The sequence below is a fragment of the Sylvia atricapilla genome, chromosome 1 (genome assembly GCF_009819655.1).
Source record: "Sylvia atricapilla isolate bSylAtr1 chromosome 1, bSylAtr1.pri, whole genome shotgun sequence".
NCBI lineage: Eukaryota > Metazoa > Chordata > Aves > Passeriformes > Sylviidae > Sylvia > Sylvia atricapilla.
Window position 1 is genome coordinate 143,418,996 of NC_089140.1, and position 509,845 is coordinate 143,928,840.

General features: G+C 40.1%; 2 protein-coding genes across 9 annotated transcripts; both read right to left on the bottom strand.

Annotated features, from left to right (window-relative positions):
• Positions 1-208,838: 208,838 nt before the first annotated feature.
• On the bottom strand, positions 208,839-306,084 carry CYRIB (CYFIP related Rac1 interactor B). Of its 6 annotated transcripts, none has more exons than XM_066336108.1 (14): positions 284,878-285,029; positions 251,443-251,521; positions 239,601-239,637; positions 227,046-227,128; positions 225,957-226,039; positions 219,924-220,045; positions 218,163-218,268; positions 217,015-217,151; positions 216,307-216,384; positions 216,096-216,212; positions 214,891-214,970; positions 213,621-213,747; positions 211,997-212,067; positions 208,839-209,628 (listed from the first exon to the last, which is right to left on the bottom strand). In XM_066336108.1, the coding sequence occupies exons 5-14, from the start codon at positions 226,027-226,029 to the stop codon at positions 209,565-209,567; spliced, it is 975 nt and encodes a 324-aa protein (XP_066192205.1). In that variant the 5' UTR covers positions 226,030-226,039; positions 227,046-227,128; positions 239,601-239,637; positions 251,443-251,521; positions 284,878-285,029; the 3' UTR covers positions 208,839-209,564. The 6 variants fall into 6 exon arrangements, with proteins under 6 accessions (XP_066192205.1, XP_066192225.1, XP_066192191.1 ...); XM_066336128.1 differs by lacking the exon at positions 225,957-226,039 and adding an exon at positions 227,535-227,710; XM_066336094.1 differs by lacking the exons at positions 227,046-227,128; positions 284,878-285,029 and adding an exon at positions 306,035-306,084.
• A 5,408-nt stretch (positions 306,085-311,492) lies between these two features.
• On the bottom strand, positions 311,493-457,131 carry ASAP1 (ArfGAP with SH3 domain, ankyrin repeat and PH domain 1). 3 transcript variants are annotated; one of them, XM_066336140.1, is made up of 30 exons: positions 457,001-457,131; positions 438,879-438,965; positions 428,164-428,293; positions 383,139-383,211; positions 374,289-374,434; positions 370,749-370,823; positions 370,346-370,395; positions 369,870-369,999; positions 369,021-369,106; positions 368,205-368,280; positions 367,353-367,439; positions 360,025-360,125; positions 359,540-359,609; positions 358,335-358,422; positions 357,219-357,267; positions 351,463-351,626; positions 349,801-349,934; positions 348,649-348,740; positions 347,896-348,082; positions 345,445-345,530; positions 343,781-343,896; positions 341,379-341,446; positions 338,793-338,900; positions 337,235-337,463; positions 328,177-328,338; positions 325,251-325,317; positions 323,154-323,212; positions 320,284-320,786; positions 316,335-316,457; positions 311,493-314,377 (listed from the first exon to the last, which is right to left on the bottom strand). In XM_066336140.1, exons 2-30 carry the CDS (start codon positions 438,935-438,937, stop codon positions 314,303-314,305), a joined length of 3,393 nt encoding a protein of 1,130 aa, XP_066192237.1. In that variant the 5' UTR covers positions 438,938-438,965; positions 457,001-457,131; the 3' UTR covers positions 311,493-314,302. The 3 variants fall into 3 exon arrangements, with proteins under 3 accessions (XP_066192237.1, XP_066192254.1, XP_066192246.1); XM_066336157.1 differs by lacking the exon at positions 328,177-328,338; XM_066336149.1 differs by lacking the exon at positions 457,001-457,131 and having other exon boundaries at positions 438,879-438,976.
• Between the last annotated feature and the right edge of the window lie 52,714 nt (positions 457,132-509,845).

Genomic DNA, 509,845 nt, shown 5'->3' on the forward strand with positions numbered 1-509,845 from the left:
CTACAATATCTGGCTTGATTAATCTGTTGCCTTTGTGTAGCTCATTTTAAATGTCAAATGGATTGTTAATGTGGGAAAACGTTCTGGGCCAAATTCATCTTCCAGCTACACCTGTGCTGCCTAAGCAAAATCCACAGCACCCTGTACAAGTAAAAAGAGAGCAGAACTTGTAGCGCATTGAGAACAAAGAAAATACTCAAATCTTGGATAAATTTTTTCAATGCTTGTAAGATCTACATAAGTATAATTAAGCTTTTCATCAGTTTTAAAGGAAGTCCACTAAAATCAATATTGTCTAAAATTTACAGGACCAAGATTTTTCCTTTTACATCACCACACAAGTCAGGATTTTTCCTTTTTCTTCTTTGTTAGGGCAACTCATTCATCTTTCCTCTTACAGGTACCTGTATTTGCATTTTTCATTGTCTGAAACATTTGTATAATTTTCATACTTTCCACCTAAACTGTTGATGAAACTGCATAAAGATATTCTATCTGTCTAACCAAAGGTCAGTCGAATATCCATAAAGTTAGGGATTTACTTCAAAGTACCAAAATTTTCCCTAAACCAGGATGCTGAATTTCAATATCAGTCTAAAGAACCTTCAACCTCTTTGCCTTAGACTTTCCATGGCACTTTAGCTTGAACAAGCTAGTTTTAATTAGCTGGCCTAAATTAATCTCCTTTTTTTTTTTCCTAGTTTGGGTAGGGTTTCTGTTTAGGTTTGATTTGGCTTTCATTTTGCCATTGACCCATGGTGATAGCCGTGTAACCATCACAACCACATGAGGTTACAGTGCTGGGTGCCTGAGCAATATTTCCATGTTTGTGGTCTTCTGGGAGGAATTTACAGATAAAGAAGACAGAAAATCTTTCATACTTCAGGTAACTTGAAGAAACTAATAGGTAATGGAAATGATCCAGTCACAGAGGCAGAAAGCTCCAGGAAGTTTAGGAATAACTCCCATAGACCTCCACACTCCTGTGGCTGTACAAAATCTAACTAGAGAACTGAGGGACACCCCAAAGAAAACTGATGGACATTTCCAAAACTGTGATTCATCCCATTTTAATACATGATATGAATCGACAGAATTGCATCTCTCATCCCAGTGAGTCTGGAGAGAGACTGGGTGATTGACTTAGCCTGAATGTCTGACTTAGGTACCTGCAAAACCTCTCATCCTAATTAACTTGCTCCAATCATAATTAATTGATTTTGCAGAAGAGTAATACAGAAGTCCAGGCTCTTGAACCTCAATAGAATCTTTATCAACAGCCCTGTAGAGAATAAAGAAAGCAACTGAAAGCTAGTATGTAATATATTCAGAAGGCAGACAAACCAGACTGCAGACTGCTAAGACTATCAGCAAAAATCAAAGTTGAACTCAGTGGTATGGTCATTTACATACTACAGATACATAATTTTTTTCTGACCCAACAGGATTTTTAATATGAATATTTGCTTTTGAGCACAGCAATATTCTAAGAGGTTATGCTGGCAGGTTGTATCTACAGGTATCTCCTTTAGAAGCATCCCAAGAGGATTCCAAATATTACTTTACACAAAGCTGTGAGTTCCTTGACCACTTCAAAGGAACTTTGATTCCTGCTGATCTAGCCAGCTGGGAATGCAAGCTTTACATGGTAACAAAGCCTGTGAAGCAAACCTAGAAAAGCTGATCAGCAGTAAGAGCACTTCATATATTTGAGAGCTGAAAATGTGATGCTTTTTCTTCACTTAGAGAGAAATGCTCTGGTAAGTTCAGAGCTGCACCAAGATATAATAATGGAGGCCCTACTGCTTCAGCTCCTTTTTCAACAAAGACACTTATGTCCAGCGCTCATTACACCAGTATAACCTTGAATCAGTCCCAGCTTCAGATCCACACCTTAAATACAATCTGTATGCAGTGCAAGTCACATTGAAATAATGGCATAAAATTCATAGAGGACAATACTGAAAGAAAAGCTTTGAAGGACAACCCTTTCTGAAGCCCTTCTGACTAGAGAAGGGCTTTCCATTTTCCTTGGAGACTGTCTTGTATCAAAGAATATTTTTTAGGCCAGTGTCAAGTCCAGTGCAGCTATTTTGATTAGCTCTCATTGCAGATGTGGAGGCCGCATATAGAGAATTGTTACTTCAGAATCTTTGCTGTGAACAACACTTTATTGCTGATCTTAGCAGTGTGTTGGTCAAGCTCTCCATTCCCAACCCACTGCTCATGACATACCACAGTTAACACAGTGGTTCACTGTTCTTTTATTTGATTGTTTAGTTTCCTCCTTATTTTTGCCCTCAGAAAATACTGAACTGAATCTTGTAAAGCCCATATATACTCTTTCTGCACAGACTACATGATTTTTTGAACAGAAAATATAGCAGCATATCTTGAATTAAAATTTCCTAACTTCCAGTAAGGAGGAGTTTAATGATTTTAGTGACCCAAACAGGAAATAAGTTGTCTTTCCATCCAAATCACTGAATATCTACTTCTGCTTCAGTTTTTACTTTTGGTGACTGAGGTATCTAAGCTGCAGTTCTGCAGACCCTTGCACGGAGGGGAAAGCTCCACAAGAAGAGGAACAGGTACCTAATTTAGGCTCACAGAACTGCCCTACAGAGCAGCCTGTGCAGAAAGATGACCCTCTTCAGTTAGGTAAGTTGGAGGATCCAGAAATCAATTCACCAACCATGGAGACTGAGCTATTCAGAAGCAGCCTGAGCAGCAATAAGAGCTTCCTCTCCATGTGGGCTCCAAGCCTAGTGAGGAGTCACAGGAAGGAGTGAAGATTCATTTGCCTGTTCAGTCCTTGGGCTGCCATCCAAGGCCAACAGCAAGAATGTCAGTGGTGGTGGAGGTTTTTGTGATGTGGTGTACCCTCTCCGTGGCTCCAAAACTGTCTATGCTTTCATTATTCTCTTGTATTCTTGGAAATTCCAAATTGTTTTGGCTTTCTTTTTTTTTTCTTTTTTAAAGAGGGTAACCAGAAACATTCTGTAAATCAACAGTATTCTTCCAGAAGTACATTTTGCTGCCTGGTAGCTACCCATATCACCTTCAGTGCTTAACAGCAGTTGACTTTTGAGGTTGTGCTTCTCAGTGTGCCCAAAGTCTTGTGGTTTCCTGACCACTGTGGTCCTTAGGGACTGATGAACAGAATCAGCTCAATGAAAGATTCAGTGTTGACAGGAACACAATCACTCCAGTCTGGCACTGCAATTAAATTACTGCTAAATCACACAAAATTTAGTGAGATTTAAGCACAGACTCTTGTCATCTGCCTTTAGCCACATTAGTCATCCCAGCCACTTTCGATTAGCATGGTACCACATGTTTGACCAAAATTTGAAGATCCAAAAAATGTGTCCTGTTTAATGTTCCTCAAGGTACAGAAATGTTCTTAACAGTAGGAAATACAAGAATTGCTACAATGATTGATAGAAGATATGGAAATTATTAACTTATCACCAGGCAAGCAGACATATTTGGGGAGTAGGTACAGGATCACCAAAAGCAGATAGGGTGTTGCTAAATCAATTTTTATCTATACCTCTTCCAGCTCAGGTTTTTTTCTAGGCATCCAAGGTGTTTTACTCCTGTATAACTCACGTCTGCAACAAATGCAGTTACATACCTTTTGATACCAAAAAATCTTACCTTTTGATTCCATTTCAATTACACTGTACTGTAATTTATTAGCACAGATCTCCTAATGATTTTTCTCTTAGAGAATATTAAGCAGTCACTGGCTCAGAAATATAACTGATTGCAGTGATAAGTTCCACCACCCAATATACTGTCAAGGAAAGGTATTTGTTGTAGTAGTTCTAGAGAATTGTCCTTTGAGAATGGCATTTTAAAGCATTCACCTAAATTACAGTTGTGCCATAAATATGACAAGTTTAAACTATGGCAGCTGAGAAATTATATATATGAAAAATTACAGGGATATGATCTTTTTGCACTGGCGCATAAAGATTTAATCTCCTGGGTTAAGCACCCAGAACACAGCAGTTGTGTCAAGATAATAGCTCAAATGATGCTCAGAGAAATGTTTCTCATGGTTATTTCTCAGAGCTTTCATGTTCCCTTTGAAGGAAATGCTTTTGTGGAGTACAGGTGCAAAGCTAGTGTGGTGGCCCCAGGGTGAGCACTCTTGTGGGGAAACATTGCAGGAAGGCAAACAAGGCAAGTGACCACTGAAGGGTTGGTCTGGGTGCCAGTTAGTCTCCGAGCCTCTCAAGTTCTAAGAACGCTCCTTACATCTCTTGCTAAAGCAGCACCAAGGTCAACCATGAAAATCATAGCATTTCCAGCAGAATTTGGCAGGAATAAGGTCAAGAAGATGGTACAAATAATTCCTTGAACCTCTGTAAGAGTACCAGAATACCCCAAGAACTTTCTGAGAGATCTGGGTACTCTTGAATGCATAACCTGTAGAAAATCTGTAGATGATCAGGGCTGTGATAATGAATGCGGTTTTTTCCTTCCAATTTTTTCCTGGAGTAGAAATCATAAACTTTACCTATTATATCTACCCTACCATTCCCATTATTTGACTTGTTCTGTGGTAGATAAACATGTGGCCATGAAACTGCAGCTTTTGGTGTGATAGTTGCCCTTCTTCAACATTCCAGCTATGCTCCAAAGCATCAGGTGTCTGAAGAGGATCTGAGGTACATTGGGTGCAACCACAACATATCTTTTGTGACAAAAGAGATCAATGTCATTTTTAGCATGCAAGTGAAGGGTTTTGAGCTAGCAGAGAGAGGAGACCATGCCCTGTGTGCAGCACAGTCTTCTGCTACCCTCTATGGAAGAATGATGCACATTTCACTGGCACTCTACACCTTTTAATTGCTGCAGAAATGCTGGAAAGTGTTCAGGAAAAAGTTTAAAATGTAAAACGTTTTGAAGATGATGAAACTTTTGTCTATGGAGACACTTAAAAAGGTTTTAATCTGTTTATCTGATCAGAAGAAGAAAGGGAGAGTTTACAAGTATGAATCCTTTTCCCAGGAAGAAGAGAGTGGATACTAAGAAGTGCTTTGATCTAGGAGAACGGCATCATGTATTACAAGAAACAATGGCCAAATATCTAACAGTAAGTGTTAACAAATACAACAAACCACTGTCAGCACAGATGGATTGTCTTTCTAGAAAGCCTCTTTAAGATGAAGCAGAAACAGATATAGCTTTCATAAAGAATAAGTAGGTGATATTTAAAGGACTCTAATATATCAGAGTCTTAGGTAAATAGTCTAATGGTACTTCTTGGCCTTAACTCTGTTAAATTATTTCCATTTACGACACATAGTTGTATTTCCTTCGCATAAAATAGGTTGCTGTTAAAAACACACCCCATTAAAAAAAAAAAACAAATAAACGAAGTCCAATCTCAACAAAAAGTAAATACTCAAGGCAGACTCACACACACAGAATCATGCAAAGTATGCTGAGCTTGAAGGAATACACAAGGATCATTGAATTCAACTCTTAGCTCTGAACTGCAATGTCTTTAAGACTCACACCATATGCCTGAAGTCCAAACACTTCCTGAACTCTGCCAGCCTTGGGGCTGTAGACCACTTCCCTGAGAAGCCTGTTCCAATACCCAACCAGCCTCTATGTGAAGGACCTTTTCCTAATATCTACCCTAGATCTCCTCTCACACAACTTCATGCCATTCCTTTGGCTCCTGTCACAGGTCACCAGAGAGAAGAGATCAGAGTCTGCCCCTCTTCTTCCTCTCCTGAGGGAAATCTGTAACTGCAATGAGGTCTCCCCTCAGTCTCCTCCTCTCCAGCTGAACAGACCAAGTGACTTCAGCCACTCCTCAAATGGCTCCCCTCAAGGCCTTTCACCATCTTTGTTGCCCTCCTTTGGACACTCTCTAACAGCTTAATGTTTCTCTCACATTGTGTCCCCCAAAACTGCACACAGGACTGCAGGTGAGGCTGCCCCAGCCCAGAGCAGAGCAGGACAATCCCCTCCCTTGCCCAGCTGGTGATGCTGTCCCTGATGTCCCCAGGACAGGGCTGGTCCTCCTGGCTCTCAGGGCACTGCTGGCTCCTGTCCAGCTGTCCACAGACCAGGAACCCCAGGTCTTTTTCTGTGTTGCTGATTTCCAGCATCTCGTTCCCCAGTCTATCTACACATCCAGGGTTGCCCCACTCCTGGCCCAAAACCCAGCACTTTCTCTTTATTAAACTTCATTTGGTTGGTGATTGCAAATCTTTCATTCACATTCCAGACTGCAGATCTGCAGATTAGGAAAAAAAAAAAAAAAAAAAAAGTCTGTTATTTTTAAGTATTATTTGATATTTTTCATAAAATATTTTCTGCATTTAAACCTGTTGAAAAAATTCTATTGAACACAAAATTAGATAAAAACTGTGGGTCTGAACCCTTTTCACTTTCTGGGTTCTTCACAGTCTACTGGGATGTGGACACATACCCTACAGTTGGGGTTTTTCCCCACAAAAAGTGTCTATTTTCTTATAGGAAAAAACAGCTTTTGTGGAATGAATCTCGCAAGGACACTTTGAATGAAAAACCACATGGAACTGGATCTCTGCACTGCATCATGTACATATCTAATAAATAACTTTTTAGCCATATGCATGATAAAGGCAACTCTTTAATTTGCATGTTGTGAAATGCTAAACATAACCACGAATGTCCATTTTTCACTAAAAAAATTCTTATTCACAGATGGGAGGAAAAAAACAAGCCAAACTATACAGTGGTATTACTCTGTAGTTCTTTATGTACCTTCTAGAGGAAATAGACTATTACTCACGTTTTTACATGCAAGAAGAACATCTCAGTAAACTGCAGTAATTCATTCAAAGTCACCAGATACACAAATGGTAGAACTGGGAGAAGACTTAGATGTCCTGAATGTCTTCTTGATGATCTATGCTTCAAGAAACCATAAAAATTTTTCTTTTCCCTTATATATAGAATCTCTTCACATTTCTTTAAATCTCTTGTGTTTAAATTGTGTTCAATTTAAAGTTGGTCTGGGAGACCAACTCTCTCCAGGTCTAGGAAACTCCATATAATTTTTTTCTATGTGTATTTGTTCTATGCATGTGGCTGACAAAGAGAGGAGGAAAGCTGGCCAAAACTCAGGTATTTTACTGTACATCTGGAAGCTGGTTTTGAAGACCTGGAGTGAAATTCTGGGCCAACTGAAATTAATGATAAAATTTGAATGGGGCAGGATTTCCTGCTTAGGGAACTAACCAAAAATATCTCCACCCTTATAAGCTGAGAACAGAAACTTGCTTTCAACAAAACATTATTTGCTACTACCTATTCTACAGTAGTCCAAAAAGAGTTTTGTAATCTGTTTAGTTAGCTCTTTATGGGAAATAAGAATAAAAATCATGTTAAATTTCATTTCACCAAGGTTTGAATACAGAAATCAATTAGTTAATACATGTACAACAAAACAATAATAACAAAGCATCATACTTATATTGCAGAGACCTTTTTATTACTGATTTAAACTGAGGCTGTTTCTATTAACATTTTTTTTTCCAGATTTCATGTTTATATCTATTTGTCTTGACTTTGACAACATTTACTATAGTGCTGAGATAACAAGTCAAAAGAAGCAATAGTGCAGTCTTACAAAATCATAAACAGTCAGGATCTGATATTCTGAATAAAAATAAAAAAAAGAAAATATCTTCAAAACTCAGAATAAAAAAAAAGCAGAAGGATTAGGGGAAAAAAATAAAACTTCTTTTTATTTCAAACAAATGTTAATTCAAAGCTAAATGGAAAGAAACACCACAATTACGCTTCTAAGACTTATATGTCTGGGCCTCATTTGTATGGAATTTTCCAAAATCTTTCAGTTCTAAAGACCTAAAGTCATTCTTTGCCTTGTGACTGGATGCTACATGGCATTGTTGAAACTCAGATTTTAATTTGAGTCATCACAACAAAAAGATGCCAAGATATTTGTCCAGATGTTCCCTATTCTTCTCTTTTAAAATCAAGACTAAGGGGATGAGTAAAAGTGGATGGAATCCTTCTTTTGCTTTTTGCAAAAGGTAAAAGCTGTGAAATCTTTGGGACAGACCTCTGGGACTTCAGAATACCTGAGTTTAGGCCATCACTGAAATGGGCTGCTGAAAGAAAATGGACTCTGGAATTAAGTAACAAACATACATAAATTGCTCACTCAGGTCCCAGCACCAGTTTTGTAAGAGGAATTTTACATAAGTATTGGTTAACTCTGCAAGTTCACAGTGAAAGGCTAAAGACTTGTCCTAATCCAGGCTATTAAACAGCATTATTTATTTCCATTTAATTTTTTGGTGCTTCCTGTCTATCTCATTCATTTGATTTTATTTGCTCTCTGGTCAGGTCTCTAGACACTCACCTCCCAGCTTCAGACAAAAGCATTTTCTCAGGTGTTGCTATCCTAGTAACCTCAGTTAGTAATTGATTCACATACATCACTTTCCAAGATGGCAGGGCTGAGGTTACCATGAGGAGACACAAACAAGGAGAGCTATAAATTACAGCAGCACATTTAGTGGGCACAGAGGAGCACAGCAAAGCAGCAGGTCAGCTGCCTCTTTGCTTATATTCTCATGTACTTGGAGAAGAAAGATATAAACACTCCTCATGTTCTGAGTATGACTCAAGCACATTAAAATTCATGCTTTGAAATGCATTAGTTACATGCTGAAAGAGCTAAAAGGACATATGAGATTTTCAGATCAGTTTGATTCAGCCAACATTGAGATTTTATGCAGATGCAGCTAAAATGTTCCAAAGTTCACAGATAAGGTGAGTGGGCAAAGAGAAAAGTCACAAATATTCCAATAAATGGTCTTGCATCTATCTATGAAGGAGTCTATAGTATTAGGAATGGGCTTCACTTCAGACAAGTGAGGTCAAACTATTGAAAGAGCTCAGGCTAAATTTACAAGCGCCTGGAGCAGAGGGCAGACTTTCAAAAGAGCCCAGCTTAGGCCCATTTGTACATTTACTCCTCAGCCTGACTTTGCTGTATTATATGCATATCGTTCTATGATTCACCTTCTGCCTACTTTTTTTTCATTCTGTTTGCCTTTCTTTTCTTTGCTGTTTCTCACAAATCTTTCCCATTTATGCTCTCCTCTTTGCTCTTAATCTTAACACTTTTTTTTTCCCTCTGTACCTCATTCCTATTGACTCAGTTACTACTGATTTCATTTCCAATTCATTCTTCTATTAATAATGCATGTGAAGGTTATTAAGTGTCACTTACTTTGTTCTTCTCCCAAAGTCCTTGTGCCTTTTCCTAACACAAAGAACATGCAGGATGGCCAAAGATGGGAGGTGGGATACAAAAGGGGGAGCTAGTTAGATTTCATGATATGGGGGTATAGATTTCACAATATTTGGAACTACAGGTTGGGGAAGTAAAATTCAAATGACTGAAAAAGAAATCCAAGTTCTGTTTGCACCCTCTCATGAAAGCTTAATGCCTAGCACCAGACATTCAAGAGCAAACATTTGAAGGTTTATGCGAAAAATATTGTCTCTCCCTTGAGCAACAGTGAGCTCAGGCAGGCAGAGAGACACGTTTACAAAAGTGGAATTCAGAGTGCCAAGCTGCTTCCTGTCTTATTCATATTTTTGGCCAGGCACAAGTAGCTTGATGTTCTGGTGCCAAGGCAGGTGGTCCAACTCTTGTAACTAGTCCTTTCCCAAAATGCCTTTGTTACAGCCTGAGGACTTGGAAGACACTAAGGAGGCTTTAAAGCATGTCTTTTTGCTTACTGAAGCTGTATGTCACTTTGGATGTACATCCTACAGTATGAGTTTTCTTAAGCCAAAATAAAGAGGAGGCAAACTGGTTGGGTAACATTTCAAGATTTTACTCAGCTTTTGACATTGGTGGGAACTTATTGTCTGGCTTATATACCTCATTATTAATGTCCATATTCACTGGGAGTCTGCAGAGCGCAACACTTGCCCATAGTTCACACACCTTCAGAGCTGGATCTTTGCAGGCATCACTCCCCCTTCTCACGTGAATATGACAGTGAACAGGGAGTATTCACCATCCAGGCCATCAGGGCCTTGAGCTGCTCAAACATTCTTGTTCTGTTAAAATAAAGGCAAGAAAGGACTTTGGTTGAATATAGCTGTGAGATACATGTCCCCTATAATTACCCAATTTAGCCGTAAAAAAGAACACCACACTTAGACCTGGAAAAGGATAGCATTTTTGGGAACTGTTTCGAAATAGACTGAATTTGAGTCAATGTCCATCTGATATCACTTAGTTGTTGTGGTATCATCTTTTGAAGTGGTTTCTTTCAGCATTGGCTTGGGTCCATAAACCAGTCAGCAGTGGTACATGTTGCCACCCACATTTAACTGAGAGGCAAGCAAGGAACAGCTGGAAACAGTCACTGCTCTAGAAAGCAACAGAAGCCCAGCAAATGAAGAAAATGCTGACTCATGTCTTTGGCTAGATTGGTTTTCAGGAATTTGATGGGTTTTGAAGGGATGAAATCTAGAATTGTTGAGTTGCATATGGAAAGATATCAGGATCCTGTCAAATAATGCCTGTCAGAAGATACTAGCCCACTCTGACTACAAAAGGCAAAATTTTGAGTTTCCTTCATTCTAGGGATTTATGGACTTTAACTGTAGTTTAGCAAAAATATAAAATAAGTATATGCTAATTGTGAGTGGGGACTTCTGGCAGAGGTAAAGAAAAGTAGTGGTGGTAGATCTGTGCAGCTTTACAGAAAAAAAGAATTAAACAGGGCTAATTTGCTGAAGTGCTCAAACCAAAATTTTGCCTGAAGTCTAATAACAAGACATTAGAGCAACAAGTAGAACAGTGCAGAAATTAATCAAAAGTAAATAGACCATAAAATTGCAAGGCTCTGAGAAAAGTGACAATTTTTCTAACAAAAAGCCCAGTGGATGACTGAAAAAATCTTTTTTTTCACCTACAGTACTTTAAAAATGGTGTGAGAATGTGGTAATAAATGTCTAGTAATTTATTTTTATTTCGTTCTTGTTCATTTAGTTCTTTCATGTCATCTGCAGTTTTGTAATATAATTTTCTGCATCTTGCTAATTATTTGCATTACAATAACAGAATAAGGATATCAAAGATCAGACTCTTACTTAAGTGCATTGCACAATACTAGTCCAAAATGTAAAAATACCCCACCAAAAAAAAGAGAAAAAACAACCACAGGTAAAATAAAAATGAGGGATGGTCTCTCCATTCTATTCCACTCTTTCTACTTATAAATAGAGCACTGAATTTCCCCTAGTTTATAAATGGAGCACTAAGATCCTTTAGACTTCAAAATTCACAATCAAGGATGTAGAAGTGATTTGGTGCCTTGGAAGTAGAACTAGAACATTCAAAATGTAGAGGAGCAGAAAACAATACTTCTGTTTCATGAAATATATCCAAGCTTCAAATCTTTTTATTGCTGTAAAGAAGGAAAACAAAGTTTTCAGTAATTTCTAGGAGGAAACAAATGAACAGGAAGCTCCAGGAAGACTTGACAACATGTACTTCCATGTGTTGTGGGAGACAAGGCTCACAGATGTTCCAGAAAACAAAAAGGGACTTGACCTAGAATTGTGTTACCAGTGAGGGCCTGAAACTCTGCATCAGTTCATCTATGTTTGCAGAGTCATCCTAGAGCTGCAAAAACAGTCCACAGAATTGATGGGAAGTGCCAGTTTTCACCAGGTAACTGTTCTGCAAAAAAAAAAAAAAAAGCTTTTCCTCCTGGTCTGGATCCTTTTGTCTGGATCCGTTTGTCAGGATGCAGTGCAGTTGGTACCTTTTTTTTTTCCTTTAGTACTATTTTACTAATAAAAATTTTGTGCAACATGGGCATATAAATTTCATGTATTTGGACTTAAAAAAGATATTGGAACTATATCACAAAATGAAATATAACTTTTTTTGATACTAACATCTCCCAGCCATTCCTGGCAACACAGACCATCATTTTTTATTGGTTAAGTTAACTTTAAACATATTCCTTCAAATGAATTATGGAAGGTTGAAGACCTGCAGTCACTTTTTCTAGTCTCAACTAGCCTTTGTTTTCCACACCATTCATTCCAAAACTGACAACAGGAAAGGTCAGGTAGGTCATGCCTAGCTAGTCCCAAATGCCACAGTATATTATCCAAGACAGAGAATATAATTATCTTTTCACAAGTGGCAATTAGTAAGAATAGCCCCCATCAATTCTACTTAACATTCAACATTTGTAATGTGGCAGAAGCCAAAGCATTCCAAAAGCAAGACCAACTTACCTTAATAAAGTTAAAACTACCATCAAACAGAGAAGATTTTTGTGTGTGCAGGATTGTTCAAAAATATGAAAGTAGAAGAAAATATTTGTTCCAAATTCTTCAAAATATTTTTATAAAATTTTCTATTGTGAAGAAAAGATGTATTTGGTTAAGCTTCTGCATCCCAGCATACCTTACACTTGCAATGGATAACAAATAAGGAACAAATGATTTAGTATTATTATGGGATAATGTGCTGACTTCCTTTGCATAGAGAAGCAATTTTTAAAAAGGAAAAAAAAAATATTCTCCTTACTACTAACCTCATTTACAGGGGACAGGGAAAAATGGAGTTAAAAATAAGTTAAGTAAGCAGTTAGAAAAGAGATAGTTAATTTGGGATAGTTCTGTTTCTGGATGCTTAATGTAAGTACTCGGAATTATTTTCTGAAGTTTTCAATTGTGGTCTGGCTTCAGCCCAAATCTCCTCTCTTCCAGGTCTGTGCTATAACCACAAGATTGTTCTTCAATCCCTCCACAGTGACTAAAATGAAATTATACAGATATTCAAAGTCTTCATTTGGGTATCTATGGACTGAGACTGAAAGTATCCTGGATCACCAACAAAGAGTTCATACACTACGAGTGTTTATTTCCTGTCATGCCATATCCACAGGATCATTTTTTTGCCAAGTTAACTTTCCTATATGTAATGGTCTCCAGTTCCAGCACTGAGTGAAATGGCCTTGGACTTGATCATGTGGGATTGTGCTATGCACTCTTAACATGAACATGTCTCTCTGGTTTCTTCCCAGTGATGTCTATTTTTCTCTTATTTGTCTCAAAACTACAAAATCCCTTTCTGATGGATTCTCAGTTAAAAAGTTCTTTCCCTGTTTTGTCAAGGGGAGCAAATACATTCACTTTGGCACCAGACTCAGAGAATTCCAGTAATTCCCATAGCAACTTAGCCTCAAGCCATTTGGGATGATCATAGAGATGCCCTATGGGAAAGATTGCATTAAATTTCCCCAACTTCTTTCAACAGCTGAAAAACATACTGTATCCATCCTTCCTTTCTCAAAGAGCACAGCCAACCCCTGGTAGTCAAGCAAGCATACATTTTCATCAGACTCTGACTGTATTTTGCATTCAAGAAAATCAGTTTCTAGTAGTTATCTAGTAGTACAAAACGTCATGTTATATGAAGAGTGATTTTGCTTTTCAATTTTTTCCTTTCTAAAAAGAACTGGCAACACTGCAGGCAATCTACCAAAATTGAAAAAGTTATTAACAAAACTTGCACAGAAGTGTCAGAATTTTCCTGATAAAAAAATGAAAGACCTATTATCAAATGGCAACCACCCTTGAACTAAGAGTACAGGGTGGTGATGGAGAAACAAATGGAGAAACAAAGTTCCTCTCAAGCATTTGTAGTTCTGGAAGACTCTTCTGCACAAAACTCTTCTGTAGATGCATGGAGGGACTTTGACAAGCTTTGACTTGCAATGACCCAGTTCATTGAAAACTTTAAATCTTTTCAGCATTACACATCAAAATTTATCTGATCTCACTGGTGAAACTTCATACTTAGAAGCCAATAGAGAATACCTTTCTATTTGGATTGGGTCAGTGACCAGCAGCACATCATAGACTCTATTCCCATCTTCTACCACAAAGATGAGCATAACTCTGTATCAGGTAGTTGACAATTATGGCTCTATCAAGACCTTTTATGTGTCTCATTCATGCAGAAATTACTTTTCCTCCTCTCCATCTGTCAAAAAGATGTAACTGTCTTGACAAATGTTTTTTTACAGTTTGCAGAAATCTCATTGGCCCTCAAGACTGAAGAGAAAGCCAAAAACTGTTCTGGCTGGTTACAGATGGAGGAATTTGTTTAACTGCCTCAAAGTCTATGTGTTGTTGTGTTCTAGTCTTTACTTTTGCTGTTTGATTACAACAGTGCATAAGATGCTAAAACTAACTTCAAGGTCTGCATGCTAGACCTGAGGAGGTGATGATGTAACTGGTCACACAAAATAGAAAAGAAAAGAAATAAAAACTGCTGGATTTTTTTGTGCATGAGCCTGAGACAGTAGGATACTTGTCTTAGGCCACACAGAGTCATCATCAGTGACAGGATTTTAGCACCAGGCCCCCAGGTATGTTGATCTAAGCCTTCCACTTGCAGTTGCCTCCTCCAGGCTTTGTTCAAGGAAAGGACAGTTCAAAGCTCAACACTGAACTCACCACAAGTCTGAAGAAAACCCAATTAGTTACCAGCAATGACCGCACCCTGACCCCCATTTCAAATGCTTGTAACATTAATTATTAACCAGTCAAAGAACTAAAACCTTGCAAGGGGCTGGTCTGAAGCACGGATCAACAATAGCATGCAATGTGCCAGAGACAGACAAGCAATCAACAGAGGTGCTCTTGTCTGATCTATTCTCTGGCATGTGGTAACAGCTTGAAACCCTTTAAAATAGATACACCCCACTTCAAGTTTTTACTTGAATTGATACAGAAAGCAAAAGGAAATGCCAAGCAAAAAAATAAAAAAAAAACAACGGGTTACAGAGGAATAGTTTCCACCGTGAATGTCACTGACAGCATTATTTTATGGCATAAAGGGGAAAGGACTTTTTATAGGTGTGGAAATCCTGGTAACAGTCTCTCTGTTTGCAAGCTACTGAGGTCAGAAAGAGCTTTCCTGAGTTCTTTATGTACAAACATCTAACATCCTTGTTCCTGGCTCACAGGAGGCACCTCCTAGTGCCTGCTGTCAACTCATTTGTGACATGTAGCTGTAGTCAAAAAGGGGTTGAATTGCTGGGTTTGTAATGCATACACACATTGTTCAAGAGTATCTAACAACATTAGCCTCTGGGAAAAGGATGGCTTCAGGGCTCTAATTAAAAGAAATCATAGACAGTCAAATCAAGTGCTTCCTATTTGTATTTTATTTAATAAAGAAGGAATGACACAGATGGAATTTCCCTCAGCCTTGCCTTTTCAGTAAGGGGCAAGGGGGTGCAACAGGCCTTTCAGAGCTCTGCAACAGCCGTAAACTAGTCCCAAATCGATTGCCATCCCCAAATACATTCTCCAAAGGCTTAATGGTATTTTCACGTGGGATCCAAAGCAGGCGGTCTTCAAGGAAAGTTATTGCATCTGGTGAAAAAAATAAAGTTGACATTTTTTGACAAGACCCTAAAGTATGATTCTCCCTAGAGGGTTGTAACATAGAAGAGGCTGAGCAGGTGGTAATAATCAGCATTACATACATTTGAGCATTTTCTATAACATGGATTACCATGGAATTCCTTCCTCCCCCTCCTCTTCTGGGGGGACTTGCACAAATTGCAAGCATTTTCAAGTCTCTTTGATAAGCATTTCTATCACCAGTTTCACAGCTGTAGCTAGATTGTTTAAAATATATAAATCACAGCCGCACCCTCCAGAGGAGATAAGGACTAGGGAAGCAGAGGACTGGACTATCTTCCCTTTCTTTAACAGCTTTAGCCAGTTTTCTAAATGCTACCAAAAATATTCTGCTGCTGTGCCTAAACATAACATAGAGGTGCTTAAGCAGCAAGAAGTTACTGTCTGCCTGGGGGGACCGGTGGATGCACAGCCACAACGCAGAGAAAGTCAGTCGGTAAAACCAAAGGTAACTAAGCAATAAGTTAATGTGTGCTGAGAAAAGGGCAAGACTAAATTCAAATCTTTTACCCAAATTATCCTGCCTACACCAGAAAGAGGTCAATAGGAAGAAGGTCTAATCACAACCAGAGCCACTCTCAAGGCTGATGCAGGAATCCCACAAAGAGAGATGTGACAGTATTTCTCCCATATGTGCAGCCATGCCCAAAGTCTCCAAACTGGGAGCCTTGGATGCCATCCTGATCTTGGGAACTCAGCTGACTGTGCTGAGAAGTGATCTCTGCCATAAAGACCTTATAATTTAAAATGATGTAATGAAACAATGAAGTTGACATTAGTAAATGCTTTTATAATTAGTTTGGTGGTATGATTTCACTGAATAGTAAATTGACAGAAAAATGCAGTTTCTGGAGGTCACTGAAGCAATTAGGGGATGGTGAGTGGTTTCTGCCACAAAAAAGGAGGAGAAATGAGCTGTGGAAATAGGGGATAGAGAAAGGCCTTCAAGATAATTACTTATTTCTATTCAGAATTTTTAATCACCTTTTAATTTTTCATTTCAGAACTTTTTCTTTGATTTCATAAATTGTTTTTACTAGGTTTGAATTTAAGATTATTTTTCTTTTTTTGGAGGGGGTTGGTTTTTTTTTTTCTGGGAGGGGAAGATTTTGCTGGGAAAAAAAGCACTGGTCGAAGTGCTTGGATCAAATAATCTTTTCTTTATGAATCTACATAAAGCAATTACTGCTTTTTCTAAAAATCCACATCTATATTTTCTTAGACTGTTATCTATGTTTTTAAGTTTAGAATATTTTACTGAAAAAAACTATCTTTTGAATAATTCTCATAGCAATATGCCCCATTTATGTCCCCCTCAATCTTTTAATATTTCTGCATCTATGCAATTATTTTATGAATTGCTGCAGCACTAGCTTTTAATACTTGAGCAGTGACACTGATAGATGACTTTGATTCTATCTCAGCTAATATATGCCTCACGCTGATAAAATCAGACTTTAATACATATGTGTTTGTAAAAGGATGTGAAGGATTTTTCTGTGCTTTTTTCCCCCAGAAGAGCTCTAATAGTCTGTTCAGGTAGTTATTGGATACTAGATTTTGTTTTTATCATCAACCCTGATAATTTAGGTTATTTTTAGCTGAAAATCCTACAGGATAATTTTTCTTTCATTACCCTCCAAAGAGCAACTTTGTCAGCTCTCTCCTGGTTTCAGTCACAGTCATGTTATTAGCACTTTTTATTATTTCATATTTTTTTGCCAGAACATTGCAATATGCTTTTATTTTACTTAAATTCTGGAAGGGCTTCAACAGAGGGAACCCACAATAAAACTCTAACATGTTCTCTCATGGTCTCCTCTGACTAAGTAATGTTCAAGTTTCAGCACAGTGAGGGATTTATTTCCAAAGCATACAAGCAATTTCCCCTGAAGCTAGAGAAAATAAATTATAATTTTTTCTGGTTCATTTCTATCACTTTTGTTGCAACTGTGTCTAACAGCATGATTAAAATCTGTTTATTAGGACTATATATTCTTACATGAAGAAAATTGTTACCCATTTTTGCTTTAAAACATCATTTTGTTAATGATATTTGAATAGCTTCTTGGAAATATTAGGGATTCATCCAGAGAAGGATCTCTGTGTGTAGGAAAAGGAGGCTAGAGAGACTGTAATATAATCTTGGGATATGTGCAGGATTGTCTGCCTGTGTTTTGACAGTCTGCAAGTTCATAGTACTTTTGTGAACTGGCATAAAGAGGAGGGAACTGAGGTATCACTGTAGCCTCAATACAATGAAGCCCTGTCAGTGAACTTAACAAGACGTAACTACCATGAATCAGGGTAAAATTTGAATCATTGCTGTTTCAGAAAATACCATTATTCTAGAAAAGTGCCCTGCCCTGGCCTTATGTCTCTTGGTCCTCATATTTCTTGAGTGAGCTCTACCAGCTGGGTGTAAGCGACCAATGGCTGCCCTCTGGGGTGCCTTCTTCTGGCATTTCACAATTTACGAGGATGCTCTTAGTGGATAGATGCCTTTCAGTCCTCAGCCCTACAGGCCCTGTCTTAAGGATTGGGTCTTCTAGACTGATCAATGAAATCATGTCTTGATTCACCTTGGACAAAGCCCTATATCCTTGAGACTTCTAACTCCAACCTAAAATTTGAAGTGTCTGTCTCCAGGTTCATAAATAAGGCATTTAAAGCTTATTTCAGATGCCTGAGTGTTAACACACTAATAAAGCAATCCAGAATGAATTATGGCATTCTCCTGTGACAAGGGGTGCCGTCTTTCTATTGATAAAGTGAAATATTAAAACCAATTACTTTTGTCTGATACCTGGAGTCACATAAATGCACATGGGAGAGCAGACTGGAAAATGAGCTAAAGGTTGGCACTAAAGGCGGCTGAGGTTTGATTTGCATACAGCCAAGGAAAACACACTAAATAAAATACGCATGCAAAAGCAGTATTTGTACACTAAGGGAAATATAAAACACTGTTTTCACAGACATGTATGTTGGGGAAAGTAAAACTTATTACTAAGAACTAAGTCTGCTGTATTACTATGACACTTGCTGAATCTGAGCTCAACATAATGAACCCACTAGCTCAGTTTGTGATTCAGGGCCATCTTCTGTGGATATTTTGCAAATTCCCATTAAGGGAAACAATATTACTACCCCCACAAAAGCTGGTCATTTTGGCAAAACATGGAGAAGGAACTCCATTACCAGAAGTGCCATAGAGTGCTCTCAGGGAGTTTCTACCTTTAGGTTCAGTAATGCCTCTGGCTAGTAGGGGCATACTTAGTTAAGCCAATCACTTAGAGATCTTCAGCTTTCTTCTTCTCCTTCCTGTTTCCTTACTTTGAAAACTGCCTTCTATTAGAAATCTTGTTGCTGCTTGCTTTTAGCTGAAGAATCTACATGGACACAGCAGGATGCAAGTCTCTGATTTCCATTCACACACGGAGTTCCTGTTTCTAATGGGGAGGTTGTGAGATCTTGAACCTCAAAGGGAGAATAGAGGGCAATTTTACAACTGGGGAAAGTGCAGCAGAAAATGTGGTCTGAATTACCATGTAATTCCAAAACATTTGCTTTGGTTGCTGTCAGTTCATCCATACAGCAGTGCCCTGCAGTAAAAAAGATTCATCTATACTTGTATAAACACATCCAAGATGCCCTGCCTGGCTGAAATTTGTCACTGCTTCTGATGCCACTGTCCACATTGCCCAACATCAGCTAGGCTCCAGTTTTATCAACAAAGTGATTGATTTTTTTATTGAATGTTGATTCTGGAGGTTTCCAATGAAAAAAGTACCTCTCCTACAGGAAACTTCACAGAGTCTAACTAAAGTCAGTGCAGGTAAGGGCTGTGTATGTGCTGCTCCACTTCCACCTGCATCTACTGCATTTGAACCACCATATTCCATTGCAAAATTAGGCCTCTGAGTTTGTTGAACTGATAGCAGGCTAAAAATATTGAAACAGTGCTAGGTGTTAAATGACATGGTTCTCATGCTCCACAAAGGGCAAGTAAATCCTGCATGGATTTCATATTTGCATGAAGAATTATACATTATGATGTATGAGACATTTGATACAATCTTTACCATTATTGCACCTTTAAAAGGCACTGGGTTTATGAGTTTCTTCTAAAGCTCAAATTTAGGCTCTTTACATCAAGACAATGCTTTCTAAAAAATGTGGGGTAGCTCATACAAGAGCTGTTAGTTTTATTTCCTGTGCTGCCTGACATTAACTGGTTTTTACATATGACTTCTTATTTTACACTTAGGAAACTAGATTTGATACTCTTTTTTTAATATTTTCAATTAATCTTCAGAGTGCTCAGCAGCTGGACAAATATGGAAGAAAATTCACTAAAAAGTGAGCCTTTCATGAAAAGTAGCCCAGAAAATGATGTGCTGACTCCAACCTCCTTGTGTTTTATCCTGTGGGATACATCACCTGAACAAAGCTGAAAAGATATGCTGATACACCATTCATGCAAGGGAAATATTTATGCTTTCAGTGTGCCATTGGCAGAGACTCTTCTTTCTAGCAAAATAGCTGTGGCCTACATAAATGCTGACTTGTAATTGCAAAACACATGGTGAAAATGCCACTTGTGAGCCTGGGGTTAGTCATAAGTTCTAGAGACTTTCAGGCCATTGCCTTGAGCCAGATGCAGGGCCCAGATTGTTTTAATGTTAAGTGTGATTGAAAAAGAGCCTCTACCCTATTACTGGAGCTACAAAAACCAATTGCACAAGATGTAGTATTAGGCATGTTTCAAACATTTCAGGAAGAGATTAGTTAAATGGTATGCTGGGCCTTTTCCTCCAGCTGGGCCCACAAGCAGCAATAGCAAATCCAGACTTTTCACTGAGGCTGGTAATTAGGTCTGCCTCACTCCCAGGAGATTAATTCTCTGCAGAACAGATTATTACAGTCCAGCTTCTGTATCTACGGGCAGACTAAGTCAGCAGGCTGATTTCAATTAGAGAAGTTAAGTGCTATTGACTTCTCCCATGTACAAGAGGTAGGGATGGCAGGTAGGGGCCAGATAAGAAACCAGATTGCTGGGTTAATCTTTCGGTTGCAAATGCTAGAAAGAACCTTAATTTCTTATTTCCTAAACAATCAGATGAAGATAAATTTCTTTATTTCATGTCTGAACCCTTATAAATGATGACTTGCAAAGGAGGAAAAAATGGTGTGGTTTTGTTCTAGTCTTCTATCATATGAGATGAGGAAACACAAATGTTTTGTCTCACCAATTAAAGTCCTGTCTTGTCTACCTTAAAAGGCTCTCTCATGATGGAGGACTAATTGAGTTATAACCACATAAGAGGGAGAGGGCTGAGGTCATGGTTTAACAGTACAGGAGCTTAGAGAGCAGTATTGCTTTTCCATGGATCTATTTCCCTGACCATGATGATGTATTTCCACACTGTTAGTACAAAACAATGTACTGTATGTGTGACAAAAGACAGTCCTCTTTCTGAAGCACTTGGCCAAAGAGAGGCTGTAGCCTCTTCACTGTGCATCTCAGGTGGCCAAAGTATCAATGTATTTGTAGTCTTTGACTACAAATTTCAGCCCAAGCAGGTGTACTCCCTAGGGAACATGTGCATGTGTATGGGAACCTTTTTCTTGGTCACTACTTTCTTAATGCTGATGGATTAAACTTATCTCAAAACTCAGTAAGTCTGACCAAAGCAGCATCATAAAAGTGATCACTTAACAGGTAAATCTCCAGCTTGCTGGATATTTGCTTTTTGCTTTGTCCGAATCCTGCTGAAAATGAGCAGAGATTCATTTTGTTTTCACAGTAATAATCAAAAAGTTAAAGTTGCTGCTCCCCTTGCATATACCAAGAAGACTCACAAGGTGGTGAATCACACTGCATTTCTTAAAGCACCTATTCAGGAGCTTAGAAAAATGTTCTCAGAGGGGATTATACAGTCTATATAGCAGAGGTGGTAAGGACAGATGTAGAGGAGGGTTTGAGAATATTCAGTGTACACTCTTTCCCTTTGTTGCACTAGCAAAAAAAGCCAAATATTTTCTGTTCAGTGACAGCAGGGGCTGCTGAGCAGGTGGAGAGAGATGTGCAGGTGGGGAGATCACACAGGTTTCAAGAGATATTTCACATCTGTGCTCAAGGCCTTTCTTTCATCACAGCATTTATCTCTTCTTTTGAGCAACCTGACTGCAGAAGGGGTGGGTTTTTTCTTTTTTTATTTTTTATTTTTTTTCTATATAGCTCAAGAGTGATGATCAAATAATAATGCTTACCATTTACCTCTTCAAAGAAACAATGCAACAATGACTTCAGTCTCACAAAGGTGCTGTGAAGTGGGTGAGTTCTTTCAGTACTGTTATTTGCAAAAGATAAAGGAAAAGATACAGAGATGTATCTTCAGCTTCCTTAAGACATGCAGCCAGATATTAGCAGAATCCGGGCTACAGCTTGGAAAATGCAACAAATGTCTATAGAGTGTGCTGCAACGTGGCAGTGAGGTCAGGGAGCTGAGCAGTGGGTGGGTCTGTCGGAATTCTTGTGGAGTGAAGAGCATAGGCAGGTTGTAAACTCTGTGCTGAGAAATGTCCTGGTGCTGAGCTCCAACAACAGCTTTGGATTCAGCTCCCCCACTTGAAGGACAAGAGTGGGGGCAGACATGAGTGCTCACAGGGAGGACTGTGCTTTGACATTCTTGTGCTCAGCTCAGCTCACAGCTGGGCAGTCCTAGAGGCTATAGTGGACTGGCGTATTTGGAGGTGAAGTTAGTGGCTACAGCCTGCGTAGATCACACTTCAGTTACCTAAATCATATTTCAGGTTTTCTCTTTATGGCTTTACTCCACTTTTAGTATCAACAATTATATTAATACAGAATTTTTGAATATAATTGTTTGCATCACAACTAGGTGGTCCTCAGGCATGACACTAATTCTGCCCAGGTTATTCAAAGTTTCTGGTGAATGAAGAGACTGAAATTTACTAATACTTATTACTGGAAGACCCAGTCTGATTACAATTTAAAGGGAGGAAAATTCAGATCAGTTCTAGTTTTGCCAAATCAATTTACCTACCTGTGACAAAGCTACAAAATTATCAAGTCTTCTCCTCAATACGTGTGTGAATTTCTTACTGCTATTGGAGATTTTCATGTGCTCAGCTTCTGTACAAGATAGGGCTTCAGTCACCACAAAAGGTGGGAGTTTTGATCTTACAGAGGTTTAAAAGAAATAGTAGATTTGACAGAGTGTTATTTTTCAAAAATAATCAACTTATATTTGGGTAAAGAGTAAAGAAAGATGATTAAACTAGGAAAGCTGTGCCTGATAGCAGAAATAAACCAAGGTGTTTAAGCTCACTAATGGGGTTATTAGAAGTCCCTTTTATATACATGTACATCATTAAAGCCCTGCTAAACATTCCTCTTGCAGGTTGAAGTCTCTTCCATTTCCATGTAAATATGTTACTGTGTTATGATATTACTATTTTCATATATATGGAAATGTATACATATAGATTTATGTGTACATATGGAAATAGCAATATTCTGGCAAATTTCCCCCCAGTACTATTTCTATATCTGTGTGTAGGAATATACATTCTAGAAAAGGTAGAGCAGATCTGTACCTTGACAGTTCCCCAGCAGTACACAAAGTAAAACATTTTGACCAAGTATAGAGACAAAAAAGCCATTATAAATTATTCAGCCAGGTGTATTCCAAATGCCAGATTAACTGTTCGTGAATATCTTGTGATATTTATCTCCTGTATCCTTTAAAACTTCCTTGTGGTGCAAACTTCTGCATTTCCAAGCTATTCCAGAATTTAACTTCCCTTACTAAGTCTTTTTCTATTGCCAGACATAAGTCATCTCCTCTGTGATTTAAGACAGTAACTTTTTGCACCACCCCTACTGAGCAACAGCAATAATTTATTTCTTTCCTGATGTAAGAGGAAAGTGGATAGGTTTAAAGTATTAATAATACTTCACAAAACAATATGATTTTTTTCAGCTTCCTTGAGGTCCTCTTGGAAATCTCTTTGGCAGTCACCTGAGTATGCTAGGAAGAATTTTCTTAAGGCATGCATAAGAGGTACCCAACTCACATATGTCAGCCCAGCAAGTTTATCCAGCATCAGAATTCACAAAAAAAGGGTTTAAGTCCTTCAGCTCCTTTCAGTCCTTTCAGCTCCTTCTACCAATCATTTTCCTTCTTTATGAAAGGAAATGCCAACATTATTCAATCCTCTCACAGTAATGCCCTAAGAAATATTGTGCTGTAATCATTTACTATTTGATCTAATTTTTGTCTTTGCTCTTTTGATTTTTTTTACATTTTATTTTTCTTCCATCACATTTGCAGTTAGTTTCAGGAACTTTGATGCCACATCTGCTTTTCTCTGACTGTGGGGCTCAAGTTCTTTGAAGAACACATGGCTTCACCAAGTTTGAATCTCTCTAAATTTCTGTGGGGTTTTTTTTGTTGTTGTTTTTGTTTGTTTGCTTGCTTGCTTGCTTTAAAATTGGACAGCCTATTCTTGTATCTATAATTAATTAGAAAACCATAAATTCTTTCAAACACGTATATTTAACTCTCTTGCTGTGATCAGCGTCTATAACAACAAATAAGACTAATTTCAGCACAAGAATGACATTACTGTAATTTTCTTCCTCACACCATAAGGAGACCACATTTTTGCACCAATCTCTGTGTCACAAACCCAGGTCTGAGACCAAACTCACGAACTTAGGTAATATCATCACAAAGTCTTATATGCTTTGCTTTCTGCAGGTCTCTTTAAAATGCCTAATAGGTAATAAAGATGACATAGTCACTGACTATAGGAGATACAAGAACTACAGCAGGTAATTAAAATTGTCAGATATTGTATCTTTTGAACATTTACCCAATTCATAAATTCTTATTTGATCTATACCTATTCCAATCACTCCTAATGATCAGTATGAATGCAGTCTCTGTGTGCTAAGCATATCTTCCATAAATTAACAGGGCTGTTTTTAACTGTTTCCCAGTATGCCTAGTCAGAAGCAAAAATATCTATTCTGCAGTATATTACAAAACTCAGTATTATTTTTTCCCTGAATTAAAGCTGAAATCTCAAATATAGCTCCAAATGGAAACTAATTCAGGAAAACGTTCTTCTTTGGTACTGTTCATCTAGTCAAATCCAAATCTTCAATATAAGAAAATTGCTATCTTATTATTGCAGTTGGTGTCCGAATGTCAGAATAAAATTAAATATATTTAAAACACACTAAGTATACTCTGTGCACAAATCAGAAAGAAACAGTCACCTTATTAAAATGAAAAAGCCAATTCTCTTTAATAATTGTTTTTGCTTCTAGTCCAAAATTGATATTGTCCAATTACATCATGATTTTTATTAAAATGTTTCTTCCTGCTGAGTCTAGTAAAAAAATTTGCTGTGTCTCTTTATGTTCTTATATAACTGATAAAAAGTGAGATAAACAGGCAGAACTGAATCACCAAAAATAATTAGTTGCAGGTAATTAGCCAAATAAAAGTTACTATTATTGTACTACTGCTTTGGGACTTTTTCTTCCTCCTGCTCTGTGTACACTTATGCACTGATGTTCTTCATTCACAGCTGAGGACCTCACTCTGAGCTCATATTTCCTCCCACACTAATCCCCTCCTGATGTTGACTGAAGATGGTGAGTGTATGCAAGTGTAAACAGATAATAGAATAATTTTGAAGATATCAGAAAATTAATTAGGCTGGTTGAGCAGAGGTAGAACAGTAATGCCTTGCTCTATCACAGTTCTTTGGGTTGCAGAGGTGTGCAATTTTTTTGTTTTAAGAACAAACACTTAGCACCATGTAAATACACTGAACATCTAATGTTAGAATAAGTTTTTGTCAGCTGCCTGAGACTCTCACTTTCCTTTCTCACTCCCTTTTCTCCTGTTATCCAGAAGAGCTTGGGCCTGTAGTCTGTATGTGTTCTATAATGCACTACTGTGCAATCGTTGTTTATTCAAAGCTGCCCATTTGAAAAGCAGAAAACTAGGAGAATTCAAACCCAACTGCTAAACTTAGGGTTCTAGCTCCCGACATTTGTATCAAAGACTCACAATTTTGATAGACTCTTTTATATGACCTGAACCTTGTAAGTCCCATTTACCTGAAATCAGGGTGGGCACTGGCTATTTCTATTCAATTGTGTGGGGCATTGAAATTTGTGGTCAAGTCTCACTTGACTTCCAGACAAAAAGCAAGTTGTAGTATAGGAGTCTGTCTAAAAGGCTCCCTACCTATTCCTGCTTGACACTGACCTTTTTTGAGTGTTGGTTTCACCCCATTTATGTGTCCATGCAGTGGTAGCTGGACATAGGGGCTGGAGAGAGACACTGAGAGGGGCTGGGAGGGACTGACCACAGCCCATTCCCCAGCCTTGCACCCTGTGGGGAAATAAAGTGTGGGGAGAAGGTGTGGATTTTGTTGTTGCTGTTGTTTTCTCTCACTATCCATATATATTTTAATTGGTAATCATTAAATTAATTTTTCCCAATTTGAATGTGTTTTGCCTGTGATGGGAACTGGTAGGTGATCTTCCTGAAGAAGCTTTTCCATCCTTTTTCTTCCCCACCCTGTTGAGAGAGCAGCTGGTCGAGCATCTGGAAGCTGCCCAAGGTCAACCTGCCATATTGGTTTGCTGCAATATTAATTATCCATATTCAGCAGCATTCCTAGTTTGTGTCTCATTATTGTTTTGCCAAAGAATTCAATTGCAGCACATCTTTTAGCTCCCAAAGTTACTGTCTAAGAGCTGGACCCTGCTTCTTCTTTACAGTCAGTGGAGGGGAGAAGGGTCCCCTCGAACGGATTTGGAGATTTAGTGCAACCTACCTCAGATACACTGGAGTTATTTTCAGAGGAGAGGAAGGGGCATTTCTCTGAACTACATGCAGAGGGAAACATTCATTCCTGCATTTCAGCTGCAAAGAAGGTATTTAATGCCAGGTAAGGTAAAAAAAAAAAAAAAAAAAAAAAAAAAAAAAAAAAAAAAAAAAAAAAAAAAAAAAAAAGCACCTCTTTGGTGATATCTGTGCTGGGAAATTCACCATTTCCCAGCACCACCTCTAGCATATTGAGCAACATGAAATATTGTTTTAAACTCCCTTATCTTTTAAAACAGTCAAGGGCTGTATTCTTTTTGTTTAACGTAAAAGGCCTTTGGCCCTACTGTTCCCTGAACAATACACAGAATTGTCTAGAAGGTTGACTGGGGCCAAAGCAATGCAAAGGGCCATTCTAATGGTACAGCAATATAAGCCACCTAACCCCAGGGCTTGCTAATACCTCCTGATACTGTTTGATTTCCTAATAAAAGTTTAACTTTAGAGTCAAATTTAACCCCTGAAACAAATTTAAATAAATGTGTTGAGACAAAGGGGTTTTGCAGTGGGCAGAAAAGGTGGGAATCCCAGGACGACCCTCAATACACATTGCTCTGCAGGCTCACATCTCCTGCTTTGAAGAGTTCCCCCTACTATCAACAGGATAAACAAATGATCACCACAATTTTGGTGTGCGATGTCATTTCCTTCACAAGCTGCTCCTGACATGCCCTTCACATCTTCAAATTGCCATTGACATTAAAGCAGTATGTATAATACGAAGCAAACTTTCCTATTCCAAAACCTTCTCTACTGTTTTCAAGCACCTTCAAGTTTCACCAAGAAACTAATCAACATCTACCGCAAAGGCTTGAAAAATCAATTCTGTCTCTGTAATTGAGAACTTACTTTCGTTCAGTGTGGGAAGAAGCATGAAGATGATTTACTGATTTAGGAACTGGGTGGAGTAAACCACAAAGGAATGAAATGAAAACATGTGGTGTGAATTATTTGCAAAAGAGGAGAGAAAGAGAGAAAGAAATGCCTATAGATCTCTATAGATAGATTTTGGTATATAAATATATAACGTGGAGTACCAGCGAAACAAAGCACAGATGATTAGGCCAAACCAAACACTCACATTAAACATTGCACTTGGCCTCCTTTCAAAACAGGCAGCAGTAACAGCAGGGAGAGATGGCTTGCCAAAATTGCATCAGACACACATTAGGGAAGAAGGAAATGAGTTTACTTGAGCCAGCTGTGACATCAAAGGGGTTGGTCTTGAAATGGATTGTGGGAAAGGGTTCCCCCTTCGGTAAAGTTTGCAAAGTTCAGCCAAGCCTTTATAAAGAGACTCAGCTCTAAAGGGAACTTGACTCTTTTTTTTCCCTTTCCTAAAGAAAAACAGCATTCTCAGTCAGGAGTATGAGACTAGGGACTAGTATAAGAGGGGAATAAACTTTAAAGGAAGGTGTAAAGGTTTGTTCTGGAAGAAGAAGATTTTATTCTAGCTGGAATACTTCTCTCTTTTACAAATATGCTGTTGTAATAAGTGTTGCTTTGCACTGAGGTGCTTGCAATAGTTTTTCATTAAAAACGATCTTACTGAGATGAATGAGGAAGGCAAAAATATGAGGAACCATCCACTGGTTCAATAATTTTTCTGAACTGCAGCCAGCCTAATGGAAACTGTAGATAAAAATTAGAAAACAAATTAAGATGAGACAACTCCTGGCATCACTGAGATCAATGGCAAAAGTCCCACTGACATCAGGGAGACAAGAGCATATATTATCAGTGAACCAACTGCTCATTTAAACCATTTTGCCACCTACCTGCTTTAAGGCCTGTTGCAAGTTTTCACAGCCGTAATTTCCATGCAAGGATGTCAGGCTAAGGAACTGATATTATTCTAACCCTAACACTAATCCTAACCCTAACCTTAACCCTAACCCTGACTTTGTGCAGCCTCACTGATGACAAGAGATGTTTAAAAAACTTCACTGGCCACACTGGGTTTTTTTGGGGCACCCTCCATATTCAAACTCACATGGAAAACAGATACTGTTTTTCCATGGGTTTTGTTTAATCTTTAATGCCACTTAAACAGCTTAATCCCTTCTCGGATGTATGTCTGTTGACTCTCATTTAATGGAATGTATTCCAATTATACAAAATGTTTTTTTTCTTGTTTCTTTAGATGCTAATTCACAAGATACTAATGCTGACAAAAAACACAAAATGAAACCAGCACTATTCAGAAAATGTCATTATACTCTTTTGAAGTCAAACTTGGTGAAAATCTGTAATAGTTTCCTCTTTATGCTCAAATAGTATTTAATTTTATTTTTTGCCTAGTATTTTCCTAAGACCATTTTTACTTTGACTTTGCCTAGCTGTGCAGTCCTCATGGAAAAAGTATAGGTGTATCATAACAAGCCCATGCACAATACTCAGCATAGTAGAAGCTGCGCACTAGCACTGGTGAGAAATTTGGTATTGCTTTCTCAGTGACAGATGAGATTTGTAGACACATGCACTGTAACATGCATCAGTCTTACATTCCTATTTGGGATATTTTCAAGGATCTTTTCAGAGATCAGCAGAAAAAATGAACTGTCCCAAAACTGAGACCTCCAAAAAATTTGCAATGGGGTTTTGTGAGGTATTTTAAGGCAAAATCCCCAGCCTTTCTTTGAGAAGGAGGAAGACAACCACATGGTATTTCCACTTCTATTCATCTTTTTTGCCTGGTAGTTGAGGTAGATATTAAAGGAGACCTTTCTTGATTCCTGTGATTCAGGACAGTCTTCTTTCATTTTATGATGCTTTAAAGAATTGACAGGGTATGATTGCCTTTTACTGGGAATAGCATAATAATATCTTTGTATTTTTATATAAAAAATATGTATCTTCTTCTTTCTAGTTATTCCAGTGATTTCAGTCACACTACCACATTACGAAATCACTTGAATTTTGTCATGACCTTAACATGATCTTAAATATCTCTAACCATAAATCCATATCAGTCTTCTTACAGCAGCTAGATCTCAGGGTCCATCTGCTTCCTCCTTTTATCTGAGATCCTTATACTAGAAAGGATCAAATGCTGTTTGTTAATCTTGCAGTGTAAAGGCGTGTGAGATAAATTTTGCTACCTCACAAAGGACCCAGTTATGGAGCTTAATCACCATCTATAAAGTGCTTTGAGATTTTCTGAGTGAAACAGCTACAACAGATACTTATTATTACTAATATTGTAAATCTCTCCTGTCAATGCTTTATCAGTTAGATACAAAATTATTTCAGGTGCCAACTCAAGGACAGTAGCCAACACTGGTAATTGAAAGTATTGAAACTATTATGATAAATATAACGAGAGAGTATGAAACTATATAAATCAAGCATGCAATGTGCAGAGGTTGGAATAACCAATTTATTTTCACTCAAGGGATATAGCCTTGTGTAATTGGCACTTATGGTTTCTCTGCACTTCACCACTTGTGAATTTTGTGGTCATCCCTCAATCATAAACTGGTCTGCCACCATATGTAGTAAGTGAAATTTAAAATAATTGCTAAACATTCTGTTTCCATTATTGTAGTTGGACTTCAGGTCTTGCTGTAAAAATTTTAAAAGAAAAGAAATTAAGATATATACACGGAAAAAGAGAAAATCTTGAGCCTGGATAAAGACTTCCCTATTCCTCATCTGAGTGCATTGTTCTAAATAATTGCCCCATTTATCTTGCTCATTTTTTTCTGTTAGACTGTAGTCTGTCTGTAGTGGGTCTTTCCTGTGAGAAACAATAGTTCTCATGCCTCTTGGAGTATCAAATAAACAAACAACAAAGTACACTGGTACTAAGCTACCCTGATGTCCCATTCTCCAGGGACTTTGAACTGATGTTTTTCAGTTTTTAAGAGTTAACTCCTCCATCCCTATTTCCTAACAGGTCTCTGTTCCATGACTCCTTTAGGCCAGAGCTTCTGGCAGCAGCATAGTTTTGTAGAGACAGACACCACAGTTGTTTCTTTGAGCATGACCTCACCTTCTTAATATAATAAATTGGAGAAATACTCATGAAATTCTATTCCTTTCACATTTTCTCTAGTATTTATTATACAGAGACTTCGGTTCTTAGTTCCACATTCTTCTTGGGAAGCAGAACACTAAATTTCCCAAATAACATATTAACATGAAAAATTGCATTCTAATGGGAACAGAGAGTGATTCTTACCTTCTAATATTAAGACAACCAGAATGCTTAATAATCTGGTTTCTGAAGAAACAGAGACACCTTTTAAAACACCCTAACACTAAACTTTGAAGCTTATGTATTGAGTATTTTTCAAATTTTAAATATTGCTTTTCTCTCTGGTTAAAATTAGGTAAATTTGACTTTGCCTCCAGTTGCATAATTAAGTTATGGTGTTTCAATCTATTAGCAAGCTTGGAAGCCTGGTATATTCTTGAAGCAATTCAAGTACCATATATATAAAATATATCGTTTCAGTGAGCTTTTCCAATCATCAGATTTTGGATAAGTAAACTCTTATTGCACAAGTTGTGTTCCAGTAAAAGTAAAACTGGCTGAATTTTAGCTTCACACATTACTGCAGGTGACTGAGAGCTGAGCTGGTGAAATAGCACAATATTTCAAATTAAAAATACTGATTTTGAATGGAAGTTCCTGTTCAAGTAAGTGTTAAGTCATCTTTCTCTTTTCTAAACTCAGAAAACTCATGACTACTCTCTGTTGTATATAGATCTCAATGCCATTAATACTGCCATCATCCCACAGCCACACAGTCAATGCCAGCCTGGTAAAACGAGCATCAACAGTGGGATTCACAGCTACTCATTTAACCCTGCTATTGAGCTATTGCTCAGCAAACCCAGAATGGCTGGCAAGACCCTTCTAGAGCATATAAAACCAGGGCCAGACAAAAGAGTTAGAGAGCTTAAACTCGACATTAATTCTCCTTATTCTAAATTAATTCTTTGCAATCTGAAACATGTGTTAATTTTATTTTGATATTAGGTTCCGAGGAAGATAAAATTTTACTGCCTAATATTCTGTGAAAACTACTACTTTGTTATAAGACTTAAATTACTGGGACTAGTATAACAATACCTTTGTATTTTTATATTTTAAAAAAATATTTTTTCTCCTTTCTAATTTCTCTGCAGTGGTTTCAACATAGAAAAAAATTACAAATTTATTCAGTATGAATTCACCAAAGATATTTTAATCCTTCTTCAATCAGATCAATGAAATATGCACAATGAAGAGGTTGTCCTTTTATTTTCTATCAGATGACAGGTTAGGACATTTTCCTTGGATGTAGAAAAACTTCCTTCATTTCCTTCTACATCCTGAAGAGATTTCAGCTTGTTAGAGACAGAAGGTGGTTATGGATTTCAATTTCCATTCTCCTATTTCAAGCATCAGTGCAATGAGGGGGTAGAAGGAGAACTGATGTTCACTGTTGTTAATCTTGCCCCTTCCACTGAGTGAATAATTAACCCTTAACTAGGGCAGGACATGGAATCCAGATGCTCTGTTTCCCCACCAAAGATCTGAAGACCAAATCTGAGCTTCTGTTGATTCTCAGTGCATATGACTTATCTCAGGAGCTAAGACATTTTAGTTTGCCTGTCCTGAGGAACTATTGTTCAGACCTCATCTTACCTTGGGTGTTCTTCTACCCAAATGAGTGGCAAAACAACTGCTTAAAGGCTTGCTCTGAAACAGACTTTCTACTGTCTCTGCAATTAAACCTGGTTTCCTACATATCAGATATTTGGTAGTTAGGCAGATGTTTCCAATGAAAGGCTAATAATCTAAGTAGTGGTCATTATATCATGTTTTACTCTTTGCTTCTCAGAAATAAATGCTCAAAATTACAATTCAGTGTCTGAGCTTAGTTGGATTCCAGATATGTTCTCAGGCACAGAAAAGAGATTTTACAATGTAAAAGATATTTCCCTGCCCTTACAGAAATTAAACCCAAGTGCTATAACTTCATTTGAGTCTTTTCTCTACTATCCAGACTATATGTATTCTGGATAGTACAGTCCACAGGGAAAAAAAAAATCCTGCAAATTAGTGAGTTAATCGTGTTGAGGAAGTAAAAGTAATTTTTTAAAATATTTTCATTATTTTTTAAATCTATAAGTACACAAAGGAATCTAAATTGACTGGCCATTTTACCATGTGATTGCTAGCGACCAGGCCCAGAAGGAACTCTGTCACAGAGAGCCAGTATCTGTGTAGGAGAGAAGTTTGCAGTGCTTCACTAGTGGTTCTTGGGTTGTTTCTTTATGGGAAAGCCTTCTAGCATTTCCTGATTAAGCTGGTTCTTAAAAGATACTTTAGTCTAGACAATGAGCTCATTGTCACTGTGCCTACTTACACCATGATTTCTGCAATAATTTTTAAGTCTCTTGCCCAGGGTTAGTATTAATATTTATTCCATCTCATACATAACAAAAATAACTTGGTAAAGTAATATTATACATGTGTTGATTAAGATTTGGTTTCTGGAATTACATCTTTGTTTCTGACTAAAAGATAGTTCAGCCAAAGAATACACACAAGATCTACCCACAAATGCATTTTCTTTTCATTCATACAGTAAACAAATCCTCTCTTTTTCTTTAAAGGAAGTTGAGGAGCAGGGGATAATTTTTTCCTCTTTTCTAGCTTCTCGAGGGCAAAACAATAGAAAAATGTATTCAGATCAGATGTGAAAATCTTATTAGAACCATCTATGCTAATCAATGTTTACAAAAAATGTAAATAAATTGTATAAGGAGAGAATATTAGAAAAGACAGTTCTTAGTTTTCTCACTCTTCAAACTATTACATAAATAAGACCTGATCCTCCAAATCTGGAGTCATGTGAGCATTGTCTTTGTAGCTGATGCATTCATTGAATTAACATGAATAAATTGCTACTCACATGATTCAGAACTTGGATGACTGAAGTTCTGATATAAATATTTTTCTCTCTTGCAAATCAGATTGAATAAATCAGTAAAAGAGGGTTTTTTCAACTTTTTGAAGGCTAAGAGATCAGTTTAAAACTGTTTACTATTCCTGGCCTTGACTTCAGCCTCAGCCCTAAGTTTCTAAACACTTCTCTAAAGGCTACCAGCAATTCAGAGAAGTCATTTACCTAACTGGAATCAGGGACTAAGCATTTTGACTCTCTCCATTTGACTTCAACCATCCCATGTATTAAACAACACACAAAAGCCAGGACAGTGAAATCAAATCCATCCTAAGAGGAAATCCTTTTATGCCAAAGTTTTTATCTAGCCCTTACCTGGGTGGCCATTTTGCAAGGGTGATTAATCTCTCCCAGCTGAAATTTATCTGTGACTAAAGGCAAAAAGGATGGGTTTTTTTCTCTCTTCACTAAATGTGGGATCATTATTCTGCACTGACATTCACTAGCCAAGAACAATTTGATGACAAAATATACAGCCTGGGAAAAAGTGTTCCTAGCCTTAATTGTTCTTTGGACAATTTTACTAGCCTTGAACTCAAGCAAAGAAAACTTTGTCAAATAACCTCTAAGAACTCACAAAGTAGCATGATCTAACCTCACAATTCAGAAAACTTGTCTTATGTAAACTGACAAAACCCAGAAATGTATCTGCCTAGATTCTACAAATGCAACACATAAGATTTGAGTAAAGCAGTAGTGAAACCTATTGATTGCCTCCTACCTGGATTATTTCTGGGATGGATTGCCATAGTGCCTTGATAAATCTCTATATAGACCAGCTGGTGGTCAAAGGCACAAAAATGGTGCTTTCAACATTTTCCTGGGAACAAAGGTTCCCTAAAGAAAGATAGATCTGTCAGAGGATCTGTAAATTCCAAATTATCTGTAAATGCCAAAAAATCAACCAATTACACCCTTAATTTGCATTCCATGGTAGATTCTCCTAACATTTTGATGTTTTTTACATGTCTAGCAATTTTTTAGACATGAAAAGACATTTTTAGAAATGTTAAAATTGAGTGAAATTCTCATGACGAATGGATTTTTTTTTAACTTTGCCCTCCTTCAGATTATACTACTTGACCTCTGTTGATTTTTATTTTCAGAATATTCAGTCATATGATCCAAGATTATTGATTCACTTTACACACTCAAGAAAAGAGATGCCATACTGGAAGAGACCAATGATTGTAAGTCTTCCTTTCAGTAACAGTCTATACCTGGTGCTTCGGGGGCATTTGAAAAGTTAGCACTATAAACAATACTGGTAACGTAATACCCTGTTAGTAATTCAGTTTACCATCATTCAAAACAATGTGGAATAATTCTTACATGATTCAAATTCTTTCTACTCTTCCGCTGTGAAGTTGTAGAATGTCAAGGAAAGTTCATACTTATTTTCATTCAAGCACTGTCCTTTTCCATTATTCTCATGGACTTCTTAGGTCTGTTCACAAAGGTATGTTCAGGTGACCGAAATAAGCAGGTCTTATCTGTCTTTCAACAGCCATTTTCACAGGGGAATGTTAGACATAACCTGCTGATGATGGAGGTGCAAGTGCTGAGTTTCAGTATCTTTCAGAGATGTACAATGTACAATTATTCCACAATACAATGTCTATTAATATATGCTTACATTTAGCATTTAAATAAAGGCTCTGAATAAATTATTGAGGTTTATTCTGACAGAAACTTTTTCCCTCTCTGTGTATAGATTTTCATCCTTGGATAAGAATCTAGTATACTGAAATAAATTACCCAGGAGTAGCACTTTCTCTGATCAGACTGAATCTCTCATGATAACAGTTTTGTGGAAAAGTCCATGTTTATAGACACCAAAAAGGAGGTTATTTGGGTGGGATTTGAGATGTATTGAACATCTTCTATATGCTAGGGCAGATTGTTGCCAGCTGTTCCATAATTTCACTGGATACTTATGCAGGTTTGGATGGTTTACCTTGCATTTGATTTTCCAGCTGGCATTTTATATTTTCCTTCTCCAAGCTGTCAGATATTCCCAGGCACATCTCCAAAGTTAGTTGTGATTTTTACAAATCTGGCCACCAATCCTCAGGTCTTGTCTTTTCGGCTGTGAATATTATAGGTGTCTATTTCTGAAAGAAAAACACTAATCTGAAGCTCCTTGTCTCTTGGGTTTTGCTGTATATCATGACCAGCTCTTACTTTTGAGCACCACTATGTCACCACTATCAAAATTTTTTTTCCCTATTCTTGCATCATCACTTCAGGTTCCACCTCCACTTGTGTAGTGCAGAAGCAAACAATTGAACAGTGCTTAACTCAGAAGAGCACTTACCCTTGATGTTCATGGTACTTAGAAATCACTGTTCATTCACAGTTTAGGTACTTATTCTATGTGTATCCTTTGCAGTGAAGCATTTAGCCCACGTTGTGTTCATAAATAAGCTACAGTCACTAGAATCTTGGAAGTCACAACTTTAAAATCAATTTTATTTAGTGGCAAGTAACGATCAGTTCTTATTTATGAAGCTCAGTTAAAGATTGTTGAGCCTTCTCAGAATATAAAAGGAATTATAATCAGCTACAGTCCCACTCTGGGCCTTCCAGCCAAGAAAGTTTCAAGTGATGTGATTTGCCTGCACTATTTGTCGAACACGTTTCCATGTCTCCAAGAAACAAATAATCTTGACACAGTGGAAACTTAAGGGATACTCCATATACAAAGAGAAGAAATGCTGCCCTGCCAGCTTCATCCCAGCTGTAAACCTTTTCAGTAGGCTGGCTCTGTGGTGTGTGGAGAGCACAGTGCCTGCTCTGTACGTAGGGCCAACACTCACTGTTCTTAATCCTCCTGCTGCCAGCGTGGAGGGACTCAGCCTTGCTCCCTCCCTGGACTGAAGCCAGGGACTTGCACCCTGGGGAGCTGAGAGGTGTTTTGGCCCCATGTTCTCACTTCTTTCTTTAAATAATTAAAAAAAAAAAAAATTGTGCTCAAAAGCTTTAAACCTTCCAGTAACCTAAGAAAAAAAAGAAGTCCTTTTTAACAAGTCTGATACTTTGTCAAGTGAACATGCACAGGGAAGAAAAAGCTCTTCATCCCACACAGAGGGAGATTTCACTTCTCCAGGGAGCACTTGAGAGAGCAGATGACTCCAGGACTTTTGATCTGGACACCTACAGGCATGAACAGAATAAGGATTGCTCTTGGCTCCCAGGTCTGAAGGAAAAAAATATCATCAGCTCCACAATCAAGTCTCCCCTAGGTCCCCTGGTAAAAGTTTGATATAAATCAAGTGTGTTACCATGGCAGGGAGCCCAACACTTCTGGGAAGCACACTCAAACAGCTGTTGAGCCAGAGAACTCAGTAACACTTCAAGAATGGAGGGTGAGCAGGCTATAATTAGGATTTTAAACTACCTGTGCTTGTGTTTGCTCAGGAATCCTTCAGAAACCTCAGACAGTGAGAAAGCACTCACAGTGTATTTCCTGTTCAGGGGCAGAACACTGCCACAGATCTCCTTCAGGGGTGAGCTAATGATTACTTTATCATCTGGCCCATTGTTTTAGTTGTCTTGCCCGTATTTGCCCTTTCCACCATGCCTCCTTTTGTTATTACACAGATTTTAGGTAATTCTCCTAAAGACAGATACTCAGAAGTGAGCTTCCTACTCATGTACTGCATCACTCCAAACAGAGCCAGCATCCCTGCAGCAGGAATTTAAACTCTTCCGGCGTGTCTCTTGTGTCAGTTTTGGGTCATTATGCTATCACTTATGCATTCATTTTATTTTTTTCTTTTCTCTTATGGAGTGGCTGTATTTTCTATTAATCAAATTTCAGAGGAAAAATTACCATAATCCTATAGTGAGATGGATCTTTTTCTCCTAGTAATACCCTCTGCCCAAACAACAAAGTATCTTCAAAGAAAGGGGCATTCATCACTAACAAGGTAATTTCAGCCACAGCTCTAGTAATCTATTGAACTATTTCTCCCATTGTCTTTGGATGGATTTTTATAAACCAGAAGGACACATCTCTGCTCCACAGATTTTCAAGGAAAGCATTCTGTCAAACAGGACTGGCAAAGCTGAGTAGCACAATCTCCCTTTCCCCACCACACACGCCAGGACATAGAGATACCAACCTGAGAATTGGTATGAGAGTGTCTGGAACAGCAGTATCTACACCATGTGTGAAATTTGGGATGATACCTCCAATCTCTGTCCCCTGGGCCATGACAGGTTCTTGTAAGGGCAATGGGAGGAGCTGGTCTCTTCTTGACAATTCTGAACCTCAGCCCTACAATAGCAAAATGGAGCTATTGCCTTCACTGGAAATCTTTATGCCAGGTTCAGGGGGAAACTCACACTGGAGGAGCAGGGTGTGGACTCACAGAGCACTGACTGCCCTGTGGTGTGGGGTACCACAGCTTTGCAGGACACTGTAAAATATTAATGACACTGTCTTCTGCAGAGGGAAGGGGTCCTCCAAGGCGTGTTCAAAGAGTCAAAGGAAGGTTCTTGCTTCGAATAATTTTATGTGGGAACCTCACCCTTTCCTTTGAATACAGAGGAATCCTGGAGGCAAAGATGCAGTAAAGTATTTTAGGGAAGTGCTGAAAGAATAGCATCATCTTCTTGGAATGGTCAGGGTTACTTGCAATATGTTCCTGATCAGATTTTAACCATTATATTTTACATTTTTTAATGGATTTGAGTAGTCATTACAAATATCTTTAAGCCAGCAATAGTCAGCATGTCTGGTTGTTTGTACCAGTAGCAATTTCAGTGTGTGACCATTACCTGCTGCTCCCAAAGCTATGGTGAGTTTGTATCCATTTCAAAGATCAGATAATTATTAGATGGTTTTCTAGGAGTAATTCTGCAATAAAGCCTTTGGTTTTACAGTCTCAGGGCATGACTGAGGAGATTAGAAAGTAGTAATTCACACTCTTGATACCTGAGATTGATCTTGAAAGGAGCAGCTGTTCTCTCCCTCCCACACCCCACAATTAGACACTTTGCATATATATCACACCATTATTTACCCTCAAAAGTGCTATCTTCATGTGTACTCTGAAGAAATCATCAATGTTTCAGCTAGAACTATAGTGAAAAATTAAATACACAAACCCAAGGCATTTATCAAGTCCATCTTTCATAGCATCAAATCAGAACCCACAATGCACAATTCATAAAAATCTCAGTACTAGAAAAGAGTGATGAAATTTGCTAATACATCACTTTGACTATGTGAGATTATTTCTGGCAGTGTGTAGTGGTCTGATAGTGTCTAGACTTACAGAATTAAATTATCAGCTGTGCAGAACTGAGACCATTTTGTGAGTATGTTTTTCTATATGTGTCAAAAGAGGGATGATTTCTGGTATTTATCCCATGTGTTTTCTCAGTGAAGACAATTTCTTTGAATGACAAGAGCATGATAAGGTGACAGTTTCGGATAAGCAAAAAGATTTAGATGTTCAGGTTTCTTATTTTATGTTTCACTGCAAATACTTTGAACGTGCATGTTTCTTGACTTGTGTCCTAGAGTCAAGTAGCTAGAATGTGAGTTTACTGCATCCATCTGCCATGAAAGAGCAGCATCTGTTTGCATTTAAAGACCCATACTGCCAACTGTTAGGGGAGATTCATCACTAACATCTACCATAGGATAATGAGGCTCATTGATTTTGAGAAGTTAAGTTGCCATGAACTGGCTTAAAATTCTTTTTGAACACAGTTGAGAGAGGTAAGCCCCAAGTCATCCTTGTTCAAGTTTTTACCATGTTAAAAGCATTTATTAGATATTAATCTCAGTAAACCCTTTTCCACTTCTGAGCCTCTCAATTTCTTTTTTTTATGTACAAATTTGTATTAGTCTATCATAGTGGTAGAATATTAAGAGAAAAGAGTAAAATTCCAGTTTTCTGTGACAATAAAAATGATTCATAGTTCTGCTGAGATGAAAAGCATCTTTCAAATGTTATTCAACTACTAAATACTGTTCCAGCTTCAGACTGATGTCAGAGTTGAGCATGATTTGCTAATTACATATGATAAATCTTATTTTTTTAGCTTTTATTTTTTTTTCCCAAAATTCCTGGGTTCAATATTCTTGGACACTGGACAAGACACAATTCAGAGCTGACACTGAAGATGGGAATTCTTGCATCCCTTACATGCCATGCCAAATGCCTGAGACTGACCAAAGTGGCAAACTGAGATACCCCTGTCTACTAACTGTGGTTTTAATGGCAATCTTGAGGAACAAAAGCCCAGTGAAAGAAAACAACACACTAGTGTCAGTCTGTTACCAAGGACTGGCCAGAAATAAGTAATCTGAAATGTATTTTTATTCATGCTGTCATGAAGTTTAAGAACAAACGTGCTAAGGCAGCAGATTCCATTAATACTAACTAGCTAGAAGAAATAAAAGTAGAGACCACACGAGCTGCTTAAAATGTGAATCATTTTTGTGTGTATCTGCAAGAGAGAACTCAGGCTTTGTCCACTCTGAAAAACTTCTTCTCTAAGAAAAGTCACTTCTCATCTGTGGTAGAGAAGGGCTACGGGGTATTTTCATAACTGAAAGCAAGGACAAGACGGTGAAAGCATATGTTTTCTTTTATCATGCTAGATTTGTGCTTTTCTTCTGAACAGTTTTCCAGTCTAATCTCCAATACTTTAGCTTTTTACTTGGCTGAAAAACACCAATCAGCTTGTCCACTGTTAAAATGCATTAGTATGAGTTAAATGTATGGAACTAAAATTGATGCATGAACATATGTAACAATTCCAGTGCCAATTCTGAGTGGTTTTGTGGTCTGTGATCCAAAGCTCAAGTGCTGTAAGTCTCTGGTGAAAAAGAGCCTTTCTGTCACTGCAGAAGCATGTCCTGGAAGAGGATGTTCTGTTCATTCACTAGAAGCTTAGAGAGCAAAAGTGTGAGATGGAGCCATCCCAGAGCTTGCTTCCTTGCTGAACTCACAGGTAAGACACAAAAATAGGAGGCAAAGAAGAAGTAGAAAACATCTGGCAGCTTCTGCTTGACTGAGAAGGATGGTTTCTTAATAGATAAACAAATACTCAGGATCCAGCCACCAGTTCTATTGCCCAGCAGTGAAGGACCCCAGGCATAGCCTCAAGTTAATTTTTCTGAACCCAAGCAGGTGATGAGTTTTGATAGTCTCCACAGGAACTTACATTTTGCTCTACTAGTCAGCGTGTTGAAAGGAAGCAGAAGAGAAAATCCCTCAAAAATACATTAGCTTTTTGGTGTATCACCCACCAGTGTTTGCATTCTGCTCAGAAGCCACCGTGAAAGGTCCTGATAGAGATCACAATGCTGGGAGCAAAAATGCATCCTCAGATAGCCTGGCTTACAGTTATTGGCACATTAATGAGAAATAAACTGCCTTTCAGGATCCAAAACCCAGTGATGTAGTTGTCTCTCCTAAACTCCAGGAAGCCAGGCATGGACATCAGTGCCTTACACTTATTTAAATTTCATTACACGACCAGTGTAGGAGGGCTGCCACCCTTAGAACCACACAGCCTTAGGTATTGCTGTACATCCTGGGAGTTAGCATGGCCAAGCACAAGTTCAGAGGCATTCTCTGAAGTTAACAAATACATCTCCAGATTGCAAATCTTTATTACTTTTTAAGTGAGCCAATATACTGTAATGTAAAATGGCATTATCGCCAATGAAATAAGGTAATTACACTAATGGCATGACCAGTGATGGTAAGTTCACATTGTACAAGTTGTAATGAGGCTTCTGGATCAATAAGTAGCTCTTTGGCTGGTCACATCTGATGCACAGGGTACAACATTTGTGAGAAAATCATTTAGGGTATGCACATGGTTAACTCTAAAGATCCTGGTACAATTCTTAAAAGTCCTGGTTTTACTCTAGTTGCACTCATCTGTCTTACTGCATATTTCACTAAATGAAGTGATACAGTTCTGTGTTAGAAAAGCCAGTGAGCAAAATGGTGTCATTTTTATTATTTCTTGTAAATTATGAATGGAACAGGCATTGTTGTTATTCTTTGGAAGACTTAAATGTTACTCATTCATTTAGGATGAAAAATTCACTATTTTTATTAGTAAAGTCTTCTTGACAGAACCTTTCTCAAATGGAGAAATATTTTTCAATGCTTTGCTATTTTCTTTCTGAAAAAAATAGAAAAATAATCCTGTGCAAAGATATTTGGAAAAAAATTATATTTCTCTGAAACATCCAGTTCAGTATGATGTGTTAAGTTGGCATCAAGTAAGAAAAGGATTTCTGCTGGGAAAGAACATAAGGACAAAGATACTGAAATCTTTTTCCTGTCTTTTTCCCTTAGAAAACTTTTATTTTCTTTTTCCAGTGGAAAAATTCTGTACAGTCCATATAATTATGCTCTTCTTCTTCAGGAGGCAGACAAGAAAGAAATAAATATCAAAAGCAACTGGTTGGAAAGTAGCTTTGCAGCAATGCCCTGTCCTCCAGCAGAATACCACAGTATCCACACTGTGCCCAGCTCTACATCCCACCCAGCAGCAGCACAGAGGGGATGTGCTGGCAAAAGACTTGTCCTCCTGGGAATTTCCCTGGCTGTGCTTGGTGAGGGGCTGAATGTCTAAGGAATCAGAATTAGAGGGAGAAAATGGATATGGCTGAAAGCAAAACCATCTGAGCACAGGAACTGTCCATGCAGATCAAGATGACCCCATTTCAATCATCAAAGAAGTCTCCAGGCTGCTTCAGCTGCAGTCCTGGAGGGTCTTGGGATATTGCTATTGATGGAAGCAACATGAATTCCCCTGGCAAGCTACTCATGGGACTTGAGGGCATTCACAGGACTTAGTATGACTCCACTGCTATTGCCAAACAGCAGCAACAGCAAAAATAAGTACAGGGTATGACTTGAAATATCCCAGTAAGGATTTTTGTTTCACTGAAGTTCTTCACAATGCACTTTCCACAATGCAGAAAAATTTACAGCCTTCTGCCTGAGGAAAGTATTAATAAAAATAGTGCTCCGGGCATTGTGTTGGAGCTTTGTGGAATGACTAAAAGGCAGGAGAATATTATAAATGTCAACTTTATTTAATAATAAACAACACTAAAATGTGTTCAAGTAATGTTTTGGTTGATTTTCAAGCCTTTATTTGCCATTATTGAACTGGGTTGGAAGATGATTGCTTAATTGCTGTCCCACTGGGCCCATCTCGGAAATGAGATGTGTATCTCAAAAGCTTATCCCTCAGAGTTATGTTTTAAATAAGTTCCATGTCAGCTAGGTGATTTAGATGTAAAACTGATGCTGAGCAAGAGCTTACAAAATGAAACTGGTGATAAATGAGAATTTCTAGTTTTTTTAAGAAATTCCATCAGTATGAGATGTGGTTTTGTCCAGTTTCAAAATACTTTAATGACATACAATCAGATGTTTTAATTGCAAAATATTTTAAATCTAGACTTTTATTCAAGTTCAATGTTATTCCTTTATTGTAATGTAATTGCAGGAAATTTCTTTTTACTGATAGTTGTTCAAATTGGAAAAACATTTCTTCCCATGTCCCTTTTGTTTAATTTCTGTGCGTAGAGTTTCCTACAATTTAATAAAAAGGAAGTAATTTGGTCTAGGACAGGTATTAAAATATAAGTAGCAATTCTCTAGTGGTTCTGAAATAAAATTTAAAAATTATAATTTGTCATTACAACAAGAAACTGTAATTAAGTGACATAAAATGACAAGTGTTACAAGCTGAAATTAGGAATCCCCCCAAAAAATCATTTGGAAGAATTTCAGTTTCAGTAAAAACTGGTTTTTAATGCAGAAGTCTCCAGTCTCACTGCTGTTAGGAGACACAAGCTAACAAATCATGGCAATGCCATCTCTGTAGCACGAGATGCACAGCATAGCTCCCACTCCTGAGTGGCTCCTGCCCCTCTTTGCATTAGGGACATCATGCAGAGTTATGAGATAGGAGCTTTTATTCTGAAGTCTATGGCTTGGCTCCTTGAAACAGAGACCACAGGTTTGCCTTTCAGAGCTGTTTGCGTCCCTCCTCTTCTATGAAATTCTAGTTGAATTTTTAAGCAATTCATGAGTTTACCACTCAGAATCCAGTTTGTCATCCAGGTTTCTCAGCCAGATTTTCCATCAAGAATATCCTTACAAAAGGCATGCAGCAATTGACCCATATTTGCGGTATAAAATAATAGAAAGGATTCTGTCTCAAACAGAAAACTCAAAATTTAATTTTTTTGGGTCCCTAGTCTTCTTAAAGACCCATGTTAAAATCATTACATAGACAAATTTTTGTCAATAACATTTCTATTATATACAATCAAAATCTATGGATTTGAGGTGGCTGATTATTTTTTTTTTCCTCTCAGAATTGAGCTTGAGGAATTTTAAATACACTTGTCATTTCAATTATAACCTATTTCTACAGTGGAAACTAATTCAGAAAATCAAAATGTGAGGCTCTGTATTTCTAGGTAATTTCTGATTTGGGAAAAAATCTGCTCACATCTTAAGTGGGGAAAACAGAGTAAGCTTTGATTGAAAGGAACTAAGCTAATCACATTCTGCAGTAATTGAGGACAGTTAAAACATCATTTATAAAATAATGATGGTGTAAATTATCTTATTGAATCCATTTGCCAATACCTAATAATTTTTTATTGCTGATCAGAGGAAATAGCTTTGCTATTGGCATCAGCTTGTCTATGCAATAGATTTTAGCAAGAAGCAGTAAAAAATCTATATCAATCAACCAGCCTTGCTTTGCTTTTAATACATATTCTTAAAAAAAAAAACCTCCAAAACCAACAGCAACCAACAAAAAAAAAAAAAAAAAAACAACAAAAAAAAAAACCACAATTTTTAAGGTGCATAGTTTTGTAGAGTTTTTTTGTTGAATATTGCCAAGTAAACAGATTAATGTTTATGATAATTCAGATCATGAAGCTAAAAAGCATCTTTTTGTGAAATACACATTAATTGACCCAATCTGACTGGCTCTTGTGCTGCTAAATCAGTTGTTTCTATTCCCATGGTAACAAAAAGAGTCACCCCAAGCAGCCTTTCTCTCAGCAATTGCTGCAATACAGACAGATTCTTGCAATGTAGCAGGTCTAACTTCTTCAGATTTTAAATTTCCTGTATTTCTAGGTACTCATTGCCAAGATTATTTTTTTCTTTCTTAGCAAATTCAACTGCCTTTCCTGTGGAGAGAGAATGGTGGGAAGAGAGTCTTTATTTCTTTTAGTTTTAATACAAATTTCTTCTATGAACATATTTACCATCAACAGAAGATAAATTCTATGTCTCCCATGACATCTTCTGCTTTTCTCCATCAACTCTTACTCCCTCCCACCACTGGCCTGGCCATTCATCCCCCCAAATATCCACAGAGATCTTGCTCTCAAATCCTCTCCCAGCTGTGCAGGAACTGCTTTAATTTCACTAACAAAAGCTACGGCTGCAAACTAAATTATGGCTACTTGATAGTGTAGAAGACTGAAATGACGGCTCTAAAAATGCAGATTCCCACTTCCATAGTCTTAGTTAAAACACCTGTATTATAGTTCATATCCTTTGCCCATGCACATGTGTGAACAGTACAGCTGCATGACAGCCAAGAAGCTTTTATGTTTCAGAGGAGCTTGAATTCCAGAAAACAGCTATCACAGGTAATTAACTCAGTGAGAGAGACACAATTGTCATGTCTGGTTACAAACAACAGCAGAAACAAAAGCATGAACTGAAGATATCCTGGCTAGCTGCACATATGTTAAAATTTCTGCTCTCCATAGACTGCAGTCATGTATTTTCCCATAGAGTAGGTCATCTAATTTTGTCTAAATGGGGAAAACAGTGCTATAAATTATCTGTATATTAATTATGTATACAGGTCTCTACTATCATTTTTTTTTCACATCCTTCTCAGAAAACCAAGCATGGTCTGCTGACCCCCAGCAAGAAAAAACCCTTATAAAACGTTTGTAAACAGGTGAGAAATGTGATTCACAGCTCCAGGAAACAAGGGAGAAAATGCAGAAGGAAACAAAGACTAAATGAAAGATGTCAAAGTTACTTTGAGCAATAGAGTTGAAAAATTACAAAAATTTCCAGCCCTCGAGAAGAAACTGCAGACTCAAACCTGTCAGCATGATGGAGACCTTGGATGCTACAGCTTTCAAAGCCATCTAAGAGAGTTAAAAGTATGGCAACATGAGATTACTCTGACTTTTGGCAAGGGTTACAGAGCTGCACTTTGAAAAGCAGCAGGGACTCATGAGAGTATATTACTTTACCATTCAGTCTCAATAGGCAGTTTGCAAGATCTTGCAAACTTTCCCTTGAGCGATCATCACGTTCTAGTGAATGGTACTTAGTGGAATAGCTGGAGGTTAATTTTTAAATCCCTCTGTGTCATGGTGAATTGCACTGCTTGTAACTGGCAATAAGATAATTTACAGAGCAGAGTCAGGACTGGCACATGTGGAATTAGTGAGACTTAGAGTGACTTTATGTGTATTGCATCATTCTAGTTTTCTACAGAATTAGTGGCGTCAGTTGTTCAGTTTCAGTTTGTTTAGATCTTTTTGGACTTCAGATGACCCTGTGTGGTAACATTAACTAAGCACAGGACAGGAAATTTTTTTATGAGCTATGAAGCCATATACATATCATACATTTTATGCTATAATAATGGCAAAGAACAAAGAAATAGGGTTTTTGCCTACTTTCCTGCTAAAGATGAACAAGAGCAGGGGAAATGGTGCATAGCTCTCAGGTCTGTTCTTCTTCCTTTTAACTGTATATGAAACCTTTTTTATGCTTTAGATATGCAGAAATAATAAGTGGCTCCTAGGAGAGGTAATATTTCTGGAAGTCTAGAGAAACAATCAGTAGCTGCTGGGTAATTTATGTGCCTTTGCTTCAAAATGGCCCTAGTGTTTTCTGTTCCAGTGTCTAAGAAGCACTGTTATAATTAGAAACTTTTGAAGCAGGCAAGCTGGTCCTCTGGTGGTATTTGCAGGGTTCCACCTCACATGTTGATCTGCTCCCCAAACTTGTCATCCCAGATTTATTTTCATTGCTGTTTTTATGTTTCCACCATGTAACATTATTTTGATCTATTTTACAGGCCATAAAAACTGTGAAAAGGTTTTACATGTGCAAATTCCTTTGAAATCATGGAAGCTGATCTCTCAGACTGGCGTGCACTGCGCCGTTCCTTCAGCCCCAAACATGTTCAGCATTGCTCTGTAGCCCTGGATGGCTGCATTGCCTCAGCTGCCTCTGGAGATGCATTTTTAACTAATTAATTCCAGCAAAATGATACAACTTTCTCCTGTTCCTCCAAAGTAATGGTGCAGAACACAGCATGCAACATATTTGATGTTAAGACCAAAATTAAATTAATCACATGTTCTGATTTAAAACAGACAGTTCACACCCCACCCATAAAGCTACCTTTCTTCACAAACACCGTGGAGATTTTTTTAAAAGGAACTAATAAAATAAAGTAAAATAACATGCTGTTCAAGCTGTTTATCCAGGCTTTGTGCATAAAAAGGAAAGACACTGTTTTTATACTTTGATCTAGCAGCTTTAATGTGAAAAAATGGAGAGGAAAGACCTAATTTGTTGGTTTGAAAAAGTAATGCCACTCATTAATCAGAGCACTGAAGAGAGAAAACATAAAGTGACTTGAGTTGGCTTTTATCACACAGGTCTGATGATAAAATATCCACTTCTACTGGAAACCCCTCCATCCTATTTTCATTGAATACACAGTAATTCAATCATGACTAGGAATAATTTATTTGTAACAAGGAAGGTTTCTGTTTCTCCATAATGAGTTGATTATATCTTGTCGGAGGAACCTTAAACCCATCAAATGTCAAATGAATTATATCAAACATATTATTTTCATAGCAGCTGGATATGAGTAACTGATGAAACAGAGCTCTTTACCTTCATTTTGTACTGTGAATGAAAAAACGTAGCTTGTAAAATGGAGCCTGTGACACAAAATTCATTCAGGTCCCTAATTTCCTACCTTTAAAAGGTTGGTTTCATAAATTTGATCTACTCATTTTCTCAGAATATTAAGTTATAATTTGCTGGGGGAATTGTACATCAGAACATTCTTCTAGGATTTTTTTTCTTTTTTTACATTTAAATGAAAGTAATCCCTGTTCATGATGCATGCCCTGATAATGCACTTATCCAAAAATTAAATTTGAGATAACATTTGATCCCATGTGTCTCTAAAAGCACTTCCTGGAAACAGGAGTGTGGCAGGGGGACTGCTGCTAGGCCAAAGGATGGGAGTAGTTGGGTATCTATGCCAAAGAAAATCGATGTGTGGCTGGCCCAAGGGGATCAGCTCCACCACAGCCCAGCCCAGGCTCAGGGTGCCTGCCTGCCCCACCAGTATGGGTATTTACTTGTGGCTAGACCTCTGTGGCCTGTCCTGCTGCTCCAACTCACTGGAACAACCAGCACAGGGGAGAAGACAGGGACAGGAGCTCCTCGTGAGCATAACTGGAAGAAAATAATGGAAAGATAGACAACAGATCAAACACAATCTTCATCAGCTTCTGGAGGAATATTAAAGCAGATATTGACCAGTTTCAGAAATATGCAGTCCTTGTTCACTGCTGCATTGAGAACCCCACTTTGTTACACATTTGTCAGAGACAATCTTTGAAGTAGACCAGGTTCAGCTCTCAGAAGGGAAGAAGAGGCTGCCATATATACAAGGAACATCTTTCCTTGGATGAAAGTTAAAACAAGAGAGAGTGGGCAGCTCACATCCATGCACTTGGTGTTAACACACTCCTGGTGTTCATGGGCACCAGTGTCTGCTCTCTCTTCACTGCTACAACTGAGCAGATAAAGTTTGCTCATTTTTTAAGTAAAAAAAAACCAACAGAATTGTTCTACATTTGTTTGGTGTAGAATTTAATATTGAACATTAGCTCTTCCATAGGAAATGGCTGCTGTGGACAGATAAAAATTGTAATCCCTCTGTATGATCTTGGGCATAGTACCTTTCAAATAGTATTTTTCTGGGCTTAAGTCTATGTCCTTGCAATGCATGAAATGCTAAGCTTGCCGCAATCCTCTAAGGGAGAGGGGGAATAATGGACAGCAGCTGCACATTGGAATGAGTTGTCTATCACTCCACATGGGGATAGCAGAAATTTCAGCTAAGAGATGAAATTTTCTTCTCTTTTACCTTGACTGATAACCTGAGGAGCTCCCAGAACAGACAGAAACTCAGAGCTGGGAGGTAGCAAGAGTGAACAAGGCAAGGTAAAAGGGAAGCCAGGATTCACGTATTGTCGTAGGAACCAACTCTGTGACAAATTATGCTTTTGACACATCACCCCCTGAGAGTTTTGTAATGGGATTTTCTAAAGATGGTTGGGCAGCAGGAGGCAGCATCAAAGATGTTTCTTGTTACAGATGACTGCAACAAAATTGAGTAAATCCAGGTAATAATTCAATCAGGATCAGTGAAACAAAAGTCTGAGCAACTGTTTCATACAGTGATCCAAAAAACAGTTTTAGAGACTGAAGACAGACCCTGTATACTTGGAATGTGCTGAAATCCACCTCCAAAACCATGAGATGAATGTGTCAGAGACAAAAAAAAATGGAAGTGAGTGGGTTTTTCTTTTAAGAAATTCACATTTTTGGACAGGGAAATGAAATAATTTCTGACTACCACCTTGTGTCTGGATTTTTTTCCCCCAAATCCTAAGGTCATTCTCATTTATAAAGTATTTCCTTATTTTATACTGAATTCCTGTTCCCATGTCTACAGAAACACCCCTTTTGAAGAGAACCTGGGGGAGGTATTTCTTTATCATATGTTTCTAAAAGTGAAGTTCAAGCTAGCAGTATTTCTCTATTTTACAAAGAAATGTAGGTGTTTTAAATTCATCTCTTCTTGCTTTCAATCATACATTGCCAGCAACAAAACTATGTCTGGGTGTGAAGTTAATAGGAACTGCCTCACCTTATTCATATTAGCACATTGCAATGTTGATAAACATAAGTTTATTGGGGTTGTTGACATCAATAGTGGGTCATAGCAGGTTGTACTTTCCACCTGGTAGTAAGGACTCAGTTTAGGAGAAAATGTAGAATGACATGAGGGTTGTCAGCCAGCTGTTTCACCACTCCTTCCTATATATTTTGGTGGGCTCAGTAGGCAGACAATAGAATTGGTGCAGGGAGATGTTGAGAAAGATGAGACAGGAAGGGCTTATGGATATGTTTGTGTGGTAAGAAATACTGGAGATATAAAATCTATGAGGGAAATGGAAATGAAGGCCAGCTTTGAGATGTAGGCATGGCAGGCAGGAAGACGGTGATTAACTGGAGATAGGTTGAAGGACAGAAAACAAAAGGACCCAAGAGTGCAGCCCCTCTCCACCCTGCCAAGGCATCAAGGAAAAAGTAGGTAAGAAGAATAGTCTTTAGAGTTTAGAATATAGGATGATACGGTAATTTAGTATTTCTCATAGGTTGCATGTGAAGTTTGTAAGTTTTGTATCTTTCGCCAGTTGGTCACTGTAAATCAGAATATTCAACACAAAAGGAGATATAATGTGTTGTAACAAGGTCCTCGCTATCCTACCTCTTCACCTTTTCTCTTCTTGCTCCTTTTTCCTCTTGCCTCTTCGCCCCTTCTCTTGCCTGCTCTCTCCCTCTGCTTCTTCTCCCTCCCTCTCTCCTACCACCCTGACCCGGGCACTCTTCATACCTCCCTTACTTCATTCCCCCTCTCTCTCTCCCTCTCTCCTTGGGGCTTCCCTTCAGCCGAGGCTGGTGGCTGAAAGCAGCCTTCTTTACCCACAACCCTTGCAATAAAACCACGTGTTTCTAGAATATCTCAGGTCTGCAGAGTATCTTGTCCCTGCCATCCACGGATGTCTCTACAGGGAGGCATTTCCCTTCAGCAGTTCTGGTATATTTTCAGCCTTAAATATCTTACTTGGATACAGAATCAAATATACTGGCTAGCTTAATAAGACATCATAAGGAATCACATTTGTAAAGAAAAAGCAAAATTTCTTCCTGTCCACACTAATAGCATTGAAAAAACATCTTTTGTGAACAAGAAGATATTTGCACATTTAGTAACTGGTGTTCCTGAACAGAGTGCTAGAGCCAGAACCCAGTCTCCAGAACTTCTTAGTTGTTATATTTTCCCCATTAGAATAAGGAGGTGAAAGAATTTTGTCAAAACATTTCTATTAACAAAACTGCCATTTTATCAGTGCAATCATTCTTTAAGTGAATGGAAATCTGGAATTTCCCAGAGGTTTAATATTTTCAGATGAATTATGAATGCATTTAATATTTTCTGCCACGCTGGTAGCCTTGCTCCTCCATTAATACCAGGAAAAGTTCAGAATAAGTGTGTACACCTCAGTGAAAGCTGTTCTGTTTCCTACACCCTGAAAGTGAAGTGGGCCTCCCACTTCTAGAGTCAGCCCTTCAGGAAACCTAGACGCCACTGCACTTTAACTGTCTAGATCTAACTGAGCTGTGGTTGTAGTCAAGTATGTAACAGCATTTCACACTTCTCCTGTCATCTGGATTACATAACAATGTGCTGATTTTATAAACAGCAACTACTCATTCTTGTGGTCTAGTTTTACTGGATGCAAGAGAGAAACATCTAACTAAATAAAGCTGGAGACAGGGAAATTGAATGCAGAGGAAGGGCAGGCATTCCTAGGCACATGTAAAACCCAACGGTGCCAGGATTTGCAGACGGCAGTGCCACCACGCAAGGCCCCTGCATACACTTCCAGCCAAGAGATCACAAGAACTCACTTTCCTGTGGCTGTTTAAAGTTCTTTTGCTTGGCACATGCTCTTAAAAACCCTGCAAATACCACTTATACTATTAAGTGCACAGGGGGGAGGATAATTAACTATTCATCTGCAGGAGGTTAGCAATGCCAAAAAGTGTTAAAAATCAAAAGAATCCACATGTATAAACACAAATGTTTAGAGTGTAGTAAAACTAGTGAGGCAGACCCTCAAGCAGTCTAAATCCAATGGCTCTGCTGGGATCAGCAAAGCTCCATCCGCCTGGGCTGATTTGGGCCATGCTCTGGTAAATTCCTCCAGATCAGGCACCTGTATCTGCTGGAATCAAGCTCTGCTGAAACAACTTTCTCTCAGCTATTGTGTAAAGAGTGACTTACACTGTGTGATTGTTACTATTACTGGAGCGGCATGGATACTCAGGGAGACTTTTCCTGCAATGCTTCATTCTACACCAAAGGACTTCAATTTCCATTGTACTATGAAGGTGGGAGGAGATACCTCTTTTGGATATAGGCCAGTTGAAAAAATGCCCAGGAACATTTATGAACTCATCTCCTACAAGAAGTTCTGAAGTGCCAGTATTTTGCAGATTTTTTGGGAGCCACATGAACATACGTATTCTAGACTGAAACAACATTTGTAGTCTACACTTAAGAAATATTCCATTGAAGTGAGCTACTCCTCTCAGCCTGGGAAAAATTCAGCAACATCAAGTTTAAGGACATGCCTCTGGGTCAGGACAGCACCCAGGACCAATACAGGCTGGGGGAGGAAGGTAATCAGAACAGCCTTGCCAAGAAGGGCATAGCAATGCATGGAACAGCCTCATTCATCACCGTGTAAACTGGAGCGTGGTGTGAGTTGTGCACTGCAACAGGGAAGTCAAAAGATCTGAACCTGTGAAATAAGACAGAAAAACTGACATTGTGGGATTTCCCTACATCAGAATGTGTACAATTTAAATATTTACCACTGAGAAAATCATCTGGGTTGCCACTATAGCCAGCAAAGACCCTGCCACCAAAATGTATGAAACTGCCTCAGTTTAATAGGTGCTGTGAAATCAAATGAATGCAAATCGACCTCCATTGGTTTTTTATTGATTACACCTTAGTGAGTTTTAGCAAAGTCATCAGGTAGCTCAGATGCAAAGACCCTGCTCTTGACACTTATACTAAAGTGTATTTACTAAGTATATATTAATGTACTAAAGGAAACTTTAAATACCTGTATCTTAGAGGGAAGAAAGCTTTTTGCCTATAGTCTCAGAGTTCAGGAAAATGTGTGATCAAGGTGAAGTGTCTGTAATGTACTACTGCAGCAATAGGAAGTATATTAGTGATTCTGACTCCACCTTTGGTTCCCGTTTCTTATTATTCCACTACTATATCAAGATGCAGCCTTAGCGATAAAACACCTTAACTGTCCATTCGCTTCCCTCGTTTGCTGCAGTTTTTGGTTCTGATTCACTCTGTAAAACGTAAAGTCATCAATTTAGTTGGAAGTGAACAAAAATAATCTGAACCAGTTTTGCTGTTTTGGGGGTTTTGTTGTTGTTGTTGTTGTTGTGTTTTGGGGTTTGTTTTGTTTGGGGGTTTTTTTGTGGGGTTTTTTGTTTGTTTGGTTGGTTTGGTTTTGGTTTTGGTTTGGTTTTTTTAGTTTTTTTGTTTTTCTTTTGTTTCTTGGTTTTGGGTTTTGGTTTTTTTGTTTTTATTTTGTCTGGTTTTGTTTGGTTTGGTTTGGGGTTTTTTTGTGTTTGTTTGTTTGTTGGGGTTTTTTTCCCTGAATCAAAGTGGTCCGCCAAAGATGATGCCTTGTAGGTTTAAGAACGAGGGTTTCAGAGCTCACTCTGGATAGAGCCACTTAAGATTGGACCCATCCTTCGATGTGGGAAAGACATCACACAGGTCAGGTCACTCCTTTGTGGGCCAGTGACTTATAAACACCTGAAGGGCAGTAGTCCAGTGACAAAGTCAGTCAGGCACAGATCTTTGCCACTTATTGGATACTGTTTATCTCTAGAGTTGGATTTCAGCTGTTGCATCCAGATCAAAATTCTTAAACTTGATGTAGAGCTCACATCTGAAGCTACATGTCCTCTTTTTTGTTTGTGACTCCTCACCAGATAGAACGGAAATGTTAAATAATCTCAAGAAAGCTGGTTGGAAATGTGCTGCTAGGAGAACTTTCAACTGAGTGGGGGGGGATTTTTCAGCAGAATTCCTTTTTATTCTTTAAACAATACATGGCCAAGTTTAAGGAAAACACTCAAGTCTATGTGATAAATATACACCAGCGTCTTCCACTTGTTGTCAATAGATTTCTCTTTGTTCCAGTTGTCTGCAGCTTCTTATCCTTAAAACCTAGCTTCTTTTGTTGCCAAAATTTCTGCGTATGAGAGAGGGTTTCACCTTGTTACAGTAATTTAGAAACACCTGTCACCATATATTTTAATATGGCAGTTACACTGGAACTAATCCCCACATAATCTTCTTAATATGAGGTACTGTGGACTTACTCTACAGATAGGGGCTTTGCATTTCATGTCTCACTAGATTTAGAACTTAATTTTACTTCTGATACTTCCATAGTACATCTAAATGTGTCTTTCCTTGGCATGGTTGGTTTTCCTCAGTTTTAGGGAATAATAATAAACCCTACACTTTCTTTTCTTCTCTTTTTAAATGCTAGTAATTCCCACCAAATTATTATCGCTGGTCTTCCTCCTTTGGCCTGGCTCAACAGCAGCCTTTGTCAGCAGCATGGTGCTGCTCATTTGTCCCCCATGCAGAGATGGGGAGCTGTGTGCTCACACTCTCACTGTCTCAAGGATGAAGAAAAACTCTTGAACACACACTTGAATTGAAGCATGATCCCACATCCTGTTGATAACCAGACACCCTCAGTGTAAACAGTAGGATAATAAACTTCAATTTAGAAAACAATTCCAATATGCCATTTGTTTTTTCCATGCTATTAATGTACCATTATCACATTAGTAATTAAACTTGTTTATTCAAAATCCTTTTGCCTCCCTTCCTGACTGAAAATCATCAGCCATTTGAACTCTCATGGACAAAATTTTATTTTATCGTACACACCGTTGGTCTCATCTTTATTTCTAGTTCATTATGTTTCGTGTGTTTTAACCTCTGTTTTGATATCTTTTAAAATATTTGAAAATACCTGATTCCCCACACTTGTTATTTAATTATAAGTCAATAATATCTGTAAACAATCTGTATACAGAAGGGTATCTGGTTTAGAGGAATATGCATATTTTGGAGTGTATAAATACATTAAATTCAACCCTTTCATTTAAAGAGAAATAAGGTGATAAGATCAAGTAATCATCAGTTAGGAAATGCCATCATTAAGGATGAATATACAACTTCAGTTATACCTTCTGTGCACATTCTATCAAATATCCTTTAATTACAGAATGACAGATTTTTTTTCATGTGCCCTCTTTACTATGCAAAAGCAATTATACTCATTGAATTTACATCTTGCATTTTCACCCTCCAACCTCACAAATAAGTGTCTGCTTTCATGTTTGTTTAGCATGCTGTCTACCAACACTGCTCCGAATATAGCTACTCTGGCTTTTATCTCATTTCTCCACAGACATTGGAACACCGTTCTTTTTATGATGCTTTTCAGAAGGAGTATCCCAAGTTGTGGATTGAGATCTTTTGAACATCTAAACTAAATACCAAATGAAACAAGGCTACAAATTCTGCTTCACTCAGCAGCTTTTTGGAGAAGAAGCTGTTATTCTCCTTCCACAAGTAGAAAAAGTGAAAATAATCATCATGATTTATCAGCCTCCTGGTGCCCAGATATTTTTCTTTATGCAGCATCTCTCCCAGTCTCTGAAAACCAGTTTCAATTTCAGATCACTCCCAGGAGTATTGGTTTCATATCTTGTCCATTCTCCCACTCTAAACTGGGATGACACTGCAGAGAACATCAGCTGTCTGCATATTCTGCAGCTTCTCACCTTCCCATAAAAAGTTTCCATGAAAGGAAAGATCAAGTTTTAGGCCAGAAAAAAACTGTGGGGTACTCAGACCAGACTACTCAGCTAGACAGTAAAGTAGGGGATTCTGGACCAAAATATGGACTTTTCATGGTTTCAGCCTTCTTTCCTGTCAGGCTTGCTCTTACTTATTAACCTCTTAAGGGAGCCCTATTCACCTTTTGCATGAATATCAAGATTAACCATCTCATTTACCCCAAAGTTCCCTGGGTCATTTACCCAGCAAAAAAACCCCACACTACAGGTTTCTTCCCACCTGACAACAGTGTTGATACACTGCAGTGTTTCATGGTCAATAAGAGCAGTAAGAAACACAGGGAGAAATTGCTGAAGTCCTGGCAAAGAAACTAACTAAATTCATTAGCTAAATTCAGCTACTGCCTGTGTTGTTTTGGTACACACAGACACATTTGTTGCACCTGTATGTTGCCATCTTCTCTCTGCTTGGTCTGGATTTTATCCTATCCAAAACTGAGGGAAGATGCCCTCCCGTCACCACACCAGGATTTGGGTATCAGGCCAGAGGACAGAGGATCACGCCAACACAGTCTGGATCAGAAGCTGTGAAGAGAAGTGTATTCAGCTTGTGCTGTGCCATCTTAGCATGATATCCATGAGGAGAGAGGATTTGGAAGGTCATCTATCCAAAACAGAATTCAGAGCAACAGTTAACTAAGGTTTTTCCTTTATTTATAACTTAGCTACTTATGCTAGGGATTTCCAACATGACATCAACAAGAAATCTATCACTAACAAAGTTCACGAACCTCCAAATTTGAAACACTTGCTTCAAAACATGGTTTTCATAAAATGTGGTTCAATAGTAACAAAACTTCATAATTTTTCCCCTAATATTTTTAATTAAAATAACTGAACCTTTTTTACTGGAACTTATAAGTAAATTGCTCTCAGGCATACACAGAAAAACAATCTCCTGAAACAGAGAATTGTCCAAAAACTTAAATAAAATTATTTACCATTGGTGAAGCTAAAGTACTGAAACCAGCATCACTGTGAAATGTCAGACAAACATCACCATTTATTTTCAAACAACCAGTCCTTTACACCCCATAAAATGCATGTAACATTATAGAACCCATACACAATTACATTTATACATTAACTTATGTGTGTAGGTTTCAATTGATCATTTTTTCCCATGTTTTCTGAGTTTCAAAGAGCAGAAAATAGAGTTTCTGGCACTGTACAGAATTCTGTACAGAATGCTGCAGACAGCTGCCCCATGCGACATTTGCAGAGTTTTACAGCAGCAGGAAGGGAGGCCTACTGCTTTCCTGGGAGGGCAACTCAGAACCATCAATGTCCTTACAACAAATTGCCACAAAAATGGCGCTGGTTTATGCAAATGTATAAGGAGCAACTCTTGAACTCATCTTACAGAAGCTGAAATACTTTAAGCTTGAATTTCCATTGAAAATTATAGCCTTTGCAACATTTTGAACTGTTTCTCTTAAAGAAGTGCCACTTACCACCCTTCTCAATTTCAGGCATTGAAAATGAGATTCAGAGCTGGGATGGCCCTACTACTTCTAATGTGATGCTCACCAAATACCATATACAAGCTTAGTTCAACATCTGTGAGTGTGGACCAAGAGCTGATAGCGCACACAGGGCTTTCTTCTTTTCATGCCACGTTTCTCTTAGTGTCAGGGGCCTTCAGAACTAGGAGTAATAGCCTGTCCCTCCCTGCCCTGGGGATTTGCATTTTAACTGAGGCTTTGTCACTGGCCCTCCCCTGTGCTGCATTGCAGTGGCACCTCGGCTGTGTCCCTGCCTGGCCTTATACCTTCCCTCTTCAGCTTTCTTCACAAAAGCTGTTACCAACAAAGGTAGATACAGACAGTTTATCTCCTTAACTCTGGAAAAGAGATGCACTCAGTGTCTTGAGATTAGCACATGCATTCATTCTGGTAAATTACATAAATAGAGGTTTTCCCTGCTACCTTTAGAATAACCATTTTTTTAAGCTCCATTTATACACTCTACTCTTTGATATCAAGGCCTTTCTAGTTCATTTCCATGCTCATGGAAGTTTTTGCTTTCTTTCAAGTCTCTTGCTCTTTAATTTATTGCTGAATGAATATTCAGAGATCTCCGTTGGTCTTCCAGGACTTCATGACTGGTTTATAACCAGTATTTTTTCCTTCCTTCTCATTAACTTCTTTGCCTGTACAACTAGACAGACTTCGTCTCTCAGCAGTAACCAAACTACTAAATTAGCAGGACAGCAATGTCTTGCAGTTTTTCACAGTTTGGTTTTGTTTCTCTGTAGCATATCTTAGAGGGAGCTATTTACTGTCGCTGAGAAGCCCAATCCATTGGTGATTTAGAGCTATAACAATATTGATGCAGATGAGCTTCTGCAGAGATATTTAATGACATTATGTAAATGTAATCAATGGGCTCTATAAAGCAAAACAATAACAAAATACTGTTCACATTATATATAAATAAATGCACATGGACACATCTATGTGCTTCCTACATAATTACTGTAACAGTGCCTATTTATACTACTGATCTTCCAGCTCTCCATATCAATAGTGTCTGTTTATACAGCCTCATTGAATCCATAACATTTAACTAGCTGATTAGGATCCTGACATGCCAGAAGATCATGAATCTTCTGAGCAGAAGGGAACAAAAGCTGAAATTAGAGCATTTCAAAATCATCAAATGTTGCTGTTCAAAACTTTCAAGTGTTTCTTTCTTTAAAAGAAATATTTCAGAATTTTTTGGTGACATTCTGTCTACAGTTTGATTTCAACAGAGAGAGGTGAGTTTATAGTCTTCAAAAAGAAAACAAAATACTGTAGGAAATTTTTGTTGCCAGGCTATATGACATTAACTCTCTAATCTAAAATTTCTACAAATATGGAATGAAACTGGATTATTAGGTAATATAATATCTGGCTATATTATGGAAAAAAAATGAGTGGAGGAAGCTGTGATAAGCCAATGCTAGCCTAGCTTCATCTACTGGCTGACTACTGACTGTATCTGAACAGACTTTTGGGGGAATATATAGATGTTAAAATGTTTATACATGAATCCTAATCTATCAGTACTGAATTAGATATCTCAACAGGACCGCAGGAAAAGCTCTGGTCCTTCATGTTCCATGCTTTCAACTACATAATCTATAGAGTGTATCATTTCAGGTAGCTGTTTAGATTGGTGTTGGAGGTGATTGATAAATTGGGCCTCAGCGTGATCAAATATGGACAATGATACAATGTGTACTATATTGTGAAAATACATGGCATTTCTCAAACAATGTGGCATGATATAATTTCAGTCTTGAAGGTCATAAAAGGGTGACAGGCCTGTAATACTAATTCTAGGACTCTAATGGAAGAAAGCTGGTCCAGTGATTAAGGCAGAAATATAAAGACAAAGCCGGATAGAAAAGAAGAAGTGTTTGGCCAACTGCTGCTCTTTTAACATTTGCTTCCATATTGCTTCAGGATATACCTTTCCTAACACAGTGTAGAAAAAAACAAGATCACTCTATCATCAAATAGGCTGGATGATGACTTTTGTCAGGACACCTCTTCTGATGAAAATACTCAGGGAGGTTCCCTGTGAATGAATGCACACACAAGGTCTCCAAATGTGGTCAATGGGGCTGTGCAGTCTGTCTCACTCTGACCTAATTGAAATTATTGCTCAAAGTGGAGCATGTCCCAAAAGAGTGGGTGATGCCCTGCCACCTGTGAGGATGCTTATGTGAAAGTGGGAACTCAAAGTTCACTTGTCTGTTCTGATAAAGCCATAAAGGTTATCCAGGATGTTTTACTTAGAACAAAACCTGCATATTGACACAAGTTTTCACTACAACAATTTGGCAAGTGTCCAGGACTTTGTCTTTGGATTAACTGAGTTCAAATACTGGTTGTTTTGTTGTTGTTGTTCTCTGTTTTGTTTGTTTGCTTGAGGTTTTGGTGGTTTTCTTGGTTTTTTCTGTAGGCATTTTTATGTAGATGGTAGAAAGAGATAATAATTGACAACTTGGATTAAGATTTAGCTTGGTTGAGTAGTACTCTGCAGATAATTATCTTTTTCTGATAGCTATTTAATTTAAGCAGTGTTGACTACACTCATAACTTAGTTGTCTCATTTAGGTATTTAATGTTCTCATCCATGAGTTTCATCTCTTCTTTTAAAATGTGTAATTTTTTCTCTCCTTGACATGAAAGCTATAAACAAGCAATGTAAAAATGATCAAAAACCTGATGATAGATGCAATTCTTTCTCCATTGGTATCAGAGGAGAGGAGCAAATTACCTTTTAGTGTGACACAGACAAAATGAATAATGACAATTATCTTTACATGGGACATTGCAGGGGGAAAGAAAGGAAAATGAGAGAGGAATTCAGAGCCACAAAATTCACAGATTTCTAACAAAATGGAAGAGATTGTATTGAAGAGGAGAAAAGCTGAACTGGAAGAAGGAACCAAGATGATGAATGGACATGGGATAGTACAGGTAGACTGATAAAAGACAAGAAGCAATCTTTGTTACTGTGTTTCGGTATCACTTGACTTCAAGTGGCGCCAGGAATGTAAACAAAGGGAAGTGTTAACTAAATTTCCATACCTTTCTCCTAATATTTAAAAAAAGTATTTGCCTCAGATTTCAGGCAAAGAATTGGAGGGACCTTTTTCTTTACCCAGGTGAGATCTTCATTGCACAATTTTAAAATCATGAAGATGGTCGTGTTAGTCATTAAAACATTACTTCTCTTTTTGAGTATAATTATCATCTGATCAGCAACTTGGATCTTGACATAAATCTCAACGTAGAAACCACTTAAGAAGAAGTTCAATCCAGCGATTATTCTTCCTAAAAAAAAATCCCAAAAACCAAAAAACAAAACAAACCAACCAAACAAACAAACCAAACAAACCAACAAACCAACCAACCAACCAACAAACAAACAAACAAACAAACAAACAAAAAAAAAACAGAGAGAGAGAGAGAGAAAGAAGAGAAAACTGTAGAAGTCTTTGAAACAGCTGGGGTCAAAGGAACTGTGCTTTCTTCTAATTGCCCCAATAAATTTTAAAGATGTTATTACTCTGTAGTGATTAAGAAATGGTAAAAAGAGATGCAATGCTATAACATCAAGGCCATTAAGCTTAATAGTCCTTAACTGATTGTCACCCCTCCCCAACAAAAATAGACACTCTGTTCCCTGTTCTCCCGTCCCTCCTCCATTACCCCTCCCCCTCACTCGAGGGCTTCTAAAATCACCTCCAGCCAAACCAAGGGGAATTTATACTTCCTGCAATAAAATCCAAAGAACAGAACAGCTGGCAGCTGAACTTAAGATTGCTAAAACAAACATTGTGACATTGATGTGGGTAGGGATTTGGTTATTATTGCAACACGGCGTGGCTGGTTCTGCAGGGAAAAGATGCAAGTGGAGCTTTTTTTTTCAGCATGCAAATAAAAGGCTTTTTAAAAAGCCAGTGAAACAACAAAAGCAGTACTATTTGCTCTAAAAATACCTAGAGGGGAGAAAAGAAAAAAGCGTAGGACTAAATCCACAATATTGGCTCCCTAAAATTTAGATTCAAATGACTGAAACTACATGAATAATGTTCCACAAAGATGCTGTTATAAATAGGCCTGGCAGAATCATTATTAATTGATCTCTTCTGACAAGTACAAAACATGCAAATGAATACATTATATCATAACAATCCAATATATATCATGCTCAGCTTCTCTGGTGTATTGAGTCCTGCTTCCTGTGATAACTGTTAGCAATCTCCCTCCCAGATACCACCCAACTTTAACTTGAAGATTTCATCAACAGCCCATGACCATAAAACCTAAGCAAGAAATTAATCATTAATAAGCAACTAAAGGTTGGATTGATAACAAGGGGTGGTAGATTTATAACAAGAGCAAATGGATTCAAACTCCAGTATTATGTGTTTTTTGGTTATTATTTCACAGCAGAATGTCTTACATTGCAGATTCAGATGAGAGTATCCCTTTTTCCATAAGGTCCAAAGACAACCCCTAAGCTTATTTAACCACCCTCTAAAATTTGGAATTCCCAATACAGAGAGATAATTTAAGAGAGATATATTTTTTTATTTCTCTCTCTTCTATTGAGATTAGTCATCTAAATTAATGGTCTTTATATTAGATAGATTATTAGATAACTACAGTCATACCTTCCAAACAACTGCACCGAGAGCATTGACTGGTCTTGACTTCTTCCTTAATCTGATACCTTCCACTGATTTCTTCAAAATCTAGGGATGTTTTTATCTGCAGGATCCCATTATAATTAGCACTGTAGCCTTAAATACTCTGAGGGCTAAATAAATAATCTAAGTTCTCGTTGTTTGCACTTGCTATTATTTTATCCTGTCTGAAAAGAGACATTATCTGGCATAATTTTCACTGAGTTGAAGCTGTTTTTCTGGATCGAATTAAAAGCTTGAGGTGATATTGCAAGATTGCACATGCTGAGTAATGACAGAAAATTACCAGTCATCCTAAAAGGTATGGGAAAAAAATGTGTTTCCTTGTTCCATGCTTGAGAAAATGGGTTCAGGTTTGGGTCAATCAAAGATTTAATCAAATGTGTCAACATCTCAACTGAAGAGAGATAAGCATATGAAGTACAGGTTTCCATTGTTCAAAATGCATTAAATTAAAAAAAATAAATAAAGCAATAGTAAAAAAAAGTTCATATCTGTTTTTTACTAAGGTGAATCTGTTTATTCACACCTGTCCCAAAGTTAAGAAGCTTTGGCTTCAAGGAGAAGGAAACATTTTTCTTCAGATTCCAGCAATAACAATCTGCCTGTTTGTCATCATCTTCACCTAACAATAGTGCAAACAGGTCATTGCACATCACAGAGGCCTCTTCTTTGTAGATATAGTAGAGGGCAGAGGGAGACTAATCTCTCAGCTTTGCAAGAAAAGGGTGGTGGAACATAGGTTAGTACCCTAGGGAAAAAATAACCTTTGCTTCCTAGTTGGGTGATGGCAGTCCCCACAACTCCAGATGCTGCTTCTGACACCAGATGGCTCCTTCGTGGTTTTTACCTTTTCCGAACAGGTGTGAAAAACCTGTTTGATGATGAATTGCTCTGGGTTTCATGGTTGAGTTTTCAGTTAAAAAGAGAAACCCGCTGATGCTTTGTCACCTGGGAAGTTTAGTCTGGGACATTGATACAACTCAGTTATTAACCACATTATCTTCCAGGCTCATTGTTCAAAACAGCTTTCTAAATTTCAAAACAAATGTGCAGGGCTGAAGCAAAGCCTTTAAAACAATTCTCAACCATACTTTAATTTATTTATAGTTGAATACAACAGAGTCTTGGAAGTGCCCACGTGAGAGTGTGGATAGTTCCCATCACAGACTCTTCCTCTTGTGTCTTTGAACCTGCAGCTTGTGGTCCAGTTCAGCCTAAGTATGAGCCTTAAGCTTGGCATTAGTTTCATTGGAGCTAAATGTATGTGGGAAGCTTCCTTACAGGCTTGACTTGATTTCTGAAGCAGGAGACAAATCCTGAAATGTACATTTTTACAATTGTACAAGATGGACACTTTTTCCTTTAGATCTAAAATAATTCTGTGATGTAAGTACACAAGGGCAACTACACTATCTCACATCAAAGGTCAGTTTAGCCCCATAGTAGATCCCCATGGAAGAGCTGAGGAAAGCATTCAAGGATATTTTCCCAGAAAAGTGTCCCAGCTGCCAATAATTTGCAATTTAGTGATGTTCTAAACCAGACTTGGAAGGTTTTGTATTTAATAGCTCTCAATGGATTTTTCCTTCATGAAGTGGTCCAGTTCCTTCCTGAACCTAGATTCCCCACATCCTGTAGGGAGCAGTCCTACAGCTTAGCAGTGGGGTGCATGAAGAGTTGTCTCTGGACTTGTTTCCTAATACTTTCCCATGACATCGCACTGTTCTGCAAAAGGCACTTTCCCTGTATTGTTTATGCTTTTACAGACTTCTGTCATTACTGTCTATTCTCTGGCTTGAAGAGTGATAATCATTTAGTATTTACCCAACAGGAGTTGTCCACGTATTTTATCACCCATTCTTCAAACTGATGCTGTTGTGTGGCTGAGGATGTGATCTTGCAGATTGTGTTTAAACTGTATGGCCAGACCAGCTCTGACAGAATGAGTCCCAGGAGTCCAAATCTTCCCACAGAATTCACTCTAGTTTTGACTGTTTTATGGTAATAAAACTGATCCTCTTTTAAATTTCTCTTTACAGGTCTTCATGGTATGGACTGCTGGGTCACATGGTATGATCTTCTGCTAGGACCAGAAGCAAAAATATACAGGTATTCCAAACTAATACAGGGAGAAGAAGGGAGAGGTGGGACCATGCTACCATTTGTACATCAAAATAATCATGGATATCGTCAAAATAATTATAGAAATACTTTTTAAAGAATATGACCCTGAAACGGCACAAAGTCACTGACTGTGTCTAGTTTTATAACTTTTGTCGCCTTCATCTTTCACTCTATCTGTATTTGTGTGTTATTTTTAGCTCATCCTTTGGTCACAAGTTATTTGGTATGTATACAGCTCTTAGCTGCAAGGGGACAGTGTAAGGTCCAACTTAAAAACAAACAAACAAACAAAGAACCCTCAAAACAACAGCTCTTGAACTGTTTCTCTGTTTAATGGAACTTCTTTAGCCCAGGAAGTTGAGCTGCTCCTGGAAGTGCAACCATGCCCTTTCTCTTCTAGTGAAAGTCTAGTATTTTGCATTATTACTTTCCCACATTCTGAATCAGCCTAGATAAATAATTCCCTGCTTACTTATGGTTTGCAAAGGAAATCTAGATAGCATAGATTTTATCAAAATGATACCATGAAATTGCTTATGATTTTACCAAAATTATGTTCCATAAAAATATTGTCAGTTCTGATTAATTGCGTGTTTTATGGTCAATAACACCTAATGTCTTTCCATTAGCAGATTGTGATCTTAAACTGACACAGCTTTGACTTACTTAATAGGAATACATACCTAAGTCTTAAAGGCTGAGGAATTATGGATGCACCATGCTGTGCAGAAGGGCAAACCTTTCAGGGGCTGATTTTTGGTGGCAAGGAAGCAACATCAAGTGAAGGTCATTGTATCTCAATGTTGCCTCACACCAACCTGTGTACAAAACTTATTCTGTCCCTGTGGACGTTGATCAATAATTATATAATGAAGGCTTACATGAAGATACATTTATAATCTTTTACACTTAAGCCACTTTTAGTATTTTTCCATGGGCATTTGGATGGGATGGATGACTGTTAGGAAACTTCTGACTGTTTTCAAATTATGTCTTTCATAGTACTTTTTAATGGGCTTTTTTTTCCCTGGTTGCAATGAGAAATTTGAGAATCTCCTATTTTCTTTCAGGATGTTTCAGAAACATGGGTCAATTTTTCCACCGTTTTTAGTTAAATAATCATATGTGCTTAAGCATCCTGGACTTGGTCATGACTATGTTATGGAAGGAAATAAATAGATGATCCAGATCCCAAAGAGGTAACAATATAAATCAGAAGGCTGAAGGCACATAGATATAGGCATGAAAACATATTAACTACACCAGAATTACAAATTTGATTTTGTCAATTAAGATTTTATTTGGCGAAAATGCCTTGGAGAAACCAGTCTTGCTGACATGATGGTTTTTGAAGCTATGTCATGGGCTGTACTGGCCACCATTAAAATATTCACAGTTCTTTTTTTGTCACCTAGTGTTGCCATGGTGTAGCTGAAGGAATTAACCCATGCAAACAGCTTTAGAAATGCTTTATGGCAGAACACAGCTGCATTGTTAAGGTGAATGTGATGAAGAGGGCTGACCTCTGTTCCCTATTGCAGGCCTAGGATGGGTTATTCTGGAGAAAGACTAAATGAAGTTTCTTGAAATCCCTAAAAAAGGTCAAGAAAAGAACTGTTGAATTAATTAATAAAATATTTCAACAGAGCTCTGTAAATTTAAACACTGAACACTGCTGAAATGTTTACCTAAAACTTTAATATTTTCCATTAAAATTTAGCAACTGTGTGTTGTGGTCCATGTTTGTGTAAGCAAAAGACAAGAAGTGAGAAATTTCACTGAAAATATTTAGTATATACTTGTGAGGGGGAATTCAGCCAATATTGTTTGACAGAAAGATGCAGAAGGAACATATTCTCTTCCTAAGACAGTTTTTTACAGATACAAGCAACAAGAAGAGGGAAAGAGCAGTGACATGAAGGCAGACATGTCCTGCAAAGAGACCCAGACAAATTGGAGAACTGAGCAATCATCCATACAAAGTTCAGCCAAAGCAAATGCCTGTCTCAATGATCCTTTGTGGGTCCCTTCCAACTCAGGTATCCTATGATCCTATGAACATTGGCTAGTGGGATTCTGAAGAGCCCTCCTCATGAAGACAGAAATAAGGAATGCAGAAAATCCTCCGTAGTTTTTTAAGTTATAAAATTTCAGCAAGGTTTTCTTACTAGACCTCTCTTGTGGTTTTCTTATATTACACTGCATCTGAACTTAGTCTACAAGTTTTTTTAAGTCAAGAGCAGTCTCTATTTAAATACTACACCTTCTGGATTTGGGCCACTGAATGCTATTTTTGAGACAAATGATAAAATTAAAAATGCAAAGGATGCTGATTTTTAGATAAACTGATTTGTAGTCACCTCATCTGGCCTATGTGCATAAATTTGTGAGTAGGAAAGTTAACATTTTATCCTTTGGAATGTCTTCCTTTTTCAAACACAGGAGGTCATTCATGGAAGTTGTGCTCCACTAGTGGAGGCCCACACCACCGTTAATATAACACCTCCAGGGAGCAACCAGAGGCACCACCCAGCTAGTCTGGTGTAACAGGAGTAATGTTAAAAGTAAAGCTAAACCCTTGAGCAGAGTCTAGTCACATGAATTTGTTCCTTGTCTTCCCACTCCATTAGGGACCTCACAAGACAGTTAATTAGGATCTTAGAGGATGGCTGATTATGGTGAGAAAGGAAGGAAAACCCCTTTGGGAGCAGCAATCCTCCACAGCCTGGAATTTTTGTAGCAGCATCAAGCTAGGAACTCTTCTTTCTGTGTCTGTTCACACTGGCATGGCTTTATTGTTCTTCACCTTTGAGGAGAAGTTAATGGAGGCCTTTTTCCCCAAAACAATATTTTATTTTTTAATAATTTTTAAGCAAACACCTAAGGAAGGCAATTAACATTGATTTCAGTGAATTTGGGGCTGAGGTCAACTGTTTGTCCCAACATGAGAACAAGGGGCACATACTCTTTGCTGCTCCTGTGCTAACATAGAAATCTTGTTGATCTTACGTGCATGTGGGCAGAACAAAGCATAGCAGGAGGAGAAGCTGCCCTGAAGTTAGATATGGTTTACAACTGTTTAAGTTTCATCTATTGTAGCCTAAGTATTAAAGCCCATCCTTTTTTTCTAATATGATCCATGTGACAACAGTTGTTAAATTTTTCACTGTACTTAAGATGAGCAAAAATTTAACCTGGAACATCTGACTGCCCACCACAGGAACCAAATCCTAGCAAAATTACTCTCTTTGGGAGGCCAAATTAGAGACATGGTATGGAGCTCATCTCATACTCAGGGTCCTTGTGTTCTCCCATGTCCCCAGCTGTGGTTTCTGGGCTTATGTGTCAACCAAGGGCTGGCACTGGAGTAGCTGCAGTTATGTCAGCATATTCACTGTCAAAACAGATGTCCCTGTCTCTTCTGTGGGAAATTGATCCACAGGCCAGAGCCAACCCCAGGACCCTACTGACCTTCCAGATTAAGACTTTTCAAAAAGCTACAGTTAAATAAATGATTGTTATACATGAATTAAAAGCTCTGACCAAAACAGTTTCTCACTGTTTTTGACAAAGGACCGGGAAAATGTGCGAGGACTTTTAATGAATGAGAAGATGGTCTCATGGTCCCTTCTGAGCAGAAAGGAAAAATAAAGCAGTGTGAAACATCTTTTTTTACCTTAAAGCCTCCACTTTCCAACCTGCTGGGAAGGAGGAAATGTTCTAAATTCCTCCCTGGATAAAGCACTGCAGCAGAAGGGGAAGATCTTGACCAAAGGGACATGGAGGGTCCTGTATTTGTTATTTATGAGTGGGAGGCAACATTACCAGATGTTCACAAAAGTGCAGCTTCCAGACTGAGTTCTGTGGAGCCAAATATCTCATTTCATTTGGTTTTCTGTTTCCCCTGTTGACTGAGCTATCCAAGAGGATAATCCCATCCTGCAAGGGGCTGAGCTTCAGCAACTAAAGCAGCTTTTCCACCTCTAACTACAGTTAATTGTCAAGCTTTTATGTGACAAAATACAGGAGACTGCAACCTGTGGATGGGTGTATCCTCACACATGGCCCATGTACAACCCCATGTCAATCCAATGCAGATGTCTGTGGCCAGACCTCACTTGGAGAAAAACAACTGAGGTACCAGGTCAAGTCAGTAAAATATTTTTTTTTTTGCTTTTTCCCTGTTATCTGGAGTGAGACATTTGGAAGGATTGGACTCCACCCATACTGCTGTTACCAGTGTTTCCCCAGTATTTGTAACTGCATATTCTTCTTGTCTGGGCAGCAGCTTGGAGACACCAGTGTTCCTCAGGCTTCATGTGAGGAGCAATTCAGTTTCTGGATTATACTCCAGAGACCTGGCTCCTAAATATCAAACATTACAGCACCTTACTTCTAGACTCCTAAACGTTTCAAATCTGACCTTAAGCCACTCTAACATCTAAACGGTGATCTTATTGAGCAGCAAGACAGATGGCCTTAGGGTTTTTTGCTCCCTGATATACACAGAACCTATCAAAACACTTGGCAAAGCTTTGCATCACATGGAAGCAATGGAATGATTTAAGTAATGCAACTCCTCACCCTCAGAATCTACACACACAGTCACACATTCTGACATTACCCCCAGTTTTTACCTCCCTCACATGGAGCCATGATCCCTTGGGGTTCTTCTTTTTGGGAGTTGAACAACACAGCCTTGTTAAACAGTGCAGTCTTGCCATGACTAGCTGCACTGAGGCTGCAATTATACCACTATGCTTTATTGCAGCCTACTGCAATTAAGCATGTCTGCATATGCACACATCCATGTGTACAACACTGGGGGGTTGAAAGGATCTTTTTTTGTGTATTGCTAGTGCCTGGGTCATAGGATTTAAACTCTCTTCTGCCTCTTTAAACAGACACTGTTCCTTGTCATTTCTTTCCAACAGCTGTGAGCTGCATCCTGCCAGCTGTTTGGTAGATGTTTGGATCAGCTGTTAGGGCTGCATGTCAGCTGGATCTGGAGCAGGGCCTCTTGGCTCAGCTACAAATGTCCTCACATATCTTGGTTAGACCTAGTCCTAAATAAGCCTTGCATTAGCTCTCAAGATGAAGGAATGAGTTTTGAAGTGAATTAATCATATCCATGGGAAAACAAGGAGAGGAAAATAATCACTAAGATGATGAATTGCTCTGCAAATGAGTTTGAGTTGTGTGTGCATGTGTCACCACAGATGTATTTCTGACATCTGTGCAACAAATGTTATGTATTTCAGGTAGGAACTCCAAGGGTTTGTCACAGCCCAGCAAAAAAAGGCTTGGTGGTGGAGATTTAGTACTGAATTTTCAAATCCAGTGAAGTAGACTGGTAACAAAATCTCGAACTGCTTCTCGAATCTTCTTTTATTACATTCAGTCTTTGCAGAACAGGTTTGCAGGCTAGTCAGAGAAGAATGACTGTATGTGAACAGGGAAGAAAGCCATCTGAGGCAGAAGACAAAGTGGGACCCTTCCAAATTTCACATGTTAAAAAGTATAAACTCCAGGCCAGATTTTAAAATTACTGTGAGCACAGGTGAAGCTACTCAGCTACATGCTCCCTATGATAATGTGGGACTCCACCACTGTGGAAATCACCAGGCACCAAGAAACAGTGTGTCCTTGCACAGGTAGCCCAGAAAACAAGAATGGAGTGCAAGTCAGGATGGTGAAGGTTTTATGATGACAGTTTAAATCCCAAAGTTATTCTTAATAACTTGGTTACTTTGCCAATGCATCCACTTAATGCACTTATCCTAGAGCTTCAAACTGGCTCCCAAGGCCTTTCCAGGTGTCTACAGCATCAGCTATCCACTCTACAGCTGTCAAAACATGTAGCTTCACTTCTGACAGCTCCTTTGATGCAGTTTAAAATCTGTCAGTCCAAACTCTTTGGCACATTGGAAAACAGCGCTGCAAGGACAACAAAACCTATGTTGAGTGTGATATGAACATCAGCAACCAAGGACTAACTTCCTCAAATTCAAATTTTTCCTGTCTCTCTGTCATCATTTTACCCACATTCATTGCACAGAGAGGGTGAAAGCAGTCACTGTCCCTCATCTAAGAGTTGGGATTTGCTCTTCACATTGTAACCCTTCCCATACAGAACAGCTTCTAGTCAGACATGCCAGCACTCATACATCCCTAATGTGTGGGTTTCATGACAGAGGGATGAAAGTTGGGACCTCCCAGATCTTCTCTTCTGAGAGCTACTACAGGGAACAATGTTGGGGATGAGTGAGCCTGGAGATTCCGCTTCAGTCTCCTTTTCCCTCTTTTAAAAAAGTATATGCATTTTCTGTGTTTGTGCCAACATAAACCACTGCTGCGCAGAGATGGGAGCAGCAGCAGTGTAGCCTCATTTGTGTTCAAGTATGCCTCTGAGATGTGCTGCATGCTGGAGTTCTGTGGCTGGTGTTACCCACACCACTGGCATGGGTCAGTCAGCAGCATTCCAGCTTGTTCTGTTCCCTCTGTGTTCCCTGCACAATGCAGATGTAGCATAAGGCCCCTTTGTGCCAGGGGCAGCATTCTGCATGGACAAAGCAGGGTGGAGCATGTGTCTTCACTGCTGGACAGAGAAGAGAGGTGTGGTTAGCAAAAGGGAAAAGAAGAAGAAAAAAAGCTTTGCTCTCTAAATTTCTGATTGTTTTGCTGTTGTTGTTGTGGTGGTGATGGTAATTGCTGATGTCTGTCTTCAAATTCTTCTACAGAAGGCCTTTTTTATTCTCTATCTCTTGCAGTGCTAAGCCATGCTTAGCAATCACAACAGTAACAAGAGTGGGATGAAATGCAAAGCTTTACTATGCTACACATCAAGCAAATCTATGTCCATGCAGAAATCACCAGTGAATGCACGTGTAGAAAGGCAAGTATGGACTTGGTAAGTTTTATCCATGCAAGAAGGGACCAATAGAGAACTGACTTGGTGAAAATCAGGATAGCAGCAAACCCCACGCATGTGGTCAGCAGTAAAACAAAGAGACTCTGGGAGTTGAATAAAGCCCATTGTTTTCCTTCTACCAAATTTTTTCTATTTTATTTGTAGTGGCAGACACACAAATGTGTGAGGCCCTTTGCATCCTCAGTCATGCTGCAGACAATGCAATTGGATAGAGATGAAGGCAAGAGTGATGCCTCACAAGCAAGTCCAGTGGCAATTCTTAACTTCCCAGTAGGACAAGTTTTAAATCTGGAGGTTATGTACCCATACATGTGTGGGTGCACATATGAAAAAGAGTTTAGGTGTTTTCCTTTATGTAGCCATGAGCTCTACCCAAGTGTATGCTGGATCACAGCCAGTTAAGTGAAAGAACATAATGAGGAAACTTGTAGAGGATGATGCTTTTAATCCTGGCAAACTTTTCATTGTTCTGATTTTCTCAGCACAGAACACTCCCAGCTAGCATTTATTCACTTACTGTCTGCTCACAAAATGAGCTTTCCCCTACTTCTTCAAAAGACAAACTTCTCTTGCCCCACCAGAGCTTAACTTTGATCTTGGGGCTCTGCAGGGCACTTATCCAGACAAAACTGCATTCAGAGATGTCTACACCTGTTCATGCCTTAAAATTCCACATCTGGTTATTCCATACTGAATCAGCTGAATTCCTCCATGTCTCACTGCCTCGTCGTCTCAGAGTTGGCAGTCCCAGCTCCTTGGTGTGCAGTGCACAACTGAAACAGTGACATGGTGACTTTTTGCTTTTAATGCCTAGACACTGCTGCTGGTTCACACCCTGCTTATCAGCATTGCCTTTTTGCTGTCTCAGAAGAGAGGGCTGCAGAATGCTCCCTCCCTTGCCCACCACGTAGGTGCATGCTGTCACTGGGGGTTTGGATGTTAGATTGGTGCATATCAGGAGCAGACCTCCATGAGTTATCAAATGTGGACCAGTGTTCCCACTTGTGTGGTTTTCAGAGATTCTCCTTTGAGACCAGTCAACAACCAACACAGTACTTTAATTTCAGGTGTTTTTTCAATGTCTGCTGCTACCTTCAGAAACTGTCAAAAGAGGGATTTCTCTCTTTCTTGACTGTTTGTACATAACCTCCACTCATTATCATTTTATATTTTATGTCCATTAGAGGCAGAAAATCATCCACTTCTGGTAAATAAATGATAGTTTACATGACTTCCCATGTAAATCAGTGGGGTTTAATAATTGCATAACGAATCTGTGTCATGTCTCTGAAGTCACTCTGCTTGCCATTGATGGTTCTTCCTTGAATTGTCATTTTCTAGTATTTCCCTTAGTAAGGCAGTCATAGCCTGGTGAAATTTTCCAAATTAAAAGAAGCACAAAATCCAGACTGCTTCAAGAAATAATCCCATTTATAGGACTTTGTTGCTTTGATGTGGCTGTGGTTTCACATCCAAGTTTTTGCCCACCCTTGTAACTGCACTCCTGTTGGCACGCTGACTTCTGGTGGGAAGATCAGTCCTGAGCTTGTTTCTTTGCCAGTTCTGAGACAGTTTTCCACTACACTCTCCAAGACTTCAAGTGGTACAGTCATCTCAACAGCTGGTCCTCTGAATGCACTTTCATTTGGACATGTGTTTTTCCAACTGCTTTGAATCAAAAAATGCCGCCTTTTGCAGGAAGTTTTAGGACAATTTTCTGTAATTCTGCCCCATGGCATGTCATTTAAAAGCAAATAAAGGTCAGGCTGAACACTGAAAGTACTGTTTCTTCTCCCATTTTGTTTGCAGCTATGAGAATCAGGTGCTTGTTTCATTTTTATACTTTTACAGCCATTTAATGAATATTGATGAGAATTATGTACCACCAATGGTTTATAAGCTACCAACCAAGTAAAACAATTTAAATCAGTTTTCTGTAAATTCTTCTTTTCAGATGATTTGTCCTTCTAGAAAGAGCTATTCTTGAAGAGTCCATAGAGTCATCTCTCTAACTTTTTTTAGAGTCCTTCCAAAAATATGACATTTTAAAATTACTTTCATCACAAAGGAAGAAAATATTACAGAAATAAAATCTTTGTGACTTAGAGGTGTTAGAAAAAGTAATATGCCTCTGACATCAGGTCAGCAGTGATTACAATAAAAAAAAAATCTTTACTAACTAACTCCAGCATTTTTAGCCCTCTGAGAAAAACATCAGAACACAACTGAGCTGAAGGATTTACGCAGGTGTTGGCTCACAAGATTTGTACCTTGGAAATTACAAAAATACACTTATTGGAGTCTCACACTTGAAAAGTGCTGAGAGAAAACACATGAGCTGGGGTTGTGCTCATCTCTCTTACCAAAATAGGTCTTCAGCCTCTCTTCAGAGGTCATTTCTTTCCTGGTGAAGCTAAGGACACAGTCTGGTCCCTGCACAGAGGGAATCCATCCTGGCCCCAGAGAGGGCAGCAGACTCCTCTTTGCCTACCCTGACAGAAGTGTTAGGTGTTGGGTTCACAGGTTTCCCAGAGGAGGTTGGATGCATCACTGGGCTGTGTAAGGACAGGCAGAGCTTTCCCTGGACAGTGCAGATGGGTGGTGAGGAGGAGCTGGCAGCTCTGGGAGAGAAAGTCTGAGCTAGAATTTGTTATGCCTTTGCTAAAGGAGCTTAACTGCAAGAGGAGTGACAGTAAGCTTACACAGATGAGTGGTTTGTCCTCTGGAATGAAGGAGGGTTTGTTTTTTATCCCCTTTGCTAATGCACATGAAGGACATAGATGCTGTGGATCAGCTGGCTGAGGGACAGAACCACCTCCAGGAGATCCCATTGCAATCACAGAAGATATGTTCCAGTGATTGGAACATATGAAACAACAAGAAGCTGCCTCCCTGGCTGTCACTAGTCCTTTAGCACTCAAGAAAATCTTCCTAGTTTATACTTACCTTACCTGAATATTTATCAGTGTGAAAACAACTCCAGAGGCATCAGCCAGTCTCCTGTTAAAGGTTGTACGTTGTCCTGTGGCTGCAAACACATTCTACAAGGCTGTCAAAAATGCCAAACCAGAGTAGCTGGGGATTAAAAAGCTTAGGACTTTTCTGGAAGCACCCTACTCTACATGTCATGTGTCACACAGAAAGCAGCCTGAAATCAGGGAAAGGCCTCAGAAGGAGAGAGGTGAAGATTTGCCTTTCCCTTTTATAAACTATTGTTATACTCCAGGGATTTTTGATCTCAGTACAAGGGTTGGAAGGGAGGGAAGTACTGGGAGGACTTCATGTTCCTCTTAATACTGTCTCAGTTCATTATCTGAGATGCAGTAAGTTTAATTCAAAGACAAATCTTGTGAACTTCATGTGTGTTCCAAGCCCCAGAATTAAGAATATTCTCAAATGAGAATAAATTACAAAGCACCATGGAAAAAGGGAGTGAACTTACATAGCTCTTAGCAAAGTTAGAACCTGAAACTCTTAATAGCCTTATATTGTAATTCCTCCCTAAAACAGTTGTCTTTGGTGCAGAGGGCAGAAAGATTCACTTTTATATCTAGCCAGTTTGCCCTGACACAATGGGAGTGGCAATGATGTCAGTGTAATGCTCTGAAGAATAATAATGAAAGTTTAGTACAGTACAGTAACACTAAAAAATGCAGTGCTGGGGCAGGGGTGGGGAGGGGAGGTCATGGGGGTCATGAGACCAAAAAGATACTCTTTTAGTGGATGTAGGTAAAGCTGAACAGCGAAGTTCCTTTTTCTGTTCCTCTTTGTTCCTGTGTGAACCTTCTAACACAAGCCAAGATGACCAGATACTGAACCCATCAGCTGCACAAAGCAGCTGCATTTGTGTCTGACTCTGTGTCCCCTCTTCACACATTTTGCAGCTTCAGCAGAATTTAATGGGACATTCCGTGGCTTTGTTCATGTTCCGGGTCCACTGTGCCAGGCATTCACTCTGAGGTAACCTTCAAATAGATGTGGAGGTGCTATGGAACTGGAGGATAAAAATGGTGAAGTGTCTGAGGAGCAGCTGAGGTCACTTGGCTTGTTCAGCCTCGAGGAGACTGAGAGGAGGCTCCATTGCAGTCTACACCTCCTTGTGAGGGGAAGGGGAGGGGCAGACACTGATCTCTTTTCTGTGGTGACCAGTGATAGACTCAAAAGAATAACCTGAGGCTATGTCAAGGGAGGTTTAGGTTAGATATTAGGAAAAGATTCTTCACCCAGAGGGTGGTTGGGCATTGGAACAGGCTCCCCAGGGAAGGTCACAGCACCAAGCCTGACAGAGCCCAAGACGCATTTAGACAGTGCTCTCACGCAGATAATGTGATTCTTGTGATGGTCCTGTGCAGGGCCAGGAGTTGGACTCAACAATCCTTGGGGGTCTCTGCCCCCCACAGCGTATTTTATGATTCATATTCTATGATTCCATGAGGGTGATGGCTGCTGAGCAAGAGACACGTGGCAGCATCTCATGTATGGTACAAAAATCACACTGCAAACCAGTGTTGTGGTCATCTGAACTTTCATTGCTACTTCCCGCATGAGAAAAGATACCCAAATACAAGGAGGGTGTGTATATGTTGTAAACAGGCCTGGAAAACAGGTTTTTGTGTTGACAACCTTGGCTCACCTCAGAGAAGCGCTGTAGAAAGGCAGTCTGGGAAGTTACAGCTGTTTGCAGAAACTGGAAGAGAATGATGGTTTAATAAACTCCTGGTTTTGCATGGTTCAGAAAAATCCCACCTGAGTTTCCCAGATTCTTTCACTTCTACTGAATGGTGAGAACAGAGAGTACTCAGAATATGGCAAAATGGGCTTAGTATGATTTGGGTCAGCCACTGATGTTCCCTGACATTTATAAAGTGTTGAATTCCTGCCCAAAATGAAAAAGTAACCCAGGTCAAGTCTTATTCTAGTTCTTTTATGGATAAAAGAAATTACTTTCTTGTTTAAGCCAGTCAGTGCTTCATTTTGGAGCTGTGATTTCAGACCTTTGCCTCAGACAGATAAAGGAAGAGTATTCACATCATCAGACTTCAGATATCTAAGTAAGATCCTCAGAGGAACTTTCAAACTTTCATTGAGCAGAGCAGTAGCCTCAGCTCCTGAATTATAATTAGCAATTGTAAATCCCATTAGGTGTTAATAGCCTTGAATTGAAGGGAATTTGGAACCTACGAGAAGCCTAAGTGAAAAGGTCCCAAGTTACAGATATAATTATGCAGTGTAAATCTAAGTACAAATTGATGTTTGGATCTTCATGACAGGCCACTGAGCTTATAACGACAGTTAGTGATGTCCAAAGTTTGGGAGACTGTGCTTGTTATTTTAGAGTCATAGAATGGCTTGTATTGGAGGGGATCTATAATATTATCTATTTCCAACCCACCTGCCATGGGCAGGGACACCTCACACCAGACCAGGTTACTCCAAGCTTTATCCAACCTGCCCCTGAGCACTACCAGGGATGGATCATCCACAGCTTCTCTTGGTAACCTGTATCAGTGTCTCATCCCTCCTAAAAATAAAATAAAATAAAATAAAATAAAATAAAATAAAATAAAATAAAATAAAATAAAATAAAATAAAATAAAAAAACCCTCTTCCTAACATCTACTATAAACTGACTCTCAATTTGAAGCCATTCCCTCGTCCTATCACGATGTGCCCTAGTTTGCAGTGATACAAGGATAAGAGAAAACAAATTGTATTGTCAATACTACTTGAGAATGGAGGAGAAAAGTGTGGACAGCAGTAAAAAGCACCACTGCTCTCCTTGGAGACAATATAAGAAGCTATGTCCCATTGATATTCATAAGGAGTGATTTTGTTGGGGTGTAGTGTGGTCCCTTCTCCTGATCCCAAGCAACACAGCAAGGGCTGTAAGCTGTAGTCGGAGTCACTGGGAGACCTATGGCCAACAGTTGGCACATTTAGAACCGATTATTCCACTTTCTACTTCTGATGAACCAGAGGTTTCTGGAACAGTATGAATTAATTCCCAATAGTTGGGAATCCTGCATAATTCATTTATTCGTGTGCCTGTAAAAGGCATTAAAATTTAAGAGTCTGAAATAAAAATGAATGTAATTGCAACTGGTTTTAGATTCCTTCCTATTCTGCTCAACCATTTCATTTTTACTGCCATTTACTGCCACAATGTTTAATTGAAAGCTCTGAATTGCTGTTTGCTGTTACAATGCAACTTCTCAGTGGGGAAAAATACACTCTTTGTAAATTATTTGGAAATAAAGTGGTATCTTTGTTGAGCACAATCTCAGATACAGACATGGAAAGTCAGAATTAGACCTGTGATAGTGCCTATAATTTCTGGCTTAATGAAGATTCATAGGATTCATAGGACTGGGTTTAGTGAGCATATTGTGTGAGCTGTGAGAGCTCTGGCCTGTGTGGAGACATACGGCACACATTTCAACAGAACTCTTAGCATGCTGGATCAGCCTGCATTAGACATTTATTAATTTGTTTGATCATAACTTCAGAAATTGTACATAACGTATTTCTGTAAAAAAACCAAACCATAAAACAACCTAGTTGAATATAAATCAGACATAATCTGGGAAAGCTGCATCCTGTAGAACTTAGAAATCCAGCCAAAGGGCTGCTGGTCACATCACATGAGGGGTGCTCTGTATGTGCAGCAGAACATTATAAGGCACTAATGTGCAAAGTGTTATAACTAGTGGCAATAAAGCAGCTCTTCCCTAGCAGGAGCAGGCAAAAGGAGATGAGACCAACTGAGGGGGCTCATGCTGTAAGGAAAGAAACCTACGATCAGGGAGCTAAATGCTGAGTTTATACAGTGATCTCAGTGATTCCCTGCACAATCCTGCTATTAATTCATGATGGAATAGAGCTGTTTGGACAGATTTTTTCATTTCATTCCTGATCCAAAACTTTGGCCAACATTTGAAAAACGTATAGATATATAAGCTGGGTTCAAAGTTGTCTCTGATTAGTCTGTGGTTTTGATCACTCCTTCATCCTTGTTAAATTCTTGCCTGGAAAAAAAAGCACTAAATTCAATACACACTAGTTGCTAAAAATTTGCTTTTTAAATTTAGAAATATTGGGTTCATCTAAACACCAACCTGATGGAGGGCACGGGAGGTGATTTTTCTTGATAATATCTCTGGGAAATAAAACCTCTGATACTTTCACACAGCTCTAGTTTCCAGCCACTTTTACATTTTAATGATATGATCAATAACCATATAGATAGAAGGGACATTTCCTGCCACACAAAATACAATAGCTTGAAACATGAGAAGTGGTTTCTGCATCTTTTTAGCTGGTGGTTAACCTCATCGAGTTACTGCACCTGCCAAGGCTGTGAGAACTAAATACAGCTGGTGGCAGCGTCTGGCCAACTGAACCCAACCCTGTGTTAATTTGAGCAGATGAAAGCAACCACATGGCAGACTGGCATGATGTGAGGAGACTGCTTCATCACAAGCTGGAGTGATTGGTCCTGAGGTGCAGAAACCAGGGCAAGATACAGTTAATTGCTCCTCTCTCTTCACTGAATGCACGCTTGGCAAATCAGGGAGTAATTCACGCTGGAAAGGACTATGTTCAGGAAGCTTCAGGAGGACAAGGAAGTTATTTTCACCTCAAGGCATCCCAGAGAGGATGAGTTGTCAGGTGGAAACAAGAAGAAAGAGCCATAGGGGATACTTTGTCTAGGCACCTGTGAATCAGAAACTATTTCCTTTCATGCTTTGCCCCAAAAGGATGTGTACTGATTCCCTCAGGAAACACCATGTAGAAGACTGAGCCACTGAATTTTTCTCTTCTTATTTGGAATTTGTCTTGAACCTTTTGCAAGGTCCCCAAAATATCTTGTTTGTCCTACACTGAGCACAAGATGGACAGGAGAGGGATGTTGAGCTAGACAGACCTTTATTTTGACCCTTTATGCAGTTCAAATCTCATCTACTCCTCTGAGAGCTCATCATATTTACATTTTTGAAATCTGGTACAGGAGCCTTTTAATAAGTATAAGGAATGCAGTCAGCCTTTCCCTCTTCCTCCAGTGATGCATAATTTCCTATATTATTTTCTTGGACTTTATTCAGTTTTAAATGGCATGAATATAAGATTACTAGGTCTTAAAGTAGCCTCAGTTCTACAGCAGATAAAGGAATGAAATAATATACATTTTCACAGCAACTTGCACTTACAAAACATTTGAGTACATATATGAACATGTAATGTCTTCCAGCAGATGTTTAGGATTACATGATGACTCTGTCTGTTAGATACATCCTGTCATGTATATACAGATTGGGCAAAGATATTAGGCATAAATGAATATATAGACACAATAGGAGGCATCAGTGAGAAAATTCAAATTAAGGCAAACAGAATTAATCATGTGTTTACAGTTCATAGGCTTGGGTTTTTTTAATGTTTCTGAGTCAGAGCAGTCATCCATGCACAGCTTTCTTCCTCTGGCCGTGTATGCATTCGGGAGAATGCATAACACGGATGTGAATCCTTTTTGCCTTTCCCTGCTCTTCTCACACTGAATCCCCTTGACCACATTGTTTACAGTTAAAAGATTACTCAATATTATTCTAACTTTTTATGAATACTGAGGCTGTATTTGTTTTGTCAGGGCAGGAAAATCCTTGGGATTACATCTCAGATTGGAGAGATGCAAATCTCAGTTACGTATTTACAATGACACACCTTATAACAAGGATGTTATTTGACAGATTGCCAGTCTCAGGTCAGGAGAATGTCTGAAAAATAAGACAGGGACCAGATGACCTCTGGAGGTCCCTTCCAACCTCAATTATTCTATGACTTATTATTTTAGGGGACAAACAGCTAAGTTCAGTGACTGCAGCATGACAACCAAAGAGCTTTTCCTTGCATCTTTTTTCCTTCATACGGTCCCCATTATTTTCTTCACTTTCTTCTTCTACATCCCTAGAAAATAACCATGCAGGTTTGATTAACTGGAATTTCTTGGGTAGAGAAGTTCTATGGAAATGGAACTGTCATGGCAAGTTAGGTAACACCCTGTTTTGCTCAACTGCTCTGAAACTGTCAGGGTGAGTTAAAGATTTTCCATCTTCAGCAGTCAAAAATCAAGAAGCGACCCAGGTTCTCAGATGGTTGTTTCTGCTGCCCATGCCCATCTTTGGGGAAGCATTGGCACCATCAGTCCGGGGATCAGCACAGGTTCTCTGCACTGTGGATGGCTCTGTGCCTCTGTCTCCAAGCTGACACCTCAGCAGCCACACCTATGATTTACCTCAGTCTGTAAATCTCAGACACGTAACATGGTTAGACCACAATAGAAGAGGAAGTTTCTCAAAGTACAGTCATGGGACAAAGTCACATCCTGGAGTGTTTCCAGAGAGTCCACAAACAAGGATAGTGTTACAATCCTTTTCATCTAAGGTGTTAATCACCAACATGAAAACAACCTGCTCCTAAAGCAGATTGATTAAAGTTTTCAGCCTGATCTCAGACCACTAATTGGAAAAGTCTAACGTTTTATTATCACAAAAATTTCAAACCTGCCACTCAGTTTCTGCCTATCCTTACAGCACAAAAGCGTATTTTTTTTCAGGGAACCCCTTCAGCAATGACATTTCTTTTTCTTTAAATATGTAAAGTGACCTGATGATCTACAGAGCCTCTTCCACATTCACCATTTGTGTGATACTCTCTGTCCACACACCCAAGGTGGTGAGCAATCTGACAGCAGGGCTGGTGCCACTGCTGCCCTCCTTTACCCAGTTAGTTCAGCCTGTCTCTGCACCAGAAGAAACATGGCTTTTCACTCTCCAGACCAAAATAGGAACCTGATATCATGAGTCAGCTCTAGGAAAGTTCTTGAGCTACTGGACTGTTGTTTTTTCTTCCTATAGGCTGTATAATGTAAGAGAAAGGCATCCTAACCATTATGGTCATTAACTGAACTAGTGGAGTTGTCCTGGTTTAGGTCAAATTTGGGAGGAAACCTCTGAATGGGGTTCCTCTGGGGAGCAAACCCAAACGGCCCCACCCCCAGCTGGTCCAGGAAAAAAGAATTTCCTCAGAGGAAAGTGAAAAAAACTATTTATTTAACAAACAAAATGCCCATGAGCATGAGGAATGAAAAAAAATTAAACAACAAAACCTCTCGCTGCTCCAAAGAGAGATGGCAAAACTGAGGATGCTCTTGCCAGAAGTTAGTCTCAGTCTCTCTGGTGCTGGAAAATGCCGAGGTCCAGGCCCTGGTGGGCCATGGGTACCAGATCCCAGTCGTTCTCTGAGTTTTCAGTCCAGAGCGGACTTAAATAGTCCCAAGAAAAAGGGGAAAAAAAACCCCAAAAAACAACAACAACAACAAAAAACAGTCCAGGAAGCTTTTTTGCCTCAGCTAGCTAAACTAACTAAAAGGAGAAAAAAACTTCTCCCTGGTCATTGTCCAAGTATCTGACAAACACACCGTCCTGAGGAAGAAGCAAAGAAAAAAAAAAAGGAATGTGGAGGAGTGAACACTTTTCAAAACAAACTGCACGTCTTCTTTCCCTGCTCACCCTCAGAACTACTCTTGAAGGTACAGAACACAACCTACAGCACACACAGAACAGACGATTGGGGATACAGAGGCATCACAGTCAACCCAGGACAGGAGTCCAGATGCTGCCATGGGGAAGAATGGTTCTAGATAAAATGGAACTCTTCCAGAAGGACTGTAATTTTTCACTCCTTCTGGAGAAGAAAAATGACCCACAGGCTCCAAATCAAGCAAACGTTGAATTTGAAGCACCACAAAGAGCTAGCTTGGCCTAGGCAAAAAAATAGCTTATATTTCTCTTATTTCCGGCAGCTGTTTTGCGAAGATGAGGTTTAAGCCTAAACTTCCTTTTAGTGCCTTTACCCCCAGCCCAGCGGGTAGCTGAGCATGCAGCATAGATCACTATCTATTCCTGTTCACTGAGAGCAAGTGTGTGAACTGGACTTCCATTCTCACATGAAAAACAGAAACACTAGCAATTTGCTGACTCATGGATATTGAGAAGGAAGAAAGTGATGTGCGCCTACACTACACTAATCAAGATCACATAAGTATCTAGGAGACAGGCAAATTTCTTGTTTTTCACTTTATAAGGCCAAAGTGATGTTCCCTGGTTCGATACTCAGCTACTACACATCCAGACTACTTTAAAGCAACACAAGCCTTAATTTATTTTACATTAGGATATCTATGCTATCCTGTAAGCAACTACTGATCCATAAAAAAAAAAGAAAGTGGCAAAAAATACTTTTTCAACAACATTGTTTAAATGTTGCCACATCATTAGGCAAACATAGATTAATCTAAACATGATCCAACACTAAAAATTTCAGTTCAAATTTACAAATGTGAATTTTCTATTTAGTTGGTCTAATCAATATCTAAAGTGTAGCAAAGTCCTATTTGCTAGAACTGGATTTTCTGTAACATTATTTTTGCCACAAATAATTCCAGTCCAGTCTGATATAAACTAGGAAAACTCTAATCTACCTCAGTAGTGATGGCTCAGATAGCTTAATAGAAGTCTCATCAATATTACCCTCTTTCCAGATTTGTTTCTGGCATAAATATGAGAAGACTCTAGTAATTTTGGAAGAAATGAGCCACAACAGAAATTCATTCACAGATTAACTTGCCTGATGCAAAACTTTCTTTTGCTGTGTGTGTCATACTAGGAAAAGAGCAATAATAACAATAAAAACAATAACAACAATAATAATAATAATAAAAATAACCTAAAGATTGGTAGAAGTTGCATTTTAGTGCTTCCAGCAGCTGTTGTAGGAAGCAAGATAGTCAGGAAAGGAAACATATAATCAAAAATAACATTAACAGCTTTTACTGGACTGCTATTGTCCAGATGTTACAGAACTAAATGACACTTGCTAAATATTAGACAAGAAGAAAAATTGAAGTTGTTGAGTTTTCTAGGCAATCAACATACCATTTGCTTTACAGCAATTTTGGCATAGTAATTGTCTAAATACAGGTAAAAACCTTCATTGCCCTATTGCAATCAGAGCTTAGGTTGCATTAAGTTTATGGCACTAGAAAAATATCTTTCCAGGGTTTTGTTCAGGCAATAGAGAAGTTGTGTCAGAGCAGATGGTCAGAGATAGTAAAAGCTACACAAGGAGATTATAAAACAACAATACTACTGACTTTCAATGGACTTTAAACTCCTGGCTTCTGCAGAAGCCATCTTTTTTCTATGCTGCAAAATCTATTAATTTACAGTCCATCCGGCATAATATAAGCAATTCCACAATGTCCAGTAACACTGCTCAAGATGTCAAAACCTTTGAAAGAAACTTATCAAGTGTGACTGTCCTGTGTAGCTTGTTTTTATTTATGCTAAAGTGGCACTTAGAGCTGCATTTGCAATTTGAAATGTTTACACATAATCTGATTATAGGCTCTGCAGAAAAAGAAGAGGAATGACAAAAAAAAAAAAAAAAATCAGAAAAAAGAGAAAAGATCCCATTCTGATCTGCTATTGGAGGTGGCCAAACTGTGAGCTGAGACTCATCCTCTCTCAACTGATTAAGATGAAAGGTCTGGCAGGTCTTAACAGGAGACAGCCACAGTAGATAATCATTGATTGCTGATGTCAAACAAGCAGAAATGGTGGTGTTGTGCTCTTATTGTAGAAATTCTACATGCACTCATATAGCCCAAAGCTCAATTATGAATCATTCTCCCACAGATTTCAAAAGCAATATTAAAAACATTGCAAATTCTGAACCTTATTGAGACAAATAAAATCACTGGCAGAATGGAAACTGGATTAATTCTGTTTTCATGCAATGCCTTCTTCCACAATCAACTTTCTTCTCTAAAGATGGTTATTAATAATTTTAGTGACGAAAATGTGTTAATAAAACAAAGATATGTTATCAGCAAAACTTGTAGACAAGGTATGTATGTAAGAAATTTTTCACAGGCTTTGCTCCAGAAAGATTACACTAGCCATCCAATGAGAAAATATCCATACATTACTCATCCCATTAATATGTAGCATATCATTTGTATGTATTACATATATTTTGGAAAGATGCCCAGTCTTCATGTCAAGTATTCAGGAACCTACCACAGAGCACCACAGAGGTCCCAGTGATTGATGACACCTCTGTTCCACATAAACGTTTCTATTGTAAGTTTTTTGGTTATAAATCTTAAAAGTACCAGTGAGCCACTTTGTCTTATCACCTGTAAGTAAATGTTTTTGAAATGGATAGGTCAAACTCCTTCTGTTTGTAAAGACTGTCCACCCTCCATACACTATTTAGATTTTTTTCAGGTTTTCAGGTTGTAGGGCTCCTTTCCCCTAACATGTAGGGGATTATGTATTTATTTAAAAATATCTTACGTATGTCACATCTAGTTCAGCATCATAAATTCACCTCACCACTAGACAACGGGTGTGAATCACCCCATCAAGATACTACTCCATCCAGTGGCTGCAGAAGAAGCCTGGGCAGCAGATTTTGAGTAGACATCAAATGTTTTGATCCAGATAGAGTCTGTCCTTTAAGTGGTAACAGTAATCCAGTGGCAGCTAAAATATACCCCGGTAGCTCATCTCTCAGCCCTGCCCAGAGGAGCAGACATTATTTCCCACAGAGATCATGGCTGGCCCTCATTTCCTAATGGCTTGTTCTGGCAGGAACACTTCTACCCAGCCTGAGATAAAAGACTGAAGCTGACAGAGGAAAAAAGAAAAACAAAAAAAAAAAAACTGCAAAACCCAGACTGCTCACATAGCATTTGTGAGGCAGCAAAGTTAATTGCTGTGTAATTACCACCCAAGTAAATTGTTTAATGTGGTAAAATGTGACCAGGGTTGTTACTTCTGCTGCAAGCAGTGGCTCATGATGCCATCTGCAACCCATCAACAGATCACATAGTGAATATGCTGCAGATGTAAAGCAAACCCTCGACATCTCCAAGCATGTTGTTAAAAACCCCCATCAAGCGAAAACTAACATTTCTGTTGTTTCAGATGTCACTGTGGCTATTTACACAGGGCTCAATGGTGCCGCACTTGTTCCTGCTGATGAGGGAAGAATATGGTTAGTTAAGAGAAGAGCAGGTTGGCAATGGCTTCTGAGGTTAGGGAAAAAAAAATAAAGGGGCATAAAAGACACATCAGTGTTCAACCATAATTGGAAATCCAGCTATGTCATGTGGAGAGGGGAGCGATGAGGGGGAAAGGAATGTGGTCTGTCACGAAAGTGGCTTTCTGGCAATTTACTGTGGGATCTTGAGCTATTCCTATAAACAGCAGGCAACTGCTGGATCAGCTACTGACTCCTTCTGGGTGCAGTGTGCTCAGTGCTCGATGCCAGCTCACTCCTAACCACACCAGGCACCAGTGCTCAAATCTGTAAAGCTGAGCTAATGCACTGAAAACAGAGTGAAATCCAAGTGTGTGGAGTTCTGATGCAAACTGCTCATGGACCTGCAGCATCTTTTGCAGGGCATTGTCAGGAGAGCCAGGGCTCCCTGGGAATCAAAAGGTTTGGGCACAGACTGCTGTTGTCAGCATTGCTGGACTTGCACTATCCATAGGGAGAACCTTTATATCTCATTTTACCCATATTATTTCGTCACCTGCTATCTCCAGTTCAAAAGGTCATTGTAAAAAATAAATATCATGACACTTTGAATCTGTGCTTTAAAACACAGACCTGTTTCATGTTGCTGCGCTTCTTGTCTCCACCCCACATATCATTTGTCCTTTGTAAGTGCTTTGATTTGTTTAAAAGTTTTTCTATATTTTTAAATTTTTTTTCTTAATGAGAACATTTCAGAAATAAATAAAGGATCCAAGTACCAGCAAATCTTTTCACATTTGAGCTCCTGAGATGCCTTTGAAAATGTCTCCCATAATCCACAGTGACCCAGACACTCAGCATATTTCATTTAAATATATATATATATATATATATATATATATATATATAAAAGCCCAATATGAGGCTCTTCTTCCCACTGAAGGGAATCCAGGATTATCAGGACACATTACTTCATGAGAGAGAAATTCTTCCCAGCTTTACTGATTGTCACACTTTGAGTCATCTCTCATGTCAGTGGCTGCAGCTTGGTTTTGCTTCTTTGGTTACTTTGCACAGAATTGTAGAGAGATGAAGGAAAAAGACAACGTGCAAAGCAATTTTATCTTGTTTTGGTTTAAACCCAGGTAACAGCACTGCCCTAATATCACTTCTGTGCATGTGATGCATTTGCTGAGCTGCTTAGAGAATATCTATTTGTGCAAAATCTGGAAGCTGCTCGAGTTTACGTGCTTGACTCTTATGCATTAAAAACAGGCAGGTACAAGTATATACAACACTACTGACACACACACTTCTCAATAAAGCGTCACGTGCATTTACTCTAGAAAATTATCCACAGAAGCTTTTTCATCTTACAAAAATGAGACTCATTTTAACTTAACTGAAGCTAAGTTCTTCCTCCAGGTGAATATACACATTAGCATGAATTGAAAAACTTGTTTATATTTTGGGGAAGAAAAGTAGCTTCTGGAATTTGAAGCTCTTTCCTTCCTGTCATGGAACAGTTGGAACAGAGCAAGAACTTGTGTGCATAAAGCTGCACCATTTTGCAACATGAAAGAATTTATCCAAGAGACTCATCCACAGCTACCTTCAACCCAGGGGAATTTAAAATTTTAAATTGGAACAGAAATCTTGCAATGAAGCAAATTGCCATAGGTAAGCTGATTACAGCAGTTGAAGAATTATTGTGGCAGATTTGAAGTCTATCTGCAGACCCTGAACAATGTTGTGCAGTTATAACAGAAACCCTCAGTCCTCAGGTCTGTACATTTAATTTTCATGTACAACATAGAGTAGCAATATTTAACATATGCTAATAACAACCAAGCCAAGCACTTTCTTGAATTTTTTTCCTGATATTTCCAATTGCAAAGGATTTTTCATCGGAACAACAATTTGTAACATAAAGCAACACACAGCAGATTTTGCCTGTATTATCATGGGAGCAAAGCAGTGTCCTAATAATATTTACTACTATATTCGACACTGTGGCAGAGATGAAGCCATTGCTCCTTGGTGGCATTTTCCTTTGCAGAGGATTTCAGGGACCAGCTGTTCAGAATTTTATCCACCAGGTAGGGGCTAAGCCTGGCCACACTTGAATCATGAGAGATCCACTGCAAGGGCCCAAAACATTCTCTTCCTTTTATGACTGGTTTTATCAGCAGCAGGATGCAACATTTTGTCATCAGTTTTATAACATCAACTCATCAAACTCTCTCTTTTTTGTTTTTATGATTCTCTCCTAATAGGTTGAAGAAGATGGTGCAAGAACCCAGCACACAAAACCCTTCCCTGGCCCTGCACAGCTGCCCCTGCCCTAGGGCAGTTCAGGACTGGAGCAAGTACAGTGATCACACAGCTGTAGGGAATCAGCTTGGAAAATCCCCAAGTTTTGCTATTCTTCAGATTTAATTAGATTCTAAATAATCATTATTTGGCAATTATGTATTTTGAGTGAAGCTAGTTTAATAAAATTATTTTCAGTAGAAAAATGTGTTATACAGCAAGTCTTTCAGTTGAAAATTGCACAAAAGAAGGCAGACATAGCAAGGAGGTGGGCATATTGTTATTCCACAGCAGTAAACTTGTTCAACTTTAATGTGAAAAAAAAAAAAAAAGCTTTTTTATTATTTCTAAATCAAACTATTCTCCAGTATTTTATTCTGCCAGTGATAGTCTTTTTATACTGAGTGAAGACCAAAATGAAATATAGACATTCCATACTTTCATGTAGACTGAAAAATCTTTTTTCTGACTAGGTCTAAATACAACTACTGAAATAAACAAATTCAAATGTGGACTTTTAAGGTTTTTTTAATATTAAAAATATATTGGCTTTGACTAGAATGTAAATCAATAAACGGTGTAAATAAACCTTACAATAATTATTTTAAGGAAAAGCAGAGGACCACAAGAATAAAGACAGATTTTTTATGGCATCCTCATTTTCTCGTTAAAAAAATAAGGAAAATAAATCCTTCACAGTTGAAGGCCAGTTTTGCATTTTCCTCACAAATACTTTTTCAGCATTTTTTAGAGTTCACAAATCAAGGCAAGGGCATGTTCTCTTGTTCTCATACTCTCAGTAGGCAAAGCATATCATTTTACTGCAAGGGGAAAAGGGCAACAAAGTTGATCTGCAAATCTCTTACTTGAGCCTTAGTAATTTTAGACAGGTGCCCTTTGCTTAGCAATACTTTTTTCTTGAAAAACTGTATCTTAGCACAAAGGAGAAAAAAATAATTCTAGACATGTGGCCTTTAGATAGCCAATGACTTACATATTAATTTTACTGGAGGCTGTAGCAATTACAAGACTTGATAGTGCCATCTGGATATTCACCTGAAGCCCTCCACAGTCCATATCTCTGTCCAGGTTTCTGTAGTAATTTGTTGAGGGAATGCTGTAGATCTCAACATCTAAAAACAAATATTGTGGTGTTCTCACTGTTAAGGATAATCAAGATCTGTGTCTTTGTATTGCTGTTCAAAACCTTTCAGAGTCAGGTCCTACATACATGGAAATTCACATTTTGCTCTTCAGCTGGCATTTCTTTCTGTTAGCAGAAGTCTCCACTGAGATTAAGGATGCTGCCATCTCAGAGTGAGCACTCCTGCTCTCCACGCGGATTGAAATGTGTTTAATTAAACTCTGGGGACTTTTTTTTTTTTTTTTCTTTTTTCCCTAGGTTGAGTAGTGTAAGAATGCTGTCCAAATGACAGCACTTGTCTGGGAAATGAAATATTTTTTACAGAGAGTTAAAAAACTCTCAGGGGAAGTTCTATCAGCAAAGATCAACACAAAGGTTCTAATTCTGCACAAAGAGTGGAAGACTGGAAGTAGTTATTATCAATAATGTGGAAAAAGTCAGTTCAGATCTGTCAACTGCCCAAGAATCAGAGGAGCACGAAACTCTTGGAATTTGAATGCCTTTGTCCACATGGCACTCAGAAGCCACCTCCCACTTTTTCACACAGAACACTAAGGGATTAAGGGTAGTTTTTAGTTTTAAATGGAGACTTGTTTTCAAAGTCATGAAGCATTTTGTATGGTGGAAGCATTTCTAGCCCAATTCTAGTGCTAGCAGAAATTAAAGAAAACAAATTAAATATAACAAGATATAATAAAATTAAATAATGATTTTATATAAGACAGGACAAGACAAGACACTCCTTTTCTGGGAAAGAAGAGAAATCCAGTGATCAATACCGCAATCAAAAGCCTCCAGTGTCATTAGCACATTTAGTTTCAAACTTATACCAACAATAACTCAACAATAACAATAATCTCCCAAGTTTGAAGTCTTCCTGTTCTGCAGTCTTATGTTTGGATCCAGGATCCATGGAGAGCACTAAACCCCCCAGCAGAAAATCCACTGTCTTCAGCAGGGTGTGGCACTGCAGAGTCAATCAAGCTCGTGGCAGAGCAGTCACCAGGCTCCTCACCAGGCTGTGGTACCTTGTGAGGCAACTGCATGAAGTTCTCTGAGCTGTGGCTCTTCAAACCTGGCCTGGGTCTTCACAAGAGTCATGTCTGCTGTGGTTTCCTGGGAACCTCACACACAAAATTTCTAAAACTGCCTGTATGAAATATTTTAAGCACAAAGTACATGTTTTCAGAGGTATTAATATGTCATGACTTCTTCTCATTAAAACTCCTTCACCGTGTTTTTCCCAGTTATGTCACTGTTGACTTTCTGTGTTTTTTAAACGTTCAGGTTCTTGTCATTTCTGCACTGCTTTAGCTTCTTAAACTATCTGCTTTTGAAGTGCCTTTTTTCCAAGTAAATCAACCCAAAATTTAAATAATGATTAAACAATAATTCACTGAAGAAGACAGTAGTGGCATTTTGACTCAAATATGAGTTTATTTTCCATAATAAAATATGTCAATATTTATCCTTATGTAGAGCATAATTTTCTCATATAACAGAGCCAATATTAAGGGAACTATCTATCTTAGAAATATATAAGATGCCATTTTTCATTGTCTGGAGACTGCAAAGCTAAGAAATATTGTATCTGCAGCTATATGAGCATAGGTCTTGAGACAGCTTTGATAGGAAGACATGAGGTTTTTCCATTAATCATTCTTTTACTGCTACTCAGTTTCAGTCATTAACTTGTAGTGCCCAGAAGGCTTATAGCACAGAGAATTTGACTGCTGCCAGTGTAAAATCACCAATAAGAGGTTGGGCTTTTTAAAAGGTCTGTAGCAGTTTGTAGATGTTTTTAAAAGCAGGATGCAGAAGGTAAATAACTCTTAAAGGTTTTGAAACTTGTGAAAGTAGTTATAAATTGTCAGTGTGAATATTGATAAAATTATTACAGTACTTTTAAAAAGATGCTCACATTCAAAGCCTGGCTGCTTTTCAACAGAAGTGAAAGCAGCAATGGCCTTGAATCAAAATCTTACATCTCTGAGGCTTGAAATAATGAAAGATTAAAAATGCAGCTCTCAGTCTTCATCTTTACTCTGTTCTAAACTTTGAGCTAACTTTGCCTGAGAAATTGAAGCCTTATGTTTACAGCTTGGCTATCCAGGGAAGGCAAAGAACACAGCCCTGCAAATGTCATTGCTTCATAATTCTCAGCACATCAGGGCAGACAGATAATTTTATATAACTCTCTTTCTAAATACTGAGCTAACATTTTTTTCAAAGGGAAAGGAAAGTCTTGAATTCAAAAACTGTATTTTCCCTTGTATATCTAATCTCATTAAAATGTTTTTGCATCACCATCAAGGAGTTGGTACTAGGCTAAACACCTAAACAGCTATTATCACTTGCATCAGAGAAATTAATCACCTTTTTCGTTTGCTGCCAGGCTGAGATACAGCTGATAATAGCAGTGCCATTATCTAAGGTGAAATCTGGCTCTAAGGAGTAGTAGACAATATTTAGGTGACATAAAACAATAATTAAATATTTTGATAGCACTTTTATCTTTGGATACTTTTGCAGGAAAGGGTAGTGGTTGAAAATTATTCCTATGCATGGGACTGGTCCTCACTCTCCATGAGGAACAAAATAGCTTACATGGACCACATACATAAGCCTGAATTTCGGTGGCTGTGAACTCTGAAACACAACCTCAATAAATACAAATAGCTCCAGATGTCTTGAAATAAATCTAGATTGTCCTGCTCCTGGCTACTGTTTCAAATGGGCCAGCTTGTTGGCAGGGCCAAAAGTGTATGGTGAATTTGATTTTAAGGTGAATGTTCTCCCTTTTTAACCTCATTGTTTTGTCTGGAGATCTTCCTGCTGATGGTTGTCTAGGGTAGAGATAACATTTCAATGTGGTTTGAAGTGGAGAGCTCAAATGGCTACCCCATAGAATTTGGAGCAAGAGACCTTTCACAGACAGGGATATGACAAAAGCCAGCTTAACTTGCACTACATCAGACATCTGTCTGTTTTGCCAGTGTTCATTGTGGTTTTAGTGTGCTTAATGAAAACAATTTTTCCAATTATATGTGATCATTTTGGAATTCTAAAATTTTTTCCAGGCAGAACCGGTGTGACTCTGTGGAAATAGGTGCCAGTCCCATAACAAATGGAGACACCATCTTCCACCAGGTTCCAATTTGTCTTTTCTTCAACAGGTACACCACTGTCAACCACAGCATTTTGTAACTCTCAGCTTCATCTTTTAATGGGGACAAACATCCTTATTTGCCACCCAGTTTTCCTGAAGATGCAACTATTAAGGCTTATTGCTTATCCCCCTTGGAGTCTGGAGTCCATGCTCAGCAAAAATGATACTTCCAAACTTCACAAAGGAGTACAATATTTGAAGGTGGATGAATTCAGGCTGGTCCTATAGGTGCTCCCAAAGCCGAAAGAAACATCTCTGTCACATTTCTGCAAAAGCAGCACATAGGTTCACTTTACCTCCTTGTGGCAGAAAACTTCTCATTCCTGTTCACAGCTACAATGATACATTTAATGGGATATACACAAGAAGACGCAACGTGACACACGTGTGTGAGCGTTCAGCCTGACTGCCAGATGTGGCACATCTGCAATACCTGAGGAACTCTGACCACAGCACAAGCTTTGCATTCTCCCTTGCAGACTCCAAACTGGATGCACACAGCTCCTCAAGAGAAGATTTGCTGAGGCTTTATAACAAAAACATCTTTCAGCCACATCTGGCACAATACATGCCAAGTGTCGCAGGAAGGGAAGCTGTGATGGATCTTTGGCACTGCCTTTCAGAGCCAGGCAAAGGGGGCCCTCAGTGACTGCTCTGCTTCTCCCAGCACCTGATTTCAACATAAGGAGCAGCACAACAGAGCAGCACACATCAGCTGATGCCCCTCAAATCAGAGCGGCCCTCACATTTTTGTGGTCTTGCTCTATTACTGACAGTGAGAGGACATGGGGGATCAGGGTTTGTTGCACAGATTTCATCCCAAGCCCCAGATACACAATGTGGGAAGTTCACACTGTATACACGTCTACTGTAGATCTGTGGCCGTGCTGGTCTCACTGAAGACAGCAGTCTGTCCTCTTCCTTGTTCTGTGGTTCTTTCCATGAAAATCTATCAACACTTTTTTCTTAAATTCTTCAATGATGCTGCACACGGGCCCCCCCCTTAATTAGCCAATCTTGCTTCTGAAGCTCTATTTTAATTACTTTTTTTTTGTCATCCTGGCAGCAAACACAGGCAACTCCATAATAATCATGGATAAATTATTATTATTCACAATACATTATTAGCAGCATATACAGTATATAAACAGCACAAAATTATTATTTGAACACATAAAGTTACACCAGACCAAAGAATGGTAGAATTGATCCAGGGTCACGGGAGGAGTGTCATATCCCTGGAAGAAAGGCAGATTTTCACAAGTGGGAAATGAGATCCAGGAAAGACATGTAGTTCTTATTTTGGCAGTGCTGTCTGGACAACCTGACAGCAGCCAGGACAGCATTGCCTCTGTAAACTGTACCATCTTCCCTTCCACACAAAACAAAAAGCAGTTGGTCCTCTCAGACCTTACCTTGAAGTGGAAGAAGTGTACTCTTGCCTGGGAATATCAGGCAGAAAATTTCCTGGGCAGTCATTTCACTTTAAAAGCTTCCTTCTAAGATAAAAACCAAGTTAAGATCCATTTAGAGGACATAGCCAGTAGAAAGATTTAAGCTAGGTGAAGAAAGCAAAGGTTTAAGAAAGGTGTTAAAGCACAAATCCTTCTGACCCCTTTTTATTTCCCCATGCAGTTGGTGATGGTTTTTTTTGTTTGTTCTGCTGATATGAGCAGGATGGTTCAGCCCAAGTGAAGAGTTGTCAGATCGGGCATGGAAATCAGGCATACAGCTAGAAAAGGCATCGTCATTGTGCTGGAGAACTCAGAGAGGCATTACCTCAGTGACCAAGCTGCAGAGAGCATTAAACAAGTGAATTGGCCTGTATAAAGGAATATGGGCCTTAAAGAAAATCAGTCCTCAGCTCTTTCTGTTTTAAAATGACATGTTAATTTAATTCCAGGACAAATGTGGCACATTGAGCTGGCCAGGGAAACTTTACATCTGAAAGCAGGCAATTTTGGCATTGGGTCGTGAAGACAGTGTTTCTTGTTTCTCGTTTTCAGCTAAAAACATTTTTCAGCATTTGGATTGAAGATGATAACTCTTTTTTTTAAGAGGAAAGGATGGACAAAATAAAGGTAAAAGATTTCAGATCAGGTTAATGCCCTGTGCAGATTCTGCCATTGGAAATGGGCCTAAAACCTAACACTGTTGGGGACAATCTGAGTTCATAATACAGAGATGTTGTCACTTTCCCCTTTTGTTGGGTAGAGACCTCTGAGAGTCCTCAGCTGATTTCACTTGAACAGAACAATTCTGATATTTATTGGTTCTGCTCACCACAACTGCTGATCACCAGACCCTCTGATAAATAAGGCACCATTACAGTAAATCCTCCCTGGCTGTGTGTTAGCACTGGGCTAACACTAAGTTAACACTTCCCTGGTTAGGAGTGAGGAAGCTTCCACAGTGTGTGGATGGGTCTGTTCAGCAGCTCAGTCCCTTAGTTTGTGGGTGGTGTTGAGGCACCAGAGTGCACAGATCTGCTTCCAGTGGGGAGCCATAGCTTTAAATGCAGTGTGATGTGTGGTGACCTCATCATGACTGACTTCTCTTCCCAGCAGTGTTTAAGGAGGTATCCACAATAACAGACAGAAACAGTTACACACAGAACATGGTAATGCTTGATGAGCTGCAGGATAACTCATATTTGTTGAGCCTAAGGAATCTGATGGTCTCTGAGGCCAGGGCAGCAGGGGCCAGCTGTATGTCCCAGTTTGTATCTAGCAAGACACCAAGATCCTAACTGGGGCAGGAAGGGGAGTCTCCAATTAAACAGAGAAAACACAGCACTGAGTAGGTGGTATCCTGCCCCAAAATGAGACAAAAGATTCCTGATCCCACCTCTTAAACAGTCAGAGGAACAGAGGCTGTGATTGCTCTCAGGAACTTGTCTCCAACATCTCTGCATGGGGCAGTGCTGCTCTGAGTGCTCACAGCCACCCACTTGGGGAGAGCCCAGGGCTCCCTCTCACAGCTCTGCAATGCATCAGCACTCTGCTGGCCCTCTGGCCTCCCACCATTAATCCAAGCAAAACCTTTGTAAATATCTTTTGGCACACAGCTTTGCAGACAAGCAAATCCGAACACATTTGTAAAGCAATTAACTTCCTTACAAATTGCTTAGATTTGCTTCTCTAATCATAAAAAGCCACACAATACAAATAGCACTGGCTTTCTCATTACAGAAATGACCCTGTTGCTATCCACAGTTGTCATTCTGCTAGGCTAGGATATAACAATTAGAATTTAGAGTCATAATCATCATTCTTCATCCACCCCTCTGAAAAGTAAATTTCTTGGACAGATCTCAGGGTGCAGGGGGACTGCTGTAAAATTGAAGCAATGTCATTGTGTTCAAAGAGCGAGAGTGATCAGAAATCTCTCTGCTGACTTCACAAACTGTTGACATTTCTTTATTAATAGCTGTCACAGACCAATACTTAATCATCAGACTTTACTCTCAGTTACTGCAGAAATCCAGCAAAAGGGAATCTCCAGCTTCAAGGAATCAATTAAAAAAATACCCAGGTAAAGCAATGGCTTACCAAAGGCAAAATACAGTTTGCATGGCTTGATTGAATGCAAATGCAATTAACTACCTGGTTAAAAGGAAATTATGAAAACTAGAAACTAGATTTTTAACTTTTCTTCTGATTGCCTCTTATAAGAGTTTTTATTGTAACACTTCATTTAAGAGTTTTATCTTTCTAGTAAATGGTTAAAGTAAAGACTCAAAGTTTTGCATTTATGTGCCAGTTGCCTAGTAAAAAGCAGAATTAATGAAATGTGATCTCCATGTGATCGCTAGTGGGTCAATTTTTGCCATGCTTATTTCAGAGGAATACAGCTTATCTGCTTTCACTGAGCCTTGAGTTACATTAAGCTAATAAAACCTTGGGTTCCTCTTCACACAGACTTAAAAGAAAGGATCCTGTTTGTGTTCTGCTCCTTGTACCTTTTTTCAGCTTCAAACCCATGCTCGTCTGTCAAAAAAATTATCTTTGGTATAAAAAACAGTGCAACATGTATGGTTTAAATTGCATGACCATGGCAGAATAGTGTTCTTAAACTGATTTTTACACTCTGAGCTGTTCTCAGCATGGGGTCATTTCCAGTTTGCAATATGTCAGAAATACACTGTTGAAGCTGTTGTATTACTAACCACACACATCTTTTCAAAACCTTGCATCTCTGGACTCTGAGTTTGGGGAATAATGCTTTGGAGTCCAGGCTTCCTGAATCCCATGGCTGGAGCCAGGATTCTCTCCTCTCTGCATTTCCATCAATTTAAATAAATTTAAATTCCCCATAAGACACTGAGATCTGAAAAACAATGGGTTCTGGAGAATTTCATGGTGACCAGACGGATGGAGGAGTGCTGTTGGACAGATAAGTAAAAAAGTGAATAGTCCACATATTAGTTACCCTATACTCTGCAGAATGGTGCAACTGGGTCTTGGCCAGCACAGGCAGAGTTCAAGAGAATAACATAACATTTCACAGACTGTGAACCAGTTGCAAAAGTGGAAAGACTACTAAACATTACTACTGGATTTAGGATACTCTATAAATTTATAGATTAAATCAATAAAAACCTTTAAAAATCAAGTAGAACATTGTCACTAGTTAAAGCAGACCAGATGTTCAGGCAAACAGGCATAAAAAAAAATCACAAATATTTTCAGAATGCTAGCAAGGGTATCATTCTGCAGTGTATCAAAGTTGTTATGTGTAAAAATACATGTACTTACTAAAAATAGTAAGAGAAAGGCAAGTCACCATGTATATACCAAAATTTAAGGAAACACCTCCTGTATTTACTGATACAGTTCTATAGCAAATGGTTCTGGTGGGGAAGCAGGCAATGTTTCAGGTCTATATTCAGCCTTGAGTCTAATCTCTATCCCACCTCTAGGGCAGAGTGAGATAAAAGTGGTGGGTAGGAAATGGCTTTGGTTTATGTACAGTGACACCCTACTTCATGTGACCAGTTCTGATCTGGTAATGAATGGTATCAAAAGATATTAAGAAAAATAGGTGGCCAAACCTCCTCTCACACCTCTGGAGATGTTCAGATTGCAGTGTTAACTGGATTTCATCTGAACTTTGAAAAAAAAAAATCATAGAAAATGAAGAGAAGAGAATTGTTATCCCTTATAATCATTCCTGCCAGATTTACCATTCGTGCATGCACGTACTCAACTATGATGCGTGCCCTTTTGAAATGTACTGATTGTAGCCTCTGAGAGCTAAATCTCAGTGGCCAGCACTCTAATTAACTCAAGATTTATTCATTTATCAAGATTCCTGAAACAAGCATGTCTAATTGCCTTTCTTTATTAATTCATTCAAGAATGTTTAACATTTTACTGCCACTTAAACAAGAGTTCTAATAAGATACTGTATCAATTAATGGTCCTGTTAAAAGTCAGCTGGTATTTTTACAATAGCAGCAGAACTCCTTGTTACACATTAAACACCATGAAGCAATCATAAGGTCTGTGGGTTTGTTTGGAAAGGTACATTGCAATGATACACTGCCAAGATTTTAACAAGCGTCTCCCACAAGACATTCCTTCCTTAAGAGGATAGTAAAAGGCTCTTAGTTTTGGACTTGCCCAGAAAAGGAGAATAAAGGAGCAGGAATTCCACTAGTGTGTTTGTCCTTTAAAAGCAATATGCTTTTCCAAAGCCCTAAGGATGCAAAAGCACTACACTGCACTGCCTTTGTTTGGTTCTTGAAATCTGTTGGCCTTACAGTCTGCATTTGGTTTTTTGTTTGAGTTTGTTGTGGTTTTGTTTTTGGTGGGTTGTTTTTTTTTTTGGGGGGGGTGGGGGGGCAGGGGTTGTTTGGTTTTTTGGGGGGGTTGTTTGTTTGTTTGTTTTAGGAGATCATCAGTTTGAGCCAATCTGAGACTAGTATACAACCCCACCCTTATGCTCTGTGCTCAGGGAATTCCTCACCTCTGGGAGTGTGATGCAGTCCCCATCTGGATGAAGGCTGGTGCTGAAAAGCCGTCATCAGAAGTGGCAACTCCTTCCTTGCTGGACAGAGCAGGACTTGAGAGCTCTCTTGCACTAAAGCTCTCCTACTTGGAAACTACAAATTATGGCCCAAAGGCACAAACAGAGCTGCCCAGAATGGTTTTGAAGCAAAGCATACTGTTATTTTGAAACCAAACTTTTCTAGAGGTGGACTGGTCTTCATCCAGCTTCTATTAGGATGCTTTTTTTCAAAGCCTGGTGATGATGTGGGTATAATTAAATAGTTGACTACAGTGTCAGTTAAAACAATGGCCTGTGATGTGAGCAACACACCACAAATGCTCTGCATTGTTTTACAGTGGCAATTTTCAGGACATCTTCAAAGAAACCAAATTGAATGATGCATGATGATTTAGCAATCACACTCAGTTACTTACTTCAGTATAGGCAAATAAAGTCATGCTTTTACTTACTGAAAGAATTGCTATAAACTTTATATGTTAGGTGCATTATGCCAGTTGAAGTATTTTTATTTCCTTTGTGAATCAGAGAATCGTAAATTTCCATAAGCCACTGAACAGGGATGAGCTGAACACAATAAACTGGGAAAATACTTGCTCACTCAAGCATAGTGGGTAAGGTATTTAAACACCACCAGACATCAGGAGTTACCATTTTGGTGGCCACAAGTCTCTGCAGATTAACTGAAAAAGAAATCTATAACTCTAGAAGATCTAGATCCTCTCTTTTCCTTTCTCTTTCTGGTTTCCAGGCAGCCTCAGTTCACAGGGCAATAGCAGAGACAGGATAGCAGACAGCAAAAGAAGTCCTAAGAGGCTCTTTATAAATTTTTCCTCCTGGTATTGTGCAACACAAGGCACATCCCAACCTTCTTGCAGAGGGTTCATATACTGTACATCAGGTGGTCCAAGAAAAAGGCAGAATCCATAGTCAAGTATCCACTGGGGAAAATGATCCTTGGAAGTGTGCAGTAAATCCCCCTATCCGTACACTTACCTGTCCCTACCTGCAGTACTGAATAAGAAGACCTAGGGTGGCTCCAAGAACAAAATTTTCTGTGAAAATTACTTGATGAAGAGGCAGTTTGATCCTGTAGGGATGTTTAGGGTTCACTCCCCTACATGTAGTTGGGCTTTGCATGTCTGTTTCACTCCTGTGTCCCTCTAGTGATAACGCCAGCCCAAGAAGAGAAATAGTCTTCTTCTCAGGAGGGTTTCATGTGGCCTGCTTGGGCAGCCTTCAGGAATCTGACATGAGCTGGGTCCTCAGAGGGCATGGCCACCCTAAATGATCAGAGCAGATCACAAAGGAGACAGTTAAACCAGTGCTAGATCAGAAGCAGTGCAGTCACACTCAGGCTTATGCGCTTTCCCTGATAAATTAATCTGCTCCAGTGGATATTATGCTAAACAGATGATTCCACCACATGAACCAGATCATGTACTGAACTGGGCCATGCAAACACTCAAGAGAAACAGAATACTTTTGTTTGTTTCATGGTTGAAGACCATAAAACCAAAGAGTTTCAATCTTCACACCAATGATCCTGTGGAACCTGCAAATGCTCCTTGTCACAGTGCCAGGTTTCGTATTCAGGGAGCCACTTGCAGTGGGATTCTGTTACCCTTTCAAAACAAAGACTACATAATTGCTGGAAACAAACTGCTTGGCTAGGAGGGAATGACTTGTGATATTTTAAAAGGCATTAAAGAATACTTAGCAATCCCATTATCATCTAATTAGGACATGGTAACCAGTGGAAGGGATTGACTACCTAGAATACTGCCAGCTTCTTCTATCTACCTTAGCTGATCTACATATGCTGCTCACATCCCTCATACCCACCTGTAACAGCGTGGTGGTTTAGCATGAATGTGAAAAGTTGTGGGTTTTTTTCCTAAAGAAGTTCTATCATGCATTGACAGCTTGGCTGACAAATAAGAGTACTGTATACACCTTTGGAAACCAGTCTTAAATCAAAAGTCCCAGGTGATCCGACTGTCTTTCCTTTTCTGGCTGGCAAGGAGCTAGCATCACCTCCTAAGTCAGACCTTCGGGCTGGGCCTCCCTGGGGCCAGGCCTCAGGGGGCACTGCCTGTGGGAGAGTGGCCGGGGCCGGCCATGTCCCCTCTGTCCCCCAGCAGTGTCCCCTCTGTCCCTTGGCAGTGTCCCCTCTGTCCCCTGGCAGTGTCCCCTCTGTCCCCCAGCAGTGTCCCCTCTGTCCCCTGGCAGTGTCCCCTGTCTCTCCTGGCAGTGTCCCCTCTGTCCCCTGGCAGTGTCCCCTCTGTCCCCCGGCAGTGTCCCCTGTCTCTCCCAGCAGTGTCCCCTCTGTCCCCTGGCAGTGTCCCCTGTCTCTCCCAGCAGTGTCCCCTCTGTCCCCTGGCAGTGTCCCCTGTGTCCCCAGCTCCTCCGATGGGGAGAGGAGGAGGATTGCAGATCAGCAGGGCTCTTGACTTGGCTGCCGGAGCCTCTGGTCCAAGGGAGGAGAGACTTTTGAGAACTTTTCTCCGGAGCTCCAGGGAGCTGATCCAAGTTTGAGTTGCTTTAGATCTGACCAGGGGTGGGGGAGGTTTTGTCCATCAGTGTTCCTGAGCAGCTCCCTCTCCCCCTTCCTCCCCCCCACCATCACCTGTGGCCTTGAAGTTCCCGGAGTCTGCTGGAGAGGAGAAAAAAGACTCCGGGCAAAGACTTTAACCCTTTTCCCTCCTCCATGGAAGACAGAGTGATTTAAAATATAAAGAGATAGCATTGAGACAAAGTCAGTGAAAGAACTGAAAAAGACTATTGGAAGATAGGATGAAAAAAGTAGATATTTTTGACCGGACTTCTCTAGATGTGAAGTATGGAAAATGGACTGTTTTTGTAATATCATAATGCTGCTTGGGGGAATGCGAGTTCTAGCCAAAGGGTTGTGTGTACTGATATACATGAGATTTAATTGAGAATTTTGAATAGAATATGTCCCTGGCTCCTGGGAAATAATAAGGAGGTCTCTATTTCTTTTGAGATAGAGGCAATTTTAGGGACAGAAGAAGAGAATCCTTGTTTTGTACTAGAAAAGCATTCTTAAAACCATACCGCAAACATGTGGAGGCCCATAAACAGCTTGGGAAACTGTTGGGTGGGACGTCACAGAATCTGCAAAAATTCCAGGTGGTTGCAGATTTGTGACATTGAGAGCCACCAGACCTTTTCCTGTGGCGTGTTCTCCATAACTCTAGAGAGGCTCCTCTCCCAAGGTGATGTAAGATCGTGTTTAAACGGTGGCTGAAAATCTGAGTTTTCAGAAATTGACTGAAAATCATAGTTTTCTCTCTGTGTTGAGTGGGAAAGTGAACAGTTTGAGGTGGGGGGAGGAGAAGGTGTTTGAATATCTCTTTTTTTCCCTCTCTTTTTCTTTAGTGTATGCTAATAAAATCTCTCTGTTTTTACTTTTAAGTTGTGCCTGTTTCACCTTTTTCTCCCAAAATCCAATATCTCCCAGTTGGTAAATGAAATTTGGTGAACGTGAAACCATGACACAAATGGTGCATTGGCCGGGAAACTCAAACCAAAACCACAACAGTCAACTCCTCAGTGCCATAAATGAGACAACAGCAGTTCCCTGGGATATCTTCTGGGGAATGAACCAAAGTGCTCAGTGCAGTATCATCATGCTTCCCTAATTGGCTCTGTCACTGGTTTGGAACACCTGTATAATGCTTTTCTTTTTTTGGCTCTTTGTTTGTTTTCAGACTATTAAGGCCAAAGAAATAATATTAGCAGCCAATAGCACTGAACAGGGGTTTAGATTATTTAGTTTATTTAGGGTTTAGTTCCACCAAGGTCATACCTGGGTCTCTGGAACCAAGGTTTAATCCCTCAAATCTCCATTGATAAATCAGGGATAATCATTTCTCTGTCTGTCTAGTCTGCTTGGATTAACACCCTGCAGGAGGTTAATCTGAATTCTTCCCTGGCAAAGGCAGCTTCTGCATGAAGCCTGAAGGTATAATTATAATACACATAATTATTAACACAAGCACCTTTTTTTTCCCTTTAGAAAAAGCCCTTTAATTTAAAGTCATCATTGCAGATTCACCTTCTTCAAACACCTTTTATTGACAACTAAAACAATTGAAAAGTAAACTTTATGATAACTAGTTTTGGCACAAACATCTAAATTCAACCTTCAGTGAACAGGGCAATGAGCGCAAGGAGGGTTTGAACATTGTATCTGCTACTTTTTTTAAGGTCCTTTGGCTTCAGCACCTTTAGAATTGTGGTCATAGCATCTGACTTCCCTGTTTGGACCACAGACATTTCAGTGTTCTCCTCTGACATCTCCCTGCCAGCTACTGGAGGTTTCAGAGCTAAGGTTGTCAACACGGTGACAGGGAAAAGAGTGGTGTATGAAACCAACAGTGAGTGACAAGCTGCTGGGTCAGCCAGCAGCAGAGGGAAGAGGTTTACATTCTGTCTACATGACATTATCAACTTACTTCAAAGTCATTACAACTCTAAATCCTGTAAAAAATTAAAGGGTACTTTAAGTGTTTGGGGTTTAAGGTAGGGATTTATCAGCTTTCAGCTTGTTAATACTCAAATTTTCCTTGAAAACTCAGACTGGAACTTTTAATGTAGGTATAAAGGCAATTTAATTTTGTCACAGAAATTTGAAAATTCTAAAAAAAATTTGAACATTTTGAGATTTAAATATTAAAAAATGCTGAATAAAAATGCTTTCCACTCCTCAGTGAATCCCTAAGCATTCTTACTGCCTGTGGCTCAGCTGTAGACTCAAATCCACAAGTACACTATTCTGGTTTCAATGAACTGCATCCTTGCCACTTAACAAAATAAGAGAAAGCTATTTGATGTCTTTATCTTGATCCCAAGGAAGACAGTAGATTTTACTTGTCCTTTACAGAGTCCCTGTGATATGAAAATTCTTCCTCTGATGATACCACAAACTGAATGTCCCCAGATAGGGGCAAGCCTCAGAATTACAGGGAGCATCTCCAACCTTGCCCAGTTGTTCTTTAATAGCCATTTCTAAACCAGCAATATCAGAGCAGCTGGTTCAGAATATCAAGATCAGGAAAAATTGTATTTGTTTTATGGCTGCCCAGCTCAAACACAGAATTTTGTGGTCAGGAGAGTACCTACTTTTGGTTCACAGAGTAAACTTTAATCCTGTGTATGATGATGGCTCCTCCTCTGGGTGTCAGATGGAAGAAGAAAAAGAGCTGATGTCAGTGGCATAATTACTATCTCACAGGGGTTGAGATGATTCAAACACAGAATTTTGTGGTCAGGAGAGTACCTGCTTTTGGTTCACAGAGTAAACTTTAATCCTGTGTATGATGATGGCTCCTCCTCTGGGTGTCAGAAGGAAGAAGAAAAAGAGCTGATGTCAATGGCATAATTACTATCTCACAGGGGTAGAGATGATTCAAACACAGAATTTTGTGGTCAGGAGAGTACCTGCTTTTGGTTCACAGAGTAAACTTTAATCCTGTGTATGATGATGGCTCCTCCTCTGGGTGTCAGATGGAAGAAGAAAAAGAGCTGATGTCAATGGCATAATTACTATCTCACAGGGGTTGAGATGGTCCTGAATCCAAAACAAGTGAAAACATCCCACAATGTTCCTAATATCAATGTTCTGAGCATCACCCATTCCACCCATTCCAAGAGTATTCTGGTAATTGAGAAGCAGCTCACACCAATGCTGAGGCATGGCTTAATAGCTGTATGAATACATCATTATTCATGTAAAGAATAATGAAAGAAGAAGGAAAGCCTGTAATGAGCAAACTTTGAGAGTCACTGGAACCCACTGGAAGCATTGAGTCAGTAAACACTTTGGAATTAGTTCAGTGTCATAAAAATGGTTAAATGTTAGTATGTTCCCAATGTTATTGCTTTGATTTTTGCTAAGATTTATCAGAGAATCGTAGAATGGTTTGGGTTTGAAGGGACCTTAAAAATTATCTGGTTCCAAACTCCCTGTCACAGACAGGGACACCTTGCACATCAGGTTGCTCAGAGCCTCATCCAACCTGTCCTTGAACACTTCCAAGGATCAAACATCCACTTCATCCAACCAAATGTATGCCTCACAAGGGTTAGAAACACAAATAAGTGAACTGATGGCTGTTGATGAATCCAACACAGCAAACAAGGTGTGAGTCAGAGAACTGTGAAGAGCCCAAAGGTATTCAGGTTGCCCACAGGGGGCTGAGAGGTCTGATGCAGGACCTTCAGCAGACAGTGACCTGCAGTATATCCAGGCATGTGTGAAATGCTGCTAACTCTCCAACTGGGAGGCAACTAAGTGTCAATGGACTTTCTTGTGTGATGCATTCTACATAATGAGAAAGCCATTCTTCCAAGACACACGTATAAACAAAGCAGCCACAGGAGCGTTAAGGGTAAAGAATTTTTCATCCTGTTTTTATGTAAATAGGCAGAAAGAGTGTGATTTACTTAGAGTGCTGAGAAAGTTTATGGTTCATAGACCAGTCTCATTATGGTGCATCAATCAAAGACCACACTCCCACAGCCCCCATCTGTGTGCACAGACACACCATAGTAGGGTGCACTGCCTGGAAAAGGGGTGCAGCAGTCCCCAAATATTCCCTAAATGTTGTATTAGGACTACAGATTTACAAGTGTGTGCACAAGACAGAGCCTCTTCTGGGTCACCCAAATTTTTCCAGAGAGAAGCTACATCAGAAGAGTAACTGAGATGAAGGAAACAATAATGTTGCTTCAAGTCCTCCTGGATTTCCTCCAGAATCTGTGTTAAGCACTGCTGGCTAAACATGAGATTTTTATTCTTCTCCTCCCTTTTCTTCTAAAAAGTGATGCTCCCATGCTGCTTTTAGGACACTGCACATAACTGTGTGTTGTGCCAGGAGTCAGAACGTTCTGACTCTGCCTGTAACACAGCCTCCCATCGGACAGCATCATTTCTGTGTGGTTAACATGGACACAGAAATGCTCTGCTTCAGAGCCAAAGAGACACAACCAGATCATTAATTATTTCCATACCTTCAAAAACTTCACGGAGAAGTAAATAGTCATGGAAGCTCATGCCAGGACGTGGACCTCACACAGCAGAAAACTTTTGGTTTCTTGGGAGCCAGTCCCCTCAGGTCTCTCAAGCTCCTTTCATGGACATGGCAATTAGTGCCCTGCAGACAGGATGGACATTGATGGATCAAGTGTCTTCTCTGGGTGATTGTAAGGCCTTCCCTTCCCCCATACTCCTACAATTTAAGATCTTCCCTTTTAAATTTTACATTTCCTCTTCTGCTAGATATATTTTTTCAGCTTCCCTTGCATGGGTAGGGGTTTGTCCCAAAGCAGCCTGTCCTCCCCCAGTTTCCTCTTCTCCCTTCTTACTTGCTGTGAATAAGACCTGTCTGTCTAAAGCAGCAGCTGCTGAAGAGCCTCAAGAGTACCCATTTCTTGTCCTCTCCCAGTTTTAATGCACTGATTACCCTCTTGTTGGATCAATAGCCCATCTGCTTTTAGAAGTTTTCTAGCATTCTGATGCTAAATTAAAACAGAGAGAATCAATCCAGGGTTAATTTACCCAACCAGACAATTTATATCTCTCTTCTGATCTGCCATCATGTGTATTTTTACGATACTGACATACTGTTAGGCCTTCCCAGACAAAGTAAGTACTTTTATAATGTTAAATTATCCTCTTTATTAGTAACTCTCAAATGTGACAAACCTGGAAATTTATTGTATAGTGTTGCATAGTTCATGGTTGAACTTGTTAAAAGTCACAGCTATTGTAATGGAGCAATTTGCTAATTAACAGTGGATTTTGCTTGTTTTTAATGGACTTTGGGGATACATTTTAGACCTAGATTAAGATTAGTGAAAAAAAAGAGTTCTCGTTAATTATTTCAAATTTAATGTTATGCTAATAGTAAACAATTAGTTCTTTCCTGACTGAAAATTAATGTTCTATAAATAATTACAAAACCAAGCTGCTGTGTGAGTCCCAAAAGGAGATGCCAGACTTAGAAAAGATTCTTGACTCTTTCTTGTGGGTTAACTACCATGGCCTCACACTTAGTGAAAATTAGGCATAAGCCTTTGTGGCTTCCTAGGGTTTTTCTACCCTGGCTAAAAAAAAAAATAGATAAATAGAGAGAGAGAGAAAGAGAGGGAGCGAGAGAAAGAAAGAGGGAGATAACTTGCAGAGGGAATTTTTGACGCCAAAGTTGTATGGTGTTACAATTTGCCAATTCTCAGATCACTTCTCAAATCAAAGCTCAATTAAAATATTAACATTCATCCCACCAGAGATTCCTGCCTTGTAAGAAATATATATACTTTATACTTGCTTTTGCATAGGGAAAACTTGGAAAAGAAAACTGGGAACGGAGAAAATTGAGTTATATCCATTGATTCCAGTTTAGTTTAGTTGATAAGGTAGGAGAAGGATATACATCCTCTTACAGACCACCTAATTCTCCCACTGAACTTCTAGGAGTTAAGATGTTCCTTTACATGACTGCAAATGTTTGATTATTCATTTTGATTAACATTAGCTTTTTCTCAAGACTCTAATGTCCAGTGTCTTTCCACACCCTTATAGATGCCCTCTCCAGTCACTGGTAACAAAGAGACGCCTCTTGTGTCTAAATCAGTGAAAGGTGGGATCTCTAAACTCACAGAGTAAAGGATTTCTCATTAGCAAAGGCAAAGCTCATGTTGGCACAAGAGGCAGAACTCCTCTGGGCATCAGCATCACTTAAATAACTCAGGAAGACAAAAGCCTTGCAGCAGTCTGTCATGGCCCTGCATGACCTGTGTCCAGACCATTCCTCTGCCAGAGCTGACTGGGTGCACACCGTGCTGTGGCATGGAAGAGCATTGAATGCGGCCAGGAACCAGGGCTCCCAGATTTTGCCTTCTCAGCAGATGCAACTCTACAACATTCTCAGATATTTTGGCAAGCAGTGGAAGAGGAAGAGCTGTCAGGAAGGCGGCAGTCCGTGTTCCTGATGAACAAGTACATTAGTACTTGATAGCACTGCTGGGGATTTCCTTCCATCCTGCTGCTCTGAGCTGTACCTGGCTCTTACAGAGACACTAATGCTTCTCCAGGACCAAGGGCATCTCTCCCCAAACTGCAGTTTTGCCATTTCCACCTCTGTACTTTGGAGAACTATCTACTTGACCTCCATCTGAAGCCTGCTCAACCATATTCTGTGTCTTACATTGCACAGCAGAGCCACAGGAATCAATAAAATTTGCAATAGACTGTTGCCTTACTTTCCTTCTCATTCCTGAGCATTGGCTTGGAGTCTGTCAAAGCCTGTGATAACCCTCTCCTTTCCTCTGGGCTACTGCTTTATTCTAGCATGAGAGAAAAAAAAAAAAATCAAAGATTCCTTACTAAAGATATGACATTTTCTCATTGTCATCTCCTCTTTCTGTGCATGCTTTGCTCAGACAGGGGGCTGTTCTCATCTCCTACTTTTGTGTTAACCAGCTAAAAAATCTCCCTCCAACTCCTACAAACCAGCACTTTGAAGCGTCCAGAGACCTTTCCAAAAAAGCTGATGAGTCTTAATGCCCAAGAAGTATCCAAACCATAACAACATCATGGGAGGGAAACCATAACAGCATTAGTTTAGAGTTGGATGAGTGGATGTTTTTCTAATGTACCTCCCAGACTTGTGTCAGTCCTGAGATCTTCCTCGAAACCTGAGTCCTCAGGTGAGAAGGAGATGAATTCTGTCTGCTCTGTAAGTAAAATAGGATTTCAGTTTGCTGTCAGAGCTTTAATTAAAACACTTATAGATCAACTTTACTGTGTCAAATTGTCTATGCCAGTATTACTATAGGAAGACGAATGTTAGCTGTGAAAACAGGCAAATACACTCCCCTAGCCTAATGAGTAATTTCATAGCCATTGATTTTTGACTTTGAAAATTCTCCCACATGCTTCTGGGAATTGGAACTTGTTACAGGTGACCTCACAGCAGCTTTGGCAATTTTTTAAACCTTTCATGAATGTAGGAAAAGAGTAATTTTGCCCATCTAGTTTTTTCTGTGGCAGGCATTACATTTAAGCACTTCCATCCCAAGTTCTGAAACACAGACTAATTGCTGAATTACTATATTTAACATAAAATACATAAGCTACAGCTTATGAGATACTGATAAACAACCACAATCTCCTTCTGTAAGAGTAAGGACATAATTCTGCAGTTAGTCTCAGTATCAGCTTTCTTTTCCACAATTATGAAAAGTAAAATTGTGTACCAGGATAAATTTAGTCATTGGGATGAATCTGTTTATGCCAGTGAGTTATGTTGAGAGAGCACAAAATGGAAGGAACTGTTACTGACTTGAAAGCAGGCATGTGATTTAGTACATAACAGGCTATTTGAAATGGTTGCATAACGAAATGGGTAATTTTACAATTAAAATTAATCATTTAATCCACATAAATATTGTGAAGCTTTTGGTAAATTCTGTGTTTAAAATCAGTCAGTGCAGCACCTGAGCACCTCATAGTCCCTACGACAATATTCCTCTGATTGCTTCCCCAGAGCAGCTGCTTTAGTCATGGCTGTCACTTCTCTGCTCTTTGCTCAGCCCAAGTGCAACAGGGTGTCAACTCTCTCAACACTCCCTGAGTGTGGAGGCACCAGCAGGAGTGAAGAGTAGGCTGTGCACAGGGTATCTGAGACATGGACAGACATCCAGCTTACTCGTGGTTTATGGGTGTCTTAGGGGAGTGTCCAATGCCACACAAGAAATAATGGCAGAGTACCAGATTTAACTGAGACTCTGTACCCATCTTTGCCCAGTAGCTGAGTTCTGGGTTTCTGTAATGACATGTCATACCTGTTCCATCCCAGAAACTCCCTCTGGGATCACTCAGGGTGGAAAGTTATGAGGAATGAAGAAAGCAAGAATCACCAGAAAGACAGACAAAAAGGAACCTTTTCTAACCAGAAGAAAATGTACTTGGGATGTTCATTGTTTTAGATTTGCACCACACATCAGCCCATAATGATGAGACCACTTGCAATTGCTGGCAATCAGGATACATGGTGCTGATCAGGATGCTGGTAGCCCCTGGGATGGTCCATGGTGACATCTCAAGCAGAACAGAAATGGACTGTGGATAGTGTCAGAGTGTTTACAATGGCAGTGGTGGCAGAGGATGAAAGACACCAATCAGAGCAGATGACACAAAAAACAAGGTTCAGGACAATGGTCAGGGTGAAGGCCAAGCTTCTTAGGGCAGCTGGACCTTGGTACAAAGCCTGCAAAGGCAGCTGCCCAATGCTCCAGCCACTCATACCACAAGACCTCATGCCACAATACTGTGCCCTGACCACATCTATTCAAGGACCTGCCCCAGTAAATCTGGGCCTTATTTTAGCTGCATTAGTCTATGATTTGAGTTAAACCTATCTCCTGGGATGACATTATGATGTTTGTACCCAGTTGTCTGTTCTGTTTATGCTGGATTTTAAGTTCTATTCCTCTGTGACTGGTTCTGAGAGCAAAGGGGGGATAAGAAGAAGCACACAATTTGTTTTCAGAAACTGCACTCAGTCCTCCATGTTCTGCTTCTGGACTGTGTTGTCTACGGATGGATAGCAGGAGAGAGCTCCCCTTTGCTTTTTAGTTAGTTTTTAGCCAGCTGAGGCAGAGAAGTTCCCTGGGCTGTGATTATTATTTTTTCCTTGGAACAGTTTAAACCTGTTTCAGACTGAAAAACCCAGAAAACACCCGGAGCTCACACCTGCAGCCCACCAGGGCCCAGCTGAGCTACACCCACAGCAAGGACTTTCTCAATTTTGCCATCTGTGTTCAGAACAGCAAGGGGTTTCATTGTTTCATATTATCCATTTTTAATGCTTTTGAACACTTTGCTTGTTGAATAAACAGGTTTTTTTCACTTTTTTCTAAGGAAAGTTTTTTGCAAAACAGTTGGGGGAGAGGCCACTTGAATTACTTTCTAGAGGGACCCTATTTGGAGGTTTCCTCTCAAATTTGCCCTAAACCAGGACTACTCATTACAACAGAAAGATTATACCAGCATAGCTGTGATCAAGTGTCTGTCCCAGCTGGCTACAGGAAGGTGGGAAGGCAGCCTGGTGGTTATGCAGCTGTCAAGCAATAATCCAGTGTTATCTGGGTCCCACATTCAATTAAAGAAACCATGCACATGCACTAGACATCCAATTGCATTCATCTCACCATTGGCTTTATTTATGTACTTAATATTAGTGGCAACTTTTTCCTTCTCCCATGATGCTGTCAAAGTCATCCTGTCCATCACTGCAAATGTGAGGACTTAATTCCAGCTACTGCATGCATGGCCTCAGGGCACCAAAGAGCAGAACAACAGTGTGGTTTGATTAACCGAATTCCTGTCTCCATCAGCAGCTGAGTCCCCTTGAACAAACACAGTCCAGCTGCTTCTTGTGCCGTTATGCATTTAGATTTGCCTTTATTATACAATAAATGAGAAATCAAGAGTAAACAAGAAGGTGAGGGGTTTATTGAGCTCCTTTACTGTGACTACTGCTTCTACTGGCATTTCCTTTGACTTTTGACCTTGCTTGATGCAAAGGCTCTGGTCTCCTTGCAGCTAAGCTGCGGCTTTCTCTGAAGTACATGGGCTGTAATGTGATACCTGTGGATATGGTACCAAGGGTAATTAAGATGTTTGTTGACTTTCGTTCTGCCCCACCAGTGTGTAACCATGTCTGTAGGAAACCAATGTTTGCTCGCTGCTGAAGTGCCAAACATTGGTGCATAAAATCACCGAAGTTCCTGGTTTTCAGTGTTCCATGCTTCTTCATTACTAATTGAATAAAATTAAAGTCAGTGTGTTTGGCAAAGAACACATGAAGGTTCCATTTACAATGCAGGAAATAAACATTTATAAATTGGTTATAAAGTGAGGACAGTACTTGGCTTGCACTTTAATGGCAAATGCCCAAGGCATTGTGGAATTATTCAGTCTTGCAAGAGTGAGGCCAGATGAAATACACTTGGCCAAATATCAGAGTCTCCCAGAAAATACTAGAGTGCACCCTAAACTCTGCTAATGATAGTAATCAGTTCTCCACTGACCACAAGGGAGCTGGCCACACCTGACGGCTGACTTTTCACTTACAGTTTACTTACAGGATTCAGAGATGAATCCTCTTTTTTATATCCTGAGCAATTTTCAGTACCATGGTTTCTTTTTGTTGTTGTGTAAGTGATTTCATACCTTCACACATCGAGCAATCTTTCATGAAGCAGATGATTTAAGCAATTTCTAGTTCTCCATCCTTGTGGTCCAAACATCCTCAGCCTCTCCCTTTTTCAATTCTGTGGATACAGAACATCGCTGATGTTGCTGATCTCTTCTGCACGTTTCCTTGTTCTCTTCTCTATCTCACTTTCTGCATCGTGCTAATTTTGATGGCTGTCAGGCTTCTTTCCTAGAGGGCACTGATAGACAAAATCATTGGGAAGTTGTCATAGATGTGGACAGTCAGGAATGGGGCAAACTTCCATATACCTTGTTTACATCTGATTCCAAGATCTGAACTGAATCATCAACATAGTCCTTCCAGTCTGATACATCTAGCATTTAGTGGCACTCATGAATTTCTACCCAATTTATCTACCTGTGTAACAACAGGTATTAGACATAATAGAAACAGTGACCTTTTATAACTCTAACAGCATCATCTACGGAATTCGGGTCCTTCCTTTGAGCCAAAAGAAATAGAAGTAATGATTGTAATTTTCCTAATTGTACCTGGAAGCAAGACTTACTTCAGGGAAGTTAAACTGAAATCTTCCCCAATATTGGATGTGGCAGCTCCAAAGGCACTGGAAACCGACAGTACATTTCAGAAGAAGCATGAGATCTACTGAAAGCTGCTAAAACTAGATTACTGAGAATGAATAGTTTAGGAAGTGGATTAGCTAGCAGATTATTTGTAGTGTAACTGATAACAAGGTCAGATCAATGTTATTGCAGTACTGGGCTTGATTTTGCAAAAGGGGCTGAATCTTGTAGGTCAAGTCAAAATTTTGCTTTTTGAATGAAAAGTTCACTAAGACCAAAATAAATCCAATTAAAAATGAATACTGAAGTTCAAATATGGGCTGCAAAGGTCAGCAAATGGCCCAGACAAAATCGACTTGGCAGAAAATGTGTCGTTAATCACAACAAAATGGAAGGGGGTCCATTGTCAGAAGAATGTGGCTGTGCAGAGAACACACACAGCTTGAAGCCATCAGATTCATGCTTTCTGCATATTCTGTCAGACAGCACTCCAGCTAGTTCCTTGTAGTTGTTTACTTCTGAGCTAAACACCTAGATTTCCTTTATCACCAGTGGAGAGGAACAGGCCCTTCTGAGGCATAACTTATCTCACACTAAAGTTGACACCTAAAATACATCACAGAAATAATGTTCTGAAAGGTTCTATTTCTCTCCATCAACCATGAAAAAGCCACGGGTGACTGGCTGGTATGCATGTGCTTTTACACCATGGACATATAAGCCAAAACAAGATCAATCCAGCTTTTGTCATAAGCCAGGAACACGTCTACCCCTGAAATGCACCAATTATAGAATGAAAAGCTGCATAATCACCACTGCACTTGAGCACTGCAGGCTTCTGAACTTGGGTGGCAATGTAGGTATTGCAGTAATGTCACCACACTGCTTCAGGGACCTGTTTATTCCACACACACATATACACTCAAATTAACACAGCTCTAGGAGTCATCTTTAAAAAAACACCAAAAAAACCCCCCACACTTTTGGACTGGCAGCCTCAATCTACTAATTAATTACTTCATTATTACACACATTGGGAGTCTTCTTAGATCCATGATTTCTTCATCTTTCTGCATGACTCTTTTACATGATGAGGTGGCTATGCTTCTGTAGAGCAATTCCCATAGCCTTGGTAATCTTCTGGAGCCTGCTAGTCAGGCAGCTGTTAACCAAATAATTCTGGATTGAATTTTCACATGCTAGTGAAAGCTATTTGGGCAAACATCATATTAAAAAATGTAGTAAAAAACAAAATTATTGTTTTTTCTAGTTAAACAGCAAATCCATTTTTTTCAAAATTTTGCATTCAGAGTTTCAAAGGCTTGGCTTAATTCTAGACTGTAGTTAAGGGATTTAAGTGTATGCTTGGGAAAGAGAGCTTATTGGGGTGAAGAAAGAATGATGTGATTCACACAGATGCACGAATATAAAATACATTAATACACACCGTTACTGACCTTGCTAACAGAAAACATTACCAATAGGCTCAACACAGTTAATGAAGGGGTGGGGAGAGAGCTGATGCCACATTGATCCCATGTTTTTGGGGAAAACACTGCTCAGGAGGAACAGCTTGTGCTGATTTGGGCCAAGCCTCAAAAGACAACTCAAAAGGCAACTGCAACCTCTATCATCTCATGGGTACATGAGCCTGCTCCTGTCACAGGTGTATTGGAAGCATGTGTGGACCAGGAGGCTTTCACTGAGTAATGTGTTCTGTGAGAAAGGTTGGCAGAAAATTAAGTAAAAACGATTGGCCAGATCCAATCCAGAGAAAACTATGGAACTAAGCCTGCAAAGAGGGTGCAAATGCTGATGCAGAAAGTTATCAGAAGAGATACTGTATGTGACAGACACTACTCAAGCCATTGATTTTAGCAATCTATTTTAGGAAATCTAACTTCTCCAATGGAGAATTAACCATTGCCTGTACAGATGTGCCTAGGGTCCATCCAGATGTGCCTGCAGCTGGCAGCTGCACAGAGGCTTCAAAGACAGGTGCCTGAAATGTTTTGAGCATCCTCAGTATCTATTATTGATCCCACCAGAAAGGACCTCATTCCCCCTTGGTATAAGCAGACTACAACAAAGAGAAATCTCACACATCCCTGGTTTTTCCTTTTAAGTGAAATGAGCAGTAAGGCCCTGAACTTTGGGTTAATCCAACAGCCAAAGACAGGCTCCTACAACATTAAAAGCAGTGACACCCTGGCAAAAGAGACAACGCCCTGCAAAAAGGATCTCACTAGGAAAAGGAGAGGAAATGTAGGAGAAAGAATAAAGACAGAAGAAGGGAATAATTTTCCATTTTCTTAACTAAGTTGGAGGACATGGTTTAAATTTTGACCATTCTAATTTTAAATAATGCAACTGAAACAAAGTTACCCTACAGGACCTTACTTAAAAATACACACTTATCTCTTTTCCTTTTTCTGATCAGTCTTTGAGATCTGAGTAACTCAACCCACTGAGCACTGTCAGCAGACACCCTTCACAACCTCTGTATGATTGTCAGGCATATATCCTCCACAGTAGGCTGCAGGCATGGAGGATGGACACAAACAATTCACCTGTCCAAAACAATCCAAATATCAGGGCATGTCCTCCAGTCTGAGGGATTCTTTAACTTTTTGATAAGGGACTATTACATAACCCTCAAACAGATTTGGCTTGTTTAGATACCCAAGTATCTGATGCCATTTGAGATGCCCTCGTGTGTCTGAAGTAGACAGCTGTAATCAGTCTTCTACATGTGACACATAAACTACATGAAATCTGTGCCCTTCTCCAGCAGCTGAAGGTTAGGCTGGGCAAGGCAGGGCATCTGAAATGTCACCAGACCATATATTTAGGCTAATGATTGATGTGGAATACAGGTAACTCAAAACCTGTCCTGAGCAAGATTCTTCACCAGCAAAGCCGATTTTCCTCATTCTTCAGGATTCCTCTTTCATTTGGAAGCATGCCTATGAAGCTTTCCTGAGATTTATATTCTGCCCTTTCTTAGGCTATTCCCACCCATTTTTGCCCATGATTACTCTCTGTAAGCTGAAGAGTCATGAGTGGAAAAGTGCAGATACCTCTCTTGGTTTGATTTTTAGTGAGCTAAAGCACACCCTGGAGAACGCCATCCCACTCTATCAGTCTCTCTCTCTCTCTCTCTCCCTCTCCCTCTCCCTCTCTCTCTCTCTCTCTCTCTCTCTCTCTCTCTCTCTCTCTCTAATACAGCCCTGTTGGTAAAATCTTTTAGTTTGGCTTCTGAAATAAAAGTGCATGGATGAGTCTAAGTGTTGGAGTTTATTCATTTAAATTGACAGTGCTGTGTGCATGAGAAATTATCTCATTTTTTTAGTCCAGAATAATGCCCAGAGTATTTTTAAGGTATATATACCTAGAAAAAAATATCATGTGAGATTGAATTTCTGCTTTTGTTCACAGGGACTCCAATGAGTACTTCCACTTGTTAAGAATCAACAATTCCCAGCTGGTTAATGGGACTGAGGGAATGTTGCACAGTCTGTGTTGATGGGCATGATTAATTGTGGCGGGTCAGCTCAAGTATATCCTGCAACTGGGTAAAGGTGGCACTAATGAAAATTGGTCAGCTGGGAATAAACATCATTAATTCCATACGACATGGCAGATAAACAGCCTACAGAGAGGTATGCATTTACAAACCATTGAAAGACCAACTCGTGTAGGGGTTATCCTGAGATAGCAATAAAGGTAATCAATTTGGATTTAAAGATGTTTGCAGAGATATGATGGACCGATTGAGATGAATGGTTAAGCCATGTACCTGATAGCCTGCACTGTAGGACAGTCAGTCAACAGTAACTGGGATTGTAAAGAGCAAAGTTTGTGCTGTGCTCTTGGCTGTCAGCGAAATTTTTGCTCCACAGAAAACAACGAGGTTTCAAGAAAATAATGTTGTCAGGTGGGATTAATAGTTAACTCCCCCGCCAATTAATTAACAGGGCAAATTCCCTTATTCGCCCGTTCCCATAGGTGATTGTATATGAAGGTACTGGACAATTTCTAGGAAAGCTGATTTATCTGCATCTTTCTTGTTCACCCCTTCTTCTACCCTGAGCCTCCAGTTCAGATGTAAGACAGGCTGCTTCCTTGGCAAGTATCAGTAAGAGCAATTGGATATGTCACTGGACTCCCAGATGAGTAGGTACCCACCATATTTTCAAGTTCCCAAAGGAGCCCTCAACATTTTCATGCAAAATTTACATTTTCCCTAATGGGAATTTTAGTTCTGTTAAACTAGCATATCCTAGCAGAAAAATGACAACCATTCTGTAAATATAAAGGCAAATTTGGGAAAAGGGAAATTAAGCTTAGGCTGTCCGCCTCTGACTTATGTCTTTTTCCTCTGCACCCATACAATCTCTGCAACACAGGCATTGAGTAATGGCAGAAATTATTAAGTACAAATCAATTAATAAAAAGTAATAGTTTCCCTTGAGTAATAAGAGCTCTACGGCAGTGTGCTCATAATAATGTAATTACTGGTGGGGTCTCTGCTTAAATTGAGATCAACCAGTGGCACTTTTCGCACAGCTACATTTCTTTCATTAATACATTTTTCTTTACACTTTTTGCACAGCTACACTTCTTTTATTAATACGTTTTTCTTTACAAAGTGAGCCTGCTTTTTGGAGTCCTAACAAATTTTTAAAATACAAATCTTTTGCAACTTAAAGACTAGATAACAATCACCTGATAACTAAGTGTAATCTGCAGCTAAAAACTCACATACAGTTGAGCAAAACCTTCATACTAATCAAAGCTCAGATGCCATGAGCTGATGTGACTTTTTACATGCATTTTGCAAAGCAGCTGCTCACTGCCTTTTGTAACGCCTCAACAGGAGCACTCTAATGCATCATTGTGAGCTCCAGACCTTCACATTCTTTGGCCCTTTCCTTTCCAGCACAGCTCTGCATTAAATCTCCATAGGTCTGAATGTGGCTTCTTTGAACCCTGAATATACTGAGAAGGTAGCACTTGTTAGCACAAGCAGTTTTAATTTTGATTCTTTTATTAACTGATAGTTTTCAAACCAGTTTACATGAGGCATAAGAAATCAGTCTCTGTAATAAAAGATCATTGGCTCAGCTGCTTGTAAATGGAGACACTTTCACTGACTGTGTCATGAACAGAGAAGTCACTGGGTGTGCAGCTCTGAAATCCCTGTTATCCTGAGAACACGTTCACATCCAAGAACATGCTTGGCACTTTCCTTTGGTACTAACATAGCAATATAAAGGAAACTAGCAAATACTTCACTGGGGAAGGGAGCAATTTATCAAGCTGACTCTATATAGTCTGGAAATTACTTGTTCTTTCTCTATCCTGAGTACTGATGATTAAGAAAAGACAAATGGTGTTTCACTCGCCATAGGAAAATATTGCAGTGCTAGATAAGACAGCAAATACAGATATTCAGCTGGGTCTCCTCATCTCCCTCATCATACTAAAAATGAAAGAAGAAGGAGTTCCTTTATGGAACCTCATATTCTTGCCTAGGTTTTTAATCAAGGGTATACATAAGAAATTTGTTTTACACAATTTGGAAAATTCTACATTTACTTTTTTTCTTTATTTTTCAGCAGGCTTTTCTCACTTTTTTTTTTTTTTTTTTTTAATTTACTTCCACCAGAGGAGCTGAAAATTGATTTCTAAAAGCTTTCAAGGAGAAAGGAAGGAGGAAGTCTTACTAGTCATGTCCAAGGCTGTTCTGTTTCCTGCACAAAGAGGAAGTCTGAAATATTCTGAATTCCAATAAATAGATAAAATAAAAATATCACCTCAGCTGACTAGAGGAACAAAAAAATGAGATTCATCTTCCCTAACCCTGCCTGTGGTATGAGTTTCCATCTAAGCAGAGTATCCAGGCTCTCTTTATGGGCAGCTTAGGGAGTGCCCCACGGAAGTACCCTAGATTCTGCTGACAACTCTCTACTGGTTGTAAATGCAGCCCATGTGGCCAGCTCAGATATTGATTACTGCACCGCAGGCAATCACTTTGAGCAGATAAATCCCTCCCTGGAAGCCCACACTCTCCTCCAAGGGCTGTGCCTCTGGGAAAGGGGGGATGGTTAAGAACTGACCCGAAAACTTTCTTCATTTTGCAGGACTTCAAATATTTGCCTCTTGTGAAGCATATGACATTGAGAGGCAACTGAGAGATGATTACTTGTGATTTTTCCAAAGTGCTCTGCAAAAATGCCAACCACATTTAGGATCTGAATGTCTGAAGATGGGAATTGGGCAGAGAGGGGAGGTGGGGTTTGGGAATGGGGTGCATAGCTACCTGGGCTAAACAATCAGATAATCAGAGTACCCTGAGCTGGAAGGGACACACAAGGTTCAAAGCCCAACTCCTGAAGCTTCAGGGCTGGATTATATTTGAAAAAAGAGAACAGAAAACATTTGGCAGGAGATGGCAGCTGAAAAGGAGAAATAGACTTTAAAACAAGATGATAGGTAAACCCAAAGGGATGGGCTGTCAAGTGAAGAATAGGAGAATTTGTTGTCTACTGAGAAACTGGGATCCATGACTTCTTGCTTGAGGCTCCTCTCACTAGTAAAATGAATGAATGAGTGAGTGAATGAATGAACAAATAAATAAATAAATAGAAGTTCATGTTTATTCTTGCTTCTATCATAACTGAAGCACCTAAGCAGAACTATGTCCTGGAGGAGTAACTCCTGGAGATCCACAGCACCCAGCTACAGGGGTCAGACTGCACTTCCCAGTATATGTGGTGTATCAATGTCTGTTAATTCCCATTTTCACTCACCAGGAATCTGTGAAACTCATGTATGTCCCCAGTGGCCCCTCCTTTCCCTCCTCTTCCATTGCCACTGCTGGGATCTATTTTCTTGGGTCTGTTTGATTTAAAACAAAAAACTAAAGTTGTGCTGCAAATTAACGATTACAAAAGCCAGCAGCAATCACTGTGGCTGTTCCCCTTCCAAAATTAAGGAGAGTTTGCCATCTAGAGGGGAAGTAAGACAGAATTCTGATGTGTGGTGGGAGCAGCTTTCAGTTTGAGTACAGGCAGTTCAGTGTTACAAACTGGGCAGAGGACAACGGCAGGCTCATACCACATAAGGAAGAGAGTGAGTTGTTTCTTTCTGAGTCTGGCACAAAAAGTCATTTTCTTATCTAAATTGTGCAAGCTGAAACAGACAGACAGTTTAATTAAGCTCAGCAGATCGATGGCATTCACATTCAGCAGAGGAAAGACCTTGCCAGAGACTATTTTTTGAGCTAGTCTTCTCCACTAGGCATGTAGACACAGCTGGGTTGATAACTAGCAGTGGGTAATGGTTTTTTTCCAGTGCAACTGGAGTTTGGCCACAAAGTTCTGCAGAACCCCAGAGCTTCATCCCATGAGGATGGAAATCTTCCATTTTTATACCCACATTACACCAAAAATTGCTTCTCTCCAGTTCAAAGGTTTCCCTTGTATATTTTCTCCATAATAGATGTCAGTCAACATGTGTTCTCATGGGTTTTTTAATTCTCCTGGGAAAACCATAAGGATTTTTTTCCTTTCTTTTCTTTTCCCATTTGGTGTTTCTTGACTGCATTAGGATGTTCTGTTCTTGCAAGCCATGAGCTGTGCTTCCATCCACAGAGTGGCTCTACATTTTACTTCACTTGAGAATATTCCTGTTCCCTCAGGGAGGAAGGACTAGTTGTCCCCCAAGGCTCCCTTCCACCAGCCGTTTGTGCAGTCTTCTGGAGCACAGACAGAGCTAGGAGCAGTCCCTGCTCCATACAACACCCCGTGAAACATCATGGACCTCTGCTTAATGGGGCTCATGGGGCTGTGACTTGGGGAGGGTGGTTCAGTCAGGCTACAAAGCACTGACAGACACTGAGCTGTTGAATAAATACCCCTTTTGCGAACTATCTGCAAGTGATTAGGAACCATGACAAAGGCAAAACACAAGGCAGAAACCTCCAAGCATTTCATGATTTTGAATGCTTGCTGGAATCCACGTCAGGCACTTGGTCACTGGTGTGCTGGAGATGCAGGTGTGCACACCAGCAGAAAACCAAGTCTGCCGGCAGGTTTCATACACTTTCCCACTTCTTCTACTTTTCTTGTGGTGATTTTGTCAACTTATCTTTGCTTTCCCAATGTCCTGGCATTCAGTTCTCAATATGCCCATGGGCTACTGCAGGCATTGCTGTCATGACCTGAGCAGTACTAATGAAACCATCTGTTGGGTCAGCCTGTCACTTTGCATGCCATTCCAGGCTCTGATTCCATGAGATCACACAGGCAAAGCAGTCACAGCCCTCACAGCAGTGCCCTCATGTGATTTTAGGAGGTGGCTAAGCTACAGAAAAAGTCCTTTTTCTGGATGAGACACTAAGCTGCTGCTGTGAACGCTTGTGACCTTTGAAGTTCACAGACTGCTTTCTCTAACAAAAAAAGCTTAAGTTAGAGGTCCTGTTTCTGGGTGGAGAAATGTAAATTTTGCCTCTGTTTGCCCTTCACTTTTAAATAGCACAGTAAACTGACTTCTGAAGTGCATTCAAGGCCCCCTCTAGCTTATAAAAAGTGTCCAGGGACAACTAAATGAGATAACAATATAGATATTTAGATCTTTTCCACCCACTCCTTTTGGGCTGAGGTGCATGAGTGAATTCAGGCAGTTAATCAAGCTACTGATTGTCAGCTAAGCCACGGTAATGGTTGGTGCCTGACCATGCATGTGTCCTTAGCATAATGCAGCTGCAAAGTAAATTTTGCCAGCTTAGCTCCTAATGAAAATGAAATCCACTGTAGAGGCAGTTTAAACTAACACACTTCTCAGTGGGTCAGGCTTAAGGCATGCACATGGCTAGTTAGCAGGTTTCATATGATGGGCATTATCAGTAACTCAATTATTCCTTATCATGTGCTCAGACCAAGGAAATTGACCATTTGGAATAGTGATGCAAGAGAGGATTGAACTGGCTGAAACTGCTCTGCATAAAGGGCTCACACAACTTGAGTTTTTTCTATGCATAACCTTAACTAGACATGTGGAAAATTAATTGGAAAACTTTTAAATTGAGATTGATTTTGTCTCTAAAAATAAACAGACATTCAAACAGAAATTTTGAGGGTGGTGTAGAAAGTTTGGGGTGAGATTCTTTCACCCGCGTGACACAAAGAGTCTAACTAGATGGCCAAAGTGAACTCAGTGAACTCTTCTCGACATCAAAACCTATAAAACTATGAATCCTTGTGGTTCAGTAAGGTATAACTGACTGTCTATACCAACACTTCCTTCCCATCCCCCTGGCATCTTGCCCATGGAGGCAACACGTCTGTAGTGAAGCTGTGTGCCATGGATCTAGGACAAATGAATGAGAAAAACTAACTGCTTAACAGAACAAAGCCAAAACACATCAGCTTCCACTCCCTGATGCACTGGTATGTGGAGTATTAAAGGCATTTGAACCACAATCCCTGTTCAAATCAGCTCATGCATCCATTCTGAGCAACAGAGCAGCATTTCAATTTCTTGCTGCTCTGGTGATTTGCTTGAAAGCAACATGTTGAAACTCCCTAAACCCAAATTCAAGTGATATTATGTCTATCCCATCCAACCTGGCTTTGAAGAATTCTCTGTGTTCAGTCCAAGGTTTCTGCACTGGAAATGCTTATGTAAGGAGCAGCTATTATTTGTCATGAAAATACATCATAGAAAAGAGCATTTTCAAAAATTTGCATTAGAAGATTGAAAGTAAAGTATTCTTCTGTCTTGGATTTAAAGCATTTTTCTATTGCTATTAATATTAAACTTTACTATGACTATGAATTGAACTCAACTTCTGAGACTCAGCTGGTATTTTGCAATTTTACCCTTCAGCCTAGTTTTTTTTAATTGAAACTTCTAGAATATACACTTTCTGTTCAGCTTTTGCAACTTCCTGCATGAATGAAATATCCCCTAACCCTGACCAGAAAACCCTCCCACATCTCTTTCAGAAATTCACTTCAGCAAATGTAACATCCTCACCAGAAGGAAATACAAGCTATAAAACATGCTGCAGCCTTCCTTTCTGTCTGGCTTGCTTCAGACTTCATTCATAAAAAAACGAGAGAGAGAACAAGAAAAAGTGACAGTTGATTCAGAAAGTTGTACAATGTAAACACTCGTCCCCAGATGATGCATTGAGGGTTGGTGTTGCATATCTTTGGGGACAACATATGCCTGTCTTCCACACTTGTCAAATCCTAACGGCCATTGTTATCAGCCCACAAAAGCTTACAAATTCCTACCTGTCACTGAAATTCTTAGAAAATGAGAAACCATAACAGACTGAGAAAAAAATAACTGTGATCCTTCCTATTCTGCCACTGCCTGGGTCCTTAGCCTTTTCTCATAAGCACAACCCTTACTCAGCAGAGCCATCCCATTGATATTCTCGAGACTTCTCAGTCTTTTCAAAGGATGCAGATAGCTGCATTAGTTTTTTATTTATAAACAAATATAGAACATTCCTTATGTGACAGTTATTAATTCTAATTATTAGTAGTACTATTATTATTGTTTCCACTTTGCAAACAGAGGAGCAAGAGAACGTTAACCTTCCTTTTCATCCTTGATCTGGACCAGGATTTATGTTAAGGTTTGCCAAACACACAGGCAGGACAAGGATGAAAATTCTCCACCCTTCTGGGACAGCAGAAATGTCACTTTCTCCTGAATTTTAAGGCTTTATGAGACCTTGCCCACAGCAGACTCTAGGCAGAAGCAGTACCCTTCCCACCCTGCTGGGTCTCATTAGGGGGATGGAGGTACAGTCAGTCACCATAGATTCTCCTCCTCTCTGGACCTCTCTCTCCATCCCAGCTCAACCTCCATGTTCCTGTGATCAGAGATCCAGTCTCCCCAAAAACCCTTCTTGGCCCCTGCCTCAGTTTCTTTCTAGCCAGCAGTCAGATTTGCACCGCGTGCGGTCTCTGGAAGCGAGCGAGCATCCAGCCCATGGGGATGGATGTGCTGGTGTCTCTCTCTCCCGGGAGAGCTCCCCGCCGTACCCGGGTGGCCCGGCAGCTCGGGATGGAAAGGGAGCCTGGCCCGGGGACACAGCGGAGCTGCGGCCGCCCCCGGAGCTGCTGCGAAGGGTTCCCACAGCCCCGGAGCCGGCTTTGAATGGGCTGCGTGTCAGCGGGCGGCAGGAATGCGGGGAATGTTCGACCGCAGGGCAGTCCACTTCGGGGGATTAAGGCACATGACTCCCAGACAAGAGCGATAGCCATAGCCGCCCTGAAGGCCAAACCCCCCAGAGAGCACTTTCTTCTCCCCATGAGGTGGTCTGAAAGTGCCTGCTACTCTGGCCCACAGGAGGAAGCAGGACCTGTGTGTCTGATGCTTACAGCTTCCTACTTTTCTTTGAGAAAAACAAGAGCGTGACCAGTATCTGATAGATTATCTTTCCTGTGGCAGAAGATGGGTTTAGGAGATGGGTAGAGATGGGGAGGGATTTCTTCAATGACTTCCGTTTCCCACTGCGTGTAAAGGTTACTTCCCTCCAGGTTACTTCCCTCCATCACCTCACTGGATCCTGTCACACACTTCCCACTTTCAATGAAAAGCAGAAACCGCCTTTCTGAATGAAACCACTTCTTTCTTTGTTGTGTTTGGGCAGCCAGGATCCCCTCCCTGCTGCATGTCCTGCTGCAGCTCAGTTCAGCCCTGAAATTCCTGCACCTCTGTTGGCAGCTATTGTGGCAAAAGGCCTTGGAGCTCTTTGTGCATTTTGCTACTGAAAGTGGACTTTGTGCAATTCACTGCACAGGAAAGCAGGTTCACTTGGCAATGCCATGCCGTGTGTAGTTTCCAAATCACACAGTGAAAGGATAGAACCATTTCTCATTTTTACTGATAAATCCCACAGGCCCTCAAGCGTGCCTGAGGTCACATATCTGAAGCACACTCTGAGAGGTTTCCTTCTTTCCTCCAGGAGCTCAAGGAACCCCAGAGCCAACTGCAAGGACTCCCTTCCTCACACACCACCTGGCACTACTGCCACAGGCAGGGAGGAGTCCCTGTCTCATCTGATACAGCTCCACGATCACTAAGGGTGACAGTGACTCTTAGTATATTGGGCCAGCAGTAAGTAATGGCACAGGTTTTAGAAGTTCTTACATGGTCCAGAGATGACCTGCAAAGTATTTCGAGGTGGAGGGATAATGGAATATTTGTCTTTCCCTCTTACTTAACCTGATAGGTTTAAAGAACATTTACAAGAAAACCCCACACTGATCCAAATGTTCCAAATTGCCATTTGAGAGCTACACCTGCACTGCCAGTGGAAAAAGCAGAGGACGGAAATGAGGAGCTCTCTCTGACTCTGCTGTATCTGACTCAGGGAGAGAAGGCACCATGACATACTAAAGGCCTGATTCTGCTCATTGTCACACTGCCCCACATCCAACAGCGGCAAAGGAATCCTTCTCTGTTTATCCTCGTGCAAAAAAAAGCAAGTTTCCAAATAGTGTGTGCAGATTTTCAGTTACAAACATTTGCTTGTGGGATAAATAAATTATTATCATTAAAGCTATATACCAAGGACAGCAGGTGTCACATTCCTCCTTTCTCCCCAAGAGCTCAGTGTCCACAGCAGAATACCATCTGGAGTAAGAACATGGAAGTTTGACATAGTTGGCCTTATCTTTGCTGTGCAGGACTGGAAAGCTTCATGTTTGTAAGCTAACACCCAGATCTTATTCTTTCTCAAGAATATACAACCATGCAGTTTGCCAGATAAGCTACTGCTTTTGCAGGTGATGATATGTGCACAAAGTATGACAATGCACATTCAGATCTTCAGCTCCATTCACAGATTATTAAAATATTGTGAAGTGTAGGAGTGGCTGTTCTGGGTCAAACCAGAAGTTGAACACTCCAGTTTGCTGTCCTGAATCTTAGCCCCTGTCACGTTTAGGAGGAGACAGAGGAGGTACATTAAGTTTAAGGAACAGAGCAGAGCAAGTAATGTTCAGAATGATCCTTTTCTAATAAATTAGCTAATAATAGCTTTCCTAAGATCATCATATGTTATCATTGTCAGTCAACCTCCTTCATAAGGTTACAAGCCTTTTAAAAAATTCTTTATGCTTTTGCCATCTATATCCCTTGACAGTGGTTTCCCCTGAACCCTGTGAAACTATTTTCCTTGCTTTGCTTGAATTTAAGACTGTGACTTGACAGACTAAGGCAGCATAAGAAGCAACAAAGAGAACTCACTAGAGGAGATACTGGCACTGGGTGAACCAAACTACGCAAGAAAGAGAAGAGGTGCAAAGCTGGGAAGGGATATAGTCAGAGGCTGACAGAGCAGACCTCCATTTCGAGCCCTTTAAATTGGGGAATTATTGGCTCAGCATTGTGCAGCTGAGGCAGGTAGGAGCTTTTGGCTGAAATAGGTACTTAACCTGGAGCTTAAGACTTCCTTTAAAGCACCATAAACCAGGGCTGCAACCAGAAGCTGTTGTTTCTCCACACAATGTATTTCTGCCATTTATTCACCATGCCTTGGGGCCAGTGTCTGTGGCTTTACAATAAATCAGATCAGTCAAAATGATTTTTAGTTGCTGTTTCCTGGGAAGTTTTAGACCAGGTGACTGCCAAGACCCTGTTACCTGCAGAACTGAGAAAAGTCTGTCTTGGTGATGGCTACAGGAAGGGCAGGGAAATGCAGAGGTGCTTCTTCGAGTGGCAGTGGTGACTGCTGCTGGCTTACAAAGAGCCTGGAAGCCCAGCACTTGACTCTTGGGCACCTTCTGCTTGGTAGTGTGCACTTTGACCCCAGAAGAGCTCAGCCCAGCACTTGGGCCACCTCGCTGAGTCAGAGGCCGGGTCTGTCAGCAGTGTGCTCGATGTGTCCTGATGGACACGCTCTCAGCCTGACAGACACACACCCTGAGCAGAGCCACTTGCTGCTCACTCACACTTGTTTTCTGTTGACAGAGCATTTTCTCAGATCTTCACAACAACGTTTTGAGCAGTTAATATACATATTAGGAAATAACTGCTCTTTACTGGCACTGAATAAACCTCTTTGCCTGGCTGAGACTTGGGAATGTAACATGTCATTTACAAAGCTGTCCCAAGAGACAGATCACAAAAATATGGCTTGTATTCAGTTCATTTAAGTGAGTAAGATGACAGCACAAGTGTTATGCATTGAATTTACATGCTGAATGGTCATACTTAGAAACCTGACAGATTGCTTTGGAAAATTAAATAGTATTACCTTAGAGCAGAGACAGTGCCAAGTGCTCTCCCCAGGAAAAACAGAAGAGTAGAAGGGAAATTGCAAACACCATGATAACCTTATCTGTTCAAATGAATAGCCCAGTTTTAAGAATGGTGGCTTACAGGTATACAAGGCACAGTCCCACTGCAGCAAGTGAACCAGCTCCCAGCTTTGAGACATTCAGAGTAAACAGGCAAATAAATTCTTATTTAGTTTTTATCCACCAATCTGAATTTGGCTTAATAAGCATAGGGATCTAGTTACACAATTGTTCCTGTCCATTCAAAAACAAACCTCATGTGATTGCTGACATTTTTGATTCAGCCCATGCACATTTAAAACAACGCCCCACGTGTTGCCTCATGCAGCTGAAATACTCTCTTACACACTCACTGCACGACCCATGCTGGGCCTGCAGTAATCCCATCTACACCCTCTCTTAGTATGAAATACACGATGTGATGTTATCAGCCTGAAATAACACCAGTGACATCGTGTATCTAATCTCCACACATTTCTCATCAGACAACAAAACCTAAGAATGTGCCCATCCCCAACAGGAAAACAAGCAAGGAATGCGTGGAGACAGAGTATTCAGAGCCTCCATTCTGATGATTGTTTCCAAAAAAGATCATTACAAGTTAAAAGCAAACATTTACCACTGAGTCAGATGCTTGACTTTGCTAAGTTTTAGTCACAGGCCTTGCTTATTTTTTTACAAAAAGACAAACTTTGATCTCATTCACAGTGGTTTGTACTCATGTAACTTCCTGGCTTGGTTTGAATTACTCCAGTCCCAATAGAAATGAGAACAGGGTCAGGATGAGGGAAAAGACTGATAGTTCAAACAAAGGGCTACTAAAATGACAGAAAATTACATCAAGGATCTCCCCTGCTTTTGTTCATGTAGGTTAATAGAAGGACTAAAAGGCTTCCCCATCTTGGCCAGCCTGCACTGGAAGATCCCAGTGCCTCCATAGTTCAGCTCAGATGTCTCTCTCCTGTTGTGTACAGAAAACCAAACAAATCAAAGGGAAGGTCTTTATTTGCGAGGCACCCTCAAGAGCTGACATGACTGACAGTGCTTACAGAAAGGTGCCAACCCACGATTCAGGGGGATTTCCTCGGCACGGCAGCTCGGGGCAGGTGTGATGAGGAGCTCACAGGGAGATTGGAGCTTGCTGGGGCAACAGCTCCCTCTAATGAGAGCTGGAAGTCTCAGGGAAGGGAGAGCTCCTTGTTCAAGTGTTAGAAATCTGTCAGGAAGATCCAAAGGAAGAAACTCTCCTCCTGGTAATCTGGCTTCCAGATGGAGCTGGCATCTCCATTTACTGGTCAGTCTTTACTGACAAGCAGCAATAAACAGTATTTTGACAGGAGGAACAGATTAGGGGTTGATCTGCTGTGGCGCACACATGTACTGTCTTTATTTACTGTGGCCCTGGCAGTTCCAGCTGACTTTTTTTCATTTGTTATTGGAAACCAACCCTTTACCAACACAGAGCAAACTAACCATGAGTAGGTACCTGTATACCTGTGCAAGGCTGCCTGTGTAATGGAAGGAAAGTCAAGTTCTCCTGTGCTTGCACAGGACGGCCGCAACTTAGGTAAGAGCGGGTCATTTCTGACCAGACTGTGCTGGTGTCTGACCCAGCTGCCTAACACCATTCCAGCTTTTTATTTCTCCCACTGATCTCTTCCTGTTTGGGGCAACACTTGCAGATCTGATCTCATATCTAGAGAAATCAGCTAGAGTTTTCCTGGTGGTCTCGGGGAGAGTGGGGCTGATAGCACCTCTTGATTCACATAGCTGTAGAGAAAACCCCACAGGACTCTATCACATGCACAGAAATTTCAGTGATTTCTAATATTCACCTCTCTTGTACCTTTGGGTTGATTACAAGACTCATTTTTCCAGAAGAGTTTTGAATTTTTTCCCTCTGGAGCTATCAGCTTCCTCAATAGCACTAATTATCTATGCCAGTAAGGGCTGCATGGTGGCAGCAATCATATAGAAGATCTGGAATGAACTCACACACCTGTGCAGTTCTGTTAAGATTACTAAGTTGAGAAACTTTTCCCTAAAATTGTGTCCTCAGTCAGGAAAGAGAATCACTTTAGAGCAGCCCATAGCAACAGCGCTCTTTAATGTTATGTTGAAAGTAATCTGAGCTTAATTTGGACTATGCAGAGTGGTGTGCACTGCTGCACAGTGTGTGAGGTCCTCCACTCCAAACCAGAGTGAAACACAAATGCTGCAGCTCTGATCTGACAGAACACCACATCCACTCCCACCCTCTGGGTGCAGGCAGTCCACACTCCATGTCTGGTGGACACCATCCTCTCCTCCCAGCCAGACTTGTCCTTCAAACTGTCCAAAATAATGCAATATCCACCTGCTCTGTTCCCTGAGCAACTGCTGCCTGATCTAGGAAGATTTAGGAAATCAAAAATTGTTTAAAAATAGTCACATGAAGCCCCCATGGCTGCTACTTTGGACCAAATCCAACTAGTAGATTTGGTTGAGAGAAGGGCATGGAGCTGTGTCATGGAGGTTTAGGCTGGAATTCTGGAAAAGATTCTTCACCCAGAGAGTGTTTGGGCTGCAGAACAGGCTCACCAGGGAAGTGATCACAGCATCAAACCTGACAGAGCTCAAGAAACATTTGGATAACTCTATTAGGTACATGGTGTAATTTTATAAAGGGCCAGAAGTGGCACTTTGATCATCCTTATGGGTCCCTTCCAACTCAGGATATTTTATGATTCTAACAGGATTCTGAGAAAACAGGCATTTAATTAAAATTATTAATTTGCCTAGGGAGACATTAATTGATGAGGGAGAATGTTTGCTTGTAATAAGTGTAGAAACTTCTGATTGTTATTTAAGGATGCCTTACTGTGTGTGAAAGGTTATTTTCTATCTTTGCAAAAGTACACTTAACAAAAGAACACACAGATAATCTTTCTAATACACTTATCAGTCTGAAACTGAAAATCTAAAGGAGGTCATTGGTCTGATTTTCTAAAATTTAGTTCTAGGAAACTGCAGTGCACAATGTCTTGTCCATGCCTAAACAGGATGTCCATATATTCCAGCTAGTTGCTGAAATCAGGATTTAAGTGCAATAGTAGCTAAATACCAATTTGATTCACCAGGTTTCCAACGTCACATCTCCTCCTGGGGCTTGCTTCTGGAACCTGGGATGTGGGCACCAGCCTTATATAAAGTACTGCCTATTTCTACAGACCACAAAGGAGGGAAAGGGCTTTCAATAAATTTTGTAACAAAACCTTGAATATGCAAGGTCGGGCTACGGTGATAAGAGTCCTTTCTCCTTTTAAAATTGATGGATCCCAGCAGTGTGATCCCATCACTTGTGCAGTCCACCTAATTGATTGCACGTTTGCCTTGCACACCATTCAGGAAATTAGACACAGCTGCCATGAGCATCAGTGCAAAGAAGACTCCTGCAGGGAAGGCAGTAGAGTCAACATCTTCTGGCTGTCCCTAACAAATGGCACAACTCTCAGCAGGCACTTCCACAGAGGCAAGAGGAAAGTGAGAACAAACAATGAGCAGAGAATGTAAATACCAGGCAGTCAAAGTGTAAAAGGGAACTGCTTTCCACAAGCCATGTTTTGACTGGAGTCCTGGGAGGAAAGGCAGTGTGTACCTTGAAGCAATCACATTATCACCAAGTGAAACCAAGAAAACAATCCACAACTATTGCAGCTATTTTGAATCATTCATCTCAGCAATTCACCTCTCCTCTTTACAGGAGAAAATCTGTGTGGAGGTGACAGCCCTGTGAGGCTTCTCTTTGCCATTACTGATAGGATTTGATGCATTCCATCAAACATATATTGTATTGAACAGTTTTTTCATCCAAAAAAGACCTGGGAAACTTCAGTGCACTTTGCACTCATCAGTATTACCCTTGGCAGCTTGAGAGCACTGAGCTCTGCACAGTGCACAAGAGTCTCCATCCCTCTCAAGTGAAGAGAACACCAAGTGAGTTTCTTAATGCACGTGTGACCACTGAACCAAAATAGCAATGTCCTGAGCACAACCAAGCACAAATATTCATTTTTCAGTTCAGGAGTGGGAGAAAGTCTGTCATTATCTACATATTTCGGAAACAATAGTTTCAGTTTTCTGTTCTGTGTTGGGTTGCTCTCTCTGGATATATCACCTTTCCAAACCACCCTATGGACCAGCTATTAGTTTAATCCCACGGTCAGAAATTGTTTGTGAGCATCAGCATCCTTATAGTGCTTTTCTCTATGAACAGACCCATACACTGCCACCTGTGGTGTACCCAGAGCCATGAACCTGGAACGGAAAGCCACATCACCAGGGGCACAGCATCAGAGCATCCCAATCAAGGGGAGGAGAGCAGACCAGCACAGCACTGAGGATGCCAAATACTCACAAACAGGTGAGCCATGGCATTTGGAAACTCAAGGTGTCAGGTTAGACATATCCAAAATAAAGAATATTAGGACAAGTGACAGCACAGATTAACCTCCTTCTGGGCACAGAAACCAGAGGGGTCAGCACTGTTGGCTGCCTGTCTTCACTGAAGTGAGACTGTTGCCATCAATGAGGGGTGCATCTGGGTCCTCTGCAGTGATGAAACTCCTCACATTTATGAATGCTTTTAACAGCCTAGGCCATCAATGCCAAATCACTTGTCCAGCTTTACTGCAGACAAAATAAAATAGCTGTAGCAAGATAAGCATATCCTGGAAGGCTGGGATTTTCCAGCAGAGAGGGCCAAGTCTCTGTTGGTGGCTCTAGTCTCTGTTAAGCTCAACTCCATAGACAGGTGCCAAATGACCATAGCAGAGATTTTGGCAGTGGAACAGCAGTTGTAATAAATGAGTCTGTGAAGCCTTGCATGCACTTCACCCAAAGTGCTACAGCTTGCCCTGCCCTTCCAAAGCACTCCAGAAGTGTGGGATTCTGCTTATCAGCACAATGAGCCAGCAAAAGCCCACCAGGAAAGTTCACCACCATTCTCAGGGGTATGAAAGCAGCAGCCACCTCACCTGTACCAAGGAGAAACCCCAACTGTCTTTCCAGAAGTCTCCCATTGCTTCAGCTCCCAAGCCACCAGCCCCAGGGGAAAGAACTACAGCATTTGGCCAGGCTCTGAGGGAGGAAGGTTGGCACAATAACCACAGCCACAGCTGAGCACAATAGAACTATGGGTGGTTTTTTTTTTTCTTCCAGTTGCAAACTCAAAGGTTCCCAGACAGCCATCTCATCCTTTTCCAGCCTCCTGGGAAATCAGTGTTTTCAGAGACACAACGGTCCTGGTGATTCACCCCCAGGCTGAGGCTCACCAGGGGACCTCAGAAAAGCCCTTAGGGTGGTATTTGGCCTGTGCTGGGGTGATGTGTTGAAGAAACAGTCACACTGCTTTGCCCCACTCATTGCTGCGTTGGTCTCCCCTTGATCTGGCATCATTCAGATGTTTCCCACACCAACATGTTGACTAAGCCAAATGGTTTCTTACATTAAAACCCCCTGGAACTGCACTTTGTAAGTCTTCAGATTCCAACAGATGTTTGGCTTGGGCATCCTGAACTATCCTGTCCCAAAGCCAAAAAAGATGTACAGGTCTAAACAGAATTTTATCCCAGAGTTATTGAAATAGACAGTTGCTGCAGAATGCATGGAAAAGCAGGGAAGGGACTAGGAGTCAGGCTTGTCACTATTTGACCACTTGTTTCTCACTTTACTGTCTCCAACCTAAACTAAATCATGCTGACAATTACAAAAATGATGTGGAGCTGTGCCTTTGTGTGGGTGATGCTTGGTGCCCCTTCCAGTTGTCCCTGGTGTTTTACACTCCTGTTTAACATCCCAAGCACACTCAACAGCTGAGTATTCACCTGGGTGCCTGGTGACACTTTTGCGTGCCTGGTGACATCTTCAGCTGTCTACCTGCTCTCAGCCAGCACCCTGTGGAGGGTAAACCTCCACACAAGAACTCCCAGTGTGATTTTATTGTATTTTCTTTAATTAATCTCTGCAGGAAGCCAAAGGTCGTTCCTGTCCCTGGAAGCAGCTCATTAGCTGGCAACCCAAACTTCACAGAAAGAAGCAACATGACAGTGGTAATGAAAACAAGACAAAAACAAAAAACTGTGAACATTTTTATTGCCACTGGAGCCATCACCATCCATCCAGAGTATATTCAGAGCTGTCAGCAATGCCTCTCCTCATTTGGGACCCAGTCAAAACAGAGCTCCAAGTCAAATTTCTTGCCTGGCCATTACATCAAATTTTAGTTTCATTCTCAGTCACGGCCTGACACTGATTACATTATGAAATTCATTAGGGAAGGGAAAATTGCAGTTATTCCCTTGATGGAGCTGAGTGGTACTATTGCAGAATAGCCAGGAGCAACCAGGGAAAACATGCCCATTAGAGGCTGGTGTAATCCCACCAGGATCACAGCCAAGCAGTCACAGGACAAAGGCAGCAATGGGAGGGATGCACTGACAGAGCACAGGGTAGCTTTTTACAAAGGAAGATGTTTTCCAAGGCCTGATCCTTTGCATTATATTGAGAAACAAATGTACATAAAGGTCCAAGGAAATGAAAAAGAAGAGACTAACTATATTCCAAAGGTTTTCCTGCTGTAGCCATGTGTTATAATAAAAGAACCTGGTGGCATATTTTATGATCATTAGTGGTTTAATTAGGAAACATGTCATTTCACATCGCCCAGTTTCCATCTCACTGCCATTAAATGGTTCATTTCCTATCGTTCTCACAGCAAAGGTAATGATACAAATGAATACAGGCTGCTCTGGAAGTGTTAGAAGGAAGAAAGCACCAAGATCTTTTACCACAAACAATCTAATACTTTAGCAGACATGGAAATGAAAAATAAATCAAAAAATCTCAAGAGAAGCATTGTTTCATTTCCACAGAGTGGTTATGATTTGGCACAGGTAGTTTTCCCAGGGCACTTGCATTCTTTGTGGGACTAATTTGAGCAATTTCCCACAGAATGGAGCCACCATGCTGGAAAGTTCAAAGCCGAGAGCTGAGGACCCTGAATTGGCAGCACAAAGGGGCATAAAGCCTGCACTGGTCCTGACTGCTTTGGATAAGAGAAGAGTGTAATTCTCACAAACCACAACTGACAAGGTGCACTGGGAGATTGGAGGGAACTTGTTTCTTCTGTTAGTAACCACAGGAGTTTCTTGTGGTCAGTAGTTCTGAGAACGGGAAGCTGGACAAGCTGTAGGTGCAGGAGATTCTTGCTGCCTCTGGGGTTACCCACCCAGCCAGAGCTCAACTGATTAGGAGGGTATCAGAGTTACATAATGACATTTCTGGGATGTTTTACGGTAAATATCTGGGGCCTCTTCGAAGCAAGGGATGGGGGTTGTGGATAGTAAAACCACAAGAAATTGAATTAAAATGGGAGAGCAATTTAACAATTTTTTGTAATATATAACATGCAACAAACCCATATAATTGTAAAATTAAATATAGCAAGTCAGTATTTAAAAGCTAGTGAAACTATTAGTGTGTTTAGACTTGGAGTTCTGCTTTTAAAATGCCTAAAGATTTGTTTATGATCCACAGTGATCCATCCCTCCTAACATCACACATCTGAAGCATTGACATCTATCTCTGAGTTAAGCTCTGAGAGCTCCAGAAAGAGATATTAAAAGCCCATTAAAAGAAATAGGCACTTTAAGAATGTTTTTAGAATGATATTTTTAGATGTTTTCTTCAGAACGCCTCAAATTTTTCTCTGGTCTGCAGTGACTACTGAGAGTGAATAGTTACTAGCCCATGGGTAGATAGATGTGTGGTAAATGCTTGTTTTGCCCACAGTAATCACATCCCAAATGTCCTAAAAGATGTTTAATAACTCAGCATAATAATGACAACCTTCAACACTATTGTAATGGGAACTAGTTCAGCTTCTCACAGAAAGTCTTTTCCAGGTTTTTGTCATTATAGGAGGCATCACCCACCTCCAAATTACTTGTGAAATGAATGCCTTGTGCAGGATGCATTCATCAAAAGCCAACAAATTCAGGTTTTATGAGGCCAACATCTGTTAGAAGGCATTGCTACCTCTCACAACAGCCCAGGTGGTTTTTCAGACACAGTGGTTTTCTAGAAGAAACTTATCACAAATATGACCATGAGGGACCATACTGCCTGAAAACAGATCAGAGGAAAGTCAGCCTTCATACCCATTCCTGCCTCCTGACACTAAGTGGAACAATGGTTTCAGGAATATACTTTTGACTGTTTAATAAAGAATCATTTCAAAAATACCTTTATTTCCAAGTGAAAACCAGCTCCATAAAGCAGGGCTAAACTTCCTCCAGTGTGTTTTTTCCCTCTTAGCTTTTTTAGCCATGAGGAAATCCAAGTCTGCTTCTATGTATCTCCCACAGCATTAAAATTGTATATGGATTTTAGATGGGAATATTCATGAAACACAATCAACTCACAGCAGCATGGGGGAAAAACCTTTCTTCATGATCTCACTGGATGGGGGAAAAATAACAGAAAAGCTGCTATTGTTTGGATGTTTTTTGTGATAATACTTTGAGAGACAAAACATTTCTCCTCCCAGCTCTAAAGCTATTGAAAGGATTTTCCTGACACACTCTAAAATGATTTATTGTAGGTCAGAGGGCAATTGGAAGAAAAAAAGATCAATCACACAGGAAGAGATAAGTTTCCCCCTTGATCTTTTTTTTTTTTCTTTTTTTTTTTAGAGTGAACAGCTTGTTGGATTTTTAAACTGTTTCAGGGCTCTAATTTCTTCAGTGATCATACAGTCTCCAGTTTGCTTATGGTCAGGCCATTTTTTTATCAGAAGAGCTAAGTTCATGGTTCTGACCTCACAAAAGGAAAAATCTGCTGTTGTGCTGTAGGAAATAGTCAGGTGAGATGTTGTGAATAAGACACTTTTAGTGACTGGGAAAACTTCTCTGTGAGTGGAAAGAAAAATATAAATCAGTCTGCAGTACTCTGAAATACAGCCCAAATGTGTTAAGGTTCCATAGATGCCCCACCAATTCATTATGAATAATGTTCTCACAGCCTGAGTTGTCCGAGGGGTTGCAATAATGATTGGCCACTTTTCATGAGGAGCTGTGAAATGTTTTTGTTGGATTTTTTTGTTTTGTTTTGTTTCATTTTTTTCTTTTCATGCAAGGCAGAGAAATCATTTAAGGGCAATAGACTGAGCAAAGCTGATTACATTCAGGTACAAAATCATTGCATTCATAATGCAAATGTTTTCCTTCTATCTAATATTAACAAAGGACATTGTCCTTTCATTTCTCAGGCAATTAGTCATGCATATCCTATTGCCTGTCAGGAGAATAGCATGGCTGATTCCTCAATAACAGGATTCAAAACAAATCCTTACCTGGTAATTCATGTTTATCATTCTAGCATACTGCAAGTACCAGGAAAGAAGAGATACAAGAGGTTTGTGTTCATTGCAATAACCACAACATTTGGGATTGCTTTTATTAGCCCGACATTATTTGCATAGCTGTAGTGTCTACATGTCCCAGCCAGAGCAGAAATGCAGATGAGCTCTGCAAGAGACAGAACCTCCTCCAAACTGTTCTGAAGCCAACCTCACAGAAGATCTGTGGCACAATTCATGTTAGAGGAGCTGGGACAGGCAATGACCTACCCAGGCAGTGACAAGCGCTACCCAGCTACATCAGGTGGTGTGGCAGGTCCTAGCAGTGAGCCAGGTCTGATCTAGTGGTGCTGCTCCTGGCGGTGATTACAATTCCCACTCTCCCTCCATGTTGGTGCAAACAGCTGGTTCTGTGCTCTTCCTGACAAAGCCCAGGTCCCAGGAAACAAAGATGAAGGTGTGCAAAGCAAGGTCTGAGTACTCTGATGCACAGGCAATTCTCTAAAGATGAGTGCTTGGCCAGTTTTATCACACATGTAAATCAAGAGGAATGAGCTTCAGCAGAAGCCTGGACCTGACCTCAAACTTGGTCCCTACATCCATAGAGAAGCCTCCTCACTTTTGGTTTGTACAGTCTTGGGCTACCCAAGCCAGGAAAAAAAAAATCATCACTTTTATTCAGGTAACCTGATAGTAAATGCATAAACCTGGGTTATTTTAGGTATTTTATGCACCCAGTTCCCAGGTTTAGGTACAGTGCCATGAAAGTCTCTCCTATTTTTGCCTCAGGTAATGTCCAGCACATAGTTGTCAGTTTGAACAGCATAAGCCATGGAATGAAATCATAACCTCACTGAAAGTACAAGGGAATCATAGAGAATTGTAATGAAAGCAGGAATTTTACCCAGAGGTTTCACTGATATTCATCCAGGAAGGATATCCATGTCCCCTCTGGCAGAGTGGAGAGCATCCAAAGAGCCCAGAGTTCCAAAGTGGCACTTGGAATGCAAGTCCTAAGAGCCGTGGTGCCAAATCTAACTGCTTATAACATAGGCTTATAACCTGAGCACTTCTGCAAAGTCAATTCACAACCTATCAATAGCATCTATATCCTATAGGGAGCAAGATAAACAGACCCCAGCACAGACTGACCCCTGACTCAGGAGGTCAGATCTCACCCTGAACCCCATTGACTATATTGGGACTTCACAGACTGCCACAGAGATCTACTGCCAGCCAGCTCAAATCCAGACATCTATACTCTGAACACCTGAAGTTAAAAGATTTGAAACCCAACCTTAAAAGCTTCTCTTATTTGAGCTCTGATGAACAAAAACAATATAGAGAATGGAAGAGTGAGAAAACAAGATCACATGAATGCTGGCTGCAAAAAATATTCCTTCCCTCCTTTTCCACTCTACAAAAAAATAAAGAATTTTATATAACTAAAGGTTAGGAAAGATTGAGCCATCAATTATTATTGTTCTTCATGTTTCTGTAACAAAAATGGAGAGGAATTGGTTTGTCTGCTATCGTTTATTTACAATTCAGTTTACAGAAACTGCTCTTAGTGTCTAATTTTTTCACAATAATTGTCTTCAATGAATGTTTCTTAGTATGAGATATGGGGTTCTGTCTGCCGGAAAGTAGCTGAAAAAATAATTTATCCTCTCAGATTTTCAGTAACGAAATAATTTATTCAACATAACCTAGATAAAGACTCACCTTTTCCTTCATCTTCTATTCTCTTCTGAAAGCTGGTTCTGTGCTAAACCCCACCTCAGTTAATTACATGGTTTACCAACTGTCCAGTCTGTCTGTTTATCAGTAACACAGGTTTGTGACCATTTGGTTGGTCTTGCTGGTGGAATGGGGCTAATTCCTTCTGTTCCTTTTTTTTGTTTGTTTTTTTGTGCAGCATGTGGAGGAAAGCACCTGAGTCATTTGGTCACCCTGAGGGTTAGGGTCACACTGTCATGAGCCACCTTGGCCACCACAGTCAGCTGCATCTCCCTGTCATCAGGGTCAAACTCCTCAGCTCCCAGGAGAGCTGAAACACAAATCCTGAGTACAAATATCCTTGAGTAGAGGAAGCTAAACTAAACATACTGCAAACAAACAAGAGCGTTACACTCTAGGTGAGCTTATATTCAGCTGTGACAATGTAAAATCATCAGAGAAGTTATCTGTGTGGGGTGGGTTTTTTCCCTCTGTTATCCAATGTTCAATTCATAATGCATTAATTGGAGGTGTAGAAAAGCTATATCAAAGTTTGCCCACATCATCAGTGATCTCAATGTGGTGGTGATGCTGCTCTTTCATTGTCTGGCTTTTAGAGTACAGTTAGTCTGCTTTGAAAACACATCTACAGTGATCCACCCATTACACTTTTTGGATATTCTGTGGAAAGGAAAATCAGGGAATTCATGACCATATTTGCCCTGTTGTGTTTCCCCATCAGTACAGAATCTACACCAGGTACCCAGTGAGGAAATCCCCTGGGTTGGTCAATGGCAAAGGAGAATAGAGAGCCTGGTTAGCCACAGTCCAAGAGGAGCCCCTGCTGATCCCAGGAGGGATTGCAAAGAGCACTGAGAAAATGGCCAGTATTTTACACCCTTCAGGCAGAGAATTTTTTTGTATTATGAATTGAAATGTGACAGGAAAAAATAATAGAAGGCTCAAAAGCAGTTGGAGAATGAAAAACTTAAATGGATTCAGACAAGTGGGCTTTAATTTCAGTTGGTTGTGCAATGGGTATTTTTGAATTTGGAAATCTCTGAAAAAGGTTTTGACCAAGGGAAATTTTTTTATTAGACATAATTGTGAAAACACATGTGCTCTTGTGGTTTACCTTTATTCACATCCATTAGTCACCCAAAATAAATATCACTCATCAGACAGACAAGCCAGCTGAAAGACTGGCACGGATTTTTTATGAATTCAAGGCAAATTGGTATGACTAAACAAAACATCACTTGCATGTAATTACAGAATTATGATTTTGTGATTCTGTGAAAACATTACTTGCATATAATCATTTCATTTCCTTGTTGGTTGAACATTCCATATTTTCCTTTCCCCGTGGCCCTACCAAAAAGGAGGTCCAACTGTGTTTGCATTTCTAATGCCCAAGATCAAAATCACCCAAGCTCAAGAAGAAAATGTGTGTCACAGGACAGAATAAAGCCTGGATTCCACAACACCAGGCCCAGCTCCCTCAGAGGACCACAGACAGTGTGTGATTCTCGTGCCTGAGGGATGTACCTGTTCTGTCCAGATATCCTGCAGTGCCTCAGTGGTCTCCAAAGCAGTGGAACAAATGGTGTTCTACAGTCTCCTCTGCATCCAACGTGGGATTCACCATGGTTTACATACAGGTTTACAATACAAACACAAAGGACTTCATCTTCTTACATATGTATTCGCTATAGCCAGTTCCATCTAAACTTGATCCTTCAAAAAAATCACACACATCATTATATAAGTTGTACCATTATCTGGTGGCTGGAAGAATGCATGGGGCCTTCCTGAAGTGCAGTGGAGAGTTTAGGATAAGACAGCAGGAGTCTGAATGACCAATGAACCCAGGGATTGTACCAGCATATTTCTCACACATATGCAGTAATAAGCATCTCTGCTATTCAGTGCAGTTCATCTTAACTCAGAATGATGATGGACACCAAAAGGCACCAAAACCCATACACAGTATATGACAGATTGAAATTCAATCAGGTACTTGTCTTAGGGCCCAAGAAGAATTAAGATTTACTAATAATCTGGGCAGGATTGTCACTAGCACTATATACTCTGCCCAGATCCTGGACACCAAAAGCATAATTTCAGGCCCATGGTGTGATTCTTGGGGCTGTCCTGTGCAGGGCCAGGAGTTGGACTGTAAGGATCCTTGTGAGTCCCTTCCAACTTAGACTGGTTTTGGATTCTGAGATTCTGTAATCTTACCTCTCTCATACTTTCATTTCATTAATGCAAGTCTCTAGCATTCATTTCTCCTGTCACAAACAGTCATGGCCACGGAATTCTAGGATGGAGTTTATGAGTGCCGTGTGCCCACAGCACCACTGTCGGAATGAGGACCTCTGCACTTCTCCCTGTGCACACTCCCACTGAGATAAAGTAAAAGGTGAAGTTGCAGATGGGAAGCACAGCACCCTTTTCCTCTTGCAAGAAGAAGGGTATCTGTGGGAGAATGTAAGTTGCAATCAGCCAGGAGGGAGATATGAAGTTCAACTTCCTGGTGTTTTTGTTGTTGGGTTGTTGTTTGTTGTTGTTGTTTTGGTTTTATGGGTTTGTTTTTTTGGGGGGAGGAGGAGTTGATTTGGTTTGTGTTTTTTGGTGGTAGTTGTTGTTGTTATTTTGGTTTTGGTTTTGTTCTGTTTTGTTTTTTTCAAAATGCCAGGGCATCTTTCCTATACATAAATATTCGGGGCTCTTTTTTATCTCTGGTATGTTAGCTGGGAACTCCATCAACTTTATGCTTTCTGTTCCAGTCAGTGCAGAAAAAATGCTCTTGCTAAATCACCCACCCTCTTACAGAAGCTCCTGTGCTATTCCCTAGAGACCAGAGACTTATCACACTCAACTTAACTTAGATTTGTATCTCCTGGAGGTAGTGTGAGCACAAACACATAAAGCCAGTAAGTTTTTATAACACAAAACATGTTTTCTAAAATCTGTATGGTTTAAGTCCTGCTATCTAATTGACTGCACACTACTCCAAACAACTGCATTAAGAATTTCCTCTGAGAGTGCAAGGACTACAGCTCTCTCCTTCCACAGTTGTATTGTCTGCACCAAATATCAAAATTTTGCAATATTACTGGTTGTTTTTATAAGTTTTATATCACTGGTTGTTTCTATATAATGGAAAATTTTCAGCAAAACAATCTGGGAGCTTTCCTTCAGAGAAGGAAAAATATTAAAATTAAATATATTTCTTTGTAAAATTATGCAAAACTGAACTCATTTTCCTGCAGGAAAAAAAAAAAAACAACCCGTTAAAGTTATAAACATTTTATTGTGGAAAAACTTTGACGAAAAAACCTTGAAACCTCACTAGAGAATTTTTCAAAATTATATACTGCACTACCACGGCTCACCTGTCACAATGGAGCAGAAAAGCTGAAACCTACTGTCACTTTTTGGTCTGTCTTTTTAAGCCACTAAGCATAGTCGGCTTATCTTCTTTAACTCAGTGGCACATATTTATGTAGCAGGTCTTTTTCTACATTGTCATCACATTTGAAATTGAAGACAATTTCAACCTTTTTTGGGAAACAGAAGCTCCAAGTGTCACCCCAGACAGATGCCAGCCAAGTATGTCTGCCCAAACTCATGTCCTCCAGCTTTCTGGGCCATTACTGGAGAGGAAGAACAACCTGCTTCCTGTTCAATACCAGACAGTCATAGCCTCCTCCAGGAAAACCTTAGCATAATTTAGGTCAAAAACATCTCTAAGTTCATTGAATCAGCTGTAAACCCAACTTCCAACTCCACTACTGAACCATGTCCCTAAGCTCCACATCCACATGTCTTTTAAACACCTCCAAAGATGGTGACTCAACCACTTCCCTGGGCAACCTGTTCTAACTCTTGATAATGTTTTTGGTGAAGAAATTCTTCCTAAGTTTCAATCTAAGCCATTTTGGTGCAGCTTGAGACTATTTCGTCTTGTCTCTTTACTTGTTCCTTGAGAGAATAGACCAACCCAACCTGGCCACAGCCTCCTTTCAGGCAGTTGTAGAGAGTGATAAGGTCTGTGCTCTTTTTCTCCAGGCTAAACCCCCGCCAGCTCCCTCAGCTGCCTCTTATCAGACTTGTGCTCCAGACCCTTCCCCAGCTCCATTGTTCTTCTCTGGACACCCTTCAGCTCCTCAATGTCTTTCTTGAAGTGAGGAGCCAAAAACTGAGCACAGGATTTAAGGTGTAGCCTTATAGTACCAAGTACAGGGGGACCACCACTGCCCTGGTCCTGGCCACACTATTGCTGACACAGGCCAGGTGCCATTGGCCTTCTTGGCCACCTGGGCACACACTGTCTCATGTTCAGCCTCTGTTGACTAGCACCCCCAGGTCCTTTTCTGGACCTGGGCAGCTTTCCAGACACTCTGCCCCCAGCTTGGGGCACTCCAGGGTGTTGTTGTGACCTGAGAGCAGGACCTGGCACTTAGCCTTCCTGACCCTCCTACAGATGGCCTTGGCCTTTTGTTCCAGTCCATCCAGATCCCTCTGCAGATCCTTCCTGCCCTATAGAAAATTCCACCAACTTGGTGCCTGCCAACTGAGGGTGCTCTCAATCCTCCTTTCCATTTGAGGGTTATTACCCTGGGCAATAACTGCAAACCTTGTGCCCTCCAGTCTCTTGGGCCATCACTGGAGAGGAAGAGCAGCCTGATTCCCCCTCTATCAGCCAACCATAACCTCCTCTGGGACATGTAAGGTGGTAAGTCCCTTGTGTCATAGTTATAGTTAGAGAGGTCTGCTAGATAGATCTGTGGTGGCAAGCAGAGGTTAAAGGCAAGATTATCAGTAAAAAGTAAGAAAGACAGAGCAGTAATAAATTTGATTTACAGTAAATTGCAGAGGGCATTTGCCTCAGATAAGATCATGCTTCAAAAAGACACTGCCAGAACACAGAGCAAAGTTCTGAGGGTGAGGGGATGAGATGCACATCAGGACTCACTTCATTTATCTGGAGCCTAGTGAGAAGTAAAAGTGATATTTTCATCCAGCAACTACTTTTCTTTACACTTTCCCTTGATGATACTGAATTACAATAACACAACGCTGACCAGAACAGGAATAGTCTTGCCATACAGCTGTGTCAAAAAAACTTTTATGCTTTTAATAGTCCTAGAAAGACAGATATGTATTAAAAAACCCAACCAACAACATATACATATATATATGTATATGGCAATTTTAAGAATTAGAATACAAAAAACAGAGCAAACTGTCTCACAAAGTCAGATCTGAGATGAGCACATAGGTCTGGGAGGGGTAATCTCTAGAGATGTGTGCATACTCACATTACAACTAACAACAGTACAGCTGTTCTTTGTTCTTATTGAAGCATGAAGAAAGTATATTTATGGATAGATGCAATTAATGTAAAACTCCAGCTGTTTAAAAGGAAAGTTGGAGTTGTCTTGCACTTCCTGAGTATGTTATTCCTTATGAAGCACCTGAATCTGGATGTCCTTATGCACAAGAGAGCCAATGATTACTGCACTTAGAGTTAGCCAGACAAATGTGAATTAAGGTCACTCAAACTATGAATAGGAGCTTCTGTCCTGGCTCTTAGTTACAGTTGACAATTTCAATTCCCTTTCATACCTTTCTTGCACTTGGATTCATCTCCTAATCTCCTGGTATCCTGTGGTCAGTGTGAGGATAGGAAGAGGTCATTATTGTCAGTGAGTGAAATGCCATGGAATCACGGTCACCTTTATCCTACCAGTACAAATTTAGAAATGTCCAATGATGCACAAGGAAACAGCTCTAGATTTATCCTCATGCATGCAAATGGTGACTCTTGCTCACTTCACTTGTTTACAAACAGCTTTGGTGTCCAGCCAGCTCTTAACACTTGAGTTTTTCTCATGACCTGCAACCTATTTAGGGTATTATAAATGCATTATTTATGCATTAGATCTCAAAATTATCTGAACTCCCACAACCTTTCACACTGAGGATGTGTCTCCTCTTAACCCTGCTGCACAGATATTTGGTTGAGATAATTTCCTTCTCTCTCTGTTCTGCCTGCACTGAGCAAAATAAAAAAGTGAAACAGTTCTACAAACAACAAAATTATATTAGAGAACAATGAATTTCTAACAGCCCTCAGATGATTTTGCTCTAGAAAAGATACAGATTAGAGGATTAGCATCACCCAGACCAGTAAAGCGGTGGCATTACTAATACTCCCAGTTCAGCTGACCATGAGGTAGGGGAATAAGTGCCCATTCCTACATTTGACTGATAGGCAGATAAACCCTGGAACAGTCCTGTACAGACCTATAGTACAGATGCTGTGATACAATCAGAGCATGTAACAGTCAAAGATAGGGATGTAGGATTAAGAGTTCAAACGTAAAAAGTTGGAAAGCTGGTGAAGTGTTGCAGACTACTTCAGCTTATTTTTACATGTAAATATGAACCAATGAAAATCTAGAAAAACTGACCAATACATTGCAATTACTGAGTAAGAAAATACACTGAAAATTAAAATAATTTATACATTTTTTAAAAAAATTTAAACAACAACAATTTAACCATTTAAACTTTTTTAACAATTACAATTTAAATTTAGAAAAAAATAAACCAAACCAAACAAACAAACAAAAAAAAGCAACACAAGAGAATCTTTCTTTTGCCATTTTATTTAGAAAATTCTGGGACCAAAATGGCAGTTTTGCTGACATTGCAGTGCTACATAGCAGCAGAGGTGGAGGCTGCTACAAATGAGTGTATCTAGAAACAGAAGGGAAAATAAAAGAGCAAAGAATGTGGCGCACAGTAGGCCAAAACAGCTTTGACCCTGTCAGTCAGCAGCAAGCAATTGGATCAAGCCTTCATGAAGACAAGCAAAGATACTGAAACAGGTGACTGAAAGCATCCTTTCCATTGGAGAATCACAAGTCTTGTTTGATAATACGCATTTAAGTAAAGGTCAAACTAGTGATGAGATTATAATCAAGACTGAAAAAACCTTTCAAGATAGAATGAAACTTTGGAGAGTAGTATGTGACAAGATATATGAGAACTCAAAAAGATGAGGAAAGGGACTTCTGAGGTTTTGAGAACAGAATTATGGTGACTGCATCAATTGTGTTGTTTGGAGAGTTTATGGACTAATTGGAGGTGAAAGTTGCAATGGAGAGACAAAATCAAAAATAAGATTTCAGAAAATATTCTAACTTCAGTTTGGAAAAGGCAATTGCACCGTAAGTGAGAGAACATAATTTGCAGATTGAAAACTCTGAAGGAAAACAGGTCATATTCAGATGGTTGGGTTCATCAAAGGAGCAACTGGAAGAAAATCAAAAGTTCAGAAAGCAATAGGAAAACTGCAAAAAAATTTGAAAGACGGGTTGTGATGAACTATACAAAAACTGGAAGAAAACACAACCCAAATTTACATCTAACCTTTGTAAAGAGCTGCTATGTTTTGTAACAAGCACAGTAATTTGCAAAGTCCTGCCATAAAAACAAAATTTATACAAGTGGGTGTAAACTATAATACCTCTAACAAACAAACCTAATTCTTTATTGGAAAGACTTAAGCAATGCCTACATGGAGCAGATTTTGCCTCGCACATTAACAAATCCTTTATTAATTTAAACTGGGTGCACAGAGCAGGATGATACCTGATTTACAGTACAGAGTGTGAAGAGAGAATCAGTAACAGCAATGCTCAGCTCATACATGGGACACATCATCCCTGAAGAGGTGGCACATTAGGACAGTCTGGGGAGGTGGCACTGCCCAGAGGCTCCCAGGAAGAGCACTACCCAAAAAGATATCTCTGATTTGAATGGAACCTTCACTTTTTAAATTTAGAAAACACAGCTTGGTAAGACAACTGGAAGAAGCAATATTTATACACAATCAGCTCCTGCCCATGGCCTCTTCTCTTCCTGAAGGTTGTTGTTTCCAGCCAGCATGAGCACTGCTGAGTGGCAGCAAATACTGTCCAGTGTCCACTGTCCTTCTACTCTCTAGGGAGATTTTTACATTCATTTCTGAGGCCTAATCAAACTCATCACAGTCTCAGCACATGTTGCAAACTCCCAGGGTTCAGCTGCACCCTCAGTAATGCCACAGCCTCTCTATCCATTAATTCCCTGGGTTGCTCCCAATAGAAAGGAGAAGGAAAGTGTCCAGGGCTGGGAACAATACTCAGCCAATCTTCTTAGTGGATCATTAGCATGTGATCTGTGAAAACCAAAAGAGAACAAACCCTTCTGTCATGAGAATATAAAGTTGAGATAGAACAAAATTTTTAGAAGATGAGGTTTGCAATTACTTTGTCAGAAGGTCCCCGAGACATAGCAAACTGGGAGAGCACAGATGAGAAGAGGAATGCAGGGAAATAGGAAAAGATAAAGCAAAAAATAAAAGAGAGGTAAGGAGGAGGTAGAAGTGATTAAATATGGAAATTACAAAAGAAAGCTTGAAATGCCCAGGATGTAGAGAAATGTCACACACGGAAAAATACTGACTAATATGATCTGAGTAATGTTGTAAAGGAAAGGCCATTTTAAAGGGCCTGAATAGACAAACAGAAGCAGCACAGAATGACAATTCAAAAGCTTTAAATAAATTATCCAAGACAAATATCAATTCATTTGGCTGTGCTGAAGAAAAAAAATCTAGATCATCATCCCTTTTTACCCATAAAGAACATTATTATAGAATATTACCCCAAACATGACACCTCACATGTTAAACCTTTCTTTGTGAGCCACAGCCTACCATCTGCAGCAGTAATGGCTCATAGGCCACAAATGCCATGACTCTGTTTTGAAAAAAAGTTTGATTTAAAAATAGCATTGTTTCAGCTCTAGGATAGTTATATTTTATTGCTGCTACAAAAAGAAACTGTTAAAGGGCCCTTAAAAAAGTCAAAGAATCAGACCTGGAATACAGCAATACCCTCTGAACAGGATTGCCACCTGCAGAGAACACTTCTGCCCAGAGAAGCATGTTATTTTAGTTGCTCATGCTAAAAAGTGGAGCATTTTCACCAAAAAAAGTGAAGCAGAAAATATATCATGATCTTGGATAGCATGAATGTAATGGGTCTGCAGGACACTGGACTAGTGTATTACATGAGAGGACAACAGCCACTTGTGAAGTTGCCTCCCTCCCACAAGGTAATTACTAATGGAAGACAGATCCATAGATTCCACAACAAAAGGAAGATGAAAAAAAAAAAAAAAAAAAAGAGTCTGGACTCTTGATATCAAAACCAAAAACCAACAGAAGTGAGAGATAAAGCAAGAGAAGGCTCAAAGCTGAGCAAAGCAGAGCTAAAACTCATGAGGTGCCTTAGACATCCACAGGACAGAGATGGTGAGCTCAGAGACTGGTTGAAACCTGGTGATGCCTTGTTAGAAATCTCTAATTTGCCTCTGAGTAGGAATGAGTTGTTGGAGTAATTGGTCCTTTAGGAAATTTGAGATAAAACACAATGTATTCCTCCTATAGTGTGTGAGTTGAAAGCAGTGGTCAAGGGAGCCAGTGCTGAGAGCAGTGGCTTCAGCAGCACACAAAGATCCCCTGTTTTTCCTTCCAAGCTCTTTCCTACAATGGCAGTATTTGATGTGATTGCATCAAAGAATCATTACAATTCTACACTCCAGCCCCAAAATTTTCTTATTTCTGTCTTAAACCAGCTTCCCCTACATGTCTTGAGCCTCCTGTTTTTCAAATCTCCTCATTTCTCTGTTCTCCACAAACATCTTGGACACTTATAGGCCACATGTTCCATTTTCTTCAAGACTGTAGGGGAGATGGGGACACACAGATTCTATGGATTAACTTGGCAGGGCTTATACACTGAATTTAAAGTGTTTGATTGATCCAACAGCAAGTTCAGATTCCCAATGATGTTATAAGTTGTGTTTTCAAATTTTTGGATGTGTTGAAAATACAGTCTAAAAATGCACTGTGTTCCAACTTAGAAAGGAATATTTGGATTACAAAGTTAGTAAATACATGATAAAACTAAAGCCACATACCCAGCCCCTATTCTGCAATTTTTCTCGGTCTTTCAAGTCCATAATGCCATACTCAGCCTGCTTTTCCAACGTTCATTCAGAGCAAAGGACCACACTGTTTTAACCCTCAGCTGTGACTGGAGCACAATGAGAAATCATGAGCTGTATTAAAAGCTATTGAATCTCTCTGCCACCAAAACTGAGAGTGATAGCTTAACTCTTTTGGCATTAGTGAGCAAATATTTCATTGAGAGTTGGCGTAGCATGTGACTCCTAGCATGAAATGCTTGGAAAATAAGTGGTGCTGCATTGGGGAGTTGGTTTGTGTGGGTCTGGCAAGATGGGCCTCACACTGACCATTCTGAACTGCCCAGTGTTAAGTGACCACTGTGCATGGGAGCCCCAGGAAGTGCAAGGGTCTGCAGTCATCTTTAAGGATGACTTGTTGATATAAGAGATCAAGTTGGAGCTGTCTGGACAATTTTATCTTCTTTGACTCCTAGTTTGGGAGTACTTAAACTTGCCACCATTGCAGGCTTCTTTTAATTCTTATGAAAAGGACTTTTCCGAAGGTTTTGACAAATACTACAAGGAACACTTCTGAATTACTGTGCCTGAGGTGGCAGGTCTCATTTGTCAAAGTTGATAACAAATATCTGCCTCTTTGTCCTAAGAGTGTCCCAGGAGCAGGGACATGGCAGCAGCAGAGAAGCAGGCATGACTTCTGTGAGGTGCTGAGAAGCTGCTCCTGGGAGCTTTGCAGTAACAGCTGCAGGGGGCTGTGTGGATCATCAGGGTTATTGAAAGGAAGGATATTGCTCCTGCAAATGGAAGGAGAAGGAGAGGAATGGATGTCATGTCCTCAGCCTGTTCAGCTTGTACCATGAAGGAAAATCAAGGGTTAAGTCTAACTTCCATTTGAACTTATCACAGAGGGGAAGATTTGACATTTTATGTGGTAGTATAAGATCATAATAAAGCTATTTAAGAGATATTTTTCATTTACTTTTACATAATTGAAAATGGATTAAGAAATATTATTCACCTGTAACACTGACTATACTCCACCTGACCACATCAGTTAAGTGATTTCAGTTTTGCCTAGATTTTGGATTGCCTTAAAAAACAAAGAGCCCCAAGAATAAGCCATACAGTCACAAGGGATCACTAAACATCAGTTTAGTGATGTGAGAAACACTTTTTGTCTAAATGAAGATTAGTCTGAATAAGAAAGCTTTATGGACACACACAAGAGAGAGCAGAGCTGTGATGCAGGGGCTCAAGTATCAGCTGAGAAAGGGTTAAGAGTATATAACATGAGGTTACAATGGAGTCAAGCAAAATAAAGATGTCTGACAAGCCAAAGCAGCAGTTTTCTGTGCATGTGTGTACCAAAGATTGGAATAACCCTGATTTTGAAATTTGTTTTCACCTGTGATAAGGTAGGTGCAACAGACAGAGCTGTCAATAATTTACAACCCCTTTGGAAGGGTGTGAGAGATGAGTGTAAATGATTACCAGAAACCAGGGTATGCTGAGAGAGGCATTGACCAGCATCAAACACTAGAAATAGCTCTTTTTTCTTGATATTTAATAACTTCCCAGAGGGGCACACCACACTCATTTCTAGTCCTAGGAAAAAAAAAAACCACATTTAAAGTTATGATATTATTATGTATCAAAAAGCTATTTTGCATCATTTATTATTTATCTACTGAGGCTTTGAGAGCACTTGAGTTTCATCCATGCATGCAGAAAAGATAAAACCCAGTCCCAAGAAATTTATTAGCTAAAATATTTGCTATAACTAAACTCAAGTCAGATTTACTTAACAGATTTCTAAATAGATTTAAATGGTGCAAACCTTTCTGCAGACAATGTAAACTTAGCTTAGATGTTACTTACAGAAATCTAATATCTATAATTAGTGACTGAAATTAAGTAAACTGAAGTGAGTCTCTCAAGTTTAAGATGTTTATTTTGTGGGTTGTGTGTCTGGAATGTATAAGTGAATTGCAAACAAAAAATTTCAAATGCATCATTTCTGTAAAAAAATCACTTTTAAAAAAAGTGGGGTTTTATGTCTAGAAAACTTCTCGTAAAACATAAACCAGCTTTTACCCATCGTTTTGCTGCCTGACTTTATACTTAGCACCAGCTGCCTGGGTTTTATAAGGTGTTAATAAATCTACCCATACTATTTTTAAATAATTTGTCAGAGAAATGCTTTCTCATTCCTGCCCTGAAGACTGAATCTGTCTGGGAAGTACTTGGCTGTTATACAGACAGGTCCTGTAGAAAACCCCTTGATAAAGATAGCTGATTGTGTTGCAACCAAAAATAGTTTCTGCCTGTATTAAGGACACACACAGCATGGAAAATCTGACAGCAAAGAGGTGCTTAACACCTGTGCTTGGTGCTAATAAGGGCCAAGCCAAAAGTAGCTTGGAGCCTGACAGCCTCTCTGCCCCTTCTTGCCCTCCTTCATGCACAGATTTTGGTATAGCTGAACTTCTGTGGGCAAGAGGGATGGGCTAGACAGCTCCCACAAAATCCCTTCAGGACCTGATTTCTATTGCTTTACGCTGAGAAGCTGAACTTTCTTAAATAGGAGCAGAGATGGTCAAGTGCACAAGCAACATGGGGGTGTAACTTAGTGCAATGACAACCTCTGCTGCAGTGGGATAAACTCTGGCCAATGTGGTTGAAAATTAGCTCTGCTTCCTGAAATGGGCAAATGAGATTTAGGAATCTTTCTCAAAAGTCACTGCTGCTCTCTGTGGTAACCCAGAAAAATTCATCATGAGTAGTGGTGCTTTTTCTTAGTAGATCTTCTGCATGCATTTTTTCCTAAAGGAATTTGAGTCAAAGGACTTTATACCACATCAAGTTCAAAGTGGGAGACTCTGGCAGTTGGTGGGTGAAAAATACATTAGAACACAGACCTGTGAACAAGCATACCTGCATTTAGTCCAACCTTAGTCTGCCTCTTAAGGCAGAGGTTTCTAGTCCTAGGTCAGAGACTATAAAAGCAGTTTAATAAAGGTCTTTCCATTAGACAACCAACAAAGTGCTTAGCTGAAAATTATACCATTAAACCCCCACCATTATCAAATGGAGTATCTGCAACTTAGAATTAAATATGCAAAAAAGGATGATAAATGTATAATTTGGAAATGCAAGGTTCAGAAAGGCCTTACAGAGACATGATCTTCACCTTCTCTCTTTCAGTGTCTCTGTGAATGCGCCTTTCCATCCTCAATAGCAGGCAGTCACTGTGTCAAGCCCAGACACTGCTCTTGAGCTGGGGCCTCGCCAGAGCCCAGCCTGGGGCTCCCTACCCAGAGCCACCTCTGTGCCCATCCTCTGGGCTCCACAGTCTCACTCTCATTTCCTGCTCTTCTCAGGACCTTCCACTTCTAGTGAATTATCCAAATTCAACTTGCACTCCTCTTTCTGCAAATATCCCCTGGGCACGTCTGGCAGGATGCTCTTCTCAGAGGTGAGGGAAGTGGGTTCAGATAGCCCAGGGTGCACAACTGGCTCTGAGCCACAGCTCATTGATCTCATGTGAATTACGTGGGAGAGAGGCAGCTCCATAGCCAACCCCTGTGCAAACCACAGTGACACAATCCTGCGTGTGTTCATAGCATGTTTTATCTATTTATCTCAAAAGCCTTGCTTACAGCAGTGGAAATGGATATCACTCTCACTCCCAGCTTTAGCAAGGAGCCTATGAAGGCTTCAGTGCACTTATGGACTGAATTGCAATTTACACAGGTATAAAAAAATACCATGCTTGGCATCAATGGCTTCCTACTGAAAAAGGAATATTGCAGCTAACATGAACATCCAAGACATGCAGCAATGGCCAAACAAATGAGCATCTCCCCTGGGCTCACACTATCTGCCTCTGCATTTTTCACACTCAGGGCCTGATCTTGCTTCTATTAAGAAAGATGGAAACACTCCAAATGCTTTTGGTGGGAGCAAATGTCTGCCTCTATACACTCCAGGCTCCTGGGGTGTATATATTGTAGAATGTATTCAAGCTACATGTCTGTATGTCTTTCTTACGCAGTTTCAGTTTTTATAAACTTCTGGAGTTTGCAGCTTTGTCAGTAATGACAATGAAAAGTCTCATTCCAACTGGTACATTCCATGGGAAAGTTCTTATTCCAAAGAAATGTTCTTTCCCAATGAAAATCTGTTCTGCTGAAAAAAATTGCCCTAGTTCTGTCCTTTGGGCTAACTGAAAGGCTCATCTTGATTTCAGATGCCCTGTACACTCAGGAAATACTGGACCAAGACCTCTGATACTGCAGTGATTACATGCTTCTTCAGCCCATCTTCTGCAAGAATTAAAATGCACCATTGTGGGTCCTCATTCCAGACAGAGAGGGATGACAAACTGTGCCTGCTCATTTGCTCTTGCTCATCCTGCACAGACAGTAGAAGCTGAGGCTTCCAGATTCTTTTCTGTTTGTTTTTTGGAACAGAAGTTAGCGACTTTTGGAAGGTCTTCTAAAACACAGTACTCAGCCCTGCAAGTGTTTTCAGTATAAAAAGCAAGCACCTGGATGTAGCCTCCAAAGTTTAATAAGAAATTCAAACGGATTCTTCTAGATTTGCATATATATTCTTGATTCTGGCTTCTTCTGCTCATGCTGTGCACTTTTCCACACATTTCACATCTTTGGATACTAATATAGAGCATACGTTAGCCATTTAGTTCTTCCTTGATTCTTGTTGGCATCATGTCTGTGGCAAAGTAGAAGGAAAGCAGCTGGTTTGCGAGAAAATGCTTGTTTGCAAAACAAACTTTTCTTTAGATTTTTATGTGAAAGCAGTCAAAACCCTTATATTCTTTTTGGAGATAAACGTGTCTGCAGGAAGAATGTCCTTCATGGCCATTTAAGTTATGAAGCAAGGGTAATGTTTTCATGAACTTATATAATAAAAATTAAGTAGAAAAAGATGTTTTAAAGAAGAAGGTGTTTACCTTCTTAAAGTCTTAAAACTACCTGTGTGTTTCATGTGTGTAGAACCAATTGTACCAGCAATGATGCTGGAATCTTAAAAATGAAAGAAAAACATGCTTTGAAATAAATTACCTTGTCCATAACTGAAAAGTGTTAGTGAGCTAACAATTTCCATTTCAGTCACTGGTTTGAAAAATTCTGATTGGCATCTGTGAGTCCACAGGGAATAAACCTGCCTGGGGAGCTTCAAAGTGTGAGGACCAGGAACTTAGGGAGAAAGCAACGTGTAGTAAGTAATCACTTGCAAATCTCACCCAGTAGAAAGACATTTTGAAGACACATATATGCCAAAATTGAGTGAAGTAGATATTTAAAGACCACACATCTGGGAACGAACAGAATGGAAAAAAGACCCACAGCCACCATCACCAAGTACAAAATCAAACAGAAAGAATTCAGAGTAGCTTTGCTGTTCTTTTTCTCAATGGCTACAAGAATACATCATTGCACTGATGATTAGATTACTGATGATTAGGAGGTTTTTCCATATCCTTTAATGGAAGATGATCCTGACCAGATCTGGAATATTTTTAGAAGGAAATCCTGTCCCAGGAGTTGCAGGTGTTCTTTTGTTTCCTACAATTTCACAAAAAATTACAACACTCTTTTGCATCATAGTCAGAGGAGGCCTGTGCTGGTAGAAATACAAAGGAAGCACCACACACACGGGCACCTTCCTTCCTGTGACTGGAAAACGCTCTGGAATCACCATGGCTTTAGCTCCTGCAGAAAGCCAATAGGACTGGTATCAGAGCTCTTTGCAGAAGACACAGGCAAGGGGGAGATCTATGAATTAGTATCACTTCAGCCTTCCCTGCGCTTTCATCTTTACCAATATTTCCTGATGCCAAGCCAAGGGGGTGGTGGTGGTGAAGGGGTGGGAAGTGGGGTCTTTTCAGGGGAGTGAAGGGGACAGCAAGTTCTCAATTCAGTTAACGATTGCAGGAAGTGGTTTGTCAGTTTGGAGGGAGTCCTGCTCGAAGCCAGTGCCCTTCTCAGAACTTAACTTGCAGTTCTCTAAAGATAGATTGCGCAAAACACCAGGGGGCCCTCGGGAACCTGCAGCCACAATTCCCCAGAGAAGGAGCTCCAGGGAAGCGGTGAAATGCCCCCCTTCCTGCAGCTGCTCTGTGGACTAAACCAACACTCACTGGAGCGGGTCTCTTATGCAAGTTCTCAGGTTTCATATCCGCAGTGACCAAGTTTTGTTAAAAATACGACAGCTGCTCCTGTCATTTTCTTTCCACGTAATTTTAACCGTTGCTTCAAACTGCACATGCATTTTCTGCCTTTCAGCAATGGCAAAGGAGGTTTGCATTCAGCAAAGGACTTACCAGGAGCTGCCAGCTTTGGCACTGGAGGAAAGGGTCCCCTTGACACAGCTCATGGATAGCATAAAAGACTTCAAAAACTACAGTCTGTCAGGGATATCCAGGGTGATGTTCAGAGCGGTCTATTCCAGCCATGTGACAAAGTAGGATTTGGTTGAGTGTAATTGCAACAAAACAGGAAATTTATGGACTTCAAGGAATAACTTCCACGTTGCCTTGAGCAATAGTGAGGATCTGATCAATGTGACTATAGAGCATCAGGATGCCTCACCCACATTCCCAGGAGTCATATAATAATTCCTTTCACCAGAGCCTCTAACATGCCCTGTGGGAGCATTCTATTCAGCCTTAAAGAGTCACTTCCGATAATCCATCTGAATGACCACATTTGGCACTGGTGCAAATCTAGATTATCTGCACTGATGTCAACAGATTGATTCAGAATTTAGAATCCTTGCATATGGAGAACAGAATCTTCACATTACTTTCAACACAAAGATTCCTCAGTTAATTTATACTCCCTTTGATAACCAGAACTGGCACAATTGTAAAAAGGAGTGCTCCATAGAACCCAGTCTCCCACCCATGGCAGAATTAACTACTTCATAAGAAGACATCTTAGAGCAGGTCCATCCTGGCCCATAATTGCAGGCCACATATCATGCAACACAACACTGTTATTGGGAGCATTATGGTCCAGTTTCCATCCCAATTCTCACCTCAGCAAGAATATATCTGTCCTTTATCCAGAGAGCAGGAGGCTAGGTGTCCCTCAGTAGTATCCTTTTAGTTTGTTTTTTGAGTCTTTGGGATTTCTGGTTTTACCAATAATGCATTAAATGCTAAACAGTAGAGAGAGATGTGCTTATTTTCAGGTGTTTTAGACAGAAAGTCACAAAGCATGGCAGTAGCTCCTTCTCACAGACCTCAAACCGGAGCTTGTTTGCTCTTACCTCTCATTGCAGCAGCCCTGTGAGCATTCCCCTTTTCCTTACACCTGCTAAGGATGGTAGAGAAGCAGGGCAGTAACCTACATGCTCCATACAGCAAAGAAATAGAGAATGGGCAGAAAAAGATGTCAAAAAGATGTTAACAGAAACCAATTTACTTTGGAGTGGAAGTTCCAGAGCAAATGGTGATAATTAAGTCAGGGTTCACCAGCTTTACTAAAAGAGCTTTTTTCTATGGGAAACAGATATCACCATGCCCTCTCCTGGTCTGTGGCACCTCTATAACTCATCTGCAAAGGTTGTTCATTTCATATCTCTTCCTGAAATGTTTACCCTTAGCTTTAAGTGCCCTCCTCATTTCAAGGTGCTTTCCTCTGCCTCTGTTTGTTTCCTTGTCAACTGGTCACACAGGCAAAGAAACCTTTTAGGGATCTGCAGAAGACAGCTGCTGTGGTGAAAAAAGCTGAAAGAGGGGATTAACATTTCAGTTGCTTCCCAGCACCAGGTACCTCTTATGTCAAGAGTGGTCTCCCCAGCTGCATTTCCTAGCACAGGAGCTTGTTCCAGCCTGGGGATAGACGGTGGCTGGAAATGGGGATGGCATACACAGGACTCCATGCTCACAGGCAGTTTGTAGTAGCAGTACATCACATTGGCACTGTGATCCCTTCCTTCAATGTTGCTCAAAGACTCTACACACGTGAGTAAATGCTCCACAGACTCACTGACAGCACATGATGCAGCTGGCAGATGTGGCCTTGAATCATTTGTTACCAAAGCCTCCCCATGTACCTCCTGCATACTTTTAATTGAAAACATTAGCCTTCAGGAGAACTCATAAGATGGTCATGTGCTGTCCCACAGGGAACAGGAGTCTGCTGTGCTCCCCAGTGAATGAAACAGGCTCACGAATGAGTAGGCTCTGTCTTTCCAGCTTCCAGTCTCTCAGTCATGGCTCATTCTTGTGTTCCTCGTTTACGCTGAATTCCCACACTGGGCCCTCTTGTGTAATTTAGACAGAGATTTTCTCCCTTTTCTTTTCCCTCCCTCCCTCCCCTCCGCCCCCCTCATCCTCTGTACAACAGAGCTGGCCACACAGCAACAGAGGAAATGAACAACATCTGGTGAGATTGATTCCTCGTTCTTGTAAGCAGTGTAAGCTAACAGCTGTGTCAGGCATTTCATCCAGCTCTGGAGTAGAAAAGAAATCAATCACACATTCCCCTTCACCACACCTCCTCATTCTGGCGTCCACACTGGTCCTGCAAGATAATTGCCTGGTTCACTTTCCTGAAAATATACTGGAATCCCACCCTTTGTACAGGGCACATTCCTCAATGCAAATGTAATCATTCTTTTAAAATATAGGAGACTATAAAGGAAAAAAAATAGACTAGAGCACTTAAGCACATGCCCACCTTATATAAAGGAGAATTTTGGATTTCATAAAACAACGTGTGAGCTTACATGTGGGTTTAAGAACCAGTATCATCTCATTCTGTGCCTTTAGATGCCTAAACATTATTGTATCCTATGGTTCTTGGTAGTACCTAGGCACTTAGGAAAGCTGCTTTTAGGTGCAGACATAAGTTGTACTGTTATGCCCAATGATGCCATAGTGGCATCATATCTTGTTGGACTGAAATCTTTCTGCTGACCATTCTGGAAATCAGAGCATGGGGACAGAAGAGGCCCAAAGCAGTAGCAGCCCTCAGCAGTAGACACAGCAAGAGGGCAATTTTCTTGTAACTTATGGGCCCCTGAGCCAGCTTTAGAGTTAAGGTTTGATCTCTTCTTTTGAGTGTTTCATCTGACACTACCACGAAGCCACCAACTATTTCCAATTGCCTGGACACTTTCTGCAATGTGGACATAGGACCACTAAGAATTCATCAGAGATCCCCCAACAAGCCTTCAGTAATAATTACTGCTCAACAAGCTCATTTGTGACCACAAAAAGCACGATGCAGCTCAGGAAGAAGGATTCAAAGGTAGTGTTCAAGAGAATCTGGAACAGTCGAGCACTGGGCAGGTTGCCCTGTTTGTATCACAGCTGCACATGCAGCTCACAGATAAGGCAGCTGCAAGGAGCCACAAGGAGGGAGTTTCTTCATCTGTCCCTTGGGATGCTGCTCACAGCCATGCTGACTTTGATTGCATTTCACTGGGATTCTGGCAAAAAGTGTAGCCACAGAAGTCTAGAAAAAGCAGTTCATTTATCATCAGCCTGGACAGGTATTTGGTCCATAATCATAGCCAAAACTTGGACCCCTCTGGCAGATTGTGCAGGCTGCATGCTGGGCTTTTCTGCAGAGATTTATCAGCCTGTGTTCTTGCTATCAAACTGCTTTCCTAGGAGTTCTTCTGTTTAGTGATACCCACCTCCAGGTCTCCAGAGACATTTCCTGAAGGCCTTAGAGGATTACTCATGACCATGAATAAAGCATGATGCTGAGAATGATAGCAATGTATGATATTGCATGTGGCACGCTATCCTGCACAGTTTTGCTAACACTGGAAATGGCTAACAAGAATGTAAAAATACTTTTTTAACCTCAAGTACCTTCACAGGTGTCTGACACCCTTAGGGAATTTTCCAGTACTGCTGCACTGACAATCATCCTGACAATCTGGGCCGTATTGAGCATAAAATCCCTATGAAGTAAAAGGCAGGACAAGATGTATCATCCTTGTTGTCAGCTATATGCACTTGTAAAAAGTCCTCTTCCCAAACCAGTGGGATTCACTATAAAGTAGAATGAAGGGTTTGGAAGCAGAGGGAGAAAACAACCTAAGAGAAAACGGGAAGCAGCCAAAAAAAGCCATATGCAATCAAGGGAGGCAAGCTATAGTGCTAGGGGCTTGCTTGGGGTTGAAGATTTTCCAATAAGCAATACAAGAGAGCAGATTTATGATTTCACCATAAAGTTGCATGATACCATTTAATGAATTAAACATTCGCATACAGGTTCAGAGAAAATATTACTGACTGGGAGAGCATAAAAGCGTTGGGACATTCTTCATGTTTATTACTCGTGAAAAGCTAAAGAAAGAAAGCAATCACAATAGCAATGAAACATACTTTTCCACCCACATAGCATCTGATCAAATATTCACAGATGGAATTTATATGGGGGTTATGGCAGGTTTTTTTTTTAAGCTGCAGTTGTAAGTTAGGTTCTGTTAAAATCCAAATATACGTATATATCTAAGGTATTTATTGGAGTCCGATTACCATAATAATTGAGCACTTCATCCCTTTTAATGTATTTATCCTTGCACCATCCTTAGCAGGGAGAATGGGCTACCCCAGTGCTGAGATGGGAACTAAGGCATAAGGGAAGCTATGGACAATAAAATGCCTTAGCTGCCTTCACTTTGGATATTGTGATGCCTAGACATTAAGCATTTGGCCACATCAGAGTGCGTTGAAAAGCCAGCTCTGGACAGCTTTCTAACCTGTCAATAGGAAAGACTGCATGCCCCCTTGGATAGAACAAGGAGAGTAATCTAAAATAAAATTAAATTCCATGTTCCATTTTGGAACACTGACAAAATGAGACAGTCCTTCCATCCGGCAGAACTCAAGTAAAATTCAGTTAGTAAATATACAGATTTAGAAACCAGGTGATTTTTTGGGGTTTTTTTAAACTATGTGGTCTTTGCAGATCACAAAGCTCTTTGGGTCCTAAATTCTGTGTAAGCAGCCTCTGAAAAGCTGTCTACCAGAAGCAGTAAATGGAAGTTCCATCAAATGGAAGGGGAAAAGTTGTGAGATTACAGTTTTGCTCTGTTGGCTTCAGTCCCACACATGACACCAGTTCTCTCATCCCACCAGCACTCACCTGTTCAGGGAATGGCTTCCCTCAGTTACTACTCAAGTGTTTTCCACTCTGGTGCCCAATGTGAACAGGTCCCTGATGAAATACATTTATAGAAGTAGCAAGATTGATATTTCTGAGGTTATTGAGCAGGAACAAATAACTCCCCTTTCGAAGATTCCAAAACTCTGTTCTTTGGACACATGTCACAGGCATGGAAACATTTCTTGTAAGCATTATGACAGCGGGGCAGGGAACCCTTGAATACTGTGGGCTGGTTTTCAGAAGTATAATTCATCAAATAAATGAAGTTGAATATATTGTCTGAGACCCAGGATTTTTACAACTCTTCTCCCATCCCCTGCTCTAAAGATGAGCTTGGAAATACTCAGTGTCCAACATTTAAAAGAATGTTCTTGCTTTGGCTGGGGTAGAGTCTTTTTTTTTTTTTTTCCTGTAAATGGAATGGGGCTATGACTTGGAGGTATTCTGGACAGAGTGTTGATAGCACATGGATGATTTGCTACTGCTACTGTGTTTATACAGACAAGGTCTGTTTTGCTCCTCACCCCACCCCACCAGCAAGGAGGCTGGAGATGCACAAGCATTTGGGAGGGGTCTCAGTCAGGACAGCTGACTCCAACTGCCCCAAGGGACATTCCACACCAGATTGCATCGTGTTCAGCATTTAAAGCTGGGGCAGAAGAAGGGGCAAACATTTGGAGTGAATTTGTTTTTCTCCCCTAGTCCCCATTACAACTGATGGAGCCCTGCTTCCCTGGAAGTGCTGAACCCCTGCCTGCCCATGGGAAGTAGTGAATCAGTTCCTTGTTTTACTTTGCTGGCATACACAGCTTTTGTTTTGCCTTCCAACTGAGAATTGTCTCCCTTTTTCTCCTCTGATTTTCTTACCCATCCCACCAAGGAAGTGCAAGTGAGTGGCTCTGTGAGGCTGAGTTGCTAGCTGGGAAGAGACTGTGACAGAAGGATATATGTGTTACCTAAATCCACTTTGACAAAAAAATTAAAGTATATTTCCTTAAATGACTGAGCTCTATCTAGTTCCCAGTTACAAATGGAAAGGAAGTAATACAGCAAAATCCTCAGAGCACACAGGCATCTGGCTTGAGTGCTGCATTCACTCCCCCCGAAACACACTCAGGCATCTTCTCTGATCACTGATGGCCATGGAACACAGAAGACGAAGCACTTCACAACTGCAGCCATCAGCTGTGGCTGAACTCAGCAATAGCTGACAGTGGCCACCTCATCCTTCAGCTTGTGACTCCTGCAGGACACTGACACAGACAGTGCCTGGCCTTCTCCAGCATCATGAGCTCAGCCTGGGCCTAGGGCTGCTTGCTCGTGGCGACCAGCAGGTCAAATAGGGACCGCCCTCAAGTACCTGTTCTGCTTCCTAGAGACCCTGGCACTGCAGAGGTTACAGTCAAACTGTGTGTGCTGCTGTTCCCAAACCATCTCAAATCATCTCCAATCCAGGTGATTTTAACAGAGCAGATGCAAATGGCCATAGTCCAGAGGTTACTTCACATGGAGCTCAGCTTCCGGGAAAAGGAAAGCAGCAACCTTTGGGAGAAGAAGGGAAGGAACTACTGGGGAAGGCAGTTAACCCTGCCATCTATGTTTTATCCTCCTGTTCTTATGAACCAAAATCCTTAGGAAAAAATCCATTTGGAACTTTGAACTATCCTACTAAAAAACATCCCACGTGTTATTTTTTTTCAGCATTGTGTCTCAGTACATTATTGGTGTCATCTTAGTTGTTATTTTAATTTTTAAAAATGTTTCATTTGAAATGAGTAAAGAAGAAAAACCTCAGGCTCTTTTTTTGGGAAGGGTTTCATTGTTTCTAGCCTGAAGTTGCAATATATAAAAATCACTTCAGCTGGGTTTTGTCATTACTAGAAATAAAATAATGACTTAATGATTTACTATCTCATGGCATTCAGCACAAAACAGCACTATATAAAAACCAATATGGCACATATTAAATGGATTAAAATTGAACTAGATTTCTAATAGGAACTGTATGATGTGGTTACTTGAAATAGCTGAGGATTAGACTCAATGACCCAGGAGGTCTCTTCCAGAGTTACACTCCTAAAAAGCAATTGTTAATAGGAAATCATCATCAAAGGGGGGCATTTTTTGTGCATCCTACAGAGATCTCCTTTTGTCAAAAGTTATTCAACATCTTTAGCCAGACTGGTGAAGTTTTCAGAGGACACAAACACTTGGAGAACACTAAACAATAATGGGAATGGGCCAGTCATCCTCAAAGTTTAGATGACACCATTATTCCAAAAGTTGCCCTGCAGTAAAACACACAATTTCTACATCTAGAGATCCACTCTAAGAGCATATTCAGAAGCAGGTACTCAAAATCCTGTATACTATCCTGTAAAACAGAAGGTACTATGCTTTGATATACAAAGAGCATGTTGAGCCAAATAGAATGTTGTTATTACCTCAGCATCCAGTGCTGGTGAGTCCATTACCCAAATAACATTCACAGTCCAAGGAGGAAGCTGAATTACTGGAAAGGGATCAGAAAAAGGCTACAGCAATGATTTTATGTCTGGAAATTCTGCCTTAAAACAAAAGGTGTAAGAAGCTCAGCCTCTAATTTCTCTTTGAAAGAACTCTGAGAAGCAATGGAATCACAGTCTGTATTTGGGACTGGAAAATATTTCTGACAATAAAAAGTTGCTCATTTTAGCAGACGAATGGCATGCAATGTCTGACCAGCTAGAGTTTGAAATTACACAGATTAGATAAAATACACATTTTTTAAATATGCTATTAATGAGTTCAGATAATCACTGAAATAATTTACCAAGGAGAGCAGTAGATTTGCAAATCTCATGACATCTGAAAGGCAGTTTGTCTTTCATAATGCCATGACCTGGCTGAAAGAAGTATTCATGGGGATGATCAGGGCCCTTGCTGAGAAGAAAGCAGCATGGGAGATCAAAGCCTCTTTACTGGTTTTAAAATCTGTGGAGAAAGATAATCTGCCCACTTCTATGAACCATCCCATACAGCCCTTCGTCATCGTAGAATGTCTCAGGAATCTCTCCATCCAAAAAGCCTTTTAGTTTGACTTCAGTGAGTCACCTATTAGGCCTTTATTCCTTCTAAACCCTTCTATTCTTTGAGTTCTGTTTTCATGTCTTCTTTTAATCCAATGATTCCTTCTTGCCTTCCCATAAAGTTGTCATTTCCTTCAGATGCTCAGGCTGATGAAAGAGCAGTACTGAAATAAAAACTAAATGAGGTGAAAATATATCCCATAAAAACCCCCATTAAGGACTTTACGGAGAGATTTCCTACTCCTCTGGCTCAGATAGTCATATTTTATTCCTTCTAGGAAACAGAAAACCCTTAATCCCAGAAGAATGCTGCCAGAATCAAAGAGCAAGAAGAGGCATTAAGTTGCAAGAAGAGGAGGGGGGAAAGAAAGAAGAATTTTATAGTCAGCTCTTCAACAAAATGTGAATGAATGGGCTATCACCAGAACTACTGCATGGATCACAGGCACCGAGCAGAGAAAAATATGATAAACTGGAAATCTACACAAAGTCCATGGTCAGATAGCACTGGGTTAACATCATGCAATAGGCTGTTGAGTGCTTAATGAGCCAGACACTGTTAGGAAAAACGACTATTAGAGGGAAAGAACAGAGAGAGTAAAAAGGCATGAAATGCTTGTGTATGGTTGTGATTAATTAAGAAATTGAGGGAAATGGTAAATTTGATAGCTTCTCATCCCTTACACAAGAAACTGATTCTTCTTCAGAGCAAAATATATTCTGTTCCTAACCAGCCCTCAGGTTATTGCTTCTCCTGCCTGGTTTGTTCCTTTGTTTGTTTTTTCTCTCTGTGTGCCTGAGTAGGTGTTAATTCCTTTGTATTGCCATTTGGTCAGTAGTAACACAAGATCAGAATCAGTGCAATGTAACATCCCAGGTTATGGAAAGCAGTATTTTGTGAAAGGTGGCTAGTATAATTGTCACATCCTTTTTACAGTATGCTCAAGTAGTTACACAGTTTTGTGCGTTATTTAATTTTCAGTTTTGATCAGAGTAACCTGTTTGTTTTGGTTTTTATTGTTATATATATCCACATGATAGAAATAAACTTCTTTCACTTACACACTTTTGACCATCTCAATTTAGTAACAAAGGTTAAATTTGCATCTGCATTTTAGTGAATCAACAAGGGCATTAAATGATAGATACTGATTTTCTGGACATTTCTATATGTTTCTTGAACAAACCCTTCTAGCACTTTCTGCTCAAGCCATGTCACGGACTGAGAAATTCAACCAGGACTTGGGTTTATATAATTTCAATTACTTTTCCCTGAAAATGAATCCTCACTATTTTTGCAGTTTTTCTTGTCTTAATTGTTGTCAAATTGCTTCTAAGAGATGAACACATGGAATTCATTGAGCATACAACAAAACCCACATTCAATTAGATATTGACGATCTTGAGGGATAACAGCAATAAAACGTGGCCAAGAGGAAAAACAGTTCACGAGTTCTGGTGACCCATGCATTGTGGGCAGAGGGGAATGCTGCATAATCAAAACAACAATGAGGCCAGCACAGGGAACCACATTGTCTTCTCCACACCCCATCACTACAGCACTGTTCCTGGAATCAGCCCTGCTGCTTGTGAGAAAACCTCTTTGAAAATTAAACCCCCAGTTTTTCAAATCACTTTTCACCATGTGAGCCAAAGATTCATCTGAACTGAGCCTGGCTAGTTCTTGGCCATAAGTATGATATGCTTTCTCACTCACATCCACCACAGCAGTCAGAGGTCAACAAAGGGAGATGTCATCTGTTGAACAGTTCTTTAGTGTCCTGGGCTGTAGTATAGGATGTATTCTATCACCATCTTCATGAACTGATGAATCCAATTGTTGGGGCAGTGCTCTTCCCAGGCCCCCCTCCCTCTGGGGTGCCTTCTGTTAATGGCCCATCAATGCCGTGCCATGACTCATAGATAATTCCCTCCGGGGCTATCTCTCTTTAATGGGCCATCAAGGAGCCCCTGTATGACTCATCATCCCATTGGGAGATGCTCCGCCCAGGGGGAGGAGCCAAGTATTCTCACCTGGATATAAGCTGGGATTTTGGGACAGTACAGGCAGCCCTCACCCACTGGATTCCCAGAGGACCAGAGCTACCAGACCTTTCTACAGGATCACTGCTTCAGGAAGACCACCTCACTTGGACTGCTTCCATCACCCTGCTCAGGTTATATTCTGACTCTGTTAGTGGTCTTTTTGTATTATTGCATTTATATTATTTTATCTTTTTTCCTTTTTCTTCTCATTAAATTGTATTTCTAAGTTGGAGCTTCTCACTTGTTTTACTTTCAAACCACAACATTAGGAAACCATGCATTTTGCCTATGATATGGAGTCCTGAGCAGATCACTATAATATAACTTTCTGTTGGTCATCTTTGGCTGTTTATCTAGTCTGAGTTGTTTGTCTGGGCTCTATCCAGTCGAAGAAGAAGGATTCATCACTCATTTTCCCAGCAGAGGTGTCCCAGGTTGATACCTGTCTTGCTCTACTGATGATGTATGCACCAAATGTGCAGATGGGCATAATAGGTAGACTGAATCCCAACCATACTTCTGACTTCAGAAGGCACATTTCAATGGATGTTGCAGTGAGCTTATTGAAATCCATTTAATTGACCTAACTTGTCTCTGAACAAGAGCAAGCATGAGATAAGACCATGGAGAAGGATTCTTATTCTTTGTGAAACCTGTGTCCTTCCCTGCCTTCAGTGGTTACTGAAGGGGTCTAAAGCTGCTAGGATCCTGAATGGAACACTGCACTTGAATGGCTGCAATGAGGTTGTCTAAATCTCTGCTTTCCTGATATTCTCTGCAGTTATTTCTTTGCAGCACCTGGACCTGCCATCTGTACAAATCCTGCAGAACACATCCCAGTGACAACCCCAGCCCTTTGCCTGCTTTTGAAGAGATACATTCTCCTACCAAAAGCTGAAATAGCCCAGATAACCATCAGGAGTGTCAGTCAAACTCACACCTTAAAGCTCCAAGTGTATTTTCTTCTTTATTCTCCTCCTTCTATTCACATTCAATCCCTTTCTCTCCTCTTTTCTAAGTCTATCCATCATGAAGTTTCCATGCTACACACATTCCCACTCTCGCCTTTACAGTTCCTATAGAACTCTATGCTAAAGATTTCGGCCCTGTTGTACTGTGGTCTGAGTTTCAAGAGAGTCATAAGTCATAATCTGTATAAATACTCCCTTTTCCTAGAATTCACTCCCACTTCCTGCATTTGTTTGCAGAGAATATTCTTTGGGAAAATATAAATAATTTCCCTTTTGACCATACTGTCTTAGTAGCATGGCTGATAAAACCTACTAATTTCCTTTCTTCCTTTTAATGATACACAATGTCTGGACCAAAGCAAGTTGCACCAAGAGGAAAGGTCTCTTTTTGAAACAGCTGAGAACAACCTGCACAGTACATCTGCCATTATTCATGACTTGTTTATCAGCTCAGGAACGGGATGACTTCGTCCTCAGTGTGTTTTGGGGCCCTATTTTTGGTCTGGTTTGAGGATGAAAGCATGGTCTAAATACAAGCAATGATAAGTTCCACCCAAAAATGTGTTTTCTCCTAAGTTTGTGACCAGACATGGTCTTTGGGAGTTTTGCATATGTCTGTCATGGCTCCATGACTCATCTGGAGCTGTCATGTACCAGAAAAGATTATTTCATTTCCATGTAGTTTAGTACTGGTTGTACAGGATGAGGATATATTGTTCACTGACATTCTGATTTCACACATCTCTCTATTGTGCAGCCTGTATGGATCCAAGTCATAAAACTGAAAGACTTCAGGGATATTTCCCTGAAGGATGTGTGTGAGTGAAATCCATTTCCCTGCTGCAGACACATCTTTGGAATCAGCAATGCCTTCCCATCCTGTTCCCCAGAGGCAAACTATGGTCTCTCCAACATCCCACCCCACAAACCTGGGACATTGCCAAGGCTATCTGCAGCCGAAGGAGGGGAATGCAGTTTCCTACCACAAGAAACAGAGCTGCCACTGCAGATGTTTAATATGTACTCTTCTCTGAAGATCTGTGCTAAATAGGGAAGCAGTACCCAGTTCATATGGAAGAACTGATGTGAGCCTTCATCCACAAGTCAAACTACAACTGGTCGTGGAGTTTGCACAGGGAAATGTGGGCCAGGAGCAAATACCCTGGCACTGGACACGGCTTTGTGTTACTCCAGTGCAAACATTGCTTACTATTTATACCGTACTGCATAAGCCACTTCAAGGAGTGCCTGAAAACTAATGCTACAACATTACAGAACATGACATGGGGGACATAACTGAACCATGTACTGGAGCTGCTTCTCTCCACAGCCAGAGATACCAGACACCACCAGTGGTTTGTTCAGATGTGCAAGCCACCAGTAACACCTCCTACAGCAAGGTTAGGACAGAAATTCCTGGGATGTGCTCCACAATTGAGCCTCTCCTTCTTTAAAAGCAATCACAGAGGTAAGCATTGCTCACACTGTTTGCTGCACATATCCCTGTATTTAAATTCACTCACTGAGCATGACTGCTTCTTTTGGTCATACTCTGAGTTCATGTGACACCTGTAACTTATAAAGGGACCTTTTCTAAGTTGCTATGGCATTCATCTTCTTGATGAGTTCAAATGACCTCTGTTTGTTTATTCATAAAAAATCTCAGTTTGGGCCTCCAAACTTCTGGTCACGGAATACAATTACTCACAAAAAAGCACATCAAGAAATGTGGAAGAGACAAGACTTATTTCTAGTTTAGCAAATCAGTTAGAAATAGAACCTTTTTCTTTTCAGGTGTCCAAATCATAGGCTTTTACATTTTCTACATACCCAGTCTCATGTCGTGAGACAATTTTTTTCAGAGAATATCAGCTAACTCATTTGGGTATAACTGAGATGAACAGTGTTGGCCTCTGTACAGACTTTGGACATTAAAAACAAGGAATAAATGTCCTAAAGCATTCCAGCTAAATTCAATGAAGGTTCATTTATCAGATAATTTATACCCATTGAAGGAAGTTTTCTGAAGCATACAAAAATCTACATATTAAGACCAGCTGTCAACAAAGGTTTTTTTAGACCTCCTTGCAATTTGGGCTTTTGTAATCACTCTTTCTTGTAGAACAGATACTTGATTCATATTCCAGTACTTGCTCATGCTGAGGAACCAGCATTTCTTCAAGTATCTCATTATTTTTGTGTTAGTTTTTCATCATGCATCAAGTTTTAGAGATTGAACCTTTATTATCACACCCGCCCTGACTACCATTATATGCATAGAGAGTAGACCTAAAACTGTTCTGAAGCACAGAAATTGTCCTTCTGCATAAAAATTGTCCTTCCACCATAATGCCCCATCCTCTTCCCACCAGCACTGGATGCAAAGCACAATGCAAATAATTAATATGCTTGCCTCTCTTTGGGTTGACTGATAAAATGAAATCAGACAAATGAATTTTTGGTCCCCACTGATCTTTGAGTACACTGTGTTATGACAGGGTGTGAGATGACATGTCAGATAATGTAGAGTGTCACACTCTCCAGCTATTTGATGCCATTTAATGTAATGCATCCTGGCATGCCATGATGGGATGACACAAAATGAGAAAGAAGCCAAACTGGAAATACCAATTACTCACTCTTAACCCTGAGGCAATAGGGGGGAAATATGCCTGTGTCTGGGTGACCCTTGGCCTGCTTATTGCCTAGGCTTTATCATTCAGGAGGTTTGCTTTGGGTACTCCTCACTCGGAGGTCATTACCAACCATTCCAATGGTCAAAGTGTCTGTAACCCTCCACTTCACTGGAAATCCAGGAGAAGCTGCAGAGAAATCAACTGAAAAAATTGTAAATCGCTGCTCCCAGAGTGTCAAGTTGAGCTGATATTTTGTGTCTAATGAGCTGCAAAGCCACAGGGTATAAGGAATAAAGAAAAGGCAGGAGAGAGCAGGGAGAAGGGAGAGTGTGCTGGCAGGCAGACTGAGTCAAAGCATCCAAGGACTGAATAGACAGACAGGATCGAGGTTTGTGAGCTGCCTAGCAGAGTGGAAACAAGCAGGATATAGGAATAATACACCCTGTTCCACTGCAGGCCAATCCTGGGGAAGGTTAGTCTCCCCGCCAGCCCTGGGAAGCTCACTGTCACCTTTCCCTCCATCTGAAGTCAACCCTCTGACCTACCAATAACTTGCTCAGCTATTTGCTGCCTAAACTGGTGTCCTCAAAAGATCTAAATCAAAATGTTGCTTCCTCTTTGACCCCTCAAGTGATGAATGAGGGCAGATTTTCACACCTGGGAATGTTGGCAGAGTGGAGGGAAACCAAGCTACCCAGCAGAGAGGCAGGGATGACCCCATGGGATCCCATGCACCAGAACAGCACCTAAGGCCAGCATGGGTTAAAGTGCCAAAATATTCCTGGCTAGTGGCACAAACTGGTTGATACAGAGTGATGGTTTCATGATAGCTGAGTTTAATACCACAGACAAAGCAGAAGTCAAAAAGGTTTCAGCAATTTCCTTCTCATTTTCCAGCTTCACATCTTCTTTCACCCTCATTACATAGGTCTCAAAGCAACAATTTCCACTCACTTGCCTAGACCCCAAGTTTCAAATGCATCATACCAGGAATGAGTTCAAATCAAGGAGACAGCTTCCACTTGATCTAAATCTACTGTAGGTTGTTTCATAAGTCTGTATGAGGCTGTGCTCTCCAAATACTCCTCTGCCAATCTCAGTGGCCAGTCATTTCTCATCACAGCACTCTTTTTGGCCCCATAACTTGTTCCTGTAACCCTCCCAACAGCTGTGCAGCCCCACTGCCCGTTTTTTCAAGTATCAGTGTGAATACCTACATATGGTTGATATGCCTCACCATCATCTGCTCATAATTTTCCCAAAACCCATCATGATGGGTTCGCTGAAGATACTTGTATTTTCAGGATTTTTTAATGGGATTAAGGAAGGCAAACATTTTTACATGACACAAAACACTTCTCATGCAAATCCTGTCCTCGACATGTTCTTTGTTGTAACTTCTACAATAAAATTTGTATTTTTGACCTGAAAGAACATACATCACAAAGAAAACAAACAAAGAAAGAAATTCTCAGCACAATTCAAACCAAAATTACACCTCCATAAATAATGTCATAAATATACATGCATTCTAAATATCTATCAGAGGCTGCGTTGATCTGTTTCCACTCAGGCTGGCAACCGTCTAGGAAAAAAGTGTTAGTATATTGTCATTAATTTCTTCTTTGATTGAAAAAACATTATCCTAGCTATTGAAAAATATTTCAGCAATATTGTGAGAAAGACAGGGAAATGCTTCAGAGCACAATGAACACATCTTCTTATATCAATTTACAGTTAGCAACTATGAATATGAAATGATGGATCATAGCTACACTGGACTTATATAAGGAAAAATAACGTATTTTTTCACAAAATTGGGAGATTCCTCCTGTCAAAGCTGAAGGAAGTCTAGATTTATCAAAAGAAAAATAGTTTTGTTGGGCTGTATAGTGTTGTTTATCTAATTTATTTGAAGTTTTATTTAAACGTGAGTTCCCTGTTTGTAAGAGAAAAAGCCCAGCCAGTCTCCAACAGAGTGACAAAAGTGAACAAATTGCAAAATCATGCAATGTAATTGCCAGAAGAAAAGTGCTAAAAGGATACAATCAAATTCCAACTGATGGAAGATTGAAAAAAAAACCCCAAAACACAAAAACAAAAACAAACAAACAAAAATCCAGACATTTGAAACTGTTGCACCAAATCAATGTGGCAACTGCAGAGTTTAAGTGAAGTCTCTGTGTGAGGTCCTGAATAAATGATTGTGAGCAGGAATTCAGACATGAAACCCTCTAAGTTCAGACAGAGATACAGAATAAGCCACATGAGAGAAAGGGCTCAAAGCTACAGGGTTTTTCAGACATGATGATGGCAGAAGTGAGTTTTTTGAAACACAATGTATTCAACACCTGTTCAATCCTTAAGACAGTCCTACACAGAACCAAAGTATGTTTAGGACCTCAGTGGAGGCTAATAGAGAAATCAGGAAACAGACCAGGCAGGCTTGAGGTAATTAACAGGATTCGCCTTCACCTAAAACAAAGACTGGAAAGTTGAGCTGGTCCTCCTGGCCTCCACTGAGCTGCATCCCTGCAACCAAGTGACAAATAACATTATTTAACACTGTCCCACTTCTGACTCCTTATCCTATAGCCCATCTGTGGAAAAACACCAGCATAGCCCAGCAATCAGTGTTTTTCTGTTAAAGTGTGGGTGCATTGGTAGAAATGTGTCTATACTGACATATACACACATAAACAACTCTCTATAAATAGAATATATTGGTGAAACAAGTCTCATCTATTTCCCAATGCACCTTTATGAGTATTTCTAGTTCATTTTTTCCTTTTGATTCCAAACCTGCCTGTGCTGTGATCCTCTTACAGTTAAAATGACGCACTGGTTTTCAAGACTCAGATTTCTCACTTTATAAAACATACAGTTAAAGAACAAGCACTACAAGAACATAAAGTCGAAAAACTTCCACAGGAGCCTCTCAATTGCTTTAATTCCTTATTTTATTGCAGAAAAACTTTACATGTTTGAGTCATTCCAGTCTTAACAAATTGATAAGTGCAGGTAAGCAAAATGCTTAAACCATTAGTCATCAAAATCTTAGTCCTGTCAATGACTACATTTCTGTTGTTAGAGAACTGTGGCTGCTCTGTGAATCTAAAACTCTGCTATCCAGAGGTCAAGCATAAAAGCAAAGAAAAGGGATTAGCTGGTTAGTTGATAAACCTGTGAGCATTATAATGTCCTGGAAATTACTCTTATGAGCATATTTTCCCCTGGAAAACCCTTTTGTCTAATGTTCAGCACTTGATCAGTTGACACAGAAAAGACTCATGATATCCAGCCTAAAAAACCACAGTGGGCTCTGCAGGAGTTACACTGAGCTTTGCTCACAGGGCAATTGTGTGCATTTAGTGGAAAGGAGACACCAAACAAAGATGATGTGGTCTCAGTGTCTGTGGTCAGAGAAGCTCTTTCCAGAGCATAACACCTGTGTTTGTGCCAGGCTGCTGGGGAGCTTCAGCAGAAGGGAACACACAAGTTGGAGTAGGAGACCCACAGTCTTATCCAAGGATTTTCCAGTCCGTAGTTCTGCGTCACTATCCCAGTACGTGCTTCCACACATTCTGTTGGTGGAACATCCCAGAAAGCCTAGGATTTCTGTTGCAGTCGGTGGGAGAAATGCCGCAATCGATACGACTGATCAGCAAGACTCAGTTTATTTAGAAAAGTTTACACAATTTATAGCACGCCTAATAAGCTCATGCATAGTACTAAAAGTAAGCTTACTATTGGTTATATGAAGAAGTGTGAAACTAACCCCCACCTCTGCATTCCTATGACTTCTGCTACACATTTGATATTGTCCAGAAGTTACACCCCACAGACACTCTGCCCCTGACTATAAAGATAAGGGCTGACCAGCATCCTGTTGCTATCCAGCTGCAGAGCGTTTACATGACCTCTCACAGCTAGCCATTCTCCTACAGATTTCTTTTCAATCAACTAATAATCCTTGTGGTTTAAATCAGGAACACCCATAGAAGATATTACATCATCCATATACCAGATATTACAGCAGAAATGGTCTAAGAGACTTGATCAGGAAAATCTTATCCCAAAGTTTATATTTCTTTTAAACTTTGTTCCTTAAATAAATAAGGCTTAGGATACTGATACCTCCTGTCAGACAATCCTTCACCAAGAGCTTGAAGATGTGAATCCACATCAACCAAAGGTGGCAAAGAAATAGCAACCACAGAGAGGCTGCATTCTGGATACTGGTAACTGATGGGTCAAAGGCTAGTTACTGACAGCAAGGACAATGTGCAGAAATTTCTTTTAGATACCAAGAATCCATAGAAATGGTAGCTCTCATGCTTGCCAATAGACAAACACATAAGAAACAAGATTTCTGAAGTTCTACTTCCCTCTGTTCATCAGACAGTAGATTACACTTAGAAAGACCAAGAGTCAAACTCCTCGTGTTAAACCAAAGAAGGACATCTCCCTTTACAAATAAATTTTATAAATAGAGGAAAAACAAGATCAAGATTCTAAGGCTCTTATTCACAGTGACAAGCAGATGTTAAGACATGACTTTATGTGACACTTCAGCTCATTCACAGCTGACTGAAGGAAAACATGCATCCTCAGGAAAACGGTATTACTTGATATTCAATCATGTATCAGGTGCTAACCCATAAACTATGCCATCACCTTCATGAGGTTTATATGGGTATACATTTACAGTAGCTCTAAATTAAGTCTTGAGCATTGTATCTATGAGATTAAATAATTCTACCTGAAGTCCTATCACTTACCATCAGAAGCATTTTTGTTTCAGAACAGTAAACAACCAATCCTTATCTAGCTAATTATCACTGAAAGAACAAATGATACAATGCAAGTTAAGAAACATTATATATAAAATACTATTATTCAAAGCAAGATTTCTGTAAGTAATCCCACCTGAATAATTAGCAGCACCATCTCTGTCCCTCAAGGCTTTAACAGACAGGAGTATACAGGGGTACATGTACCACTCTCTAATCTTATTTTGTAAAATTGATGTCTTGGTCAAGAAATACAACTCATGGAAATTGAGGGACTCTGGAAAAAGTGATGGAACCAAGCCAAAAAGAACATTCAGAACTCTGTTAAGATTGCCTAATTATAGTCTCCTAAAAGGATGATCTTCCTCATACTCACAGAGGCTTTGGGGAACTCACTTCAATATTCCTTATACACACATACCTGATTAAAGGTTTTGTGGTTGGATTGTTGTTTTCATTTTCACTGAAATCTTGGGAACCAGTCCGAGAAATTATGTTTTAATATTCCAAGAAGAAATGCAAGAAGTAGGGAGTTCTCTTCTTTCATCCCCTGCAAACTCACAAATTATATCACAGAGAATTGAACCCTGAAGTTCTGGGGACCTGCGGTCAGCCTCGGCAGGCACTTTCCCACCTTCCTGTGGGAAGAGATTTGGGCAGCATTTTGAGAAGTCAAAAAATGTGATCTGCTTTTCAGCTGGCATAAAATGTAACCAGAGTATGCCAGGAAAACCCCAGGAAAAGAAGCTGAAAGAAACCATGATTCAGTGAAGCAAAATACAAACAGCTCAGCCACGCAGTTTTCCTCACTTTCACTAGAGCACCTGCAGAGAAAACATTTGTGAGAGAGTGACTGCTTGGAAGTTTTCTTATACAATGGACCTCCTGATACAGTTCGGAAAAAATAATTAGATAGGAGAAGAGGAATCTTCTGAAGCACACAGAGTTCACGTGAGAAAGGAGAAAAAAAATTCAACAAAAAATCTTTGTTTTAAAACAATTCTTTCAGCATGAGCTAAGCATTAGCATGGAATTTTGTTCTGTTTATTATTTGTACATCAGTAAGGTAGAGATCTCCAAGAACAAGATTGTTTGTGTTAGAATGTTCACACTGTCTTTATAAATAGACATGACAAATATGGGGAGGAAGTAAGCAGCATAATTTTCTGCATAAGGAACTAAAAAGAAATTAAAAAACATGCCTGAGGATATTGTAGAAATCACTATCAAGGCACTCATGATCCCAGTTCCTTGGTCACAGTTACTAGCAAATGACTGCTGTTACAAAAATCACCTGACCTAGCACATTAACCACATATCAACCTTCTCTGACCACAGCACCCTCTTATTCAGTCCTCAAGTGTTTGTAGAAAATGGAAAGTAAAGTACATTACAGGACACTTAAAAAAAAATCAGATTTTTTTAAAATTATGAACATTAAAAATTAAAAAAATTAAGAAAAGCTGACAGTTCTATCAAAACCCACTTAAGTGTGATCTCAGATGCCTTCTTAATTTCTGACACTAAGATCCCTGATTCCCTATTGACTGTGGGCTCTTTAGGTGCTCACCAATTATTCCAGCTTACTCCAAACAGTTCCGCCCCTTGCCTAAAGTCTGAGTTATCTGTTTACCTTTATCAGACAACTGGTGCAGTCTCTGGATTGGCTGGTCTGAAGAAAACAAGCAGAATCACATCCTTGATATACACTTTTCAAAAGGCAATAAGAGACCACAATGAGGACAGCCAAACATTGGAACAGAGATGTTATGGTCTCTCCATCCTTAGAGGATTTGGAAGCCCAATGGGATGAAGCTCCAATCTCACAGCTGACCCCTCTTTGAGTAGGAAGCTGGGCAAAAAAATGACTGCAGTCTTTCCAGCCTGGGTTTATCCCATGACCTCATAATCTTACTTTGCCAAACATTCTCAGCAGAATTGGAAGTGGATTCTTAATTTAAAGATGTCCCAAATTCTGCAGTATGATGCAGCTAAAATGATGTCGTCCTGGAAGAAACAGAAATACCAACATCCCTTCTTTCCACATGGATTTGATACTAAACAAAAACTTAATTTGTGTCATTGATACCAGCATTGGTGTTTCCAGCAGCAGTGAGAAAGGCTCAGGTGATTTCCTAGAATTATCTAGGAAATTTGATAGCAGTGTGATAGATGAGTTATTGAAACTTGATCTCCTGTCCCATCCTGGATGTTGTGCTCCCTTCCCTGCCTCCCTGACTAACAATTCTTACACCCAGCAGGGCCACTGAAGCACCATGAAGTTCAGCCTGTGCATGTAGCCAGACATGCTGGTCTCACATGAAATATGTTGGATCTGCTGAACAGGCAAAGTACAAAACACATGGGTAGTAGGGGCTGAATCTTTTTCCATGAGCAGAAAGGGCTGGGCAAGGCATTAGGATACAGACCTGTAACAGAAAAGAGTGTCTGTGTCTTACCTTACATAATGTCACTTGATGCAGACAGACTTTGTCCTCTATCTGTGTTTTTCAAAAATACCCATTATAAAGGGTCCCACATTTTAACTAGGCATATTCATTAATACTCAACACATATCAGAAGCATTTCAAAGTTTCAAATCTACAAAATTATTTTTCTTGCTTCTTACTGGAAATTTATATGTCATATTTTTCCAGATGCAGGATCTTATTTCACTCTGAAAACTTTGTGTTGTGACCATCTTCCCAAAATTATATGTCCCTGTTGTAGGACGCATTTGATTGAAGCAGTGTTTGCTGGTTAATGTGCTATGAGCTGTGACACAAAAGTTTGTAGGATACACTGTGGTTGGGTTCATTACTTATGCAGTTGGTTGGTGACTTCCCAACTGACTCAAATCCATCCACACAACTTTGATTTCAGTTTGTTGAAATGTGCAACTGCCAGCACAGTTTTAGTCTGATGCTGCTGTATAATCATCCTTCATAATATTAAGAGAGAACATAGGCTACCACTGGGACAATCTTGAGGTTTTGCCACTTCACAGAAACCAGTAGCTCTATCAGGTACTAATATCACTAAGGATTTGGTGCACACAGTTGAGAAACAGTGGTTTCATTAGTTATCACTAATCAGCTGAATTCTAGAGACTGTCCAGAGGGTTGCTTATCTCCAGATATGTGGAAATATAACGCAACTTTAATGCTCTTTATCAAAGTTTGAGATAAAGGACTTGACCTCATTGTCAGGTCAACAGCATGTGCTCTGAGGGTTGGGGAGAACTACATCAGCCCCTCCACTTCAGTGGTTTAGTTGCCACATCTCTGTTGCATGTTTGAGCCCTGTGTATGCTTGATTTAAGCTGTTTGACCCCACTGCCTGAGATCCCCGTGTGTTGCAGGGATCTAGATCTCCACAGCTTCCATCATAACTGTGCAAAACCACGAATATCAGCTTTGAGTTTATGACAACAGCAAAAGAACATGCAAACACAAAGATATTTGAATAAGAACTTGAGACATTCCAATAAAAATCATATAGTATAAGTGTTTAAGGCTAATGATGGTGTACAGTCAAGGATCTGCAAAAACATAACAGCAATTAGAGGCACCACACTTTCTGTTCCCCTGAATATCAGCAAACACATCAGATACACAGCAACAATTATGTAAAAGGAAGCAATAATTTCTGGCAATTTCCACATCAGCATATTATATAACACATTGATGTGGAGCAGATCAACGACCAAGCCACAGGAGGATGGAACATCAGCAAGCAGATTTATAACTCTTGAAATAAAAAAAAAAAAAAATTAAAAAGTGGAAGAGAAGAAAAAAAGGTGTCAGCTCCAATACCATGTTTTTTCAACTAGAACTCTTCCAGGAACCCTACAATCATTGTGTAACTTGATTCTGCAGAGCCCCAAGAAGGATATTGAATGGGTACAAGAGCCTCTATTTCGTGTCAGGGTGAAGTAAAGGGAGGATAAGAAGTTGTAAGGTAATAGATGAGACTGCAGGGATTTGGATTCCTGTGTCAGTCCCAACAGAAATACACAAGATGAAATTAGGAAAGCTACTTCGGGCCAAAATTCAAAAGTATATTAAAAAATTTATTTACCCAGACAAAACTTTAAATACTCTGTAGCTGAGGATTATTGGTTTTATAGGAAGTTAGTATGAAATTTCTCAGGAATCTTTGTAGAGAAAAAACCAGCTGGTACCTCTTGAACCTGGCACTCGTGATTAACTCTGAAAACTATACATGTCCTTCATGTTATACATATGCCAGTGTGTAAGCTTGAGCTAGAATCTCTCTCTGAACACTAGAGCTATTAATGTCATCTCATGCATTCTTATGTTTAGGAGCTTTATGGAGTAGAGACAGTCAGTTACCTTCATTTTATTGTCTGACAGATCCCCTTGGGAGGAAGTTCTGGAATGGTAAAGGAGTCCAGGAAGTTTGGACATCACTTAAGAAGAAAATTTTAAAGGAGTAGAAGTAGACTGATCCCCCTGTGCCAAAAGATGAGCCAGTGGGGACAACTTCCCTGACTGAACAAAGAGTTTTGTCTGAGACTTAGGGAAGAAGAGAGTTTATGGCATTTGGAAGGAGGGCAGGCAACTCAGGAGAACTACAAAGATGTAATGAAGTTATGCAAGGAGAAAATTAGAAGGGCTAAAGCACAGTTAGAACTTAATCTGGCTAATGTTGTACAAGACAATAAAAATGTTTATAAATTATTTTATAAATTAATGTTTTTAAACCTCCATCCTTTATAGGATGAGGGAGGAAACATAGTGACAAAGGAGAAGGCTAATGTACTCAACACTGTCTTTCCCTAAGTCTTTAAGAGGCCAGTTTTTCTCAGCCCCTTGAGCTGGAAAACAGGGACAGGCAGGAGAACGAAGCCCCCATAATCCAAGGGAAATGGTCAATGAGCTGTTACAGCACTTAGGCATACAGAAGTCCACGGGGCTGGATAGGATTCACCCAAGAGTACTGGGGTAGCTGGTGGAAGAGCTGACCAAGCCACTCTCCATCATTTATCAGCAGTCCTGGCTCAACAGGGATCTCCCAGCTGACTGGAGGTCAGCAAATACAAACATCCATCTATAAGAATGGCTGGAAGGAGGATCTGGGGAGCTACAGTCCTGTCAGCCTGGGCTCAGAGCCCAGGAGAGCTACGGAGCAGATGGCCTTGGGTGCCATCAAACAGCACATGCAGAATAATCAGGGGGTCAGGCGCAGCCAGCAGGGGTTCATAAAAAGCAGGTCCAGCTTGACCAATGTGTTCTCCTTCTAGGACAAGGACACCAGTTTGGAGGATGAGAGAAAGGCTGGATGTGTCTATCTGGACTTTAGTACATTTTTTTATGCCATTTTCCACAGTATTCTCCTGGAGAAATGGGCTTGCCACGTTTTAGACTGGTGCACTGTTCATAGGGTAAAAATCTGGCTGGATGGTCAGGCCCAGAGAGTGGTGGTGAGTGCAATTCAATCCAGCTGGTGGTCAGTCACCAGTGGTGTCCCCCAGGCTACAGTTTTGAGGATAATTCTATTTTATATTATTATCAATGATCTGAATGAGGAGGTCAAGGGTGCTCTCAGTCAGTTTGCACCAAGTTGAGTGGGAGTGCTGATCTGCTGGAGGGTGGGAAAGATCTGCGAGGGATCTGAATAGGTTACATTGATAGTTTGCAATAACAAACCTATAAATAATTACTAATGTAATTATAAGAGGCAATATTAAAAAGTAGTATTTGAAGGGACAAACTCAACTATTATAATGCTCCAGCTCAGGCCATCACAACTGTCCTAAGGTGAAAGAAGGCAGGGTTAAGGTTCATCTATGTCCACTTAACTCCCTGGAATAGGAACCTTTCCCAGGACATTCTATAGAAAGCCACAAACTCTGTAACCTCAGTCTTGCATAAAGTACAGTTTACTGTGACTGATAAACACATGAAAGGGTCATGGTACTTCTTCTAGGAAAATCAATTGAAACTTTGCACAAACATCAAGGAAACCACCTGTGGCCCAAGTAGAAAACTATCATTATGCTTGTGGGGTTTTATTTCCAATGAAGTCTACAGTCAGGACATGATGAACATAAATATCAGCATATACATTCAGAAATGGCAGCATTGGATCTTACAAGTGACAGACTGAATGCAACACGTCTTTAATTCTGGCAGGCAGTTTCTTTCCAGAATCCTGAAGGTTGTGTGGACTAGCAGACAATTGTTTTTATATTCAGCCTGCAGAGTCATGACTCTGGGGAAATGTTTTTGTTTTACCTCAAAGTCTTTGGAACATTAAATTTTATAGATGAAAAAATCACATCTGCTTCTAGACTTCTAAGACATCTACAGGTGATCTGACCTCTTTTCAGCTTCATTAAACTCACTAAATAATGGCAAGCAAACAATTAGACACCCCCCCACACCCCCCCCACACCCCCGAATGAGAAAAGCAACCAGACTGAGCAAGAAGGATGCACTCTTAATTGGCACATCCATACACTACTGAGTACTGCTTGGGTCGTTGCTGCTGTGTAATTTAACAGAGTGGTCTGTGCTTCCCTCTGGGTCTGATAGTAACGTGACAAGGGATTTTAAAATGCATACATCTGGGAAACATAATAAAGCAAAAATACTGGAAACTGAGGGAGCAGCTGTATATTTATAGTAGGTTTTGTGTAAACAGTGCCAAAACACAGCTCTACCAAAGTTTGAAGTTTGGGAAAAAAGTGATGTAAAGGTGTATTTGGATAAAAAATCATGGCTTAAAAGTGACAGAACCTGTGGATGCTCACTGAAAATCATGCAGTCATAGGAAGATTGGGGTTGGAACTGACATTCAAAGGTAATTTAGTCCTTCCTTTGTGCTGTGAACAAGAAGATCTTCCACTAGATTATGTTCCTCAAAGCCCTGTCCAACCAGACCTTAAGTAGCTCCAGGAAAACAAAACCTAAGTGTCTCAAATAGGAAATCTAAAATGCAGGAATAAAAAACCCCAGGACTCTTTTAATAGAAACACATATAGTTCATTGCTGGAATCTGACACAGCCACAAGGATTTGCACAAAGAACTGACATCCAGGATTCTGTAAGTGTTCTCAATATAGGCCAGAAAGGTTTCTACAGTCATGCTTCACTCCCACGTCATACATAGCTCAGAGGGTGTTAACAAAGGCAGCACTTTAATTCTTGATATCTTCTGTTCTTTATTTCTCCTGATCTACAAAACATTCATCACATTCTTGGAAGGAACAAAAATAGCACTAAGAAGTGACACCTGAGTGGTCAAGAAGAACTGTGTGGAAGGAAGTCTTGGCAGTGCCTTCCCTTTCACTGTGACATATGGCCATATTGACCAATGAAAGAATTTGCTCCAGTTATTTTGGTTCTCCAAACTTTGTCCTCCTCCTGGGGAGAATTTTTCTTCAGTTCATTAAGCAGGCTTTGGTGGCAGTGCTTGAACAAAATACTTTATGTGCCAGAGTACTAAATTATCTTTCCACAGGCATAAATGTCGATATACAATGTTCTTTACAGTAACCTCACACTTTAGAAGTGGTCTAAAGGGGAAAGACTAGAATGTGGTTTGTGGGAAATCCTGGGAAATTTTAGTTACACATCCTAAATGTGTATGTAATGTACTAATCCTAAATGTTTTGAGATCTCTCTAGAATATGAAGCAAGCTCAGCTATTAGGGGATCAAACATGCCTCTAACTTTTCCCTCAAGTAGCTAATGGTGAATGCTGATTACCCGAAATTCTGGTCCAACAAAACCACATCAATCCTGCCACTAGGACCACTGCAGTGGTTGAAGGAGGAGATAATTTTCCACAATCAAGACACATCAAGGTCTCTGCTGACAGCACAAGCAGTGTTGTTAATGTAGCTCCACAAGACTGCTGTACCCTAGAGTGAAAACAGGTGTGATCCCTGAAACATGAGCAAACCCTACCAATTCATTCCTCTTTCCAAGGGAAAATTTGGCCACTGCCTGGAAGGGGTTGCTGCAGGCTGGAAATGAGAGATTGCCATCCAATTCTAATCCTGTCTGTCAGCTTCCTCTGGAGTCACCTGTGAGATGGCAGGGCCGTCTCTGCATTTATGGACATCAGCATCAACCACGTATCTCAAAATATTCTTCAGCTCTCACCAGCACAAAGAAAGTTGATAGCAAAATTCTGGGCAGCCCACATCCAGCACTGAGGTTCAACAACTTCTAGCCTGGAGCATTAAGAGGATAGAAAGAGCTTTCTCTGTTTCACATGGATATGGAACATTTAGTGATGTGGAACATTTAGTCCAAGGCATGATCTTGTGTCCCATCTTGGACAGCAGCCAGGAGCTGTAGTCTGAAAAGGCAGTGGGAGAACCAAGCTGGGCCATGGATGTGGACTTGTGGACTAACAATGCTGCCTGAGGGATGTGTGAACCTCCACTTCTTTTACAGCAACTGCATCACAAATCAAACCCTGTTCCTCTCTCCTTAGAGCAGTACAACTCATCTTTGAGTCAACACCACTATTTTTACTGATATTATTTCTAATTATTCTGGACAGAGTTAATGTGTTCCATTTTCTCTTTTTCAAAGAAAACTATCCAAGTATCACCGAGGCCAAAAGGGGTTTTTAGCTCTTGATGCAATCTGGACAGAGAGCAACAGAGAAAAGCTGTGTTTCAGGGGACACCAGCAGATACTCAGTGACAGTGATCAATGGGTCCCAAAGCAGAAGAGGGAAGACTGGGAACACTGATCTCATTTGGCATGCAGACAGCACCTCCAGTTCCCTGCGTGTCCAGCTCAGTGGCAGAGCAATGAGTAAAGGTCACCCTGGTGACCCCAGTCTGGGTAATGTCCCCACATGGTGCAATGACACACAGACCTGTACAATGAGCTGTCAGAGCAGAAATGGCTGGACACTTCTTCACAGTCAAATTGCACTGTCAAAAACTTAAGACAGAAACATGTATTTTCAGTCTTAAATCACACTGCTCAGCCCACACTGAAAAAAAGTTTGGGCTTTCCAGTGTCTGCTTTCAGTAAAACAAGGAACTCTGTATCAATTTCCCCATTTAAAAAAATCATAGCTGATACAGTAAAGTTTATTGGATGAGATTATACAGAAGCATAACATCATTTATGAAGATTACTCTCAATAACCATGAAGTTACTTCAAGAACATGATCCTTAATAGCGGTTGCTGAATTAATTGTGGAGAAGTCAGTAACAATACAAATATCAACTTTTCAGTCACATAGCATTACCACCAGGACACTGCAGACATTAAAGTGCTTTCCTTGCTGATGGAGAAAGCTCCAGTGATTCCTTCAGTGAAAATATTTTGTGCTTTTTTGATCTGGTAGGCCAGGTCTGAAATAGAGCCTGGAGATTTTGCAGACTGTGTGTAGCCAGTCTGAGCACTAGAGGGAAAGGCTTTGTGCTCTAGAATTTGTATCCCTACTCAGTACCTCACACCACAGACCAAACAACTCTCACAGACCTCCTTGACAGAGGTCTTAAGGTCTCCTTTCAGCCATCCCTTCTCAAGGCTGAACAGGCCCAGCTCCCTCAGCCTTTCCTCATAAGAGATGCTCCTGTCCCTTAAGCATCTTTGTTGCTCTCCACTGCACCCACTCCATGTCTCTCTTGTGCTGAGGAGACCAGAACTGGACACAGCACTCCACATACACCTCACTAGGGCTGAGCAGAGGAGCAGGATCACCTCCCCCAATCTGCTGGCAATGTTCTCAGTGTGCCCCAGGAAACCACTGATCTTGGATGCAAGGACACTGCTGGCTCATGGACAGCTTGTTGTCCCCCTGTCCTTCTCCAAAGGAGAAGGACCCCATGTCCTTCTCCACAGAGCAACTTTACAGCAGGTCAGCCCTCATCCTGTCCTGATACCAGGAGCAATGGCAGATTTAGGGAACTTGGAAAGCCCAGACTTGTCCCTCAGGTTATATTAAATGGATCAAGAAAACCCTTTGGGTCAACAGGGCCTGATGATGCACCATTTGATGACCATTTTCTCTGAGGAAACTTGTAGTCCTGCCTGGCAGAAGCAGTGTATCTGCCTCACAGGCTGGAGCAGAGCTGCATGCCTGGTGGCTCCAGCCAGAACATTTCTGCTGGAAGAACTCATAGCACATTGCATCCAGGAGGGGCTAAGGATGAGGAGCAGCCTCCCATATGCAGTTACCTAAAACATCCTCTAAAATGTGAATGACCTGCACCAAATCCATCTGCTGGCACATGAGGTAGAACTTGCTACCTTTTACACCTTTCTAAACCACTGGTAAAGTCTCTCTGTGAACTGGACCACAGCATCCTCTTTGGAGGACGAGCTGGAGTTGAGTGCCCTACGTGTTCACTCTTCATCATGATTAACTCCTCCGTCACAGAGAGGGACACAAGCATCCATCTCTGCTCGGCCAACTGGAATCACTGGCCAGCACAGCCCATGCCATTCATCACCAGCATTTACGTGGGAGGGAATGACAGCAGGTGCCATTTGTGTCAGTGCCACTATGAGAGTCGACTGATTAATTAAAGCCACACAGCCCCCAGCCTGCTGGAAGGGCAAGAAGGAGCAGGAGGGATCATTTGTTAGCTCTCCCTTAGGTCTTGCTGTCTCCTTCAAAGGCCCTCTGAATAGGTGAACAAAAACCCCATGGTGTCTTTGGGCATAGAGGTGGGAAAGGAGGTGTTCCCTGGGAATGGCTCTTGGAGGTCACTGCTGGTGGAGGTCCACAGTCCAGGAGTGGGCATAAGGGCTCCATGGACTCACTCCATCTCCTGCAGCCTTGTTTTTAAACATGCTGCTTTAAAATGTGACAAAAAGGAAGAAAAATAACAACAAACACTGAGATAATTAAACAATTGTCCCACATCCTGTAAACGAGGAATCTCTATTATTCATGGACCAGAACTGATGGGTGCAATACGATTTCTTTTTGTTCTCACACTACGATGCATCCATCCAGTTTCACCAGCCCTCACATGACCCTCAATTCAACTAATTCCAGTAAATCAGGACAGATCCTGATGTGAGACCAACACCCATCCCTGCCATGCAAGCCCCCAGGCTGTTAGAGAAGGGCTCAATGGCAGAGCCCAGAGCACTCCTTGTCCATTTTCAGCCAGGATGAGTTTTGCAACTGCATGAGTTCCAGTGACATGATATGCCATTTAAGATTTGCTCAAGGGAAATTCAGGTATGAGGCAGGTCTGACTCACAGGGGATGAGGCTACACATTGCACTGGAGCAGCCATTTGGGATTCTCATCCATTCCTGGTACAGAGATGCCAACCTACTTCCCACAGCACTGCCATTTCTCATTCACCCACAGTCAGACAGTTTTCCTGCTCTGGGATGAAAAGCTCCTCCTGGCCCTGGTCAGTGGCCAAAAGCATTTGCCATGCTTCAAGACTAGGAAGTAGAAGACATTTCACTGTGGAGAGACATCAGCAAGAACCCTGCTACTTTTCAAAATTTGCTCACATCTTGCTGGAGCAAAAGGCATTGGCTTCTCTATTATGTATTGCAATCAAAATAATGAAAATTCATGAACTTTTAGCACCCTAGAGGTATTGCCTATTTCTCAGACTCAAAATAGCCAGTTGGCATGGCTTAAACGTGGCTTTTACTCAGCCTGCCAAGTAATGCTATTTCAGCGAAAGCACTGCAGCTCTCACTTCCCAGCACTTGTGCACACCCTCTGCCCTAGTCCTACATCAACTGAAGCTATAAATAAGAAGACTAAAGAAAACAATTAAGGTGATTTTTCTGTAAACTGGATGTGGATCTTTCATTGGATTGTCCAAGAGGAAAATACAGCTTTTTATATTATTGAATACACATGCTGGCCCCTGATCAGCTTTCTAGAGCATTGCAACTGATAGTTCAGGGAAGAGTTTGTACAGTAGCAGACAAGTGGGTAAATTCCCTCTGCTCCCCAGTAGCAGTTCCAAGGACACTATGGTCAGCATCAAGCTAACATCTTAGTTCACTGAGGAGCATTTCTCTGGATGTATTCCCCTGCATCTCTCAACCCTCTGAATTTAAATGAGAAGATGGCTCCCAGCTTGGTTATCCTGCAGGGAAGGTACAGTACAAGGTTAATGAACCAAAGCTGACCCATAAGTTAGGACAGACAGCAGAGTTTACCCTTAAACGAGGATGTGCAAGAGTGATGCTCCTGAAAGTCTTGTGCAGCCTCATGCGCCAGATGTGACACATGATCATCAGTCCCAGCTCAGCTGGGAACCCTGTCTTTTGTAGGAGCAAATATCAGGGACTTCACCGTAGAACATCCTGTTCCAGTTGTTTGCTCTTGGAGAAGACAAGGGAAAGGCAGCCACAGAAGATGAGACACTACAGGTGCAGGACAGGGGAGACTCTGTAATTTGCATTCACAACCAAAATTTTAACATCTGTATATCCAGTTCGGCACAATTATTAAAACTCGTGAAAAAAAGCTATTTAGCAACTATCAAAACAGAGCAGTATGACAGATGATTTGTTGTGCCTCTTCCACTGTCCCCTCCTGCCTCTTTGCACCTGGGGAGGAAGCAAAGCCCTCTGGCCACTGTGCACAGCACCAGCCTTCTAAATAGGCCAAGAGCAAAGCACAGATGGGATTTGGACAGTCCAGACAGGGCAGTCAAGCATACCCCAGTGCAGAGAGCTCTCTTCTCCTCCACCTTCTCCCTGCCACACTCCCCTTGTCTGCAGGATAAATCATTTCTGATATCTTCTCAGCCCCAACCTGGGGTGACCACCCTTCCTCTTCCCAAGGCCTTGCAAAGCTCGAGCCATCATGCACCCACCCACCATCTCCCTGGGAGCCCCTGAAACCAGCTCTGACTGTGCCTTCCCATCCCACAGCCTTTGCTGCCATCTACAGCCCCATGACTCCCCACGGGGACTGGCATGGCTTGTCCATGCCGAGGAACCCAGCTGACCTGGGATGCTGGCCTCTCTCTGCTCTCCTGCAGAACTCCCCACAGGTGGCTGAATAATGCATGGCAGTAATTTAATTCAGGCAACTCGCCCTTTTTTTTCTGCAGGTTTAATCATTAGGAGATAAATTGCCCTCATCCCTGGCTTCCCGGATGAGGAATCGTTAGGGGCCAGACCTGCAATTTATTATATTTTGGCAGAGAGAAGGTTTAAACACTCCAGGGTGGGGTGAGGAAGGAATGAGCTCTCACAAAGACCATGAATTAATGCTGCTAAATACTCACCTCTAATCTCATGTGTTCATAGGAAGAGTGATTGCTTTTATTTGGGAACAAAAAGAAAGTAAGGAAGTGGAAACTTGCATGAGACTGCACAGTCAAGACCAGGCATTCCCTATCACACTCCAAGTTACTTCAAGCTGCCAGTGGGCACATTCCCACATCATCCTTCCCTCTCTTGATACTCAGAAGCATCTTTTCAGAGCATCACCCCAATATAAAAATAATAAATATTCATCCTAAAGAAAGGGCTTTCTCAGTAAATTTCCATGCATTTTTGGGACTATTTGTATATGTCCCCTCTCCTTAGAAGAAGACAAGAAATAGTTTAGTCATGACATCTGGGACTTGTCCTTGATTATTAGTGCAGAAGCACTCACTGATCTGTCTCCTGATCTGGCTTAGAGTACAGGTGGTACCTGGTCTTTATGTCATTGCATACCTGCATGCCCTCCCTCTCTTCCAAGGAATACTTTACAAAGACATTGCAAACACACGCTGGGAAGAGCACAAATCCAGGTGTGGGGTTTTTTTAAACACAACAGGAGAGAATCGTGAACAGTTTACAGTAGCAACACCCCACAGCTTGCACCCATCCAACTGAAAAAATGAATAATTGCTAGTATATATCTTAGGAATGCTATTTCTGGGACTTGGGATTTCCTGAGTAGGTTCACAATGACCACACAGGTTCTTCAAGGTCTCATTTAAACTATAGGTGATTAGTCAGGTGTCAGATCATATGAATTACCTCTGACTTTCATTTGTTACAGTGAAAAAAAGACTTCAGGGTCAGTGAAGAAGAAGAGGATTCATTGGCCCATTTGGCCCTGTGCATATTGGCATTTGACACTTGATTACTCTGTATAGCAGATGTAAAGATAAAAGAAAGTTTTAGGGATATCATAATATCTTTTTATTGCTCACAATGAAAACCTTCTGCGTAAATCCACTAGATTTCTCAGACCGCAAATTAGCATGATCAAAATTTTTGCTCAAGTAATCGTTTCCCTTTACTGGAGGAACAAAATAAGCTTTTTTTTCTCTCTTTCATTCTTATTCTCTACCAGCTTAACTATAAAGTGACAGAATTAAGACTTCAAGTCTTGGATTATCAGCAATGGTTGGTATTTATGGAACCATAAATACCTTTAATTCAGTAGTAAGGCCCTGTAATAAATCCTTTGCTGATGCAAATTTTCCTCACTTCATTAATTCTATGTTAAAAAGGGATTGGCTGATTTTTACTAAGAAGAATGACTGGTCATAGCTGCTGGAAAGCTAGTAAGTCAATTGTCAGAAATTTGTCATGCCTGATAATAGCACTGGAGAAGCTAGAAGCTAGGAAGGCAGAGAAAGCTTTTTTGCACCTGTAGTGGGTGTTTGGTCTGCTCTGTAATTTATTTAATTTACAATAGCAGAGAATCTGGGGGGGGTGGGGTGGGGTTACCTCTGTGAATTAGAAAAAAAATTATTTCATGTATCAGATTTGAGACTTAAAGAATTAACCCCCAGAACTTTAAAGTATGTGTAGTGGGAAATCTATCAGTCAGGCAAGGGAAATGTTCTTGTAACATTATGTAATTCTACTTATATTTTCCAACTCCTATAGTGGCAAATCAAAGCATGTGATGCTTTGGCTCTGTAGAAACATTCTCTCCCAAGTAATAAGAGCAAAGGTTTCTATTGGGAAAGCTATTTAAGGCATAGCCACACCCCCTTCAGCATTTTGGAGTTATTCTGCACAGAAGCCTCACAGCTGCATGTGACATGCCCAAATATCTCAGACATACAGTTTGATTCGGGTTTTAACAGGCCTTTGAACTTGACCCATGTCTTGCTGAGGATATCAAGTCAGACCTTCAGTTTGCATGCCATTGTGTGCATAAAACACAATAAAGGAAGGAAAATTTCATTATTATTACCATTATTATTTCCATTATAAGGAAAGACTGGGGGGAAAAATAGAAAATAAAATCAATCGACAAATTGGAAGAATTTACACATACTAAATTTATGATTTTGACTGAGAAAAAGGCTTTGTCATTCCAAACCAGAAAGTTTTTCTGTAGAGGTTGTTCCACCTGCTCAGTGGGAATTTCTGTGATTTACGGGAACACACTGATGCTTCCAAGAAGTCATGCATTTTCAGGAAAAGGAAGGGACTGACCATGTCCCCTGGAAAATAATAACTTCTACAGAATATTCTTTAACATGATAAATGCCTGTCCTGGGTTGTAGTTTAGGATGTATTCTACCGCCACCTTCAGTTAATGGCCCATCAATGCCTTGTGCATGACTCAGAGATAATTCCCTCCGGGGCTATCTCTCTTTAATGGGCCATCAAGGAGCCCCTGTATGACTCATCATCCCATTGGGAGATGCTCCGCCCAGGGGGAGGAGCCAAGTATTCTCACCTGGATATAAGCTGGGATTTAGGACAGTACAGGCAGCCTTCACCCACTGGATTCCCAGAGGATCAGAGCTACCAGACCTTTCTACGGGATCACTGCTTCAGGAAGACCACCTCGCCTGGACCGCTTCCATCACCCTGCTCAGGTTATATTCTGACTCTGTCAGTGGTCTCTTTGTATTATTGCATTTATTTTATTTTATCTTTTTTTTTCCCCTTTTCTTCTCATTAAATTGTATTTCTGACTTGGAGCCTCTCACTCGGTTTATTTTCAAACCACAACAATACCTTTCCATGTGCAATGCAGGTGCATTTTCCACTGCTAGCATTCTGTAAGGCAACGCAAGTCAACAGCTGCTGCTCTCACACACAGTCTTCCCTAAAAAACACACACACCTACAACAAAACCAAGGGGCAGGAGTGTTGTTTTTATCACAGACTAGTTAAGAGTATGCTATTTCATCCCCACAGCTCTTACAGATGCTGATAGCAAATGTGATTGCAGCTGGAAAAGTTTAAGAACCAGCCTCTGCCAGTCTCAGCTATGTGAGATGTTACACACCCCACCCTCTCCCAGTCTTCATTCAGGGATTTCCAGCCCCACAGCTCTTGGTTCAGAGCTCCAGCAGCCACAGACCAAGTGACCCCACCCAGTCATCTTTGCCTGAGCCCTCATTTCTGGTTTTGCACAAACCTGTGCCCACGTACAAGTGGAGGAATTCCGGGTGGGCAGCATCGCCCTTGCACGAGCTCAGCCACCACAAGGAATGACACAAGTTTGCGTCACTGGAGGAGGAAATAAGTCGTGGCTTGGGCCACAACAAACACTGCACTCTGGCATCCCATTGGAGATCTTGTGACTCTGGTTGTCCCCACAAGGCAAGAACGTTCTTCTTGCATGTGTCTACCCCTCGCTGTAGCCAGGGGCCTTGCTCAAAAGCTTGACATCAGGGACACGAGTGCAAAATCAAAGCCAGAGCTGGCTGCACTCCAAGGATTCATCCTGCTGCTGTCTCAGCTGTGCCAGTTGGAGTTAGTTATCAAGGAAGAGCTGCAGAAATGATACCACAAGTGCTGAAGGGACTGTGGACGTCATATATGGCGTAAACAGGAACTGCAGAGCTGTGGCAGGAGCAGCCTGACCTTTGCAGTGTGGAAGAAGACATGATGTGGATTACTTCAGCACTGCCTTACTCTCCCTCAGCTCAGATCTAGTAAAGCATCCCCCCGGCCCCCGAGTGGGCATCTCTGCATAAGGAAAGAGTTTCAGTTTACCTTTAGACATTTTAGGAAGTTTAACGGGGAAGTTCTGTGCCCTTCTCATTGTAATGGGCTCAGTGCCAAGAGAGAAGCACCTGTTGGACCTTGTCACTGTTCTTCAAATGCTGTACTTGTCTCTATTGGCAGTAGACCAAATTAACCCTCCTAAAACATTAAGTATTTAGGAAGGAGCACTGAGGAAGTAAAGGGCTTTTTGGAGTGTTTCTAGAAGGGTGTCAGAAGTTTTCTCTGATACCTGTGCACAGCTTTTCCTTTGTTTTCTGTAATGGTTGTTATTTTTCTTGTATTAGACCTTTTACTTTACAAAACACCTCTGAAGAGCTGTCTCACTGAAATTATTTTAAGCGAATCTCCAAGGGCTGGACCCTCAGAGACTGATAAATTTATGAGTGGCACCCAGAGGCAATGCTCAGGGACTTTGAAAGCAGATAGCCCAAGGGTTTAAACAGAGGCCTTTCTAAAACATCAGGCAGAATTGCTGTCTTCTGGCAAAATGGACAGGTTTCTTTCCCGTCTGTATTCTGTCTGACCCAGACCAACTCTTCATATCTTAGCCTGGTTGCACAGGCAAGCCCAGCGCCCAGGTTTGGGGCTCTCCTCAACATCCACAGCTGCAAAAGCCAACACAAAATCACACGGAAGAGGAGAGTCTGTCAACTACAGGCTCAGTCCCAAAGCTGTTTTTTGATCTCAGACCCCATCTCCAGGAGCTGCCTGCCCCAGGCAGCTTCTTCATTATTTCACTGCAATGGGAGAACTCCCTGTCTGGTCTAGAGCTACTGCAAATTCAGTGTCTTTATTAAAGGGCCAATTGATACAAGCAGAAAAATACATTCTACATCATCCCCTACAACATATTCCTGTGTCTTTGCTAGAAATCCTTCCAGCACAGATAAGCAGTTTTTGAATTTCCTCACATCCCACTCACTGCAGCATTAACACACTCCAAGTTTCAACCTGCCCAGAGGGGCAGACAAGACACAATTCTCAGACAGCTTTTGCAGCCTGCTTTTGTTTCCTGAAATCAGTACTCTGCAGATCCTGAAGCATTTGTGTGCCCACAGCATCACCAGGAATCACAAGATGAGATAAAATGGGAACAAACTGACCTTCTGGATGATTTGAGCTCTGGCCAGCACCAGAGAGAAAACATGTAAGTCAAAAATATTATCTTCTTGGGAGACTTCAGATGAAAAAGAGTAAAATGCACCATTTGAGTCTGACAGTTGTTACCAAACCCACACATCTCTCCTTACCTCCCTGCCACTGATTTATGAATCAGATGCCTCATCCTCTGAACAGGCAAACACATGTTTCACATTGACACAGGTTTCTTTCCCACACATCTCTGCTGTGTAAGGTGACCATTTGAACTCATTAATTCACAATTCAAAGCAAGTCTGTTCTCTTAGCTGGTATCCTACAGAGCTCAGGATAAGGGCAGGAGAGTGAAAAGGGCTCCCAGTTTGGGGAAAGGACAGGAGGAGGGAAGGGAGCCCTTGAAAAGGCTGTACTTTAAACCCAGCACAACTTGCCTCCTCCCACAGCATATGGTGTGCACACAATTTGAATGCAAAAAAACCTCCTCATTACTTCATGAGCTGAGCATATCTGGAACTGGTGGGTCCCCAAGTCAATTTGAGCTTGAGGAGGAAACAGTACAGATTTTTCTCAGCAAAGATACCTGAGGACATCCAGGTTCTCATACAGTGTTTCACTCTGTGTCTCAGTCTCTCAGCTGAAATAGTGATGAGTCTCACATCAACCAGGTAAGAGAGGCTGAAATAAAGCAGATTCCTCTTGGCCTCACCCTCTGCCTCACATCTGAGGGTATCTGTTGTCCCCATTGCCAGCCCAGTGTTAGGAGATCCCATATTTGACACCATCAGCTTGAGAGAAACAAGCTCTTCTTTGCTCTTCCCTTTAACTGCCACACAATTTGGCATAAAGGAGGTGAGAACTTGTCACTAAGGTGCAGAACAATAACAGCCTTTAGGTAAAGTGCAGATCCTGGCACCCCTACTGCTCCATACCTATATGTCCAACCTCCATCTGTGCTCCATCACTGTGGTACCTGAACCTACAAAAAAACACTTTTACTCAAACAAAAGGCTAAAGAATACTCACAACTCATGAATAATGTTCTCCATTCCTCTGTCAGAGAAATCAGTAATAATCTGGCAAATTTGCACCAAATTCATACTCACCCTTAGATATCATTAATGTTATGATATTATGTTAGAGATTGGGAATGACTATAGTGAGTAAAATATCTGAGGGGAGGAAGCAGAAAAAAAAGATAGACAAATGATTTTAAGGAAATAAATATGTGGTTAAAAGTAATTCCATGGTCAAGAAACAAGTTTCTCCAGGAAATTTACTGGAGGTGATATGTAAAGGATAAAACAGTAAAACAGATGGAAAAAATTAAGAAATTACCCATAAATACCCACACATATACTCACTTCTTTGTTAGAACCCTTAATGCAAAAATTATGCCCCCATCTCCCACTGAACTTTGGGGTTCTTTATCATATTGCACAAAACAACATCTGTCACTCCAAACTGGAATGGAGATTAATTACTTGCTTTAAGATGCTCAGTACTCCTGACTCCCACAGACAGCCCTGTGCAACTGCCTGAAAAGCCCATAATTAGTAGCCATAAACCATGGATGGAAAAAAAATCCATGCCAAATATTATTAGAATGCAGTGACATTATTTCCAAGGGATTTTGAGATGCATCCAGAGCAATGGAGACCTGGCTAATTTCTCTTATTTTGCTTTTGGCAGAAGGAAATGGAGAAAAGGGGTTAGACTGAGACTGCCAAGCAGCACAAGAAAATTATAAATCTGCCATGCAGAAGTTGGACACAGCAGGTCACTCAGTATAGGGCATGTGGGGAAACAATTTGGGTCCCCTCTTCACCACTTCACAATGCCAGAAAATTCAGCTGATGTAAATTATTGTTCCCCCTTTGACTTCAATGGCATTCTGCCAGTTTGTAGCAGCTGAGGATGTGACACAACAGTTTTCACTCCCAGCAAACACTGACAAAGTTATGCAAAAATACAAGAATATAAGAATTTGAAGTCTAACATCCTACTGGGATAATGCCACTGATGGCCCTGGTATTTACACGAGACTATAAAACATACTTTTTAATCTTTTCTTGTCTTGACCTTGGGTTTAAGGTATTACAAGGGTGGATGATAAACAAGCAAATTAATTCTTACAGCCAACAAGCAAAGGATCATCACAGCCACACTGCTTCTGAGCTTGGGTATCGTGTCAGGCAATGGAAAGTTTAAAGAGAAAAAAGTCAGCTGCAGCAAAACCGCCGGCTATGAGAGCAGCGTGCATCCTTGTGTCCATATGGCTGCAGCATGCCAGGAGGGGAAATGCTTGGAGCCATTGACACCAGCCCACTAGGGGCCAATTCTCCTGGCACAACACTGAATTAACAGGAAAGAAAGGTGTCCTGCACAGTTCAGCACTCCTACCCTCACAAATGGAAAACCCTCGCCTGGGGAGAGAGGACAATCCTGTAGGACTTGCGTGGAAGAACTCCCTTAACACAATGCAGGCTGGAGGATTTACCATCCCCATCTGCCCTAGGCCCCACAGTTATTGTTCCAAAGCTGAGGTGCTCTTGCAGTGATGCCCCAGGACATGCTCTTTCTTTGCTGAGGCAGACGCTCAAACAAGATGTTGAACCAGCAAACTCAACTGAACCTTGTCACTAAATCACCTCAAGATCTGAGTGACAATGGTCTTATGCCCAAGAGCCTGTAAGTGAACACACTCTTCCAAATACCCACAATCCTGAATCTTTCTACTGGAAGCAAAGGCACTGGTAAGTATAGCAAATGTTCTGGAACAGTGGCGGGTGAGGACATAGGCACAGGCCAGACAACTCAGTTGTCCTTCCCCTACTGTTCCACCAGTCTGACCTGCCTCCTGCAGCCTCACAGCACCGGGGAAATATTCCTGTTGTAGCAATAAAGTTAACTGGATCTCGGAGAAGTTTAGTGCAATAGGCAAGAAAACATTCAAAATTCCAAGGGAAATAAAAGCTGGGAGCCCAGCCCTTACACTGTCAATGTAAAGGGTATTTCAGTTGTAAAGATTCTGCATTTTATTTCTGCTGCATCCTCATAAGGCTGCAAAGCAAGCCTAAGAAAACAGTAAAATCCAGTACACAAAATTCAGCATCGATTGTGTTTTCACATGTTAGCAACATCAAAGGTCGTGCCCTGAACTGGAAAAGGGCAGTAAACTTTGACTTTCTGTCTGTGCACTTCACCTGAAGCAAACATTGTGTATACACACACACACACATCTATGTATAAACACACACAGACGACTTATGCAGGAGGAAACCTCTAACAGTTTGTCTTACCAAACATCCCCAGTGGCTTTTATTACAGCACTGCAAGTTTCCTAATGTTTTATGTCCTCAGATCCTGAAGGGAACTATTAAAGGGCCGCCGTGTGATTCAGCATCCATTTGTGGATGAGGAATGCTAACGGCGGCACTGCTGCGGCAGGGGGACTGCAGGTCCTGAGCCATCTCCAGACAATCAGGAGGCAGTTCCAAACACTGCTGCAGGCATGTTAATCCCATCTCAGCCTGCAGTAAAAGCTCCCTGTGCCATTTTGCACTGCGGCAAATGTTCTCTCTCCTTAGAGCAGCAATTTCTTCTCCTCTCGGTTACATCTTACGGAATTTAAAGCCAGTGCCAAGGTTCCTTCCTTCTCCAAAATCCCTCAGACACAGCCAAAATACTTGCCAGATGTCTAGGGGAGCCACGGAATTAACAGAGTGAATATGCAGAAAAAGATTTGCCATTTTAAAAGAATATTTAATTTCCTTAAAACTTCTCTTTTCCCACTGCTGCCTCTTAATAAACAACTGTCAGCTATGTGTTATCTCAGCTGGAAAGAAACCATAAAGATGATACAAAACTGCTAGGCACAGGAGTTTTCTGTGCAGAACTACAACACCAAGGGGCAGCAAGATGAAGGATCCAGTGGTCCAAGGGGGCAGCTCGATCCACGGGTTTTCTTTTAGGAGTTACAAATTATTGCCTCCAATCCAGAGTTTGGGTCCTCAGCCAGCAGATGCTTATTTAACTCATGCCAAGATTTTGGCAGGAAGTCTGACATTTTCAGAAGATAACTGCAGTTAATAGCACAGATCTACTTAATCACTTTAGTCAGGACACAATGACCCAGTGTTGTCTTTTGATCTGATTTATGAAATGATGGCATCAACTAGTATAAAGCAACTGGATGCTACAGTGTTGATGACATCTTCTGCAGTGCTTGCACACATGATTTTGGGGAAAGGAAGGAGAGCTAAAGAAGCTGCTGTGACAGGGGATCACATCTTCCTCAAGGACCCCAGCTTGGCATGCTAGGATCTAAAGAAATAGAAATTGGGACACATTTTTTCCCACGAGGCAAAATTTAGGCTTGGAAACCTGCACAATCCCCCTAAAAGAGAGTCTGAAGACATAAAAAAATAACTAAAAGGGGAGATACATTTGGTATTTCAAATCTCTCCTTCCTAATCCTCCTTAGCTACTGTCCCCTCTCTCCAGACACACCACCACAACCACAGAGCTCAGGACATCAACACCACACTGACCACCAATAAACAGAGTTGTCTCCTTACTGCGACACCTCTGTGGTCACCTTCAAGCCAGCTCCTTCAGAGCAGTCACCTTATCAGTTCCCCCACAGCCTCTGAGATCTCCCCCCTGTGATGCACTAGTCCAATCCCCAAGTGTCTGCTAAACCAGTGGTCTGCAGCCTGTAAGGTGTGGACCAACCAGTATGGGCTGGAACTGGCTTGTGGAATGGAAAATGGGTCTGTGAAATGCTTCAAGAAAAATAAACAATTCAAAAAAGGACTTCTCATTAATCAGCAGGAGTTTAACAATGTCTATGGAGAACACTGGTGACTGGCCAATTGCCAGGCAAAGATCAGGATTAATATTTTGTTATAATTGTTTCTCATTTAAGAAGTTTTTAGTTACAGCTTTGCACAGGGTTACAGTTCTCGTGATTTCTCTGGTGCAAAACAAACTGGCCTGCAGGTTTTTCTCAATAAAGCTCTATGGTCCAATCACTTAACACCACCAGTACACAGACATCAGGCTATCCAGTCCTTGCTGCCTCCAGTGTAGAATAAAAGAAAATGGAAAATGTCAGGATGTATTTGCACCAGAGTTTTGTGACCTCCTTGTCTTGCAGACACTTTACAACCCAAGAGTCCATGCCATGAGTTTATAACTGCACCTGTGCTGGCTCAAGTGTTGACCTTCAAAAAATAATAGCAATAAACCCATCATCACAGAATCATCACAGAATCATCACAGAATGGCTTGGGTTGGAAGGGACCTTAAAGACGATACAGTTCCATCCTCCCTCTCATGGACAGGGACACCTTCCACTAGACCAGGTTGCTCAGGGTCCCATCACACCTGTCCTTGAACATTTCCAGAGGTGTGGCATCCCCAGCTTCTCTGGGTAACTTGTTCCAGCATCTCACCACTCCCACAGTAAAGAATTCCTTCTGAATATCTAATTGAAACCTATTCTCTATCAGTTTAAAACCCTTCCCCCTTAATTTATCACTGCGTGCCTTTGTAGATTGATCTGACACATCTGACACAGCCACCTAGATTCTCCTGTAGTCACAAGGAGAGAGAGATACCTGGAGGTACCAGGGAATGTTCCAGCCTTGGCCAGGCTGCCTCCTCCCATCCCACCTCTCTGCTGCCCACAGATGCCAGGGGAAAAAGTCCCATCAGTTTCAAGGTGTGGCATCAGTCCTTTGGTCTGCAACAGCCAAGCAGTGAGACACAAGCACTAGGAATGCATCCCCTCCTTCCAGCACACCATTTTGCAGAGCATTCTCTCACACATGGCTTTCGTAAAAAACCCAACCAACCAACCAACCAAAAAAATCTTACTGGATTTTCTTGAAAGAATCAGTTTACTATTTCTAAGTGTTTGGATGAATTTGAAGGCCACAATCACCAGGGAAATTTCTAAATGAAGTTCTGAAAAATGAGGATCATGTAATGTCATCTATCATCTATTAGTGAAACAGAAGACAGAGGGGGAAAAGTAGTTTTCACCCTAAAATGAGAATGACCTTTATGTGTTCTTGCTGCTGAATCTTCAGGTCTCGTATCATGAAAATCCACGTGACAAGATGCCTGCACAAACGCCAGGCATTTCCGGCAAACCGTACCGACCGCAGCATCGTTAATTTAATCTTCCACTACCCGACTCTTCTCCTGACTGAAAAATCAATGCTAATAAGGAGCTTTGGGAAAAGACTCTGTTGATGCCTCATCTTGTATGGACTAATTTTAACCTGCTATCTAATGACTAAGTGGCTTTAAAGAACCTATAAACCCAACAAAGAGATTTTTAAATGTCTCCTTCCCAAACGGTTCTCTCGGCTGATGAAGACATCTAAATGCATGAGGATGGGTTTATGTGCTACCTCAGCCTCTCTGTCAGGAGAGCTGGGGGTGGAGGCCAAAGCTGTGCACTTCAGCTGCATCAGCCCCCGCCATGGCGTGCAGGAAAGCACCAGCAATGAATCCCACAAAGAGCAATCCCACGCCGTTGGAGACAGTAATAGGATCTGAATTGGCTGCAGCTGAAGGAAAAGAGTGTGGTGCTCTTTGCTCATTCAGATAAATTGCTGCTGGAGCAATAATCAAAGCCTGAGGACAAGGGCGATCTTAAGCAATGGTTAGGGTGGTTTGACATGGCTTTGGGAGTCCTGTTCTCAATTCTCTGCTCCCCTACAGCTTTCCTTTGGTACCATACCTTAACCTTTTTGTCCTTTGAACATAAACTGTTATTCTTAGAGGTGAGCACTGTATGGTTTTAACATCGACAGCATCCAAACAAATTATATTCTGCCCCCTATATGTGGACAGCCCTACTGTAAATCATGCTATCTGGGGACCACTAAGTTGCGAATTACGATACAGTCATTTTTGAAATACTTCCTTTTATGACCAGTCAGCTCTTACAGTTCATTTGTCTCTTCTATTCCACATTGTATTCCAATCTGTAATCAATAATCACATTGGTCTGATCACCAGAACAGCTGCTCTCTTATTTTTTACCCATTTCTACATCTTCTAGCACTGTGAGTGCTCAATCTTTAAATCAAAAGTTCTGAGGTACCTTCATTTGCACTCAAATACAAATAAGCACACCAGTATTATTAGTAGTTAGGAAGATGCTTTTTTTTTTTTTTTTTTTTTTTTGGAGATCTACCTATCAACACTGGAAAGTGTCTACAAATTTTTCTTCCAAATGCAAAGCTTCCTCCTTACTAAATAGAATATTTACTGAGTGCTCACTGAACTTCCAAAAGAAGTTCAAATTTGTTTTCCCCACTATTCAGCAGCTTTGATCATGGAGGCAAATACAGGAAAGAATGGATCCAAGATTAAATATTGACTCAGCCTGAGCAAAAGCTGTCTCCCTTTAACAAGAGAGACTGAGAAATTCTCGACTGCCAGTTTCACAATTCCCTCCTGAACACAGTAATGCATTTATAATAATGCCTGCTATTAATGCAAAAGGGGGGGGGGGGGGCGGGAAGAAAGCCCTGGCTGCAGAATACAGCAGAGTATTTATCCCAGCTAAACATCACTGTCTTATCACTGATATGAGTAGGAAGGAAACTAAACTCCACCACATCAAACCAGCTTTTAACACTGAGATCCATCCTGATAATATCACCTAGACCGTTTATCAGCAGGATCTCATCCATCACTAACTCCAAACAGGGAGTCTGTGATGAGGTATCAGCCCACCAGAGCCCTGTTTCATTCCCCAGTGCCTTGCTTTCATCCCAGTATCAGCATGCCTGGCAGACACCAGTCCAGCTCCCATGGGGCTAATCCCAGAGGGACCAAAGTGTGTCAGAAGAGCTCTGTGCTCCAGCAAGATGCCAGCTGCAGTGAACCACTGTCACTGCAAACCTTGAGGCTGGAACGAGGCTGCTCTCACCTGTTACACAGAGACCCAGCCTGTGGCCCATAGGAAAATCAGACATTGTGGTCCCGTGCCCCATTTCAGCACAAGGATGTTATTTGGCAATTGACTGGAGACACATCCCAAGCACACTGGGTGTGTCCAGCCCACTGTGCATCTCCACAAAGCTGCATTCTGTGTCTGACTGCTTCCCCTCTATGCCAAATGTGGCTGTGCCACCCATAAGGGCCACATCTGCCTCCATACTGGCACAACTTACCTGCCTCAGATTGCACAGGTTCCCCAGCACGCTGTGCCCAGGCCCTACAAAATTCCTTGTGCCCACACACCTCCATGCCTGGGTCAGCAGTGGTCCTATGTCTGCTCTCTGTAGGGCAATAGCTGCAGCTCTGCCCTCCAGAGCCACCCTCAGCACACGAGAAGGATGAGGAGGGCGCTGGTCCAGCCAAGCTTTTGAGCCCCAGCACCTGAGGTGGCCCTGAGCCAGCAGCACATCACAGCTCCCATCAGACAGGGCCACCTCAGGGCAACCTGCTTCAGTACTGTCACCAACACAAAGTCACCAGGATGGAAAACAATCCCAAAATGTGGTGGTGGTGTGCTTTTGTGCTCCTGCAACAGAATGTTACATGAAATGGAAAAACTATATAGAGAAAAAGATTTGTTGTTTTCCAGTGATTTCCACAAACTTACCATTCTTTATTTGGTCATTCTACAGCTCTCACCCATCCTTAGATTATCATGCAGAAAGAAAATGGGATGAAGATAACAAAGCCCTGGCAAGACTCCAACCACGATTAGACATTTTGATGAGTAATGAGCATGACCAGAGTTATAGCAGTAAATATTTAATGTTATTTTTGAAATGAAGTCTCAGAAAAGATGTAAACTCTCATGATTTGAGAGGCATTAGCTAACCTCTAATTACAGAGGGAAGGGGAGGAATGGAAACTTTTCTGAGATAAGGGATAACCTAACTGCTTGTTGCAGGATTTCTTGGAACACCCTTGGTCTGCCCTGTTCTGGTCACTGTCAAAATCCTGGGCTAGAAGGCTTGCAGGTTTAAGGGAGCTTAGCAGCTCCTAAATTCCTAGAAAAGCAATTGTAACTTATACTTTACTTGCTACAAACATTTGATTTTCTACAGGAATTATAGAAATATATTATTATCTAAACCCAGATGTTTTGTTACAGGGAAAACATTACCATAGCTACCTTTTTTTTTTTTTTTTTTCTCCCAGGAACTGTAATTAATAGTTTGTCCATTACAAATATCTGGATTTTATATATGCGCATATGTACACACACATAAATATACAAATTAGGTGCTGAAACCTATATTAAAGAGTTTTTCTACCATGTAAGAAAAGCAGAATGAGAAAAGAGCTTCCCATTGCAGGAGACTCAAGCTTAAACACTTTTACAGGCTGACTATATAAAGCAATACAGGAAGGAATATATAGGACTCACTGATATACAATATGATCTATTCAATTCTCTGAAAGTCCAATTATTAATGTGCAGTCTACTTTACTTCTCTTTTCCCCATACAGTGTTGGATCCATTTATTGTTTTGGGATTTTTTCCCCCAATTAATTTTCTCCACCCATTTTGTAACAGCCAAAGCAAGAGCTCTCCAACCTTGACTGGGTCCCCCAATACAAATGAGTCATGACATTACATCACTGTGTGTGCCCAGGTTACAGCCCCTTCTGCTTCCAGTTTGCCAAGGCAGGAACGTGGGGAGTGCTTTATTGTGGAAGCAGCTGGTCTTGGTTTTATACAGAGCAGGACCAAAAGATGCTTCTTACAGCTGTGAAGGTTGATCATGGTCCTCAGATCCACAACCTCAACACAGGATTGTTTCACCTCCTTCCCAAATGTGTGTTGTTTTGCTGTAGCAGGTCACCAAAGGAATTTGATGGTAAACCACAAACTTCTGTCTACACCACCTAGTGATTTCTTGAGTGTTACAGGCTCAAGCCCAGCAATCTTTCCCCCCTACACCTCTGGAGAAGGTGCAAGCTGACGAATGCCACAGGTATGCAGAGGTGGTCAGAGAGCTTGTGGACTCCCCATTCCTGTCAGTGTTCAGGACCACGCTGAACAGGGCTCTAAGCAACCTGGTCTAGTAGAAGGGGCAGGGGGGTTGAACTAGGTCCCTTCCAACCCAAACAATTCTATGATTCTGTGATAAAGCAGCACACAGGCCAGGTGCCAGAACAGATGTGCTGGAGCAGTCAGTGCTGATCCAGCAACACACGGCAGCACTTTGGACTAGTGAGAGCCCCCACGTGCTGGAGCCTGTGCCAGATTTACAGCCACTGTCTCACCAAGGGTGAGAATGTTCTTTCTGCAAGAAGGAGGTACAGATATACCCAAGCTGTGCAGGTCAGGCAGCACCAATACTGAGAGCAGGGGGGATGCTCAGTCAGATGTGCCTCTTGGGGCTCCTGTTGGGGCCCTGCTGAGCCACAGCTGAACTGGAGAAGAAGACAGGTTTCTTTGGGATCTGCCAAGTCCATGGAGCTGATCAAAGCATGGCAATCAAAGCACTCCAGCCAGTGCCATGACCAAGAGACAAGGGGTGCAGTGACAGCACTGCCATATATAGACAATGCCACCGTGACATGCCACTGTCTCCTAAGCAGTGGTGCCAGCCAGCTCCTGGGCTGGAGTGCTGGGAGCAATGACTTTGGTCCAGACCATGCAACACAACACATTCCCACTGCAGAACTTGCACTCAGGCTCAGTCAGCCTAATGAGCTTCTCTGGTGGCAGCATTCAGACAGCAAAATAAAAAAAGTGAGAGGAAGGTGATTCCTGTGGGACTCAGCAAATTTAGCAACACCAATCCTGGGCAGCCCATTTGGTGTTTCTGTTTACCGTTTGAGACTCGCTAGCAAAAATTCAGATTTTTTTTTTGCTTGCATTTTCCTGAAAAATTCCTTTTCTGTGAGATGGCACCTAATGGTCAGCAGCACTAATAGACACTGATGGGGTGGGAAGCAGCATTTGTTCTGCATCCTGATTGGTTTTGATCTTCCAGCGATGCCACTAAAGAGTTACAAGCCCTTCCTCCTGGCCCAAATTAAAATCTCGTGCTTGAAACCTGATGTTCAGCAAGCACTGACAGTGTCTTCCTGCTGAGAAATGGGCATTTCAGGCAACAGGCTGTTGATTAGAGGAGGTGACAGAACTGCTGAGGGGCCAAATCACTCCTGAAGAAGAAACACAGCTCGATTAGCACCCCCAGAAACTCACGCAATGCAAATTTATCTGCTTTCTCCATTTACAGCCTACACCGTGCCTATCAGCATATCTGTTATCCTTGCACAAAAACCTCCCTAAAAAGGGTGTCTCAAATCTCATTGGTGACTTGGTCACACATTGTTTTAGGTCCAGAGCCCCGCTCCCCGGTGCTCAGGCACTGCGTGGTTTATCAAAGCATGAGGCTGTGTCTAAGAGGGTTAGACATCAGGCTGTCTGTGGCCCTGGCAGCCCTCGGGTGTCCCCAAACCCAGCCGGGCGCTTGGCTGCAGCAGCCCTCCTCCATCTCCCGCGCCGCGCTGCGGAGGAAGCGGCGCAGACTGACCGAATTCCGATCCCCTTACACAGCCCCTCAGTCACTCTCTGGACGTCTCGGCACAGCCTTGGCCGCTTGCTCAGACCCGAAAATGCAGTGAAGATTCAGAGAGCTAGACTCTTCCTTTACAGGAGAAACTGAGTGTGGGATATTCCCAGCCTCAGGCTAACCTGACCCCAGAAATTTCCCTGCGTTGTATGTAGTCTCAAGCTGTGGCTGTTGTTTTTGACATTATTTAAAACACAAAACAAAACACCAAATAGTTTTAGGAATAAGAGTCCAGCAAAAGCCCCACCCCAAGGGGTGGGAGGGAGATGTAGCAGGCTAAAGAAATCCATGCAGTGCCCAGTGTCAGTTCCTCCCTTACCTGCAGCAAAGGCTTAATTGTAACCTTACAGTGCTGATAAGAGTGGCACAGGAGGTGATGAGAGAGTTGTATCACACAGATGCACAGAGCACTTTATAGTAATAACTGTAAAGTAATAGTAATAACTGTAAAAATAACTGCTGATCTAGGTTCAGAGCACAGAAATTTCCCGTGGTCTGATCTCCAGTTTCCCTAGACTGCAGAAGACATCTATCCCCCGAACAGATGGGGTGGGCTTGCTCTCCCTTTAGATTTTGCTTTTAAGGGTTTCCAGATCCAAGCCCCAGATGAGCCATCCCTTTGCTGGGGAGCTATTTGGGGCTGCAGGGAGCAGGACTCAGACCTGAAGGATAAGTACGAGTCCAAAGCATGGGAGGGGCTGTGAGCTGGCCAAGTATGGAGCAACATTCAGCGGGAGAGAAGCAGCTGATGAACTGTGAACAGCATAATTCCCAAAGCCTCACTGACTATAGGTGAAGAGGGACAGACACTGAAGATGATGATGCCTGTGAGGCTGAGTGTCTTTCAGCTAAGCAACTGACTGAAACTCTCCTGCTCTGCTTCCTGAGAAAGAGCTTCCCATGACAAGAACCTAGAGAGAGCCTTCTAACAAAACCCACACTGTAAAAACTAATTAAAATGTTTAATTAGCTTTTGATTAACAGCATATTTCAAAATCCTTTAGAGACTTGCAGATCAGCAGAAGCACAACTTCGGAGTCCAGGACCATTCTGTTTGGAAATGCATTCCCTCCTTGAGAGCAGACACGCAATTACGTTCCCGCTTCAATTGCTCCTCATTTGCAAAGCCAGAGCATGAAGCAAGTTGTGTTAATGTGTCAAAATGGGGAGAGAAATAAAGAGAGCAATGGATCACTGAGTCTTTGAAGGGAAAAGCAATATTGCAGTAATTTATAGGAGGGAGAGTTTGCGGGTGGGACAGTCACTCTCAAAGAACAGCGGCACTCAGCCAGTAAATAGGGCTTGTTTGAGAAGAGCATCACTGCCATCTTCAGGATGGCTGCTTTCTCTTTTCCAACATGCAGCAGCTTTTCTAGGAGCAGTTTTTGTTAACATAATACAGAACAAAGCTTTCTGCAACTCCAGCCAAAATTATATTTCCCGTTACTGTTGATGCTTTGTGGAGGACGTTTTGGTCCAATGCTACCCAGCTTCTGGATTTCCACACCTTGAACTGCCTATACAGGAACACCTCAAACATAATTTCCAGAGCAAACTTTAATTAAAGGCGAAAAGTCCTGTCTGTCAATCCGGGCCACTTCAGAGCAGTAACATTTCTTAATGGACACCTCTTGCCCTTTATTCAATCCAGATTAAATGTCTCTAAGGAGCCACCCTCTTACACTTCTCTTGCAAGATGTTTATGTTAGCGTAAGAGAAGTGTTAGGAAACTCCTCGTGACATCAGCCAATTTTCCTTCCAGTGGCATTAAATCATCACTCTTCTAGCCAGAAGAGTCAATCAGCTGCCACAAAAAGAAAGCATTTCTAGCCCGGGCCTCCACGTGGCATTTCACTCTCAAGCACTACAAGTCATTTCAAAGATGTATGGTACTGAATGTAGATTCTACCACCTTAAAAACAACAGTAAGGGTAGTAAAGATGAGAAAGGCAACTGCTTTAAAGCGAGAAAGAGCACAGTTAGGATGGCCACATTACTTAAGCTCACATGCTCCAGTAACACACTCCCACACTGTTTAATTATAGCAATACTGATCAGGGGTCACATAGCTGGTTATGGGGACATCAGTTTTATACTGCAACATCTCATCTCTCTCTTCCCTGCACTTGGACATATCTCATGTGCCCCTTCACATGATGGGTGTGTTTCCAGCCCACTGGATGAGCTGGATGTGTGCACATACTCCCTTCCCATGCCTGGACACTGGCCCATCATTTAGCCAATGTTCAAGCATCACTTTGACACAATAGGCACATGTGAAATCAGGCAATGCAGGAACATGGGGAGCAAGGATAAAATAAGCAGCTCAGTTGTTTCCTTGCCTGCATCCAAGGAAGAGATGGGTCAGGCCACAGATCAGGCCAGGTACATGTTCTTGCCAGACCAGCTCTGATTTGGGGTCGTCTTAAGACTACCATGACCACAGAGGTCACCTCTGTCACCTGCAGCAGGAGCTCTCCCTGCTTCTGAGGATGGGGACATCAATGATACACCCTGAATGGCAAGGAAGGGGAGAATGCAGAGAAATACTCCTCTGGAGACCTTGAGATCAACAGGAATTTGCCACCTCTAACGAGGGAACCCCACAGCAGGAACCAGGACAGGGCACAGCACTCTTGTATCTCACTTCATCATCATGGTCACCAGGTGCTTGTAACTCCTCACGTCAACTAATGGACACCTCTGATCCCTGCAGTAATGTGCTGGCTCCAGGACAGGGCTCAAGCATGAGCAGGGAATGCAGGGCCCTGGGGCAGGAGCCTGCAGGGGGTAGCAGACTGCTGCAGTTCACAGCAGTGAACTGAGGGGGAGAAGATAAATACACCTCCTGAATTTCTCCAACTTCTCTATCACAAACTGAGGTCTCAGGAGCCATCCTAAGACCTGTCCTCAGTAATTCCTTAGAAGCACATAGAAGATAACTGACAGCACCAACACACTTTTCCATATATAAGACAGGTAAAATGAATGCTTTCAAAAGGAAGACAAAGGGTCTTGGATGAAGCTGCAGCTGTAAAACAGACATGACTGAGCAGGGCAATTGAGAAAAGCCTGCAAGTGTGGTCCTGGGAGCTCCAGGACCACTCACATACAACAGCACCCTCAGGAAGCATGTTCATGACATGCCAAGTCTGTGTTACCAGCCTACCATGCACTCAAGCACTGATGGTGAAATAATTACAGCAGTGAATCCACATAATAAAACATCCAAGGGTTCACGTGATTCAGCAATGTCAGATGTACATGACATCTTTCTGCAGCACATGGTATCCCTGTATATCAGGGATCAGAAAGAGCAGTGATTGCTTAATCTGTCGAATCCCCTTGAGAAAACTGGATTCTACCACTTGGCCAAGTCTTGCAATTTCTAACATGCCTGTAGTAACTTGGTAACTTCACCACTGGCCCATAGAACCCCCAAAAGTCCCACTTCTCACTGCTACAGCTGTGACAGAGTCCACAGCACCCCACAGATGTAAGAGACAGAGTCAGCTTACACCTGGCCAGATTTACTCACCTGGTACAGCCCTTTGTTGTAACCTTGACAGAAGAGGTAACCCTGTCCAGACACCTTTATTACAGTAATAAAACTGAGGGATGAGACCAGCCTGAAAGGGTCATTAGCACAGGGAGAAGCAGACCACTGGCCAGGTCCAGGGGCACCAAGTTGGTTGCAATCATCCCGTTTTTAAATATCCTGTGTGATAGTAATTCATTACAAAATTCATATATAAATTGATACCATGAACTTTATACCGGGACTGCTTTAGTCCTTGCTCCACTGCCCCTGAGCTGCTACTACTGATCTGCCAAGCAGGCATTTATACTGGGCTTGGGAGAAGGGCTCAAAAAACTTTCCTTAGGCTGGTAAAAAGACCAAAAGGGCAAGAAAGAGCAAACAGCTTGGTAATTTACAGCTAGCTTTCTGTTTTGATTAAAGAAGCTGCTTCCCAGTGTTATTTCTCAAGATTTTGAGAAATAAGCAATCCCAACCCCACAGCCAAAAAAGGCACCCTCCAGGATGTGTCCTGCATCCAGCAGGACTTGTGAGTACACGTTTACAGCACCCAGGGAACGTCACAGTGAACTTCCTACTGACACCTACTGACACACTCCTCAAACCCCACACCTAGCTATAAACTCACAGCAACTCCTTTAACTACTCCTTGCTAGTGTTTGCATCAGTCTAAGTCTTTGCAGGGACAGAAAAACAACACCAAGCTTAGCAAACCCAAAGAAAAGGAAGATGAGCAACCTTCAAGCAAAGCAGCAGTCTGAAGAGTAATCACATCCCTGCTGCAAAAGACATGCTGGCATTGGCCATGCAAGCCAGGAGAAACAAGCCAGAGGACAGCTCATCCAGAAAGAGATGCTTGCACAGGAATGCTCCAAGTCCACATGAAACAACACCATTTCAGGGTCCTTCTCTCCAGATCTGTTCCAATTATATTAACACTACACAGAAATAGGCAGCATTTCTGGCAAAGTGAAATCCCAATGCAGTTTATTAACAGAAGATATGGACAGGAAAGGACGCTTTTTTTTCCGGAGAGATATGTCCGAAAAAGAGGTATGTCCAAGACATGTTCGGAGAGATATTATTTAAAGTGAAATTTAAGGAACTGAAAACAACATCACTCAAGCAAGCTGGTACTAAAGAACTGCAGAAACATTCCAGAGCTAGGGGGTGGCACACACTGTCAGCCATACAGCCTCTTTACTGTCTGTGACACACATCACACACACACCACTAAAGTTTTCCTCAGAGACCCATCTGTGCCTGGTACCTGAGGCTCACAAGCAAGGAGCAATAGTGTTTACACTCAGAGACACAGCACCATGAGGAGAAGGCCTTTTATCCACAACAGCTACAGGCTTGTGACACTAGCACACAGCACAGGGAGGGCGGCTAATCTGAGCACAGGAGTTATTTTAACCATTGAGTGCTGCCCAGCCCAGCCCCCCAAAATTACAGGCTATCACACACAACAGGGTGGTGCCACCCAACCAGTGCAAATCTCCCCTCAAAACTTACACAGAGGCTGTTTAGTGACCCATACTTAGTACCAGGCCTGCCAGCTGCTCTCCTGTCCAGCAGCACAGATAAAATGAAGCAGGGAAGACTAAAGTGTGGTTTTGCAAGGAACAAGCACCAAAGCTTGAGCAGGAACATACAGCAGTTTCAGCTCAAAACTGCAAACAGCTGATGCCTGGTGCACTGGAAGAGCCTGTTTTCTTGGAAAGCTCATGAGTGGGGAACTTGTGGAGCAGTGGGCCAGCCAACTCCAAGGCAAGCCAGCTCTAATCTCCTGTCCCAGCTGCATACACAGAGAAACTGCAAAACACAAATGCCAGAGGAAAAAAAGGAAAGCTCCAATTATTCTCAGACCACAAGAACAACATTTAAAAGCAAAGATGCCGTCAGGGCAGCAGAAAGGAAGATCTGTCCAAAACAGTTGACTGAAGAAATTGTGTTGTTTTAACCAGCAGCCACTGAAGCAAGACAAAGAAGAAATCTGCTACATGGCTGGTTCTGCCACGCCAGCACTCAGGCCTGATTTACTGTTTCAAGTGCTTTTCAATAAAATCAGAAGTAAAAACTGTCAAATACACAAGTTGTGCTTAAAACTCATTCTCTGTAAATTAGCTTTCCCTTAGAAAGCTTTATTTACAAAAAGTAATACTGGAAGGAGCATGATTTGCTCCTCCTGGGTTATTACTCCTTAACTGTATTCGCAGCAACAAGGCTGACACTAAATTATTATTTTTTCTTCAGGGTGATGAACTGGAGAGGACAGTTTCCCTTTCAGATCCCTGCAAAAGGGTCAGTTGTATACAGTTTGTAGCATTCACATAATTCCGGGAAAGACTTTCCTTTTAAAAAACCCCAAACAAATCCAGTTTTGTCCTTCCTCAGCTTGATTCAACTGTGATATTGCCAAAAGGACTAGAGTAGTATCGTGTCAAAGCAAGAGTATTTTATTCCTGTGGCCAGCAACGCACATGGGTTAGTTTCTCTGTGACACAGACCCTGGCTGAGCATCCTTGGCCAGAAAGAAGAAATGTATCTCCCTAAGAGAGATGGACATACAGATACCCCCAGTACACACCTGAACCTTCTCCAAAATCTTCAAGTGGACAAGTTAAAATTTTGCAGATCTCTTCTTTTCAAAACAAACAAAGAAAAGATAAAAAGGAAAACACTTCTTGATGTTGTACAAGCAATAGCTATAGGAAATCAAGCATGGTCACACTGATACATTCTACCTGGAGCTAGCATGCTATGCAAAGTTACAAAACATTACTTGTCCACCAAATAAAGCTGAGGGACTCACACTTGCCTGCAGGTTTCAAGCCTCCTTTCCAGAACACTGACATCTCATGTTAGGCATAATCTCATGTCACACACCAGAAGCACTAATGTTTGCTCATCAGTGCAAAATATGCCATTTCCCAGAGCTTTCTAGTCATTCTCAATTCTTGCACTCACAGAATCCCAGAATGGGTAAGGCTGGAAGGGACCACAGTAGGGCATCTGGCTCTCTCTGCTCAAGCAAGGTCATCCCAGAGCACATGGCACAGGATCATGTCCAGACAGTTATTGGGTATCTCCAGCAAGGAGACTCCACACCCTCTGTGGGCAATCTGTGCTAGTGATTGCTTGCTGCAAAGTAAAGATGTTCTTCCTCATTTTCAAGTGGAACTTTCCTGGGCATCAGTTTCTGCCCATTGCTTCTTGTCCTATTGCTGGACACCATTGAGCAGAACCTGGTCCATCCTCTGACACCTCCCTACAGACACTGACAGACATTGGTGAGGTTCCCCTCTCAGTTTTCTCTTTCTGGGGCTGAACATGCCCAGCTCCTTCAGCCTTTCCTTGTAAGAATCTCCAGTCCCTATGCTGGACCCCCTCCAGGAGCTCCATGTCTGCCTTGTCCTGAGGAGCCTAGAACTGGAAACATCACTCCAGATGAGGCTGCACAGGTCTGAGTAGAGGGACAGGATCGTTTCCCTGACCTGCTGGCAGTGCTCCTCCTAACGCACTGCAGGACACCACTGCCCTTGGCCCCCAGCTGGCTCATGGACAGCTCTTCTCCCCTTCTCTAAAGAGCAGCTTTCCAGCAGGTCAGTCCCCAGCCTGTGCTGGTGCCCAGGGTGCCCACCTGCTACTCCTCAGGTGCAGGACCCTGCTTTCCCTTGGCTGAATTTCAGACACTTCCTCTCTGCCCATCTCTCTAACCTGCCAAGGTCCTTTGGATGGGCTGCAACTTTTCCCCTTCAAGCCTTTCCCCTCCATAAGAGCTTTAATTTTTTCACCAACCTATGTAAGCCCTGTTGCTATAAATGGTTACCCTAAGAAGAAACATTGTTTAGTATGCTGTGATTATTCAAGTTTTACAGAGTTCAAATACCTAGATCCATAGCAGTACACACCAGTACAGAGTGAGGGGAGTTCATCTCCCCAGCCCTGGTATGGAAAGAGCCCAATTTGCAGTGTCATTTCTGATGGCTCTACTGAGGAGGCAGCATGAGGTAATCCAGACGCAGGTTCTTCAGCAATGTCCACTGGGATCTATATGGATTGCACCAAGTTCCTCACCACAAACTCTACCTGAGTAATAATTCTCAGAGGGAGGGAAGCAGCACAGAGTGGAGAGCAAGAACCCTAAAACACACTAGGCTTAAATGAGTGGATTAGGCAACTGGTTACTGGTAATGAAACAGCAGAGTTTTCACTATATAAAATTTATAAATTTATTTTTTTGTAAAAATCCAAAGAGCACGAAGACATCTCACTCAAAATACTGGTAAATCAAACCACACTTAGAAAAATGAAAGCTGATTTTATTATCTTATCCACAGCCAATCATTTGACATGAACATGCATACGTAATTTGCTACGCACACACCACAGTTTAACGTTAGTTATTAAAGGTTAAACATACAACATACATCCTTACAAAAATGAGTCAAAATGCAAACGTAACTTTTAAACAAAACAGTTTTTACTCATTTAAAAAAACTTTTGTGTTGGGTACCATTTTGTACAAACACAGTTAATTTAAACAAATCTGCTTTTAGTTTCCTCATGGTTGCACAAGAAAATAAGCTGCAATAGAAAATGAAGTCATCAAGGGATTTTTAAATAGCAGAAGTAGGCAGTCTTGCCATGCAGAAGAAGCAATATTAAATATTAGTTTTTCAAAAAAAGAAAAAAACCACAAGTTTAAAAATATTTAGTTCAAGTCACAAATCTTTCCCCAGTACAGAGAAATCCAAATGCAACGCATAATTAGCTGCCACTTAGGATGGCTATTCTGAAAAGTAGAAATACTTTCCAGAATTGATAATTTTCATTGATTTGGCACAGAAAAGAAGTCTGAGCTTACTTAGGTACAAGAAAGTGATTAAAAAAAAAGGGTAAACAGGAAGAGAGAAAATAAAAAGCAAGAATGAACGAGATAGTAGTTGCAATCACTTAAAAAGAAATCTGTGCATCTCAGTCATTGCAGAATACTGTCTACAGCAGGTGCGAATTCCAGGTAATTGTTATTGCAACATGGATTTAATTTGCTTGGAGGTAGTCTCATCATTCAAATGCTTTGTTGTGTACCTAAACACAGAAATAAAGTCAAGATGAGCATAAATGTTACTGCACTTTAGCTTACAAATGTGTAATTTCTTTGTTTATGGCTCAACCTGACTGTACCAGAGCAAAACCTTCAGCCATGGATCATCACCCACTCCAGGGTCACCGAGAACACAAGTCAGACATTCTGATCAGAGAGTGATATTACCAATCAGAACTATAATCCAGCAGCCTTGCACCAAGGGGAGCCCAAAATAAGCCTCAGCTTATAAGCCTCAGGTGGACATTGGCTTTCACAATAAGCTCACAGTACTACTTGTGAGAGGTAATTATCCATCAGACTAAGTCTGAGGGCTCTGCCCACAGGAAACATCTTCAAATAAGACAGCTTGAGAAACCCTTCTTCAAAACTTCCAGTGACCAGACCTTCCTAGGATCCCTCAATGACAATGGATTTAATCACTTTTCAGCCCAATTTCCTGCTTAGTTAAGTGATTGTGCTGCCAAAACTGAAGAGCACACAGGTGTGCTCATTTCAGCTCCTTTCCCTTTCAATACTCTCTTAGGATAATAGTACACTTCTAAATCACTATCAAAAACTTACCTATCTCCATTTTTAAAAGATATCCTCATAGCAAGCTTTTTGTATGATTAATTTCCCTGATCTTCCTTTCTAACTAGTATAAAAGCAAATAAAACATACTTCATAATTTAAATCTAACATGTTAAATTAGCACTTTCATTGTTATCCACAACTGCAGTATTATTTTACTTGTTCACTTGAGATATATTGACTTTTTAGTCTGAAAGTCAATAATACTGTAGATTTCAGTACTTTTTTCGGTAATTTATACTTTCAACAAACAAGCAGCCTAAGGTTTTCTGAAATCCTGAAAAGTTATTGCACTTGGTATTCTGCCCATGTGAAAAAGCTGAACATGATTACAATACTCATATGAATTTGAAATTACAAAGAGCTAATCTCCCTCCAAAATCCATACCACCTTCCATTTGGTTTTGAAACACATTATCTGTCTCTCGGGGAAACAGAGGGATTTCTCACTCCTCCAGAATCAAAGACTTAGATTTGGATTTAATTCGTCATGATGACATCTTGAACGTGCTTTTCATCACATGAGCACACAGCAGCTCACCCCTGCATCTCTTTCTAACGATTCCAAACATGGTTTAGGAAAGATTTAAATAACCTATTCAGAGAGTAATCAAATGTACAAAGCCAGGACTGTTACAGCATCCATGCATGGAAAGGGCTGGAGCAGGGAAAGCACAGCTTGAGAGCATGGACTGGATTTACACTGCTAACCATAAAGTGAACTGTGTAATTAAGCAAAAGTTAATGTCACTGCTCAGTACAGTGAGCACCTGAACTACACCTTCCATGCACTTTTATAGCGTCAACAATGATGGGGAAAATGGGCTACTAGTAAAAACTGGTGATCAAGGCATCTGCAATCACAATAGACATTTTCCCTCTGGAAGCCTGTGTTTTTGCTGTGATCACCATCTCAAAGACTGATCATGTTATGAAGTTCCAAGATGAGCATGATTTTAGCAGGGAAATAATCACATGAAGTTTCAAATTAGGCACGGATTTTTTTATATTTTAACTAATAATCTGAAACAACTTTGCTAAAGAACCCACCTACAATATCACATTATTTAACTCCTTACCCCATTGTGACACAAAAAAATAAAAAGAAGGCAAATGACATTAAAGCAGATTCACTACAGATAAGGCAAACAAATGAAAACTGCACAATTTCAGACAAGACAAACTAAAGCTTCCACATTCCAAGCAAGTGCATGAGTAACAACACCCAGTTGCAGTTATTTGTTACCAATGCAATGATACTTTTCCAAGTAAGGACAAGAACAAAGACTTCATCTGCCTATTACATTTTTCCACTTTTTGCCACTTCTCCCATGCTGGACACCCACACAACGAATGTGACAGGGTATAGATACAGCTTTACAACCCAAATTAGCAGGTTTTAGATTATTATATGGAATTATTAATTTTTTTTTACTCCTCCAATTGTCTCATCTATTCTACAGCAGAGACTTGTGCCTTCAGTTCTTTTTGACAAGGAACAATTTCTAGTTACTTACCATGCTATACTGAATCATTCTTAACCTGCATGAATGGAAAAAGTGATCTTAGAATGAACAACTGCAGAACCCTGTTAAAACCCAGATGCTTCTTCATACATCCTTGTCTCAAGACACATTAGAAGAAAAGCCTGCAATAATTACATTCACCTTTCCCTGTAACAGTCATTGAATACTTTCCTGTAAAGAAAAGGCCTTGGACAATTAATGAAAACTCACATCAAAGCATTAAAAAAGCCCCCCAAGAAACAAAAAGGAGTACCTGAGAGCATTTAGAAGGCCTTCTACACTGTTAGGAGGCTGGTCTTTCAGAACTTTGATGCACCCTTTCATCTAGAAGTTAAAAAAAAATTAGTTTTTTCCACCTTCTGAGTTTGCAAGAACATTTTATATTCAGTATGTCAAAGATCAAAAACAAGTATTTAAAAATAGCAGCAGTGTAAAGACATTTTCTGGATATTAAAAAGGAATTAAGCTTTCAGTATTACATCTTTCTATCACTGGCTTAGCTACTTAAAGATCTGCATCAACTGCATCCTCAGCAACTTTGCTGATGACACCAAGCTGTGTGGTGTGGCTGACACTCTGGAGGGGAGGGAAGGCATCCAGAGGACCTGGACAGGCTGCAGAGGTGGGACCTGTGAACCTCATGAAGCTCAACAACTCCAAGTGCAAGGTCCTGCAATTGGATCAGAGCATCCCAAGCACAAACACAGGCTGTGCAGAGAATGGACTGGGAGCAGCCCTGAAGAGAAGGGCTTGGGGATGTTACTGGATGAGATGTTCAACACGACCCAGCAACGTGCTCTGGCCGCCCAGAAAGCCAACACTGTCCTGGGCTGCAGCAAAAGAGATGTGGCCAGAGCAGCAAGGTGATTCCCTGCTCTGCTCTTGGAAGACCCCACCTGGACCCAGCTCTGGTGTCACCAGCAGAAAAATGACATGGCTGTGCCTGAGTGAGTCCAGAGGAAGGTTATGAAGATCATCAGAGGGCTGGAGCACCTCTGCTGTGAGGAAAGGCTGAAAGAACTGGGGTTGTTCCACCTGGAGAATGATCTGGGGAGACTCAGAGCACCCTCCAATATCTAAAGGGAAGCTGGAGAAAGACATTTTACAAGAGCAAGTGGTGATATGAGGAGGGAAAATGACTTTGAAGGTTGTGGCTGCCCCATCCCTGGAAGGTTTCAAGGCCAGGTTGGACAGGGCCTTAAGCAACCTGGTCTAGTGGAAGGTGTCCCTGTCCATGGCAGGAGGGCTGGAATTGGATGATCTTTAAGGTCCCTTCCAACCCAAACCATTCTATGTTAACTTTAGCAAATGCAACTTTCAAGTTCTGCTTTATCAACCTTAAAAAAAAAAAAAAGGAACTGTGAGCAAAAATACATGTTTATCATAAATCCACTATAAATTATTACATTCAGGCAGTGAAATAATGACCAACTGTAGTTAATACAATGGGGTAATACTCCCTTTGAAATAACCACAAAACCACACACAGTAACAGCATATATTCCACAGGCTTACTATCAAATAACAGTAGAAAGCTGGAAACTCAAAGTGTGGTGGATGGTGAACTGAGCTATGCACCAGTCAGTGAGGAACACACCAGTTGTTACTGGGGCCATTGTTACTTTCTGATCTGGATCTTTCAACACAACCACAGCTTACAAGTACTTCTAGACACTACCTGAATTACATAAAAACAGATTTTTCATTACCCACTTACATGTGTGAAGGCCTAGTTTGTATTTCTTACTGCTTAAATACATATTTTTGCTCACAGCTGTGTGTTTAGTACCAACCCAGTATTACAACTGCTACTAGAGCCGGCAAGACAGAAAAGGAGCCTACACAGAATTTAAATACTCAGGAGAATAAAGACTTACATCAATTTTTGAAGTTTTGGCAAAAGCACCCACCGGATGCACGTGGTCATAGAGTATGATGACACCCACCATTACCCTCAGACAGAATGATACTGTTTCCTCATTTGTAAACCTGCTTCTATATTCACTGGAATTTAAAAACACACCTTGTTATCTATGAAACACAAAATAACTGCATATACTAGTAAATACCCAAATTAAGATTAAGGAGAAAAATTCTACTATAAATCCTCAGAGAAAAAACAAACCAACCAACCCCACCAAATCCACCAACCCAAATCTGAGAGTTTTCTTTATTCCCTTCAACAACCTGCCAAACATCAGATGATTGTGTAGAAAGTTACATGAAGATTAATAAAAATTCTCAAACCTAAAACAGGATCCTACTTCTATGCCATTTGCACTTTTTCAGAGATCAAAAAGATGAAAACAATACATACTAACTTTGTCTACAGTGTTTCCTACGCTTTTCCCCCACCTTCTAACACACACCCAAACTTCTGACTTAGAAAAAAAAAAAAAAAAAAAAAGGCAGGCAAGTGGTCAACCTTTAATTGCCTTTTTAAATGGAATAAAGAGAAGTTCCATTCCAAAGAAGAGTGAGAGTATAAATGCTTGGAGGTCTTAATGTACTCCAAAATAAATGTCCTGTGTTATTTGGATGGAAATTCATTTATAAAGACACAGCTCATGCCCAAGTAATTCCACCAAGAGAAAACTATTTAGAACACAGAAGAAATCAATTAAAAAATAATCCAAGATGAGTCTGACTTTGGTCATACTCCCCCCAGTGTCTCTCAAATGTACAGAAGACAACTGACTTCCTTCATGCCTGGAAGTTGTCTGTTAATTCCCCTGAGAAGAGCACTGTCATTTTGTTAGAGCCATCAGCCAGGCCAGTCAGCAAGGACACACCATCCAGAGCATTGCCCACAGCCCCTCTTTCAGGAGGCCCTAGGCAATCATGCTCAAATAGTTTATTTCTCTGAATTATACATGAGAAAACCACTTATAAAGAGTGCCAAGAGGTTGTCTGGCTTTCATAGCCATTCCATTTTTAAATATTAATATGTTCAGAAAAGTAGACCACATGATTTGCATGGCTGGCAAAATGAGACAAGGTGGTTTCATGTCGATGTAAACAACTAGGCTGGTAAAAAGGAAACATCACAATTCTTAATTACTCCAATTATATTTCTTCCATGCATCACACATCAGGTCTGAAACAGAGAGGTGACTCATCCCCAACCGAGGCAGTGTTTGTACTCACGGGGTTTCCAGCATGACCCTGCACACACTTGCCATGGTGCTTAAGCAATCTGTTGTATTCTCTATGGGTAAATTTTTATTCTGCAAAAGAAAGTTCACAGTTTCCACAATTCAATTACTGTGAAATATTATACCACAAAACCTAAGACAAATCAGTTATTTGCTGGCATGGCAATGTGGAGCAATTAAAAACATCAACACAACTATGGTAAGCCAGATAGCCCTCGCACTGTTGGTTTTTTTTTTTTTAATGTTACCACATAGATTAGCAATTTACAGAGTGAAGGCTACCACATGGCTTTTGCTTGCTTGTTTGTAGTCAAGGAACTGCACCCTTGACATGACTGACTTTTGGAGAATTTTGAAGGAATCATCTAACCCAATTAGCTCATTCAAAGACAAAAATTTCTATAGCCAAACATATTCATCTGCTGTAATTGTAATACTTAAAATTGTGGCAGACAACCATCACAAATAAATGTAAAATAAGAGGATAGTTTTCTTTAAGGCATTTCTAGCATAAGGCAGAACTCAGGAAAAAAAACCCCAAACCATTAAAAGACAGATGTAACTTTGCATTAATCAAGTAATGTACAATTATTTTCTCCTAAGAAATAGTGAGCATTCTTTGCATGTAAGCCAAAAATCATCACAGTTACCAAAAGGCAAGCGCAGTATTTGTAGTGACTGGATTTCACAACCAATATTTATTTAGGTAGTCAAGGATAAATAGGGATGTGTCAAATTGTTGAAATACTTTTCCAGTTCAAGTTCCTTCTCCCTTTTGTAATAATTTACACAGTGTAACGAAAGAGTCTTGGGAAGGAGAAGAGGAAGCTACAATTCCGTTCCCTATTTCAAGCAGAGAATCAAGCTGCTTCCCTTTCAATTTTCCAAAATTTCTTCTCTAAACCATCACCACAATGCAGGCAAAATATTTACTTGTCCCACCTCCTTGTTTGAGGAAAGCCATCACTACTCATGTGACACTATCCATTAACTTTCAGGGATGCATACACAAAGTGCCTGGCTGGAATCCTTAACTCTACAGCATCTGGGAAAGACACATTACATTTCTTGAGGCTCCAAACCCCAAGCTTTATTTCTAGATGCCAGGTTAGGGCTGGAGGAGGTTGTGCTGCCCATTATGTCTGGCCCTGCAGTGCTATGAAGCACATTACCCAAGCCATAAATTTATACTCTTACCTCTGACACAAACTTTGTTGTGGCATCACTTAAGGTTTTCAACATTGGTGTTGCTTCAGCGTAAAATAAAGACATTCTGTTTGCCAACTCATTATTTACTTCATTTTCTCCCTCTGCCTAAAAAACAGAAGAAAGGGTTTAGTTGTTCTGTACATGGAGAAGAGAGGTGGTAGTAGAAGACTACATTTCATCTTATCCAAGGGTTACCTACTGGGACATTGTTAATCCTCATACGGCTCAGAGTTCTTCTATAGTAGCTGAAGTCATTCTGTATAGCAGGATTTGTCATCTGTGCAGGTATGAAAGCAAGAGAATTGTGACAAATTCAAGAGAAGTAAGGACAAGTTTTCATAAAATATAAGACACCCAACAAGAAAATATTCAACTTCCTGAAGTGAAGCAAAAAGGCCTGTGACATGTTGGAAGCTGGTAAGCACAACATAAAGCTTTCTGTTTTCTCAGATTCAGAACAAGCTCTAACAAGAATGAGAAAAGGAGCAGACTCCTAAATACAAGCTAGAAATTAGTAGGTTGAAAAAAATTGCTATGCTAATTTGACTCCAAGGATCAAACCAGCAAATTAATTATCATTTCAGCTTAGTTCTTTGCACATTAGGAAGAAAATAGCTGGACTGTGGGTGCGCACAAGCTAAGAGCAGCAGCATTATCCCAAGAGATATGCCAAACTTGGGTGAAGAAACATGACTAATGTGAACTGAAATACAATAAGTGCCTAAAGCTAATAAGATATTTAATCTGCTTTCCAGTTTAATCTAGCTCTAGGTCACGAGAGCAAGCCAAGCATATTGGATATTTGAGTATCCACTGTGCATTCTATTCCAGAACAGAACACAACCCAGATTGCTTCAGTAAACAGACTTGGCTTCTTTTCCCAGCCCTTCTGATTACAAGCTCTTACCTTGAGCTCATCAAATCTGAGTGTAAAGTGAAGAATTTCTGCAAACTGCTTAGCAAGAGCCTGCTCTCGCTCCAGGTGTTGTGTTGGGGAATAGGGAGTGCTGGTCAGGGCTCCCAGCAGGCCCCGCAGTCCTGCCTCTGGAACGACAGGAGAGGAGTTTGCAACATACAACTGCACTGCTTCTTGTATCAGTACTGGCTGATATTCTGCATGCTGGGCTTAAAATATACAGCTGCCAAAATGCATGGTGATTAATAATAAAGGGACTTGATGAATTGCTTATCTGTTTGTCAACTGCTGTCATATTTACATACAAATTGCTGTACAGACCAGGTCTCATCAGCACTGACAGCAACAAAAAAAAGCTTCTTCAAAAGCTTTACTCGAGCTTTGTCTGCAACATTTGTGTAGAACATATTTCAATAACCTGTGTTAGCAGACTTCAGCCTTTAGGAGAAAACACAATTCAAGGGGCACACAGCTGTAAGCAAGTCATGCCTCACTTAAGATAAATTTATAATCCAGCTTCCTGTTCATCTTCTTGAGAAAAATACATTACCCATTTCAAAAAGCAGAACTTACCTGCAAAAAATTCCCATGTTTTAAACACATTTTTTACAAGCTATGTTAATAAGTTTGATTAAAAGTAGAAATAACAACAGAAATCTGGTGAAAACACAAGTGTCATTAGTTTCATCAGCATAGCTATCACAAGAGTGAGCTTCTGAAGAGGTATGAAGCACCATCTCAGGTGTATGAACCAAGATCAGGAACTTCCACACAGCGTATTATTTCTAGTGTTTAGGGAGGAATAATACAGTCTCTTTTAAGTCCTCTTGGTATCAGAAACACTGACAGAATCAATTCCTGTCAATCAGAATTAATTTCTAGTCAATCAGCTGGTTACTGCTTTCCTGAGTTACTAAAGGAGTAGAGGAAGAGTAACAAGGATGATCCCATTCTCTTTCTCCTCTCAGGTATTCACTGAAGCAAGTTTGCTGTCATCCAGTGTATGGAGCAATCTGTGCAATATGAGCTCTCTTCCACAAAGGAGTTGATCACACTCCTTGTGTGTGATCACACTTAAATATGCCAAATATACTAATTAACGAAGACAACCCCTCCCAAGTTAACACCTTTCCACTTACCTAGTCTTTGAGAAAATTCATAGAATTTCTTTAGTTTGCCTACTAGTGGAACAACTGCACTCCATGCCTTTTCTTGCAGCTTCTCATCATTTGGATGCTGTATTGCCTTAAATTAGAAAAAGAGAGGAGAAAAGTATGCTTAGATGGGGAATAATTGATGCACTGCTGACAAAACAACCCCAAATACCAAACACAAAAAACCAAAACACCTATGGCAGGACAATTGTTTTAAGAGCTAATAATTAAAAATCTACCTTCTAAGAAGTTTTCAGTTGAGAGACAAGCATGTACTAACCCATGTCTGTTCCAAAAAGGTCTAAAAATTTGTGTTGAAAGTAAGCATCCTGAACAGGAAAACAACTTGGAGAGAGTATAAAGAAATGGTTAAAAATCAAGTTACTCAGATAAGAAAATTTACATAACCAGACCTAGTTAATTAAAATTAACAACTTTACTGTGCTTACTCCAAGCAAAAAAATTTAGAGATCAAAGCCTCATCTTAATGTTGGTATCTATCACTAATTCCTAAATTTGCAAAGAAAAAAAAAAATTGCTGTGAAATTCCGGCTATTAACATTTAATTACATTTAAGCATAATCAACAACATAAAGCACCACCAGGACACAGGATATACCACAGCTTTGAGGGATATATTTATAGACTTTGTCTTTACAGTAAATTTCACAGACATATAATACCTTAAATTCAACCTCTCCAGTTAGCAACTAAAAATACACCAAGAAAACAGAAATAAAAATGCTCATAACTCTTCTGCAGCACTTTCACTGTCAAGTTCTTGATTTCAAGAACTGTTTCAGTCAACCATGGGCTGTGGCTTGCAGCACACTCCTCTCTGGTCCTAGAAAGTTTCCTTCCTGCCATGTCTATCTGTACTTTCTCCATGGTATCAGCAGACACATTCCTGATCCTACAGCCTGTCCCTGAAAACGCTCCTTCCTTGAAGAACAAGTAAGCTACCTCCCCTCCTAAGTGTTTTGTGTGAAAGAGTTATCCTTCTTAAACCTACCTTATCAATTCCATGGAGAGAAAAACCCTCAAAGCTGAATGGCTTTGAGTATCTCAAATTGCTATGGAGTGAGTAGAGACTCCTCCTTTCTAATACTATTTCTTAAGGGTATGTTACAGTGAGCAACTCCTTCCTTCATGAGCAAAGCAGCCCCAACTGCTACATGTGAGGAAGAATGAAAGAGGGCTGGGAGAATATTTATTCCATCCTATATTAAACAAAGGAAAAATGGAGTGACATTCTGTACAGAACTTTGCTTCTGTTCCAAAAATTTACTTTAATAAATAAAAGCTAATTAAAAGTGATTGAAAACAAGATGCCTTTTGTGTTAGAATTACCAAACCAGACTTCTCCAGTTACCATACAAGAGAATGTCAACACGACTCAGTGTTGCACTGTAGTCACACCACACTCTTTCCAATTTCTCTATAAACTCAGGAAGAGCTTATGTGGGAATACAAAGATAAATCAATAGCAATATTATCCCAAAAACTCTGAGAAGCATCATTTGCTATTATTATTTGCTATGTGGAGTAATATGATTAAACTCAAGCAACATCTGTTTTGCTGTTAAAAAGAAACATTCCAGAGCAGAAATTCAAGACAGTGATTTTAATACACAACATGCTCTGCCAAAACAGCTCCTGCAAGCAAAGTTAAACCCCAGCAGTATTTGGTTAGGATCAGACAACGAACAACCACAGGTTGTGCACAACTGTAACACTCTAGCTCACCTCTCGTATTTCATGGCCAGCTCCTCTATATGACTGCAAGTCTTCCAGTATTCCTTCTGCATCCTTTAACACTACATTCACCTGATTATAAATTTCCTTTTCAGATTCTGTAGGTTGGGCATCTAAACAGCAGAACATATTAAACGTATACATATTTATTTTTACCAACAACATGGAACTCAATAGGCACACCATCACCTAAGGGACAAATTCTTCATGCAGCAACTCATCAAGAATTTTTATTCTCTGAAGAGCTACTACAATGTATAAGGAACTCCAAGAGACTAAGTGTATTCATTTTAGTAGTCTCTTCATTTACCATCCCAAAAATTCACCTGGATTCTATTTTATTGACTTATTTAAAACTGAGTTAGGAGAAGAAATCCTGTTGAGCTGTCTTTATGACTATCATATAATCTCACCTTGGGGTGCAGTAGAGGCTCACTGGAAGAAACTTAGATAAGAACTCAAAAGACATGCTCACTGCAGACAGCACAGGAGGTGTCCATGTCTATTGTTATCGAGAAACACTGCATCAGATTATTTTCCATCTTGTTTACCTCATCTTTAAATGCTTAGGAAAGGAGCTATATCTTTTACCTCTTAAATATAAATTAAATACATTTAATTTTCAAAACATATTCTTTACTGCACTCATCACATAATCAGAGCTGAAGGCAAAAAGATGTGTGCTTTTGTAGGGCTATTTTTTTTTCCTCCTCTGTCTTTAAAGATATAAGCCATCTCCCATTTTTTTCTAATTACCTAAGGGCTTCCCAAAAGTATATTGGGCCATAATTTCAAAAAGCTATATGTACATTTTTAAAGAAATGCAATTCTGTAAGAAATATGTTTTGAGAGAAACAACAAAAGGTTGTTCAAAAACAATCACCTTGGACAAGTATCTCAGACATGGTTTACCTGAACCAACATTTTTTCTTTTAAAATGCTGATGGAGGCTATAAGGTTAGTTCCTTTTAGACTAACATTAAAAAAAAAAAAGTTAGTTACTAAAGCTCTTGTAAAAAACTCCACTTCTCTGTTAACATAGTTAGTTACTAAAGCTCTTGTAAAAAAACAAAAACCAAAAAAAACCCAAAAAAACCCCCCACAAAACAACAACAAAAACAAAACAAAACAAAAAAAAACCACAACACTTGTCTGTCAACATGGGCAAAATATGTTATGGAATAAATATCATTGCATTTTAGTCCATTATTTCCAATGCTAAAAATCAGGGTATTAAAAATAGATTCTTTTTCATAGGGACAGACAAAAGCTATCTAAGGATAATATATCCTCATGACTTAGTGCAGTTTGAAGAGTCTGGAAAATCTCTTTTTAGAAGTGCTTTTTCCATGATCCATATGCACAATTTTCCATGGAAGTTAGGTACATCTTTACATTTGAAATAAAACTCCCATAGTATCTAAGTGTTACACACTAGAAAAACACAAGAGAAAACAAAGATTGTATTAGGAGAAAATAAATTTCACATACATTGCCTGTCTGAATTTTGTTGTAATTTTTGCATAATACCTCTTATTTTGATAATTTAATGCATAAAGAGTGGGCATTATTAGCAAATATGCCTATATATAGGCCTTGCAACAGTTTAATTGGTATTTTGAGAAACACCAAGAATTAACACAGGTTAAAAAGAACCTGGTCACTCCTTTGAAAATAAATAAATGAGCACCACATTGATTAGGCATCGAGTAAAAGTGGCCAGTGCTTTTCAGATCATCACAAAGGTCACATAATTTTGAAAGCTGCTGAAGACTGCTGTAAGAAATGAAGACAAAAAACGAGGAAAAAGAGCAGACAGGGAAGCACCAGTTGACTGGCAGCAGTTCATGCACGAACACGAAATGTTACAGTGAAATACAGACTAAGATGTGAAGCTTTGTAGCATTCCAGATTGTGTTGTTAAATAATGCAGTCAAGACTTGTCACTTGGATTGTCTCACACTGAGAACATCTCCTTCCTATTTAATTTTTCAGGCCATTTTTTTCTTTACCCTGTGTAGTAAGGAGAGTTAATTTTGCAGGACTGGGAGAGGCAGAGCAGAAGGGCCCAAAAGAACTCCTGTTCCTCATTTAAAAACTGACCAACATGCAGAACACCTGCAGTACTATGACCCTCCATGTTTAGAAATGAAAATCATCTTCCAGACACAAATTTAATGGTCTTCACTGGACAGCTGGCTAGGCAAATCAACACCATCATCACCTCTCTTAGTGTAGGATGTTATCAGCCAACTACTGTATTTCATTTCCTTAAAATGTTCCAGCAAATTAAACCAATGGTTGATACTTAAGTTGTTAGGATGGTGGGGGTTTTTTATTTGCTTGTTTGTTTCGATTATTACAAACTTCTAAATATCAAGCTATTTGAAAACCAAGTAGGTACTGAGTAATTTCTTTTGGTATGTATTTCATTTTTGGTCAACCTAGTCCTCTCCAATAAAAGACATCTGTAAACCTGATTTGTCCCAACTCATTTCCTCTACTATCTCTAAAAGAGAGGTTGAATTTAAAAAGCAAATTGAAATTATTTTTTTAACCCCTTCACAAAACATTTAAGATGTTATTAAAATAGGGTTAAAAGGCTGATATAAAAAAATCTTCAGGGCCTAATGCTGGCTGACCCAAAGCAAAATTTGTTTCTCTGCTTCCCAGTGTTGGTCAGGGCACTGTATTCGGAAAGCCCATCACAGGGAAAAATGAAGGTCCCTCTTCCTAAGCACTGTTATCACCTTGAATAGATGAAGGCAGCATTCCCATATTATGGGAATAGCACCTCTCAGTATGTACCTGAGGACTCAAGCTACAGGACCTTCACTTGAGAATCATTAACTGTGGAACTCCTTTTCCCCAAGGTGGAGTGCACAGAGCAGGAAAGGGAGTTGCACTTCTGGAGTTACTCTTGGCAGCTAAGAAAAAGCAGCCAGCAGTGCCAGGCATCCAAACAGAAGTTATGTATACAGTTTCATGGATTTCCCTTCTCCCCTGTCCATTTAAGTTCCTGCCACAAGGTTACAAGGCTGTGCCTTTATCATCAATGCTTTCCATAGAAAGAACAAACCCAGCAAGCACAGCAGAGCTCACCCACATGCTCTGAGCTTTGACACTGTGGCCACAGGAGCTGACCCCTGGTTATTCAGGGCATCTTTACTATTTTAAATACAATAGTAACAAAAGGGAAGACTGAGGTTCTGCAAGAAATTGGGAATTGTCTTTATAATTCGTGTTTAATCAGAATGTTACTGCACTAGATGCAATATACACTCAGAGGTCAAAAGGTTCACACAGTAATGTATTAGAGACAGAAGAGGAGACTTGAAGCAATATACAAACGCTGTTATGTGAACTAAATACTACAAAAGTGAGACAACAAATTGCATGCGGGGAGGGGGGAGAACACACACATTTAGTGACTATTAAAATAACATTTGGCTAGCCTACAGAACTAGTAAGGAGAGAAATTTGGGGTTAAAAGTTTAGACTGCACAGCAAACTATTTAAGCTGAGATTTTTTCCCAGGGAAGAACACATCAAGTCATTTGAAACTGTCTGGGACAAAACTCACAAACAAGGGGAAAAATGCCAGACTGCTGGAGATGAAATAATTTATTCATCTCTGTTGGTATTACTATGGAGAATGCTGTCTCAGTGGCTCCTCTGAAACCTGGCCAAGTCCTCTGGAGATAATGCAGGATACTATCAGCACTAGCTTGATATCACCATCTCAAAGTACACTGTATTTTAGCTACTATTCAAATCAGTACATTTGGAAAGGATTTGCAATTGTGACAGTAATGACACCAATGTAAAAGCTGAGCTGTAGGTTTCCCACATTTTAGGTGGCTGTTTTATGTAAACAATATTGACCTGTGCACTTTGCTCATGTTCTAATGGCACTGCACAGACTTTAAATGAACACTCAAGATAATAATTTGTTTCAAACAGGTAAGGTGGATGACCAAAGAAAGCATAAGCTTAACCACTGTGGAGGCAAGGAAAAGCTTACAGCTCATCATACTTTTTACACAGATTCTGAGTCAGTCACACCAAGCCACCAGAATCTAGCTCCAAGAGAAACATCTGGGAGAAAAATAATAGTTAGAAGTCTAAAACCTTCGTAAATTTGAAGCTTCTAGCATTACAAAGTTTTATGAACATTAGGTTTTAGTTCTTTATGGTAAGAAATATTGGAGCCTGCTCACATACACGGATTTAAGAACAAAAGACTTAAAACTGCCTATTATTGGGCCAGGCGTAATGCAGAATTGGCAAATTTGTTTTTAATACAGAGCTTATTTGTCCTTCCACACAAAACCACAACACTAACTATTACAAGATTAAGTGCCAAGTCTTGAAGAAAGATCTTGGCTGTGTCAAAGCCAAGATCCTGTCAAGGCAAGCTATCTGAAACTGAGGAAGAAGCATGGATACACAGTAGAGCAGCAGAAACAAATGCAGAACAGGGTCCAAAATGAACAAAGAACAGTCTAACAATTCAGCCGTAATGTAAGTTACCTAATTTGACTGCATATGAAAGCATTTCATGTCAGCAACCTGCTTACTCTCATGCCAAATCCTGTTCATGCTCAAAACATGCATTTTAAAACAAAACTGATAGCTAAAGAATCTGTATTTAAAAATAAAAAAGAGCAATTTTTACTGCAATTTATTTTAGAACTACGCCTCTTCTATCCAGCTAACATGAATTTCATTTACTCCAATTAAATTTCCCGCATTTGCAAATTAAGCTGGAGCTTCACAACTCCAATGGCCTCATACATGAGTTCTCCCACTTCACTCAATTGTACCTATTATGATGATATGTGAGAAATGGTCTGAGACACATTTTGCTTTCTGATTTTTGAACACAAGGCTGATAATCTTCCCTTTATGAATAATTTGTATGGCTAGCATCTTCCAATAACAATACATTCAGAAGAGACAAGTGATAAAAATCAACACTACAGGGTAAGGGTTTAGAAAAGTTGTAACTTTAAATGTCATTGAAGCAAAACCATATTTCTTCAAGCATTTGCTTTAGTATAACTAATATAAAAAACTGCTACTGTTTCATGAAACAACTGAAAAACAACTCAGGGGAAAAAAGATATAATGCACCTCAAATTATCCATATAGTAATACTTCATCAAGTTTTTTTATTACACTATTCCATTGTATTCTATTACACGGTCAAAATGTACTTGAACATTAATCTGATTTACGCTTGCTGATGTACAGCTGAATAAAGAAACAGCACATCCCAAAAGAAAGTAATTAAACATGCATAGCAGAAGCCAGCAACACTTACCTGCCATTCTTAGGCTATCCTGTATCATGCAACAAAAACTAAAAGCAGAAATATTGACATATGTGAACCTTTGGGAACACCTGGCATTGATCAGACAAGCGACATGTCTCTTCTTTTCAAAATCCATTTCATCTCTGTACACATTAAGACCCTCTCTTAAGAAGGCATGAGGTTAAGTTTCAGTGCCAGATCCAGTAAGGTTCACATATAACCTTTAACATGATGATGCTGGAGCTATGAATAGCTGTTGTGGGCCAGTCTGTGCATGCAGAATTATTAAGTTACATTGAAAGTGATAAAAATCAAGTTTTATTTTCAGTTTTTCCTTTAAGGAGTAGGGACAAAATTCACAAATTTGAGTAAGTCAGTTGTAACTGACATGTAAATAACTACAACTATTCTTGACATTTTGGTTTAAATTAGGCAGAATTTTGGTTTAAAAAACAAGAAGCAAATCCGGTTTCAACAGTCAAATTTTAATTTGAAAGCCCTTCCTGAAATAAAGATTTTACGTTTTAGGACCTGATGATATATTAGAACAGGTTACTGCTTTCTACCAAAGTTCACTGAACAATTATCCATAGCTCAGGCACACAAAGCAGTTAGAAGGATAGCAAAATGAAAACATACATTTAGTACATGACAAATGCAGTCTACTGCAGGCAAAGAGTAATAGATATATAAAATCATCTTCTCACTTTCAAAATCAAGGAAAAAATTTGGCCCCTGCTCAAGGTCTGTGCATGTCAAAACTTTTAGAAGGTTCCCCATGTTAAGGTACCTGCCAAGACAAGAATGAGAGAAAAGAAAATTTTCTTTTTATGAGAAAGAACAGCCCAAATGTAGTTGATTGAGGCAGTGGGAAAACAAGACCAGAGAGTTCCATCAGGTACGAACCCGTCCTTCAGGCTGGGTGATGCAGGGACATCCCCACCTCGAGGATGCACAGCTGGTGACCCCAGCACTGCAGCTTTCCTGTAAGAAGTGACCGTGTCACCAACATCCTCACAGCCGCCCCTTTGGGAAAGGGGCGAGATCCAACCAAAGACTTTGCCAGGGACTGTTCTGTCCCAGTACACCCTAGCACCAGCGTCCTGAGCAGGAGTATTGCCTGGAGGCCAAGTACCAGATTTGAAAGCATTAGCCATGCTAGATTTTAACCTGATGGGACAACAGAAGGAAAGAGCTGTAATTTTGTCAGCCCTTATAATTGTGTCAGAAGGCCATTGTAGAAAACCACATTGTGATTCATCATTTCAGTGCGCAGAAAATGCTAATAGAGGTATGTCACAGATCTTTCACACGAGGTGCCTAAAAACATCTGTGAAACTAAGACACTTTCACTTCAGATTTTTGGATGTAAAAAACCACACATTAACTGCATGATGAATGACCAAAGCAGGATCAGGAATGATTTAACACTCACTCTTGTGTACGAGAGGATTACACTGAACAACTGCTCAGCACAGATTACTATGGCATACTGACAGAATTTCTCATTTCATGATTACTTGATTTGCAGGCAGATGGATGGACATCACTGACCACAGAGACCCAAAATGACTAAGCACATGGAAAGAAAATTTACACAGCAGCATGATGGTGGCTTGGCTACTACCAGAGAGGGGAGAAAAAAGGAAAAAAAAAAAAGGTAACAGGAAAAACACATGCAACTCTTTCAAATTCCAACTTTGCAATTGAGTCCCCTGGCCTTCACTGCAGCAGGTATAAGCAATCCTACTTTTACCATTTGAAAGGCACCAGCTGTGAAGGGCTGAGAGACTTACTTTCAAAATCCAAGAAAAAATGTGCTGCATTGTGGTCTATGTCCCTGGTTAGCACCTTAATGAGATTACCCATGCCAGCAAACCTAAAAATAAAAATGGCAAAATAATTTAGTTCCAATAACCACTTCCTACTTTAAGTACACGCCTGGGTCTCGCTGGAGCAGGGCTCCCATTGTGTTTTGCACTCTGGATTCATCCGTTTCTGGTGGGGAGCAGAACTTGTGCACTGTACAGTGCATTTCCATTCCCCTTCTTCTTAGAGAGCAGTGATTGTTGAAAAAGTACAAAAGTTATAATCTTTGACAAAAATAAAGATGTGAATTACTGGCTCTTTTTCATCTTTGTTTAATACATATAAAGAACGTGACCTATGATGACTGAGCAATTGTTTTGCATAATTGCAGCACTCAATGGCAAACAAACCCATTATTGTTTAGGACAAAAGAACCTCAAATGGAACTCGTGTTATCATAGCACTTTTTTTACTACCTCTCTGTAATCCAAAACAGATTTCGGAAAGCCTTTCAGTAGTAGTCATCTGTGGCCAATGAACAGTTTTCCCATTAAATCACAGAGTTACAAGCAAAACAAAAACTACATTTTCCCAAGACCAGGTGAAAAATCAAGTCTCAACAGTTCTTCTTAGGTTTGCTGTCACATCCCAGCTAAAAGAAATGAAAAGTGGAAGAAAAATTAAATAGTTGTTAGATTATGTGAGACCAGATAAATTATCAAAACAGTTTCAAATGTTACCACAAGCTTCAGAAATCAATACCTGCAGTAGGATTATGCAAACTGCATTTCATGACAAAGCAGACTTTTCATGAACCTTCCCATGTTTTACAGAGGCTGAAAACATACCTACTAACAATTGTTGTGAAATGCCAAGAGCTCACTTGAGTGCTGCTTCAAGACAAGCAAGACTTACCCAAAAATCTCATTGCAAATTATTTAAGAACAAGCCATCAACAATCTGACATTTGGATTCAAGCACAAGATACAAAAAAAATTTTTTTCAAATTAATCTAACTATACCAACCAATTTTACTTTTACTGAAGAATCATCTTTACCTGGAGGGAGATAGCATGACACCAAGAATCATTACTTTATTGGGAGTCAAGGAAACTGAAGCAATGCGAACTCAAAACAAATTGTTTGGCAAAACAAACTTTCAGAACTTATGTTGAGACAGATTTCTTGGTCAAACTAAGAACAGCATTCAATTTACTTTTCAGGATCTGCAAGATTCAGCAATCAAAGCTTGAGAAGCGGAAAGGGTAATTAACCCCAACTTGCTGAAAATAACGCAAGTCTTTGCTGCAACAACTTCTACACAATGACCAAATGACTACTAAGAATCTACACTTTGAGTGTAATCAGGTGACCACAGGGGCCTCTGCACACAGTCCCTCATCAGCAGGTCTATGCTGGCTTTTTCACATGTTCAACCTTCTCCTTGAAACTCAAGGAAATGCAAGACTTGCTTCATAATAATTTGAACTTATTTCCTGGAAATTCAGATCAGACTTCTCAGCCTATGAGAAGCACCTACTAATTCAAGAAATTTTTAATTAGGTTGTCCAGCTGAGAAACTCCTCTTGAAAACTAATCCATTAAAACATGGTTCTTCAAAGAGGCAGCTTTCCCAGGACCTTCTATCCCATAGCACTGCAAACTATTTTAAAGCTACAGGTGCACCAATGCTGTGTAAACATGTAACAGCAGAAAGCAGAGAAATTACTTTTCCATATCTCTCAAGTGTTCTGCAACACAGGACTGAATCAGCCACTTTGTATTTCAGAGTTTTCCAGATTATGAATGTTCTTCTTGTTGGGGAGCAGAGAGGGGTGTCCTTAAACAAACTACTTTCAATAGGGCCAATAACAAAAACAAAACAGAAGTAGAAGCTGCATAATGGTGATCCAGTTCACAGATTCAGATTTAAAACCCAAACCTCAGTCTCAAAACAGCATATTAAATATTCCAATTCCAACATTAACAAACAAGCAGCAAACACGTGGCAGTGATAGTGCTAATGGCCTAAAGAGAACTCCTGTACCTGCAATTACTGCTGTGCTTCAGCTGCACCATCCCCTCCTCCAACAAAATAATTTCCATATCTCAAAAAAATGCCTCTGCGTAGGTTTTGTCTTTGTTTTGATATTAACCAGTCTCCTAAGAGTTTACAGGCTCATGCACGTGGCTTAAATATTGGGTAACATTACTTGTGAAGGTCAGAGTAGGGGCATGCTTAAAGGGTTGAAATACTTTGAACTTAAGTTCACAGAAGAGCATGTGGGCACTGCAGAACAGATTGTTTCACTGAGCATCCACCACCTCCTAATACGAGTAGGGAGTTAGGGACTCAGTTTTGCAATACAAATACCTTCATTCCTCAGGCAAGTTTGCCAGGAAGAATATACTGTTTCTTTTCCAGGAGTTAAGTTTAACAAATGGAGAAGCATAATAAAAATTTTGGCCCTACAGTGGAAGAGTCAATGCGATATTCAGGCAGAAGATCCAACCGATCTAAAGGCAGCAGCTCAGTGAAGAGCCTCCTTGAGCAACGGAGAGAAATGGATGAAAATGGATTAATTCAACTATGACAGCAGCAAGATGACAAGATGTGCTATAGAAATGTATTTCAATTTACATGAACACAAAGTTGCTTGAGCACTTGCTCATAAAGAAGTTCTCAAAAAACCTCTTCTTTCGTGCATTTGTCTTGAAAAAAATCTTGATACATTTTAGTCACATCAGAGTTTTGGCACACAAGATGTGCAATCACATTTGCTTTCTTAGCAGCAAAATAGTCACTGTGTATTCAGGTTTTATGGAGTGCATGGAAATCTAGCTGAAACTGGACAAACCCAGTATTTTTGAAACCTGAATCAAGACGCACTGTAACATTTACTCAAGGATCTCAAGCATTCCTTAAAACTGGAAGCCCTGCTGTGCTTTAAGAACTGTGAAAACAACCATTTCTCCCAGCTGCAATCCAAGAAGATTTTAAGCTACGAAGAGCTTGAAAACTCAATTTAGATATTGAGAAGATGCAATTTCTCTAGCGTTTTTTGAGAAGATGTTTTCTCTCAGCTTAGCATTCCATGTAATGAATGCAAGAGCCAAGCAACTCCCTTCTTGAGCTCTGAAATGACTTTTTAGAAACAAGACCATGGTGCCATCTGTGGAACTTCCCAGATTTGTGGAAGCAGCTGCAGGTCGATATGCCACAGCTAAGGTTAGACAGCTTTTCACTTTGATACATTATTTTCCTTCAGAAGGCATAAGTGAGCAGCTGGCAGAGCTGATCTGTGGTACTCAGAGGGAACACTATAGAGGGGAAAATGAAATCTGACCTTTCTGAGAAGGTGCTGGGTCAGCAGAGTACCTGGACCAATCTAGAATAAAGCAACTTAGCTCAGAGATGTATCAGGCCTCTGACAGATAAGGAAAAGATTTACTTGGGATTCTTGTTTTGTTCAAGATGGCTCATCATTTGCAGTTTTTCTGGGCCGAAAACACATGAAAGAAGGACTGCTACTGGCTCTAATACTAAAGATGATGACAATTTGCACATACCATGAGAAGTCTACAAGTCCAGCTACTAACATTTAGCTTCAGTGACCTCTTCTGCTATTTGATGCCCTGTAAAAGCATCACCACCATGAAGATTTTAATAGTTCTGTGAATTACCTTAATATTAATCACATGGTGGCCTGCCCAGCCAGTACTAATTTACCAAGCTTTCTTACAATTTCCTTGCAAGTCCACAACTTCATCTGAAGCAAGTAAAATTACTGGTTTAGAAAGACAGATGTGGTTCCAGTTAGGTAGTCCTGACACTGAGCTTCCATTGCCTAGTCAAGAACATCTCCCTGCACTTACTGCACCCTTCTTGAGCACATTGCCACATCAATCAGCTCTAATTCAAGAAAGACCTAAGCCATCAGCAAACACCTCTGTTGATTTTGCTGTCCTGCAGTTGGGGTTTGTTTAGGAGCCGAATAGCTGATTCGGAGCACTGACTGGAGGTGACCTCTGTGAGTACTAACCCACATTTTCACTCACAACAAATGGAGAAAAAAAAAAAAAAAAAAGGAAAAAAAAAAAAAAAAGAAAAAAGGCACATTGAAGCTGTAATCCTTATCAAGAATTCTCTATATTGCCACTAACAACAAAATATTAACATGTCCTGCCTGAAGTACACTTTAGGTTACTACCTATCTGTTTTTCCAGAGCTTCAGAGCATCAACCTCTATCCAATTTTATTAGGTTTTCTCATTCAGAATACAGTAAACTTCAAAACCTGAAAAGCAATTTATCTCCCAGAAGTATTACTGATTTTAAAATTTTATAGTGCAGTTTCCAAAGGCAAATCATTAGGTAAACTAACAGCCTAAGACTCAGTAAAAGCACACATTTAAACCACTGAAGATTTCTCCTGCCACGAATGCAACATCACGAGATCAGAGTAGAACAAAACCAGTAGTTTCTGTCCAAAAACTGGCTGTCCCTGTGAGGCTGCTCAGAATCCCTGCTGGCATGCTCTGCACTCCAGCACAATACTCCAGCCACGTGGAGCAGGTTATGGGAAATCGGAGCACAAGCCAAGAACATGGCTTAAACTTGACCTACTTGCAGAGGAAGACATACGGAATGCCACATTGGATTAGGATGATCTGGCCCATTCCAGCCTTATGGGGTTGTATGATGCTGCGTGCAGAGTCATGATCAGACAAGCGGAAAGCAAAGGCATATTTTCAAAACAAGTCTTGCACGCATGCCCTGCCTGTGGAAAACATCCCCACACATTTCAGTGCCCCCCACCCCCCAGGCTAAGCCCAGGGGAAATGTAACAGAAATACACAATGCAAGTAAATTCATCTGAGCACCAAAGAAACTTCCCCTCTCACACCTGAAACAAAAACTGTGCATTAACAAGGATGTTTCCTGCAACTAGTGAGCAGCTGGAGAACTTACTCTCATTACAGGTAAAACACCACAAAGGTGTTAATAAGTTATACTTTCTATTGTTTTTTCGTTCTTTGCAAGAGTAATATGCTTTCAAAGTAGTTTAAAGGAACAGTTAAATAAATAGGCTAAAAAAATTTCTTTGTGATCCCTGAAGAAAATCTGCTTCGAGAAAACATCAGCTTACCTTTCGGACACATGTAAGCTATTCCCAATACTAAAAAATCACAGTACGAAAACTGTACTCCCTGAAAATTCCATACGTAGTTAAGCACAACACTACATAGAAAGCACATCTAATGAAACAACAAACATTTTGTTCTGGGATTGAGTTTGAAATTTTCATTTGGTCATGTAAGTGTGGCATAAACCTCCAATTCAGAGATATTTTGACAAAACAGTAAGAAAAAACATGCATTGCATTAAAAGTATAGCACTATAGTCGAGTACCACCACGTTATAACACTTGTAGTGTTACTATATAAACAAAACACTTACTGAATGTCTCCCTACACTGTTTTTCTAGAAGGATAATCCTATCACAGCCTGTTTCAACGGTATCTAGCCATGAACAGGGACAAGGAAAAGAAAAAAGAAAAAAAAGAAATGAGGCAGTGGATAGGTGTCTGCCCACATCAGCTGAATCCAAGGCAGCCCTTAGCAACACACGGCATCACAGCCTGGCAGCCTATGGGACGCTGTGTGGCTTTCTCTGCCAATGAAGCAGCAAAGCTTCACAACCACTGAGAACGATTCTGCCATCAACCCGAAATGCTAGAGACTGCTGCAGAGATGGAAACAGTAAAATGCACTGCAGGAATCACTCTTTTTTGATGGCTGCAACATTCTCCCCAGATACAAATGTGTTTTTCCTAGACTAATGCATAGTTATTTCTCTTCTGAATAGTACCAGATGCAGAGATGCCTTCTGACACATCCTAATTTCATCTATTGATTTAGTGATGTTTAAAACAATAAAGACCTGCCATGATACAAAATCCCAAAGCAATATCATACATACCAGAAAATATATAATTAGAGCCAATATTAAAAATAGTAACTATCATTCATCATCTTTAGATTTGGGAAGGAGAAACTTGGTGCCATTACCTTGAAGTGAGTTATATTTTGGATAAGCTGGTTTCATTTTCAGGATTTGTCATAACTCTAGTAACATCACTAATATTAAAGGGAACAGTTCAAATTGTGTCACCTGTGCAAATGGGCTGAATCAATCACATGAGTGAAGTGCCAGAGCCACTCCCAGTTCTGCACAAAACACACAGTTTTACTTCACTGATGGACAAGTTTTTCAAGCAAGCATTAAGATTTCAGCAGTTTTTATGGACTCTTTTGGGACAGAGTTCCCAGTCCAAACCCACGCCCAGACCTGCACACAGCTCTGCACTGCTGACACCCAGTGGCCACAAACCAGGGACTGCAAACCAACCACAAGACGAGTAAAATATATGGAGGCCAGAAATCCTCCTCCAAACCCCTAAAACAGCCTATTTCACTGATTTTTTGGGGCTTCAATCATTAGCATCTTATCTGAAAAGCAGAAATACAAATTATACAGCCAGATAGGAAATGTTTTCATATAGAAAAGTAAATATTCAGACTATTGTAAAGCTGTTTCAAGCTGCCTCTGATGTCAATTCATTTGGCTAAACTGACTTTGATACAATACCCTGTTTTAGCCAAAGTTTTTTTGGGCTGTTTTGTTTGTTTTGGGTTTTTGTTGGTTTTTTTTTTTTTTTTTTTTTTTTTTTTTTTGAGATCACACATCATCAATAAAGTCTCCTTTAGAACAAAACTGAATTCAAAACTTGTCATATCAGGAGGATGGAGGTCTGCCAGGGAAAACAGACTAGTGAATAGACTCACATTCCTCAAAACCAGAATTGTAAAATACAGTCAGAGGAGTGTTTATTCAGTCCATTTTTCCTCTTAGAGGAAAGCAAGGGAAAGGCACTGAAGAATCCACAGTTTCTTTAGAAGTAGTCTTACAGACTTGTTAATTTGGGAACATTTCAGTGCCACAGCTGACACTGAATAACGTATTTGACAGGGGTTACAATAAAATAACTAAGCATGCTCACACAAGTCTGGAATGAACCCAATTTGTCTGGAAGAATTATACTTGTTTTTAAAACAGAACTTCCATTGAAAAGAGCAGGGACTATGCTCCAGAAATCTGCTCTGATTTACCCTTCAACAAGTAACTGCACAATTTTTCCAAGCATGAATCTGGGGTTAAAAACAATAATTAATTACGCTTTCCTTTTTCAAAAGGACACAAGCCCAACATGCTTTAACTTAATTCTGTAAAATGCTGGTTTTAATTCCATTCCACTGCAGCCATCGGGAAAACCCACCCATTTCAGTTCAGGGAGGTTTTTCCTTTGGAAGGCAATTGACACTCGGCTTTCTCCTGCAGCGCCGCCATTCCCCAACAGAGGCCGCTGCCCTACCGCTGCATATTCCAGGGACATGGAACTGGGACCGGCGTCTCCAATGGATCCCAGAGCCCCGTTGCCTTTTCTTCAAACAAACTGGGAACGTTTTTATCAGGTACATGAGGATACCAAAGAAAAAAAAAAAAAAACCAACCCCCCCCCCCCAAAAACCACAACAACAACAACAACAAACCAAATCCCACAAAACAACAAAACAAAACAAAAAAAAACAACAACCAACCAACCAACCAACCAACAAAAAAACCCAAAAAAAACCTAGTAAGAGCTGTGGCAGATTTAAATTTTTTTTAATTCTTTTAGAGAAAAGTTATTCATTCTATGAAAGATGGCATGCCTTTAGAACTGTGCTACACTACCACATTACTAAGAAAAATTCTTATTTCCAGGATGTCAGCCTATAATTTAAGAACCCTCAAGCTCTCATCTCCCCCCCAAAAAAAACAATGCAAACTAACACTAATTCGTACGGTAAGCCCTTCTCCTGCCAATCACCTCTGTAGGAAGAAAAAAAGCAAAACACCCCAACCAGAATTTAAAAAATAAAACAACCCCAAACCAAAGTTTTATTTAAATGCAAGTTTTATTTAAATGCTAAAAAACCCCGTACGTTTTCAATTCCGAACTTCCTACCTAGCCCAGTTGATGTGCTATTTATCAGCTGGTATTTCACATGTGAAACAGCGCTCCTCTTCCAGCCTAGCTGGATTTGGAAATGGTTTTCTTTCAGAGGAGCTGAATTCCCATCTATCAGACTGCCACACGAGTCAGTCACTATCAGAGCTGGATGAAGCTGCACTGAGGATCCCACAGCCTTGGCAGTGCTGCCATCAGTGCATCAGGACAAGGAATACAAGCATCCACATTGCTCTGCAACACTCAGGTAAAATATTTTCTCTGAGATCAGTTCTAAAATTTTGCACCCCTTCAGTGCCTTGATTTGCAATCCTGTACTAATGATGTCATGACAAATTATCTTGTCATCAAGCTGATGGGTATAAATAGCCATTAACATCTCCCATCTCAAGGGACTTCTACTAGAATGTCACAGTGTCACTCACAGATCTTGCGTGTATGAACCTGACACTGACTTATCCATCTGAGAATTCAGTTCAGTGACACAGAAGCTCTGAAATATCAAAGAGGAAAGGAAGGTCCATGACCTTCCAAATCATGGAGCTGGAAGGGCAGGTTTCTGATTGTTGTATTTCAGGCCAGCTTTCTGATTATTCTGTTGACTTTCCTTTTTCTGAGACACCAGTCAGACACAGTATGTTTGCAGGATACAGAAGGCTAATGAAGCACATCAAGATGATGATGGTACAACAGAGGATGAGTAGCAGGATGATGCTCCTTCTCATCCCATCTGTTTTCAGAAGCAGCAACAAACAGGCAGGCATTAGGCAGGGCAGAGGGATAAAACTGGTCTTTACATGGTTGTTTATTTATTTGAAATTTCAAAAGCAACTCCTTGCAAGATCAAGGATCTACAGCTATCCTTGTTACATCCAGTTACTTCTACAGTTCCCTTCGAAAGACATACCATCAAATACTTTTACTGAACCTGGAAAGTTTTTCTTGCTGGAAAGCAAGTGGTAAAAAATTCCCAACCCATCAAAGAAAAACCCACCTGACCCCACCAGTCCAGATTAGTCTAGCTATGCAAATATGATAATTCTTTTATCCCATTTTCCATTTTTCCCATCATTTGAAATTTTATTTTAACCTTAAAATCCAACTAAAAGTACCCAGTAAGGCTAGGATATCGTAAGACAATTAATTCTCATCCACCTGTTGGAAATAGGGAGAAACATTAGCTATTTTTCAGTGATACCATATAGCCCGAAATACATTAAGATCAGTAACAAATATACAGAATATCATACAGAGTTATGATTTCCTGCAGTGGTCCATCTGTGACCTCTACAGGTCCATCTCATCTTGTCTCACAAGAGATTTGCAGCAGTTCCTAGGGAAAACCAGGAACATAGGCAGAAGGGAAAGACATTAAGAATACTGAACACATTTCATAATCACATCTGGCTCTGAAAAATACTCCATCTGAAAATACATACTAGAAGAACCACAAATAGATGGTATCCCTGTTCCTGCTATTCCTTAAGGACCTGCTCACACCAAGGTTCAGGTTTTACTGAATTGTTTTTCAAGTTTTAACCTTATTCAACATCAACATCTAGTTCAGTTTGTTGCACTCTTTACAACTTAACCCAACTTTCCCATAGCCTTCACTTCTTTACACGTTGTTTGGGTAGGGTTTGTCAGTCCCTCCCAACTCTGAAGACTGGTGATTCCCTGATGATTTATGATGCTGTCAAGCATCTGGCAGCTAACTTTGTCTTGGCATAGCTGGAGAAGTTGAAAGCATCAGGAGCCTGACACACCAGCTTCTGCTGAAGTGGACACCACACCAACTTGATTACAAATATTCTCCCTTCAATACCTGAAACACTGTTGATTCAGTTTCTTCAAAGAAAATAGAAGTTATTTGCCATGTGCTGCAGTCATTTGCTGGACAGCATTCTCCTTCCTGTAGGCAGTATCACCCCCAGTAATGCACCCTTGAGTTTTCTGAGCTCTTCTGGATGACTCTCACCTTCCTGAGCAGAAGCAGCACTGATCCAGTAGAGAAGCAAGTGGAGGGTGTGAAAAGATGTGCAAAACCAAGGGCACACATGCAGAGGGAAGAAAGATGGTGATTCTGGAGCCTGGACTTGCATAGATGGACCCACAGTCTGACTCATTTAGTGAGTCACTTCAGTGACTTTCACAATGTATAATTTGCAAATGCACACAATGCTGTAAATTTGAAGTCTGCACTAGTTCCAACTGCAGCTTTAACAACACCCTCAAGGACTTCGTAAGTAAAAGCTATTAAAGGAAAAAGGTACTACTGCTGCTAGCACTGGATGTTTTTCCATTAATTTATTAAAGATTTGGAAAATATTGCTGTATGCTTGCCCAGTTCCTAGACTCATTCCTTAACCCACAGACACAAGTCAGAAAGAAAGAAGGACTGTGGGCCTGAACCAGCAACATCACAAACTCTCCAAAGAATGAAAAAATGTGACAGTTCATCAAAACCTGCAATTCTGCAAAGTAAGCATTTTAAAACATGAATTATGCACTAAAATAAAGACAATTACTTTAGTAACACATTCATATGCCATATATTTCTAATTCTGAGTAGAAGATTCAAATAGTTTTGGACACAGCTAGAAAATGTTTTCTACTCTTGTCAACAAAACTGATGACAAATTGTATTTGGTTTATGTGACAAGGTTGTGATGGTAGGGGAGATATGGGGAGACTTCTGTGGGAAGTTGTCAGAAGCTTCCCCCATGTCTGACAGAGGCAATGCCAGCCAGCTCCAGGATGGACTCACCACTGGCCACAGCCCAGCCCATCACCGGTGGTGGTAGTGCCTCTGGGATAATGTATTTAAGAAGAAAAAAAGAGTTATGGCACAGAATTAACTGTGGACAGAGAACAGAAAAGTGAAAATACATAAGACACACCAAGAATATGGAGCAGACATCCTGGGTCAGTGAGGAAGAGGAGGGAGGAGGTGATCCTGCACTGCAGCAGAGATTCCCCTGCAACCTGTGGTGCAGCCCATGGTGAGGCAGCTGTGCCCTGCAGCCCATGAAGGACCACAGAGGAGCAGAGATCCACCTGCAGGACCCTGCACTGGAGCAGTTGGATGCCCAGAGGAAGCTGTGACCCTGTGAGAAGCCCATGGTGGAGCAGGCTCCTGGCAGGACCTTTGGCCCTGTGGGGGACCCACACTGGAGCAACCTGCTCATGCAGGACTGCACGCCATGGAAGGAAATAACACTGGAGCAGTTTATGAAGAATTGTAGCCCTTGGGAAGGACTCATGTTGGAAAAGTTTCTGGAGGACTGTGACCTGTGGGAGGGACACCCCACACTGGAGAAGGGATGGGCTCCTCTCCCTGAGGAGGAAGCCACAGCAGCAGAAACAACCTGTGAAGAATTGACTGTAACCTCCATTCCCCATCTCTCCTGACTGAGCAGGGAGGGGTGAGGTAAAGAACTGGGGATAAAGTTAAGCCTAGTAGGGAAGAAGGGGTGGGGGGAAGGAGCTCTGACTTGAATGGTAATAAATTCAACTATTTTTCCTAAGCCGAGTCTGTTTTGCCCATGACAGTAACTGGTGAATGATCTCCCTTATCTCAATTCATGAGCTTTTTCTCCTATTTTGTCTCCCTTCTCCAATTGAGAAGGGAGTGTCACTGTGGCTTTGGTGGCCACCTGGCCTTTAGCCTGGATTAACCCACAACACAAATCCATTTAACCAGCTCCCCAGAATTCAAGGGCTTTTTGATGATTAATCAAAAACAGAAGAAAAATAAATCCTACCTCAAGTTTGGTAATATTACCTTCCCAATGTGACAGAAGATTAATAGCTGTGCTGGCAAGGCCCAATAAACATCAAGTATAACACAGACATTCTATGCAGTAGCTTAGATGACAAGCAGCAGGTTATAAAACTAAGAGCTAACACCTTCACTTGAGCATGTGCTACCTTTTCAGTCTCACAAGCTGGTTCAGAGAACTGGTTTCTGGCACAAGGGATCTGGTTCAGCTACATAGTAGCTTGACTAAAGAGACAGAGAGAAAAACCACCAAAACATTATCTCTTCATTCAAATAGTTCAAGAAATTGCACAGTCTTCTAGGGTAAGTTCACACAAGTGGCCAAACCACTTTAACTCTGTGCATAATGGAAATGCCTTCTTTGAAGTAATGGGACTTCACATCACTCTGGTCAAGAGTTTTCAAAATCAGCCTCTCCAGGCTGTGTGGTGAGGCCCTTGTGCAGGCAAAAACCAAAATCTTGCAGCCTAGTTTAGCATCTTTAAACAGAGAGGCATAAATTCAGTCAGGGATCAGGACTCCCAGAAAACACCACAAATTTCAAGAGCTGTTGAAGGAAAACAGGGAAAACAAGTTTTTGAATGGAAAATTACTAATATTGAAAGAGTCTGATTTTCTGTCCTTTACATAATTCAATTTTGCTTATTTGTCAGCAGTTTTCAAGCAGGTTAAGTTTCAATTCTTACCTACAGCCAGTGCTGCACTCTGTTCTTGGCCTCCAGTCTGTTTTAAAAGAAAAAAGAGATTATAGAAATTAATTCTTTTACACCAAAAGTCTTAAATGAGATGCAATGTGACCTTGGAAAAGTAAACACACATCTGTTCCAGACACTGTTCTTGTGTACCTACTTCATGAACATAGTTCTGAATCCATATGCCACTGTGACTTTTAAAAAATATGGTAAGAAAATGTAGTTTATCTCCAGGCATACAAAAAAATATGGAACGCCGTTATTCAGCAATGAATGTGCTTCCAGGGAAAAAGGCTGCCACACTGGAAAATCCATAAACCCACATATTCCAGAAAAAAACTAATAACTAAAGAGTCAAAGCTGCAATAAAATACCAGTGGCAAATTGTTCTGCTTGCATTTCACATTGCTTTAACATGAAAATCACACAAGACTCTAATCCAACCACACAAATGCGCATTTGAAAAAATTCAAGGCTTCTATGCTGACCTCCAGAGAAGGCATTTTCAAGTCACCACTGAAAACCATTTGCTTAACAAAGAAAACTACTGTTCTTGGACAGCCTCAGTGTGCTGTACACATCATTACCACTGTCCTAACATGGCAAAATAGTTATGTTAATAGTACAGTGTGAAGGAGAGGATATGGAGTATTACAGTAACTCAAAGCTTCACAGGAAGTAAGAGTGTGACATTAGCTAGGGAAGGCTCTGAAGATATACAGCAGCACAGGCAAGAAGAAGAATGGAGACCATAGTAAGAATGACTCTTCACAGCCCAGAGAACTGAACATAAGCAAAACGAGACCATCAGACAACAACTGTAGAAATTTAACTCTCCATTCTTTCCAGTGCATGCATCTCTCTCAAAAAAAGTTTTCCCTTAGACCAGGCTTGAATTTGGGTAGTATCTGCTTTTGCCTTTGCCCATTGACTTCAGCTTTCCTTTACTTTCTCAGAAATAAGCAACAGCCACTACTTCAGGACAAAAACATGGTTAAGCGTACTGTCTTTATAGGAGCTGCTGCAACTCCCTAAAATACACCCACTCTCATAAGGCATATTTTAAATATGGTTGGTTTTTTCCCCCCAAAAAAAAACTTCTGATGACTTCAGACCACTCAGTTTGTGCTTTGACACAGCACAACAAAAATAAACCCCTGGAAATTGCTGGTCCCCTGTAGGTCAGGGCTGAACACAACTGACATTGCAAAGAGAAACTGAAACCAAGGCATGACCCAACACTACTGTAAGAAGCTAATTTCCTGAAAAAGAGTGAAAAGTCAGACAGGAGCTGTAAACAAAACCAAGAAGCCTAAATTCATTAGAATGAGCAGACTATAGAAATTAATCTGAAAATGAAAGAAAAAAAAGCCCACTGTAGCAGCTAGCCTAGGGACTTTAAAAAAAAAGTGTCCTCTAATGATGCTAGTTCATTTCCAACTGATAGAATTATTAGGAAGAAAAAAATGAGCATTGCTCAGCTCTTTCCATCTTTCTGGACACAATGCTGCACACACAGAGACACAAGCACTCACCACCTGCAAGAACAACGTGCTGATGCTCAGGCAGCTTGTCCTGAAGGCTTCAATGAATGAGTGGAAGTTAATAATTAACAAAGCCTCCTAGGACTCCTGTGGTAATGAAGGCAGGAGGAGAAAAACAAAGCCATTAGGCAAAAGGGAAGCAGCCAGGAAAGCTGAGAATGATAGGTCAGTTGGACTATCATCAATAACAGGCAGAGAGATATTAGCACAGGAATCCATTAACTGGTTTCCCATCTCTTAGTACCTGTGAACAAGCCTTTGTGCAAACCAGCTCACACTGAGCACTGCTGATGCTGTCGCTTGGTTTATACAGCAAGCTGAGAGGTATTTGATTTTTTTTGCATAGTGTGACTTCACATCATGGTATTTTAAATTTAGAGGTTAGCACTGAGCAATATAATAAAGCACTGCCTAAATGGATAAGAAATTGACTTGCTGATCTCTAGTCAGACAGAAACATCAGCAAAGATGCATCAAAAACAGATAGATGTGAAATGATTGGTGTAATGGATTCTTAACAGAATTAATTCTTGCACTTTGGATGCACCTTCATTCAGACAAAAGAGTTTCTAAATGAACAACTCTTTCAGGTTCAAAGTGCACTACTTGGGTTTCCATGCTGGGATAAAGGATCTGCAAAACCTCTAAGATTCCTTCTGACTTATCCTCAAGGTTTAGATCTGCAGATTACTACAGAAATACCAGAAAGGGGCACAAGACTATAGAAATACCAGAAAGGGGCACAAGATGAGATATGTAAATTATACAATTTATATGTACAATTTATATTTATACAATTTACAATTCAAATTATACAATAAATTAATACATAGTGAAAATTGAATAATTCAGACCCAACATTTTTCAATTCATTGTGATTCTAAGGTAGTCAAATATTTAATGTTACGTTACAGAGAAAAAAAGTTCTAGGCAGGAAAATTAACTTTACTCAATGGGTTACAGCTCAGAGAGTCAAACAGCAGAATGATTAATGCATCCCATCCCAGGAATCTCATTTAGACACACAACCCCTTGCCTTGAACAGCAGCCTAACTTCACCACAGCAGAAATAGGCCAAAGCACATGCCAATATCTCAGGCCAACTACAACAGAAATTCAAAGAATTGTCACAACAGCTGAAGAACCAAAATGGAAAACTATCTAGAGCCATCAGAGACAGACAGTGAATCATCTAAACTGCAGTATAACAGAAACAAAACCAAGCACCATTCAGTTTGTCAGAGGAAAAGCTTGTAGGTGACAAGTCCAATGGCACCCAGATAAAAAAGATTCAGTAAATAAACTTGGCATCACTATGAATAATGAAACTGGAGGGAAAAAAACAACAGTGAAAACTGGCTAACCATTGAGTAAGCCCCGTGCTTTGGGCATCCACCTCATATTTAACTGATGCTGCTTAACTCAGCAATATGTGAGAACAGATTTCACATGAGAACAGCTAACCATTAACTTCCAGTATGAAACCACTGTCTTCTGCCCAACTCTGGCTGAACTAATTAAGAAGCCTCTACACTCAGGTATGGACTTGTCAGTGACTGTCAGTCATGATTTGCTACAAGAATGGTGATTTTTCAGGCTTTCCAACACTCAGGTTCTTCTGCTTATTAAAAACCGAAAACACTGAGTGGTAAGCAATAATTAACAACTTTGCCAAGAATCTAAATTACTTTCTGTGTACTGAACTGGTATCTCAGCTCTTCAGGGAACTTCAGAAAGCATTAACTTCACAAAGCTTACAACGCTTACCAGCAAAAGCTTGCACGGGATTAATGTACTCCATGCAAAATAATGGACACCCAGACTAAAGTTGTTTGCAAAACACAGTAACAGACTGCTACTTTGACAGAGCAAATATTCAAATTCCTAGTCTGCAGTTCAAGCTTGCACTAGGACGACTCTTGGCAAGCCCTTGGATATAGAAGATAACAGAATCTAGCTCAAAGACTACCTACCCTGGCAATTTTTAGATGCTCCTGCTCTCTCGGTTCAGTTTCAGACTTGAAATAAAGTTTGTGGAGAAAGCTGTAAAAAAAACTTCTTACCCTTAGAAACACACACTAAAACACAAAAACCAAGTCCAGTCCAAAACAGAACCTGCAAGTCAAATACATCCCACGTCTTCTGGGTAATAAAAAGAGAAAAGTAATAAGTGTTTAGTAATAAAATTTGATTTTTACTTCAGTAACAATAACAGATGTCTAAGCTATAAAAATAATTAACTGGTATGATCACATTTTAAAGGGAGTTCCAGGGCATCTGCAGATGAACCCATGGTTCAATGCTAAATGGATGTGAACTCTGGTGTTTAACATCAGTGATTGCAGACAAAGCTGCTTCTATATCTGTATGGCAATTGCATATGAGACTAAGATTAGCAAAGCAGGCTACCACTACTGCAGTGACCTCAGTTCTTCATAAAGAGCAAATGTACTGGTTGCTTGCTATAAAACCACCTTTTTGACTTCTGACTGTAAAGCTCCAGCGCAAATCTTTCTTCTCCATTCATTTTCATTTATCTTGGTAAGGCAAAATTGCATCTTAGAAGTCCAAGTATTATATTAAATCTTTCCCTATCCTATGTAATTTCTCAATGCTGCCACAGTAGCTAATACTACTTGCTACACTCAAACCCATGTTTTAAATTTGTAATTCACTGATAGAAATGGACTGTGAATGTATCAGAAGGTCTAGTGCTCCATTATAATTTTCCAAGGTAATTTCATTTTCCCTAGTTATTATACTTTCACAACATACATTATCTCTTAACTATTACTATTGCATAGCAGCTTCACTTCATATGATCTTAATGCCAAGTTTTGGGTTTTTTTCAATACCTTTTGCAATCATGTTATATTGTTGTGGACTTGGCGAGTGGTGAGTAATGGTTGGACCTAATCTTGTACATCTATTCCAACCTAAAAGATTCCTTGAAAGCTTTCAGAAAAGTTTAGATGCTGCATTACAGACCAATAGGAGGGACACAAAGTTTCACACATACACCCCTTTCAACAACTTAAAGAAAAAAATGGGAAAACTAAAAGATATTTGAGAAGCTTGTCTGGCAGAAGAGGATATTCACACAAAACTACTATTCAGCATGAAAATTTATATTTCATCCACTTACACATATGTGTTCTGCAACAAACCATTACTTTGGCTTAGTGGAAAATAAAATAGTGGATAGTAAAATGAACTATCATAATCTTCATTTTTGCATCCTAAAGCTCTACACAGAAAAAACCCTGCAAATTCAAATTGAACATTGAGTACAAGCAATCTTTTAACCAAATCAAAAAGTTAATTTAAATATTGCCAAATAAACTTTTCCACTTCTAGAAACAAGACAAGAAAAATAACTGTTGGGTAACCAGAAGACAAATAAGGAATTCTTGTAAAACAGACATAGGACTTCTCTAGTTGTTTAGAGTTGGGTTTTAGTCTGTGGTTGGTTGCTTTTTTGGTAGTGGAGCAGGGCGTAGAGCTGCGGGACTTTAGTCCAAACAACACAGCTACTGGTTTTACTACACCAGGAAAAAAAAAAAAAAAAAAAAAAAAAAAAAAAAAAAAAAAAAAAAAAAAAAAAAAAAAAAGAAGAAGCCTGCAAGTCCTGTGTCTAACAGTCAATTACTCAAACAAGTGAACTTTCTACTTTTTGTAACGTTATCTCCTGTATCTCTTTTGGACTTTCATAAATCCAAATCCTGAAGTGATTAAGTACCAGATATGAAACACGAGAATTTTTAAGAACTGTACAGAATTCAGGCTTTCACTCCTCAAAGAAACTACTGAAATATTCCTAAGGTAGGAAGATATATGAGATATCATTCCTACACCTTTAAGTGATATTGGCATTTGATCTTCATTGCATGTTTAACTTGCCCATGACTACCTGGCATCACTGTTTTGCCGCAGTCAATGCTTCCTGCGTTGTTATGCTGTTAACACCCAACTATGAAGTGCTCCTGAATACCACCCAAGTGATTCAACAGCTTATTTAAGATATACAGATGATATAATTTATTAGGAATATGACAGCGCTTAATGGAGAGTCCTGGCTCAATACCATCAGAACAGAAATGAAACCATGCTCTGTCCCGGGAAGTTTGCAGCATTGTTCATCCACTTGCACAATACAAACAGTAAGACAAGGAAAGGTCAGCAGGGTTTTCCAATTTACATTATGGGTGGTGTAGGAGCAGCTCTGAACAATGCCAAGACTCACAGGCCTATTCCCTAATGCTTGAACTGAGGAGTCATTCCTTAAAATCTAGATTTCTACTTTCCTCAAGACTGTACTAGGCCATATGAACAGCAAGGAACTTTTAGCACAAAAACAAAAAAAACCCAAGCCAAACTAAAAACCCCAAACAAAAAACCCACAAAAAACAAAAACAAACCAAAACAACCCCCCCCCACACACACAAAAAACCCCAACAACAAAAAAATAAGCCACAGAAGAATTACAGCCACTTACAACCTAAAAGATTGTTTTACTGGTTTTAGTGAATTCTAACCATCAACTGTATCAAAAATTGAGAGCAGAAGCCCTAGTTACCTGTCTGATAGGTAAAACTCTAAGATGAACTTAGACTTAAACTGATCATGCCACACCTATGGAAGTATCCCATATGCCATCTCTGCTGCTCAGAGACAATGCATGTGTTTATTTCAGATTGCTAACAACACAGTTTAGATTTTTAAAAGCCTGAAGAGCCCTTCTTACGGACACCAGCAGCAGTAAGTATTGCCACAGGCTCAGGGCTGAGCAGTTTCCAGGTGACAGTCAAGCAGTTCACTTCAACTTCTCCTCCCCAGTGCTGCCTCACTATGCAAATTGCAGCAGAGGCAGCTTCTTCCAGTCCTAATTCATCCACAAAAGGAAGCAGGACTTTCTCAAGGGTGACTCCATGCGAGCCTTGGGACAAGCAGCAATTTCTGTCGAGGAGGATAGAGGAGCTCTGCTCCCAAACCAGAGGAACTGTCATAGAGCACTGAGACTCTTGAAAGTGCCTCCAGCTTGTCCAGGAGTTCTGTGAGCTCCACCTACACAGAGTTGCAATAATTGTTGCAGCTACAGTTAAAAAGAGAAGAGGGCAGGCTATGAAGAAGCTTTTCCAATCAGCTACACATTGCAATAGCACAGTTCTGTAATTATTCTCATAAAAACATGGGTGATTAGCATACTAAAAGCAAATACATCAATCATTATCTGTCCAGAAAGGAGGAATCTAACCATGCTATTTTAAGCTGGGATTTCAAATGTTCATGGGGCAGCACATGAGATGGAAAAACATACAAAAACTATAGAACACAGGGTAACAAACATGAGAGAGAGAACATGGGAATGTCCAGGTTCAGCTCCTAGGGACTGTTGTGTGTACTCAACAGCTTTGTCCTTTGTACTCAACAGGCAGGAAAATAAACGAAAAAAAACAAGAGCTATACAACAACATCTTAATCCCTTCATTGTAATGTAATGGCACTGAGTCTCAACAGCTGCACACTGTTTCTTTTCAGTAGTTTCTCAAATCAATTCCACAATCACCTAAAAGGAGGCAAGCTACATCAAAGGAAGTTCAGATGGAACATTAAGGAAATCTTCTGCACTGAGGGCATGTCTGGTCACCAGAACAGACTCCCCAGGGAAGTGGGGAGGCACCAAGACTGACAGAGCTCAAGGAGCATCTGGACAATGCTCTTAAGTCACACCATTCAGTGGTAGGGAGTCCTGCAAGGAGCAGAGAGCTGAACTTGATGTTCTGTGTGAGCTCTTTCCAACCTGAGACATTCTGTGATTCTAAATAATAAAACTACACTTACATAGTCAAGCAGTAAGCTGAACACTAACAAGAACTAAAAGACTGTACGTCTATAGTTCAAGTGCCTACAGAGTAAAAAAAACCACAACAACCCTCCCTCCAAAAACCTAGAATTATCCTTTAACAAGTATTTAAGAGTTCTTCTCTAAGTCAGGAAGTGAAATAAGCAACAGCTGACATTAACCTAATAGAACAGAACACATAAAACTTAATATTACTGTCCAGTCACCTGTCTCAACAAGCACAGCTTTTTAGGTCAAATGTCCTTCTGATGAGAAAAGTTTACATATTTTGCTGCCCTGTTTAAAAGTGACTTTTCAAAATGTCAAAACAACCCTTAAATTAATGCTTTTGATTTGAAGGCTCATTGGACAAACAGAATTAAACAGTTCATGTTGTCCTGAGCAACTATTTACAGGTAAAGAAAAATAGCAGCTTTACCTTCATAAACAAATTGGCATGGCTGAAGTCTCAAGAGCACAGTTTACTAAATAAGCTTTTAAAGCAAATTCAAAACTCACTTATTTTTAAACTACCCTATTAACTGTTGCAGTAGGACTACTACAAGTAAAGGAAGGATATTTTGGAAGAGCTTGACACTGAATTCCACTTGATTACAGTGAAAAAAGTCTTGTCACTGATCATTTGCAGATTACTACAGTCTTCATTCAAGGTTTAACTTATTTTACATCTACTGTGGGAAAAAAGATATCCCATTATATTTCCTCAGCACAGGCACATTATTTACATTGATAATACACGCTATTAAACTTTTAAAAACACAGCATTGCACAAAAGCTTCTAACATCTCAATTTATTCCTGTGCTATTGCAGTGAGGCACATTAAACAAGCCTCAAGATAAAATACAGCAAATAAATACAAGACAGCTCAGTTCAGCCTAAAATAAGTCAGCTATTCCTCTTTCTTGCCTTAGACACCACCATTAATGCAAAATAAATACATGCTGGTAGAGTATCAGCATCATGATCAGAATTTCTACCACATCACGTTGAGTGTCAAAATCACAACAAGTACTTAACCTCAATGTACTAAGAGCCATTTACACAAACCCACTTTCACATGGATAAGAAATCAATTCAAGAGGCTCTGTTGAATTTACAAACTTAAAACAACATATTTAGAGCAACAATAGCAAAAGAGATTGCTTTTAACTTGTGGCACAAATGGGAAGTACAGGAGGTTTCAGCTGTCAGAAAGACAATTTTTCTTCACATGTTTACATTCTATAACATCCCTGTGGCAGATTATTCTTTTACTCCTGATGTTCCCATCATCTTCTTTTACCCTGCTGTTGGTATCTGGTGGGCTTTGCACTGAAAGATACTAGAAGTATTTGAAATGCCAGCGCTTTCCATCTTGGTAACATAGGTTTCCTCAAACAAACAAACAAACCAACCCTCCTGAAAGCTGCCATTAAAAGCTACACATTTATAAAACCTATTTCCTTGTTTAATAGAGGAAACATTCAGAATTGAGCAAAACAACAGAACCTAGCTTTATATTTCTTGCAGCATGTTTGACTTTATATAAACTTCCCCACCAGTCAAAACTAAACAACTCTGTAAACACATGGAATAGGGCCTTAGTCAAATGCAGTATCTTTTCTGCATGAGATCCTTCACTTGAAACCTTTATCAGGTACACAGATATGGGGACAGAAAATATTCCTGCTCTTTTTAAATTTAACACATATTAAGGGACTTGGGAAAATGGATTAAGGGAAAAGATTAACATTGTTACTGAAGAAGTTTTAAAGATGCTTCACAAGAGGAAGCAAAACATTTAAAGTTGTGTCAGCCAGACATGTTACTTTCATAAAAGCTATACAAGCCACAACAAAGAGTTCTCAAAATTAATAAGAAAATGGCAGGCATGCATTTACTTCCATTTTGTAACCATAATACTGAAGGTGTTTTCATATTTATTAAAATTAGCAGAAATGCAAAACCTGTTAATCCACCCACAGTGCAGTATCAGTACTGGAACAGAGACTTCACAACATGTTAATCAGTTTGCTCAAAACATCTCTCCATCATCATTACAGGGGAACAATTCTAAGCTGCACAGAAAATTTTTTAAATCTTCAAGCATGCAGACAAGTTCAAGCTGCATCTAAGTGATAACACTAAAATGAGAGTGAATAATTATCAGAAATTATACATGAAGGCAGAAGACAATTATCAAGATCTTTTCTGAACAACTGATAATCTGGAAAAATAATCCTATAGAAGTTAAGTTAGCGTAATGAAAAACAGGGCAAACACTGAAATGTTACTCATCCTTCATTGTCTGTGATAATGGACAGTTGAAGCATCATAAGCAAAAGAAACACCACCTGGATAAAATGGGCATGCACATCTTCTACAAACATTTGGGTTAGTCTGCACCAGACCAAGAAGCAGCTGGGTTAAAACTTTTATCTTGGTACCAGTCATGCAAGACCCAGACACGCTCTGCAGCATCTGCAGAGCATTTACATCAGCATCCACGATCTCTTTTCATCACAGTCCCAGAGCTGGAGGCCTGAGCTGAGAACTTGGGGCAGGTCTAAAATGCAGTAGAGCTCAGCAGACTCTCAGATCCTGTCTTCCCAAATCAAAGTTACTGCTGGGAACAATGAAACGCAGTTTGTGCAGCACTATCCCAAGCTAAAAAAGGACTTACAGATCCTAAAGGAAATACTGAATTAAGACAAATACTTTACCACAGCTGCAGACAAAGAACTACTTCATAGAACTACCCAGTTTCATCCTGTTAAACTTCTCTCTCCAAGAGAGATGGGGAGATGATGGGCTGGAAGAGGAAGCCAAAGTAGGAAAAAAGACAGAAGACTTCAATTCTAGACTAATAAGCTTTTCAGTCTTCTGTAGAGGGCAAGCTATGCACCCAAATTTAGAGAAAGACACACATTACTTATTCATATCATATACAATCAGAATAATCCAAAGTATTATCCTAAAAGTTGCTATCAGGTAATTATAGCGTGGTTCCAACTTATGTTGGTAATACAGGGCTTTAGTACCTCAAATGGTGGCACACTACATGCCAGAGTTTTTTTTTCTCCTAAGCTGAAGGTCATACACTTTCAAACCTAGTATTTAGGAATGAGTCTCATATGTATTTTAGCTTCAGGAACTGCAATTTTACAGGCAACAAAACTCTTGAAATTATTGCTCAGAAACAGCTGTAGTATGCAAGTCATCTTTATATACATATAAAAAAAACACTAAAGAAATCAAACTTTGTTTTTACTATGTCATTCTGACAGATGCACATTGCTGACTACTATAAGCTTTCAAAACTTTCCTATCATTAATCTAGGTTTGGCAGAGTAACCAAGTTTTTTAATATTTTCTGCAACAGCCACACCAAAAAACTTTATAAAATTATCCTTGACTGCTTATAAAATTTAGGCAAATTAACTGGTGAGTGAAGATTAATAAAGCATCTATAAATGGTTAAGTCATGAAAGCTTAATGGTTTCTTACTGGCTAGGATGTGTTTCTTTCCATGTTCATCCTTGAACCCAGCCACATCACCCCATTTGGGCTAAGAACCCTCCCTTGACACAAGTTTAATGAACCCTGCAGTTTAAGTGACAGCAGTAAACAGAAAGGTAAGATCCAAGCTTTATAGGAGCTGCACAGTAAGGTATAATTACAGAGGAAAACTGCTACTTCATCTACAACATTAAGTATTTGAGAAATGAGCTGTAAATCTGGTATCCACTATCAATGTGCATATGATTTACCTACGTCACAACATTCAAATGTCCTAAATTCTCAGGTTTCCTTGTGATTGCTGCTCAACATCTTAACTTATGGGCTGGCAAACTGCTATTAAGTGGTCCTGTTACTGTTCTCTATCTAAAAGCAGCCTGCACATGATTTGGTGTGTCTGGGAATCACAAGATATCCTTAGTTTTATTATCATACATTATTCTCAATGAAAATTAGGCCTCAACAAACATCCACTGAATAATTGCAAGCACATTAATGGCATCTTCCAAAGCATCTGGACTTCTGTTAAGGCTTCCTTTTTTCTCTCTCCAGACTCTGAAGCACTATATTTGAAGTTTCACTGTTTGCACGATCACACTTCAAATAATATTTATATAGGACACAGTACAGACACATTGTATTTGTCTCAGCTAAGAAGGCAAACAGACTATGCCATTATAGGGGAAAAAAAAGTCTTTTTTCCTATTGAGAGAGCAGGAATTTAATCAATTTGTATTCCAATTTAAATACCCACATGTTATCCACTGCTCCTGAGTCTTTTGTTTGGTGAGCTACACACAGAAAGAGAAAAATATTGCATTAACTACTTCTTGCTTTCAATAGATCAAAATACTTTGTACTCCTTGGCCTAAAATATTATGGAAAACAAAGAAATATTCTACAAGCAAAGAAACCCAAGCAAGTATTTACCAGTTAGTAGTATCTTCTTGCAGTCTTAACAGAGAACTCCCTTCTTCAGATTATTGACGCAGCAGCTTGTCCTCACAATCTGAAAAAACAGAAGAACCCCATTAAACATAAACAATACACAGCATTTCAATCACATAAACCAGTGCCAGGAGTAAATCAAAATTAATCCTGCAGTGCCAAAGAACCTACATAATCCTTTAGGAATGCAAATGAAACATGCCAATTTCAAAAACACTTGGTAATTTTAGGGAAGTGACATTACAAACAAGCAGAGAAGCATCCTTACAAACTCTTCTGTGAGTCAGTAAGGCTATTAGCTAGCCATGATCACAAGCATCAGAAACAGATGCACTGCATCTCAGCATTACCCAGTTAAGTTACATATAGTTACAGCACAAAAAATAGAGCATTACATCTCTACATTACGGAGCTGCGTTACACATAATTGCAGCAGAAAAAAGTAGGTCTCAGTTCAAGCTTTATTTACAGTGTCACATACTGCACACAGGGAAAAATACTTCATTGCTACAGTTTTCATCAGTGAAAGAAAAATGTCCCCAATCAAAGTTTCTACCTATATGAACTTCTCTAGGATTACTAGGATTTTCTGCTTCAAACCAAAGTTTCTGGTTTAGAAAAATCAGTATTTGTAAGGTCAGACAAAACAGCATTTCCTAGGGAAATGCAGCACTGAGATTCCATTGTAAGCAGTTGGAGGGTATTTCAGCTCATTTGGAGTAGATTTATATAGCAACCAGCCTACCTTTTTTAGTACAGTAACTGGATGATGAACTGCCCAGAACTAGTACCTTCCTGTTGTGATGAAAGGTTCATAAGTCTTTTCCCTTTGGCATTTTGCAGGCTGCTTCTCTTTCAAGGATTTCAGCTAATTTAAATACTTGAGTGTTGTCACTTAACCTGTCTCTTGTAAAATCACTGCTGCTCCTGCTATAGGTGTTCCCGGTACTAGAATCCTTCTTTTTAGTCTCTGACATCTCAAAGTTTCCTTAAAGAGCAATCTTCCCATTTTGTCCTCCAATTCTCTTTCTGCTTCTTTAAGCAAAGTCAAGCATATTCTGCAACGTAGCTGTTTTTAGCACGAACTTGGTTTAGAAATACAAAATCCCCGTCATGTAGTTTCGAATCCAGCTAAAGAGGCATGAAATATTGGGTGTTAATTTGTATTTAATCAGCTATCAGCAGTTCCTCTAACATCAGGTAATCCTGATTAACAAGCATTGAACAAAAATATGTTGCTTTGCAGTTAAATTTCTAATCACAAACACCATAGCATTACTGATTTGTCCCAGCTTGGGAAGGGTGGAAGGAAGAGCAAACGTTATAAAGTATTGAGGCTGGGCAATGACTTTAGTCACAGTGAAAACTACCATCAAAAGATGCCACCCATTGCCTCCTTCCCTCTCGGCAAAGGAAAAACTCACAACCCGAAGAGCAAAGCTAGGAGAAAAGAAGGCAAGGACTCTGATGTACTATGCAAAATATAATGGCCAAATAACACCAATGGATCCTATTCACAGCTTCATTGAAGCAAATAATTGCAACAGACAGCTAAGAAACAAAACCAAAAAAAGAATAATATTAACTAACGATAACTTTTGCCAATTTGTGTCAAGGCAGCACCTAAGATATGCACCTGCGTGTCAAGTTAATGTGTTGGTGGTTTTTTATCTGCAAATGTTGTAAGAAGCACAATTTCTCTTTCTTGCAGAAGGGGAAATCTAAAAAGCACCCAAAACGCATTCACTCCATTAATGCATAGGCTTTGTTTTAACCATTGTTCCGCCACTGTGTTTAGTCCCTTACATTCATGGACCTCTTGTCAGACAACTGTATAGGTTAGCAATTGTCTCATAAGCTGAATGGAAGCTGTAAGATCCTTCCACTCAGGCTGCTTGGCAAGAGCAGAGCAGAGCAGAGCAGTTCTATCACTGCCTACAGTCCATAACAGGATTAAAAGTCCTGCTGCCTGAGTGACCATTTAAGAAAATCAACAAGTTCCTTCAAACACAATCAAAACCACTTCCTTCTACCCTGCTACACCACAGTGTGAAAAGCTTCTTATTCAGTACCAAAAATGGACTTTTTTTTCAAGCATGACTGATCATTTCATTAAACAGAAAAACTGTTGTATTTCTGCTGCTCCACTGGTAGGACACATAGCATCATGTTGCCAAATTCGAATGGTTTATTCTCCTTGTAACTAATGAAATCACAAGCAGGATTTTGGTTTACTGAAAGGAACACCTAAGCCCACTGGAGACCCCTCTGCCCTCTCCAGTCCTGCACTGCTCCCACTTGTGGCTGCTCAACATTTCCTGTGCTGTAGCTCCTCCTCCCTGAGAACCCAGTGCCAGCAGCAATAGCTGTGGAGCAATTCTGGACGGGAGAATTTCACCTGGCAGAACTGCCGTATGTTGAGTGGATTGAAGAGAGGATGGAAACATCCAGAAAAACAGTGGGTGCACATCATCTGCCAGCATGGGGCAAAGAATTAAGCCTGGTGCGATAGAAGGAACTGGAGAGGAAGGAGGCTGCTGCACAGGAGCACTGGGCAGCACTGCACACAGAAAGGACAAGGGTGCTGAAGTGGGAACATGTGCAGAAAAAGCTGCAGAGCACGTCGCCCCTCTGGAAGATCTCTACAGCTTTCAAGGCAACAATTTTTATATATGATCCAAATTAATCTGGTTCAGTCCATAAAACCTGTCAAGAGACATATATTTTTTTCTTTTTAAGTAACAGACCCCTAAACTGTAACCTACAGTATAAATAGCATAGCTGAGAAAAACCCAGTTAGCTGCCATCTTAGTTTACAGACAAGATTTGTTCACAAACTAATTTTCTTTACTTCAATAGACCTTTGTGGAGTAAATTAACACTGTTTCTTTGACAGGCTAATGAGAATAGCAGGTGAACAACAAAAGAGTAAACTCATTCCCAGGAGATATCCTTGCCTGCCCTCCACACAGTGTGTTGGCATAGCTTTGTAGGGTGATGAATTCAAAAGAAGGAAGCAGACAATAAACCTACTTGTTCCTGCTAAATTAGGGAGACTTCACCTCTTGATGTTAAGCGACCATCCCTTACTTCATTAGTTTTGTCACTTAAGGGGAAGGTGGAATTAGTACAGCACCTGATTAAATCTTGTTCTCCATACAAAATTCATGCTCAAGAAAACCATTAACCATAAAGATGCAAAAAGCCTTCTGTGAATCGCACAATGTTTGCTTTTCCCTGGTGTACATGTTCCAACAGGCAGAGGCATAGCCAGTGCTTCTCAAGCCTCCAAGTCTCACACTCGAGCCACAAGGAAGAAAACTTCTGAGAAATTTATTAATGGCTATGTCCTCAGGAGAAAAGGGTAAGGCCACTAACACAGGACTTAGTTTTACTGAGGGATTCAAGGTACTCCATTCAGTTTGCTGAAATACTAAAGCAAATCAGGCAGTTACTGTCAGATACTGCAATGTCTACACAGGGCTTCAAATAATTTTAAATAATTTTACAGACTTTGCCACTGTTAAAGCAAGACTGACACTTACAGCCCAGGTAAGGCCCATGTCAGAGCTGACTACATGTCTTCACAAGCAGGTAACAGGAATGACTCAGAGATGAAATGCAGAGAAAAACAGATGCAGAGGTCAGTCTGTCCTTAAATTCTGCCCAAACCCTCAACTGCTGACCTGATAGCCCACATTCCAGTTTTCTGCCTTGCTCCATCAAAGTGCATCCCAAGAACACTACTGAAGTGACCATCTGGGATGGCCTGACATGCCATTTCATTTCTTCTTTATTTGGTAACCTACACAGCATCTTCAAAAGCCCAAACAAATATAAATTTCACAACTTAACAAGCAGGCTGTTTCTACTCAAAAGGTTTGTCTGAATTCCCTTTAGGGGTAAATCCACCTAGCCTGTATATCTAAACACTGTTGTATAGATATGAACCACACTTAAAAATCACATTACACACGTCATCTTTGCCTGTCCTTGATTTTGCTTAGTCCAAAACACAGAAAGCACAGGAGAGACAGTAATGTGGATTTAAGGTGATATATCCTCCCTAACACAGATTACAACAGACTGCTAGACACGACTGCCCATCATAAGACACGTATAAAATGCAAAGTATACAAAATGAGCTGAAGAAAAAAATAAGCCATAAAGATCCATAAAGATAAGTGTCAGAAGGTTTACGGTAGCTTACAAACAACTCTGGTGCAGACATAAGACAGCATACACATTGAGCAGTCAAAATAACCCCTGCAGAGCTTCTGGCAGGCTACTCTTTATAGTAAACAGCTATGTAAAAAAGAGGTAGAAAGCAGTACAACCAGTGTCCTACAAAAACAGGAAAATATACAAATACTAGAATTCACTACTAGGTCCACAGCAAGACAACTTGAGAATTTTGTATCCCACTAAAAGGATATGGACTACTTTTTCCCTTATGAACATATTTCATCAAAACTTTCATTTTCAGTTGAAAGAGGAAATTCTCCTGTGATTTGAGGAATTAGTAGTCTGAGAACTATTCAAAAATCCCCAGTTATTTACTTCTGCACAGCTAAGAAAGTAAGTTGTCATTCCTTAATTTCCAGGACAGAAATGAAACTAAGTGTTTAAGATCAAGTAATTACAGTTAAACTCAATAGTTTGAGCTTCAATTACACATCATTCAGTTAATAACACTGATGGTAAGACTCATCCCAAGGTTAAAACTATTTGCCTCCAGAAAAACGCAGCTCCACTTCCATGAAACACCAGAGCGCTCTAGTGACACCCGGACCATTTTCAACAACGAAGTATTCCTTTTATTTTTTTTATTCATTAGAACAGCATGAGTTACATGACTTAAGCATGCTAGTCCTTACAGGTTTGAGCTGCAAAACCACTAGATATGGTTTTAAATGTACTTCTAGTATTTATTCATGTACTAGAAGCTAATTTTGTGAGTAAATTAGGATCATCCAGTTAGCTCAGAGTTGCAAAGACAGAGATGGAAGACACACATAACCTTCCCATGTCTCATGGTGAACATTTGGCAGAGGTTTAAAGTATTATCAGCCCAACACAGTGTATTCTCTGAAGTGTAATTTACTGAACAGAACACTGACCAGCTTTTCCCCCGATAATTACTCCAAAGTCATAGAAAGGATTTCCAGTTGTGAAAACTTTCCCCTGTCAGTGCTGTATTGCAACTTCCAAACACCGGATTTGGTATTTCTAGTTCAGTATTGTGGCACAGTTTAGCAACTTCTCTTAATGATACAGGTTTTCAAAATAATTGTAAGTATTCCAGAAGGACTGAATTTTAGTAGATGATTATCCTTATCACTTTTTGTTTTATTTATTAATTGCAATTAGAAATGTAATTAATGCTCCAATTCCAGTAGACTTTGCTTACACTGCAGAAGTTCTGACTCCCACCAGACTATTACTGACCTTCAAGCCCTAATTTACCCAGTTTCTTAGAGCTCAGGAACCTGTATCTGCATTTAAAACAAATGCAGCAATAAGAAGAAAGTAGCTTTTGTGTAAAAAAAAAAAAAAACAAAAAACAACTAAACTGAAACTGCTAAATACTTACTCCATTTAGCCATACAATAAGCATTTTCCTCTGTTTCAAAGATGAATGTAGAAACAGTAAATATGCCAATCATTGGAATACCCTTATATTAGACAGGCTTAAAGTTTAACTGTGAGCAGAGAAGAACGTATTTGATGCCAGACTTGAAGTAACAGGATGAGAATTTTCTCCAGTTCCCTTCTGAAAGAGAACTACTCTTCTGAGAGCGACTCAAGTCCTTAGAATGACTCAACTCAGAGATGAAGAGGCAGGAAACAGATGACATGTTCTCCAGATTAGTTATGGAGCAGGTTTCCATAGCAGGGTGAAAAGGGCATGTACGCACAGACAGACTCAGAAAGGACTGATCTTTTCCTATTTCTAATGAGAGGGTGTTCTAGATAAAAACAAAGGAGAAGGATAATTAAGTTCAGATCAGGTAACTTATAGAAACTTGGTCAGAAGTGCAGAGTCCTTGTAGAAAGTCTGATAATACTTAAAATGAATGTCAAGAGCAGTTCTTTTGTCTTAAAACATTTTTGCTATACAGAGAAACAAGCACAAAGCATAACCTGGAATATTTCTTCACTCTCAAGTACAGATGCCACAAATTCTTTTACCTCAGATCTCAGTCAGTGTATCTTTTCTCCTTGGATACACAACACCCAACCAAGGCACAGAGTTACATTATAGAAACCAGGAATTAACACACTGACTGATAATGGGATCAGTCCTGTTTCTTCTACTATCTACAGAGGCATAATAAGAGAAGATCCTCATGTGACCAGAACCAGTGGACCATTTCTGCTTTCTAAGAGTTTTAACTGTTACAGTTATGAGCAAGCTACACAAACTCTTCAATAAGTTAAGGCTAGAAACTGCATATCCTAACTGCAAGATGAGTTTAAGATTTCCCTTGGACAGAGATCTATCTGAAGCAAAGACTAAACACAAAAGACTTTCCCACTTCATAAAAATTCCTTCTCTATTGTGCTCTGTTGTGCTTAGTCTTTCCTGTATACACACCTGAAGTCCCTATTCATAACAAGTCCCAGCTTCAGTATCCTTCATATTTTTTCTTATAAAGCATCCCAGCTTCAGCTGGGAGGGAGGCACCAACCTGCCTCTCAGGTAGAGAATCAATTCAAGACTCCTTAAACAGATGGTAGAGTCAGGTGTCCCTTATACTACACATCATTATGCCAGCAAGTGTATAATTTAAAAATTCTGAAGGGGGACAACAGCCTAGGAAAGATGCTATGAAGCCCTTGTTCTGGGTAGTTGGTAAATATATCCTTTTTCTCCCCATTTTCTAATCAGCTGGATTTAGACAAGCTTGTTATCTAGTCCACAGAGAGGCAGGCATTAGTTCCAGCTCTTAGTGATGTTTACAGTTCCTAACATTATCTGATGAGTAAATAGTTTAAGCTCTTAGCTTAAGCAGTCTGACTGATCTTTTTAGGATACAATATTTGTAAAAAAAAGAAAAAAAAATACTGCAAAGCTTATGTTTGAGACCTTGAGTACAAAGTCTCACCTACAGAAGGTTGTCTGCCGACTTTCAGCTTTTACATCCGCTTTTCACTACCAAGACATTAAAGGCAACTGGACTCCTCTTTCTGCACAGGAAATCTGATGAATTTTCAAGCCATTCTTACACTCCCACATCCTCTCATTTAAGTCTGTACTGAGAGAGCACAAGATCTTTGTTCAAAGGGACTTGTAGATGCCATCATCTCCAGAGGCATTTTTCCTACATTTAATGTGCAAGTTACAACCTCAGTCAAAACAGAATCACACCACTTTTTCTATATTACCCTGTATTTGGAGTAACAAAGGAAGCATTTAAGAACAAGTCTTACATTTTTCTGCTTAAGCAAAATAATAAACTCCAATGTTCAAATACTCACACAAGCAGCAAGGCAGTTAGTTCATGGTTTTGAAATCAAACTTTACCCTAGAACAGAAGTCAAATTTAAAAAAAACGAAATAACAAATTTTCTATTTAGAGAGGTGTCACACTACAAAGTTTTTTGATATTCTAAGGCTCAAAAGACTTACTTAGGACTAACAGATTCTCAAGAACCACTTTCCATGAAGAAATACAGCCACAAAATTCAACTTAAAAACACACATGAAGAAAAGGAACTGTATTACAAAAATTGTAGAATCATGGCCAGCATTACTCTGGTAGACACAAAATTGCTGTATTTCAACAGACATGCATAGGTAGCAGCTTCCCTTCATCCAATAATCACTAATTTCAGGCAGATGCCAGCACATTCAACAAGACTATCATCAGTACAAGCACTTCCAGCATCCTTAAAGAAGTCCTAGGACCACTAACTTCAAGAGTAGCATTGAAAACCAGGGATAAATTGTACTAGTATGTGTAACCAGACTTGAAATTAAGGAGCCTGGCTTCTGCAATCTCCAAATGTACATCAGGGACTCCTGATGTATCAAACCACGTGATGACGGAGTTGTTCTACAGGCAGAGCGTGCTTTAGGCTGCTCCTCCAAGAGAAACCCACAGGGCCCTTTACAACACCATGCAACCACAGCATGGGCAGTGCCACATACGAGTTAATGTTCAATCTAATGACAGGCAGAGGCTCCTGAGCTCCTCAGAAAGATGGTAACCAGGAAAGTGTGACAGGAATTGTGTAGCAGAAGCCCAGCAGCAAGCTCCAGCTTGGCCAGAGGTACAAACATTCCATCCACGTGTTAACTTCCAGCAAGGAGCTGGATCCATCCGTGGTGTTGCAGAACTCATCTGCTCAAGGACTACGATTCAGTGCCTAAAGAGTGTGTTGGATTCAGCACAGATGCACAGATAAATTACACACCATATATGTGCCTGGCAGCTGACAGAAGAAGGCTACACACATACATAATTAGGAGCACTCAGAAAAGTTAAATCATCTGCTCTAACAGGACTGACTGAGCCCTGTTGACCTCACTCAGCGCAACTACAAAAAGCTTCTATATCTCTCTCAGAAGGATTCTCAGAGTAAGTAAAGTTAGTTAACTTTCACAATGTTTAGTTTGAGGGTCACCATGCCCAGCATGGGCTAAAAAAAAAACATTACCTACTATGGAATTATTTGTATTGCTATCCATGAACTTACACAATTTATCAGGGACATCTCATGTGGCAAAGACACTGCCAAAGAACCGGATGATTTATGGGTGTTCTTATAGCAGAGATCTCCTATAGTAGGAACTTTCCAACAACAGCCATTTTCCAGCAATCCCTGAATACTGGAATGTGACAAAAACAAGACAGAGGAAGTAAGACGACTTATATAACAATAAATCTTGTTAATAAAGATATGCTTGTCACTGTAGCTGAACTAAAAAATTTCTTCTGCCTAATGGTATTGTCACAAGCACCATAGAAAGCTCACTAAAAAAAGGAGCGCTGAATTCACAAAGAGCAGCAAAAACCGCCTTCGGTTGATCAAGAGACTTCCAGTAGCTCGTCTTTCAATAACAATTAAACTTGCTTTCAAAGATTTAGTAACAAGACAAATATTAACTTATTTATTGTCTCATCACTCAAATCTAGAAATGGATGTTGGGCTTCTCGGCCTCCATCTCTTTTTTGTGCCAACTGTTATTTTCTTAAAAATACAAGTATCAGCAAAAATAGTATTAAAAAGAAAGCCACAACAATGACTAAGATATTCCAGATCTGAAAGTATGAAAAGGTTTCACTTGAATGTACTTTCAGTTAATGTATCACTGCAGAGAAACTAAAGGAGTCCCATATTCTATTACGAACCTTGTTTCTATCTTACAAACATGTTTTATGAGGAGTCATTCAACTACAGAAATTCAGTTCAGGGCTGCAGTAACTAGGGAAACATGCATTTGATCCCTGTTTTTACTACAACTTCCTATTTGCTTCCAGGTAATTAACAGTGCCATACCTCAGTTCCTTATCTTATCTTTCTTCATGATGAGGCCAAACATTCAACACTAAGAAGAGAAGGACTTTAGCCAGGTGTGTTGTCTTTGAATTCTGTTACAGCAGGAGCTGCTAAGGGCAGCAAAAGATAAAGGAATAAGCATGGAAGAGGCTGTTTAGTGACTCCAGGCAGTCAGTGAGGATACTTTGTGTGAAGCGCACATGCACAATACCTCCAAAATCTCTGCACTACATCACATTACAGATAGAAGTTGCTGAAGCAGTACAGACTCCAAAAATCAGAGACTGCATTCCTATCCAGGAAAGATATTCATGTTAAACTCTCATCAGTCAGTCTGAAAAATAATGGAGGTTACTGTTTTACTGCCGAAAACTTGAGCTTCTTAAGCCTTTAAGTTAAGGCCCTAGAGACAGCAAGAAGCTAACTAATCATTTGAGACAGTCCAGTCTAATCCTGGACATAAACAGTACCTTCATTTCAATATGAATGTTACTGTTCAAAACAATCTTTTATTAAGACTATTTAGAATTATAAAATCATTCTAGTGTTCCAAACTGCTGATCAAATTATCTTTCACAAAGATAACAAATAAAAATAATCCTAAAAAAAAAAAAAAAAGAGAGAAAAGATGCACATGTCAAACAATGTGCTTGAGGGGAAAAAATGAAGTTTCATTCAGATCAACCAACTTCAACACCGGCTACTGTTGGATTATCGGAGAGGAATGTCATAAAATGCCCTGTAGTTAGAACATACTTCTTAAAAACAACACTGAACCTACACTGGGACAATTTTCTAAGATGAAAAATGAGGGTAAATGTACAATTTGCATTTTAGTAGGTGTATTTAAGTCAAATTTACAGAAAAAGCTGCTCCCATGGAAGAAGCCTTTGAGCAAAAGAAATTTGTGCTCAGACCAAAAACAGGATCCACAAATTCCAATCTCTCATACAAGAGTCTATAACAAATCTATAGAACTAGTGAAGAATGAACCACACCTGGTTCATGGTTTTGTTTTGCTGGTCATCCAGACTGTCCTTCGTGATCATGAACACCACACTTATGACACAACAGAGAAGCCATTAAGCAGTTCATAAAACCATGAAGCATGTTCTCAAGAACCAGGCAAGCAAACAGGGATAGCTCAGGACAGTGGGATCTCTAACTCTGGTTGTGTCACACTCCTAACAGATAGCAGAGGGCATGAGCAGCTACTCTTCCTCTGCCTACTATGAAACCAGTAAATACAACATACTATAAAAGTGGATACAAAACCTGTAACTTCAGGCACACAGACCTCGCCCTAAAAGGTGTCACATCCTGCTAATACCAGAATACAACAATATCAAGAACTAATTCACTGAGAAACCCAATATTTGAGGCAGTTTCTGGAGCTCCATGTGCCACAGCACCACAAGAGCAACAGATGGTAGGAAATTAAACTCTGAGGAAATCTCTTCCTTACCTTAAACTCCTGTACACACTACCAAAGTTCTGATTATCACAAGAATTTATCAAACGGTATTTAACAGACTTTTAGTTTCTTCCACTGAGCACTCTGCCTGGAATGGGAAAGAGCTGCTCCAGCACTCACTTATGTCAAGGATCACTGTTACAAAAAGGTGCATTGGGGTAGTGCCAAGCCACTGAAGCAGATTTATTTCAGAAAACAGAGCTGTAACTTTTCTACTAGACAATAAAAGCTACTGCTTGAAGGCAGTGATTCTCAACCTCCTTCCAACTGCAGCTCTGCCTACTTTTTGTCATAATAAGCCCTAACTCTGCCAGCCCAAAGGCAGAACGTTTACTTTACTTCCTCTGAGACGTGCGACTGCAAGAGCAGAGGAATAGGAACAAACAGGATCATGTCCCAGCATACAGACTCAAGTAGAATTTAGTCACACACACAGTGACCTGGAAGTTCAAAAGATACAAAACGTGAAAAGAAGTGTACTTAAGAACAGACAGGAATAAAAAAGCAGGTGGGAGAGAGGGACAGAAAAAGAGACATAAACGGAAACCAGCCCACAGATGGCTACACCTGATCCATTCTACTCTTCAGAATGCTGCTTCACAACAGTCACTGCACCCTGGGCTCCCACAAAGCTCCTGTCTTGCACCCACAAAAGAATAACAGCCGTGGAATTTCTGGTTTAAATTGAATTAATATTTCATACTATCAATTTTACAACTGTCAAAGTTTCATTACAATTCCTAATGAATAAATAAAACACTTAAATACAGGATACACATTTCACATCTTACACTACTTTAGATATTTACAATGGAGAAGTGAGGCAAAGAACCCAAAACATCGTATGTTCTTTTCATAAAAACTGCTCTAAATTACACTCAGCCACATCAGCAACCTTCCTAAGTTAACACACAGAAACATGCTCTACAGAGAGCAACATAACAGTGTAGTGTTTTAACCTGAATCTGTTGCTACTTTTCATCAGAAATCAGAACTCAACAAAAGTTTTCTAAACTATGAAGTCTTTTGAAAGCTTGAGTATTAACAATGTCTTAATACATTCTATCATCTGTGTGACTGTTCATGACTTTGAATCTGCCATCAAGCTGCATGCTCCCTCACCCTCAACAGGCTTCTCTGGTGTGCAAGCATCGTTATCAGCCATATTCAAATCAGCAAAGCACTCAAGTGTTGCAACACAGTTTAAAGTCAACACCATTCCCAACACGCAAATTCACAGCTTTCAGCCTTCTCCTTATTGTGCTGAAGAATAAAAAACTTACTTTTGGCCTGTTTACTTTGTAAAAATGCCTAGCTCAATATTTTAATAGAAAATGAGCACTTCCGAAATGACTGATCCTTAAGACTTTGCTTCTGCTTTCAGAAGTTCTAACCAAGTCTACTTTTCCCTATTTATAGAATTGATAGTCGGAGGCTAAAATAGACACTATCCAGAGCTAGAAAAACCAGAACCTGTCCACATACATTTTTCCCCATTTCTGAAGGCAAAGAGCAAGCAACTCCAGATCCATAACTCAGTTAAGAAGACAAAAAAGATATCCTACAACTATTTGAGAAGAAACCAGGCCAAATAGTACAAGCCTGGGAGAAAATCTCTGTATAAGGAAGCAAGTCCCTGGGCAAATTATTCAAATATGAATAAACTTTGCACTTACCTGAGGGGAAAATGAAGAAGTATCTGCAGTTACCAGCCTTGTTCTTATAAATCTCTTAACTCAGAACTACTCCAAACAATTTTTACAGCAGTGCTGCATCACAGTCAAGAGCAGGCAGGCTTTCAGCCTACCACTGTTACTTGACTAAAAGGGGAAGTTGAGCAAGTTCCAGTATCTGTTCAGTCAGTCTAGATTAATGTACTTCTACTTTTAAAGATTCTTTAATTTACACTGTCTCTAGATAGCTACAATTACAAAGAAATGCAGAAGAGTATTCTTAATTGCCAAAGATGTCTTGGCAGTTTGTTCTTTTCCATGGCAGAAAAGAGATAAAAATCAAGGAATGCCATTCCCAGATGCTTTCAGTGAGGAGATAGCATACAAACTGTGAAGGCAATTTTGTGGTACTTTTATGAACAGGCAAAGAAAAAGGGTGAATTCAATACCTCCTTGTAGGTGAAGGGAGTCTCCCATTAAATTCTAAAGGGCATATAAAACTACTATTAAACTGGCACAACTGTACAGAATTCAAAGGCAGGCATCAGGGCAATCAATCTCATGTTACTCCTGAATCTGACAGTGAAGATTGTTTGTGACAAAGATCACAGGATTAAACTTATCTACAAAATTTATTTAAAGCATTTGCCTTCACAGGTTTGATGGAAAGATATACTATAAAAGGTTTCTTCAAGACAGTAAGTGGCTCCTACCTTAAAGATCTGTTCTGTCATCAGACCTGAAAATGCCCATTTCTCCTCCCAACAAAAATAAAATTAACTGGCCTGAATTACCAGCTTTTTCTTTCCCTGAAAAACATCTAAAAACAGGAAGGATGCTGGAATTTACAGACATAATCCATTCAGGTCCTCACAAGTAACTTGTCACTGACAACCATTTATTGAAATTAGATTAGTAAGAATTATTGTTACTTCTTTACAAGCCTGATACTGTCGGAGGAAAAGCCTTGAAACAGAAGGGTTTGAGACTTAAAACTGCTAAAATTGAAAATTAACATAATGAACTATCAACTCTGAACAAAACTACTACAAATTTATTTAAGATTAGAAGGAACTACTGGACAGAGGTAGTGGTGAGGCAATATTAACCACTTTATCACCGGGCCCCATTATCTCTCAGGGGTGACAGGAAGACACATCTTTTATTGCTGTATAGCTCAGAAAGGTTAGCTCTGAGAAGGAAGGAAATAGAAAAAATTATAAAAATCAGAAGGGGGGAAGGCTGTCATGCCAGGAACACAGTTAAAGCCATGCTGTAAATGATGTAAGTGGTTCCAAGAAAGCAGCTGCAGTTATGGGTTATGTAGCAGCCTGTCTTTTCACCAAAGCCAAAATTCCATCAATGTCTGTGTTACAACAAAGGACTTCAGCCTGTCAAGTACTTGCAGGATTTAATACCTGTATACACTTACACCTTTCCACCATCTAACCGTTAAAAACAATCTCAATTTTCTTGTTTACAGGTTAGAGTTAAACTGCAACTTTCATCAACCACCTTTAATTCCAGAGGCATTGCCATTCACAGCACAGCTTCAGCCTAACTCCAATCCCAAGCACACACAGCCCTTGACACAAAAAGCATGACAGTCAGTCAACATGTTATGGTTACATCCTCAAACAGATCTCAGTTTTACTTTTCATGTTTATTCAACACAATTCCTCCCAACTCCTAAGAATAAATCAAGGTTTTTTTCCCATTGGCTTTACTCTTTAAAGACTGCAACACCACAGAGATTGTCAAGTACTCAGAAATTCCCCAGAAAACTCAGCTCTGCCACCATGAACTCTTATGTAGTGAGACTGCCTTATCTTCTGAGTTTACGCAGCAGAGATTTATTATCAGTTGAGTTTTAGTTTAGTTTCTTTTCTCTTTTTTCTAACCTTCCACCCTATCTTTCCTACAGCTGAGCCTAGCCCTTCTACTTAACATCACTTCAAGCTGTATCATGGGAAGAAAAATACAGTCCATTCTCATGGGATAGTTTTATATGTAGAAGTCTAAAGTCAGGTCTAACCAAGTGGCGCTTAATGAGATGAAAAGAAGAAAAAGGTACTTTTTCCTGGTACAACACAGATAACAGCAAAAAGAATTAGCTGGTATGTGTAGAATTTTTTTCACTTCCCCAGACACCTTTTACAGGATGGTGCCAGTTACTGTAACAGTAGCCAGCAAAATGTGCTGCTGTGCAGTTGGGACAGTAATCATTTCCTGCCTATCTTTACACATGTGCACAAAAAGCTCCTACTCAGCAATCAAAATTCTTGTAAATTGAAAAAAGTCACCTACAAATACTACCAAATTCTTGTTTCAGTTACATGAACAATTTATATCAGTTTTATACTAAGATACAGTTTAGAGTTTGTGATTCTTTATGAATAGGACAACTACAAAGACTGTGATTCCCAATTTTATTTAAATAGATCAGTCTGCCAGCACTATCTGGGAGACCAGTACTTAATTTAAATTTGCTTTGAGACAACAGGTCAGTTAAACAAGGTCTTAAACAATGGCTACAGTGCAGAGACATGTCACATTTGGAACAGATTTCTGAAAGGATCAGAAGTAAAGCACTGGTTCCAAAGAAATCTGATCCTGGAAGGATGTCCTATTTAACTTCTTGGTAGGACTTATATTTAATATGAAATGCAAATCAACAAAATCTTGTATCTTTAGGATATTCCATAACTGCCAGGATTACATATGCCAACCGTTTCCCAGGCTACTTTCCCTGGCAGCACAGAGAATATATAAAGCATATTGAGTAAGAGTTAAACTCTAGCTTTCCTTGACAACATGTTATTGACTTCAGATTAGGCCAAACTGTTCATCATTTTTATCTGGAAAAACGTTCATTTCAATTCTCCTGGTTGAGAAGATTAAACTATATGTTCATACAAGTGCTCCCCCTTTCCTAATAGTATAGAAGGGCAAAAGCTACACAACAGATCAAAACATTCACAAGCCCAAAATTTAACTTGCATTAAGTTGTTGTTACTCAACAGAACAAGATAGAAACAAGTAAGACAAACCATGAATGCATAATGTAAAATCAACACACATCACGAGATCAGAGAAACATCTCAAAACAGATTCTCCCAATGCATCACTTCCTGCCAAGAAGCACAGAATCAGAATGGTTTGGGTAAGAACAGACTTTTAAAGGTCATTCAGTCCAACACCCTGCCATGGGCAGGGACATTTTCAGCTCAGTCAGCTTGCTCAGACCTGGCCCTGAATGCTATGAGGGAGGGGGTATTTACCATCTCCCTGGGCAACCTGTGGTGGTGTTCCATTATTTTCATTGCAAAACATTTCTTCCTTAGTCTAAATCTGGCCTCTTCTAGTTTAAAATCATTGTCTCCTGTGCTAAATGCAATAGGCCCATGTTGAAAGTCTGGCCCCATCTGTCTTACAAGTTCTCTCTGGGTACTGAAAGATGCTCTAAGATCTCCCCAGGGCCTTCTCTTCTCCAGGCTGAATGACCCCAGCTCTTTCCACCTGCCTTTAAAGAAAAAGTGCTTCAACCCTCTGATTATTTTTGTGGGCCTCTATTAGACTCATACTAACAGGTCCACACCTTTGTCATTCTGGGGACTCCTGAGCTGGACACAGTATTTACTCCACATGAAGGTCTTGTGAGAGAAGAGGGGCAGAGCCACCTTCCTTGACCTGCTGGCCCTGCTGTTGGGGATGCAGCCCATCACTGGCTCTGGGATGCAAGTGCACATTGATGGCTCATGTTGAGCTTCTCATCCACCAACACCCCTAAGTCTTTCTCCTCAGGGCTGCTCTGAACCCTCCATCCCACAGCCTACATTGATACCAGGGCTTGCCTGGACCCAGGTTCCAGACCGTGCACTTGTCATTGCTGAACCTCACGGTGCTCTGGGCAACAACATCTTCAGACACTGCGCAGCCCTCCACACCCAAGCTATTGGGAGCCCAGCAGGAGACCTTCCACAGCCTTATGAGATGTACTGAATTGCTTCTGGGTCAGTCAGGACGGTCCAAGAAACGTCCCCATGGGACTGGCACAGGCAGAGGCATCTCCCACTACAGAACTGGCTTGCTCTCACACCCCAGAGCTGCCCACTGCTGAGGACAGCACCCCTGACACCTCCCACACTGACCTGAGTCTCGAGCAATGCAATACCATGAGGACAGGACCCCAGGAGATGTGATGGGATGGTAGACAGCCTTGTCACTGACCCAGCCTGGCAGGGTGGAGGAGTGGGGGGGGGAAGCATAAAACACCTTCCCAAAATCACACAGGAAGTGCAGGGCTCCCTCAGTCAGCACAGGGTGAGGGGAATTAAACCCACAGAGATACGGTGGAGCTCGGAGGGCTGGGGAAAAGTAGGAAGCTGTGATACAGTGGGAAGTTGGTTGTGTTACATTATTTAAGTTCTTGCTGTACCTTTACTCTTCATTTTTTCTTGTAGCTTGCTGAACTACACATAGGCTATTAACATCAGAAAAAAGCAAAGCCACCAAAAGAGCTACAAAACATCAGCTAGCACAATATTTTAAATACAAACAGGAATGACTGTAACTAAAAACCCTGAACTACATCTGCTAGCAGAAAAATCCCACTTTCACGCAGCAATACACATCAAGTTCCGTTTCGTGCAGATCAGTATCAACAATTCCGTTTTTATAGTATTCTCACAAAATAAAGAAAACAGTACTGGCACGGAAAAGTAACCACACAATAAATACAGCACTACCTTTATACAGAATTGTACAATTCCATACTAAACAAAACTAACAGGGTAAGTGCAGCTCTGTTTGAAAATTACAGTAGCTGTTAATCAGGAAGTATCTTCTTCCTGCCCTTCTCTCCGCCCAGTTTTAGCAGAGTTAGAATCACACAATCAAAAAATTAAGTTTCCTTTCCATTCAGCAGGTTAACCTGTTTCTCCTGCTGAACACAGTAGCAAAATAACCAACCAATCAAACAAACAAACAAACAAAAAAAACCCTACAACTGAAGCTTAACCCAGTCACAAAATTTGGATTTGCAGTGCAGGAATGCAAAGTTGACTGATGTCAGCATGTAGCCGATGGGGGTTTGATTAGAGCCTACATCAGCAGCTTTAGAAAATCACCTTCCACCCTGAAAAGTGATATATGAATAATTATTCAGCATCCTTTATAAAGAAGACTACTACCGGAATGACATGAGATCCTGACTTAGGACTACTTCAGACACAGCTCTCACGGTACAGGATTTTGTATGAAGTCGCCTTTAATAAAAAAGGGTGATTGGCTTCTCTCACTCTCTATTCTTTGGTGTCAAAAAAAATCCCACAATCAGTATCACAACCAGCACTACCACTAACTTTAAATACATTGATTTTCAGCACTGATACAAGAATAAGTATAGACATGCTCCTGTTTTTACAGAAGTTATAAACTCAAGCATTACTTAAAGTTGAATATTCTCATTGTAACAGAAGATTTTTTTCATGGAATATCCTTTCTTTGTCTCAATACTTGCAAAAATCCAAAGCAAGAAAAGCCCTGAATTTTCTCTTTAAAAGGTTAAAGGACCTTGACACTGTGCACAGGCCATTACCCAGTACACTCACTTGTATTAAATGCAAATGGGTGTTTATTACAATGTATAAACAGCCAAAATTACTTACACCAAGGGCTCACCTTATCCAACAGCAGGTATTTAGGGAAATATCCTTGGGAACAATTCAGAGGTAATGCAGAAACTGCCTGAACTACAGGTTACCCCTGCAAATTTGATATGAACATCTTCTGCCTTTCCAACCAATAGTTACAGAAAGTACCACAGCCCAGTAAGGTACTGTGTGAGGGGAGGGGGAATAAAAGAGCCTGATTTATTTTACAGCTTTTACCTGATAACTGGGTGCCAACTTCCAGTGCTGTGAAGAAAAGTTCCTGATTCTGTCAGCCTGTGCTATATAATTTACTTAATGTACCTTTACCACGCTGCCTTTCAATTTCCTTAAAATCAAGGTCTTAGGTAGTCAGTTTAGTAAACTACATTGACATTCTAAGATTTCCAATCACCTTAAACATTAGCTTGGTCTATGACCAGCTTTTACAAAAAGCAGACATATATGTTAGCTTGCTAGCCAGGAAACTAGGTCAACCATTTACTGACACTCATGCAGACTCAATCTCTGCAAACAAGCAGAAAAAGGCAGTGACGGTATGGTGGGGTTTTGTTTGGTTCATTTGGACTCTTCAACCTTTATTAAAACAAGGCTGATCTACAGAAGCTTCAAGGAATTTCTTTAGTCTATTCATAAAGCCCTGGATGACTGTACTCCTTTAAATGGCACCTGAACAGATCATTAATCCAACACTGAGCCCACAAGGCTGCAGCTCTAACAAAGTCCATCTTCTGCTGCCTCTTCTCCTTCCAACTCTACTTCCCTGAAGGTCTCTCCTTGTTCACTTACTCTGTAGCTCAAATTTGAGCACAACAGATCAAGAGCAAGTATATAGTGCAGAAGTCCTGAATCAGTAACCAACCAGGTCTCAGCTGCCTCCCAAATTTTTCTTCATACTACTGAAGCACTGGGAATTGCCACTCATCTCAGCTGCCAGGAGAAACTGCTTGTATGGTTGTGAAAATCTCTCCCCTGGCTCAGAGGTACCACCAGCTGTGACTTGTGCTGACTTTTTGGAGGGGTTTTTTCTTGGTTCTTTACTTATTATAAAACTTTACTACGGTACATTGTCCATCCCTCAGTCTGGGGAAATCAAACCAGTTTCAGTAACGCCATGAAGAAGGTAACTTTCCTGGGACTATGGACTACACTAGAAAAAGTGGAATAAAGATATCTTCTGTTTCTTAGCTAGCATACTATTTTTAGACAAAGAAAACTACCATAAACCAAGAAGTTTAATATTTATGATTGCCACTTTGGTTTTTAAGTTTGTATTGAATACAAATTTATTTTGGAACAATAGATGACAGGGATAATCATATTCAGGCCTCTTAAGTGACAAAATGATTAAAGTATCTATGAAAATGGAGAACCAGTAGTATTATCATCCTCCTATCCACACTTTTCATGTTTGCACACCAGTGTCAGCAAACTTCAATCCACCACCTCAAACTCCCCTCTCAACACCAGCAAGGAGACATTTTGTTCCCACAACTGAAAAACATGGGGAAGGAAGAATGGTATTTGATACTCCTTTGGATTGAAATTATTTAAATGAGAGAGTAGGTTACTTTTGTTGTAGTGACAGCCAAAATGTCATTACATGCAGTGTCTTGTTTCCATAAATCCAGAACACTCACACTGCTGTGCTCTCCCTGTCTGTCATGAACAGCACCACAGTTCTGCACTTATTTAGCACCATACAGAGCCCTCTGCAAAGGTCTGCTGTAAGTTCAGAACAGGAGAGTAGCCTTAATTTCGTGTTTCCTTCCTTCTGTAAGGTTGAGTCACATCCTTAGGTCTCCTTTTAGAAAGCTAAAAAACCATGGTAGAAAAAAAAAATCAAAAAAGAAAACCAAACAAAAAACTCCCACACAACATCCACCCTCCAGCCTTCAACAGCAAAGCCTTGCATTCAGGGGAAGATACAGAACTGCCAAAGGCCACAGTTCAATTCTTTGGCTCATCTTCTGCTGTGTCAGACAAGAGAACTGCACACCTTTTTTCCTGTTAGAAGCAAAACCTGATGCTCTTCACAGCCAGACAACTTTGTCAAAGGATTTCCAAGATAAATGAAAGGCGTTAACACTTACGAGTGAATAATGCAGACAAATTCCTCATTTGGAATACAAATTACTATATTTACTGCATTAAAAAAAAAAAAAAAAAAAACACACACAAAAAAAAAAAACTAAACCACCCTCACATGGGAGAAAGTAGACAGTTTCTTCAATTAGCCATAAAGACAAAGCCTTTTTACACAGCAAGTTCAAAAGTATAAAATTAAGATCTGTATTTATTTCCTTTGGTCTCTCTAGCACTTTAAATAAAATACTTAAATATTTTAAGCCATGACTGCCAGAGATGAAAGTTTTCGCATTACTTCCTCTGTTCTACCAACAGCAACATCACTGGGCTAACGTAAGTTCACTGGTTAGAACTACTACAAGCCAACAAGTTGTTTGTTTGAAGTCTGGACCAGTTTCACCAGCCTGTTTTGTGCAGCCCAACCAATACACAGGCTGGGGCAAGCAGAACTACAAACTTTAGTAAATCCAAGCTTTAGATGACTACTTCTATTTATGCAATAGACAACAACAGTTCATTTCATCACACTGAAATAGATGGACCTTTCAAATCACCTACCCTGCACACCTGGATGACCACAACAATTAAGCAATGAGATTAGAGCATCTCACTAAAAACAAAAGAAAATCAGCTGGTACAGCTGTTTCTATTCTATCTATTGAATTCTGAAAAAAGTATTTGGATATCCCAGAGTATTTCATATCATGTGTTTAAATATATATTTTATATTGATGTATTATAAATAGTATGTTTACAAGTATTATGCAATAGAATATGCATTTCTATCCAAACCTTCCAGTGAGTCAGAAGCTGGGCCATGAGACAAATGCAAATATAATAATTTTCTTATAAATATGATAAGCAGGTAGAACTGATCTCTCATTACCAGGCAAATAGACTAGATAACACATTTCCATCCTTTCTGTTCTGGGTAAGTCAAAAGTACTGATATTACTGTTTCAATCTTTTATGTGCTGCAGTTTTCTGTAAGTGATATAAAATACATGTAAGTCAATAGTAAGAGGTACAAGTCTCATTAAGATGGGATAGCTCTGGGGCTGAACTTTCACGAGTGTTTTCCAAAATAATTTCTTTGAAGTGTAGCTAGCTATTAAAACAACAATGCAGCATGTTTAAAAACCATGATCATACCATTTTTATTTAACGATTAAATCAATCCCACTTCATAAGGTACAGAGAGTCAACTACTTGGCACAGGTACTACAGGCAAAATAGGAACTAATCACTAAGTTTCCAGGCTGAGGACAGGCCTACTGTGCAGACACAAACTTCCCCTACAGGCTTCCTTTTGTAAGGAACCTACAGAATTTAGAGGGGGAAGGATATTGACTCCTTGAGTCTAAGAAAAAAATACTACCTTTTTTAAACATTTTCAAGAAAAATGACAAAAGCCAAGACAGATTTTCAGAATTACTGCCATATAACTGAGAAATGCATAAATGTATTTCATTGTAAAATCTCAAGCACTAAATGCTGAATTTAGTTCTTTTCAAATGATATTCAAAAAGTTTGAAGTATTGACCTTGAAGATCAGTTTCACTGCAAAAATAAGATATTTTTTTTCCTAAAAGCACTGCTTTGGAAAAGAGTAGTGTCTAATGGCTCCGCGCAAAGAAGAAAAGTTTGCTTCTGCACTATAAACCTCACCCAGACCCAAAAGGAGTATTTGTCAGAAATGCAAACCAGACTACTACAGTCTGCCCCAATTACAAGTACTGAGAAACCCCGAGAACCAGCAAAATGGAAGAAAAAAAAATAAAGAAAGGAAGGAAGCCATGTCTTATTCAACAAGCCATCCCCAATTCCAAAGCACAGCTCAAACAGAACCTCTCTGGATTCCTGGCCTGACTGGCCCTGCATTCAGAACTGATAAACGGGTTCTCCATCAGGAGCAGGGGGCTTGGCACTAGGCAATCTTTCAGGTCCCTTCCAACCCAAACCATTCTATGATTCCGTGAAAAAAAAAGGAAACTTCAAACACAAAATTCAAAAGACTTCCTTTTCAGGCAGTTCTAGCCTCAGCTTTGCAGAGATGATTACAAATAATCGTGATGCTAAATGAAAGAAGCAGTAGGATAACAATCAGACCTACTGTACTACTCAATTAGTCTCTACTAGTAGCTCTTTGTAGTTACTCTTCATTTTCTGGTTTAGGAGCATTCAGGGGAAGCAAAGCACCGAAATGGCTGGTAAGAGCAAAAGAAAACACAAAGAATGCTATCTATGTCAGATATTTCCTGAAGTACAAGCAAGAAGAGCCTTTTACGTAAGTGCTAAATAAAAGATAAGGAAGGACAGAGCAGTGAGAGTGAAATGATCTGAGCAGACACAAAACAAGAGCATGAACCCCACCTTCCAGTTACTTCTATTACAGCACTGCAGGCAGGACACAGCCTCCACATTTCCGCTAGAGCCAGTCCTGCAACAGCGGCCTCAGCAGTTTCTGAAGCAGAGCACAGCTGACAGCACTAAGGCAGAGATGATGTTACACACAAGAACCGCCTGGTAAGAGAGAAAATACTTTTACGAGATGCCCTCCTTCAGTGAAGGGCAGCAGATGAAGTGTAGAAATTCATACTCTGGGACTGCCTAAGGCAAGGAGAAAAAAAAAAAAACAAACCACTTGAATAAGCCAGTTTTAAATCAAGCAAAAAACTACACACAAGCGCTTCAAAGAATTAGGGTATTTACAAAGCCCTATGATGACTGCTCAGACATATCTAACAACATATCTAACAACATTTCACTCACTGTCTTCACTTTTTTTCTGTCTCTGGACTTCCAAAAAGTTGTAGCATAAGCTAGAACACTGTCCTTGAAAAGAGATACACTAAAATACCAACATAATATAGCCTATCATTCTTATGATTAAGTTATGAAGTAATATCTTGACCTGTGAAATGAAATTTGTGCTCATTTACAACACATGACAAAACCAAAACACCTATCCTGTTGCAGAAGACAGCATCTTGCCAAGTAAATACTTTTTTTATTTTTTTTCAAACACTGATTCAGAACCAGGAAATAAACCATAGCACAACAATTTTGTGCTTTTCAATTTAAAGAAAGCATTTGACTTTCAACTTTTTTTTTTTACATGTTAAAATACTAAGACTAAAGATGGCATGTTCTCTGAGGAAATAAAAGCTACGTCACTGTGGAAGATAAACACAAATTACTGGATCTTAGTAAGTGATTTTTAGTTCCTTCACTGAAGCTATGGCATATACACCAAAACCAGAAAATTATGCAGTACTGAACCATTCTGGCACTGCTGTAAATCCAACACATTGTGTGAAATCAAACTTCATTGTACACAGCATTTTTTATTTCCTGACAACTGTCAGCAACACACAGCACCCTGATGAGGGAATGTGTGCATGCCTGGCCCCTGCAGGGAGGACCTGCCCTCAACAGATGGAACATGAGCATAAGCAAAGGCTGCATCACTCATATACCAAAATATGGGGTTAAAGTCACTGAAGTATTTGGACCAGTAATAAAAACATTAGTTTCCTAAAAGTACATGTGAGTTCTATATCAACTTGCTTTGGATATAAACTGCTCTGCTGGAGGAGTGTCTTGAGACACAATCCAGCTGACTACCTGCACAGTGTGCAGACACACTGAGCACATGGCTGCACATGTGGTGGTACAGATTTATACACACACAAAAATCTACACACACACAGAGTAACCAAGATACAAACTATATCACTTTACTGCATTCCATCCTCTGGAGACAGATGGCTTTTGATTAAGGTTTTTTTGTTCTTTTTGTTGTTTTTTTATTAGGTTGGTTGCTTTCTTCACCTTTTTGAACAAAGTTTTATAATGACTGTACTTCCTTTTCTTTTTAGTGCTGCTACTCCAGCTCTCTCCTGACTCACCCACACGTAGCTATGCTTCAGCATGTTGCAGTTCGTGTTCTTTTATGAAGTGTCACTACAATTCTTACTTGAACTGAAGAGACTTAAATTGAATAAATCCACCCACAGAGGTAAAGGTGGGCAGAGCTGCCAAATCACATAACTGAACACACAAAAAGCCTACATAAGGCCAGAAACAGCACCTGAGGTTCTAATTGTTTAAAAATCTTTGTTTATGTGTCTTTTTCCACATGAAAGTACCTCAGGTTTAGACACTAATCTTTGTCACATTTCCCATATCACATAAGTCAGCTGTGCTTCTGAGAAACCCAGATTGACTCTTGAGATCAAAAGCAATCCCATGCTCATTCCCTTCTCTAACTTAATACTGAAGAGAGATTCGCTAGCAACAAATGCCACACTTTCAAGAGAGAGAAAGTTTCCACCAAATTTATTCTATAGCAGAAGTATTTCTCGTCCTCCAGGCTGAAATGCTGGTCAGGCAAATAACTGAACATAAGCCATCATAGTAGGTCTGGTAAGAAAAGGCAAAATACCACAGCTCTATCAGCAGAGGCTACTGGTCTTTTCTTTACTCAGGAATAAACACTTTTTCATTTTTAAGAAAAAAAAAAAAAACCTATATAATTTTCTAACCAGAATAAACTTAATTCATAGTATTTCTCTTTAAAAAAGCTTCCAAGAAAAACTGAGCAATGAACATGATTCAAAATAAAAATAAATTTTAAAAAATTTTAAAACACACACCATCAAAAACCCCAAGAGGTAGCAAAATGGTTTTTTACCACTGCTTCTACTGAGAGAAGAAACAGCAGCTTTATGCTTCTTACCTTTGTTGATACAGTTTCATTCCTATAGAGAAACTCAAGAAGCCACAAGGGTCTCCAAACCAGAAAGAACTTACGGGTGCAGTGGTGACAGAAGGACAGAATTGTCAAATTAAACAGATAAGCTGAGCAATGTGGACAACTGAGAGACTCCCACCTGAAAGAGGAAAAACAGCTCATCCCTCCTTCCCTCACCATAAAGCCAAGAAAGGAATTCATCGCCCACAATTCTGTTAATAAGGCTGCAACACCACTTCAACTTCTCCATAACACTTAAACACCAAGTAGGTGTCTTTTTACAACATGTGCCGGTTTGGCCCTAAAGCTGTGTGAAAGCAGCACAGATAGGAACGCATCAATACCAAATGCCTAAAGGAGCTCCTAACACCAGAGTACAAGTTCTCCAGAGTCACACAACCCAAGAATTAACACTTCCTCATTTCCTTGGGCAAGCGACATAGAGAAGAAACTCGAAACAACTTTGCCCTTTTGAATGGCCAGGTCCTGCTGCTGCAGTAACAGGCAAGACCTGGAGCACTGCCTTGTTCTCTGATTGGATTGAGGCAGCTACATGCCCAAAGAGACTACAAACACAAGAAATAAGCATGAGGTTAGAATTCATTATTAAAAGGGAATCATAGTAAGAGAAAAGTACCAAGTTCTATGTGGATGTGGCTGCCGTATGTAAAGCAGTCTAAAAAGAGTCAGGTTATAGTCATTTCTAACCATGCAAAACTAACTGAACTTCTCTTCTCCGTGCCTCTGCTCCTCGCGTAAAATAGGAAGCAAACTACTTCCTCATCTCACTAGAGCATTCTGATAATAAATAACTTTACAGAAAGCAGCACCAGACTATCTGTGAGGAAATTAACTGCTTCTCTGGAGCAATCTAGCCAGAGCATGATGCAGTCTAAAGCAACGAAGACATACTATTGAACACTATGCTGATGGAACTAGCACCAAACACTTGGATGAGATGAAGCAAGGTACTAATGGAAGAGAAGGCCTACAATTTTGTATTCATGGGTGCTTGCTCTCTGCAGCTTCTGGACTTTTGAGCTTCACAGCCAAACAGTACAAATTCTTAACCAGGAGAAGAGCCCAGACAATTTATTCTCATAGTTACATAGCTCATGACCAGAATCAGAACCATTTGCTCACAACACCAATTTTTACCACTCAGAGATACATATTTCACTGTAGTCCCTCCCTCATAGATTTTCTACCTCTGCTTTTACCATCACAAGTTCCTCGTCCAACAGACCTATCTGCCTTCCTTCTTTACAAAATCCTAGCTTCTAATCTTACTACTCCCATCCACCTTTCCCTGCCCACCAACTCTCTTTTACACATTTTCTTTGTCGAGCAAGTCCTCATTTTCCTTGATGTCCCCAAGACGCAGGGTGAGAGGCAGTATTGTTCCTACACACTCCCTCAGGGCTGACCAATGCTTTACACACAGCCAAAGAGCTCACAACCCAACCCCTCTGCTAGTTTACAATCAACCTGGGCCTAAGTCAGTCCCAGATTCTAATTAATATTCTTCCCTGCTTTCAATTCAAAGCAAGTAGCTCCTCCTCCTAGTTAATTTGATATCTCTCCTCACCTCAGCTGTCCTCTCCATCCAAACCCATTTCTTCTTCCATGCTGCCTGCCTGGATACATGTTTATTAGAGCATGAGTTTTCATAGGACTGTAATGGGGTCAAACTGAGGCCCATTCTGGACTGGGGACAGGGAGAAAAGCAAAGCAAGAGGCATCAGCCCTGCAAAAACACTCTGCTCTAAAGCACAGACACACTAGAGTTATTTGAAGAGCTGTCAAATTTTAAGACTCCCATTACAACATCTGTTCCCAAGCTTCACTTTTGGCAGTTACTGAAGTCGTTTGACTGAAATTCCTTTGAAAACCTGACACAATATTAACATCAATATTATGTCACACTCAAAATATTAGGTCTTAATCAATAGTCTCTTACACTGCCATTTACTAGATTCTACTGTCAGTCACACCTACAGGGAGTTTCCTACTGGGACACAATTCTATCCCATGTTTATTAAGAAGTCAGAGTCACAGAATAATGGTCTCCCCACAAAAACTTTGAACATGGCTAAAACTGTAAACTTCAGAAGAGATAAAAAAACTTGGGCTTTGTTATACTAGTTGAAAGTTCTTGTAGGATTGTCCTCAAAACCTCAAGGTTGGAGATATTAACTAGATTATGCTATTCTGTTACTCCTGCTAAGAAATTAATTCAGTTCTGAACTCCAAGATGCAAAGGTAAGAACGGATAAAGTATTTACTCTTTTAGTGCTTAGGAGAACATGACTTTAGTCAGTTATACACGGGAACAAGCAAAGCAGCCATAGCAAAAAATTTCAAAAACATCATTACAATTCAATTGCCTGTTCAGCTGACAAATCCACATCTCCTCACACAGAATCAGGAAATCTAAACTCTGAATCAATTAACTGCTTCCATAAGCAATCCTTACACAATGCTCTCTCTTGTCTGTATGATCTTCATTTATAGAAAAGGTCAGCAATTTTATCTTTGAAATGAAGCCTCATGAAGTCTAGTGGTTACTTATTTCACTTCCACCTTTGAAGGGAACAGTTTCAAGTAACTGTATGTCTCAGCACATAAAAGGTGCAAATACAACAAGAAATGAACTGCCTTTTCATGCCCAGAATGCACTTTGCCTACAAATTTTCACTTTCAAGGACAATAAACAGGAAGGTTTTGTTGAAACAACAACAACCCCCCTCAAAAAAAAAAAAACCCAAAAAACAATAAATCCCAAATCAACAAAAACAAGCCTGCTTAGAAATATATTTCTCATTAATTCTTACAGCTTTCTTTTTCCAGAATAACAGTGCTAGAATTCAGAAAGCTGTCTGGTTTTTGGGTTTTTGTTTCTTTTTTAATTCAGTAGAGGGTCAAACTGATTTGTACATCAGAGGCTGAAACAAACTCCTTTGTTGTGCAACACAAAAAGGCAAAAAATCCATTTCCATGAGGATGCTACCCTCAAGACTGCTGTAATAAAAAGGAGAACAAGTCATGATCCAGTGCCACACCTGACTGGGAGAATATGCAATTAGATCTAACTTTTGAAGTTATTCAACTGCTACAGCCACTAGACACAGAAACGGGGCTTTCCAGTCACCTCATTTACAACTAGGGCTCCTAGGAACTCATCTATTACCTTGTGTAGTACACCAGAAAAAGTTACTCACGCTAACACTCCATTTAATTTAATCATCTAGTACTGAAGGAGAAGCAGAATTGCCTCATGGCTGAATTTAAGAGTCTTTTGAACTACGCCAGTTAAACAGAATTTGCTCACAGAACTGCCTCCTGCTACCAGGGAACATTTAAGCCCTGTAGTCTGAAGTAAAAAGTACTTTTAAAAATGTATCTAGGACACTGTTCAGCTATACTTTCTTATATATAAAGTGATTACCAATATAAGGTGGTTATTTTTGCCTGGTGGACACCAATTTCAGGTAAAGCATTTGCTGATGGAATCAGCCTCCCAGATAAACATATTAACTGCCTACAGGATCAAGCTTTAGGTTTTGGTGTGGGTGGCAGACAGAAGGCCTGTTTTGCAAGGCATGCTATTTTTGTAGCTACAGCCACACCAAAGTGAATGCAGTCAAATCTCACAAGCTAAGCTGTCCCAGACCCAGTCACACTGTTTGCACAGGGACCACCTGGGAATCCCAAGTGCTGTAGATATAAGCCAGAGAATCAGTCCAACACTTAGTAATCAAGACCACAAACCATACAGCATTTTCACTGAACAGGAGTAAAAGAACAAAAATATATCCTCCCATACAAACATTTTTACAGAGAACTAGTTTTATACACTTGAAGATTGTATGTAAGTACAATCTCTTAGTTTCAGAGATATTGAGTCCCCAATTTTTCCTGCAGTCCCACAATGACTTCATGTAGTAGAAAAAAAAAAATGGCAGGTTTGGTCAGTCAGATATCATTCCCCAAATGCATCATCAGAACTTTAGGTTAGTGCAAAGAAGGCAAACAACAGCCTTCCCCAAGACACATAAATTAGTCAATACTTGTCTAGGTACTAGAATCATAAAAATTCTTTTTTCAACGTGCTGAAAAAGCAATCCTAAAGAACATTCAAAGATAATAGGTCTGTAACCAAAAATACTTTTACAAATCAATTCCATGGACAGTATTAACATTGTCACAGTTAACCAGAAATAAACTATGAAACATTTCATCAATAACACTATATTCAATAGCAACAGTAAATGAAGAGGGCAGCATAACCAGACACCAAGGGTTTTAACAACAGATCTGAGATCAAACCCACATAAACAGACTGAGCAGGACAGGGTCAGCCCTTACCTCACAACCATGACTGTCTTACAACTATCCTGAAATTCAAACGATCATGAGTGAAAAGCCAAAGAATGCATCATTTTTCCTACACCTTTCAATTACGCTTTGGCTGTAACTAGTTTCACTGCTTCCACAGTGAAGGTATTCTCTGTACATCAGGCTTCCACGTGACAGAAAGGACAAAATGCCATTTCTAAAAAGCAGACTGCAATTAAAACCAGAGGGGATGGGGAACACAGGAGAAAGCGCTGCAGTTAAAAATACTTTCAGCTTTACCTAGTCAATTCTAAAACTGTCCATTGTTTGTTGTTGGATTCTGTTAAGCTCTGCTGTTTATATGATTGCAATACACGTATCCCCAGTAAGCACTGGAACTGCAAATGTAAAACAGTGACTATGTAAGAGCCTATTACTCTCAGCAAATTTTAGACAGTTGGAAACACTCTGCCAGCTGCAGCAGCCAACTTGTGGCACTCGAAAGAACATTCCTGAATCACAGATGGGGGGAAACTGAGGTGATTTTATAAGAGATCCTGAAATTAAAGACGATCAAATAAGCCCCTGGCTTTGTAAATGTGAAGAGAAATGCAGATTTCCCTACATTGGGTAGAGGTGTTAAATTTTCCATGATCACAAGGAAGAAAATGCTGATACTTCTAAATTTATATGGCCATAGATTAATATAAAGGAAAACTTAAGAGGTGTGCAAGAGGCCCATCCATTTACTTAAAGATGTTCTTGATATACACAAACAAATGGGAGTAGAGAAGACATCAAGTGGTACATAAAAGTGGCCAACATTAACAGCTGGAAAATTATTTGATATAATTATTACCCTGCCTAAATGATACACGTATTTCGGTTGCCACAGCTAGTAAGCAGTGCCAATGCTTCAGGGTCCCCAGTGCCCCCAGTGCTTTACTCTTTCCAATCCAAGCAGAGTTGCCTTCATACCCCCATGCCTGCACTCTCATCACCTCTGAAGCCATGTTGACAGTCTGGAGGGACTCAGATGGACCAAAATGACTATCAGGATGACTCTCTAAGCACAGGAGTTGGCACTGACATTCAAGCCTTGTGTGGATTCAGCACATATATTCACATGAGCTGCATGCCTTGCCTATAGCACATTTGCTTGACAGCTGATAATCCATGAGATGCAATTTGACAACACTCAAAATATTTCAGCTTTGAAGATGTATTTTCAAACATTTTTACGATGAACGTGTCTCATAAAATTGATTTGTAATGTATTTCAGGGTAGTTAACATTACCTTAATGAACAAGAGTTATTCCTCTCAACTTATGCCCATCTTCTCAACTTATGGCCAGGTGACATCAATGACAGAAACTCTCAGTATAATTAAAGAGAACAAGCCTTTTGGTAGGACAGGCAAAGGTGCCAACCTTGACTTACACTAGTTTTCTAAAAACCACCAACCAAATGAGCTACAACGGCCACACAAACCTGTTTAAAAAACAAATCCAGCTCCTTGCATACAAGCTTTAATTTTGCCTGTCCCCACTACATCAAGATATGCATTGGTTCCATCTTTGCCCCCAGCCAGCAAGCAGGAACAAGAAAAAGGGGACTGCAGGCTGTTTGTATGTCTGTATTCCCCAAGACACACAGCAAGAGAAAAAAAAATCTGCATTTATGTTTACCATGCCAAAGCAGCTGCAGAAATCCAAAGTGGCCCCTACATATGCTTTTCCAAATGACAGAGACAAATTCTGTTACTGTATTACTCAATAATTCAGTAGTTTGCAATACAAATATTCCCTGTCCTTCTGTCTCTTTACAATATTAATTCCAAATGTTTAGAAAGCACTGATAGAGGTGTGGTGACAGACACCTTAGGGTGGCCCTGTAAGTGTCTTTGAACTAGTGCATTCAATTAATTTAACAATTATTTCTTTTGCAAATATATATAACTACTGATGGACACATTTAAAAATTGATTCCTTTTTTCTCTTTATCAAGAGATTAAGACTAACACAAAATACAGATAAAGAGACAGAATAGTTTTGTATGCAAGAAGATAACTGATTGACACCAGGTTTCCACAGTCAATGCAGGGAAGAGTTTCACAGGAAGAGGCAGAGACTTTCAGAAGACAAACTCTGCTATAATCTGTCCCCTCAGGTGGCCCCAGCTAAACTGCAAACAAGGAAGAAAATCTAGAGCACCTGATGACAAATGGAAGTTGTATAACAGATGGGATCAAATTCATTCCTTACTTTCATGTAATCGTGGTACTTCTTGACAGGGATATTTTAAAACAGATCCTAGGATCACTTCTTTCCACAGCCCCTGCTCTCAGACAGCTAATATATGCAATAACAAATCTGACAGTCTGACTGGGATAAAAAGCTATCTTCTCTCCTACTCAAAGCGTCTGTTTCAACAATAGAATACTCTCTGTATGCCAGGCAAGAAACAATCCAACTTCATTTAACAGCAGTATCTTTTTCATGTGGTTTAGGATTTTGCTCTTAAGCTTGCCACACAGAACCAAAGACATATTCTGCAAAACAACACACCTTGCTGAACAAAGATATTTGTCAGGGGGAACCTTTCAAGTTTGAATCCATGTTCCAACCTTGACAACAGTAATCTCAGGCTATTTACTGTCCAACACCCAAATCTGCCACAACCTACAACAGAAAATGCTGACTAACTAAAAACTCTATTTAAAGTCTAAGCAGTCAGAGCACAAAGAAAAAAAGATTCTGGGTCAATGAGGGGGGAGAGAATTTGACAAAAAAGACTTTGCAATTTTTAACTCTAGAAACAGTAATAAGGAAGAACAGAGATTATCAGATCAATCTAGAAAATGTTTTAATGGTTTGAGGATTAACATACAAGCTAATGTACACTTGTATTTCCCTATTATGTTACCAGAAACTCAGAATGATAGATTTTAAATATTAGTAAGATTCCACTATCACAGCAGTATGACAGCTGTCACACTGTTGCTAACATTTGAATCCAGGGTGCTGATGCTGTGGAACAGATAAGGAAAAAAACTTCAAAAACCTTTGTAACACACAGTCCCGTGATTCCTTCGGGGTCTCAAATGTTTCTGTGAAGGAACTTATTGTATTTTTTACCAAGTGAGACATGACACCAGATTAAAAAGTAACAAAAAATTAAGTTGCAGGCGTCCTTATTCTCGAATTACATGGAAGAAAATTATAATGCAATTAAAATTTGATTTTATCGGCTATATAATGAATAGGTTAGAAACAACACTCTCCTGTTACAGACTCCAAATTCACCTTAACCCCACCTGGAATCACAGCTCCAGCACCACAGCGCTGCACACAAACCTGCAGGATACACTCTAACCATGACCGATCTGTAACGATCCCTGTACTCCGCTTCACCCGCTGCATGTTCAGCCACACTCCCAAAGGCTGCAGTGTCCCTCCAAGAGCTCTCCCCCTCCCGCCGCTCCCGTTATCCATTAACACTGTCACTCCATCCCGCATCCCGGGCACTACCTGCATCCCGGGGAGCCGCCCGCACTCGCACCGGGCGCAAACCAGACCCCGCGCCCGCGACAGGGGGAAGGAGCAGCCGGGGAAGCCCAGGGCAGGGCGGCCGGTCCCCGGTGACCCGCGTGGTTCCCCCGGCGAGGGAGCAGCGGCCGCCGCTTCCCCCGCGCCCCGGGGCCCCTCCTCGGCGTGCGGCGGGAAGCGGCGGCGGGACGGGAGAAGTTGCGAAGCGCTGGGGGAGCGGGGAGAGCAACAGCTGGAGCCGGGCGGGGAACGGGGGCCCCGCGGGAACGGGGCGGGGGTCGCGCCGCCGAGGGAACGCGGGGGATGCAGCGGCGAGCGCCCCGCCCGGCCCCTCCCGCACTCCGCGCCGCTGGCACTCACCGAGCCGCCCCGCGCGCGGCGATGCGGGACCGGGATCCGGAGCGGGACCGGGATCGGGAGCGGAGCCGCCGCCTCCCCCGCTCGGCCGGAGCAGCGACGGAGCGGCGCGCGCGGGTGGCGGGAGCGCGCCGGGAGCGCGCGCGGGCGGCGGGAGCGCGCGCGGGGAGGGGGGGGCGGGGGGGGGAGCGGCCGCACAGCACCGCGGGCACCGGCCGTGCGGGCGGGCGTGCGCTGACCCGGATGTACCGGGGGGGCGGCCAGCAGCAGGTGACTGCGCAAGCGCGCCCGGCCGCCAGCGCACTGCGCATGCACCTGCTTCGACTCCGAGTGTCTCGGGCACGGGAGGGGGAGCGAAAGAGAGGCGGGCGGGCGAGGCTGCGAGTTGGGCAACCCTTTAAAGGGGCCGCCGTCTTCCCACAGCCCCCCAGGAACAGCTCATTAACATCAGGGATCAACATCAGGCATCGCTCCTTGAACCAGTTGGGTGATTCCGGTGCTTTTTGAAGGCCTGGCTCGAGGGTTTAAAGTGTTTGCAGTTGGCGCAGCCAGGTTGGGAAGGGAGATGGGGTGCTCCTTCTCTGGGAAAAGCGGGGCTGCTGCCTTAAAGCCGTTCAGAAATGTCTTCGCAGGTGGATCAAAGCATAAATAAATAAATAATGAAAAATAAAATAATTAAAAAGTGGAAAGTACCATCCTTCAGTGAGCACTGCCAGAACCCCGTACCATTGCGCTCAGGCTGATGCTGGAATGCTTTCCATCTCCATCTCCCGAAAACGCAAAAAATATGCAAAATGTGCTTAAAAATCACAAATTACACCCCCCAAAAAACCCAAACAAACAAACAACCCAACAAACAACCAAACAAAAAGCCCACCCCACACCAAACAACAGATGTGGTTATGGGGTTATTTACCCTGGAGAAAAGGGGCTCAGGGGGTACCTCATGGCTTTCCACAACTCCCTGAAAGGAGGGAAAGGAGGCTGTAGCCAGGTGGGGGTCGGTCTCTTCTCCCAAGGGACAAGAGACAGTTCAAGACGAAATGGCCTCAAGTTCCACCAGGGAAGGTTTAGATTGGATATTAGGAAAAAAGAAATCCTCATGGAAAGGGTTGTCAAGCGTTGGAACAGGCTGCCCATAAAAGTGGTGGAGTCAGCATCACTGGAGGTGTTTATGAGACAACTAAATGTGGCACTTGGGGATGTGGTTTAGTGGTGACTTTGCTACAGGCTAATGGAAGGGCTCAATGATCTCAAAGGTCTTCCCCAGCATAAATAATTCTAAACACAAAAACCCCTTATTTTAAGAACACCCCATGAACTTAATTATGTGCTTTCTGTGCAGGACCAGGATTTGGACTCAATCTTCCGTGTGGGTTTTTTTCCAACTCAGCATATTGTCTGATTTTATGAAGGTTTCACCTTCCATATCACACTCTTCATTTTGGTATCCTCACACAGGGACAATGCACAGTCTGAACTGCTTCTCCTGCTGTGGATAAATTTGCCGAAGCAGAAGGATTGCACAAATACTTTGTTTTAGAGTTTGGCGCTTTAGTAAAATTCCACACAGACCTACTTAGAAAAAAAAAAATTAAAAGTTCTGCTGGTTTTGCTTTGCCTTTTTTTTTTTTTTTTTTTTTTTTTTTCCCTCAACATAACCTGGAATCTAGACAATGCTTTTCTAAATTTTGCCATGAAGTCTCACCTGGCCTTCACACTGAGCTGTTCAGACACCAAGGGAAGTTCACAGCACATTCAGTGGGGCTGCTCTAGGAGTGGTTCAGAGACCGAGCTGACAGCCAGGCAGTAGTGTATGGACAATGCCAGGACAAAACTTGCACCCTCAAATAGTAAAACATTATTAGTACAGATGTAATCAAAGGCTATTTCTCAATCTGAAAGAGACAAACAAACCACCTCACAGTCCAACCATTTCTACTAGTTTCTCTTAAGAAAGCCTGATAGAAGTTTGTTAACTGCTATTATAAGTGAATATCAGGTACCCTCAAGCCCACCGAGAAAGTCCAAAAATAGAAAATATCTCAGAGATTTATTTACATGTCAATGTATTTCTCTTTTTATTTTCATACCTATATATATGTTGACTTAATCTGATAAACTTAGTTTGTCTTTAAATTGTTAGGATTCAACATACATGGATTGACTATAATAACTTTAAAATATTCTAGCTAAAAGAGTATCTTGGGATAAGAAGGAAGCCATTTGTGAGTATAGTTCAGCTGCAAAACCTGTTTGGTGAACTCAAAGGAAATCACCACACTTGAGTTTTGGTCCTTGGGTAGCAGTCAAGCAAGACCAGGGCTGGTGCAGCACATACCTGCCCACTGCCTTCACCTAAGTAGGAAACAGGGAGTGCCCAGGCAAACTCTGGAGGCTCTGAGAGGTTTGTACAGACTGGAGCAAACAGGGGAGATGTCGAAGAAGATATGAAAAATTATTTTCACAGAAGCACCTTCAGCAGAATGACAGAAGTTCCAGTTCTGCCTGTGTGTGACTTGTGTTAGTGGCTGAACAAATGCTTGACATGGCTTTTCACTTCTGCCACAGACAGGATTTTTTTTTTTGCAGCAGATACAAATTTTGAGGTGTGAATCGATGCACACTCCTTCCTGAGATGAAGCAGGTCACTACCACATCCTCATCTTCTCTAAAGTCCACAGAGCTTTAAAAGTCTGTGTGCCAGGCAGGAGGTGATCCAAGTCCCACTGAACTGAATTCAAGGGAAGCGGAATTGTGTTCTTAATTAATATTGGACTCGTTACCATTTGGGCTTTATAGAAACTGGGAGGTCTCACCTGTCATACCATAGAATTTTGTTCTGCTACACAGAACTAAAGAACTACACACAACCAGCCTCAAGGATGAAGAGATTTTGCTGCTCATAGCATTATAAAGCACTCGGGGCTTGGCAGGGTGGGGTTAGACAAAGAAAATTTCCTACTGAAACCATGAGCAGATTTATAATAATATATACTTTTTAAGGTTCTCCAAAAATTTAAGGTACCTTTGTTTTGGATCACACATCTTTCAGAAGTACAAAAATGCCCAAACACTGAGCATCACTGATGCTTTAACAGCAGCTGCACACTAAGACATCCACATCCCACATAATAGTTGAAGCATAAAAAATTATTGAACACTGTGGAAAATTCTGCATGACTAAAAAACCCAGCAATTTTCTATTAGTTCCACCTTCACTTTTAATTTCTTAATTGCTTCTTCTGAATGTAAAATTATTTTACCAGGATATCACTGCAATAAATATTAAAACTCTCCCCCAAATAAAAACAACCCCCAAAACAACAACAATAAAGCAGAATTAAATATTATATTTGTAAGTTAGTATCATATAATAAAAGAGTGGTAACAGAACATAACTGTTCCTATGCTGCTAAATGCCTGAGGACCGTTTGGTTAGTAGGAGTGTTGGTGCCAGGTAGGTATAGCTGACAGGAAAGAAAACAGGCCAGAGCATTTTCATCAGGGAAAGATGAATAAGCTCCAAATGTACTTTTAGATGTATATGTATTGCATATATGTGTGTGTAGACCAGTGACAAAAGATGATTTTATTTTATATATAGATGGCCAGATGGATAAATAAAACCACAGGAGCAAAGCTGCCCTTAGGTGCCGTGCACTCTTGGGATACTTGGGTTGCTTTTCAACCTAATGGTAGCCTAGGGGAGAGCGTCCAAAGGGAAAAAGAAGTGACCAACACCCTGAGCCATGTGAACTCAGCAGGGACAATAGAGAGTCCTGACCACTGACAGCAGCCCTGTTTGTTCTGGGGGGGAGGACAGCAATAGCTCTTCCATTACATGGATGAAAATGGAAAGTAAACATCCTGTGGCTAAAGATTATTCTTTTAAAGAAATGATTAAAAAGATGAAATTTCATACGGAAAATGTCAAGAATGGAAGAAAGGCAGCTTTGCAGGGCTCCCTTGTTATGCTGTTGTGGTTCATAGCACCTTTCAGTTCAGATAAAACTAATGTCAGGTTTTGCCCTCCCCTGCCCAGATCTCCGCAGATTCTCAAGTGCCACGGTAATAGACAAGAGGAGTGCAGAGGCAGTCACATTTATACATAGAGTCCTCTAGGGCTTTCATTCAGATAGTAGAAATCCTCTGATATGGATGTTGCTCTTCAGAATATAAACAGTTGTAACAAAATATGAACGATCTACATAAATTTCCAGAAGCACAGACAAAACAAAAAGCCAAGGTCAAACCACTGGATGCTCACAAGGATCCCTGAAGTGCTTCCAGATACTGTCATGCCAAACAGTTACAAAATGTTTTGTACTCACAAGAGACAGGCACTCATAATCTCAGCATCCCTTTCCCCTCCCCCCACCAAAAAGAAGGTCATTTCAATACTTAGGTGGCAAATGGGAAAACTGAGATGCTTCTGGAGTCCAATCTTTTTACCCTGACAGAGCTGGTAAAATCCTGTCATCTCCTCATGCTATGCCCCAGTCACTTCACGTGACTAATTGCATCAGTCATCTCCTCTTCTGCCATTACAAAGTCCAAGAATATTTCCAAGTTTGCTCATCTGGTGATGCAGTTGCTCCCTACAAATGATCAGCACGGCCTCTTCATGTGGGGAGCCTCAGCTAAAACACACAACAAGCTCTCAATTAATGAACACTTTTTAAAGTCTTGTAACACAAAGGGGTTCTGTGCCATGTCAGTTGGACTGTGATCAAGAATAATGGAGATTTTACAAAGTGAAGCCCTTTTTTTTAACGTTTTGCTGCCTTACCTCAAAGATACAGCTCACCAATATGAGACAGGGAAGAAAAAGGAGGAAAAAAAGAGAAAATGTCAGGTGTTAAGCCTGCATTAGAAGATTACAGACCAGTAAGCATTGAGGAAGGTGGAAAGAGGAACTGCAGCTATTTTAATCATGTTTTATCTCTACTGGAAAATAGAAAGACAAATTAGAGTAGTAGACCTGCTACAGAATAGAGCAGAACACAGTATTAGACTCTGAAATCTTTAAGCTGCTTATAAAAGTTTGTGAAATACAGAATTTCTTCAGTGATCACCACATGGACTCTTTTGGACTGACAAGTACTTTGAGTAGTTGCAGTGGTGAACCTGTGCTGGTAGTAAACTGGTAAGGGAAGAGGCCTGCAAAGCAACTGAGACAATCCAGCATTACCAGTTTTAGGAGGTCATGACCACAGACTGTGACTCTGCACTGATGGCACTCAGTGGAGGAAAAGCCCCCGTTTGTCTCTGCTCAGTGCAGTGGAAAAACTGGGCCATCACCTTTGCTCATATGAGAGGCACCTTTCTCCAGAAAACTCCTAAGTGTCACTGTAAACTCCTAAAGGCCACTGTACTTATTCACTCTGAGTAGCAGTCAGTACCTTTAACCGAGGGCTTCACCAAGTCAGAGGAGGCTGCAAATCAGCTGATGTAGAGTGGCAGAGTTTCACTTGACCTCCCATTAGCCCCAGTCAAGCCAGTTTATTAAACAAAGTAAACCACCAGGACCACAGGGGGAAATAAAATATATATCTGAACTGGAACTTTCTCACAAACATTGTAATTTTCTTTTACTTCTCTTCCCCAATTTTTTTTTTTTTCAGATCACCAGCATAATAGTATTCCAGTCAATGAACAGAATCAATGTTTCAGAGACAATGTCCCAGAAAGCTAGACTGTCTCATGACTCTCTGGAAGAGAACACAGTTTTTTGTTTTGGTTTGATTTGGATGTTTTTGACCAAACACAGTTGTGCTGCCCTGATGGAAACAAATATTCATTGATTTCGCTGAGATCTCTGTCTACCTCAGGAGCATGAGACTGGTATTTTACTTTGATCACATCCTTTGTCATGATGCAATCATTGCAGGTTTTTTGTTTATTGGTGGGCAGGGGTTTTTTGTTTGTTTGTTTGTTTTCTTTTTTTCCCCAAAGTGCTTAATTCATTTGTTATTAGAAGCCCTCAGAACAGCATTTGGCTCGTGATTTTTGGCCTGTTGTCTAGGTGTTACCAAGGGACATTGTCAAGAGACCATTTCACTTTGCCTCAGCTGTTTCCTTTGCTACAGGTGTTCTTAGTTTCCTCTTCACATCACAGGGGAAGTTGCAGTCTTCTGCTGGGGAAATAGGTAACTTAATTAAAGCACCTCAGGGAAGGGCTCTGCAGAATATCAGTCTCAGGGGGCAATTTCAAAATTCAGGGAATAAATATGGATTTCACAAAATAACAGTGTTAGGCACTGCTGGGCAAGACACGAGCAAGGACAGCATCTCAGGCTGCATCCCACAGGAAGTGTTTTCTTGAGCTTCAGTGGCACAACCATGAGCTGAGGGTGCTCAGCACCTCACAGGACTGCAGTGTCACTGTTGCCACTGTTCTGCTGTTACACCACTACCTGTGTGATGTTTGGTTCAATCTGAAAACTAGAATTCTGTTTAGTAAAAAAACCCTAGAATTCAATTTAGTCAATCAAAACCTCAACTGGTTCTGCAGCATTCACTTGAACTTCTATAAACCAAATTTATCTTTCTGTGTGATCTAAGTGATATTGAGTACAAGGCTACTGAAAAATGAGAGAAAAAATAGACTATGATTTAGTTATTAGCTCACCAACTACATCTACTGCTTTAAAATTACACTGTTTTGATGCAGTCATCTGTTGTATCCCTTTATACTGCTGCCTTCTTGCAATGCTATCAACATGCTCCAAAGAGCAGCAGACAATAAAACCATTTTTGGGTACCAAATTGCTGAATGTAAAGAACTTTGAAAAAACCCTTTCCTCATCAGGACACACATTTTCTTGTAGGTTCTCCCATGACCTCATATGAAGTGGTTAGGTAGCACTCTTTTTCTGTGGGATGAGAAATTCCCAGTCACCCATCACCCTCATGGTAGGCATATTTGGGTTATGAAGCAGAATTTTTGAGCACAATCATTTTGAGATGTCTGGGGAGCTCAAGGGACAGAAATAGAGTCCTTACTAGTCCCACAAACACAAGTCCCTCTAGCTGCAAGGAGGAGTTTGCTAGCAGAGGAAATGGAAAGCCAGGACTTTCCCGTGCTGTAATCTGTGGGAGACAGACTGGGTGCAGATGAACGCTTCCATGAAACAAAGCATTTAGGCAGGCACTTAAACACTTCCTCTGCTGAGCAACTGCAACACTGCACACCAGACGTCTTTCTCTTCCTTTTTCCTGAGCAGGAATATGGCACCTAGGGCTAAATCTAGCACCAGATACAGCTGTTTAATATTCAGTTAGCAAGAGAAGAGAGTAAAGCTGGTATTGCACATTGCAATTGCTTAAACTTATTCTGAGTTTTCTCAATTGATGAAAAGATAATATTTTTTATGTCCAGCTGATAAACCCCACGCATGAGCTGGGAAACATTCTGTGCCTGTTTATACCAATCTGGATCCGGTCCCATCTGAGACAAACGGGTTCCTGGAGTCACAGCTTAGGTGCCTGTTATGTTAATGATCAGACTAGACAGTTTTTCTCCATGACCACACCGCCTCTGCAGGATTGCATCACAAACCAGCAGGGCTTTTTAAATACATGGTCATATTCTCCTGATTCTAAATTGTTCCTGTCTCAGGCAGTGAACAAGCTAAAAAACGGAAAGAAGCAAAATGGTCTTCTCTTGTAAGGTGCTAGGCTGTAACTCTGAAGCTTAGACCATATTTCTGACCCCAGACTTCTCTTATGACATTAAGCAAGAAGGCTTCGAAACCTGGCTGTGGTACCTCCCATTCTGACAACTTCTCAGTGCCTAAAGTGATACCATTAAACTCCAGTAATTCCATACACAAAAAGCTAAGTTGGAAATATTTGTACCATGCCTTAAAAACCCACTGGTGCAATTCCTGCTCCAAGCAACTTTTAGACTAAGCCACAGATGAGAAGAAACCACAAAGGCTGAGATCTGCTGTACACATTGGCTTTCCACCACCAAGGTAGTCCTACACCGAGTAACATGGGTACGAAAGCTGGAGCAGCACGGAGTCTCTACTACGTGTTATGCAGTGAGGCTGATCACTTGGAGTTGCTTTCTAGCTTTCCTGTGAGCCCCTGGCCTGCGACAGCCATTCTTCCTGTCCCAGGACTCACAGCCTACACTCCCTGGAAATCAGGTTTATGGTGCTGGACACTCAACAGCATGTGTATACTGCCCAGTAAACTGCTTGGGTCATCTCCTACCTGGCTGGCAAGATGTAAAAGAGAGCCTGGGGGTACTGCAGGGGAAGAACTGGGAACATAGCAGGGAAGGAGAGAGCTGGAAAGACCGATGAGCCCAGAAGTTTTGCACTGAGAAAGATCCAGTGGGAAATGCAGGGCATACAGAATGCAAATCAGGAGAAAATTACAATTCATTAGTTACACTGTTCACAGGACTCTATTTTTCAATTATATTGTCTTCTCTTCTAAGAAGAGACAAATAGTACCTGCTCCTTCATGCTCCCATTATGTTGCCATTATTATTTTAATCTTAATTGTTTATCAGTTGAATTTTACTTTAAAAGGCTGGTAGGGGCAGATGTAGAAAATACATTTCTGTGGTTTGCTCAAAGAAGGCCAGCTCAAGCAGGGATGTGAGAGGGCCTGGGGAACCATGTGAGAGCAAGGAGAGGCATAAGGGCAGTGAGCCAGTCACAAGTGTGCATGCTTCTAAATGGTTTTAATGGGGTCACTTCTGTCCTAAGGCACAACACACTGCTGCTCGGATGACAGACTCTGCCCCTGAGCTTGTGAAAGGTTTTGCAGCTGAGTGTGACAAGCTTGGGTTTAGTGCAGAGGGGGCTGCACTCAGGACTTGAATGTGGCCAGATGGCCAAGAGGGGCACGTGTGCCCATTGGAAGACTGAATGGCTACCAAGAAATAAGGCCAAGAGTAGGAGATCACAGTGTAGAAAAAGACCTCATGTCATATTGAGACTTAGACAAACATTTCAGAAGAAGTGGCTGTTTTGGGAAAGGCTGCAAAGGGACAACACTACAATATAATGGCTGCCAGTGAGAAGGAACGGCTGCAGGTTTATTCTGAATAAACATTTCAGTTGCTCAGTGCAGAATATTTTAAAACTTTCCTCACCCTCATTACTAGCTAATCACCTGATGATTGTTTTCTCTTTTCCGTGTCATGTTTTTCTGCTATTTTAGAGAAATATAAAATATACCTTTAAACCCAGAAACTGTTATTGGGTAGACAATAAACAACATGGGGTGGTCCAAACACGTAGCAGTTTAGAACTCCCCTAATTTAGAGCCTTTCTTACAACAGCATTTGTCAAATACTGTTCCCTCTACACTACTGTCCCTCCCTGCCACAAGAATATCGCAGGCAGCCATAGGAGAATTTTGTTAGAAATAATCACTGATCATCTTCTTGCAAAGGCTTTATTTTATTCTAAAAGGGGGTAAGGGAAAAGCACACACATACATATAAGCACCCACAGCTTTAGGATAAAAAAAGTAAAAATATTGGTCATATGAGTTTCTCCCTCAGGAAGAAAAAAACACAGGAATCTACTAATGCTACTAAAGGAGTGGGTTTTTTTTTTTATTTTTGATTGTTTGTTTGCTTTTGCTCATCTTTAAAAATGCTTAATATATTGCTTGTACACTTCATGTTTCATTTTAATACAGAGTTAACCCTTGAAATCCATTAATTGACCTTATCTTGCATTAAATGCTGCAATCAATTCAGTCTCAATATTCTACACTTCTATCTCTGTTTTAAAAAAAGTTCTATTAGCTTTACTTGGCTCAAAACCAATACAGTGAACTACCCTTAATTATTAATAATCTGTTTCCCCTTCAATAAAACCTTTTGGACCTTTACTACAGTAGGATGATATATTTATTTGGTGTGTAAGGTTCAGAGCAATACAGTGCACTCTCTCTGGGAAAGAATCCAAAAATAACTATCTACTTGATATCAACCCAAGGGATTTCCTAAGGGAATGGGAGTATCATTTCAGGGCAGATCACCAGTGGTTTAGGGGAATTAGACAAATTTGCGTCTGGGGAACAGATGCTTCAGGGTTTGTAAATGTGTGAGAGAACCTTTTCCCCCTTGGTCACCAGTTCAGGTCCATCCACCACAGCAGTGACTGGAAGCTATTAAACATCTAATGAACTTCTGGAGCCTCCTGAAACAGGGAGTGGGATTCCTAACAGACACTTGCTAACATCTTGGAGCCGCTCCCACCCAAACTGCAGCCTCAACAGCAACACACAGATACAGAAACTGGGAATCAGCATGGTGGAGTGACAAACAATTCATCTGCTAAAGGCAGTAAGCAGGCTGCTTCTGGCCTGGCAATCCAGGTTTAGATTTACTGCTGGGACTTTCTTGTTCTTTAAAAGAAAGAAAATGATGTATTATAAAGCACTGTGTTATGCAACCTTTCCTCACAAATGCCATCAGAAGGGCCCAGAAGCCTCACAAACCCACACTTGCAATGTCTCAGGCCTTGGAGAAGATAAAGGAGTAAAGATTTGTTTTCATACTTAGAGGCCAGTTCTGGGAGCCCTGGGACTCTTGAACTGCTACATGCTGCACATCCAGCTTTTGGGCAGGTCTGCTAGGAGAAAGAGGAGACAAATGCTGAGCATTACAACCACAAACCACAGCTGTTGATGGGAATTGGCAGGAGCCCAGGGAATGCCGGGAAGCATGGATGGCCTGCAGCAGAAGGTAGGGCTGAGCAGGGCTCTCTGACACTTGAAGCTTTTTTATTCATCTCCTGGTGCTTTTCCATCCTGGCATCTGGTTTCCGTGACAGCACAAGGGAGGGACGCTATGGTGCAATTTTATGGTATGTTCTCCTGGGCTCTGCTGGCACTTCCTTGGGTAAACATGCCTCGCCTCAGGCTCAGCTTCACCGGGCCCCTGGGTTCAGATGATTTGCAGTGCTGTAGTTTGCCAAGAGCTCAGTGCAGTTGTCTCTGTATTTCATTTGAGGAAGAGGGGGCCGAGACTTGCCAACTGTCCTGCTGCTCCCCCAGGACAGAGCCCTGCTGAGGGCAGAGACAAGCTCTGGCAAAGCACTGTCCATCAGTAGAGCTGCCACCAGGAGAGCAGTGATGGGGCTCATAGCTCTGTGGTCCAGCGCAGGAACTGGTGAAGCTGGAACCAGGCTTTGTGCCACAAGACTTTGGCTGTACCCTGATGCTCTAATTTCCTAGCACCCTTCTGAGTGGAAGCTTTTTGGGGCTCTCTTTATCCACTCATATGCTGCATGACTAAACCGTGCCCAAATTCAGGCACGGGCTTCTGAGTAGTGCAGTAATATTAGTTGCAAAGAGCATGCAAGCTATAATGCCTGAAAAAGGAGGAGGGAAAAAAAAAAAAAAAAGGTTTCTGTAATGAGATCTGATGCTCACTCGTTTTTGTTACCAGCATGTGCAAATCTTGCTATTCTGGTCCATTATATTCAACAATCTTATACTCAGTAGCAGGTGAAATGTCATATCTCGGGGTAAATTTTCACTGCAGTAGGCAGAGAGTTTGTCCTTTAAACACCCTTAGTATTAATGGGACATTGATCCAGCCATTTTAACTCCAAGAGATACAAATGTCTCATGTGGGACCACTTTCAAACGTGTTGACATTTTGATTCACAAAAATAAGATACTTTTAGAAACAAATGCAAATTCATTTCATTCTAGATTTGAGGTCAGCTGGATACTGGAAGGGAAATGTGCAATGAATGTTTAGTATGCTCATCAACTATCTTTTAATCTCTGTACACTCAAGGGATAAAAATTACATCACAGAGAGGAAGGACAATTTCTAAAGTTCTCTCTATTAACTAGTGTATCTTCTCATGGGGCTGGAACCTAAATTCACCTACTGCACTTGCAATACTAGTGTCTAGGGCAAAAGGAGACTCTGGGACAAGAGACCAAATTTCAATGACCTCTGAAAATATGTCTTTCACACAAATGGATATGCTTTAATCTCTGAAGAGTTCTGATCCTGCTGAGATCCACTGGGGAAATTGTCAGAGTTTTACTGATGTCAGTGAAATTTGCAATAGTATTGGAGCCCAACAAAATAATGCAGGAAAGAAAACAAAACAAAGTAAAAACATACCAAGAGGGGGTAGCTTAATTTGTTCCCAGGGCAATGCTCTGCCTGGTATTCCAGCTCAGAAACTATTCAGCACGCTATGAGAAAGATGATCTAAACAAATATTTAGAACACACCCACAACTGCCTGACAGATAGTGAGTAGGTCAAATCTTAAGGGAACACAGCAAAGCCTGAATGTTGGTATGGGCTGCATCCTGCAGAAGAGGGTAAAATAGATGTGGAGCAACTTTGGAGAAAGACCAGCTTGGCAAGTTGGTGGGTCTGAGTTGGGTGTGAATCATCACCTGCCCTTGGACCAAGGCTCGGGGGGCATTGCCACGGCTGCAGGCAGGGCACTGGGGACAGAAACATGGTTCATCTCCCTCCTGTCTCCCTGTACTTGAGCAGGTGGTGCAGCCCCTAACAGAGGGGAGTGAAAGGGGATCTGCTCCTTGTGCTGAACCCCAGCAGGCAGGGCCAGCATGGGCTGGCTCTGGTTTCCCCCAGAAGCAAGGACACTTCTAACTGCCCCCCAAAGCTCCTCCAGCAGCAGGGCTGATAAGAGGCTGAGGCATGCTGGACACATGGGTAGTAATGTGGATGGGGTGTGTGCTGTTATTCCACAGGGGATTTCACAGGAAGCCCACGGCTCCTCTCGAGTGGACATGAGCATCCCCTGTTGCAGAAACCCCAGCTGGTGAATGTCACCTGACGGGAAACATGAGGACTCAGATCATCTCATGCATGAGGAACTAGGGGAGGAGAACAAACACAGAGGAAGTTCCTCACCAAAGTCCCCCTGCAGAGCAGCCTCTCCTCTTCCCCTTCCCCAGCAGGGCTGGTGCAGACGGGGTTGCAGTTCTGGGAGCCAATGTCCAGGGGAAGTTACACCAATTTGGGCACTGACTGAGAACACAACTTCCCTTGCAGACACTTGTACAGCAGTGCCCAACTGAGCTAAGAGGAAGAGGAAAAGCCCAGACACTGTGCAACATGCAAATAACTGTATTCAGCTCTGTGAAAACTACCCAGGAACAGCTCCAAACCCATGCAGCAGTGGGGAATGTGCTGATAGGGCATGATCTGTTTGGTGGCCTTGGATGAGATGGTCCTCTCCAAGGGCTCTGAATAAATCCTCCAGCCTGCCAGTGAGCTCAGCAGCCACTCAAGGTTATCAGGATCAGTCCTTTTCTACATGCTCACTTGAATTGTCCTTCTGGGCCCCTGCTTTCTTTTCTTGCTTCCTCAAATTGCCTGGTGTTTGCAGGAGTCTGCAGGGGGAAGAATTTACTGCTCCTGTGCCAGCTATGTGATCTCCTGGGAGCCCTGTGCAGAAGCACGTAGGGTGGCACAGTCACCACACAGGTGGCCTTTTTACATAAAGCAAGAGTTCTGAGTACATCCACTAAGTGCTTCTCACATCAGGTAATTTATTTTTTAAGAAAAAGATGCCAGAACAAACAGAACCTCAACAAGTTTAAAAGACCAGTTTTCTTGGTATGAACAGCAGCTACATGACCTGGGTGCATTTATACCTCAATGCATAAATGCATTTTAGAGGTGGTGTGATTCATTTTATGTCCAGGCATACAGGGGGGGTAGCAGCAGACATAGAATGGGTGCAAGTGGACCTAAAGCAGCTTTTGCTCATAAATGCAATTATAGTAACACCAGTAACCAGGATGTATCAGCTGTGGATCCTCAGCACAAGAAGTCCTGGTATAAGATTTGCAACTTGGAGGCACTCCTAAAACTATCTCCTTTCAAGGCAGTAATCCTGGGAAAGAAATGTGGTCCCAGTCCTTAAATAGAGATGGGAGTGGCTTCTTCATTCACATTTGATGGATTTCTGTAGGCCATTGCCAGTGATATCTGTGATACTCAGAGTGCACTTACAAAAGAACACTAACATGTACAGTAAATATTTCTTAATGCTTCAATGTAAGCAGGGTGCCTGACAGACTCATTAAAGCACAGAAGATGGTCATCAGTGAGTCCCTCAGCGAGAGTTAGGATTCATAGGCAGGAACACCTGCTCTCCTCAGTTCTGGGATTGACAGAAGAGTCCTGGGAACTGGGCTCCTGTTTTTTACCTATGAGTTTTGTTGACTGATCTAGACCAACCAACATGGAAGCCCAAATCATCCCCAGAGCTTGCAGACCACTGCGGTACTCCCCATGTCACTCTGTCCCCATGTCTCTGGTTCTGAATTAGTGGAACACAAATCATCCATCATGTAACTGCAGCTGTCCACTGCCAGGAGCACGCTGCTGGATGAGGCCTGCAGAGACAGCCTCCAGTTGTCCCTCCATGGGATAGGTTCAGAGGAGGCACAACCCAGGGAAACCAGCCAAGTCCAGGTTTTCTGTGACTTTTCCATTTGGGGATGGTCCCTGGCCCTTGCCTGAAGCAGCCAGGGCACCTCACAAGTCTCCAGTACAACCCTTGCCAGAGGTTTCTGGGCAGCAATGTGCCTGATGCAGTCCAGCCCTCCCTGGGTTTGCACCCTGCATGCTCTGTTTGGGAGAATGGTGCAAGGAGTGTGAATCCAGCCCTGCCACCCAGGGTGGAGCTCTGCAGCCACCCCTGGCCACTGACAGCCAAGCCAGAGCCCTCTCTGGTGCTGTTACAGGAGGGAGATCACCAGTTTAACTGTACTGGAGCAACGCCAGCCCCTTTGAGTAAACTTTTCAAAGCTGCACTAAGGCATTGTTTAATTTTGATTTCCAAGTGACCTCTGATTCCTCTGGATATGCTAGGGGTGGAAGAACATTCACTCCCAGGAGTTTGCCTTTGGCAGTGGGCACAGGGCCTAGCGCAGCAGTTCCCAGGGAAGGGGGGAGAGATGAAGGCTCTTGCTGTTCTCCCTCCCTCAAACACATCACCCCACCAGTCTACTGCACACTTTAACTTGCAGAAATAAACCTGTTTGCATGGGTCATGCTGCGAATGGAAACGATGCCAGGATGTGAGATGAAAAATAGTCTGCAAAGAAGCAAACCACCCGAGAATTATTCTAGTGAGGTGAATAATTCAGCAACTGTTTTTACTGCAGCCCTGTTAACAGAAACACAATTATAGAAGAGGAAAGTAAACCACAGCTGGGAGGAGGAAACAAGTGTCTTGGGAGCTCCTATCTCACCAAAGAAATGGTGGGATCCAGGCCCCAGCATGCGACTCAGGCCACATTCAGGGCTCTGACAACAAGGGACCTTAACACAACGCACCCAAAGCTGCACTCATAGCAGTTCAGCAAAGAAATGAAAGGAGTGTGGTAAAAATGCTCTGGCCGTTGCTAACACTTCACGGTGCTGAAAGTAGCACTGAGTATTGGCACAAGGTTAGTGGTATCTGCACAGCTTTCTGCTAACTGGTGACTGAGCCCTGCGGGGAAGTGAAGCTGTGAGGACAGGAGTGGGACAAGGCGAAGGAAGTGTGAGCTGCAAACCTCTGCTTGCCTTCCTCAGCACCAGATGAATGTTAATCCTCTGCTGGTTTGTACAGCCACAGACAGGCCTGTTCCTACTAATTTTAGCCCTTACCTAATTTAAAACTACAGACATGTTATTTTCATCATGATATTTTTTCCTCTTTTTAACAGGTTGTAAGCTGCCAGATGCACTCTGCGTGGTTAAGAAATTGGTGCTGTCCAAGGGGAGGTGAGAAACCTTTTGTTAAAAATAAAAGGCAGACAGAATAAAATTGCACATTAAAACCTGGAGCTATCACAAGTGCCACCTCAGCTGCCTGTGCTTTGCTGAGGGCCTCTGGCCTGGCTGCACTGTGGTCTGGAGATGCACCTTCCCTAAACCTCAGAGATCCCACCCAGCATGCCTGGCTGTTTCCCAGCTGTGCACACGCAGAGGTTGTGCTGTGCCAAATCATGAGCACAACATAAACCCACTCTCTACCTTCACTCCCTCCACCCATTCACCCACCCTGCTTACATGCCTTTGGTCCTGCTTCCCAAAAGTACACCTGCACCCAGTCCTCCTCTCCCTGCCCCTGCACCTTTCTCCTGACATGGACAAGCACTTCTGGTCCCTCTGCTCCTCCCTTCACACCTGGATCTGTCACCTGTCTCCCGCAGAGGTGAAGTGCTGAGCCTGCCTGCAGTGGGAGGCAACCCTGTGCTAGAAATGGGTGTGAAAAAGTGGTGAAATGAGGAAACATTTGTGAGAGGAAGTGAGTGGGTGGAGAGAAAAGCCTGGAGTGAACAAAAATCAACAAATAACACATTGAAACTTGAGCTCTGAGTGCTCAGAGTGGGTAACAGTACACTGAAATACAAAAAAACAGAACACACAAATTACTACCAGAATGCAAGTATTCTAGGCTAACATACACCTAGTGTATGCTAGGGAACAAAGTACTGAAAATAAAGAGGGGGTTCAAAATAAAGAAGATGTCTTAAGATCTAATGCACAGCAGCACAGGTAGCTCCAGTGAGGGCAAGAAAGGGAGGCAGCAGACCATGTACATGCATCTTACTGGATCCAGTAACCTGGATCTCAAAGTCCAAATGGGTTGATGGGCTCACTAACCAGACATGGATTTTAGCAGTTGTTAACAGACTGCATGTCCCTGTAAATTTTAATTTAGTACTTTTAAGTAAAGCATTTGAAGCATAATATTAAAAAAAAAAAAAACCCAAAAAAAAAACCCCAGAACAAAACCCTCCCAGTTATTTCTAGAACAATCAAAATGGAAGCCTAGCTCTGTTGTTTCTGATACAGCAGTAGTTCCTTAGTAAAGATTTTTCCCTCACAGACGTAGCAGTGCAGGGACTTAGGAGTACAATTCCCAGTTTTTCAGCCTATTACATGTGCATTCCTGACCCATAAACTTTTCCTTCCTTCTCTAGCCTCACAGAGCAAGATTGACAGTGCTACGTTTTCAGCAACATACCAAAAAAGACCTTGCTTTCTCTCCTTAGAGGACAGCAAACTTGGCCCAAAGGGGCTGTACCAGACCAGAAGCCAGCCATTTTTGCCCTCTGAGAATCAGCCCACGCAACCACAGCTCCCACTGGTGAGAAGTTATGCAGACAAGTCTCTGCTCTAACCACTCACCCAGTGAATTGGTTTCATCCAAGTTGCTGCCATGGTCGTGGGGAATGAACAACAGGCAGGTAAACAGCAATTATGGCACGCACAGAAAACTGCCCAGTTTTGGTTGCATCTCATTCCTTCCCACACGTTTCAAACCATCCTGTTCCACTGGGATCTTCAGAAGAGGTTCCCTTCCACACATATTAAGACTGCCCATACCACTTCAGTTGTAAAAGAATAACAAACTGACCTGAGAGTTGTCTGTAGATTGTCCCCAAATTGTCAGTGGAGGAGCCTGAATGTGCTCACTCGGCATGGCACAGCTCCCTCTGGGGCTCCGGCGAGTGAGCACTCTTGGAAAGCCGGCAGTGCCTCCGTGCCACGGGTTATGATGATTGCTCCTGACAGCTTCTTCATGGTATCACAACAAATTAGGTCACAGATTAGATTTTCGTAGCACGGATTACAACTTGTGTCTACATCTTTTTCTTAGATAGAGAGGGTTGTGGCCAGGAGGTTTGACCTCAAGATTGGGAACAAGGCAGATGCTTGGGATGGGATGGGGGGGTTGTATTTCTGGTTGAGACAAAGGCTATCCTAGCAAGACTCAGATAAAATCCCTGGTTTTCTGCTGTAGTCAGAAGACTTGGTATTTTTCTCTTTCTATCCAGCAAGCCTTTGAGAAATGAGTTTGTCCACTAGATGCCCTGGGGTAGATCTTACAGCATTGCTGCAAAACAGATAGAAAACTCAGCTCTAGAAAGAAATTTTAGTAAAAATGGATTTTTATGATAGAAAAGCAGCTTGCACCACCTGAAAAATTGCTGGGAATGGAAACCAAAGCTACATATTAGACTTATCCCACCTATTACTACAAGGTCACACATACATTCAGTTTGAACATCTCTAGTGAAGAAAGACCTCAAGGGAATAAATTCATGTGCACAGTATTTGTTTTAAAATATACCCAGCTAGGACAGTAATAGAACTCAAGCACAAAAAAAAAAAAAAAAATCTATATCAAGCTCCACACAGAGCAGCACAGAACAAAGGTTTCCAGCAGCTGAGTGACTGCAGACACTGTGCAAAGTGCTTCCTACCCACTGTGAGATACAGCCCTGCTGCAGATTTGAAAACCAGCTCCAGCAACTGTGTTCCAGCAGACTGTCAGGGCTGTGTTCTGCTCCCAGCCACCTCCTCCCTCAGAGCAGAGCTGCTGCAGGGTAGAGAAGGCTCACTGGGAGCCAGTGAGCTGGATTCAGCTCCCAGTGGAACCATGCAGGTCTGTATGGGGGCAGTGATTCAGCTGATAAGTAGGCTCACAGCCATGGTAAGCACTAAAGGAAAACCTAAACCAGACAATCAGGAAGACAGGTCTTGGACTGAACTAACCTCAGAGACAAGTATTTCTAAGTCAGGGTAGAGAGAGCAGTGCAGGAATGACCTTCAGCATACAGAAACAGTCCTGATACCACAATGGAATCACCTTTGTGCTTGTGGGTAGCTCAGAGAGCTACACTGGCTCTCTACGGAGCCTCTGGAGCTTGTACTTACTCAGCCAGAGCAGGTCTGCTTTTACCTGCTGGCAGACCAACCTCTAGTCCCTAATCAAGCCCCTGAGGCTGTCTGCAGCCAGAGGGCACACCCTGTCCTCCTGTTCCCAGGGCAGCAAGAGGAGCACACGATGCTGTGCCTGTGCCCTGTCGGCAGGTTTAGACAGGCTGGTGCTCAGCACGCTCCCCTCGGCCTCACAGCAGCCCAGCTGCCAGCACTGCTGGCCTGAATCATCGCCTGTGCCTCCAGCTCTGAAACAATCTCACACGTCACTTCAGCAGTTTTTCACAGGAAATAGGCTTTTACTTTCAAAATACTCTGGGCCTTGTTCTCCTCCAACAAGCACAGGAAGTATCTCAAATACCAGCCTTTATTTTTGTGAGCCACTATGTACTCTCTGATACCTTTGAGTACAAAGAAATAAATAGTAGTTGAAAGTGGCTGTGCCCTTCCACGCTCAGAGGCAGAATTAATGTTTTTTAACTCCCCTCAGTGCGTCAGCCTCTCCCAGTGCTCTTGCCGGGCACACTCAGATTTAGAGGCATGGAATGAGGCCTAATAATTTTTGCTCAAGCCTGAGCTGTGCTGATTATTGAAAATCCATCGCACATGCTCCTTGCTGAACAGTCTGAACTATCGATCTCAGTTAGAGAAAAGGATGCTCTGGACTTTATTGGAATTGCCTTTAAAAGTCCTGTTGGTACAACTGTTCTACTGGATGCTGAACATTTCCTAGTCTCCCTGCAGAGCACTGCCTCAGACCTGCTCAGAAGCTCCTTCCTACCAGGGGCTCCTGTGGAGCCATGGAGGAAACCACATCACGAACCCTGGGAAAGCAAGTGGTGACAAGTGTCAGAGAATGCACTAATGAGGGAGCACCACTGGCCTGAGCAATGCTCCCAGAGAGCAAGAGCGAGCAGCAGGTAGGGACTGCTGCCTGCAATAGCAGCTGGAGAGCATCCTGCTGCCTGGACAGACATAGGCTCCTGATCCCTGCTGAGCAGGGAACCCAGGAGGAATCGCAGCCAAATGCTGCCTCTCTCTAAGGCAAGATGAGTCTGAGCAGCACCAAGCACTGAAATGACCCAGAGTGTCTGTGTGCACCCAAGAGGGTCCTTCAGAGCACATGTAGGGACCATGAACCCTCCCTAAATCCCCACAGCATCAGTTCTGGCCTTCTCAACATTAAACAGGCAGCAGCCATTGCCAACCTCCTTTTCAGTCAAGCTCTGAAACAAACAGGACATTAAACTTCCACCAAAATCCCACATCTCATCAAAGCACTTCTCAGTTTGGGGTGGAGATGTGGGGTTTTCTGTGTTTGAATGAAATAAAAGGGCCTTTCTAGTGTTTTAGTCACATACTACAAAACACTGAATAAGCATCATCGTCATGGCCTTTTGGGTCTTAAATTAAAGAATGTATGCATTTTTTCCGTGTATTAAGAAATGGTTATTAGGGATAAGAGTTCATTTTTAAATGGCAAAAGGGTAACTCCTGCTCCAAAGCATATAGCCAGGTAATCCTCACTGTTTAGGGGTTGCTCTGTTCTGTTCTGTTTCAGCACTAACCCTTTTGAAATGCTACAGCTTGCTCAAGAGAGGGGCAGTTTTCACCCAGAGTCGTGATCACAACCACACCAGCGCTGCTGCCCGGATGAGGAAGTACCAGACACCCCAAAGCAGAAGTGCTCACCCTCTCCGCCAGTCCAGCACATTTCTGCCTGCTGGGTTGAACTTTTAGGTACAAAATTTGCATGAACGAGGACGAGTGATAAATAAGTCTTGGGCCTGGCACCCCGCATCTGTACAGAAAGCCTCCATCTAACGGGGTCACTGCTGCTCCCAGCCCAGGACGGCCGCAGGCAGCACCCAGGGCGCACAGGACCGAACCACGGCTTTCCTCCCGAGGCCGGCCGGCCCGGCTTGCTGCTGCTCAGCCTCAGTCCGGCAGCGACTGGAGATGGTGCGGGTTGGTGTGAGCGCTGTCACACCGCTCGCTGGATCTGCCAGGTCGGTGCCTGGACCCCGGGCACACGGGAGAAGCTCCCGTCACCCGCCCCGCACAGCAGCAGATCCGCTCGGGCCCTGACCCGGGCGGCCTCGCAGTCCCCGTGCCCTGGGGGAAGCGGAGCTCGGCCAGAGCTGCCTCCGGCCGCCCCTGCGCTCCCTCCGCGGCCCCGCAGAGCACCCGGCGCCGCCCGGGCAGCGCTGAGCATCCTCTGCGGGGGCTGCGCCTTCCCGCCCGGGGATGGCCATGTACACACACCGGCCGATGGCCGGCTCCTCTCGGCCCCGCGGCTCCCCACGGGCGCTCACCCCACCGCTCTGCTCAGGCTCCTCCCGGCTCCTTAGGCGATCCCCGTCTCCCTCTCGCTCCCGCCGAGCCGCCCCTCGCCGCTGCCTCTGCGCCCCGCTCCGCCCGCCCGGGGGGCGCGGGCAGCCCTTACCTGGGCACGGGGCGCAGCCTCGTCCCTCCGGCTGCCGGCGGCGTCACGGCCGCAGGTTGTGGCTGCGGGCGGCGGTGCCGCATTGATATAAAAGGAAGCGGCGCGGGGGGAGGGAGAGGCGGCCCCGGCACCTTCGCCGCGCCCGGCTCCGATCCCCGGCCCCTCACACGCTCCCTCCCCGCAGCCCCCGGGCCGGCGGCACTCGCGGGGTGTTCACCCCGCCGGGCCGGGGGGAAAGGACGGGGAGCAGGTCGGAGCCTTGGCATCAGCCCCCACATCCATGCCGGGGGGCCTGGGGAGACAGACCCCCGTGGGCAGCCGGACACGGCCCTGCCCTCACGGGCTGCTCCGGGGGAGCACGCAGGAAGCACACACAGCGCGGCAGAGCACGGGCCGGGCTCTGCGCCCGTGGGCAGGGGACAGCCACATGCAGCAGCACCTTGCAGGCTTCAAATTCGTGTAACAAACCCCAGCCATCTCCAGCAGTCTCCTGGCTGCAGGCTCTGATGGAGCAGCACCTGGGGCTACAGGCTGGTGCCCAGGGAAGGAGTGACATCCTGGGACAGGGCTGTTCACAGCTTCAAATGCAGGTGTTGGTCCCTTACTATGGTCAAGGCCTGGTTATCCAGCCTGGCAGCCAGGCCACTTCAGTGAGACATTGTCTGCAAGACTGGCTTTGGAGGATCAAAGAAAGAACTCAAGGCCTAATTTCTCCTTCAAGCCCCAAGAGCTCCTTCCATCTCTAGAACTACACTCACAGTCCAGAACAGTTGTGACATCTCTGAGGCACCTTGTTCTGTTTCTTATTCATCTTCTCCCTCCTGTTGACAACTGATGACATCTTGGTTGCCAGAGGAGTGAGGGTCCCCCCAGGACATGCCCTCTCCATCTGCTCCTCAGGAAGCTCTCCCTCCAGCAACAGATGCTGTTGTTCTCCTGCACCATCAATCCCATTCAGGAAGGGACAGGGATTAGGTGTGGGTAACACGTCTTAAGGTAATTTCTCTAAATGGCATTTTGCTTCCCAGCTTTACTGTCAGTCACTGGTGAGGGGCTGTGATGCTTCAGTTCGCTCTGCAGCCCCCAAGACCCAGGCCTTGCCACAATGGCTACAAGTCCCATCTTTAGCCCAAAGCAGATGGAGACGTGGGCAGCAGTGAGGCTGGGGTAAAGAGAAGTCCCCTAGGTATTGGGACCCCTGTGCAGAAGTACTTCATTTGGTGTCTTCTTTTATTCTAAGCTGTAGGTCATGGGCAGAGCAGGCACCTACTCTACAGAGGGAAACGATGACCCCTGGCAGTCCCCATCTAAATAAGCATTATCAGGGGCTCCATTTGGCATGAAAAGCCTTTAGATGGAACTGCTATGGGTAAATGAGAAGAACATATCCTGCTCTCAAGGATTTTAAAGTAGAGAGGGGTTTTCTACCTCCAAATTTCTTGGAGGCTTGTTTGTTTGTTTGTTTTGGAGGGTTTTTTTGTTGTTCATTTGTTTGGTTTTTGTTGTTATTTGTTTGCTTTGGAGGTGGTTTGGGGGGGGTGGTGTTGTTGTGTGGGGGTTTTGTTTTTTGGGATTTTTTTTTTTGGAGGGGGGGGGGGTCCTCCCCTCTCAAATTTCTCTACATCTCAGCAGGGAAGGGGAAATGGAAGGAGCTTTTCTGCTAGAACCAGAAGCATCTTACTCAGACAGACCTGGCTGGGAACATAAGTGCCAGGTTAAAGGATATTCTGTCCCTAAGCAAGATGGCTCTTTCGGATCTGCTCCAAGGAGGAAGTGGAGGTGCCAGAACCACATCTAAGGGTGCACCTGGGTCCTGTGTGAGGCTGCAGCCAGAGATTGCTCTGGCAGGGCAGCAGCACCTCTTTGCTTACAGCCAAATGTGGAGGAACAGGCCCTGCTGCTCCTTCTTGGGGCCCTGCAATTACAGCAGCTACTTGCATAATGCTGACCAGATGGTCTCACTGCCCTGCTGCCCTCCCACCCCAAATGCTGCTTGCTAAGATATTGCTGCTTCTCCTGGACAAGGAACCTTCACTCTACTGGAGTCTGCGTTACCTTGACCTCTCAGGTAAGTATATGGCCAGCCTAGAGGATTGCTCACAGGACAGCTGCTGACTCCTTATGTTGATTTTTGCATCAACAGTGGAGTCCTTTATACTCTTTCAGAGGTGTCCAAGCTGTGGTGTGTGATGTCCTCCAGCCCCTGCTCTTACATCTCTACCTTGTAGCACATGTAGAGCTCAGATTTATTTCTATACTCTGCAAAAGTCTTGGAACTCCCTATCTTCCATCATCACTTGGTGTCAGTTCCCTTCAGATGAAGATGTTCCCTGCTCTCCAGATGTTCAGACTGCCAAACTTCCCTTTTAAGCAGCTCTGTGCACCCTATCAAGGCAAGTTTAGCATTTGTTCTCCTGTTTCTTTCTACAGAGCTTGGCTCAGTTCCTGTAGGGAGGACAGAGACTGAGGAGAATCCTGGGTCACAAATCTGCCCTTCATCCCCACTCTTCTACCCACAGAGGTCAGAACTACTGCAGTGGTCCTGAAATTGCTCCATAAGGCTCTTTTTTCCAGTTCCTGGGTGGGTTTCCACACAATAAAAAAGTCTCAGCTGAAAGGAGAGCATGTGGCTGGCTGCAGTTCACTTACTGCTCAAGAGCTTGGGGCTCTTGCTTTCCTGCCTACAGTTGTTAAAGCAGGGCTACAGCTCTGAATTCAAACCCTACAGTGAATAAAGGGAAGGCACTTGGATATGTAGATCTGGAGCTCTGGATGGGACTTGATGCCTAATAGACAAGTGACTATAGGCAGTAGAACCTTTACTTATTGGGAAAAAGAAGTCTGCTTTGTCCTTGAGGTGTCTAAAGGAGCAACTGGCTGCTGGTGTCAGGTCATTAAGGAAATCTGCAGGCTCCAACAGAAAACCACAATAAACCCCTGCCTAATCACCAAACAGCTGCTGGCCTTTTTTGTGCACTCAGCTTAAAGTGCCATGTCTCTCCCTCAGTCTGAAGCTCAGAAGCACATTTCAGTCCTTTCTGATACCTAAATTTTTGAATTTTTTTAAGGTCTAAGAGCCCCGGCTCAGAGGGACTGTTGACACCTACTGTAGCAGGGATGTGAGAGCAGGGAAAGATGAAAAACATTACTAAAATAGGTTTAAGAGCAACTTAAGCTTGTAAGTTTGCAGGCAGAAGCAATAAGTTATCCCTGAGGAAAAGACTGGGAAAATTAATTCGTTATCAAAAACAAAGCCTAATGCTACTGTTTTGAAGTAAAAAATGTTAAAGACAAGAGCCAACCTCTAATACAGCCATTCTAGAGCAGTTTGAGGGCTCAGGGTTGAGTCATCCACTCAATGGGACTGTGAGAGAGAAATCAGATTCCTAATTTCGGGAGGTAACAGAGGCACAAAATTATCTTCAAGCCGGGGGGAGGGGGGAACCCCCAAAAAACAAACCACACGTGGAAATGGACCTAGTGCTACACAGCTTTTCAGAGAAGAACAAAAAGCCCATAGGGAAGGGATTTTTCTGATCAGACACTACAAGAACCCAGGTCAAACTTGTTGGAACAGCATTAATAGAGTCAACACTAAAGTTCCAGGTAAGCTTAAACCTTGTTCAAAACATTCTTTAGGTGGTGCAGAAAATGACGGATCAGCTTCCCCTCTTCTCTGACAGCTTAGCAGATGTGACAGCTGTCACAAACTTTCCTCCCTGCCCCCACCATTACAAAAGGACTGGAGCAGACATCCGCCTTGCTGCAGCCGGGAGGATCTGTTCTGTAATTTACAGAGGAACAAGGCAGAGCCTGTACCATGACACACTATCGTTTTTACTGTTCCCGAGCAGCAGCTGACCAGAACCAGCCAAGACGTGCAGGTTTTGTGCCTGCTGCAGTTTTGGGGGGGTGTCAACTAAGCACGAGTTGACAAACAGCACTTAGCTTATCTCAAGAAGAAACCTGAGCACTCCTTCAGCAGATGACAGAGCTGTAAATCTTGTTATGTATAGCCCTAAAAGAAACATTAAGACTACTTAGAATAGTTGGTTTGTATTAGATAAGAAAAATGTTGTCTTGCAGCTATGCAGAGGAAACCATCTTACAGTTCTGTGTACATTTTTCATCCACTTGAAATGCCTCCAGCTGTTTCAGAAGGGCTAAAAGGTTCAATAAAAGCATCCCTGAGAGCCTTAAACTCTTAAGGTGAGAAGCTCTCTGTAAGAATGTAAGGTCTGAAGCTGAACTTCACTTATGGACGTTTGCTCCTCTGTTCAGTTCTGGTTTCATGGCACAGAAGGGTTCCCAGTCCAGGGTGTGAGTGGCATGAAACTATGTAAGTGTGGAGCACAGGAAAATAAAGTTGTTTTCTGTTGATACTCAGGTGAACTACCACACAGAACTAGAGAGTTCTGGGGAGGGGAAGCATCTGAAAACAAATCAGATTTGTATGGTTGAACTGTTTGTTTTCTCTTGTGCAGTAGGGAGCTTCTTAGAGTTTCATTCTTTGGTATTTAATATTTGCACCACTTTCACTGGTATACAATGCCAATTTTCTGTTTAACTGTGAGCTTTATGTCTGCCAGCAGAAGGGAAAGGAGATTGAAGTTTGAACAACAAGGGAGTTCTCTGGGCATGCGTTTGACTTGTTCTCTGCTGCTCCAAAAGTATATGAGATATCCACCTCAATTTTGACTAAGGAAAAGAAATCAATACATGTCACTGAAGAACACATAATACAAGTAGGACAGAGAACTGAGGCTGTTGGAATCAATGTCTCTCTCAATGCTGTTATCTGAAATATTGTGACACAGTAGAAATTGAGAAAGAGAACAATATTTAACCAGACAGATTCTCCTAACCCACATCCATATTTCACCCCTTCAACACCCCCATGTTGAGCCTATGTAGATTTGAAAGCCCGAAACAAAGCAAGCAGGATGTTCTGTGACAGTGGTGACCACACCAGTGCCACAATCCAGTCTGAAGAAGCTCTCAGCACAGCAGTCTCCTGAGCCTGTGCTGTGGCAGCCACTGTTCTTGATACAAACCAGATCTGATAGTTCCACACTCCAGCTTTTCCTCTGGCTAAAGGATGTTCTCACTGCTTTCTAGCAATTTCAAGTGACTTGTTCATTTTGGAGTAGCTTTGACAGGAATGGGTCTTAAATGAGAAACATCCAAGAACTGAGTCAGGGATGGGAGAAAAGTAACCTCTGCAAGCTGGGTCAGACTGAAATTCTAAGCAACAAAGTCACTCCATCCAGGAAAGATTAGTACTGCTCTAGTTGGTGTGAGAGCTGCTGTCAGGCTGGGAGTTCCTGCCCACAGACAGAGTTTGTGAATGGTTCCTTCAACCCCACGGGCTGCTGTGGAAACAACCCAGAGGGGGCTGGGAGCCCACAGAGCCTGCACGGCCAGACAGAAAGCAATCGAAACTCATGGACAAAACAAGTGGTTTGATGCTAACTTTAGTAAGTAAAGTTTTCCAGATAAAGGCAATTGCATCCATATTTAACAGCTGTTAAAGAGATACACATTTAATTGCATTATATAAGGAGTGCTTTATATTCAAGAGAAAACATTTCAAATGTCTTAGTTCTACCTGTTTAGAATCCAGACTTTCTCCCTAGAAGATATTCCAGTTGACAAAAAGGGCCTTGTTCAGATATCTGGGATCAACTGAATACATTTATTTAAAAGCAATTTTAAATATTAAAAAAGTAGAAATTAACACATACAGTACTCAAAAACTGTCACATTAAATACATGTGAATAGACGTGTACTGATGTTTTACCTTAACATTCAATGAGAAGTCAAGATTTTAACTAGTGGCATGACCAGATTTGATTTCTGTACACGTTGATGTACTATGTAATAAAAAAATAAATAGCAACTGTTGTTCAACAGTAAATAAGACATCATCTGCAAAGCAAACTTCCCCCTCTGGGGGCACCTTCCCCCGACCCTCCCCCCAACCCTTTATCAGCTAATTTCCATAAAGATTTAGACTTTCCAAATACTATGTCATATACAAAATTGCAGACAGTGGCTCATTGAGTTCAAATATAATACTGTACTTAAACTCAATCAATATCATACATTTTCAGATTTCTTATGACCCACAATAAGCCAGAATAAACAGAACTATTGTTCCTTATGGAACTCATTTAATTTTATAAAATGCATATGTATACTATTTTAAAGAGCGTAGAAAAGAATAGACATTTGACTCTACATAATTTTACATGCCTAGGTTTTCTTTATATGATTTGCATTTATCCGTTTATTTCAAGATCACTTAAAAATACAATTGACCACAAAAGTGAATAGGTTTTGTTCTTTAATGCAACTTAAAACATTGTAGTAATGGATAAAATGGAATGCTAAATAAATGCTAAACCTGACTTCCTCTCCATAAAAACAGAATAAAGTCTGAAATACTGGAGCTGGTAATACTGAAAGATTAGATGCCAGCAGGCTCGCTCGCTCACTCATTGCATATTTTTTTTGGAATTAATTTTTTAAAAATAAATGATAAAACCATTAATAGTTGATAAATGTTTTGCATTTTTTTTTCATGTGGGATTTAGACAGATATTTGTTTCTAAATTAACCACAAACAGAATTAAATATTCACTGACTACAGTCTTGTAAAACTGTATTAGAAATGAAAGCCCTCAGAAAGTCTGAGATATGCTTTTATGAAATGAAAATCTTTCCATGCAGCCAAGACAATCTGCTTTGAAATAGCAGCACTAGGTACTGAAGCCAAAATAACATTTAAAGCAAGTAATACAAAACTACATATGAAAGTCATGGAACCCGCTACAGACAAACCATGGGAAAAAACACAACCACATGATGTTTCAAAAGATTAAAAATTATTGTTGAAAGTGACACAGGAAATTAAAGTTTCCAGTAATACATTGAAGTGTTTTCTGGCAATGCAACTTTATACCAACTTTCAAGAAACCTCAGGTCAAATGCAGCCTTCCAAAGATGTTCTTAGAAATGAGTTTTGTGACTGTATGTCTTACTTCGTGCTTTGGGTTGCGACCATTACTGTCACAGTTTGGTGAACTCCATGAAAACCAGCCTTATCCTTGTGATCTGAGATATATCATTAACAGCCTGATCAATTGCACAAGAGGTCATCTCAGCTTCCACTTTTTAGAGCATTAAAAATAATTTAAATTTATCCTTATATCACCACTTAAAAATTTTATTTTAGGTAACTAACTTTTAGCAAGGTTGAAGACAGAGGAAAAAAATCCACAAAATCATTTTTCAAAGAGCCAATTTAGCTATAAACAAATACTGTTGCAAGCTCACATTAACCTGAATAGCAATTAAGTTAAAATGTTCTTTTCCTCAAATGTAGCTATGTGACTACAGTACTACTTTTGTACAAAGGCAGGTTTCAAGTAAGCATCTAAATGCATGCACAATGTCAACAGTTAACATTTGCTAGAAGTCCTTGGTTACTAAGAATTCAGTGAAAGAAACCAGCAAATTTCACACATATCTACTAAAGAACAATATGACTAATTTTCATTAAAGTAAGTTTTCGAATGAAATAAATTTGTAACTTTTTATAGTGAGGTAATATCACAGGGGAACTGCAATCACAGTTTGGCATAGGTCCACATAATATAAACATGAAATGCTGTATGCACACTGTAAAACATTACTGTTATCTGTAAAGTCAGTGAATATTTGTCTTCATAATTACACTTAACTGAGCACTATATTAAATAAATATCGAAGTGGGTTTCATAGCTGTAAACTGCATACGCTTATGAACTGCAGACTGATCTTTAAATTGTCCAAAACCATTCACTCATTCTAACTTTCTGCTAGTTGTATATTGAAAATACCAAGTTATTAGGAACAGTCATTTCTGTACAGGTACATGGGTGACAGAGACCACCTATGTTGGAAAGCTGGCAGTCCACACATGTGGGACAGCACGGACAGAGATGGAAGTGCTAAATGCCCAGGATGGCTTCAACAAACCTGGTAAGGCGTGCCAGGTTCCAAGGCTACCATAATACTGGCAAAGGCAGAATAACACGGTATATTTACAATACATATAATTCAACCTCATGAGGTGAAACTTAAATGAAATCTTAATTTGTAACAGCAGCTATATATACAATTGTGCACAGGATTACAGGGAGGCAGCAGCGTTCGCTTTTGCTAAAAAGCCCGTCTTGCATGAAGAATGTGCAATGCTCAAGTTTAGGATTTGTTTGTTTTGACTAGTCTGACAGAATGTGCACAAAGGACACTGGAAAGACCCCTTTCCTCTCTGGCTGTCCTTCGATGTGGCCAATCTGCAACACAGGAGAAGAAGATACATATATACATATATATAGATAGATGTGCATGTGTACACACAGACTTCACAGACTGCATTCATTCAAAAGCAGCAGAACTGCTCACAGATCCTCAGCAACTTCTTGGACAGGCTGAAGCAGACCTTAGTTAACATTCGAATTTGTGCAAAGAAACAAAACAAAACTGCACAAACATATTATAAATAAGAAAAAATTAAGCCAATTAAATCTAAAAAGAATAAAACTGTTTTTTTTGGGTTTTTGTGGGCTTTTTTTGTTGGGTTTTTTTTTTAAGGAAACATACATATATCACTGAATTTCAACAGTCTCACCAAAACAGAAGCCTGAGTTTCTTTTGTCTGATAGGCAGATTTTCAGTAACATCTTTGCAAAACACTTGTCTTAGTTAAGTGAATAAATCCTGAACATCTCACTGAAGGGAATTGTCTGATGTATTTGTGAAATTACTCATGATAATCTGCATGTTTCACTTAAGGTGATAAAAGCCCAGCTGTTTTCTCATTGAATTAGTATGATACCTAATAATTTAGGTGCATACTACTGTTTACAGTGTTATCTGATTAAGAATCCTTCAGCTACAATTTCCTACATCTTTTGCATAATGATAATTTATAAAGAAATAGCTGACAAACTTATTAAAAAAGATTAAAAAATAATGGAATATTTTATATAAGCTTTCCATGTTTAAAATGCATAATTATAAACAACGGTTGAATAGCATTGGAGCAGCAGACCTGATTGACCACGTAACCCTCTTCTCACCCTGCTACAGTACTGCTTACTACTTGGAGAATAATGGTGTACCTTCCTTCCTCTTCCAGAAGCTTACAAAATGGGAAGGGGAAACATACAGGGCTGGTCATTTCCTCTTGGAGAGCCAAAGTTTTGAAGCATATGAGTCAACAGCCTTTGTTTCCCTTCTCAGAAATACTCAGACTGGGGTGCTTCATGTAACTTGCTGGGCATGTCCCCAAGGGGCTTAAAAAGCCACTTCACAAAACAGATCCAGCAGGGAATGCAGCAGTAATCAGGGACTAGGCGATAGGAGCAACATAAACACTTTTCACTGGGCACTGCTCTTTTGATATCAGCTTTTCAGTTGAAAATCTTCCACACTTACATGATGAGTGAGAGGTAAACGTAGCTGGAAACAAAACAGCAAAGGTTGTGCTGCACTTAGATTAGGATATCACAGGCAGCATTGCAATTAGAATTTGTTTCAGTCAGTCAAATGAAATCTGTCTTGTTATCCCCAGTAATAATTCTTTGGCAAGGAAATATGATGCATCAGGTCTTTAGGGACATGAGCTGGATTGTCAAGAAAGGCTGGAGCCTTCACGTGGGGTTGAGAAAAACCTGGTGTTAGGACTTAAACAATATGCAGTCCACAATAGGGGGAGTATGGTATGAAACAGGGATGTGTGAGGGAAGAAGGGATAGAAAATGTTATCTGCCCCTCATTTAAGAAGAAAACCATGACCTTATAGCATCAGTTACAAACTATTCTTTAGATTTCCAGCAACCCCTGTAGGTATAACTTAACATTTTGGGTGAATTGAAGATAATTGCACATCTCATTTTCATGGAGGGTGTAAATTTGTTGAATGGAGTAAGAATCACCACTTCTTCATTTAATGAAAAGCTGTGTTCATTACAGAGAGAGACATGTGCTGTATAAGCCAGCAATAAAGCTAAACCTGGTGGGGCTGGTTCTAATAGACTCTCTCAGATAAAAGGGTTTTCTCGAATAGAGGTTTAAGGGCTGGCTGTTAGTTCAGGCAAAAAGAAACCAAACAAAAATCAATGCAAAACAAAAAGAGAGCCCATCACCTACAACCAAAAATAAAGAGAAAGCCTCCACATTTGGAAAAAGAGACTTTCCTACAAAAGTCATAAAGAACTTACTGGAACTGTAAAAGGGAAAGATACATACCCACCACTCTTGGTCCTCTTCACCAGTTACAATAATTACTTCTCCTTCAACAAATGTGAGTTCATCATCATTATCTGCCTGACAGTCATAAATGGTCTTCACTCGCCTAACTTTGTTTTTTCCCTAAAAACAGAATGAAGTTTGAGATGAAGGACATGAGAAACAAAGAAAAAAGATATGTATGATATAAATTCTGCCTTTTAGTCGTGTTTTATTTTACAAGAAAATGAACATTATCAATTACTTTCCCTGCAATTGGGAATACAGAAATCCAAAAACTGCTTCAACAAGAATATTAAAAATGGGGTGATTTTTTTTGTTGTTGTTGGTGGTTTTTTTGTTTGTTTGGTTTTTTGTTTGTTTGTTTTTTTGGTTGGTTGGTTGGGTTTTTTTTTTGTTTTTTCCTCTTGAGATTCAGAACTGCCAGCAGAATGTAATATGTAGTGCTTAACATGTAGCCCTTAAGAGGGCTTAAGTAACCTCTGGTTCCTCTGGTGAACAAAGTATAAATAATGTCTTTACATTGTTCTAGTCTGCAAACATCCTCTTTCTCCTTTAATACATACTTCATCAAAAAACCCACCCTGAACAGAAAATTAAATCCAGTCTCCTCTGAATGCTCCAAGAGAGGTAAGGACTGAGGAAAATGCTGCATTGAAATCCCAGTATTCCTTACAGTTTTGGTTTTGGATCTAGTGCAAAAACACAGTATTCTTTGATTTCAAATCTGCTTACAGGACTGGAAATTATTTTTTAGCGACTTTTCCATCCAAATGTTAGCAATTTCTTACTAAAATTACCTTAATATCAGATGGCAGTACTATTTTCAGATGATAATTCACACTAGCTATTCTCACAGCTCCACCATTCTGAGTCCAAGTATTTTCTAGGTCATACTTTGCTGCATACTGCTAATTCATATGAAAAGAGCCTCAGCCATGGACTCCTCCCTAAACATATGCTTCTTATGGCAGTGAAGATGACTTAAATGATTTCCAAATAGAGTAAGTTAGAAATATGCACAGCAAAACACTCTTGCTACTTTATATTCCTGTATTTTCATACCCACACCTCTTCAAAACCTACAGTTACTTCTTTTAACAGAAGTAATCAGATAACAAGAATGCAAAACCCAAGAAGAGCAGAAGGAGATGAGAAGCAGAAGGGCTATGAAGGGAGAAGCCAGCAGGTTTAGAGGAATTTGAGCCAAAACTAACTTCACAGAGGAAATTTCCTAGGGAGTCTTTTCTTTGCTGTTACCTACCCACTTGAAATTCCTCCATGTTTTGGCAAAAAAAAAAAAAAAATCAATCTCTGCAGCTCAACAGCAGAACAGATACACTGAAAAAAGCATTCACACTAAACTCAAGGTACAGAAAAATAACAATTACAGGGGGATTTAAGGAAGAAAGCAGTTAACACAACATAAAACTATAGAAAACCCTATACTCAAGACAAATTAAGAGAAATACCTGAAGATCATACAAGATCAAGGGTTTTTTTTCCACAGCAAAGGTTTGCTGCAGTGAGAAGTCACTTCAAAGAATGCTTCCTCTTTTCTTAAAAAATAACTTCATATAATTTAAACAAAATCTCATCTAGCACTAGGGACTGGAATTCAAGAGGAATGGGTGTTTGGGGACAGTTCCAGCTGTCAGCTCCAGAGAACCTTCATAAAGCAAAAGTGCTCCCTCCCAATCAATCCTCCAGTGATGAAGGGAAGTAACTACTACTAAAAGGTAAAAATTGTCTTGTTCAATAAAAAGAATAAAGGAATTTACATTCCTCTAAACTTAGAAAAGTGTATGGAACTCAGCTTGTAAGAGCAGATGAGAAATTATGGGAATTATTCTGGTTCCATCAGATTTTAACATTTTATTCCTTTCATGGAGAGCAGCAAAAAGAAGCATTTAAGTTCAAGGTGTATTTAATCATAGGAAGGTATAAAAAAGGATGGATATGTAGAGAAAACATGTTCCAGAACATATTTCATTCATGTTCCAGAACAGTTTGTGGCATTGATGTGTAAAGAAAAGGAAGCAATTCCAGGAAATGTAATCTGGCACCAAAAAACAAATACCCACTACCAACTCCCTGTACCCAACAGTGCTTATTAACAAGAGATTTTATGCTTAAAACTGAACAGTAATGAGATGCTGTGATCATTAATAATCCAACCATGCTATTATTTACATTTAACTTTTTTTTCTTTAAAAATGAGTATTTTGTCTCCTTTATAGAAACTACCACACACACACACAAAAGAATGCTTAAGTGCTCAGTGTGATTTCAGGAGCACTCAGTGCAAGTGTTGTTTCTCTAAAAATATCCTTTCAAATCCTTGTAAATAATCGGCACTGGAATTTTGATTATATTTCTGAACAATTAATTTTCTGAAACTACCAATAAAAAAAAAACCCTATGCTTCTCTCTTTAGTGGCTAAATAGTCAAGCCCAGTGGCTGCTGTCGTGGGTGTCACTGCTCACTGGGATGAAGCTTTTCACCAGCTTTGTGCAGAGGATACAGCCAGAGGATGAAAATGAAGGCAAGATACATTTCAGAGGAATTCTTGCACATTATCACTCAAGCAAAAAAGGTTGCAATGAACACAAGAGATACAAGTGTGCATGCAAAGATGTGTAAAAACTTGTCGATACATATTTAGATATAGATATATACTGGGAAGACACAGAATAGCTTTGATTACTGCACAACAGCGGAACTATTTAATTCACTGGACATGTGAAAATGGCTGAGTATAGAGAAGAAAGAACCTTTCCTCAAAATTCTTCTGTATACAGTAGGGTGACAGTTAAAAAAGCTAAAAGTAACCTAACTAAACAGGTAATCCAATATTTGCTTTCTTTTCTTCTTTAATAAAGTGGAAAGTAACTGAGAATGACCAGCATCATTTGCCTGCTTATATTTAAAAGTACATAAGTAAACAAACACTTTTTGATCAGATCCCTGTAATATTTAAATTCCAGAATACTCAGGAAGGCAAAGCAATAACTCTGTTGTCCTTGGCTCAGACAGGAGCTTACAGGCAAGTCCATGCCAGAAGCCAAGCAGAATGATGGCTCCACAGGGCTCTTCCTCAGACAAGCACAAGACAGAAACTCACACTCTGCTTTCACTGTTTCACTAGAATGAAGTCTTATTTCCTTTTTGCGTAAGTGCTTTGCATGGCCAATCTGACAAACAAAGCCATCTCCTTTTTGATGTATTCTTCATGATGAAAATCTCAAGAGAGCTCTGGAATTTCATAGCTATCTCAACCTACATATGCATTAAGAATCCTCTGTTGGAAATTGTACTGGTTAGAAAGATGAACAGCAAGATAAACTGGGGGTCAGAATCAAGTTAAAGTTCCAGATCTACTGCTACACACCATGCAGCAATGTCCATTTTGTCACTTCATCAATACATCTGAACCTATATCTCAACCACTAAGTATATCAACATTAAATACTCACAACAGGGATATTTGCTATTTTGTCACAGTTGACTTTACTTTAAATTTTGCATCTACTGACAACAGGTGCTAACATCCCTTCTTAAAGCTTACAAAGTCAAATATATAAATATTCTAGCAATCTAAGGTACACAGACCTGCGACCAAAGGCAATAGAGAAAACCATCAATTCGTTCAGAATTGTGATTGGCATAGATATAATAAAATACATAAATCCCAATAAATCAAAATACACTGTCATGCTCCCAAGGTTATTGTTTTATGTTGCAAGTGTTTGGTTGAGAATGCAGGAGGCCTTGAACACCCCCAACATTTGCTGAAGTTGCTTTGAGGCACAAAAGGAGCCCCTCATTCCCTACCCCAGCCCATAGCTTTATGTTGCCTTGAGTGGATAGCTCAAGGGTGTACAGAAACTCCTACAATAACTTCAAAGCCTTCCATGGATACTTCCAAGGAGTTGATGTAACACCTACCATATTTATTTTCCTGGGAAGTGGCACAGGGGTTTCTGGCAGGGTGTGTGTTATGTCATTAGACTCTTCAGATGCTTGCCTTTGGACGGTGTCTCTGGATTGCATGTTTGGAGAAAGATCTGTGGAGTGAGATTTTTGATTTGCCTCTGAGGGCTGAAGCTTCGATGTTGCTTCTCCACCTTGAGTTTTAGCCAACAGCTCTCCTAGCTGAGGTTTTGGAGGAAGGTCCTTCATTTGTGGCTTTGGAGGTAAGTCTCCAAGCTGTGGTTTTGGTGGCAAGTCCCCTAGCTGAGGCTTTGGGGGTAGTTCTCCAGGCTTTGGGGGTAAATCTCCCACTTGAGGTTTCTGAGTTAATTCCAGAGGCAGAGGCTTTGGGGGCAAGTCTCCAGGCTGTGGTTTCTGTGGTATATCGATGGACAGTGAGGGCTTCTGAAACATTTCCATGTGCTGATGGGATTTATCTATTGAAAGATGATGACTGGTTTCTATTTTTCTTAGTGCCACTAAAACAAAAAAGCAAAATAATGTTTTTCACAATCTTGATATTTTAATATTAAACAAGTTAGGCATATATCAAAACTGCAATTGTGTAAATGACCACACAGTCACTGAGTCCCATAACTGCCCATAAATCCTCCTAGGCTATGACAAAAGCAAGATAATACAACTTTACATAACCCTTGTTCACTGAGGTATCATTTAATTGCTCCTCCTGGAGGCCAGCAGTGCTTATTCCATCAGATATAACATGTCAATTCATAGAGTATTTACTTAAAGTGAGATAAAGTGATCGCTTTTTGGACCTAAACCGAAAAGTATGAAATATAATAAAAGACTTTGCAAAGCCACCTATAGACCAATTGGCATGGTAACAAATTCTTTTTTTAATGATCATTTTTCACATATACAGTTGAATTCCATAAAAAAAACCCCACTTGACTCTCAGGATTAGTACCTGTAAAATCTCTCAGAAGAGAGAGAGTGAGCACATATATCTATCTATGCTGTGTATAGAACATACTATATGATAGGAATTCACCCTAAAACTAAGAAAAAACGAATTATTGTATATATTTACAACTTCCTAAAGATGAAAAGGTTTAAAATGTGTATTTTGCAGATTTGATGGAAGGAAATTGAAAGCAGATTTCAGACAGTTCTTTTTCTCAGTGTCATCTATTGATTTTACTGCTAAGCTCCCTAAGAAAACTCAACTGAAATCTACCTCATAAACAAAACCATTAGTACATACAAAAGAACCCCAACCCACAACCTCCTAAATCAAATAACCCTACTGTTAAAACAGATGAAGGGGGTCAAGACAGAAAACATTTACAACCTGTGATGAAAGCAACACATCTTGACTAGAATGAACAATTTCCTATTGCATTCAGCACTGCTTTAGTAACATAATGTACCAGCCGAAAAAGTGGCCTGACATTTGACTATGAAAGCAACAACACTCTCTTTGGATATCACCCACTTCAATAATTTTTTCATGACACATTTATGTTTACTTATATTTAAAAAAATACCCAAACCAACAACAACAACAGCAACAACAACAACAAAAAAACCCCACAAAAAACCCAAAGAAAAACAACTCCAACAAAAAACCAACAAAACTCCCCCAAAACCAACAAAATACCCCAAATCAAACACATTTGCATAGTTTGCATGAAAGAAACTGTATAATTACTCTCAGATGTCTCATCTTTTAAAAAATGTCTTTGTTGATCCCTGTATCTGGCTTTGTGTTCTAGACTTATCTTGCAGCAAATGTGAACACACTGATCATCCACATGGGCATGAGATGTAAGCAAATTATATGAAAAAACCCTGAGAACAGCCCTTATCAAACTGCTTTGATTTGGCCCTTCTTAAATTTTCACCTAAATCATTTTATATCAAGGAAGTGTTGACTTCCTTCACAATGCCACCCTAGTGCATCATTGCAGTCTCTTTCAAAAGCCAACATGTCAGAATAATTGTAATTTAATAAAGGTAAAAATTTACATTTGCTTTTTCTCTTAAAAATTATTTGCACTCTCAGTTTCAGGCATCTGGCTTCAAAAGTTTGGACAAGCAGCAATTTAATTCCTGATCTTCAGACTCTATTGTGATCATCCACTCATACAGATGTAACATATTTTTGATGGATTCTGTATTCAGACAGAATAGTCTGAAGTTAGTTCCACTTTCTACTTTAGAGTCAACTGCTGCAACAACTCAAATAGACTAAATAAAATCTGCTGTGTGAGTTTAAAGAGATGACAAAAGAACATTTCTAAAATAAAGGTGCTCCCTGGGATGATGGTCTCAGTGAGCTTGTCACTGATATATAAATGAGCATGTAACACTAGCTGATTCTTTCCAAAGTAGTTGCACTGACACAAGCCTGACTGCCAGAACTGATACAGTTTGCTCCAAGCTATCAAGAAATTGGACTTGGAGATGTCAGGGAATAAAAAAATACCAGTGAGAATGGTCTAGGATAGAAACAGAAGCCCAGAGAAGTTATCCATGGAGATACTCAAAATGTGATTGGACATGGCCTTGAGCAACTTGCTCTCATGGCAGAAAGCTGGCCCTGCTCCAAGTGCTGGGCTGGACCACAAGACCTCCTGAGGTCCCTTCTGGCTTCAGTTAGTTCATGATTTAGTTTTTTCCTCCCTAGATGTATCTTTTTCAGTCTAATAAAAGCCTTCCCCATCTTCCAAAATCCTTTTAGTTTTGTGTAGCTTTCATGGTTTCTTGCATTTTAGAAATAAAATTTCTGCTGAAGAGATACATATATTTAAAACAATTATTTACTTTCACCCACATTTAAAAGGTGCCACTATGAGAATAGCCACAAAGAGATCTCTTACCTTTCTGAGGTAGTTTGGGAAGAACTCTAGGGCCAAGTGCAGTCTTTGCAGACCCAGTGCTAAATCAACAGATGAGAATTATTAGCATTCACAAGTGTTATAAAATATACTTATTTCTCATTTTCCCCCTTTACACATACATAAATAAAAAAAATCCCTCGAAAAAATCTACATTTATTTTGCCCCTTTTGCACAAACGCTCTGTCTGTGGATAAATCCCCAAACTCAAAACATTGTTAAGAATTAACTGGGGGTTTTTGTTCAGAGAAAGAGACATACAAATTCTACACAGCTTCAATGCTATGGGGCAGATATATTCTATGAGCTATGGTACATGCAAAATGTACTCTGAAAACAGGCAAAGCTGAAAGACCAACTCTGTGGGCAGATCTTGAGGCTTAAGAAAAATTTGTTCTTCAAAATAATCATACTGAAACATACAAAACATAATCCATGCTTTATGTCAGTGAAGTTTTCCAGGACTGAGCCTAAGCCTTATAGCCTCCTGCACATGTATGATATTGTATCACACACACACTCTGCTGCAGGAGGAGAGTAGTCTCTGCTACTAGCAGGAAACACTGATGATTATGGGAAAACAACATGCTTTACTCTGTCAACCCATATTACACCTACGTTAGCTATTCCCATCAAAGTTTTTCCTCTAAAACCACACCTAAGTCACTTTCATAGAAAAGGAATGTGGAAGAAGAGAAGAAAGCAAATTGATATAAAGCAGAAAAATCTAACAATACATAAAAATCACTATCAGCTCAAAATAATGACTCAAAAAACAAGAAAAAAAAGAAAAATGAGTGAGAAAGCTGCCAGTGTATGTTCAACAGAGCAGAGACTCTTCTGCATTAACTGCCTTGATTCTGGTATTGCTTGTCTCTGCAGCCAGCATTTCAAACGAGAATGATGAAACAATTTTAATTTCTAGCTGGTTTTTAAATAGCAAAAATACGTCATGACATGAAACTGAAAGAACAGCCAAGCTCAATCTTGATTCAATAAATCACAAAATCACAGAATATCCTGAATTGGAAGGGGGCCACCAAGATCATCAAAGCCCAGCTCCTACCTCAGCCTCTCTCTAATGCCATGGAGTACAAGGACCACACTTTTACCCTTGTTTGACAAGAATCCAGGATGGACGCAGCTCTCTGTGCTATGGAACACTACCACTTTTTTTCTGAATGCCCAATGCCAGCTGGATGGATTCAGCAAACGTGGGAAGCCAGCTGTGCTACCACCAACAGGTCCCTGCCTGTCCTGACAAGGCAGATCGCAGTCTGGGGGTGTCCAGAAACTCTTCCTACACATCTTCTGCTGTGCCCTGTCTGAGGTTACACATCCATCCCCAGTCCCAGCCCATCCCACGCATTTGTGGTCATGCAAGGCTGTGTGCCTGAGGCAGGTACTTATTGGAATTACCATGCTCTGAACCTCAGGACTTTGGAAACACAGCACAGATAGAAGAGTAGCAAACTCTAAGTGACAGCAATGTATGGCTGTCCTTACTGCTCCAGCTATCGAAAAAGACACTTGTAATGGGCAGAGCTGATGAACTACGAGTTAAAGCAGTTTGTGTACTGTAGACTGTGTGGCAGCACAAAAGCCTGACAGAGTGGAAAACAGCTAAACTGGAAGACTGAGATGAACTCTCTTATAGAGCCATCTTTGATGTCAGCCTATACCCAGAGTGACATTGCTGCTACAGGCAGGACATCTCACACTGGAGCAGATAAAATGAAATGCCAGGAGACATGAAAATGAAACTTTTGTCCTGCTGGACTGTGGTGTGAGGCAGCATTCCCCAGCTGGGAGAGCACTTCTGTAGGAGCAGCAGATAGATTCGGGTACAAGCCACTCTGTCCATCCTGCTCAAAGGATGGATTGTGCATGGACAGCGAGGAACAAAGCGTAGGAGGCTCACTGGAGCCAAAGTATTTGTATGCTAGTAAGGCATGCAGAAAACTAATGAAGAAACATAGCTAGGATTTTATTTCCTATGAAAGGCTTTTCTTTTCTAATTTACAAATTAGTTATATTTATTTAAATTTTCATCTTTGCCTTCATATATGCAAATTTTACCTTGACTGCTGAGACATCCCCTCAAACTTGTTTGCAGCCTTAGTGGAAGGTGGGCCTAAATCATTACCTGAGGTGGAAAAAACAACAATTAAAAAACATTAAATCATTAAGATAACTGAAATATAATCAGCAGTTCTGCAATTCAAAGCATGACACGTGATACTCTTTGCATCTTCTATAGAACATATCTAAAATAAAATTTATAAATTTATTCTTTATTAATAATTTTGCAGCTGAAAAAGCAGGAGGGACCAAAATAATCCAAGATGACCTTTCATATAACACATTTTAAAACAACTCACTGGTAGCTCTCACCTCCTGGCAAGGGAAGATTGAATGACATTGCTGTAGGGCATTTGTTTTGAAATAGTGTTTCAATTTTCTCTGTATAGAAGGAGATACAGCAGGCCAGTATTAGACAAATTTATCACAGATGTTTGCATTTTGCACTGTGAGGCACGTCTTTTTAAAACCCCCATGAATGTGATTCACAAAACATTAAATTTCTAAGGATTGGTATTTTATCCTACGTAAAGAATAGCCTTTACTAATTTAGTGACTAAGTTTGTATGTTCCCATAATCTGCACTTTAGCCATTGGTAAAGAAAAGATCCTGAGTATACAGAATTCTGTCAAAAGACAGCAAAATTCAAACCCAAGTGCTCTGGACTCCTTCAGCAGAAAACTTCATTAGCAATCTTCATTAGCAATCACCATTTTCAAGGTATAATGACACCAACTCATTTGGTTTACTGCCCTTTCATCCCTCCCTTTGCCTCTCCTTTTACAGCATGTCTTAATCTCAGAACCAGCTTCAACAAGCATTAGTAAATTTTGTCATTGAAAGAGATGCAAAGTGACATTTAATGATCCAAGAACACAAAATACTTCTCATTCAAAAGAATGACACATTTTTCTAAATACCATTCTTGGAGTATTGATGTCTAAATGAAACAGCAGAAAAGGCTCATGCTGTGCCTTGCTAAAAATATGTTTGTGTTTAAAAGTGGTCCAAAAAAGGAACTAAGGTAAAACAGCAAACATGTAGATCCTATGGAAAAAGGAAGGAAAAATATCTCATGGTTGCTATGGAAATACAAAATAATCTAAATGACATTTTTAGAACATCTTTGAATAGTAACTCAGTTTGCTTAGACATAAGCTATGGATTGCTCTGCTTGAAACTACAATTAATGCACAGATTAGAAGACAAATGCTGAAATTCAACATAGCAAGAAATACAACAACACAGAAGAAAGCTTCTGAAAGGAAAAGCAGTGAACATCTGACAATATCCTTAAGCAAAAAGCACAAAGGCAGATACAAGAAACTCCCTCTTTTATAAACATAACATTTAATACTTGCTTAAAAATCCAAATGGAGTTTGAAACAAGTTTTTGTACAGATCTCAGCTAAAAAAATGGAGAGAAAAGGGCCTTCTTCCATCCTCTGAAGTTTAGCTTGCCCTAAAAAGCAGTGAAGAGACAGGAAGAGCAATCTACTTTGGCCCTGCTCTGACAAGGCACTTTACTGCTACAGGCTTCTTCAACTGCACACCTGCATCTTTCCCATATTTTCTTCTTCCTTTATCTGTTGCCTAAGGTGTTTAAGGAAAAGTTTGCACCTGCTTGGCATCTAGTCCTATCACACCTTTTATCCTACTAGTGCTACATTATACAGTATTCTAACATACAGTACTTTAGGTGCTGTTTTGGACTTAAATATTTGGCATTTTTTTCATATTTAACGTTCAGGCTCTTCAAAATGTCTTTGTTACCTCTGAAGAAGTACAGGGCTGTTAGACTCCAGAAGATAGGAAACATTTTTGTTTCATATCCCAGACCTCTGAGAAGTAGAGAACTGAAAAGATTCATTATTTTTATTGCTTGAGAAAAAGTCTTTGCTTTTCATTGGACTCTATACTTTTCTTCATATTGAATCCTAGATTAAATCACACATGAGGACTACATGACATTTAACTCAATTTGCTGAAAAAAATGGTGCTTTTAGGCTAGCAATTTTTTATTTTAGGATAGTAATGGTGTGTTTGTACTAGACTAGAGAGAGGATTCTCTTAAGGTACAAGTAGTTTATGGATGATGCACCTATGTAAGCACTGGATTCCAGTTAAAAAAATTTACAGTTTCATGGAAATCCTAACACCAAGATTAAAATCACAGAGATTTATAGCTACCAAGAGAACTGCATAGAGCAATGTTTATTCAAAAGAGGAAGAATCTGAGTAGTCTGGAAAATAGTTTCCAAAAAGCATCTGTCAGAAAGGTATCCTGGTAAAAAAAAAAAAAAAATTAAAAAAAAAAATTAAAATGCAGTTTCTGTGTAACTTTCTGCTGGTAGCAGGATGCAAACCTATCAGTCTTTGTGTATGTACAGACAACTTCACAAAAGCCAAATACATATTAAGACAACACATTCCCACCAGCAAGGTGTGAACACTTGACAGGAGAGGCGTGGCCCAGAGCCCAAGGAAAGACTTCTGTGGCAGCTGTGAGACCTGTACAGACACAGTGGGGTCTGGGGGCCCCAAAGCTGCATCCCTGCAGCTGGTTCCTGAGCTGGGCACAGCAGCAGCAGCAGGAGGGGCAGAGGCAGAGGAGAGCAGTGGCTGAGGGGCCGGGGTGAGGGCAGAGCCTGGGCAGCTATGGCAGAGACAGGGAGGCAGTGGAGGAGGTTGGATTGGGCCCCAGGGGAGCGTGGAGGATTTTCAGCTTTCTCAAGTGAGGCTTGGCTGCAGCAGCCTGGAAGGCAGAGTGACAGAAGACAGAACTGCTGATTTATCTGAGCTGACGTTACATCAAGCTGCAATCATTGGAAAGCAAGCACCAGGTAAAAAGAAACCAAAGATCATGTATCAGCCATCATAAAGGTTTTCCCCTGCCCTTTTGTTTTGCATTTCAAAACTCACCCCAAGGAATTGGGCCCTTATTCTGGGGTCCATGAGGTAGTGGGCTTGGTGGGTCAGAGAGGGTTCTTTTGTGTCCTGGGGGTGGGGGAGGTGGTCTCTTCTTGGAAAGAGTGGAGCTGCCACTAGAGGTTTGAGTGCTTAGAGGGAGGGTTGAAGGTGGGCCTGCAAAATAACAAACAACCTTCTTACAAATACATGTGCATAAACGTCAAAGCAGCACCGAAAAATTCACAGTCAGACCCACAGCGAAGTGCAGCAAAAGACTAAAATAAAAAGACAAGCCATGCCAAAACACTGTTTAGATTAAACAACACGTCCACATTTTTAACCATCTCAGCTGTGGGAATATAAGCAACTTGACAATAGAATGACATGTGTACTTATGTTCAAAAAATACACAATTAATCACGCCAAGATTTCTAATTTTAGGCATTGTTAAAAAAAAAAAAAAAAAAGGCAGCATGAAATATTAAAATTAAATAACATTTAGCACATGGGATTGAAATTGCTGTTAATTTATACCAGAATGAAAGTGCTTTCTATATGCTTTAATATGTGGGGGGTTTTTTTAGCCCTCCAGACCATCCCATACGAATTTTGTTAATAAACTGGAAGGCAGGAGGAAAGAAATATAAATATGCCTACAAATTTTCCTTTCACTTTCAAAATAGAATTTTCAGCTTGAGAAGATTTGCTGTAATTTTTTTTTCTGTAGATCAAATACATTAAACTATGCATTTCAAAAGCAATGCACATTGTTGTACATGATATGAATAAAATAAAAAGCAGAGAAGTCCTTTCTGGGACTGAGATTAGATATTTCATGGTGGCATTGCTTATAAGAGCCTGTGCAGCCACCTCTAGCCTTAAATCCTTTAATTTCACTCTGATTGAATGCTGGCACCAGTATTATTCAACACAATGCATGTTTTACACAATATGGGAACAGATACAGCTTGAAAGACAAAATAACCCAGCGGGAAGACAAGAGTTTTTCCTAATCATCTTCACCATTGACCTTGACAAACGTCTCTAACCAGAAGCTCAAGGAAGCAGAGCAGGGAACAACCAGCAGCAAGGGAACGACTGCTCATGTCACCACTGCCCTCAGAAATGACTCCTAACACTTTCTGCATTAGGCTAGAACAGCTCCAGGGAATTTGTTGGGATATTTTTTGTTAGTTTGTGGGTTTGTTGGTTTTGTCTTTTGTTATTCCAGCCAACAACTATGACTTCACTGCAGTCTTCACTTGCAGTAAGTTTTACACATCAGACAGCTTCACCATCAGTCCGGATAAATGCAGAAAATTGACACAAAACTTTAAAAGCAAAGTCTATTAAGACCTGAAATTTCAAGCCTAGTGTCATTCTATTTTTAGCACTGTAGAACAAACTTGACTATTTTTTAAAAGTTACCTTATTTGAACAGTATTTGAGACAAAACCTTCATTTAGTTACTTGACGTATATCTTACCATGCAGCACACAAATTTAAGCTGCCTTCTTCAAAAATATTTATGAATATTCTCTATAGGTAGCCCAGAAATTACCAAAACCTGCACTCCTTCCCAAATTATTACATATTATAGAAATATTGAAATCAGTGAAAAATAATATTTGTTGAAATTCCTTAGGTAAAATATTTAACACTGACAAAAATAACTTCAATGATTCTAAAAGCATGAACCTGTTTGTCAGATATTTTCAGCAGGTAACCTCCCTCTTTCTTGTAAACAGAAAAGAAAAATTTAATAGAACTGCCCTTAATGAGTCAATAATTCAATCTATTCTCTTCCAAATTCAATCCTGGAAGGCCTTCAGCTGTGCAGGAGAATCTCTCAATCTCAAGCCCAGCAGATATTTTGGGCCTGGCTTAATTAATTGGTTGCTTTTTGTAAATCAAATTATATATTTTGCAATTGTTCCTCTCAATTTACTTTCAAGTTCACAAAACCATTAATTGACAACAAGTCAAATGCCAGTGCATTTAATGATTGTTCCACAGTTTGCATCCTTTCACCCTTTCTCGTTTTAATTTCTTCCTTGACCTTAAGTAAGCAAGATAACTTAAACTATGCATTGAGATGTTTCTGAAAGCAAGACCAACTGTTCTCATTCTAAATTTTGACTGATGATCCCTTAAACTCCTGTAACTTTGTTCTTTGTCCTGTAAGAATTTTGTGTTTTGGGTTGATTCTTTCTTTCAGAAAAGTAAATCAAAAGCTGTTTTGATTTGTGATGTAAGGCGCAGGTAACCAGGAATGGCAAGGAGGCAGGAATAGTCCCTATCCGTGTTAACAGTAAGGTTACTCTTAGAGCCCGTGGCAGCCCCAGCCGCGCTGTCCGAGCAGCGTTTGTCCCTTGTCGCTTGTCCCACGGTCACTCCAGTGGGAGTGTCCCAGCGACCCCTGGCGGCGGCTGCGCGCACTGCACCGCGCCCGCACCCACCGGGCACAAACCACCCAAAACTGCCTCAGAGAGGGAAAAAAGGGGAGGAAAGGCACTCAAATACTATTGTGCGCTTATTGCAAAAATTCAGCTTCAAACATGAAGTGAGATTATGACTTTAAATTGCCAATAAGAGGAAGAAATCTTCTCTACAAAAATAAACTAATATAATTTAAGAAACCCCCCTTAAAATTACGTTATATGGGCATGTTTTACATTTCACATTAGTTATACATATCCAGACATTACTGAGGAGTTTTAAAGAAAATCCCTTCACAGCTTTCAGAAGTTCACACGGCATACAAAATTGATGGGGTAAAGGTGTTTAAGGTACTACAAACCATACTTTCAGACTCCTAGCATTTGTTTCTATATTAAACTCACAGAAGGAATAAATATGAATACAAAAGTCATACACTAAAGATTACAAGATTATGGCTGAAATACAAAATAACTTAGGTTCAAATAAAAACAAAATAAAGAAAACTTCAAAACATCATTTCAGAAAGAGGTATAAATGACATCATGCTTTGAATAAAGAAAACATGGTGAAAGTTCTTCAATCAAAATCATTTTATGGAAACAACTGGTGAAATAATACAAGACCTTATGATGTATGAACTGACTGTACAATTATAATAAAATGCACTGTATCAAAAAATCACTTAGGTTGGGAAAGACCTTTGAGATCATCGAGTCGGACACTGCCAAGTCCTCCCCTAAACCACATCTCTGCTCCTGTGCCTTTGGGATTTCCTTCTTGAGGAATGTCCTGGACTCCTTCTAGACTGTCTCCCAGGGAACTCTTGTCAGCCAGGCTCCTAAACAGGCCAAAGTCTGTCCCCTGGAGGTCCAAGGTGGTAGCTCTGCTGATCCAAGCTCCTCACTTGTCCAATAATTCCTGATCCCTGTGCCTCAGGCGGCCTGCACCACCCACAAGCTCTAATTTCTACAAGACTGTTTAGAAGCCCTTCCATGCCTTATGACTTTGTTGTCAGTCTCCCACTGCACTGAGAAACCAGCCCAAAGGACCTTATTGGCACACACACTCTCTCAAACACTGGTGTGCTGTCACCAGGGTTACCTCGAGCAAGCCTGGTTTTGTCCCTTTCCTCTTTCAAATCTAGTTTAAAGCTCTCTCAATGTGCACTGATAACTCAGTGGCAGACCATTGGTCCCTGCTCAGGCTGGCAGAGTTACAGCCCCTTCCTGCATGCCATTCAATGCAAATTCCCACCCAAACTGCCCCACCATGACCTGCTCACTTGCACTGTTCATGGTGCTCTCCAAGAGTTTCTTTACACACGTCTGGACTCAGCTCTGTTGCCCCTGGCCCTGCCCATGTCCCCTCAGCTGCTGTGGCTCCTGCAACTTTGTCACTGCCCTGAGGTCCCCCTGGCTAAGGAATTCCTCCCTTGCTGGGACCAGGGCTGCTCACCTCAGTGACTGCATGTGCCTGTGTAAATACACACATATATACATACATGTGTATGCATAACCAACAGCTCAAAACAATTCCTGTGTGATATTCCTAATTGCACAAGGCTTGGCTAAATATCTTTAAGCAGTAATCAGAGCAGTTACTAGATTAAAGATATTTTGTGATTTTAACCAGGCAGCAACTGAGCCAGCCATTTCCTGTCCAAAAGATGGCTTAATCATGATTTCTCACAGAGTTGAGAAGTTCATATTTCAAAAAGGACATTTTCCTAACACAAGCAAAAAAACCCCACCAAAAACCAGAAAGAAAATCCCAACAAACTTGACCTAGAAGTTTTTGTTTCTTTCTTTTCCTCAGTTACTGGGAGGCAAATGCTTACAGTACTGTCATCATGTTTTATCACTTTTTTCATGTCACCAAGATCAGGCTTTCATGTGTAATTAGATCAAATAATCTCAAAATTATTGTATTAAGGTAAATAACTGGATAAGGTGTGCAATTAGTAGTGCATTGTCCTTTAGGGTTTGTGCAGTTAGTGTAGTAAAAATTCATCTGTGTACTTCTGAAACCATGCAGCACTGTTGCCATCCAAACAAGAAATGGTGGGTTTAGAGCATAAAAACATCACATGTGTAATTTTTTTAAACACAGTGAGACAGGGGAAAAAACCAGAATTCCAGCCAATGGTAGAACGGACACTGCAAAGGAAAGTAACTTATATTAAAAGTACTATTTTCATTAACAAGTGTTGCTATCCTTATTTTTAAATTTCTCATGAGTGGCTTATTAAATAGATATTACTAAAAGCCTTTTCAGTTTATCTTACTTCAGATCATATATTTTCAGTATGAAGAGCATAATCAAAGACAAAATTATCATGATCACTCTGAATAAGAAAGCTTAGAATACACATGATTCAACATAAGCATTTAAAGTACATTAGATAATTAATGTTTAAATAAAGGTTCAGTTTAAAAAGAAGAAAGTAAAAGTTACACTAAAGAATTTTGTGTTTTGGGTTGATTCAGAAATAGCCCATGAAACCAACAGTCGTCAGCTAGTCTTCCTTTCCTATTATGGTATTAAAAAATACCAAGTCTTAGCGGGATAAGTAGCATTAGTTAATCAAAATGTGCAATATATTTATAAGAAAATTTTTTTAAAGTGTCCAGATATATGCAAGAGAAGTATAGAATCCTGCAAGCATTCAGAAGAAACAGGATGATCTCAAACGAGAATAAATGGAAATGAGAACAATTACATTTGTGCTATAAATTAAGATCTTCAGTTGCAAGTAAGTAGAGACCATGTAATGCCTGCTATGCCACAGTAAGATACAATCAGGAAAATAATAGGACCAAAGGATTCTTTGATATGGCATTTCCAGTAGAAACAGCCAATTTTATTTACTGCTGTCCCAACATCTCCAGCCAGTCATATTTCAGAAAGCTGATTTAAACAGCAAAGGCACAAAGAGGAGTTAATATGATGAAAGGATAACTTGAACCCCAGGAGAACAAAAATATTCTTCCATCAGATAAGGTAAAATACGCTTGGTTTGTTTAGTGCAACACCCCAGACACAGAGACGTGAATGATTTCCATCCAGGCAGCACCTTGACACGGCCACCAGCCACAGAAAAAACACTAAATCTCAAGGGCAATGTTGATACATGCTCAAAGTAACTTAGCAAACTCAAGAAGATTCCTAATCCTGTGTGCAATGCAGTCAGACAACTTCTAGAAGTTACTAGTACATTCAAATAAACTAATTTGGTTAGAAATTGAGTCTGATCTACTGAAGGAGCAGATGATGTGACTGTGTCTGCAGCAGCAATGGACTGGAACCACAGAAAAAGTGCCTTTGGGTTCCTCATGTTAGAGCTGAGATGGAGTGTAAACTATGCAACCTTGTAAGTGCTGAAGATCCAAACAACTTCATAATACACAGTTTATCTCTGACCTCCATGTTCATCTGGGATAAACAGGCAGAACCACTAAAACAATTAGCTTTCAGCTAAGGTGAAGGTAGCCTGGATTAGACTGCCTAGCCCTCCTCCAAACCTAGTTACCAACATTACCCTCACACTGGATTTGCAATGCACGTTGTGCAAAAATTTATTTAACTACTCTGGTAAGTCATGCAACTACTTAAATACTGATTTTTTTTGTTTGTTTTTTGAAAGCCTTTTGTAAAACAATAGGCAGAAGATCTGCTAGATGTCTGGAGCCATAATGCATGTATAAACTGAAAAAAGCAATTAAAAAAATGATTTTGAGAATATTACAGGCTAAAGACTGGACTAAGAACACAAGCAAGTTGAACCTGAATAAACTTAGAGAAACTATTGAAAAAGGCACAGCAGGCAACCACTGCACTTATTCTGTACTTTTCATTTTGTTAGGATTAACTAAATCTATAGCAGAGATAGCAGCAAGTAAGATATATCCACAAATGAGACAGTGTGGAGTAAAATACACGAAGATTCCAGCATTTTTAAGAATGTTTTGAGAAGTTATCGAATGGAAAATCTGGACACAAGTTATGATGATGTATGCGGAAATTTAAAAAATTCCCATATCACCTCCTCCAACCATTCTACCTATAAAGCTTTTTTTTAACCAGCATGTCCACTGAAAACCATGAGCAAGAGTGATGAGCCTTATGTAAACTCCTTTAAACTTCCCTCCTCTCCCCAGCACAAGTTCAGTGGATGGTTTCCTGACACTGTGGCCCCTCAGGAACACCACATAACTTTGCTACCCAGGAACTTCATTGGGCAATGAAACAGAGGGCTACAGGGAGCAGGTTTTCTTAAAAATACAGCATGCCTTGGAAAGACAGTTTCATCTGCATGTCCCAAAGGATGAAAACTCATGAAATCTAAAAATTGTCTGCCTCCTTCTAAAATGCAGATGCACCTGTTATCCATTCCCTGCAGACTCCATGTCCTAGCAGGGGCCCATGCTATCTGCCAGGGCCTCAGAGCAGCACAGGGACAAAGATCAGATTATGTTTTCAGATAGAAGATAAGCTTAAATTTAAATACAGATTCAGTGCTTTTGTTACTCTTGCTGTTTAGGGAGCTTAGTGAAAAAAATAACACTATGTTTTCATATAATCTTAAACACAAGATATTCTAATGAACATTTTAAACAAAACCACACATCTGACAAGTAAGCTTGTGTAAACTTCTATGTAAGGGATATACTCTATTACCATTCTTCCAAGAGAGGAGAAAAATACTACAGGTTTATGTTTTCCTACACAAAAAAAACTGACTCTGTTTCAAAATTCAGATGTGTCAACAGTGTCTTATGGAAGTGGAGAGTCTCTGCTTCATCTTCTTTTAAATAATCTGAGAGCTGGAAGAGAGGAGATAACAAGGAGCAGTACAGTTTAAAATCAATCATAAGTGCATCTGAAATGATGCACCTACAACACACTGATGAATTGTCCTATGCATTTGTCACTTTTTTCCCCAACTTTTAAGTTTCAAATCATTCCTGTAACACAGGCATGTAAACAATGGAAATTTCAAATTTCACAGTATTGTTGAGTGGATATCAATCAAAACTCTACTCCAGCATCACTCACAGACTGTAGAATTTCAGCATGTTTGAAGCAGAGAAACACAGTGACTGTAATGTAACAGCAGTTCAATTCAACCTCTCTGATTTACTCTGTAAATCTGACATTTTCCACTCTGATGAAGCAGTCAATGTTACACTAGAAGGCAATTTTGTGATATTGTAATCCTATTTCATTGCAATATAAATAAGGATTTTTTTGCACAATGTCTGACATGAAAATATATAAAAATTCAATGCCTCAAGTCTTTCCAAGTACCTCTGGTGGTGTGTTGATTCCTTGGTCTAGGAACAAGAAGGGAATTCCAGGAACAGCTAGGAAAATGCCTAACATTTCAGAAACCAAATGACATACTTAAAACTAAATATGAACGTAAATATTTCCCTTCCTGGAGAAAAAGAAAGTTCATCAAAATCTCTTGAAAACTGACAACATACTAAGCAGTGTGTACAGATACCAGACACAACCTCATTAACCTTCTTCAGGAAATGGGATGCATGATCAATTTCCAAGTTTTGCAACTTCATGACAAAAAAATAAGTTATCCTAGTCATGAGTGAACATCTAAGCCAGTACATTGTGTTTGCAATGAACCAACCATAGCAAATTGTGAGACAGAGCATGTAAAAGGGATGGGAGAGTGGAAGGAAAAAGTAGAATATTATAATACCAATAAGCAGGTCGACACAGTAAAGTTACATGGAATATAATTGAGTACCCAGGGGAACATGGATTACAAAATCTCATATGAAAATACAAACCCTGCAAAAATTGCTTTGCCTTGTAATGGGAAACAAACCTGCTTAAAAGAGAGAGCCAAGGGATCGATTTAAAAGTTGCCAGTACATGCAAAAGACTGATGGATCAGTAGGGCTTAAGCACAGCATCCGAACCATGTAAAACCAAACACCTGATGCCAACACTGTCCTGTCCCTTTCACTCTTTAACATTTTGGTGAGAGCATCTCTGCATTTTTCCTACAGAAAGTCAATTACCAGTTGAGAAATGAAGTTATAGTAGTGCTAACAAAAGGGAGCATCAGCATAACTGCTGAAGTATTAAACTATACTGTAACCTTCATCCCAACTAAAGATTTCTCTAACAAGTCTAGTATAAAAACACAATTTATCAATTTCTAAATTAAACATGTAAAAAGGAACGAAAGGAAAGATTTCTTTGTCCTAAAACAGTAGATCTGCACAAATTATAATACAGTACAAAGTTTTGTTCCATAAATATATCCTCTGAACTTGAAAATCAGAGATATCTAGGCCAAACTATCACAATCCACTGCAGCTGTAAGTCTCATCAAATTAACTGACTTTCATCTAACAGAGTATTAGTGTGTATTCATTTAGTAGAGTATTAGTTATTCCTCACCTTTTCATGTTCAGTGTTATGAATGAGTCTATTACAAAGTGTCTCCCAGGTCTTTTAAGTTTAGAACATGCATTGTACCACAATAATGCATCATTAAGAAGAACACCCTGTATCTTGAAACATTGCAATGTCCTTGGTTCAAGGAAGGACAACAGTGGGAAAATCACTGCTTGCAAATGTAGTTTGCAGACAGACTTACCTTTACCAGCATTTCTAGGAGGAAGAGGAGGAGCATCAGATGTTGGAGAAGTGGGTGAGTCTGTGCTTACAGAAGCAAAGATCTGGTTGGAAAAGGCTCCGTAGGAGAGTCTTTGCTTGTCTCTGGGAGTGCTAAATGAAGGGTGAGTCAGTTTGTCTTGGGGAGAAATGCTTGAGGAGTGACAAAAGCTTTGGGGTCTTGGAGATCTTTCCTTTTTTATAGGACTAGGCTGTGAATAGAAAAACAAAGATAGGATACAGCTGTCTAAACACTCATTATAGTTAGTATGTTTGGAAAATAGCATACCAGAATTTAGTGAACATGAGCCTAGATTTTTTTTTTCTTTGTAGGACAAACAAACCCCCATTCCTCCCTTTTTCAGCAATTTAACTTGAAAGGTCCTCTCTTCTAAATGAAAATTAGGATTGTACCATCAACAAATCATCATGAACACAAAATTAGATTTAATGTCAAAGAAGAAAATACACACTAATAACATACCAATAAAAGCCTAGTAAGTTTTAGAATATAGGAGTAATTTTCAGGGAATATAGCACATTACTCAGACTAGACAATTATCCTCAAGTATATTACACCACTGATGCCTAGTAAAAGTGAACAAACTCTTCTGACAGATCAGATTTATTTGGTCCCTGAACTAGCAATATAATCCATGATACAGCTCTTTTTAAACGCATCTAATTGCTCTTTGAAGAAATTTTACACATCAGTTTTTGCCTGCTGTACGTTAATGGGTGCATATGGAGCACGATCTGTTTCCCTGCAGCTCTGGTTCAGGTTATTATCTCCAGCACAGCATCCCTCATCCTCCAGAGGCTCCTCACACGGATGATTATTTTGTTCTCTACTGTCCTTGAGGACATGCAAATTACTTAGGTTTCTGAATTTTTCAGTCCCAAGTTTCACAGAAAATGAGAAGCTGTCCACATTTCTTTCTGCGGCACTCATATAAAATAGGAGAGGTGTATTCGCATTTATTGCAGAAATAGAGCACACAGTAATTAACTGACTTGCTAAAGTAGGACACTGAGGCTAATTTTTCACATGCTCTAGGATGGCAATTATTCTATGCCCTCAAGTTTTGCCTTTCCATTACTTCTGTTTTAAAAAACCCAGGAATAAATAGCACTGCACGGTCTGTGAAAAAATAAGAGTTATTTATTCAATAACTGGGTTTTTAATTAATTAATGGAAAAAATTAAGTATGTAAGCTTTGGATTTCCTCCAGCTAAAATTTAACAGACTAGAATTCTAAAGAGGATAAAGCAACAAAGTAAGATTTGCTGATTTATATTTAAACTGTATGTCTTTGTCAAAGTCAAACTTCTGAAACAGCCCATAATAAATAGGTTGACAAAGTATATTCAAAAAGCACTTTGGCAGTCTTTAACAGAGGCCTCAAAATTAGGGGTTTTTTTCCCCAAAAAATATCTGTAACAAAAGAAAGGCTGAAGTGGGTCTCTAATTACCATTTATTTCCAGGGAGCAGAGATGTTGACAGTTTTTGTGCAAAGCTGTACCAGTAATTCACACTCACCTTATCATCCAAGTCATCGTCACTTTCATCAATTTCTTCCTGACGAAGATTCCATTCGTACTCCACATGCACATGTGGGTTTAGCTTTCCTGCCTTGGCTTGAGAAAGCTGAAAGAAATAAAAAGTCTTGTTAAAATACTTGCTGTACTTTTGGTGTTAACTAAGTTAGTTTTGTAATGGCAAGAAATAAACTGGAATATTTAGAAGTTTAAAATTATTCCAGGTTCAAAAAAGAACAAAGCCATTTCAGGGCGATCACACAAATGTGCCTTGTTTGAGGTATAGAAAAACAGCTAAAAGGCAAAAAGGAAAGATTTTCTTAAGATAGGCAGAAGTCACCATGTTTGACAAGCATTTGAAAAGATGACATGAAGAGAAGGTATATGCACAAAAGCATATTTATCTGTAGCCCTCCTTTCCAAAAAGGAAAGGCAAAACCTATTTATAAATTTTGGTGGATACAATTGCTGCCCCATCAAAATGGCAATCCTTGTACTCAAATCAAATAGAAAGGTAATTACTCTTTATTTAGATATTTTGCCTCTCTCTCTCACTGGATGAGGTCAATATGTCTTAAGCACAAAATTTCTCAACTTTGCCAGCCCAAATGCATTTCACATTCTTTAAGAAACAACTACCTCAGTGATCAGCAAAAAGCCTAATAGAGCATTTCATGGTTATTCTGAGGAGATAAATTCTCCTTTTCAACGCCTAGATCTTCCATCATTATTTATTCCTTCACAGCCTTTGAAATGTAGTCTGCTTGACAGTAGTTGATTCAGGAGTGCCTTTAACCATCTTCCTGAAATAAAATTTGGACTAAAGAAAGTATTTCCAATCTGTTATGTAAGTATTCATGAACCCACTTGAGCTGAAACTGAATTTAATTACACAGTTAAGACTCCAGTTATGCAACAGAAATGAGTTTAGTATCTATCATAATGCAAACACCTAGTTATTTATCCTGTTCTTTTTTTATAGCCCACAGCAAACAATGTGCTCATTCATGTTTCTTTTTCACTCTTAACTCATTGCTGGCTTTTGGAAAAAAAGAAAATGCAGAATTCATTTTCTCTCCAAAAATTAAAAAAAAAAAAAAAAAAAAAAAAAGGAGAAAAGCCATAAATGCTCTATGAGAGTTGAGTGAAATAATCAGTGAGGTATTCATGGAATTTGGATCACTATAACTAAACGATTAACTGCTAGATAAGCTCAATGATAACATCCACTTGACTGCTCTGTAACACAGCCAGTTGATCCACATTAATGGCATAAGTAACTTTTTAAAAGGGATATTATAAAGAAAAAAGCAATCCATCCCAACTGTTTGCTGCACAGGTGATCTGCTTGATCCAACTGACAGAATACTAAAATCATTGGAAACAGCACCTACTTACACAGTAGACACAACAGTAACTGAGAAGTCAGTCCCGCCTTATCAATCACAGCAAAATGCTGACTTGTATCCCCAGAAACATGGAAAATTTCTTTGATTTGTGAAGGACATGGTCTTTTGATTATTCAATAATTAAGTAATGACAAGAACTTTCAATTGTCACAGGAAAGATATTAAAATTACTAGCTGCAGAGCAAAAGTAGATACCCACAGATCATCAAAATGAGAAGAAAGAAGAAATAGAATTAAGTGGCAAGTGGTAGGTGTTTTGTAAATTCTCTTGGTTTTGTCTTGAATGTGAAACTGCCACAGTCCTTAGACTTTTTAACACCTTGATAGTAATTAAATTCACTTGCCTACTAAATGCATGCTGGTGGAACTTTAGAGGGCCAAGAACAAACAAGCTTTGTTGGTCTGATGTAAATTCCTTATTCCTGACTAAATGCTTCAGAGGAAGCATTTTGAAAATCCTTAACACCTTTTTTCTTGAACTCCAACAATCTTTTTGAGTGGTGTCTGTTAAAATCCCTCGCACATACTCAAAATTCCAGGAGGTTTTTGCTTTGATTGTGTTCAGTAGAGGGACAAAGTCCCACAGAAGCTGGTGTACTACATCTTTTGGTACACCAACTTCCAGACATCACCTTTTAGCTGCTTCCTCCCTTCAGGAGAGTAACTTTAAGTTGTTTCAATTCTCCTTATAAAAAGACTTTCACCATCTCTGAACTATCTGTCCTGTTAAATAATCTGAAAAAAGCCAAAGCAGGAAAAGACAAACTAAGATCCAGACCTAAAAACGTTCTTCACAGTTTTAATATTACAGGGGTTGTTTAGTACTCCTGATATAAAAGCCTCTAAGAAGAAATTTTGAGGTGATGAAGCCCAAATCTCCTTGAATGATGTATTTATTGACACATCTGACCCTCTGGTACTTAGGGTGTTCAAATACACTTGTTAAAATAACTAGTACTGCTACTAGAAGAAAGATCATTTTTCTGAAAATGTTACAAAGCAAATTACTGTTGTGTTTTAGGTAAGCAAATAGACATCTATGGTAGGGCCTTCAGATCAAGACACAGTCAGCTGGCAGCAATAGCACGTGTGAGAGACAACGGTAATGATTTAAGTAGATCACATTTTTGAAGAAGCAAACATTCCCCCTTGCCTTTGCCCCCAGGCCCGGCTCTTACCAGTTCCTCGCACTGGACAGCTTTCACTCTCTTTGCTGTGTCCAGAGCTGTCTCTCCAGCTTGGTTTACTACAAAATTAACAGTACAAAAAAGAGCAATTCTTTGAGATGTCCTAAGAAACAATTTAATAAATTTCACTACTACTAGCACAGTAATCTAAAAGTGATCAAAAACGTCTGTTTACTCTATAGCAGCTGCAGCTCTTTAAGATTCCACTCTAAGTGCTCATGCATTTCATGTATCATCAGGTTCTTTCTAAACAGCAGCAGCTGCTGGGACAGTTCCCAAATCCCTCCTACCCATCCTAGCAGAGAATTAAAGAAATTTAGTCATCTCAATCTCCACTCAACGCCTTTGCCAATAAAACTCTTACCTGAATAAGCAGGACAAGCAAACAGACAGGGTAAAATAGCACAAAAAAGAAAACTAATTCTAAGACTTAAAAAAAAAAAAAAAAAAAAAAAAAAAAGGAAAAGAGGAAATGTTGATCCAGGTAGATTTTACTTTGATTAATAGGTAGAGGCTTGAAGCCCTAATTTGAAGACATTTGGACAAGAATAAATTGAAAACTTACTAACTTTGTCTTTCTCAAAGCTATAAAATGGTTTACAATTAAAAATAACACCTGATTAAAAAAAGTGATATCTGAGGCTGCTGGGAGGTCCTCAGGCAGATATCTAATGGAATCCTTCCTAGATGCTCAGTAGCAAGTCTCAGTAAAGAGAAACAACTCCCATATCTGATGTGAATAAACCCTAGGTAAAACGTATTCTCACAGTACATCAGTAAATGCCATGGAGCTGGAACAGAGAATGCTCTACAGCACATCCAGATTGTAAAGCATTTCTGTGGTCAGGAACTGAAAATGCTCAGAGATCTATAATGTCTGTGTGAAATACTACACAGAGAATGTCAGTTAGGAATTCCAGAAAAATACAAAGCAGTCCTCTAGAAAGGCCTGTGACTTTGAAAGAATTCAGATCCCTAGAAGAAGGGTTTGCTTATGGAAAGATCTATCAGAGATGGTTCAATCTGGAAAGGAATGAAAACACAGTACCTCTTATGTGAGGTTAACACCCAGATAGCTTAAGGACTACATAAAATCCAAACTTTCATCTTTTAAGTGTACACCTGATGTTTCAAGGTCTATGTGAAATCACTCCAAAAACCCCCCAAAAAACAACAACAACCAAACAAAAACCCCCAAAAAACCAAAAACAAACAAAAACCCCACAAACAAACCAACAACCTCCCCAAAAACAAAAAAACCCCCAACAACAACAACAACAACAAAAACACCAAACAAACAACAAAAGGAGCACAACACCCTCTCTCCCACAAAAAACCCTCAAAAACCAAAGCACCAAAAAGGTGTGAACACTCCTCTGGCATCTACCTAGAAGAAAGTGCAATGGAAAGACCAATAAACCTACTTGAACTTATAACTGCTAAAAAAGTTAATATTAAATTCTCTGACTTATGTTAATATTGGAATACATTCTAAAGGTCTGTAAAAAGGCAAAGGGAACACAGTGACTTCTGCCACTAAACTGTGAACTTCAGTTTATACAGCAGTTCTTTACCAGGCACTGGAGGAAAGTAATGGTGATGAAGAAAAAGGGAGAAACAAAATCTAGTTTGCATCAGCCATTAAAAATCTTCTATACCATTACTGACTGAATGTAAATGTTTTATAGACCCACTGATCACAGTTAACTCCTGGGCCTAACAAGCATGAGATACCTTCCTAACTCTTGAAAAATGGGATCAGCTTTCTCAGCTGCCTTTTGGCCTCTCTTTGCACCTGCATGTGTGAGATAGGTGTAACACTTGCTGTACCTATATCAGTTCATTTGTCACAATGGTATACCAGAAGTTTAATTGGAAACAGAATCGCTGTTTGTTCACAAACAGAGAATAATCTCTTGTTCTCTAGATGGTCTCTCTTCCCTGACCAGTAGCAGTGTTGGCTGGAATGTGCTGGAGGAAACCACACCCCAGCTGCCATTGATATCAACAGAAGAATTAAGTGCTGTGTACTTAAAGTCCACATATCTAAGAGTGAAATTAAACTTTTGAAGCATTATAACATACAACTGCTAGAATAAAAAACAAACCTAAATTCCAGGCAGTTTAAAATGGGTCAGAAAAGGAACTCTCTGAACTCTGCTTAGGGTTTGCCATTAGTAATTCATATCAGGAATTTTTGTAGCTATTACCTTCTAAGAATTCCATTTCTTAACTGAATGTTTCCTTTAGGCTTATTGTTCACAAGGTCTTCATCTTTCTACCACAGTTTATTTTATAAGTTTACTTAGCATAGAGAATAAACCAAAGTGGCTAAAATAATGGGAAGAAATGTTATGAAATATGTATTTCCTGGTTTTAAATAATGAACTTACCTACATCAAGGGTTGGCTTCCCCCTCAAAAGCAATTTCAAACACTCAGGCTTATTGTATATACTGCAGTAGTGTAAAACTGTATTACCTAATGCTGTTTGTTTGTCCAGGTTTCCACTAAAAAAAAAAGAACAAACCATCAAGAAAATGATAGTAGTTGTGCCATTAACTTCAGATCTTGCATCCCGATAAATAATAATTGCATATAAAACTTAATAGACAAATATGAAGTAGGACAAAAAAAATTTTAATTAAACATTACTTTCCAAGTATTAAGAATTGTCCCAAGGACACTGGAAATACCTGAGCTGTAATTGAGAAGGACTGAAAATCTACAGATGTTCATTTAAGAAACGAAAGAACAGAAACTCAGAGACTCAAACCCAAATCTCTCTAAGGTCATGCAAGTTGTTTTCCACTTGCCACTCCACTATAATTTGTTTTTCAAACATGCTAAATTAGCCCAATAGAAATATCTGAAAAATAATTCTGATACAGTTAACATAGGTTAATAAATCCCATGCAGTCAAGGAACTATCAAGAGAGCAGCTGTAAGAATGAACAAAAGAGTTGTAAGAAGGAATGTAAGGACAACACATCGAGTTAGGGAAAAAACAGATGTGCAAAGGGACTCACATGGCTTTTTAAAAACTGTATTTCCTTCAGCTTGCAACTTCTAAACCCAGGTTTTTCAAAAACTGTTACTGATACTTTGGGAACAATGAAATATTTCCATAAACCAGAAAAGCAAAGCACAGGAGAAAACAGCTTTTCCCAGTGTTACCCATACTGATAGTAAGAGCCCACAGGGTTGTAAAGATGCCCCTAAACTAGAGACTGCCACAAAACCCCACACAGCAGACAGAGGCACACAGAAGGTTATAGCTGTCTGAAGAAACTATGAAGACTCATAACTAAAGAAAATAATTTTACATAATCGACAAAAAAAAAATCCTTTAATAATGTTCAAAATACTAATTTGGGCTTCTAAAACCTTTTTCAAATTATGATCTCAAACAGCTTGAAAATGTTGGAATGTTATTTTTCATCTGTTACTTTAATAACACTCTCCCATAGTCAGAACTCACACTTTTCATTAACGATTTTTACTTCTATGAACACATCCCTCAACAACAAAATCAACTCAGCCAATAAACTCGATGCTGCAAATTTCTAATTAAGAAGTTTATGCTCTCAATAGCTTTAATAAAGTTTATTAACTATTGGAACACCTTTTTCAAAGTCAATCTAGCATCTGTTCATAATTTTCTGAGAAAGAAACCTGTTTTCTACTCCTACAATTCCTTTGCATGTGTTCTGCATTTGGTACATTTATCTGCCACCTCTCCTGTACCTGAACTATTTGTTTGCATGGCTACATATCATCATGTGCTCTAAATCAAGGCTCTCTCATACATTACAGAGCTTTTCCTTTCATCTTATTTTTATGTAACTGCTTTCAATGCTTTTAATCTACAAATCTTTCCCTCTCTACTGATCAGGAGTACAAAGGTCAACTCAAAGGTACTAAACTATTCTCTTTTGAAACATATCTAAGGCAAAAGGTTTTAAGTGATGAGCAAACACTGTCCAAGGCACTGCCAGGACAACTCTGGACATCCATGACTGTCATGTACAATTTAATGAGAAGTCAGCAATCCATACCAGTTTTGTACAAGGAAGTCAACCAGATGGAGAGAGGTTTGGTCAGCAGTCCGGACTGCTAAATGAAGTGCTGTTTCACCTGGCTCCTAAACACACGTAAACAGAAGTTAGATCTCTGTCTTATTTCTGCAAAGCTTGTATATCAGACCTATGAGATACATCTCATTCACTCTTTATAAGGCTTTCAGAAAAAAAAAATAAAAATTGGAAATTATGATGAAAATTATTATTTTCTTTTCTATCTCTAAAAGACAACATGTGCTTCAAAAGCAATGGCATTACACTTCCCAAGATCTTTCCTAAACCAAATTCTCACTTTTCCCAGATGGAACCACCCTGAGGAGGCTTTAATCATTGTAGCTACCAATAACTGAAAGGGATCTTGTCAAGGAATACTGAGTAAGTTTGCAGTACTTGTTGCTTTACAACAGCCTGGTGAGCACCAAGCAAAGTCACATTATCTCCTACAAAAACAGCATCACAAAAATCACAGTCCAGCATACATCAAAACTCTTACAGATTTGCAGAACAGTTGAAGTTGGAAAGGACCTGTGAAGGTCATGTAGATCAACCTCCCTATCCAAGCAGGGCTGCTGAGGGCCAGCTGCCCAGGACCATGTCTAGATGGCTTTGGAATATCTCCAGTGACAGAGACTCCATATCCCTGGGCAACCTGTCCAGTATTTGGTCATTCTCACAATACAGAAAGGTTACCTGATGTTCAAGGGTACCTCCTGTGCTCTAGTCTGTGCCATTGACTCTGGCCCCATCACTGGGCACCACTGGGCTCTGTCTTCTTTCCACCCACCCTGCAGGTATTTCCATACAATAATGAGATGCCCCTGAGCCTCCTCCCGGCTGAACACTGCCAGATCTCTGGGCCTTTCCAGGTGCTCCAGACTCCCAGACATGTTTGTGGCCCTTCTCTCCAGCGTGCCCAAGTCACTCCTGTTGTGGGGAGCCCAGATCTGGGCACAGCACTGCAGCTGTGGCCTCACCAGTGCTGAGTGGAGAGAAGGATCACTGCCCTTCACGTGCTGCCAATGCACCTGCACTGCCAGGAACACCGCTGCCACGTCTGCCACAAGGGCACCATGCTGGCCCATGTTCACCTTGGTGTCCATCAGGACCCCCAGGTCTCTTTAGGTAGAGCATAAAGTTGGTGAATGGGGCATTTCCCCCACATCCAGGGCTTCTCCTTGTTGAACTTGAATTGAATCATACTTTATTTTCTATATATATCATATGCATTAATGCATTGAAATAGAAACAGAAATGCTGTTTAATTCCATTTAAAAGTTGCACAAGAAGTTATTCTAAATTTAGATTTCATTAACTCCTATTGATCGTAAAGGACAATTAAAAAAGCATATTACAGTATATGCTTATATATTTAGAAGTAAAGTCCTGACTAAAACTATATCATTTTATTAAACCCCAGAGAATTTACAGAGGAGAATACTGCCACAAATGTCCTAACTGCAAACTACTTTCAGTTGGTGCTCATACCTTTATCACTACCTGTAATAGCTGGGAAGACTGAGGAGCTAATCCTATGGCAACAGCTGTGGATGACAAATAGAGAAAGCTGACCTTGCAGTCAGAGAATTTGTAATGTGTTTCCAAGACAAGCACTCTGTGACACCTCAGTTGCTGAGACTATACTGAACTTATCCCTTCCACTGAACACAGACAGGCACTGTGTCATTTGCCAACTTAGCTATTTGCACACAACTTGTTGAAAACATTCTCTGACATGTCTCCAGGTTGGGAGAAAACATTGCTGGGCAAGTGGTTGCACGACATCAATTATCTATAGAAACAGGTTACCTTGCTCATGATGAACATTTGTCCATGGATAATTGAGGTCAACCTGGACTGATTTTTCAAAAAAAACCTGTTATTGATTTCAGAAGAAGACTCTGAGTACTCAGAACTTGATAGACACAAAAGAATCTTCCCGGTTGAAATAAATTGCACTTCTGTAAATGTCTCATCAGAAGCTGTGAAGTCATCAGATTCATTATTTCCTTGTCTACAGTAAACAGAGACTTGTAGACAGCCAATAATGTGTTCCTTCAGCCACTATTTTACAAGCAGGTATGACACTGTATGTGGTACCAGGCGACCCTGGGCTATTAAGTCAGATCCTTGTGACTTTTCTAAAAGAGACACACTGCAGAACAGGTGCTTTTCAACACACTATAGTAACACCAAAACAGTGTATGAGATCACTATTGCATTTCACACTTCTTTAGAACAATTGATGACAAAAGATAAAGTGCTCTTTGCCCTCCCCACAGGGATGCAACATTAAGGAAAGGAAGAAAAATCCCATAATTTTAATCTCTTATTTATTTTGTTTTATCACCTAAAGTAGCAGCCCCAGATCCTGGGCATTTTACAAATACACATGATTTAAAACATTAAGTGTTTACCTGATAAGCTTACCTGTCCAGGCTCCAGCAGTGGCTCCATTAACTCTACCCCCTCTGCATAGACTTGAATTAGTGCAAGTAAATCCCTGGATTTGACAGCCTCAAGTAATTCACTCAGTTTAGCTGCCGCAGATGCACAAGTCTTCCTAGAGAACTTGTGATCTACATATTTAGCAGTGATAAATTCTTTACGTGCAGTCCTGTGGGGTGTGAAAATAGAGCTTGCTTTAGAAATTTTTAGAAAAATGGGTCAATGGCTATAATTTAAAAATCACCTTGTCTAATTTGGAAGCTGAGAAGGGAAGAAGAAAACTATCTGATAAAAAGTGTGCTATTTATTGTTACACTGCATGTCTTTCTTGCAAACAAGCCCCAAATATGGAAAATTGTCAATTTTATCCTGTCTTCTTGTTATATACAAAAATTACTCTTACTGTGGGGATTAAGACGAACGAAAAGCAGAGCTAGAGCCATTTAGTCTACTGTGTTTATCATTTGAGTGTTTACTGCAAAACTCAAAACCATTCAAGAGCCAAAAAATGCACCTTAAAACCCAAACTAAGAGTTTTCTCCACAAGGAAGCTGAGGTAGCTACAATGTGACTGTATGACTGAAGACTGAACTTGTTAGAAGTTCCATAGTGGGAATAAAAACCTCCAGTCTTTTACCATCCATGCCTTCCCCTGGCTTGGGTACTGTTTAAGACACTTTACATCACAGATATATTCCACAGTAAACTTAGAGAGTTTAAAAATTCAATACTTACATATCACTTGATGGACTGGGTTTAGGTGAAGGACTAGGTAAATTCCCTTCCATAATATCATTAAAACTAGTATTTCCTACATTCTTGGCCAGCTGCCATAAGAAAAAGAATAAATGAAGGTGAGGACTTTTGGGCTCTAACAGCAACCTAACAACAGGACTATTAATGTGCATTTTCCACACTATTAATAGATGATAGAAAATACAGGACTGAATAACTGAAGCCCAATGATCACATGGAGATACAGAGCAATTAAAAAGAAAGAAAATGCTTCTATAATGCCAGAATTTGTACAATAGACTTCACAGTCACAGAATTATTTGCATTTCAAAACAATCTGCCTCCAACACAAAACCAGAATGAGGAACCAGCAGCATGAGCACTGAAATGGTGCTGATACACTGATCAGGAAGCTGCTTTGGGAAAACAGCTCATGCCTACTTAAGATCGTGCTTAGTAAAATTTGATTTAGAGTAATAATAACTTTGCAAAAAACCTCAATATTTCACGAAGAGAGAAAGTGATGATGTTGAACCTATACCCAAATCCAGATCTGCCTTGCATCTTCTCTCAATTTTCAGGCCAAACATAGCTAGGGAGATAAAACTACTGCAACTGTTTCCTTTTGACTTTTATTGTTGTTTTGGGGTTTTTTGGTTTGTTTTTTTTGGGGGGGGGTAGTCTCACATCAGATTCCTTTTTTAACTTTGATATTACATGATTTCGTTCATCAAATTAAGATTCCTCCAGTATTTTTCTTTCAGAATTAGCAACAGTCATTCTCCTTTGCCAAGTCAAATTAGATTCATGTTTGAAATTGCATGAGCTTTTAGATCATGACCCTGATTTTGGGTCAGGATCAGCTGTTGAGAGGCAAAAATCTGATGGCACTGATTATAATGGATGTCAATATTGATTCTGCAACACCTCAGGACATGATATGAGAAGTGATAAGAGCACAAATAATATATAATAATATATAACCATGCACCTGTAAAATATCTACAGAATTATGAAGGAGAAATTCTGCAAAAACACAATCCTTGAAAAACATTAAATTTGTAAATTTTGGTAAATTGTACATTTTGGTACTGCCTACATAGATGTCAGCATTTGACTAAAACGCCTCCACTATAAATTAAACAAACTTACCAAGAGTTCAGACGTTCCTAATTTGTCTAATTCCAAAGACTGGATTCGAGAAATATGGACACCCATTTCTCTGTGTATTCCAGAACACTCAATGCAGGTTAAAATGCCCAAATTAGTCGACAGCCATGTTGGATCTGCACAATTGAAAAACAAAGTATTTAATCAAAGTCCAAAAAAGGGTTTGCAATGGTGGTAAGAGATGTATTCTGAAATGATTCCATATGTAATGTTTCAAAGAATGAAAATAAACGAAGAACATTCCATACTTTTCTCGAAACTCTAGTGCAAATTCTATCACAAATTGCTACCAGTGGAATGCAGTTTTTCAGATTTAGGAACAGTCCCAAAGGCACTGAATTTGGACTTATTCATTCATAGTGAATGAATGTATTTCAATATACTTAGTATTTGTGTTCTGTACAAATTACTTCCTGTTTTTAAAAGCAACAGATCTCCCAAATTTGACAACCTCTGAAGTTTTAAAACTTAGTTCTTGAACTTTAAATAGTCCTTCATTAAAAATTAATCATAGCGCTTTCCAGTATGTAAAACAGCAGCATGTTGAAGAAAATTTGAGAAATACTGGCTAGTCCAGGGAAAAAAAAAACCTTAAAAAATGCTGTCATGGAGGAGATCTGCATGTATAATTAGAATAGATTTTATACTACAAATGCTACATAAGAAGCATGACCAGTTCTTAAGGAAAAGAAAAAGCTCCAGACATACTTTGTGCACAAATTAATCTCTTCCTTGACCTTAAATAGTAACTGCTGAAGCATTAAGCCAAGAGTTTTAAAGCAGCAAGCTGGAGTAGAGAGCTGAAGCTTAAAACTTTACTACAAATTAAAAGATGAATGAGAACTGTAATCTGAAGTTTCTATAGCTTTACATAACAAAATAATTGAATGAACTCCAGGATTTGACATAATTATATCCCAGTTTGTAATTTTAACTAGCTATTTCAAATTTGGATCAGTTCTGCATCAGCAAGATACACAAGATCTACTCAGTTCCAAATGAGCATCACCTTCTTGAAGTGTCCCTTTGATGAGAAAGCTGCAACAGCTGCCCAGCTCTCACAGCTCCCACACCAGCTCAGTTGTACTGTGACCAGCTGCCCCTTCTCAAGCTCCAAGTGACATATAACTGACCTGTAACTCTGTATTTCTGAAGATATTATCTGATTGGATTTCAACTCTGGGTCTCATCCTTTTCATAAGACTACTTATTCCACCTCTGAAAACTTCTGATGCTGCAATTCCAGTAGTCTCATGCCAAGATAAAGCCTCAGAGCAAGATCCTGGCCAGGTCAACTTTTCCACAATCATTGTCTAAATATTACTCACTTCTACTTAGTAGCATGCACAGGATCAGTGATGCCAAGCAACTTCCATTCAAGTGCAACAAGCATCTAGACACAGTGCAACAAGAACAGTTCAAACTCCAGAGGGGCTTGAACTGCTGGAAGTAAGCACAGACAACACACAAAAATATTTTAGTGAATTAAACAGAACTGATGTAGGAAAGTCATATTTGATCTTTTAAAAACAGGTTGAAGACTGAGAAACATCACTTAGAAAATTAGTTTGCACTCTACAAACACTTCTTTAAAGAAATCACTGCTCCCAACAAGAAGCTGATGACATGAACAAATGGAGATACCTGGTGAGCCACAATCACAACAGACTTCATTGCCGGGTAATCTCTGTATGTCATCAATAATGGCTTTTGTCAGATCCTCTAAACTGTTTTCACCTGTGCTCTGCTCTCCACGGAATGCCATATTTAATGCTTCTTCTTTGCTGTTAGTCAACACTGATATCCATCTAGCACAAGATAAAGACCTTAATGAAGATCTGCATTTGCAAATACATGTTAATCTATAAACTGTAGAAATCTTGCCAGGAAGAAAATATTAGTGGGACTACAGGGAAGGACTGTATTGTGGGAGAGACTAAGGAGGGGGAAAAGTGAGAGAAAAAAAGGAAAGATTTGAGAAAAGATAAGTAAGAATGAGAAGAGATATAGTCTTAATTCTAACATCCCTTTCGTGAACAATATTAAAGCCAAGTTCTTGGGTTTCTCAAATAAGTAGAAGTTGTGGAAGAGAAAAGGGGCCATTAAACTCCTGTAAATTAAACTGTTTTAAAAAGTGCCCAAAGTCTTCCTAAAGTCTCCTTCCTGGAGAAAATGCTACTTTCTCCAATGTGCATCTTTCTCTTTACAGAAGAAACAGCAAAGCACCCTGGAAATATATTGATGTCTAGTTGCTTTTTACATGCAGATCTCTGTGCACTAATCAGAGTCAGACTGTAAAGCCCAAATTAATGACAATTGCCATGGCAACCAAGGGACTGAGGATGACACGAGAGTAACAATACCAATAGCCAACATAAAATTCGAAGAGCAACAGTTGAGTGCAACGAATCAAGACTCTTTAATGGTATCAGCACTATTCCCTCCCCTCCCAATAACTCTGCAAGTTGTTGTTTACACATAATGTTTTAATTAAAACCAAACAAAACCCCTTCTCAGCAGCTGCTGTGCTCCATGTGGAAGTAAAGAGGGGAAAACAGTTCCACTAAGGAGCCAACACATTGCAGACGCAGAATTTGGGAAAAAAGAGCAAGCTAAAAAGAATTTCTCATAGGTAAAGTGATTTTAGATTTACTGCAATTTTTTTTTTTTTTAAACGCAGAAATATTTTAAATTGGCACTGTCTTCAATGTCTACAATATTCAGACTGCTGAAATCATCAGTCTTCTGAAATATGCAGAAATGGTTATGGTCACCTAAACAAACTAAGATAACTTCAAATTGAAATTCATAATTACTCACAGAATAACAATAAAAAGATAAGCTTTAAAGGATTTCAGAGGGTAATTTATATGTGTAATCTTAGAACACAGATTCAGTGCCTGAACTAATATATGGGCATTCCATATTATATACTTTATGCACATATGTTTTTAAAAATTTTAAAATTTTTATATGCAGAAAATAATCTAGGAACTAGTGCTTAAAATGCTTTAAAAATATTGAAAAATCAACCTTAAAAATAAAAGAGAAATTGAAAGTCTCGAGCACAAATTTGCTCCAAAGTTTACGTGCTGAAAAAAATAAAGGTACATTAATCTTTCTCATTACATGAGAAGAACCCACACTAGAGGGCATTCTTCTGCAATTTTAACGATGAAATTCAGTGTTATTAGAAAATGAGAGGCAGTGGTATCTTGTTTCTAATACATACCAATGTTTGGTTAAGTACACAGAGTAAAATAACAATTAAACTCAGACAAACAACATTTATTCTGACAATTGTTGAGAATTTCTTTTTGAGTTACAATTTGAGTAGTTTGTTAAAAAGGCCGAATTTGAATAAAACTCAACAGAGTAGTAACAATTAAAAAATTATTAGATGCAATTAAAACAAACACAACTGAGCCAGCTGTTAGTTTGATAGAGATTTCCTCATCATGAGTATCTGAACTGTCAGAGCCATCATTATTTTGGTTGTGTTTGCTCAGGTAGAAGGAAGCCTCTGCCCAGGACTGTCACTGGGGCACTCGTGAGTGAGAGCAAGAGGCACCACAGTGGCAGCACAAGCACAGACATCTCTGAATGACTGGTGCTGCTTATCAAAAAATGCCCAGTTGGTCACCAGGCCTTCCTGGCAGGCTGCACACTCAAAAATAAACAATTCAAGTCAGTAAATACAGAATGTTAATTCAATGTTAATAGTTTAAAAAACTCATTCTAACTTTTTTTTTCTTTTTCTTATCTGTATTAGTCTTTTTTGTTCTTCCTTTATTATTAAAAAAAAAAAAAAAAAAAGTATTTGCTCTATTTCACAATACTGACAGTTAATACTCAAAAACCTTCTGGTAATACTTTGTAGTGTTCTTTCAAATAATTTAGAATTTAATCAAGTCTTACAGAATAGCTTTGTCTTCTTGTTTTAGGACAAGAGGAAATTACCTCAAGTTGTCCCAGAAGACATTTAGATTGGATATCAAGAAAAAAATTCTTTACAAAATGGGTTTTTAAGCACTGGAACAGGCTCTCCAGGGAAGTGGTTGGGCCACCATCCCTGGAGGGCTTTAAAACATGTGTGGATGAGGTGTTTGGGGACATGGTTTAGTTGAGGGCTTGGCAGCCTTTGATTAATGATTGGACTCAATAATGTTAAAGGTCTTTTCCAACCTAAACTAGTCCATGATACCAACACAATAAATAGGGGTCTAGTCATCTGTTAAACTCATTTTTCTGAGTATCAGTAATTTCTTATCATCCTTTAAGGCATTTTGTTTGCTGGAGATTCACAGTTTTGGAGAAACAAAGTTATACAAAACTCTGGCATCCTAGGTGCCTTCAGGAAATAGGAATTTGTTAATCATGCATGGACCAGACTTCACTCACATTTCTCTTATTTTGATTTGCTATTTTCAACTCAAAAAAACACCCCCTCCCCTAAGAATAAGAACCAGTCTAATAGTTTTGGGTTTTTTTTTTATTTTTCAGTAAAAATTTAACTGTCTCTTCTGACAATCAATATTGAAAAACTGTTGTTTCCAGATAAATGGAACAAGAATAGCTTAATATTTTTCAAATATTGATATATAACTCTTTTTTTTGTATGGAAGAAGCATCAGACAATATCAATGCCTTCAAACTCAGTCTTTCCAAGGTGAAAGCAGTCTGAGGCCTGCTGCTAAAAACTAGACTTTAGTTAGATGTCTTTTTCTTCATAGAAAACTTTCTAAATCTAGCTTTGTTTATAGTCCAGGCATTTCCTGCAGGTAAGGATATGCCCTTGACCTTCAAAAAGAGGGTAGAAAAGAGCCCAAAGCTCATCACCAGATGATGTTTGGCCCTATTCACAATTATATTAAAGAACCAGAAAGCAACTATTATTTAAGTATTTGTTAAAAAAAGAAATCAGGTTACTTTTCCTATAATCTACACATAAATATATACTTACATGCAGATACAGAAACACACTACCCACACCCCACTTCCCACTAACAACTGTATTTTATCTAGAGAAAACTAGTAATCCATTGAGAACTTAAGGATGGTCAATCAGTAATTAAAGGCCAACAAACAGCTGCCTGGATAAAAATCAAGAAAAGCACTGGCCTGAAGGAAATTTTTGAGGGGAAGCAGTAATAAATCTGTAACAGAAAATAGGCTTCAGTGCTTTGTATGAATGGTTTTTAAAAAAATCTCCTTGTAAAATTTATTATTATTATTATTTAGTTTGAGGAGCTACTTATGGAAGCAGTGTATAATGATTACTGGAGGAAAATGTATGCAAGACCAGTTAAACTAGAATAAAAAGAAATACATCTTGGTTTTTTTCTCTATTTAGATGTGAGTCTATTAAAAATGGTGATTTGAAAATCTATTTACACATTTTCAATTGGTTCACAAAGTTAAAAAAGACAGAACAGAGGTAGCACTGAAACTGTGGACAAAACACAAGAGGAAAGAAAGGTTTAAGAGAGGCACACCCATATCAGTCAGGAGGAAACAGAAACAAGACAATGACAACTCTTAACTGAGGAGTTATATCAAGTAGCTCCAGCAGAACACCCTTAAATCACTAATTTGGAAGTCAAGGGGCGCTGTCCTCATGACACCTTAGATAATAAAGGTTTTTAGGATCCACTCAGTGGCTGCACAAGAAAAATAGTTTCTCATCACTACAATTACACTCATTCTGGTTCCTCAAGGAGGGCAGAGGAAGGGGAGGTGCTGAACTCCTCTCTCAGGTGACCAGAGACAGGACATGAGGAAATGGAATGAAGCTGCATCAGGGGAAGTTCAGATGGGACGCCAGGCAAAGGTTCTTCACTGACAGGGTGGTTGGTCACTAGACAGGCTCCCCAGGGAAATGGCCAGGATATCAACCCTGTGAGTGCTAAAGGAGCATCTGGACAATACCCTTAGTCATGTGATTTACTCGTAGGCAGTTGTGGCAGGAGCAGAGAATGGGACTCAATGATCCTTTCAGGGTCCCTTCCAACTTGAGATATTCTAGGATTCTGCATCCCAAAGCAAGTAATTTTCTCAACCACTTGACTTCAGAGTGACAGACAAAATTTCAGTGCTCCTAATAGGAAACAAAACCAGCCTGGAATTTCAAAACAGTTCAGCAGGAAGCCTACTAAACTAAATTTATTCATCTGTCTCTGAGAAGAAGGATATTGCTAATTAATTCTTCCCCTACCTTGCTCATGTGTTAAGACAAAAACAAACCCCAAACAAACCACTTCACCTGTTAAACCAACTAATACAGTAAAAATTGATTTATGGCAGAGTACCAAAAACTTCCGACTCATAAAAAAAATAACAGTACTTTCCTCTTGACTAAGAAAATTATTGGAATAATTAAGTTCCAGAATGAATGTAGAGTAATCATGACTAGCAAGTCAGCTTTGCACTGTAAAAGCCAACATAAAGCTGTGGAAGCCCAGAAGGAAATAGCTACACAACAAAGAATTCTCCCGCCCTTTTATCTCACTCATGACTCTCAAGGTTGAGTTGTCAATGCCAACGCTACCAAACAACTGAAACACCCTACAAACTTCCCCTCTATCTTTAAAAAACACATGGAGCAACAGAGTCTTCCATTAGAATGTGGATATTTAAGGAAAAAATGAGGTAGCCTTTGCTGTCCCCTCTTCAGTAGTAACTTTATTCCTTGACCTTTTGGGTGCTGAGCAATAGACAACATGCACAACACACATCTGGTGACACAGGAGGAAAAACCAGTGGTATATGGTTCTCAGGAAATTATTCTGATGCAACAGGAAGAAAGATTGTTTAAAAGGAAATAATCTAATTGGAAACATGTATTAATGAAGCAAGTTCCTGGATTCTGAAGTACACAAATCTCAGAGATATGCTTTGCTGTTTATTTCTAGGCCTACAGAAGAAAAAGTGCACTGCCTATAGATATTTTCTATGGAAAACATGGAGATCTTTTATCTGTTTATTATGTTTCATTTCAAGGAAAAGGTAGGATAAAGAGGAAAAGAAGTAACTGCAGAACAGGGTTGACAGAGAAGATTTGAGAAGAATTGAGAAGAATTTAAAAATATTTCATTTGAATCTTAATATGCTGATCTAGAATATCATCCCAAACACTTCACACAAACCAGGTGCTGGCAGGATACACAATCTAAACGGGGTTTTGGTTAGTTTGGTATGGTTTAATTTTGGTTTTAAAGTTACTAGGTTTTAAAAGAGCTCTATAGTGTGACACAAAATAGCTTACATTTACAGATTTGTAACAGCAGAAAAAAAGAGAGTAGGCACTAATGCATTAGCTGAGGAAATTATTTCCACTGTTATGTGTGATTTTATACATCTTTATTGGCAAAATAAACTTGAAAAAACGTAAAAATTCTTACGCTACGTATTCCTGTTCATCTTCTGCTTGAAAGTGGTATGTTCTGTTATCTGAAATAAAGAAATACATCTTTGCATTGGGCACATGATAAAAGTTAATGTGTCTACATATTTGGAACTAAAACCCATTTGGCAGTTAAAGCCTTCAAGAGCAAATTTCTCTTAAAAGGCATCATTAATCCTTTATTCATACCTATGGACAACAATTCCAAAACAAACTAAAAAAGGAAGACGAAACTAAATTTTGATTCACACCAATTGCACGTATTTTAAAATAAGTTTTGAAAGTTTTGAAATAAGTTTTTAAATACTAAAGAAAAATAAGTATATGGATCAAATTTTACCCTTTCAGAAGTCAAATCTGGAACATAATTAGAAGAGGGCAAAATTAATTTGTTTCTTTTATATAGTTTTTCCCTCCAGTTGAGCCAAGAAAATTCTTTTACTAACCAACAGATGAAGACATGAAGTGGCTATTATCTCCCACAATCAAAGGTTTCCTAGACTGTCCTTTTCAATATAGAATATTTGGAACTGTTTGTTGATTAATACTCTGTATGTAAAGTCCAAAAACACGAAGTTGACTCATCAAAAGTTTTTAAAATCAGACTGGATACAAATACCTGCTGTACAAGACCAAAATGGGAAGAAAGGGAACCACAGGAGCTTTAATCCTGAGAAGACAAGGCACTACCAATTTTCAGACAAAGAGAAATATATTTTTAATGTAGGATAATAAAGAAAGAAATTGGGTCTCTTGTCTTCCTCACTCCCTCAAATTGCACTCACCAAGCAAAACAATGACTGAAAAGCAGGATAAAGCCAAAGGTCTTTCTCCTTTCCTGGTGGACACAGCTAATGCATGTTCCAGTGAGCTGTTAAACATCTCTCTGAACTTAGGGGGCAACACATGTGCTGCATTTCACAGCTTGTCACAAACAAATAGTATTTATGTCACATCTACACAGAGAAAGGTTTTACATCTATTTGTTCATCATCAGAAATACAGCTCTGAACACAGAACTTTGACTCTAGCCTTGTGTTCTACTCAAAGCATCTTGCAATGACATTTTCAGAAACATCACATAATACAAGATGGTACTAAAGTTGCTACATACGTGATATTAGGTCAAAGGACTTCTTATCTTCAGCATTTGGCTTCACCTGGCAGGTCAATAAATTCAGTTTAGCTGGTTGCCTGTTGGACTAAAAAGAAAAATTATTTTATTTTAAAAATGTATTGATTTGGGATTATTTTCCCTTTCTGGGGAGCGGGCATGTATGATATTACGTAAAGCTTGGACATGCACACATATCCACCCTCAAAAAGCTGGAGACCAGCATCACTTGGTCTGATCTGGTCTCTCAAAATGGACAAATTGCTAAATCTAAACAAAATTAAAATCTTCATGGCCTCACTTTATCAGAAAGGAATGAAGAGAAAAAACCATTAAATTTACAATATGCTAATATTAATATTTTTAAATTGTATTTCATCAGCAATGGCAAAACTATAATGCAATTTTTCATTACAGCATGCCCATATTCCAAGTTTCCTCCCATTTTAAATAAATCAAAGATATAATCCTAAAACTTTAAAAGGGAAGTAGAAAGCTAAAGATCTGGAGTTTCAGAACTCAGGATAAATACCAATACCAATATTCTGTGCTGTAATTATGTCACTTAAGACATGATAATTAAATGTATCTTTGAGAAACTTGAGGTTTATACAGGTAGCAAGCTTTAGAAATTGAGGGCTGTCAGAGGAATTTGGGGCAAAGGGGGAAAAGAGGTGAGGAAATGGGACCATCTCCTTTAACAAGAGCAACTCCTGGGCTTGTTTCCAACAAGTTCATGTTACACTCTCACAAGGCAGTTTGAGCATTGCCTCCACCATGATCACCTTGGTGCTACCACACAATTGAGCATTCCAGGAAAATCCTTCAGATATATGCCTGATTCCAAGAGCTGTCCCAGCATTTCAAACTTTTAATTGAAAGCACTCAAAATACTAAACACATTCACTCATCTGTCAGACTCTAAACTAATATCAAATACTTCCCAAGTTCCCAAATTACATGGTTCACATACACACCAGGACAATCCTTATAAGCAAATCCATCTGAAGTACTAATTGACAAGTCTGTGCAATACATTTGCCATTTTCTTATTAAACTACTGATAAATTAATTTCGTAAGCTACAGTTTCACAAAACTTCAACAGTCAGAAGCTGAAGTAACATCCTTTTTGAATTAGCAGCAACAGATTCACCAGGAAAGGATAATGCTATTATTTTCATATAAAGGTATAAAAATAACTTACCGTTGCATGTGAGATGGTAAGAATTCCATTTTTAACAGTGCACTTCCTTCTTTGCCATACTTTCCTTAACCTACATAAGAATATCATATCAAGTTTAGTAAATAGATGTGACTTCAAAACACTTGAGTATCATTATCATTTTGAGACGATTTGCTTTAAAAAACAAACAAATGCAGTCAAAATTTTACTAAATGCTTCACCAAAAGAAACTTGGAGATCTGTGAGAGATCTTAATCATCTTTTAGAGAGTTATAAAGACAATAGCTTTCTTTTAACTATGACTACTATTTTTTTAGCTTGCTTGTCATGCTTTTTATATTTGCTATATTAAATTCAGTTGTGTTCAGGCTTGAACTTTAGAACTCACAAGTACTTGTGGCACATGCATTAGGAGAATATGCCTGAAGCAATCACAGTAGAAAGCTATTAAAATTAGAGCCTGAACATAGTAGTAGATTTCACTATTATGTGCTACCAGAACATACCCATCACTCTTCTTTAAAAGATAACCTTTCTTCTCACTGCCATACTCCTTATTCCCCTGAAGCTGATGCATACTGTACCCTCCTTGCCTGCTCTGTGAATCCTGAAAAAGGGAAACACAACATTAATCTTCTCCTGATGTGCACAGTAAACTTTCCTGACCTTTGAGCCTATTTTATTTTTTCTTCTCTGCAACATCACAAATTCATAAAGACTAAAAAAGGAGAACTCCTACTGCATGTTTTACATTCATAAGAGAGTTATTTTTACACCACATGATCTTGAACTAGATGCCTATTCAAGATTCAAATAATACATTGGGCCTTTGATGCAAATATGCACCTCAAAACAAAGACTTTCAAAATACAGATATTTAATATTGCACAATCTTATAAGCAGAACATAAAAGGCTAAGATAAAATTTCAAAAAGAAAACAAAATATAGCAGGCATATATATATATAGGAACACATATATAAAGAAAGACAAATGCTAATATTCACTTTTTTCCAATAAAAATATGTATAATTCATGAGTTTTAGTGAATGAAGGCAGCTGAAATAACTTTTGACCTGATCTAGTGAAATAATTTAGTGAAATGGATTAACTTATAAGCACATCAGAAAAAAGAATCCCCCAAATTCATTAAAACATTGACTTACTCTCCTAGACTTCGATCACGAAAGGCAAAAGCAATAGAGGAAAGAGAAAGCAAATAATTTAAAACAAGAATTATTATTCATATAAAAAAACATGCTCCTTGAACATAAATTTTATAACCCCATTGTCAAAACCATGTTTCTCCTTTCTAAAAAAAATTACTAGAGAGAAGGAAAGAACTATTTTTTTAGGCATATTGGTGTTTTGTTTCATCCAGTAACAAAATATCATAACAAAATTCCAGGCAACCTGGCATACATGACATTGGCTTCACAAAACAACTAAGATGATTGCAGGGTCAAATTTTAACATATCTTCTGATCTTTGTAATCTTTAAATTGCCTAAAATTCTAGTTATATTGTATCTACCAGAATAGGAACTAATTCTGAATTTCCATTGAAAAAGATCAGGCAGGCCCAAAGTTAACTTTTAATTTTTGCAAGTGTATGCAAAAAGCTATAATAAAGGGCACATCAATTTGTTTTTAAATACAATTGTGAAACAATAACCTGAAAAACATTTGACAACATCCCAAAAAAAAAAAAAAAAAACAAAAAAAAAAAAAAAAACAAAACAAACAAACAAAACAAAAAAAAAACCAAAAAAAAACACGGGAAGTTCAATTACTCCTTTGTCAATAACCTTTCCTCTCTAAAGCAGAGTTTCTTACTACCACTACCAATATATATTGAAGATTACTCTCTCTTGGTTTATCCAGGGTTCCTACAATTGTTTAATTTTGTAACAACTTTGGCACTGAGTTTAGAGAAGTGCTTTGGCAAAATTGGGGATTGTGGCTGGAAGCAGCACAAAGGCTCCTCTGAGCTGGGGGCTGCCAGCAGAGCTCACACCATCACCATCAGCAGCTCATTTGTTAAAAGCAAATTTCAAATCCCATTGGGATTAGGGTTCTGCTGGTATTAGCACAGGAAAGAACAAAATGAGATATAGTTCTAGTTGCAAGTAGCATATGAGATGAAGATTTGGGAAAATAAAACAAAATGTAAGGAAATAATTGACAAAACATGATTCCAAAAATTAGCTACATTCAACGTAATGCTCTTGAGTTAATTTTCAGCAATAATTAATAGACAAAAATAGGGAACAGAAGCTTGTATTAAAGGCACAGTTTCTCTTAAAAATTAAGCTTCTTATGATATGAACATTTAACAACATACAAGATCAGATGCTTTACACAATTAAAAGTACACTAGTATTCATTAAAATACTTATTCCAAAAGCCATAAGCAATAATTTTCCAAAATTAGATAATTCTTGCACAAGGTAACAGAATCTGCCCCAACTCAACATGAGGACAGCACAACAGTGGCCACAAGAGACATTGCACACAGAGGAGCCAATGTCAGAGGCTGCAGCACTGGCATTGCTGCACAGCCCAGGATTCCAACACAGTCACAGTGTGCTTCTCCAGGAACCAGGGAATTGCAGTGATTACAATAATAATTTTTTTATTGATGAAAGGACAGGTATACCACAAAAATCAGTGAGGTCATCACAGATGCCCACAATGCTAAATAAACACCTTGAACAAGTGCAAGAGTGAAACAGGAGTTGCATTATGAGAGCTCAAATATGTTGGGAGGTATCACTTATCTCATAGCAACTCCAAAGAGGTTAAAGGTGGCAGAATTTACAATTTGGACAGGAATTACTAGTTTCAATTACCTTCTCTCAGTCAAAGAAACTTTTAACTATAAACAACCAGGGCCTCAATTTTATTATTTCAAATTGCTTCCCTGCCAAAGCAATGTTTGGTAAGAGTACTTCTGATTCTTTACAAATCCACTGGAAAAAATCCCATTCATTTCATGTTCTTCAATAATATCATTAATCCATCAGTTTTCCAGTGATGAGATTATAATGCACTAATATAAGTGGGAAAATGTATACTTAATCATAATCCACTAGGCCATCTGTCACAATAATGAAGTCCAGCTTTATGCACTTGAAGATTTGGATACACACATTGATGGAGGCTGACTGGTGAAAACTCCAGCCATGTCAGGCTTTGCTGTCTCTTAAGTAAGGAGTACTGAATGCTAACATGCTGCTTCAGGATTAAACACTGAATACCTAAGGAACTCATTGTTTTATCAAGCTCCTCAATTTCTGCTAGCATCATTGCACTCTGACTCATGTCATGTAGCAGAATCTCATGACTCAAAGTACTCATGTCGATTTTGAAAGAGAAACATGAACATCAACGTGATCAAATGGTTATTTCATCAAAATATCAGATTCTTTCATTACAGCATTTCTCTCTCTCTCTCTCCTGTGATTTGCCTGGATATCTGAGAATCACAATACTGCTCCTTTTTCTTCTAGGACACAACTTCAATTATCTTCAAAACACATTTTATTTTTATATTATATTTTATATTATATTTTATATTATTTATATAACTTTATATATAATTATATATATAAAAATACATAACTATATTATTTATATACACAGAGAGTTTTTCAAGAGTCCTAAAATTTTTCCACACTGTAATTACAGTCAGAACAGCTGCACAGTTTATTTTAGTGATGTCTGTGAAGCTGCTTTATTTCAACATGTATTCAAGTTTCAAAATTCAACTTCACATTTATAATTGACTTTACTTCTATATTTCAGATGAGGTTTTGTTATATATAGGTAAACCTTACAAAAGGAAGGCTCATAAAATCATGGCTCAGGCCTGCTACTTCAGATAAGCAGAAAAGGACTATAGGAAAGTGACTTAGCTGACAAATCATGGAACCATCCTGTGTTCACATCGTGGTGTATGATGGTTGCTTGAATTATGTTTATTGTGATTTAAACTTATGTAACTGATAATGGGCTAACATCTTAAAAAAGACCAGGTTTTTGCAATAAAGTGGCTCTCCTTTGCACCTGCCTGGGGACTCTGCATTACTACAGAGCCTCACTCACAGCTCACCCACAAGGTTCTTTCCACTAAAACACAGTATTTTTACTACACATCCAGGAAATAAGTAATCAAATATCCAAACATTATATTTCACTTGTTACTCTGCCTCATAATAATCTATGGGGAATTTTGAAACTTGACATGTATGGACTGTACCATATGCAGCCATGAAAGCATAATACATTTCTGAGTAACATCCACCCATCTGTCCTACTTTATTTCCAAGAACTGGCTTTATTTCCAAGAAACATGAACTCAACAACATATGCAGCACCCAGGAGAGGAGGAGATGTTTTTCTTTGCTTCCCAAATAATCAGCTTGTGAAAGAAAAGGTACGTGAGAGAAGAGCAAGTCTTGCTGCTCTGTCTGTTGGGAATCAATTCCTGATGAAGAATGAGCAGGAACTAAGTACAGAGTGATTTAGATAATAGGGAGATGACAAATGTAATGCCTGTATGGAAAGCTCCATAAGTTATGGAAGGGATCTGGTAAGTCTATGTGCACACTGGAGATGAAAGGGGAAAAAAAAAAACAAACTGAGAATCAGGAAAGACTGTAAAGTATGAGATAAGGGAAAAATGAGCACTAGAAAGAACTAGCAGCTTCTACAGTAAATTAGGATCTATTCAAAGCTGCTCTGTGGTACTCCTGTCAGCATTGTGCCATGAAAGAAATTCTAAAAAATGTATAGAGTGTGTTGTAAGGCTATGTTGTCCTCCAGAATGATGAGATTAGAGATTCAGGAAGAGGAACAGCCTCCTGGCCAAGGTTTGTCCGCTATATAATGTGCACCTATGTTATGTAAGCAAGCATTCAAAAGAAAAAAAACCCACTGCTGTAAGGAATTTCTTATTAACTCATTAATCATTTCTTATTAACTGTGATTCCACATTAGTTTATTTACTAACTTTAAGCCACACATCTGCACATAGTGGCCATAATCACAATGGGCTATCTATAAAATTACATAACAGCCCATGAAAATACTTGCCCCAGTTAATAAAGTTCTATTTTTCAAGTTTCGGAAGAATTCCAGGAAAGTAAAGAATTTTTAGCTTCACACCACAGAAGGGACATTAATGAAAACTACTTTGAAGAGTGTTGGAGTCCAGGACATCCCCTTGAATGACCTGGGACCCGAGGAAGGGAATTTGAGCCCTGGACAGGGGGGTGTGGAGCCGGTCCAGGGGGCTCGGAGACCTCGGCATAGAGCCCAGGAAAACACCAGGTTTGATTTTAGTCCATGGGAGAGGCTTCCGACACAGAGAGAGGAATTGCAAACCACTGGGATGTGAAAAGAGTAGTTTAGCACAGTAAAAGATACAAAATATAGTAGTTTTAGGGTGCATGGAATAAAGGTAAATGGGGACAAGATGGTGGAATTCGGGTGGTACCTCATGTACTTCTCCTTCTTCCTCATCCTCCATCTTTTGGGGTGGTGATGGCACAAAGTAGGTTAGAGTGGATTGGGTCAAAGTAGAAATGACACTTCTAGTGTGGGCACTAGGTATTGGTACGAAATAGTAAATAACCAACACATAGTTATCTGTATAAATGTAAGGGAACATCCCCTCGGGGGGCAGTCGCCTCGTGTCCCAGCTGCTGTCCAGACCTCAGCTGGGAGCAGAGAAAATTTTGAGATATCAAATAATAAACATCACGAGAAACCTGAAAACAAACCTTGAGGATTCCGCTTTTTTATACCGATGCTTGGGGCTTTTAGAGGGCTGAGGACTTTAAACAATCTAAATCTCAGGTGAGGAAACCCTCCCTGAGAGAAGAGTTTATTTATTATTACATTCACTGGAAAATCAGAACAGCTTTTGAACAGAGAGGTTGTGTACAAAAATTTCCTGGAGTTCCTTGGAAGAATCAGTAAGTAAATGATGACTGATGCAGTGTACCTAGACTTTCAATGGGTACTTATTCTTCCTGATGACAAGGAAAGAATTACATTGCCACAGGATGAGAGAAGTCCTCAGGTGAGATAACAGATTAAAAGCATGAAACAGCCAAATGAGTTCCACAGAAAGCTGTGCCAGCACATGAGGTGTCTAACACAAACAATATGGAAAAAGGTGAACAGTAAATTGTCAAATTTTGTTAGATGCCATTAAATTATTCAGGATACTCAACAAAGGCTGACTGAAGAATTTCTCAGGAACTCAATGATAGCGAGTAGCTTGACAACAAATGACAGGTGAAGATCAGCATAAAAAAATGCCAAGTGATGCAGAGAAGAATAAGATACTGTGAGCTCACCATGAAAGTTCAGAAACAGGATGATACGGTTATAGCTTTACAGATTATTAAACTTACACACCTCCTCTGGCCAAAAGGCAAGTCAATGTAAGGTTTTATATGGAGAAATTAAGAAAAAAACCTCAAAGAAGTATCTAGTAAGGATATCATAAATTCACACACACTCAGATCCTGAATAGGATATGAGGATCTAAAAGTTCAAAACAAGTAAAAGAGGAAAGATTTTTTCCACTGAACATGCAGCCATGGTGGGAAAGGCACAGCTGTAATATAAGCTGATGGTTTACACTTCCTCAAAAAGCAACTGCAAAAATTCAAAGACTTCCAAGTCAGTCAAACTACTGCTGGGAGGGTATTCTGGGGAAGTACCAGTGTTTATTGCCCTGCATTTCAGCCTCGACACCCACTATTAAACGGCATCAGAAACATGGCTGACTCAGTGACCTTGTTGTAAATTATATTTTTATATGTATATAAGCAATTTCGTTAATCATATATTTGGATGATCATATATATTCAGCAGAATGGCATCTGTCTAATGTTTAGTTATAATTCACATTTAATAACAGACACCTGGTAAATATGAATGTCTTATACACCTACAAGAAAACTGAACAGAGGATAAGCAAACTTTTCCTGAAGGAAAGCTACACTCACCCTCCCAACAGTCACTGTCACCATGGGATAGTCAGTATTTCTCTCAGGCACAATGATTTTGAAAAGTCATAGTATTATCTCAGGTAAAAGCTGTGATGTGTGTTATTATATTATCTCCTAGTTCAATAACTATTCCAGAACATCTGCAATGGACATCACACGTGCTTCCCTTCGCTTTTGCAGTGGATACTAGATATCAGTGCATTTGATGATGAATTCTACTTTATAATGTCCCTGTCTCAGCCCCTGCTGTTCGAATAGCAAACAAATTTTCTTCCTTACTATATACTATTAGCAAAAGGAGTTTGGAAAGGAGAACAACAGCACAAAATCCATGTGAGTTAGCAGATGAACTCTAATGTGCAAACAACAGCTAAAGGCAAGTCTCTGGTTCTCCTTCTGCCTGGGATCACCTGGGTCAGGAAAATCCTGTACACAAACTGGCTGGAGGATAGCAGAATACAAGATGGAAGTGTGCATCCCTTCTATTCTTTTTTCTTTTTCCCTGAGCAATCATTCCTTATCATTGTCAAGGACAGGATTCTGGAGTAGATGAAGCATTTATATGACTCGTTACAACTCTTCTTACAGTACATTAAGAAACTAAATAAAAAAGAGAATAATTTCTTTTTGTACATAAATTAAAAACAGAAAACAAATGTAAAAACATTGTTGATATGTACTTGAACATTGTAAATATTAGTTTTGCCATAATACTCAAAGTCCAGCTCTTTTGAGCCAATAACTGCACAAATTTAACATTAATTAAACCACTTTCGGAATAAAAGAATAGCATGTCTAAATTATTTACCTCCTTCTGATCAAGCTGCAGAGAAGATTTTATCAAATCTCGAAGAGCTGTAAGTTGTTTTTTTTCTTCATCTTGTGTCTGCTTTATCTATAGAAAGAGATTGCCATTAGATGCTTGCTGGATGCAACTTTAATGTTTTATGCATTTCAATATATCATTTTAGATGTCCTGAACAAACAGCTCAATTATTTTGTGTTTTTGTGATAGTTGAGTTTATTTTCATGGACCAGTTTCATTCTCATATCTTCACCTTCTATGCATTTATTGCTTGAAAAGCAAATTGAAATGAATGTACTACTCGTTATGCACTGTTTCTTCTATTACATTGTAATGGCTTACTATATCTAATGAAACTAAATTATCCTCTAAAATATTAAAATAACTCAAATTTGACAGATTACTTAAGGAATAAAAATGCAGTTTAATTTAGCAACAAATGACAATAGCAAATAGGATTAGTGTAATTCTGGTTATAGAATACAAAAACACCTGGGTGACAAGTGATCTTTGATTCCATGTTATTACTTTTCAATGAACATCACAAATTAATTCATTTTAAAACCTTGGTGCTATCATTAAGTAGTTTGGTTTTAAAAAGTGAAAATGGTACTAAAATTAATGTTATTATAAGCTGATTGCAATATTCACACTTAAAAGTAGTTTTATCTTAATGGATGATTGAATTAGTAGAATGAAAGCTACTTTTCCTAATAGCTCTAAAAATTGCAAGTAACACACTTCTCATTTATAAGATGCAAATGAAATATAGGTCCCTGTAGTTATATTTAAAATGTACTTCTATAACAAAATACTTTCATTTTCAGATACAAAGCTACTTGTAAGTAAACTTACATTATATAAGTCAGCAGCCAACTTTTCAATATATTGTTTAAGTTTATCAGCAGTTTTCAAGCCATCTTGGAAGAAACTGGAATGAAAAATATCTTTTATTTATCAGGGATATATCAAGCTCACAACACAAAGTATATTGTCTTGTGAAGAAAAATAGCAAAACCAATAAAACATATTCAATTTCTTCCATTTGTTCAAAACTGAACAAAATAATTAAACAAGTGAAAACCCCAACAAAAAAACCCTTTCTGGTAGTTTAAAGTACAGTATCTTTCAACAGTGGAGATACACTATTGTGACTTTAACAAATATCAAATTTGAGAGAATATAGCCAACATGTTTCTCCTACAGTAATTTCTAAAATCTTTTTTCTGCATTTAACTTAAGTTCCTGTGTGTTTGCCTTTGTGGTTCTAACAATGAAAAGGTTGTATCTCGCCAGTTTTACTCTTAGGAAATCCAAAGAAATTACTGGCTTTCACAGTGGTTTTAAAATTTACATGCAGACTAAAAACTATTAATTCAAATAAAGAAGATGTTTTTAAAAACACATTCTAGATCTATGCCTCAGGAAATAAAATTAATTTTTGTATGCAATATGCAATGTTTTCCTTTGGCTTCTTTCTCTATCACTGCCCTGCCCCACAAACTCACTCTCACACTCTCTACTGGAAGTCTACAGCTTCAGAAGAGGAAGATTCAGAAAACTGGCACATCACAAGTAGGAAAAAAGCCCTGATACATTCAAACAAACGGAAACATAATCTTGTGCAAAAAAGAAAATTGTAACTAAAGCTTAAAGCATTGCAGCACTTACTTGCATTGTGCATGGTAATATTTAATAAGGTTCTGCAGAAGGTCCACACCCTTTTTTGTCTTGATTTCGTTAACCTTAATAAGATACTGCATAGACAATGGAAAACATGTTGGCAATCATGTATCACAACCTTCAACAATTTTCAAACAATAAAACATCATTTGCTCAGTGAAATAAACTCTATGTTTAACTTGGATGCTGACCCATAAAACACCAGTCCACTACTGCTAAACAAACTTTAAAACAGGTAACAGTTTATCTGGCCACTCCGTAAAATTTAAACACCCCAAAACATAAAGCAAATTCAAGAAAAAAGTTTCATCTTCTACAATTGTCCAAAGATTTCCCATTTTTAATGCTACTGCAGTCATTACTGAAATATTGTGAAAGCATAAACATTGTACAATTTAAAGTAATCCTCACTAAAATGTAACAAAAAGAACTATTAATATAAAAAAAACAGTTTTATGGAACTAACATATCACTAGCATTTATCACTTTACTAGAAATTTTAGAAGGTTTCAGAAAGCATATTGGAAGGAAGATATCAAAATATTGCTAAAACATAAACCCGATAAAATAAGAAATATTTCCACAGTGTATGTTCAGCCCAAGAACCTTCCCATAATAACCTAAAAACAAGAAAAAGGAATAAAACAAAAAACCAGCCAAGTTTTGTACAAGAGTTGCTAAAATAATTGTTTATATTGCTGTATTGTGTCAGATGGAAATAATTTCCTCCCTCCACCCCCATTAAACGACAAAGAAGATTTCACCACCTTAAGACCCACAAAGTCTGTTAATAATAAGTTATGGTGTTGCAATTAGAAACTGAAATTTGTTTCTTACTTCACACATCTGTAGCTGAAACAGCCTCCTCTCCTTCTCCATTTCCTCTGCTATCTCAGCTCCTGTTATCTCAGTTCTTATCATCCCATGCTGTTTCGCATGTTCTCTTTTTTCCTTTTCAATCTTTGTACTGAAATTTTTATTAGAAAACATTTTAGAGAATTCCTTCTATGAAAATATGATCTAGCATGATTTAGGAAAAAAGTCATAATTAAGAAGTATCAAAGAAAACATTCTGAAGATTAGCTCCTCTACCAAATCCTGTATATTTTGAGCCATGAGCTATTGAGCCATGAAACTGCCCTTCCTTCAACTCTGTTCTCTAGACTGTGTGTTACTTGGGGAAAACAATCAATAATTATATCTTAATAATAGCAATAACAATACTAACAATACTAATAGTACTACCAATAATAGTTAATACAAAAAATCCCAACACCACAAAAAACAAAGCCAAGTGGGAGACAAATACTTACAATTTGGTTTCATAATCTTTCCAGGCTTTGTCAAAAGGCTTTTTGAGGTCCTTAGGAAATAGAAAATTGTCTTAGAACATTTTAAAACTTTTTCTTTGTAGTTATCAAGTAATAAATAGTAACAAAAATACTGTTTTCTTCATAACTTTTCAGACAGCAGTTGGAAATAAAATATTGGGTTTGAATCTTGTAAAGTATTGCTCTCCTGTGCACACTAACACAGAAATTTACAATGAAATTTTCAAGATTTCATCGCAATCATGCCAATTTTGTTCTTTGCACAGAATATTAACTAAATACAGAATATTAATAAATGCCAACATAAGAAATACTCTCATGAGTGAAAGGAAAACAGTCACTAGACAGATGAACATGAAACAAAAATTTAGTTTGCAACACTTACCCCTTTAACACCTTTTAAGTCTCCTTTTAAAAGCGAATCCAAAGTGAAAATAACATTGTGGCTTAAACCCTGGAGCTAAAAACAAAAACATTGTAATTCAGAAGGATTTATTATGATCTTATAAAAGTGCTGTCAACAAGTCTTTGAACTTCACTAATCAAGTTACAATCACTTCACATTTCTAAATTCATAGTAAATTCGAATATGGGAAGAATTATTAACATTTACTTGTATGAGTCACAGAAACACTATAATTAACATTTACTTAAACAGGGTGACGTAAACCCAAAATTTTACAAATAGAACATAAGCAAAGTTCTGAAAGCACTTCAAGGCAATATTCATCCCCTTGAAGCAAACATTTGGGTACAAATCTGGCTGCAGCCTCCCAAGTAAGAGGGACCTGCTGTGCCACAGGTAGGGAACACACAAAGCTCGTGTTAATTCAACCACGAGCAGAAGGAGCCAACAAGGGCAGCAACTCCTTGAACATTCCCCACTTTTTGGGAAGACTGTTCCTTTCCTTGTCCATTGTGTATATCTGGTATCTTCTTAAACCCTTATGAGTCTAAATTTCACCCTAGAGAGTTCATGCCCATTTGATTATCAACAAGAATATCAAAACAACTACTCAAACAGGTTCTTAGATCTAGTGTTCCACTCAAACTCCTCATATATTCTAAAGACACTGTAGCCTTTTCTTCATTTTTCCAGGAGTATCCATTAAGGATAACCAACTCAAGCCATTAATTTTTGGGTTGAAATGACTGAACAGTAGCCAGCAAGCAGGCCAGCTATAGAAAATAACCAAAAAACCCAAAAAACTAAATAGCAGTGTAGTTTCTCCAATACAGTAAGGATTAAGAATCATTTATTACATTATTTTAGACTTGATAAAACACTAGCCCAAATGAACTGGAAACCATCTGATAAAGCAAAACAGTTTCACATATAGAAGAAAATAAAGGGGAAAAACTCTTGAACACATGGAAATACATATGTGAATTTAATGAGGGTTGTGAACAAAGAATAATTTGTGTGGAAAGATTAGCTGAGGACATTTACAGGAAAGAAAGGCAGAGAAAAATAGGCTTAAAACACTTGGGAAAAGGCAAGAACCATGCAAATTTTCAAAAGAAATAACCTGTAAGTGCTACAAATGTTCTGCCAAAATCTCATTTAGATCAATATAAAGATACTGACACACTTGTTTTCATAGACACCTTTCAGATGCACTATTATAATGAATTACTGCATAAAGAATGAAACCTGTAATAGCCAAGGAGGTAGAAGTAAAAAAGCAGAGAAACTGATTGTGGTGGGACACTCAGAGTTTGCTGAAAACAGACCAGGGATGGCAATGGCCAATCCCAATATTTTACCTTTATAAAATCTTACCGAAGGATCATTGTGTGTCCTTTGCATAAAATAATAATAATGATTCAACAATTTTACTATTATTTAAACAGATTTCAAGTTTCAGACATTATATTTAATGATAACATCAACAGCTAATAGTAAAAACTGCACAGCAACTTATTTAACCTTGTTAAAATTATTAAAGGACATGCTTTTATTCTAGTCCTTGTGTGCTAAGCAATCATTTCAAAATTATGCTTTCCAAAAGTTCTGTATATAATAAAAGGTGCTGGTTTTACTTCATAGTAAGTGAATAAAACTCTAAAAGCAGTCAAAAGTAGTCACTCTGTAACTGACAAAGGAGAAAGCAAGTTATTTTGTTCCTGTCTTCTCAAGAAATATCCATAATATCACAATTCATATGAAAATTTCAATGAATCATAATTGAAGTTCAAAGATGGAACAAAAAGGATCCAAGTTTGTGAAGCATTTTTTTCATTGTCTACCATGTAGCTCTAGTTCTTATTCATCTTTATGTCTTTGAAGACCATTCATTATTTTATTGTACCTTTATTAAATAGGGCATCAACCATCTGTTCTAGGTAAAAAAAGAAAAAAAAAAAAAAGCTCAAGCCTATTATCCTGCCATTCATCTTAATAACTCTTGCCATTTTTCCAACTAATTTTATCAACATAAGGTTCAGCACCTACTTTGGGCCTTTATCAGTGATATAACAGAGTCCTCCTCTCAACTGCTTTTTCAATGGACCTCAACTTCTATTTTGATATAAACATCTTTTTTTTTTCTTTCAGTGTAATCTTATTAAACAGAATGATGCTTAAGAACAACAAAGCAGAATTTTATATCTCAGGGAGAAAAAAAAATGGTTTTAAAATGCTAAGGCAATGGCAAAATAAGTTTGTGTTCTATTTGAGACTTCTGAATGAAGTAAATTAGTGAACACCCTATTTCAAATCCTGTCAACAAGAATTTGGGTAGATAATGCTTCATAATCTAGCTGCAATAGCATAATGTTGTTTTTGAATAAGTGTGGCTTCTTAAAAGCGTTTTTTCCTCTTGATCAGCACTATTTTAAACACATAAATAAACCCTGACATCTTGTTTGCTAGTTGAAATAGGTCAAAAATTTCTGTGGATGCCCTGCTAGGAATGACAAAGTCCAGAAAGCTTCCAAAAAACTTGAGTTCTAATCCCAAACTGTCCTTAAACTGCACTTTGATTCACACTTTAAGATACTTACTTTTAATTGTGTGCTAAATTTAAATTAAAGGTCAAAATCACCCAGAGTGACAGAAGTCTCTACAGAGGACAGCACAAGACTCAGTCTTGGGCAACTGTCAAAACCAGGGAACTTTGCTAGAGGGACCTTTGGTGAGATCTACAGCAGTTTTGGTTGTGTTAGAGACTGTAGGAAGACAAGTCTGTAACATCTCTTGTACTTCACACATCAAAAATGATTGGAAATAAGCTCAACTCTAAGAAAAATGTGAAACTGAAGCTATGACTTTCTGAATATAACAACTACAAAGCCCATGAAAAACGATTTCACAAGAAATGTGGCTTCATTACTTTCAATGTTCAAAGGTATTTGTTATGTCTGTAGTTATACAATGCAGCCTTCAAAAACAAAAGGCCTGAGGCAAACTTTAAATGAGCAAAACCTTTAAACCACCTTCAAAAACATGGTATTTAAGCAATGGATGCTTTATATATCACAGGGAGAGCAGACTGTTAACACCATTTAAACATGCTCAAATTGTTGTTTTTCTTCCAAAAAGAGAATGTTTCCCCTTTTGGGGTAAAACAAAACAGCCATAACAGCCATAATGATATTGTATTTTTAACTAGAAAGACTTCAAGCTAAGGGGTGATTCAAAATTAAGGTCCATGAGGTATATATCACCATCAATCACTTGAGAATGATGATTCAAGGGATGTCTCAACATTTATACTTACCTTTTTAACTGCCAATTAACAATCAAACATAGAGCATGTAATAACACCTTTTAGAGACCCTCTCTGCAGAAATTATTGGTTTAGTTTTTGACAAAAACTGAAAGCATCTTAAAAATTATTCTTAGTCATCATGATCATACAGTTCTTCTATTATACTGTATTTTGAAACAAGTTAAAAGCTAAGGAAGTTTGAAATTCCTCACCAGATTCTTCAAGAGTGTTGATAATTCTTTAGTAAGTGTGGAAAATTTTACAAAAGCTGTGCCAAGATCTGGATTATCCCGACTTAAAAAATTACTTCCGAATTTATCTAGTACTTGTGCATAGTTTTCTTCATTTTGAACATGATCTGCAAAGAAAAATCAGAAGTCAGAATTTTTGTAGCAGGTCAATTTATAATTTTAAGCTTATTGCAATTTAACAACTATCAGACAGTACTTTGAGAAAAGCCGCAAGTCAACACATCTACTGAAAATTAAAATAATATTAAGATTAAAAAGAACTGTTTAGCAATAGGCATATATATGCTTTTTAATTCACCAAGTTGAATTTGTAATACAGGGATGAAGAAAACTCTGTAGCTATTGACAGAGTAATAAGATCAACAGTACATCAGTGAAACAATACAAGCCTGTTTTGTAAGCAACATCGGAATTTACAGCTGCCCACTACGGGAGCTTTCATGCATACATGAACTTTTCTTTTAAATGTTGGACATTTTTACAGAACAAAAAAGTCAAAAGTATCAGATATAAAAGCAAGGAGACCAGTCTGAATCTGACTGTAAGGTCAAAAGAAGAAACATCTTACAAAGGTTCCCTTTTGCCTGCTTTGTACACTGAGTTATCCCAGATAACGGAATGTGTATTGGTCCACAGCCAAAGACTCATTCCAATGTATTTAATAGAAAACTGCTCATACAGAGAGGTCAGAACCAAGACCATGCAGTTGAAGCTAGTGAAAGTGAGAAAAACCCTTGACTCAAGAATGAATTAGAAACTGTTGTATCTGAAATGTCTTTCCTGTTTCTATTTAGTTTCCTTTCTGGCATGCCTTTGCATAATTTTTGTTACTTCAATTTTAGTATCTTTAAATAGAAAATTTACCTCTACAGCCCTTTGGGAAAGACTTTATCACCTTTATCTCTCTTAAAGGATAATACTAGTATTAATTAAATCAATATTTCACTTTAATGCATCTCCTAGCCTTACTATGTGGGCTTCTTTCTGCAAAACACCAAAACCACAGAGCTACAGCACAAGTTCTGCACAATGAAAGGGAGGGAGGGAGGAAGGAAAAGAGAGAATAGTTGCCAGTTGATACCATGGGGATTTTTTACCCCAAAATCTCCAAGTTGGTTTTTTCAAAATTCAAATTGTGATATTGCCTGAGAGCATCTGAATTATAAGTTATGGCTCAAAAGATAGAAGAAAAAGAAAAAAGATATGAGCTTCAAACAAGTCTCATGAATAATTTCTCATAATGCACAAATCTATTTGGACATTAACGAAGAGCTGATCAAGAGTTAAACAGTTAACTCTTCTAAGGTGTTGCAGATACTCAAACAACAGTGCACCAATGCTCCAACAAAAAGAAGTCAAAACCTGTTAAAAAAAGTACAATCTTTATTTACCAGTACTAGGCTGCAAAGCTCACACATCACACCACATTCTAAAAATCAGACAATAATACTGAGATTTCAAAAGGCCAAATATTTAATCATACCGAGTTGCAATTTAAGCTGTATGTTTTTAAGAAAACTGTTTCAAAAGCATACAGTTTTAATCAAATAGCTTAGCACTGAAATCACTACGTAACAATAAAATACGCATTTTGTTTTGATGTAAAAGCTTTTGCATAAATATACACAGAGGACTTTATCTGTGAAGGAGCTTTAGCTTATGCAGTCATGAGTGAGTAAAGCTCAAACATACCCAGCCATGCTGAAGGGAAAGGAAGGATAATGGAAGGTCAGAAAGAGCCCTACTAGATCATGGAATCCCTGTTCTTGCTTGGGAAGTACTTTTTACATCACAGTATTTCCCAGCATTTTGATTTTAAGCACTGTGTTTTTTCACAGAGAATTAAAAAAAAAATAAATTCATAAAGAGAGTGAAAAAGAGCTGAAGAAGCTTGTTTCCTTTATCTGTGGAAAGGCAAAAGAAATTCCCGGTCAGAAAGAGGAAGCAGGAAGCAGATCATTGTCCTAGAACAATACAGAGGAAATTCTCAAGAATCCCAGACTACAAATCACCTAAATCTAGAAATGAAGTTTTGATGGTGAAGTAAAAGGAATACTCCAGTATTTACTTCTGTAATTGCCACACATAGGCACACAAAATGCAAGTACTCTAAGAAAAGGAAGTTTTCAATTCCTATACAAGTATCAATGTAAATCTTGCAAAAGGAGATTAAATATTTTCTATTGAAGTGGTAAGGCAATTCGCTATTCGACCTTAAATGCACTTAGCTGAAAAATTAAATCTGTAAGGTAGTTTAAGCTATGCTAAAATACAGAATGTGAAACCTAACATGCTCAGAGCAAAGAACATCCTTTAATCTCACTGTAGGTGCCTCATGGAAACTCAGAAATTACTTTTCTAGTGTCCTAATAGAACTTCCTTTGCATACAGAAAGCTGTCATAGGCATAATATTTACTTTCTTAGATACAGGTCCTCATACAAGACTTTAATAACCCTGAGAGTGAGACAAGATCACTGACAGCAGTACATACAGGGAATAAGATTTGTCTTCCAGAACTGAATCATGTCTTCAATATCATAAGCAATGCTCAGCACTGTGATGAAAATAGAACAGCTTCCCCAGCCAGACATCCTGCTCCTTCAGCAGCTCCCTGAGGTATGCCAGAATCATGGAACACTGAGGAAGGGCTCTGCATCCACTGACAAATGCAGCTCCTTCAAAGGGCCCTCACTCATCATTCCCTTCCCAGTGGGACTGACAAGGCCACCAGCCCCTGAGCCCACACTGAAAATGCCACTAGAGCGTGGCAGATGTGGTATTAAGCAGCATTCAGGCCTGGATACAGCAGTGGGATTTTCTGAGCTGAAAGCTCTGCATCTCCTCCACAACCCACACCTTCAATTCATAGAATAGCATAGCATCGAATTTACCTTTGGTTTGAGAAAACCCTCACAGCTCCCAGTGAACAATAACCTTGTGGCACCCTTGTGTCTGAGTTCTAACACATATACTGAGGAAACACTGAGTGTGAAGAGGAACTAACAGGAACGCCTGTGGAGTTGCGGATCCCAGCAGCTGAGGAAGGAATGGCAGCCACAGCAGCCCTTTGCTGCACAGCAGCACCTGCCAGAAGCGGGGAGCACACGTGCTCTGAGCTCTGGAAAGGCCCGAAGGACTCCCAAGGCTCAATCCCACCTTGCACTGCATTCCCAGGCAGTCACCTGCAGTTGTCCATATCTAAAGCGACCCTCTGGGAAGCTTTTCTCAGGATGAACGCAACATACTTATATAAGACTCTCAGAGTTTGTACTCCTTCACTGGAATCCACAGCATTTATTAAATACTAGGTTTATTCCCACTCAAAAATTATCAGAATTATAGCATATGCTTCTGAGCTTAGTGAGATTCCTGCCTACTTGTGCATATTAAGAGTACAGAAGTACAAATACTGTGAAGAGAGGTTAAAGGTTGGCCTTTATATGCTGGACCTACAAAAAACATCACTGAAATTAAAGCCTTAAAATTTCCTTCTTCTACAACAGTTTTGTTCAGATATATTACACTGCAAACACTGAAGAATACAAGCACAAAAAATTAAATAGCTTACGGAAGAAAAACATTACTCTTTTGTCACTGATTATGTCCAAAGAAACCTGAAGAATGTCTAAATTAATGAGCATTAATTCTGCATATGTGGTTAACAAAAATAAAAATCATGTTTCAGAACTTGGATCAACTTTAAACTATTTTTAAATTTCACTTCTAAAACAGCTTTGTTCCATGGATAGAGGAAAAATAACCAAGGTCAGAGCCAAGATGCATTTATGAATGAAAGATGACTCAGAAAGGCTTTCGGAAAGGAAGAAAGCTGGCAAGGTTAAAAAAGATGGCAGAAATTATTTGAAATAATAATAAAAAAAACCCTCTTTCCCATTTCATTCTTCACAAAGCTGAAATATAATGAAAAAATAATAGAAAAATAAATTATTTGACCAGCATACAATCGTCTGAGCTTGATAACAATAATGCCTTCTGGAATGAGATTGTTCAAGGGAAAAGTAATAAAAGCCTCTTTCCATATTTCAGGGCAAGAAGCATCTCACTGAGTCTGCAAGGTTCTCTAGATCATCACAGTACAAGAGCACTGAGAGATAACCCAGCCCAGAAAAGCAAATTACTTCTTTTTGCATGTCTGTTCATCACTGACATGCTTGAAGTTCTCCTCATGGAAGAATTTTCTTTCTTCTCTGCTTCAGAGAATTTATACAGATCTAACAGTAGAGGTCTTAAAATCTGTTAACATGAACTGAGTCACTTAGTTCCATGTACAAAAGAATAAAATTACACAGGCAAATTACACAGTTGCAAAGAGAAGCCTCTTGTTTATACCAGCCTCAACACTACAGGAAGAATGAAAAGCAAATATAATAGCTATTTTTAGTAAGCTCCAGAGAGAACTGAGAATTCAAGTATGTACCAACAGCAACATTGCTCATATATTCCCCAGGCTATTTGTAGGAACTACAGAGCAGAACAGAATTGGTGGACATGTGCATGAATACAAAATGCTGAACAAGAAACACAGCTTTTATAAAAAGAAAATTTTACATCAAAAAATTTCCACCTCCAGGAGATCCAAAAACATATAGGAAAAGGAAGTCCACATTAAATTATTGATTTTCCAAGAAGTTCTCTCCCTCACAAAAACACTGAAAGAACTAAGCACACTAAGAGGGATGAGCCTCACAAGGAAGAAGGACAGGCCAAAAAAAAAAATACGTGGAGGAATGGAAAGAATAAAGCATTAATTTCTCACCAGAGGGAGGTCACCAGTGAATTAGAGGTCTCTACATACACCCACTAATTGTGCAGTCTACAGCAAGAGGCTCCTACCAGGGTAATTCCCAAGTTACAAAAATCTCATGTTTAATGGCCAATGCATGGGCATGTGCATTAGAGGAGTGCAGCACATGAGGAAAAACACTCCTAACTTTAGGGGAATTATTTCATTACTAGACATTACAGAAAAATGTTCTGCAGTTCTAGCACCTTGACATTCAGTACCAAGCAAAACAAAGCTGCACATCAGAAATTATGAATAAACACAGCATGCAATAGAGCAATATCAAAATATTGCCATAGTGGGCTTAAGACCTTAATATTGGTGTGCAGTTCCTGTCCCTCTTCCCCAAAATTCACTCCACCTCTTTACTATTTCAGAAAAGGAAGACTATGCTGCCATTTTGAAGAGAGAGAGAAAGTGAGGATGATTAATTGTGATGGTTTCTGTAAAAAACAAACATCAAAATAACCCTCAAAACCCCGTAGAGCTGCTGAGTTCAGAACAGAGATATTGTGAGTAATAATGGAAACAACTCAGACCTATTCCAAAAGAGACAATGGTCCACAGAACAAAGTTTGGATTCATCCACCAAAATCTCCTCTGGCTCTACTCTAGTAAGCTTTGGCACTTCAAAGCCTCTTACAAACGTTCATGCCCAGAACATGCAAAGCTCTCTCAATTTCATATCAGATGAGATTTTGGTGTGTTTGAGGCCAATGCTGTGAGACATGGGCAGGGACAATCTCCTCCTCAGGCGATTTAAGATCTGAAGAACATAAATATGCACTGGGAACTCCACACAGGAGAATTTAACTACATTGATGCAAGACTATGAATGACAAGTATTTACATTAATTGAAATTCCTTGGACAAAATACGTTGTAGAAGTCCGTTAAAAAGTATCAAATATCACAGTATCATTTCTGACTCAAGGTAATTCCTGGCCTTCATGTCAGCATGAGCTGAGAAAGTGCTAAATAAAATACTTAAAATCTACTTCTTCAAGCATCTGCTGTTGAACATTGTTGGAGACCATGTGGACTGCTGATCCACCTCAGTACCTTTGGTCTTGTATGGATTTTATGGTTTTATTTCTCCACTGTGTAAACCCTTTTTGATTATATTTGGGAGTTATCCCAGGCAAGTAATGAAAAAGAGCTATAGAAAAATCTACAGCAAAAATAATTGTGCAATCTACTGCTGTTACAATGCAATCCAAATCTTATGGGAAAGGAAGTCAGAACAGATTGTTCATTAAGTTCAAGCACCCTTGCCATAAGATGGGTTCCTAGCTACAGACACAATCAATCATGCCAGAAGTAAACAGCAAGCCAGACAGAGAGCAAGTGGTGAGAAAGAGGTGTCAGCTTGCATGTCTCACTGGATTTCATAAACAGTCCTTTTCCATACAACACTTACAGAAATGACAACAGGGAAGGGACATTTCTAAGGGTTTTCTATACTCTTGTGTTGGTATGTTTTCATTTCCACAGCAGTAGCACCGAATGTGAATATGACAAATGGGTGAGGAAGTACAGGAAGAGCAGAAAGTATTTGGGTGATGTTGAAGCTCTTTGTAACAGACCAGAGACCCTCATGGTTCATAATTCAGCACTGGAGAGGAACAAACCAACACATCACAAGGTTCAGCCTTCCTGAACAATTCTGTATGAGATGCTGCACTGTGTCACTGTCACTATTCAAATGTTACTCAGGCAAAAAAGATAAAAAAGAAAACAAGACCCAAACCAAGCAAACCACCCCCACCAAAAAACCCCAGTCAACTCAGATGTAACAAAACCATCCCCCAAAAACCCAAACCAAACAAAAACAGGCCCACCTAAAAAAAAAAAAAAAAAAAAACAAAAAAAAAAGAAAAAAAAAAACAAAACCCACAAATAAACAAAAAAACCCCAAAACAACAAACAAAAAACACAACTCAAAGAAACAAACAAAAAAAACCCCCCAACAACCTCAAAGTACTCCAACACAAAAAATACCCAAAACCACCTAGTTATGGCTTTTGGTAGAGTAAGAATTGGATTATTGAACTGAAAAAATAATTTCTATTGTCCCGGAATAACCCCTTCTCGCCAGCTCAGCTGAAGTTCTCAAAGGAGATTATGAAGCACAGGAGTACTAAAATACCTTCTCCTACTCCAGTAAATTAAATATGGTCTTAACTTCTATCAAACTATTAATTTTGTAAAACAAAATTCAAATTTTGGGTTCTCAAAAGGTAATTAGAGGGTTCCTAATGAAATATAAAAATAGCCACATAATACTTTCATGAACTGATAAATCCCAATTCCTTTTACAGCTGTTTCTGGTATGTTTTACTTAAATATCAACAAAATCCATTTTCATCACTGAAGCACAAGGAGATATCTGGTTCATCAATTTTCCTTGTACAAGGAGGCAAAAAGAGCTTGAGTTTTGATTCACTTCACACTTATTTTTATAAAGTTTCACATGTGTAACACATTTTTTGTCTTAGTTTTACTAATACCAGTTTATCAGTCACTGCATGAACTGACTCCTGCAGCTTTTCATTGTAACAGAGCCTATGACAGCAGCATTCTGAAGAGGGAGCCAGAGGATTATACATAAAGCCTTCTTGTGGCAAAAGAATTCCTACTAATTTGTACCTTTGAAAGAAGGCTTGTTGAAAAAAAAATAAAACTGTAAAAAAAAATTAAAAACTAACTATCCATCTCTGCTACTCTAAGTATCAGATCAAAACTATTAGCTCACCTTCTATTGCTTTTATTTATGCAACAAATTCATCATATCGTGCTGCCTTACTTACAGGCCTTAGCAACAATATTATTTTTATCACAAGACTCAAATGATAGCTATTTATATGTTTCAGAACAGGCAGAACACCCTTTACTGTGTTCTACACTATTCATCAGTTTAGAAACTCAGTTTTCAAAACTCTGTTTAAGTAGACACTCTCAAACAGAAAAGCTTATTGGAGCATCTGAATACTTCTAAAAGCATAAAACTAAATACACATGCACCAATACTCTCACTTTATATCAGGCTTCACAGTGTATTGGGAACACATTTATCAACAACTGAAATTACAGCTAATTAAAGCATGGTGCTAGCAAACCAACATCAGTGATTGGCAAATAGTTAAGAATCTACAAGGTACTAAAAATCCCAGACACTTCCAGAAACAAAGAAACTAAGAGCACTCAAAAGTAGCTCTGTATATGGAAAATATTTGCTACACTGATTATTATTAGGACATTGGAACTGGGATTTTCTAAAATCCTGTATTTACAGCCAGAAGATTATTGGAAAGAGCACGGCTCTGTTACTCTATCTGCCTTTGACACAGTTCTTAGAACTTAAGAGAAACAAAGGTAGTAACATTAGAGTTACAGCATTTTTAAAACCAAATTCCTATACTGACGTGTTTGATCGCCATTTGTTACTGCACTCAAACTGATTATCTATTCATATTCTAACCAAATAACCTCCCATCAAAGTAACTACTATAGTTCCAGTAAAACATCAACAGTGTCTTCAAGCAAGCAAAACAATTATATAACGATACTATTTTAGGGAAGAAGGGAAATACATTATGAAGGGAGAGCACATGTTGACAAAACAAAAACATTTATTTATTTATTAAACTTTTAAAGAAGCTCTCAATCTTATTTCACTTATAACTGCTTTCTAAAAATTCCATTGAGAACATTTTTTGTCATTGTTCTAGTTGAAGGTAAATGCGTGAAATATTATGACAGCAGGAAAATTTACCCATAGGATTCTCCTTGAGGCCATTGAGAAGGAATATGAGGGTAAAAGAACTGGAGACCACATTAATCTGATGTATAATCAGAAGTAAAAAAAGAAAATTTTGAAGTCCAAACACTCCCAAACAGATAAGCATATCTTATGCTATACATTTCAACAGGATGAATTGCAAGACACATCAAACTTAAAATTAAATGCTTTGGTTCTGGTGTAAAGCAGAAAACAATGTCTTACCTTGCCCCGAACTATATATTGCTTTTACAGACTTTTTCACCTTCTGTAATGCAGTTCTGTCTTGATCCAATGCCTAGAATAGCAAGAAGGACACAAACTTTAAATATTTACTTCATTGATTGCCAGAATGTACTTTAACAACTAAAAAGAAACACACAACATAAGCAGCTTCACAGGCTGGGAAAAAGCTGCAGGTACAACTGATTCAGCCTATGGGAAGGTCTGGGGTCATTCAACCCCTTCAAGATGAATTAAAGAATTGAACTGAAAATGCTCTGACAACAGAGTAGAACAGTACTGATAGTGCTAGAAGAAAAACAGTATTATAGTTTTTCAAAGGACAAAGCATTTATTCAAATTGCATTATATTTTGAAAAAAAAAAAAAAACAAAACACAAAACTACCAGAAATAGCAGATGCTTCTACACTAGCCCTACAGTTTCTACTACAACTAAATTGCTTGTTAACATCTGTGGTTCTCCCACAGTCACAGTGTTTAACTACAGACTCAGATTGTCACACTAACCCCTTGCACCAAATTCCACAATGTAACTCTAAAAGTACAGCAGATGAAAAGTAGCAAATCAAAATAAAGAGATAATATATGATTTTTTGCAATATAATGTGACTGAAGGAGGAATAATATTAACAATGCATGAATTTTCAAGATTACATCTTTAAGAATTTCAAATTTTCTATAATAGTTCCAAAATCCAGTATAAAATGTTATCATGTAATAATGAATTGAAGATTGTATTTCTAATCATACACAGAAATGTTTAAATAGTTTCCTATATTTTTCCCCCATTTAGACTGCAGGCAATTTCCCACCACCTAGGTAATGTTATATCAATAACTCCAAGTTTTAATAAAGCTGGCAGTGTTTGCCATGTTATATTCACTTTCAAATGACTGGAGATTGGAGAACTTGTACTCAGAACAACTGTCAGGACCACAGGGAACTGAGTGTGGGAGCTGGTACTGACAACACCATTCCCTCTGCACAGACCCTTGCACAGCACTGTTTTCCAAAAAGTTTAAACTCTGGAGCTCCTGGGAGTCTGGAGAACAAGGAACAATGTCAGCTACTCCTACTTCCTCACAGAGGCACATCACCAGCAACACTGAGTGAAAACAAACCCTAAGCAGAGCTTTCACTATCAAAACTGAGATGGTTTTGACAGTCAAAGGCTTAGAAAACCTCATAGCACCTCCCAATACCTGAAAAATGGCATCTGCAAGACAGCTGGAGAGGGTTTTTACAAAGGCATAGAGTGATAGGAGAAGGGGAACTGGCTTGAAACTGCAAGCAGGTTGAAATTAGATATTAGGTAGAGATTCTTTACTGTGAGGGTAGTGAGGCACTGGCACAGGTTACCCAGAGAAGTTGTGGCTACTCCATTCCTAGGAGTGCTCAAGGTCAGGCTGGATGAGGCTTTGAGCCTCCAGTCTACTGGAAGGTGTCTCTGCCCATGGCAGGGGAATAGGAACTACATGATATTTAGTTTTCCCTCCAAATCAAGCCATTCTATGAATCTGTAATGGAAGAACATTCCACTGGCTATGAAGAAGCTCCAGAAACACATCAGGAGTTCCAGATCAGCTACAGTGTTAAGCACTAGGGATGGTTAAATGTGAGGGTACTGCTCCTCAGGAAGTTCCAAACACTGAGTGCTCCGGTGTGTGAACACTTACAGTAGGAATCCATACACAGAGAAACCAATTCATATATAAGGGTTCTGTTTTGAGCAGCCCAATTTTAACCACGCAAAATGTTATAGCTGAACAATGCATGATAATCTGTAACAAAATAAAATGGAATGTTTCTGTTCCTTAACTGGAAACAACCATTTTCTCAAATCATACAATCACTCCTGTGGCAGCTAAAACTAGAACGTTTGGAACCACAAAAGCTGTAAAAATTCCTTCTGAGGCTATTTATCTCTGGGTTTTTTTTTCCATTTACAGCAGAACAATGGATTAAAACATTAAGAACTGCAAACATCATTACTTCTTTTGCTCCCCATTAAAACAGTGGGTTTGACTTGCCTTATATCTTGCCAGGAAAAGTTACCATTTTTAAATGTAATAAAATATTGGGAACTCTATGTTCCTTTCCAAGGCAGTGCACAGCAAGTGCTTCTCTTTGATTCCTCTGCAAATGCTGTCAAAAGCTTTTGCTTCTGCCTGCCTCCTATGTCAGGCAGTTGCTACCATACATTTCTACTGAAGTTCTCTCCATCTTCAATGACCAGAAAAAAATAATGACTCACTTGTCTACTGAGAGTTTGAACACAGGAGAAGAATTTGAAACCAGCACTCAGAAATGGTTAACATTGACGAGATTGAGAGAAAAAACTTTGTGCTTCAATACTGCCCAGTATTGAAGCACATGGGACATTCAGGAAACAAATACAAAAACTCCAGGAAACTTTTTTCTTAAGTTATCAACCTAAAAGACTATGACAAACAGACTAGAAAAATTTTCTAAATTGGATTTGCTATTGAATTAGATGTAATCACTAATGTGAGAGAAGGAAAGGGAACATTCATTATTTTAAAAGAGGAATCACTGAGCAAAGCAATATACAAAGATGACATCCACAGCCTGAAGGAGCCAGTGATCTAAGTCAGAATGACATCACAGGCCAATTTTGTATTTTTATATTTTCAAATACAATTTTTATGTGAACTATTTCTTCACAGTCCAAAACTATAAACAAAACACACTTATATACCAGGTACACAAAACCTGTTACCTAGGGTTGTTTAGGTGCTTTTGGGTGTTGAGGTTTTTTGGTTGGTTGTTTTTGTTTTGTTTACTTTATATAACTGGAGATCGTTTGTTTCCAAATATATTACATTCCTCCTAGATGTCTTTTGCTGATAATTTTTAGCTGCACTCTGCTGCAAAGGAATTAAGTTGCACTCAATTCTCAATGCAATTATTATTCCAGAGTAATATTACCTTCTCAGCAGGTTAGACAGGAATAGCCTTGCTTTCCCCAGTCAGGTGAAAACAAGCTTTTACAGTATCCATAAATTTTTATTTCGAGTATTTAGAATACTAAATATTTTAACTGCTTATCACAGAAGACACAAAATCTGATCTTTCATTAAAGTGGCATACTTTTTACTTTCAATTTATATAATTGAAAATCGCATTATCTTAGTGAGCCAAGGGGTTTCTGTGACATTCTCTAGGTATTCAGTGGCACTTCTTCCTACCTACTAAACTCTTCCTTACCACCACCCACTCCTGGTAAATGCTTCTTTCTTCGTTTCCATGATATCACCTTGCAGGAGGCCTTTTTAAGCTCCACAGAAGAACATTTTCTTACTGTCTTATGGATTTTGGAAAAATGAATCATTTAAAGGTACCTACACTACAGATTCACTACCTTATTAGCTGAAAAAAACCTTTCTTCTTGAAAATGGTCATTCTGGAGACAAGCTCAAAATAATGCAAAATCAGTTTTCAAAAAAAAAAAAACAAAAACAAACCCAAACAAACAAATGAAAAAAAACCTGAAGGGAAAAAACCACCCACCATATTTAATCTGCTTAAATAAAATGAAGCAAGGAAAGCTCCTTGCTCCTCATCCTCAGCAGATTCTCTGGTTTTGTTGAGGTTTCAGGTTGCTGCATTCACTTAAATTGAAGCTTATGCTCAGGAAGAAAATCTCCTGATCATTCAACATCAGCTCTTCTAACTAATCAGTGTGGAATTCCCCACATAGTTACCCCAGATATAATTTCTCCATTCTGCTAAAATATGTCTGCTTTGAACCTAGCCTGACATTTCAAACCACCAACCTGATTCAAATCTGCCCTGCTGAAGAAAGCAGCATCTCAGCTCCCTCACCCCAGAGCACTCATGTTGGCTACACCATGAGCCAGCTCAGGAGCTGCTGTGGTGCCAACAGTCCTGTGAATCCTTTTGAGAACTACAGATTTAGCTCACCTTCCATCAGTGTAGCACACACAGAAAGACATTTGTACTTACAGCTACCATTTCCCTTTCAGACAAGGTACCTCCTCCCTCCTAAAATGTACATTTACTGATAGCTAGTCACACCAGTGAACAGAAAACTTGTCCACCTGAGGATATAAAAGCAAATCAAGTTTGGGCTGGAGACAAGGTAAGTTCTCCCAATGGTTCATTTCACCGATGTAGATCACTGGGTAGCTGCATGGGCACTTTTACCACCCAACCATAGACACAGATCAGGGCCAGGTCAGAAGAGGTATATGCTGACATTCCCTAGCCCACACCAGTCCTCTCTGCTACACATTTTCCACTGCATTTCACACTGACAGACATTGCTTTTGCTTCTCCTCAACCCTCAAGAGCCTGATCTCAGTGGAAGGTATTTATAGTTTGGGACCATACTCTGTTTTAATAACCTCTAAATTTTAAACCAGAAATTATACTACAGTGCGGTGTGGAAAGTGGTAGATTCTGGTTTGCCATCTGTCTCTGAGGTGGTAAAAACTGTCAGGTTCACATCTAGATAAAACACTAATTGTTTCTTTAAAACCTTCTGTCTTCTTATTCTGTATAGATATGTATGTATTTATGGGCATGTGTGTGCATAAATACCTTTATTAGAGTGTATTAGCAAGTGTCTCTGCTCATGGCTGGGAAGTTGGAAATAGATGAACTTTAAGGTCCCTTTCAACCCAAACCATTCTGTGATTCTGTATTTGACCTGATGTGTTTGTACACAAAAGTCTACATACTATAGCCATACTAATGAATATCTGAGGTGCTTATTGCTAATACAGATGAAAAACATGGTTTAAAAAAACACATAAACCTTTCTTTCTAGATTAATACAAAACTGCTGTCCAGAAACCAATCACAAATGTGCTTTGCACACATATTAAATTTAGCTTTTCTAGAAATTAGCACCATCCCAGAGGCACATATTTGCACAAAGGATGCTACTGCCCATTGAGCCCACTACAGTACTAAAACATCAAATATATTTTGTGTACCTCGCAAACCTTTACAGTTTGAAGAAGAGTAAAAAACCCACTAATTTATGTTTCAGCCTTAAAATAACAAAAGAAAAAAGTGTCTCAAGACACTGATGATCACATTAATATTCAATAATATATTGACATATTATTAACTCAAGTAGATTATTATCCAAAAGAGATGTATTTTCCAACTGTAACAAACCACTCATGCTTATATCAGAAGAAGTTTAGAAATTCACACCACTTGTAGGAGGTCTGCCACAAAAGATTCCAAATCCTACCACTACCAGAACCTCCCCACAAAAATAATACACCAGAGAGGAAATGTTTTAAACCACCACAACATTTTGCACAAGACAAACCCATGACAAAACCTTGAAGGCAATTAGAACATGCACAACCTACATACTCATCACAAAAACCCCTCCCTCCATGTATTCGATGAAATTATTTTCTTACATTAAAAAAGTAATCCATGTGAAATATAAAAATATTTGAGGTTATACACACAAATGAGTGTAATGAATGCTTGGTAATCATGTGCCTGCATTGTCAGACAAGAATAATTATTTCATGGAACACACAGACGATTTATCGGCTTCAAGGGACTAAAAGTAGTAAATATTTCACTTACCAATTTACACACTTCTCTAACCCTGGCACAGAAGTTACTGCTGGCTATACTATAAAAAATGCTTGCCCTCTGCTCAAGTCTCAGTTACAGGACCCATGGAATGAAGCAGAGCAATAGCACCTTACAAAGTTATGGCTGTTCAGCAGCAGTATCAGCTTTCCTCACAATAAAATCCAGACTTTATTGGATATACAATAAACACAGACTAGACAGCTAGTAAGTTATTGCATGCCACTGAAATTGCAACAACACAAACCCCTATAATTGCCACACTGAAATATGACCAAAAGAGAAGATTAGCTTCAAGTGTTGGTCTCCTGCAGCTCATTAATTCAGAAATGAGCAGACTTCCAAACTTAATTCTGAACACAGAGAAGTGATTCAAACCACTCTTCCTGTCCTTCCCTCTCCGCTCAATTTTTACTGGTCCTGCCAGTCACTAGAATGAAAATTGTTTCCAATTGTTGGTCTCAGCACATATCTACATGACATAAAAATGGGTGTTAAAGTGCTAAGAATTTTCTAGAGACAACCTGTTTGTGAAAAAGGTGGCTATAGAAAGGTCCAGCTTGAAATTGTCCTGAATTACTTAAGAAAACCCCAAAGTGTCCCAATGAGAGGAAACAAACCAAAACAACACATCAACAAGCACTTATCACTGTAATAACTGATGCCAGCATCATTTCATACACCACCACTGACCAGCTGCTCCCACAAGAAGACCAATTAAAATAACATTCTTTTCAAAACTTTGTCTTTTTTACTGAAAATTTCAAGCTTCAAGTGTTTTAAGCATAACCTAATGAAAAAAAAAATTGGGTGATCAAACTGAGTGAATACAGTTTTCCCAAAGGTATTTTTTTTTCAGATAATGCCAAAAATTTAACATAGATTCCATCAGCTGAACATTCCTCATTTCTGCTCTTAGCTACATGATCAGATGCAACATAACACCTCTCCAAACTCCACATATGTGACAAAAATCACCAACCTCCAGTACTGTAAAGGTCACGATAGATAAACCAGCTCATTAGTGTGGGCTCTTAAAAGAGCTACAATAATGTTAGCCACTGAATTATTCTCCAAGTATTACTCAAATGGAAGCACAGTAGATATTGCTTGTAAAAGTGCAGCATTGATAATTATAGTTTGTTTGACAACTGGATCCTTCTTTGCAACCAGACTCCTCCTACCCAGCAGCCTTTTCTGCAAGAGCAAGAATGTAGACACTAGTCACTATCTATGTAATATCACTTCTGTATAAAATGAAGTTAGCATCACATTTTTTCTAGTGAGCACAGTGTGAATGTTGGATTTTGTGCACACTCTGATGCACCTGCAAAAGCTTAACAATATTTTGGGCAGTTTCTTCCTTTAAGTCCTCAATTGAGTTACATCAATACTTCTGAGTTTAACTTGTTTTGTGCACAAGATACATTTAGAGATACCTGAAAAATAAGCTAAGATTTGTTTCCAGGAATGCTGACGACACTTCCCAGATTTATTTTCTGGTTTCCATTGTGCAGGAGATGCAGAAAAGACCACAACTAGTGACAACACTTCAAACCATCCAGTGACAGTTTCCCCCACAGGCTCTAAACCAGCTGCACTGGGTAGAAACTAATCTTGGTGATAAACACCAGAGAATCAGAGACTGGTTTGGGTTGGAAAACATATTCTAATTCCAATTCTCCCAACATGGGAAGGGACACCTTTCACTAGAGATGGTTTCTCAAACCATCCAACCTGGCATTGAAACCTTCCAGGGACAGGGCATCCGCAGCTTCTCCGGACACAATGGGGCATCCACAAACACTTAGTGACAATATTCTTATCTTTACACTGGCAACAATGCACCTTGAACTAGTTCCACCTGCTGAAGCAGCTATCATTCATTATATACAAACCCACTCCTTAACTCAGCAGTAGTAAAGCCAAGCAGTACAGAAATCTAGAGCAGCAAAACCAGTGAAAAAGCCTTCTCAGTTTAAATGTCACTGCAGCACAACTTTACCTATTTCTTACCCCAGCTGCTGGATAAACACATTGGAACAACTGCTGGGATAAAATATGGCTACAGCTCAGAAACCAGCACACCCAATAGCCAGGCTCCCAGCTCCTGAAGATGCCACTGTATGTAATTCCCAGGTTACACACACAGCTTTTGCCAGCATTAAGGCTGCATAGCACTAGCAGGTGGTTGCACAGAACATTACCCAAGAATCTTCCCACATTACAAATGCTCCTGTTTAAAAATAGTGAGTGATGTTGCACTCTACTTTTTAGCAAGTCACGGCATATTGTCAGTCCTTTTTTTTTTTTCTCTGACTTGATTCTTCTTGTCCATATCAGCAATGTATTAAGTACTGTTTTAAAAGCACAAAGGGAATGATCTTAAACTAATAAAAGCCTGTTCTCTCCCTGGATTCTTTCAAACCTCTCCTAATGCTTTTTAACAAATGCCAGGGGAAATACATTGATTTGGGTGTGAGTATTTGCTACCAAATACTACCCTACAAATTTACTTTTTTGGTTTCCCCAGCATAATTCATTGAAGTCTCCTATTATTTAAAAAACCCAAGACATTACAAAGTGATTTTTCATTTAACAAAAATCTAACCTGAATAGCTTATATGCAAAAGACATACCTGAACACTAACACATACCAAAAAAATAAAACAAGATTATTTATTTTTGAGAACAGTCAAACAAACTCATCACAAGACAGTGAACATTTGAGGCAATGTCCTTTCAAAAGGAAATAAAGTGAGGAGAAGATGACGTACAAACAGCATAAACACAACCACATTCAATACATGTGCTAACAGACACAGGGGTTATTAAAAATGTGATTCTTCGCAACTTGAACTGGAAAAAAGCACGGAAGTCTCTGGACAATTGCTCCCTCCAGCATACCAGACTGTAAATTTGACTAACAGGAGAGCTCTTCAACATCACCAGAATTAAATACTACAAAATATTTTTGTCCCCTGTTAACTCCTTTCCTTCTTTTTCTGAAGCCTCAAAGCATTTTGCAGCAGGCTCGGCATTTAAGCTGTTATCCCAGTAACTCACAGGCATTTTCTTCTCAGGGAGGGAAGATGCACTTGGAGAGGACTAGTTACTAGTTACTGGCAGCAAAACTTCAAAATACTGTACACAATTTCTACGAATGTTACAGAATCCATAAGTGACACCAAGGAATAAATGCAGCCCCTCCATGGTGTTGCAGGCACACAGCACAGTCACATCTCATGGCTCCATAAACTCCAACCCCGAGTGGCATTGATGGAACCTTCTACCAGCCATTACTACTACTATTAGAAATCCTTTTAAGAAGAAAAAAATTGCCCAGACTGAGGTGAGGGAACAGGTATGATCTCTTACTTGAGAACAGAAACAACTCATGCTTCTTCTTCTCCTAACTCCTGAAGAAATATTTGAATGCATACACTGATGGATGACTGCAATATTCCATTTCAGAATTAATCCATTCAGAGAAAAACAGCGAGTATATTAACACACTAATACTGTTTCATAAAAAAAAAAAAAAAAAAGCCTATTTTTTCAGTCTGCAGTTTCCAAGGGTTTCATTAGGTTAATTAAAAAAAAAATAGCATTTCCTGTTTTTCAAGTAGAAAGTTCAAGTTTTATTTCCTTCAAGTAGACATTGAAGACTACTACAACATTATGGGACACTGTTACAGCCCAGTTTCATTCTGCTTATGGAGACTGCAATGAAGGCAGACTCAGGAAGATTTCACCTTACCTCATATTAAACCTTCAACCACCACCACTCATGTAATTCAGAGCTGCATTCATATAACCAGCTAAGACAATTTATCTTACAAGCAAGTCTCATTACAGAATGACACTAATGGATAATAACAGAAAGAAGTATAAAAACACATCTAGAACCAATCTACAAAATAAGCAAATAAGCATACATTCAATTTTTTTGCTGGTTTTAAAGTCAATTAAAAAAAAACTGAAATGAGAAGTTTTACTATATACAGTATATATACTAATTCCAATCCTGCTTAGCCTGTGACTAGAGCATTACAAAATGCATAATGAGGGGATTTGAGACCTCCCTCCCTCTTAAAAAGAAAAATAAAGTAAAATCACAAGAGCTAATAATTTAGATGTGAATTTTTTTTTTAATTTCCTTTAATATAAATATATTCCCTGGACATATATAATTTAGTGGGAAAATTATAGAAAAGGAAACACAATAATCAAGGTAGTCAAGTCCAGTATTTTAATAAAAGCCTTGTCTAAAAGCTTCTATTTTCTTCTACACTGCCTTTCAATCAACATACAAAAATAGCATAAATGTACACTAAAAAATAAAGATGTATATCTCATCTTCATTGTGGTACAGAAAACCTACAGACCTCTAAAAGCAATATAGGCTGAAGAAAACCAAGCTATAGATGTGTGTAATACATATAATTTAATTATATATATATATATTTAATTGTTTATATGTTTAATTACCAGAATAATTCTACATACAACTTAAGACCAGAGTAAAATCTGCCTGTTCTCAATATACAAATAAAAATAGTGAAATGAGAAGGGGTATCAAAACTAAAGCAAAGACCTGTGTTTGATTATATTCTGTAGGGCTTATTTTGGGGACACTGCCACACATTATGATCACTTGCAAACTGGTTATGCATAGAAAGGAATTTCTGACTCATTTACAAGTGTATAAGGGACAGCAATCAATCAATCAAGGGTGCAAGAAGAAGATGTTTTAACACCACTGAAATCCTACACTGTAAAGGGAACTTTGAATTCCCAAAAATGTGTATATGACCTGACAAAGTCATTGGGACAACATGGAATCTACAACTTTCCCTGCCCTACCAAGGACACTTTAAATACAGTGCTGATTTTAAAGGTATTGTTTTAAAACCACAGTGAAACTTAGAAGAATTTGGCAGCAATTTTCAGCATTTTAGGAAACATTATGAGTACTTTGCAAGCAAGCTGCTACTTACTTCACAGCATTTTTTTAACCTAGTTTGGTGTTTTGCAAAAAGAGCCCCACTCTATTTCTCTTTTATTACTGTATTAGAGAGCAGATGCCCTTGGAGAATAGTCTATTTTTTTTAAATAATATCACACTTCACACATAATTTATAGCCAAGATTCTAAACATAGCTAAATTACACTAGCAACAATTTTCTTTAAAATACTCAGACAAAAAGCATTCACATTCCTCAGATTCAAAAGCAAAAGTTAGTCAAAGAACACAACTTCCCCATATATGCAAGACTTGAAGGAGAAGGTTCAAGTTCAGTGGAGGTAGAGAAGACCACGCACAATCATCCTTCTCCTCCTCAAGCTTAAAACACTTTTGCTAACACTTGTACTAGACACCCACAATGAATATAAAACAATCGTGCAATGAGCTCTGCTGTGGTTTTTTTTTTTTTTTTTTTTTTTTTTAATTTGTTTTATCTAAACAGCAGTTTAAGTGATGAAAACTGAGAGAGGCGGGGCTGCTCAGCCTGGAGAAGAGAAAGCTCTGGGGTGACCTTTCAGTACCTGAAGGAGCTACAAGAGACAAGGGAGAATGGCTTTAAACTGAAGAAGGGTAGATTTAGTTCAGAAGCTAGGAAGAAATTCTTTACTGTGAGTGTGGTGAGGCACTGGATCAGGCTGCCCAGAGAGGTTATGAATGCTCCATCCCTAGAAGTCTTCAAGGCCATGTTGGATGGGGCTTTGAGCAACGTGGTTTAGTGGAAGGTGTCCCTGCCCGTGGCAGGGAGTTGGAACTGGATGATCTTTAAGGTTCCTTCCAACCCAAATCCTTCTATGATTCTATAATGAGGATGTATGTCACTTCAGAAGAACACAGGCTGGCAATATCCTTCTCTATAATAAAGAATATAATTTATGTTTCAGAATGGAGAAAGGAATGTGGGAAAACGAATGAAAACCAGGATAGCTAGCTACCACAGGGTAACAAGAGTGCATGGACAAAGTTGATTCTTACCATGTAGTTTTCCATGCTTGTATAATATGCAACTAGAACATATAGGTTACACTTAAACATAGGACAAAGTAATGCAATATTTTAAAATCCATTCAAAAGAGAAGTAATTACATAATAAAGTATATTTAATCAGAAATCAAGTTATTCATATTTTAGTCTAATGTTTCTTTTAACTACACATTCCGTCCAAAGCACAAAATTAAGACTAATACTAAAACCCATTAATTGATTGCATTTATCTTGAAGTTACCTTGGTTTGCAAAAACTATTTATTCATTACAGCCCACCCTAAATATTGGATTAGCTAAATCAAATGGAGGCAGCAAGTGCTTAAATAAAATTAACCTCAGTCAATACCAGTCTTAAAGAGAATCATGAGGTTTCAACAATCGGGGAATAATTTTTCATAAAAATTAGGCAGACTAAGATACCAGAACAATGATAGATTAACAGGCTGCAGAATTTTAAAATTAAGTAATAGTGCAGTAGCTCTCACAAAGTTGCAAAAAAGCTGATGTGAACACAACAGAAACTTCTGAATTTATGCTACGGTGTATTTGCTTGACAAACATCTTCAGACTCCGATGCTACAGGACATGACACAATGTTACCACCAATAAATATAATGCCATTTCACCATCACTTTTAGTGAGACAAATACTTTCTACATTTTACATTTCTGTAGCTTCCTTGCAGTATTTTTGATAAAAAATTAATACTTCCAAATGTAATTTAATGAATGAATGAAAATGGGTTGTTCTCCTTTTCCTTAGGAAGCAACAACTGTTTCAGGTAACGTAAAATACAACAGAGGTCCAACAATATACACCAAATGTATGTATATGGTTATAAGATTCACTTCAGAACACAGAATGAATGTATATAAAAAACGGTGAGTAATATAACAAAAATTTGGACAGGAAAGATGAAATTGTTAAGCAAATGAAGGTTGAAATCCATAGCATTCCACATTCCAGCTGGTATTTTATGATTGAAAGCACCAAGACAAGAGGAATCCCTGCAGGTTTTAGTGGAAAGCTACAGTGGTCAGTGCTTCACAGGACCTGAAAAACATGGTTTTCCTGTTTCTCCCCTTCCAACCCTCATTCCCACCACCTTCTTTGTATCAGCGCACTAGTATCCCAAAGTCAAGGAATTAGATCAGACTAAAGTTGCCTTTTTTGGTGGCTGCTGGCCATTGCAAATGAAGATGCACAACTGCACACATGGTGGCTCTAACCCCTTCAATGGATGCACAAACTTGCACACACAGATCAGTGTGTTCTTGTGTCCAAAAAAGCCAAAGGTATCCTGGAGTACATCAGGAAGAGCATTGCCAGCAGGTCAGAGAGGTGATCCTCTCCCTCTGCTCAGCCCTGGCAAGGCCTCATCTGGAGTCATGTGTCCAGTTCTGGGCTCCTCAGTACAAGGCAGATACTCTTGGAGCGTCCAGTGAAGGAAAAAAGATGATTAAGGGAGATTACTGGAGAATCTCTCTTATGAGGAAAAGCTGAGGGAGATGGACCTGTTCAGTCTCGAAAAGAGGTGACAGAGAAGGCACCTCATCAATGCCAATCAGTATCTAAGGGGAGGTGTCAAAAGATGGACCAGGTTCTGCTCAGTGGTGCCCAGTAATAGGACAAGAGGCAAAAGGCAGAAACTGATGTCCACAAAGATCTCCCTGAAAATGAGGAAGAACTTCTTTACTGTGCAGTGACCAAGTACCAGTACAGATTGCCCAAAGAGGGTCTGGAGTTTCCCTCACTGGAGATATTCAGTGAAATTCAGTGAAGAAACTTCTGGACCAATCCTATGCCATGTGCTCTGGGATGATGCTGCTTGAGCAGGGACATTGGACCAGATGACCCACTGTGGTCCCTTCCAGCCTTACCCACTCTGGGACTCCATGAAAACTGCCATGTGACCTCATAAGACAGACTGCATTTCAAACTTCAGCTACATTAAGATCCATTCTATCTGAGCTGCATCTGTTGCAATCCACCTACTTCTGATCTGTGAAGATACACTTTGAGATTGTAAAACTAGAATCCTGAGAAAACAACTCTCTCAGAAGACAGAAATATCCATGCACAGAGGCTAAATTCTGTCTTCTCCTTCACCATGCAGGGGTGACTCTGTCTACAGATTTCCTGTTTAAATCTCATATTGTTTCTCTTGATTTTAAAATGGTTCTACCCTTCAGAAACTCAATTATTTAAACTGCAGTAACTCACTGCTGTTCCTTATGCCATTTCTCATGATCTTCACAGGTACCTAAATCAATCTGAAGTTTGATGTTTGTACCTACAGAGTTACTGCACTTGACAATATCAATGAAGCAAAATCTGGAAAGCACTTTATGTAACTTCCAGTGTTCTGTATTATTAACTGTCTAGTAACCTGGTTCAAATACTTCCTGCTGCTTTTATAAGGCCATTTATCCACTACACCAGACATCACCCCAAGCAGATGGCACTTCTTCTCAGCACACTTCTCGCTCAGAGAAAGCTGATACTTAACAAGGGGGAATTCAGTTCTCGAGGCCAGATGCTGGCCTTAACAGAGCACTAAACAGAAAGAGAACACTAAGGGGTGCAACAGAAGTTGTGGGAAATTGACAATAACTTTTCTAGAAATACTTCACCTTGAATTTCCTTTCACAGAGCAGCTCTTCAAAAGTCTCACCTATTCCTCTTTCTTACCCAAGACAGTAAGTACAACCCTTCAGATCTCCGCAGAGCAGTCTCAGCAGGCACAAGGTCCATCTCTAGAGAGGAGCACATGGCAAGACAGAGGCCCAAGCACCCTGCTTGGCCTGACAGGCCTATAAAAATCCCAAATGACAAAGTGGGGTGGATATCCAACAGCTGAACACAGTCTGTTCCAACATAAAGGGTACAGAACTTTAAGCAAACCAGCAGGTAGCAAATTCACAAAAAAGGAAAAGTACAGTGCTTTGCACCACATAGGGTAAGCTGTGGAACTCCTCATGAATTCAAAAATTATACAAACTTCGAAAAATAGAAGAAAAATGGGTAAAGTAATGGAAGAAAAATTTAGTATGGCCTTTAAATATAAATTAAATACCTTTGTTCTGCCATACCCTGAGCTGCATGTTACTGGAGATGGGGAGCTCATACTGGAGAAGTTATCACTACAGTTCTGCCCTTTTCCTACTCTCTTCCCTTATTCTCTACTGCTGGCAATATCAGAAAAGCTCCTAGGTTTTTATCAACTTCTGGACTACCCTATCACCGCTATTCTTCCCCTCACTAATGGCATTTCTGTTATGTAAGCTGTAACAAGAAGGAATTCATCAGTAGATAATCATATATGCACAATACCAAGCACAGACAAACCTCAGTAAAAAGATGCGGGGAAAAAAGGCCCTCAACAGTCCTGTTGAAAATGAGGACAATCTTTCCTCTTCAGAGCTGAGAATCAGATATCATTGCAAATGACCCAAAAGCTATTTACACACAGAACGGGGAAGATTTTCTGAAAGGTTTAACAGTAACCAAGTGGCAAGGAATTAACTGATCACCGGGAATTATGATCACCACACCAATGAAACATTTCATACATTTTGTTTTTAAAATGTACATGCCCCTTAGACATTACTCCAGTTCTACAAATCAAATTGATGTGCTCCATTCAAAAAATTTCCGTTGCATATTTTACAGTATGTTTTAAACTAAAAACGAGAACAGAACCTGATTGTTTCATGTACAGATTGGAGAATGTTTTATAGTCACAGAAAAAGAAAAGTGTGATTTACTGCCAGTCTTTACAAGGACAGCTGTCTGATACTGTAACTTTTGCCCTATACACACCAAGAGTGAAAGTTAATTAACTTCTTTATATGACTCAAGGACATCCAGTCTTTTTCCAGTGAGTGGAAAGTTACTGAACTAATGCATTAAATTGAAACACTAAGAGTATAAAGTTTTCCCAGAAAGCCATTTCATTTTAATAAAATCCATAATCCTTTACAGAAAAATGAACCGACTGTATTAAGTTAGTTCCTAGCCTTTCAAGATTAATATTTTTAATATAGATTTTTTTTTTATACATGTACTTTTTTGGAAAGAATCTTGGTACATCAGACACTGGAGAATTATACCATGGTAAATTCAGCCCTTTACTCCAATAAGAACAAGTAATGCTGCATTTGAGAAGTATCTATCCTAACCCAGAATGCTTTGACAAATAAATAAAAATTTGGGTGAACATCTACCAGGCAAACACAATAAAATTCCAGTTTGTATCATCACAGGTTTGGATTAAATTGAGGGTAGGGAAAACCAAAACAGTAAAAAACATGGTAGTGATGCTACCTTTAAATCAGAAAGTCTTGATTTAATCTCAACAGCTTTTATTCAACTCCAGCGGAAAATATCCCTGTTCAAAAACTGGTGGAACTGCATACCAGGAGAAATATCACTGCAAACTGTTTCTATACTCTTTCCATAAGCATCCATTTGTCACCCTGGTTAGGACAGCTATGGGCTGAGCAAGCAAAGGTACTTATATCCCCATGACCATAAATCTTGCCTTGTGAATTCACAAGAGAATATTGTAGGAGTCTATTTTTGTCTTGGCTTATTACAAGTTAGCAGCTAGAGCAGAGTAAATCCTACACCTGGCAACTGCAGTCTTTCAAAGCTTTCATGAACGTTGCATTGTTTGCCTGCCTGTGAGCCAGTAGTGCACAGAATGCTAAGGGCTGTATCCGAGCACGGCTGAAGGCAGGACACAAATAGAACGGAGCAGTAGAAAAGGAAGCTGTGTGCAATGATGCAAAAAAATCCTATTGCTGATTTGTATTCTGCCTGAATACGAGGAAGAAAGTAAGAAAACCTCCAGCTCATTCACATGAGGAATATAAATAGAAGATTCAGTAAAGAACTACTTTTCCTAGCATTTGCATGTGGAACACGTTCAAATTCTAGCTATGTACTGAACAATCAAAAAAGGCAAGACTTGTTAATCACAAAATTGGAGAGGTCCAGAATTTGGAAATAGACTGATTTAATGCCAATGTTTCATACAGTTTGTATAATATACAAAATAGAAATCACAGTTAAAGTCACATAATACAGTAGGTGATGGCAACTGCAGCTAACCAGCTCCCATGGTGGATGTGATTGTATGGTACATTTCATAATAGTTATAAAAAGATGAAAGGCAGAGCTTGAGGATCATAAACAAAGGATTATTTTACAGACATTCAACTGACAAAGTCACGAGCACTGAGGAAATAATACAAACAGAAGAAAAAGAAGCAGCACAGCTAAAGAGCATTTAAATACACACCATAATATGGAAGGATGATCAGATTTACAATCTTGAATCTTTTCAAGAAGCATATATGACTTGCATCTGCCTCTTCAGGATGGTGCACAAAAACAAAGCCCCTTAGAGAACATTAGAAGGGAACTCCTCATAGGTGAAGTTTTGTTGTTGTTTAAAGGAGGAAAAGCAAACAAACAACCATCCCACATATTTTTGCTGCTCCACGAAATAGAAAACATATCTATGGTCACAAATAGAGCTCAATAGTAGGATAGGATCTGTGAAACAAAACTTATCAACATAAGATGCATTTCTCCAGAAATTTATCAAAGTTTACTCCAGACCAGATCGGAACTGCTCTGTGCACTGAATATTCAGTAATAACTCAGAGTGCACCCTCCAATTTATTTTCATACAAAAATAATGCAGTTTTGTCTCCTATAAAGCTGTTCCATGATATAAAACCCAGAATGGTAAGAGTGATATTAAGGAAATTTAATTCAAAAGAACATTTATGGTCCAAACTAGAACACAGCAGTGTTGAAAATTGAGTCCTATCAAAGACTTCTTACTGTCAGATGAGTCTGATTTTCAAAGGGCAATAGTAAGATGACTATGCTTGCTCATCCTCCACTTCTGTAAATTTTATGTTCATTTCTATACATTCTGTTCATTCATTGTTCCTTGAAAATGGAAACTGTGGGTTACAGGTTGTGCAGAAATGGGCAGATATGACGGAGTCACTGAAGGAAGAGGCAAGAGAACCTTCATAACTGTATTCAAATAGCTTCACAAAAAAAAAAAATCTAAAAATCAAGAGATATTTCTTATATCTCAATGAAGATTTGCTATCCTTAAATATATAATTTACCGAAAGAACTATTTTGAACTGTATGTAATCTGTAAAGAGCCTAATAGGCATGTTGGATATATCAGAGTCTACCTTGTACCATTTTTAGCCACTCCCATAAGATAGTATAGGAAAAAGACAACCATATATACAAACTCCTCCAAATGGCTCACGTGTCACCAGTTCCAGCAGCTCAGTAAAGGTTCCACGTTCCTAGTTCTGGCCAGGACAAAGGTTGAGTGTGTACTTTCAGCAGACACACAGAGCACAAGGGGCTCCTGGTGTTGGGCTCCATTACAGCTGACATGGACAAAAGTACATCACTGCAGTGTGATGTGCCTTGTGCACAGACACCACATCCGAAAGTGGCACTCAACCACGCCGGAGACCTTACCATATCTGCAGAAGTTGGCTTGGACCTGTGAGTTTCTCTATCAGCCAACTGGCAGAGCTTCTGCTCTCTATCTCTCCTGGATTTATGGCTGCCTCAATACCTGGCTCCAAGCCTCTGAGCCACTCTCCAGGCCAACATCAGCCCTGCTGTCGGTGCACACTGACACCACCACACAGGGCACACTCTCCAGCTGACTGGACACCAAAGCACAGGGGCCCCCAACACCCAGTGCTCCACTCCAGTCAGGACTGTGGGCTGACACTGGCACTCAATACTCCACATATACAATTCTATTTAGAAGAGAGGCCCCTCACCCAGAATATATGACCAGCCCCTTTATTCCCCCATTCCGCTCTCCTATGCTTCTTCCACTCCAAACGACCTTGAATCTTCCTTTACAGAATCACAGACCCTGCCTTTCGCCCTTCCTCTAAACATTCCATAATACATTCTGAAGAATTCATGATGGTCTTCGCCTCCATCCCATAGTAAGTTTTGTGGAAACAATCACCTTTCTGTGGCAGACCTTGGAAGAACCAGGTCAGGATGCTGCATTTCTCAGATTATTTCCCCATCTGTCACCATTCCACTGGGTCCCTTTGTGGTTTTGGAGATGAGTCTTTACCACACAGACTAATTTATCCCCTGGTTTTCAGAGTAAAGCTAGAGAGGACTGCACCATCATACACTTTGTACCTCAGATACTCAGGGGAATAAAGGTGATGTCAAGCAATCTGATGGGGTCCCCATCCCTGAAAGTGTTCAAAAATTAATTTCTACAGCAACTAAGACCTGACCAATTAATGATAACTTCCCCATAGATAATATAGTCTAAAAATGAAAAAGAAAAAGAAAGTTATATCATAGCAAAAGCAGGAGTATTCTTACTTATACTACCAAAGTGCCCAAGCAGAAGCCAAACTCCTTTGGGGTAAGAACTCTGCAAGTGTCAAAGTCTCTGATCTGGCAGAGACAACACATGAAAGAAAATGAAAATGTTTTCCTACGCAGAGGAGGAGTACAACAAGACAGCACTTGACAGCATGACAGACAGCACTCTTTTCAAGTTTCTACTGACAACATGAAAGAGATATATGTAACATTTGAGCACACTCATAGGGAGTCCCTAGCAAGGGTAAGAGGCAACATGAAGTCAAAGAAGTTCCCTTTATGTCTTCAAGCAAAAGAACACAGAAGGCCAGAGCCAAGTACGGACAAATGTGGAAGACAGCAAGAGACAACAAGTTAAAAGTGGAAAGCTGTGAGGTTACTCCTCCCCAAAAAGAAAAAGCAAAGCTGAAGATGTACATACAAGCCAGCTATTTTAGAGGAATTCAAGGACTACTTTCTCTAGCAGAACTGTTCAAGATAACATACATTCTTTATCTGTATCCCAGAGATCAGTGCATTTGTCAAGGACTGGATTAAATAAATGAACTTTAAAAGCCCCCAAAACTACATAAAACACACTGCAAAACCAGAAAATCTCACCCTCATCAATCCTTGGCAAGATCAACAAGCTCCAAGAAGTTGCATTACACGCACCTCTGAAAGTGCTCTGGTTTCCCAAAGGCCACCTTACAATGTGCTGTTAAAAAATCAAAACAATAACCCAAAAACACCACCAAACAACCCACAAAAACCTTTTGGTTGCATTTGTTTTAAGTTACTGACTTGAAAAATCTACAGGCAACTCAGGTAACACTGTGTCCTTTTCTGCCTGCTGTTAATGTTCTATGAGCTCCCTTTTCTGAATCTTTACTGTTTGTTTAAGCTCATCCACCCCATGACCAATCTTTCATCCAGCCACTCTCTTCCTCCCCCCATTTTCACTTGGAGAATTTCATGGGTTTCCTTCTCAATTCTTCATTATTCCCATTTTCTCTTTCTGTCAGTCCATCAGTGCCTTGCAAACAGCTTGCAAACCACATTTATCTGCAGCCTTCTGGCTGAGAGCTCAAGAAAAATTCACATCCTTCCAAAAAAACCCTATGAATTCTACTGCCTACCCAAAAACCAACAGACAAGTGACACATTTTAACATGCCTTTTTCAGCAGGTAACTGCAAGACAACCAAAGAACACATCACATATTCACAGTCTAACAAAACAATTGAGTGACTTCATAGTTTACTTGACCACTAATTAATATGATAAAATACAAATCCAAAAAAATGCCATTAAAAACCAAAAAAAGCAATTATTCCCAAGGTCCTATTACAGGCACTACTAATTAAATGGAAGGAAAAATGCAGAATTATCTTGATTTTTCAAATTTTATTTCAGAAATGATTTCCCAGTAGATAACCCAACCCCACTGTGCTGCTGTGTCTTCCACGTGCACTCCTGGCATTTGGCGCAGCAGAACGTGCAGCCCAGGCTGGAAGAGAGGTGGGAATGCCCTGCTCAGGCTCATGCAGAGATAGCACCTTCAGCTGCTTGGAAGTAGCAGGAAGGTCACCTTCAGGATGAGGACTGGTCCTGCAGGAACAGATGCTACAGAAACTTTGTCTGTGAAACTCTGAAAAACAATGACTTAGGTTTTGGCCTGCAATTATGAGTCCCACAAACCAATAGTTCATGCTTACATGCTTCATACTGCTAATAGTTAAGTAAGAGTTATTTTAATAAGTAAAAAATTTAAATTCCAAAGATTTTTTTCAGATTGTTTGTTACATTACTTTGAATAATGTTTGTTACTACCTTGAGGTGCTTTCACTTAACAACAAGGTAAAACTACATGGTCACTTAGGTAATAACACGTTTAACTGATGCAAGGAACATATGCATGCTCTTACATATGGGAACTTTAAAATTCAGACAAACAAACATCATCATTCCACAGCACTTAGAGCTAAGATGCTAACTTCTCAATTATTTTCTGAGTTTAAGAACTAAACCATTTGTACTATTTGTAGCAGCATGTAACTATAAATTCAGTATCCCAGCCACTATTCCTATAATAAAGTGTCAATGACTTCAACTGAGCTCACATATTTCAGAGAATCCTCAGTCTCAAAAGAAAGCAAGCACTTTCCACGATACAGCAATATCTTCTGAGCCCTACAAGTGTAATTTAAGATGAGGTGTGGTATCACAGACTCCTGGAGTTATGCTGAGTGTTAGATTACAATGTGTGTATTGGATAACTTAAGCATCTTGAGGAAAAATCTCAGTTATATTCCAAGCTTTGTGAAACTGAAAGAAAAAGCATTCAAAACCAATTAGCTGGAAGTAATTGTCTACTTTAAAAAGATTCACTCATAGCTACCATACGATACTCTTCTGGCATTCATTTCTGAAATTCATAGCTAAAAGCCAAATAACCCGTGCACCTCATAGTTTCACAGATGAGTGGTACAACAGCAAATCTAATACCCCAAAAGCAAAGATTCACACCCTAGTTTTCACAAGGCAGAAGTCAGTGCCGGTTCGACTGTCACAATGAATCCAAACACCTCTCTGCTTGGTAAGAGAACAGCTGATATAAAATTGACACTTCAAATTAAAACAGACTCTTACTGAAACATTTGGAATTTCAGAAAGATTACAGTGGAAGACATAGTACACGGCGTGCTGCATTTCTGACCAAAGAAACTTACACAAACCCTTTATTCAAATGCCAGGCCGTCAAAAAACATAAAACTATTTGAAAGCAACTTCTCCCCTTAATGTCTTATAGAACACAGATGTCTTGGCAAGGTTGGCACAAACAAAAACCTCCAAGCTATTCAACCAGCTGCTTTGATTTTGTTATGCCTGAACAGTAACATGCTCAGTTGAGACCTCTATTCTGTTTATGCCTTGAGTCAATATAAAGCTTTTTGCTCTTTATTAGCAGAAGCAGCAGTTTTAAAATGATTTCTTGTGACACAAGGAAACAAAATAACCTCTGCAGAATGACTCACCAATATTAATAAAAATAAAACCAAGTATTGAAAAATCAGTTAGTCATTACCAACGTATGAATGTCTATAGAGCATACAACATAAATTGGGTTGTTTTGTTTTCCAATCTTAAGATATATAACCAATATACAGTATCTTAACAAATAAAATGAAATTGAACCATTAATAGATAACCCCATGCATGCTCCCAGCACGGAACAAACCCAGAATAGTTTAAGCCATGTTTTTACAAGTTTCTTTTATCAGCACTGTGCAATTGTTGCAGTTACCTAATTTATAAGCCTTCATTGCATTTGCACCATACATTACCAAGAAGTATTATGATCAGAAAATACACTTTCCAAATCATCCACTAGTTTCCAAGCAACTCACTTGTCAGGAGAAGCATTAGTTTCAAAAAGTATCAAGAGAGACACTAAAACATATATGTACCTTAAAGGTATCTTTTAGGGCCTCCAAAGATGAAACATAATTGCCAGCTTGGAGGCCAATCGATCTAAACTGCTGATGGAAAGGAATGAAAAACAAGCTGTCCAGGATTTTGCTTTCCCTGTAAATAGTATACTCTGAGCCATCTCAAGTGCTCTCAAGAAGAATAACACATCTGTGTGGTCTTAACAGTCATCACTGGTGCTGTACTACTGAACTAAGAACAGAAATTTTTCACTTAACACTGGCATCAGTAAACATAAGGGAGTTATTTTTAACAGGTCTTTCTACAACTCATTCATCACAGATCACAGCAAATAGGGAATATTTGCAATAAAATGTTTATTAATATACAATATAACTATTTCTACTGAATTGTGTTAACTTATTATGCATTAGCAATACCTTTAGAGGATGAGTAGTCTCAGATGAACTATTCTTTTTCAAAATGATGATTTTATTACCGTTGCGTTAAGAACAACTAGATACACCTTATTCTGACAGGAGAAAAACAATTACGCATAAAAGCAATGGGGCTTTCGGTTTGTTTTTCTCAAATACTCATTCCAAACCCTGTTTACACTTGATAAGCAGGTATGGTTTAGTGTCTCACTGTTATTACCAGGAAAAATGTTGGAGGTCAGTTACCACAAAAACTGTAGGCCTAGTTGTGGCTGTAATGATATACTTATCCCTTTCAGTACACTGGATAAAATATGATTGCTGGTGTATAAAGTCACAGTCCGTGCCATCAAAAAAAAAAAAAAAAAAAAAAGGTAACTCAGACTCTGCAGCATACTTAACAAGTCACAAAAAGGGACAGAAAGTTTTACTACTCTCAGGCAAATGTATTTGCTAATCAGCCTGAAAAATACAACGTGCTAGTCTGCAAGACACCTTGACCCATATCTGCAGCTGAAAGAAAGAAAGGAAAAATTGAAGAAAATTTCAAGTCTAGACCTCTCCTTTTCCACCCCTAGCTTCAAGGATAAGATTAGTCATACACACAAATACTGCATCAAGGCTGGTTGTGCTTTCTATCAGGTGCAGCAAGAGGTAGGATTAAAGAAAGAATCCAGGACAGGCAGTTCTCCAGCTGACTCAGTGAGAGAGAGGAGGGGAGAAAACCTCTAAGTGAAGTCAGTTGCAACTTGATTAAATATTATTCTCTCATTTTTTTCCTACTTCACTCAGAAACATTTGCATTCAGAAACTCTGTGTTGCCATTCACAAAGCCATGATGAATGTTTTAAATTTGCACTCTTATTTTACCATAGTTGGAGTTGATTGTGATTTTAAGGTAACAAAATTATAATGAATTTTTAATTCCACCGTGTAGCAAGTTACCAAAAGACAGCTGTGCTACCAAACACCTCAGCTGCCTATTACATCCTTCTGATTATTCAAGGGGTTATCAGAAGCACAAGTTCCCACTTCAGCTGGATGACCCAAGCAGTGAAGTGGTATGACAGGTTAAGAAACTCAAAAATCGTGCCCACACAAATTGAGGATTTTCTGCAGCTGTCTGAATTCCCAGAGGGTTTTTGACCCAGGTAAGTACCTGGTCACATCACGTGCATCAGAAACTCCTGCACACGCTCAGCAATCTGGACATCAGCACCCACTTATTATATCTATTCTGCAAAATCTACAAGGGATGCACAGGAGCGCCTAAAAGTACTGCATACACTTCTAGACCAACTCTGCTGAAAGTCTGGTTCCCCCAAAATTGTCAAACTTGCTACACATGCAATAACTCCGAAAAACTGATTTAAATGTCCGCTAAGTACACTTAACAGTCAAACTAAACCTTGGCAAATACTTCCAGGCAATTTCACATTAAAGTCTTATGCAAAGCATTGCACTATCAGCACTGTATGCTGATGTCAGGCATGTTTTGATCAATTTCCCACCATTCTATTCTCTAATCCACAGCCATACTTGACAGCTGTTGTTACCACAACTTGGATAAGAACATTCTCAAATTCAGCATTAAAATAACTTCTCTGCTAGGTGGACGTGCTATTTAGTGCATTTGGTTTATGTGGCATGGTTTTGGTAGCTGTGGGCAGGGCAACAAAGAGGGGTTGCAAGGTGGCTCCTGTGAGCAGACATCAGAAGCTGCCTTCATGTTGGACAGAGCCAGCTTTTATTCCACAAAGGATCTCTATATATTTGGCAACATGCTTTTTAGTTTCAGTGGCTGGAATTTGCTTTTGATCTTGGGAGTAATTTTTTAAATGAATTTACAATTTCATTTATCATTTAATTCACCATTCATTCAACTTTATCATGTAAATTGCAACTTTTATGAATTAGATAAAGCTTTTCAGGTATGTTTCTCTCATCCCTTTTAGTGAAACACTGTAACAATCAGTAAACACTATTCATTACTAAACAGAAGGAAGTAGACACCTGAAAGGCTAGTGAGAATGCCCAGAGAGTTGCAGGTTGTCTCCTTAGACTTCTCTTAAGCAACCTGCAACACGTCAGTGGTATCTCTGGCTGAAAGCACCAACAGAGCTCAGCTGCTGCAGTGGTGCCCTGTGACCTGTTCAGGCCAGCCTGGGTCATAACATGATTACAGAGAAAGGAATCCAGCTTATTCATCAGCCCTCAAAGAGCAATCCTCCTATCAATCACGCAGAGTAACCTTGGTACAGGCATCTATTCTGCTGCTGGCTTTAAGCTGAAACCTGGTCGCTTCCTACACAAACCACGTAGATGTTTCATTACTGTTGTCACAATATTCTGACCTTCTGTGCAAGTTCCATTCTCTATTTCAGTTTCTCTTAATCTGATTAGTAAACACCCGTGACACCTGGCTGTAGTGCCAGCTCACCTACATGATTTCAGACAGAAGTTCACAATGTGAGGAGTGGAGAGAACTAAATGTATTGAGACTGAGGAAATAAAGCCAAACCATTATTGCTGTAAATAATAACTCGCAGGGCATAACTACTCTTTCTCTTCCTAAACAGTATTTTAGTTCAAATATGACACCAAATGTAAAGTTCTGCTACTTTTATTAAGTCATCTCTTAAGACTGTGAAGTATTTCCATCAGACTTTAGAAAAACTAAACATTTATTTAAAATTATGTGAAAAACAAACACTGAAATACTCAGAACATAAGCAGAAAAAAAATTAACATACAATTTACTATCATAAGAAAAATATAAAAAGCAAACAGAGCATGACATAAACTGTAATATTAAGTACTGATTTTAATGACCACATGGGGATAACCTATCCATGCATACGCAACTTTAATACTAACAAGCTGAAACAAAAATATAGTCCTTTGTAAAAAAAAAAAAAAAACAAAACAAAAAACCCCCCACTAATACAAAGAAAAAAGCTCAAAACCACATCTCCATTTCCTCTTGTGTTACATTTAATCCCACAGAAGTCAGATAACCAAATTTTCTAAAGTCTAGGAGGTTGTCTGGGAAAGAAAAGCTAAATAAGAAACATTAACAGTTACAGGAGGAAGTACGAAACAGTACAACTGCAGTTTGCAAAGGAAACTGAAAAAGGCAAAGTAAACATTACCTGGCACAGGATTACTCCCTAATGAACATGAAAGATCCCAAAAAACCCCACACTGTGAATACCTTCAGGCCTCAAACAAATTCCTAGTTAAATCTAGTGATACATTTTGCCATCTTGTAAAGAAAAGAAGAAACTAGATGAGGAGAGCCACATGCTGAAGATAATATGAAAGACTATTTCTCCACCCTGTTTGAAGAACTTCATCTCTCTTTTCATCCCTTTTTCTTTCCACAGAACTTTTGCATTTTGCCTTCCCAGAGCAATCCCAGTGTGAGGCAGATGCCTTGTTGGTATTTTGTCACATTTAAAAACTGTCAGCCAAAACATCCAGCTCAGTAAACAAATTCTCTCCTAAAAAGGAACCATAAATGGCCAATCAACAGGAACAAATGCAAGGAGAGGCAGGCAATTCCTTCTTCAGCACCAAGAGCCAATAAATGGCCATTGGTACAGCAGAGCCCAGCGCTGCTCGCTCCCTGTTCCAGGCACACAAGCCTGGCGAGAAAAGCAGGCTGGGGAGGAAGGGTGGTAGCAAACACCACTCCTGCTGCACATGCATCTACCCCCGGTTAAAGAAGAGTTGTGTAACACCAGTGGCTCACCTGCCCTTTGATAAAGGGACGTGTATTGAAACCAAGAACAAAAAAACTGCTGGGTTAACAAGTTAAGCCTTGGAGGACTTACACCCTTTACTGCTGCTGCGCTGCACAGGTGATCAAAAGAAAGCCACGACAAAACCAAGCCAAAAGGCAGCATGAAAAAAACAAAGTAATCCTTTTGTAACTAAAAGTGGCTGGCTACACATGTTAAAATCCCGAATTGATCATGTGCGCTTGAAGACCCATAATCCCACCTTTCTCCCTGACCAGCCCTATGCAGGAGCGGGGCAGAGAAGGGACATTTCTCCTGCGGAGAGGCAGAACTTCCTGCCAGCAGCGCCAGCTGCACAATCATGTCACAACTTCTCCTGCAGCGCATGCAAGAAAATTTCCATTTCCTGCGCAGGCACTTGTGCGGTTAATGCAGCTCCTGCAGTGCTGAGCACGGGCCCTGCCCCACAGCAACACACTGACGTAAGGGCAGAGAGAAAGGGCACAAAACCGACTCTAAAGACACATGGGTAACATCGTGAAGAAGAAATATTTTTAATTTAACTCATTTAACTAAGCAAGAGAAAAAACTCTAACACTGTAAACCTTACCCCTGATTCTACCAAATTAATTAGCCCAGTTTTGAGTACTCGTTCATGTTTTTGAAGTACACATCTGCTCAATTCTCAGATGACAACTTCAGACCAGGATATTCTAATGTTTGCCGACCCACAGAAGTGTTGCCTCATTTTCCAAAGAAAAAGAAGGAAGTCTCCTGACATTTTGAACATCATCTCAGTGGACAAGGGCAATGCATGGAACGTATGTTCATCAATCCCACTTGAATTAAATGCTGATGTCTTCAGTGTATTTCTAAGGTAAAATTCTTCCACAAGCATCCCAGTCTTGCCCATGTTTTTAGCAAAGGTCAGCTGGCTAAAAGGTGTTTTTTCCTGAAAATGTACAAACATTTGCATTATTAACATAAGCTTATTTGAAAACATAAAAACTTTTCAAAGTACATTAAAACTATGTTTAATTTGAGAGGGTTTTCTGGTGAAACAGTATAAATACTTACATTAAATTTGTACTCACATATAATTCTCAGTATTCAAATCTTTGATTATAATGTTTTAAGTAATTGTACCTAAGAAAATGTATGTCTGTCATTTAAAAACCAGAGCTTTTCAGAAAGACCACAATGATAAAAATGCCTGTACGGGAGATTACTAAAAGAAAACATCCTCCAAAAAGATGAAGTGATGGGTAAATAAGGAAATCACAGAAGCACTCTGAAAACTGAACGTAAAAATCACAAACCAAGAGATCTGCAGTAACAATTCTTCTAAATGCCTAAACCCCAATATATTTTCAAACACATTGAAAGCAAAAAGCTTGTCTTAATTCTGCTGTGAACCTCCTCTCTCATTCCCACACCTCAAAACGACAAAAAAACTGACAAACATGGGGAGAGGCAGAACAAAAATAACTCAAACCATGAGTTTTGTACAGAGATACCTCAAGATTCAAGTCATTTAATATACTACATCCACATTTGGTGGACAAACAGGTTTGTTAGCAATCGGTTTGATATAGTCTATCTGAACTACCTGAACTTTCAAAAAGATCGATCAACATTCAACACCAAAGGTACTTGAGAAAAAAAACAACTGATATGAGGAGATGCCATTCTTCGAGAGCAGCAACAGTTTAGATTTAAAGGAAATAGGAATAAATTCCAAAATGTCCATTTTGCCATTCAAGAGAAGTCATCAGGAATCAGTTCTGCCATCTGTGCAGCTCAATGCATCCTACACCATCATGAAAAGATGTGGTTGGTAAAGTGACAGAGTTCACTGATGATATAAGATGTTCAAGAATGAAAATGCAAACTAGTTGTGGAGAGGTTACATAACTTCACAAATTCCAGCGGCTCATTAAGAGAGCAGATGAGAAATATATATGTAAAGGCATAAAACAATGCACATGGAAAAAAATTTTTGTAAATTTACGTATATAATGTGAGTCTCTGAATAAACCATGACCATGGTAGACAAAATACATGCTGCAGTTTTAAGAGTTTTCTTGAACCATCCTTGAACATTCAGGAGCTATGAGGATATCAAACCATTGAGTACAGAGTAAGAGCAGTATAAAAGGCATCATTATACCAAGATGGAAGCTCACAGTACACCTGCATTTTGTTCTTGTATCTCAAGAAGTTAAAAGAGGGATATAAGAAGGTAGACCTCAACTAAGGAAATGCTTCCTAAGGGGGTGGGATTAAATATGTGTATGCTAATGTTCATCAAGCTCAGAAAGAAGTGGCTGATGTAAAGCAAGAGAGGTGCAGATTCTGTAAGGAACAGAGGAAATAAACATGCAATGATTAATTATTTTCTCATACTATTAATATGCCAAATTAAATCATAAGGATGCAAGTTTAATTAAAAACTCTGCTTTTTATCTTAAACATCACATAGGTAAGATGTGAAATTTATGTTTACATAGATGCTAACAAATTCTAATTAATAAGATATTCTCATCCATGTGTTTAATAGTTTATCATCTTCAGCTCAGAAAATTTCTGAGCAGCAGATTGTTGAAATAGTATCATGGTTAGGTTTTCCTGTTAATGCTCTTCCCAAGACAGATGCTATTGATCAGTGATTGTTAAAGAGCAGGATACAGGCAATGGGGAACTTGTGGTTTGACTTAGTGTGGTGCTACTTTCTGGTGAAAAATTTGACAACCTAGACAATTTTTGAGAATATCTTGAGCAAGTAAACTTTTTACTGTTTCAACCATAGCACACAATTTAACAACACTTCTCAACCCACAATGTTTGTTTCAATTCACATTGAAACCTAACCATTCACTTTTCTCATTATTGTGTTCACATAAGCCAGAGAGTCTCAGAAGCTCTACGTTAATGCAGCGATAAAAATGGATAACAGGATAGAATTAATACCAGGATAACGAGGATAGAACCAGTACAATCTAGAGGGACATACACTGTCCTCCAGAACAAACTACCCACAAAACCAAAACCTACCAAGTCGTGAATAATAAATTTATTTCTGCAAAATAAAAGGATGTTATTTAGGTCTTCTGGAGGTCTTGTTACAAGTAGTGAAGCATTCAAGAGCCATCCACAGAGACTTGATTATCAATCAACTCTAGGCCCTTCAAGAAGGGACAAGATACACAAGGTAAAACAGAAGGATGGAAAGTTGGGTGGAAAGTATCATCCAAATGTTCTAATCAAAGTCTGAGCAGAAATTCATAAAACTTCTTCATAAAATACTGCTCAATTTAATTTTAGGTTTAACACTGCTGAAATTTTTAAACATTGCTTTCCCTTTCCTCAGCTGAAATGAAAATTTTCTGCCTCATACATTCTGGAGCAATAACATGATGCTTCAACTCATTAAGTACTAAAACACACCTGGGTCCTAATAGATCCTGGAACATGATAATAAACTTTCATTATCTACCTTTGGCTTTAAACTTCATCACATGGCTCATGCAATTTTTTGGAAATCAACATCCATGACAGCACAATGCATTACATCCATGTATCATATGCACTTGAGGAGCACATCTATTATTCTGCTGTATGCATTTTCATTTTTCTACATAAACTATCTTTTGAACCAACATATTGTTCTATTTGTTTTTTAATAAAAATAATTCTATTATTAATGGATAATAATTAAAAATTATTATTAAAAAGAAAAAATGCTTTAAAAACTGCACACAAAGTACAAAGTAGAGCTTCTTCAAATCCAGTTAGAAGCTTCCTAAGAATGGTCAAAATTATTGTAAAGATTAATCCACAAAATCAAAGTACAATACAAACAAACCCCTTGATTACAGAAAGTCTGTTTGAGACTACAATGCAGTTCAATAAACCACAGCTCGTGAATCAGTTGAAGATTTTGCTTTTCACTAGTGGGACACTGGAAATAGATGCCTTTGAAAGTCCCTTCCAACTCAAACCATTCTGTGATTCTATACCACCCTAAACTCACCAACTGTCTTTAAGTTTCAGGAGACAAATTACATGCCTGAGTCAACTCTTTATGCATCAGCTTGATTCAAATTAAGTGCCCATATTACTGAAGAAGAAGCACTGGTTGTCTATACGCTGCATGTGCATTGCTTAGTGGGCCAGAAACTAGACACAGAAAAGCAGCAGCTCCATCCATTTTTATACTGAGGCGTGTACATTTTTTATACTGATGTGTGTGAATATACTCTGACACAGAGGGTTAAAAGTAAGGTTAGTACAGAACACAGAAGCCCAGTTGCAGGCTCCATTCACATCTTAATTGTTACCACATGCAAGACACATCCCTAAATGACCATCTGTCTCTACAGAAGGCTGAGTGGTGTTTGAACTGCTTTTAAAAACATTTTCAGTCTACTTTCATTATAAACTTCTAAGTCTGCGTATTTTTCCTTCCCATTAAAATTACTTGCTACTCAAAACCTGCATTGAAAACAGAAATATTAAAATTTCTTTTGCCATTTTATGAGACTACTATAACTCAATTTTGCAGTATGCATTAATTTACCTGAGGCCCTGACAAAAACAGTAAGATGACCTATCAGAATTAAAATCTTCTATTAAGGTTTAGTGTCCAGTAAACTGGAGTTTTGTAAAGTTTTCTATGGTCAATTAATACATTCAATTGCCTTCATGTGGAGACCTCAGCATTCTCTTCATTCAGCTAGGCTATTCAACTTCAAGGCAAGTTCTCAGAAATCAAGAAATTCCAATTACTGGTCATGTGGAAAACATGCTACATGATTTTTTGATTACCTCAGACAAATTCATTTGATTACCTCAGACAAATTCATTAACTCAGACAAACCCACGTCTCTAGCATTCAGCTGACCAAGAGATAGAAATTTCTTTTTCCTGTAATTGCTTTTCACAGACAGGAAACAACACGAAAAAGACTTTCAGCATGTATAAGCAACAGTTAAAAATTCACACTATCAAACCCCAGTATTTTATACATTCAACTCATTCACATCTGTTTTGAGAGTGATCTAAACTTTTAAACTTCATTTAAAAGCTCTCAGTCATGGTCAAGCTTTAACTTAATTTGTAAATTCTTCCAGCAGAAGCACCAAGCATAAAGTCCCCAAATGGTGGAATTATTCAGGAGGTTGGTAGTCCAGTCCATAATGACTGGGCAGTCCTTCAAACACTGCACTTCGCTCACTGTAGGGTGTTTCTTGCACCTAATATTCATAATAAACATTCACTACAGGTGCATCTACTTTTAAAGCCTCAGGCCAAACTCCAGCTCTACTTAATGATGCTTTATGATGAACAAAGTTCAGGTTTTCTTCCTCTACCACAAGATTATAGGTTTGTTTCAAATTAGAGAGTCATATACCAACTTGATGAGAGAATGATACTCCAAAAGATCCTGTTGAGTAAGTCTAAATCACAGCCTTCTGGTTTAACTTTTGGCACATGGACAAAGGTCCAGGTGCACGTTTACAAACAGGCAAAATCACTCTATCAGAGAAGAGGCATCCATCCAGATATCTTTGTACACATTGTACATGTGCTTTCAGCATACCTCAACTACAAGCAAGATGTCATCACTCCACCCAGTAGTTTCCCAGTTCAAGTCATGAACCAATCAATGATTTCATGCAAGTCTGCACGAAATTCCCTAAGTCTGCAATTGTTTCCCAGGTTTGTAATATGAACTATGCTCTGCACCAGCCACATTGTATTAACTCCTCATTTCCCTCCCTTTGCTTTTCTCACAGTGAACACACAGGGAGTGTTTCAAAGAAACAGCTGTATTGCTATAAGAACAAACACACTATACCATGCTCACTGCAAGACAAATGAGACAGTTTTAATAAGTACTTGTCAATTTTATTGATGAGTTATCTAATGGCATACACTCAACCCAATAAAGTAGCACCATTACTTGTAGGAACAAGTTATATGTCATGAAGCAATAGAGATTATGACAGAAAAAAACAAGGCAGGACAGCTCTTTATTGTTACCGTCAAAAGACAGCAATAGAGAACAAAAAGTAGATCAAATCAAATTGAAAAGGAATACACAGAAAGGGAGAAAATTGCTTTGTATGCAACCAGGTTTGGCCTTCCACACAAACATTAAAGCTATGGAAAAACACGATTTTGTAAGATTCAAAGAGACATGAATTGCTTTCTTATTTACAATATGCACAATATTCACTGATTCATTTTAAAGGAAGCTGCTTTACTGCAACTTGTTGCCTAATTAAATAGGATGAGAAAAACAGGAAGCTGTACTAAACTACACATGGGTTCAGCAAATAGAGCAGGCTTTGCTGAAGTAAAGCAACATCATTACAGCTGTTTTAACCACAGGAAAAAAAATGTTTTTGAAAAACCTGTCCTAGACATGGTGGAAAAATGCAAGCATGGAAGCATATGGAGCACTTCAAATGAAATGGGGAGACAGGGAAGGGCAGGAAGTGAATCTGAGGGTCTAAGTCAGCAGCAAGGAGCTTCATTAAACCTGCAAAGTGTCAGCAAAGAAAAAATGGCATTTCTTTTCATGTTTTCTCTGCCAGTTTAAACAAAGTTTCCTTCCAAGCACTTCCTGTGAAAGCCTGGCAACAAAACTGCCACCAGAGGATTATAAACATTTTTTTTAAAGGAGGGTTTAGAGAGATCTAGCATCTCTTTCCTTGTAACCGTACTAGTGAGCAGACAATATCTGGGCACTTGGGTTTCTGCAGGTGATCCCACCCCAAAAGATTTTACTTCTCTCTATGCTTAAATCATATGACTTAAGGAACACAGCCATTTTTTCCAAATCTGTGAGCAGACAGTTCTGGTATCATAACACTGAAAAATAATTTAAGTAGGTCTTCACATCAAAGAGTTTCTTTAGGCTTCTTTCATCCCTCCCTGAAAGAGGCTAGAGGTAGGGGAATAAAAAACTCAAGTAACTAAATAGGCAATAAAAAAAGAAAAAACTCCCCACAAAACATTCCTTAAAAATGGTACCACAGTAAAGTGCTGCAGCCATGACAATGCACCAGAAAACTAAAACATATATATCCATCTGCCTTGCACAACAATCAAAATTTTATTGTTTTGCTCAAGTAGCTTTTTGCAAATCAAATCATAAAAGCTTAATTTTGGCAAAGTCTCATATGAAGAAAAAATTGCAAAAGAAATCAAAGCATTATTTATAAAGTTTGGAAAATGTAATGTTTGAGACCAGTTTTACAGTAAAAACAAACAGCTTTGTCAAAACATTTAAGACATCTTCATTCAGCTTTCTCTTTCAAGTTAGTTATAACTTATTGTCTGCTATAAACTCATTGTCTGTTTTAATACATTTCAACTTTGTTATATTATCAACAGATAATATAAATACTTTTTCAAGATACACGATTGGATTGGACAAGAGACATAGTCATGATATCCCACTTGCATTGTCATAACATCATCACTCTTCATTTAACAATTTTCCACACAATTTTGACACTTAGTGAGGGAAGAAAACTACAAAGCCAAAACACAACCAACAACATTCATGTATCTTAGATTTAATCTGGCTCCTTAAAAATTCTTAGTTAAGTCATCAATTCCTGCTGATTTCACAAACACCATCACCATTGTATATTACATTATCAAGAACACAGGGATGTACCATCATGGTCCTGATTACTTACAATGTGGCACAGCCTGGCACAATTTGCACACTCTGTTATAATCATCCTGGCATCATTCAACTTTAATAAAATCCAGCAGTTTCATAAACTGACAATTAAACAGTTTCTGAAGGTTGTAAACAGGCAGTCTGTCATCACTGAACAAAAGCATCCTAAGTTTGTTTCAACATCATCATTACATTTTTCTAACAGCTGTCTTCATTTCCTTAGTACCCACTGCACAGAACAGCTCAACTACTTTCACTGTGTGGTACTTTCAAGACTATGACACTGACATGTAGAAGTATTAATTAAATGGTTTTGTCTGTTTTGCATGAGCATCGCATTCACATACTTTGATTATCACATGTTTTTCATGCCACCAGCCTTGATTTCTGTAATTCCTAGGACACGTTCACACACAACATCCTTGTCACTCATTAGAGAGACACAGGTTTGATGGATGAATTATTCATTGGACAAGGAAGTAGCTTGATGACCACATCCAAAGAGTTTGAATCACTGGCTCAGCTTCCTTCAATTACCTAGGTCCAGGCAATTCCCTACATCAGAAGGGTGGGGGATGAAGGGACTGAGAGAAGCAATGACCAGAAGGCCTTGAGGATTCAGACATGAGCCAGCAATATGCAGTTGCCAATTGTACCCTTGGCTGCACAAAGAAAAGCCTGGCCAGAAGGTTGAAGGAGGTGATTTTCCCTCTCTACTCTGCCCTGGTGAGGCCCCTCCTGGAGTGCTGTGCCCAGCTCTGGGGTCCCCAACACAAGAGGGACATGGACCTGCTGGAATGAGTCCAGAGAAGGGTCACAAAGATAATCAGAGGGCTGCAGCACCTCTCCTATTAAAGCAAAGTAAGGGCACTGCAGTTTTCAAGTCTGGAGAAGAGAAGGCTTCAGGGAAACCTTCCAGTACCTAAAGGAGGCTACGAGAGAGCTGGAAAGAAACTTTTAACAAGAGCATGTAGTGATAAGACAAGGGGGAATGGCTTCAAACCGAAATATAGTATGTTGAGATTAGCCATTAGGAAAAAATTCCCCATATTCTATGATTGTAGAAAATGAAGTTCTAAAAATCTAACCAAAATAGGATATCATAACAAGACACTACTCTCCCAACAAACAAAACTGGCTATATTTTATTCTTCCCTGCCTCTCCTGTCCCTAGTAAATTATTCTGAAGTGCAACAGAAAAGATTAAGTTTTGTATTAAGGACATTTCTTCAGGTGTATTTCCCTCTTTAGTCCCAAATTTTTGCTTTGAGAATAAAAAAAATCAAAAGGTAATTTACTTGAAAAGTAAAATATATTACAAGAAGAAGGAAATTAGTGTAATAAATTCAGGGTGGGAGCTCTAGAATTCAAAATTCAAATTACCTTCCTACAAAGAAAAGTTAATAATAAAAATTAATCCAGCAGAGACATAGTTAAGCTGTAATATAGTTATAATTTTACAGAATAAATTAGCTTTCTACAAGTACAGATTGATCATTTAAAAATAATTATATCATTTTCCAACATTCAATAACTATTCAAACTATTCCTGAAAATCATACAAAGCCCCAAATTTGACAAGGTTTTCCAACTACACTTTTGCAGAAGTGTGAGTAGTATCCCATTTCCTCTATTAAAACAGTCTTTCAATGAAGGAAAAAAATCAATTTGGCTTATACCAGTTTTATTAGTGTTTTTTAGGTTCAAATGTGCTGTTTTTCCAAGAACAAGCTCACTGTAAACTTCTACCTGAAGACACAAAAAACACATTCATGAAACTAAACAACCACTTTACTCTGCCTCCTTGTGTTCTAAAAGATTAAATCATGAGTCTAAACAATTTTAAGGAGCCTACTTCTACAGTCAAGTGGAATTTTGAATGTCTCTGAGGACAAGAGGTTTCACATTCTCTCTGAGCACTTGCTCACCAGACTCATGATTCAAAACAAATAAGCCCCCAAAATAATAATAATAATAATAATAATAATAATAATAATAATGAACCACAAACACACCCCCTCAAAACCTTCTCAAAATTAATCAGAATTTCTGCTTTATCAGTTTCCTCCCACTATACTTGGAGAAATCAGTATGACCTTCAGTATGTCTCTTGTGTAAGGCTGAAGTCTAGTTTTCCCTCATTAAGTGATGTGGTCTAGGACCTTAACCAACTTGGACTTTATTTTATTTCATGCACTGGTGAACCCCAAACACAGTACTTTAGATGTGGTCTCACAGTTGCTGACAGGGGCAGAATCACTGTTTTCTGGCTGCTGGCTGCACTTTTACCAACACAGCCTTTGTCACTGTGGCTGGCCTTTGTCACTGTGAACCCACATTCAACAACTCATCCACCTGAGTCCAAGGTTCCTCCTTAGAAAACTGTCTTTTGGCCAGCCTAGGTTCTTCCTTAGAAAACTGTCTTTTGGCCAGCCTACACTGCTGCACATGGCAACTCCATCCATCCCTGGGGCAGGATTTCATATTTTTCTTCAATGAGTCACACAAGGCTCCTCCTGTATCAGCCACTTCTCAAGGTTCCACTGAAGGGTGACTGCTGCCAGCACATTGAACAACTTGGTATTGTCCAAATAAACTTGATGAGATCATACTCAAGCCCACCATGCACACAATGAAAAGATATCAAATTGTTCTAATCCCAAAGGCTGATCCTGGAAGACACTGGTGCCACTTGCAACCTGCTGCCCGCTGGACTTGGCTTCATTGATCCCCATCCTCTGGGCTTGCCAACCCAGTCCATGTCCCACTCACCCTGCAGATCCCTTACCTGGTCCATCTCTCACCAGAAGGCTTCCAGAGCACACCATGTCTAAGGCTTGACAACACTACAGACTGTTGTTTAGCAGGAAGTTACCTCCAGCACCATACTGATTTTTCACTCTTAACCAAAAGAAAAATCAAGAAATTGAAAGACTCTACTGGCATCATAAGTTTCTATTTCTGCATCAGAAAGGGTTTTACGTTTTTTTGGTTAAGAAACGTGACAAGAAGGATAAAGCAAGAAATGTCAAGACAGATGTGGTTATTTAGAAGAAAGAAAAAGCATACACTTTGCAGCTTAACCAGCAACAGCACAACTTCAGGCCTCTCCTTTCACCACTGACTAAAAGAGATGAGAAGGCCACATGCACCCACAAGCACATCTATATGTGTAATTTTCAGGGGAAATGGGATCCTTACAACATTTTGTCACTTTTTCACAGCATCATTAAAGGAAATGTTTTCCATAATCGCCACAATCAAGCCCACTTGTCACAATGATTATACAAAACCTCAGCATTAACCTACTGACAGCGATATTTACAACCCATTATATATAGATATAGATAAATAACACAGACCAACACTCTAGAAATATAAAATAATTGTTTGTTGCACTTCTCAGCAGGGAGTGGACTTCCAGCTGCACTCCCTCAAGAAAGGAAACTCACGCTATTATCTCAGGGGTTTTCCTTTGTATCCACCAATAAACTTTAGACCTCTTGGTCAGTATCAAACAAACATGGCTGAACAGTATCTAAGAGAAGCACCAAAATATGCTACTAACTGGACTCTGAAAAGTTTCCCATGAAATATAAAAACACTATTAGTTGAGAGTCCTTTTTTTAGAACATGCTTATATTACCTACCTTTGCACTTGAAACAATACTGATAATTAGCATTCTAGGCTTGATTCCGCCTAATGGTTTTATTGCAAGGCACTATTCCATTCAAAATGAGATGCTATGATCTTTTTTACAATTACCCTCTGTAAATTTGCTTCACATCTGCTGTTTAAAATTATTAACAACCATTTTCATTCGTATTGTTACAAATCACAAAGACAGTTATGAAAATTGAGTTTTACTCTTTGTGGTAAGAAAAATACTGAAAATTAAATCAACTAATCTCATTCTGTTCTGAGTCATTTGTGTGCAGTCCTTCAGTGACGCCCTGCTGAAATACAAACATGGCTTTGTGGGTTGTTTCCCCTCTCTGTTTTCTTCAAAGTACTTTTTTATTGCTTTTTAACTACGGAAGGTGTCTCCACAGGACTCAAATTCAGACATTAAACTCAACTTTAAGTCATGTCACTTTAAGTGTCTCCCCTCCATTGGGGCCAAGTTCCCATGACTACATGGTACACACTCTGTCAGGGTTTATCTGCACAGCATACTGAACAGAGTGCACCAAAGAGCACTTTCACAGCTTCCTAACTGATGAGTAAACATGAAGAAGCCTGTTGGGAGTTCAAAACAAGAAGCAGTACTTCTCAAAAAAACATATGAGGTACCAAACGCAGTAAGTACTTTCAAAAATATGCCTTAAATGAAAACAAATTCTCAAAAGGCGAAGCTAATTCATCTGCCACGACTGAAACTTAGAACTACCAGTGAGTGTTTCTTATTTTTCCTCACATCAGTCACGTTTAAGTAGAAGGAGATTGCCTGCTTATTAGAGCCAAATGCTTTGACTACTATCAAATGAAGGGTAAAACTGATTACACACTAAATGAATAAATACTGTGGCATGGAAATATAAAAGCATCCTCAACTGCATTTTAAATACAAGACACTGCTATCAACTCCACCCGTATCACATTTTCCGTATTGTGATTGGGAGTCACCCGTATGCTCACTGTGGCCTCTGTATTCCAGAATGCTCACGTGCCCATCCTCACATCTCTGTTTCAATTTCTCATTCAATGCAAAAGCAGCAACAATTATCCTGAGTTTTATTAACTACACAAATAAACTTTTTATCTGTTATTTTTAGGATGGTTTGCTATCAGAAGCATATTTCTTCAAAAACTGAAGATTGCTCATGGTCTGTTACATAAATAAAACCAGTTCTGAAATACAAAGCTCTCTATGATGCAAGACTGCTTCTAACTGCCATAAGTAATAGTTTGCAAGGTTAGGAAAAGCTGGGTTTAAGTCTAGTGCTGCTGGAATTGCCTGGATTCATCTCCTAAAAATAAGACTATATTTTAATAAAAAATTAAGAAATACAAAGAATAGGATGTTACAATTTATTTATTGCAATTATATAGAGTGATGCTTCAATAAAAAAAAATTAAGTAATAGAAATAATAGAGAAAATTCTTTCTCTTAACACACACACAAAATAGATCCTACCCATTATCACAGTCCAGGCTAATGAACAAAGTCTGTGTGTAATACTAACAAAAGTTCATTCAGAATGGAAATGCTCCTCTTCTCGTGCATGGTTTCACCTACCTCCCTTGATAGAATACTTTGTCACTTGAAAAGGATCTGTGGTGGAAAAGTAAATGGAAACACCACAGAAGATCTGATGTTATAGCAGTTTCAGTGCTACACAAGTTTCAACAAAATTATAAGGAGGAAAAAATGCTGTCCCCCTCACCCTCATGCTGAAAGTCCTTCCTCACAGTAGAATAAGAAATATATGCATGAACTGGAGCCCAAAGGGAAAGTTACATATGGGAAACTGTGAAAATGATTCATACACAACACATTTTGAAAGAATTTTTTCTTAAAAGGCAAAATAAAAAAAGTAACAACCCTGTACTTTCCCCTTTCCCATTTCTAATCTTAGAGACGTATCCAGGACATGAAGAAGAACATAAGAAACCTTCTCCTTTCAAGCTATGTTAGATTATACCAGACTTGCACTGAGAACCACCAAATGTATATGAGGCTGAGCAGGAGCCAGACAGTCGTTCTTTTACTGATGTACATTCACACATCTGTTAGAGCACCAGCCTAGACTGACAGACTGCTGTGCTCAGGCACATCAGCACAGTGAGAAACAAAATGAGCAACAATCATTGCAGGAATAGTGTTGTGAGGTGGGTTTGTTTGTTTGGGGGGGGATTGTTTTGGGTTTTTTTAAATTAAAAACCAAACCAAAACAAAAAAACCTCTCGAATCCTGAAAGCAAGACACAAACATATCTGCAGCCAATCTACTTGTCAGAAAGCACATTTTGAGTTTTCGACTTCTCACTCAAGTGCAGAAGAAAGAAATAACATTAGTCATTAAAGATGTTCAAGTATTACAGAAGTAAAACAGCAAAACACTCATTAAACTGCAAAATCAGCATCAGACACAACTGAAGCTATTCTTTATTTTATCATCAGCTTCTAATTGCTCCTTCATATCTACTAGCCTGACTAAAGAGAATTTAAATATTTAAGCTTAATCTCTGTCTCCAGACAGTCCTGCACAACATCTGCTACTTTAGGAGAAAGACTCAGAACTGCCTGGTCATGATAACTGAGCTGTCCCTTGAGTGCAAAGATGTCCTTTCAGCTGGAGCTGGTACACAGTGGAATGATAATCAAGACAGTCTTGTGGTGATCCCACATGTGCACTACTTATTCTCAGAACAGATGTCATCATTCTCTAAAAATTCCAACTAGCTAACAAAGTAATATTAACTCAATGATTAAAATCAACTTTTCAAAATCTATTTGAGTAATACAAATCATGGAGCTTCTGTGGATATAAAAGCATGTCTGGTCAAAACAAAGCAAGAGGCTGTATTTTAAGAGACTGTATCAGTAATCTGTCTATATTTACCATCTAGGCTTTTTCTTCAAAAAAGAAATTAACCACCCACTTACATACACAATAATTCCCTCTTCATATGATCATTATAGATTTATATAATGGTTTGGGTTGGAAGAGACTTGAAAGAGCATCTAGTTCCACCCCCTGCCATGGGGAGGGACACCTTCCACTAGACCACGTTGCTCAAGGTCCCATCCACACTGGCCTTGAACACTTCCAGGGATGGGGCACCCACAGCTTCTCTGGGCAGCCTGTTCCAGCGTCTCACCATAAAGAATTTCCTCCCTATATCTAATTCAGTTGAAAGCCATTCCTCCTTGTCCTGACATTTCATGCCCTTGTAAAACTTCCCTCTCCAACTCTCTTGGAACTACCTTTAGGCCCTGGGAGGCTGCTCTAAGGTGTCCCCAGAGCCTTCTCTTCTACAAGCTGAAGAACTCCAACTCGCTCAGCCTTTCTAAAGAGGAAAGGTGTTGCATTATAAAAGACATCTTCCACCTGCATGCAGAAATACATCAAAAATAACTTTTTTGCATGAATGTAAGATTATGCAGAAGAAATCAACAGAAAGGAGTACACACTGCAAATTCTCTCAAACTCGACCTACGGTATAATATAATGGTTGTTTCTCTCTCTATGAGTTTGAAAAAAAGCCCTATTATTTTAGCAATAGAATGAACTTTAAAATGGGTGTTTACTTGAGGCACTTACATAACACTCATGTTCTAAAAAAATATTATAAAACAATCTCGCAGCTTTTAGTAATTACTGTTAAAGATGCCTAAGTCTGGCTAGAAATATGGTGGGGTCTTTTTTATTTTTTTTAATCTGGTGTGACTGGATGACAAAAAATTTAAGCTTGGTCTCTTAAAGGGAAAAACAACTTCAAAATCTTCCTAAATTTCAGTAGTTTTAAACAATGTAGCAAGAAACCTTCCTATTCAATAAATTGCTACAAAGCAGCATGTTCTTACTACTGCCTTTGATAATATTATGACAGCTTTAAATAAAGTTTGGGTGGAGGATCTCTTTTTATTCTGTTTTTTTTTTTTTCTTTTTTTTTTAATAAATTGAGACCACAGAAGTCCTTTGGAGGAGCACTTCCATGATTCTCATTTTGTGAGGTATGTCTTTGTGCTTTGTTGGGCCTTCCACTGAAAACTTACTGAATGCAAATTCATCAGAATCAGTAAACATGTCTGCTCTGATTTTTCAGTTGAAACTTGTTCCAAAATTGCATCTAACTGGATTCAAAATCTCCTCTGAAATGATTTTAATTGTAAGAGGAAAAGAGTAGTAACTAGGAGATAATATGTAGCAATTCACTCAGCTGAACAGACTGCCCCTGTCACTGACGGGCAAGCAAGCAAGAAAATCAGCAAATGATTCCATCACCTTTTATTATGTTAGAAAACCTGTTAGCTTTTATGCAAGAACAGTCAGTTCACAATTTTTAATAACTTCAGGGAACTAGGTAAAGGTATTAACACACAAAACCATTTCTTTTTCGTCACACTGTTTATGAAAAGGTGTTTCTGATCCAGCCACTGACCTGAGCTACAGCAGGAATTGCACCGGACTGAGAGGCTGGGAAACAGAGTTAACTTTCATTGCATCTGTTTAATTTCCCTTCCATTTCTGTTCAGAAAATAGCTCCAGTTTGCCATTTTGCTTAGAATAAAGAAAATAATTAGTTAATCCACAAACTAGCTTATAGTCACTGAGGTAGGTGCAGGCTGTGCTGAATTAAATTAGCTGCAAAATAACGACCTCAGATACTTCAGGCAGCAGCGCCATAACAGCACGGAGCCTGACACTGCCTGGAAAAGCCCAGAGAGAGCTCCAACCCAGATGCAACATTCAGTTAAAAATCAAACAGCTGCAAGGTTGGAATCGTCCCCTTTGCCTTAACACAGCAGGCTCAACACTGAAGTTCAGGAGCTGCTTGAGGAGTTCTTAGGTCACCCACGACACATCAACAACAGCAGCAGCAGCTACAGAACACCCACTTCAACCATTCATTTTCAATCCCATGTTTCACAGAACTCACTGCCTTAGGTAAGCAGGTGTACAGCTTGAAAGCAGCAGCAGCAGAACTGTGCCTTCACTGTAGCTTGCACACACAAAGACTCCAAAAGAGCCTTTTGGTAGCCACATCCTGACTGTCTGCATTTCCTCATGCAAATTAATAACTATATATTTGGGAGAGTTGCACATTTTTTGCATGTAAAACAGTAGAGCTTGTTTAGATCTTGTTTCTCGCCAAATAAAGCCTTTTTGTATTTACAGATAATTAAAAAAAAATGCAAAACAAGTCCAGTTTAAACTGCAATCAGTTTAAATAGGGCACATAAAACAGTTATACAAACAAAAGAAATTCAAAGAAGAGCAACACAAGAACCAGAATCACCCACCATTCTTTATTCCTCCGATTTATTGCTGTCAAATGTGATGTAAAAACTTCTAAAACACACACAGTCCCCACAAATAGTGCAGAACACTGTGTATTTATCGTCTATATTTTGTTTCTCTTTGGACAGGCATTATCACATTCAGCCAGCACTGATGTGTCTCCCAAACCATGAAAGCATTATACTGTATTCTTACCCTAGAAGTAAGTCACCAGTGATGACAAAATATATTTTTTTACTTATCTCTATGCATGCTGTCAACTGTACTAATAAGCATATCAATGGCTGTACCTATTCCACATAGTTAAGACCAGGGGGCAGCAATTCTGTCAAACACTAACCTAACAGGTTGATTTTTGACAAATCTATCAGTGGCCATGGCTTAGTTACAAGAGAAAAGAAAAACCAAACCAGTTATAGTTATGGAAAAGTTACAGATGTTAATCGACATTACATAATAAAAATAAAATACATAACTTTAAATGTGAACTTACAATCACTCTAGTCAGTTGCCGCAGACAATAGCACTGTTAAAATTTTGAACACAAACAGTTCTCTTATTAAAACTTTAGCTGATCTGAATCCTGTGGAATTATATTTCCATACTCAAGACTATCAGGCAAACACCATAATTAAATAATTAATACTCTTTCCTTGCATACTAAATGTTTTGCTCATGCCAACACATTCAGCAGAACTAAAAGACTCTATTAAATTCATCTCCTAGATACACGCTGGCTCCTGAAGAATCGACAAATACTTGATGAACTAAGTATATAATCCAAAACAACAACTAACTGCAACCTATGCAACAATAGCAAAAAACCTGTCTTTTTTCAGAGTCATTATACTTGTACCTTCAAGCAAGCACAGGGCAAGAGAATAGCTGTACACTATTTTGCTTTAAAGTCATTTGGAAGACATTTCCTCATAACCACTGACCTAGTCCATAGGAAATTACTCTGAAACCTCAGCTAGAAAGCACTGCACTGATATTCCTTGGAAACCAGCTCTGGAAGTTTACCCATTTTCACACTCTTATTTATTGACAGCAGAGCAGGGTGGACATTTAAATGATGCTCGTAACAAGCACGAAAAAATCCCAGCACCGAGGCTTCAAGGTTGAAGTGCTGAGACTGTATAATCTCTTCTGCTGCATTATTTTGCTCCACTCCTTCCACTAATTCTGTTTTCATCTTATTTCCCTCACTCCGCAATAACCTTTTCATCCTTCCTCATTTCTTACACCAAGTCTCTCTTGGCAGATTTCTGCAGAGTTCTGTGCTTACTTGATGTAACGAGTGGCTGGGGAAAACCTCTACTAACGCTCCCAAACAAAACTCACCCTTTCATCTTCCCTCTAAAAATCCCAACATTCACGCATTTTTTTTTCTACTGCAACAACTGACAACACTGAAAACACCAAGAAGTACCACAGCAACATTTAAGTTCAGACAACTGCTTTACGCACTAATCTTTGAGACGCCAGAGTAGGAAAGCTTTCTGTAACTAGCTCAACACAAGGGCAAAGTCCCACAATTAAAAGACCAGATTACACGCATACCAACGCCTCTGGCTCCTGTGGATTTGGGCGGGTGGTGCTGCCTAGTCCCTGATGCTCTCTCAAAGGCATACAGGGGGAAAAAAAATAAAAAGGAATAAGGATAAAAAACAAGAGGATGGGGATAGGGTGTGGACGATTTACCTCTTCCAGCAGCGTGACCGTGTTCCTGCAGTTCTGCAAGCGGGTGGTGAAGCTGGAGGTGGTCGGGGAGTTGTAATCCTCTGTGGTCTCGGCGATGAACTCCGACACGGTGATCTGGTCCGGCATGATCCTGCCCCACCGGTAAAGCCCAGGAGAAGCCGGGCACACAGATCCGGAGAGAGGGAAGCCAAGTTTCGAGGGGAAAGGAGGTGGGGGGGGGGGGGGGGGCGGGGTGAAAATAAGAAAACGAAAAAAAAAAAAAAAAAAAGGTAGAGGGAAGAAGATGTTAACAGCCAGCAGAGAGCCGCAGCATCAAAGCACCGGAGCCGCAGAAGGAGGCTGAGGCTTCGCCCGCTACATCCAGCCTCTCCCCGGCCGCCCCCTCCTCCTCCGGACAGGAGGTGAAGGGGGAGAGGCCCCCGCACGGCGCCCCTCGCTCGGCCCCGCCGATGGGGAGCGCTCCCGCGGCCGCCTCCGAGCAGCCCAGCCCGGCCCCGCCGCGGCGCTGCGGGGAGGGCGGCGGGAGGGGAGCGGCGACCGCGCCGGGCTCAGCCCCTTTCCCCACCCGCGCCGAGCGCCCCACGCCCCCCGCCCCGGCCGCCGCTCCCGCCGCGCCGAGCACTGACTCGTGCGGGCTCGGGCCGCGCCCCCCGCGCGGGGAGGCGGGGCCGAGGGGCGGGGCCGCGGGGCCGCGCTGACGGGCACCGCTGACGGGCGCGCGCCGCCGCCGCTACGCGCGACAGCGAGGAAGCGGCTCCGCGCAGGCGCGGCCCGCGCTCCCCTCCCCCGGCCCCGCGGTTTCTGAGGGGGGGAGGCTGCCGCTCTTTCGATTTCTTATCATGAAAAAGGGCTTTTTTGGTGGAAGCTGACGAGGTCGGGGGATGTTGGGCTGCAGTACTGTCCCTAAACGGGAGAATGAGCTTCCCGTGCTTTCTGACAGCGGGGAGGGGCCCTGCCCGCCTGGGGCTGCGGGTCCGCTCCTGGTCCAGGGAACCCCCAGGGCGAGCCAGAGGGTCTCTTGCTTCTTTTTTTTCCCCTTCTTTAAGTCCGTCACAGCCGGTCGGAGCCCCATCCGCCGGTGATGTAGAGCGGAGGATTCGTGCAGCCACCGCTGTGGGAGCCATCCCTCTCTGCAGCCCTGACTGCATAGGTTTTTACTCTCCGTAGACTTAGTTAATTTTTAAGAAGTTCTGCTATGATTCAGAGAAGCCCTTGAAGTTGCTATTGCTGATTTTGCGTTACTAGTTGCGCTGCTGAGCCGTTTCCGAGCAGCGCTGTCTCAGTGCTGCCATGGCCGGGTCACACAGCCCAGCGGGGTCCCAGCGCCAGCGCTGGACCTGAACCGCGGCTTTACAGCCCCGAGTCCTCTCACAAGCAGTGCTTCTGAATAGTTAACGCGTCCTTTGTCCATTATTGCATCACGTAACAGGGAACTGACAGACAGCTCTAATGTTCCTTTCTTTTTTTTTTTTTTTTTTTAAAGCTTAAGTTTAGGGTCCCATATGTTCCTTTCTAAAGAAGGCTAAGTCTCAGGAGGCTCAAGTAATTGTGGTCATCTGCTGCATCAGTGTGATTTATTTAGTCATACTGTGTGATTTCCTCCTCCTTGTGTTTGGGATTCTCTCCACAGAAGCTGGGCCATTCAGGAATGGTGAATAGGCTCAAATCTTAACAATTGAGAAAGAGCAATATTATATGGCTGTATCCATTTCAAAAGATTTTATGTTCTCTGTATAAGTACCTTCCACATAACAGTGCGTCTAGGCTTGTACATAGTTTTGTAGGTAATTCAAGTAAAATGCCTGTGGAACTCAAAAATAGTTGACAGTATCGACTAAAAAATGCAATGCCTGAGTAAGGATAAAAAAGAGATACCTGATTTGAGTATACCCATAAAAAATGATTTCTACGCAGTTCTGCCTGCAAAAATATGACCAGTACTCCTGAGCGATGGTCCTGCCTGAACATGTTTCTGTGATTTCACTGCCTTAGTAGAAGCCCTCCATACGGCCATGTGATTGCTGCTGCTGCTGCTGCTGCTGCTTCACGTGATCCAGCTTTCTGGCACATAGGCTCTGAGCTCGTACAGATGATTGTTAAACGTCATGAGACTCTGAAAGGTAGAGTAGGCAAGAGGAGGAGGAAGCCAAGAAAAGAACTGTGTGGGACTTGCACTGAAAAATGGATTTGGGGAAAAAAAAAAAAAAAAAAGAGCACTGAAGAAGCAATGGGAGAGGTAGGAAGAAAATTGATGATCGTGTTCATAAGAGGAGTGGAGGAGGAAGAGAGACCAAGAAGATAAAAATGGCTGGTGGCATCAAAAGCAGTATGGAAAGGAGAGTAAAGAACTGGCTGGGGCCAGGGAAGAGCTGTTGGTAACATCCAGAAGAGCTGTCTTGGCCTAGCCTGCTTGGAAACTGGATGGGTGAGGGATATGGCTTGAGGCCAAGCAGGGTCTCTGTGGTCATCCCCTGTAATTTCCTGCCAAACATCAATCACGGGCTGTCACACAGCTGTTCCTCGGCCAGACTGGTGGTCTGCAGGTCAGCCACAGTGTGCACATTAGGGAGATTCCTGATCCCTTGCTGGCAGATTTCAAGGGTAAATCCATCACACTGATGGACAAACTGGTTTAATTAATTGGGTACTCTCACTGTTAGGGTTGAATTGTTCTTTTTCAGGCTGAAGTTACTGAGCTTGGCCATGAATCTCTGGATTGTAAAATAACCTCATCTGCTATTCCTAACAAATTCCCCCCAGAAGCTGAACATACTGCTAAAGACATAATTTCTTTGACACTATTTTGTGAAAAATTTAATCTACAGAATTGAAGAACATGTTCAACTAAGAAAGGGAGTAGGCCGGCCAGGGAAACTGCAGCAGTGAAGAGGCATAGAGGTGAAGGCAGGGCAGAGAGTAAGTGCAGCTGAGCTTTTATGTTTTCTCATCAGGAAAAAAGCTGTCTTCTAAAAAGACATATTAAATGTATAAGAAATAGAATGAATGCAGAAGAATACTGGCAAATAAAGAGAATAGCACAAGGCCTAAAAATGAAAAAGGAAGATCATGATTGCCTTTTGGTCTGTTTTTGACAATTCTGAAATTGTTTACTCTGCCAGAGAGAATACAGTGCTCTGTTTTGCTACTTAGAAACAGGATTTTCCCTTCCCCTATTCAAATGTTAGTAGAGAAAATAGCCCTATAGGCACGACCTCTTTAGACTTGGATTATTTTCACTTAAACTCACTGTAAGCAAGATCAGTTAATTAATGTGATGTTAATAAAAATAAATTATACAAGCTGCCTGTAAAAATGTGCTAATGTTTAAACTGGTCAAATTATGTAAGTATTTCACATAGCATTTAGTGAATTTCAGATTTAACCACGTTTCCTGTTTTGAATTGTGATCAGTATCTGGAGATTCAGTTCTAAATTTGTAACATACACCTCTCTATAAATTGTCACTAACTGAAATCACTGTTTCACTTCACAAATGCCAAAGAATAATCATCACAGTGTGAAAGTTATATTTCACAGTGTCTGCTGTAATGCTATCTTAGTCTGTGCTAGATCCTGGGTGAGGCTGCACCACGGTCTTTTTCTCATGGAAGGTTTGCCAGTGAAGTTCTGCTTATCTCACTCCTCTTGGTATTCTGAAGTGAAATAAATCTCCTTGTCCACCCTGGACAAGCTAATGCCAGTGAGGATCATGCAAGCAGCACTGGAAATCACTTACTGGCTGATGCATGCAGTCAAGGAAGTTGTGCTGCCTTGCCTTCCCACCCAGTGATTCACTCTACAAATCCACTTGATTCCCTGGCTTTTATTGTGATTGCAAACAGAAGAGCTGATTACAGCAAACTGACAATAATTTTGCAGTACTGGTGATAGTCACCATGCTTAGGGAGAGGCTAAGGAACATTGCAATGATGAACTACCAACGCAGGTGTTGTGCAATAAACTGAAGAGCAGTGATAGTATGTTTCATTTTATAGTATTTTAGACAGCTTATATTTAGACTGAGGTCATCAGTTCACTCACAGAAGCTGAGCAGGAGTGAACAGGTGATGATGTCATCATTGTGAACTTTGCAGCATGACCAGTATGTGCCAGAGGTGAAGAGCTACATGGCACTTGCATAGCTCTTCACATCATCAATGCAATTAACTATTGAAACCACACAGCAATGAAGTAGAGAACAGCAAGATTATCTTTCTACTACAGATAAGGAGCCAGATAGATGAGCTTGTGGCTCAGCTGTGTTTGTGGCTGTCTAACTTTAGTCATGCAAAGTCAGCTCTTCAGGGTATCAACACTTCATCTAGGCTGAAGCTGGTGGTGAATCTCCTGTGGGATGTGATTATGCTGCCTGCAGAGAGCAGCCCCAGAACCACCCTGAGGTCACACTTCCCTGCTGCATAGGAAGCAAACTCACAGATGCAAACTCAGGTGTGGTTGCTGCTTGGTTTTTGGAAATAAGCTTGAGCAAAGTCCCTGGCTGTGCACCAGTGTGTTGTCAAGCATGCTCAGACAAGCTGCCTCCAGGGCCATTTGCAACCTCTCAGTGTGGCAGTGAAGTGAGTTGTTAGCTGGAGAAGGAAATCACTCTGCACATCGGTTCTGTGCAGTGACTCCTTTTGATTAGCACAGGTGTAGTCATGGCAGGAGCTCACACGTCAAATTCAGGGGGTTTTGATTCTCAAGTATGAACATGATGATGCCTTTTTGCAAATACAAGTTTACAATTACACTAATTTCTTGATTTGCAAGGTTCCCATCTTGGCTATTACTGCAGATAAAAGTGGTGATTTTATGGTATGATAGACAGTAATGTTTAAACTAAAATAATTTCAAATCAAAGAAATGTACATCCTTTTCTTAGTAAACTACATAGTTGTTCTTTTTATGCTCCTTAGCATCTCCACAAACATGGAGAGTTCACCAGCTCAGCAGCAAATAGCAACAGAAGTAGTGGTGTGCTAAAATTCATAAGGAAAATATCTTTAGGCTATGTTTCTCTACTATACTGCTATCCTGAATATGTTTGTGGTTTGGTGTTAAATTCATCCATTTTAGCTAAACACAGCAGTAAGCAGTACTTCCCATCCTCCTCCTGATCCTAACTCACTTTATGATATCATTGTATGACATCAGACATCCATGGCATCAGATACCTGATAAAGCTGATTTGACATTCCCTGAGAAAAATTTATATGGTAAATTGCTGTTCCTACATTTTTATAGTTTTACTTTCAGATAACTTCTGACAAAATTAATGGGAAAGGCTTATTTAAATTTATGGCCATAAGTATTAGAATATCCACAAGTATTTGAATATCAGCTCTTCTCATTTGAGTTGGATGCTGGGCTTAGAAGATAAAAGAAGCTTCAAATAAACAAGAATCTCAGCAGGAAGAGTTACTCTCTTGGTTTTGGAATATCTCGCGTGCTAAAACTTGGGAAACTTTTTTTGTTAATGGAACTCTCAGTTTTATTTTCCCAAGCAAAACCACCCCATTTATGTCAGGACAAGTAACATCATCACTTTGTACTTCAGCGGGAGATGTTTAGTCAGGAGGCGTTTCACTTCCAGGAGCTGTGTCCTCTCAGAGGGCAGTGGGGCGGCTGACAGCCTTGTACAAAATGTAACAGCTATGTATTTTAACCTGCAGCATGTTTACACGTTTAATATCATGTAAGTGCATGATGTACTCACAGGAAAAGGCAAAGTCTATTTTAAACACTAAAGCCTACATTACACATTGTGACTGGTGCTAATTTGCTTGAAGGGAACTTACATGGTAAACTGCAGAGTGTTTCTGCTTGAGAAAGAAGGCTTTGACATTTACAAACAAACCTTTGAAATTATTGTTTTACTGAGACTGAATAGTCAGGTAACTTTCCAGTAAAGAAAACTTCTTGCCTAAGTCACACTGCTAAATATGAAGAAGACCAAAATCCAGCTCCAGCAAACATGCTGATTGCAATTCTGTGGTTTTTAAGGGACAGTATCTGCCAATGTGGCTTATGAACTACATGAGCTGTGTCAAAAATTTGTGCTGCTGCTGTGACTGTTTTGAATGCAAAAATCAGATGATTTCAATTTTAATATTGGCATCTCCCAGCATTTGTCTTCATCTGGCATTTAAAATGAGATAGCAAATATCTCAGAAACTACATGTTATTTTGAAAACCTTTTAGCACTTAGAATAGTGGCTTAAACAGAAGGCTCTTTTTGCATTCTTTCAATATTAAAATGGTAGCAAAAAGAGAGCCCATTGTGTTCTCATTATAAATGACATTTTAGTAGCATTAAGATCTTGTGGTTTTAACACTATGTGGACAAAATGAAAAGAGATTAAATCAAAACATCAGAATATTTTGCCGAATTATATATTTTGCATCTTATTTACTTGAATGTCCTGGGCAAGTAGCTTGGCTGAATGATAAGGAAGCTCAAATAACCATCTCAAAGGACATCAGAAAATAACAGCACTGAAAATGAAGTGCAGCATTGAGTTACACAAGATTAAGCTGACTAATCTGCTGATTCAGTTTTGCCTTTGTTTTTTGGTTTTGTCATGCAAGATCAAGTGTCAAACACACGTAATGGCATTCCAGGCTCCCAATAACAACAACAAGCAATAGGCTGTTCTCCTGCCACCTCTGCATTCTCCAAAGAGAAAACAGCAAAATGCTCACTGCAGCAAGAGACAGCGGGCTCAGAAGAGACATGCTCCTTTTCTTGTTACAGGTGTACTGAATTTGGTATTTCTATTTCACAGATGTTTTTTGTCAGAGATGCTCATTTAAGAAACCTTACTTCAGTTCGTAGGAAGTGTAATAATGCATTTGAAGGGTCTGGAGGGGAAGCCACACAAGGAGCAGTTGGGGTTGTTCAGCCTGGAGAGGAGGAGAGTGAGGGAAGACCTCATTGTGGTCTCCAGCATCCTCACAAGGCAAAGACACTGATCTCTTCTTTCTGGTGCCCAGAGACCTGACCCAAGGGAATGGCTGGAACTTTTGTGAGAGGAGGTTTAGGTTACATATTAGGAAAAAGGTTTTTCCCCCAGAGGGTGGTTGGGCACTGGAACAGGCTCCCCAGGGAAGTGGTCACAGCCCCAAGCCTGACAGAGTTAAAGAAGCACATGGACAGTGCTCTCAGGCACGTGGTGGGATTCTTGGGCATGGTTCTGTGCAAGGACAGGAGTTGAACTGAGTGACATTGTGGGTCACTTCCAACTCAGGATATTTTATGATTCTATGATTCTGTGTGTCAGGAGACAACAGATTGAAACACAGCTCTAACAAAATCTACAAAGTATAAAAGCACAGCAGTATATTCTTCTATATGGACTGGTTTTTATAGAGTCCAAAGATATCAAATTTCTACCAGTGCTGATGGATAAGAAAACTGTCCGTGGAGCCACTTGCAAGTTTGACATTAACCTTGTGAAGATGTGAACCTGCTCATTACTCACAGAGATGGTCAGGAAGAACTGCCTAGCTTGAGGGAGTGGTGTTCCAGCACTGCTCACCCTCACTGCCTTGGTGAGGCTGAGGAACACCACAGGGACACCTGGGCACGGTTATCTTTGCATTCCTGACACTGAGCAAATCTTTGAAGGATTGTTGGGAAGGGCACTGCAGACGTGTTGGCATGAGAGCAGGCCATGCCAGTGGGATTGCAAAGGACAAGATGAAGCCAATATGACATGAAGGGATACTCTGATTGGAATGGTAGAAATAAAGAGTCCACCCAAAGAAGGAGTCATAGTAGCTGGATGCTTCTTTTCCTGGTTTTTTGGGGGTTTTTTGTTGGTTTTTTTTAATATGAGAAATAGCAGTGACTAAAATCAGAGCATGATACTGCAGAAATGAACATGTTGCAGGGCAGCTGGCATAGCAGGCTCTCCAAAATAAAAAGAGAATGAAATAAAGCCTCAACCCACATTGCAAACATTTCAATATTTTCTCTTTCCCTCTGGAAACGATATGGCTGTGTCATTACCAGGCACATCTCTGGTTCTATCGAAGCTGCTAAATGTATGCTGATGACAACATGCAGTGTTTTGCCTGCAATAAAAATGAAGGTTCAGACCAAAATGAACCTGGAAAGCGGTTGGAGAATGAAATAAAGGCTCTATAGACCTGGGATCACGTCCTTGAGCTGACACTCATGGCTCTGATGTGGCAACTGATCTCTGTGTGCATCATTTCTCTGTCTGTGGAATGCAAAAAATTACATTTATTTTTCCAGATGAAAGCACACTGGGCTTCTTCAGCTGAATATTGCTGAATACTGTATCAGAACTAAGTATTTTTAATATATATTTTATTGTAAAAGTTTCAAAATTAGCTGAGGGTTGAAAAGGACTCTCAGTCCAAACAATTTTGTCAGCACTGTTTTGGACAGACTAAAAGGTGAATGAAAGGCTTTCTTTCTACTAGTTGTTAATGCTGTGAAAATATAAATCAGAAAGATCTGGGTTTGTGAGGGATCTCTCTCTATATATTATGGATATATCAGCATTACTTTGTGGAAAAAGAGGGACTAAGACCCCCATGATAATAAACAGAAATAATTTTGCTTTACAGAAGCTTTGCTAAGACAGTTTGCAGACATAAATGTGTATAGGCCTACTGAGTTTAAATGTTGGCTTATAGTGTTGTCTGAGCATGCTTCATTTCTCATAATTTCCTAAAGCGCATCTCAGTAGAGAAAGACTGGAAATAAATCTGCAGATGTTGGATGTTGTAAGAAAAGGTCCTTGCAACCACTGAAAGTATTAGCACACCTGTGTTTCCCTTAGATAAGCTACTGTTTTCAAGGATGCATCACTTGGCCATACCCTAGACTTGAAATTAGCATAAGAAAATTTCAATTCAGGAGTGTTGCCTTTTGGGTTTTATTTTGTCTGTGTTTATTTTGTTTGCACATTTGCTTGTTTTATATAGGAAGTCAGAATGTTTAACAAGACATAAAATCTGAAAAAAATGTGAGGTATGTCTCCTTTATGCTCAAGCAAAATTACTAATATTTAAAATTATGGTTTGCAGGTTTTATTAATGTAGATGTTTGAATATTGAAGTCATGGGGGTCCCAACCAGGATGACAGATAACCATATGGAAGTTTTTGGAAACTAGTCTTGCTGTGTATACCAAATTTCTGTTGGGCCAGTGTTCACATGGTGCTAAATGAAATTTAGCAGTGCAGAATTTCAGCCTTGAAGTCCGTCACAGCAGCTCCTTTTGCTGATTACTCATTTACTTCTACTTTTAACCACTGCATTTGGGCTTGCAGCTTCCTAAGTTAACTGGCGCTCCATTTGACTACTGTAGAGGGTGACCATCTGCTCTTCTGTTCTGCCTCTACGGATTTTTTTTAAAGCAATGCTGACCTCAGAAAATTTGAAAGGGCAGCAGGAAAGATGTCAAAAATCTTCAGATTTTTGCGAGAAAATAAAAATGAGCAGGGGAAAAAAATGAGTATGAAAGGCTCACTGTCAACTTGTTCTTTGTCAAATTAATCTGTGTGGGAGAAAGATCCCACAAGTGTCCCAGTCAAGGGAAGACTTTCAATGATGGTTTGCACCTTCCCAGGAGCGTCAGTCAAGACACACTTCTGTAGGAAATTTGGTTTCATTAACTTCAGGGATGATAGCACTACTTATTTTCCTTTTGGTGGTTGTCCTTCAAGGAAAACTAGGAGCAGGAGGACATAAAAATGTAACTGCCACTTCAAAATCAAATAGGAATGTCTAGTTTAATAGCTCTATATTTTTTTTAAATATTACTGACTTCTGAACTCTTGCTTATTTAAGACCTCAAGGACTCAAAAAGGAAAAATATGTGTAGCCACGTGACAAAACAAATGCCCAAAGGAGGATTTGTTCAGTTTTGAGAAGATCAGCAGCAATGATTCACCCTCTTGGCTGGTCTGGACTGCAACATGGTCAACTGATTCCCCCAGGGAGGAAGAAAGGATGCATGTCCCACACTGCTCTGTGGTCACACAGGGACCAGTGACTTGTGCCAGGGTAGCTCCAGCCTGTGCATCCAGCATAAAGAAAACTTCAGCTTTAACCATCAGTATTGTTGTTGTAGGGGATTCAAGTCAGGCAATCCAAATGTAGCTTTTAGTGGTTCAGTGAAAGAGAGTGAAAACTTTGAAACAAGAGAACTCACCATCCAGAGACTGAATAAACAAAAGCATATTTAGACAACTGTGTGCTATTCAGCACTTTACATCATGCAAAGAAGAGTCCTTCCTTTTTTCAAGCCCCCGCACAAATCTTGCCATAGATTTTTCAGGCTGATCTGAAAGATTTGTTGTTTCCAAAGTTCAAACAACCTCAGTTACCAGATCTAGATGAGTTGAAAAAGTTACAATGTCCTTTGTATACCCTGCTCCACTCATACAGCTTTGAAATCTATGAAAGCAAAGCAAACTATGTAATAGATGTTGGTGTTTTTTTCCAATAATTGCTCAGGTGGTCAACACTTTGTAAGGATTTACTGATTTATTGGAATTTTTGATCCTTGAAAGGATCAATAGGTTAGACTTTTTCTGAGGAACCCCACTATAGTAAAGTCTGAAGTGGCATTAAGCAGAAAAAAACCCCACTGGCAGGTATTAGAATTGATAAAACATCTGGTCTGCTTTTTACTCTTTAAGCTAATTATTTATATTTATGTCTTTTGTCTTTCTTACCGATTCCATAGTGAATCTCTTGAAGAAAAACTTGAAAGCCTGGATGCTGAAGATCTCATGTCTCATCTGTCACGACCAGAAACCTACCTAGATGAGGAGAAAAGATCAAGTAAGTAAAACTGACCAAAGCTATGGGACTGACAAAGTTGTTTATTTCGTCAATTTGAAACAATGTGTGTCAGTTCTTCAGTGATGGAAATTTATCTTACATTTTTTGATTGCTGCATTTGATGTTGTGAGTTTCACTGTGGTAAATAGATCCATTAGAAATTCTCTGAAAAAGAACACCTTGTTAGAAATTGCTAGAGGAGAGCTTCATTTAGCTGGCTGGGAAAACTCTGTCTAACTCAATGTGGCAACTACTCAGTCAGCTGCACTGAGTGCAGTGCTGGTAACATTGTCTGTCCAAGTTGGCTGACACTTCAGAAGACCCTGTTTTCTTCAGCCTAACCATTCGAGCTGAAAATTTCAATGTCAGGTGTATGCACCAGACTGATCTTTTTTGGAAGATGGAGATAAGATCTGAAGGATGAAGAGACTGGGAACAAGAAATGTTCTGACGGGGAGTAATCCTGTGTGTAGGAGAGGGCAGGCGGCTGTGGGGAGACAGTCATAGCAGGATATGGACAAGTGGTCTCAAGTGTTTCATCAGGTTTTCCTGCCATTATATTGCATACTCTTTTCAGTTTAAGACTTGTGTTGCTGTGGGGAAAGGAACAAGCTAGACATGCTGCAGAGCCTTGAGCAGGTGAGTAGGGCTGGGATATACCTTTCACTTTGGGACGTTCAGGACTGATCTTTATGTTTGGTCCAAAGGGACAAGCTGGAAAAAGATTGGCAGGGGCTTGAGACCAGGTATGTGAGCTGGGAAGGAGAATACTACACAGAAGCCATTGCATGAGATGATAAAGCAGGGAGGCTGGGACAAGCCCCATGAGACAGAGAGATGTGGGCTGCATGAGCCTGCACATGGGAGAGGTGACAAGGGCCCATAAAGATGAGATGAGTCGAACAGGGCAGCTCAGGCAGCAAGGGAATGGGAGAGAGGCCATTCCCAGATTACACCCTTTGATTAACCAGGCTGCCCATTTTCATTTGAGGACAGTATTTTATTCCTTGGGGACATTCCTTTTTTCCATGAGGAAAAACACAAGTCCTTCTCCATGAGTATTTTTTTTAACCTTCTGCCTAAGAGAAGCCTTGTTATGTCTGTTGACCTATTTCCCCAGAGACTGCTGTAGTTTGTTTATGGGGTTTGTCCTGTTTGTTTTGTGTTTCCAGATATGTCATGTGGGTCTGGAGATTTTCCAACCCTTAGCATTAAAAATAACATAGAATAATCCCTGTCTCCAAGACATATGAGATTCAATTAAAAATTGCGACATACAAGTTTTTGGTTGGGATGTTAGTATCTCTTTTCCCTTCTGTTTCTGAGCCTTTAGGGTACTTTCAAATGATGTTGTCAAGAGCTCTTTTATTCTTAAAAGGGTTAAACATCTTTTTTACAAGTAGATTTCATATTTTTGCATGCTGGCTGGAAAGGATCTGAGATTTTACCAGGCATGCCACCAGCTTGGCAGCACAGGAGGATAAATGGTTACGGGCTCTGCTCATAAGGAAGACGTGTGTCCTTTGTTTTGAGGTGTGCAAGAGAAGGAGTATCTGCCTCAAATCAAGAATATTATGCTTGAATATTGTGTAACATGCAGAAAAAGGTTGTGAGAAGGCGCCCCTAGTACTGCACTGTGTTTTTGTGGGTTGGGAAAGGCCTCTCCTGGCAGACAACTGAGTACCACCATCTTACAGCAAACCCATAGCCACTGGCAACCCTGGATGTGACTCAACCCGTGATGACATGTCTGCTGGTTCTTTAATTTTACAGTGCACCTCTTCCTTTTAATTATATTATTCATCTCCTTAGGCAAAAAAAGTCACCGTCATCATAGGTTTATGTTATTCAAATCAAAACAAGAAATAAAAAATATATAATGGCTCATTACTTTCTAAATCAGATGCCGACCTAAGTTTACAAATAACTGTAATTGACATTGGACTAAATTTTAAATGGATGGCAATTTATTTTCATTAGTCTAAAAAGTCACAGAATCTCTTTATGTCTGCTATAATAGGCTACTGAATATTATTTAATTGCTTATTTTCTATGAGTGGTGTTAGGAGCATTTTTGGTTAGAGCTCAGTGGTCTAGAATGATTATTTTCCCTTTCTAGGTCTCCTACTCATTTTGGGGCCTCTTGATACAAGAGCAATCAGCAAATAAATTAAATATCAAAGAAATCCAGAAAAATATTTGTAAAGAAATCAAGCTGGTTGAAGTTATCATCATTGGTTGATGAGAAACAACACTGAAAAGGAAACATATGTGGCTCTCCTAAAGACAGGAATGGTGGCCCAGTGAGGAAAATGCTCATGTGAGTTCAAGACTAACTCAGTGACCTTGGACAATTTATTAGGGCATCATTCAGATGGCAAATTCCTTAAGCCATATGCCCATTAGAGTAATTTATCTGGCTAGAGTATTTGGAGGCTAAATACAGCTTTTCTGAAACACTTGACCCAATGACAGTGGTAGAATTTGGGCTGTGTCAAGATGATATTTTGACTCTTCTTCTCACACCCCAAAGAAACCAAAACCAATGCTACCCAACCATCCTTGGCAGTGTGGAGATAACATTACCAGCTTGCTGGAAAATCCTTATAAAACAGTATGTGAGTGGGAGCAGGGAGTGAATATGAAATATAAAAGCCCAGAGCATATAGAGAACAATGAAAACTGGAGAAATATGATTACCTTTCACCCAGGAACACCCACACCTGAAAAGAGAAAGTCTCGTGGGGCTTAAGTAAGGAGGAGGCCTAACTGAAAACAGGGTGACATTAATGGCAGCTGGGTGACACTCGACAGAATACAGTAATACAATAGCAGATACTATTAGTCCTTAGATGAGGAAGGCATTTGTTCTTGTGCCTAGTTATAAATACATACAATTATATTGCATTAATTGGTACAGCCTAAGTGCTTGACTAATCCTAATGCTTAACTAATAAGTATAATGAGTTGAATCCCTGTATTTTTAATGTTTTAGAACAGGGTAAATGTTGTGGAAAGCTAATGGATTGTCAGGAAGAGAATATAAAAACTGCCGATATATAGGGTAATAATCAAGAAAAAAAAATATTCAGGGATTTTGCAGAGGAAAATATCAGGAAATATTTTTTTACACTCTTTAATTACCTGGTTTTGATATTGCTTAAACTCTGTGTGATTTCATGCATAAGTAATTTAATGACCTATTTTATCTTGCTTTTTGTTTTAGACAACTTTTTTTCCTTTCATAACAGACTATATGACCTGAGTAGCAATAATATAAATATATATTTTTCATGTCCAATGACTATTTTAGGGAAAATACTAGCCAGCCAATTTTCTCATATATCCAAACTAGAGTTAGCCTAACTAGAAAATCTCAAACAAGCAAAAGTTAATATTGTTTCTACAATCACTGATATAACAACAATAGTAGTTGTGCACCACCATGCTGAAAATCAACTCCCTTTATGTCCAAACGATAGCGTGAATCACAGAAATCTGACCTTGATATACAAATGTGATCATGTAGTAATTATAGCTCTTGTGCTTTCTGTATAAACAGACTACTTCATCTGGAAATGCTGTAGGGTACTGCTTCATTCTGCAATTTGCAGCTAATGACTGTACGGAAAGCTTCTATAACCCCAAAAGCTTTAAAATAAAGCAGGTAGAAAAATCTTATTTCCTGCAAATGAAAAAAAATAAGCTGGTTATTTGAACAGCAGTGAATCAAGTCATTGTTCTATGTTCTGTTGAAAAGCAGATACTACAAATTTAAATATTGTCCTCAAAATCACATTGTGCAAAGGTTATTAAAGACATTTTCATGGGCAAAATATGGAACTAAATAATTCAGTTCAAGTGCTAACTGACATGTTCTTTAACAACTGTGAGGTTAACAAAAATATCTTTCATTTCATGCCAAAATCTGTTTGTTCTGTTTGTGTCTGTATTGGTATCATCCAAACAGGATGTGACAAACATATGTTCTTTGGCTTTGCCCTAATCCATGATTTGGGTAACACTATTAAGATGTGGTCTAACGAACTTCAGGGAAGTAAATCTGGGGATATTTGTCTGTGGGCTTGATTTTAGTATGTCCTAAGCAATAGAAACTCCATCCTGACCTCATGAATTAGCCATTTGTGTTTTCTGTGCTTCCATAAACATACAATCTAAATATTAGCATGCTTATCGACATGTGCTGAATCCTGAAAGAAAACAATAATGGAAAATTAACCCAGCACAGAACCCAGGAGTGACCCTGAAGGGCTGAGTGACATCCTCTTGATGATGAGTCCCCACTTATGAGGGTTTCCAAGAATGTTAACTGCTCAGGTTTTAGTCTATTCAGTTGTTTTAGTGCTGACTTTGGAGCATTCTAATTTCTTAATCAAAATTTTGTTTAGTGCCACAAGTGCTACCGAAGTTCATAAGTAATACGTAAGTAGTACAGATTTTTATTTTCCCCAGGAAAATTTTAAACCTGAAAAAATATCAAGATAGCTTTCTTGAAATAAAATATTTTTTCCTTAATTCTGTTCTGATTGACATGCAAGGAGTAATGAAAAAAGTAATAAATTGCATTACTTCTCTCTGATTCTTTATAAATAATACCTGGAATTAATAATTCCAGTGTTTTGCACTGGATTGATGTCAGGTTGAGAGGGTTATTAATCTTCAGGTTATTACACCAAACTTTTAAACATGTTGGCAAAGTAAGAGATTTCTTCTATTCATCTTGAAATACCCACATGTTTGAATATGTATGGAAAATCAACTTAAAAATTCAGACCTTTTCTTGCATGGCACTTTTAGAAATAGTAACTGATTAAAAAACGAACCTAGTTTTAGGAGATGGTTATTACTGTTAGAATGAAAATTAGTTCTCTGTCTCATGTGATATAATTGTCATATGATTATGAAATGATCATGGATGGGCTGTGCAAGTGCTAGAACTAGAACAGTGGTTTGGAATTCATGCTGAAAAACATAATTCTAAGACGGAACAGTTTTTTTGCTGTGTCCCCACCATGGGATTTTATAACACTTTGCCAGAGAGGGCCAGAGGGCTCAGGGGTACTTGTTTGGTCATTTTCTGCAGTCTTGTTCAGCGGTGAATTTTCTTTAAGACTCAGATATATGACAAAGATTTGTGTAAGTATTTAGACTGAAAATCTTTCTAGTCTTTGAAGCCTGTCTTTCGTTATTTGTCTAAGGGCTTCAGGATGGTGGTATTGTGAGTTAATTCTCCTTGTATCCATTTAAGAGTGACCTTTTTATCATTTCCGACTATATCCATCAGCTGTTTCTTGGGCTCAGGGAAGAATTTTCATTTTGTGGAGGCAGCACCTAATCAGTGTCTGCTAACCAGCTTCAGACCTCTGGAGGGCTTTCACTGATCTTGTCAAGGGTATTTTTTTGTATTTGATGACAAGGTTGCCATTCACAGTCCAAGACTTTAAATTACTTATAATCTACTTCTGAAAACTGTGAGGGGCTAATAATACACAAGAGTGCTTCCCACCTTCCCTGTATGCTTAGTCACTGCTTAATTATTTACTCAGTACAAAGTTTATAGCAAAATACCCTGTACATGGTATATAAATTATAGATTAGAGATTAATAATATTATGTGAATATGACATCAAGCCCTCTTGTCAGTGCCCTCTGTCATTCTCAATAGCCACTGATTGTGGGTTGAATTCAAGATCAATCATTTGCTGTCTGAGTTTTTAGGAAGGAGTCATTATTAAAATTACAAACTAAACCTGGTGCATCTGTGTTAAAGATTAAATGTTCTCTGCACAAAAAAAGTTGGGTGCATTTGAACATCCCATGTCCTTCCTAGAGCGGCTTTTCTACTCTGAGTTGGCAGCATTCAGGCAAAGCAAGCACCACACCTTGTACTTCCAGCCTTCATGCATTAGTCAGACACGTATGAGGTCATGCATTGTCCTGGTGTCTGAACACCTCACAAAAGTTAATATATTTGATAGACATTTGTAGGATGGCTACAGCAGACTGAAGACAAGGCTCCGGTTTGTGACAACCCCACTTTTCTTGACACAGCTCTGTCCTTCGCAGTGCCATGTTTGTCATTCCTTCCTCTTTGACATTCACCAAGCAGTACCACACTTCTACTTAAGAGCCCTGAGAAAATGTAATTTATTTTGGCTCAGTAGTACCGCTAGCTGTTCTGTCCTTCAGTGGAGTGCAGAACTATCAAAGTGTTTGTAGAGAGTTTCCCAAAATACAAGGCACATAGAAATCTCAGTACAGGCATAGAAAGATGTTCCCAAGTATTCTCTTCAGGTCTGTATCTACCCATACAGTGAGTCATGCCCACATCCTTGAACATGGATATTTATGTCTTTGAAATCATGTCCTATCTACATAGAAAAATGAGATAAACTCAAAAGTTAGTGTCAGAACAGAACCTTTACAACTTAACCCAAACTCAGTCCATGTAAATGGGATTCTTTACCTCCGCTTTAGTGAGCTCTGACTCAACTTTTAGACTGTAAAAGTGGGATGTATCTGACAAAGTGTCTTTGCCTCGTCTGTTCACTCCAGACTCCTTTCATCGTGACTGATGATATGGTCAACACAGACAACTGCAAGTAGGTTGCATCTCACCTCATCCTACAAAAGTTGAAGTTTAAAACAGAGATAATAAAGTGGATGTCTATAAAATCAGATGAATCACATACTAAACTGCATTTTTCATCCTACTGACTAAAAGAGAGAGTAGGGTGCTGATTCCAGGGGTGAACACCTACTCCAAAGATACTGCATGCCTAAGGGCACTGCAGCAGGGCCTTTTTATTTCTGACTGCACTATACCACAGGCAGGTATAAGACTGTCTTGGTAACAAGCATGAATTTATACCAAGATAGAAGTAAGAAAGTCATACAGTTTTCAAGAAGATGGGGAAAGCACTGAGAATTACTGCCTCCAGGCCTTGAAGGTAGTTAAAAATGTTGAATAAATAGCACATTATATTCTCTAAACAGCTCCTGTTATTTAATAAAATGCTTAATAAAAAGTTAATGTGCCAGTGCATTAATTAGTTGAACTGACTAATGAGTTCTTAATATCTCTGCAAGTGACAGTGAGATGAGTATTTTGAATGCACTCAGATGGGGTTGACTCATATTATAGAAAACAGAGATGTGCATGGTGGGTATCTGAACGTTTCTTCTGCCCTTCTGCAGCTGTGGAGCTGATCTGCCTGCTTCATGAATGCTTAGTTACTTACTTACTGAAAGAGAGAAAGAGAAAGAAAGAAAGAAAGAAAGAAAGAAAGAAAGAAAGAAAGAAAGAAAGAAAGAAAGAAAGAAAGAAAGAAAGAAAGAAAGAAAGAAAGAAAGAAAGAAAAAGAAAAAAGAAAAAGAAAGAAAGAGAAAGAAAGAACGAAAGAAAGAAAGAAAGAAAGAAAGAAAGAAAGAAAGAAAAAGAAAGAATACAGCTATTTCAAGGGCAATTATCTAGATGAGCTAAAGAAACCTGGGATGACTAAGTCCTCAGTCTCTGGAGAATTTGCTCTGAGCTCTTTGATGAATTTTAAAATGGTATTACATTCTAGGTTTTAATAACATAGCCTTTCTCCTCTTCTTCTGGCTCTAGGCAACTGTTGTTAAGTCCATTTTTTACAAAAGCCTAAGCAGCACGAGTTAACAAGGCCAAGTCTGTAACCTCAGCACTGCAGATCTGCTGGGCTGCAGAGAGCAGGCGAGAGGGAGGTGTGTGCATTACCTTCAGCACCGCGCCTGCTGAGGAGGGCCTTTTGATCTGTCCTGCTACGGATCTGTTTCACTTTCAGTTCAGCAAATTAATTGAAGGGGAAAGAGTTTTCAGTATCTCTAGCATGATCAGTGACAATTTATGCAGTGTTGGTTTCCTTCATCTGATGTATTAATGAACCGAGTCTGGAGTTTGGCAAAACAAGAGACATCTCTGATTAGAAAAACCACCAGCACCAGTGGGAAATGTCGGTCCCCATCACTGGTTTGCAGTTTTAAATCAGTTTCTTTGGTGAGCAGTTCTTGAAGTGTAAATGTTTTGCTGCTTGTGGTTGGAGTCACAAGCAAATCTGGCAGTGAAATACCGAGTCGAGGCTGAATTTAGAGAGCCTTAGACACTGGGGAAATTGAAAAGCCTGAGTCAGAGCCCATATGTGTCTTTAGCCAACATCTGAAGGGCTGGACGCTTAAAACTGGGTTTGTAGAAGAAGACATAATAAGAAGGAGGCACCTAAACCATCTAACAGGGGACATGAGAGATGCAGCTGGGTTTTGAGCAGAGCCTTAGGGGAATTCAGGGGTGTCAGTCTGTGCAACAGACCCGTAATCATGAATCTGCCCTTGAATGTGGGAACTGTAGTCAGCCCTCTTTATCTTGTAAAAATGCAATGCTCCTGCAATACCTGAGAAGTTTGTGGCATTGTGTAGCAGGAAGGTTGTGTGTTCATTCCCCTCCCCTGCCTGAGTGGGACCAGAATTTCCAGCCAGTTCCTGTCCTCTCCCGCAAGCCCCTAAGATCTGCAAGGCCTAGAAACTCTTAATAGTTGCAAAACAATCCAGTTAAATCTTCCTCTATGAAACACAAATCCAACACCATAGAGCCCTGTGAATATCTCTCAGATTTTTTTCCAGGGAACATCTGATCCAATTTAATTCAGTAAGTCTCTTTCCAGCCATTAATCTCAAGCCAAATTTTGTTTTTCATTTTATTGAACATTATGATTTACTGCACAGCTCTCTGTTGATTATTACTTAGAGAAGCAGTTGTTCAGATCCTTTCTCTTGGTCTCTTGATCAGGAAAATACTGTGCAGATGTGAACAGAAGTAAGAATATTACTCCTGTAAGAGAACCCGTCCCCAATTAAACATACTGTCTGTGAGGGAAGTTATGATCTTGCAAATAGTTTCTGCTTCTAAGAATGACTTAACAGCACAAATGAGCCCAGTTTTCCTTACACTGTTTGCTGCAAAAACAGTTCTGTAACTGACACAATTAATATTGCACAAATATCCTGGGAGGGGTTAAAAATGTTGAAATCCCACATATATATCCTTCAGTACTTAAAAGAACATGATCTGCCCAGTGCATTCCAGAATGAACCTGCTTCTTTTCTGGGAAAAAAAATATCTTGTTGTTTCTGTCATGTACAAGAAAGGACAAAGCAGAAATGTATTTTCTTGTGATAAGTACTGTCGAAAGCAGAGGGTGTTGTCAGTGTTCACACAGATGCTGCCTGGTCACTGTGGTGCTCCTCCTCCCTTGCATTCCATCTGTGGGAGCCAGAGCAAAGCCTGCTGTGGTTTGCTTCTGGAGTGGAGAGCTGGCTGGTACTGGCTCAGTTGAGGTGTTCATGGATGAGCACCACTCATCTCCTGCGAAACCTGGTAAACTCATATTTGCAGATGGCTGGAGGTGCTAAGGAGCAAAAGAACAAATGTGTCCTTTCTGGGCATCCTCTTTTCTCTCCCATCAAAATTCCCATTTTGAAGGGAGCCTAGTGTCTTTCCACAAGACTCAAATTTACTTGTCTTCAACAGCCTGGCCCACCTGATGTTTTTTAGTTAAAACAGGCCTTGAATGGTAAAAACAAATGTTCTGCAGCTCTGAGCAGAGTAACGTTGTCCTGCACTGGAACACTTGAGAGGAAGCGCTGAACTCTTGTCTAGCAAAACCCTTACAAGACTAAAATAATCAACCTCATTTTCAAAAGGACATTGAGATAATGTAATCCAATCTATCTGATTTATATGAGCTAAAGTTCTGAATTCTAGGCAACCATCTTTTGAAAATTACTAATTAAGATTTTACATTCAATGGGCAACTTTAGAAAACAGGGTCCTCTCAAAACATTGCCACTGTACTAGCAGCCAGCACTAGTATGGAAACAATACTGATGCCAGGATATTTTTATGTCCCAGAAACACTTTTTGCATTAACAGGGTGGTTTAATGGCTTGTGATATTGCAAGGAGAGAGAATTTAACTCCTGGGACAAATATCACCTGAATTGTTACTGCTGCTAAAGCCACATTGGCACACACAGGTTTACATAAATTTATATCAAGAACCAAGAGGATTTGGGAACTCTGAAACCCCTTATGGGCAGCCTGGAGGGCCAAATGCTGTGGCAGCTTTTCTCCCGGGTTGTGGTAAGCACATCATTATACTCCTGTGGAAATTCTCTTTTGGCCTCACAGTGGCTTTTCCCTTTGGGAGGTGGTAGTTAGAGGTCTCAAACTGTATTTTTTTTTCCTCTAACAATTTGCCTATTTTTACAAAATGTGTAGGAGCTCTTGAGACCTCTGTTCCTCCATTTTTCTTGGTTGAAGGGGGGTCAAAGTCTTGGGGAAACACATACACACACAATGCAATTGCCACAGTCTCACTTGTAGACAAGCTACAGATACTGCAGAATTCTCAATGTCACATTATTTAAACCTTATTTAAATAATATTAATTCCTATTATATAAGTTATTTTTTCCCCCAGGATGTAAATCACCACATGGATAAGGTTCCCTTAAATGGTAAGGTGTCTTTCAACACCAACACCATGGAAAAGTATTGCCTAAGACTCCTTGTTTTCCTTAGGGTCAGGCTAAACCTGGTCTTACTGATTAGAGTCATGTTCCTTCCTGTGCCTTGTCTGTCTAATGGTGTAAATCTATGGTAGGGGTTTACTTGTAAGTCTAACCCTCTTGCTCAAGCTGTAGCTACTGAAGAATGCTGCTTAGGACACAGCTGATGTGACTCACAGGATGTATGCCTGTTGCAGATCCCAGACTTGTGTCAGCCACCTGTGGCTGTTTGGGAAGCCAAAGTGTCTTAAAATGGGCAGAAGTAGTGTTAGAAATGATCCTTGAGGGAAGAATGTTTCTCACTGAAGAGGAACCTTACAGCCAAGCTGTCCTCTGTGCTCAAAGGCAGTGGAGGGGATGAAGCATAGGAGTTTATGAAATACCCTGTGCAGACATGTTTATACCACCCTATAGAGGAAACAGCCTAATTACTGCTCTCAGCTTCCAAGGAACTCTGGGAAGATAAGCATAAATCTCAACCACCAGGAGACTGCTGTAATTCAGACCAGGTATCAGGTAGGCTGTTGTACGGCTCCAGCACAACATGACTTACAATCACCTTTTTATCCTTGTTCCTCTGCTACTGATGCACTTTAAGTCTGATATTCTCAATAGTAAGGAGATTTGTTTCCACTGAGTGAAGTCCCATTTGTCTAGGTAGTGACAATAAATACCAGCTGTAGATCATCTTGGATACTAGATTTTTAACCCCATCCTGATCAATACAGAAATATGATAGATCATTCTCTACCACAGCTTCAAAAGCACAGAAAATAAAAAATCACAAAGTTTAGAATGACCTGTGAGATCTGGGATTATGGCTAAGAGCTGTCTTACCATTGATTAAATCTAGAATCAGTTTCATTTAGGACACATGTAGCATCAGGATTATACCCTGCTGGTTGATAATAATTCAAAAGCTCTATACTTAATGTAGAACTATGGTACCGGTTAGTTTTAAATACCTTAATTGTTTTAAAATATCTTCTGAAATTATTCTACTGAGGTAGAGAACCTCTTTGTTCATGAATATAGATAACTACTGAACTGTAGGAATTTCTGATCCTGATAAGCTTTGCTAAGTACTCAGCTACTAATTATGAACAGGAATAAAAGGACACCTGCTAAAATAATTATTAAAGGATGTGTGACTACAACCTGCTTCTTATCAGATGGATAGAGCCACTATCCTCCATCAGCAGAGAATGCAGTCTTACACATTTTATGACAAATACATTATGTAAATAATTACATCAGTAGGCATAATAATTTGTGTGAATACTGAACTGGTTGGATTTTAATGCAGAAGGAAAGTAGCAATATGCTAAATTAAATAAATAAATCACTAGAGTTACACAGTGCTGGCATAGATCTTGTTTACTCAGAAATGAATCTGGAATATTTCTACAAAATTCAGTGTGTAACACTACCATAGATCAGGTAGGAATCTAGGATTGTGCCCTCACTATTAGTAAGGATTTAAAAACTGTAAATTCAGGACAAAATTCCTTTCATGACTTTGCCTACACATTTTTGTCTAACAATCTCTTGTACCTATAAGAGCCTTTTTTAAATGGATGTCTAAAATGTGTATTACTTTAAGCAACAAAAAGCCTACAAAGCATATTACAAATATTTGCAGGACAAGAGCATCCTAAGCCTGAGCTCTGAAAGCTCAGAAAATCCCCCAGTTGAGATCCTGGGACCATTATCTGTGGAAATACAGCTACATGTCCTCCCTGTTCAACTCCTGCACCTTCCATGTGTCAGCCACTGCTGGAGACAAAATCCTGAAGTGTTGGCTCGGATGGTAGTACGTTCCTATGTAGAGTCATAGCACTGTGCTAAGGGCTTGGTGTTAGGCTGAATCCAGATACTATAAGGCTTGTCTTAGTGCCTGAAATGTCCTGCTGCCTCTCTGGCTGACAGGTCTGGCCAGGACAAAATTGCTCTCCATGCACTTGGCCAGCTGCCATAAAAAGGACATGAAGCTGTGCCAGGCTTGGCAGGAGACATCTCCCTCTCCTTGCCCCAGTAGTTCTGAAGAGCACATCAACCGTGTGCTCTGCATCTCCCACTTACACACTTCCTTCTGGCTGCTGCAGAGATGAACAAAAGAGAAGTGGGAGCCAGTCATGCTGCTCCTGCTGCTGGTCTGGGTAGTGCCATGCAGTGACCTGCCCATGGTCACATCGTAATTCAGAGACAGAAGGTGGCAATTCCAGGGGTGTAGTTCAGCCCCTAACTAAGAGATGATTTATTTCCTCCCTAGACTGGAGAACAGATATGGAGGAATGTTTGGAGTTGCAGGTCCTTCCAGGATCTGGGGGCACAGCTCAATTTCTAATTGGAATCCAATCCCATCTCTGGGCCACCATACTACAGCTTCTGTCACTGTAGCCATGAGCATAGACTTGGCGAGGCCTTATTTGCCCTTTCTCGGAATGAATTTAATTTTTCAGCCTTCAGCCTACACTCCAAAAGCTATTTGCTTTCCTAGATCAGGAGCCATTCTGGCAATTGTACAGAAACAGTATTTTTACCTGCTGAATTACAAGTAAGGCTTGTAGTTGGGTGAATAAGACTAGTTGCATTTGTTATTTTTCACAGTGAACACTTAGGATCATGCATATGTGTAGCCAAGGAGAGCCTCTCCTAACCATGGACTGAGGTTGCACTGGATCAGATGGCAATTAAAAGCCCATGGCCTTAGGGAGTAACAAACTACTTGCAGAATGTCTCAGACTTCTTCTCCCATGGGGAAACATTGCAATCTTCAGTTTTATTGCCCCAGACTCTTAAAAACTGGATGTTAGCATAGCCTCATGGCTCTGGGATAACAAGTGCTGAGGCACCATGCAGGTGTTGGGATCTTTACCCCTACAAGCGCACCTCCTTTCTCCAGTCTTTCGTCTCTGTGCAGCAAATTCAGGCGCGAGGGATTGAAGAACTCTAATGAGGCATTTTACCACCCCAAACAGGGTTGATCCTTGCCATGCAGTGCAAAGCCTGGCTCTTCAGTCCCACAGTACCTGCCCCACTCCTTCCCCCAGGGATCATGCAGCAGTCTCAGGCACTCTCAGCCTCACAGCAAAGTTTCTCCAATTTCTTTGTTATTTTTTCTCTGTCTTTATTTATGAAAGTGATGTGCCAGAAGTGTTCCCCTCATTGCCACCTCTTTTCTCTCTGCTTTGTTTCCCGTCGGGTGTTTTGCTCAGACACACCGAGTAAAGACACAAAGCATGAGGTGGGAACATCTGGCTCTGGCTGTAGAGCATAAGAAGAGAAGTTCCTAGATATAAAATCAGCTTTTCCCTCTGTCTTCATGAGACCTTGCTGCGGGATGATCAGGGCTTCCTGCCACAGTCCCCAGGGTGGCCAGCAGCCCCCAGCCAGGACTTCGCTCTCTCCAACACAATTACAGTCTGCAAATGTTTAAAGGCAGTTTCTTTTGAGTGAGCCACATGCTTCGAATTGTTATGTGGTTAACCACTGAGAACAAACCCCCACACAAATACCTAAGGATCAACTTGCTCAAGCCAGGGTGGTAGCACTGGGGGCAGCAGAGGAGAGGGGAGAGTTCCTCATTTTGCTTTTGATGAGAAGAAAATAGAGTTATCTTCTGACTTTCCTATAGTGCCAGCAGCTACCGTGTCACAGTGCATGCTGGGTGATGCACATTTGTTTGCTGATGAAAGGAGCCTTGTTCAGCAGCCGTGGCCATGCACACCATGGGCCACATCCTCCCTGGGTATAAATCAGCTCCTCTGGTGAATAGGAAATGAAAATGCAACCCCTTCTCCCTGTGTGATGTGCAAGTGCCAAGCTGGGGGAAGACTTCTGCGCTTTGACAGTGTCCTATCCCACGTCCCTTAACTCTTATAAAAGCTGAATACTTTTCTGCTGACTCACAGAGACAGATGGATTTTGTTAACTCCAGTCGAGATAGAGGAAGATGCACTAAAAGCATCACTTGGCAGGGCTGAATCCAGCTTTGGCGTTCGAGGGGGGACTGAGCAAGGATCACATCTCACCCTATTCAGCATGGATGGAGCTTGGCTCCTGGTTGCCACATGGGAGGAGTGATGTGTGGTCTAGGCTGAGGCCTGCTGCTAATCAGTGTCTGAAATAATGACTCGGGCTGTCATTCTATCCCTCTCTTTGTGCCCTCTCTGGAGCTCCCCAAAGCCCAAGAAAGAGACTTGGAGCCAACAGCAATAGAAAAAGAAACACCCCAAAGCAAACACAGAACTCAAATCCCCTTAGTAATTCCACTGAATCTGATTAAATCTTCTTAAGTTACAGAGGATTTTAGTGAAGTAAATTAACTTCCCTTTGCTTGTGTTTCCTTGTATTTTTGAAGACTATGAAACTTCTGAGGAGCAAATTGTCTTACAAACTCCTGGAGAGTTTCCAACCATGACTGGCAGAGCTGTTCATGTAGTCTTCCTGAGAGTGGACCCAAATGGAGATAGAGATAATTATTTTGCCATGGACTGACTTTAAGATCCATTTTAACTTCATTTTCATGTCTAAAATTGCAGACTAAGGGCTTACAACATGGCTAGGATAGTCTTGAGGGGGAAGGTGCAGTCCAAACATGATCTGCTTTCTCAGGTGTGAAACAAAATGGAATTCTCTGCTTTTTGAGGAAAACTGAGTGAAAAGGAAGGGTTAAAATTTTTTGCATGTGAAGGACATTTTCGGTGAAAGTGGTTTAGTTCCTCTGGTCCATTTATCATCTGAGCAGTGAAACATCACTCTGCTTATGAAGTTAGCTCTGCAGGATTCTGTACCTGTCAAAATTGTTTATCCATACTTGCCAACAACAGCAAGAAAGGCAGGAGGACTGGCAGTCATGATGGTGAGTGAGTTGGACACGTGGAGTGAGGGTGCATGAGTTGAACCTCCTCACTGATGCAGAAAAAGAAAATGAGTGAGGGAAAGAACATTAAAGCATGAAGTGTCTAATCTTAGAGAGTTTAATGGTGTGGTTCGTTACAAAAAAAAGAATTTGCAGAATTCCTTCATGGGCAACTGAGTAGGTAGGTCCTGATGGCCACTTAGTCCTCATGCTGCTGAAGGCTCAGGGGTAAATGACAGCAGAAGCAGTTACTGGGGGACATTGGCACATTGACATTATCGACCGTGGGATTGGGAATGTTGCATTTAGACAATTGAAAATTAATTTGATAGTCATTTATTAAAGAATTATCAAGGAAATACTGAGTGCTTAGTACTGTTATATGAAAAAATATTAAAAAATCTCAGTCTAAATCCAACAGAGCCTTAATCATATGTGAGGGCTATTAGAAAAAAAAAAGAAAAAGAAAAAGAAAAATAAAAAGAAAAGAAAAGAAAAAAAAAAAAAAGAAGGAGGCGGGCAGAGAATTCAGGTTTATAAAAAGAAACCCGTACACAATGAGCTGAAGGTTGTGCTTCTGCACTTCCTGCTCTGGGTGTGAGCAGAAGAGGAAATTCCAAAATACCACCAGAAAAACTATTCCCACAGCATTCCCAACCTGACTGAAACCAGAAAAGTCCCAACAGCCCTGCAAAGAGGGGGCAAAAATTCCACAACTGACTCAGTCTCAAGGATCTTGCTCATAGGAAGGCCAACAAAATTTCCAAAGTTAGGAGATTTGGGTAGACCTAGATTAATCTTTATATTTCTCCTGACTCCTCATCTCTGTTCTCTGCAGTTCACGAATCATTGATGACATTTGACTCTTCTGCCAGCTTTGAGAGGAGCACATTTCTGCTACAGCCAGTTTGATAACATCCATGACCATAGACCATCAAATTGCATGGCAACTGCAGGGCAGGGCACCATGGTCCGGTCTAACTCAGGTGAGGGGTTCCTTGGCCCCCCTTTCATTTTGTGACAGTCAGCCCACTAGAATGAGAGAACATCCTACATACAAGAACTGACCATTCAATTCATAAAATGCCACCAGTTTCAGTGTTGCCCCATGTCAATAATTAAAACTGATTTCCTGGAGGTTCCCAGGCAGACAAGACATTAGTTTGGTCTGGCTCCCTCAGAAAACATTCCACTTTTAGCAAAAAAAACCTTGAAGATGAGCAGCAGGATCATGTTCAAAGGGTTGTACAGATAGCTGGCACACCAGGAAGCTAGTTTAAAACCCCAAATCTAAAAGCTTTGCAAAGAACTTGGAAAATGGCTCTTTTCCTTTATTGGTGTAAGAAGGAAAGTATTCTGTCCTACTAACCCCCTCAAAATTTAAATATCAAAGTCTCTTCTTTGACATGAAGTGCTGTACCCTAGAATTCAGGACTTGTTCAATAGTCTAAGGAAAACAGTAAAATTACTATAAAAAAGTAAAATTACTATAAAAAGCTGGTTTTCCTATAGGTGTTTCCCTACATCTAAGCAATTCCTGAAACAAGTTTTCCCCTACAATTAGTGAACCAAATCCCTAAACTGGCTTCAATGAGCAGCTTAGGAATGTTCAGCACAACGACAGCCTCCAGCCATGGGACAGAACAAAAGTTGCAACTGTGATGGTGCTTTATCTTCCACAACTTACTCCAGCAACACTTCCATGGATGCCAATAATGAAATCTGTTTCAGAGGCCTGAAAGGAAGATTTTTTTTCATTTCAAATTCTGAGTCACTGATTTTGAGACTGGTCAACTCATTGCATTTGTGACTGTGGTTTAGCTAAAATCACCTAAGGCTGATAATGTCATCATGAGCTCTCACATCCAAAAACAAAGCTAAAACCTTAGCTAAGCCCCATGTCTGAATGCAGCTTTCCAGTTCATTCAGAGCAGCACAGCACTCAGCATTTTCCCTCCAACAACAGAAAGCCCCTTTCTGGCCTCCCGGAACTGCTGCATGGAATACACTGTCATTCCTACTGCAAACTTATTTAAGAGACAATAGGGCAGATAGTTGGCACATGGATTCTTCTTAAAACTTACATCTAGAACCACAATAAAATGTAAAAGGCCAAGGAAACATGCAAAGACAATCAGAAAATGCTCAGTGTTCTTTTAAAATTAGTTTTTGCTGAGAGTGAGGCATTGCAATTTACAATGTGGGCCCCATTCTGGAAGTCCTTTCTTACATGAGCATTTTTTAAAGTCCCTGAGGTTTACGTGAGTAGAAGTTTCTTACATGAGAAAGGACTCACAGAATCCAGACTTACACATTTTGCTACAAAGTTTACCCAGACATTATCTGGGCTGTGGAGCAGCGTGTGCATTTTCAGGAACGAAAAATGGAATTCGGTTGTTTTTTTTGGAAAAAGTTCTGACTTCAGCTTCACCCATCTGCTTTTTGTAGTTTGCTCCACAGCCACATTGAATGGAGGGGCTCAGCCTTTGTCCCTGTCTGAGCTGCTCGTTTCCAGCCACGCTCAGCCCCGACGCGCCGTAACTCACCAGGACGTGTGCAGTCTGAATTCCCATTCCAGATTTGGTCCTCAAGCCTAAGGCCATTATTCCATCTCAGACTAAAACATATCCTCCCATGGGCAGCTGAAAAAGAGCATGTTTCTTCAGGTTTTCTTGACCACAAAATGATAAAACAAAGTGAAATAAAATAATAATAATAATAAAAAAGGAAATCCAATGTACGGCAATCCTCAGAGTTCTGGAGTCTGAGAGTGTAGATCAGCATCCATAAACGTCCTGACCGGTGAGGAGACACAGGCACTACAACTGGAAAGAGAGCAGGAAGGAAAACCTACCATGTGAGCAAAGTTAAAAAAAAAAGAGGGGGGTGGGGTGGGGGGAAGAGAGAGAGAGAAAAAGGTCTGCTCAGTGGACAGCACTTGGGCTGATAGCAGGGATTTCAGGAAATCCAAACACTCAGACAGGAAATCTGAATACTGGATAAACATGCCATAATCTCCACAGATACAGTTAACGTGCAGCGTCCCTGTTAACCCATTGCCTGCCCACTGCTGAGCCTGAAATCACATCTGCGATGTGAGACGCCTGGAAACACAAGCTGCCCGGGGGGCTCCACAGCCTGAGCGCTCAGAAGTCTGAGCAGCAGTGCTGCATTCAGCCCTGCCCTCGCCTTTTTTAACTCCACTGATTTCTACACAGTGCTGCTTTAGTGAAAATTGCCTAATTTTCCTCCTCTGAGAAAGAGATTCACCCTGGGCCCTGTAGCAACCTGCCAAATTCCTGTGGATACCTGGTGGTCCTGAGGTAGTTTTACCTGGTTCTTTTTCCACTTTTCCTTTGCTGTAACGCAAGATTTGTATGGCTGTCTGTGGGATATTTCCCAAATATTGTGGGAAATCTAATGGTTTACTCCAGGTTGGTACAGTGGAAGCCCCTTGCTTGCTCCCCTAGAAATTGTAGAGACAGACTACTTAAAGCAACAGGGGACTCTGGAGACTCACTTTATGCTATTTTGTCAAGGAATCTAGTTCCATGGCAGAGAGGCTGGAACTAGATAACCTCTAAGGACTCTTCAAACCTAAACTATCCTGTGATTCTATGAATTGAGGAACAGACTCTGCAGTCCCTTGCAAAATTGAGATGAAGCCTGTTTGGTTGATTATTTTCAAAACATAAACTTTGCTCTTTATATCTTATGGTTCACTCGTCATCATAAAAATATCACTTTTAGGCTTCTAAATTTATTTCTTTTATATGATCTAGCTTGGTTACACTATTAATGTAAAGCTTTTAGTCAGTTAAAAAGGCAAGGAGAAACAATAATATTGCATAGAGCTGACCCCTTGCTCCCATAGATGTAATTAATAAAGTGAAGTTTACATGAGAGTTGCCAAATTTAAATTCATAGTATTACAAGCATACACACACACATTAAGCCCCTGCATGTTTGCAGAATGGGGATTTCACCATTTTTTCTGGAGGAGGACAATTGCAGGCTTCTCTGCTTCCCAGAGATTATGGGCTCCTAAGGCAAGGGCCCACTTCCAAAAATGCTTTCTCTCTCCGAAAATTGACTTCTTGGGACAGTCCTGCCTAAAGCATGCCTAAAAAGAAAGCATCATGTTTTTAGATTTTCCAAGACATCATAGAAATAATGAAAAAAAAAATTATAATGATTAGTACCTTGAATTTCACTTGCTGGCAGAAGTAATTAGACACAGAGGTAATATCCACTGACTGGTGCCCTAGCTTAAGGCATTGGCAATTATCTCATCTGAAATGGCCTTAATGTGAGTCCCACATGCAATATTAACCTGTATCATTATATTAAGTTTCCTTCTAGAAAAAAAAAATAGGAGCACTATAGGAAAAAGGCTTCCTTCAGCACCTTCCACTACTTGCAGTGTGTTTCTGCTTATTATTTCAAAGACAGAAGCTCTGGCAAACCAACATTGGTTACAGCATTCCCTGAATGTGGCCAGGCTTGGACATCATGCCTGGACTATGGAGTTAGGTTGTGTTGGCTGCAGGGAGCCTGGCAGCAGAACTGGGGTGGAAAATCGGGCTTTGGGGGCATCCCTTCATCAGGAACTCTCATCTGGTCTCCAGCCTAATTCTGACTCAGAAAATATCTTCCAAGTTGGGTCCTCATGTTCCCAGTCATTCTCCTACTACTTTATGGAAAGCATGAGGGGTCCCTGTGAGTGTGGTTGGAGCACTGGTGGCTGCATCTGTGCAAAGAGCTGGTAGAACAAGTACCTGACTTTAGAGGCATGAAGTCATCTGCTTTGCCTAGCACATGCTGCCTGAAACAAGGACCAAATGGTTGCTTGATGATGTCAGGAGGGAACTGGTGGAAAAACAGGGAAAAATTAAAACATGTCGGGGTTGAACATTTTTTTTCTTTTTTTCTTGTTCCATGTGCTTTGCCAGTGAGCTATTTCAGTTATTCACTTTTTTCCATAGAAGTTCTTCTGTTGTCATAGTATTTTTCACCTTTAATTTTCTTGTATTTTCCCCTTAGTGCTACTCTTTCCAGTAACAAAAGGAAAGCAAAATATGGAGAAAAGGTATAAAGTGAAGCCTTTTCAGTATAATTGGAAAGATTTTTTTTTTTAAAGAAAGTAGGCATAATACTTCAAAATATGCATTTTGACAAAAAAAAAAAAAAAAAGCGCCTTTTTAAGACTGAGAGACTTTTCATTTGAAAACGTTCAAGCAGCTCTAGAAAAAAAAAGGAGCTGGGGGAAGTGGGATATAATTTATTAGCACTAACATCTGCTGTAAATCAGTTAGAGGTAGGCAAACATTCCCTACCAGGGCAGAGTTAGGTCAAGGTGAGAGGGGATAAAGCAATAATTAAAAAGACTTGTGTCCTCCAGCTACCTTCAATAGGCTGTAAGCAGAAGAGCAAGTGCTTGCTGCAGAACTGGGTTTCTGTCTAGAAAAATTTCAAAAGGGTGGGGGAATCATTTATATTCAATGAAAAGCTATCAGTTTATAACACATCTCCAACAATTTCCAGAAAGAACCACAAAACAAAAACAAAACCAAACCAAAAGAAAAAACCCCACCAAAAAACCTTTTCTGTTTTCCCAGTTAAAAAATAAGTAGATAAAAAAGGCTGTGCTTGTTATGAAAGGTTTTATTTTATGAGACATTTGTGTTGAATAACTCTAAGATGTTATTGTCTGTCTTGGGAAAAAGAAAGAACAGGGACAGCATGGTAGGCAAAATAATGAAGCTGACAATAATAAACTTTACAGAAACATTCCAGCAGAAATGGGGTAGAAAGAAACTTTGATACTCAGGCAAGCAGAGTTATCAAAGCTGAAGAGTGGGTAAAGATTCTTGGAAGGGCACAGCAGCTGCAAAAAGTGCCCCATCAGCTTAGGAAAAAAAATGGCCAGTGGCCTTACACAGTACAGATATGAAGATGTTAGCTTTTAAATTGGGAAAAACCCTCAACCACATCCACCCTTGATGTACCCGCGGCAGCTGAGCTTTCTGATCACTTGCTCTATATCCCCAGGGTGTAGCTTTGTGTATTTCTAGAATTGATAATAAATTTGTCACTTCTTCCACAGAGAACACTATGGTTACTGAATTAAGACAAGTCAGTTCATTAAAGATTAAAAGGGTTTAGATATGCATGTGAAAGATAAAGCACATGAAATCATTATTGAGATCATGAGCAAAATGCTCAAGAAAGTTATCGTCAACCTATGAGGCCCCGAGCTCTTTTACTTTTCATGTTTCAATTACAAGCCCTGTCATTATAATAGTTAGGATTTTTTTTCATTATAGATTTGAGAGAAAGATCAGTTCTTTACTGCCCTACTTATTGGATTTGGAGAAGATTTCAACAGAATAATTAAAAAAATTTGGAGAAAGAAGTTGCAGGTTCCAGTTTAGTCATCCTCCACTCTTCAGTCACCTGGAGGCTTTACATCCTTGAAAAAAAATGACTTAATATATCACATGAAACTAATGTACTTTCCCTTTAGAGCATGACCAGCCCTGTGTCTCAGCCATCCCAGACCTCTCTCCCTCTAGCTACCAGAAACTGGAAGCCAGAGAAATACTGTGACACACTTAACCACATTGCCTAATCACACTGTGACTCTATCTGGATTTACTACAGCATGTACTAAAACTTTGCAACCATTAGAGAAAATGAGTAGAAAGGACTACCCAAAAGGATTTAATAAATGTTGACACAACTTACCATAAACTATAAACACTGCTTTTCTTGAAAACTTCAGTAATTAACTTTAGAGACTTCTTGCTGCGCTACAAAACATATCTATTTGTGCAATGGCTTTCAATTTTAACATTTCCTTGGAGATCCCTGCCACTTTTATTACTAGTCCTGCTCCTTCCTAAATGAGCAGCCAAGGAGGTTTACTTTTGAGATCAGCATCCCTGCTGGCAATGTTGCACTAGGGAAAGCACCAAGCCCCCTCCATCCAGCAGCAAACCACGTGCTCTTGCAGTACTCGAGGAACATTGTCACTTTTCTCACTGTTCATTCAGTGAAATACAGCAAAAGCTGTGTTCTAACAAGTTTAACAACATGTTTGTACATTTATTAAGCAAATAGCCCCTCTTGACATTATGAAAAGGTCCAGGCATTAGAAACTGCCTTGACAAGAAGCACTTGACCCTCAGTGGTACCTACAGGCTGCAATAATGCACAGGAGGTTGTATGGTGTTTCATTTTCAACTGTTTTTAGTTTTCCTTTTTGAAATTAGAAAAAAAACCACAAACTCTGAAGCAGTTCCTTTTTTTTGCCTCTCCTTCATTGTTACTTGTTACAGTGGCAAAAATGGGGAGTATTTTCATAGTCCTCTTCCCCCCCATCCCCTATTTTCTTTCCAGTGTGGCATGTGAAGGGAGGAAACCAAAGACATGTACAAAAGATTATTTTTGCTGGCTCTGCTCAAAAAATGCTGTATAGAAATATACCGTAAAGGGTACTGTAGCAGATGTCATGGGGTAGCTGGGGCCTTCATCTTTTCCCAAAGATATCTAGACAGTCCAGATAATGTTGAGAGACAATTGTAAGTTGAAATTTGCACCACAGATCCAAGCTGCAATAAAAATGTCGTGTGTAGAAATTTGACTCTCTCTACATTGTTCTGTATGGGTTTCCTGGATGTCAGTTGTGCTGAAATGGCTGGGTTGGAAGAATACCTTGGACATGTGAGCGTCAGCTCAGGCTTATTCTCCAATTGTCACTAAAATTTTCCTTGGTCTCTTTTCTAAAAATGGTTGTAAAAGATGCCTCCTCACTGGTTTGTTACAGAAAAGTTAAATGAGAAACACAAGTCAAGAATTCCAGACATTAGCAAACAGGATGACAAACCCTAGTTGATCACCAGATTTGTTTAGCAATTAAGGATTCTTTTTTTTTTAAAGAGACTTAAGCTTCACATGATCTGGGTCTTTGGAAGTCATATGAGCAATTATTTTAAGCTATTTTTACAAATGAAGACTAAATGTATACATAAAAATTAGTGCTATATTTCTTGTCAATCCGTTATCACAAGGAGCTGAGCATTTGAGAGTATGGATGAATGCCATGAGACTTGTCACAGGCATGTGAGAGTCAACACTGTTATAAATGCTGTTAGCATCACATGCTCTAAGCACTGAATAAATAAATGGATGCAACGTAGGCTGTGAGTATGAGTTGTTAGCCTGGAGAACTTCAGAGTGGTCCAGAAAATTAAAGGCCACTGGAAAAATAATTTTGTTCCTAATTGTGTTCACAACTTTTGGAAATAGGTGATGGCCATCATGGAAACAGGCCTACAAAGAGGAAGATAAATCCATTTTTTGTTGGTTTGGTTTTTTTTCCCCATGACTGTAATTGATTAGGAGTTTAGATTTACATGCTTATGCATATGTATGTGTGTGTCATCAAAATCCAAACCCTAGAATGCTGATGAGGAAAAAGGACTGAGAAACAAAACCAAAGGCTAAAATAGAAGTCTGCTGTGTTACAGCCTCGATGCATGTAGATAAGAAGGAGATGGCCCAACAGAAGGTTGTGACTGCTGCAGAAAGATGTGACTTTTGCAGGGAGAAAACCAGGCCAGCGTGGGTGGTGGGATGGCCTCTGTTAGACCCAGTGAGTCAGAAAATGCTGTATCCCATGCTCAGAAGGGCTGCAGTACCTGTGCATCACCAATGCATTTGGGACCAGCACCAGAGAGGTTTGTGGGGAGAAATAGTGATTAGAGAAGACTCGCTGTTGTCACAGGAACTGCAGCACTTCCCCAAAGAAGGAATGGGCTCTGCAGATGTCTAATTTCCATATTTCTCCTCATCACATCACTGTTCTGGCTTACACTCTGGTTATAGGCTTCTCTTTGGGAAAAGCTACCACATCTCTTGTGGGAGGTGGTGGCTGCCTTCATCCCACTCTCACTTACTGTGAATCCCTCTGCAAGTGCTTACCATTTGAAACACTCATCCTGGCTCAGCCAGGATCTCTCATTTATGCTCTGCCATGTTATCATTGGAGGTTTCAAACACAGTGTCTATTTGAGGTCTACAAAGCACATCCATGGAAGAAGATCATACAACAACATGCATTAATTAATCTCCTTTCTGAAAGACTCTTCTTGGGCTAAATATCTTGCATTCCTACCTTGTAATTTCAGCACAAACTGCCTCATCAGCTTTGTACTTCAGAAGGAGGTACCCATATTTCCCAGCGCTCAGGGCAACCACAGAATAGTGTTCATGTGGTTCTTTTCAAGCAAACTGGGGATTGTGACTTTTCCTCTCAGGGAGGTCAGGTGAGAGATTTGCTAGTCAATCTTGGGTTACTCAGTGACTAAAGGCCAGAGGGCTATAACCTATTACAAACACCTTAACACCTTCTCACTGGACTTTCTGCTGCCTGGGGCCCAGACCACACTCTGCCCCACTGGCTTGCCCCTTCTAATCCCTATTCAGTCCTAGGAGGCAGATTAAATTGTTAATGAAGTTAAATTAAGCAGGTTCATGACTAATGTTAAGTTCAAGCTCCTATGCTGGTCTTGGTCAAATCACCCAAACTTCACTTAAAGTGACAAATACAAGGGCACAGCCAGACTGCTCTCTAGTTGTGTTTTGTCTTAATCCCAGCCTGAAACAGAATGAAAGGATGTGCACCCTACTCCACTCAAACATTGCCCTGTACCTTCTGCTTAGACAAGACACAGCCTGGGTCTCTGTGGCTACACTTCTTAGCTTGGTGAACTGTGCCTCAGATTGGGATCCATTTTCTTGTTAGGTGTTTTATGTTAGTTATGTTTGCACTGTCTGTAAGTTCTGCATTTCAATTTCCAGCTGTGTGCTTGAATTTTCTCTGTATGATGAGCCCATGGCCTTTCTCAGACTGAAGGCTGAGTGAAAGCCAATGTCTAATTGATGCAGATGATCAATAGAATAGGATATTTCAGTTGGAAGGGACCTAAATTGTTCACCTAGTCCAACTGCCTGACCACTTCAGGCCTGGCCAAGCATGTTGTTAAGGGCATGCCTTTATGCTTCTTAAACATTGACAAGCTTGGAGTGTTGAGCACTCCTCTTGGAAAATTGTTCCAATATTTTGAGACCCTCTGAAACATGTTGAAAGAAGGGCAAAGCAGCGTGGGGTAGGGTCTAGAGCACAAGTCCTGTGAGGAGCAGCTGATGGAGCTGGGGGTGTTTAACCTGGAAAAAAAGGAGACTCAGGAGAGACATTATTGCTCTCTACAACAGAAAGGAGGTGGTGCAGAGGTGGGGGTCAAGTCCTTCCTCCCAGGTAACAAGTGACAGGACCTGGGGAAATGGCCTCAAGTTGCACCAGCTGAGATTTAGATTGGACACTGGGAAAAAATATTCACATAGAAGGTGGTTAAGCATTGGAACAAGTTTCCAAGGGAACTCTTTGGGTCACCATTCCTAGAGGTATTCAAAAAAACATATAAATGTGACACAGGATTAGTAGTAGTTTACCATAGTTTAATGGTAACTTGGAAATGTTGAGTTAATAATTTGGCTTGAAAATCTTAAAAGTTTTTTCCAACCTAAAATGCCTCTGTGATTCCATGAAATGCTTCCTAATGTGAAATGTAAACCTCCCCTGTTACGGCTTTAAACCATTCCTATGTCCTATCAATGAATCCCAGGGATAAGAGATCAGCACCTCTATGTCTCGCTCCCCTCCTCAGGAAGCTGTTAGAGAGCACAAGGTCAACCCTTGGCCTCCTCTTCTGCAAACCAGACAAGCCCAGAGCCCACAGCTGCTCCTCACAGGACATGACATCCAGCCTTCTCACTGGCTTTGTTGCCCTCCTCATGAAACATTCAAGGACCTTCAGATTCCTCTACAATTGTTGGTCCCAGAAATGTGCAGATAAGTCAAATACAAGCTTGAGCCCTAAGCCAACACAGAGGCAAAAACATCTGTCTGCCTCAATTCTCCATAATCACAATATACAACCTTACAACACATTACTCAGACACAGGTTGCACGGATGCTCCAGGAATGGGATTTGTAAGACCTGTGCATGAATTTTAAGGGTGGGATGATGTCTCATATTTATATATATTTATACCATTGTAGCTCTAGTGGTCAAATTTGATTCTTTGCTGTATAAGAAACTAGAAAAAATGTCCTGCAAGGCAGACTCATTTACATCAGTTTTCCCTGTCTAGCTTCAAGACTTCATAAACATTCAATATGAAAGCTTGGTTTTCTCACTTAAAATGCGCAAGAAGTTAAGCAGAAAGCAATATTCTTGTCTGGGGGAGCTCCCAATCAAATAATTTCTAAAAAAAGCCCGAAGTCAAGAGCCACTGCTGTTAGCTGCATGAAAAAGGAGAGGAATATTAACTTCTGTGGGAGGAGGAGCTGTACCTTAAAAAAAATGTTGCTATTGAACGCAAAGCTGGTATGGAAAGCTCAAGTAATTGGAAACACATGTTCCTGGCTGCAGGAGTACAGCACATAAACTGGAGAAGAAAAATAATAATAGAAAGGACACGGAATATTTGAAAATATAGCAAGGGAAGTCAACATTTTACAACTTGTTAATAGTGACTGTACCTGAAATATTGTTTCTCCATTAACCTTAAAAGCACAAATGTATCTGTTGACTTTCTGTTGAACACTAACTTTAAAATAAAATAGAGATCTCAGGCATGTTGGATGATAGTATTACATAAGGAGAATATTTTAGTAAACTATCTGAACAAAGATGACTCATAATGATACAGATGAATATTTTATTTTAAACACAAAATGTTGTGAATTACTTAGCACCTAAAAATAACACGCCCCCTCTTAACTTTCAATGAACTGTGTTGACGTTGCAGGAGTTTCTAACTTTTTCAGTACAGCAGATCATCCATCTTTTGTAGTCTGTTAACAGAAATATCTCTTTTCAGGCCAAAGCTTCAAAGCCAAAGCACACATAAACCCCCTCACACCCACACTCCCTTTGGTTTGCAGCTTTTTTGTTCTGCCTCTCTCACTTCTTGGGTAGTAAAAGCCACAGGAGGAAGGAAGGCTGTGAAATCTGCACAGAAAAATTAAAATTCAGTGCATACTGTAAAATATACCATAACCATACTGTAAGAGAGTGTAGATCAGTCACTTAAAGCTGCGTGGGTAGAGCTGTGACAGAGCTGCCTGTTCCCCATCTTTGGTTACTTAAGTTTCTTTCCATCCCTGCTGGATATGTGAATATGTAGTTTTCACTTCTTGATTCATCCTTGATTTACCCTCCCTCTCTGCTCAGCTGGGCTGAGTTTTGCAGTTCTCAGGTGTCTGTGCACTGACTCAGTTGCAGTCTAGATCAGCCCTGGTCAGCTCAGGTCTTCAGGTCTGGCATATCCTGTGTAGCAAGGGTGTCTCAGACTATTTTGATCCTAGAAAACTAGATCTTTTTTAGGCCCTGTGCTCTTCAAAATCAGGATGCAGAACTGGAAGGGATACTAAGCAACTTTGCAGATGATACAAAATTGGAAGGAGCCACTGACTCCCTCAAGGGCAGGGAGACCCTCAGAGAGACCTCAACAAATCAGGATTGGGCAATCACCAACCATATGAAGTTCAGCAAGGGAAAGTTCTGGATTCTGCACCTGGGATGGGGCAATCCTGAATATGTGTAGAGACTGGGAAATGAGAGGCTGGAAATAGCAACACAGAAAGGGCCCCGGGGTTCCTGGTCTGTGGACAGCTGGACAGGAGCCAGCAGTGCCCTGAGAGCCAGGAGGGCCAGTCCTGTCCTGGGGGACATCAGGGACAGCATCACCAGCTGGGCAAGGGAGGGGATTGTCCTGCTCTGCTCTGGGCTGGGGCAGCCTCACCTGCAGTCCTGTGTGCAGTTTTGGGGGACACAATGTGAGAGAAACATTAAGCTGTCAGGGAGTGTCCAAAGGAGGGCAACAAAGATGGTGAAGGGCCTTGAGGGGAGCCATTTGAGGAGTGGCTGAGGTCACTTGGTCTGTTCAGCCTGGAAAAGAGACTGAGGGGAGACCTCATTCATTGTGAGGGGAAGTAGAGGCGGGGACAATGATCTCTTCTCTGTAGTGACCAGTGGTGACAGCGCCTGAGGAAATGGCCTGAAGTTGTGTCAGAGGAAGCTTAGGGGAGGTTTAGTTTAGATATTAGAGTTTCTTCAGCCAAAAGCAGAGGGTGGTTGGGCACTGCAACAACCTCTCCAGGAAAGTGGTCACAGCCCCAAGCCTTATAGAATTCAAGAAGTGTTTGGACAATGCTCTTGGCACATGGTGTTTCTCTTGGGGATGCTGCTGTGCAGAGCCAGGAGCTGGACTCCATGATCTCTGTGGGTTTCCAACTCAGCTGAGTCTGTGATTCCGTGGTATATACTGGCTTTCAAAGATGGGAAAGTATCTGTCTGTTTGAAAAACCATATGCAAACTGTCAAATTTCAAGCCACTGTCAGATTTCAAGTTCTTCTAATGGAGGAGTGAAGTTTCATGTACAAGGCCTCCACAACTCTGTAATGTGGGGGGTGGGGGGAGGGGGTGGAAAAGGAGCTTTCCCTGCAAATTCATTATTTTGGATGACTCAAGCCTTTAAAGTTCCAGAAAGAAATAATTATTTAAAATAGATCAGCCTGAGACAGACAGCTAAGGTAGAAGTAGTGGCAGAAATAGCTACAGCATAGTGAACTAAATTTCTCAGGGGTTTCATATGGCTGAGGCTATTTCAGTAATCAATGGTACTTCTTGCAAAAGCTAGTAATCCAAAGGCCCTGAAGTCAATAGGAAACTTTCCCTCAGTTTTTTGGTCTTCAGGTCAGACTTATGAATCATTCATTGTTGTACCTATTCATAGGGAATATAGCATACATGGCTCATCGATAGCCAATTCTAACACTGCATCTCAAGATTGGCATAATCTTGCATCTCACACATTTCATTTCCTCCCCTTGCCAATGTCTCATGGCTTCTGATCATCATGAGACATCTTAAATGTGTGGTTTAATGGTTTTTCTCTGGTAAATGCCACATAAATTTTCTCATCTGTGGAAAAAAAAAAAGAAAGGGATCCTTCAGAGGATCCCTTCAGAGAAATAGATGCTATGGGATCTTGAAAAGCCAGAACAATGACCAGATTATATTATTCCAATAAGACTAGAAACTTATTCCCACACCTACAGGTGTTTTCCAGCTTTTCTGTGATGAGCTCCACATCTCAATAAAGAAATTGCCTCATAGGCACTTATCCTCCAAGTCATTGTGTAACATCCCTGTGGCAATTTACATTACATGGAAAACCATACTGAAAAAGCATTTGTGCCTCATTTTAAGAGGTCTTTAGAAAAATATGGGTATTGACCTTCCTGTAAAAGTTGACCATGGTTTCTGCTTTTGCTGTTTATATCATCTCTTCTCCTTCCCTTGGCTGTGCTCCTTTCAGATGAAGTCCAGGATGCAAGTCAGCATACTGCAGGCACAGTGAGCTCACCACTGTGCCCTGGACCACAGCTGAGGAATGTCCATCCCAAACCCTTTCTAGGGTGATGTTTCACTGTGACATGCAAAATGCTAACAAGATCACAGATCCTGTTTATAAGCAAAGAAAGGAAAATCAACAGCCATAGTGATTACTTCAGAGAGAGCTTTATAGCCAAGGATAACACTTCTCCCTGATGTATTCTGCCGTATTTTTCCAGGGTTGATTGCCTTGCTTTTGCAGAAACAACAGGATGGCACTGGGACCTGAACTCTGACTCTCTGCTGTTTCTGCTGTTGTGGATGCTGATGCTGCTCTTTCACAACAGCTGAGTTAGATCCAGATGGACATGTGAGTTATCTTTTCTCTAAAGAAGAAACATCAACTAAACCTCTGACACTTTTATATTGTTGAGAAGTTGCTTCTGTCATTTCTTGGCATGGAAGATTATAGACTATTAACATAGTCTAATTGCTTATGGAAATAACTGTTTGTTTCTTGTTAAAGTAACAGATTCACATCCATTCCATTCATTTTAAATACATGATTTTCATAATTTTCACATAAAGAATATGCAAACAAAAAGATTTTTTTTAATTGGACTTGCAGAGATGAGCATATTTGAAGTTTCAAAATGGAAAGAAAAGTAAAGTTGACATTACATATAACTGCCCAGGAAAAGTATTTCAATACATAGAATAGTATAAATCTTGTGAACATTATTCCCTTCTTACAGCAAAGGTGAATCTTTAAAGTCTAGTCTATTCTAAAAGGCTTCTTTAGGACCTGGTATCTGGTCATATCATGCCATGGAGGGCAAGCAGGGATCAGAAAATAATATGACAGTGATTAAAGGTAGAAATACACATAGTAGCAGCAGAAAATTCCTTTTAGCTGTTACTTATCTCAGATTTCCAGCTACTTAATGTCAGCTTTTGTTGTCAGATTTTTAATATTTGTTTATATTTAAAAGAAGATGTTGTTTTGAACTAGTCAAAATATGTATTTCACATAAAGCAAAAGCAGAAAACTGAATTTCTGGGGGAGCAAGCTAGTCAAATATATGACATTTGGAACACTCTTTCTAATTTAAAGAACTTTAATGTTTTCATAATAATAATTAATAATGTGAGGAGGAGTCATCTGAGTGTTCTTGACCTAAGAAATATGGTGACAATTGCCATAGAAGAAGGTTGCATAAAACAGGAAAAAGGAAGGGAGGCATGGGTAGTCTTCACTTCAGATAAACTATGACTTAAGTGACTGATTCCTTGTCTGAGCTTTTCCTTTCTAGGAGCTCCTGATAATCAAGAGAGGGTGTGACACAATGCATCAGATGATGGCAGTGTTAACTCCAGAGCTCTGGAGGAGATTGGCCTATGTCCAAAGAATCAGGAGCCTCTCACACATATTGCATGCTGATAGCAAGATTGCAGTGGTGAAATATTCCTCTTATGTCCACAGGCAGGATGCAATATGTGCATTACTCACATAAGGTACTGCACCATGTTCACAGCTTTTCCCTGAGCTCAGTGCTAGAGCTGAAGCATTAAAGGGAACATTTGCACGCAGTGAAATCTCAAGTTGTTCCAAAGTCAGTGAAGGCTGGGGAGGCCACTTTGCTGTAGTCAAGCATGCTGAGCAATGTCTGATTTTAATACAAACCAAAGCTCTCCTCAGCATGGGTGAAGGTTGCAGTGTTGTTTCTTCACATCATGCTCGTTCTCTAGGGGTGTCTGGGTCATCTGTTGTGTGTAGAGAGACATTGTCCCTCACCCATCAGGACTCCAGCAGCTGCTCAGTGGTGTTCAGAAATACATCCAAGGCCGCAAGACAACAGGAGCCCATGCTGGGAGGGTGAACCAGAAAGCTGGAATTATAGCACTTGGATCTTGGCCAGAAACACCAGAGTGAAAAAATGAATCCTCCAAATGAGCTACTGAGACCTTCTGTGGCAGTCACCAGCAGGATGTTTGTTTTCCATCTCCTCCATGGGTCCGCACATCCAGCCGCAGTTTCCCATCCTAAAGCTGTGCTGGGACTTTTGTTCAGGACTGACTCAGAGGAAATGGTGCCACTCAATGGTGGCATTCATTCAATGGTGAATCACTGTGTGACTTCCCTCAGTTTGGGGGTTTTACTTAGAGATCTTGGAGCTCATTCTGCAGCCTTCCTTCTCAATGGCTGGATAGGTGGAAGAGCAGGAGCTGTGGGATGGCAGCACAAAGAGCATTGACACTGCAGGCAGGGCAGGCCTGCTCCAGCAAACCAATACACATATGCTTAACTCTACACTTCTGAGGCATAATCCCATTAATTTAAATGGGATTACTCATGGGTTTAAATTCCTGCAGGATCAGCAGAGAGGTCTGTTGCTGCAGCTGCTGGGTGCAGTACAATTACTGGTGTAACAAGAGTTTTGCTCATTCTATACCCAAGGGCCGCCTTGCTGAGCATCAGCACTGCTCATAGCCTCAAGCTTGAAAAATGAGCCCTTCTTCAATTCAAAGGTCTCCTGGGCTTTATCTTTGCCTCATCTTCCTTTACCTGCAAACCAATTTTTCCTAAGTTGAACTCTCCTGTGGTTTCTGCCTCTTCTTCATTGTCCCCAGCCTGCATGAAGGATTTTTGTTTCTACCACTGCTTGTGGATCAGTGGATCACCTTAACTGCCTTGATCAGTACAGTGAAACATACAAGCACACACCCACCCGCCTCCGCTTATCTTCTCTAAACAAGCATATTTCCTCCTACTTAACATCTTTCTGCTAATCTCCACCATCCTGCTAGAGCAGGCTACCTCTGAAAAGAAATAGCTTCTCTACTTGCCCTCAGGTCATGTTTGTCATTGTATCCTACTGTCAGCCCAGGGGTAAATCCATTGTCTGCAAGAGAAAAGTTAGTTAAAGCTAGGGATGACCTAAAAGTACTCCCCCTCTCCAACTTGCTTTTTTATATGGATGGAAATTTTATTTTCTATGTGATAGCTGCTTGTCTATCTGAAATCCTCTGGCCACTTATATTTTAAATGAATCAGTAAGGCTGTTAAATTTGTGACTTTATTTTAACAAATAGCCTAATGAATTAATTAATCTATAGCTTGCTTTTAAAGGCTCATGCACAGTGTTAGTACATATAAATAAGTCTAACACATAGAATCAAGAGAGGCAGTCTCTGAGGGAAAGTGAATTGCTTTTGTTAACATGTATTTTAACATTTTGGGCTTAGAAAAAAAATAATTCTCCCACTGGAGACCTTTTATGCCAAGTTTGAGCCTGGAGCAACTTTTTATGGCTCAGTTGCAGTAACCCCTTGAATATGGGGCTTTATAATGGAAAGTCTGACGAGTTTTCAGCTAAAGCACTTCTAACAGATGTTTCTGTAATGAAAGGGCTGTGCAGAACAGGCAACAGAGAGCAAACTGTATTTTGTATTTTGTAAAGATTACGGATGATTGTGCACAATTTATAAAGCAGTGGTGGCTTTAACCCAAAGTTGCATGCTCACACCAGGCTGAGCCCCGTGTGTGTGCATACATTAACAGCAGAGTGTTTCACTAACAGAACCAGCTGTTGAATGTAACTTTTGTATAGATTTCAAAATACAGGTCACTTTGCTTTTCTGAACAGTGATTTGGTAGTGATGGTGGTGACAGGTATGCTTTCATTCAGAGTTGCACTGAAGATGGATGATCAGTACTCCATTAAACTGGTCTGAGTAGAAACCAAATTGTCTGTGGCTCAGGGGAATTGATTTGACACTTTAGGACTTTCTTTTCTACACTGTGTCATCTCCAGCAGTCACAGACGTGGTAGAATGGATCTCCTGGTCTTCTCCAAGGGCTTGATGGGTGCAAGCTGAGTGCGCAGGGTGTGCTGCACTGGTTTGTCCCCATCTGGTTTGTGGGCCCTGGGGACAGTGCAGATTTGAGCAGATTGGGAGACTCTAGGGATGAAACTGGGCAGAGAATCAGGAAGTTGTGTCCTCACAGCACATTCTAACCTCAGAGACCCAGATGTCTTGGCCCTCGGTCGCTGAAATGTCGAAGTCTATCTTAAAACAGAATTATAAAGAGAGAAAAAAAATACCTCAAAACTCCCTAGAAAAGAAGATTTTATATCTGGAAACGTTACCAGAGGGTATTTTGGGTTTTATTCTAATCTCCCTGTCAGTGCTCATTAAGTGGAGCACAGAGTCACTGGACCATCATCTGAGGTTTGATGATGCTGTGGAGACCTTGAGAGGCAGAGGCAAGACTTGCAGAGCCTTCCTAAGCAAGATGCAAGTGGCATTTTTGTGTCACACACACAATGATTTGTTCCAAATGCCTTCATTTTTATGATCGTGTTTTGCCAGCCTGCATTCCTTTTGGGTGAGCAGCAGCGACAATGTGTAATTAATGTTCTCCTGGTTACTGCTCTGTTAATGTGCTGTATCCAGAAAAATGTGGTCCCTGGGGCTGTATTCATCACTGCCTTGCAGGTAGTTTGGAGTAACTGTGTTCCCTATATGAAAGCTTCACTTTTCTCCATAAGTGCAAGGAGCAGAGTTAGTACTAAATGACTGAGATGACACTGCTTATAGCATTCTTCAAGTGACAGCAGAAGAGAAAAAAACCTCTGGACTGACTATATCAATTTGCATTTGATACAGCATGATATTTTTAGGGCTTATTTAGCATGGAAGCATGTGGGCTCAGGCATGCTGCAGTGGGATCCTCCCTGCCATTACATTTTGTGCTGCAGTGGAGCTGAAAGGATTCCAGCTGTCCATTGTGACAAGGCCACTCTTCCCTTTCACAGCAGCTTGTCCATCAGTGCATTATCCTCTAAGCTAAACTGTGCACTTGTAAGTGTCTGGCCAAATTTTAACTTCTCAATTATCTGCTCCATTCAAATGGTTTGGCTACTCTTCCATTTTCCTGACTTTGTGTTTGCTTTTTGTTTTTAATGGTCTTCTTCCCAAATGCCACCTTTGATGTATCAGAGCTGAAAGGGTGCTCCAGCTGCCACAGTCTCCTGAGGAGAGCACAGCCCATACTGGAGCAGGGGCTTCCTCACTGCCCACCTGTCCCTTAGCTATGGATTCTCTAGTTATGTGAAGCTCAACATTTTCACCAGCCCACCCTTATCTTTCTGTTCTGAAGACACCAAGAAGCAACAGATAGCTTTTTCTGAGTGAACCCAATAAATTTGTCATAGCAGATTCAAATGGGAGAAAATTATGTTTATCTTAGTGGATGGACAAATAAGACAGTTATAACCATAAGAAGAGTGGAAAGCTAAACTGGAGCAGTGCAATGCAGGAGAGGTCTCCAGAGAGCATTCCCTTCAGCTTACCCTTCATCAGTCACTGTGGCTTAAAGGGATAAACATTTTATGCCTTCTTTCGCCTACGCCACAGCCGTCTCATCTGTTGGTAAATTTGGGCCTGTGTTGTTCTATCCTTAGCAGACCCCTAATAATCCTCCTCTGGAGGACCTGTTTTGATTTTTAAAGGAATTAGATTTGGAGGGCAATAAGCTGTAATCAAAAGTTCACTGCTCACTCTTAGGAACTGCTGATCTCTGATGTGCCTGCCAAATCTGACTTTGGGAAGGCACAGGCATCCACATTTTAGTTGCCAAAAAAGCCAATGTCTGTTTTGGACTGAAACTTTCAGTCGCTCTGTTTCCATAACAGAAGATGCATATGGCCAAATTTAAGCCCACAAATATATTATCATTAAAATACATTTATGCTATATATGTTATTTTAATGGGAAAGACTTGACAGTGCATTGTACTTATTCTTTAGTGACGGATAGTTGAATCTACCCCAAGTGATCAATACTAGGTCAAATCTGACCTATGGCAGTGAGTGATTTTCCCTACTTACATATGAATGTTATAGATTTGTTTCCCCCAGTGCAATGCATTTCCCCACACTCAGTATTTTAATCTCCTCTTCCACTGCCTGGCTTCTTGGCAGAAGGCTATGGAGGTTACCAGAGGAGCCTGAGTGAAAGTGAACTCATCCATCCATTTGCTGACTATTTGAAATGCTGGATGTCTTCTTGCTATTTATCCTTTCCTTTCACTGAGGCTCATATATGAACATTAAATTAGCTGAGAGTGCACAGTGACATACTCTGAAACTTTAAATTTATGTGTGCATATATAAAAACCTCCATAAAAATGTATGAGGGTATTGCAGGAGTTGAGGGTGGGTTACTGGATTTGGTCTGCACAAAGCAAGTCTAAGGGGCAGAGTAGTAGGGAATCAAACCTTTTAGTGCCCAGCCTTTTAGAGAATAAGTGATAATTCTTGGTTTGTGATAGCATTAGCTTCACCAATTTCTTGTCTTGATGCAGTTCATTGTAGCAAAGTGGTTATGAAAAATGAAGAGCAAGGGTTAATTTCTGGCTGCCTTTAAGCTGATGGCAGAACTCCCAATGACTTCAAAGGGTGAAGATCTCACCTCAGGTTTCAGCTGGTGTAAGTTGACATTCCTCCATATACTTCAATAAAATCAATGAAGCCCTGATGATTTATTGCAAGTGAGAATCCAGCCCTAAGGCCATTAAGGACTGTAATGTATAAAGCTATAATTATGGAACCATAATTCCATCAAGATCTTCTGGCGATATCATGGACCAGAGTTAAGTGAGTTGTACAAATTAATGTAATGTTCTTGCAGTGCAGTGAAAATACCTCTCTCTCTCTAGATAGAACTATTAGCACAAAGATATTAAAATATATTTTATCCAATCACAGCAATAATTGGTAAAGAAATATTAACTACAGCTGTGAGATTTCCAGGGCACAGAATCAAAATATGCAGTTTGCAGCAGCCACTTCAAAATTGTCGAGGGTTCCCTGCACTGCCTTAATAACTCAAAGCATAAAACCTCCTCTTGATTTCTATGTTATTTATCATTATCAATCAGCTTTGATAGTATGGCTCAAATTTCAATGCTGGATGCATCCAGATAGCACGTAACTGTTTGGCTTTGTATAACACAGCAATGTAAGTATGAGAGCTAATGGTCTCCAGTAACATCAGGAGAGATTTAATTAGATATTAGTAAAAAAAATCACAGAAAGGGTTAGAAAGCATTGGATGGAAGTGGTGATGTCACCATCCCTGGAAGCATTCAAAAGGTGTGGATAGAGTGCTTAAGGACATGATTTAGTGGCAGTGGTTCTACATTGATGGTTGGACCTGATTATCTTAAATGTCTTTTCCAAACTTAATGATTCATTATTCTAAAGCAACAGCTGTGTGTGCATGATAATGTGCCTGAATGGCAGGAGTGGATGGAACCCCACACAGGGAAGAAGACTCTGTAGGTGTTTGGGGTGGAGGAGCATAGACTGGGTAGGATGAAATTGATAATCTACTCTTCTACCTTTTTTCAGCCCTCTTTCTCCATTCTATTTATAAATTTGTACCTGGATAATTAGTCTCGTAATTAGAAAAAGGCATCTACAAATAGTCATCCTGTTCTTGCATATACAAACTGGGTATATAAAGATGTTTGTGCACCAGTGGGTCTTCCTTCCTTTAAAAATCAAATCTCTGCTAGTCTCTCTGCAGCATTTTGGGTCTCCGAAGCTTCAAGGAAACCCAGATGTAATTAATCTTTACTAGGAAGGCACACCTGAATCACAACCTTGAGTCTCAAGCAGTCTGGGGTTTGAGGAAACACATGGATCAAGATTCAGTTTGGACTAGATGTGATAATTCTGGGGATACAGCTCTCTCTTGACTACAAAAAGCACACTTTTTGTGGGTTAATCTCTTAAAATCAAGGCAGATGGAGAAAGAAATTTAAAAAAAGAAGCTTTGGAAAAGTGAAAAGCTTTGAGCAAGGTATTTTCCTCTTCTCATTTGCTCATGTAACAGGATTTTTCAAATTACATACTCAGCTGTTGGACGTGAGATATCACTCACAGCTCCAGGTATTTGTTGAAAAGTGACTTCAGATTCAAGTCTCCCTTGTGCCACAGTAAACTTTATTCTGTCTATATTTGCTCAGTTGAAATTGTAAAGAAAATAAATGACAGATTTCCTCTGTGGAAAAGTCTTGCAGAATTTAACATTGGTGAAATCATGAGTATCCTCAAGAATAGGGAACTGCAGAAAGAATCAGAACTACCCCCTGAAATTCAGCAGATTTCCTGTCTATTCTATAGCATTTTATATGCAATTTCCTGTTAGAATTAAAATTATTAAAAAGCCCCAAAATAGGCATTAACAAGGCTGGAATTTCCTATTAAGTTGTGAAGGACTTTTCCATAGGGAATATGGCAGGTTAACTGCAGCATCTGAAAACTTTGGATCTGGCATGTGGTGGCCTGAGTGGCAGTGAGAGCATCTGTCCTGGAAGGTCTGCAGCAGCATCACTCAGTGCAACCAACCCCTGTTCCATTTCCTGCAAATGAAACAACCCCAGCCAAGCTCTGACTCAATGACCTGTTCACCATAGCCTCAAATCAATCTCTGGGAAATCTCAGTTCTGAGTCTCATTGAAATGACTGAAAATGAGGCACATACTAGAAGTAAATTACTCATTTTACATTGCTTTGCCAGGCTCAGGCCTGATCTTAAAATTTAAGTGTAGCTTTTTTCTGCCTTCTGTGGGCTCTAGGGCAGGTGCTACAACAGCATCTCCCCCACACTAGGACACATAACAGGTTATTCCACCCATTGGGTTTCTCACAGGATGCAGAAGAAGTGAGTATAGCCTGAGGCTGAAGACATATGCGCAAGTGAGATAAGGATCATCTATGGGAATTTGAAGTGAGACTGTCCTAGTTTATACAGCTGAAGATCTAATCCTGGCTATCTAATAAAACAGTTAATCTTCAAAATCTTCTTGATAGACTGTGCAAAAGGAGCCCAAAACTGGCAATTAGTTCTGTTTTTAAAATACTCCAGGCATACATTTTAAATATCTGCACATAATTCTGGGGAAGTGATTCATAGCGATGCAGGGGAACCTGAGGACGCCTGGGAATAAATTGGACAGATGATAGCATACATCAGTTCCTTTTAGGAGCAGAAACCAAATTTTTATTGAATCCTCAGATAAGGAAGTGTCAGGTTTTAACCTTAGACAGCAACTCAGCTGCTCACTCAATCCCCCCACCCCTAGTGGAATGGGGAGGAGAATCAGAAAAAGATAAAACCCATGGGTTGATGAGATTAGGAACAGTTTAATAATCAAAGTAAAATATTTAAGAAATGGTAATAAGAAGATATATAACAAAAATAGAGTGAGGAACAAAACCCAAGATAGACAAGTGATGCATGATAAAATTGCTGACCATCCACTGACCAATGCCCAGCCCATCCCTGAGCTGTGATCAGCCCTTTTCCAGCCAGCTTCCTCCAGTTTATACTCTGAGCATGACATTTTAGGGTGTGGAATATCCCTTTGGCCAGTTCAGATCACCTCTGCTGGCCGTGTTCCCTCCTGGATTCTGGTACACTCACTCTGCTCACTGGCAGAGCCCAGGACACTGAGAAGTCCTTGGCTCAGAGAAAGCACTGCTCAGCACCAACCAAAACATCAGCATGCTATCAAAGTTATTCTCATACTGAATCTGAAACACAGCACTGCACCAGCTACTAAGAAGAAAATGAACTCTATGCCAGATGAAACTAGGACAGGAAACCTCTTCTTTATATGGAAATCTTATCAGAACTGAGAGGCATCACATGCTTTAGTACCGAGTCATCAGCGAATTTCTCTTACCCCCATATACATTGCTGCGTATGTTGCCACACACTGTACAATGCTGAAATGTGATTGGTTTCTTACTGCCATATGTCATCTGTTTTACTGAACTGTGATGAGGCATATGGATGCTTAATTGCAATATATAGAACTTTAATAAAGTTCTAAATAAGCCCAAGGAGCAGACTCCAGACACAAACATTTGTGTTTAGAATAGTCTGTTTTCTAGTATAAGAAGCATTGTGTATTGTTTGTGGGCCAGCTTTGCTCCAGCTTGCTGTTCAGGCTGTTCACAAGTCCTGCGTGTGGTGAGCCCCAAGGCAGTGGAGAAGTGAGAGGTGTGGAAGGGGACAGCATGGCCATGGGCACAGCCATCAACATGGCCCTGGGCATGGCCCTGGGCACAGCCATGGGCACGGTCATGGGCACGGCCATGGGCAGAGCCATCAACACAGCCATGGGCACGGCCATCAGCACACTCCTCACTGACAGTGCTGCCCAGATCCCAGGCACTACCCCAGCACCTCAGTGGGGCTGCACTGCGGTGCCCAGCTCTGTCTCCTTCCTGGCATGAGGGAAGCCAGGCTGTGGCAGGGGGCTGGGGGCACAGCAGTGGTGTGGGATGCAGGTGGATGCTCAGCAGATGGGCAGGCATGCACCAAGAACCCCACAGCCGCTGGCTGCAGCAGATGTGGCGGATGTGAACTTGCTGAATAGACTCATGCTCAAATTAGTAATGGCTTCAGCTCAAGCAGAGATTGCTTTTCCCAGAAAAGCAACTCGAAAAATTTCTCCCACACCATTGGCATTTTGGAATAACTCTTTTGTATAGCTCTATTAACCTGAAGATATTGAAAACTTCTAATCTCTATTTTGACTGATAAATTAAACACTGCTAGGAGATTTTCCATTTCAAGAGCACTGCAACTTGTCTGCACTGTTAGAAAAGTCTCCAGTGCAGTTCAGGAAGCAGCATGGGTCAGCCACCTCTCCCAGCAGGCAGCTTGGAAGAGGTTACACTGTTCTGGAGAGCAAAAAAGCTCAGAAGTACAGCTGCAGGCTATTCTAAGCTGGTTGGCCTCTGTGATGGAGAAGAGGCCTGGGCATGTTTAGTTTGTTATCAGAGGTGCTGTTATCAGCTGCTGTGTCCCCTGGAACACTGCATGTAGTGAAACCTGGCAGGATATTGCTTGCAGGTGGGCATGGGGAACACCCGCACCACAGGCTAGAGGGGTGTAATGGGGACTGGCGACTTAATCCAGCCTCACAAGAGCTTTCCCATCACCCACACATGATCCACCATCCTGCAGCCTCTGGCTTGAAGCGGGACACCCAGAAGAGCACATATTTCAGTGTAAAGGCACAAAACACCCTCTCTGCAATGGTTTCAGTCAATGTCACTAAATGAACCTGACAGAGGACCAGGCACAAAGGCAGAATAAGCATATTTTCAATGAGAGAGCTAATGTGGGGCTCCACACTGTGCTTCAGGGCAGAAGTAAGGACATGAGGTCTGGCAAGCAAAGCCACAGCAAAGGGGTGAGCAGCTCATCCCAGCACCTATGCAAACACGGGCTTTATGTTGGTACAAACCTCGTGGGAGTGCTGGTGTTTAGCCAGCCCCATTTGGGCAGGGACCAAAGATCAAACAATGCCACCCACGCCTGTTTGCAAGCTCAGGCTGCATCACTTGGTTAGTTTTTGTTTCTGCTTTTGGAGGATTATTGAGGATTTGTCACTGACAGCAGTGCTAGTCTCTCCTGAACTGTCTGGATATGCACCAGCCAACACAAATCATCTCTCTTGAGCTTTTCAGGTCACTGTACAGCCCCAGCAGAGCAGGATGGAGACTCTCCCATTACTGGGCAGTCCTCCATGAGGGGCTGAGTGCTCCTGAGTGGTGCCCACATTTGCCTTCTTCATGAGTGGGAGCTACTGCCTTTTCCCACCACTTCCTGTCTCCTCTTACACCTTTCCTGTCCTCCCCCTGCAAGACTGTGCTCCAGTGCAGTAGCTGTCTGTGAGCAGACCAGTGAAAGATCATGTTTTTAATTAGGATTTGATATTAATTGCCTTCAATGAGACTATTTTCACATCACAGCTGACCAAAGCCAGAAGACATTAAGTCTGTCTCCCTAATTAATCATTCCTTCTGCTCCCCAGGGTTGGAGATGAAGACTGAAGTCAGTGTACACAGCACCGGCCTAATTGTTTCCTAAAATATGCAGGCAACTCCCACAGCAGTCAACAGAAAGGCTCGTGTGCATCTGAGTGGGCCTTGTGTTATTATTGATGCTGTCATACTAAGGGGGCTATTGTTACCTCCCCCAGCCCTCCATGGCTCTGGCAGGAGTGTTTCCATGTCTGCCAGCCAGGAGGATGAGCTGGAAGCAGATGAAGAGGAGAGGTTATCTTTTTAAATTCAGACAAAAGAAAGCTCAGCCCTCCCTTTGCCTACTTCCAGCCCTAAAACAAAGGGTATAAATGTTCCATTCCCACTGACTGGCCAGGTTTGGAGAGTGAGATGCCAGCTAGAGATCTCTGACACAATTAAAAAATCAAAGGGCTTCTGTCGATAAACACTGGTTTGGCACCACAGCCTTACAAATCCTTCCTTAATCCCCATGAAATCTCCCAAATCAGGCAGAGAAATGCCCAGGGAAAGTCAGCTGCTTTGAATTCATCCACCACCATCACTGCATGTAGCCCTACTCCACTGGGATCTCCCGGTTACCCACTCCATATCTCAAATCCCCAGAAGCCCAGATTTGTCCTCAAAATCCTGCCTGAACAGAGCCACACAACCTTTTAAGCCCTCTGCTCCTGCTTGACATTGCCTGGCCTTGACTGTTGTATTTTGTACCGACAGGGGAGACGATTCCTTGTTAAATAACAGACATCAGATAAATAGGGCAGGGAAGAGCTCCAAAGCACTGCCTGGTCTCTCTCCGTCACTGCTGGTTAACATCAGTGAGAGCCTTCCTGCTGCTGGCAGAACTGTGCCCAGTGCCACTGAGGCAATGCCCCTCTGAGCCCAGCTCAATGAACACCTTCCCTTTTGGCAGCTTCTGCAGGTTCCTCCCTGCTTTGTGATAAACGTATTTTTCATCTCTGAGTGCATGTGACAATTAAAAGAGGCTGAGGGCCAGACCCCACCTGGTATGAGTTGGCAGAGCTCTGAGGAACACAGCAGAGCTCTACCAGTTTAGATCAGATGAGATGCTGACTGTACTCCTGAAATCCCCACAAAATCTTTGAGCCCAGTGCTGTTCTAGACTTTGTTGGGGCATCCATAAGAATTGCTTATTCCAGGGTCACCAAGGAGGAAAAGTACTTTAGGTGTTTAACAGCACAGCTGATGTGATACTCCGCCTTGGAGCAGGAACTGGATTAAGGCAGGGAAATCAAGAACACTTCTTTTCCCAATCCTCCCATTTACAATGGAAAAATAAACCTCCTTATTAAACAGATGAAGGTTAAACACACTCGCACACACAGACACCCAGAAAAAAGAAATATTGAAAGTACCTTTATATTGTCACAATGGTGGAGTTTGGTTTCTGATTCTCTTATTTCACAACACTTCAGAGGATTTTAAAGGGATTGATGGCCCTGCAAGGCAGAGACTGTGCCACTATTTTCTTTGGAAAGTACCTCACTAGCTGTTTGTTCTTGCTACCAACAGAAAGAAATAATAAAAAAACTGGAGGGATAAGACAAATATGCTCCTTCAGGAGTTTCTAATAAAATGATAACATTGAGCAAGGCTGCCAATATGTTCCGTGTCCCGATGCACTGCAGCAGAAGGGAAGAATTTAACATGCTTTGAAAATGCCAATTGCCTGTTGCCAAAGATGCATATGATCCCAGTGCCAGCAGGGTAGGTGGCAGGGATTAAGATGTTAGAGGAGACGTCATCCTTTCTAGGCAATGTTAATTTCACTGAAGAAGACGATGTGAAGACAGTCCTGTTTCCTGTGAGAAAGATTCCTTTTTCCTTCACAGTTCACTCTGAATTCTCCATGGTGGCAAAACTGCTTTTACAGAAGCCCTTTTTGCTCCCCGGAATATTTTTATGGTTACAGCAACCAGAATGTAGGTATTTTTCCATCTACAAAAGGGATTTCTGTGGCCCCCATGGCTGAGAGCATTTTCTGGTTCTCTACTCTCGCACAGGAGGTTGGGACAGATACAAGAGCCACTGTGGCCCAAGGTCATACCCAAAGTGTGAGTCAAAAGAACAAATAGATCTTGTGAGTCCAAGGCTGGTATCCTCAGCATCCTCTTTTCTGTAAGCAAGGTATCCATGTAGGAGTGATGAAGGCCAGTGTGTCCTCATTTCCTGGCTGTGCTACTGCATCTCAGGGACGTGTCATTGCCATATTTTGTGGTTGGAATCAAACTGAGCTTGTATTTCTGGCCTTCTGAAGTGTCTCCACTTGATCTTTGCTTCCAATTTTTTTCCCTCCTTGTGGGTCCCCTTGGCACATTTGGTATAGACTGGGTGTAAATTTGATTCCTGGTCTGGTCAGTCCAGACTCCAGAGATCTTTTTGTCACCCCTGTCGCTGTTCAGAGGTTTTAAGCATATGTCTACATACCTCCCTACTGGAGTGAGCACTACCCACTCTCTTGACCTGAAACGTGATTAGAAGCCATATTTCAGTGGAAGGCATGTGCTTAAATTCTCTTCTGTTCTGAACTGATACTTTCTTGAACTGGAACCTGCATATTTTTGTATGATCCATTTTTGCATGATCCATTTTTGCCCTTCCACATATCTTTACTGCAAATTATTCTGCAATACATATATGGCTCAGTATGTGTATGGCTCTGGGGCTTTTCCACTAAAAGCCCAATTAATATATCAAATACTTAACCTCTTGAACAAAGGAGTTAACTTTACAGGATCATTTAACAGGCAGGGGCCAAAGCTTTTGGATGGAAACTAGCTATCATGTGGTATGCAGTTGAAAGAGCAAACAGCTTATTCATTATCATAGCACTGGATTCAGAAACAAAACACAGACGGCAGAAAGAGCCTGTCTAGATTTCCAAACACATTGCCTGTCCCCTCACTGGAGCATGTTTATTTAAACCCTCTCTCTGTGCATTTAGCCAGTTGTTAGACTTAACTCCCAATTTCCTCACATTAGGAGTTTTGACCTGGGCCCTACTGCTCCCACTGTGCTCTCCATCATACACAGGGAGCTCCTACCAAAGTGAGCAGGAACTGCACTTCCATACAGCTTTGACAGCAGCCCTCATTTAGGAATCAAGCCCTTGGCACATTTGTCAGTGTAGGATGTTTGTGCAAGGATACATGCCACTCATCAGATCCACAACCCCCCCATGTTTGTTCAAAACTCTTTGAACAACAGTCCTATACTCTTTACCTGCTCAGTATTCTGCCTTTTTTCCCTCCTTTATTAATCATTCTCGTGTCCAGGCACCCAGATGTGCTCATTTCACTTTCAACATAATGGATGCAGAGACCATTAAAATGATGGCATAAGTCTGTTAGTGATTGGTCGTGGAAACATAACCTCTGTTGGCAAAGCCTTGATCATAGAATGCTCTCATCAATCTGCCACTGCTGTCTGCAACTCTTTGCACTGCAAAGCGCATGTGGGCTGATCCTGCAGGATCTGATCCAAAATTTACTGAAGTGAGTGGGAGTTCTTCTACCAATTTATTGAACTTGGCACCATGATTTTAAGGGAAAAAAAAAAGCATTATAAGAATGAATTCAACTGCTTTAAGCAGACACTATTTATAATGTAACATGACATCATCAGAACCCTCAAAATTTAATTTAGCAGAACACCTACAATTTTGTACGTCCACCTACAGCAGTATCAATTGGAAATACAAACCCAGAAATAAAGTGATTTCAGTGAGTTATTTTCCAGTTTTTGAAGTTTGATTTACGGAGATTTCTATTAATTTCCTTTGCTATGTACCCAGCTCTGTGTTACTGCTTGGTACTGCTCTGTAGGGTGTGTTTGCTTGCACTGAGGTACTGAGCCCTGCATTTATGGCTCTGCAGTGAGTCACTGGCAGTCATGGCCACAGCCAGGCTGCAATAAGGAGGGAGCCACAGCTGGGTGAAGTGAACACGTGAGTAGCAGGGAGGGACTGACAAAAATAGGGAAAACATGTTTTATATCAAAACCAGCCATCTGGGCCCACTGCCTGTCCAGTGGGAGTGGGCTGTAAGTGGGACAATACATGGTCTCCAGGCTCCCTAACTAATTACAGGGGAATTCAAGTCTCTTTGGGAATTCCCAGTTTAGACTCAGCCTCAGCACAACCCACAGCACTAAGAAAAGCCAGCTTTGGACTTCCTAGTCCAAAGGGCTTGACTCCTGAGTCAGGCCCTTTGGCTACACGCAGGCTAGTGAGTTAACAGGGCCAGGGCACTGGCTGGAGACCTTCTCCATAATTACTAATGCCTCAAAGGTTTTGACTGTCCCAACCACTGTTCCCACAGATTCTGTGGCACAGCTGGGAGGACAGCAGGGGCCAGCAGGTAGCAAAGCTGAAGCTGTTCTGGTTTGAGGGTGCAGAGTTCAATGGTTCACATCACTTGTCCTTAAGATGCAATGTGTCCTGGCCTGTTTTGTTTACCAATATAAGGTTTTCCTTTAGGTTTTTCCTTTTACTCAAGCATAAATTTTTACATCCAAGCTATATGACAACACTGTCTTGAGGGGGTGTGGTCTGCCTTGTCCATCCATGCACATGAGCAGGAGCATCCCTGAGCAAGGAGACACCCAGAGTGATGTGCTGATCCCTTCAACCATGCCACCCTCCCATATGCTGTCGTCATCATCTACCTGCAGAGTCAAAGTCCTGGCACAGTTCCTGCCCATAATAAAGCCCATGACTCATGCAGACAGTTTGCCTGATAACACAGACCTGGGCAGGAACAGGCTTTCTGCTCTGGCATTAAAGGCAATAGGGGTGAATTAGCTGGTTGGGTTTTGCTTCCAATAACGGAGCTTGGGATCATCACTAGCAGATGGAAACCGACTTGAGATGCATCTTTGCGTTTTCTTGAATGCCAGATGAATATTTATCCATAACTGTAGCTTGTTCTTTTTTGGGATTTTTCTCCCTCAGAACACGAACAAGAATCTCTGCAGAGATTTTGGCACAAAGCCTACATACATCTTGCCCTGGGCCAAGTGATGAGCAGGGACATAAATGTGCTCACATAGATCAGTTCACAGCATGCATGAGAGCGTTCCTTGCTGTACAGTGTGGGCAGAGAGCCTCTTTTCTCACAAGAAGTTATAACTGAAGGAATTAGCAATCCTTTCTTCCTGTAAAACTTCAGGAGGTAGGCACCTATCCCTCTTAAATACCTTTGAAAATCCCAACAATGGTACTCAAGAGCACCACTTTGAGCACCACTTGTAGCAGCCTGAGTGGTGGTGAAGGGTCAGAGCTCCCAGGACTAGGAAAGGCTACAGACATCATCAAAAGCAAAAAAATAGCAATAGCTTGCTAAAATGCATATGGACATGTGGTGCAGAGACACACCGGGTGCTCTGCATGAAGGGCAGCCTTGCCTTGGAATCTCTGAAATGCTGAAGAAAGTAATAAGGGAGAGAAAGAGGAAACTGCCTTGGAAGCTAAGACTTCTGTGGCCAAGAGTGGAAGGAGAAGTGCTTTGGGTCTTGTGCAGGTGAGGATTTGCTGGGACAGACTGATGAAGTGAATGTTTGTGCTCAGGGCTGTGAGCTGTGCACAGCAAGGGGGTTTGTTCCATGTGCTCAGCAGCTGGGTGGGATGCTGACCCCAAGATTTTACAGCAGCAGAGCCCCAGTTATCTTTCTTTGGATGGATGTGGTCATGTGACTCGGTATTTCTGAGGACTGAGAGCTTAGGACTCATCCCTTTTTCCTTGTCCTCTGCCCTGCCCTGGTAGAGACCTCTATATTTGCCAAGGTCTGCTGCATGTCAGTGCAGAAATATAAACAGAGCCTGAGCAGGCTGTTGTGGTTTCTGATCTGCTTGCCTATATATTCAGAAATTATCAATATGTTCTGGGCAAATCAACATGGCTTTAATGATTGGGAAGGAAAACAAACAAACTCCAGTCATTAAGTGCTAATCACACAGTTACTATATTACATAGTCAGACCTGGCAATGAAATATCCATCTCACTGCCTGCAAAGAGATCACTGAATCAATTTTTTGCATTACCATTTCATTCCTTCCCATACTAGACATTTGTTCAGCTTGTTTATACTCACGCCACATGGCCACAAGCTGTGTAGTTGGTAATGAACGAGGGGAGACATTTATCTTTGGAAACTTAGGCCAAGCCAAAAAGTTGATTACTTGTTTTTGTAGAAGAATAACACATGTGAGATTTACTCAGATAAATCCCACCAGCAGTAATGGGATTCCCTATGTTAATTGTGCACATAATAAATTCCGGTAACAGCAGCGGGGGTTTTACAGTCTGCAGTGGATTTTTAGCATTCCATTACTGATGATGCCAGCAGTGCAGGGAAATACAGTATCATGGTGTCTATCTAAACACAGGCAGGTCTGAGAGCTGGGTTTCAGCCTCTTGGATACCAGCTAATAAGTGCACCTTCTGCCAATCTCTGAGCTCGGGTGGTGGGGTTGTGGCTGGACTGCCACATCCCTGCTCCAGCACCTCAATCCCTCCTGGTGTCAGGGTCCCTTCACAAACATACCAAAATGACAGGGGTTTTTTTAGCAGTTCACACGTCCTCTTCCTCCTCCTCCCAAACCACAGCCATGCGTAAACCCACCACACAGGAAGCCAAGAGAAGAGAGAAGCTGCTTCCAGGGGTGGCAAAGAGCATTCTGCTGTGATTGCTGAAACAATGCTAACCTACACCACTTTCCCACCCCCACCCTGTTTTGCTATATTTGGTTAATCCAGAACAGCCAGTGTCCTTGGAAGGTGATGGCATGCACAGGCAGGTGTGTGGCATATGTGTCCCCTGCCCCACTGCAGCCTTCTTGCCTAGGAGTATAGAAAGATTTTGGCAAATTTGTGTCTACTGTCTACACAGACTGTACTTCTGCTACCTCCTACTTCCCTTTCTCCTGCATTTACAGCAGCAACTCCCAGAACTATTTTTCCCTTCTTATCTAGCTCAGTTTCCTTGTTTACTTCTCTAGTCCCATCCCATGCAAAAGGTGACTGCACATGAACGAAGCAAAAGGAGCTCAGTACAAGTCAAAATCTGAAACAGAGAAAACGAGTTATGCAATTTTCCCTTCCTAAGCTGCTTAAACTTTATGAGAAAAAAACATTCCAGTAACTTTTTTGGAATAAAATCCTGTGATTGAGAGAGAGCAGAATAAGCCATTTGCATGCACAGCCCCAGTGTTATCTCCAGGCTGGATATTTTGCTGGAGTATGGTGGAACTGAGTTCTTCAGAGCCCGTGTGTGTAGAGGCACACATTTCTCCTCTTCTTACAGCTTACAGCAGCTAATTGAAAATTTAATTTCCTGAAAGTCGCCATTCTCACAAACACAACCAGGTGCCCACTCTATGATAAATCTGTTTATATCTCCAGCCTGAATAAAATGAATTTACTATTCTAAAATCTATAAGGGTAAGTGGATCTGATACTCACGTGGACATGATCCTTTTCTGCTGGGAAGCTCTTACACATAGAAACATTAACAGGATTTACAAAATCCATCTGTTTGCAACACCAGCATCTCAGAGTGCAGTCAATGCATTTAGACTGTAAGTCACAGCAGGTGCACAAACTGTGGCTGACTCACGCAGCATACAGATAGCCTAGTGCTGCTCCCCATTTCCTCTCTCTGACAAAGAGCACATTTTTACTCACAGAATCATTGAGAAAAGCTGATTTGAATTTGCCAAGTCAGAAAATTCAGAGCTCAAGTTATTGGAATCGGTGGATGCAATAGGGAAATTTGGAAAGTTGAAGTACAGCAACAAGATGCAAAGCATTTCCGCTGGCATTCCCAGAGCCCCCTATGGCTGAGGAGCTCTAAGCTGCTTATGGATATTAATGAATTAAAGCTACAACATTCCTGAGTGCTGGGTAATTTTATTATCCCTTCTACTAAGAGGAAAACTGAAACACAGAGAGAGAAAGTGGTTGGTCTGTGGTTTGTCTGCTCAGCTGCCAGGGGAGGAGGCTTTGGGATTTCAGTGCAAACCACATGGGGGTGGCACTAGAAGAAAAGCTGTTGCCTCTTCTGGTGAGCAGGACTGGTGCCTAATGCGCGGTTCTTCTCATGGACATAAATGCGACATATTCTGTTCTGCTAATCTACCAGAGGTCTTCTCTCTCCCCTCTTGCTGGGATTCCCAAAAAATGGAGAGAGCAGGTGGGACAAGTTCACTCAGTATGGGCCCCTCAGAGAGGGTGTAAGGAGGGATGACCTTACATAAACTGGCATTTATTTGGGCTTAATTCTGGTATGGGATAAAAAGGAGCTTTTCCACATGTTAAGTATTCCAGAACTCTACAGGGAACTGATCTTTGCAAATACAAGTGTGAAAAGCTTGGGACTACCAAGGCAGTTTTGTTTTGCTGTTTTTTCTGAGCAGTCTTTTCTTTCCACTGTTGTTTCCATCATCCAGGTTGTTTTCATATCAGATTTTGAACAGATGCCCCACCCATGCCAGCCTTCATAAAGAGGAGAAAACATGATTACTTCAAGAAATTAAATAATGGAAAAGCTACTTCAGAAAAATTAGGAAATTATGGAAACAGACCAAATCTGACCAACTGAGAAGAAGGTTACAATTCCTCCAATTCTTTGGTGTCTTTGATTTAAATGGAAATCTGGTGGTTGGCTTCTTTCAGGGAAACCTTAAACTTAGATATGGGTGTCAGTGGTCAGTGTCAGACTAGCTACATTGCAGCATGTGCCAGCATGTGGGAATGGAAATAATGCCCTCCTTTTTGGCATCTGGGTTTATCAGGTGGCCTCCTTGCATTGTCACTGGGGAGATATCAGCCCTCTGGGTTCCCCTAGGTCTGCTGTCTGCTTCAAGGTGGACAGATTTTTGCCTCCAAGTGCTGGTTCCTCTCATTTCATAGCTAGAGGAGACTCAGTGATGGCCTGAGATGCGCTTCTCTGGATTTTATTTACCATCATGTGTTCAGATGACTCCCACCCTTACTTTCCAGATAAATGCCTGGCTAAAGCAAGGGCAAAATTTTAATGTACTGCTGGCAATAGTACTGGGGACACGTAGCTCCTTGTGACTGCTGCTCACACGAGGGCTGCAGGGAGGCAGCTGGGGCTTGGCAGAGCTCTTCAGCTGAGTTTGACTTAGTGACTAGCAGGATATAAATGGCAGGGACACAAAGCTCGGAAATTCATTTACCTTCTCTCTCAAATGCTTTTTGCAGGTCACTGAGATGTTTGCAGTGTTAATGTGGCCTGACAGGATTCACACTAACAGCAGTTTCCTGGTTGCTGTCCTGGATTTGCCGTCCTCTTGCAAACACTAACTCACACCACATCATGCTGCTGTCTGTATTTCCAAGGCCTCTTCATGATAATCTCATGTGATGATATTGCAGGTTTGTAGAAGCTGTCTGTAGCAGGTTTTTTCATGTTTTCAGTGCTTGCTTGTTTTTCTGATGTGTTTCTGCTGTTTTCTTCTGCCTGCACTTCCTTTTTATTTTTTCCCCTCCTTATTCTGGGAAAGAGATCTGTGAAGGTGAGTCATGTGTCACACACATGGGGAAGGATCTTACTTCTGTTTTCCTGTCAGGAGGGTTGAGTCAAGAAGGATCTTTTGTCTGGAAATGTTTCATCACAAGCAGAGCTGTGTCAGTGAGTTGTGAATGTAGAAGCTACTGAAGCAAGAGCAGATACTTCAATTGCCACCTGAAATGGACTGGAAAACACAGACCACCTGGGTAATAGCAGTGGCAAAATATGAAGGGTCTTTGGCATGACTGGCAGCCAGTTTGCTTCTCCATCTTTTAATTATCACAGTACAGCAGTTGGGGTTCTCTAACTCACATCCTCTTAAGAACTGGTGCTGTGGACCCATTTAACACCCATGCCATGATGAGACATGCTGCTCGTGCATGGTCTGGTCCCATGGCTGGGATGCTGCAGTCTGATGCCACAGCAGAGAAAAGCAGAAGGGGGTGATGGGGTGAAACCCATGTGTTTTCTTTCTGGCCATGCCATGGTGTGCAGCCTAAAGGAAACACCACTGGCACCTTTCCTGCTCTCAATGCTTCCCATTCAGGGTGTCAGGGGGTGGTTTCTGAGTGGGCTGAAGCAGGGATGGATTCTCAGTGCTGCCCTGTGTCCATGCAGGATGGGCCCAGTTCCCAAACGGTCTCATGATGGTCTCCCGTTAGGGGAGAGGCAGATGCCCTTGGTAGGGGAAATATCCCTGCCTGGTCCGTCCCCTGTGTGACATATCTGGGTTCATGTTGAAGAAGTTGTGTTTCATCTCACTGTGGGCCCTGTGGTCCTTTATGTGCTGAATGTACTTTTCTGATTAAACATGAAAGCCAAACAAAGAATTAGTGAAAGCCTCTTTAATTTTCCATTGCTCTTTAGTAGATGCAAATTAGTTCTTTTGGGAGGGCACCTCGCCTCAGTTCTCAGTAGCTGATTTCCCAGGGACGGGTAGGGGAGAGATGCAAATTAAAGTCTGTAGACCTTTTTCCCAGTCGATAGCACTGTCTGCCATTTCACCCACATGAAAACAGCTCTGCCTCAGTGCCCTCTCCTCACCAGAGTGCCTGGAAGTACCACAGACTCCTACGATGCTAAACAACATCTGAGGCCTTGCCCATGTCTCAGAGAAATTTGACCTAGTTTTTCCATCGAAACACCTGCATTACCAGCTTACCTAAGCAGCACATCACAGTAAGAATTTTTCTTTTTTTCCTCCCCTGAATTATTATTATTTTTTTAATGTGGCTGCAAAACAGATTGTTATTTGAATTTGATTTATTCTGAGCTGACCTAAATATTTTGCTTTTCTCTTCTGTTGAGTGCAGTATTTTTTACTGCAGGCTTATGGCAACATTGCAGAGAACTGGGGGAGACAGGTTTCTGGATGTGTGAAAGCAATGATAAGTGATTTGATGCTGTGGAATATGATAATAATAACTGCTATGAGGTTTCTGTGAAGTTGGACTATGCAGAAAGAATTAACAGAATTGATATTTATGTTAGATGTTGTAATTAATGTGTCCAGGGTAATTTAAGGATTGATTGCAGTGAGATTAGAGGAGGTGAAAATGCTTTCTTGAATATAGGGCACAGTCCAGTGGAATAGGTTCATATATGCAATGTGATTTTCTTTTGTTTAACTGTTTGGTTTAAGAATTTGATTTCTTTTAAAATGGCATGCTTTGATACTGAAGTCCAGATTCACAGTTTGGTATTTTTTGATGATGTCCCAGGCCTGGGAAGTGCAGAGCAATGGTAGCAAGGGCTGTCTTTATAGAGTGTTTTGCCTGTCTGTAGTCCTGGACTTTATTTCAAGCAAAGAAATTTAGTAGTGACCTGCACAGGGAGGAGCAGAAGAGGCAGCCTGCACCTCTACTTGCAGGGAGGATAGGGACTCATATTTGCATTTCAGTAGGGCCCCAGAAAGCCCATGACTGATATGGTTATCCTCAGTTGTGCTGGTGATGTGATAAAGCCCCACTGCTTTCTCTGTGGCTTTACCCCAGCTGAAGCACACCCATGATGCTGCCCAGTCACACTGGGGGTGGGGGCAGAGGTTAGCTGTAGCAATGTGTAGTGGTGTGAAAGCAAGACAAGTGAGAGGCTCCAAGTCAGAAATACAATTTAATGAGAAGAAAAGGGAAAAAAGATAAAATAAAATAAATGCAATGATGCAAAAAGACCACTGACAGAGTCAGAATGCAACCTGAGCAAGGTGATGGAAGCAGTCGAGGTGAGGTGGTCTTCCTGAAGCGGTTATCTCGTAGAAAAGGTCTGATAGCTCTGGTCCTCTGAGAATCCAATGGGTGAGGGCTGCCTGTACTGTCCCAAATCCCAGCTTATATCCAGGTGAGAATACTTGGCTCCTCCCCCTGGGTGGAGCATCTCACAATGGGATGATGAGTCATACAGGGGCTCCTTGATGGCCCATTAAAGAGAGATAGCCCCGGAGGGAGTCATGGCAAGGCATTGATGGGCCATTAACAGAAGGCACCCCAGAGGAAGTGGGGCCTGGGAAGAGCACTGCTCCAACAATTGGATTCATCAGTTCATGAAGATGGTGATAGAATACCTTGTGCACATCCTGTACTATAACCTAGGACATAATGCTGCTCTCCTGATCCCTGTTATAAATGCTCTTGCTGGAAAAATCTTGTCTTTTGAGGGTAAAGTAGGAAGTGTTTTTATTATACCAATGTAATTTCACTTTGCCAATAGAAAAGCCAATCTAAGAGGACCTGACCAGCAAAGCAGCCCTGGGGCAGAGGTAACCCAAGGTGCATCTCTTACAGCAAGATGCACTGCAGTAGCCTGCTGAAGACACTGACAGATGTTGAATGTGATTGCAATGGACACAGAGTATTGCTCAAACTTGGAGAGTTTTTCCTCATGTTCAGCATGGTTTATTTTGGATCTTACTGCTGCCAGGAAGAGCTGCAATGGGGGTGCAATGTTTCTAAGGCAGATGTAGGGCATCTTCCACCAGCGTTTTCCTTAACTGCTGCAGCACCTGGTATCAGACATGGCTCCTGACAGCTTCATTTCTGCAGTTTGGTTATACAGAACAACACCAGCAGTTATTTGGTGAAAGTTAATTTTCGGATGAAAACTATGGCTGAGGGAAAGAGTGATGGATTGTTTTTCCCTCTGTGTGTGTGACAAGTCTCCCCAGGGCTGGCTGGCCATACTTCACAGCACAGTGGAGAGAACTTCCCTCTCACTCACAAAGTCATCCAGTTGTCCAAGTTCTTCTTGTGTTGTCCCAAGCTCAAATGCTTTCCATTTGTCTTTTAAGGCAGGAAGACTTGCCAGTTCCCCACATGTATGTACTCACATGAACACAGAGAAAACACTATTTAATACTCACATGCATTAGACTTAACAGCTGTACCACTTCAGCAAAACAGGAGTCTGACCAAAATGTAGCTCATTGTTTTTAATCAAAGGAATACCAGTCTTGCCAGATGTGGTGTATGTTTTTCCAAATTAACTAAAACAGTGTCCACAACTGAATATGATATGGTCTTGTGCAATAACATAACTTGTTTTTGCATGCCCATGAATGGCAAGGCACAGACTGGTGTAAAACAGAAGATACAGTGTTTTCATCATGAGAACAGAATGAACTGGAAGGAAATTGAACCCAAGCTGTTTTCTGTACTGTTTACTACAGCAGTAGCCAGCCCATGGGTCAAGAGATGTTTCTCCCAGCAAAGACAAACTAAGCTGCTGGTCTGTCTTCCTGATAAAGACTGTGCTCATATCATACTGACAGCTAATGGGACAAAATGTTGAGACGAGCTGAAGGTGGAAGCTGCAGTTGTGGTTCTGGAGAGGATTGCAGTTCTGTTCTCCTTGCACAGATAAGGACACCACAAACTAAGCAATGAACAGAGTGTAGTGCAAACAAGGGGGGCACAGACTTTCAGAAAGGTGTGTGAAGCTGAGGTGATTAGAGCTTTTCTTCAAACCAAGAGAAGAGCTAGGAAACACCACTGAGGTAAGACCAAATTTCCACCATGAGGTGTCATACTCTAGTAGTGTCACTGTCTGTCCCTTGATCCTAAAGTACCACAACATTTCTAAAACTTTTCTGCTTGAGCTGTAGGAGACTCCAAAGCTTACCTTGACTCTGGGTATGATATCTGTAAGTCATCCTGGAGCATAGGTTGCATCTCCACACAGAATTTCTCTCCCAGCACCAAGAATGGATGTGCAACTTCTTCCATGTCACTGTTCCTACTCCACTGGCAACATCTGGTATCTGGAATTTACTTGGTGAGTGAAAAATAAATATTCTCATAGCACATCACCTCTGAGAAGGTAGCTGCCGTTGTTCTCTTTCTGTTTGATGTTAGGATTTTGCTAAATGAAGAGGAAAGGAAGGACAGTAGGGTCAAGCAGGCTTCTTCTTTTCCCCAGGCACTATGACCCACACATTGAGATACTTTAAAGCAGTTCTGCTCATCACAGAGCAAATGGCCCCTGGAAGAAGGAATATGTTTAGAAGTGTAGGTACTACTGTGCTATAAACAAACTTCCCTTTTAAACAGCTTGTTTTAGTGCTGGCTGTAGATAAACATCGTCTTCTTTTAATCACTGACTGCTTTGGCAGGAGCAGCACCCACCACTGCCACTCCAGGTCTTGATGTGACATTATAAACCCCATAAATATTTCCTCTCCAGGGTAGTTTTGATTAAATAACCTCACAGCTTGAGAATAGATGCACTTAATTCATGTGTAGCAGGATTTATGATGTCAATATGCTAATCTGGTTATTATAATATTTTTTTTAAAGCTAGTAACCATGAAGGAAGCACAGGTAGACCTGGCCACAGCAATTTCAAAGGTAGAGGAGAGGACATCCTATTTCAGGCAAGAGCTAAGTGCTTACAGGTGGCCTCTCTCAACCAGCAGGGTACTAACTCCTCTGGCTCTCCATGCTTTCTCCACAGGAATATTTCTAGGATCATCCTTTGCATTCTGTATATGTCTGTGAAAGGCATTTAGTGGATTAAAAAAGAGAACTGTCTCATTTAGTGAAGAGAATATCATTAAAAAGAATTTTGGAGGGATTTGTTTAGTGTTTGGCTCAGGCAATAGACAAGGGGGTCTGAAGAATGGAGTTTAGACTCTCCCAGAACCAAGTGATTCTTCAGCCAGGGTTTAAATGCCATTGTGTTATCTGAGATAACACCACCAGGGAAATGCTGTTACCACACCAGTACACTGTCAGTGGAGGAGTGACCTGGACTTGCTCAGACACAGAACTAAACTTGTTTATAAAAGACCTGCCTGTTGTCATTGATGCTGAAGTTCATGGAATTTTCTATTTTCATATTGTTTCCTGTGTCTTCATCATGGTGTGGAAGCCCAAACATCAGGTTTGTTGCACCAGAGCTCCCTTGAGGTATGCTTGAATTCCAGGGTGGATGACCCTTCTCTGCACATACCTTCAGTTTTATTTACAAGCTGAGAAGTCAGTAAAAAAAGATTCTAATTTGTTTTCAGAGCCTGGAGGATGATTTTGAAATGAATTTCCTACATAGCTTTCTCTGTAGTAACTTATTCATTGTCCAGTACAGAGCAGCATTTAGCCTTAGGTTGTGTATGTTCCCATTTTATGGCAATAAAAGAGGCAGCAGTGTGAAAAGCTCTTAAGAGCTCTTCAGAGCAAATGTTTCATAATTGTAGACCATGACAAAATAAAAGTCACTAAAGAATTCAGAATGCACAATCCACAGCCCAGAACTCAGCAGCTGCCCAACACTGAAAATAAACATCTGAACGGGCAGCAGGCTGCTGGAGATGAATGATGATATAAACCTCTTTAGTTTAGCTGCAGATACTGCTCAGTCAAGTTGTTCCTACCGGGTTTCTTTCACTATATTCATTGTCATAATAGCTAATCATCTCGTTGTTTGCCTACATTTTTCTTACAAATGTACTACTTTTAAAGTCACAGTACATTTCTGATACTGGTTTTGGAGGCTGTGGTTTTTGTTTGTCAATTGGTGGGCCCATGGGAATCTAATGAGATTTCATAGGACCACCAAATGCAAGGTGCTGTATCCCCAGCATCAACACCCTCTGGGAGATGATGCACATATCAAGAGCAGCCCTCTCAAGAAGGACTTGGATGTGTTGGTTGAAGAAATACTGGGCATGACTTGGTAAAGTGCACTCATTCACAGCCTAGAAAGCCAAACATGTCCTGGGCTGCATCCAGAGCCCTGTGGGCAGCAGGGGAGAGAGGAGATCCAGCTCCTCTGCTCTGATAGGACCCCACCTGAACTCCTGCATCCAGCTCTGGGATTCTCAGCACAGGGAGGACTTTGATCTCTTGGAGAGTGCCCAGAGAAGGCCACCAAGATGATTAGAGGGATAGAGCATCTCTCCTGTGAGGAAAGGCTGGGACAGCTGTGATTCTTTGGATTGGAAAAGAGAAGGCTTCAGAGTTGCACAGTTGTGACATTCCAAGGGAAGGTAATGGAAGGGAAGACAGGAAACAGGAAAGATGAAAAGGAACTTTTTATAAGGGCATGTAGTGATAGAATAATTTGTAATAGCTTCAAACTGAAGGAGAGTAGCTTTAGATCAGATGTTAGGAAGAAATTCCTTAAAATGAGAGTGTTGAGGCACTGGAACAGGTTGCCCAGAAAAGTTGTGGATGCCCCATCCCTGGAAGAGTTCAAGGCCAGGTTGGATAGGTCTCTGAGAAACCTGGTTGAGTGGAAGGTGTCCCTGCCTTTGGCAGGGGTTTGGAGCTAAGTGATCTCTAAGGTCTCTTCCAACACAAACCATTCTAAAATTCTCTGATTTCTATGAATTTTTCAGAAAGCAAAATTCTGAATGCAGAAGAACATCCTTCTTTGTTCAGCCCTGGAGTGGAGCTATGAATCTCAGGAGTATATGTTCTTCAGGTTTAATTTTTGACAAACACTTAATCTATGGAAAATAGTAGGAGAAATAGATCCATCATGCTTATGTGCTGAACCTACAAGGGGGAAAAGTATGACAGGAGTATCTCTCTTGTCCATATAAGGACATACATGTTGCTTTAAGAAGCCACACTAATGTTGATACCTTTACAGCAAGTGCATAAATACATAATTATTCTAAAGAGTGTAAGAAATCAAAACTTGAAAAATTTCTAAGGAAAAATATATAGAATGAAATTCAGTTCTACAAACAAGCACAAACTAAGCTCCAGTACTTGAACAAATGTATATCTTGAGAGGTAATGTGTAATCAGGCCATCTTTCTTATGGGCATTGGATAGAGCTAAAGATGTGCAGCTAAGCTTTTTAAAATTGCAGACCTAAGGTAGTTCTCCTGATTTTACACCAGCTACTCAGAGAGCTTTCTTGCTTTCACGTATCTGTATGGACCTTTTGTAACAAATCAAAAAAGATAATATTAGAACTCAGGCAAGAGATCCTGGAGCTGTAACTGACAACTCTCTGAAAATTCTTGACTGAGCATGTTAAATGGAAAAAAAAAAGCATGTCAATAAAATGCTGGAGCTCATCAGGAAGGATGTTGCAGTCATGACAAAGAGTCATTTTCCTGTTACGTTTATGGTTCTTCCATGCCTTGAGTCTGGTGAATGATCTGAGTTTCTGCATCTCAAGGGCAGGAGTGTTAGGGGAAATGGTAAGGAAAGTGACCAGCATAACTTAGGGGTTGGAGAAGCTGCTGTATGAGAAGAAACTAGAAAAGCTGAGTCTCTTCTGGCTGAAGACACAGCTGAGGGGGGATATGATGGGAACTGAACCTCGAGGAGGCGCTGGGTTGTGACTGCAGGGCACTTACTGACCACACCCCACAACAACAGAACTGTGGGACACTCACTGAAACCAGCAGAGGATCTTTTAAAAGCACAAAAAAGAAAGAATTTCTTTTGTGGGGTGTCCCAAACTTCTGACACTGTTGTTAGAGGAGATTGTGAAACAGGCCATGAGCAGCACCCAGAGGGAACTTGAACATATCTGTTCTGAGTGTTGGTGCTGGGGAAGTGTGTGGGAAATTAATCACAAATAGTGTCTGGGCCTGGGTGTTCTCTTGAAATAGCATATCTGGCTGTCACCGGTGGAATAGATGGATGACGGATCTAACACAGCAGGGCATTTCTGATGAATTTATGCTTCTATGCAGAGATGGCTTATTTATTTAGACTTCTGAAGAAAACCAGGGAAATCTTCAGCTAAGTGGAGAAAATTTCAGGGGAAATTTCAGGCAGATTGATGACTTCAAATAAAAGCTTAGTACTGAAAAAATAATGCATTTTAAAAATTTTGTTATCTCCTAATAAACAGTCTACATAGCATACATTTCATTTTTAATCATAGAACCACAATGTAACTGGGGTTTTCAGAGACCTCTGTAGGTCTCTCAAAACAGGGTCAGTTTCAAAGTTAGGTCAAGCTGCCCATTGTCCCTCTGTAGCACACCTCTGAGAAGTCTGGCTCCATCTCATCTCAAATGCTCCTTTTAGGAGTATAATAATTTGGTGAGCTGTATAAAAGTGATGTGAATTTTTTTTCCATGTGTATTTCAGCAATGAGCTATAACCTTGCATTAATACAAGATTCCTGTGTGTAGATATATTTTCTATGAGTGTTTCCTTCCCATCCCTCTTCCCGTGGGACAGTCTCAGCATAATTGTTGAGTGAATAACTAAACTCCTTGGAAAATGCACACACCATCTAACAGGAAATTCCTATGGTAACATAAAAGGAACCTCAGCTCTCCCAATTGCTTCCTCTTTTCTCCGAGACTACTGCTAAAAGGTGGTGAGAAAACAAGCCTGATTCTGATTTGCTCTGTACTTTCCTCCTCCTCGTCCTGGAAATGGTGATCAGTGTGCCTCAGCTGGTTTATACCATACATAGGATGTATGGCAAGGCTGTTCTTTCAAATAATGCCTTTACAAGGAAGGACTGGAGCTGCAACATCCCAGGATACTGAGAGGATGTCACTGTGAAAAGGAGTTTGAAGCAGCTGTAGTAAGGGGAACACGTCAGCTAACCACAGATCACTTCTCTTGAGTGTAGCACAAGATGGTGGCTGGCTTTTGAGTAAAACAGGCAAGGAGAGGACTTCTTATGACTTTCCCCTGTAAAAGCATACATGCAGACTTCTGAAGACAGGACAGCATTGTCCCAGGGACTGTGGGAAAAGACACTAACTGCTCTTTGTTGTGGGTCTCATTAGCCACTGCTGGGTGGAATGAGGAGCAGGTACTCCTGACCCCAAAGTCCTGTTCTCTTTGGCCAGGCACTCTGCAGGGAGTCATCATCATGGCACAATCTGTGCATTCTTCTACAATCACAAGACAGCCATTACCGTAACATTTTATCTAGGCATTGCGTCTCTATAAATTCCATGGGGATCATTATATAGGGTCCAATTGCACAGGAAATTGAAGGTGGAGGAACAAAAGCACTGTAGGCAGCTAAGATGGGTAACAAGAGTAGTGAGGCAGGATCTGATGGATGTTAACACTGGATCAGACAGGATTCATCCTTTGAGGGCTTGTATCTGGTCTGTCAGTGTGCATGAAATGCTGTATCACCATGCAGTGTTTGCTGCTTATGCTCATGCTTGCTGGAGCAGGCCAGTATCTCTACCTTTAAAGAGAAATCCACTTTCTGAAGCACAGGGTGGACATGGCTTTGAGGAATGTGGAGGCCTTGCAGAAACAACTGTGGCCCTCCCAAAGTGGCCACTTGCATTCACTGCAGAAATGGTGGTGCTGGAAGCAATAACCCTTAGCACTGATACAGCACTTCATCCAAACATTGGGTAATTAATCTGCAAAGCAGCAGGAGATGCTCTTTGCAACTGGTTCTGTAAGCACAGCTAAAGGACTGGAGTGGAGAGAGCTATTAAAAACCATGCTGACATCCAAATTGTCCTTGGCAACTAAAAAAAAGCCTCCAGAACTTACCATGTCCTCTTTGTTTTATTAGTCCTCTTAATATTCAAATGAAGAGAGTGTTTTCCAAAGTTTGTCCCTCAGCCTGCCCAGCTTGCAGAAGCTTGGCAGACTTCAAAGGAGCTGCAGCAATTTATTGTGGTTCTTACTCCAGCGATTTTGTGACGATGAATGCATATTCTATCTGGAGAGTAGTTCACTTATAAAGATTACAGTTAGCAGAACACTGTAGATTACCTGAGTTAATAGATTTGCCCCTTCCCTCCCTTAGGTCTTTGTCATTTAAAAGTTTGGAAACAGGATTGGTTTTGCTACGGCGTTAATTTTCCTCTTAGTGCACGCTGATGACTTTTTTCCCCTCCCCCAGTGAAGCTGCACAAGTATGGCCGTGGGAGGAAGGAAAGAGTTTTGTGGTTACACCTCAGATTTGGAACCTTGGATGTCAGAGCTCTGCTGCCAGTCCTGTCTGTTTCCATGTGACTCTAAGCAAATCATGTTTTCCAAACTGTGTTGCAGCACTTGGTGCACCATGTCACAGTACCCTGTGGCTGCATTTTCTGTCTGGTATCAAACAGATGATTTTTATTCTTTTAATATAAATTTCTCCAAATGACCACACACCAGCTTTAAAAGGAAAACATGCAGGTAGGGCAATTGTTTGGGCCCCTATGTAAATGCTGGCTTCTCATCCTGATGAGAGTCTGAGGTTTATTCTCAGGGGCAAAATCCAGACTGTTTTAGATCATACTCAGAATTCACAGGACATGGGTGACTGCAATTGTGCCAAGGGACAGAAGCTGTGGCAGCCCTTCGTTTGGCTACTTCAGCTTTTTGTACCATGTGATCAGGTATGGAGAACCATGTCAAGGTTTAAGGTTTCACTTTGGGTTTCGATTCTTAATATCCTCTGCAGTTTATCTGTTTTGTTCAGGCTCCACTCTGAACATGTATTTTCCACGTGTACCCGTTACAGCTTCATTGAATTAGTGATACCCTTACTTGGGGAGGATATTTAGACATTCTAGATATTCTAATTTAGTCCCTTTAGATCCCTTTGTTGTTGCCATTGTTTTTGAAATTTACCTCTGATTTATCAACATTCTTTATTGCAGCTGTAATGATTTTATTGCATATGCCAGCTAGCAGAATAATTCAGAAGTAGTTACTTCCTCCATTTATCACTAGTTCTGAAGTGGAAAATGCCTTCCCAGAAGATTTCCCAGTAAAAAAAAAAAATATGTGATAGTAAAACACAAAGTGCTGCATGGGCCATTATGAATGGTCCAACCACTAAACTGACAGCACTGGATGTGGCTTAGAGGAGGTCAGAGAACTGCATAAAAAGATTGAGACTCTGAAGGAGATACTGAGAAATGATTATTGGCTACAGAGGAGAAAGAAGATGGAGACCAGCTGGATGGTGGTCAAGAATGCCAGTGTGGATGTGTGTTTGGGCAGACAGTGAAGCACAGGCAAACACATTGGGGGTTTTGGTTTGTTTTGTTTTGTTTGCTTGTTTTGTTTGGATTTTGTGTGTGTTTGTTTGTTTAATTAATTAATGTGAGTGCACTTGGAAAACCTGACCCCAGATGGTCGGTGAGGGGAACTGGGTGGGCTCAGCTGGGTGCGGGCAAGGAGGGATACTGACAGGTGAGGCAAAACCTGGACAGGTTTTTGCTTTGCTCCTCCTGCTCTTTTTGCCTTGTTCCATAGTGCATCCAGGACTGTGACTGTTTCCACAGTCCTGCTCCCCATGAGGGGAGAGAGCTGTATTCCTTGGGAGCAGGATTTGTTGTGATGGGTCTCCTTCATGTCCAAATGGGTTGGCTTTATCCCAGTAAAGTTCTCATTTTCTGTTATTTGCTGTTTCTTAAGAAGAAAGCTACTTCTGTGGTTGCCATGGAAGCTCTGCATATCTCATGAGACTGAACCACAGAATATATAGTGCAGCCTCAGAAAAATATCTGGAAATATGTTTTCTGGAGAGCTGCAGTCCTCAGGAGCTTGGCAGCCTTGTAAATGGAGATGGCCCAGCTGGGAAAAGGGATTTCTTTTCACCAGGCAGATAAAGCAGGCATGGGGATTTGAAGGTTGCTCTGTTACACCTGGGAAGCAGCTCAGGGGTGTTGGGGTGACCCAGTACAGTCGCTGTGGTGGAGTGGCAGGGCAAGGACAGGACTGGAGTGGGAGCCATTGGTGCCTCTGCATCCTGCTCTCCTGCCCCATGGCAGCCTGTGGGGGCTGACAGCAAACATGCACACAAACAACGTGCACAAGTCCTGCTGCTACAACAGCTTGCTAAAGAACTGGTTCCCACACCTTCCTCTAATCTAAAAACCACAGTTTCCCCTCATTACAGCTGCCAAAACCTGCAAGCTCCGCCTCAACTTCCTTAACACAATGCCCTACTTCATAGTAAAATGAAACTTGGAAGTGAAAATCAACTAGGATGAATATTGAATTAAAGATAGTACATTGATTGAACTACCAATTTTCATTTATTTATTTTTTAAAGGGCCCATTAAGGAATGCCTTAATCAATGATATGTTTACTGGATCTGGAGCAGAATGGAGGCCAAGTACAACTTTAAAGGTTTCATCTCTGCAAATTTTGTAATTTTTTAAAGTGAACATTACTGGCTTATTTTTCCAATTCAAGACTTAAAGGAAAAGCTTGGGCATTAAAAAAACCAAACCAAACCAAAACAAAACCAAACCAAAAAACCCAAAACAACCCCCAAAACAAAACACCCCCCCAAAAAACAACAAAACAAAACAAAACAAAACAAAACAAACAAAAAATCATAGAGAAAAGAAAAGACAAAACCAAAACAAAACAAAAAAAAAACCCAAAGAAAACCAAAAGCCAAACATTCACATCTCTTTTCTGAGGGCAGATATGATTGATATTCTGGTGTTCTTGTGCCTAAACAACAAACAAAAATGTCATTTTAAATAGACAAATTTGCCCAAGAACAGTTTAGGGGTACTCCAAATTAATGCTCCCTGTTGGCTTGTGAGCAGGAATTGTAGGACCCACAAAACTCAGAGATGAAACAGATTTACAGTCCTTCTCCATCCCTGCAGTGTGGCTGCCATTAACCATGCTGGAGCTCAGGTTACCAAACATTTCCACTCTGTGTCTCTGTTTTTAAAATACGGTAGTTTTTGCTGCGAGTCTTCCAAAATCAACATTTTCCAAGGTAGTTCTAGCTGAGGTAGTTCTGCTGTTCCCAGGAGGGAGACTGGGGATACATTGCACAACCTGTGTTCACTTTGCACAAGTATTTAACTCCTGGAAATTGCTCCAGATGTCTCATGTGCCCAAAGATGGTGAAGCAAGTGTCCCATAGGGGACAGCTCTGTGGGTCTGAATGGAACAAGTTTGCTCAGAAATAATACAGTTCCCTAGTTCTGCAGTGCTCAATGCTCTTTGCACAGGCTGCAAAACTCCATGTGCTAAAAAGCCATACACAGGGGTGTAGGGGAGTCACTGAAATTGATTGTAGAAACCGATGAACTCCTTCTTAATGTGTTTATTCCTTATCTTAAGCCAGTTGCTGTGCTTACAGGAAAGTTTCATTGTGGTTTAGCCTCTCTTCAGCCCTCATCAGCTCCTGCCTCAGTTCACCTTAAGAGCACTACAAAATCCTTCAGTGAAAAGCAAACTTGTCTCACTCTGCAGCCAAGCTGGCAGGGCTTTTCTGCTGGTGCTTCTTCCACTGCTTCTACATCCACATGTAGCTCATCTAGGCCCTAAACTCCCTGCAAGGTCCCCCAAGACCCTTAAACTGCCTTGCAGTCCCTTCCTTGACTCACAACCTGTCATTGAGCATGGTTGGTCCAACTGAAACATGAAAGAGGTGTTTTAATCTGCAGCTTTAATTAACCATTTTCTTCTCCAGACAGAATCCTAATTTCTTCTTCAGGCCTTTCTGTCACCTGAGCTGCAGATGTTCCAGACAGACCTCAGCAGGTACAGCTTTGCCCCTCGATCCATCAGGTTCAAGGCACAAATCTCTCTGCAAATCCCTTCCTGGTACTTTCAGGTTGCTACTTCAGGACACCTCTGTTCTACATCAAGCTCTCCCAACAGGGCATTTCTTCTATATTTACCAGACAGCAGAGCTTTTGTGGGCATAGGTGAAAGGATAACAAAGCATCTCTTGTAATATTTAGTTCCACTGTTATGTGATGCCTCACCTTTGGGCTGAGCCCAACCCTCACCAGATGGAAGATGGGTGAGTGGACACAGAGGGGCCTGGACAATGCTCCCCCTACAAAGGATCAGTTGGTGCAGTGATACAGTCATTTACTACCCTCCATTTTGGAAAGTTTATGAAAGGAGTGCTCTGAGGTTGGCTTTTTTTTTGCTTTCAGTTTTCAATTTTCATTTTCTAAAGATTTCCACTGACAAAATACATCTTGCTGAATTTGGTAATATGACTACTATGGATGATGCCTGCAAACCATTTTTGGAAAAGTTTTAATATTAGTTTAACAAGAAAACGAAACAATGCAAATATTTTTTCAAATAATGTCATCAAATTCTTTGCGAGAGCTCTGCTTAGAGAATCTGTTTGTGTTTTGAGGCCAAGATTTGTCACTTAAACCAACAATTGGTGGATAGAGATACAGATACAGTCAGCATGATGCACAAGTTTGCTCTTTGCTGGTACAGGCTCAGGCTGGATAATTTTGCAAATTATATATTTTCCTTGTTTAACATTTCCAATAAATCTCCTCCCTGCCTACACCCTCTGGGTTTGAGGGTGCTCATGGCCACCACATGTAGATCAGAGATTTCTCCTGCTGAAAGCCTTTTCCTGCTGGTTAGCCTCTGACTGCAGTAAAAGCCTTCACACCAACTTGCTAGCCACAGTTTCCTTTGTAGCCCTGATAACATCTCAGTGTTTGCAGCAGTAACCTGCTTGCTGATGCTGGGCTGTCCCTCTCCCAGGCTGGACAACAGCATTACCAGAGGCGTGCTGCAGAGTGGAATTCAGCAAAAGCCCTCCATATGTTTTATGCAAAAGAAAACATTACTTTTGGCACAATGTTTTGCAGCAGAAGCCAATTGCCACCAGAATACAGATGCAGGACTTGCCAGAACAAACCTAATTGCAATACTTCGGAGGTGTTTTGTATTTTTCTTCCTAATTGTGTCCAGGTGTGTTGAATTGTTTGAGGGAAATTCATAGTGTTGAGAAACACAAAAGGGAGAACTGTTTAGCTAATGGTGGCAGCAATACATTCTCCTGATCCTGAATCTCTGAATTAATTTTTTTGCTTTTTTAGTTCTACTATAAGTAGTGTAAATCTAAAAAAACAACCTTACATGTAAGAGCTACTTCTGAGATGCTTACTGTTAGAATTTATGGATACACTAATGTATGAAGTAATGGATTATTTTTGAATAAGCACTAATATGTAAAAGAAAAATAAGGGAAAATAAGGTAAAGATTATATGAACATTTTCCAAATATCTAAAAATAAGGCTTTCAATCAAACTCAAATATTTTTAAGAATTTTGAGCCATAAAACTTTTTCATTATTTTTACTCTTCATCTTGGTTTAGTACATTTTTATGAGTTTCTGAAAATATTTCAATGAAACAAAGGTTTTATTTTTTCAGTTGTAACTTTCATTACAAATGGGGTAACTGTGTGATGGTATATACTGCAAATAAGACATATTCCTCCAAAATCCTGCTTCTACAGTAGTTTCTTCATTGACCACATTGAGATAACTACAGTCTTTTTCCTTTGTCAAGTATTTTGTGGTTTACCAGCACACACAGAACTCAACCTAAGAACAGAAAAGTACTTTTCCTACCAGCAATGCCTGAAGAATAAGGAAAAGAAAATGCTGTAGGATGGTCAAAAAGGAGTAGCCAAGGGAAATGTGGAAGGTAGTTGGTTTCTTTATTTGTGTGTGGATACACAGAGGCTGTGCACACACAGGCATTTTTCACAACACTTGTTAAATCATGTGAAAAACTCATTGAGCTCAATAGCTCATTTCAGTGTCATTTGCTAACAAAAATGCATGTGTGTGCATCTCCCTAGCATGGCCTCTTTGGGTCTTCAAAGACAGTTCTTAAATCTCTTAAATTTTCACTGTGATTTTTAAATGGATGACTCTCTTTATTTACCTGTGAAATGTTGTTTGCAGGTGGGGCTGAAATGCAAGGTGGCCCCACACGTGGACATTGGCTTTATCTCAGAAATAGTCTTGCTCTCCAAACAGCAAAACAAGACAAAAATCAAGCAGTTCCAACATTAAGACCCTGAATATAGAGGCCTGGACCAGAAAAATCTTATTAAAGGCAGTAAGAGGCTCCTGTTTCCTCAGCCATTGCTGCGGGTTTTGCTGGATGCTGTGGGCAGAGAAAATGGTTGAAAATAAAGAAATGGGCTTCAGCAGAGAGGTTAATTGCCAGTGGAGTCTCAGATTATCTTGTTTCACAAAATAGGCTATGCTACCACAGGGAAGCAAGAAGGAGGAAAATTGCAGACAAAAACATTTAAAAGTCTTGTTTGGGCAGAGAGATCTGCTGGCTGCATTGCTCCCATCACCCGCTGCTGAGGCACAGTGAGTTGGATGCCAGGAAGGGGCATTTCGCTCCATGCAGTGGCAGGGAGGTGGCACATTGCCAGCTGATACCACCCTGGGCTTCATACTCGAATTTTCAAGGTGGGAAATCCAAGTTGCTGAGGGGCTGTAGCAACCTGGCACGTTGCTGCAAGATAGACCCCAGGCAAAGTGAGCTAATGTTGTGGTAACAACTATTTCCTGTTATTTTGGCATTGATTCATTTTATCTTTCTAAATCATTCACTGGGATAAAAGGCAATTTCACCTTCTTTAAACCACGGAGAGAGGCAGGAGAGCACAGAGACTGCAGTGCCACCGTGGGCACTGTGTGTTAACACATCACCCAGCAACCCTTACTTCATTGAGACCAAGGGCAGGAAAACAAGACTGAGAACCATTTTTCCAAGGAATTAGCTGAGTACTTCCCATGAAGTTCAGGCTGGCTCTCTGCTTTTAAGCTGGGATTCAGCCTGACTTAGAAATGACTGTCTGTCATCCAGTTAGGCAGTAGAAGCCAGAGATCATTTTTTTCAGCCTGAAGCTTGCCAGGGTGAAGTCAACTTGCCCACAGGTTTTGACAAAAATTGAGATGGTAGATCGATTTTTTATCACGTAAGTGTTTTGTACTATGAAGTTGCAGTGGTCTTATTTGACAATGGTTGTCTTAAAGCTGGATTTATGGTATGGTCAAGGCTTGCTTTCAGTGATTTCAGTGTCACTGGTAGTTTCTCCTTGTAATTAACAGCGATTTTGGTTTTCTCTGAAAGCTGAATCATATTTATGGCCCAAATAAAAAAACTATCACTTTCAGCTTGGTTCCTCTTACCATAGAGGCTCTACCTGACTTAGAAGATGAATTTTCAGACTGACTAGTTCAGGATTATGTTTGGTAGAAGCTGCGTTAGGAGGATCTAAACCTGAGATAATATTTTCTGTGGCAAGATGAAGGGTTTTCAACTGCAAGTCTATCTCTGCTATATTTCTGTTATTAATTCACTTAAAAAGACAAGCAAAATATTGCCTCTATTTTTTCTTAAATACAGTTGGTGCATTTATCACAACATTTTGCTTTTTCCTCTTGTTTGATTTCATTCCACATCTCTCTTGGTTGCGTGGGTTTCTGCGTTTCTATGGGCTGTCCTTTGACTAGTGCTGTCACAGAAACTCCAGCTCATTTGTCCTTAAGAATACTCACTGATGTGGTTTTTTTAGTGGTGTTTTTCATTTCCTTTCCATTATCACAAAAAAACTCTCTAGGAAAAGGTGAATACAAACCCTCTTGTCTCCCATGTTTCCCTGAAGAGGCTAAAATACTGTGGTATTTCAGCAGATAATAGCACAGCAGACAATACCACCATAACATCAAGGATGATGCTGGGACCTAGGCAGCCTGAGAGACACCATATCATTCTCAATCTGGATCAGTCTTTGGGGCTCTTTGTTTCCAAGGAGCATCACAAGGGGTGGTCGTTGAGTTACCAAGGCTGGTGGTGGGACCCCCACTGGTGTAAAAGGTACAGATGATGGTTCAGAAAAATGTGTTTGCCTAGGTGGTGGGAGAGTCACCTTGCAGACCCTCAGTCTACCTCCAGAAGGCTACTGTGATGTCTCCTTACCAGGTGTGCAGACAAAAAGCAGCACAGAAGGAAGGCTATCACAGAATACCAAAGTAGAATTATGCATGGAAATATGAGATCTTATTGAGAGTGTCCAGAGGTAAAAGTAACCACCCTGATGAGACATGAACACATTTTTGAGACTGACAGATGTTCCTCAGGACACATCTTCATGTTTTGTCCGGCATTTGACAAATCCCTGAGGATACCAAGTTTTCTCTGCCACCCACACAGGGTAGAGCAGATTGGATCAGTGCTTTCTCTTCTCTTCTCTTCTCTTCTCTTCTCTTCTCTTCTCTTCTCTTCTCTTCTCTTCTCTTCTCTTCTCTTCTCTTCTCTTCTCTTCTCTTCTCTTCTCTTCTCTTCTCTTCTCTTCTCTTCTCTTCTCTTCTCTTCTCTTCCCTTCCCTTCCCTTCCCTTCCCTTCCCTTCCCTTCCCTTCCCTTCCCTTCCCTTCCCTTCCCTTCCCTTCCCTTCCCTTCCCTTCCTTCCCTTCCCTTCCCTTCCCTTCCCTTCCCTTCCCTTCCCTTCCCTTCCCTTCCCTTCCCTTCCCTTCCCTTCCCTTCCCTTCCCTTCCCTTCCCTTCCCTTCCCTTCCCTTCCCTTCCCTTCCCTTCCCTTCCCTTCCCTTCCCTTCCCTTCTTCCACCAATTATTTGAAAATAGTCTCAGAAGGGCTAATGGTCATAGTAGTGTTCAGACTTAGCATCCAGGATGTTGAAGGCAAGCATGCTAGACAGTAACTGACTTGTCAAAACCAGTCTGCAATAATTTTGTGTGAGTGCAATTTGGATCTTTAGATCCAGATCCTCTCTTTTATCACTTTAACAATGCTCAAGTAAAACTATGCAACACTGTCTTGAAGAGAGGACCAGGCCTGGGGTGCTGAAATCACTAGAGGTGAGAGAACAGGAAGTGCTAGTCCCTGGAGTGACCGTCTGTAACCCTCTTCCACTTGTCCCAGTGACTCCAGAAAATATGGTGCAAATGGCAAAGAGAAGTTACGAGACTTAGGAGGCTGTCATCTGCTATGGCTCTGGGACCCTCAGCAACATTTAAAGAGAATAAACTCAAAATGCCAACAGAACAGAGATACCTCTTTGTCAGCCTCCCTAGAAAGGTGTTTGAAGAGCAGATTTCCTCTGCACAGAAGACAGGAAAATCAAATGCCATCCCAATGGACAAAACAGTGTTTCGGATAAGCCTGGATAACTTCAGAGATGAGGATCACCCTTGTCCCTCAGGTGCAGGTGGAGATCACTGAGAACTACAGGCTGGGAAGCGGCTGCAGGGCTGAGTCCTGTGGGACAAACCCTTTAGGGCAGGGTCTTAAA

Bases quoted from the DNA above. Each gene is read 5' to 3' on its own strand.
- CYRIB (XM_066336094.1), bottom strand. From the start codon at position 226,029: ATGGGGAACCTTCTAAAAGTTTTGACATGCACAGACCTTGAGCAGGGG. The intron at 220,046-225,956 runs GTGAGAAGATGA...TCTGCTGTTTAG, and splicing joins TTTTTTCCTTGATTTTGAAA to ATGCCCAACCTACAGAATCT. The intron at 214,971-216,095 runs GTAAGAGTATAA...TTTCTTTTGCAG, and splicing joins CAACAAAGTTTGTGTCAGAG to AATAAAAATTTACCCATAGA.
- ASAP1 (XM_066336140.1), bottom strand. From the start codon at position 438,937: ATGAGATCTTCAGCATCCAGGCTTTCAAGTTTTTCTTCAAGAGATTCA. The intron at 428,294-438,878 runs GTAAGAAAGACA...CCGGTGGGGCAG, and splicing joins AGAGATTCACTATGGAATCG to GATCATGCCGGACCAGATCA. The intron at 368,281-369,020 runs GTAAGTGCTGCA...TTTTCATTCCAG, and splicing joins TATTACCATGCACAATGCAA to TTTCTTCCAAGATGGCTTGA.